This window comes from Cervus canadensis, chromosome 13 (genome assembly GCF_019320065.1).
Source record: "Cervus canadensis isolate Bull #8, Minnesota chromosome 13, ASM1932006v1, whole genome shotgun sequence".
NCBI lineage: Eukaryota > Metazoa > Chordata > Mammalia > Artiodactyla > Cervidae > Cervus > Cervus canadensis.
Window position 1 is genome coordinate 15,542,722 of NC_057398.1, and position 500,897 is coordinate 16,043,618.

The window sequence follows — 500,897 nt, forward strand, 5'->3', positions numbered from 1 at the left end:
CTGAAGTATAGCTAATTACACTGTTGTGTTAGTTTCCGCTGTACGGCAAAGCGAATCAGTTACACATATACACATATCCACCCTTTTTTAGATTCTATTCCCATATAGGCCATCACAGAGCACCCTGTGCTACGCAGTAGGCTCTTACATGTTATTTGTTATATATATATTAGTGTGTATATAAAGTTTCCCTTTCAGAAGGCTACTTTATCAAGAACCTCTGTCCACATTTTAGCCCTAAGAGTACCCAATTCTTCAACCACCCTGACATGACGGACTGGGTTCAAGTTTCTGCCCGATACCTCACTCCCTACGTGGCCCTGTATTTCTCATCTCTCAAATCTCTCATCTCTCAAATCTTTCAAATCACATCACATATGTCATGGTGATACAATATGACTAAGGGAGACAGGTGTGTAAAATGCTTGCAATGGTGCTTTGCACATAATGAGGGCTTTATAAACAGCAACTGTCACACTGTCTAAACTTCAGTGAGGAATTTCATTAATGTATTCACAGCAAGAACAGAAATCAATGATGAGTAAGATTTTAAAGAGAAAAGAGCATCAAGCTCTGTAAAGAAGCTTAAGTCTCCTGGTCTGGCCATGTTATACTCTAAGATATGGAAAAAACTTAGCGAATCAGTGTGCCAACAGCAAGCATCTTCAAGGAATCTTAGCGAACAAGAGAAGAAACTAGCAGAAAGGAGAGTCCCAATTTTCAAAATGACAGAGAATTCAAGTTATGCAGACACAACAGGACTCTAAACAGACTATTAAAATATATGGTTACTTAAAGAATACTATGGGGCCACCACTAAGGTTGAGTTAGTCCAAACAACACCACTTCCTTCTTTCACAGCAGACTAATACATCTAGGAAATATGACAGATATTACATAGCAAGAAAAAGCCTTTGACAGTAGGTTTATATTATCCTTTGGATAAGAAGAAAAAATTCAAATTGAGTGGTAATACAAACAGACTCATTATCTACTAAATGAGTGCCAAATGCTATTTTTGCTGGATACATAATTTTAATCCAGAAGGAAGTGTCTCGTGACCAGTCTCTAGACTGGTCAGTCCTATTCTGGTAACCCCAGTTCACCTGGATTGGGCCACACAGCAGCCTTTAAGGTATGTCAATTCCCCAGGAGAAGGGACTTGTCAGCTGGGCCCTTGCTCCATCCCTGGCTCCAAGAACAGGGCCTGGCACCCTGTGGGAGTTCATTAAATGCTTGTGTGAATGAATTAAAAGTGTGTGACTAATATGAAGTTAAGGGGATTAATAAATACTTGGAATGACTTAATCAGAAACCAAAAGGTCTTCACGGAACAGAACAATGGCCCAAATTAACCTGGGTAACTGCACCCAGAAGGAAAAGCATAGTCTTTGTAGTTAGGTGCACTGTGGTTCCAATTTCTGTTCTGACACTTGTCAGAAAGGGAAAGAGGGGTAGCGGGCAGAGAACTGAGGTGCAGTTTCAATAGAAAAAAAGAGTAAGGTCTTCAACATAAATCCAAAACTAACCAAGTACTTAGAGAAGATGATAGAGTGGCATGTAACTGGGGAAAACACTAATTCATACTACAAAAATAGATAGCTTAGCATAATCAGACGTGAGATTCTATCTGGGCCACTTTTACGAGTAAAAGGGGTCACTGTTAATTATGCACTAAGACAAAAGGTGCAGATTGGGGCTGCCCTCAGCAAACCGGGACACACAACCACACTATTTACAGCACACTCCAAAAGCTCTGGACATCCGAGTTGAGGATAACTTAAACAGATCAACAATTTGCTGTAATTGGTTTAAAAATGCTGGTTCACTAAGTGCTTACTATATGCCTGGCACTAAGTCCTTTACATACACTGACTCCTTTAAGACTCACAGAAATATTATGAAGTATCATTATCCTACTTCATAGAATAGATAGTGAAGATGTAGGTGAAGAAACTGAGCCACATCAATATTCTTAAAATATTAATCTCACTCCCTCAAATTATTTGTGGATTGAGTGAAATCCCAAAGTTCCCACAACTTTTTTATAGACAATAACCAGTTGATTCTCAAATATATATAGAAATGCAAAGGACCTAGAATAGCCAAAGTAAACCTGAACGAGCAGAAAATTCAGAGGACTTGTACTTCCTGATTTTAAGGCTTACAATACACCTGCAGTATAATACTTGTTAAATGACAGCAACTGAATAGAGTATCAAGTGCAGAAACAGATCCACACAAACATGGCCACTGATCTCTAACAAAGGTGCCAAGGTTCAATGCAGGAAGGAATAGCCTTATGGGTGCTAAATCAACATGAATATAAATATATATACATATTTTTTTTTTAAATAACCTTGAACTTTACCTCACATCTTTTCTAAGAATTAACTTGAAATACATCATAGATATAAACATAAGAGCCCAAACTGTAACATTTCTAGATGAAAATAAAGGAGACAAATCTCTGTGGTGCTGGGTTAGGCAACAGTTTCCTAGGTAGGAAGAAAAAGAAACTGAGTCACAGAGAGGTTAAATAACTTGCTCAAGGTTACTGTTTAGCTTGCCCTAAGGTTTACAGTAACTGAAGAGACGGACACCAAAGCCAGTGGCCTCTGGGTATGTGCTGCACTCAGATAACCTCCGACTGCACTGAAATGCATTGAACCAGGCAATGGACAGTCCTGCTTGCTTCTGTTTCAGTCCGACCACATCTAAGGACATTGTTGTGATTCCAGGTTCCATGTTTTTTATACAAACTAGGCACATTAGGGTGTATTAAAGATGGCAAAGAGACATGAGATGATGATACACATGGATGAGTAAAAAGAAATACTTAGCTAAGAAAGATTTGGTAGGCCATGAGAATGGCTCAACCATATGATGATCGTAGGGAAGAAAGGTTAAACACATTTTTTTTTATACACATTCTGTTCATCAGCTTTCAAACTTTTTTAGTTTTTTGAGATCTAGTTCACATATGTAGTTAATTATATAATTAAAAAAAGTATGCAATCAGGACAAAAGTTTCATGAAAACTTTACTACTTGTGATACACTCTGATACTTTCTATTCTATTCCATTTCTTCTCCTCCTCCCCCTTCTCCTTCTCCTTGTTCTTCTTCTTTCCCTGAGGGAGGTAGTAAGGGAGGAAGGCAAAGGGAAGAAAGAATAAAAAAGAGAGAGAGAGAACAGAAAGAGGGAGAAGAAAAATAAAAATAAATAGAATGTAAGTGTTTCCTAAGTAAATTAAAGAATTTTACCTCCCCCCCCAACTTTCCCAATGCCAACAAAAAATCTTGCATGAAGAGTGTAAGATTCCTAAATACCCTACATTTAGAAAAAAACAAGAAAAATTACATCTGAAAATTACTCTGGACTCTATAACGAGCTCTCCCAGTTTTCCTTCAGATCATTCTGGATGATCAGATCGGAAGAGAAGAGCAGAGACTGCCTCAGGACTTAATGCATAAAATAGCTCACAGCAGGGTTTGGTCAATCCCTTCTGACAGGTATATACACTGCAACAATCTTCAAAGGCCACTTCTGGAAGACCCTGCTAACTCCTTTTGATGATGCTGCCAAGAAAGGAAAGAGAGAAAGTAAGAAGAGAAATCTAAGTAACAACAAAACAGTGGAAAGGAAGACACTCATGTGAACCCCAAAGGTGCAACTGATGAAGATTAAAAATTCTATTAGACTTCACTGACCATACAACCCACGATTCCATGGGGTTATTACTAGCATAGAGTGCTCATCACGAGATACTTTATTTAAAACTTAAGAGCCACATATATAATCAAATGCTAACACCATTGGTACATGGCTAGGGGTTGTTCTCTGAGTAAGATTGAGGTTTCCACAGGACTTCCTAAAAGAAATAAGAAAAGCCAAACTGGGGTAAATGATCTATCCAATATTACCAAGAGCTCAGTGGATGCTTTTCACCAAATTTGATTTCCTCAGAAGGTCTCAGAGGAAAAGGGCGCATGGACCACAACAGTAACAATCCAGCCACAGCTGGTTGCATTTGGTAATACAGGGAGATGGCTACTCATGAATTAAGCAAATAGAAGCAAACAAAAGGATATCCTCAACTGTAAACTCCTCTTTCTGACAAAATGAGTAATTCAGTATTTATTCTCAATTAATACTATAGGTACACATATTACCAACATGTAATAGAAAGTCTTTGAAATTTACACACTCCGGTTAGGTGCTTTTGAAATGAAATAGAAAGTTAGAGGCTTTCTGCTAAGCCCATCTGGGCATCCTAAAAACCCAAACCCTGAGTTGGACCCATTCCCACATTGCTGTAAACCACATTACAAACTCTCAAATCAGGGACAGAGTCCTCTGTGGAAAGACGAATCCAAGAAATAAACTGACACCAGACCTAACTTTGACAAGTCAATGAAGACAGAGACTTGGAAACAGAAGAAAAAGAATAAAGGTTGACATACTTCAGGTAGGCTGGAATTCAAAGCACGACAGGATCTTGGCAACACAGACCAACTGGATCAAGATGAAGCCAAGATTAGGCCCGGCAGAATCTGGAGAAACGCATACAAGCTCCAGCAGTTTGGCTGCCAGGCAGATGCTTGCAAACCCAGTGTACAGTGCTCAAAGACAAAGCAAATTCACACCGGTTCAGGCAGAGCTGGTAACAGGAGTATGAACTCAAGGATAGGGAGGGCATGACCCTGAAGTACAGACTCACAGAGCAAGACTTCTATTTCCAGCAATGTTGTGCTCTAAGTACACACACTCACACTCAAGACCTGGAACTGTTGAATAAACGTAGATAGGTTACATTGGCACTGACATTTAGGCTATCAAGAAAGTGCTTGTTGATATGAATAAGTAGGAAGCTTGGGTTTTCACAGTCATTTGGAAGTAGATGACGAAGACTTGGCTTTGTTCAATATGAAAAAGTGCATCAGAGTCCCTGCTTACCCCTATAAGCCCTCAAATGGCTCCTTTCTCAGTAAAGAGATGACAAGGAATCTGTCTATCTCAGCATAGATGCCTGGGGCAGGGAGAGTCTCCCCGAACACAAGGATCAAATTTATATTACCTAATTGACAGGAAGGAACACTTCCAAAGTCATTTTAGGAGGTTGGCATTACCCTGATACTAAAGCCAGGTGAAGATGTTACAAGAAAAGGAAATTACAGGCCAAGGTCCCTGATGAACATAGACGTGAATATTCTCAACAAAATACTAGCAACCGAATTCAAGGACACGGTAAAAAGGTCATATATCATGATCAAGTGGGATTTATCCCTGGGACACTAGGATGGTTCAACATATGCAGATCAATAAGTGTGCTACACCATATTAACAGAATTAAGAGACTTTATTTTTTGATCTCCAAAATCACTGCTGAGGGTGACTGTAGCCATGAAACTAAAAGACACTTGCTCCTTGGAAGAAAAGCTGTGACCAACCGAGACAGCATATTAAACTTTGCCAACAAAGGTCTGTCTAGTCAAAGCTATGGTTCTTTTAGTAGTTATAGATGGATGTGAGAGTTGGACTGTAAAGAAAGCTAAGTGCCGAAGAATTAATGCTTTTGAACTGTGGTTGGAGAAGACTCTTGAGAGTCCCTTGGACTGCAAGGAGATCGAACCAGTCCATCCTAAAGGAAATCAGTCCTGAATATTCATTGGAAGGACTGATGATGAAGCTGAAACTCCAATACTTTGGCCACCTGATGAGAAGAACTGATCCACTAGAAAAGACCCTGATGCTGGGAAAGATTGAGAGCAGGACGAGAAGGGGATGACAGAGGATGAGATGGTTGGATGGCATCACCGACTCGATGGACATGAGTTTGAGCAAGCTCCAGGAGTTGGTGATGGACAGGGAGGCCTGGTCTGCTGCAGTCCATGGTGTCACAAGGAGTCAGACACGACTGAGCGACTGAACTGAACTGACTGAAGGGTATAAATTATGTGCTTATTTCAATAGATGCAGGAAAAGTATTTGACAAAATCCATGTCCTTCTGTGATAAAACTCTCAACAAATTAGTTATAAAAGGAACACACTCCAACATAATAAAAGCCATATATGACAAGCCCACAGCTAACATCCTACTCAATGGTGAAAAGTTAAAAACCCTTTTTTTTCTCTAAGGTCAGGAAAAAAATAAGTATGCCCACTCTCACCACTTCTTTTCAACACAGTACTACTCTGTCATGGCCACAATTAGACAAGAAAAATAACCAAAAGGCATCCAAATTAGAAATTAAGAAGTAAAATTATCCTTGTTTGCAGATGAGATGATCTAATAATAAAAAGCCTAAATCCACCCCAAAAAAAACCTGTTTCAACTAAGAAATGAAATCAACAAAGTAACAGGATTAAAAATCATCAAAGAAAAATCATTTGTGCTTCTATACATAAAAAATGAGTTATCTAAAGGAAATTTAAAAAGCAATTCCATTTACAATAACATGAAAAATAACAAAATACCTACAAATAACTTTAACCAAGGAGGCAAATTATCTGTACACTGAAAACTATAAGACACTGATGAAAGAAATTGAAAACACACATGAATACTGGGAACCCAGTGTTCTTGGATCAGAAGAATTAATATTGTTAAAATGTCTGTACCATCCAAAGTGATCTACAAATTCAAAGCAATCCATATCAAAATTCTACTGGCATTTTTCACGGAAATAGAAAAACTATACTAAAATTTGTATGGAATCACAAAAGACCTTGAGTAGCCAAAGCAAACTTTTGAACAAATAAAGCTGGAGACATCACACATTCTGATTTCAAACTATACTACAAAGTTACAGTAACCAAAAGAGTATGGCATTGGCACATGATAGAAAGCCCAGAAATAAACCTGTGCATACATCCTTAGAAAAGGACACCAAGAACATGTAACGGTAAGGGCATGAAGGGCAGCATTCTCTTCAACAAATAGTGCTAAGAAAACTGGATATTCACATGCAAAAGAATGACTGGACCCCTCTCATCTTACACCACTCATAAAGTTAGTGTGAAATATCAGAGACTTAAATGTAAAGCCTGAAACCATAAAACTCCTAGAAGGAAATATATAGGGAAAGCTCCTTGATATTGCTCTTTGCAATGATTTTTGAGGGTAAGAAACCAAGAGCACAAAAGCCAAAAATAAACAAGTGGGACTACATCAAACTAAAAAGCTTCTGAACAGCAAAAGCAACAATCAATAAATTGAAACAGCAACCTACAGAAAGACAAAAAATATTTGCAAACTATGTATCTGATAAGGGGTTAATATCTAAAACCTATAAAGATCTCACACACTTAATGACAGAAAAAAGCAAATAATACAACTAAAAATGGGTAAAGGACTGAATAGACATTTTTCCAAATAGCCAAAAGGCACAGGAAAAGGTGTTCAAAATCACTAATCATTCAGTTCAGTTCAGTCGCTCAGTCGTGTCCGACTCTTTGCAACCCCATGAACCGCAGCACGCCAGGCCTCCCTGACCATCACCAACTCCTGGAGTTTACCCAAACCTATGTCCATCGAGTCGGTGATGTCATCCAGCCATCTCATCCTCTGTCATCCCCTTCTCCTCCTGCCTCCAATCCTTCCCAGCATTCAAGGGAAACGTAAATTAAAACCACAGTGAGATATCATCTCACATCTGTTATGACAGCAATTACCAGAAAGACAAAAGTTAACCAGCATTGGTGAGAATGTAGAGAAAAGTGAACTATTACACACTATTAGTGATATAACCACTATCAAAACAGGAGAGTGGTTCCTCAAAAAATTAAAAATAGAACTACTATAAGATCCAACAATACTACTTCTAGGTATATAGCCAAAGGAAATGAAACTGGAAGAGATATCTGCATCCTTACGATGGCTGTAGCACTATTCATAACAGCCAAGATATGGAAACCACCTAAATGCCCATCAACAGATGAATGGATAAAGAAAATGTGGTATATCTACACAATGGAATATTAATTCAGTGATAAAAAAGGAAATCCTGCCATCTGCAACAACATGGATGAATTTGGAAGGCATTATGCTAGGTGAAATAATCTAGGCAGCAGAGAAAGACAAATACTGTATGGTATTGCTTATAAGTGGGACCTAAACAAAACCAACCTGATTTCATAGAAACAGAATAAAATGGCAATTCCTGTTACTGAATTACAAATCCACGTGCCTGATGCACAGTGAGGCCAATCAATACTAAAACATTAGAGTTTGGAACAGAGAGATTTATTACAGGTTCATACAAGGAGATGGGTGGCTCATGCCCCAATAACCCCAAGTTACTGAAAGTTGTCAGCAAACCCCTTTAAAAGCAAAAGGTGAGGGAGCAAGTGTGGTTAGTTGTTGCAAACTTCTTGGTGTCAGATCCTTTGTTCTTGAGGTCAGGTCATGGTCAGAGTAACAAAGTTCCTGTAAATCTCTACCAAAGGAAAGTTATTCTCTGCCTGACAAGAAAAGGCAAGGTCCCAAGGCACAACTTTCACCCTCCAAGGTCCCAGGTCCTGGTTAAGAGGAGGCAGATCTCAATTGGTAGCTACTTCAGGGCCAGGTTCCCACACCCTGCCCAGCTGTCACACCTGAGGAAGCCAGGCATCCAACCCAACTGGCCCTCAGTCTCCTCAGGCCGCCCAAATGGGGGAGACCAGGTCTCACAGACTGTGACCAGGCAGACAGCCATTGCTATTAGGTCACAGAGACAGATATGAGGGAGAGGTTCACTGCTGCCTCAAGGCCTGGACCAAGGCTAACGGAGGGCGTCAGTGAGGGCTCTGGAGCCCTACAAGACATAATCCCCAGTCTGTTCCCTGGGCCTGCCAGCTCACCCTCTGGCCCAAGGATGGCCCTTCTCCTTCTCTTGGACGACCCCCAAGAGAAGTCCTCAATCTGTCTCTCACCTCACTCTCCACCTGATGACCACCACATCACTGACAGCTGGCTGAATTGCTTCTGGACTGGTCCCTCATTGACAGTTACTTGTGGGCATGACCCACTGCGGCGCTGACCAATAGCTGAGCAGAACAACTAACAGGTTGCTCATTGACAACTGGCTGTTTGTGACCACTGAGGCACTGACCAATGGCTGAGCAAGACTTGTTGCCTAGTAACAGGGTGCTGGACTAAGGAGGCACCACAGTGGCTGACGGCTAAGGGCTGTGCTTGTCCTGATCTGTTACATTACCAAGTTAGGAGGAGAAGCAAATGGGAAGATGCAGGTCAAAGGGCCAAACTTTCAGTTATTAGATAAGTCTTGAGGATCTAATAATGTACAGCAAGGTGATTATAGTTAATAATATGCTATTGTATACTTGTATGCTTGAAAGGTGTTGAGAGCAGATCTTAAGCATTCTCACCATAAGAAATAAAGAATTAACTTAATACATGAAGCAATGGATATATTAATTAGCTTGATCTTGTATAATTGTTCTGCAATGTATACATAATTGAAATCATCACCTTTTACACTTCAAATATATACATTTGTCAGTTATTTTTCAATGAAATTAGAAAACAAAACAAAAAGAATCAAATTGGTATGCTGATATTCTTTATTTGAAATGTCTTTCTACCGTTAAAAAAAATTATTCTACCTCTGTGTTCAGGAACCCAGAGCTAAGAAATTAAAGTGGTCAAGGTTGGGAAACACATTTATAGTTCCTGTAAAAATGGAAGGTAAACACTCTCCAAAGCAATGGTTCTCAACCTTGATTGCAGAGCTTTAAAAACACTGATGCCTCACATTCAGAGAATCTGCATTCACTGGGCTGGGGTTCAAACTGCCATCCTAGTTTTAAAGGCTCACTTGGTGATCCCAGTGAGTAGCAAAGATTGGGAACCACTGTTCTGGAGAGATATAGCTTCAACATGGGCCACACAAGATCCCCACCAAGCATGATTGAGAAAACAAAATCTGGCAACACCCAAAGGAACTATCCACCAAGAACAGGCAGAAATAACAAAAAACAGAATTAACTCCCCAAGAACTTCAAAGATAACAGAATTATTTGTTATAGACTATATAATATTAAAATAATTAAAGATGAAAAATCCAAAAATATAAAATGGAGAATACAAGGAAAAAATAAAATTCTAGAAAGGATACATTCATTGATTTTAGAAACTCAACAAGTGAGTTAAACAGATTAACAGATCTGTAGAGAAAAGTGGAGGGCTTCCCTGGTGGCTCAGTGGGAAAGAATCTGCCTGCAGTGCAGGATCTGTGGGTTGATTCCTGAGTCAGGAAGATCTCCTGGAGAAGGAAATGGCAACCCACTACAGCATTAAACCTGGAAAATCCCGTAGACAGAGGAGCCTGGTGGGCTACAGTCCGTGGGATTAAAATAAGAGTCAGCCATGACAGAGTGACTAAACAATAACAACAAAGAGAAAAGGGGAGATCTAGGAGATTGTTCTGGAGAATATACCTAAAGTGTGGCACTAAAAGATGAATAATTGGAATCACAATAGACAAACTGAATCATGCAGATAAATAAGAAGATCAGCATGTTCTTAATTTATGTTCCAAAAGAAGAGAAAATGAAAGAGAGGAATATTTTTAAAAATAATGAATAACCTAAAATACTTCAAAAAATACAGAGACAGAGATGGAGAGAGATAACAAAGGCAATATCAAGGAGCACAGTGACAAAGCAAATGATGTAAACATTAACAACAGGTGAATCTGGATAAAAGGTCTAGGATAGTTCCTTGTTACTATCTTTAGTTATGCAACTTTTTTCTAAGTTTGAAACTATTTCCAAATAAAGTATGTATTAAATTTTCTATGAAATTATGGCTATTTTCCGGAATTAATGGGAAGCAAAAATTAGCAAATTTGAGTTTCAAGCAGGATATGTAAAACTAAATCTATACCTTAAATACATCACACTGGAAACTATAAAATATGAAAGGCAAAGAAAGTGTTTCAAAAGTTATCAGAGAAAACATAAATTACCTATAAAGAGCAAATCAAAGCCACAATGAGACGTTGTCTCACACCTGTTAGAATGGTCATTATTGAAAAGACAAAGAATAGCAAGTGTTGGAGAGAATATGAAGAAAAGGGAAGCCTACAGTATTGGTGGGACTATAAATTGGTGAAGCCACTACGGAAAACAGTATGCAGGTCCCTCAAAGAACTAGAACTATCGTATAACTCAGCTATTCCATTCTGGGTATCTATATCTAAAGAGCACAAAAAAAACTAACTTAAAAAGGTATATGCACCCCTATGTTCAGTGCAGATTTATATACAATAGCCAGGATATGGGAACAACCTAAATATCTATCAATGAATAAATGGATAAAGAAGATGTAGCATATATACACATTAGAATATGACTCAGCCATAAAAAAGAATGAAATTCTGCCACTTGTGACATGAATGGACCTTGAAGGCATTACACTAAGTGAAATAAGTCAAATATGATTTCAATTCTATGTGAAACCCAAAAAACCAAAACAAATGAACAAACAAAATAAAATAAAAACAAACTCATAGATACAAGATCAGATTAGTGGTTACCAGAGGGGAAGGAGCTTGAGGGGTGGAAGAAATGGGTGAAAGATATCAACTGTGAATGGTAATGGATAGTAAATAGACTTGTGATAGTGATCATTTCATAGTGTCTATATAGATGTCGAGTTACAATGCTATATACCTAAACTTATACAACAATCAAAACAATATTATAAAGACAAAAAATACATCGATAATGAAACAACAATTAGACTCAATAGGCTTCTCAACAGTAACTGCTTGGAGCATTTTCAGAGCTCACCTTATCCTCTACTGAGCCTAAGATCATAGTATTTTTTCTCAGCTGCCACATACTCATTCCTAACTGAAGGAGAAGACTGAGCTGAGCGCCGCACTATCAGTGACTTCATTTGGAAGGGACTGGGACAGCAGCAGATGAAAGCAGCGGTAAGTATCACATTTCTTGATATTATGGTGCCCTTGGAAATTCACTGGGCATTAACTATCCAAATGAAGTAACAGAACTACTACAGAATCTTATTCGCTATTCATTCCCTTCTCGTCAAATGACAAGCTTAAAAGAAACTCATTTTTCTACAGGACTTCCCTGGTAGTCCAGTGGTTAAGAATCCTCCTTGCAGCGCAGGGGACTCAGGTTCAATCCCTGGTCAGGGAACTAATATCCCATGTGCCGTGGAGCAGCCAAGCACGCGCGCTGCAACTATTGAGCCGACACACTCTGGAGCTTGTGTGCCACTTCTAGAGGGTCCATGTGGCGCAAGAAGAGGCTCCACACGATGCAACAGAGATCCTGTGTGTGCCACCACTAAGACCTTACACAGCCAAATAAACAAATTTTTTTTAAAAAAGGAACTTGGCTTTCTAAACTGATAATGTTAAACATTTCCTTTCACTGACAATATCTAGTGTTGGCAAGCATGTGGCATAACTGGAATGCTCATATGTTGCCAGTGGGAATATCAGATAACAAACCACTCTGGAAAACAATTTGGCAGTTCTTAGAAATTTGAGATGCATTTGTCATACAACCTGGCAATTCCACTTTTTAAGTATCTGTCCAAAAGAAGGAAGCACATGTCCACATGAACACTTGGACATGTATGTTCACAGAAACTTTTTTCATAATCATCCAAAACTAGAAACAATACAAATGTTCATCAACAGATAAATGAATTATATAGTATGTCTATACAATGGAATATTACTTGGTATTAAAAAGGAACAAACTACTGAAACACATAATCATGAGGGTGAATCTCAAAAACATCATGCTAAGGAATAAGCAAAAGGCCCAGAGTTCATGCTTCATGAGTCCATTTATGTGAAACTTTGGAAAAAACAAATCTCGTCTATAGTAATGGCAAAGAAATGATACTTCCCTAGAGCCATGCAGGAGGGTGGTTGATGGGGAAGGGAGGGACACGGGGGAAATTTGGGACTGATGGAAATGTTCTCCATTTTTAATGTAATGATGGTAACATGAGTACATACATTTGTCAAAACTCATAAAACTGTACACTCGAGATGGGTGCATTATATGTAAATTACACCTCAATAAAGCTGATTTTTAAAATTTCTTTCCTCTTGCCAAAAACATTTTCAGCTGTTTTCCCACACATACTTACCATTTCCTCATGACATGCTCTTCCTACACTTTCTTCTCTTTGTTGACTTTATCATTGTCTCACTTTTGAAATATGATTTTTCCCTATCTTAAGGCTAGGTCATTAAATTGAGATTATTTTCTTTTTGCTCTAAAAAGTAGGATATGATGGAGAGATTGTGGTATTAAGAGAAGAATTTTAGAGTGCTCAAATCCCAGGTTTACCAATTATTAGCTATGTTATTTTAAGCATCAGTTAAACACTCTGAAATAGATAACTAGTGGGAAGCTGCCGTATAAGACAGGGAGGCCAGCCTGGCACTCTATAACTTAAGCAGGTGGGATACGGGTGGGAAGGTGGTTCAAGAAGGAAGGGATATATATATATATAATTATAACTGATTCGAGTTGATGTACGGCAGAGACCACCGTAGCACTGTAAAGAAATTATCCTCCAGTAAAATTTAAAAAAAAATTGCACTGCAAAAAAAAAGAAAATCTTACTATGAAAAGTCAGCCAAACTCAACAATGTGTTTAGTGACATAATAACAATTATAAATTACATAAAAGCTAATGCATTCCATTTGAGATTATTCTCTTTATGTGATAATATGGAAGCTGATCACAAACAACTGTAATGGTATACTAGGTACACTGGTTATCTAGGAAAAAAGTTCTGTAGAGAATGTCTGCACATTGAAGAAACTCAGAGTTACTAATAGAAAAGAAACATGTTTGGGCTCAATATTGTAAAGATATGTATTAGACAGCCAGACTTGCCTATTTTTCTGAAATATATTTGTCAAGTTAATAATCTTAATATTTCCAAACAAGGAAGAAATGCACCATATTTTCCAGTAGTAGATGACTGAAAAGTCAAAATAAACATTAGAAGCATAAAAGGACAGTTTTCACAGATTATGTCATGTTTCATAATTTAACAACTATTATCCATACAGAAGGTAATGATTTTTATATTGCTCATCTGCTCAGAGTGATTACCAAACACCTGACAGAACTGATAGAATGCTTAAAATTTTTATACTCCATCAAGATCCATGCATAGGAAATTCATGGAACCAGACACCATTCTTTTAAGGTAGTTTAAATTTAATATTATTTTACAGGGCTTCCCTGGTGGCTCGGACGGTAAAGAATCTGCCTGCCATGGAGGAGACCCAGGTTTGATCCCTGAGTCAAGAAGACCTCCTGGAGGAGGAAATGCAACTCACCCCAATATTCCTGCCTGGAAAATCCCATGGACAGAGGAGCCTGACAAGCTAAGGTCCCTGGGGCCGTAAAGAGTCAGACACGACTGAGCAAATAACACTTTCACTTTTCACTTTTACAGGATAAATTGTTGGAACTGGCCACTGGTGAAGCATTGACAATGAATTTTTAAAATATTACATCACTTGCTTTGTTTTTAAAAAGCATTAAAGATGAGTATCTTTAGAGCTTCACTGGAGGCTTAGTGGGAAAGAATCCACCTGCCAATGCAAGGGACGTGGGTTCAATCCCGGTCCAGGAAGATCCCACAGGCCGCGGATCAACCAAGCCCATGCAACGAAACTGCTGAGCCCGTGCTCCAAAGCCCAGAGGGCGCGACTACTGGGCCCACGTGCCGCAGCTACTGAAGCCCAAACGCCCCAGAACTATGCTCCACAGCAGGAGAAGCCATCACGATGAGAAGTTCACACACCGCAACTAGAGAGCAGCCCCAACTCGCCCAACTAGGGAGGAGCCCACCCAGCAATGAAGACCCAGCACAGCCAAAAATTAAATAAGTAAATAAATGTTTTTAAAAAGTGAGTATCTTCAGGTGGTGAAACTGCTTTAAAACCTCTTCCTTTATTCCTATTAGCATACCTCTTGAAACCAGCTTTCTCTATTACGATGCTATTAAAACAAACACTGAGTTTGAGCAAGCTGTTCAACCTACATGGGATAAAGTAACAAGCAAGAAGCAAGTTGGTCACAGTGAAAACCTTTTAAATGGATATACATAGTGGAAATAAAATGGACATGTATAAGACATTGAATATAGAGATTCACTATATCCTTCATAAATGTTTTAATACAATTGTAGGATACAGTAATAGCAATTCTCTATAGTAACCATCTATATACATTAATCATCTATACATATACTTTCAATAAACAACATATGCAGTTTTGGTAACTCTTTTTTTCTTTTCCTTCTGTGTGACGATTGTTCTGTTTATATTTACATACACACATAGACCAACTATGTGTAAACAGACTAGAAAGCCCATAAACAAATCACACAAACACAGTCAAATGATCCTGGGGACTTCCCTGGTGATCTAGGGGTTAAGACTTGCACTCCCAGTTCAAGGGGTACAGGTTCAATCCCTGGTCAGGGAACTAAGATTCCACACGGCACATGGCGTGGCCAATAAAAAAGTGATCTTTGACAAGGATGCCCAAGATTTTACAATGGGGAGGAGATAATCTCTTCAACAAATAATGTTAGGAAAACTGGATATCTACAAGCAAAAGAATGAAACTGGACCCTTAAACCATACACATACACACATACAAAACCTTCAAAAGAGATTGAAGAAGTGAAGTGAAGTCAAGTTGCTCAGGCGTGTCCGACTCTTTGCGACCCCATGGACCGTAGCCTACCAGGCTCCTCCATCCATGGGATTATCAAGGCGAGAATACTGGAGTGGCTTGCCATTTCCTTCTCCAAATAGATTATAAAGACTTAAATTTAAAGCCTGAAACTATAAAATCTCTAGAAGGAAAAGCTTTATGACATTAGTCTTGGCAATAATTTCTTGGATATGACATCACAAGCTCAGGCAAAAATAGCAAAAAGGGACAAGTGTTCTGTTTATAGTTATTAAAACATAATTTTAAAATTTATATGTTGATCTGGTTATATATGTTGAACTACTTATTTTTAAAATAATCTTCTGATTTCAATGTTTTTTGTTCATTTTTAATACAATAATTTTCATCAAATTTTACAAAATTATTAGTGTATGATGATTTGGTAACTTAAGTTGGACCTTCCTCACAGATAGTTTGAAACCTTTTTCAGAGCCTCTGTACAGACTCTATAAATAAACAGGCTCCCCTGATAGCTCAGTTGGTAAAAAAATCCACCTGGATTGGGAAGATCTCCTGGAGAAGGGATAGACTACCCACTCCAGTAATTCCTGGGCCTCCCTTGTGGCTCAGCTGGTAAAGAATCCACCTGCAATGCAGGAGACCTGGGTTCAACCTCTGGGTTGGGAAGATCCCCTGGAGAAGGGAAAGGCTACCCACTCCAGTATAATGCCTGAAGGGAAAGGCTACCCACTCCAGTATAATGCCTGAAGGGAAAGGCTACCCACTCCAGTATAATGCTTAAATTTAACGCCTGAAACTATAAAATCTCTAGAAGGAAAAGCTTCATGACATTATTCTTGGCAGTAATATCTTGGATATGACATCAAAAGCTTAGGCAAAAATAGCTTACAGGCTCTAGGAGTAAAGATAGTGCTTCATCCTGCACTTTTCCTCAGTTTAAGTTTTAGGAGTGACCTTTGATTCTGAACGTTTGTTGACGTTTATCTAGGATAATGGGGAAAGCAACATGGAGGAATTCTGAGAAAAAAAAGTGTGGTTTTACAAGGACCTACTGTATAGCATATGGGCTTCCCCAGTGGCTCAGCGATAAAGAATCCTCCTGCAATGGAGGAGATGCAGACCCCTGGAGCAGGAAACGGCAACCCACTCCAGTATTCTTGCCTGGAAAATCCCATAGACAGTGGGTACAGTCCATGGAGTCGCAGTCAGACACTAGGCGCATGCGCGCACGCACTATGCTGTACGGCTGAAACTAACACATTATTAATCAACTATACGCCAATATAAAATTAAAAGTCTTCAACGAGGTGGCGGGGGGCGGGGCGGGAAACTGCTGGGACACGCACACACACAGTGTGGTTTTAGCAAACTAACCGTGGGCCCAACAGAAAGTGTCCTGCTCTTAAGACTGTGCTGCCACCCTGTGGCCATTCTTCTTATGACCCCAAACGAGAAGATTCAGCCTTTGCTGTACGTATATGTATGTGCCAGTGTGCTAAATCGCTTTTGTCGTGTCCAACTCTTTGCGACTCTGTGGACCGTAGCTCAGCCCACCAGGCTCCTCCATCTGTGCGATTCTCCAGGCAAGAGTACTGCAGAGGGTTGCCATGCCCTCCTCCAGGGGATTTTCCTGACCCAGGGACCAAACCCGTGTCTCTCTGTCTCCTGCATTGGCAGGTGGGTTCTTTACAACTAGCGCCACCTGAGAAGCCATATACATATATATATATAGCTCAGTCCAGTCCAGTTCTTTGTGACCCCGTGGACTACAGCCTGCCAGGCTCCTCTGTCCATGGATTTCGCCAGGCAAGAATACTGGAGTGGGTTGCCATTCCCTTCTCCAGGGTATCTTCCCACCCCAGGGATTGAACCAGGGTCTCCTGCATTGCAGGCAGGTTCTTTACCATCTGAGCCACCAGGGAAACCCATATATGTGTATGTATAAATATATACAAATATATATGTGTGATATATATATATACATACATATATACATACATACATACATATATATACACATACACATATATATATATATATATATATATATATCCCTTTCCTCTCAACCCTAACATTTCTCTCATCCCATCTAATTCTATAGTGAACTTCATTAAATCTACTGAATACTCTGCTCTTATTTATTTCATGCTTACTCTTTTTCTTCAGTTTCTTTTTTAAGTAGTTTTAAGTAGTCTGTTACTGCTATATGAATGTGGCCATTATTATTCAGTGTCAACCAAACTGCAATGAAAGCAATGAATTAATTGGGCATAGTACATTCAAATAAAAGTAAAATATTTTAGCAATAAAATAGAGATTACTTTACTTCTTGCCAACCAAAGAAAAAATGTCACCTTATAAGCAGCAGCTAGCAATACATAAGCCATCTTGGATACATCCCAAACTGGGATGCCAGGATACAGGTTAGAAACAAATCTTTGTTTACAACTAAACTAAGTAAAAGTATATTATTACATATATCAATGTAGAAGAATTCGGCCTCTGTAAGCGTTTTCATCATAATTTCATATTACTTCATATAGATAATATATCGCATAACTCATCTGACTAAAGATGAAACATGGCAAGTTAACAAAGACAGAAAAAAGAAGTCTATCTGGGAATCTAGATGTTTCTACAACCTTCCTTCCCTCCTGTAAATCTCAACTCAGCAATAATAATTGTGAGCAGAGACCCTATGATCAAGGTTTTTGTTTCTCTGTGATTAAATTTGGTTTTAAAAGTCATTCTGTGCAATCTAAATGAAGTTTTGCAAAGTCAATCTCCTTTAGAGTTTTCCAAACAGGTATTTTAAAAACTGTAACTAAAAAATGGTGACTCATGCAAAAGAACAAAATTGGATACTTATAGTATTAACAAAAATCAACTCACAATGGATTAAAGACTTACATGTGAAAGCTTAAACTGTAAAACTACTAGAAGAAAACATAGGGGGAAAGCTTCTTGACATTAATCTTGGCTATAATTTTCTGTATGTGACACCAAAAATGCAGGCATCAAAAATACAAATAGACAAGTGGACCTGTATCAAACTAAAAAGCTGCTGCACAACAAAAGAAACTCAGGATGAAAAAACAACCTACAGGACGGCAAGAAATATTTGCAAACAACGTATCTGATAAGGGATTAATGTCCAAAATGTATAAGGAACTCATACAACTTGACAGCAAAAACAAAAACAAAACATTCTGACTTAAAACAAGGTGGGGGGGGGGCGGCAAAAGACTTGAAGAGACATTTCTCAAAAGACACACAAATGATCAACACATGTAGGAAAAGGTGCTCAAACATTATTCATCATCATGGAAATGCAAATCAAAACCACAGTGAGATATCACCTCACACCTGTTAGGATGGCATTATCTAAATGGCAAAAGATAACAAGTGTTGGTGAAAATGGGGAAAAGAGAAACATCATCTACTGTTGATGGGAATGTAATCTGATACAGCCACTATAAGAAGGCAGTACAGTGGTTCCTCAAAAAATTAAAAATAGAACTACTATATGATCCAGCAATCCCACTTCTGGATATTTATCCAAAAGTATTGGAATCAGGATTTCAAAGAGATATCTGTACTCCCTTATATTCATTGCAGAATTATTCACAACAGTGATGATATGGAAATAACCTAAATGTCCATCGACAAATGAATGGTTAAAGAATGTGGTATATATATGCAATGGAATATTATTCAGCCTTTAAAAAGGAAACGCTGCCATCTGCAACAACATGGATGAATCTGGAGGGCATTATGTTAAAAGAAATGAACCAAATACAAAAAGACAATCACTGCACAATCTCTTACACATGTGAGATGACCGAAATGTTAATATGCTTTATTACTATGATTATTTCACAATGTACAAGAACATCAAAAGATCAAGTTATATATACTAAATATACACAATCTTATTTGTCAGCTACACCTCACTAGAGCTGTCTTAAAAACTGACTGCCTAATTGGGATTGCCTATTTCTCAAATTACCCTAAAATGCAATCGGTAAATATACCAGTGGATAGAAGCTCATTTTTAAGGTAATATTTTTAAATGGAATATCACTTACTGAGGTCAAATAAAAGGTAAACCTAGAGGATCAACTTTTGGTTTTATATTGACCAGTTCATTGAGTTAGGAGGTGAAAATAGAGGCAAGAAGTAGGGACAGAAAGGCAAAACCAGTGGCCAATGATGTGGAAGGAATGGGACTCAATATAGTGAACAAGCACCAACGAAAGAAAATCTCACTGAAAATTAGCCAGCTGAGGAGGGAATGAACACACTTGAGGCCCATGAACGGCACAGAGATCAACATAAAATATTCAAGCTAGAAGGAGCCCTCAAGAGGAGGAGAAGGGAAAGCACTGTTGCTGTTGTAGAGACTGGAAGCTTAACCATGAAAAACAGACCTGAGTGGTGACGCTGCTTGTACGAAGCCTTCTGGGTGCTTCCATCATCCCTGCTAGTTATTTTTAGCATAGTATACATACATATATTTTACCTGGAGAAGGAAATGGCAACCTACTCCAGTATTCTTGCCTGGAAAAGTCCATGGACAGAGGAGCCTGGCGGGCTGCAGTCCATGGGGTTACGGAGCATATGTGCATGAGGGTGGAGAGAGATGGGTTGGTAGCAATAAGTGGTAGAACTAAAAAAAAAAAAAAAATACATATATTTTAGCATAGTATACATGCTTTGGTCATCTGATATGAAGAACTGACTCACAGGAAAAGACCCTGATGCTGGGAAAGATGGAAGGCTGAAGAAGAAGGGAACGACTGAGGATGAGACGGTTGGATGGCATCACCGACTCAACGGACATGAGTTTGAGCAAACTCCAGGAGTTGCTGATGGACAGGGAAGCCTGGTGTGCTGCAGTCCATGGGGTCGCAAAGAGTCGGACACGACTGAGTGGCTGAAGTGATACATGCTTAAGGACTTTGGGTGGCAACGAATGGAAATACATAACAGTGGTCACCACACAGTCCTTCAAGTGGGCTGCGGAAGAGGAGAGTGGGAATAATGAGGGTGAGCACAATGAGTCATTACTGTCAACACGTCTAGTGTCCTAGGAGACGGTGTGGAGATGGAGGGGGTGGAGGGGAAGGAAGGAGAGTGAAGAGATGCTCTTCCAGCTGATCCAGGGGGCAAAGCTTGTCTTAACACTGGAGGCCACCACAAGCGTATCAATAGCAAGAGTATCCCAGGGAATGGGTAAGAGAAGGGAAACGGCTAGCACGCAGTAGCCCAGGTTTGACAAAAGTATAGAGCTCCTCCCCGCGCCAGGGGCTGCGGGGCGATTAGTAGAAAGCGCCTCCCTTTGGGGAAGTCAAGTCTCTGCTCCCTTCACAGGGACCTCCCTCTCACAGAAGGGAGAGCATCCCAAGGAAGGGCCCTGGCACCACCACAGGTAACGAAACCAACAGATCTTGTCCACATCCCAAGCCTGGCTCCTATTTTAGATCAGAACAAAGGCTCTGAGCTCAGAACTTGATTCTCACAGCCAGAGAGAGAGAAAAAAAAAAACCCAACATGTTCACTTAAACAGTAAGATATTACACTTTTATCCAGAATGGAATATGCATTCATGTATATTTTCATCTTCGGAACAGGTGGTTTGAAATGCAAATAAAGTAATAAGTGTCAGAGCCGTATCCTAGCAGTAGCTACTTTGCAAACGTTACCATGGCACCAATTCAACAGTGTTCTTAGACGCAGCCACACCTCGGCAAGGTCTTTCTAACTGGGGACAGCCAAGTTCAAAGGAACTAAGGGACGCAAACCACAAAAAGAGTTCTGAACCGATACAGGAGGTGAATCTTAACAACACAGTTGCCCTCTGAAACAGCTACTTGAAACAGGGCATAAGACTTGAAGGGGGAAAGAGAGGAAATGGACCAACTCCTAGAACACCTGGAATGTGATCCAAGCGTGGAGACAAAATGATGGTAATTATAACTGCTAACACTTGTTTTTAGCTGCTAACAGATTGCGCACAGATTGGGAAGGGCAGACTCCATTTTCCAACTACTCCGGTGCAAACTGTGCCTTACCAGTACTCACTAAAGCCTGGCTGAGTGCCGAGAAAGCAGACTGTCCTCGTGTGTGGCTAACTGGTGTTCAACTCAGGAAGGTGGTCCTCCCACAGCCATAGCCCAGGGGGCCACTCACAAGGAGTGGAGACCGGGAGCTGGGCTCTGCAGCTCTCCACTCCCCACCGCCAGTAGATCTGCTCATCTGAGGGCGGCATGCATTTATGTCTCAAGTGCGGACAAAGCAGAAGGAAGAGAACTGGGTGGTAGGGACACAGGATGGTGGGGAAACAAGTCTTAGCCAACCCGGCCCGTGAACCAATCAAGGTTCCTGAGGTAGTCCGGGGGCTAAACAGGGCAGGTCTCAACCTGGTTAGGGGAAAATGAAAGGCCAGATACCAAAGGTTAACACGACAAGACGGTCTGTGGTCAGTGGCAAATTGCTGATATAAACCAGAAATTCTGTAAGAGTTCAAAGCGGGCGGGAATTCTTTCCTGCTTCCCCTTCAGATAAGGGTGATTAAAGATCTTCTGAAAAAGTGAAGACATATCAATAGGGAGGAGAAGGCAATGGCACCCCACTGCAGTACTCTTGCCTGGAAAATCCCATGGACGGAGAAGCCTGGTAGGCTGCAGTCCATGGGATCACTAAGAGTCGGACACGACTGAGTGACTTCACTTTCACTTTTCACTTTCATGCATTGGAGAAGGAAATGGCAGCCCACTCAGTGTTCTTGCCTGGAGAATCCCAGGGACAGGGGAGCCTGGTGGGCTGCCGTCTATGGGGTTGCACAGAGTCGGACACGACTGAAGCGACTTAGGAGCAGCAGCCAATAAGGAGCCACAGTTGGTCGGCCCTGAAAGCCATCAGCAAGAATGAAACTCCAAAACTCCCATCATTACCTACAAAAGCCAGTAGTCCTCAAGATCCCCTTTAAAACAGTAACGATGCATCATTCGTGGCTAAGATAGCCTAGGGGAGGAATGCAAAGGAAGGATGCTCAGAAGAGCAATCAGGACTTTCCATATCACCTTTATCTTGAAAACCCAAAGACTTCTCCTTACAAGAAGGGTAATTCTGGGACTATTACATATAGTTATCTTCACACTCCCTTGCCCCTCTAAAAAGTAAGAGCAGAAAAGGGCCTCTTGGTACTGCTTCCATAATGTTTTAGACAAATCAATCTGTAAATTTTCTGTGGGTGAGTTGACATTGTAATTTGAGTTATAACCTGGATATTGGGTGTACCACCCAACAGCAGACCACACTCAGGAGACAATATTCAAAAGAAAGTGAGACTTTGGGCTTGGTTTCGGCAAGTTTTGATATTCAGAGAGGTCCAGTCTCGTGTGTTAGGCTGAGAGAGGTGCAGGTCCAAGGAGAAAACAATGCTGAGGGTCAAGCAGGAGACGCTGTCAGGTTCTAGGTGATCGGTCCATTGCCAAGGGTTAATCAGGAGGAGAGTCAGGATCCCAGGGAAAACCTACGCAGGGTGTAACAGAAGCCTTGGAGCAGGAAAATGGCACCAAGATGGCACTAAGGAGCCATCCGAGGCAAACAGCCAATCCTGTGGACCACGTTGATGTGTCAGAGGTCAGGAGAAATCTGGAATTTGATGCGTATGTAGTGCCCAGAGTCAGTGCACAGATACCAGCCATTAGGTTAATGGTGACATGAGTAAAGTCACATCCCATCAACAGCTGGACTGACGCTCCTAAAGTGTTTTCTGCCCAGGAAAGGATTAGTAAAGGACCTCTGCAGGTTTCAGCCTGGAGATCAGGCCGTATCAAACACAGCAATGACTGAGGGGACCTGGGTTGAGAAGACAGAAGTGGATCAAAGTGCTTCTATAGGAGAGGCTGTAATAAATACTTCTGAAGTGGTAAATTAAATTTTGAAAAGTGAGAAATTAATTTTGTTGCAATGGTCAGTTTGTCCCTTTTAAATTTTCTGCTTTATCCATTTTGCCGCCTGGACAAAGTGGTAAATGTAAAAACCATACAGAGTAGAAGAAAATATGGGGAATACTTAAATTCCTCTTTGATGCAGAAGTCTTTTCTAAATACAATAATTAAAAAAATCATAACATTAATTAGACCACATAAAATGTAAAATTTGGTTCAATTAAAAATACCACCAGCATAATTAAAAGGCTCTATAAAGCAGGTAAAATATTAACAAGAAATATGACAGCTAATGCTCTTGATACATAAGGAGTTACTGTAAATCCATTAGAAAAACCTCAAACAAAAAGTGGTAAAGAATCATACATCTTTCACAGAAGAGTAAGTACTACAGATCAATAAGCATATAAAAAGGTAGTACCTTTTCACCAGGAATTGAAAAGGTACAAAATATAACCATAAAGAGATACTGATGTTCACTTCTTAAACTGACAAAGGGCATATTAATAATAAACAAAACTGGGAGAGTTTCTTTTGTAGAAACATGTAATAGTTGCAAAAAATAAAAATAAATAGTTGCACAGTTCAACATATTGTTGAAGCCTGGCTTGGAGAATTTCGAGCATTACTTTGCTAGTGTGTGAGATGAGTGCAATTGTGCGGTAGTTTGAACATTCTTTGTCATTGCCTTTCTTTGGGATTGGAATGAAAACTGACCTTTTCCAGTCCTGTGGCCACTGCTGAGTTTTCCAAATTTGCTGGCATATTGAGTGCAGCACATTCACAGCATCATCTTTTAGGATTTGAAATAGTAGTTCAACTGGAATGTCATCACCTCCACTAGCTTTGTTTACAGTGATGCTTCCTAAGGCCCACTTGACTTCACATTCCAGGATGTCTGGCTCTAGATGAGTGATCACACCACTGTGATTATCTGGGTCGTGAAGATCTTTTTTGTACAGTCCTTCTGTGTATTCTTGCCACCTCTTCTTAATATCTTCTGCTTCTGTTAGGTCCATACCATTTCTGTTCTTTATTGAGCCCATCTTTGCATGAAATGTTCCCTTGGTATCTCTAATTTTCTTGAAGAGATCTCTAGTCTTTTCCATTTTGTTCTTTTTCTCTATTTCTTTGCACTGATCACTGAGGAAGGCTTTCATATCTCTCCTTGCTATTCTTTGGAACTCTGTATTCAAATGGGCACATCTTTCCTTTTCTCCTTTGCTTTTTGCTTCTCTTCTTTTCACAGCTATTTGTAAGGCCTCCTCAGACAGCCATTTTGCTTTTTTGCATTTCTTTTTTTGGCTATGGTCTTGATCCCTGTCTCCTGTACAATGTTACGAATCTCTGTCCATAGTTCATCACGCACTCTGTCTATCAGATCTAATCCCTTGAATCTATTTCTCACTTCCACTGTATTATCGTTAAGAGATTTGATTTAGGTCATACCTGAATGGTCTAGTGGTTTTCCCTACTTTCTTCAATTTAAGTCTGAATTTGGCAATAAAGAATTCATGATCTGAGCCACAGTCAGCTCCTGGTCTTGTTTTTGCTGACTGTATAGAGCTTCTCCATCTTTGCCTGTGAAGAATATAATCAATCTGATTTAGGTGTTGACCATCTGGTGATGTCCATGTGTAGAGTCTTCTCTTGTTTTGTTGGAAGAGGGTGTTTGCTATGACCAGTGCATTCTCTTGGCAAAACTCTATGAGCCTTTGCCCTGCTTCATTCTGTATTCCAAGGCCAAATTTGCCAGGTGTTTCTTGACTTCCTATTTTTGCATTCCAGGTGGGAGGGGGGATCAGGATGGTGAATACATGTAAATCCATGGCTGATTCATGTCAATGTACAACAAAAACCACTACAATAGTGTAAAGTAATTAGCCTCCAACTAATAAAAATAAATGAAAAAAAAAGAAAAGGACATCTTTTTCAGGTGTTAGTTCTAAAAGGTCTTGTAGGTCTTCATAGAATTGTTCAACTTCAGATTCTTCAGCGTTACTGGTCGGGGCATAGACTTGGATTACCGTGATATTGAATGGTTTGCTTTGGAAACAAAGAGAGATCATTCTGTCATTTTTGAGATTGCATCCAAATACTGTATTTCAGACTCTTTTGTTGACTATGATGGCTACTCCATTTCTTCTAAGGGATTCTTGCCCACAGTAGTAGATATAATGGTCATCTGAGTTAAATTCACCCATTCCAGTCCATTTTAGTTCACTGATTCCTAAAATGTTGACACTCTTGCCATCTCTAATATGTATTGAGTCCCTAATATGTGTCAGGCACATAATAAAGCATTTTTTATTTATTCCATCATTCAATCCACAAGATAATCTTGCAAGGCAGGTTCTATTTTTATCCTCATTTCACACAAAAAGAAAAAAAAAGCAGCAGCAGCTATGGCTCCCAGATGTTCTGTAACTTGCCAAAAGTAACAAAGCTGGTAACTGGCAAAGCCCAGATTTGAAATAAGGCAGTCTGTTTCTCGAAGAGTTGACTCATTGGAAAAGCCCCTGATGCTGGGAGGGATTGGGGGCAGGAGGGGAAGGGGACAACAGAGGATGATGGCTGGATGGCATCACCGACTCAATGGACATGAGTTTGAGTAAACTCCGGGAGTTGGTGATGGACAGGGAGGCCTGGCGTGCTGCGATTCATGGGGTCGCGAGGAGTCGGACACGACTGAGAGACTGAACTGAACTGAACTGAGTCTGTTTCTATAACTTGCACTGTTAACCCATTTGTTTTTCTGCCTCAGAATCTATCAAACAGGTAAAGGTGTTCTTCTGTCTTCTCTTCTGTCTCCTCCCCCAGCATTTCTCTAATTCTCAGGATTAGTATCTTGACCTTTCACTATTGATATACAATGAATCACTCTTTTAGAGTCAAAGATGCTACTGTGGTTATTGTGCTACTTCCTCTAAAGAAAAGTATGGCTCAGCAAATTAAAGCGTTGTCTTTCATTTTTCCTGCACTGGTTTTATATGTCATTTCTCTTCCTTGTTTAGGGTTGCAGCTAGAAGACAATAAAACTAACGATGGAGCCCTTATATGAGGAATACCTGGCCAGTCGTGGAACGATAGTAAAACCTTATTACTGGCTGAGTTTCTCTCTCGATTGCTCTAATTGTCCTTACCATATTCGGACAGGTGAAGAAGCAAGAGTTCCCTACACAGAATTTTATCAGATTTTTGGATTCCCTTATGGGCCAACATATCCTCCAACGAAACACCTCACGTTCTTTGAGCTAAAAACTTCTTCTGGAAGCCTGGGGCAAAAGGGTCATGCCAGCAGCTGCACTGGAAATGATACCCACCCGGAATCAATGTTATTTGAGGTGAACGGTTACCTTGACTCTACCGTACACAATAATGACCGCATCACGCATATTATTCTGTACTCCAGTAACTCCCCTTGCAATGAAGCTAACCACTGCTGCATCAGCAAAATGTATAACTTCCTGGCAAAGTATCCAGACATCACTCTTAGTATTTACTTTTCTCAGCTCTATCACACGGAGGCTGAATTTCCTGCCTCGGCGTGGAACCGCGAAGCTCTCCGGAGCCTGGCCAGTTTATGGCCACAGGTCACTTTGAGCCCAATAAGTGGTGGGATGTGGCATTCTCTCCTCAGCAACTTTGTGAGTGGTGTCCAGGGAGCGACTGTTTTCCAGCCCATTTTAACCGGGAGAGCTCTGGCGGACAGGCACAACGCACATGAAATCAATGCCATAACAGGGGTGAAGCCATATTTCACTGATATTCTTCTCCAGGCAAAAGAGAATCCGAACATAAAAGCTCAGGCAGCTTTGGAGGGCTACCCCTTAAACAATGTCTTTCCCAGGCAGTCTTTTCAAGTGCCAAGCGGACAGCTGCAACCCAATCTGACCCTAGACCCCAGGGTTCCTGTTGTATTCGTGCTAGTGCCTTACAGAGACCTACCACCAATCCATGTAGGACCAAGTCCACATAAACCTAGGAATATCATAAGGCATTTAAATATGCCTCAAATATCATTCCAGGAAACCGGTGATCTCAGAAAGTCTCCCATTGGCATGCCAGTGAAGAGAGCAGAAATCACACGACAGTTTGCAAGTAGCAAAGAAGCAGATGAAAAGAAGAAGAAGAAAGGGAAAAACTAAAATTTGCATTTCGACAACTGGTCAGGAGACCAAACTACTACCAGAGGACTTTATTAGATAGGCAGCAGAAATCTGGAAACTTTCTCTCTTAGGTCTGATTCAAGACGGAGATAAACTGACACACTCAAAGCAAAACATGAATTATTTATTATTTCAACTATTACAAGGCTACACTATTTTTAACATAATCCAAGATCTTTCCATAAGCAACTTGATCTCTCTCCTTTAGTTTGAAAGTGACAGTATCAAAACAGACTCATTAGTAACTTGCTAATATTCTGATGTGGATAAGAAAATGTCATTATTATACACTACCCACATCATCTTTCCACTGAAAAAGACCATGGACTAAATAGCTTCCTAAATTGGTTTCAGTATAAAAAATTTACTGCAAAATTGGAAAACAGCCTGAGTTACTGACATTAAGTGCTGCTTGCAAAAGCAAACCAGTGATTTTCCATTAATTGTTAACCATGGACAGAAGATTTTAGGCAGCTCATTTCCTTTTTTATCTAAAGTGGTTCAAAATAGTTTGTGGGGAGAAAAGTTCTTTTGCTAATTGATTAGCTATAGCTACCAAAATTGATTTTTGAAACCAGTCACCTGCTCAGTTTGATCTTTCTTTCCAGAGCAGATGATAAAGGTGGAATAATACATGAGAGTCTCCAAAAGGCCTTCCATCACACACCACATAAAATCCAAGCCACTCTTACAGACTTTCAAGATTCCTCCTCTACCTTCCTGCCACCCTGTCGCATCAGCAAGAGTATCAGTTCCTGCAGGTCATACACTGTCTCTCCTCTTTGGTTTTCCCTTAGGGTTTAGCACAGTATTCAGACAAAAGGTGGAGAGGAAGTCTGTGAATCTACGTTTTCAGTAACTTAACCAATTGCCACTCCCCAACATTCCTTTTCCATTACAGCCAGGCGCCTGCTTAGCCAAACCGCAATGAATATCTTTTTTTTGTTAGGATCCATTCTCCCTTTTTCTGATATAGCTTCCCAAAGCATAATTTGTTTTACTTTCCCTTTTCTCACCACTTCTCTTAAAATCTTGTTCCAAACACACTTCTAAGAAGTGCTCCTTGACTAATCCTCTGAGCATGTACATTAAAGTACCTTGTTTATGTTTAATTATATTTGCTGCCTCACTTCCCTCTTAGAAATGCACTACAAGAAAAATGTGCATTCATTTGTAACTTACTACTCAATATGTTCTTAATATGTGTAAAAATTAATTCTAATCTAGTAAGACAGTTTTGCCATTGGAAGAAAAAACTTAAAGCACCCCATGCAGGAGGAGAAAGGGAAAGTGGAAGTAAGGGGAGAAAGAAAAGAAAACAAAAAATGTTTAGAATAGAAATCTCTATTGTGATTAAAATAAACACAAAATTTTAAAAGGAATTTGTACTGTTAACCTGAAATTTTTAATAGATTTATTAGAATATAATTATATTGTAGGTATACAGTAATTATTATTTAAAGAGGTACTGTTGAAGTTTATTATTAGATCATGAAATCATATGTCTACAGTTTGGGATGTAGAGTTAAAAAAAAAAAGACCCCAGCATATGAGAAATTCAGGAGCTCTGAATAGATAGAGCAGGTAGGTGACTCAGCTAATAACATCAGCAAGTCTGAAGGACCTGGGGACCCAGTTCTGAAACTTCCTGCCTTGTGGGCTCCTCCAAAAAAAAAAAAAAAGTAGATTCAATTAATTACTATGAAAGCTGCCTCCAAAGTAGTCAAGAAGACTACAGCCATCAGTCAGGATACAAAGGATCCAGTTAGAAACAGAGTGAAATCTATAATGGATTTCTATTTCAAACATGAGCCTGGCTATCACAGTATGTAACAAAGGGGGAAATGCTGCCATAGAAAAGAAAGGAGCACTTGACAGTTAAATTTTTATACTGGTTAGATAAGACTGGGGGGTAGAAAGAAGAATGTTAACTGACAGATCATGAGTCCAGGCCAACAGAGTCAAGCTTTAGACAAGGAACTGTTAAGACTGCATAAGGGAGACTCTTGAGAGTCCCTTGGACAGCAAGCAGATCAAACCAGTCAATCCCAAAGGAAATCAGCCACCGAATATTCATTGGAAGGACTGGTATTGAAGCTGAAGCTCCAATACTTTGGCCATCTGAGGCAAAGAATCAATTCATTGGAAAAGACCCTGTTGCTGGGAAAGATTGAGGGCAAGAGGAGAAGGAGGTGGCCGAGGATGAGATGGTTGGATGGGGTCACTGACTCAATGAACATGAGTTTGAGCAAACTCAGGGAGATAGTGAAGGACAGGGAAGCCTGGCGTGCTATAGTCCATTGGGTCACAAAGAGTTGGACACAACTTAGCAACTGAACAACAACAACAACAAAGACATATGGCCCTAGGCAAGTAGTCTCTATTTCCTCATCTACAAAACAAGAGACGAGCGAGCTCATCTTTAAAGTTCCCCGTGAGCTCTTTTTGTTCTATGAGGGCACATATCAGAGCAATAGTTCCATGCAGTGAGCTTTTACAGTGTGATGATCAAGTCTTCCTGCTCACCACACAATGGATTCTTGTTTGTGGATAGTAGATTGGAATGCTCCACCTTTCCTCAGCAAACTGGCAAAGGTGGTAGCAAAAAATTATAACTGCCACCCCATCTATGGCAATCCCAATAAGGAAAATTCAAGCCAATGAATTAAAGGAGCTAGTGGTGTGGTGATCTAAGCAAGGCAGGGGAGTAGATCCCAAGAAACTGATGAGAGTCAGGCTGGAGGGTGGGTGGGAGGTGCAGGAAGGGGAGGGGAGCATTTCCTCCGTGAATTGAACACGGTTGAGGGCTTGGGTCTCACCATTGCAGGCTCAACCATGTACTCAGTCATTACAGAGAAAATGGATTTATAAATTAGGGGCAAACCTAGATTAACAAAACTTCCAAGATTTACATATAAAAGCAGAAAGCTAATTGATTTCCAGTGAGATTTACAACTGGATATTCAACCAGCTATCCAAGCTTTGCAGCCTATATAGCCTCTCCATGTATATAAGCTACATGAGAAGCCAAACTATAATCGCAAGGTGTATTAGAGGAATTCATAATGTGATTCAAATATTTAGTGCTGTCAGACTTTGCTTACCAGGGACAGACATCTACAACTTGGAATGAAATGATGGGAAATGCACAAGGACATCTGCCCCATGGACAGACCTTAGGTGGGTCAAGGCTATGAGAGAAAACATAAACCTCTACAACCAATTCTTATCACAACTAGTATTGATGTTCTATAGATGTTAATATTTCATCAGGCTACAATCTAATACTGCTAGCCTGGGAGCAATAATACCTCTTTAAAATGCAATTAGATATCTTTTCTTGATTCATAGTGCATACAATCCAAAAAGTATAACTTACAGAATGGAACATTATTTATTTCCAAAGCTTTTAAGGAAAGCCACGTGGTAACCTGTACTAATTAACAATAATATTATTAAAGGGAACCCTCTTACACTGTTAGTGGGGATGCAAACTAGTACAGCCACTATGGAGAACAGTGTGGAGATTCCTTAAAAAACTGGAAACAGAACTGCCATATGACCCAGCAATCCCACTGCTGGGCATACACACCAAGGAAACCAGAATTGAAAGAGACGCATGTACCCCAGTGTTCATCGCAGCACTGTTTACAATAGCCTGGACATGGAAGAAACCTAGATGTCCATCAGCAGATGAATGGATAAGAAAGCTGTGGTACATATACACCATGGAATATTACTCAGCCATTAAAAAGAATACATTTGAATCAGTTCTAATGAGGTGGATGAAACTGGAGCCTATTATACAGAGTGAAGTAAGCCAGAAAGAAAAACACCAATACAGTATACTAACGCATATATATGGAATTTAGAAAGATGGTAACGATAACCCTATATGCGACACAGCAAAAGAGACACAGATGTATAGAACAGTTTTTTGGACTCTGTGGGAGAGGGCGAGGTGGGATGATATGGGAGAAAGTCACTGAAACATGTATATTATAATATGTGAAACAGATCTCCAGTCCAGGTTCGATGCGTGAGACAGGGTGCTCGGCGCTCGTGCACTGGGATGACCCTGGGGGATGGGATGGGGAGGGAGGTGGGAGGGGGGTTCAGGATGGGGAACACATGTACACCCGTGGCAAATCCATGTCAATGTATGGCAAAACCACTACTATATTGTAAAGTAATTAGCTTCCAATTAAAATAAATACATTTATATTAAAAAATAAAAATATTATTATTACTACTTAACATTTACTAAGAGCTATATGTCAGGCACTTTTCTAAATACTTAATTAACTCATTTAATCTTCCCAATAATCCTATGAGGTAGCTAATATTATAGTACCTATTTTACAGACAAGGAAAACTTAAGTAATTGCTCAAATAGTAAAGGTTGGGCTGAGAGTCAAACCTAGAATATCTAGCTCCAGAACCCATGTTCTTATCCACTATGCTTTAATGCCTCTCAAAATAAAAACAATGTGGATGCACCATAAAGGCTGGAAAAATCAGTATCTATTTAGTACCGGTCCTACGGCTTTCCCGTATCCTGCTCAAAGTAGTGCACCAATGGGCATCCTCTAGACTCTGGGAGCTAGGTAGGCTGGGTGGGCTAGGGTGGAGAACTTCTCTAGGTTCTAGACCCCAGAGTTTGGTATTCTCCCCACCCCCATTCCTTGTTATCCAGGACCTCTTAACAAATGTTAAGTCCTGAGATTATCTTACCTTGGATGTCCTTGATTCTCAGGAATCAAAGGCCTTAGGCTGTGGAACATTGCTTTAATACCCTTTTGAATTAAGTAGAACTGGTTATATACACACATATATACACACACACACACACACATATACACGATCTAGTGATTTCAGTTCTGGGTATAAACGCAAAAGAATTGAAAACTGGGTCTCAGAAAAAAAGAAAAAATACATGACACACATATTCAAAGCACCGTTATTCACATTAGTCAAAAGGTGAAAGAAGGACTTCCCTGGTGGTAAAGTGGATAAGAATCTATCTGTCAATCCAGGGCATACAGGTTAGATCCCTGGTATAGAAAGATTTCAGGTGCCTCGGAACAACTAAGCCCGTATGCCACAATTACTGAAGCCCGTGTGCCTAGAGCCTGTGCTCTACAACAAGAGAAGCCACCACAAAGAGAAGCCCATGCACCGCCATGAAGGGTAGCTCCTGCTTGCTGCAACGAGAGAAAGCCTGAGCGCAGCAACGAAGACCTGGTGCAACCAAAAGTAAATACATAAATATTTTTTTTAAAGGTGGAAGTAACCCAAGTGTCCATCAGTAGATGAATGAAAGAAGTGTGCTGTATACATATAATGTAATATTATTCAGCCATAAAAAGGAAGGCTATTCTGACACATACTACAACATAAAACAAATCTTGAGGACATCAAGCTAAGTGAAATAAGCCAATCACAAAAAGAAAAATGCTGCATTATTCCGATTATGTGGCATACCTAGAGTCATCAAATTTACCACCTTAAAAAGTAAGAGGATGGTTGCCAGGGGCTAGAGAAAGGGTGGAATGAAGAAATATTGTTTAGAAGATTCTCAGTTTTGCAAGATGAAAAGAGGTCTAGAGATGGATAGTAGTGATGGTTATATAACAGTAGGAATGTACTTAATACTACTTTATGGTATACTTGAAAATGGTTAAGATGGTAAATTGCATGTTATATGCATTTTGCCACAATTTTTAAAAAATTAAGTGGAATTACAATTGACATCTACTGATCTCTCCATATACAAAAAAAAAAAAAAGGTCATCTTTTGTACTTGTACAGACTAAATATTAGGTAATAGTCTCTATGTCTAGTCTCAAAATACTGAGATAAGCTAGTGAAGGCTCACAGGAATATCTGAAAACCAAATATCTTTCAAAAAATTCATTATAATAACAGGTTTTTTAAAGTTCACAATTTGTGGTAGTTCATTTCAAACTACTGTGTGGGTTTATTTAGACTCTTGATACTTAACTACACCCTTATTTTTAGCACAAAGGTAAGTAGTAGAAGGAGAATTAAGACTTACTGAAAGTAGACCTAATTCCCATATCTATCTGCCACTTGCTAGCTGAGCATAACTGGCTGAGTTACAAAACCTCTCTGAGACTTAAGTTTCTTCATCTATAATATGGGAACACTAACTCCTAGGCCCTAGATTAAATAATACAAGTAAAGAGCTTATTGACCAGGTATAAGTAAAGAGCTTATTTACCAGGTGTCTAAAACACAGTAAACACTCATTAAGTCGTTGTTATTGTTCATAAAATATTAACACAATAAGAATAGACAGTAGAAATGAATAGAAATTGTAGAATCTTTCAAATTTAATCAGCCCTCCAAGCATGAGATAGCGACTCTCTACACGAAGTAAAGATATGTTACTAGAATTTGTGACAATCAGGTTGCGGGGGAAAAGGAAACTATGTTGACTGATTTTAATATTTTGCTTAAATAATTAATAGTAGCAATGAGAAAAGCGGGACGTCTGTGGTCATGGAAGACATTAAGATAACTGTATGAAAATATCTTGTGGAACTTCTTGCCAATAAATTGCCAATCTAAATGAAATGCATGATTTACTAAGAAAATGGAAACCAAACAAGTCAATAGCCACAGAACAAAAAACTGAGCAAGCCCAAATAATTTTGCAAGCACATTCTACAACTTTCAAAGAAAAAAACAGCATGGTAATTTTCTATTATTCAAACTATTCCAGAGCAACGATCTTCTCAAATCTTCTTACAAATCACCTTACAAATCTTCTCCAATCACCTTACAAAGCTAGACTAATCCTAATATCAAAAGTGGATAAAGGTAACACAAAGAAATTAAACTGTGGACCAATCTTATACATAGAGACTCTGAAATCATGTTAAAAATATATATATAAACAAACCAAATCTAACAAGTAATTAAAACAGTAACAAAATAGTTTATTCTTGAAATATGTTAGGTTGGTGCAAACATAATGGCAGTTTCAGACCATAAATTTTAAATTATTATAACTAGGCTCAAACATATCTTTATTAACCAAAATAGGAACCATTACAATCAATACATTTTTGCCAATGAGAAATAAGTTTGCTTATTCCTATAGCATAAAATCTGTGCTTCAGGATTTAATGAACTCTTGAAAAGCATTTTCTGCCTCCTGCTGGGCGGGGAAGCACTTTCCCTGCAAAGTTGTCAAGATGCTTGAAGAAGTGGTAATCTGTTGGCAAGAGGTCAGGTGAATACGGCGGGTGAGGCAAAACTTCGCAGCCCAACTTCTGAAGCACTGGCTGTGCAACATGTGCTCAGGCATTGTCACAGAGAAGAACTGGGCCCTTTCTGTTGATCAGTGCCAGCTGCAGGCACTGCAGTTTTCGGTGCAACTCATCAATTTGCTGAGCATACTTTTCAAATGAAATGGTTTTGCCAGGATTCAGAAAGCTTCAGTGGATCAGACCAGCAGAAGACCACCAAATAGTGACCATTACATTTTGGTGCAAGTTTGGCTCTGGGAAGTGCTTTGGAGCTTCTTCTCGGTCCAACCACTGAGTCATTGCAGATTGTCATATAAAATCCACTTTTTGTTGCATGTCACAGTCTGATCAAGAAATGGCTTGCTGTTGTTGCATAGAATAAGAGGAGACAACACTTGGAAACCATTTTTTTGACTTTCAGTCAGCTCATGAGGCACCCACTATCAAGCTTTTTCACCTTTCCAATTTGCTTCTAACGCGAAATGACTGTAGAATGACCAGGGTTCAGTTCTTCAGCAACTTCTCAAGTAGCTGAAAGAGGATCAGCTTCAATGATGCTCTCAGTTCGTTGCTGTCAACTTCTGATGACCAGCCACCATGCTCATCTTCAAGGTTCTCATCTCCTTTGCAAAACTTCTTGAACCACCACTGCACTGTGCATTCATAGCAATTCATCGGCCAAATGCATTGCTGATGTTGCAAGATGTCTCTGCTGCTTAACAACCCATTTTGAACTCAAATAAGAAAATGGCTCAAATTTGCTTTTTGTCTAACATTATTTCCATAGTCTAAAATAAATATGAAATAAACAGCAAGTAATAAGTCATCAGCAAAAAAACACAGAGAGAAATGCACATTAAAGTGATGTATAACATAACCACATTTAGTTAGAATGTATTCCAATATCAAATGGCAAATTTCAACAATGCAAAAACTGCAATTACTTTTGCACCAACCTAATAGGAATGATTTAGCACAGAAAAAATATAAAGGCAATTAATCATATTCATAAATTAAAAGAACAAAACCTATAATATTTTATCATTAGGTCTCTCAAAAAAGCATTTGATAATTTTAGCTGTGATTCCTAAAAATCATAAGGAAATGGAAATAAAAACTGGTGAAATAACAAAGACATTTCCATTAAAAATAGAAACAAGGAAGCCTACTATTCAGTTTTTCAACACTGATTTTGAGAGTCTAGATAGTACAATAAGATAAGAAAAATAAAAGTAATATAAATATTGGAAAATAGGTAAATTATGATTACTTCAAATACTATGATTTATATTGTGACAATAAATGTGGACTTAAAACAATAGTTAGCATTAATAAAAGACCTCAGTAATGGGAAGCAATATAGAATAAGTAAATGTTTAAACCCATGTGCAAGCTCAGTCACTTCAATTGTATCTGATTCTTTGCAACTCCATGGACTGTAGCCTGCCAGACTCCTCTGTCCATGAGATTCCCCAGGCAAAAAACTGATAGCTTTCCTTTATATTATCATAAAGAGGTTAAAAAAAAGGTTAATAGAAAGAGTCCCATTCACAAAGATGTTTAACAAACAAGGTTTAATCTTTGATTTAGCACTAAATTTTTTGCCTGAGACATGAGTACAGATTTTAAAATGTTTTTAATCTTTGAAGAATAAAAATCCTATCATAAAATAATAGTTCACCCTACCTACTCTACCTCAGTGTGTAATCACAAGGTTATGTAAAGCTAAAATTAATCACAAAAACCTGAAGATTTGAAGGTTGGTATTTCAACACTGAACCAGCTCATTTGGATATTAAGCACAAGTGTTAAAACATAACATAATCTATGGATAAAATGCTAAAAATCTTTGTACATTGTAATAATTATGCTGCTAGAGAACAGTGGTATTAAACTATCATTACCAGAACTGAAAATTATTTAGTTTCTATTTATAATACTTTCAACATATTTGATTAACTTTGAAGTCCCTTCCACTTCAAATTAAAAAAATAGTGTACAGGATTCAATGCTTTAGTTTGTAAATTAATAAATATTGACAAATCTGGGGGAAAGAAGCACAGAGCAGGCAAAGTACTTGGTTTAAAATATCTGAAAAGAGAGATCTGTTACTGGATAGTTTTATGAAAATCCTTTCTAACTAAAAAGATCCTTCATCACAGAAAATCAGAAAGAGGTATATACTACCATTGCAGCATTAATCTTGGGAAAATTCAGATTCAGTATTACTTTAGCATTGAACCAAACCAGGCTATGTGCACAATAAGTAAAATGTCTTAAAACCATATGGACCCTTTATTTCAGGAATAAGCACTCACTTGAAAAGTTAAAGTAGGAAAAATAATATTACTTAAAATGAATTAAGTGCCACAGTCAACAATAAAAATTTGGATTTTGCAAGTAGAAGAATGTATTTTCCAATTAAAAGATTATGAAGGATTGGTTTCTTCACATACACTTATATACACACAAAGAAATTTCTCTAAAGCTTTATATAGAGTTAACTATTAGCTAATGAAGGTGGGAAGATAATTAAAAATCTCAACCTCTAAATATAATTCCAATATTAACTTGTCAGATTAATTCATTGGATAGAAAGGTGTTGAGCACCCACTGTGGACTAGGTATTTATCATTGTGAGACAACAAAAAATACGCACTGGAAAAGGACATTTTAAACATTATATCTGAAATGTAATATGCATTATGTGACTAAGAACTAATTAATTATATTTAGCACATTTAACACACAGAGCAAAATTCAAAACAATTATACCCTTGAACAACTTGAGTTTTAAAATTCCCCTCACTATTCCCTTAAGTTGATTTCCACTCTCGTGTTCTTTCCCAATTCTAAAAAAAGAGAATAAAGAAACTTCCTAAATAAGCCCTACTTATTTAGAATAGAAATGGAAGAGAAGGGATGTATTAGTTCTTGAATTCTTGTTTCCATTTGCTCTCAAATGTGCTTCTAATCTTCAATTTTCTCTTCAAAGAAAATCATGATTTACAAAAACAAAAAGTACAACTATCTTTAGCATTTAAACAAGTATATTATTCAGTTCTTACTAAAGTCACCAAAGATTTAAACTCAGAAAAAAATTTTTTTTTAATCTTTATTCTAGGTTATGTAATGTCATTCACCATAGTAATGATCTGATACTTTGGTATAAGACTTTTTAAAGTAAATATTGCCAACAGGTAGAAAATTTTCCTTGGCTGTCTTAAGACAGCCCTTGAGGGAGTTTTTAGCAGTGTATTGGCTCATAACTTGAGTGGTGATTTCAATAAACGTCACTTCTATCACTTAATGATAATCTTATTGAGGGTAATTTAACTGGGAAAAGAAAATGCCATGTTGCTTCTTCCTCCCAAGAAAAAGGGGTGCATTCCATTCTGGAGGTATCTACCTACCATCTAACTGTCTACCTGTCTATCTCTGCATACATATGTATATAGATACAAATTGATATAGATACAGCTATATATACACACATATGTATACATGTCCAACAAAGGTTTGACTTTGAGATCTCTCTTCCTCTTCTTTCTGATTCATTATTCTCAGTGTGACCCTCAAACTGTACTGCCTTTCACGTTTATTCATTCATCAATAAATAATTGAGTGTCTGTATCGTGTACCTTCTGCATGCTCAGCTTTATGTCAGATATAAAGGAAGATACAACATGTATGTATAACTGAATCATTTGCTGTACACCAGAAACTAACACAACATTGTAAATCAACTGTACTTCAATTCAAAAAAAGAAAAGAAATAAGACAGTCTCTGCCCTCCAGAATTTTTCTATCTCGTCCAGGAGCAAGATATAACACAATATATCATTAAGCAATTTATAAGACTAGTGCCAAAATCAATGGTACAGATAACATGCAATTTGCATTGATGCACAATTTTAGAGTTTCAAACACTTTCTTGTGTTTAACCCTCAGAACAATATTGTTAAGTACACATTATTAGCCCCACTTTAGCAATGAGGAACTTGACATTCAGAATTTTAAGTGACCTGCCTCAATCAATAGCTTATGAGTGGAAGGAAGAATCAAGACTCAAGCCAAGGTTTTCTGGTTCTAAACCTAGTGCTATTTTCAACTACAGCACAGGAAACCAAGGATTGAGGTATTTAACAGGGCAGCAGCCAGCCTCCAGCTAGAGGTGGAATTAAACTAAACCTGATAAATATCCAAATTAATTTTATTTTGCAAATATTTGTACTTCAGTGTTAGACACACCACCCAATTACCATTTCCTCAGATTCAGTGCTTTAGGGCTCTTACCTGCTCAGTGAGAGCTTTGCTCGCAGAAACGGGGGTGTCAAATACAATAAAAAGCTGGCCTTAGGAGGATCATATAAATCTTAAGCCATAAAGATAAATCTTAAAGATCTTGTTTGAACTAATCCTTACACATTTTGCTTCGCCTCAGAGCCAGAGTGTAACTCGTCCCTACCCTTTTCTAGCATTCTTGCTCCAAATAACCACTTATTTTAAGATGTCAGTGGCTGACCCTAGCCCAAATTCCACAGGTTCATCCCAGTCCTGCCACCGGACCCTAGCCCCTGCCCAGACACCTCCCGCTCCTCCCTAATTTATGATACCTAGGTTCGAGCTCTGCAGGTGCAGTCGCTTGCCATTACACAGCACTGACAGATAAGATGTGACCTTTCGACTCCGTCCTTGGGGACCTCAAGCTGGCCGCGCAGCGTAGTTCCACACCGGAGAAAGGGGCTTCCGGGCTCGGGAACGAAGCCGCGGGGAGTACACGGGCCGAAGCGAGGTCTCTGACAACTCGAACGATGCTGAGCGACTGGGCGTGCATCACTCCGCCCCATACTCCTGCCAACTGCAGGAGACTTGGTCCGGCAACCAATCCATCCCAGCTCACGGGCAAGTCCGTGCCAGCCGGACCTTAGGCAGGACCCCGATGACAGGCTGTTGACGGCGGCGGCGGCAGCAAAGCCAAGGCCACCCGCCCCCAGCGCCCATCGCCGCCAACCTAAGACCCCCCCCCCCCGCTACACTGGACCGCAGAGAAGCGTTTCTATGGAAACCCCCTAGCGCTCACGTGACGCACCCGGAGGACCAATCGCCTCTTACCTCTGCCGGCGGCACTGCTTTCGGCCCTCCCTCCTGCCCCGCCCCCTCCCGCCCACGCCTCTGTCGCCCCGCCCCGCCCCTTTCCCGCAGAGAGTCCGCACATGCGCTCTGCGTCCAGCGCGCTACCGCCCCGGCGCGCCCCGCTGTGGGGCGCGTGGGGGCGGCGTAGGAGGGTCGAGGAAGGCGCGAGCCTGAGGAGGAAGGAGCGCGGCCAGCGCGCAGGCCCAGAACCACCCGAGACGCGGCTGCCGGCTACGCCTCTGAGCGGAAGAGGGAAGTGGAGCCGCCAGTCTGCGGCTTCCAGCTGGGGCTGGGTTTGCTAAGGTCGAGGGAGCGTCTAGAGGAGGCCTCGGCCACCGGTCCGGAGCGGGGATGTCGAAGAACACGGTGTCGTCGGCCCGGTTCCGGAAGGTGGACGTGGATGAGTACGACGAGAACAAGTTCGTGGACGAGGAAGACGGGGGCGACGGGCAGGCCGGGCCCGACGAGGGCGAGGTGGACTCCTGCCTGCGGCAATATCCTTCAGTTCGCTGGCCTCCGCGCCCCACCCGACCCGGCCCCTCTTCCGGGACCCCGCTGCGGGCAGGGCGTGAGGGCGGGGACCCCCGCCTCCGTGGGCTCCCTGTCGTAAGTGGGCAGGAGGGCTCTTCCTTTCTCCCGAGACCCCCGGGTCCCGCCCTCGGAAACTTGCCTTCCCAGCGCGCCGTCCACGCCCCCGATTCCTCAGGTTGCGCCCGGAGTTCTCGCCTCCCGGGGACCTGCGGGGACGGCCGCGCCCTCGCGGCGCTGGTGCTGGTCTGTCGGGCAGCTGCAGAGCGCTTAAGTGGTCCTCTCAGGTCGTATTTACCGGGTTTTCATTAGCACCCACGTCCGGTCGGGAGGAGCGGGCATTTTTCTTCAGTGATTTTCTTTTTATTGTGGTGGTGGTTTTGTTGTGGCAGCGTTATTTCACGCCGGGAGAGATGGGGCGGCTTGCAGAATTGAGGCCCTTCTGTCTGTCTGTTTAAGCCTGTGGGCGCTTTGTTTTTTCTTTTCTTTTTTTAAGAGGAAGCGATTTGACAAAATACAGGTTGCACAGAGTTGGTTAACCAGGGGAAAGGGAATGAGTACAAAACTGCCCAGAAAGAAGCTGGAAGCTTTTTGCCTGCTAGACGTAAAATGCATGTAGAGAATCCCTGGAAATATTTTAAATAAACCCCAAAGAATAACATAGGAGAAGGTGAATCATTTGTACAGAACCGAATCATTTTGTAATGCTGGAATCGTTTCCGTTAAGTTAAAATGTGGCTGTCAGTTCCTGGTGTGGGTTTTGCATATTTGAATATTCATAACTTTGAAGGAGTATTTGCATCAGATCTTTTTTCGGAAAAATGTAAATGTTGCAATAACCAAGGCTGTCGTTTTAGAGATTCTCAATTACTGAATTCGCTCATTTCTAATTATTCTTGGGTGTATTCATAAGATTAGGAAGGCTCTTTAGACTTTCCTCATCAGTGGCCTATTAAATTAAATGGGGAAATACATGAGTGAAAATATTTGGTAGCAGCCACAGCTGGTCTTACAGGCGCCTAAAATACAGCATTAAACATTTATCAACATACAGATGTTTCTTTGATTTCCTTGACTTTCACAATCAGCTGTTGCTGTTTTGCATTATTTAAAATACTTAAGTGTTTGGGGTGGAGGGGAGCGGTCTCATAAGTGAGCCAATCTGCAAACGGCATGCTTCTCTAGAAGTCCATTAAGCCTTGAAAATAACAGCCTGCCACCAACCATAGTTTTTTTAGTCAGACCTTTTTCTTTAGAACATAAGTGGTGAAGATTATTCTGTGTAAAAACATTCTTCGTGATGCATAAATGATGTTTTGTGAGACTAACTTTTTTTAGGTGATGTGTGATGACTCTTCCATGGTATTGCTGTATCTGTATAGTGGATCTGCTTTTAAATCAATTCGTCTTGAAATATAAAGATACTGTCTCTTCTTGTTTTAACAAGAAGAGACAAGCCCTGATCAGGCACTACAGATGGAGGAACAAGTGAACTCTGTGAGGTTTTCCTTTTAGGGCAATGACTGTACATTCTGACAGTGTGATTGGCCTTCTGTTCCTCATTCTTGCTAACTCACTGGTGCTTTCAAAGCAGGACTAAATTTAATAGGTGTGGCCTAAAGCAGTTTGAATGACCTTTATGAAATAGAGGAAATATTAAAAAACAGAAAAATTAAGCTGCCACCTACAGGTTATCATTTTATCTTCTGTAATGCTTTTTATCATCAATATTGAGAGATTGCTAATGTATATCATTCAGATTGGTAGAGTAATCTGCCAGCACTTTTCTACCAGCATTTCAATTAATATAGAGTATAATTCTAATTAAAGGATAGGCCGACAGGCTGTTTCATTTGGGGGCCTAAATAATTCTGATATATATTTTAGAATTTTTTAAAATATCACCCTGGATAATGTTTGCACATGTGTTTTACTGGAAAATGAAAGGTTATTAAGGTGTTCAGTTAATAATTAGAGCCAAGGGTGAAACAGTTTTTGCCTTATTTTTTAAAAATTTAATGCTTTCATTTTCAGTATTTTACCTTTGATTGACATCCTTGAAACGAACATGTTGAATTTTCCAGTATTGAACGTAGCAACCATAGTAATTTTTCTTTCTATGCATGACATCAAATCTTAAGAACCAGTGGTTCCTGGGAGTTACAGTGCTTTCCTGTGGGCTGCTCTTTGCCGCTATCCCCTTAACCTCCATCACAGGGAACATGACAGCTGCCCTACAGGCAGCTCTGAAAAACCCCCCCATCAACACCAAGAGCCAGGCAGTGAAGGTGAGTCACAGACAACACGCTATCTCTGTTGGTATCTCAGTCTTCTTACCAGAACCCTCCAAAGTGTCTTAACTGTTTGCCATCTTTGACACAGAAGAGCTTACAATGTAGTATGATAGGTGGAAAATCTATATAAAAAATTAGTGCTTCAACATTGAGTTGTGATAACAGTTCGTGGTAGGTAGACTTAAGTTCTAATGACGGAGAGATCTGTGTTTTTAGAGGAAGCCACTCAGGTTGAATTTGAGCAAAGACTTGAAGAACAAGTGAAACTTTCACAAAATAAACACATGCTACTTGCTTTTGAAAGATTTTAAAAATTCTACAATTCTCATAGAATTAAATTCTAATATTTAATTCTGTTAAATATTATTGAAAACTCAGAAATGTGGGGGAATAAAAAAGTAATCATAACCCCACACCCGTAGATAATTATTACTTTTTGTTGTTGCTATATGCTTATAGTGTTTCTGTGAGTTACTTCTTTTAATTAAAGTGGAATTTTATAAATTGCTTTTCATCTGTATAGCAGCATATATGAACAGCTTTACTTGGTAATAAGTTTATTTCTATAATATCTTTTTTAACATCTGTATATTGATAATCCTGCAGTTTAGTTATATATAACCTTTGATCATATATTTATTGACTTTTTTCCTGTCATAAATAGTACTGAAATGAACAATTCTTGGTAAAGTCTGAATTGTTTCCCTTGAATAAATTTCTGGAAGTGAATGGCTGGATTTTAGACTGCACATTTTTTTAAGGCTACATATGGTATTGCCATACTACTCTTCAGAAAAGTTGTAAAATTACATTGCCTCTTAACTGTCTTTCAGTAATTCTTAAGAACCTATTTACTTAGTTGTTTAAAGCCCAGATTAAATTCTGATGTTTAATTCTGTTAACTATTGTATAAAACTCAGCTATATGGGGGAATAAAAATGTAATCGTCCATAATCCCACACCCAGAGCACTGACCCCCCACTGTCCCTAGCCATTCATGCATCCTAGGAGCCCCAAGTATCTCCTTAGTTAAATACTAGTAAATAATAACTTAGGTAAGTGCATAATTATTATCTAGGCAACATAACCTTTTATAAGAGGAAATATTTCTTTGGTTTTTAAAAGTGAGTAACGTCATTGAAATTTCAGTTTTACCACCTTCTGCTTTTATGTGGGTGTTTTTTTTTAATCAGAGCTTGTGGGTGGGAGGTTATAGCTCTCCATACAAGGATATTTTTCTAAACAGGATAATTGCATAGTCTTTAAACTGAAGATAGCAACAGGTGGTAGAAGCATACTGTAAGATCATGCCAGGCAGGAATGTGGAAAGTATCACTTTGTGTTGAATAGAAAGAGAAACATTGTTGAAAGGGGAAATTAAGTGTTCCCTGTATTTGGCTTCCTAGGCAGTCTGTCATCAAAGAAAAAGATCATTATAAATGAAGATCACTCTAATATCTATAGTCACTTGACTATAGATATGAAATGAAAAATAAGTTTTAGAAACTTAAATTTTTATTTATTAATAACTTATTTCTGAAGGATGCTTCAGGGTAGAACTGTAATTCAGTTTCCTTTTTTTTTTGGTCTATTTTTTTTTAATCAAGTGAAATGAATTGATTTAATAAGTTGATAATTTGTTACATCTATCTGTAAGCAAACCCTTTCAGCTCTCCCTTCAAATATATCAAGACTCTGTCTACTTCTGACCACCTCCGCTGCTCCCAAGCTAGCCAAAACCGGCCTGTCTTAGTGAGGTAACTTCCAAACTGGTCTCCCGGCTTCTGTCTCCTGCTCTCCCCACCCTCCCCGCTCCTGCTACCCCGGGCTTGTTTTCAATATGACAGCCAACCAGTCCTGTTAAAATGTAAGTCAGATTATATCACTCTTCTTCTTAGAACCTTCCAACATCTTCTCATTTCTGTGACTGGAGGCCAGAGTTCTCACAAGGGCCTGCAGGGTTTACGTGTCCTATCCTCCGACTACCTCTCTGACTTCCTGCCCTGCACTCCGCTCCACCCCCCTTCATCTTCTTGCTGTTCCTTGAGCATACTGAACACACACGAACAGCAGTTACTCTTTTCTCTGTCTGAAATATTTGCCTCAGATACACCCAAGGTTTCCTCTTCCTTTCTTCAGGTCTTTACCCGAATGTCACATTCGCAGTGCAGCCTTTCTAAAAACTGAAACTGCCCAACACAAGTCTGAATGATCTGTTATTTATTTACCCTCAGGATCGAGCAGGCAGCATTGTCTTGAAGGTGCTCATCTCTTTTAAAGCTAACGATATTGAAAAAGCAGTTCAATCCCTGGACAAGAATGGTGTGGATCTCCTAATGAAGTATATTTATAAAGGCTTTGAGAGTCCCTCTGACAATAGCAGTGCTGTGTTATTGCAGTGGCATGAAAAGGTAAGTTATGAATTACACAATCTGTATGACTGGTCCCTTTGTAATGGAAAATAACATTGACAACCTCTAGCGTAAATACCTGTTTTGACTCTTTGTTTATACATTGGTTGTTACTACAAATAAATGCATGGAAATGAAAGTTTAGATTTATGCTTACTAGTCTTGGTCTTGAGGTGCTGATTTGAATTATTTAACGATTGCCAAAAGGTGGAAAAGCCAAGCACCCATGAACAGACGAACATGCATGCATGCACACTCAGTCGCTCTGCTCATTCATGTACAACTTTGCCACCCCATGGACTGTAGCCCACCAGGCCCCTCTCCATCAGATTTTTCAGGCAAGAATACTGGAGTGGGTTGCCATTTTCTCCTCCAGGGGATCAGCCCACATCTCCTGCATTGCAAGTGGATTCTTTACCACTGAGCCATCAGGGATGCCCAAACAGATGAACAGAATCTGACACAGACATGCAAGGGAATATTATTTGACCAGAAAAAGTTTATATACATGGTAGAGCATGAGTGAACCTTGAAAACATTATGCAAAGTAAAGTAAACCAGATACAAAGAGACACAAAATACTGTGATTCCACGTATGTGAAATATCTAGAATAGGCAGATTCATAGAGACAGAAAATGGATTAGAAATTACCAGTGCCTGGGGAGAAGGGAGGCTGGAGAGTTATTGCTTAATGGGTACAGAATTTCTGTTTGGAGAGATGGGATAAGTATTGTAAATAGATAGTGGTGATGCCTATACAATATTTGAATATAATTAATGCCACTGAATTTTATATTTAAAGATGGCTAGTGTGACAAATTTTATGTTACATATTTTATCAGTTTTAAAAAATGAAATCAGGAGTAGGATCAAGAATTCTTTTTTTTTTTTTTTTCCTGTTTTCCTGCATTTTGCTTTGCAGTATAAGCAGATGCTGGTACACTATCCATCCCCCCAGCCCCTCCTCCCAGAAAAATGGCTATGGGGGATTTTTAGCTTTAGGTGAAAAATTGGTGAGGTAATTTTAATACCCAGCTCTTACATTATATTGTAATATTTGAATAAAACCAATGATAGATAAGGTGTATATTCTTTAACATCTTACAGTTACCAAAAACTTAGTTTTTTAGAAGCTATTGTCTGGATATCTGAGTGAAAACATAAGATATGAACAGGTAGCAAAACTTGCTGTTTAACCTGGCTCAAGTCACGTCATTTCTCATATACTGTCAAATAAAAAGAGCTAACCTTTGTGGGTAGGATTATTATAACTCACTTTTCCCAAGACAGCCCCAGTTTATGCCTGTTTCCAACATAATTATGAATAGTTCCCTTTTACTCTACGGGTATATATATGAGAATAATTCATATAGTCATCCTGTTCATGGAGTACTTCTTATTCACCAGCCACTGTATTCTTTTTTTAATTGAGGTATAATTGCTTTGCACAGCCACTATACTTTTAGTTTCTGTTTCATATGATCCTTACAGCAACCCTATGAGATATATAAATATCTTTATCATCCTCAATATACAGATGAAAGAGCCAGCTTTGAAACCTATCAGCCTAGTTTCAGTATAGTTTCAGGATAATACCAAACATTGACTGAGTACTTCTTGTATTCTAAGCACTTTATAAATGTTAACTCAATTAATTAATCCTCATAAAAATACTAGCGAGGAATGCTAACTACTTCCCTTTTTTACATGGGGAACTGAGGCATGTGTTAAGTCTTCTTTTCTTCCTAACAGTCACCAGTTTTTGCCAGCCTTATCTCCTAAATACTTCTCAGATCATCCACTCAGCCATCTCTAACGCAGCTGTCCTCGGCCTCTTTCAGTTTGTTGCCAGGGTTTTCTAAAAGGGTCTCCTGGCTATCAGTTTTTCCTCCCTCAAATCTGTTCTCCACCCAGTTGCCAGAATGATCTAATGTCCAGATCTACCCTTTTAAGTCCCCTGCAGAACTGAGTCCAGATTCCCAGGTCCAGCCTCCTCTTCCATGCTGTTCTTCCCCATGTACTGTAGCAGTAAGCATAGTAATGTGTTTCCAGCTGGACATACCATAATATTTCATACCTCTATAGCTTTGCTTATGATTTTCACTCTGCCCCAGTGCCTCCTTATCCTTTTATGTCAGCCTGTCACCTACTTACCCATTTAATGTGTCATTTTCTCCAGGAAGCCGTAACCTCACCATTCCACTTTGCTCTGTGCCCTCCGGTTGTGTATATGGCCCTCCTCTGTGCTTTTCTAGCACACAGAGCCTAGCTCTGTCATTTCATACATTATATGTAAATAGCCTGTGTATATGTCTGTCTCTTCCCTGTCTCGATGCTGTATTTGTTCACTTTTATACCCCCAGCCTCTAGCACAGTACGCAATACACACAGGTGTTTCAGTAAGTGTTTTTGACCACAAGAAAACCAGAGCTTCAAATTCCTAATACTTAATCACAACTTCCAATTTTTCCAGGTAATGTCAAAGTTCCTAAGTTCTTAGCTATTAAGTAGTATTTTCTTAGCTTGAGAAAAGAAAAATCTGACAAACGCTGAGTGCTTTAAACTGGAGCTTAGTATGGTCGAACTCAGTTTGAATTTCTTCCTGGCACTGCTGAGAATAAGAGCAGAATGAAATGTCCTAAATTTAAATACATGGTTATATTTAAATTTATGCCCTAACCCCAGCCCTAACCTGTTTTCGGCAAGAACATCATGCCGCAGATCTCTAAGAACATACTGTTATTTGCCACCCTAGAATGTCAGCTATCATCTGAGGAGAATGTGAGTGCCTGACAGCAGGCACTCGGAAGGTTTTACGGTTGTTGCTGTTACTGTATCCCTGGTGCCGTGAACAGTGCCTGGCCCATAATAGGTGCTCGAGAAGTACTTGTTAAAAAAATTAGCAAATCCAAAATCAGTTGCTGTACACGCCCTTCCTTGAAGTAAAATGTTTTACTTGGTATGAGAACTGAGCCTTGACGATTCTGTCAACACTGACATTTTGGTTTGTGTTTAGGCGCTTGCTGCTGGAGGAGTGGGGTCCATCGTTCGAGTCTTGACTGCAAGGAAAACCGTGTAGTCCGGCGGGAACTGGATTTCTCCCATGGGGTGGGAGTTGCTGGTACCAAGACCAAAACAACCAAATGCCACCGCTGTCCCGCGGGCAGCATCTGTTCCTCTCAGCTTTGCCTTCTTGCTTCCTTTTCATATCTATACAGAAGAAAATTACATACATATCAGTTTTCCCTAAATGAAAATTGGGATGAGATAAAAGAAATATTTCAACAGGAGTGTGTCATGATCTCAGAATGATTTCAGTGCCATGGATACCAGTCTGTACATAGCATAATTTACACTCAACTTTAATTGTGCAGTTGTTCCCCTGTTGGCTGGGTTTTCCTTTGTTTGTTGTTTGTTTTTGGGGAGGGGTTTTTTGGCTTTGACTAATAGTGAGAAATTTGATCAGAATTGCAGGCCAGTTTCTTAACTCACTGCTAGCCAGGAAATGATCTATATATATTTAAAAAAAAAAATGTTTGAGAGACTGTCAGCTATTAACATTGCAAAACTGGACCAAACTTCACTTATTTAAACGAAATGTGTTTCTGGAACAAGTGGTGGCTGAACACCATGACCAAGTCCAGCTGTGTTTCTGCTTCCCTCCAAGTGATGTGCGTTTAAGTCATCTTCTTCCTCTCCACATCCAGTAATCGTGGCCTCTTGATTTCTGTGTGGTCACCCAGGGTACAGAGCAACGAATCTTGCTCTACACAAATGTATCTATAACATGTCAGAGCCTGTTTGGCACGAGCATAAACTTTGTTTTCCAATAATATGACCCTATTTGGGGAAACTACTCCAAATCAGAAAAGATGTGGAAACTATGATGTAGTTCGAACTCTGGGCAGCCTCTGAATGAAGAGATATTTTCTTTAGACTTACAGTAGCTGCCTTTGACATCATGAGGTATATAACTAGTATTTAATATGTCCTATAAATGTCTTCTTCAGTGTTCTTCAGGGTAATTGGGACCTCAAAGGATTTGGTTCAGATCCAAACACATACACATTCTGTATTTTAGGTCAGTGTTTTTTAAAAAAACAAAATACCACACATCGAAAAGTGTTTACTTTGTTGGACAAACCAAATGGATTCTCAAAAAATGACCGGTGCTTATGAAAAATTATTATTATTCAGTAGCTCTAAAACAAACCACCTGAATGCTTATGACCAAGCAGGAAATCAGAGTGTATCTAGTATTTACATCTGACACCAGTTTCATAACCACTGACCTGTGTGAAAACTGGTGCAGAAATTCTGTAAACTCTTTGCTGTTTTTGATACCTGCTTTTTGTTCTGTTTTGTAAAAATGATAATCTTCAGAAAATAAATTGTCAGTGTTGAATAATTTATTTTTGTCTTACTTTAATACTTATGAAGGCATAGTTAATGAAGAGGAAAGATTTCCTTTTTTACCACCAGGTTATTACACTCTTTGACAAGAACTAATTTTGCATAGAAGGTTTATATGACTACCTTTTTCAAATATTAGATAGTAGAGAAGAGGAGAAAATTATTAATAAATGTTAATAATGAAGTGATTATTATAATCACTCACTCTGGAGTGATTCCATAGCTGTCTGGAAGCCTGATGAACACCACTCCCACCTCCCAAGCTCGCTCTTAAACACCAATCATCTACTATCTTTAGCTACTCAAGGCATTCTCTCTTTTACCACTGCACCTGACTAGATTCCTACATCAAAGATTTAGAAATTTACAAGCAGTTCAGAGGGCAATGAGTAAGAGACACTAAACTGTAGATAATACAGGTGGTCAAATAGGTATAACAACCACATACAAACTTTAAATGAAAACAAGTGATATTGCAACAGTGGTGGTTTAGTTACTAAGTCGTGTCCGACTCTTGTGATCCCATGGACTTGCAGCCTGCCAGGCTCCTCTGTCCATGGGATTCTCCAGGCAAGAATACTGGAGTGGGTTGCCATTTCCTTCTCCAGGGGATCTTCCCAACCTAGGAACCGAACCTAGTTCTCCTGCCTGGCAGGCAGATTCTTTACCAACTGAGCTACAATTGAAGTCCAGATTGCAATGCTTTTTCATAAAATCCTTAACAGCTCTTTCATGACTATAGTGTTGGAGGAAATTCTAGAGTTATCTATTTTATAGTCATAAGAATGATTGTACTCAAAATTTGCCAACAGCTTTTCTCAGGAGAGAGAAACTATGTAGCAAATATAACAGCATAGGTATGGAGTCAGAATGCATGCCAGCTGGAAACAAGTGGCTCAACTGATGCGTCTCAGCTAGACATCAGCCCGAGTGATGCTGACCATGACAAAACACCATCGTGAAAAGAGTGAGAGGTAGCATGAATTGTGGGAAAAAGATGAATGCTAAGGGGCACTCTGAGCACCTATGCCCTTCTACTTCAATCTCGGTGGTTTGTTTATTTCTCTGTGTTTTGTCTTTGCCACTTTCAAAGGGGGAAAAAATGGCACACAGACCCTTTGTTGGGGCTTCCCTGGTGGCTCAGTGGTAGAGAATCGGCCTGCCAGTGCAGGAGACACAGGTTCAATCCGAGGGTCGGCAAGATGCCTGAAAAGGGAAATGGCAACCCACTCCCATATTCTTGCCTGGAAAATTCCATGGACAGAGGAGCCTGGTGGGCTACAGTCCATGGGGTCACAAGAGAGCCAGATGCAACTTCGTGACTAAACAACAAGAACCGTTTGTTAGTTGTTCAGTAACAGCACTGTTTAGGTAATAGTCACACTTTATCTTAAGTATGATGATGTGTAGAGGAATCCATCAACACACAGGTGAAATCCATCTGGAGATGGGACAAATTAACTGAGTCTTTTTAAAGCATGCACCATGTTCCCCAGGATCACAAAGGACACAGTGGAAGAGTAACATCTGGATCTTGCTCCCAAGTTGCTTTCGGCCTCATTGGAAAGTAAGATTTAAGCATTCTAAAGTTAATGTCATATAATTTAGTATCATGCCCCTTAACTGTTGATCCCAAGGAGGGCTAGCACCTGTCTTTCTGGAAGGACCAGCCAGGAAAACTGGCTGTCCCACCCCAACCAAAGGCAAGAAGACATGAAAGCAAAATGGTCTTTGGGGTCCCTTCCCTCCAGCTCTAGGGGGTTTCCCTGATAGCTCAGTTGGTAAAGAATCCACCTACAATGCAGGAGACCCCGGTTCGACTCCTGGGTCAGGAAGATCTGCTGGAGAAGGGATAGGCTACCCACTCCAGTTTTCTTGGGCTTCCCTTGTGGCTCAGCTGGTAAAGAATCCGCCTGCAATGTGGGAGACCTGGGTTCGACCCCTGGGTTGGGAAGATCCCCTGGCGAAGGGAAAGGCTACCCACTGCTGTATTCTGGCCTGGAGAATTCCATGGACTGTATAGTCCATGGGGTTGCAAAGAGTCGGATGTGACTGAGCGACTTTCACTCACTCCCTCCAGCAGGAGATGCTGTCCCTGACGTCATCCTTCTATTACTGCCTGGACAAACTCTTCTGGGCCTGCTGCTTCCTCTAGAAGAAGTGTGCTGCGTGCCCGCTGGGCCAAAGCTTCCCAAAGACGTATCTGTTTATCCCTAGGGCTTCTGCAAATGAGTTCTTGGGCACCTGCCGGTTCTGAAGAAGATTTTAAAATGTGTCCCTGGGGACTTCCAGCTGTACAGTGGCTAAGACACCATGCTGCCAGTGCGGGGGACCCTGCTTCGATCCCTGGTCAAGAAGCTATATCCCACATGACACAACTAAGAGTTTGCTTGCCCCAACTACAAAGATCCCACATGGAGCACCTACGAGATCCTGTGTGCTGCAATGACGATCTAAGACATGGCACAGCCAAATAAAATTTTTTTTAATTTAAAGACAATTTTTTAAAAATTAAAAACTTTAATTAAAATTAAAAACGGTCCTCATTTCTTGGTGCTCCGGTTTTCTCACCTTTTAGAAAATGGGGCAGTAATAATAGTGTTGTAGGAATTACAGAAAGCATTTAGTGCCTTCACATGTTTGGTTGAACCATATGAAACTGCTATCTTTGTAGGGCAAGATGATGGAATAGTGGCAACTTCATAATTTTCAAGCCTATACTAAGTGTTCAGTAAGTGTTACTTTTCCTTCCTTTATTTAATTTGAATGTATCATTTGGTAATTTTTGTTTTGCTTTTAAATCTATGACACGGGCTTTAAAGGAGCTTCATCTTAGCTTTCTATCTGCATATATGTGAGTAGCAGTATAATTATTATAATAAGGATTAATTAGTTGACCGTGAGGGTAGGAGAGGTTCTATCTGTGAGCCTTTTTCTCTTAAAAGGAGAAAGCATTTTTCAAGTTTGAGAGATCCTACCCTAGACCTTTCCCAGTCTGCCTCATTTAATTCACCTGCCCTGTGTTTTCATCCTCACATCAGGATGCTAATCTTAGTTTGGGGTCAGTTAGAAAATCTGACAAGCAAGCTGGGCTTTTGATTTCTCCCAGTAGAACATGACACTGGGAAGACCTTTCAGGCCTCCTTTGCAGACTGGAGAGCGGACAGTTCTGAACCAGCATCTTGATTCAAGTGAGTAACCAGATACCTTGCTTGATCACTAGGGGCTGATGTTAAGAATTTTATTAGCCAGCAGGCATATGCTAAGTATGGCTCAAAGTGCTTTATGTGTATTATCTCCTTTAGTCCTCGTAAGAGCCCTATGACATAGGTGGTGTGATTTCCCCCATGTTGCAGATGAGGAAACTGAGGTAAGGAGCTGCCCATGGTCAATCAGCTCTCAGGAATTCTAACCTGGGCTGGCTCCAGAACCTGTGCCCTTGGCCACTGCTCCACAGTCTGTCCAGGCATTATCCGTTTGTCCTGAAAACAATCCTAGGCGATGGGTAAAGGGGCTGGGGTCTTCCCAGCTCTGGAGCAGGCTCTTAACCCTCATCGCCCTGCCTGCTCTGTTCCCCGGGGCCCAGTCAGCCCTGTGTGCTGTGTCCATGCGACTCCCTTGCAGACTGGCCTCCTTTCCAGCCCCAGTGCCTTGGCCCCTCCTTGGGGTGACGTTGTTTATCTGACCCTTCTTAAAATAGTTAAAAAGCGCATGTGAATTCTCTTGACTTGAACTGCCCCTTTGCCCTAGGGGTGCGCTAGCATTCTTTCCCCATTGAGTGGCCCTTGGAGAGCTGCCCGCAGGCAGTGCGGGAGGGCCAAATGAGAAGGATGGAGTTACTTGGTTGGTTGGTGATTTTCTCCTGCTCTAATACCACGTCCCCAATTTTGAGAAGGCCTGCCTTTGTGAATAGGCTGGATTTCCTCTTTTTCCTTTTTCCTGTATTTTTTTCTGTATTTTTGTTTATTAACCTAATCCTCTGAGAGAAAAGGCAAGAATATTATTAGGAGTAGTAAAAGTGGTGGGTTTGTTTTTTTTTTACAGTACTATGGCCAGAGGTGGCTGATCCAGATTTCTAGGAAAGAGCTCTCCTTAAGGAAAAGAATATATGAATTACAATCCCAAGACTGAAATAGGGTCTTGGCAGGGGCACATGCAGTCAGGGACCCTGAGGCTTACCCTTCACTACACAATAAATTCATCTCTGGCTGTGACACTTGGGAATTTGAACACCTTTTGTTTTCTCCAATTCCTCTTATTTCCAGTGTCCTGTTACTGGTATACAGTATTTGTAGATGCACTGAATCTGTATTGAAGGAGTAGCAAGATCAGGGTGGATTGGAATAAAGGGAGACAGATCAGTCTGAGCTTGGCCTTACACGGGCAGAAGGGGCAGGTCCAACTGAAATGGAAGGAGTGAGAAAGTTGGAATGGAAAGATGAGAAAGTTGAAGTAGGTTTCACTGTTGCTGTTTTATGGTTTTAATGTTTTAACATAATGTTATAGACAGTGAGATTTATTTATTAAGAGGATTAGGTTTTGGTAAAGTATTTCCATGCTGCTGCTGCTGCTGCTAAGTCGCTTCAGTCGTGTCCAACTCTGTACGACCCCATAGATGGCGGCCCACCAGGCTCCCCCATCCCTGGGACTCTCCAGGCAAGAACACTGGAGTGGATTGCCAGTTCCTTCTCCAATGCATGAAAGTGAAAAGTGAAAGTGAAGTCACTCAGTCCAACTCTTCGCGACCCCATGGACTACAGGCTAACAGGCTCCTCCACCCATGGGATTTTCCAGGCAAGAGTACTGGAGTGGGTTGCCACTGCCTTCTCCAAGAGGCATTCAAAAAAGTCATGAGCTTTTTAAAAAAATTACTTTAGCTGAAATGACATTGATGGTCACTCAGTCTTACCCTCCCCCCTTTAGTTAAATTTAAATTATTTATTTATTTTTGGCTGTGTGGGGTCCTGATTGCTGTGTGCAGGCTTGCTCTAGTTGCAGCAAGCAGGGGCTACTCTCCAGTCGTGGTGGTTGGGCTTCTCACTCTGGTGACTTCTCTTGTTGCAGAGCACTTGCTCTAGAGTGTGGGCTCAGTAGTTGTGGCGTGAGGTCTTAGTTGCCCCTCAGCGTGTGAAAACCTCCAGGAGCAGGGATCGAGCCTGTGTCCCTGGCAGGGATCGAGCCCTACCTCAATGGCAGGCAGATTCTTAACCACTGGACCACCAGGGAAGTCCCTCACCCCTTTTATAGTAGTAAAAGAATGGGAAATTTTATAAGAAAGACAGCATCTTAAGTTACTAGTATAAAATAGTTTCATGTATAAAAATGGAAATGAATAATTATATCCTTTAAATATTTTTCATCATTTCTTAAAATGTCAGTTCATTTCAAAGTCGTCTGAAACATTGAAACAACTTTAACTAAGAGTCCTACAAAAAGGTCCTTGAGGTCCAGAGTTACCCAAGTTTATGAAACGTATGAAATATAATACAGATATAGCACAAATAGCAGGAAACCAAAGACACAGTATTCGCCGCGTGTGGTGGTAACATGGCTTTTATTTTCCAAAGCGAGATTCTCAGTGAGAGTAGCTGGTGCTGCTGGGCTGTGCTCAGTCGCTCGCTCAGTCGTGTCCAACTCTCTGCATCCCCATGGTCTGTAGCCTTCCAGGCTCCTCTTTCCATGGAAGTTTCCAGGCAAGAATACTAAAGTGGGTTCCCATTTCCTTCTCCAGGGGATCTTTCTGACCCAGGGATCGAACCTGTATCTTCTGCATTGGCAGGCAGATTCTTTTCCACTGAGCCACCTAGGAAGCCCACGTAGGAAGTCTGCCAAGTAGGTAGACTAAAACACAAAAGCCAACCTTTATTGAGTACTTAGTAGGTGTCAGTACCATCATATTTTATTTTCAGAACTGAAGCTTAGAGAACAGATAAAAGATACACAGTTTGTACACAGTTTGTAGGAACTGGATTCCTACTCAGATCTGCCTGACTCCCAAGTCATACCCCACTTCTTACACAGCTCCGGTGCTTGGGGAATGCAGGTGTTTCCAGGACAAATAAGCTTTCTCTGGACATCTCAAATCTTAATGCTTCAGGGTTACTGTTGAGAGACAAAACCTCCTCAGGAGCCCTTCAAAGATGCAGAAGTTAACAATCACAGAAATCAGAAGAGAGATGTGGAGAAGTGCTGCAATGCTAGAGGCATGCTCAGCGGCACACAAAGCATGGCATTGCTATTTTTTCATTGTGAGTTTTACTTGCCTTTGATGATTCCTAAGGTATGAGGCAGAGGCCAGTTCCCATAACATATGTAACTCCACTAGAAAAGAGAAAAGTGACTGAGAGTTGGGCTCCTCAAAGTATATAGTTTCTCTTATGTCTTGCTCTTCACCCAGTATTTTTTTAGTTGGAGTATAGTTGAGAGTATAGTTGGACTGTAAAGAAAGCTGAGCACCAAAGAATTGATGCTTTTGAACTGTGGTATTGGAGAAGACTCCTGAGAGTCCCTTGGACTGCAAGGTGATCAAACCAGTCCATCCTAAAGGAGATCAGTCCTAAATATTCATTGGAAGGACTGATGCTGAAGCTGAAACTCCAATACTTTGGCCACCTGATGTGACGAACTGACTCATTGGAAAAGACCCTGATGCTGCAAAAGATTGAGGACAGGAGGAGAAGGGGACAACAGAGGATGAGATGGTTGGGTGGCATCACTGACTCAATGGACATGAGTTTCAGCAGACTCTGGGAGTTGGTGATGGACAGGGAAGCCTGGAGTGCTGCAGTCCATGGGGTCGCAAAGAGTCAGACATGGCTGAGCAACTGAACTGAACTGATAGTTGCTTTACAATATTATGATAGTTTGTGCTGTACAAGGAAGTGAATCGGCTATATGGATACATATATCTCCTCCCTCTTGAATCTCCCTCCAACCCCCACCACCCTACTCCTCTGGGTCATCTCAGAGATCAAGCTGAGCTCCCTATACTACACAGCAGCTTCCCACTAGATTCCTGTTTTCCATATTTTCATAGACAATGTCTTTTTTTTTCTAATTTGGCTACGTTGGGTCTTAGTTGTGATGATGTGGGATCTTAGTTTCCCGACCAGGGATTGAACCTAGGTCCCCTGCGTTGGAAGCACAGGGTCTTACCCACTGGACCACCAGGGAAATCCTAGATGATGTCTTTTAACTAATGAACTTCTGTTTTCATTAGTTTCATCATAATTCCATTCAGCAAGAAGCAGAGCTACAATTCTCATTTCATTAGTCAAGTTAAACAGATTATTGGTCATAAACTAAAAATTATTTGCTTAATTGATCCATGTTGTCCACATTCAATATAATCATCTGGTGTTCCATTTTGGAAGTACCCTGAATTGCAAGCTTATTTCTGTCCACACTTCTGGAAAGCCCTCACAATCCAGTTTAAAGATTGCAGATTATAGGTTTTATATGGGAATCCTGGGGAATGGGAAATTCCTGAGATAACTCTGGGTTTGAGGAAGTTGGGATCATGATCACAGACGGCCTGCATCAGGAACCAAGCTGCCATTCACCAGGCACTAAGCCAATAACAGACATTTGACTGCGTTCCTTGTGCATGCTGCCGTCACATGTCTGCCAGCATCACACAGCACCATCACAGGTGAGCTGGGTTTGGGTAAGTTCTGACCCGCTGTGATTTACCTCCCCTCTTCCCACTTCTTGTTCGCCTTTGCGTTGTATCCTTTCCTCCCCCTAGTTCTTTACTTCTCTATTTTCTTCTCTTTCTCCAGTCCCTGCATCTACTGCTTTCCTCCACTTTCTCCTCTCTCTCTCCTTAGTTTATCTAACGCTCATGCTCTCAGAATCATTTCTAATAAATAAATATGTGGTTCTCAGGCACGTTAAGTAATGCCCTCCCACAATTCCCCAAATGGCTCCGAATACTTGAAATGCTTCTTTCTAAACTGCAAAAATGCTGATTTTTATTTCTATAGATTGCTTTGGCCAGTAACTGAGCAAATAACCCAAAATCTAAGACCAAGTTTTAATTACATTATTTTCTCTTTAGATTTATGAATAATGTCAACTTACAGACAAAAAAAAATGTACAAAAGCACACCAAAGTGATTGGGAATGGGAAGGTGAGCCCAATTAGAAAACAAACTGATCGGGACTCAGAACAGTTTAGAAACAGGGTGCTCTAAACAAACTTTCTTTCCTTCATATTCCTGCCGTGGATCTTTGCCCTACCCCTTCTCTGCATAGCCCAGCATCATTGACAGAATACATGAAAACTCCTGTGTTAAAATGTTCTGTGAGCTAAAACGCAGGTGCCTCTTACACCAGCCAGTCAAGCTACAGAAGCCTGGGACACCCAGAATTACAGCATAATATCCGCCTCAAGGTGGCGCTACATCCCTACACTGATGAACCACAAGCCCCGTAGGACACACAGTTCACTCTTATTTCCATTTTCCTTCATCACTTATGTTACTTGGATGTTTAAAGACAATAAACATCAATTATCTATGCTTACATCTCTTTTGCTACGAGACAGTAGCCTAAAGGCTGGATACATGAAATACAAATTGAATGGTATATGACTCACCTGAATTTCACATGCCAGCATTCTAAGACTTGCTTATTTCCTAGCCCAGCATTTGGCTAATGTTCTCCAGGACACCCTCTTGACTTTCCTACTAGACTCTATGGCCTTCCTAGAGTCAGAGTAGCCACGTCTCCCTCATTCTCCACAATCCCTTGACGTATTTTATATTCAGCAGGTGTTATCAGTTGTATAATACTGATTGAGCCAAATCATTTGACTAAGATATCCCCGAGTTCTGTGGATGGGTCCTAGGATGCCTGAACAGGAGAACATATTAGAAGAAAAAAATTGAAAGCTATGAAAAGAGTAAATTCCTCCTAGGTTCAAACAGCCTAGATCCAGTCAAGACAGAATTCCAGCTCACATGTCAGTGGAATCGTCGGAATTCTCATGGAACAGCTCCGTTATTCTGGCATCACTGTCTAAGATGGGATGAAACTGTATGCATGAACTTATACCACCTTTTCTGACTCTGTTTATATCTAGGATTTTCTTTTTTTTTTTTCCTGCTGTCTTTTTAAATACATTTATTTTTCATTGAAGGATAATTGCTTTATAATATTTTGTTGGTTTCTGCCATACATCAGCATGAATTAGCCATAGGTACACATATGTGTCTTCCCCTTGAACCTCCCTCCCACCTCCCACCTTACCCCGCACCCTCTAGGTTGTCACAGAACCTCAGTTTGAGTTCCCTGAATCATACAGCCAATTCCCATGGGCCATCTATTTTACATAGGGGAGTGTGTATGTTTCCATGCTACTTTCTCCATTCTATACCTAGGATTATCTAACCATGTTAGCTCTTAGGGGTCATGGATGTTGTAAACGGACAGTGCTGTTGAATAACACCATGCCTTCTTTTGTTTATACAAAATTGAATCAAGACTCCAGAAGTACCTGTAAATAAGATTTTCTTCTATTTGGTGGATGAGTTAAAAAGTCAGTGTATTTTGTCATTTTTTTCATTTTAATTTTTTACTTATTTTCAAATATGATTCGATATCCAAAAGGCTAAAAAAGATGTACTGTGGTTATTTTCTGTTCCCACGCTAGCTCCCCTTTTAACAATCAACTAATAGTACTCAATTCTTGGGCATCCTTACAGAGATAGTGTGTGCATTTATAAGCAAATACCCATATATTTCCCCCCTTGTTTATATAAATACTAGCATATTGTAAACAATGTTCTGCACCTTGATTTTTTGTTAAGTATGTGTGTGCTTAGTCACTCAGTTGTGTCCGACTCTTTGTGACCTCATGGATTGTAGCCCACCATGCTCCTCTGTCCATGGGATTCTCCAGGCAAGAATTGGAGTGGCTTGACATTCCCTTCTCCAGGGGATCTTCCTGACCCAGGGATCAAACCTGGGTCTTCTGCATTGCAGGCGGATTCTTTACTGTCTGAGCCACCAGGGCAGCCCTTTTGGCAATAATTTGGAAACTATTTTGGCAATAATTTCCTGTCAATATGGAAAGAACTTCCTTATTCTCTTTTATAACTGACTGTGTAATATTCTATCATATAAATAAATGTACTGTAAGTGACCTAAACATTTCCTTTCTGATTTAGGTGGTTTCTGATCTTTTGAATTTATAAATGACACTCTGATGAATTAATGATGTACAACACTGCATAAACCATTTTACATATGTTCAAGCCTATTTATAAATGATTTTTTAAAAGTGAAATTTTAGGTCAAAGGGTGTATATGTATAATTTTGATAGAGTGCCTTCCTTAGAACATCAGTTACACTTCCTCTGGTGATGTAGGACAATGTTTACCCCCTCTCCCCCATCTTCCCTGTGTGTCTATAAATCAAACATTTATATCTTCACAAATCTGATAGGTTAAAAAATGGTATCATATAGTTGCATTTCTTTTCATGTAAATAAGGTTGAGCATCTATTCATATGTTTAGCCAGTTGTATTTTCTTTTCTGTATTTCTATACTTCCTTTGCCCAATTGATGGCTTTTTTTTTCCTTGTTATTTGTGTGGGCTCTTTTTCTCATAGGGATGTAAGCCTTTTATTTGTCGTAGAAATGTCAAATATCTCCTCACAGTTTGTCTTTTGACTTTATGATGGTTTTTACTATGAATAAAGAAGTTATTTCCTTTTTCTGTAATTGAGTTTATTAATCTTTCATAGCTTTTAGCACTCAAATCATATTTAGAAAAGTTTTCCTAGCTTCAAAATTAAAAAATAAATTTTCTTAAAATTTCCTTTATTGTTTTTATGATCTTATATTTTAGATTTTTTATTTTAAAACATTGATTTTTTTTTCCTTCTTAATAATTGCAGATTTAAGAATCCCAGTGACTAGCTTGTCCTCAGGTAGAAGTCCCACAGAGCTCCTAGTTGACTAGCTTGCTTGTCTTTCTCGTGATTTAAGGGTATTTTTCTTCAGATGGACAGCTAACGCTACCCAAAGTATTTCACACATTAAGGTACAATTTCCCTGTCATTTAATCAAATATCTACATGCCAGGGGCTATTTGGCATATGTAAGATTCAATCCTTTTCAGGCCCTAGATTCTAGAGAATAGACACAATAAGCAACTACTACAATTCTGTAGGAAACAAGCTAAAATAGAGAAAGGAGTAAAGTTATGTAGAATATCAGATAGGGAGCAATACCTCTCCAAGACTGAATGTTAGGGGAAAACTGTGAGACTATAACCTTTCCACTGGGTCTTGAAGGCTATAAGAGTTTACCAAGACTTCCCTGGTTGTTCGGTGATTAAGACTCTACCTGCCGATGCAGGGGAAACAGGTTCCATCCACGGTCTGGGAAGATCCCAGATGCCACAGCTGCTGAGCCAGAGTGGGGCTGCGACTCCTGAAGCCCATCACACTCTAGAGCTTTGTGCCCACAAGAGAAGCCACCACAAAGAGAAGCCTGCACGCGGCAACTAGAGAGTAGCCTGCACACAGCCAAGAACACCCAGCACAGACAAAAACCAGCAAATAAATAAAGTAAATTCTTTTTTTAAAAAAAAGGGGAGTTTGCCAGACAGACAAGAGCAGCCAGGGAATACCAGGCTGAGGGAACAGAATGGTATCAGAAAGCACAGTGTCCCAGAATTCTGTTCATTATCGGTATTGAAACAAGTAAATTAACGGATATAGGATTCCACTATGTGATTGAACACTGGTTCCAAATTTTCTTAGTCCTCAGGTAAAAATCAGAAGATATCCTTGACTTGAGCTTCCCAGGAGGCATTAGTGGTAAAGAACCCGCCTGCCAATGCAGGAGACACGGAGACATGGGTTCGATCCCTGGGTAGGGAAGATCCCCTGGAGGAGGAAATGGCAACCCACTCCAGTATTCTTCCCTGGTGAATCCCAGGGACAGAGGAGCCTGGCAGGCTCTAATCCATGAGGTCGCACAGAGTCAGACATGATTTAACGACTAAACACCACCACCACCACACCACTTGAGTGATTTGGTCCTGGCCTTTATCTACAGCCCCATCTCCAACTAAAAATGGGGGTGTCTCCTATCACAACTCCAGGGAACTGCATTCATGCCACACAGTCGTGTTCTAACGTGCACCACTCACAGGAAGTTGGTGTAAATGGTGCTACCGGATGCCGTGCAAGAAAAAGTTGGCTAAAGTTCTGTTTAACATTATGCGCCTACCACCTAAAACTGATACTTACATTTCTCTGCAGGTCTACTCCATTCTTAATTTTATTACTGACCAGTTTCCTCGCCTTTACCAGTCACATGACAAAATGTGTCCAGCAGAAGGCTGTGAGTTTTCATCTTGAGGCTCAGGGGTCCAGACCAAAACGGACTTCTGTTTCTCAGTTCAGCTTCCAAAGTGCCAGGGAAGGATTCCGATTGGCCCAGTTTGAGTTTAGAACCAACCTCTGGACCAATCAGCTGTGAGGAATACGCTGGATCACATTTTGCTAAAATGCATGCTATCCTTGCAACTCCATGGATGGAGCATAAAGGAAGAAAATTTCTCAGAAACAGGGGATTCTCATTTTAGAAAATAAAAATATTTCATGAATAGATTCTTCTATGGCAGAGCCCATAGATTATTTATCTTTGGTCATTTTACAAAACTTGTGTATAACTGGGGTCCCTTATATATGTTACTGAAGGACCAGGCACCTTTTGTTAAAAGCTAAATACATGAGTATTGATATTATTGTCTTCATTTTAATGAAGTTAGCTTGGAGAATTATTCTGCCTAGAGAAACATACATTATAGTGATGACCTGGAATCTGGTAAGTGTCTGGTTATAAACAAAACTTTTTCCACTACATGAAGGGACTTCAAATGGAAGTGCAGGTAATTTCATGGAATAAAACAAGCTTTCACTTTGAAATAAACAGACCCCACAAGCTATGTGATCTCTGTCAAGTTGCTTAACCTTCCCGAGGCTGTGTATTCATCTGTAAGGTAAATACAATGTCATCTGCTGCATGAAGTTGTTATGGGGCATAAATCAATAAGGAGTGTCAAATGTCTAAGACATCTATTCAACTTTCAAGAAATGTTAGCTATATTTCCTTTCTGTACTAATCAACTGATTGATCTCAGTCTTTGCTGGAGTTATTTCTCAGTGTTCCAGCTCTCTTACTTGTCTTTTGTCATCCCATTTGGTCCTACCATTGCTGATTTTTTTACATGATAGACTCTGAGAAGCCAAAAATTATGTCTATATAATATTATGACATTACATATTATGTCTGTATATGTTACTCTTTCTATAGAATATTGAGAAGAAAACTGACTGTGCTTGGGAATTGTAAACATGCTATTTGATGGTAACAGTACCTGGATATCCTGGTGGCTCAGATGGTAAAGAATCCGCCTGCAATTCAGGAGACCTGGGTTTGATCTCTGGGTTGGGAAGATCCCCTGGAGAAGGGAATGGCTACCCACTCCAGTATTCTTGCCTAGAGAATTCCATGGACAGAGGAGCCTGGTGGGCTATAGTCCGTGGGGTTGCAGAGTCGTACATGACTGAGCAACCAACACATTAAATACCTGGATTACTGAAACAATCCTCTCACAGACGCCTTTCAATCTGTTTCCTTCACAGTCAGATTTCAACCAAAGATCCTAAAATCAAAATCATATTTTATTTCTCTAGTTCTTAAAAGGCTTTCCATTGGTTTTAGTATAAACCCAAACTCCTTAACATGGCCACAAAACTCTGTGTGGGTTGGCCTCTGTCTTTGAGCCTCACTGCTTGCCCTCAATCTCTGAACTCCAGCCACAGGGCCTTTGCATCTGCTACTTCCTCTGCCTGGAATGCTCTTCTCCTCTCCTTCCCATTGACCTAACTCCTCCTTCAGTTTAGTTCCTCAGGCAAACTTTTCCTAAATCCACCTGATCTGAATTAGGTTCCCTTCATATCCCTGCATAGCTAGAGCCCTTTTCTTGTGCGGTACTTCACACTAGTGTAATTTATATTTACATAAGATTATTTGATGATCCACTCCATGAAAACAGTCATGTATGGTTTTGCTCATATTTCTCCCCTGTCTAGCACAGTTACACAATATATAGCAGAAGTGCAGAAAATGTTAGTTGAATAAATGAATGTCATACAGTAAAACAGACGACTCATTGGAAAAGTCCCTGATGCTAGGAAAGATTGAGGGCAGAAGGAGAAGAGGGTGTCAGAGGATGAGATGGCTGGACAGCATCCCCGACGCAGTGAATATGAACTCTGCAAACTCCAGGAGATGGTGCGGGATAGGGAGGCCTGACGTGCTGCAGTCCGTGGGGTCACAAAGAGTCGGACACGACTGGGCGACTGAACAACAGGAACAGCAAACAATAAAAATGACCAAGAATGGATTAGCTACCTACTGCCACATAGCAAATTAAAACACAGTAGCTTAAAGCAATAATCATTTAAAAAATTTTTTTCCAGTATGGTTTATTACAGTAGACTGAAAATAGTTCCCTGTGTTACACACTAGAAGCTTATTTTATATATAGTAGTGTGTATATGTTAATTCCAAACTCCTTATTTATCCTACCCCCTTCCTTTTCTCCTTTGGTAACCACAAGTTTCTTTTTCATGTGAGTCTGTTTCTGTTTCATAAATAGGTTCATTTGTATCATATTTTAGATTCTACATAAAAGTAATATCATATGGTATTTGTTGTTCTCTGTCCAACTTACTTCATTTAGTATTATAATCTCTAGCTGCATCCATGTTGCTGCAAAGGGCATTATTTCATTCTTTTAATATTTCACTGTATGTATGTATATATGTGCCACAACTTCCTTACCCATTCATCTGCTAATAGACATTTAGCTTGTTTCCATGTCTTGCCTGTTGTGAATCATGCTTCTATGAACATAGGGGTGCACGTATCTTTTTGAATTAAAGTTTTGTCTGGATGTATGCCCAGGAGTGGGGTTGCTGGATCATATGGTAATTCTGTTTTCAGTTTTCTGAGGAACCTCTGCACTATTTCCCAGAGTGGCTGCACAAACCTACATTCCCACCAACATTGTAGGAAGGTTCCCTTTTCTCCACATCCTCTCCAGCATTTGTTATTTGTAAATTTTTAATGTTGATCGTTCTGACTGGAGTGTGGTGGTACCTCGTTGTCTTTTGATTTACATTTCTCTGATAATTAACAACATTGAGCACCTTTTCACATGCCTATTGGCCATCTGTATGTCTTCTTTGGAGAAATGTCTATTCAGGTCTTCTAGGCTTGGCCATCTTTTAATATCAGCCCACACAGATTGACCTCATCCTGTACACATATACCAGAATTTATCTAAACATCCCCCTATTGGTGGTCGCTTCGCTTTTAAAAAAAATCTTATTATACTTATTATGGGGCTTCCCTGGTAGCTCAGTTAGTAAAGAATCCGCCTACAATGCAGGAAACCCTGGTTCAATTCCTGGGTCAGGAAGATCCACTGGAGAAGGGATAAGCTATCCACTTCAGTATTCTTGGGCTTCCCTTATGGCTCAGTTGGTAAAGAATCCACCTGCAATGCGAGAGACCTGGGTTCTATCCCTGGGTTGGGAAGATCCCCTGAAGAAGGGAACGTCTACCCACTCCAGTAGTCTGGCCTGGAGAATTCCATTAACTGTATAGTCCACAGGGTCACAAAGAATCGGACACAATGGAGCAACTTTCACTTTCACTTACTTATTATAAACATTGCTGCAATGTCTATATGCGCTGTGGTGGGGGTATATTTGCATACTTGCATATTTCAACAGAACCGGTTTCTAGAAGTGGAACGCTGAATCAAAGTGATGTTCAGAAAGTTTGTACCAATTTCAAACTTTCCAAAGCTGGCAGTGAGCATTATTCAGAGTGAAGTACCTGGACGAATTGGTCTATTGACTTTTGAGGGGACCCAAGACCCTATTAATGGTGGGAACATCTGAGAGCAGGAAGAAAATTTGTCAAAGATCGTGGTTGAAATTAAAAAAGAAAACAAACACTTCAGATCAATTCTCAGCTGAGTCTGGTTCTGATTCTGCTTCATGGCTCCGTGCTGGTGCTTGAGGAAATGCAGCTCTGCGGCCTTCACCCACAGCTCAGCCCACGCCACAGCAGGGTGACCCTGAGATGCTCCCACAAGTTACAGCTCCTCATCTGGAACAGGACATTCATGTGACTGATGAGTCTACAATAGATCCACTGATACTCCCATCTGGGACTTTGCAGAGGTCAGATGGTGACAAGTTCCTTCCTCAGCAGGCAGAGGGGACCCTGCAGGGCCTCTGGGCAGGTAAGTTTCCTTGGTGGAGCCTTTCTGACCCAGCCATCTGAGCTGTGGTGGAAGGAACTAAGGAACTCCAAAGCCAAAAACTCCTATAAGCAGCCGGCACCCAAAGTCAGACCATTTTGTGCATAAATCCATGCTGTATTTGTCCCAGTTTCAAGACTACAGTCACCATCTCTTATAAAAAGGGAGCACTCTGGTGACGACACACAGGTATCACTCACTGAGGTGTACACTGAATGTGTGCGTTTTGCCACATGTAGGTTTTATTTCAAAAGAGAGATGGGAAGGTGCATAAAAGAGAAAGAAAAAAGGGAAGAGAAGGGAATGGAAGGATAAGAGGAAAGAGGGTTCCGCAGTGCCCCTGCCCATCCAAGCACACCTCTCCCCAGGATGAGGGGCAGACCCCGGGGATCCTCTGCCCTGGGTTCCAGCCTGGACCAAGCAAGCCACTAGTGGAGGCCCTGAGCCCTTTGCCCAAAAGTAGGGTATCCATTGTGGAGAGTCAAGAGTAGAAGGGATGGAACTTTAGAATAAGAGCTTCTTCACAACAACAACACGCGATGGCATAATAATGGAATCACCCCCCCAACCCTCCCTTTCATTTTGTGACCTTTCCCCACATTCCGATGGAGAAACAGGGGGCTGCCATTCTGTGTCAGAGGAGATTTGTCCTGATGGAGCCAGAGAAGAAAGACAACACATTGTTGGCTTTTAAATTCAAAAGCAGTGGTCCTAAGTAACACGGAAAGATAGAGTGGAGGGTTGGAGAATTGGAGGGGAGGTCTCATTGGCTCTCCATCTCCTTCCAAACTCTCTCCCCTGCTCTGCACCTCCCCACCCCTGGGAGAAGATAGAGAAGGGAGAGAAACCAGTTGGATGGGGACGGATAGGAGAGGCATGGAAGGCCAGGTATACCAGAGTTAGCTAGCTTCAAAAGGGAGGAAAGGACAGAGTCTAGATAAGTTTGAAAACTTCGGGGGAGGGGAACTGAGTAAGTTTAAACTTGAAGTGTCTGAGTATGCCTGGAACTTAATAAGATTACATTTTCTGCCACCAGAAGAAAAAGAGAGCTAAACATAGAAAGTTTGGAAAAATATAGACTTTTTTTTTTTTTCAGATATCTCTATTAGTGGGAAAATGAATATTTGACACAAAGTACAATTTTTTGGAATAGATGTTCTTGCTTGCCTTCTGTATCACAAAGATACATATTCCAAGCCTGGAAAGTGCATGTGTGTCCTAACTAAGACAGATAAGAAGAGAAAAGGGGAAACAAACAAATAGGATAGTTATGGCTCAGCTCTTGTCCTCTGGAGATTTTCATCCAGAATGTCACCTCAGATACCAAATGGGAAAATATAAGGCACTAGCTTTCCCTTCTACCCTTGCCAAGACAGATATGGTTCCCAGGCTTCTGTGCCCAGGCCTGCCAGACCAAATTAGGAAAAGAGAACCGTATGACAATGAGGCTCATTACACAGCCCTTTTTACTTCCTCATTTCTGACTGTGACTCTAGGGACTCCCAGGAACTGGCTGAGGGAGAGAGCATTCAGGTCATTGAGAACTGCCTGATGGCCAGCTGCGGGTCAAGCAAAAAGAAATGCTGTGAATAACGGCTTCCACAGCCTGGATCCACCCCTGGACACCTGGCCCCCTCCCCGCCTCACACCCCAGCCTTGCAATGCCCTCCAGTCGGAGTGGGAACATCCCCCTGGTTCACCCTTGACGTGGGAGCTTTAGTTCTAAGAGCTAAACTGGAGGACCAACCATCAAAGGTAACAGATGGGCTTTTTTTCAAGTTTACAGGGAGCAAATAAACTTAAGATTCTAGGGTTTCATCTCCCCAGATGGGCGTTTGGTGAACGGAAGCATGGAGTAATCAGCTGAAGTGCAGAAACCCCACCTCTGGTGCTTACACGGAAATCGTTTCTGAAGTTAGAGCAATCATGATAATCATCAAATACAGGCTCAAGATTTTGCAAACTGGACCCAGAAGAATCATTTGCGGTCTAGACAGGTGTTATCACTTCTCACGTTCTAAGAAGCAGAGAATGTCTTCTTGAAAGCCAGGTGGCTGAAAGACAGCCAAAAGAGAAGAAATCCCTTTGGTCCATGGAAGATGGCACATCGGAACAACCAATTGGCTGAAACACTTGAATTTTGGAGGAAAGTAGAATCCATCTGAATACATTTGTTCAGAGTCCTCAGACCTTATGCAGAGGACATTTCCATCTGGGAATGTGTCCGGTCTATACTATGTAGAGCGTATTTTCAAAGGAATGGGTGGTGTTCCTGTTTTTTACTCTGGCTCTCTTTATCACCCCCAGTCACATGTAGAGTGTTCTACTTTTTAATTTTTAATTGGAGTATAATTGCTTTACAATGTTATGTTAGTTTCTGCCGTACAACGAAGTCAATCAGCCATGTGTATACATACATCCCCTCCCTCCTGAGCCCCCCTCCCACCCCTCTAGGCGATCACAGAGCACAGCTGAGCCCCCCGTGCTACAGAGCCGCTTCCCACTCGCTGTCCGTTTTATACGCAGTAGTGTATGTATGTCAGCGCTACTCTTGCAATTCGTCCACCCTGGGCAAGGATCTGGAGACAACCTTTGCTTAAGAGCGCACTGGAATATGCAAACTGGGGCTTCCTCATTATTTAAGGACTTCCCTAAGCTTGATCTCAACCTTGGATTTCAATTCTCCATTTCTGTTTCTCCGTTAAAGCAACAAGTATAAAGATAGATAAGAAAATGATTACAGTGCACTTGAGCTGTTTTAGAGCTAATTCAGGGGGTATTAGTATTGTGACATTTTGCCTGAACAAAATGAAAGTGAACTGCTGGACCTTGAAATGCTAAATTTAAAACATGAACATTTGACCTAAAAACATAACCAACAGCCAATTTGTTAATAATTTACCTAGAATTGAGCAAAAGAATCTGATTTTTAAAGCTAACTTCATGGTCAACTGAACACATTTTTTTATACTCTCAGAACAGTATCTTAAAAGAAAAAAAAAAGGCCCTCCGATAAAGGATCCTTCCTGTTTGTCACCTGCTCTCTGCTTTCCCTCAGGGCTGGTAAGCAGGGCCCTGCTGAGTTTCAGGTCCTCCAGCTGGTACCCAGGTTGCTATGGAGATCCTAGGAGCAGAATTCAGAGAGAGAGGCTGTCTGAGGAGTCCCTGCTTGGGGCTTGGAAACAGCTCAGTGGGAGCTTCAGCAGATGATACAGATTTTTCCAGAGTTAAAATGAAAGCCCAAGGGAGCAAGGATTCACCTGCTTCTTTTCCAAGCAGAGAAAATCTACTCGTTTAAGAGTTTGTCTCCATTTGACTTTGGCGAATGACCTCAACTTCCCTTGTGGCTCAGAGAGTAGAGAATCCACCTGTAATGCAGGAGACCCGGGTTTGACCCCTGGGTCAGGAAGATCCCCTGGAGAAGGAAATGGCAACCCACTCCAGTATTCTTGCCTGGGAAATCCCATGGACAGAGGAGCCTGGCGGGCTACAGTCCACAAGGTCACAAGAGTCGGACACAACTGAAGCGACTGAACAACAACGTCCAGAATAGGCAAGATGCTCTGCGGTGGTAATTTCTCTTTTCCTCCTTTTTCTTTCTTTCTTTGGCTGTGTGGGGTGTTAGCTGCAGCACGTGGGATCTTTGTCGTGGCATAAAGGCTTCTCTCTAGTTGTGGCAGGGAGACTCCAGAGCGCACAGACTCAGTAGTTGCAATGCCGAGGCTGAGTTGCCTCTGCAATATGTGGAATCTTAGCTCCCCAACCAGGGATCGAACCCCTGCATTGGCAGGTAGATTCTTAACCATTGGACCACCAGGGAAGCTCCCCCCTTCTTTAATGAGCATAAATTGCCTTTGGAGTCAGACAGACCTGGGTTTTAATCCTGGTCATTGATGAGCTCTGTAACCCTGAACAAATTACTGAAGCTAAGACTCGGCTTCTTTTACTACAGTGGGTTTTGGTGAGGAGTGAATGAAATGATGCAAGCCAAGGGCTTGAATTTGCTTGGCATACGGTAACAGCTCAATAGAGAGTGACTGTTAGATTATTACCAGCATTAGTTGCCAGCACTCCTCCTACCCCTGAAGGATTTCAGCCTCTGCAACTACAGCAATTAGATGCCTATTTGTCCTCAGGGGGAAGCTGGCAAATATGGATTTGGACTCATCTCTGGGGACCCACAGTGGCAAATAGGCAGTCACTCTGGGAAGGAGAGGTGGTAGAAGGGACTAGGCGGGTCCTGCTCCATTTCTGACAAAGATCTGAGAATGGTATACTCTCTGTGGGTCACTGGACTCAGCACCCTCTTTCCTGATTTTCTTGCTGTCATTACCCCTCCTCCACATCCACACTGTGTGAGAAGCCTGGCGCCTCACACTCTTGAGTCCAGAGGGGAGGAGGTGCCTGTGGGAAAAGTCTGTCTCAGACCATGACGCCCCCCACCCCCCCACCCAGCCCCTGGGGCAGGTGAGCTCTGGAGAAGTCAGAATCCTGACTGCTTGTCACTAAGCCCTTCTTTGCAACCTGGGTGTTTTCTTGGCCTATTTGGTGCAATTGTGGAAATGGGCTGGGGTTTCTTGAGCCTAATTTAGCTACTCAGTTCTGTTCAGGAGGAAGGCAGCTAGAGCTTATGCAGCAAGGAGAAGGATAAAAAAAACCAAAACATTTCATCATGGGAGTGGTGTTACTAAATGCTGAGCAGGGTTTCAGAAAGACTCTTGAATCTGGTGGGGCTCAAGAACCCTAGGGCAAGGGGGTGTGGGCGGAAGTCCCAGGACAATGCCACTCCTCCTACATGCTCAGAGCATCAAGCCCATGTGTGTAAGGGCTTCCTGGAGATCCAGTGGTTAGGACTCCGCACTTCCATGGCAAGGGGCACGGGTTCGATCCTTGGTGGAGAGGCTAGGATACACCCCGCATGCTATGAGGCACGGCCTTGGCACCTTGCCTCCCCTTGTCTCCTCAGCCCCTCACAACCTGACTTCTGCCGCTCTGTGCAAGGTCCCAGCCCTGCCAATGCCCTCGCCTCGGCCCTCAGCCTCTTTCACCACCTCCTTGAAGAGTTTCACCTCCTGACGTGTGTGACTGCATCACCCAGACTCTTCCCTGCCTCCCTGAACCCTGGCTCACTGGACACTCCATTGATTCCACCTGTCTTACCTAGGAAATCTCTAAAGCTCAACCCTCATTTTCTTAAGCTGTATCAGCCCATCTCAGATTTATGCTTCGCAGAGACAGTGTGGCCAGAAGCAGGCTCTGAGAGTTATTTGCATAAACCTGTGGGAGCGGATGAATTACCTCTCTGTCTCCTCCACTTCCTGTGGCAGCCACCGTGACACCAGCCTCCCAGTCAGGCTGGCTGAAAACCCCAGGGACGCCTTGATCTTGGATTCCTCCTCCTCTTTGTCTCCATGTGCACAACCAAATTGTCTTTGGCATTTATTCCCTCCCTTCCTCTTCTTGCAGCTGCTTTAACATTACTCTTTCTTGCCTGAGATACTACAGTAGCCTCTTTTTCTCATTTTTATTTTATACTGGAATTTAGTTGATATACAATGTTGTGTTAGTTTCAGGTGTACAACACAGTGATTCAGTTACACACATACATATATCTGTTCTTTTTCAAATACAGCAGCTTCTTGATGTTTTGTTGCCCAGGTAAGAACCACTTCTCCAGCCTTCAAAACTCCTTATTCCCTCATCTTCCTTCCAGGATTTTGTGTCCCAATAGACAGAGATGGAAGGGAAAAGCAAGAGAGGGTCTGGAAGGACAGTGGCTGCAAGAAATAGATGTCTCACCTACAGCTCATAGGCAGACAGTGGAAAGAGGGAGAGAACGAAGGATGAAAATCTCTGTTCAGTGGAAAATTATGATACATTCTAAAGCAGGAAGTCCACCGTTTTGTATAAAAGGGGACTTTCTCAGGCTTTGATGACACTGGACAGAGTGTCATGAATGTTATGGCTTTGATTGTACCTTGGCGTGATAAAGCATTCTGCAAAGCTTTTGTGTGCTAGGAATTTCTAAGGCGGACACAGCTACAGAGCTGAGAGCCGGCAAACTAGAAGCTGAGAGAAAATCGCTTAGAGTTGGGACAGAAGTGGGACTGGGCGTCCAAGGGTCCAGCCAGGGAGGTGGTGCCAGCATACCGAGATGCTTTTGCTCACAGCAGCCTGGAGCGGGAGGTGGGAATGTCACAACAGGGGATCAGCACCTCACGAAGCAAAGATTGTTCGTTTATTTTTCTGTCATGAATCTGGAAATCCGAAAGCACCCACCGCCTATGAGCAGCTGCTTGCCATTTTTATATGGAATTTCATTTCAGTCTCTAAGGCATTGTTCTTAGAACCATTTTGCAGATGTGGAAACTGAGGCTCTTGAGAATTGGCATGACTTAGGAAAGCTGGCTTAGGTAGTACAAGACAGAGCTGGGGTTTGAATCCAGGATTTCTGACCTCACAATGCTTTCTTGGTGAAAACCCAGGATGAGAGACGCCCAGCCGTGCCTGAGTGCTTCTATAGAATGTAGGGGCATAGATGGGACAGAAGTCACTGAGGCATCTTCAACCCTGGCTCTGACCAGCTCAGGTCCCCTGGGAAACCTAGGGGAACTTAGAGCGGCTCCCAAAGACTTGCCCCAGAGGAATGCTTAGGAATGTGCTGAGAAGTCTGTTACGGATGGTGGACTAAGAAAGTGTTACCCAGGCCACAGAGAAGCTGCCGGGTTTTAGCCTCTGTAGATGCCCAATGGGATGGGGTCCCCCCAGTAACATTCAGGAGCCACAGAAGCTCATCTGTCACGGGTGGCAGTAAGAGGGAGGAGGCCACGGGTGACTGACAGTATGTACAGAACTGGTTACAGAATTTGCAGGGCCTTGTGCAAAGTGAAAATGTGTCCTCTTGTTCACAATCATTAAGCACTCCAAGATGGTGACAGCGGAGAATTAAACCAAGCGTGGGAACCTTATAAGCCTGGGGCTCTGAGTGACTGCACAGGTCATACATTCTATTATACATTGTACGTGGTTTCACTTCTCACTGCCCTGATCAATGTCTGTGCAGAGGATTATCGAGAGGGAGACGTGCAATGCAGAACAAGGATTCTGCCGTCTCCTTTCCCAAATTCCCTCAAAATAGCTGAATTATAACAACCTCAAGCAGGCACTGTGGTCCACGCCCTTGATTGTGCTATCTTTACTCCCCCACAACACACTTTGCCACCCAAGAAAAGGGAGGCTGTGAGAGGCTGTAAGACCCACTGGAGGAAAGTCAAGGTTTGAACCCACTTCTCTCCCAACTTCTGTGTGTTGCCTCTGCCTTTGAAGCTGGCAAGAAATGGAGATTTGAGGGGCTTCTGGCCAAGAAAGCTGATAGTTCCACTCGAGGTCAGTGTTAATCAGATTCCAGCTCTTTATCACTTCCATAATTGTTAGCCATATATTAATTTCACCTATGCTCTTATTTACAGCATTTGTCTTTCATTAATTCACTTTTTAAAAAAACTGCCTCAAAAAAAAAAAATAAAAAAATAAAAAAACTGCCTCATTATAAAATGTAACTGTGAATTTGTGGGTTTGGTATGCTAGCTATACTTTTTCTCTAATATACATTAAAATAAACTCTCTGTCCCATCTATTCTACTTCTATAAATATGTCCTTTAGATATGTTCACAGATGTGTGAAATGACACACACAGTACACAAGAACATCCGTTGCAACATTGTCATGAGAGGACGTAATTATAAACAACCTAACTGTCTGTCCTTCAGTGGGAAACCGGTTTGAAGATGGAAAACTACACAGTCATAAAAGAGGGAGGAAGTGCTCTATGTCCTGATACGGAGAAATAGACCTTAATATTAAGAGAAAAGAGCAAGGTGCAGAATTGTGTATCAAATGGTATGTGCATAAAAGGGGAGTGGCCAAGAGGTTAATACCCTGGACGAGGGCATGGCAGTCCACTCCAGTATTCTTGCCTGGAGAATCTCATGGACAAAGCAGCCTGGTGGGCTATGGTCCACAGGGTCACAGTGTCAGACATGAATGATGTGACTTAGCACACATGCACGCATGCAGGGGTTTACATTTGTATATACTTAAAACCTCTTTTGAGAGAATGCCGATAAGTTAACACAAGTGGTTCCTGGTGGGTGGGAAGTGTTTGGCAGTGATCAGAATAAGTTTTCATATTTGTTCATTTTGAACCATGTGAGCATGTTACTTGTCCAACAGTTTTAGTGAATTAAAATAATACAATAATTATGATGATAGAACTGTTTGTCTACGTACTGCCTAAAATCATCTCATGAGCCATGGGCGGTATGCATGTATCCTTACTTGGGGAATATGGCTCTGATGGGTTTGACTCACATGAATGGAGTGATGGCCTTGGTAGACCTATGTCAAGCAGGTGAACTCCTGGACAGGTGTGTCAACCTGAATACTGAGAAGGACACAGAAGAAGCCCATCATTAAGCCAGGCTCTTGAGTCATTAGATGCTGATCAAGTCCCTGTTGCTGACTGCTCTGAGGCCTAGGAAAGAAGCTAAGCCCGTAGATGAGGAATTGTGTCCCTTGTGAAGGAAATATGAGCTGTGTCTGCTGTGGCTGTTGAAATGTGATCAGATGGGGAAAAGGACTGAATGCAATGGGGGGCATTCTAGACAGTGTCTTCCTATCTGAGCCAAGCGATCTGGAGAAAGACGTGAACACCAGCCAGGTCAGAATGGGAGCCCTTCTGATGGAAGACAGGCACTGTGGATAGGAGAGGATGTGTCCAAGAATCTTCCAAGTCAGGGAGCTGGTGCCATCTCCTGCACTGGTCAACAGAGAGATCATGCGGGTTTCTGGGTGGGTGGTTGAGTCAAGAGCCAACTGACACAAGAGTTGGTTGCACTTCTGTTAGTTTAGATTGCATTAGCTGTTTTGGAAACCATGCAATTCTGTTGACTCATGTTGAGTGTGCAGTCAACTCAAATGGCTCAAATACATCCTTCTTAAAGAACAATTGCCTTCCTATATTGGGGCAATTGAATCTTCAAACGTAGGAGTAAATCTTTACATGTCTCCCGTTAAATTACAACTTGGAGTTTTTGTGATTCAGTATGAGTCAGGCAATATTTGAATTCTGATTCTGTTATTCTACATGTTGATAGTCTCTCCAAGCTTTGAGTCACTTGTAAATCTGATCCAAGTTGTTTATAAAAAGGTTAAAAGCACAAATTGACATTGATACCTCAAGAAGATTCTAGGGACATAAAATTAGGCCAACTAAATCATCTAAATTACTTTGTCTAGGGAATATCTTGGCCAAATACCCTTTTATATTTGCATATGCACCATCCTGGTTCACCTATCAGGAAAACCTTCTTAAAAAAAGGTAAAGAGTTTGCTTTGGGCCAACTTGTTCTTAGTAAACTCATTCTAGTTTCTAAAATTCCAATTCCCTTTTGTTTCTAAGTGCCTTTGTTTAATAATCTATATTTTAGAATTCTTTCCAGGGATCAACTGGTAAGTCTTTGGTATCATTTTAAGAATTTATGACTTTTAGACACCTAGAATCACATTTACCCATCCATCCTGGCTTTCTAGCGTTGATCCCAGTCTTCATGGTGCTTCAACTGACAAGGCTTTAGGGATCATACAAACGAAATCTTTCTGTTCCTGGGATTCGGTGAGTCTGGATTAGATGAGTGGAGTTTCTTTAGACCAGCTGTCAGCTTCCTCGCCATCCTCTGTCTGGGTCTTCGCTCCCTGTGTGACTCAGGAACAAGGTCGGAGCTGAGGAGCTGCTTTCTGGCCAACATCTGCTGATGCGACGTCATCCGCACCAAGCAGTGAGCCTCTCTGTTCATCCTCTGACACGAAGCTCTTTGTGTCATCCTTAGTGCTTTTTGCAGCTTCAGCTCACTCTGGGCTTCAGCTTTCCCCGTACACCTTCTTTGATCGCTGCCAGCATTGGATTTCTCATTGCTCAGGAGCCACGTCATCTATCATTTGTGTGTGTCTGACCTCTGGAGAGAATTCCCTGTGGGATCCCCATGCCTCTCCATTTCCTTCATCTCGGATCTCTGTGTACTAGGTGGTTGTGTTGATTTCTGAGAATCTCCCATCCCTCTATAGCAATCTGTCATTTTAGAATCTTGGGCAAGGGGCGAACATCTATTTTTCATTTTTTTTGTTAGCCAAGGCTCTTTTTCATTTTTCAATTTTTCAGATTTGTGGTGTGTTTGTGCATGCTCAGCTCTGTCTGACTCTTTGCTACCACATGGACTGTAACCTGCCAGGCTCCTCTGTCCAGAGGATTTCCCAGGCAAGAATAATGGAGTAGGCTGCCATTTCCTTCTCCAGGGGCTCTTCCCAACTCAGGGATCGAACCTCTGCCTACTGTATGTACATGCAGATTCTTTACCGCTGAGCCACCAGGGAAACCCAGGTACCTTGTGTATAAAAGTTCAAAGATGGCAATGATCCTCATGTCTAGTGTGCTTAATATGAGGATGCTTTAAAAGAATAGCCTTATGCATGTCCTCATCTGGATGATAAGATGGGTATGTGTAACCAACTAAACTAAAAAAATTACAGTGACTTAAACACACCTTCCACAACACTGATATTTAGCACATAATTTGAGAATCTATTATGTGATAGGCACAAAAGATAACACTGGAAAACTCAGATGTAGGTCCTCTACTCCTGGAGCTTACAGCCCAGCTGGGAAACAGCCTCTTAAACAGTGATTACAATCAGGTGTGGTTGACACATGGTTGGGGAGGTGGAGAAGCCGCTATGAGAGCACAGGGCAGGAATAATGACCTAGCTGGTGAGTCAGGGAAGGAGAAGACTGGAACTCTATAGTGGTGGTAGGCAGAATCCTAAGATGACCCCAATCCTCAGATGCCCTTGTGTAATCCCCTCCCAGTGTGTGGGCAGGGACTGACACTTGCTTCTTACCCACAGACTATGGCAAAGGTGAAGGGACTTTGCAGAAGTAATCAAAGACCCTAAACAGCTAACTTTAACCAAAAGAGAGATTATCCTGGGTGGGCCTAACCTAGTCAAGCAGGCCCTTTAAAAAGGGGTCTAGGATCAGAGATTTGGAGACGTGGAAACGCTCTCTCCATTGCTGGTCTTGAAGAAGCAAGCCTCCTATATTCTACGGTTGCAAGGTAAGTGAATTCTGCCGACAATAGGAGGAAGCTTAGGAGCAGACTCTTCCCCAGTCAAACTTCCAGGTGAATGCAACCCGGCCCACACCTTGATCTCAGCCTGGTGGAACCTGAGCAGAGGACTAGCTGGGCCATGCCCAGAAGCCTGCTCCATGAAACCCGTGAGAGTGAATGTGTATCATTGTAAGTCACTAAGTTTGTGATGACTTTTTATGCAGAAATAACCTACTAACCTGGTAGGCTAGATTGGACTAACTTATGACGTCTTCCTGGAGAAGGAAGGCTTTTAGCATTGAGGGTTTCAACCAGCCTTGCTGACTAAGGAGACCCACACTGAGTTTTCTGTGTCCTCCCTGTGAAACTCAGACCAAGTTCACATGTAATAAACAAGGTCTCCCTACCAACCTCCTGAAGCATCCCTGTCTCATACCCAATGTCAGTATCTACTGATGATAGATTTAAGGATACAGGATGTACACACTCTCCCTACCATTGAAAATATACTGCACCTATGCAAATAAGGGTGATAATGACAAATTCCATAAAACTATTTTTTCAAGTAGGGTTCCAGTTTCTTCATTTTGGTTCGTTTAACCAATCAGTGGTCTACAGAACACTTGCTATGTGCCTAGAGCATGAAAGAATGAGGGAAAACTGAGACCTGTTTCCACCCTTTGGGGAGTTTGAGAGCAAAGCCGCAAAAAAGTTAGAAAAAGTTGAATGATGAAACGTTAAGCTCTAAAAGTGGGGCACACATGCATGCTCAGCCATGTCCAACTCTTCGCAACCCCATGGTCTGTAGCCTGACAGGCTCCTCTGTCCATGGGGTTTTCCAGGCAAGAATACTGGAGTCGGTAGGGAGGAGAAGGTAATTGCTGACTGCCGAGGAATAACGAGAACAATGAGTTTAATTTCAGGGGCCCCTCCCTCCAGAAAAAGGAAAGCCTTAGGAATATTCTTAGCTTCCCATTGAATGAGTGCATCCAACAGGAGTTTATGATCTGTGAGCAAAGCAAATGCAAATCTTGCTTATACAGAGCTTTGAAATAATTTTGCAAACATTGAGCTAAAACTATGAGATTCAACCAGTGTCTTAATTTACTCAATAAGAGTTTTCTAAACACCTACAATATTGAGTGCTGTGCCAAGAATCGAAAATATAGTGGTATGTCTCTCAGAATGTTTCAAATGATAAAAAACAGAAGACACTATTCAAATAGCTTAAACAATAAACAGACTTATCTCACCAACAAAGGAATTCTGAGAAAATCAGTTCCAAGATGGGTTAACTTAGGAGCTCATCAACATAATTAAGGATCCAGGTTTTTAGTTTTTCATTCTCTTTTCCTCAAAACAATGGCTTATTCTTAGCTGGTTTTCCTTATGGTCACAAGACAGCTGCCACTGTTCCAGGCGCAGCTTCATAATACTGTCTAGGGGAAAAATAAGGACTGTGTCTTGTTGCTTCCCATGTGTTTTTTTTTTTAATCAGCGGGGGAAATAATCTTGCCCAGAAATCCTCAGCACCCTTCTCCTAATGTCTTATTAACTAGAATTCTATCTCACACTTGTGCCTGAACCAGTCAGAACCCCACTCCTCGGGGCAGTGTTGGGAGTTTATCTCTCCTGAGGCACTTGGCCTCCAGAGAGTGGAGACTTGAACAGAATGGGGGTTCTACCAAAGGAAAAGTGGGGAAGGAAGGGTGGTTGAGAAGGTCATCTACTAAGAGTATCGACGACTATTGTAATACAATTACAAATTATGACAAACACCGTGACCCAAGAGAACTGTGTGCTGTGAGAGAGAGAAAGGGTGAACACAGGATGGTCATGGATCAAGAAAGGCCTTCCTGAGGGAGTGAAAGACGAGTCGGAACTGAACCAGCCGGGCAGAGGGTTGCGGCAAGAGTGTTCCAAGCAGAGGAAACCATTTGACAATAGGACATTGCATGGAAACACTGGGAAGGGGTGAGGGAGGGACGGATGGGAAATGGTGTGGCAGGGATTGGCAGGGAGGGGGCGCGGTGTGTAGAGAGGATCCTTCCTGCACCGTGAGAAGGAGTTTGGTTTGTATCCTAAGAGTAATAACTAAGGCACTGAAGGTTTTAAAGCAGGGGCATGATGTGGGCCAACCTCTATTTTTAAAAGATTAGTCTGTTGACCCTCCCTCCCACCTCCCACCCCACCCCTGTAGATTGTCGCAGAGTACCAGGTTGAGCTCCCTGCACTATAGAGCAACTTCCCATTAGCTGTCTATTTTACACATGGTAATGTACATATTTCAGTGGGAGGAAACGTGTATACCTATGGCTGACTCATGTTGATGTACGGCAGAAGCCAACACAACACTGTAAAGCAATCATCCTTATTTCTTTAAAAAGAAATAAATTATAAAGATATAAAGAGTTTATGCTGTAAAAAAGAATTAGTTTGGCTACTCTGTAGCGAATAGATGGATGTGTGACAAGAGGTTAGATGATATGTTCATCCACAGGCTCATGGTGGCGTGGGGACAGGGGGGAAACTGGATAGAAATGAGTGTGCATGGCATTGCTGGGTCTCTGGGGGAAACAAGGATGGGGCAGTCTGTTTGAGGAGCTAAGACACACATGCACACACTTTACTCACGTGGGAGTTCAGGAGAAGGTGAGATCATGGGTTTAGGGGCTTAAGACTGGGCCTGAATTCGGCACAGCTTCTGGAGGAAGTGGATATTTGAGCAGGGCACCCATGTCTGTGCAAGGTGGGTTTGAAGGAGCAGACAGTGGGAAGCGCAGAGAGGCAGGAAATGAAGACCGGGGGGAAGAGGAGCAAGTGGTAGAGTTTGTAGGGGCCTGTGAAGGACATTCTGGGAAAATAAGAGTGGGAAACTCATAGGCATCAGCTTCCAGAGAGTTTTGTGTGGCAGACTCAGATAATAGTGTGAAAAGATAGCTTAAAGTCTAGCCTAGTTACGAAACCACTTGGTTTTCCTAGGAATAATCAACGTGCTGATTGAGTTGTATTTTTTCACCAGGTGGAATAGCAGTATCCCTCCCTCCCTGCCATCACTGCTATCGGCTGGTCATTTGTCAAGGATCTCTAACTTCTTTTTGGAATATATCCCTTCATCATGTATTGAGTATGTTCCCAGTCTAGGAGCTGGGAATCCTAGAATTGAAAAGGCATGGGCCCAGCTATTCAGGAGTCTAAGAGCTTGGGCAAATGAAAAGAGAAATGGCAACAAATACAATTGTTTGGGAAGAGGTGGTACAAAGGAGGGGGGAGTCTCTGCTATCTGGAGTGTGGAACTAGATTTCAGGCAAGTGGTGATATTTCACTGGGCCTTCAGAGATGAGGAGGAGTTTGCCAGACAAAGTGAGATGGGGAGACCTTCCAAACACAGGGCACGCTTCCTACAAAGGTGCACACACACCTTCCCAATTCTCTCATCTTCAATCCTGCAAGCCTTATAGAATGGACATTTTTAAATTTTATTTTTGGGCTCTTGGGGGAAGTTTGGTGATACCTGGCAGGTGCTTTCAATAACGACAGAGCGAGTGTTGCCATCTAAGCATCTGACCCTCAGAATTGCATTTTACCCTTACTCTGGAGTGTGAGTAACAAGAAGTCAGGATTTTAGTAAATCAAATTCGTTATACCCTCTCCTCCCAATTATCTTACTGATTTTTCTACTTTCTCAGGGCAGCAGGGAAGGAGTTGTAAATCTGTGTTTTAGGGGACTAGTAAATAGATCAGTCATCAATGAGAACCCTTGTCTCTTCAGTTTTTCACAGAAGGATAGGAGAAGTCATTCGCTGTCATATTTGGCTCCTAGTTTTCCCATTTGCAGGAGATTGGTCCCCACTGAGCTTCCTGAGTGTTCACGAAAGTACCTCAGACCCAGATGGACACCCAAGACCGTCCTGCTCGGGAATCTGATTGCCAATTTTATCCCGAGATAAAAAACCAAATATATCAAGACAGTCTGTGAGGGTGTGAAAAGTGTTGGTCGCTCAGTCATGTCCAACCCCTCGCCACCCCACGGACTGCAGCCCACCAGGCACCTCTGTCCATGGAATTCTTCAGGCAAGAAGACTGGAGTGGGTTGCCATTTCCTACTCCAATGAGGGTGTGAGGAAGTGAGCAAAGAATTCATTCTAGACTGAATAGAACTCTTCTGTCACCCAACACCCTCGCTGGACAGGCAGCCAGAAGTCACCTTGAACCTGGGGTCAGAGCCCTGGCCAAAAGCTGCTGCCCCGCAGAGCGGTGGGAGACGGAGGGGAGGAGCTGGGGGACAGAGCAGAAGCATTTTGGGGAACTGCGGCCTCGGGGGCAGTATCTGATGTACTTCCTCTCTCCTCCACACTCCGCCCCGCTTGCCCTCTCGCTCCTTCTCTTTCCTTTTCTCTCACAGAACTGACTGCTCTGTGCGTCAGTTGCCAAAACGTGGGGACACTTCCTGCCACCTTTGCAACACCGAGAAGTTGTCTTCAGGAGCCTGAGCCCCAGTCTGAGCTCCAGGCCAGGAAAGTGAAGGCGGTTGGGGGCAGCCCGGCTGGGGAGACACTGGCTTGCCCTCTCCCAGGTCTCCAGGCAGCCCTCCCGGTTTGCACCTGACCATGTCCCTGGCCGAGGCCATCAGCCTCTGGAATGAAGGGGTGCTGGCAGCCGACAAGAAGGACTGGAAGGGAGCCCTGGACGCCTTCACCGGGGTACAGGACCCCCACTCCAGGATCTGCTTCAATGTGGGCTGCATACACACGATTTTGGGGAACCTGCTGGAGGCAGAGAAGGTGAGTGGAGGTATCTCTGCCCCCGCCTCCCCCGGGGGCCTTTGTATTAACTGGTTCTCAGCCTAGGCTGCACTTTAGAACCCTCTCAGGAGCTTCAGAAGAACAAAGGCTGCCCCGGCACCACCCAGCCCCAGAAATTCTGATTCAATTGGCCCGCAGAGCAGCCTGGGCAGCCACCGCTTTGAAAACCTCCCCAGGTGGTTCTAACAGGCAGCCCCGCTGGAAACTGTTCGCTGAGGGTTTTGTTCTCCTTTATTCTCCATTGATTACATTCAAATCATTCTGGAAACTTTCCTTAACACCTTTTTTTTCTTTTTTTTGATGCTTTCCAACTGTGGTGTTGGAGAAGACTTTTTATTTTTTTATTTTATTTTTTTTATTAGTTGGAGGCTAATTACTTCACAACATTTCAGTGGGTTTTGTCATACATTGATATGAATCAGCCATAGATTTACACGTATTCCCCATCCCGATCCCCCCTCCCACCTCCCTCTCCACCCGATTCCTCTGGGTCTTCCCAGTGCACCAGGCCCGAGCACTTGTCCTTAACACCTTTTGAAAGCCCCCCTTAGTTATGTTTTCCTTTATTGACTGCTAGCCACAGAATCTCCCTCTTACTGCTTCACGTCTGATTTCCAAGAACCTCTTTTGGCTTTCTAAGACCTTCCTGTGAGTGAGCTCTCCTTGCCCAAGAGATCAAGAGGAGGCACTTAAGAAAAATAGGTTTTCCCTCAAGGGACAATTCTGATCCACTGTGTGGGACACTCTACAAAGGAGTCTGCGGCTGGTGGAAGGAATGCAGATGGTGATTGATTAATGATGTCTACTGAGGTGTTGTCCAGTCTGACTCTGAGACCCCATGGACTACAGCACACCCAGCTTCCCTGTCCTTCACCATCTCCAGGAGCTTGCTCAAACTCATGTACATTGAATTGGTGATGCCATCCAACCATCTCATCTCTGTCATCCCCTTCTCCTGTCTTATATCTTTCCCAGCATCAAGGTCTTTTCCAATGAACCAGCTCTTCGAATCAGGTGGTCCAAGTACTGGAGCTTCAGCATCAGTCCTTCCAATGAATCTTCAGGGTTGATTTCCTTTAGGATTGACTGGTTTGATATCCTTGCTGTCCACGGGACTATTAGGAGACTTTTTCTAGCACCACAGTTTGGAGGCATGGATTCTTCAGCGCTCAGCCTTCTTTGTGGTCCAACTCCCACATCCATACATGACTACTGGAAAAACCATAGCTTTGACTATACGGACATTTGTCAGCAAAGTAGTGTCTCTGCTTTTTAATATGATGTCTAGGTTTGTCATAGCTTTTCTTCCAACGAGCAAGTGTCTTTTAATTTCATGACTGCAGTCACCATCTGCAAGTGATTTTAGGACAGGTGTGGAATGTCATATTTCTCCACTGTTTTTCTCTCTCTTTCATATTCCCTACTATGGGGTTGAGCATTCCCAACAATCACTTTTTCATATTGGTCACGGTAAGCTGGAATGGGTATGACTTTTGGATCAAACCCTAGCTCTGCCTCTCTCTGGGCTTTTTGGTCTTGGGAAGTCACAGACTTCGGGCTTTCAGCTTCTGGAGAGGTTAAGCATCTTGATGATAAGCGAGGCATGAACTATTTTTTTAAGTTAGTTTTTATTGGAATATAGTTGATTTACAATGTTGTGTTAATTTCAGGTATACAATGATGTAAATCAGTTATACATGTGTATATACATATATATATATACCCACTCTTTTTTAGGTTCTTTTCCCATAAAGGGGGCATAGACTATTCAAGTACTGTGTGACTTGACACCACTGTGTAAGTGTTAGTCCTTATTTTTACCTTCCACTGCAAGTCTTTGCGAGGCGGTGTGGCTGGATGACTGACTCCCCAGCACCTTGGAGGGGGCCCCCACAGCCATCCTCGCCCTGGCAAAGAGGGAGAGAGAGAGCTTTGTGGAATACCCGCACAGCCTCAGGCTGCAGAGTGGGCAGATGGGAGCACGGGAGGACCCTCTACATCTCACTGGAGGGAAGACAGTGGCCCCGGCCTCCTCTGGGGGTGCGGTTGCCCAGGGACTGAGCAAACGAACCGCAGATCTCAGGGGCTGTTAGAAACAAAGTGTGCACTGTCAGGAGGAGCGGCCGGCACGCCAGGCGGAGGGCCTGAGTGCAGCCCGGCCGGCAGGGGATGCGGACTCCGGCCTCTCGGGTCTCCTGGGCGAGGCTGTGGCGCCCTGCTCACCTCCCAGCCGGCCCACTCCCCTGTCCCTCCTTCCTCCCCCTGCTCTAGGCTTCACTTTGCTTTCTTCTGCTCTGGCATCTCATTTTCACTGCCTTTCTTTGGTTTTATGCGTGAGTCCTCGCTCCTGGCATTTTAAATGCATTATTATTGTTATTATTTTAATCGTATGAGATTTCAAAACAGTGAACAAAATGGCAATAGGAACACACAGATCGATAATGACCTTAGCTGTGTAATATCCCTATAATAAATTTATAAAATAAATGCTGTAGATAATATTCTAATCAGGTTATATTCAAACGTGATGACTTTTATTAACCCTGTTAGTAATCATGAAAGGGAGATATGCATATCCCCATTTTATGGAGGAGAAAACTAAAGTTCAAGGAGATTGGGCAAACTGTCTCATGCCATGCGGCTAGGAAGTGACAACACCAAGTACTCTGACCCCTAAGCCTCTTGTCATCTCCAAGACATCAACGGTTTTCCGGACCCTGCCTGCCTGCCTTGCCCACTGGCTCATCTCACTCCTACTTACTGCCTGGCTGTTCCCTCCGCAGGCCTTCACCAAAAGCATAAACCGAGACAAGCATTTGGCGGTGTCCTACTTCCAACGAGGGATGCTCTACTACCAGATGGAGAAGTAAGTGGTCCAGTGTTGCACAAGCTGGGGAAATGTGCAGAGAAACCCAGAGCAGGCCTTGGTGCTGCCAGACGTGGTGTTTGAGACGTGTCTGCTCAGCCTCTGCGGGGAGGTGTGCCTGGGCTTTCTCTGGGCAGTTACGCAATCAGCACGAGGCAGAAGCATCCCTCCTCTCTGGGGAGGGAAGGCGGGCCCAGCTACAACTCACCACAAGGCTGCAGAAGCATCCCAGGCTGGGGATGGCACCCCACCTTTTCCTGAAGGGACACAGCCTGGGCGGTTCTGGCTGTAAATACTGCAGCCATCAAGGGAGCACCCGTGGTTGCCTACTGCTGTGAGGTAGTGAGCTCTCACACAATGACAACGATCAGGAAACCACATCAGAATCTTTGTTCCTTTGGTGGGCCACTCGTTAGGACTGCGCACTCTCCCTGCTGAGGACCTGGGTTCAATCCCAGGTCAGAGAACTAAGATCCTGCAGGTCACATGGGCGTGGCCAATAAATAAATAAAAGCTTCCTAGGTGATTGACTTAGATCTGGTTTAACAAAAAAATACATTCCTGCAGAATGTATTTTCCAAAACCCAATGCATTCAGTGAGATATAATTCAGTCACTAAAATGAGAACATAAACAATTAATATTGTATGTACCAGAATATATTAACACAGATGAGTAGTGTTTGTCTTACTATAGAAAGAAGTTCACAATAGATACTAAATTTAAAACATTTCAAAATAGTATCACACAATCCCATTACCGTTTCGCAGAATAGTCTCAAAGGCCATAGACCAAAATGTTTTCAGTAGTCCTCCCCAGTTGGTGAAATTATAGAGATTTCCATCTTCTTCTGTCAGCCTTTCTGTATTTTTGGCGTGTCTATAGTCAATAGGAAATAATTAGTAAAAAGACAAATAGAAAATGAAAGTTAATCTCGAGTCCCACACCCCTCCCCCAAACGCCCTAAAAACATTCAAATAACAAAATATATTCTAAGCATTCCTTTAAAATGTAGGGAATGGTTAACTGACCTTTCATAGAAATAGTTCTCTGAGTGTGCACAAGTTCCAGAGAAGACGGTTCAGCTCAGGCTAAAGAAGAACAGTTCAAACAGTCACATGTCAGCAGGGGCATGGTGTGTGTGTATGTGCAGGTGTGTGCACAACAGATGAGGAAGGGTGTTGGTGAGACAGAGGGGAGGCGACAGAGAATGTCCAGGCACTGGGGAAGGGGTAGGCTGGGCTCTGATCCTCTGGAACCCCGAAAGGTGTTGGTCCTCCGGTTTAGTCAGAAACCAAGCCTGCCAGGCCACCGTGCAGAGCCGTTGCCATGGGCAACTACCAGACTCTCAGAGGACTTGCGGGATGTAGATGCGATCATTTACCTGAATGAGTTAAGAGCAGCAGTGAAGTCTCCCAAACAGACACGGAGGCAGTCTGGGAAGGGAAAGCCTTGAATGGAGAGAAGACACAACAGGCCTTTACTTTCAATGGCATCATGCCTGTCTCCCTTCTTATCCCTTTTCTCCTTCTCAGTGCCCTCCCCCCAATCCCCACCAGCCTTAGGATATATAGGACTTGTGGGCAAGTCTGAGCACAAATCCTCTTGTAGATCTCTAGAAGGACAAACTCTCGGGCCATTCGTGGATCACCTCTAACAGCCTAAAATGAGGAGAGATGGATGGCAAAGACGGGAGACTCCCAGAAGACATTTCTCTATGAAATGCCCAGAAATCCCAGAACCTGAAAGCCTCATGTTTTGAGTGAGTCAAAACAATCAGTAAGATCCAGGAATCAGACTCAGGATTCAATTAGTCTGTGACTGGTAATCGTTAAATCTAAGAGAGAAATCTATCAAATTTTATCTTTAATTCAACAACTATTGAGGAAATAACATGAGACACGAGTCTGGGTCCTGAGCTGCCCTTTTTTCCTTTTGCTCAATCCATAGGCTTTGGTGTCCTCCCCTCCACAAGATTCAGCTCTGTTTTAAAATTTTTGTTTCTTTTTGGTTGTGCTGGGTCTTTGTTGCTGTGTGCAGACTTTCTCTGACTGCGGCGAGCAGGGGCTATTCTTCATTGCAGTGTGTGGGCTGCTCATTGCGGTGGCTTCCCTTATTGTGGAGCGCGGGCTCTCGGGCACGCGAGCTTCAGTAGTTGTGGCTTCTGAGCTCGAGACCACAGGCTCAGTAGTTGTGACGCCTGGGCTTCATTGCCCCTCAGCATGTGGAATCTTCCTGGACCTGGGATCAAACCCGTGTCCCCTGCATTGGCCAGTGGATACTTAACCACTAAACCACCAGGAAAGGCCAAGGTTCAGCTCTTGATGCTTTGTCCTTTTTTCACTTGTTAAATAGCAAAGTATATGGGCAATCTTCCTAGAAAAACACATACAAGCACATGCTTAATTTTATGTGCAATTTCAGGGGGTTAGTGTCCCCTGAAAATCATACGTGAACCCTCTCCCTCCCTTCCAGCACCACGCTGGTTTAGACTTCATTTTTTCACCAGGACTACTGCACCATGACTTCCAAACTGATTCCCTAGCCACCACTCTTGCCTGCTCCAATGATATCCTAGAATGATCATTTTTAAAAAAGAAATTTGATCTGCTGAAGAACCTTCAGTGGATCCCAGGATACAGGAGCTGCCCTTGCCTGTTGCTCTCTGGTTCAGCTGCTGACTGCCCACTCACATCCTCCAATGTCTGCCCCAAGCACACTCACCCAGGTGACTACTCTCTTTTGTGCCTCCTTTAATCACAGCTGTCTCTTCAATGACAGATACTTGCTTGTATATTTGTCTCCTCCACTACACGTGAGGCAAGAATACTTATTCACTCTTATATTTCAGTATCTAGTACAGTATTAATAAATTCTTATAGGAGTAAATAAACAAGGGGGTGAAATATAGCCTCTGCTTCTAGTAACTTAGAGGGTTTCCTTGGTGGCTCAGATGGTAAAGAATCTGCCTGCAATCCAGGAGACCTGGGTTCGATCCCTGGGTCAGGAAGATCCCTTGAAGGAGGGCATGGCAACCTACTCCAGTGTTCTGGCCTGGAGAATTTCATGGACTGAGGAGCCTGGCAGGCTATAGTCCATGGGGTTGCAAGGAATCAGACACAACTGAGCAACTAACCCTTCACACTTTCAAGGAACTTGCGTATTAAAAAGGGGAAGCAGGTCACAAACACTAGGACTATTATGCAGGGCAGAATGGGGCAAGTGCCATGGGAGATGTTTTTAGATAAGTGCCTATGCGGACCTAGAACTATCGCTTCTCAGTGATGGGTTAGGATGACCTTCAGATTACTACAGGGTTTGTTTGAAGGTGCCAATGATGGCTGTTTCTTCTCTCAGGTTTTCCCACTTTCAGATGTTGTTGGGTTGCTCCTCTGTCATTATTTATAATGGAAATTTATTCCACCAGAATAAAGTTAGAGTTGTTCTGCCCAGGCAAGTCAGGTCTGAGGGATGTCTCATCTCTCTAACCCCCACCTTGTCATCCAAAAGGAGATGGGATCTCAAGGTACCTTTCATATCCCAACCTTATAAATCTTGCATGTGTACATGCTCAGTCGTGTCAGATCCATTGTGACCCTATGGACTGTAGCCCACTGTAAGCTCCTCTCTACATGGGATTGGACTGGATGTGGATTGCCATTTCCTACTCCAGGGGATCTTCCTGACCGGGGATTGAACCAGTGGCTCCTGCATTGCAGGCAGATTCTTTACCATCTGATTCACCTGGGCAGCCCCTTATACATTTTAGGGTCCTGAAAATATGGCCAGACCCTTTAGATGGAGCTACTCAAAGAGGCAACGCAGTAAAGTCTTTTCCCTGACTTCTGAAACGGGCAAGGGCATGGCCCCAGTCTCTGGCATGGAGGTGTGTGATGCTTCAACTCCTTTCAGCTGGTTTAGTCTCTCTCCATTACCCAAGTATGGACTGCAGCATTCTAGTCTACAGGCGGGCACTGGCAGTACAGGGCTAATTGGGAACTTCAGTGGTTACTAAGGAAAAAGACCTTCCCAGGGAGTGTTACAGAAACGAGGATAATAAACCCTCTCTGGCTCAGAGCTGGGGAGAAGCACGAGCCAGTCGGCAGTTGTGCTGGTGAGCTGAGAAGACAGCAGGCAGTGACTTCCAGATGTGTGCTCAGGTCCTGCCCAGCAGAACCAGGGGAGGATGCCAGCTCCTTGGCCTCCTTGGATGCTGTGGACTCCAAATGGCACGGAGGAAGTCTCCTGCGGGAGGGCTGGAAAGAGGCAGCGGCTGTGCTGCCTGCCCCCCAGCGCACGGGGCTGAAGGCTATCTTGGATTTCTCACACTGAGCTTTTTCAGACCCTGGGCAGCGGGAAGCAGAGCTGTGCATCAGAGCACACGCCCCCGGGGAGCTGCTCTGGGTAAACCAGGTGGCTGAGGAGAGGCCTTCAGGGCGATGCTGTCTAAGACATTTAAAAACAGACACCTAGCAGGGGTGTTTCAAATACAAAGCAAGCCTTTGAATAACGTCAGTCCTTCCTTTCTCCCTCCTACTGGGCCCGGATCTTTAGCCATCTTGCTGGGCAGAATTAGGAGGAGCTGGGCTCACTCAATCCCAGGTAGACCCAGGCGATGTTACTTCACAGCTGAAACTCATCTGCTGAGGGAGGCGGGCACATCCGCAGGTGACTGCAGAGAGCCTCACGGGCCCTCCGAGGACCCTCCGTGCACTCACACAGGCAGTGGGACACGATGGAAATCTCATCTGCCCAGGAAACAGGACACCTCTTTCCGTGTTTCCGCAACCCGCCCCGCTCCATGGCTCAGTGAATCAGAGCCAGTCACCCACCATGTTCCAGCTTAGAAGGAACAGGAATGCTTCCCCTCTCCCCCTTCAAGGAAATGCCTAAAAGGGTGTATAAATGACGTGAGATGTTTAAGGAATGGCCTGCATGCTTGTGAAAGGTTTGGTGGCCCAGGCAGTAAAGAATCTGCCTGCAATGTGGGAAACCTGGGTTTGATCCCCAGGTCGGGAAGATCCCCTGGAGAAGGAAATGGCAACCCATTCCAGTATTCTCGCCTGGAAAACCCTACAGACTGAGGAGCCTGGCAGGCTACAGTCCATGGGCTCGCAAAGAGTTGGATAGGACTGAGCAACTTCACTTATTAAAAAAAGTATGTTAGAGGAAGCCATCCTTCTGTTTCCAACCCAGGCTGTCTGCTCCCATCACTCCTGTGACTGTGGGAGTCACTTCAAACCAAATGATGACAGAATGTCCAGCTTTCCCCCGGCCACCCTGGGACCTCTCAGCCAAGCCGCCCTCCTGGTCAGCTCCCAGTTTCTCTGACATGAGCCTTCTGGCTTCTACAGCCATGTAATTTAAAAAAATGTTTCATTTATTTATTTGTCTGCACTGGGTCCCAATTGTAGGACGTGGGATCTTTGATCTTCACTATGGCATGTGGGATCTTTAGTTGTGGCAAGTGGGATCTCGTTCCCTGACCAGGGATCAAACTCCAGCCTCCTGCATTGGGAGCATGGAGTCTTAGCCACTGGACCACCAGGGAGGTCCCAACAACTGTATTTTTATCTCCTGATAACAGTTAATACAGTATGTAGTATTTAGTAGGCATGTAATACGGGCTTCCCAGGTGACACTAGTGGTAAAGAATCCGTCTGCCAATCCAGGAGACATAACAGATGCGGGGTCCAGGCCTGGATCGGGAAGATCCCCCGGAGGAGGGCACAGTAATCCACTCCAGTACACTTGCCTGGAGAATCCCCATGGACAGAGGAGCCTGGTGGGGTCACACAGAGTAGGACACGACTGAAGTGACTTAGCATGCACACACGCAAGCATGTAATAGAAGATTGGTATGTGAATTTAGTTGCTGGTTTTAGAGCTGGAAATATATATATATATATATATATATATATATGTATATGTATATATATATATATTAATAATAATATACTGTGTGTGCCAGGCACCGTCCTAAGCACCTGAATGGTTTGTGCTGCCTTTATGCTCTAATACTGAAGATGAGGAAAGAGAGGAATTAAGTAACTTGCTTTTTGCAAAGAGTCGGACATGACTGAGTGACTAAGCATACAGCACACCCCTTTGTCACTAGCTAGTAAGGGGCAGAAGCAGGACTCCGGTCCACGTGGGTTTGACTTCAGAAATTAGATCCAGGACCACATACGAGCAAGCGCCTGATGTGCTCTGCTCCCTGAATATAACACGTCCCTTGCACACAATGCACTCCTTATAATATCAGTGTGGAGTGAGGCCAGGGAGGCAGTTTGCCAGGGTCTCCCAGTTAGTGGCAGGACTGGTGGGCCTGGTCCCAGTCCCTTGGCCGCTGTCCTCGGGCACCTTCATTACCCACACCACCTCTCGAGGGTCCTCACCAGCCTGTGTCCACATTCCAGGCTTGTCTCCAAGAGAAGCCACAAGTGGCACCTCTGGGTCAGATGGTGGCCAAGGGACTTTTGGTTTAGTTGCCTGGTGGGAGCCCCACAGACAGGCAAATTTGTTCCTGCCAGACTGGGGGCTGGGCTGGGGCTGCTTCTATCCCCTGCTGCTCAGCAATGGCTCCCTCCCAGCAGGGCCTCTGTGGAGATCAGAGGCAGGCCAAGCAGGCCTGGCCCAGGTCCTGCCCACACCCCAGTGGGCACTATTGGTGTGGTCAGCCCTATTCTCTGCTACCAACCCAATGACGGCAGTCCTGATCCACCTCAAGCCAGTCAGCACAACGCCAACCCAATGGAGCTGAAGGCCAGTGCCAGGAGCAGGGTTAGAGGTGCTCTCTGGAGGCTTCTTTGGTGGTCCAGTGGTTAAGAATCTGCCTTGTCATGCAAGGGATGCTGGTTCGATCCTGAGGCTGGGACGATCCCACGTGCCATGGGGCAACTAAACCCGTGTGTCACAGCTACTGAGCCCGTGCTCTAGAGCCTGAGAGCCGCAGCTACTGAAACCTGCATGCCTGTAGTCGGTGCTCCAACAAGAGAAGCCACTGCAATGAGAAGCCTGTGCACTGCAGCTAGAGAAAGCCCATGTGCAGCAACAAAGACCCAGCTCAGCCAAAAATTAAATACACAAAAATCTGAAACATTTTTATTCTTAACTATTTACCAAGAAAAAAAAAGGGCTCTCTGGCTTAAGTGATGGTTTGTCTTTTTACCTAAAATATGTGGAAGAGGAGGGAGGGGACAGCCACAAACCAAGAGCTAAGTTGGACTCAAAAGAAGCTGAAGCAGGAGGCTCTGGGCAGGAGGCTGACATCAGTGGCCATGACGAAGGGCCCCTGGGAGCTGCATCAGGCTGGCCTGGCCGCTTGGTGGGGAGTGGATCAGCTCCACGGAGAGATGGGGCTGGCAGGTGCTGTTCTGCTTGGAGCTCTCTGGGGAGATTGAGGCTCTTTCAGAAAGTGACAAGCTGGTTGTCAGAAAGGTGGGGGCGGTGTGAAGTCAACAGAGACAGAGATCCCTGTGGCGGCCTGAGACTGGAAGGCCTGCAGTGTTGCTGGGATGCACAACCCCGGGGCGCTGTTCACACCAAGTTCTACGGAATCCTGGGGTCAGGGTTGGCGAAAAACTAGAGCAGGTCAAAAAGGATTGAAAAGGCTTATTGTCCCAGTGAAACAGATGGACGAAAGGAAACAGACACCCACTTCATTCTTTTTTTCCTCCTTTCCCTGAACTGGCTTCTTTCCTGCAGATATGATTCCGCCATTAAAGACCTTAAGGAGGCCTTGACTCAGCTTCGAGGGAACCAGCTGATCGACTACAAGATCCTGGGGCTACAGTTCAAGCTGTTTGCCTGTGAGGTGAGGAGAGGAGGGCCTAGCCTGGGCAGTGGTGGAAGCCTGGGCAGCCGAGGGGAAGCTGACAGCTCAGATGCACAGCCATCTGTTGACACTTCTAGGAGCCCGAGAAGGCATTTTGCCTCCCCTCCCTTGGGACTCAGAGTTACCCTTAAGAAAAAACTCAGAACCATTGCTTGGGGCTCCTAATGGAGTCTTCAGTTACCTGAGTGCATGGATTTTGTTAACGTGAGGCTCAAAGGGCCATGTAGAAATGAGTTTGCTGGATTCTCTGAAGGGAAGCTTGGCTGGACATGAGTGTGTTGGTCTGTGAAAGTATTCGTGTGTATGTGTGTTAGTTGCTCAGTCGTCTCTGACTCTTTGCAACCCTATGGACTGTAGCTCGCCAGGTTCCTCTGTCCATGGGATTCTCCAGGCAAGAACACTGGAGTGGGTTGCCATTCCCTTCTCCAGGGGATCTCCCCAAGCCAGGGATTGAACCCAGGTCTCCTGCATTGCAGGCAGAGTGTCAACCATCTGAGCCACCAGGGAAGCCCGAAAACATTCATAATAATTTGCATGATTCAGGTTGACAGGGTGTTTTCTCAGCATTATATTAACAAATCCAAAATCACAGAGGTCTCTGCCCTAGCGAAGCTTCCTTTGTAGCAAAAACCAAAGCAAATCAAAAGGCAACAACAAAACAACAAAATAAACCAAAATCACAGCTTCACTCTCCATGCAGAAACTGCTTTACCCTGGCTTGGTTCCCAAGTTCACACACTTTACGATGAATGGTGTGGCCTCGTGTACTTGGTTGATACCCAAAGAAAGAGTGAGGATCATTTAGCACCAACCTGTACCCTCCTGGTCAAAGAACAGCTCAGAGCCCACAGTTAGGAAAGGTCTTCACAGAGGGGTAACATGTTCTGTATCACCAAGATGGAGACGCGTGACTGGCTTTGACTTTACAGGTTCATGTACTTTTTCCAGCCAACCCTCCCCACTCTCATTCTAAACCCCTAATATACACCAGTAACTTTAAAACTAAAATCCCTGCAAATGTAGATTTTTAACTGGCAGAATCAGTGAAAGAAAGCCCCTTGCTTGAGTTTCTCAGGCAGAAGAAGCCCAGTGTTCCCAGGGTCACTCAGGGCTAATAATAGAGTCCACAGCTGCCTGCGCCCCTGGGGACACGTGTCTCCATCCAGCCCCGCCGCAGGATAACAACTTCAGTTCTTGTCTAGGGAAATGAGGCTTTTTGGAGGGCTGGCATTTGGCCAGCTTCCAGCGTGCAGTCTCTCAACTGTGGTCCTTTTGATGCGTTGGACCAGTTCATTCTTTGTTCTTGGGACTGGCCTTTGCCTCAGAGGATGTTGAGCTACATCCCTGGCTTCTACTCACTAGATGCCTGTAGCAACCCATTCCCAGGGTGACAATTGAAAATATCTCTAGACATTGAGGATCACCCCTGATTGAGAATCATTTATGCCGATTAAAGTGTTGAGGGACCAAGAAGCTCTGGAGAAAGTGTCCTAGAATAGTGGCATCAAAGCAGAACTCCATGGGAGGAGTGTTCCTCCTGTAGCTGGGGTTGAAATAACCCAGGGGGCAGGAAATACTGGCTGTGCAGGCCTCTCTGCGAGGGAGGCTGGACTTTTCAGGGTCCCGTCTGCCACCTGGGACACTCCAGTCACTTCCCTAATTATAAGACCACCCCTCCCTTCCCACCAGAATTCTGAGAAATCATATCAGAAAAAGAGTCTCAGGCTTTTCCCAGTCATGGAGTCATAAAAACCTGTTGCTAGAGAAGGTCTTAAGAGTAGGTGTCTGAGAACTAAGCAGGAAGTTTTAAATGGCCTCAAGGTCTCCTTTCTTCCTGCACGCATGTTCATGGGGGAGGATCAGGCCAGTCAAGCATGTTTGCAGGTGGCAACAGCTCATTGAGGCTCAGAAAGAGCCCAGGAAGGGAGTCTGGATCTCCACTTCTGGGCTTGGTCCTTGTCCCCATCGTTCAGCACCAGCCAACTAACTCTATGGGAAAACCAGCCCTGACACCATCCATGTTGTTGTTCAGTCGCTCAGTCGTGTCTGACTCTTTATGACCCCATGGACTACAGGACACCAGGCCTCCCTGTCCTTCACTAGCTCCTAGAGTTTGCTCAAACTCATGTCCATTGAGTCGGTGACGCCATCCATCTCATCCTCTGTCACCCCCTTCACCTCCTGCCCTTAATCTTTCCCAGCATCAGGGTCTTTTCCAATGATCCAATGAGTCAGCTCTTCGCATCAGGTGTCAAAGTATTGGAGTTTCAGCTTATGCATCAATTCTTCCAATCAATCTTCAGGGTTGATTTCCTTTAGGAATGACTGGTTTGATCTCCTTGCTGTCCAAGGGAAACTCAAGAGACTTTTCTAGCACCACAGTTTGAAAGCATTAGTTCTTCGGTGCTCAGCCTTCTTTATGGTCCAATCTCACATCCATACTTGCCTTAATAAACAGTCCTCTTCTATTCTGGGTGAGGCCCGGGGCCAATCACAGTGTAGGCGGCAGACTGGTACTGAGAAGTGTAATAGTTTTCCACTGTGTGTTAGTTGCTCACTCCTGTCCGACTCTCTGCAACCCCATAGACTGTACTCCGCCAGGGACTCTCCAGGCAAGAATACTGGAGTGGGTTGCTATTTCCTTCTCCAGTTTTCCACTGCTGAATACCAAATTGCTCTAAAACAGAGTAGCTTAGAACAATCTGGGCTTCCCTGGTGGCTCAACTGGTAAAGAATTTACCTGCAATGCAGGAGACCTGGGTTCTATCCCTGGGTTGGAAAGATCCCCTGGAGAAGGGGATGGCTATCCTCTCCAGTATTCTGCCCTGGAGAATTCCATGGACTATTGTCCACGGGGTCGCAAAGAGTCAGACACAATTGAGTGACTTTCACTTAAAACGATTCTCTCACGGTTTCTGGCATCAGGAACCCAAGCTTGGCTGGGTGGTCCTGGCTCAGAGGCTCTCAGGAGGTTGCAGCAGAGATGTTGGTAGGGCTGCTGTCATCTGAAAGCCTGACCAGGTCTGAAGGATCTTCTTCCAAGGTGACTTAGGTACTTGGCGAGTTAGTGTTATTTCTTGGCAGGAGTCCTCATTTCTTCGCCACTTAAACCTCTCCCTAAGGCTGTCTGAGTCCTGTCATTATATGGTGGCTGGCTTCCCCCAGAGGAGATAATGATCCAAGAGGAATTGATACAGAGTGTTGATGTCTTTTATAACTTAACCTCAAATGTCACATTATGGAAACCTCTCATTTCCATAATATTCTATTCGCTACACACGTCAGCTCCCTTGGATGTGGAAGGGACTATGCAGATGGGGGAGTACCAGGACGTGAAATCATTGGTGCTGTCTTGAAAGCTGGTTGTACTAAAGCAAGGACTTTGGGATCAGAGATCCCAGCCCAACACTTCCTAGTCTAATAAACCTTGGTGAATTCAGTGTCATTTCTGAGCCTTGGGCTCTTCCTCATCTGTAAAGAAAGGCTGAGTACTTACCCTATACACATTTGCTATCATTCATTTTTGCATATGTTTATCATGTCTACTGGGGCTTCCCAGGTGGCTCCGTGATGGTAAACAATCCACCTGTCAACAGAGGAAATGCAAGTTAGATTCCCGGGTTGGGAAGATCCCCTGGAGGAGGAAACAGCAACCCACTCCAGTATTTTTGTCTGGAGAATCCCATGGACAGGGGCACCTGGCGGGCTATAGTCCATGGGGCCACAAACAGTGGGACATGACTGAGCACACACATAATGCCAGCTAGGGTCAGGCATGAGAGGTCCAAGGGGCCACAAGACAAGGTGTCAGCAGCCAAACGTTCATGGTCACGTATAATGTGAGGTGATTGGGTTAGGAGGAGAAAAGTGCTAGGGAAGGATTCTGGAAGCATAGAAGTGAGGCCCCTACTTTGTATGGTGGTTGTGTGGCTTAGAGATAATGCAGTTAAAGTGCCTGGCCCATAGTGATGGTCAGTAAATCATAGCAATCGATGATGATAAAGACAACAGACAGCACTGATTTCCAGGAGCCCCGAGTTCTTCATAGGTTTAGCTTTCTGACTACAAAGAATCCCCAGATGGTATCAGTCAGCAAACTCAGCCCTGTGGTCTTCCCCCAAACCACATGGGCATTGTCACCCTCCCCGAGAAGGCGGGCAAGGCCTCTGTGCTCAGCCTCCCAAGCAAGTCCCAAGATAGTTCCACAGACAACAGTGGTGGTAGTCATGAAGAGCTCTAAAGCAACCACCACGTGCCAAACAATGAAACTCAGTGCTTTACATGAATTCTTCATTTCTTACAAAAATCTGTAGGCAGGAAGCATTATTATCATCATTTTATAATGAAACTGAGGCCATTTAGTAGAAAATAGCCCTAGGGTCCCTCCACGGCACTGCCTCCATGCGTTACAACTTAGAAAGCCAACAGTCCCCTTCTCCGACCAGGCCTCAGGTGACAGGCTATACCTCCCTTCTGAAGCCCTGGAGAGCCACCCACACCCCACCCCAGGGCATCAGGTTGTGACTCCTATCACTTTGACCTGTGAGAAGCCTGCAGCAGTTCCTGGCCATTTAGTCATCCTCCATACATGATGTGAGGAGCCCTAAGAATCAGCTACACTGTCATTAACAAGTACATTAGGGATTTTCCTGGTGATCCAGTGGTTGAGACTTTGCCTTCTGATGCACAGGGCATTGGTTTGATCCCTGGTTGAGGAGCTAAGAGCTCACATGTCTTGGAGCCAAAAAAAACCTGAAACAGAAGCAATGTTGTAACAAATTCAATAGAGGCTTTAAAAACTGTCCAGGTGCAAAAAAAAAATATCTTAAAAAAAAAAAGTAAAGTAAACCCTGCCTGTTAGTTGCCATCTTGATTTCCTTCCACTCCAGGTGAAGTGTTGCCCTGGATCTGTATTGGGTCTCTTTCCAGCTTCAGGGAACTCTTGCCCATAGAGTTTCCTCCTGCCCATATGACTACATTACATCTTGTTACTCCTAGGTTCTAGAATGGGTTCTGTGGATGCAGGACGATGCATCTAGAATCCTCTGTCTCTCCATCCCACATCTGTCCAGTCTTTGAGCCCAGGACCAGTGGCAGGAGCTGGTCTGGGAGGCCACAAGCATGTATTTTATCCCCAGCTCTTCAAGGGGCCTTGAACACATCACCGCTGTCCATACCAAAACCACACAACAGCTCTAGCCCACCCGTGACCTACTTGGTTGTTGAAGGAATGCAGACGATGTTGGAGTTTCATGTTACATGATGTTTTCTCCACATCATCCTTGTGTTAGATATAACTCAGGAGCAATATTGATTGTACTATATTGTAGATATCTCCAGGAGAGCTGGGGAAGGGAGAAAGGTCACCAGGCAACATTCCAGGAGCAAAAAGTGCGAGCTCTTCCCTGCCTGGTCCCTAGATTCGGAGCAGCCTCAAGCTTTCTGCTGTGGCCTGTGCTTTTCTAGGTGTTATATAACATTGCTTTCATGTACGCCAAGAGAGAGGAATGGAAAAAGGCTGAAGAACATTTAGCGTTGGCTGTGAGCATGAAGTCTGAGCCGAGACATTCCAAAATCGACAGAGCCATGGAAAGTGTTTGGGTGAGTGTGCTGGCGAAGCAGGTGGCGAGAGGGTCTGCTTGGGTTTGGATTTGTTTCTGTGGACATGCCGATTGGGGATCAAAAATGTGGTGCTCTCACTTCCTCTGAGCTCCGGGTAACACTGATCTTGGGGTCTGTTTCCCTGTGGGATCTTGAATGTGGAAGTCTAAGAAGCTGAAGCCTAGAGGAAGAGACAGCGGCGCCCTCCTCACGCCCCTCAGAGGGGGCTCTGGTGGGGGCGTGGGGGCAGCACCCAAGGGCAGAGGCTGTGCCCGCTCGCTCACCCCTGGGTTCTTGCAGCCTGGCTCCGAGCCAGGCACATGACAGTTCTCAAGAAAAAATGCATTGATTATAGGAACAAACGATGGGAAGTTGAGTTTGAGCACATGTAGGGATGAAGCTTGTTCTAAATCTTATTTTTAAACACCAGGAACAAGGGGGCTTAGGTCAGTCTGCACACATCTGTCCACGGCTGCAGCCCCCAGAGAGCACTGTCGTGGGCCTTGCTCGGGTCCTGGGCCACCCACGTCGGGAGTGACAGCCCCACTCGAGCCACACAGAATGGGAGAGGGCAGCCCCTCTCGGAAAAGAGGGTGCTGGGCAAACAGCACCCGCAGATGTCTCGGGTCCCAAACAGTCCTCCCTGACACAATAAGTCCAGCCCTGCACGTGGAGAAAAAGCGCCCTTGAGAGGTTCTCTCAATGGATCCGCGCATCTGCTCAGTGAGGGACCAGGGTCGTCACCCCCATTTTACAGGTTGGAAAAGACTCTGTTCTCTGTGTTTTAGAAACAGAAGCTCTATGAGCCGGTAGTGATCCCTGTGGGCAGGCTCTTTCGGCCGAATGAGAGGCAAGTGGCTCAGCTGGTCAAGAAGGATTACCTAGGCAAGGCCACGGTGAGTGAGGCCGTTCGGAGTCCCCTGAGTCCCCTCTTGCATGAGCCCTGTGGAGTGAGGGCAAGGGGACCCTGGAGGAAGGGGCGCCTGCCTCTGGTTCTGCCCTGGGGAGGCAGCTTCTCACCCGAGGGTCGGCAAGCCCATCCTTAGCCACCGTCCACTTCGGGAACCAAGTCCCTGTGAGAACAGACCCAGAGCGTGAGGAAGGAAGGGGTCCTGGGGAGACCCAAGAAGGACGGGCACGCGGAGCCGGCACAGCCCTCACACCTCCCTGTCCCAATTTCAGGTCGTGGCGTCTGTGGTAGACCAGGACAGCTTCTCAGGGTTTGCCCCCCTGCAGCCACAGGTGAGGTGGTCCTGCTCTTCTCCGCGCGTCTCCAGGGCTGGGAAAGAGCCAATTCGGGCAGCCAGAGTGTCTGTGCTGAGCGGCCTTGTTTTCAGGGCTCCTTAAGCTGAGCTCTCGGTCTGCAGAGGGTGTCTGCCGGGCCACGCTTGCTCAGGGATCCCAGAGCGGGAAGGGGAACAAGATCATATGCTTGGGCGTCATCTCAAGTCCTCAGGAGCCAGCCCTCCATTTCCCCCTCAAATGCCAGCCTTCACTTCTCTAAAGTTCCAGGAGAGCTCAGCGTGCCTCGTCTCTCCCGAAGCCTTGACTGTTCGCTCAGAAAACTGAAACAACAGCCGTGGAAGGCTTTTGCTTCTTGTCCCTTCTCAGACACAGGACACAGTGGGGGGATCTCTTCTGGCTGCACCCATCGGCCGCATGCAGTGATTCCCTCGGGAACATGGGCGGGGGTCCCCAGGGCGAACCATCTTTCCCCCCAAGCTGGGCTCACAGACGGTTCCAGATAGACTAGATACCAGTGGGTCTGGAATGTGAAGGTGGTGCTTCCGTGTGAAGGGAAGCGGGTAGTGCCGGCTGAGGACAATTCCAGCTCTGTGGCAACAGAACCGTTACGGGCAGGGGCGTCGGTCCACGCGAGCACAGCGAGGAGCTTCTGAGTGTGGTGGTCCCACGGTCCAGGGTGCACACACCTGGCCACTCTGGGGGCCGCGCTGACAGCCTCCCAGGGTCAGAGAGTTGACTGCTGGCCCAGAAGGCCACCAAGGCTGGGGAACCGGAGGCTAAGAGGAACAGAGGAGGAGAGCAAGAGAGGCGAGATTCTTTGACCTCTCTCTTTACCAGAGAGTTGAAGAAAGCCTTGCAGGACTCCCTTGGGCTTTGGGGCACCCAGGGGACTCCCAGAGGGGAAAAAGCCCGGATAACTGGGCTCCACAGTTCTCAGGGTAGAACAGGGATCACACTTCAAAAGGAGATTCTTACCTGACCAGTGGACCTTGAGTTTATTTTCATTTATTTTTAAAAATTTTTATTAAGTTATAATTTACATATCATACAATTCACTTACTTCACTTGCACAACTGAATGAGTTTGGGTATATTTACAGAGTTGTGTAACTATCATCACAGGCATGGAGGTTTTTTTGGCCACATGGCATGTGGGATCTAGTTCCCTGATCAGGGATCAAACCCTCGCCCCCTGCACTGGAAGCACAGAAAGCCACTGGAATGCCAGGGAAGCCCCCTGAGTTGGTTTTTAACTACCCACGGATGTCATGTGATAGAGCAGATGTTAATTATAGAGCAGCGCTTTGAGAAACTGTCCTAGGAGGGGGATGGAGTTCAAGGGCAGAAGCACCCTCATGATGCCATGTTGCTCTGTGACAGCTAAAACTCCAGAAACCAAGTCTGGCTCAAGATGCATTGCTGTGCTGGTGAAATCTGGGCCCAGGGAGCTGGTGGGAGGTGTTCTTTTCCAGTTTAGTCAGGGTACATGATTGCTTTCTCCCTCGAGAGTGTTCTAATTGAGCCAGAAATGCAGTCTTCAATGTTCTGGTCTAGAAGGAGGCTTAAATTACTATTAACTGTCTGTTCTCTCTCCCCTCCTTCCCTTGTGATCCTGGCTTCCTTTATTTCTCCTGAATGTCCGACAGGCAGCTGAGCCTCCACCCAGGCCGAAAACCCCAGAGATCTTCAGGTAAGTTAGATTTAGACCAAAATGCAGAATATCCAAACTCCCAAGCCTGAACTGAGGGCAACGAAGGGGTGAAGAAGGTGAAGCTGGGGTCAGGGTCCAAATTGTGAGGAATTTAGCCTGGCACATCAGGCTCCTCCTGCTTTCAAGGCTAGAGCGGAATGACGGTGGGAATGGAGCTTCCAACACGGTGAGGCTGACGGTGGTGACCTGGCTACAGCCGCAGGGTGGCATCCCCATGCCAGCATGCACCCAGAGAGCGAGAGGTTGTCGCTGAAGGACCACAGTGTCTGTGGAACACCACGCTCTGAGGGCTGCACACAAACCTCAGGGTAGAAGAGAGGAGGGTGCCCTCCTCTCAGGAGGAGCCCCCTGAGAGGCCAGGCTCCCTGGAGCTGGGAGAGCAGAGTGGGAGGCCGGAACGGCGTGTCCTTTCCTGTGTGGGCGCGTTTTTCACTCCCTGTTGGCACACGTTTTCTGAAGAAGGAAGAGGAAGGACTCGAGAAAAAGAAGTCATTCTTCTGTAAGAGGAGAAGCCGAGGATGACAAAACCTACAGCTTTCTTCAGAGTTATCTCTAAGTGAAGAAGCAAGCCCAGCTTCCCCCTCCCCACTAGGGAAGGTTGTAACAAGGAGTGCAGAGAGTGCCAAAGCAACAAGAAAAAAGGAAGGGGGCTATGAACTCACCCCTAAGCTCCCCATGTGCTTGGGGGGGCCGTCTCCCCTGCAGAGATGGATGCAGGGTCTGGAGACAAGAGGAGGGGCCGAAGGGAAGGTAGCAGAGTGGGAGGGAGAGGGAAGCAGCCTGGAGAGGCCAGCCGGCAGCAGTCACACATTCTGAAGTGGCTCAGATGGGACGCCCCAGAGCGGAGCAGGCCTTGAGGAAACAGTAAAGGGGAAACATTACATAATGCAGAGTAAGGCAGCCTCACATCCCCCCACTGCCTCCCGGCCCATCTCTCCTACTTTCTGTCCCTCCCCCGTGGACGGCCCCAGCTGGCTCTAGGGCAGAGGTACCCAACCCATGGGTCATGGACTGGACCAGTCTGTGGCCCGCTAAGGAACTGGGCCGCACTGTAGGAGGCAAGTGGCAGGGAGCGAGCAAAGCTTCATCTGTGTTTACAGCTGCTCCCCATCACTCAAATTACCACCTGAGCTCTGCCTCCCGTGAGGTGAGCAGCGGCATTAGGTTCTCATAGGAGCTGGAACCCTAACCCTAAAGTCAAGGCGGAATATCCTGAAATTGCCACAAAACAGAAACACAGTGCACAAGAAATGCAGTCATGTCTAAACCATCCCCCCACCCTGGTCCATGGATAAACTGTCTTCCATGAAACCCATCCCTGGTACCAAAAAGGTTGGGGACTGCTGTTCTAGAGGATTTCTCCTCCCCCGTCCCCCACTCATCTCCTCACCCAGCAGGTTCTCATCCACTTTCTACTTTGCACCCTGGCATCTGATTGGGCCCCGCCCAGACTCAGCCACTGGCCAAGCACAGCTGGGATCCTTCCTCTTCAGAAGGGAAGGGAGGATGGGGGTTGCAAGGCGTCGTCAAGTGTTGCGTTATGTTTTGTTTTACTCTTGCCCCACTGCATGTGTGGTTACGGAGCATGTTCACATGCAGAGTCCTCTTGAGCCCTCAGATGGGCAACTCCCTGCTCGGGGTCACCTGGGCAGTTAGAGGTGGAAGTGAGGCTCCTGGCTCCGGATCCATAGTTGCTGACCCACAGCATCATGGGAGCAGATGTGGTCCAGGCTAGATGGTGGATGGGATCTCGAATCTTGTGTCCACCCCTCCTCTTCTCCCCACCCCCATCCCGCAGGGCCCTGGAAGGGGAAGCCCACCGTGTGTTGTTTGGGTTTGTGCCTGAGACACCAGAGGAGCTACAGGTCATGCCAGGGAACATCGTCTTTGTTTTGAAGAAGGGCAATGATAACTGGGCTACGGTCATGTTCAACGGGCAGGTATTCAGAGGATGGGGCGGTGGGTTTATGGGCACAGGATCCTGGCAGCACATGGCAGAGCTTTTTGAGGAGCAGCATCTGCTGCCTTACATGCAGGCCAGCTGCCCCCTCTTTCTCCTGTCCCCCCACCCCTCCCCACGTCTCTGGGCGTCCTGCACTGTGGCTACTGACGAGTGCATCTTTGCTTCCCCCTTTCTGGCTCCGCGATGCTGCGCTGCAGAAGGGGCTCGTTCCCTGCAACTATCTCGAACCAGTTGAGTTGCGGATCCATCCTCAGCAGCAGCCTCAGGTAACGGAGCACCAAGGGCTGACCCGTTCCCTTCCCACCCCTGAACCCCGCCACCGACAGACCATGGGGGGGAGAAGAGCAGAGAGGAAGAGGCACTGGGGACTCACTAGTCCTGAGCCCACCTTGAGTTGGTACCAGCTGCCCAGAGCTGAACCTAGGGATGAAAGAAAAAACCCAGATGTGCTGAGTGGAGGCATCAGCAGGTCCTACTGGGCCCCCAGCTCTGTGATCCCTCCTGGTCAGGGGTGACCTGACCACAGCTACAGCAGGTGATGACTTAGGTCTTCCCAGGAGGTCTTCTTCACCCGGAAGAATAGTCAACGTGCTGGCTGGTGAAATCCACTCACCATAGGAAATCTGCTTTAGAGCACTGAGTCAGAGTGGACCTTGCCAGCCACTGCTTCCATGCTGCTGCCACCCCCACCACCCTGTCTTGATGACCTGCCCTTCTGCCAGGCCTGGGGAGTGGTCTTTGTTGGATCTGTGCAGATGCCTGATGGCAACAGATCCTGTCTCTCTCTAGACTGTGCAACCAGTTATTCTCTGTGGGGTTGGCCTTCCCTGATCACAGTCACGATGTCTAGATGACTGGAAGAGTTCTAAATGCCATGTAGATGAGAAGTGGCATGTTTCCTTTGAAGGGGCAAGGTGTAGAGTGAGAGGCTGAGCTAAGACAAGGGTCCTACCCTGCCTCCAGTGGGTTTCCAGTGTGGCAATTGAGGTGATTAGGCAGCAAGGGCCTTGTGGCTGGGGGGTTAGGATTCTTATTTTCTCATTATTTCTACTGTGATTGTTTTCACCAGGCCCACTCTGTCTCCCACTGAACCAACACTTCCCTTCAATTCAGTTCAGTTGCTCAGTTGTGTCTGACTCTTTGCAACCCCATGGACTGTAGTATGCCAGGCTTCCCTGTCCATCATGAACTCCTGGAGTTTACTCAAACTCATGTCCATTGAGTTGGTGATGCCATCCAACCATCTCATCCTCTGTCGTCCCCTTCTCCTCCCGCCTTCAATCATTCCCAGCCCTTAGTCTCCACTAAATGTCATCACCACTCCAACTTTTAGGAAGTTGTTTGCATCTGGCCCCCTTCCATGGTGGTCTGCAGGGTCTCCCCCACTCCTACCCCTGCCTAAGAACTGTGTCTGCATGAAGGTTCTCACCCTCTCTCCCTGTCCCCTCCAGGAAGAAACCTCCCCGGCGTCTGATATCCCAGCTCCTCCGAGTTCCAGTGCTCCTGGAAGACCCCAGTTGTCACCAGGTTAGTGTCTCTGGAGGACCATCCCGGGATTGGGTGCAGAAGTGCTCCAGACTGCCTGCCCACCAAGGGTTGCTCTCTCATCCTGACAGAATCTGGTTTCTTGTACTCCCAGCTTATGATTACAAGGCCCCAGAGCGCCGCCCCTGCTCCTGTGTCACTCACCCACCCAAAACACAGGAAAACAGAAATCCTTCCTCCCTGCCTGCTCCAGAACATGCATGGAGCTTGGGTAAAGGCAGCTGCTTTCTGGTGGGCTGTGAGCATCCCAACTCAGTCATTAAGTAGTGGGACCTTATCCCAGGAGGAGAGGTTCAAGTAATTATACCTGTTGACCTCAGAGCGGGGTGAAGTGGTTCTTCTCAAGTGACTGAGGAGCTCTATCTAGAAAAGAAACTCTGCAGAGCCCCGGAGGATGGACCAAGAACCAAGGTGCAGACATGAGAGGGATACTCTCCTGATACGTGGAGGTGGCTGCCCTGGGAAGTCATGGACTTTTGGTTACTAACGTGGGTTAAGCAGATCCTGAGTAAGTGCTTGGTAGAGATGCATTGACTAGGTGACCTGTTCAGATCCTAGATCAATGACTGTCATGCCCACCTGATCAACAGAATCACTTGGGATGCTCCCCACCCCTATTTTTACTTTGAAAATATTAAACCTACAGAAAGGTTGAAAGTATGGTACAATATGAACATAAGAATATCTTTCACTTAAATTCAGTAATTATTAACATTTTGCATCATGTACTTGGGCTGCTCCTCTCGTTAATATAATTTTTTTTCTAGTTGCTGAACCACTTGAAACTAAGTTACAGACTCATGACACTTCACCCTATACTTCAGCATCTGTCTCCTAAGAACAAGGATGCTCTTCTGCATAAGCACAATATAATTGTTATATCTAGGATAGTGTTAATATAGTATATGTTATTATATAATATAGATTATATATTTCATATTCAAATTTCTCCTATTATCCCCCACTGTCCTTGACAGCTTTTTTTTTCATTTATTTTTATTAGTTGGAGGCTAACTACTTCACAATATTGTAGTGGTTTTTGTCATACATTGATATGAATCAGCCATGGATTTACATGTATTCCCCATCCTAATAGCTTTCTTTAATTTATATTTTCTAGGGGCCCATCAGGATCACATATTAACCTAGGAAGATTTTAAGAATGTAGAATCAAAGGCTTTTGATTCTGATTTTTTAGGACTGGAATCAGGCTTAGAAACCTGTTTTTCTAGGAAAAAAAATCCAAAGAGATTCTAATGATCAGCTGGGTTTGAGATCAGTGGTCTTTTTCAAGCAGGCACTGCTGTTTCCATGGTGAATATCACTATACATACTTTTCTTATATAAATTATATGTGTTTAGTCACTCAGTCATGTTTGACTCTTTGCAATCCCATGGACTGTAGCCCACCAGGCTCCTCTGTTCATGGGATTCTCCACGCAAGAATACTGGAGTGGGTAGCCATTCACTTTTTGGGTTGGGAAGATGAGATCTTCCCAACCAATCCCAACCTTGGAACTGAACCCAGATCTCCTGAATTGCAGGCAAATTCTTCACCATCTGAACCACCAGGGAAACCCCAGAAATTATATATGTACTGCTACATTAATATATTTTAAACATTAGAAAATATACAAAAGATAAAGGACAAATTAAAAATAAGTGGTTATTTCTTCCTGTGGCCCCTGGCTGATCCTATACTCCCTGGTTTTGTTTTGGTGGAGCCCACTGCTTTAACTGACCTTTGGGAATCTTGCATGATACCACTACCCCAGCAGCACTACGGTTAGCTGTCCTTTGGGATCCCTCCCTAACCCCATGGGCTGGTGAGGATGTGACGGTCCTTTGGTAATTACCTATATGCTCCCTAGAAGCAGAGACTGGGTTCATTTGTGTGTTCATGGCTTTGCCCTTCACAGCTACCCAATGATTTCCCCCACAGTTTATTAAGGTTAATAATCACCCCACAGGTTAAAGCATATGAGGTTGGGTGCCTGGTTCTAAGTGGTTTCATCTTGTGTATGGCAGGGGCTAGCCAAGAGTGTTCATTCAATATCTTCCTTTGTTTTACTCTCACCTTCTCCATTTAGGTCAGAGAGGAAAAGAAGAGCCCAAGGTAATTTTTTTTTTCTCAAGGGGTACAGAGAGGAAGAGCTTAGGTTGCCCACCTAACCATTTCTACTGGTGGTTTCCTTGGATTGTAGAAAGAGCCCCAAAGGAAGGGGTATACCAGTTGTTACCATACATACAGGGACCAGGGACACCCCCCCTCCCATTTGACAATCTCTCCCTCTTCCATGCACACACTGCCTGCTGGCCCATGGCTGGTGGGCCAGGTACCACCCATAGGAATTTTTATCCAAGTGTGAGTTGAGCTGGAGGACAGGGCTCTGAAGGCCCTCTCATGTTAGTGTGAAACCAGGCACTTCTGGGCCTTTCCCCGCCATGGGGTCCTTACTCCCTGGGATCCAGCATGTTGCTCGGAGGACGCCTCAGGCACTCACAGATTCCCTTTGCTGGTTCTCCTGGCAGGAAGTCAAGCTCAGTGTCCCCGCGTCCTACACACTCAAGGTGCATTACAAGTACACGGTGGTCATGGAGACTCAGTTCAGGCTCCCCTACAGCCAGGTCCGGGACATGGTGGCTAAGAAGCTGGATCTCCTGCCGGAACACACGAAGCTGAGGTGAGCGGCACACAGGGAGACGTGAGGGTACAGCCGGGCGCCCGCTGCTGGCCAAGGATGGGCCTGCCCTGCTGCTGTCTGACTTGCTTCTCCCTCACTACCTCTACCCAGCTACCGTCCTCGGGACAGCAATGAGCTGGCGCCCCTTTCAGAATTCAGCATGAAGGATGCCTGGGACCAAGTGAAAAACTACTGCCTGACGCTGTGGTGTGAGAACACCGTGGTGAGTGCCCAGGGGCATGGAAGGCTGGATTTCCAACAGGCCACTTCCTCCACCACAACTGAGCATTCACCCAGTGCCTGCTGGGTGCCTAGCCTAGGTGTAGTGTTGGGAACATGGCAGGTAACAAGCTGCAGCTCTGGCATCCTCACCCGGGGTGCAGCTGGGAGAGGTTTTCCCACAAGAGCAGAGCAGGCCCAGGAGCCCACAGAAAGCTTCAGGGCCCTTCCATCTGCTGCCACACCTAAGGTTTAGCCTCGATCAAGCAAGGTTAGAATGGAGTCGCAGCGTGAGGCCGAGTTCACAGCCATTCTTCACCTTAAGTTTCCATGGGGAAGGACATTTGGGAGTGAAAAAAAAATTAGCGAGCATTTATTTCATGAAGATGACTTGCGTAACAACCTTCTACTAACAGCAAACATCTACTGAGAAGATCCTGTGTGCCAGACACTGTGCTAAGCGCACTCTGTGTATGAATTCTTAAAACCCCATAACTCTGAGGTACGTGTTGTTATCCTGTTTTATAACGTAGGTGACAAGGCAAAGTGAGGTCCCCCTGGCCAACATTACTCAGCGCCTGCCTGTACTCTTGAACAGGGCTCCCATCCTGTTAGGAGTCAGGCTGCACGGCAGGAGGTGAGCGGCCCGTTAGCAGGGGAAGCTTCATCTATGTTTATAGGTGTTCCCCATCACTTGCATTACTGCCTGAGCTCTGAAAGTGACAGTGAAAGTCGCTCAGTCATGTAACTCTTTGTGACCCCATGGACTCTATAGTCCATGGAATTCTCCAGGCCAGAATACTGGAGTGGGATCTTCTCCAGGGGATCTTCCCAACTCAGGGATCGAACCCAGGTCTCCCACATTGGGGGCAGATTCTTTACCAGCTGAGCCACCAAGGGAAGCCCAAGAATATTAGAGTGGGTAGCCTATCCCTTCTCCAGTGGATCTTCCCGACCCAGGAATCGAACCGCAGTCTCCTGCATTACAGGCAGATTCTTTACCAACTGAGCTATCAGGGAAGCCCACCTGAGTGCTCCTCCTATCAGATAAGCAGTGGCATTAGATTCTCATAGGAGCTCAAACCCTACTGTAAACTGCATGTGAAGGAACTAGATTGTGCACTCCTTATAATGATCATCCCGAAAGCATCCCAACCCCCCTAACCCCAGGTCTGTGTTAAAACTGTCATCCATGAAACTGGTTCCTGGCGCCAAAAAATGTTGGGGACTGCTGCTCTTGAACACGTCGATGTACTGACAGAAAAAGGGCAGGTTATCCATAGGCCCTGGGGTCTAGAAGAGTTAACTGACTCTCCAGTGAGAATGAAGGGAGTCAGGAGCAAAGTTCGAGGCTAGAAGTAGCAGCTACATGTTAGTACTCTTCGGCTTTGTCCCGCAGTCTCCCAAGGAAAGGTTGCCATTTCTTTTTGCTGTAGATGTTAATTTTCTCTCCCAACAATGGTCCTTGAAAATCATCCATCTGCTTTCTGTCAACAAAGTTTTTTGTCTTTTATGTCATATCAGATAAGTGGATTGTACAGTATATATATATTGTGTCTTAATAGTCCATTTCTTTTGAATGCTAAATGGTATTCCATTGTATGGATACCACAACTGGCTTATTCATTCAGCTGTTGGTGCACATTTGGGTTGTTTCCAGCGTTTGTCTAGTGACATTAATTCTTCAACAAACATTTGCCAGGCACTTACTGCTCTCTAGATAGGTACTGGAGATATAAAAACTAGCAAGACACAGGCCCTTTTTCATAAGGGGAAGAGCAAGCAGATGACTACAAAGCGTGTGTGCAGTAAACTGATGGAGACGCACAAATGCTTTACTCTGTTATGTACGAATTTATGTAACATCGGGAGGGTTTCTCACCCAAAAATGCTGGAGGGAAGTGGGACAAGTCTTCCTAGAGAAAATGATGCTGAAATTGTCTTGAAGCTTAGTCTGAAAATGGTGCATAGTAATTAGCAAGGTGGAGGAGGTTAGGGTGAATGTATTATATAGATGGAAAGAACCAGAGGGACGACCACAAGAATCAGCCCAGTGGGAAAGGGGGGCTCAGTGCTGTTGGACAGGGACAGTGGTGGGAAAGATGTTGGAAAGACCACAGGGCCAGATGGGGGTAGCCTTGGACACCACTGTGCTGGGTTGATACTGTGAGCAGGCAAGATGATAGTGAGGTCTTGCTCTGTATTGGTAATTTAAGGGGCACATGAGCAAGGCAGGGAAATCAGCTAGGCTGGCTGGTGAGCTTCCTCTGAGTAAGCAGCTCCCGACCCACAATAGGGAGGCTGGGGAGTCCTGACACAGAGACCATGAATCTGCAGTTCCCACTGCCCAAAGCTGCCAAGTGGGGTCCCACTGACACTTCAGTTCTTCCTCTTCTCATCTGTTTCCTGCTTTAGCCTTTGTCAGCTGTGGCATCTGCAGTTTTATCTGCCTAGGGGGTATAAAACTAAATAGCTCCTAAGGGAATCCTTGGTCAACTACTAATTTTCAGCCACAAATGGACTTTTGACACCATACAAATGCCCACAGCAGGAAAGCTATTCCAGACATGTAGGCCGTGGGCCCAGCGAGTCCTTCCTCCAAACCCTCATCCCCACAGCTGGGTAGGGGTTACTGCTCAGTTAGGGAAGGGTCTCCTTTGCACTCAAACCAAAGACAAACGTTTGATCGGGGGTGGGGGGCTGGAAATGGGAGGGGAAGAACTAAAGAGGATGGATCTGGAGGCAGGCCCTGTAGTAAACCCCACAAAGTAAACCTAGTGGTCAGGGTTCAGAAAATTGTCTCAGGAAGTGGAGCCACTGGAGCTGAGACTTCGGGTGCTTCTGGCTGAAAGACCCAGGACCCTAGGAGTGAGTGAGTGTCCATGCAAGGTGTCCCTTTCAAAGTTTGAAAGGTCACTTTAGGTTTTCCAATGATCTGTGTTTGGACTAACCCCTTCAGTTCTGTCTTGAAAGGATTCCTATTAGTTCAGCTCTAAATGTGAATTTGTTGTTCAGTTGTGTTTGACTGTACAACCCCATGGACTGCAGCACGCCAGGCTTCCCTGTCCTTCCCCATCTCCTGGAGTCTGCTCAGATTCACGTCCATCGAATTGGTGATGCTATCTATCCATCTCATCCTCTGCTGCCCCCTTCTCCTCTTGCCCTCAATCTTTCCCAGTATCAGGGTCTTTCCCAATGAGTCAGCTCTTCATATCAGGTGGCCCAAGTATTGGAGCTTCAGCTTCAGCATTACTTCACTGCAAAGGTTGATTTTGATGTTTTAAATTATTTTTTGTTGTTTTTGTTAATGATTGTTAACTCCCACAGGGAGTTCCTGATTAACAGCTTTGGGGTGGTGCAAATTTGCCTTTTTGTAACAAGGTGCTCAGTGTTATGGGTGCTGGGGAAAGGGTGCTGGATTTGGGAGTTAGGTTTGACTTTGGGTTCTGTCCCTTACCTGGGATTCAACCTGTTTCTCCATCCGAGAAAAATTAACAATTGTGCCTATTCTACCTTTTTCAGGATTAACATAAGGTTTCACTAGCATTTTAAGAGGATCTACGGTCCTGTAGACCTTTTGGTTTCACTTTCCCAACCATACAGTGTTCATAAAAGTACACACCAGGTCTATGCTAGGCACTGATCACAAACTTGGCTTTGAGTTTATATCCCAGGTGTTACATTGACATTTTGCTGATTGATTCCTTCAGTGATGTTCAATGTTCATGGCAGGAAGTTACGAAAACTAATAGTACCTTTACTATTTCAGGGTGACCAGGGCTTTCCAGAAGAACCCGAAGAAAGCAAAAAACCTGGTGCTAATAACCAGACAACAGAACCTGAGCTTAAGGAAGGGAGCAAAGTGGTCGCTCTCTTCAGTTACGAGGCTACCCAGCCAGAAGACCTGGAGTTCCTGGAAGGGGACGTAATCCTGGTGATATCAACGGGTAAGTGCTACTCCCAGAATATAGAAACTAATGTACACATTAGCAGCAATAAATACAAGGACAGAGAGAAGAAAACATCAGTCAGCTACAAACTTTAGCCAATGGTTTCAATTTCCTTTCCAGTTCTTAGTGGGAGAGAGCAAAACTGAGTGTTCACCTCTCCATCTGTTGCTCTCCTGGGCAGGGAAGCAACCAATGGCAGACTTCGGTCACAGATTAAAGACTGTTTTGGAAGCCATGGGTTCTCACACGGGAGTTAATGAATTGGAAGGGGGCTTCAACCACTTTGTGTTTGCACTGAGCCATGTCATACTGATGTTTTGCAAACTACAGGTCTTTAAATTGATGTACTTTTTGAAGATGAAGGAAAAAGAGCATACATTTTGCCTTAAAAAAACGATTCAGAATTGCTCTCTCTGGTGACTTCCCAGGTTGTTAGAAATCAAACACAGTAAAAATTAAAGTAAGTGAGGGTTCTAACTTACTGCTTCTCAAACTTAAGTATGCTCGTGCATCTTTTGTAATTTGTTAAATTCCTCTGACCCAGCTCCAAAAATTCTGATTCAGGTCTGGGGTGGGGCCCACTAATTTGCATTTTTAACAAGATTCCAGGTGATGCTGGTCTACTGACCATACTGAGAAGCAGCATTCTATTAATAACTCATGGTTTGACACTCTTTTTCTTTACCTGGTAACAAGAGTCAGAGCAAAAGTTTCACTCACATGGCTGAAATCTTGTACATTAGCAATGCAAAACAGTGAAAACAGAACACCATTATCAATTATAACAGAAAATTAAGAAATGAGAGGGAAAAATTTTGAAGTTAATGGGGGTGAAGAGTGAGTATACGACTGTAGCAACAATATAAGAAATGAAAAACAAACGGGAAAAAAAAAAACAGGGAAAAAAAAAAAGAAAAAGAAAAACAAACAGGGTGCATGATCAATGTGTATATTCTAAAAGGGAGAATGGAAACTCAGTTTTAAGAGTTGGATTTAACTCCCCACACCATTTTTAAAGTGTCAATACCAAGCAACTGGCTAAATTTTTTTTTCAGGGGTGGGGATGAGATAAAGATGAACAAATGCTCTGAAAAGTCTTCTGGGTAGATATGGAGAGAAGGTGGTATACTCTTTACTGGGATTTGTATAGAAGTCTAAGTTGATTTAATTCAGGAAGTATCTATGTAAGATTTTGAAACTTTTATAACACACAGGGAAATAGAATTCAACATAAACATTGTGTAGGGCTAAGAGGTTGAGTTCAGTTGTATTCAACAATTATGAGATAGTTTCATTCCAAAAGTTTCTCAAATTTTAAATGTCAACCATCTGGGGAACTTGTTAAAATGGATTCTGAATCAGGTTTGGGGTGGGACCTGAGATTTGGCATTTCTAACAAGCTCCCAGGATCCAGCACAAATGCTGACACTCGTATCATAGAAGGGAGAATCAAGACAACAGTTTGCAATTAGAATTACCTTGGTGAACTCGGATGCCCAGCTACACTCCACACTAATGGACAGTTTCTGGGGACAGGATCCAAGTACTACATGGTGCTGCTGTAATGTCTGATGGAGACATGTTACATCCAAAGATGAGCCTCTGATCTGAACAGCTTCTACAGTCTGTTGGATGGGCTCTAAAATAGGTCATAGCTACCTAAGGTGTCTGATATTTATTGGCAGAATGACCCCAAACAAGCTATTAATCTCTCGTGTCTTCTCAGAACCTAGACTGAGTTATGTTCCCCTGGAATGTAGCTTTCAACTCCACAGAAAATTTAAAATGGGGATATTGGTGGCTCAGAGGTCAAAGCGTCTGCCTGCAGTGCAGGAGACCCGGGTTTGATCCCTGAGTTGGGACGATCCCCTGGAGAAGGAAATGGCAACCCACTCCAGTATTCTTGCCTGGAGAATCCCATGGAGGGAGAAGCCTGGTAGGCTACAGTCCATGGGGTCATAAAGAGTTAGACACGACTGAGTGACTTCACTTTGATACACTTTTGATTATCTATAACTGAGTTATGAAGTCTATGCACATACTTTATTAAAGTCTCAAAGAGGGGCTATGAAAATTCTTGTATTTTACAAACATGGACTGAACCCATCATTGCTCCAACTCACAATTCTTTGACCATTCACTAGTGAACAGTCATTATTAATCTATTTAACCAATGGCATATCCCTGTCCTGTAATCAAAACAAAGGTTCCCAACAAAGCTAAAACTCTATGTTAAAAAAAACCACCTCATACATAAGGATTCACTGTTCAATTTCTTTGGTAATTTTTTGAAGGCTCTACTTTTTCTGCATTTTACTTCTCTACAAAAACCAATAATGAGATAGCTCCTATGTTCACTCTTACCAGTCACTTTTCCAACACTGACTTTTCCCTGTCAGCACAACTGGGGGTGAAGAAGGACCAACATAAGTTCAATGTGGACTACTCGGGTGAGGGAATTCTATATTCATTTTAGAAGTCAACGTATATTTTTCCTTTTATCAGTGAATGAAGAATGGCTGGAGGGGGAGTGCAAAGGGAAGGTTGGCATTTTCCCCAAAGCTTTTGTTGAACAACATGCAACTACAGACTTGGAAAGCACGCCCTGAGGAGTCTAGGATGTTTCACAACCTACAACGTTGAAGAAAAGGAAGTACCATCATTTACAAGATTTAACATGCCTCTGCCATACATTCGAGACACCCCTCTGGAAGCATTAATTCATCTACTCTTCCGTTAAAACTTAACCTATTAGACGATGATGTAAGAACTTACAATGATTACCGTCAAGACAGGGAGGGGTGGTGGTCAGAAATGTCTAGAAGAGGAGGGTCTTCTAGGGTGCAGATAATCTGTTTCTTGCTCGGAGTGCTGGCTACTCAGATGTGTTTGGTTTGTGAAAATTCACCAAGTTGTATACTTACTGTTGGTACACTTCTCTACATATGTGATGCCTCAATAAAAAACTTACAAAAACATGATACCCAGAGTGCAGGCCCAAGACCTAAGTATAAAAATCCCCACTCCTACATCATTACTATCACAAATTCTCAGGGACCGAGGTAACTTAATAGGTAATTCAGAAGATGTGCGCATGCACGCCTACACACACGAAGCTAACATTTTCGGGATTAAAAGTCTCGCTGCTTAAACAGAACCTAGACTGAGTTATGTTCCCCTGGAATATAGCTTTTAATTTCACAGAAAATTAAAATACTGGAACTACATCCCTTGATTTCTTCTCATAGAGGACATCTGTTAAAGAGTATATGCCAACAGTGAGTATATGCCACTAATACTTGAGATGAAAAGCGGCCATGCTCAGGAAGCCAGTTGGTTAGTACTACCCTACTAGGTAACGTTTGTTTTTCAGGATTAACTTGGGTGAGCTTCCATAAATTCAAAAGGCCTGGCCTTAATTCCCCTTCCTCTTGCGGAATATTCTGCTAACAATTTTTCAAGTGTGTAGGTGCTTATGAAAAGTACACTTAGGAGACAAACTGTAGACTGAATCAACATCAATGTGAAAACGCAGCTGGTGGGTGTGCGCGCACACACACAGGTGAGGTGCGGTGTTGGCTCCCTCACACAGCGAAGGCTGGCAGGATACTGCTGGAAATCGGGGAACACAACTTGGGGAAATACAACTCCACAGCAAAGAACACCAAATACTGTTGCTGCTCATCACAATGAGTTGAGTTTACTGGGCCAATAGGATACACGGTCTCTGAGCTGCCTTATTAAGGTAACAGTAAGGATAAAAATGCTGAGTTGTTGACTCCTTTGCATAAGCCATTCTTTATTAGAACCCATCCCTTTTTGTAATCCTGCACATCAGTTTGAAATATTACTAAAAGCAAAAATAACCCTGAAGCATATTCGGTTTTTGACCTTCTTTAGTTCCCCTAGATGACTTGTGAGTAGTTTAAATTTGTTAAGTTGGATTTTCTTTTAGGATAGGAAAGAAACAATCTCTACACAGATCTGGTTGGAGAGAACATGGTTTAATTAAAGGCAAAGCTGATTTCAGCAGCTGCAGGTCTTGCACAGACAGACCAAAACAAATAAACAAAAACAAAAGAAACACAAAAGAAAGTTTGCTACACAGAACCAGTTTCTGATGAAGATTCTCCTTTCCCTCCTCATTACTCCACACTGAGGATGATAAGGCGAGGAACCCCGCCCCAAGAGTCAAAAAACATTCCAAACACCAAATTCTCATGCAGAAATGGGGCTGCAGACAGGACGTGGGCACTGCGGGAGCGAGAGACGGCGAACCTGGTGGGCATGTCGAGGGTGCAAGAGTCGGTGACAGTTCAAACACTGGAATGTTGCAGCTGCCTGAATGCAGAGCTCAAACACACAAAGTGGGTAAAGGCAGCAGGGACGGAGGCTCGGGAGGGAGGGGACAGGAGGTCGGTGGTCACGGAGGAGGGGCTGGAGAGAAGCACAAAGGGTTTCATATTGCCATTGGGTGGGGGACTTCACCCTTTCAGACCTTTCAAAAAAAAAGAAACAACAAAAACAAAAAACCCCAAACACCATGTCAAACTAAAAGAGCAATAATGTAAGCATTCGGGACTCCAACCACTCTCTCGGAAGAGCAATGAGCATGAATCTCTCACCCCTTTTCATTGCTGGGGCTGCCCAGACTCCAGTGACGACCGGGGCTCCTGGATGTGCTTCGCTCTGTAGCTGTTTTCCAGCTCTTGGGCCCCACGCTAGCTCCACACACTCACACGCACCACCCTTCCCCTCCAGGGAGCAGATGGGCCAGTGTGCACACACACAAACACTCACACACACACGCGCGCGCGCGAAGGAGAGCCCTCCCAGAAAACAAACCCTACCACTAGCACAGCAATTGGACATTTAGATTGTTTCCATAATTTCCCCTTAAAATATTACTTTTCCAGGAAATGACTATCAGAAATGCTGTCCTTCTGTTTCTACACAAGAAAAATCTTCAGTCCTCTTTCCTTCTAATAAATATCAGATAAAAAGTTTCTTTTCCTTTCTTCCACCTTTTCCAGAATGGACTCCGTTGTGTTTTCCTTCTGTGCCTGATGCACACGTGTCCGTGTCGCCTTGAATTTCACTCTGGAAGTGGAGGCTGGGAGACCACAGCCGGGCAAGGGCCTGGCTGCTCGGCGGGCCGTGCGCACGCCGCCACTTCCTTCCTCTTCAGACGGTCTTTTGGGCCCCAACTGCTGGCCCCCATGCTGTTGCTTCTTGGCGAGATGTTGTACACATTAGGAATAAAAACGATTACAGCACACAGCACAGGGTGGAAAGGGGGTGGAGGTCGGGACAGGAGGAGGTGGGTGGTAAGTAGGATGGGTGCACAAAAACCAACCAAACAAAAAGTAACCACACTGAAAGCTTCTACCTATTAAACTGTGTCAGGCCATGAATGGACTAGCCTGCCTGCTGTGGGACTCCTGCGACACTACCGTAAGATGGACAGCAGTCACAAGCGTTCCTTTAGAGCCCGACGGCAGTCCTTGGCTAGTCCAGCCCAGCACCACCAGCCATGCGGCATCCTCAACTGGGGCTCGAGCACCTACAGAGTGAAGGGCATTTCCGGCTGGAGTCTCCAGGCCAGAGGAGGGCCCACCAGAACCTTCTGAGTCAAAGTGGAGGCCGCGTCCTCTCCCTTATGGACCGTTTCCACGGGCTGAAGAGGTCGGTTTCCCCATCCTGTCACCACCGACCTCTCACAGGAGCAGTGCACGGGGTTTTTCCCTGCTACACACTGACTAGAAGAAGCACATCTGTGTATGGAAGAATTCAGTGTGATATCTTACTACTGAGAGTAATAACAATAATAAAAGATGTTCAGGAGTCATTTCAACTACATTCTCAGTCAGCAAAGCAATCATTAATGGATTCCTATTTTATTCCCCAAAGAGGAAAAAAAAAAGGACTGAGAAGTTCCCATTGGCTTCTCCCATCTGCCTTCCCTTCTCAGCTTTCACTTCCCACGTGGCTGGGGACATGCACGATGGAGAAGGTGAGAGGCGGTGATACCAGGGAGCTGAGTGAGACAAACAGCAGTTCCTCTCTCCCTCCGGAAGGCCCCGGGGGGACGGAGAGTTCCTGATGGTTTTTTCTTTTTGTTGCACTGCGGACATTTCGTGCACACTCAGCGGGCTGGTGGAATACTTACACCCTCTCAACAGCGAGACACAGAAAAGAGGGCTGCCACCTGCAGGGGACTGTGTGGGTCAGTCCTGCAAACCCAACATGCCATGGTTTATGGAGCCTTCATTCCCAGGGTTGCCACTCTGGCCTCAGTGTGGAGGGTTCATGGTGCCTTGTCCCCGCTGCTGTTTCTGCTTCTGCTGCATTAACAGCTGCTCCAAAGCGGAAGGTCCAGGATGCATCATGGAACTGGACCAGATAGACTGAAAAACAGCCCAGAGCTTGTCAGCAGAGGTCAGATGCCTGGCTGTCTGAAAGGGATCGGATTTTCAATCCCAGCCAAACATAAAGGCATGTACGTCCCAAGGTCCCCAAACCCTGAAAAGATCCAGCTATTACAAGGAGTTGCTCTAAGACCAGGTCCTTCAAGATTGGCTATTTAGTTCTCATTAAGATCACTTTAAACCAGAAAAGGTGAAAGTATGTTTTCTATAAAGTCTTTTTACTAAAACTCAGCTCCATGTGAGAATAGACACTGTTTGTTTTAGGTAAACAAAACATTTATGAAATTAGATATCCTTCTTTTACTTGTTCAGAAAAGGAGTAAAGAAAATATTTCAAGATGAGTCAGAATTTTCTTAAATCTTAGAATCCAACTAAAAGCTTCATGTCTGTTCCCCTGAGGATACTGGTTTATCACTAGTGAATTAAAAAAAAAAATCCTTTTAAAGAATCTTATAATGCAGACCATGCTTCTAAAACTTTGCCAGATACATAGTGTGAATCAAACAATCCTAAGGGCCTTAAGAATAAGACTAGCTATTTACGTGAATGAAAGCAGAGACATCGCTTATGGCTCTTGCTCCTGTCCACTCACCTTTAGGCTTTCCATGAGGACAGCAGAAGAATCCTCCATGGAGGGGCCGTGGCCTGTCCAAGAGCCGCTTGGAGTGCTGGCCTGATGCCAACCGCTCTCAGAGGATGATGCTGCTGAGAGATAATCGATGCCAAACCCACCCATGGCTAGGAATGAAGAGAAAAGAATAATTCAAGATGTTCTATCACTGCCAAAGGTCCAGGAAGGACACAGAGTATGTTAGTTCACTTCTACTAAGCAATAAAGACTGGATCTCACCTGGCTTATCAGTTTTCCAGCGGTCTGCAGTTCTCCTATCCCTGTTATCTGGAGTCCCAATGGGTCCAAAATTGGAGAATGGGACAGAATTGTGGTTGTGTGTTGGAGGGGAGCTTGGCAGGCTGCTTGGGTTGGAGGAATGAGGAGACTGGCTGGCTGGTGTTGAATGATCTATTGAATAACAGCAACGCAGGACATTAGAGATTTTCCACAAACACACCAAGAATGAAAGTTTCCAGTAGATCTGATCACTTAAATTCTCTTAAAAATAACCCCAGGGTTTCAGGAGAAAGGCAAAATAAAGGCCCCCAGAGGGACCCTACCAGATGCACTAGCCTGTCTTACTATACATGTCTAAGGCACGTTCCTTACCTTAAAAATAAAAATGTAGACGTTTCTGTCAAAAGTATGCATTGTTTTGGTGTGCCTGTTTCAGATAAGTATATACTGTTCTTCTCTATCAGAGCAGAATTGCCTAACCTTAAGAATTTTCCTGTAAAGAATGAATGTCTACAAATAAAACTAAGAAACAGTTGCAAACCTTAAGATAAAACTCCTATTTTTCTCCCTTACAACTGTGCTCATTACTGAGAATGTAAAACAGCTTTTCTAATAGCATTTATTATGTGAACCAGCTCATCAGGCTTTTTTACACCCCATTTTCCTTCAGAAGTTACTTTAAACAACAAATACCAACGACAACAATAACAAAAATAGTAGTAACAGAAGAAAACCACCAAATACATAAAATTACCAAACCACACTATCTCTTGAGTGTACGGGTAATAATGCAAGGTCTATAATTTAAAGATTAGTCAATACCTGAACTGGCAGGAAGAGATGGAGACCACGGAGTCCCTTCAAAAAGGGAGTACAATGATGTTTCCTGGGGAGCCATTGAGGGATTAAGTTCTGCTTTGGAGCTGGTTGTCAGGTTTTTCCCGTATACCTCATTGAACACACTGTTATTTGGGTATCGTTCCTGAAATACAATGACCACCAAGTTAACAAACTCACTCCAATGAAAGAAAATGTAGTGTTCATGCACGTGGATGCTTGATAGATCTTAAGACTTTCTTTGCAAGACAAACTTTTGAAGGCTTTTACTTCTGTTTCTTTCAGTTTTCCTGTTTCTTTTCATTTGCTTTTTACTTTCCCCCACCCTTTATCCTGCTCTATGTAAATCGCCCAGGTTAAAAAGTATTAATAATTTACATGGCTGAACAAGAGAGCCCCAAAGATTTTATTATTAATGAGAAGTTAAACAATTCAAATTTACAAAAGTCTCCAATATACCCTAATCAAAGCGGGGTGGGGGAGGGGTGAGGTGAGGAGGTGGAGGGGGTAAAATCAGATACCTGGAAAATACCAATATATGGAAGAGAAAAGAAAGAGAAAAACAGATGTATTGAGATAGACTGGGAAAGAAAATATTAGCCCACAGCAGGATGCCTCACTGTTTACACACCTGATTGAGGGAGAATCCGGTGAGGGACAGGAAAGAGGATGAATGTGACATGAGCTCTGAGGGCTTCTCCAGTAAGGACTTCTTCATAGTCCCAGAGGGAAAACAAAAGATAGTTAAATTAGGCCTTCCATTTTCTCAGTACTAATTTTAAGATACCATACAAGCAAAATAAAAGACCACAATTTAAGAATACCTGTATTCATCTCTTGTACAAATTAAAGCTTAGCAAGTATCAATTCAACTCGGATTAATTTTTATTAATACCACGGTCCCGCTAAGGGCCAGTCGTCACAGGTGAGTCAGACAGAACCCTCCTGATCAGTACTTCTAACTTAAGCACAGAGATCCTGGCAGGGACCCTGGAAACTGGCAGTACTGAGTATTCACTAGGTAAGAATCTCAGGAATCCCTTTGTCACCAGCTGTATTTAAAATACTCTCAAAACAAGATGCTGAACTGATCAAGCACTATTTTCTTCCTAATTTCTCCCCCCTTGCTAGAATTTTAAAAACACTGATATTAATGACTTTAAAAAAGCCTTTAGATCCATTTGACAACTGGTTTTGTTAGCACGGTTCCTAAGCAACTCTATTTGTGGTATGTATTCAAACACTTGCTAAAGTCAAGTTTACGTTTACTGGTCCTTAAGAAACTCATTGGTTTAAAAAAAAAAAGCTGAATCTCTGATGCTCACTATCACTGAACTGTTGGTCAACAAAGCATTTATTAAACACTTGCTACATGCAAGGCACTGCCACACACATGACATCATTAACAATGTTAAATATAGGAAGGGCTATAGTTAAGGTTTTTTTTTTACCCTGAAAAAATCCCACTACAAGACCCTCCCCCTTATTTCACCATTAGGTTCATTTCTAATGGAGAAGGTAAGCACAACAAGAATTAGGGGATTAGGAAACAAGTGAACAGAAACGTGCTCTGCCCTTAGGCCCTTAAGCCACCCCAGCAAAAAAAAAAAAAGAAAAAAAGAAGAACCAGCGAGAGAGGCAACCTGCAGAATGGACAGCTCGGCTGCCGGGCTGCCCACGAGCCCCGGGTGCTGCCGCTGCACCACTGCTGTTCGGGCGTCTGGGAGAGCTCTTATCTCTGCTAATTCGGGGAGGGCGGGGAGCGGGAGGTCTGCGTGGCCACTCACTCAGAAAAATTCTCAAGGGAATTTCAAGTGCTAGAGATGGCACTTTCTGTCAGGAGAGCCATTAAGCTTTTATTTCTAACACTAAACTCGGTGCACTTTAGTCTTGTGAACGTTTTCTTACCCTGTGTTTATGGGAAAGAAACAGCAAGAAAGTGGAACTCAGAAACGTTTTACACTTTATTAAGATGGTGTGCAGGGAGCGGGGGGAAAAAACCTCATAGCATACATCTTTCTTGCAGTTCCTGACCTCAGTAAAACATGGAAATAACGGCATCCTTTGAAATGCAGACTGGGATATAGAAGATTATTTTTAAAAGATACTACTAATCAATTCTTAGACCTTATCTTTGTGTTCACTCATTGATGGTACTCCAATCATGTTTTTAAAGAGTCCTCTTCATATTACAAATCTGGCTCTGAATTTAGATCAGGGCTCTTAGTTAAACAAACAGAAAAGAACCACTTACTGTTTAGTAAAATCAATCTAGAATCTTTTTATTCAGTAAAACGTCTGGAACATTATTTCATTTCATATTTTGAATACATGAGGAAAACTCTCACTGTTCCTAAGCAAGATTAAATGACACCTAAAATTCCTGGGTCCAGGTGGAAATGACACCTGAAAAGGAAGTTAATTTCCCAGCATTACATCCTGTGTGTGCCCAGCCCTGCAGGATGCTTTCTGGATAACATATATTACAAAGCTACAAGATTTGGGGAAACTATGGGACAGAAAAGTTTTGCCATATTTTACTGTCATGTGAATGTTAGTTTGGGCAATCAGGAAATAAGCTTTAAAATTCTGTTAAAAAAAGGAAAGCCCTAGAAAGAAGAAACTACCTATTCTACTACAAAATCTCAGAAGAGAAGGTAGGGGTTACAGCAAGAAAAAGAATTATATCAAATACATACAAAGAGGCTTCGTCCAGGAAGAGAGGCGAGAGGCCCCAGCAGAGCTGGGTAAAGATCAGGAGGGTTAGAAAAAATCAGCTCTTCCTCTTCCTCCAAGGCAGCCAGACTCTTTAACAGGTCCGGAGGAAGCAGAGGGGAGCCTTTGGGGTCCTAGTGACAGAAAGGATCACAGTGAGATGCAATCAGGGATGACAAAAGCACAGTGGAGTAGTAGCATCATTAGGGAGATGAAGGCAGCTAAAGTCAAGGAGGAAGCTATAAGGAATAGTAAGACAGCATTATGCAAAGAGGAAAAGGCTTCGAAACACCAAAGCAAAGTGACACAAGGACAATGGGAAGGAAAGATCAAGAGAACAGAAAGAAGTAAAGACAGTGACAAACAGCAGAACATAAAAGGTTAATGTGGAGAGCCAGTGAAACAATGCAATGGAGCAAAGAGATTAGCGTATCTTGTGCTAAGAGAGAAACAGCTTTTTTTAAAAAGTTACCAACACACACCTGTTTCTCATGAGTAAAAAGGGCAAAGACAGAGAACCCCACTATCAAAGATGATAGGCTAAATTTGTTCCTCTCAGAAAGCCACTTGCTTAAATATGCAGTAAAACCTATTCTTAAATTTAGATGATTCAGCCCAACTGAGAGGAGCTTTGTCTCAGAATTCTCTAACATGCTGCCTTAACGATTTCTGCACATAGTCTCTCTGCCAGACCATCATGGGTCAACATCAGGAACAGCATTCTTCAGCTTCCCGAAATCTATGTGGTGTGAAGAAGGGACCAAGAGCTGCACCCACTTACTCAGTGGCGTTCTGTAGCACTAGTGAAATCAGAGGGACCTTTAAACATGTACGTGAGATCTCTGAAGTGCCTGGGGACAGGGAAGGACACGCACCTCAAATGGCATCCTGGGCACAGGGTCCTGCTCTGGACGGAAGACTCCCGGGGACCGTTTGCCCCTGCGGTCCACACTGGCTTGCTGTGCCATCACAGCTCTGTTATCGGCCGCGCTGTAGGAAGAGTCCCAGTAGAACTCCGGGATCTTGACTTCTGAGGGGGTATGGTTATATGGCTCCATGGGGAAAGGCTTCATTGTTTTCTCCAGAGGCTGCTGCTGCCTTACAGGCGGTTGCAACGACGGCTCAAACAGTTTTATGGGGTCTTGGGTTTGAAGGTAGTAGGGCTGTTTCACAGGCATGATTTTCCCTAATGGGCCTTGAACCTGAGGGGGATTCCACAGCTGTTTGGAGGCATCTGCCTGTTGATACTAAAAAAAGAGATGCCTGGTTCACTAAGATGAGGATAAAATGCAATGTTACTTCACTCAGGACTCAGAACTTGAGAGATTTTACCGCCAACAAAACTCTGGGTCATGCAGGTTTGTTTGTTCTTTAGGTTTCTCAATACAGAGCTTTCTGGGAACAGATTAAGGGCACTGAGTTCATATTCTCTTTCGATTCCAAAATTAAGAGGTTTAATAAATGAGGGTGTTGAGTGTGGGTGGGTGGGTGGGTGGGTGGGCGGGCGGGCGGGCGGGCATGCATCCATTTCCCCTTCTGCTCCAAGTGCTGCAGGATGATAATACTTAAGACTGGTGTCACAGTTCTCCTAACATCTCATCAAGAGCACGATTTTATTTCCCTTCTGTAGTTCAGGTTTATGGGAGATTATTTACAGAAAATCCCTTTCTATAAAGCTGACAAGCAGTAGCAGCAAGGTATGGTAGGTAATATCTATTCTCCTTTACAAAAGTAAAAAGAACTGAACTTTCCTAAACAGCAAAGACTGCTGTGTTCCCATAATCATTACAAGTCTAAGCAAAAAGTAGCTGAATGCTCTTTTTTTTTAAATTGGAGGATGACTGCATTACACTGTTGTATTGCTTTCTGCCATACAACAACCTGAATCAGCCGTAGGTATACATACGTCCCCTCCCTCCCACGTCCCACCCCCGCCCCGCCCCGCCCCATCTTACCTGCCCACCTCATTCCACCCTCACCAGGTTGAGCTCCCTGTGTTACAAAGCAACTTCCCATTAGCTCTCTATTTTACTGAGGGAGGTGGATTAACTAGTACTTTTAGTTAACTTGACACTGAATGATTTCAGGTGCTCCTCTCCTCACCTCAGCTGGAAGTAGACACAACTGTAACTCACCTGCTGGAATCCAGAGTGGTGAGGCGGACTTTTCCCCAAAGCCGGCACAGCTTTTGTAGGGGACTGTTGCTGCTGAGCTAGAGCTTGAACCTGCAGCTGGCTTGCAGTCTGTGCTGTTGGCGGAGCTGGTAGAGGTGGGAGGGGCTGCTGGGAAGGTGGCTGAGGCTGTTGAGGTCCCTGGGTCACTGGCCCTGGTCCGGAGGGCCGTTGCTGGCTGTAAGGAATGTGGGACTGTTTCCCAGCTTGCACCTGGTTTCCTGCTGGAGAGTGAGCTGTAGGCTGAAGAAAGGTTCCTGGGACAGAAACACCAGCTGGGAAGGTGTAACCTGAGCCCATAGAAAATGCCACAGGAGGGGGGATAACATATGTTGGGGGCGGGAACCCTTCAAAATAGAAGAACATTGTTTTAGTTCTAAGGAAACTTGGAAAATGAAAGACAAAAATTAGTCATTTGGGGCTGGGGTGGAGAAGAGGTTATCTAATAAATCATGAAAGACAGGGATCCATCAAGTAAGACTCATCAAGTGTCAACCTTTAACCTGATTTCAAGAATTAAATACAGATTACTGCCTGCTACTTCTATCCACTGAGGCAACTGGAATGTCCTAAAGGTTTCTCAGATGCCATGTTTAGTGACAGGAATTCCTTCATAATAACAAGCATGCATTTGTACATAAACTACAGGTAAATGGCTTAAAAATAATTGAAATATTAGGGAAAAGAGAACTTTCTTTACACTTTCTAATATTAGGGGTTTAGTAATGTCCCTCAGAGTCTAGAATTTCTCAGCAGGTGAACAGACACTCCTACACAGATGGAGTTCAACAGACGACATTACAAAACATATATTTACCTGGCCGGCTGGGAAGAGGAGGGAAGGCTCCAGGGTGATGAATGGGGATGAACTGGGAGTTACTTGCTTGACTTGGGGTTTGAGTTACAGGTGTTTTCCTGGCTTCAGACACTGGAGTCTTTCTTAACTCTGTCTGAGATTTTACCTATGACCAACCAGAAGCAAGACTATCTATAATAATCTGAAACTCAAATGAGACAGAAAGCAGCACCTACTCTAACAAAGGATTTAAAACCCTATACTATGTTAAAAAAAAAAAAAAAGAGTAAAGTATATGCTGAAGATAATTCACTTCACCTAAATTAAAAATGGGAAAATCAAATTATTTAAATAGACCCAAAAGCTGTAAGGGCTTAGTTTTACTCGTATAGTTATTTTGCTTTCACAAAATCACATAAGTATGAAATATGGAAAAGGCCTGAGAACTCCTTTGTTTTACAAAGGAGACACCCGATGCCAACAGGCTGAAAAAGTTGCCTATTATCATAAGCCAATGTCACGGGCCCCAGGGCCCTGTATTCTCATTCATTAAGAACATGAATTGATAATGACCACTAGCTCACAGATGAGACACTCTGGCCCTCAGTGTAACTTCATCTGGGAGGCTTTAAAGGTGGCCTCAGTGTAACTTCATCGGGGAGGCTTTAAAGGTATCATCAGTCAAGCATCCACCCTCCACCCTGCAACCCTACCACCCCTAGAATAAATGAGGATACTTTCAGCAGTAAAAAAATCAGGCCTGAGATCCCACACGTGGAGCCAGAGAAGCAGATGCCATATGCACTGCTCAAGTAATACAAAGATGAGTAAAATGAGGAAAACTGGCAGCATTTAATAGAAAACTTAGGATGAGGTACAGAGGGTGGTGATACATTGATTATTGTCAGGCTTTTTTAAAGCATAGATACTCAGGCTTAAAAGGGATGAGACACTGGAAGAGATTTCATTTTCCTGGACCTTTCTGGGAGGCAGTTTCAGAGAATGAAGGCAGAGCAGGCAGGAAATAGCTGAACTCTTTACCCCTAAAACACTGATCTCTGGCTTTACAGTTCTTTTGGGGTTTTTTCCTTGCCTTTCCCCAACACATCTCACTCTCTCTGTGCCTTTCCTCAATTTCTACCATGTTTTTCTCTGTTTCTCCCCCTACTATTAATATTAAAATGGAACTATTATGTTCTTTCCCCAAAAAAACCTTGTAAGGGAAATACACTATAGGTACTGTTTATCTGAAAGTAGCTTTCAAAAATGTAAGATTCCTCATGCCTACTGTAAATAAATACATTTGCCAAAATGTGTTTAATGAATCAAATGGCTACAAACATTGGTGGTATTAATAAGACCAGCACAGAGTAAAGACCTTTTTGTTTATATGAAATCATCTGTATCTCTTTGGAAAGATACATACATATATATATATAAACAAGTCACAAATAACTGAGTAGTGTTTATCTTTCCCCAGCAGGAGACTTGGATTCTTGCTTTACAAATTCCCATGAGCCAGGATAACACTGAGGTTATACAATGCTACTGACTGGGGCAGATAGAAATGTCAAGGAAAATCTTTTTCCAAAAATGTATTTCATTTTGTATAGTGAATCTGGGAAAACAAAACAAAACACCACTGTGTAAGCCTTAACATACTCAGCTCTGTGGGATCTATAGAGATCTCAAATTTTAAAAAAATAGCAGTTATAGCTCCCAAAGAAAATGGAATTACTTGTGAAATTGATAGTTCTGCAACTGGTCTCATTTCCTACCACTTAAACTGGAGAGAACTGACAAAGATGTCCAATCAGGTTAAGATTTTTTCACTCACATTACAATTTCTGTGAACTGACAAGAGTATAGATCTACCATAGTTCTTCATATTACCTTACTATGCAGCCTTCTTAGAGTGCACTGAAGCTTCCAGAATAGCCAGTTCTCAAGGGTTTAGGAACGAAATGAAAAATCTTGCCTTTTGTGTGAGCCTTCCTCTACCTGCTTTATAGTTCAAATACAGCTTACCTGCACTGCCACATTCTGCTCTCCTGTTTCCTGTAACTTTTCTAAGGTGCATTTCTTGGTTTCTGTTTTCCTCTTGGTGGTGTCCTTCTTTCCATCATTCTTAGTTACAGTTACTCCTTTGCTACAGTCCCTTCTCACCTCTTTGGGAGGAAAACTTCTTCCTTGGTCTCTGTTCACTTCTCGTGGCTTAATGTTCTCTTTGAAGGTGACCACTGGTTTCTCTCCTGTGTCACAGTTGTTGCTTAGATTTCGGCCTGTAGACAGCACTGATTTCAGTCCTGGATTCCCATCAGCAGCCAGGGACTCTATGATGGTTGTGTCTTGCAGAATGAGGTTCTCTTTGGCTTCACTGGGGTCTTCCAGTATTAACTCTGGGATTTCTGTGATAAACAACAATTTCCCTACCTCATTTTCACACTGAATCAGCCTAAAAAAGTAAAAATAAATCCATATATGAAAAACATAAATCTAAAAAACAGTAACAGCTGAACTTTGTATGGGTCCCACAGCCTTAAAATGTGGGAAACAGCAGGATGCAATAGCGTGGATTTGGGGAACATCAACAGCAGTTCTGTAGAAACTCACATTCTCATTATCCCACCTCCCACCACACATCACCATAACACACGCCTAGGCCCTTTTAATGTTTTTCTAGTAAGTATAGCTAAATTTGCTCAGCATGTTTTAAGCACAAGACACTAGACTAGGCCCTTGAAGTTCCTATTTTATAGGTGTGAAAACTGAAGCTCAGAGATGCCACAAGCATCATCCTGGTCTGTCTTGACTGAAACTGACCACCATGCATGCCCCTGTCAACACAAATCACCATAACTGTGAATATACAATTTAGCTAAGATTTATATAGATGTTTATAAATTGGAGAAGCAGCTCATGATAAATAAGGGAGACCTCTAAAAGAGGCAGTGTAATGAGAGGACAGAATTAAAGAGATTCCAAAGATCACTAGGGTCATAATCTGACGCTGTGTTCCCAACCTTTTGACTTAAGAGTTTATAATTAAAAAAAGAGAAAAAGTTTATAATCAATAGCTTTATACCAAAGTGTAAAACTCATATGGGGTATGTGTATATATCTGATGAGGAATACCTTGGCTGATTATCTGCAATCCATTTGCCTATAGAGATCAAACGCTGCTGTCGTATTTGTCGTTGCTGACCCTCTTTGTCTCCTGTAATACCCTGATGACCTTTGGAAAAATCCAAGTTCCTAAAATTGACATAAGCAAATTATAGAAAATTAAACCTAATGAACTGCAATGGCTTCAGATTTTTCCATATAGGTTAGCTATTTGCTGTAATTAGCTGCATTTGCTTGAACTTATTTATACTCCTAAAGACTGTAAATACCACAAAACAAAGCAATATTAATGTGATATTTTTATTTATATTTCACTTTCTCATGGAGGAGTTGAAATAAATCACAATGTTTTATTAGGGATGACTTTTTTTTTTTTAAAGAAGAATAACGTTTTCGTTTAACAGTAAGCTCACATTGTAAGTAACTTACTTCAAACAACCATGGCAATGCTAGAGTCTCTGAGATATCTAGTCTAACAGAGTATTATCTATTAACCTCAAGGTGGCCCAATCTAAATCAGAAAAAAATGAACACATACCATAAAGTATACAGAGCAAAAAACTCATTGACATTAGAAAAGTAAGTCAACCTAAAAAATAAGGGTTTTTCAAATTTTTCATTAAGCTATCTCAAAAAAAACAAACAAAAAAAGCAGCAGCAGTATCGAAGAACTTCCAGGCAGTAGGTCAGAAACCGAGGATACACAGATAAATAAGTCCCCCTACCTTAAGGAACAAATAATTATGATTTAATCCAAAGCAATAAAAGCTAAACAAAGAATAAGAGAAGCATTATAAAAGAAACATCACAGTCTTCTGATAAGCTTTGAAAAGGTTCACAAAGTAAGAGATGCCTGACCCGGACCCTGGACAAGTATGGTTAAGAGCTTACAGATTAGTAAGGGAAGGACGAAAGAGGAATGTGAATGTTCCAGGCACAGCATGAACAAAGTTTTGGAGGAATAAAAATACAGAGCTATTCAAGTACAGGTCACAGTTTATGTGTAACATTTAACTATTGGAGGGGAAGGGGGTGAAAGTCGCAGGAAATATGGCTGAAAAACTAAGCTTTTGGACATCAAGATGAAAAAGATACTTTAACAACTAGGGATGTGTAAATTGAAGTTTTCTGTACTAGTAATGGGGCATCATCAAATCTGTACTTTATAATTGCAGAAGCAGAGTAAAAGCAGACTAGGTAAGGAGAGAACTTTTAAGTAGGGAAGCATATTAGGAAGCTTTTTTATACTCTAGGTAAACAGTGACGAAGGCCACCTACCTGAAAGAAGGTCTCAAAGCCAAGAATCCTTGTAACTCAAACTCCTCTGGAAGTGGTGTTGCTAGAGAAGGGCAGAAATCAAGACTTGTAAATATTTTAATTAAAATATTATTGTTCAGCAGGATATTGCTTCCTATATTAAAAAAAGAATATTTTCTAGATAGAAAGAAAGATTAATGCTCATAGTTCTCTGTTCCTCTTTATAGTTACTGTGATTAAAAAAAACTTACCTGTCAAGCCCCTACCTGTGGCCTCTGAGCCCGTGACATTGCCCTCATACTCACCTACGACTCAAGGCTATTTTTTCCCCTAGCAGCCTTAAAAATTCATAGCTCAATCCATTAATCACAATGTTTAGATTACCTCCTTGTTAACTCAAAGCACTGAATATCAACATTACATCACCCAGGAGCTTGTAAGAAATACAGAATCTTGGGCACTATCCCAAACCTACAGAATCATAATCTGCATTTTAACAAGATCCCTAGTGATTCATTTGCAAATATGACACTTGAGGGGCACTGATCTAATGGAAGAAAGATAATCAGAAAGGGGTCACTACACTTTGTTCAGTGCAGTGCTGCTTACAACGGGGCAAGGTTTTAAGCAAATGGATAATGATTAAAGGAATTATGGCATAGCCACAGGATGGAATATTAAACAGCCTTTAAAAAATCATGTTCCAAAATGTTTAAATGACGAAGATAAATGCTAACGGTATCTCATTAAATTTACAAAGCAGGTATGTGTGTGTGTGTGTGTTAGTGGCTTAGTCGTGTCCAACTCCCCAGGGACTGTAGCCTGCCAGGCTCCTCTGTCCATGGGATTCTCCAGGCAAGAAGAGTGGAGTGGGTTGCCATTTCCTTCTCTAGGGGATCTTCCAGACCCAGGGATCAAACCCAGGTCTCCTGTATGGCAGGCAGATTCTTTACCCTCTGAGCTATAAGGAAGTCCAAGCTGTAACTATATCACATAGCTCTAATGATGTGATATCAATCACATGCAGGTATGTTTATGTACACATAAGTAAAAGCCTCAAAGAAAACAGAGTATCATGAATAGTACAGAGAGTATTTATGTATGAGAGAACTAAGGGGGACTTGTGTTCTTTATGTTTGTATGTCCCAAATGTCCTGATAAGCAAGTATAATTTTGACAGAGTAATGTTCACATTAATTCCTCAAAAAAATAACTAGTAAGAATGAGGAAGAAGGGAAGATGGAAAGAATCTGAAAACACTACTCTCTGGACTTCTGTTCAAATGAAGCAGAACAGGAGAATAAGCTGAGAGAACTACAAGAGGATTATTACCTCTATTTCCACCCACTTAACCAATGCAAAGCACAAAGTCTCCTCTGAGATACTGAATTTAAAGTTAAACACTTAAGAACAAAACCTTGTTTTTCTCTGGCCTTAAGCCCACTATTTACTTCCTTTGTGGCTCAGCTGGTAAAGAACCTGCCTGCAATGTGGGAGACCTAGGTTCAATCCCTGGGTTGGAAAGATTCCCTGGAGAAGGGGAAAGGCTACCCACTCCAATACTCTGGCCTGGAGAATTCCATGGACTATATATAGCCCATGGGGTCGCAAACAGTCGGACACAATTGAGCGATTTTCACTCTCACTAAGCCCACTATTAGTGATGGAGAACATGTCAGCAACACAAGGTTAAGGGAGCCCTTACCATTAGTACTTGAAAGATCTTCTTCATGGGGATGGAAACTGTTCAGAAGAGAAATTAGCCATGGCCAAATGCTGTAAATTAAACAGATAGTTCAGACTTTATTTTTGCATGAGAAACCAGAATGCTAATAAGCCACAAAAATGTTACCAATAGGACCTAGACAATGTATTTTTCTCTTGGTTTGGCATTTTAAATGCTGTATGATTTCCTAAAATGTAATCCCTAATGTGTCTAGATAAGATACACCAGAAGGGCCAAACTTCCGTAACAGAGAACTACTACTGCAGATCGGTCCCCAGGTTCCTAATTTAACAATTAGAAAAACTGATTTGTCAGTTTTATTCATTGAAAATGGATATTTACTGAGAAACCTTTGACCAGAGAAACAGCACATTATGTTTTTATAGTTTTCACATACATTATCAGTTATGGAACCCATTACTAGTTCTTAATCTGTGACAGGGGATGTGGTTACATCATAGTCAAATCACATTCAAAGTGATGAATATGCCTTTTTCTTTATGGTATAAAAAAGTTCACACATTGTTGTAATGTCCTTACCTCTGTTTCGTAACACCAAATCTTTGCCAAAGTTTGCAAAATATTAAAAAATATTCTTAATAGTTAAAATATTAAAAATAATTACAATCTACTTAAGATAATATTAAGATTTTCTAGAAATATGTAACCACCAATGTTGGTAAAAAAGTGTGGCTTAAAAAAAAATTAAAAAAGGCCCAGGGTGAGTTGCCCAGGATAGAGAGATTGGATGCGCATCACCACATCAGAGAAAAAACCTTGAAGCTGACAGCTGTACACTTTAAAATATGGGAACATGCTACTTTATATATAAGTGAATAATACAGAAAAAATATACAAGGAAACATTGAAGAATACATGTCTGCTACAAGCCTCTGGGGATGTAACAAATTAAGAGACAGCTGAAAAGGAAGGTTAATAACCTAAAAAGGAATGCTAGACTAGAACAATGTCTCTATGCAACAAATATGAGATCTCAAAAGAAAGACAAAAAAGAGAATAAAAAATGACTTAATTATACACTGCTTTCCCCCACTGTGGGTTACTTAAGTCTAACTCTGCTTTCTACGAAGGAAAAAAAAAAAAACCACTCTTTCATGCACTTATCAATTTAAGAGAACATGTTCTCAAAAAAGTATAGAAGAAAACAAGTTCTAGAAATGATAATGGTCAAAGGCAAGAAACTGAAGGTTACCTGAAGTTCAGAAAATTGTTTTTTCCCTCATTTAAAAGATATGACGATTATTACACCTTGATGTATCAGACCAATTAGGAAAATCTTCAGTTTTAGAGAAATATCCCAAACTAGCTGAAAATCAGTAATAACATAATTTAAGATAAAATAAAATACCTAATACCTGCAAGGACATAATTCTAAAGATCCCAATAAATCTGAGCGAAGGGAGGGAGAAGAGTAAAGGATATGGAAGAAAAAGGAAAAAAGTTTGAAAATAAAGCTCTCTCTCCTGGTTGAATATCCTCTGCAATGGTAAGAATGCACAGGGAGCCCCTGGCAGCCTCGGTTAGGACTCGGGGCTGTTGCTGCTGTGACCCAGCTTCGATACTGGTGGGGGAACGAAGATCCTGCAACTATGTGGCACAGCGAAAATGAAACTAGAAAAGAAAAGTAGTGGGAACGCACAGAATGGGCCTAAAAGCTCACTCACTGTACAGGAACAAAAAAAGAAACAAAATAAAAATATCAATGCCTTTTCCATAACATTACTAATACAACACACTGAACCAAACACAAGTTCTGAAGTAGACATGAGAAGGAAAAAGGTATAGCTTCTGGTTAAGAAAAGAAACTCTGTGGAAGAAAACACTACCTAAAATGTAACTTACTAAGAGCTGTGTTGGCATGAAAAAGAGAAGTGGAGTATGCTGCGCTTATGTTGCTAAACTCCGTTCAAGACAATACCAAAAATGAAGGGGCTTAAAGTGAGATTTGAGGGGAGGAGAGGTAAGACAAGCACAAGGTAAGAGGGATCATGGGGTCCTGAATGTGGCTAGGACATTTTTCAGGTTGTGACCTTGGTCAATATGTAGATGCTGAGCCACCAAGTAGAAATTTCAGAGACTCTCCCAATATCCATCATCAAAATATGCAGGCGAGAAGCTTCCCACTCACTGCAAAGCCTTACTGGAAGTATTTATTCTATTGTTGTTTAGGGGCTAAGTCATGTCTGACTCTTTAGTGAACCCACGGACTGTAACCTGCCAGGCTCCTTTGACAATGGGATTTTCCAGGCAAGAATAGTGGAGTGGGCTGCCATTTCCTTCTCTAGGGGACCTTTCTGACCAGGGATTGAAACTGCGGCTCCTGCACTGGCAGATGAGTTCTTTACCGATGAGCCGACAGGGAAGCCCATTTATCCCTATGGCCAAACGTAAGCTGAAAGCTTTCATCTGTCACTGTATAATGAATAATTCCTGAGAACTGTCAGGAATATTATGAGTAGAAATTACATGGAAAATCATGAGAGCCAAAATAACATCCAATCCTCTATGCTTCAAACAAATGTAACTCAAATTGGGTGTTACTGAAAGTCAACATCAAACAGCTTAGTTAAAAAAAAGAATGGAAGAAGTAAAGAAATCTCTTCCCTTCAATTCCTAAACAGAAAATTGGGGCGTACTGTAATGAATAAGAAATAAACTATTTCATTTTGCAATGTGAAAAATGCCTTTTCCCCAGGATGGCAACCAGGAACGCGGGAGCACACAGCGAGTCAGAAATCCTTAAGATTGTGCCTCCCATGGAGAATTCAAACAAGTAAGTGAAAAGCATACAAAGACGTCTTCAGTTCAATTTCTAGAAAGTAGGTGGAAAACACAAGTCCTCCACTGTTTCAATATTGTGTTAGAAGGCAGTTTCTACATATCTATGGATATCAAACAAACAAAGCACACAGCTAATGTGAAATTCCATGATACTTACTACTGTCTTTCATCCACCACTGCCTCCTGAAACACCCTGGGTCTGAGTCTCAGCCAGTCCATGGACACCTTGACGGCAGGGAGGGGATAGGCATTGTAGGATTCCTCCTGAGACTTGTTCTGGAGAGGACACTTGCACAGGATGCCAAGAAAAGACACTTAAAGAAAAAATGTGTGCACAAAGAATAAGATTTGAAATTGTGTACCAGTCCAAATTAAAAATATTATTACGAGACTGGGGCTATATGCTACTTAACACTTAAATACCTTACGGATTCTTTCTAAAAAGACATTTTCTTTTCCACATTGGAAATGTCACAGATACAGTTGATGAGGGGGGAGGTCAGCAGATAAAAGGAGAGAACTTAGGGTTCAGGCCTCCTGATTCAGTATTACGAAATAAACCACACTTTTCCATGTTACTAATGGTTTGTTGCAATGATGAAAACGTCAAAGTTCATGCTTCCCAAAAAAGATGGCACAGGAAGTTAAATGATTTAATACTCACTAAAGAGGGCCAGCAACTGTGTCCAACACAGCTGCTCATCTTGGCTGTAACTATGCTGCTCTGTTTCGTTGCTAAAGTCACGAAGGTGATGAAGCTGGAACAGGTTAATGACAGTGACGTGAACTAACTGCTGAGAGTTGAAAGCTTTCTGGAATAGCAGCCTCTGAAAGAGAAGACAGGAGTACTGAATATGTTATCAGGAACTGAAGCCGTCTTCAGCACAAGAATTAAACTGGCAGTCTGCATTTAAACCACAAGGGTAACATTTATAGATGAGTATTTTAATTGAATATGATGTGGTCTGATGTTTCTCATGTTGACTTTCTGCCTTGAAAAGATTTAACCCAGTCACCACAGAGCTGGTTTTTTTTAACAATACTTTTTTCCACAAGAAACTATGTATTTTTTAATATGATCTGAGAAAAACTTTTTAGAGGACTATTAATAAATTTATACATTTTAATTCATTAGAAGCTGTTTTATAAGAGATGCAAACATACTAAAATATGAAACCAGGACCACTGACGACAAAATAAGCGCACATAGTGAAAATCAAAATTTCAAGTAAAAAGAGGCAAAATACATGTTTTTGAACTCTTGGCACATAATAAATGACTTCCAAACTTGGTCATAAAGTTTACTCTATCAAAGGCTTGACACATTTAAAGAAATTTATTTATAAATGAGATATATAGCAAAAACATATCTGAAACACAGGGTAAATGATAAACCAAAGCAGTCATTAACAAGTATTATAGGCCACCTGATGTGAAGAGCTGACTCATTTGAAAAGACCCTGATGCCAGGGCAGGAGGAGAAGGGGACGACAGAGGATGAGATGGCTGGATGGCATCACCGACTCAATGGACATGAATCTGGGTAAACTCTGGGGGTTGGTGATGGACAGGGAGAACTGGCGTGCTACGGTTCATGGGGTCACAAAGAGTCGGACACGACTGAACTGAACTGAATATGCACTTGTACAAATTATTATACTGACACGTTCCTCTATCAGAAAAGCAACAGCCTTCACTACCAAATTTCTTTTACTTAAGAACTGTGGGTTCACAGTGACCTGCTAAACATCACTGTAAGGAAAAATTCACCTACATGCTCTCAGCTGCCTTAACTTCATTATCCTTCTACCTTAGTATCTGCAGTAGTTTAGATTACTCCTATATAAAATAGTTTTCCAACACAAGTTCCTAACAAACTTGATAGCTATTAGAGATGACATCCTGGTTTCACCTTACACTTCAGCGATGGCCCAATACCCTCCCTCCCCAGGCAAAACTTTTGGAGAAAGTGGAGTTCACTGTCACTAGCCTTATGATGGGAAATGGATTATGTCACTTACACTTCTACCAGCAGTGACAAGAGATCCTACCATCTCAGAAATTTATAGCTGCTTGTGTCCAGCCTATTCTGAGATTTTTTTTTAACATAAAGAATATGAAACATCCAGAATAAGTTTCGTAATTCTACTAACAAGATCTTTCACATTATCACTGGAAAAAACACAGTTCTTTTTCTCTTTTTTCTCTTTAACTCTATTCTCCCTATCATCTTGCCATCTGTCTTTCCAGTATATACATCAAGAATGCTTACTCCTTTTCTAATGGCATTGACCATTTTTCTTGCCTTTACTCTGAATGTCCTGAAATGCTATTTCTTTTCCAGAGTGCTACCATAAAACTCTTCTTTCATTCTCTACATCCAACTTTATAGATCAGCTGACTATTTACACAAATACATAAGATTGGCATGAGAATATTTTTTCAAGAAGTGTGCTTTTCTATGAGCATAATTTATAGTAATGTATCCCTTGTATCTATAAATCCAGTGGCATTTATTTTAGAAAGCAATGTTCTACTGAATGAAATTAAAAAACTTGAAACATAGCATACGAGAGCAGCCTAGTACTAGCAAATGATAATGAAAGTTCATGAAGGTACAGACTGTATCTTGTTCTCCCCTATATCTCCAAGAGCTTAGAGAAGTGAGAGAAGTGCGGAGTATACAACAGGTACTCAAACACTTAGTGAAGGAATAACCCATACTTTTAGAAATATATAACTATTAAGTTGTAATTTCATAACATTTGGATTGCATTTTAGTAACAGATTAAACCGGGACTGACTTTTTGTTACTCAAAGACACTTTCAACAGCAGTTAAGGATTATATTGAACTAAATACTGTTAAGAAACAGCACACATTTAACAGATATAGAAAAGCCTTGTATCTCAATTCCTAAACCAAGATCTTAGGTCCTCCAATGGACCTCAAGTTGGTACATGTTTCTGCTTAGTACAGAAAGACTTGCTGGTAAGACAGATACACTGAGGTTTACACGTGGATAATACTAATTATCTGTAAAGGCTTTAGAAATACTTAACTATGCTAAAATTTCACTCCAACAATGTTCTTCTGACATTTCAATACTGGCTAAGGTTTAAAATAGATCTGCCTCATACTGTGTTTAACTTCAGAGTGTTGGAATGATACTTTAAAGTGTTATTTTAGCAACTGCCTACATACACCCACCAAAACTTCACACGCAGAAATATATATCTGAAGACAATATTAGTGTTTGAGGTTGAACCAAATACAAAACTGACTAGATTCTATACGAGAATGACTTAGAGAAGATCTCATGAAGGTAGGTCCCTCCTCCCTCCCCATTTAGGGAGTATATCTTGAATAGAACAGAGCTGGAAGCAATCTCAAAGGATCATTTGGCCCAACCCCCTGCTAGTCAATGAGACTGCAACTAAACCATTCAAGAAAAATGGCTGTCAATCTGACTTTTAAGCTCTCAAAAGAAATACCTTTTAGTAACCCCCTACAGGTCTCTACTTAAATTTTAAGATTTTATTTCTGACCTCAGGAAGACAAAAATGTGCTCTTTTAAAATAATACTTCATATATCTGAAAACTTACAATGAATAATATAATAGACTTCTTTTTCTAGGCTGAACAGCCTAGGGCTTTAAAAAGTTGGTTGTTTCTTTCATGTACCCAGCCCCATAAATCATGGGCTAAGTTTAAATAGGTCACTAACAGAAGCATAGAACAGCGGGGACTCTAGAAGCTTATTTTAAAAACAAACTATTTCTATTATGGTTACTCGGTATAATCTCCTACACATAAAAAGTAATCAACTAAAAAATGATCATCTGTAAAAACTATTTCACACTGACTGTATCTGGCTAATTGACTGTCTCTTAACTAAGTTCTACAATCTCTGGAATGTGAAACCTGTATAATACTTGATAGACAATTTCCCAGTTACAGACAATTCCTCAGTTACAAACAATTCCCCAAGTGTATAGACACTCAAAAGTAACCTAAAAATATGTTCTTTGAGACTGTCTTGTCCACTGTTGATTTCAGTGACTACAACAATGATTGATACATACTAGTCAAATATTTTTTGAATAAATGAACTAAAAATAAAAGTTAATTTTGACTCCTCCAATATTATATATATTTTACTACATCATTTAAATTAATATACTAATAAAAATTATATTCATACATAGAACTAGAAAAAAGGTTCCTTAACTTTATCTCCTTATACAAATTAGTGAAATATATGCCTGCTGAATGAAATTCTCATTACTTCCCTTCAGTCAATCACAAGTCCTGGGATCAAAGCACAGTGAGACCCATGAGCTCAGTTTGCAGAATGGAATTACTATCAATAAAGCAGGCAACCAAATCACATCTAAACATAGAAAACATCAGATGCAGGACTTCCAAAACTGAGAAAAGAAAGGTGCTTGGTCTGAGAGGGAAGGAGGAAAATTTCTTTTCCCACTATGATATTTTCTGCAAATGGCAGCTCCTTAGTGAAAACATGTCTGCTCTACTTCTTTATATAGACAGCACCTCAGTTTAAACTGAAGGAATGCGGTTTGCCAGAATTTCACACGCCTTAAATTTCTGTTTTATCAACATTTCATAATTAAGTAACGACATAAAACTGGGAGTGAGTCTCCTCCAAATCGTACACTTCCTCCTTTAGACAAGAAAAAATTGTTTTAAAAAATCTAACCTTAAACTGTTCTTCCAACTTCTCTCGAAGAGGGCTCAACTTTTCCAAGCTCTTACTCAGGTACACATGACCGTGGAATTTAATAAAGGCCTTGATGAAGTCAGAAACACCCCATTTGGTTTTCACCTCATCCCGGCTGAAATGAAAGAAAAACTTCCATGAGTCTTAAGCAACAAAACGCCTAAAACCTCTTACAGGAGACTCTGATTTGCAGAAACGCATTATCTGAGCACCTGTGACTCAGGTAGCGGACTGCTCTCAATGACTTTTCGACTGTAACACACTCGGATGAATTAGTGCTCAGCAGCCTGTGCTACTCCACTGGGAACAACTCAGAGACCAACTGGTTGAAATTCAGTGGTGACTACATGCAAAACTGTTGTAATACATATGTTAGATTTTAGGCAAATAGGAGAGACAGGAAGCATGAGCAGCTGGCCGTTATTTCTTGTATGCTCAAATTTGAGTCCACTTGGAAAAGTCGACCCTACCTTTCCAGTGCTTTAGAAAGTGCTTTTTGTAGATTAGTAGAGGCAGCTGGGAAAGGGAACTTCACAGCAATGCTTCTGCAGTAGTAGAAAATTGTAGTCAGATGGTCTCCTTTGGAAGAAGCTAAGATAGCCAACTGATTGTAAGGCTGACCTAGAGGAGAAAGGTAAGATTCTAAAGTAATCCAAGATGCATGAAGTCTTGCTATCACAGAATGCAGAAGGGCAGTTTTTAAATCGCTGTATTAAAAATGGGGAGCATTTTACAAAGTAAATCTCATGACTAGTTCATTAAAAATAGCCTAGCAGCACACTTTAGTGATGGCACATACGTTAAAAAGTCGTATGATTAGGGTGGAGGGCACTCTAAGTTCAAATAAGACTTTGGAAAGGGCTAGACAGTACTTTTTGCTTTGTGGGCCGAAGTCTCTATCACAACTACTCAACTCTGCCACTGTAGTGGGAAAATAGCCACAGACAACATGAAACAGTATGTCCAAATGCCATCCCTGCTTTCAAGTGACTCCTTTAGAATCTAAAGGACTTTCAACGTAGCTTAACAAGAATGCATTATCACCAAACACCTACAGTGATTTAATTCAAGAATCACTCCTAACGCCCATTTAGGCAGCCATCAAAAGACAAAAGCATTATCTTTTTGTAATAAGAGAGAATTTTTCTAGGAGGGGAATCATTGTATTAAAAAGAAAATTATTAGGGAAGCCAGAGTTATTGAAGCAATTTTAGATCACATTAGAGGATCTTCTGTTCATATTGCTTTACTGACAACAGTAATAATATTTTAAAAACTTTATTTCCAATTACACAGAATGTACAGTTAAAAGGAAAAATACAATAATCAATACCAAAACTCAAAATATCTTTGGACTTCTTACCACTTAAAAGAGGAGCCCTGAACTATTTTCCATTTTTCTACTGAGAGTAAAGTGTCATAACCAACTCACCATTAGAGGGGACAAGCTGAGCCGCATGCCTATAGTAGGACTCTGCCTGGCTGGTCTGGTTTCTGTATCGAGCTAAGAGGAGGGAAAAAAAAAAGCTCAATTTAAAAACACACAGATAAAAACAACCATTAGGGTAATTCCAAAACAGCTATAGTTTGAACATTTAAAGTTAATAAATACACTAAAATTAAATTAAGATGATTAAAGACAAAATGTTTTAAAACAAATTAACTATAGGATTACGTGTGAAGTGTCCATCTGGCCTTCCCTATCTGGGACACTCAGCATGTAACCAACTTTAAAGCTTACCTAGCCCCATTTCCAGGTCCTCCAAGTGTCATGCCATCACCAGCTCCCACTACGGACTATGCTGGTGACCTGGGGCCGGCCCACAAGAAGGGGTGAGTTATATGGCACTTAAAAACAAAACAAAACAAAAAACACTATACAATATGATCTGAAATTTATGTATTTCTTTAATATCTTTATAAAGTGATTTTGAAAAATGCCTCATACCTATTGAAATATTATTTGTGTGTGTGCAAAGAATACACTTTTGAAAGCAAAAGCAATCTAGATATACTACTACTCGCTGAATCTCCCTGTAGAAATTGGCGCTTACTTTGATGTGACCTCTAATCCACTCGTTATTTGAGGACAGTCAAAACATAATCCTATAGTTAATTTGTTTCACAACCCTTTTAAGGTCACCTTAAAGGAATGAACAAGAATATATATATTACATAACATTCCCAGATAAAATATATAAAATGGAAACACAAATTGAACTGTAAAAAGGAAACAATTAAAAATGAACTTTTAATGCACTGGTAGGAAGAAAAAGGCAACCCAGCTTCAGAAGGAGTAATTTTTATAAACTCCACAATTTCAAAGGAGTACAGTTTTTCAGAAAATATTATGGCATCACTTTGAAAAAATTAAGCTTTGATTACATTTGTGCTGGTTTATTATTTGCCTACATCTGCATAAAGTCTGAATAAAACTTAAATCTGAATATGAAAGTTACTTCCCTCAAGATCCTTTGCCAATCCCAAAGCATTCAGAAAATCAAAGTTTCTTAAAATACATTTTATAGTTTTCTCTTATGACAATCTAAGTTCTATGTGTAGGCTTGTTTAAAAGAAAATAATCTTTCTATGACTACTCCAAAGAAAAGCATGAATGTATTATCAATTCCTTCACACCAAGGGCTCACCAATGTCTCCAAGGTGAACGAGGCAGTGCTGGCAGATATAGGAACAGGAGCTAGACTGTGGCTTCACTATGGCGCTGGTATGCGTCTGTTTATTGCTGATAATTCCCAACTGGGAAGACTTCACACGGCATGGTAAATCTACATTAAACACTGTACACAGTTCTTGTAATAACTGAAAGGAAAACACGACCAAGTGTTAGTATTAAGTCAGAAGTGCTCTAACAGTAAAGTTGGTATACTTTAACATGTGTAACTAATATTACATACTGCTGAGACCTAAAATAGGACAACCTTTCAAAGGATAACTAGTAACATTCATTACAAATCATATCACTTGACTTGCTAAGTATTAAAGCAATCGAAGATGTACCTCTAAAAGGAACAGCAGCAATTTAGGGGAAAAAAAAGATTTTACCTGAGTAGGCTATTCAGATTCATTCAGCAAGCAACTCCATGAAATTACCTCTCTTTCTATTTTCTTTTCCTCTTAGAAACACACAAAACTCATTAAAGACTAGTTGGTTACAAATTTGACTTAAATACAAACCAACATATTTGGCAGACTTCAGGAGTTTCTTGAGATTTATTTTCTTAAGCCTGAGGTCAAACTTGGATCTCTGCACACAGATCTATACATCCATAGAGATCTGGAAGGAACTTTTGACATTATGTAGACATTCACTCTTTCTTCCTTTCTTCTCTAGTTTTATGGTATGAGAGGGTTCCTTCTCCCACTGAGAAATAACTTCTCTGTCTGAGCATGCTGTTTCATTCTTTTCTGCCTCCTGCCTGTCATCCCCTCATTTTTATTTATTTATTTTTTTCATCCCCTCATTTTTAAAATCTACTTTCAACTTATCAAGCTTCTTTGCTATGGCCTATGAAATGTTGCCCACAAAAAATAAACAATAATTATTACTATAAAACAAAACGCACAGAACTGAAGCACTTTCCCTTGACTCTAGATTTCTCCTTTAGCAAGCTTCTAATGTCTCTTCTTCTTCTCAACAGAATTCCTTCAAAGGAGTCCACAAGTATCATATCTGCTTTCTCAATTCCTAGTCGCTCCTTAGTCCATCATGATCTGACTTTCACACAACCTCTCCTCTCCCCATCCCACCATCCACAACCACTCTACTGAAGCTGCTGTCAAAGACATCTGGTTATACATAAGCAAATACAATGGATGTTTCCTAGTCATCATCCTATTGGATCTCTCTGCCACATTGAAAACAGCTGATTTTATCACTGATCACTAAGCTTTCCTAGTTCTTTTCTTCTTGCCAATCATTTCTTCTCAGCATCCTTCATTAACATCTCCCCCGCTGCCCGACGCTGACAGCCTCAAGCACTTACTCCCGGCACTCCACAGCTCTTCACAGTCTACTCCCAGTCACTCAGACACTTACTTACAAGTGTGATCATTCAAATACCTGGTCATTTTATCACACGCCCATGGAAAACAACAGGGACACAGAGATAGATAAAAAGATCTGTGTGGTTCAGGAGTTCACAGATAAATGAGCAAGACAGGTACATAAAGTAGGGAAGGGAGAGCAGGAGAGACGAGGAAGAGAGGGAGAGATATCCCAAACGATAGCATAACCAATGGAACATTCTACGCTTATAATAAGCTTCACTCTCTGGGCTATGTGTTTGTCTCACTTAATCCTTGTGATAAACTAGTAGCAACACAATATGTTGCTTCAACGCAGTTTAAAGCTCCATTTTTTTCAGATGAGGGTATGAAAGCAACAAAAATAGAGTTATTTGACTAAGATTACAGAATTAGAAATATCTTGATTCTAACACCACTCTCTCTAATAAGTACAGATTTCACAAAACAAGACACCTTGGGGGACCCAACTCAGGATATATAATGTCTCACCCTTTTCCTAAGATAAAAAGCACCTCTTATAACCAAACATAAAATCCTATATTCCCTTTTCACGAAACACAGGAGTTATCTACAATTGTACTTATACCTGTACATTTGCAATGTGCAAGAAATTTTCTGACATAAAATTGAGCAAACAAAACTAGTGCCCAGAATGAATAGAGTCTGGAAATAGAAAAAAAGCAAGAAGTACAAAAAAAGGAACAAAAAATGGGAAAAACCCTAAAACAGATTCTGTGGAGGACAGCAAGAAGAAACAGGACAGAGGATAAATAAACAATTGAGTTCTACAGGTACTGAAAGAACAGACTGGAAAATTAGGCACAGCTGAATATCTATCAAGAAGAAAAAAAGGATGTTTAAGAAAAGTAAATAAAATATGGTTGAAACTTCATGTGGCTGTCTTATAATAAAATTTTTGTCTGAACCCAGGAGTTGTAGGTAGAGATACTGGAAAAATTCCTGCTGGTTCAAAGGATTCCAGGTGAGAAAGCATGAGCTGAGGCAGAAACAAGGTGGGACTAAAGAGAAACAGATGTTTAATAAGCTGAACAAAACTATATTTGGCAATTATTCTGTGAAAACTCTTATTATACTATTCCACTGCTCTTTAGCTCTTCAATCTACCCTAAGAATTTAGAACTAAATATGAATACACAGGGCTTCCCTGATAGCTCAGTTGGTAAAGAATCTGCCTGCAATGCAGGAGACCCTGGTTTGATTCCTGGGTCAGGAAGATCCCCTGGAGAAGGGATAGGCTACCCACTCCAGTATTCTTGGGCTTCCCTTGTGGCTCAGCTGGTAAAGAATCCTCCTGCAATGTGGGAGACCCGGGTTTGATCCCTGGGTTGGGAAGATCCCCTGGAGAAGGGAAAGGCTACCTACTCCGGTATTCTGGCCTGGAGAACTCCATGGACTGTACAGTCATGGGGTCGCAAAGAGTCGCACACGACTGAGCGACTTTCACTTTTCACTTTCACTATGAACACAGAATATCTTTTAATTACTACAGATACTTAATACTTTCTTTTTGGCTCACATTTCTTAAGAGTAAGGACTACTCTATTGTTCTGTTTTTTGATGTTTTAAAAAAACCCACACAGCATGATGTTACATCTTTACTTCATTTGGCAATTTGGTTCTGGCTTCAAGCGCCATGCTTTAAATACCAATAGTTAACAAAACGATATCTAAATCAAAACAATCATCTTCACAGAAAACAGAACTGAGCATAATCATGTATCTGTCTCTTTTCAATCCATTCCAATCAGATTTCTATCTTGACCACTCAACTGAAGTCACATTTCATCAAATCCAAGATACCATAAATTTTAAGATGAACTATTAATTATTTAACAGAAAAACTGCCAATTAAATGGTGAACTGACCATCTTTTGTAAATGTTTCCCTATCTCGAAGGTGTTAAAATATGAAACATGTTTTAGAAATGAGGAAGTATGGTATCCATTAATTTCACTAATGACTTCTGTGTGTCAAATCCAACCGATCCTTTTTAATCACCTTACTTGATTTCTTTGTAGCACTCACCTGAGTTGGTCACTCCCTCTTATTGAAATACTTTTCTCTTTGTCTTCTAAGATATCACTCTGATTTACTCCTACTGAAATGTGGCTCCTCCTCTGCCAAACCTGTTCTCACCTAGCTCTATGGTTTTAAATGCAAAATCCTAATGTCTAAGTCAGGGTACTTTATTGTAATTATAAATTTTACTCTGGCTCTGATCTTTTCACTGAGCTCCTAGCTTAGCTTATCAAATTACCTATTTGATCTCTCCACTTCTATGGCAAATAAGCATCCATCTCCCTAGTGTAACATGAATAGAGCTGGCTTTTCCTCAGTGTTCCCTATCTCAGTAAATGGTACAACCAGTCAACTAGCCACTCGATCTGATAACTTAAGTTATCTCTGACTCTTCCTCTATCCTGATTCCACACATCTGATCCAATCCATTAGGAAGTCCTGGCCATTTAAAAAATCCATCAATATCTTTCCATTACCACAGCAGCACACTACCTACTTTCCATTCTTGACCCCTGCTAAATCAATCTCCAAGCAACATCCAAAGGAATCTTTAAAAAATACAAATTTTATCATGCTATTATCCCCCTGTCTACTTCTCAATGACTTGCAACTACATACACTTCAGATTAAAATTCAAAACTCATCTTAGTCTATAAGGCTGTACAATGATTTGGACCTGGTGTACTTCCCCAGTCTGGTAGCTTAATCTGTACCTCACGTCATCAAAAAAGATGTACAGAACATTATTGTTCACCACGTCATTTAACTGTTTCAATTATCAAGATAACCCAAAAAATGTTACTAACAAGTTCTATTAATGTTGAGATCTGAAAAAAGCTTACTGCTGCTCATTCTACAACTGGTGTACTCCCTCAACCAGGGCCTGTGGAATGCAGTGGGGAAAGATCAATACTTACCTCAGAAATAATATTTTCCTTTATAACACAATATTATGAGACATTTAATATTTTATTATTGACTTGCTTATAAAATGTTTTTGCAAATAACCTGCTACCTCACCAAAAATGATTCCTGCTATACTTCCTTGCAGATGTGTTTGGATTTATTAGTGTCCAATCAAACCCTTGGAAATGTGCTACATGTGTGTCACAGCATAAAAAAAGGTTAAGAATCATTTTCCAAGATAAATGTATCTGTGTAATGGCTAATATAGAAATGTACTGCAGAAGGTGGATACTCTTTCCATAAGATCTTTTGACCAATCCAATACCTCCACCAAGTCTATTGCTCCTCCCAACTTCAGTTGTATTCACAGTTTAGATTTCCACTACATGAAGGAAGGAAGAGATTTAAGTTGGAGACGAGACTGGAGTTTTAAAACTAGACTGTTTATTATAAAAACCTAAGAGCAATGAGAATGGTAGGAATCTGTCCAAAAGGTTATGATGGGAATCTGGAATTCAAAGAAGTAGAGTTTAAAGTAGTGATGGGGGAGGGGGGTGCTAGTAATAGGGAGACATACCATTTTTGTTAATACCCCATTGAGCTGAGACTATTCAACTACCGTTTAGAGTCCAACTGTATCCATAATTTTATATCATGATTTTTCATTTAACATAATTTCCTCACCATAAAAAAAAAAAAATCTTCATAAACAGGACCTAATTAAACTTAAAAGCTTTTGCAGAGCAAAGAAAACTGTCGACAAAATGAAAACCCCCACCTACCAAATGAGAGAAAACTGATAAGGGGTTAATATCCAAAATACATAAACTGCTCATACAACTTAAGATCAAAAAAACAAACAACTGCATTAAAAAACACCAGAAGATCTGAATAAACACTTTTTCAATGAAGACATACCGATGGCCAACAGGCACATGAAAAGAGGCTCAACATTGCTAGTCATCTGAAAAATGCAAATTAAAACCACAATGAGTTATTACCTCACATCTGTCAGAATGGCTATCATCAAAAAGATCACCAATAACAAATGCTGATGAAGACATGGAGAAAAGGGAGCCCCCATACACTGCTGGTGGAAATGTAAGTTGGTACAGTCAGTGTGGAAAACAGTATGGAGGTTTCTCAAAAAAATAAAAACAGAACTACCCTATTACCTAACAATTTCACTCCTACTCCTGGGCATATAACTGAAAAAAACAAAAACACTAATTCAAAAACATACATGCACTTCAGTGTTCACAGTAGCATTATACACAACTGCCAAGATATGGAGACAACCCAACTGTCCATCAACAGATGAATGGATAAAAAAGATGGGGCGGGTGTGTGTGTGTGTATCCCACAAACATACATATACAATGGGATACTACTAAGCCGTAAAAAAGGATGAAAATTAGCCACTTGCAACAACATGGACTTGGAAGAGATTATATTAAATGCAATGTCAGACAGAGAAGGATAAGTGCCTGTATGTTATCATTTACATGTGGAATCTAAAAAACACAACAAAGTAGTAAATATAACAAAAAAAATGAAACAGATTCACAGATAAAGAAAACAAACTAGTGGTTACCAGTTAGGAAAGGCAAAGGAGAGAGGTGAGGTAGGGGATGAAGAGGTACAAACTATTATGTGTCAAACAAATAAGCTATAAGGACATATTATACAGCACAGGGAATATAACCAATATTTATAATAACTATAAACAGAGTAAGTGTTTCCCAGATGGCAGTAGTGGTAAAGAACCCGCCTGCTAATGCAGAAGATATAAGACAGGCAGGTAGGTTTGATCCTTAGGTCAGGAAGATCCCCTGGAGGAGGGCAATGGCAACCCACTCCAGTATTCTTGCCTGGAGAATCCCATGAACAGAGGAGACTGGTGGGCTACAGTCCACAGGGTAAAGAAGAGTCAGACACGACTGAAGTGACTTAGCAAGCACACAGGCATAAACAGAGCATAACCTCTAAAAACTGTGACTCACTATGTTGTACACCTGAAACTTACATAATATTGTACATCAGCCAAACTTCAATAAAAAAACTTCATAAATACCATTTATAACAGTTTCATAATTTCATTTTATAGATGGTTTGTAATTTATTTAACCATTACTCTATTGTAGGATATTGGTGGTGTTTCCAAATTTTAGTATATCAATATAATACCTATTTGTTTCTTTAAATGTAATTATTATTATTATTAAATATCTGTTGATCTATGGACAAGTGCACAAAGAAAAACCTGTACTGTAAAAACAAAAACTACGTAACTTCTGTATTTCAAAAAACTTCAAACAAAATGAAAGGACAAGAAGAAATTGGAGAAAAAGATGATTGTCAAAAAAAAAAAAAGGAAGAAAAATCAACATCCCTATGCAGAAAGAGCTCAGACAGATTACTACGGAAAAAATTAGAGTCTGAACAATGGATGGGGAAAATAAATGATTAAACTGATTGTATAAAATACAAATATCTAATAAAGATAAAGATAATAAAGAAGTTCAACATCACTAGTAACTAGACATTAAATTATTCTCCATCTATGAAGTATGTTATTCAATTAATCATTCATTTACCTTTACTGAAATACTTAATGCTGTTGAGTATATGTCAAGATAGACACTTGTATACACTGTTGATGGAAATTTAAAAACATAAATGAGAACTTTCTGGGAAAACAAAAGTGACTATCAATAGTGTTAAAAACTCTACTCATCAGTAATTTATCCTGAATGAGAGGGTAAGGAAAAATGTTTGGACTTCTTATAATTTTCAAATCTCTTGGCACTGGTATGCATTTTTTATAATGGAACCCCCCCCCCAAAAAAAAGTATCTATTAATATATCCATCTCCTCATTTAGACTGGATAGTCCTTTGAAAGTTAAAGACGGTCTCTCTTCCCTCCAATCCTTGGTGTCTAGTATTGTGTGTTACAAAGAACAAACTTTTTAACAGTTACTTGCAGAATGAATTAACCTTTAACATCTGCCCTAAGGATTAGCCAAGTGGCAAACCACAAGCCCTCTCTCCAGAAATACCAACTTTTGCTAAAAGCTGGCAGCAATTTAAAAGTGAAGTGTGAGAACAAGAATCATACTTGAGTTCTTTCAGTGATGAACGGTGATGAATTTTTTAGTCTAAGTAAATCTATAAGATGGCGGCTATTTGATATCTTTCAACAGTCTTTTCTAAACAGCAAAACCAAAACAGACAAAATATAGGTAGCAATGGTCAAGCAGCAGCACAGAGAGAAGATTCTGTGAATTTCTTTGGTGCAAGCTCCTCAAAATCTCGCCTTGTCATTGTAGGATGAGAATTTATACATATTTTATTAAATTATGAATGCTATTATAAGTGGATGGGATGAAGTTTTCAAAGGAATTCTGCTTAAATAAAACTCACTGTCCAACAAAGAATTATTCTACCTCATGTGATTTAGAAGTCATATCAAGATGTAACTAAGGGCGGGGAAAGTTTCTGAGAACAGTAAATAACAGCTTATTATTCAAACTGAGGAAAGGCTATTCTACCTCTTAGGTAGCTTAACAGCATTTGAAGCTCCAGATATATTCTACTATATACTTAATACTACGAGAACTCATTGAGATCACAGATTTTGACTTTCCTACCTGGCACAGCATGGCTGTTAAACTTTCCTAATGATTATACCCACACTTTCACATTCGCTCTGATGAAGCAAAGTCCGTTCACTCGTGACCGACGTCTCTCACTTGTAACTGCAGCGCTGCTGCTTCACTAAGGCACTGCTCTCATTACCCTTTTTCTGTTCACACAGTTATACCTCCAACCTTTAAGGTGAACCATCGCCTTTTAAAGAGCAGAGTCTTTACTGTTTTAGAAGTCTTATGGTAAATAATTTTGGACATTTTTTAAAATTTGAGATTACAGATGATCAACTCCTAGATGCACCATACTATGGGTACATAGAGTGCCTGTACGAGTAAGATGTGCACAAAGGGAATATTCACCACTGATTTTAGGAAAACTGGTATGTAGTGCCAAACTCACCTGAGTATAGAAGCCACTAGCTGCCTCTAGGAACAGAGAAAGGTTTGCCTGAACTTCACTCCGATTCGGGTTTGCTCGATTCTTTGCCTGGCCTTGTAGTGTTGTGATCTGATTCTTAAAGGCATGATTCCAGCTGAAAACAAAATGTAATTCTATTTGGTATAGCAGTGACTCACTGGGCAGACACTGGTCCCCCTGAGAACAAGAAAGAACTGTTTGTTATAACACACTAGGCAGTAAACCCGCATTCAAGTTACTCACTTAAATGACTTTACGCTCCCCTTTGAACAAGACTAGACAAGCAGCAGAATGCAACTGACCTTAGTAAACACTTACCAAATGTTCGAATAATCAGACTGTGGCTTCAGTTATTTATCTTTTAGGGTTACTAGAGTTAGAACCTATTTAGGAATCCCGGTACAAACTTAGAACTACAGTGGTAAACCAAAGTAAAAGTAAGCTATTAACAAATTTCCATACATTGTATCACTGCACCAAAAAAATGTCTTCTATCAAGTGGAATGCCAGTGGGCGGGGGGAGGTTTCCTTATGAATATTAAGCCATATTTCTTATTTCTCCAGAACTTATTCCCCACAACACTTGGTTCTATTTCTCCTATTCTCCTGTTCTATTGGTTCTATAACTCCTGTTATAAAATGCCTTTCATTCATTAATCTAGTTGTACAGAGAGTCATTTTAAATTTAGTTATGGTGAAGTACAGTTGCTCCCTAATTTGGAAATCACAGGGGGAAAAGAAAGAAACAAACAATAAAAAAGAACTAGTATGGAAGATATACTGGCTTCATTAAAGGATGCAAACATAGATAAAGGGTTTACAACCTACCTGGAAAGTACCTAATTCTTTATCAACGGCAGCTTTTGAGACTCTTTTGAAGCACTGGGGTTTTTAATGATTTCTGAGGGCAATCACTCCCTCAGCATTTTTGATGTCATCTTATCCATGACTCTAATATCAAAAATACGTGTTTGAGTGGTTGTGATTAAATTCTATTACTAGGTCTTCTAACAATATAAAGGTCAGGTGTGCAAAAATCAGGAAAATTAGATTAGGAAAAACTAATTTTCACCACAACTTAGGTAAACAGAATATTCTTGATTTTTAATTTTCCACCAGGCTAATGTCCTTGTTTCAATTTATAAGGCAAGGCTTTCCATGAAAGGCATTTATTTACTCACTTGGGAATCTGGTCATCTGCCATTTCACAGCTCATAGAAAGAATGAGTGGAATAGCCTAAATATGTAAAATTTTTCTTAGTCTTATAGGGGAGTAGGGGAAGGAAATATCTATTTGATTAAAAGGAAGAACTTTCCTTACAATGTAAATATATTTTCCTTTGGGAGAGATTTATAGAATCACATTTATCAAAGAAAGCCTGCTCTGAACACTTCCTTTTCTAAATCATAGCTTAAATACAGGACTGAATACAATATAGAGAATCCAAACACTGTTTCTTAGCACCTGAAATATATACAGATTTGTTTTTATTATATGCCCCAAATACCTTAATAAAACTCAACTCTGAACATTTCTCCTCTTTACACCAAAGGTCAAACAGATTGTTCAAAACATCACAAGTATTAGAATTTCTTTTTTTATCCATTGAGATAGCTTACTCTGAAACAGGTTAAAAAGAAACAACCAAATCGTTCTCTTCTAAAGTCTTGGTGAGTTTCTTGATCTTACAGGGACATCCCAAATGGTAATACTTACAGATCCTGTTCTACTTTCTTGTCTAAAGCGTATTCCAAATCAGTAACTAGCATTTTCTGGTACAGGTCCTGCAGAGCCTGCCTGGATGTCCAGACTTCGGCTGGACCCAGCTTAGAATCTGAGTAACAAAACAAAAACAGTAGATAGATAAACAGATTGTTAAGGCCATTATGCCACACAAACAATTCCTTCACTCTCCATTCACCAAAGCAAAAACCTGCTTAAATACACATCATAGATTGCTCCAAAAGTTTTATACTACATTTCAGATGAAACTTTCACCTTTTGGCTAATGATTGAATCTTTCAAAATGCTTCTGTATTTGTCTTTTAGTTTTGAAATAACACCATGAAATGAAAAAGGCCTAAAAAAGAGAGAGAGAATGATTCACCCTTTGATTTTGGTGTGGATATCTAAGTATTCATACCATAGGAAGTCATATGCCTCATAAGAAGTCACCCCATTTGGAATGGTGGACTGCCAAGTTGATCTGTTTACTCTTACATTAATAACTGTATCTCTTTGTTCAAAGAAGCTTTTCTTCTTTTGAATCATTCTCACAATTGCCCTTACAGAAGCCTCCTGTCAGCTCACAACCCAGCAGTTGTTTGGGCATTCTGCTATTACTCCTACTTTCCTATATATGTCAAGCCAATAAAGTCTTGACAGTGAGTGTTATTTTACCAATCGGTAGGCTGCTTGTCAAGACACTTTTGTGAGCAATGCATACTTGCTATTTAATGTAAATGAGGGCCAGAATCAGACAAGTGATTAAACTGCTCAAGAGGCCAAATGAGAGACTGGGTGCAAGATGAAGTCAGAAGTCAGGCTATGACTATATGTAATACCAAACTGGAGCTGTATTGTCTGCCAGAGTCTTACAAGGCACATTAGCCTTTCCTATTACTAGGCTCATGAGTGCAATAACAGATAGTGAGCTGCCTCGATAGAAGAACTTAATAATGGACTTTTCAATTACATATTTCTGACTGCTAGTTAGCCTGTCTGGTTGCATTTCAAGGTTTTGCAACGGAATATCTTCACTCCTCTTTAGGTTTGCTATTAGTATCTACAGGCACCATAATACTATTCTGAACACAGACCCTCCCAGATATTAGAGTTAATCCTCAGGAGAGTTTGCTAGAAACTAAAAAATAGGGTCTTTTTTTTTGGTATCAGGTTCTTGGCCCCTTATTAAGCTTTTAATGACTAAATAAATAGATTTATAGATTTATTCAACTCTGCTTCAACTCATCGACAGCAGGGAAAGGATTTTAAGGTTATCATTAACTCTGACCCATCAGAGAGACTATCATTTGAATGAGCAGACTTAATATCTTAGGGACAAGTTACCTTCTGGGCACAACAGATGTTCCCTACAAAAGTCAAACCCTTCTTACTGAGGGTGTTCAAGAGTTAAGAAAATGTAAAAGGTATATAGACTGCCCGAGATTGCTCCATACACAACTTTTATCACACAATGCAGATTACAATGCCAACACAAAGAGGAATAATAGAGCAGAGCTCAGAGCTGACCCTGGTAGCCACAGTATGGCGGATAATGACAGCTATGTTAATAATAGGAAGAACTGTAAAACAAGAAAAAGTGGTTTAGGCTTTTTTTCCCCTTGAACAAGATGATAGTGAGATTACTCAAAATCCTTAAAATATTAGCCTGCAACTCTAGAAATTGAGAAAGACACATCCAAATAGCCCATTTCCTCTTGGTTGTAAATTTTAGCAGGTATGCAGTTTACAACAAGTTTAACTCTCTTGGGGGTTTCACTGCAGAACTAAAATCTTCAAAAATTAGGATGAGATCCACTAGCACCTATATTTTTAAAAACATTTCAGCATAGTTACACAGAAAGCATGTTGCTGTTATGCTGTAAAGAGAACATTCTGACCACTACATAGTTGCTGCCATGTATTTCCTAATTTTGAGTTCAAGTCATCTGCTCCTTTTAGTGGCCAAGTCCAATTATTCTTTCAAAAACACCTTGGCTACTGTTGAAAACAAAAAGGTGAGAAAGAAAAGAAAGAAAAGTGGTAAGGTGCTCATTCAATTTCAAGGACTTTCAATTTGCAAAAGTTTTCCTGAAAGCATTTTTCTCTGAAGGCTCATCTACTATTTAGGTCTGGGGAATTATAAACAGGAAGATATAAACCTAATGTCATAAGGTACTTGTGTTTATATGGTAGAGGAATTATTTTTTCTGTATCTTAAATCACTAATATAGAATGTCAAAATTAAATGATTATATGCATCAACTAAGCAATATTCCAGTCAATGTAGCACAGATTATAAAAATTTTTGATGAGCCATCTAAGTAAAAATTCAAAGTATAAAAACAATAAATATTTTTAAAACCCTTTGGCAACCAGGACAGTACTACAAGTAGTATAATAAGATGACACACTTCTCTTAATTTAATGGTATAAAATAAGTTGTGAAAAACAAATGAGTCAGACAGTACCTGTCATGTCAGCCTTCAGGACTTCTGCCTGCCTGAAAAAGGGGAAAAGAACGTCAGTTAGAAACAAACTAGGCCTACCCAACATAAGTAACACTAAAAGTAAAATTATACGACGATAAGACTGCAAATTAAAAAGAAAACGTATAGCAGCTCTATTTGTGGCACTGCAGTGACCCTGCTTTAACATCCAGAATAGTATTAGATTCTAGCAAACTGATGTCATTGCTGAGACGTTCACAGGGTCATCATGAACTCTTCTACCAAGTAGAGTTCACTTTCTTACTGGTCACCCCCAAATCTGATACATTTAAAGATAACATTTAAGTGACATTTATTAAACTAAAATTTTTCTGTCAATGAGGCCAGGAAATTCTGTGTTTCTCAATTCACTAGCCACTATAACTATTTTAACTCTCCATCCTCCTCAAGATGATTTCTGCCCTCTTCCTCAGTCTCAACTATTTTCGGCAAAGGACAGTTCCATACCTCAGGAAAAACAAAGCCCTTACTAAAGGCTTAGTACATTCACAGAACCCTCTTCTTCCTTATTCTTGTTAAAACACTAGAGGAAGCGTATATCTTGTTTAAGACCAGTAATTCCACTTAGGTATGCTCTTTCTAGCCTTTGTAAAGACATCTGATCCTTTAATTACCACCTCCCCTCTTTCAATAATTTAAAAACTTCCCTCTCTATTGGATGCTTCTCACAGAGTATTTAAACATGCCCTACACTTTCACAGACTTTAAAATCTTCTATCCTATATTCTCTTCTAACCGCTGCTTCTTTTGTCTCTTCCCAAATTCTTCAAGAATTGACTGTATCCAAGAGGTCCAAAACTGAACTCATGACCCACCCCCACCCTCACTTCTGGTTTCTCTTTCAAGTGTTCGTACATTACTAAATGTATCATGGCTTCCCAGCTGTGAAAAGCAGAAGTCATGGAAGTCATCCATGACAACATTCTCTCAAATACCTGGTAATCTATCAATGCCAAGAAATTTTACCTACTAAATACGTCTTTAACCTGTAAATCTCCCTTTACTTCTTTTTCAGACACTATCATTCAAGTTATAACCATCCATTGCCTGGACTGTTGCAAAGCCATCAAATTTTTTTCTCCACTTCACTCTTGTCTGCTTTCATTCTGCTTGCTCTACTGCTATCAGAGGGATCCTTAAAATATGCAAATCTGACCTCATCAGCTGCCCTCTTAAAACCTTTTAATGATGTCCCTTTTAATGATGTCACTGCTTTTAGGGTGAAAACCAAGATCTTTAGTAAAGTGGTCTACAAAGCCCTCTGCACTCTGAAGAGAGTCTCTGTACTCTACTCCTACCATTATTCTGTTCTCTCCTTGATCTTTTTGCTCCAGTCCCTGGACTTCTTTCTGGATTCTCCAATGTGTTTGGCTCCCTTCACACTCAAAGCCTTTGTAAAGAAGAGTCCCTTTGCTAGAAATACCTCTTCCCCCCTTTGTCTACTTAATTACTCATCCTTTGTCCCAGTCAGAGGCATTACTTCCCAAGGTGTGTGTGTGTGTGTGTGTGTGTGTGTGTGTGTGTGTGTGTGTGTGTGTGTGTGTGTGTGTGTGTGTGTGTGTGTAGTCGCTCAGCTTTGTGTAACTCGTGGCATCTAGCACAACGCCATGTTCATGAAGAGCCCTCAGTTGGGGGCGGTGTGTGTGTGGGGTGGGGTGGGGTGGGGTGTGTGTGTGTGTGTGTGTGAGTTGTTCAGTCGTGTCTGACTCTTTGTGACCTCATGGACTGTAGCCTGCCAGACTCCTCTGTCCAAGGAATTCTCCAGGCAAGAATACTGGAGTGGGTTGTCATTCCCTTCTCTAGGGGATCTTCCCGACCTAGGGATTGAACCTGGGTCTCCTGCACTGCAGGCAGACTCTTTACCATCTGAGCCACCAGGGAAGCCCTTGAACACTACATACATGAAGGATATTCTTGTTTCATGTTCTCAAAGCACTTGTATTTTTTTCTTCATAGTACTTACCACATTTTAATGCTTACCATCACAACTCCTATGCCTACACAGTGGGCATTCAACAAATATTTAAGTGAAGAAAGGAAAAAGGCTAAATAACAGTCATATACTATAAAAAGGTAAGAATATAAAGAGACTTCCATTTTTAAAAACAAAATCTGACATAAAAGCTAGAGAACAGAGACTCTAAAATTTTTACTGTAAATGTTTATGTAATATCAATTGTGAACCTGTTTCATCAAAATATAACATCAATCTTTTTTCTGAGCTTTCAAAAAGTTTTTAAAATATTTTTTTAAAATTAAGCTTCCAAATATAACAAAAGCACAATAGGATGCTATAAAAACCACAAGCCATATTAAGAACTATCACTATAATTGAATAATATCAAATACACAGCTATACTTAATCCTAAAAGATAATATCACATCAAATTCCATTATCCATTCAGCCTAGTTTTACTGTTTGCTTTGAGTGCTAAACTTTTGCCATTAAAGAAAAAAACAAAACTTCACAAAGTAGTTGATTTATGTCCTTAAAACCTAAGATCATATTTAGAAATACCTCACCTCTTAACCTACCAGTGTCACAACCTCCTCTCCTGCCCTCACCCGAACCTAATTAGAGTACTAACTTCTGAACTTTATACTGAGACAACCAGAGGTACTTATGCATCTTCATTGGATTCAGTAACCTTTCCTTCTGAGTAGCCAAGTTAGGAAGGATATATTTTACAATGTATCCATATCTTACCTAAAAACACATACTCTGGTATATACAAGATACACTGAGAATCATGTGTCTATAGATTGTTTTCTCATTCCAAACAAGATTTGCTTGTAAAGATGAACAAATACCATTTTGGTATGCTAAGATCTGCCTAATAAGGATACCAATTTCCAGTCAAATGAAGAGTATATTGAGCATATAACAGGAACTATTTCCAAATAATCTGCTTCTCTGATAGGCCATCAGTAAGAGAAAAACTATAATTCTAACAGATTCTGGAACAGGCTTTCACTGATAAAGATCAAAATATCACTATACATTTTTATATACCATTTTTATATAACCTGTCCAAGAAATATGTAAAATGAAAAATCTAAACACAAACAAAAGTGCAAAAATGTCGTAAAAACTATGATATGAATGTTCAAGCATTTTGAAATTTCAAGAGTTTTGATACCTCAAGAATGACTAGGGAAGAGACGCTCACCTCTGAGCACAGTTCTCTCCTAGGTTCTGAAAGAGACACATGTTAATGACTAAAATAACTGCTAAACTGAAATGGTAAAGAGAGTTAAACAGAAAATAAAACCGTGGGAGATAGCGACTATGATTTCCATCCCATATACAAGGAAACTGAAACTCTGAAATGTGGAAATAATTTGTCCATTATCACAAAGCAACTAAGTACAATTAAGTACAAACTTAGTTCTTTCTGACTATGACGTTCAAGTTATTTTTATTTCAAGTTGGAATTAAAAATCCTATGACATAAAAAGCTAACACAGACTGATCTAGGTTCAGTTTCGTGCTGTTGATTAAACCTTAACATTTAAGCCAACTAGTCTAAATTGAAGATCGGTTCACAAAAAATGAAAAACAAACCAAAAAAAAGATCAGTTCGTATTAGGAAATAAATACCTGAGATTTCTACCAGAGAGACCACAAGAAGTAAAATTCATATTCTCGTGCAGTGGTCAGACTGGGGGTAAAGTTTCCTCCTTCACAATGGATCAATTTTTGTAAATACATTTTATTGGAACAGTCTTGCCTATTCATTTAGGTATCATCTATGGCTGCTTTCTGCTACAAGGGCAGAGGTGAAGAGTTAAGATAAAGACTACACGTCTCATCAAGCCTAAAACAGTTACTATCGGCCCCTTTACAGAAAAGGTTTGGCTCTCCTGCTCCAGGGAGTAAGTATTTGATCAAAATCAAGAAGTCGAATATGTATAAATCCCCAAACCAGTTTTCCCATATGAAGAATCATCAATAATAGTCTCCTCAGAGTAAAGATCTATTTTTAATTTGTTAACATCATAATGTCACAAAGAAGACTTTGAAAATAAATTTTTTTAGATGGTGTATAATATATAAGAAATCAACAGATACGTGATCTTATTAAACCAACTGCTTTCACAAAGATTAGCACAAAATTCGCTACTTGATTATTTTACTTTTTTTATAAAGAGAAAATACTGTACCTCAACAACCTACTGGTTTTGTTAAAGATCAATATTATTAAAGATTAATACTACAATGCTTATATAAAGAGATACTAGTTTTCAAAAGTTTCCTGGCTTCTAGAAGGTGTGGCCACATGAATTCTTTTTTATTCTTACTTTAAGCTGAAGGAATTAATAAAAAGAATGAACAAAGAATCCAAGAATTAAAATCATCATGCCTTCAATAATAAAACAGCACTATTTAAAATAAAAAGCTTTCAAAATACTAAATATATTGTCTTTGTAAATAATAAAAATCAAGCACTTCTATCAAACAAGAAAAAAAAAGCCATTTAAAGGCTGAACAAAATCTGAAACATTCAGTGATAACCAAATATGTTTAAAGCCAACCATCTGAAGCAATACTCCTGGAGACCATGGGTGAGCATCAAGATCTATAAATACATTTAACACATTCTAATGCACTAGGTATACTAAAATAGCTAACACTATATTTAGCACTTATTATTGCTACATTGTTCTAAAGTAAGGGTTGCCATAAAGTAATCATTCAACCCTCACTATGTACTATTATGGCTCCCACTTTATAGCTAAAGAAGCCTAAGGAGATAGAGGTAAAGTAACATGACCAAAGTCATCAAGTTAGCAAGTAGTAGAGGTAGCATTTTAACACACTGATTCCAGAGGCTAACTCCTAAACATTGCATCACAGGTCCTCTCCTATACAAGATTGTAAGGGGGGTGCAGGGCAGACAGGAATGTTTGATAATAAAAGCTCAAGGAACTGGGGCTTTCAAAAATTAAACATTTTACAGTAATTTATAATGTCACTAGAGGAAAAAACTAGTTAATGGTAATCTTCTTTAACAAATAGCTTGATTATACATACCACTGATACAACAATGCAAAGGTAACAAATACAGAATAATCTCTCAAGATCACACATTTATATTCATGGCTTAAAAATATACAAGATACTTCCAAGTAAGGGGCAAATACAGTGGAGGATTCCTTTCACCTGGACCAACCCCCTACCATCTATGAGAAGAACACAGGAATATAAGCCAATGTCCTCTAAACTCACAATTGAGGAGAGGTGAATTAGTCTCTTTTGTTTTGGGAGGCAACACAATTTTTTTTTTTAATTTAAATAAAAGCCACAGCACATCTTATTTCAAGACAATTTACTTATTTCCATAAAGTACTAAGGAGTATTCAGGATACGAGCAGCCATCAGTTATGACCATAAACATAATAACCTGATAATTATTTGTGTTAAATAACAGGCCACAGAATAGACACTAGAAGGCGAGTATGTGCTTACAAATGCAGGTGCACACGCACACACACACTCCTGAGACCTGTAAGGTAACATCGAATCTCATGGACGGTAACACCAAGTCTCAGGTATTAATCAGAAAAAAATAAATCGTGTTGCTCTACTGTTGAATTTCACATAGAAAAATAACATCTAGGGAAATGCTGCTCCTAAGGGAGCTTCTCAGTAAGAGATAATAAAATTACTAACTTGCTTTCTCTCTCTATGGCACTTCACAGTCTGGCACAAATTTTCAAATCTCCCAACACTCCACTGCTCTGTATTACAACATTCATTCAATAATCTATACTATTTGAACTTGTGTACCTAGTTTTATAAAGGGCCAATTCTGGTCTAGGAATCTCAAAGCATGAGAAGGAATTTCTCTTCCAGGCAGAGAAAATATTACAAAAGAAAAACAAAGCTAAGCCAGTGAAGGAGGTAGACTGACGCATCAAATGCAGGGTAGGAAGCTACAGATAAGCTGGAGAATCACAGCAGACTGCGGACTGTGAGGCCGTGGGTGACATGTTAAGGAGCTCACGTTCTGTCTTTTAACTACTAGGAAGTCAATGCTGGGTTTTAAGCAGGGGTACAGCATTGTCAGAACTGCCTTTTTAAATGATTACAGCAACAAGATGCACGGAAGATGGGGTTTAAAAGGGCAAGACTGGAGGTAAGGAAGTGAAGGAAGGTAAGGAAGTGAAGGAAGGCAGTTAAAACCACGGGAGTAACTGTAATTGCCCAGAAAGGCAGAAGGGTGGTGGCAGCTCCCTAAAGGCAGATAAAAGAATGAAGAACACCAAGAAGAAACTCACAAGCACATGAGGGCAAAAGAAGAGGATAAACAGGAAGGATAGTCAACAGTATCACAGGCAGTAGATAAGGACTCTAAGGACTGGAGGGTGTGTTGGATTTAGTGCAATAAGGGTTAATGACTGCCTCGTCAGAGAAAGAAAAAAGGTCAAACTGTAGGGAGAATGAGGAACAAGTAAGAGGGAGGCTTTTCAGTCAACTCTTAAGACACTGGGCTGTGAAGAGAAATAAAAGCGGGCCACAAGTAAAAGTTTCTTTTTTTCCAATGGGAGAGACTTCAGCATGTTTAGAATGAAGAAAAGAAGCGAGCAGAAATGAATAGGTTGAAGATATAGGAAAGAACAAAAGTGATACAGCATGGTTCTGGAAAAGATGGAAAGACATGAGAATGCGAAAAAGACAGGAGGCAAGACTGGCTTTGAAAAGAGATAGGATGAAATTGAAGGAAAGTAATATTACAAAGAATTGTGCTAGGAAAATTTGGGAGTAGGGCACGGTGGAGAGATGTCCAGAGAATTCACCACTACACTGCCTCAAATTCAGAGATAAAGCAGGAGATCAGATCAGTGTCTAAAAGTAAGAGGGAGATTAACTGAGGAGACTGGTGAACCTATGGGATAATAACAAAATGAACAGGCAAAAGAACTGAGAAAAAGTGATGAGTACAGTATGGATCACACACAACAAAAAAACCTGAGAAGATGGTGTTCAGGACTATACCCCCCGCACCCAGAACAATGCCTGGTATGTCACAGCCGTTCAAAATTGTGCTGAATTAACGAATGGTAAAATGTGTATCATACTAAGGCAATTTTATGTAACACAAAATGATACAGAAGAAAGAGACTTAGGTCTGAATCTGGGTTCATATTAATAGTGCTACCTTGGAGTTTCTTTTTAAGAAATCTCATCTTCCTCATCTACAAAACAGGGATACAAGCTCCCTTTCAGAGTTGCTATCAGTAATAAACAAAACAGGTAAGTTTCACAAAAGAACACAGGTGATAACTCCAAGTTGTTGTTGTTGAGTCACTAAGTTATGCCTGACTCTTTGCGACCCCATGGACTGCAGCATGCCAGGCTTCCCTGTCCTTCACTATCGTCTGGAGTTTGCTCAAATTCATGTCCACTGAGATAACTCCAAGAGAGAAGGTTAACCTGTGACATGAATACTTCAGTGACCACCAAATTACTTTTGTTAACTGGGTCACTGATATAGGATCCTTTCTGAGGCAACAAACTAGATTGAAGACGGCAACATTCCAAGGTGGAGGTCAAAAATCCTGGGTCATCTATCACCACATAATGCTGAGTAACAAAAGAGAACCCGAATGTCGTAATGACCACATTCTAGTATGCACAGAAAATAAAAACAAGAGATTAATATGTAAAAATTGCAAAGGACTTACATTATTGTATTTTTTGTTTCTCCTCAAACATTAGTTTTGATTACATAAGACTTAAAAAAAATACAGTTTAAAGTTGGATCCACGAACACATTTTTCTCCTCTCCAAACATTAGTTTTGATCACACAGCTTAGGCAAATACAGTTAAAAATTGGACCTGACAGCACATCAAGCAAACTATGAAGTACAGAATGCCATCTAAGCTCATCTCCTAAGAATTAATCAATGGCTTACATAATAATACAGTTGATCATTTACTATTTGCCAGGTGTTGTTTATGTGCTACTACATACTATTAAACCTTTAATTCTCACAAGAAATCTATCAGGTAAGTAACAATACTATTCCCATTTTTCTGACTAAGAAAAAGTTAAACAACCTGCCCCAAATCACACAACTGGGAAGTGGCAGAGTTTGGGTTCCACCCTGCAGTCTGGTTCCAGAGCTCATAAGCTTTATACAATAAAGCAAGGCTTCTGGAATGGCCTGGCTCTGGGTGTCACAGTCATGGTATCAACTTGTAAGGACAACCAGCACTTCACACTTAAAAGTCTCATCTCTGACACCAAGCACCTTCACACTATCATTTAAACTGATACAAGCTACAGTGAGAAGAGTTACCAGCTCACTGTGTGGCTGGAGAGGGCTTCTCTTGCACACCATCATACACCTATTTCTATAGGCATCTAGAAGGCCTGACTGTATGCAGACTAACATACAGAAGCAAGAACTGAGGCTCCCTGTATTCCAAATGAACTGCTATATATGTAATCCAAAACAGGAATTTTTATTCTAATGGATAGTCCACCACAAGATAAATCGCATGCCCCTATGCTTGCCATAAATATTCAGAGACCACATGTGCAAACATAAAATTTACATTTACGCTACTAAATGTTTAAAAATTTTCTTTGGACTGTAAGATATAAATGCTCATGACAAAGTAAACACACAAGGTTCTTATGAGGCTGCATAAGTCAAAACAAAAAAACCCTTAGCACTCCCTCCCCCATCCCAGCCATTATCAAATGCTTCAGAAAGCTTCTAATTCTTCTACTAGTGTTCATAGTATGTGAATACTTTAACATATCTCTAAAAGGAATACAAACATGTAGAAATCCCTTGTAATTTTTATCCTACCTAATATTACTTGATTTCAGATGCTCCTCTGATTTCAAGTTTCCGGTCCTCATCTGGGACTTAAATGAAATGTTTTCTCCCACAATGACTATCTGCAAGAACATCCAATTTCTCATAAGGTAGAATGGTTTAAGACATTCTAGATAGAGGAGAGGAGGAAAATATGAGTTAACTCACAATAACAGAGAACCCCCTTGAAGAAAGTTAAATTATTTTCTCTTTAAAATGATCAATGTCAAAGGCAAAAGGAAAGATATCATGGCTTTTTTCCTTGTTATACTTAGTTTCTGTGAGTACACATTTTAAAATTCTGTTTTGTATATATCTAAAATTCTAGTTTGGGATCCAACTGTTATTCTAATCTCCCTGCCTGAAACCTGAGTGATCTCTAAATCGGTTACCCAGAAGGGTTCTTGTGGTACACCAAGGTTCAGGAGCAGATGGCTGGTCCAAACAGGACTATGTATGGAAGGAAAACCATGTAAAGCAATTAAACCACAATTATAGAAGGTACAAAAAAAGCTTACATTCTGAGACCAGCTAAAAGGCAGGTATTTAGATTTTCAGTCACTCAATGAAATGCATGCTAAGTTGCTTTAGTCATGTCTGACTCTTTGCGACCCTATGGACTTGTAGCCCACCAGGCTCCTCTGTCCATCGGATTCTCCAGGCAAGAATGTTGGTTGCCATGCCCTTCTCCAAGGGATCCTTCCAACCCAGGGATTGAACCTGCGTCTCTTATGTCTCCTGGATTGGCAGATGGGTTCTTTACCACTAGCCCCACCTATGAAGCCCTACTGAATAATAATTTGGTTATTTCTCTGCACTAAACAAGAGTGTTAAGGACTAGGTATACAATGGTAAACAAAACATTACAGCTCCTACCAGATTTAAATTCTAATGTGGAGACAGCCCAACAGTAAAGAGGAGGCAGCAGAAGGTAGTGGTTAAAGGCATGGGCTTGGATATCACACTGTACTCAAGGGCATGCTGGGAATAACTCAAGCCACTTGCACAATTTCTTTCAGACACCAATTTAACTTAAAGATTTGGGCAAAATAAATTGAGTAATTATTATTAAATACTGATAACCACTTACACTTAAAATTATTACGTGGCAGATTCTATACTAAATGCTTTACACATTGATCTCACAGACTCGGAAAATAAAATGTCGCAGTTAAGTATCATATTCAGACTGCCTGGGTTCAAACCTAGCTCTGCTCTTTACTAGCTGTGTAACTTTAGGAAAATTACTTCTCTATGCCCTAATTTTATCAGCAGTAAGAAGGAGACAACAAAAGTACCCACTTCACGGACATGTTTTGAGGATTAAATGAGGTAACAGAAATAAAACATCTAGGATTGTTCCTTGTTATATAAGCCCTCAAAAACTATTATTGTCATTATTATCATTATAGGTATTGTTACTCTGCCCAACAATCCTAAGACGTAAATGCTATTATTATCCTCATTTTAAAATTAGGAAATTGAAGCTAAGAATGCACATTAATTGATTCTAGAATAGAAGACAAAGTTATTCATAATTTTAAATAATAAAACATCAATATTAAGAGAAATTTCAAACATGCAGGAGGTCTATGTGGACTCTGGCTCCATACTTTCAACACATATTTAATCACCTGTGATTTTAGTTGCACTTTAGTGGAAAAGACTAGGAGAAAATACCTCATGACAAAACCCAAGTTCACTGGCACAGCATGTTAATATATATGTTAGGACCCAATAAACCAAATTACTTTTAGTTCCCTGCTCTTTTGCCCCACTGCATCTTGATTCATGCTTTCACTCAACCTGAAATGCCTTTCCCCGTCCTTCTTTGTCTGGTTAACCCCTTTCTGTATTTTAACAGCAACTCCTCTAAGAGGGACTCGGCTTGGCCAAGCACTCCCAGTGAATCTTAAGGCCCACTTCTTTAGCAGCACTGACAGCACTATGGTGAAGTTATTCACTTACACGTTTCCTGCACTAGAGATTATTGATTCTATTAGATGATGTAGGCTAGGATGGCGGTTCTCAACACTATTGGACTCAATGCTTAAAAAAAAAAGATATCCTTTGCAACAATGCTTTTATCTTCCTGAAATAAAATACAAGATGATATATTTATTTAACACATTAAAATGAATAAATGCCTTCTACAAGGAAAAATAAAAAGAAAGAAATTTTTAATAAAACTAGTATCACAATATCAAATGGTCGGGTAAGACTATTCTTTAAGAAATAATGAAGTTATCAGTGCTTGTGCATAACATGTGGCTTGCGGTATCTCAGTCTCCCAGACCAGAGACTGAACCCGGGTTGGTGGCAGTGAAAGTGCCAAGTCTTAATTAATCATTGGACCACTAGGGAGTTCCTGTAGATACTTTTAAGAAAAGGTTAACAGAATTCCAAAGTCAGGAAAATGAAAGTAAAAATCTAAGTAGATATTAGAATTAAAATGAGTTTCAATGTAAGTAACAGCAAATCAAATTTACTGGAAATGCTAAGAGAAAAATAACCTGACATGGGACAGCATGATAAGACAAAGGATAAAGAGCTGACCTGAAGAAAATAAGGGTGTGACTATATCCCTTGATAGGTAAGTAGGAAACTAACATTAGGTTAGAAAAAGAAACAGTAAACAGTCCTTTATATGATGTAAAACACCATATAAATTTAGGTTAGGGAAAAGTAAAGTACAACTTCCCAATTTGGAGTATAACATGGGATATGGACAAGTTAATTAACTCAGCCAGCAACAATATTAAGATACTGTCTGATTTAACTGAATAAAACAATCTGTACATTGTTTTGGTATAGACAGAAATTTCTACTTCTGTGGTCTCCAACATTTAAGAGAGATAAAAAAAAGTCAAATCTGACTTTTCCACCCAGGAACCATTATTTAACCTATACTTCCAGACATCAGTTTATTTAGTCAGGTTCCTTTTTTCTTTATTATTTACCTATTTGTCTAAAGAAAGGGGTGATGCATTATAATAAAATAATCTAACACACCTGATACCAATCATAGAGGGCCTACAGCAGACTGTTACATTAATGGCCCCCAGTGAATCACACACCTCCTGGCATCTGTACCATTGTGAACTCTCTTCACACAGTGACCTTGGGTTGGCTGTGTGACTTACTTTGGCCAATACTTCAGGAAGTGTGACACAAACGGAGGCTGGACAAGCACTTGTGCATTGAGGCTTGCCCTGCTGTTACGCCTTCACAATGTTATAAAGCAGAGGAGACAGACGACTTGGAAAGAGGAGACCCCATTTTCCCACCTATCACAGTCATCCCAGTTGACAGTTCAGACATTTAAGTGAGGCCATCTTGGACCCTTCAGGACACTGAGTCACTGGATGACCAGTTAGCCAACTCGACCTAGACAGTCTGAGAGAGGGGACACCTTTGGATATGTTGAGCAAAGAAGCTCCATGACCTTACCTAGGTTTTAACACGTTCCACTGAGCCACTATGTCAAGAATGCACTGGCTTGAACCAGTAGGCAGCAATGGAGAGAATAAAATGTGACCAGATTTTGACCAACAGGGTTTGCGGAGTGAAATTTTAAACACACACAGAGAGACAGGAATCAAAAACGATTCATGAGGATTTGTCATGTACTAGCTAAAGATAAAAGTAGGCGCAGGGTAAAGAGTTCATTCTGGACAACAATGCTTGGCACATGGTGTTATATAAACCACTTGCTATTGTTTTTTACGATGATGGTAACTTTAAGATATTATACATCCATGTGAATGTATACTAGCAGTTATTTAAGAATCTGAAGGATTTAAAGGATCCTTTATCATTTAAATGATCCTGAATCATTTAAAGGAAAGATATGTAACCACAGAAATCCACCTTGGGAGTCATCATCACAAGGCAAGAAATGACAAGGGAATAGTAAAAAGACAATTAATGACAATAGAGAAAGGAGGGAAACTTGAAGTTTTGTGGTGTAGTGGAAGCCAAATGAAGGAGCTTCAAGAAAAGAAGGCAGAATCAGTAAGCGCTGCTCGTGCAGCAAGTAAAATGAGGCCTCAGAACTGACTACTGGATTCAGTACGTGGAAGTCACTGAGGATCTCGTTAGGAACAATGTGGGCAGTGAAGTGGGAGCATCAGCCCATGGACTGACTTTAAAGGAAAACAGGAGGAAAGGGAGACTAAAACTGAGTTTAGATACCTTTTTCTGGGAAGGAGAGGCAAAAGAGTGAGGGTCAAAAGTTTTTAAGATGGAATATATGTCTTTTTAATGAAATGGAATAGGATAAATAACAAGAGAAGAATTCAATGGAGAGGGAAAAAAAAGGCTGAAAACAAAGTCTCATGAATGCCAGAGGGGGGTTATACAAGTTTCTTTAAATATAATACAGTTTAAAAGGCAAAAACACTCCTGAATGAAAGAATAAAACTTGAAGCGAATAATATAAAGAAAGACAAGTAATAATCAGTGGAGACTAGGGTGAATGGCAAGTGGATTACAGAAACCATTCTCAATTTAACTTTCATAGCAACCTGAGGTAACTACTATTTTTTTGGTTTTAAAAACAAAGAAACAAAGACTCAGAGATTTTAGGAAACTTGCCCAAGATCACAAAGGTAGTAAATGCTAGGACTGAGGTTCAAATCCAAGTATATCAGAATTCCAGAACCTTGCTGTTGCTATTCAGTCGCTAACTCGTGTCCAAACTCTTTGTAACCCCATGAACATGCCAGTCTCTGTCCTCCAAGGAGTTTGCTCAAATTCATATCCATTTGAGTTGGTGATGCTATCTAACCATCTCATCTTTTGCTTTCAGTATTTCCCAGTATCAGGGTCTTTTCCAAAGAGTCAGCTCTTTGCATCAGGTGGCCAAAGTATTGGAACTTCAGCTTGAGTCCTTCCAACGAATATCCAAGGTTGATTTACTTTAGGATTCAGTTCAGTTCAGTTGCTCAGTTGTGTCCAACTCTTTGAGACCCATGGACTGCAGCATGCCAGGCTTCCCTGTCCATCACCAACTCCCAGGGCTTGCTCAAACTCATGTCCATCAAGTTAGCAATGCCATCCAACCATCTCATCCTCGGTCGTCCCCTTCTCCTTCTGCCTTCAATCTTTCCCTGCATCAGGGTCTTTTCAAATGAGTCTGTTCTTCATATCAGGTGGCCAAAGTATTGGCGTTTCACTTTCAGCATCAGTCCTTCCAATGAATATTCAGGACTCATCTCCTTTAGGATTGATTGACTGGATCTCCTTGCAGTCCAAGGGGCTCTCAAGAAGTCTTCTCCAACACCACAGCTCAAAAGCATCAATTCTTCGGCATTCAGCTTTCATTACAGTCCAACTCTCACATCCATACACGACTACTGAAAAAACCATAGCTTTGACTAGACGGACCTTTGTTGGCAAAGTAATATCTCTGCTTTTTAATATTCTGTCTAGGTTGGTCATAGCTTTTCTTCCAAGGATCAAGCATATTTTAATTTCATGGCTGCAGTCACCATCTGCAGTGATTTTCGAGCCCCCCAAAATAAAGTTTGTCATTGTTCCCACTGTTTCCCCATCTATTTGCCATGAAATGATGGGACTGTATGCCATGATTTAAGTTTTTTGAATGTTGAGTTTTAAGCCAACTTTTTCACTATCCTCTTTCACCTTCATCAAGAGGCTCTTTAGTTCTTTGTTTTCTGCCATAAGGGTGGTGTCATCTACGTATCTGAGGTTATTGATATTTCTCCTGGCAATTGTGATTCCAGCTTGTGCTTCACCCAGCCCGACATTTTGCATGATGTACTCTGCAAGCAAGTTAAATAAGTAAGGTGACAATATACAGCCTTGACATACTCCTTTCCTGATTTGGAACCAGTCTATTGTTCATGTTCTACCAGTTGCTTCTTGACCTGCATACAGATTTCTTAGGAGGCAGGTCAGGTGGTCTGGTATTCCCATCTCCTGAAGAATTTTCCACAGTTTGTTGTGATCCGCACAAAGGCTTTGGCATAGTCAATAAAGCAGAAGTAGATATTTTTCTGGAACCCATCTTGCTTTTTCAATGATCCAACGGATGTTGGCAAAATCCTTTAGGATTGCCTGGTCTGATCTTGCAGTCCAAGGAACTCTCAAGAGTCTTCTCCAGCACCACAATTTGAAAGCATCAATTCTTCAGCACTCAAGACTTCTTTATGGTTCAACTCTCACATCCGTATTATGACTACTGGAAAAACCATAGCTTTGACCATACAGACCTTTGTTGGCAAAGCTTTTTAATACACTGTCTAGGTTTGGCATAGGTTCCAAGGAACAAGTATCTTTTAATTTGATGGCTTCAGTCACACCCGTAGTGATTTTGGAGCCCAAGAAAATAAAATCTGTCACTGCTTCCACATTTTGCCCTTCCTTTTGCCATGAAGTGATGGGACCAGATGCCACAACCTTAAGTCTTTTTTAACGTTGTGTTTCAAGCCAGTTTTTCACTCTTCTTTTACCCTCATCAAGAGGCTCTTTAGTTCCTCTTTCCTTTCTGCCATTATAGTGGTATCACCTGCCTATCTGATAACCTAAACTTCACTTATTCATTATTCCATAATACAATACAGACCTCAATTTTCAACAATTCACATATCCAAAGTTAAATTATGAATATATTATTGTTGATGATTTTATTCAGAGCTTTCCTTTTTAATAGCTTTAAAATTTAAAGCTTCTGCTCTTCAATGTAGACCATTAAAGAAGTGAGAAAGCAAGCTAATGTGTATATACAAACACATACAGAGGCTTTATGCTCAAAACATTAAAGAGAACTCAGTAATAAGACAATCAATTTGAAAAATGGGCTAATGATTTAGATACTACAAAAGAAGATACACAAATGGCCAATAAGCACATGAAAAGGTGCTCAACATCTTCAGTCGTCTGAAAATGCAAGTCTACGAGATACCAATGCATGTGCACTGGAATGGTGAAAATCAAAGAGATTATCAATACCAAATACTGAAGGAAAGGATATGGAATAACCAGAACCCTTCTAACACTGCTACTAAGAGTAACAAAATGTTATAATCGCGCTGGCAAACAGCTTGGTAATTTTTAATAAAGTTGTACATGTACTTACTATATGACCTATCAATTCCACTCCTAGGTATTTACCAAAAGAAATGAAAACATGTCCATGAAAAGACTTTCATATTACATTCCTAAAGCTTTATTCACAATAGCAGAAAAGCAGATACAAACGAAAGGCCCATTAAAAGGTCAATGGATAAATAAATTGTGGCAGTCACATGATGAAACAGTTGTTCAGTCACTCAGTCATGTCGGCCTCTTTGCGACCCCTTGGACTACAGCACATCAGGCTTCTCTGTCCATCACAATCTCCAGGCGCTTGCTCAAACTCATGTCCATTGAGTCAGTGGCGCCATCCAACCATCTCATCTCTGTCGTTCCCTTCTCCTCCTGCCCTAAATCTTTCCCAGCATCAGGATCTTTTCTAATGAGTCAGTTTTTCCCATCAGGTGGCCAAAGTATTGGAGTTTCAGCTTCAGCATCAGTCCCTCCAATGACTATTCAGGACTGATTTCCTTTAGGATGGACCAGTTTGACCTCCTTCAGGTCCAAGTGACTCTCAAGAGTCTTCTCCAACACCACAGTTTAAAAGCATCAGTTCTTCAATGCTCAGCTTTCCTTACGGTCCAACTCTCACATCCGTACATGACTACTGGAGAAACCACAGCTATGACTATATGGACCTTTGTTGGCAAAGTAATGTCTCTACTTTTTAACATGCTGTCTAGGTTGGTCATAGCTTTTCTTCCAAGGAGCAAGCGTATTTTAATTTCATAGCTGCAGTCACCATCTGCAGTGATTGTGGAGCCCCCCGAAATTAAGTCTGTCACTGTTCCCACTGTTTCCCCATCTATTTGCCATAAAGTCATGCCATGATCTTAGTTTTTTAAGCCAGCTTTTTCACTCTCTTCTTTCACTTCACCAAGAAGCTTTTTAGTTCCTCTTTGCTTTCTGCTGTAAGGATGGTAACATCTGCATATCTGAGGTTATTGATATTTCTCCCAGCATCTTGATTCCAGCTTGTGCTTCTCAACAATAAATAGGAACAAACTATTGATTCATGCAACAAAGAGGATTATTCTCAAAAATATTACATCAAGCAAAAGAATTTGGACATAACAAGAGTATGTACTGTATTACTTCATTTATGAAGTTCTGAAACAAGCGAAAGTAATCTTTTGTGATAAAAGTTAGAATAATGATTGCCTGAGACATAGAGAAACAAGCAGGGGTAGGGGTAGGACTGACTACAAAGGGGCCGGGGTGAACTTATTTTAGGATTTGGAAATGTTCTATACCTTAGCTAGGGCAGTGGTTAGAGGTATATGTTCATCAAAATTCATGACTGTGCACTTAAAATGAGTGTATTTTCATTATATATAATGATTACCTCAATTAATGTGATTTAAAACAGTTTACACCACATGATCATAACCTGACTAAATTCATTACCTGTATATGCATAAAATGCATATCATATATTCATAAAAAAGACTGGACTGTGTGAATAGTGCTGGTGGCAATTTAATATTCCAGTTTTTTATTGCAATATTTTAATTTAACTCAATGTAACAATTATTTGTTACACTGTACAATGTACAATTGTACCATGTACAATTATTACAATTGTAATAATTGTAAACAAGTCATTTAACAATAAATGACTACTAAATATATCAATGTCCTAATAAAGCAATTATTAAATATTTTAAGGTTAGAATGCTTTCTGCATAGAAAGCTTTCACTAGTCAGACTAAAATAATTTCTAATAAATAAATATCCTTTCCCATTAGGTTTAAATGTACTTCATTCCTTCCAATCTAAATTTCCTTTGATCTTGCTATTCCCCTCAAGCATCCACCCTAATCCTTGCCTCTAAACTTTGTTAAAAGACAATATGTAAGTACTGAATTCACTTTCTCATTATCCCATCACTTTTAAACTTTCAATTAGGTGTCCATCCTTATCACTGTAACACACTTCTCCAGAGTTAACAATGACTTTGCCCAATCTAGGAGCCTTTTCTCAGTCCTCACGTTTGCTGAACTCTGTAGTATTTCTCAATAGTATATTGTATCAGCATTCTTTCAAACTTTAGCCCATATCAAAATCACTCAAGAGATTTTGAAAATGATTGCTGGACCTTATCCCCAAAGTTTCTGATTCAGCAGGTCTAAGAAAGCACACAAGAATTTGTATTTCTAATAAGTTCCCAGGTAATGATGCTGCTCCTAATCTGGGGACCACTCTTTGAGAACTTACTCTATTAGAGTAAGCCTTCATTAAAGCTTTCTGCACACTTAGCTGACCTTTCTTCTGCTTTCTTCTTTCTTCTGCTTCTTCACACTTTCCTGACCCTTCCTACCTTTGGATAGGTCATTTCTTGCCTCTTTCTGCTTCCACCTATCTAGATTAAGAAAGTCATTAACAATGAAAGTTAAGCTTCACTATCACTTGGCACCTATTCCCTAAGTGTCTAGCCCTAACACCCTTATACTTCTATAATTCCTTCCCATATCTAACACCACACACAATGATGAAAAGCTAAAAGCACTCTCGTTACTTTTGTTCAACACAGTATTGAAAGTCCCAGTTGCAGCAATCAGACAAGAAAAAGAAAGGAATCCAAATTGGAAAGGAAGAAGTAAAACTGTGCAGGTAACATGCATGATATTATACATAGAAAACGTTAAGGAAACCACCAAAAAACCCACTATAGACCATCAATGAATTCCATAAAGTTGCAGGACACAAAATTAATATACAGAAATCTGTTGCACTTCTAGACACTTAACAATGAACTATAAGAAAATGAAATTAAGGAAACAATTTCATTTACAATTGCATCAAGAAGAATAATACCTAGGAATAAGCCTACCCAAGAAGGTAAAAGACTTGTACTTGGAAAACTGAAAAAACTGATTAGAGAAACTGAAGACGACATAAACAGACGGAAAGAACTAGTACTGTTAAAATGACCATACAATTCAAAGCAAGCTACAGATACAATGCAATCCCTATCAAAATACCAATGGCATTTTTCACAAGACTAAAACAAATAACTTAAATATTTGTACAGAAACACATAACACCCTGAAAAGCCAAAGCAATCTTGAGAAAGAACAGAGCTGGAGGTATCATGCACCCTGACTTCAACTATATGACAAAACCACAGTAATCAAAACGGTATGGTATTGGCATAAAAATAGTCACACAGATCAATGGAGCAGAACAGGGAGCCCAGCAACAAACCCACACACTTACGGTCAATTAACCAACAGGTGGTGCTGGAGAAACTGGACAGCTACATGTAGAAGAATAAAATTAGGACATTTCCTTATGCCACATACAAAAATAAACTCAAAATGGATTAAAGACCAAAATGTAAGACTGGAAATCAGAAAATGCTTAGAAGAAAACATAAGCAGAACACTTTGACATAAATTATGGCAATATTTTTTATTAGATCTGCCTCCTAAGGTAAAGGAAACATAAATAAGTAAAATGGGATCTAATTAAACTTAACACATTATCGACCAGAGACATATTAATACAGTTTTTGTTACCCAAATGTCACTTATTGGAGTGTTTCAATATTCACTTAATATAAAAAATTGCCAGCTACAGGTGTTAGCTTCTGCCAAAATCCCCTGGTCAACAATGTGTTAAAAGCTTTTGCACAGCAAGGGAAACCATCAACAAAATGAAAAGACAACACACAAATTGGGAGAAAATATTTGCAAACGATGTGAGCCACAAGAGGTTAATTTTCAAAATATACAAACAGCTCATACAACATTAAAAAAAAAAAAAACACCTAAAAAAAGGACATAAAATTTGAATAGACATTTTTCCAAAGAAGAGATATGGCTGGCCAACAGGCACATGAAAAGAGGCTCAAACAGCACTGCTGCTGCTGCAAAGTCACTTCAGTCGTGTCCGACTCTGTGCGACCCCATAGACGGCAGCCCACCAGGCTCCGCCGTCCCTGGGATTCTCCAGGCAAGAACACTGGAGTGGGTTGCCATTTCCTTCTCCAATGCAGGAAAGTGAAAAGTGAAAGGGAAGTTGCTCAGTCGTGTCCGACTCGTAGTGACCCCATGGACTGCAGCCCACCAGGCTCCTCCGTCCATGGGATTGTCCAGGCAAGAGTACTGGAGTGGGGTGCCACTGCCTTCTCCACAAACACCACTACTAATCATCAAAGAAATGCAAATCAAAACCACAATGAGAAATCACCTAATATCTGTCAGAATGGCTCTCATCAGAAAGACCTCAAATAATGAAAGTTGGTGAGGATGTAGGAATGTACATTCCCATTTCTGGTGGGAATGTAAACTGGTACAGCCACTGTGGAAAACAACATGGAAGCTCTTCAAAAAGTTAAAAATAGAGCTACCACAGGATCCAGCAATTCCACTCCTGGGTATATATCCCAACAGAGCAAAAACACTAGTTTGAAAAGATAAATACATCCCAATGTTTATAGCAGCATTATTTATAATAGTCAAGATATGGAAGCAACCTAAGTGTCCATCAACAAGTGAATGGATAAAGAAGATGTAGTATAAACACACACACACATTAGTATACTACTCAGCCATAAAAAAGAATGAAATTTATGCCATTCACAACAACATGAATGGACTTGGAGAGTCTATGCTTTGTAAAATAAGTCAGACAGAGAAAGATAAACATTGTATGTTATCACTTACATGCAGAATCTAAAAAATCAAAATAATTAGTAAATATAACAAAAAATAAACAGATTCACATATTAGAGAACAAACTAGTGGTTACCAAAGAAGAGAAGGGGAAGAAGATACGTGTGGGGATTAAGAGGTACAAACTACTATGCATAAAATAAACTACAGGATATACTATACAGCATGGGGAATATGGTCAATATTTTATACATGAAGTATAGACTTTAAAAACTGAGAACCACAACGTTGTACACCTGAAATTATATAATACAAATCAAATACACCTCAATAAAAAAACTAAATGTTGGTAATAAGCAGGATCTCCTACATTACTAGTTAACATTTACTGAGTGTTGGTATTGCTCTAAAGTTGTACCAGGACAATTAAGAGAAAGCCCTTCCCTCAAATGCTATCAGGGAATGGTGAACAAAGTAATCTGATCAATGAAAGAGACTGGGAATAAAAAGAAACATCTTGTCATTTATCTGACAAAATTCTAAGATGACTCAAAGATTTTCTGCAAGAAGGGACTTTTCAAAGACAATGTGAAGTCACATGAAAGAAAAAGTTAAGACTGTGAGTTAATGGAGAAGGTTGCTCTTTTTCTTGAGTAAACCAGTCTTACTTTCAGGTGACTATGTGTTTAAGAAGAAAAATGGTTAATTCAAAGATGTCAGGCCACATATGACATCTTTAGTAATCTGTTACTGTTTTTAAAAGCCACACTGAATTTTCCTTTTAAAGTACCTTAATCCAAGATTTGAATTTCATACATGCAAAACTGTGTTCCTTAGTATCAGAAGCTAACATCTGAATATGTCTATGTAACAACTCTATAAAGTCAACAGGGAAAAGGCAAGTCCAATTTTCTGTACTTTAGTTGTAAAAACTGGCAAGTCATTTTCCACTTGTCTGATTAGCTCAGGTGGGTCAGAACTATTTTTACCCATAATAGCTGGTTCTCAGTATCCCCAAAGGTCCTGGGAAATACTGTATTTAAGTAGCAATACTGAAGAAAGAACAGTTATACTGAGAGAAGAGTGGCAGACCGACTAGTCAGTCCTAGTTCATTAGTTTATTAATAAATTAATAAATTTACTTCAAATATAGAAGAAAACAATCTCCCCTACTGTTCCCCTTAGTAAGCTCTCTGAGAAATTACCCTACCCTCTTTTCTTATATTTCACAAAAAAATAAATGCATTAGGAAGCTTGAGATTGATGAGATCAGTTTGTTCAGACTATATATTCATATATAAAATATGCATATTTTTATGTAAGCATATAATAATAAACATAAATAAAACAAAAATAAAAGCAAAATCCTACAATCCCAGGCAAATAGGAAAATAAAACTATAGAGGTAGAGTCTGTATGATACATAGTTAAAAACATGGATTCTAAAGCCCGATTCCTGGGTTCAAATCATGGTTCTGCTACTCTATGTATGACCTTGGACTTAACTATTCTGCCTCTCTCTTTGATTTGCTATAAAATGAAGCTAATAATATATACCTCACAGGGTTGCCCTGAGGATTCACAATTAAAGAATGTTTGGAATAGTATCTAACACAAAATAAAATTGTCGGCTTATTATTAATCAGGTCAAAAGCACAAACCAACAGCCTCTCTCTATAAAGTTATCACACCTTACTGCTACTCTATGAAAGCTTCAACATTAAAGGTGAAAAAACAAAAAGTACATTAGCATTGCTAGATTACAGGTGACAGGAAGTTAATCCAGAACCCATAAGGCAGAGTGTCTAGGGCATAATTATTAACCTCTGACACTAAGTCGTGTCCAACTCTTTGTGACCCCATGGACTGGAGCCCACCAGGCTCCTCTCTCCATGGGATTTTATGGAGATGGCTGCCATTTCCTTCTCCAGGGGATCATCCTGGCCCAGGGATCGAACCCGTCTCTGTAGGCAGATTCTTTATCCACTGAGCCATCAGGAAGCCTGCATAATCATTAAGATGCCCTTCAAAAACAACAAACAGATCAAAATGATTTCTAAAAACTTTTTATAAAATCATAAAATAACAAAAACAATAAAAGGTATACCTATATAGCCACAAAAATCAGGATAGACTGTACATATTTCCTAAATATTAGTACAACACAAACACAAGTAAATCCTCACACAAAGGAAAGCAATTCCCTGTTAGCATTTAAAATGAGAGATATTTATGGTAATAAATTTTTGAGCACTTCAATCACTTGTAGCATCACACCAGCTGCCAAAAATACTGGAGAGGAAAGACTGTCATCTTAGGTATGAAAAAACAGTGGAGGTAACAGGTATAGGAAAGCAGGAAACTTGGAGATTATTTTATTAACGTGGTATTACATTATAACATTTCCAAACTCCTTTTATAGTACATGACTGTAATTCTCAGATTCTTAATTTTTCTCTCATTTCATTTCACCTCACTTGGGAATCTGGGGATCTGAAATGACTAACATAAAGGAAGGAATTATGGGACTTCCCTGGGTCCAGTGGTAAGAATCTGCCTGCCAAGGTAGGGGACCACAGGTTCAATCCCCGATCTGAGAAGATCCCACATGCCTCAGAGCAACTAAGCCTGTGTGCCACAACTACTGAAGACCGTGTGCCCCAGCACCTGTGCTCCGCAACAAGAGAAGCCACTGTAATGAGAAGCCCGTGCATTCCAACAAGAGAGTAGCCCCTGCTCGGCACAAAAGGAGAAAGACCAAGTGCAGCAAATGAAGACCCAGTGCAGTCTTAAAGAAAGAAAGAAAGAAAATCCTTTTAAAAGAAATTATGTCCACATTCAGGTCTAAGTAACTCATAATAATCTGCCACCTGACCACCTAGCCTACGTCCTGCCATTTCTCCACATACACCCCTCACATTAGTGTGTAGGTCACAATACCTTCGCAAAACTGTACCTTTCATTGGAAATGATCCTATGAAGAGTCTTCAAGGCTCTTGGAATTTTCCCCATAAAACAGTTTATAACACCCATCATAGTATCCTCAGTAACTCCATTTCCTTAAAACCAATCATCTAAATAAACTGCTACAATTAAGTTCTGTTTCTAGTTCTCTGAGAAGGTTAAAATGGTCAGAATTCCCTGGTGGTTCAATAGTTAGGACTCAGAGCTTTTACTGCCAAGAGCATGGGTTCAATCCCTCCACCGAGACTAGGCATAAGCCTCATGGCTCAGCCAAAAAAAAAAAAAAGTAAATAAATAGATTAAATAATAAAATTATAAAGTGGCCATAAGTCCAGTGCACTTGTATTCACAGAACTGTCCCTGATCCAGTAATCTATCATAGTCCCAAAACTTAGTATGTGCTGTGCTTAGTCGCTCGGTCATGTCTGACTCTTTGTGACCCAAAGAATATAGCCCACCAGGCTCCTCTGTCCATGGGGATTCTCCAGGCAAGAATACTGGAGTGGGTAGCTTATCCCTTCCTCCAGGGGAACTTCTCAATCCAGGAATCAAACTGGGGTCTCCTGCATTGCAGGTGGATTCTTTACCAGCTGAGTTACTGGGGAAGCCCAGAACTTGGTATATGTAAGTTCAAATAAAGGAAAAAAAAAAACACTAATGCAATTCATTAAAGATAATTTAGGACAACTCCGTAAGAATGTGTGGTTTTTATATAACAAATAATGTACTGCTACTACTAATTATTAATAGCGCAATTTACTGCTTCTTTTTTAAACCCAGGTATAAGGCACCATGCTAAGAACTTTTACTATGTTATCTAATTTATTCCTTCTCAAACCCTAGGAAACATATTATCTCCACTCCACCACTGAGAAAACTGGAATCAAAACAATAGGTAACTTACCCACGATCATACACCCAGTTTTCAAACCCAGGGCTGCCAGAAAGTAAAGGCCTTGCTCTTAAATCACCACACCGTTAAGTGCTATGCTTGGCTAATGCTCATATTTGGAGTATCAGGCTAAACTTTCTGATAATACAGCTCCATTTTAAAAGTAAAGTAACACACTGATAAGGTACACCTTTCAATATAAGAATCAGTCTTAACGTAACAAGAAAAAGCAGAAAAAATACTAAATTCAAACAAGAGTTAAAAAACAAAACACAGCCACGGAAACACATAAACAAGAAACACATTAACACAGGAACAAGGCCAGAGCAGAGTCCAACAGAGGGCAGTAGACTGAAGTACATTCACTGAACGAACATTCATCAAACACATGCAAAGATTCCACTATGTATCAGGTACCATGGAGGCCTCAGGGATACACTTATTAGCCAAACAGTCCCTGAGCTCAATTTAAAAAATAAGTAAATAAAAGAGTCTATGGAGTTAAAAACAGAGAAGCCTTTGGTGACTTGACCAAGTATGGTTTCAGTGGAAAGGTAGAGGTAGAGACCAGAGAACACTGGGCTGAGGAAGTCAGCATAGATCATGTTTTAAGATGATAAATGGGGAAGATAAATGACAGAACAAATGCTAGGGAAGGACAGGTTAAGGGAAGCTTGTGCCAATGTTTACAATAAAACAAAGTTCCAGTAAAGAGGGAAAGGGTTGGATATAAAAACAAGCTGATGATATCCAACGCACACACACACACAAAAGGCCACCTTAATAAGGAGGATGAGAACCTTTCCCTTTCTAAGAGGGGCAGAAGCAAGAACTAGTAGAAGGAGGAATAGGAAGCAGATCAGTACCACCAGAAGGCTCTTGCTGTTATGTTCACACAGGGGCCATCTGCTAAAAGTTGTAAAACTTCAAGAAAAAATACTTAAAGCTTAAATTAAAAGTACTGTGAAGAAACTAGCAAAACAGAGGGGAAAAAAGAATAGATATTAAAGTGGAAGTCTATGCATTTCAACAACAATTGGCCAGTCTGTAATTTTGTTTTTCCCAGCAACGCTATCAATTATACCCAAAGAAGTTTATTTTCAGAATCATTCAGAGTGAATTCTCCTAGACTGGGAGAACAGGCAGACTGAGGACACTGGTAAGACAGTTAAAGTAATATCTATAAAAGGGCAGAAGAGAAAAACAGGAGAAAGGAAAGAAAAAACCAGGAAGTGACTAAGAGCGAAAAAGTTTGGAATCTACACTGCAAGTCCTGAACAGAAGCAGCTGGATTAGAGCATGTCAGGATGTGGTCAAAGTGAAATGGTCAAATGTAGAACTTTAGAAGTAGAAGAATTCTGAAGAATAACAAAGTCTAAGGTATAATATGGGCATACGTGAAGGTTACTATATTAAAGAGAAATAAGAGATCAAAGAACAGGAAAAGGAGTGTTGCACTTTAAATGAGTGTTCCAAGAAAACATCAGTCCTATGAGATGTGACGTAGCTTTGGAAACACCAATCTCTATCTCCCTCTTGGAGGTTCATAATACCTATTAGCATATTATAAGCTATGAGAAGTTCTAAATAAAGAATCCAGTTTAATTCTGTATTCTTACTTTATTTTGCCTTGGAAAAACTGAGAATCCTAACACACATGAATTTGCCACATTCAGCAGAACACACTCTGGGAAATGCTGGCATACTGGATAGGCTTGTCTATGTGTGTGCTTAGTCACTCAGTCGTGTCTGACTCTTTGCCACCCCAAGGACTCTAGCCCGCCAGGTTCCTTTGTCCATGGGGATTTCCTAAGCAAGAATACTGGAGTGGATCGCCATGCCCTCCTCCAGGGGATCTTCCCAACCCAGGGATTGAGCCCAGGTCTCCTACACTGCAAGCAGATTCTTTCCTGCCTGAGCCACCAGGGAAGCCCTTTCTATAGATAAAGACATCAAAGAATGTGCTTCCAAAAAAAGGTGAAATATCAACACATGAAATCTTCAATACTGGGGAGCATGTACAGAAAAAGTTACCTTCTGGGAAGCGCCAGAATAGACTGCTTCCCAGGTGGCACAGTGGTAAAGGACCCACCTACCAATGCAGGCGACACAAGAGACTATGGTTCCATCTCTGGGTCTGGAAGATCCCCTGGAGAAGGAAATGGCAACCCGCTCCACTATTCTTGCCTGGAGAATTCCATGGACAGAGGAGCCTGGTGGGCTACAGTCCATGGGGTTGCAAAGAGCTGGGCATGACTGAGCACACACACACAAACTGTACAAACCTTTCTGATACTTTTTGGCACTATCTACCATGTATTATTTCCCTACTGCTGCTATAATGGATTATCACAAAATTAGTGGCTTAAAACAACACAAATTTTATTCTCTTATATAACGTCCGAAAGTTAGAAGCCTAAGTGAGTCTCAGTAAAGCAAAGTCAAGGTATAACCACGGCTATGCAGCTTTTTGGAGGTTCTAGGGAAGAACCTGAGTTTGTGCTTCTTCCTGGCTCTTGAGACTACCTGCATCTTTGGTGTGTGACCTGCTTCATTCCAACAGGATGCGCTCTCTGGTTCTGACTCTTCTGCTTCCTTCTTTCACAGTTAAAGGGTTCTTGTGATTACACTGGGCCCACCAAATAATCCATGATAATCTCCTTATTTTAAAACTAGCTGATTAGCAATCTCAATCCCGCCTCCCCCCATAACATAATATATTCTTCAGCTTTGGGGGATCAGGATGTAGATATCTTTTGGGAGGCTCATTATTCTGCCTACCACACTTAAAATACATTAAAACACGCATACCCTGTCATTCAAGTAAGCATACACAAGAGCAGGTGTGTACCAGGATGCTCATTACAGTATTTTTTTAATAATAATAAAGTACTGGAAACAACATACATTTTGTTAGGAAATCAGCTTAGAAAATTATGGTACTCCTATAATTTTCAGCATGCTGAGGTTTCCAATGATGTTACAGATTTTATATGAACATGTCTTTGATAAAATGTTCAGTGAAAAAAAATTATAAAACTATATGATTTAGCCCAATCCCTGTTGTTAAAACTATATACATACATATGTATATACAAGTATGTGAAGGTTAATATACGGATAAACTGAAAGGCTACAAAACCCTGCATGATAGGGTGACTGTGTGCCTGCAACAAAAGAACTCAAACTGTGTATGTGTGTGGAAGTGCAAAGCTTTACAGATGCCCTAAGAAACGTTTTAAACCCAAGTTCATCCTATGGTGGTTCTCTTAACACTACGCTTTTTATCTTTTTCCATCAACAACAAATAAGTCTTCAAGCAAGCAGACCTCTAATTCCCTTTCCCTTTGAAGCATACCTCTAACTCGTTTTTTCTTGGAATATCATCTTCCAGTTGCACTTTACTGATTATCTTACATCTCACTCACCACAAAGTATCTCAAAGAAAATCGGGTTAAGTTGTTGCCTGATGAAAAACTAAATAATTAAGAGGCAGTATTAGCAAAACACATTCTAGTATACTGCATTCCAACTAAACACTGAAATACTAGGCCTTTGGGAAGAGAAGAGATGGAAAAAGGACTCAGTGCAGTCAGTGAACCCATGGAGTTTTTCGGAACAGACTGAGAATATTAATGCATCAATACAGCAATTCTTTAAATACAATGGATTTTAGAATGATGCTTCTCACTTAAGACAAACACTACAGAAGGGAGATGCCATTAAGAACAGTGAGAACAAAATGTTAGTCATCAAAAAGGGTCTACCTTATTTTTCTAAAGACAGACTTGAAAAACTTAAATCCAACGATATTTTACTTAATATTCCGATCTCTACCTGCACCCCCCTCCTGCCAATGCTACAGAACTCTTTCCCTCTCCTTCACTTCCATTCCATGTCTGATCTCAACAGGTGAGGAGTCTATAATGTAACTCCTATCGACCCAAAGTTATTTTCAGAATTACATGTATTCATTAAAACTTTCCCCTACATAATAATTTAATGATATTCCACATAACTAATTTTTGCCTAAGATGAGGCTACTTTCAAAAATATGGAGAGGAAATTTAAATCTTTATGTATATCAAAGCATAACAAAAACTTCTCTTTTGTCTTCATATTCTGGTAGAAACATATATAACAAACACCAGCCACCTAAATATAAATTACTCCTGCAAGACTAATGACCAAGTTTATTGAAAGAGAACATCAAACTCCCAAAGGAAATGCAGAATGAGATTTAGAGTTCCTCCAACACACTGTTCCCAAGGATTTACTCATTCTGTTCCTCTTCCTGCTGCACTCTACCATTCTTTCTTCACCTGACTAACCCTACTCAACCTTTAAGACTGAGCTCAAGGGCTCAACTACAGAAGCTTTCTCTGAACTCCCAGGTAGTAAAAGTTCCACCTCCCTCAGCATGGCAACTCACTCCAGTACTCTTGCCTGGAAAATCCCATGGACGGAGGAACCTGGTAGGCGACAGTCCATGGGGTCGCAAGGAGTCGGACACAACTGAAGGACTTCACTTTCACCTTCAGAATACTGACGGCATCCCTTGAAAACATTTACCTTGGTATTTACCACATGTAAATACCCCTCAGTATCAGATGAGAATGATCCCCAGATGCTCAAGTCACTTATATATTAATAAAATTGTATAGTGCTTGCATACAGCTTTTGCACATCATCCTCATGTATATTTCAAATCATCTTTAGATTACTTAGAATACCTAATCCAATGTAAATGCTATGTTGTCTAGTCGCTAAACTCTTTGTGACCCCAAGAACTGTAGCCCAGCAGGCTCCTCTGTCCATGGGATTTGCCAGCCAAGAATACTGGAGAGGGTTGCCGTTTCCTTCCCCAAGGGATCTTTCCAATTCAGGGACTGAAGCCACGTCTCCGCGGATTCTTTACCACTGAGCCACCAAGCAAGCCCAAATGCTATGTCAATAGCTATTAATACAATGTAAATACTATGTACACAGTTGGCTGTGCTTGGCAAATTCACATTTTGCTTTCTGAACTGCCTGAAATTCCGCCCCCCCCCCCATATTTTCCATCCACAGTTGGCTATATCTGCCAATGGGGAACCCACAGGTACAGAAGACCAACTGTATACTGAAATACCTGTGCAACATCCTCCCCCAGGAGACCACTAGCCTCAAGATCAAAATTCAGTTTATTTGCTTTTATATTCTTAGAGCTTAGCACTGGCATTCATAAGTATTCCATAAATGTTTTGCAAAAATGAAACAGAAGCATAAAAACTCTATTTAAAACCCGTTATGTACATTGTGCATTCAAAAACTGCTGAGACATGATCCCTATCTACTTCTAACTGCAGAGACAATTCACTTACATTTAAAAAAAAAAAAAAGTTGTTACAAATTTAAGAAATTATATGTACCAGATGACTGAAAGACATGAAATGCTACAAAGAGTCAATGACTGCAGCAATCACCAGGGTGGACAAGAAATGTTCACAGAGAAGGTGAAACTCCAGAGTGGAGGATAGATAGTACCTCCTACAAGTGAAATGGCTTTGGAAGACAGATTAAAGCAGGAGTGGATAAAGGATTTTTAAAAGACAACGAGTAGATTACTCTGGCTTCTGGTGGCTGATTCTTTTCAAAACGTAAGGAGATACCATGTGGCAGAGGTAGATGAGGGTCACTTTATGGAAGGCCAAGAATGCTGAACTAGGAGCTGCAGCAAGGGAAAGCCACATACAAATGCTTTTCAGGAATAACACAGAAGCAACGCAAAAGATTAACTGACAAGGGGACAGGTGGTAGGGCCTGAAGGAGAACCATAATTTAGTAAACATACGTAAATCTGCTTTTTAAAAACACTGACCACAATCTTATGAGATCAATGTCCAGTTTAAAGACAAAGAAATCAACCTCCAGAGATGCTGTTAGCTCAAAAACAGAAAACAGTGGGCAGTGCTTAAAAACCCGAAGTCAGTGCTTTCTTCTCGCTACTTGCAAGAATAGCAGGCTTCGGTATCAGATGAAGACTATTTCAAGAGTATGCATATAAACTGACAGTGCTGGAAATGAAGGAAGAAGAGACAACAGGAAGGCAACATTTTCCAAAGCAGTTTATGTATGGAAGAGGGTGAGGAAAACTGGGAGAACTCAAGGATGACTGTCAGGTTCTAAACCTGAATGGGAAGATGGGGAATAGCGCATGAATGTAGAAAAATGAGAAAACATGGGGGGTGAGGGGAAGAGAAGGGTAAGGATTAAGAGTTTACCTTTAAGAGTGTTCAGTTTGCTATGACAGAAAGACTTCTAAAATTAGGAATGTCCAGAAGGCAGTGGTGAAAAATTATCAGATTAGTCAGCACTGGGGGCTAATTTTCAGGCATCATACATAGCTAAAACTTATATGCTTACTGTATGCCAGAACTATCCCAAGGACTTTACACGTGAACTCACTTGACCTTTATAACTCCAAGGGCTAGATGCTGCTACTATCCTCACTTTTCAGATGTGGAAACTGAGAAACAGAAACCTTCAACAGTTTGCCCAAGGCAGCACATCTAGTAAGTGCTCTGAAAACAGGCAGTTGTGTCCCAGAGACCACACTAAACCAGTGTACCCAACTGCACTTTGTTCTGTATTATTTGCGTTTATGCCTGTTGCACTAGTTTATAAGCTCTCTGAACGGTGGGCGTGGTCTCTTTCACCAATCTGTCTCCATAGGAGTGTACTAAGCAGGTGCTTGATAGGTTTTAAATAATGATGAGGGAAGATGCAAAAGTACTGCGATTTCTGAGGGGGGACAAGAACGCTGAAAGGAAACAGAGGAGTAGGGCTATGCCTTTCGTTTGGTCACAAGTGGGGTGAGGTGGACCAGGAAAGTAAAGTAAGAGGCAGGGTAATTACAAACTCAGCACTACAAACAACAGAGCTTACCGAGTCCCCGCAGGCCCCTGAGTGTGCATCGCGGTAGCTCTGAACCGGGTGCTCATTATGTACTTACTTGTGGGCCTGGAGCGCCTGTGTGCGCTAAGCTGCTTCAGCCGTGTCTGACTCTTTGCAACCTTATACACTGTAGCCCACCAGGCTCCTGAATCCACGGGATTCTCCCGGCAAGAATACTGCACTGGGTTGCCATGCCCTCTTCCAGGCGTCCTTCTCGACCCAGGGATTGAACCCACCGCTCTTGTGTCTCCTGCATCGGCAGATGGGTTCTTTACCACCAGCGCCACCTGGGAAGGCCCTGTGGGGCCTGGTAAAACTACTTAGGAGTGTATTCTCATCTCATCCTCTAGAGATCTGGGATATATCTTGGCCCAAACTGAATGTTTACTGATGGGATGGACGGACGGATATGAGAACAACACAGAAAGACTGTGGAAAAGGAAAGCAAAAGTCCTGTGTGTGTGAGAGAGGAAAACCACCAATGGATGAATTTGGCCATTAGGTCTCTGGCACCTTTGGAAAGGTCAAATCCAACAAAGTGCTAAGGAAAAATAGCTGGATTACAAGGGATTAAAGTAAAGAAGATGGTAAATAAAAGGAAAAACATAGTATAGGGCAAACTTGAAATTGTTAGATTAAAGAAAAGCAAGGACGGACAGAGCTTAAAGGGAAAATGAGAACAGGCAAGAACTTTTAAGAGAAAGCTGAGTTTGGTCCATGAAAGAGAAAACTAGTATAGGCAGTGATTAAAAAGATTAAAAGAAGGAACACAGCACATCTGAAATAAGGTTCTAGAGGGAGTAATACATAATCAAGAACAGAGTCAAGGAAGGGATTCTGCAGGACCCCAATGCCAAACCGCTTTTCCCTTTTCCAGACCTCTACCAGCCACCAAGTCTTCAGCACGAACACTTCACATATGTCTAACTCTCTGTCCATAACAGAAAACTTAGAAAGGCCTGGCTAGAATTCCAATGTTATACACTGAATAAATTAATAAATTTTTTTTAAATGTATTTGGAATAAAGGAGACATGAGATGTTCTTCTTGCCTGAAATGTCAATTTAACCAGTATCTACTTTTAAAAGTCCCAACCATATTTAAAAACCCAGACCAAATCTCACCTCCTTCAAGATACCTTCCTCATCCCAGCTCTATTCGAATAAAGTTCCCTTCCCTTAAACTTGCACAGTACGTGTTTATCACAGCACTTACCAATTCACTCACTAATAACCTTTCTCTAGTATCTCTGAATTTCCCATAGGCAAAGCCCCTATAATTGTGATCTGCACATTAGTATTCAGTAATAGCCAGTAAAATAAAACACAATTAAAAAAATACATTTAAAACTTGTACAGGTTTATATAGGTAAAATCTAAACATGGTGACTAGCCTATTACTATCTAAAACCAAACTGCTAAGAGAAGCCTTAGCCTTATTTGTAACCTGCTGTTTGAAGGAGGTGGTAAAAAAATAAACCTAAGTGAATCTGCACTCACAGGGAACTTTTGGCAATGTGCTGAAACATTTTTGGTTGTCACGAACGGGGCTGAATGATACTGGCATCTAGTGGGGAGAGGCCAAGGATGCTGTTAAACATCCCATGATGCACAGAACTGCTCCCCACAACAAGGAATTATCTACAGCACAAACCCTGAGCAAAACTTACCTAGTCTACTGGAGAATCGTGATGTTTTTCTTACCACAGTCACCTACACTTAAAAAGTGGGCCTCAGGGAAGGTGAAAATAACCTGTCTAAGCATCTCCTCTTATGTGTTAACAAGAAAGGAGTTGGTTACAAGTTCTCCCTTTCTGTGTGACATGTTGGTGAAAATGCCACCACGGTAGTTTTCTGTAACTGTTGATTAAGTCCTTCTAAGTTGTAACTTCTCAGGCCATTGACGTCTATTCACAATTCAAATACAGCTTGATTACAAATTTTAAATGGCAGTATGTGATAACCACCTACCAAAATACCCACATATAGATGAACAATCCACTATCCAGAAGACATTTGCTTAATAGTCTATTCTCTGAAAAAGATCAATCAGTAAAACAAACCCACCTAAACTTTCAGGTGCTTATTCATGCCACCAGTAACAAACATCTGAAAGGCCACTAGCCCAGGTTGGATGCATGAGACAAGTGGTCAGGGCTGGTGCACTGGGAAGACCCAGAGGGATTGGATGGAGAGGGAGGCGGGAGGGGGGATTGGGATGGGGAACACATGTAAATCCATGGCTGATTCATGTCAATGTATGGCAAAAACCACTACAATATTGTAAAGTAATTAGCCTCCAACTAATAAAAATAAATGGAAAAAAAAAATCTGAAAGGCTAGCCAGGGTTAGAGATGTAGTTGCGGGCTGCAAATAGTATTTCTCCACCATACAACAAAACAGCCCTTTTAAAGTCTGAACTCTCATCCATCCCAAAATTGCCTCATGAAAAACCTGCTATACTAGAGGGTCCAGATCTTAATATAACATATCTTAAAATACAAAACAAAAACTCAGCAAGTGCTTCATCGACCATGAAGGTAATAACAGAAGAGCTGTTAGAAAGCAATGAAACACAGGATGGAAAAGGAAGTATACATTTTGAGTCCAACTGAAACAAGTGAAGCAGAAATTAACTGCTGAAATAATTTAGCCAGTTAATATCCAAGTAGGTAAAATGCTATTAACACTACTGCAACAAAAAACAAGACTTACAAGCCACAACAGAGGGTAATTTTTTTCAAACAATTTTACCAGGTTTGGTAAATCAGCCACATTTGGTTGTATTTCTGGGACCAGTGCTATTTTAAATCTTTAGCATCAGAGTGGGGAGGTGGGTGAATGGGTAAGGAGAAGACTTCTTGACCATGTCAATTAGCATCAGTACATGCTAGAGGACTTCTTGAACCTTCCAGCGACAGTGAATACCCAGTTCTGCATTACCAGATTCTTCCAGAATCTGGAGCCCACCCTATTTAGTATTTGTATTTCCCCAAAACGATCCCATGACCTAGTTCTCCTCTCCAGGAGAGAAAAAGACTCTGCTTGCTACTTTATTCAGTCCCATCCCCTCCCTTTATCGCCCTCTGTCTCAAGATTTAAAGTGACAAAATTGATCTTACAACACACTGGATATTTTAATTAGTATTTAAATGACAATCATTTTTCTGCTATCTCAGAAAAAAACCTTGGGGCTGCTGTATCTCTCTCCTTCTGGTAACAAAGTTTCTGACAAAGAACACGCTACTGGAATGCACCTCTCCACCCACAGAAGTATTATGCAGAAAATTTCTACAAAACAGATAAGTTGTAGTCCTTTCCTGTGAAGTGGTCTAACACCAGAGATCAACTTCAAGTGGATCCCACTGGAAAACCTTCAGCGTAAAAAGAATTAAAGACGAAAAAAAAAAAAAAAAAAGGAGATTATTGGAGTGAAGACGGAGGGGAGTATGAACAGTTGCCTCCCACAACCACAGCAGGTGTTGTTCAGAAGCACCAGTGGCCACCTTTTACAACCAGATTTGACCTGTCTGATATTCCCTATGGCTATGATCATTCTAAGTTCTCATCTTCCAAAACAACTTCAATGATGTCCTCCCTGTCTGGTACTTCAATACTTACCCAGCTCCATTTTTCCAACCTTGACATGTTAATTTCCATATTTCTATTCTTCCAAACGTTATTCTTTTTTTTTTTTAAACGTTATTCTTTTAAAGCATGATATTATACCTCACCTACTGTCTCCGCTATGGCCTATTCCCACCCTCGCCTACCCTTCTCAGATGAACTGTATTCAATACACCTTTTTCTTTTATTCAACAAAGATGGCGAAGTCTTTAAAAATCTTTCCATTTTGTCATAAATCAAAAAAGAAAACACTGAATTCTTAGAGTATTAAATTTCCAGTGTTATTCAGTCTAAAAGCCCCATATTTAAAACCATTTATTTTTATAAAATATAAAAATGTATTCTCAACTTAATCATTTGGATAGGACTCTAATTGGTCTATTTTAAAAAGTGACACCCCTTCCCCTTTTAACAACAAGAGTCATCATTGTTTCTTGCCCAGAACATCACCCATACAGAGGATAGGCTTATCTTTCCTTTCATCTGCATGCTATTTCTACAACTCAAGACTAATTCAGTCCCCGTGATGCTGACTTCCCTCTCTTTGCCTTACTGAGGCTTCTTACCTCATATCCTCACTTCTCACTCTTTCGAAACTGCCACCTTATTCCCTGATTTGCCACCACCCATTTCAACACCGGACACCCCAGCTCACTTACTGACGAATTAACTCAGCTGAGACAAAACTAATTTTCATCTACATGAGGAAGATCTGTAGCTGTACAGTCTAAAGACTGCCCAGTCATGGTCTTACACCACTGACAAAGGTAGACAACAACAGTGTTCCTAAAATGAAAGTCACAAAGAATAACTGCTATACCCACAACCACACTCACTCAGCATCCTCCCCAAGTTGTCTATAAAAACCAATGGTTCCATATTCATCAAAGGAAAGAAAGTGAATATAATGCTTCCCTGAAGACATTCTCTAGACTCTCACAGCAGATTTTAATTTTTAATACAATGTTTAAAGGTTACTGCCCATTTACAGTAATTACAAAATACTGGCTATATTCCCCGTGTTGTACAGTACATCCTTGAGTCTCTTACACCCAATAGTTCATACCTCCCACTCTTCCACCCCTATACTGCATCCCACTCTGTCCCCACTGGTAACCACTAGTTATATAGCACACTTCAAAAGGAGCGAGTATCTAAAGAAGAGAAAGAGAGAAATTCTGGCTGGTGCAAGTCTTATCACCTCTTCCCATCTCTGTTGACTATTAGCCCTAAGATTTGCTTTTATTTACTTAAGACAGATGAGCAAGGCTGAGAAAAGGTTGGCTTTCAGGAATCTTTATGTGATTCCAGGTCCTACGCCTATTCAATTTTGCCTGTTCAACTTTAGCTGGGAAATTTAGGCTATTTAAACATGTGTTCACTCTTATTCTTTTCTCCCTTCTTTAAAAAACTAAATTCATTGCCAGGTGTCTACTATTGATTTCACAACCCAAGGATAAGTCTTCCTTACCATGCTAACTTTAAAAACACAAGATACTTTAACATAGAAGCCTCTCAAAGCCAACTGATCTTCCCATTAAAAATACCATCAAAGAACTTCCTTGGTGGTCCAGCGGCTAAGACTCCAAGCTCCCATTGCAGAGAGCCTGGGTTAGATCTCTGGTCAGGGAACAAGATCGAAACAAAGACCAAGTGCAGCCAAATAAATAAATATTTTAAAAAACTGGGCTTTTCAAACATCAGTCATCATCATTTAAAAAAAAATACCACCACTCTCCTGATCTGCTTTTCATCATACCTTTCTAGTATCACTGACACCACCTTATTTCTGGTCCTTAACTGCCCACCACACAGATGCACCTTTCTAATACAAAGCTATGAACATGTGATTTCCCTTCTAAACAAACGGTCTCAGATTCCCCATTGTCCACTCATTTTACCCACACACTATAGGTCAAAGTATTCAAGATTTTTCTCTATGGGCACCTAATCAAATAGACTTTCCCTGATCACCCTATCTATATAAAACAGCACATCCCTGTCTTACTTTATTTTTCTTGCTAGTACTTATCACCACCTGGTAAACATATTTATCTGTTCCTATGTTTATTTGTTGCAACCTTCCATCAGAAAATACTTTCCCATGTTCACTGTTAATCGTCTACCACTGAATCCTCAGTGCCTAGAATACAGCAATCTCTCAAGACGTATTCGTGGGAAGAATGGGTGAATTGGGACATGCTACACACAGCATAGTTGGTCTAGAGTCAGAAGACCTATATTTGAGTTTTTGCTTCCACAAACCAACTGTATGATCCTCAATAATTTTAACTTTTGGGGGTTATGCTCTCTTCATCTGTAAAAAGAAGGGGTCAAACTTAATCTATGAAACTGTTAAGTTTTTCCAGCTGCATCACCTTATACTTATGTTTAACTGAACTGAATACTTCCCCCAGAGCCCAATCCTCCTTTCTATGTATCTCTGCTCAGTTTCCTTCATACGGATTCCTCCTTTGCAATCCACACTTCTCAGAATACTGTTTATCCTTAAGGTCCAATTTAAGTGCTGTTTTCTCCTTGAAGCCTAGCAAACTGCAAACTCTGTAAGAGGAGGGTGGAGTCTTACCTTCAGTCTTAGTACTCAGTACAATGCCTCCCATATAGGTGATCACCAAAATGACTGATGAATCATGTGTATGAATGAGGAAATAAAGGAAGCTTTTCCTGATTCACCCCAACTGCTCCTGTAATCTGCCTTTGGACTCATACACTTGGTATCTTCTATGATCCTTACCATAGTTTACTTGCCTAATATATACTAACTTGCAAATTCCTTAAAATTAAGGACTGTCCTGACAGTTTCCATATCTCTCCTCTACAGCATCTATCATACATCTTCACCGTAGTTGTATTTATTAAGCTTATCTGATATGTTAACCAACAAAGGGATAGCAAAAGAGAAAAAGGACCTTGAAATATCCCAACGATTCCACCTACCTACCACGCAGTCATTGGGCATACATGCTGTCAGTTAAACCCAGGTATTCCACCATACTTGAAAGATCTCATCCTTCTCTCCTCTACACACACTGCTTAATAAAACGATTACTACCTTCAAAAGTAGAATAGCTACCCTCATGTAGCACTTAACTATAAACCTTCTCTTGCAGGGATCCACTCACACACCAATACTTTCACTTCACTAAATGGCTAAAATGACTTTTCTGCTCCTTTCAGACTACTACCCCATCCAATTCCCTCCTCCACGAGGTATGAAACCACTTTTAAAATCATTTTACCATAAGCTTGCAATTCTTAGTTCTGCTACTAAAAGACAAAATGACCTGTTTCAGGGTCGTCCTTCCCCTTTTCTAAGCAGTGGCAACTCCCCACTTAGTTCTAGGCTCTTAACAATCTTCTTTTCCTGTGCCATCAGGATCTTGACCCCCATTTATCTCTACCTTCAAGTTCTTATTCTGCTTCCATGGAACCTTCCAAGCTGCACAACAGCCGGTGCAATACGCTCTCGATACCATTTACTTGATTCCAATCTGCATCTTCCTTCTCCACTGTGTATTAATCGCCCCCTTAACCCTCCCCTGATACACATCACACTCTCTCACACTCTGCACCCATGCGTCACTCTACCTCGACATACAAGTTCTTTACACCACTCTTAATGGATCTACACGACTCTCCGAATGGTATCTTCCGACGAATTCTAACCCAGTTTCTTCTGGGGAATCCAACCCCGGCCGTAGTACCTCTCTGTTTCCTCACTTCCTCATCCATTCCCTTCTTTATGCCCCCTACCCCCACCCCACCAACCAACTACAGATGACATTGTTTCTCAGTACTTTCAACCCCAGAACGATGAACAAACTCCAGTTTCCGGCGGCCTCCCCCTCCTCTAGGCCTCCCTCCCCGGCCTCCCCACACACCCCAGGTGTGCAGACTTCCACCTGGCCTTTTCCCCAGGCATCGCTCCAGCCAATTCCACAACCACACCACGTTTCCCCGCCACCGGGATCAGACTCCTCCACACATCAGACTTCTCCACACCCACCTCCATTCGGGGTCGCCGCCGCCTCCCCGGGCGCCTCCCCGCCCCGACTCGCCAGCGAGCCCGCGACCCCGGGCGCGCGCACACATACACATTCTCACGCTTCCCTAACCTCCCTCCCCGCACCGGGACCAGCCAGCTCCGCGGGAACTCAGCCCGGCCCGCGGAGGGGGGTAGGCACCCAAGTGTGTGCCCGCTCCGCCCCCTCCCGCCGAGCCTCCCGCAGCCCCCGCCTCCCAGCCGGGAAAAGAGAGGACACAGCAACTCCCCCGCCACCCCGGACGTACCACCTCTGTGTCTGTTGCTCCATGCCCCCAACCTTCGGCCCGCTCCCCCACTCAGTACAGGGCCGGCCTCCACACTCACCGGAGATACTGCGCGCTCTGCAGGCTCATCCTCCGCCGCCGCGTCTTCCCGCGAAGCCTCTGCGCGTCTCTCAGGCTCCTCGGAGCGGCCCCGCGGCACCACGGGTGCTGGCGGCCGCCGCCATCTTCCTCTCCTCCGGCTCCTCCTCGCTCGGCGGGGGTGGGGGTGAGTGAGGCGAGGGGGGAGGGAGCGGGGAAAGCTGCTCTCGCTGCTGCTCCGGCCCTTGGGGCGCAGGGACACTCCGACCCGGGAAGGGGGGAGGGAAAGGGAGTAGGGATGGGGGCGGGGGAAAGAGGGACAGCAGAGGAAGGAAGTGCGGGGGGGGGGTGTCTCTCGCGAGATTTCAGCGGCGCCGGTCCCTCCGGGTGACTTCCGCCTCTCTGTAGCGCTCCCTCTTGGGATCAGTTAGCCGTGCGGCGCTTGTGCGGCTGCTGAGTGGCCCACTGGAGGCGCTTGGTGGCTTCCGGCCAACCCACCTCTCTCCTCCCGCGCGAGGGGGCAACCCCAGCCTCACCGGGAACATCGAGCCCAAATCAATCGGGAGTTACACTCAAAGTCTTCCCCCGTCTTTCCACTCCGTCAGATTTCGCTCTTCCTTTTTTCCACTCCTCCACTCTTCCCGACCGGAAACGCCGCCTCTTCCTCTTACAGTTCCGGCCCCCCAGTCCCTCGTCTCTGGTCCGCCCTCGCGCCCTAGAGTGACGCTAAGGACCCCCTCCTCTTTTCTGGGGCCCCTCCCTCTGCACGCAGGGACACTATTGTAGGGGTTAGGGTGGAGCCCAGGGATGGAGAGAAAAGAAACCAATCGGATTGGATAAGCAGCTGCCAAGGCAACTGGAGGCTGTAGCTGTATTGTCATAGTAACCAATGTGTGAGGCTGAATGACCCTCCCTTGGCTTAGTGGATTCCCCGAAAAGTGCCTAGGGTTTCCCCTCGGCTTCCCTTCCATCTTAAAGGCCTCCCCCAGGTTGGGAATCCGGATAGTTCTCCTGGGCAGTGAGGTTGATTTTCTCCTCCCTTTCCCTTTCCCGCAGCGATGGGGGAGACCCCGAGGCATTCACCGTGGGCTTTTCCACCCGCCTATGGGCGGGAACCGCCTCCATAGTTTTCCTCTCCGTGACGGACGCAGGGAGGGCCGGGCCTACGAAGAAGATGCCGGGCCTGAAGGCTGGTGGGCGGCGGGCTGGAGCCGACTGGGCGAGGCGGCGGCGCTAGGCTGCGAGGCGGGCCAGGGGTTTCCCCATCACCGGGAGGGCTCTGGGAGGCGGGGTCCCGCCAGGACGGGGTCCCTGAGGGAGGAGAACGGCACACGACTGCCGAGATCCCTTTTCTGCCGACTGGGACATCTGACTTTCCCCAGCGGGTCGGCCCCTCACAGAAATCCCCCAGACCCCACCCCACAATGGCACTCGGCGACGGAGCCTCCTCGGGAGTTCCCCGCGCGGCCTTCACGAGCCATCTCCTGCCACGAGGAGGTCGGAGTGGGGGTGGGAACTCATCTTGGAAGGCTGACAAGTGGTTTTTCCAGCACTTAGGGCAGGGGACACGGTGCGAAGTTCAGGGCCGCCATCCCTCTGAGAGGCACCCCTCCCCCCAGTGGGAGTCCCCGTTGCTAATCAAAAGCAGACGTCCCATTTCCTTGCTCCTCTTCAAATTTCCTTCTTCTCTTGTCTGTCTGCAGTGTTTTAGAACTCGTCACTGTGTATCTTTTGGGTTGGAGAGGAAAGCATTGGGTAAGATGGTGTCAAGAAAAACAGATACTTGCGCGAAGTTCCAATGAAAGGTTTCTAGGAAATGGATTTTCATTCTTAGACCCAATCTTTTTGAATGATTATTATGTTTATTTTATCTCAGGTTTGAGGCAAAAAAAAAAAAAAAAGCACAGTAACGAATGGGTTCTTCATAATATGAAGTGTGATAAGTAGCTGGAGAAGTTGTCATCCTAGTGATTTGAAAGAATTATTTAGCATTTTACAAATTATATTTTCCATTGGTATTATGGAGCTGTCCCAAAGTACTTTAGGATGTGTAACGGATAAAGCCCTCCAGGAATGCCGGCCTCGTTTCATGGTTAAAATCAGAATTTTAAGGGGCTATTTTCTTTTGACTCGGTTGGGACACCTGATTCTTTAATGCTGGGTGAAGAGGCACTGTCAAAATCCGTTCGATACCGCAACTCACCTATTAAGAGACTGGACCAATGTTTATGTGTAAGTTTGGAGGAAATGAAAGTGCAAGCTGCTTGAAATTAAGTCCCAAGGACAGATTATCATTAACAAAATAGAAACTGAACTATGCCCCCTTGTGCTGCAAGCGTCTACTGTGATGTGGTGTGACACGCGGTTTGATTGCGGCTGTACAATGCCCCCTATCGTCCCTCCTCCCACCGAGAGGCCGCCCGCTCATGGGAAAGAGAGACACCTAGTGAAAGATTGTTCTCATCTCTGGTTTAGAATCCGACTTTTCTTCAACCTGCGAGCCCAAGGATGGAGATTACTGCTACACAGTACCGAAAATGGGTTTCCTCGGTGGCTCAGCGGTAAAGAATCTGCCTGCCAGTACAGGAGACATAAGAGACATGGCTTTGATCCGTGGGTCGGGAAGATCTCCTGGAGGAGGGAATAAATAGCAACCCACTTTAGTATTCTTGCCTGGAGAATACTATGGACAGAGGAGCCTGGCGGTCTACAGTCCATAGGGTCGCAGAGTCTGAAGCGACTGAGCACATAGGCACACAGTACCTAAAATACCATAGATTTCCTTTCTGAAATTTATTGGTTAGATTTTTTAAAAGATCTTAGAATAAAAATTTTATATTATGTAAAATAACCACCCCCTTAGTAATTACCATAATAACACCATTTATGTCCATGTCTCCTATGTCCAGTCAACAGTATATGGGCACATATCATGACACCTAACAAGCAATCTAGAAAAATATTAGGATCTTCTCGTTTTGAAAACTGGGATCGGAAAAATGAATCTTTTTGTTGTGTTGTTTGTTTAATAAACATTACTGAGCATTTATTATATTTCAGACGTTGTCCAGGTTACTATGGATACCACTGTGGAAGAGACATGTTCCTTGTCTGGGAGGAGCCCACCTTTTGGTAGAGATACCAGAGAATAGAGATGTGATTTGGATGCAATATTATGGGTGTGGCAGTTAAGGTAAGAAGAAAGTGCTTTAAGTGTGCTGATGAAGTTCAGACATATAAGCCATGTTTGTATTTTATAGCAGTTTTCCTAAGAATTTTTCAAGACTCTTCAGTAGCTTTAGTGTCTACAAACCAGATAGAATAGTAATATTTACATTTTACAGTTTATAGAACATTGATACCCATCTTGAAAGTAACTTTAAAGTCAGTGGGATTCAGAAAAATTATGATCCAAGTTTTAATGTACATTTTCCAATTTCATTTCTTTCTACTGGCCCCCGTCAACAGGTTTGTAGAATACAACCATCTTCCTGCAATATTATTCACCTTGTTCCCCCTGCTGGAAAAGGTTACATCGAAACTAAAAGAAATTAGAGAAGACAAGCTGTTTCATTTTGTTTCATCCTACCTGATCTTAAGTTTTTCACTTTATGCCTAAGTGATTTTATGGGAAAAAAAAAAGTTAGCGGATCTGAGTGCATCCGAAGTCTGCCATCTTAGTCTCTCAAACTTCACTTTATTCCTTGATTAAAGGAAACATTACCTATCACAGGCTTTCTGTGAACTTTAATGATAACTGTATGCATATATGGTGGCTCAGCTGGTAAAGAATCCACCTGTAATGTGAGAGACCTGGGTTCAGTCTCTGGGTTGGGAAGATCCCCTGGCAAAAGGAACAGCTGCCCACTCCAGTATTCTAGCCTGGAGAATTCCATGGACTGTATCGTCCATGGGGTCACAAAGAGTTGAACACAACTGAGTGACTTTTATGTTTTACTTACATGAATATATGAGTGCCTAGCATACAACACTGGCATTTGATGAATGTTAATTTTTTTGACCTGTTGCTCTTTTATCAAGCTAAAACTAGTAATATAGAACTACTGCAGCATAAAATTATTTTTTTTTAAATTGGTCATCCAGTCTTTGTCTCTAACACTCATAAATCTGACCACACACCCAAACTTATTCTCATTCAGTGCTAGAAGATCGATTTCTTTGTCCTCGAGTCTGATTACAGAAAAGAATACAGTATCAGGACAACGTGAGTCAGATTCCAGAGGGTTGAAACTTTAAAAAAACACAAACCTTTTACCACTAAAAACAGCTTAATATAGCCACACTTCTGCCCAAGTAAATAGAGTGGCCAGTTTTCAACCAGACACCAAGTACTTGCTAAGAAGCTACTCTTAACATTGCTATTGAGTTTACTCAGAGTTTTGATAATCTGATAATTAATATATAGGAAACCTCCTCCCTTTTACTAATAATACACATCTCACCTGTTCCATGAACCCTTAACAAGTACTAATTTATTTTGATAATTAACCTACATATTCTGATTGTTTACAAATCATGTGTACAATAGATACTTCATAAATGTGTTTCTATTTTGATGAGAGTGATTTATCAATTGCAGTACTCAAGGACACAACATATAGGAAGCTGGCCTGTGTTCTCTTCAGTACCACACCTCAGACATGGAACTAAGTGATTCAATCAAGTGAGTAATTCGTTCTCTTCAAATAATGAGTTGGATACAAGTTGATTAAACTCAGGTTGCTGGTTGCTCAAGATTTCTTAGATCAAGGGTTGGCAGCCTTTCTCAAACAGTTCATTTATTTCTCAAACACTGTGAATAGTCCCTGAGCCTCTGGAACAGTCAGGAAGCATTGCAGTTCAAGATTTAAGAGAAGAAACTTCTGGTTTGGGAGACAGTGAGATGACAGTGGTAGTCAGAGCTTGCTCTCTCTCCTTCTCCACTCTCCTAATAATTCCCAAAGGAAACCTTATTAATCTTCAAGAGTTTCTCTTAACTTCCAGTAAGAAAACACTTCTGGTAAAGAACTACACCTTAAAATCCTATCTGCTGTTTTAATGGATGTAGACCATCTGGAGAAGACAGGAAGAAATGCCCATAGGGAACACTGAAGAGTATTAAAGAAAATTAAAACCTTGGCCTCTTGTACTTTATGTTGTCCAAAGGCCTTTATACTACTCCAAGAACAGTACTACGAAAACCAGGATGGGGTCCCTAGTCTAAAATTAATGTATTTCTTCTCAAAATATGTTGTATTACCCAGAAGCTGCCTTTTTTTTTTTCTTAAAACACCCAAATAAAAGGAAAACAATTTTTTCACTATTTTATAGTCACCTCTTTCCTTATATCTGGAGCATAGACAACTATTTTTGAGCACAGAGAATGTGAAACTGATGCTGTCATAAATCTGCTCTTCAAAACCATAGGAAACCACATGTGTGCACACAGGCTCATACATACATGCACACTGTCCTCTTTTCCCTACCTTTATTATTTTACCACTTCCATTTTCAGTTGAAGTTAAAATGTGATATAGATGAAAAGCAAAGCAACTCACGATATGCATTTGTTACTTCAAGGCTTACTATCGATAGGTACCCAAGTACTGTTCTGCTTTGCTTAACTATCCTAGGATCTTTTCTATTCACAGAAAAATTCTACATGTTATAAACCTAGATAGTTTGTCTCACATTTATAAAAATTCTTAATATCATTGGATTACGAGATATGAGAGCATGTTCCAGAAGAAATTAGTGAATTTATGTATTCTTATAGTCTATATTTTAGCCATATTAATCTTTAAAGTTTTTATTTTAAATTCTTGACTTGAATTTTCCATTGGCTTTCCATCACTCTTAGAGTAAAGTCCCCAGTCCTTAGGATGGCCTACATGATCTGGTCCTTGCCTGCCTTTTCTCTAACATTTCCTGAAGTCAGCACTTTAGCCCCAGTGACCTTCCCTTAGGTCCTTAAATAAGTGGTATTCTTTTCTACTCAGAGCCTTTACACCAGCTGTTTCCTTATTTATGTAACTTTTCTCCCTTCTTAAGCTTCAAGCCTAAACTGGAACATCTTTGGAAAAGTCTTCTCTGCCCCACACCCCATCAAGCTAGATTAGCTACACCTACTACATACTCCCATAGCACCCTGCCCGTCTTCTTCATGGCATTTGTCATATTTGTAATTCTTCATTCAATGTCTGTTGCCTCCAGTTGGCTATAAACTCTGTTAGTGCAGACACTACCTGTTTTTTGCTTGCTGCTGTTTATTACTACCCAAGCAAGGATGCTGATACAAGGATGCTCATAAATGTTTGTAGAATCAATCAATCTTGGGAAAATTTTGAAATTTGGACCCTGATTTTTCATATAAATGCTTAAAATTCCTGACCACCTTTCTATGGAATATCGAAGTCTAAGCAATAAGAGAAGCATTACTAAGCAATAAGAGAAGAAATTTTCTGGGCCTTCAGTCTGTCTGAGAAATTACTATTAAATGTAATTTACTTAGGCAGCCAGTAAAGAGCACACTTACAAGGTATGGATAACTCATCAATTATCTAACAGCAAAGTCTCATACTTCAATGTAGGAAAAAGGTCTTCATTGTTCAAATTACTTTTATTTAACTTTTATATTTTCTAATTTGGGGATAAGGGAACCAGTTAATCCTCTTATTGTGTGACAAAAGAAAAGTGCACTTCTGGGGAAGATGGCAAAAGAGAAGACAGGCAATCAGCTAGGTTGGAAATAGGATAGAAAAATTAGATTTAAAAATTCAGAAAGAAAATTGAGTCAGAGTGTAGAACAGAAAACTCAGTGGTCTTTGTATTGCTCACTGGAAAGATGTTTATAAATTCTGGCATTATTGTTATTTTTTTCTCCTGTAATAGGATAGGGCTAAATAAATTTAATGAATGTTTCCTAAGGAGAGGGTCATATGCAATTTCAAAGTAAATGAGATATTTATAATATATTTAAGCTATATTTCTAGAGGCAGACATGTTATCTAAGTTCATGGTGGCTCAGTGGTAAAGAATCTGCCTACAATGCAGGGAATGCGGGTTTGATCCCTGGGTCAAGGAGATCCCTGGAGAAGGAAATGGCAACCCACTCTGGTATTCTTGCCACGAAAATCCCATGTACAGAGAAGCCTTGTGGGCCACAGTCCACAGGGTTGCAAGAGAGTTGGAAACAACTTAGTGACTAAACAACTAGCGGCCTGACAGCTAGGTAACGCACCTAGCAATGTCCGGCACTGAGCAGGCACTCAGCAGGTGGTACTGCTCTTGTTACACACATAAGGTGAGTCAGAGCTTCACATACTCAGCTTCACATTCTAAATAATGTAGATTAAAAAAAATAATGTTGTAAAATTGCATTTGGAGAGAGAGAGGTACACAGCACGCTGCCTTGAAACTCTATGACCAGTTGTATCACGTGGCCAAGTATAAACTGCCAAGAGAGAAAACAGCTTTCATCTACTTACAGAGGATGTCTCAGTTCATTAGGAGTTTTATATTTGCATGAGATGAGATCCAAGATCTGTCAAAACTGAAGAGGATAAGGAGGCTTATAAGGAGCAAAGCCACCTGTTGGTGCTTTCCCTGCCCTCTTTCAAACTGACATTTCTGGAAGGCTCTCTGGCTCCCTCTCCCATTGTCTTGCTCCCTCTCAGCCAGTGGCTGTGAGCTTTCCTTTATGGTATCCAAAGTGATCCGACCCTTTGTCCAAGAAGATGTTCAAAGGTTGAGTTCTTCTTGAAAAATAACCCTGTGGTAAACCTATAAGGCATGCTAACTCTTGGAATACCAGCATTTCCAAAATATAGGCAGCAGTGGCCTAGATGTTACAGAAGGCAATCAGCTTGTAGAAAGCGAAGTTGAAGTCCTTTTTCTGTAAGTATTCGTTGGACAGCTATATTGTAGCATTAAAGTGCAATAGGAAATTTTAGGTAAAGATGTTAGAGTCCATAGGGAGTGTTCAACTAATGATCCTATCTTTCTATCTTTCTCTGCTCTTTAAAGACAAATCTAAACCAATCCTTTACTTCTCTCTTAATCTGGATGTATTTAATACTAAGGAGAAAGCTTAATGAGTTATGGATCCTCTAGACTTTTAGTGTTTAATTATTTATTCAGTTTTTTCATTCACTCAGTCCTCAAAAACATATTGAGAATTTTCTGTGTTGGGTCATATGCTAGTCACTGGAGTGCAAATGTGAACAATACAGTCTTGCTCTCAAGTGTTTAAAGCTTAGAGGAGAATTATGGGGCAGTTGTAGTATACAGTGATAAAACTTTTAGAGGTCTTTGGAACCATTCCGTCTTGAGATCATGTGCAGACAGACATGCAATCAAATGGTCCTTAAGTGTTCCAGTCAGCTTTAAAGTCTTTCAGAATGAGGTTTTGCAGAGTTAACTTTTTCAAATTCTATTTCCCAGAAGGAAGAGGAATATTCACAATTCAGCTACCAATAGAGTGATGGCAAACCACAGGTAAAAGTATTCTAGACTAAAATATGGCTGAAGGATGCAAACTTTGTAATTCTATGTCACAGTTATATTAGGTTAATATAGCTTATATAAGTTATATACTAAGTAGATGTAAAGTCTAACTATGACATAGACTTGCACAGAAAATGGCCAAAAACACAATACTAAGAGAAGTTATTTCTGTGAGGCAGATTATTTATGGGAGGCTTTTATTGATCTCCCACCAACCAAAAAGTAAAGTAGATTTTATTGTTGTGGTGGTTGCTATTGTTGCTAGGAGTTTCATTGTTTGTCATTGTTTTTAAAGAATGTCTGGACTATCTGCCAAGTTACGGAAGCCTAAGTAATGTGGAGTTAAAAATAAATGTAATAGCTTTTTGCATACTGGTGATTAAAAAAAAAAAAACCTTATTAGAGGCCATTCCCAAAGACATGTCCTAAGGCTCACTGTAACACAATATCAGGTACTGATACTTTTGTACAAAAGTTGATGAGGGTGATCATCTTTGAATGTATCATTGCGACCTTCTTTGGTAATTCTGGATCTACTGGGAACCATCACAGCCTGAGAAGGATGAAATGCCCTAGATGGGATTCACAAAGGATCATTCTATACAATAAAAGCCTACCGTTAAACCTTTACTGAACCTTTTTGCCTTCTCTTTAAAATTCTTTTCTCATCCCTCGACTTTAGGTCACACCTGGCCCCTCCCAGTTGGATAACAAGCTGCATTTCCTCATTTCTCTGGAATGTGACCAGTCAGGAAACGCAACATTTGCTTTGCTCTTTTTTTTTTTTTTCCTAGTGGGAAAAAGAAAGATAGGGAGGAAAACTGAATTGAGAAAGAAGATCACGGAAAGAGAAAAGGAAAACTATAAAGTCTAGAGGAAGCGAAAGAAGAGATGGATGAGCAAAGAACCACACTAGCTGGTAGTAGTAACAGTTGTTAGACACTTACCTATTAGAATCTACTTTCTGTGAGACTCTAAGAAATGACTAGATCCCCAGTCCAAATTAAAAACAAGATAGGAACTTGGCAACCTCTGAAATATACTTTCAGACCCAGTGATCTCTATCTGCTGAATGGGACATCTCTGATTCTTGCTGTCTGACAAGTTTGAGATGTTTTCCATTTAATGATCCTTTTTGAGGCTGGTATAGACCATGAGAAACTTTATATTGCCATTTTAAAAGTAGATATTCCCCAAAACAAAATATATCACTTGAATTTGGCCTGCAGGTACAATGTAGAGTATTACCCTTCTCTTACCTTTTACGCCTGTGATGGTGAAAGCACCATGTAAGTACAGAGTAGTGCAGTCCAAACAGTTGTTAAAACTACTAGACACTCTGCTGAAAATTCTCTTTTTTCCCTCAGGTGGTTTTAAGATCACTTGGAACCGTCTAATTAAATCTGACACTCTCATGTAAGTTTTTCATTCTTTTAAGCTTTCTGCTCTATTGGGTAATACTAATCATGTTTACTTTACCAAAACTATTTTTATTTTGAATCCAATGACACTTAAATTTTATTTTAATTTTAGTACCTTAACCTCATCTTTAATTCGTTATACTGTTATGGTTCTAGTGATACGTAATAAACACTTGGCCATAAATAATCCATAAGTGGAAACATAATGACAGGACTTGGTCACTTCTTGGATGTGAGCACTGGAGAGGAAGAAATCCAGGAGACTCCAGGTTTCTGCTTGAGAAACTGGATGAAAATAGAAATCATAAGGGAAGAAATAGTTTGGAGTGATGTGTGGATGTGAAGATAATGAATTTTTGAGGACATGTTTAACTGGAGTGGTCTGGAGTTGAGAGATCTTGTGATCTGGTGAACTTGAGAGAAATCTGACTAAAGTTGTAAATTTGGGAGTCATCAACATGTAGATGTAACTGAAGATACCTGAGTGGTTTCAAAAAGCTTGTCTATAAAGTAAGAGAGCTAGGAGAGGTTTTGTCTTACAGAGAGGTGAGAGCCTTCAGCAGAAAGGATCCAGGATAGAAAAATAAGAGAGAAGAGAGGCTGGGGAGATAGGAAATGCAGCTTCTGAAGAAATGGGAAGAGAGACTTTCAGGGCACAATGGCAGAGATGGAAACCTTTTTTCTGATAGAATAATAATGAGGTGGTAAATTATGGAGTTTCTCCCCCCAGCCCCAGTATTTTCTTTTATCCCTTGCCCTCTAGGATTTTAAAACTTCAGGTTATAAAATCACATAGATTCTGAAGAACTGGGACAAAGACTGATGATTTAAGGGCAAGGCTTTCAGCATCAGAATATATTAAAAGTTCTTCAAATTGATATATACAGAAAACCAGAGAGGGAAGCAAGAAACAAAGGGACTTTGTACTCTGCCTCCCTTCATCCCAAGTCAGGATCCCGAGGAGACTTACAGAGACTCTGAATATGTTTCTGGCGTTTGAGAACAGAGGAAAGCTCAATCCCCATTACTGAGTAAAGCCAAAGAAGGTAACAACACCACAGAATTCCTCACATCCAGAACGGCAGAGGAAAATAGTCAAAATGGTATTGTGAGCAATCCTTTGAATGTCCACATCTTCTCCAAGAACTCCAATCACAGAAACATTTTCTTTTTTAAATTAAAAAATGTCTCTGGGTTAAGTCACAAGACAATCATCTCTAGGTATCAGAAGTGAAAAAGCAGCCCCACTAGTTTACTGAACCTAGAGCTGTGGCCCTGATGGTCTGCTAGGTCTGGAAGCAAGTAGAAGTTGGTTAGGAGTTTGAATTCCTCAGAGTAGTGGGGATCAACAGCATCCTATATAGGGTATGGCACCTTAGTCAGGCTCACTGTGAAACTGGGATTTGGGAAAACCTTCCAAATGGTTTCCACCCTGACCTAGAGTTTTTAAAAAACGAACAAAGCAAGCCGCAGCCTGTCTGCAGTGGTGAAAGGAAGAAGAGAAATCAGGGCACCCAGTCTGCCTGCTTTTCTGCCTAACAGACAGATCTGCTATCTTCTCCAGTATCCCTGAGGGTCAGGAGTCCTGAGATACCTAGTTCTGGACAAAGGGGTTTCCAGATCTACCTGGAGGCTACACTGAAGTGTGTGCATGCTTAGCCGTGTCCAACTCTTTGCGACCCCATGGACCATGGCCTACCAGGTTCCTCTGTCCGTGGGATTCTTCAGGCAAGAATACTGGAGTAGATTGTCTTTTCCTTCTCTAGGTGATCTTCCCAACATAGGGATTGAACCCAGGTCTCCTGCATTATAGGCAGATTCTTTACCATCTGCTTTTATTTCAAGAACTTTAGAAAATTCTCAGTGTATACTGTCTCTTCAAATATGACTTCCACCATACTGTTTATTCTCTTCCTAAAACTACTGATTAGAGCATGCTTCATGTATTCTGTGTGTTGCTGTGAAACAAACCTTTCCAAAACATGGTGGCATAAAACAATAACCACCTTATTAATCTCCAAGATTCTGTGTGATAGGAATTTGGTAGATACTTCAGGGATAGCTAGACTCTGCTTCATGATGTTCAGGGTGTCAGATCAGAAGACGTGACCAGCTGGTGATCATTTGAATAGCTGGGTTTTTTTGGTTCACGTATCTAGGCTACAGTGAGCAACGCAGAACTCTACTGCAGCTATAAGCTGGGATGCCTACACATGACTTCTCTGTGAGGTTTGAATTTCCTCATAATGTAGTATGATTTCCTCATGGTAATCATACTATTTAATGGCAACTCAGAGCTCCAATAGTGACTGTTGCAGAAAATGAGGCAAAAGCTATATAGACTTTCATTATCTAGGCTCAGAAATCATATAGTATCCCTTCGACCTTACTTGGGCTTCCCAGGTGACTCAGACGCTAAAGAATCTGCCTGCAATGCAGGAGATGCAAGAGATGTGGGTTCGATCCCTGGGTTGGGAAGATCCCCTGGAGGAGAACATGGCAACCCACTCCAGTATTCTTGCCTGGATAATCCCTTGGAGGCAGGACCCTGGCGAGCTACAGTCTGTGGGGTTGCAGAGTCAGACAACGAATGACCCGCTAAGCACGCAATAAACCTGCCCAGATGGGAGGAATGCAGGGGCTAGACCCTCCTCTTAATAGAAGGCATCTCAGAGAATCTGTGGCTGCAATTTTAAACTACCACAGTACAGTTCAAAATAGATTCTGTATTCTGCATGCATTCCTTAATCTTCCAATTCAATAATTCTTAATTAACTGGATGAGAGTAATCCCTTTACAATGTGTGTGTATATTAGATCATCACAATGTACACTTTAAATGTCTTATGATTTTGTCAGTTAAAGCTCTGACAAAACTAAAAGAATTCATTCTCTGTCTAGAGTGTATCTCATTGAATATTTTTTTTTTATCAAATGTTTGTTTCTCTGTTTAGTTATTTTTCATATTCATCTTTACTTAATTCACATCTTCTGTGTTTGTCTCTTAAGCTTTGGGGTTTTTTTTTAGATTTTTTTTTTTAATTTCTTTGAGTGTATTTATTGTAAAGTCAGTTTAAGATTACTTGCCAATATGGACTTCTTTTCCAGTGGGAATGGATCATCTTCAGGGAACAGAGATTTAAACAATATTGTTAAAATTAAAGTAGAGTTGATTTACACTGTTGTGTTAGTTTCAAGTGTACAGAAAAATGATTGTTTTTTTTTTTTTCAGATTTTCTTCCTTTATAGGTTGTTACAAGACTTTGAATGCTCTCCATAAGGACCTGGTTGTGTATCTGTTTTATATACAGTAGTGTGTGTCTGTTAATCCCAAACTCATAATTTATTCCTCTTCCGCTTTCTCCTTTGGTGACCGTAAGTTTGTTTTCCATGTCTGTGAGTCTATTTCTGTTTTGTAAATAAGTTCATTTGTATCATTTTTTAAAGATTTCACGTATAAGTGATATCATATATCTGTCTTTCTCTGTATGACTTACTTTACTTAGTATGATAATCTCTAGGTAAATCCATATTTCTGTAAATCGTAATACTTCATTCTTTTTATGGCTGAGTACTATTCTTTTGTATATGTACACCATATTCTTTATCCATTCATCTGTTGATACGGATGTTGAGGTTGCTTCTGTGTCTTGGCTATTGTAAATAGTACTATGAACATTGGGATGCATGTCTTTCCGAATTAGAGTTTTGTCTTTTCTGGATATATGCCCAGGAGTGGATCATATAATAATTATATTTTTAGATTTTTAAGGAACCACCATACTGTTTTCCATAGTAGCTGTACCTATTTAACATTCCCACTAACAGTGTAGGAGGGTTCACTTTTCTCCATACCCTGTTATTTGTAAAATTTTTGATGATGGCAATTCTGACCAGTGCTAGGTGATACCTAATTGTAGTTTTGACGGCACTTCTCTCTCATTTTTGATTTGCATTAGCAATATTGAACATATTTTTGTGTGCTTATAGGCCATCTGTATGTCTTCTTTGGAGAATAATATTATATACCTATGTACATAAAAACCCTCCACCTAACAAATAGAGAATTCACGCTCTTCTCAAACACACATAAAACTTTTAAAAATTTGACCAGGCTAGATATTTTAATGAATTACTATAGTATAGACCATTCTATACTATAGAGTATAGACATTCTCTGATCAGACCTTAATTAAATTAGAAATTCTCATATGTTTGAATACTTAAAAACACATTCCTGAATAACTCGTGCTTTAAATAAAATTTACACACTATTATGGGACGAATAAAAAAGAAAATGGGCTTTCCTGGTGGCTCAGTGGTAAAGAGTCTCCCTGCAATGCAGGAGACAGAGGAGATGTGGGTTCAATCCCTAGGTTGGGAAGATCCCCTGAAGGAGGAAATGGCAACCCACTCCAGTATTCTTGCCTGGAAAATCCCATGGACAATTGAGCCTGGTGGGCTACAGTCCGTAAGGTCGCAAAGAGTCAGATGCAGCTGAGTGACTGAGCACAACAACAACAGCAAAGAAAAATACGTGATAAAACTTGGCTAATGCAACACCTTGAGAACTACCGCTTTAAATTAACCTGACTTGGGGGGTGGGAGCGAGGTCAGGAGGGAAGGGATATGTGTGTACATATGGTTGATTCATTTTGTTGTATGGCAGAAAGTAACATAACATTGAAAAACAATTATATTCCAATAATAACATTTTTACAGATGAAGTTAATAAAACAGATAATATTATAAAAAGCAAGTCTAAAAAATAAAATAAAAAATACTTGAGTACTGCAGGTAAATTGAAGGAAATTTATGGCATTAAATGCCCTTATTAAAAATTATTTCAAATGAATGAGCTAAGCATCCATTTCAAGAACCTGGGAAGTGAATAGAGTCAGCCTCCCCAAAATATAACTCATCAATGAATCCAAACTTGATTCTTTGAGAAGGCCAATGAAATACATTTCTAGCAAGCCACACTGAAGAGAAGATAGGATAAATAAACAATATTATTTTTTCAAATAATAGAATTTTTTGAATAAATTCAAAAGGGGACATAATTAGAGATTTAGTAGAGATTAAGAATATCATTGTTTATGCTATACAATTTATAATACTGAGCAGCTCTATGTCAATAAATTGAAAGCTGAGGTAAAAACCTACAATTTACCAGAAGAGCACAAATTGATTTAAGAAGAAATAGAAAATCTGAATAAATCAATCATCAACAAAATAGATCAGTAGTCCAAAGTCTCCCAACCCATCCCTATATCCGTTGCCAAATAAACAATGCCAGATGGTTTTATAGGTAAGTTTTACCATATTTAATGGAACAGACAATCCCATACTATATAATTGTTCCAGACAATAGAAGTAAAGATAGTCCAGCTTATTTCATGAAGTTACTAAGCTGTTAACACCAAAATAGAACTCTGCAAGCAAAGGAAATTATAGATGAATCTCATTTTTTTAACGTTATAATGAAAAGTAATTAGAAAATCAAATCCAGAAGTGTATTCAAAGCAATATATCAGGCAAAAATAAAGTTTACCTCAAATATAGACGTGGCTCAGTGGTAAAGAATCTGCCTGCAATGCAGGAGATGTAGGTTCAATGGGAAGATCTGGAGAAGGATATGGCAACCCACTCCAGTATTCTTGCCTGGGAAATCTCACAGACAGAGGAGCCTGACAGGCTACAGTTATGGGGTCAAAAGACTTGGACGTGACTTAGTGACTAAACAACAATAATTTAAAATGCATCTGTAATCTGTTTATTATCAGATTAAGGAAAAGGCCCATACGCTTATCTCAGTAGATACAAAAAAGCATTAAAATGTCAAGAACTATAATTTAAAAACAAAATCTCTTACGTAACAAAAAATATTATACCAAGTCTATAACGAACATCATATTTAATTATGAGACTAGAAAAGTAGTCCCATTAAATTCGAGAACATGACATGCCTGCTATAACCTCTGTAATTAAACATAATACTACCAGTTCTACTCCTTTATATTTAAGAGGAGAAAAAAAAAAAAGATGTGCAGTCATTAGCAAGGAAGAGAGCAAAATATTTGCAGGTATCATTTTTTTAAGTAGAATCTCCAAGAAGCTATTCAAGGAAAAAAAAAAAAAAAACTTAGCCTAAGTGTTCAGCAGTGTTGCTAAATCACAATCAATGTGAAAAATCAATATCAATTCTATATACCTAATAGGAAATTCATACACCTATGTAATGATGGAGTGATGGTGGTGGTGGTGGTAAACATCCCATTTACAATTGTGATGGAAATAATAAAATTCTCAGGAATAAATCTTACAAAAATGTGCAAGATCTTTATGGCTAAAATATCTAACATGCCAAATGGCAAAAAAAAAATAGATTTTAATAAAAATTATGTCGTACTAAATTCACAAAAAAAATCAATACCTCAAGTATTATGATACTCCACAATTAAATGGAATGTCAATCAAAATCCTAACAAAACTTTTTGTGGAATTTGACAAATTCTAAAGATAATTATAAAGAGAAAAGGTCTAAAAAGAGCCAAGAAAATTCTAAAAACCCAAGGAAGTGTGATTTTTTTCCTTTGAAAGGAAGATTCCTCATAGAGCTATAGTAATTAGATGAAGCAGTGTTGTAATATGAAGGAGAGCGCTGAAGTAGACATAAGTGCATGTGGGACCTTGGCATATGACACAGGAAACATTAGTGAATTTGAGGGCTACCGACTTTCTGTACCGAAAAAAATGAGATTAGATCACTATCTCATACCTTATTCTAGCAGCTCTTAAATTTTTTTGGTCTCAGAACTCATTTACACTGTTAAAAATTATTGAAGATGTCAGAGTTTTTGTATGTGTGGGTTGTATCTGTTGATATTTACCATATGCTATGATCTGAATGTTTGTGTCCTCCCAAAATTGGTGTGTTGAAATCCTAATTGATGGCCTTAGTAGGTGGGGCCTGTGCAAGGTGATTAGGTCAGGGGGTGGAACTTTCCCAGATGAATTTAGTGTCCTTGTAAGAGACCCCACAAAGCTTTATATAGCCCCTTCCTCAATGTGAGAATACAATGAAAAGCCTGTGACCAGAAAGAGGGGCCTCAAGTAATCATGTTAGCACCCTGACCTCAAATTTCCAGCCTGTGAGCAATAGATGTTTGCTCTTTATGAGCTACCCAGTCTGGGATATTTTATTATAACTGCCTGAACCAACTAAGACACTATATTAGAAATAAAAATTAAGAAATGTGTAAAACACATAAGCAGATAAGCACACATTCCATTAGCCATCAGAGTGATGACATCGTCACATGTCATGTAGCCTCTGGAAAACTCCCAGGCTCAATGAGAAAATGAGAGTGAAAAAAAGTAAATAATGTCTCAATATTATTACAAAAATAGTTTTGGTCTTCCAAATCTCCTAAAAAAGTCTTGAGGACCCCTGGGGTATCCCCATATCACTATTTGAGAACCACAGCTATAAACTAAACTCCAGATGAATTAAGGATCTAAAACTGGGACAAAATAAAAATTTTATAACTATTGAAAGAAATTATAGGTGAACACATTATGGCCACAGGGGAAGAAAGGATTATTTAAGTGTTAGTCAAAAGCACAAATTATAATAAAGGAAAAACTTTATAAATTTGAATACTCCAAATTTAGTGCTTCTGTTTGATAAAATATCTCATGTGTGTGTATGTGTGTTAGTCGCTCAGTTGTGTCTGACTGTTTGCCACCCCATGAACTGTAGCCTGCCAGGCAAGAATATTGGAGTCGGTTGCCAATTCCCTTCTCTAGGGCATCTTTCCAACCCAGGGATTGAACTCAGGTCTCCTGCATTGCAGGCAGATTCTTTACCACCTGAGGCACCAGAGAAGCTCAAAATATCTCACACACAGTATTAAAAGGAAAGCCACAGTCTGGGTGAAAATAGTTGTAGCGTATCTATAAAACAAAGGATTAATATTCACACAATATAAATTTCTTATATAAATAAGAGAAAGACAATCTAACAGAAAAATATGGGGAAAGAAAATATGCCCAACCTCCCTAGTAATTAGAGAAATACAAATTAAAGAATCCGTCAGATTGGGAACTATTTCTAAATTTCACAATACCAAGTATTGACTATTAGTTATATGGAAGCGAGAAATCTTACCTACTGCTGGTGGAAGTGTAAATTGGTAAAGCCACTTAGGAGAGCAATTTAGAAATGCCCAGTTGAAAATTTGCACATCCTATGATCCAAAACTCTACCTCCAGATACATAATTTAAAAGAAATGGTGAAAAATGCATGAGATAACATTAACTCATTGACTGAATAAATATTTATTAAGTTCCTACCTGAACCCAGAATCATAGTAGGCTTTGGGAATAAAAAAGTGGATAAGACTGCTCTCAAGAAACTAAGTGAAACTGACATTTATGGAGATATATAGATTAGATATAGACATATAGATATTTTATAAGTATTAAATATAAAATATCTATTTTATATTAAAAGACATTATTAAAATTATATTAAACAGGTGATATTAAAAGTATTATTATTAGAAGAATAGTCTGTATCAGTTCAAACAGGATTGAGTAATTTGAAGCAAAATTTAGCAGGATGAAAGGGTGGGGGCTGGAGGTGTTATTTTAGGAAGGATAGACAGGGAAGACCTTCCTGAGAAGGTGAATTTGAGGAAAGACAGAGAAATGAGGGAACAAGGTCTATGTTTAAGGTCTGAGAAAGTACATTTCAGGAAAGAAGCCATGGCAAACAAATTCTTTGAAGCAGAAATGACTTGGAATATTGGAAGAAAGAAGCTCATGAGGTAACGTGGAATTAGTGTGTGGGGTAGGGTAGAAAACTATTGTAGTAGTGGGAGAGAGACATTGGTGGTTGAGGCTTGTTTAAAAGTGTTGAGAAGGCTTCCCTGGCGGCTCAGTGGTTGAGAATCCTGCCAGTGTAGGAGACACGGATTTGATCCATGATCCAGGACGATCCCACGTGCTGTGGAGCAACTAAGCCAGTGCAGCACCACCATTGAGCCTGTTCTGCAGCCCAGGAGCCACAACTCCTGAGCCCATGTGCCCCATCTACTGAAGCCCGTATGCCTAGAACCCATGTTCCACAAGAGAAGCTGGTGCAGTGAGGAGCCGGTGCACCATAACTAGCTAGTAGCCCCCGCTCACCCCAACTAGAGAAAAGCCTTCACAGCAACAAAGACCCCGCACAACCAAAAGTAAAGTATTGAGAAGTGACTGGATTCAGGATACAGAGCAGACAGCTTGGTGATGGGGATTTGAGGTGTGAGGGAAACGGTTCAAGGCCGACTGAGGTTTTTGGCAAATGTGCCTGGTGAAGCCATTTACGAAGATAGGAATAATTAAGGAGTAGCAGGTGGTGAAAGGAGGCAGGAAAGGATAGTCCCTACAGTATTGTTGGTATTAAAAAACCACTGGAAATACCCTCAAGGATGAATGGCTCGAGTGCAGACAAAGTAAGATATATTCATTTGATGAAATACAATACAGAAGTTATAATAACTAGTATCAGTACATGAATGAGTCTTAACAATACTCTGCAATATCAAATTGCAGAATTTTATATTCAGTATGATCCTATTTGTAAACTTTTAAAATACAGATGCCAGATATTGTTTTTGGCTATAAATATATCAAGCAAAAGCATAGCAACATGGACTAGATTTGTGCCAAATTGATGTTGCTGGTTGTCTCTGGGGAATGAGGGAGATAGGGAGTGAAGATGGGAAGGGCACATAGGGGACTTCCCCTTTACTGAAGGGAAATATGAGAGAGTGACATTTGTTCATTTTGGATAAGTACATGGATGGTTTATATTATCAAATATACTTTTTTAAAAAGCTTTTTTATTTTGTATTGGGATATAGCTGATTAACAGGGCTTCCCAAGTGGCACTAGTGGTAAAGAACCCACCTGCCAATGCAGGAGACATAAGAGACACGGGTTAGATCCCTGGGTTGGGAAGATCCCCTGGAGGAGGGTACGGCAACCCACTCCAATATTCTTGCCTGGAGGATCCCATGGACAGGGGAACCTGATGGACTGTAGTCCGTGGAGTCACAAAGAGTTGATTGATATGACTGAATATCATGATATGACTGAAGTCATATCATAGATATGACTGAAACATCTTAGCACCACATGCATAGCCGATTAACAATGATGTGATAGTTTCAGGTGAATAGCGAAGGGACTCAGTCATACATGTACATGCATCCATTCTCCCCTACTCCCCTCCCATCCAGGCTACCACATAACATTGAGCAGAGTTCCTTGTGCTCTACAGTAGGACCTTGTTGGTTAACCGTTTAAAATATAGCAGTGTGTACATGTCCGTCCCAAACTCCCTGACCATGCCTTCCCCCATCCTTCCCCACAGCAACCATAACTTCATCAAACGTACTTTTAAAAATGTGTTTTCCTGGAAGAAGGGCAAAGAAAGACTGAACAGTGTCTAGGTAGACGGGCCCAAGCCAGTCTCATGCTTCGGTGGAATGACTTTAAGAGCACTTAAAAACTTGAATGAACTGATGACCCAGCAGCACCCAGCATGGGCTGATAGATGGCTTATGAGGGTGATCCACTGGCTGCCAGTGCTATTAAGATGGTGACTGCCATCTACATCCCATGGGTCCCCAAACCATGTCCACACCTGACCCCAGCTCATGGCATAAACGCAGTACCCACACTGAAATTTAGATCCAACCCAGAGAAAGGGAGAAAATTGACCTAGGTTATATTTCTGCCAATGTCAGGATAGACATTGAGTTTATGCTGAATTTTTTAAAATTTACTTTTAATTGGAGGATAATTGCTTTACAGTATTGTGTTAGTCTCCGCCATACATCAACATGAATAAGCCATGGATATAGTATGTCCCCTCCCTCTTGAATCTCCCTCCCACCTCCCACCCCATCCCACTCCTCTAGGTTATCACAGAGCCCCTGATTTGAGCTGCCTCCATCATACAGCAAATTTCCACTGGCTGTCTATTTTGCATACGGTAATGTATATGTTTCAGTGCCACTCTCAATTCATTACACCCTCTTCTTCCCCCACTGTGTCCATGTGTCTGTTCTCTATGTCTGTATCTCTGTTGCTGCCCTGCCAATAGGTTCATCAGTGCCATCTTTCTACATTCCATATATATGTGTTAATATGTGACACTTGTTTTTCTCTTTCTGACTCACTTCACTCTGCGCAATAGGCTCTAGGTTCATCTACCTCATTGAAGTGAAGTGAAGTGAAAGTCACTCAGTTGTGTCTAACTCTTTGCAACCCCATGGACTGTACTGTCCGTGGAATTCTCCAGGTCAGAATGCTGGAGTGGGTAGCCATTCCTTTCTCCAGGGGATCTTCCCAACCCAGGGATCAAACCCAGGTTTCCTGTGTTGCAGGTGGATTCTTTACCAGCTGAGCCACCAAGAAAGCCCATCTACCTCATTAGGACTGACTCAAATGTGTTCTTTTTATGGCTGAGTAACATTCCATTGTCTATATATACCACAACTTCTTTATCCACTCATCTGTCAATGGACATTTAGGTTGCTTCTATGTCCTAACTGTTGTAACTAGTGCTGCAGCGAACACTGGGGTGCTGCGTCTCTCTCAGTTATGGCTTCCTCAGGGTATGTGCCCAGTAGAGGGATTGTTGGGTCATATGGTACTTCCATGCCTAGTTCTTAAAGGACTCTCCATATTATTCTCCATAGTGGCTCATTTTTATGTTAGGAAAGAAGAAAGCAAGAATGGATAGTGATGTAAATAAACTTCTCATTGAGAAGAAGAGTGGGTTGTCTTGGGTTGGGAAAGGCAAGGGAGGTGGCCTGATACATTGAGAGAATAAGTGTGGCAACAATAATGGAATGAGGTAACTGGAAGGCCAGGAGCTGTGTTCTGGAGAGAGGTGTTAATTTATAGTATGTGAGGCTGAATGGCTCCAACTGAGTGTGACTATAGGACTCGGAGAGGGAAGGTGGAAACAGCTGGGATCTCCTTCCTCTTCTCCTGATTTATATTTGGTGATGTATAAAAGAAAGGGTTGTCTCTTTATTTTATAGACTGTAATTGTGAATGGGCTGGTGGTTAAAGTATTCTGCTCATTGTTTAATATTTCATGTATCTGCAGAATTACAGAAATCAGAGAGTCATGAAACTAGAAAACCCTGGAGAGGTTGTAGTCTTCCCACTACCTCCAAAGTGTCAAGGCCAGAATTATGTGTATGTAAGGACATCTTAGTATAAAAGTCTAACTTTTTGAGGCAACCTACTTAAATATCAATCACTTTTGGTTTAAGGTAAGTTAATTATTTTAATCTAATACCTCTCTGCTTAGGAACAAATTCTTGAGTTCAGTAAGATGAGGAATTCTGTCTCAAATTACAAATGGGAAATATAGGTAAATGCCCTTTACACTTAATCCTGAGTTGTGACTTCTATATCGTTGGTTCTCAAGTTATAAAAATATGTACATTTTTCCCCAGTCAAATTGTCAAAGATCAAAACATTTGATAAAATACTGATTTAGTACAGATTTAAGGAAGTAACTGCTCATATGTAGTTGATGAGTATATAGGGATAAAGAGCAATTGGGAAATATCTTTCAAAAGTAAAAATGTACATACCCATGACGCAAATTCCATTTCTAGGTGTTTATTCAGTGAGTCTATTAATTCAATATTAATAATATGAAAGATTGGCAACATTATATCTCTCAATAGAATCATGAAATAAAATAACTCAGGCACTCAGTGAATACCACACAGCTGTTAAATAACCAAGACACTAGCTCTCCATGTACTAATATGGAAGAATATGATATATTGATATATGAAAAAATCAAGGTAGACAGCAGGATGTATATTATGCTGGCATCTGTCTCTTTTGTTGGCTATGAGGGCTACTCCATTTCTTTTAAGGGATTCTTGCCCACAGCAGTAGATATAATGGTCATCTGAATTAAATTTACCCATTCCGGTCTATTTTAGTTCACTGATTCCTAGGATGTCAGTATTCACTCTTGCCATCTCCTGCTTGATCACATCCAATTTACCTTGATTCGTGGACCTCACATTACAGGTTCCTATGCAATATTGTTCTTTAGAGCATCAGACTTTACTTTTACCTAGATAAGCAAAGACAAGCCTAGATAGCACACTAACCTGGTGAAAAACCTAGACAGCGTATTAAAAAGCAGAGACATTACTTTGCCAACAAAGGTCCGTATAGTCAGAGCTATGGTTTTTCCAGTAGTCATGTAGAGATGCTGAGAGCTGGATCATAAAGCAGACTGGTCAGCGAAGAATTGGTGCTTTCAAATTCTGGGTCTGTAGAAGACTCTTGAGAGTCCCTCAGACTGCAAGGAGATCAAACTAGTCAATTATAAAAGAAATCAACCCTGAATATTCATTGGAAGGACTGTTGCTGAAGCTCCAGTACTTTGGCTACCTGATGCCAAGAGCCGACTCATTGGAAAAGACCCTGACGCTAGGTAAGATTGAAGGCAAAATGAGAACACATGGCAGAGGATGACTGGTTAGATAGCATCCCTGACTCAAGGGACGTAAATGCGAGCAAACTCCAGGAGATGGTGGAGGACAGAGGAGCTTGGCTTACTACAGTCCATGGGGCTGCAAAGAGTTGGACATGACTTAGCGACTGAACAACAGCCACATTAAAGTGGATTCCCTAGGAGAAAGCAGTTTCCTGAGGAGCCAGGTTGGTTTTGGTGAGAGGGAGTTTTAAGAAAAACAAACTCTGGTGCATGAAACTCTACAAAGAAAAGTTAATGTCCTAGAGATTTGCCAAATGATAGTTTCCGGGTGGTAACAGGCATTATAAAGTGAGCAGACTTCCCTGGTGGTTCACTGGTTGAGAATCTGCCTGCTGACGCAGAGGACAAGGGTTTGATCCCTCGGTTTGATTCCACATGCTGTGGGGCAACTAAGCAAATGTGTCACAATTACCAAGCCCACACCCTAGAGCCCCATGCTTTGCATCAAGAGAATCTACTGCAATGAGGAACCTGCACATCACGGTGAAGGGTAGCCCCCACTTGCCGAAACTGGAGAAAGCCCACATGCAGCAACAAAGACCCAGCGTAGCCATAAATACATTTTTAAAAAGGCACTGAGCATTTAGGAGAAATGGAGAAAGCATGTATTTTTATAGGGAAAACAAACATAAACTCCACACAGTTTTTGTGAAGCAAAACTCTTCTCTGAAAATTACAGAGACCCAGGTTCGATCCCTGAGTCAGGCAGATCCCCTAGAGGAGGGCATGGCAACGCACTCCAGTATCCTTGCCTGGAGAATACCATGGACAGAGGAGCCTGCCAGGCTACAGTCCATGGGGTCGCAATTAGTCCCACACGACTGAAGCAACTTGGCACACACATCACATCACCAAATAAGTTTGGGCAACAATAGTTTAACAGATTTTTTTTCTTTCCCTTGGTGAGACATCTCAGAGCCAATCATATTCAAGTATGTATTTCCCCAAGGGAAGAAAACTATGCAATGTCCAAAATTAGTTTTCCACAGAACCTTAAAAAAAAAAATCACAGCACATCTTATGAATTCATGTTATATAGGAGAGCAGGGAATAGTTGAGCCTTCGTATTCCTGCCCTGGCCTCCCATTTCTATCCTGATGATCTCTTCCGTCTTGTTTTACCTTACTTTCCCCAGAATCATTGCATATTCTCCGTTACGATGTCTATGCTTAGAAAATGTTGATGTCATCAAGAGTGACGATGACGTTCTTGCAAAGGTTTCCTTACCACTCACTACCATAATCCTATGCATGAGTGCAGCAGGAGATTCTGCATTTTCCGACCCGTCACCATCCATAACAAGACAGAGAGATCCCTGTCAGATTGGAGCAAGCCTGAATGTGGCATCTCATTGTCAGTGAGGCCTGCCCTTCAGGTATCATGGTGCTCTCTGGAGTCTGGTCTTGCCTTCTCTCAGTCCTTAAAGACTAGGTTAGGGCTTGGCCTTAGGCCTCCCTAAAGCAGTCATAGTGTCTTTTCCCCCCACTCTTCCATGTTTGATCATCTAAGTCCCTAGATTCTTTAAGGCTAAAATTGAATTTCATTAGAGTTAAAAACTCCAGATCGTAGAATGCCACCCATCTCTGGCCAGTCAGTACCTACTATGAATATGACATGACTTGGCAGTGGGACATATTTCCCAAGGTAAATATGGCAGTGGGACATATTTCCCAAGGGTAAAAGATAGCAGTAATGGTGGCCCTGCGGGTCATTTTCCTCAAGAGAGTCTTATTATATACATATTTGTAAAATTAGGATAGGGCTTAGTCCAGCCTTAGTGTCCATCTGAACATTTTATCTCATTCAGAAGAATTACAATTTCATCTATAATGAGCTCTGAAAAATATTTGTCTTCACTGAAATTTTGGAGAGGTAGCAAAGTGGTAAATCATATAACAGACAACAGAACTTAATCCGCTTTCCTATGTGTTTCCCCCAAAGCACCTATATCACAGAGGAACTGCTGTCAAAATACGGCTCCTCAGCTTTTCAGTCACTTCCCTTCTCTCTCACTGTCTACTTTGTCTTTTCACTTCCTCTTCCTTCCAAATCTTTTCCACTGTAGGTGATTTTTTACCTTTTAAAGAATTAATATAGGGGAATTTCCTGTCAGTCCAGTGGTTAGGACTCCATGCTTTCACTGCAAAGGGCCCAAGTTCAATCCCTGGTCATGGAACTAAGATCCCACAGGCCACATGGAGTGGCCAAAAAAAAAAAATTAATATAAATCACTTTAGCTTTTCCTCCAGCTCTTCTTTCTAGCCCTTATCACCCATTCTCCCACTGCCTTTCCCCACTTACCCTGTCTGCATGGAAGCTGGGAAGAATAGAAAAGAGAAGATAGTTCTTATATGTTACACTTTTCTTCTCTTATGTACATATAATACACATAACATATGGTATATGTTATGGTACATATTTAACTGTGCTTCGTGCTTAGTCGCCCAGTCGTGTCTGACTGTTTGCGACACCATGGACTGTAGCGCACCAGGCTCCTCTGTCCATGGGATTCTCCATGGCAAAAATACTGGAGTGGGTGGCCATTCCCTTCTTCAAGGGATCTTCCGGACCCAGGGATCAAACCTGGGTCTCCTGCATTGCAGGCAGATTCCTTATCATCTGAGCCACCAGGGAATCCCACATATTTAATATGTTGTGTATATTATATAATATGACATATTACGCATATAGTTATATATTAATATAATGTTATGTGGACTGTCCAGCAGAACCTCATTATAACACACCTTGCCATCTGTCCTGTAAGACTGCTAACTTAATGCCCCAATCAGGTATTTTCTGATATTCCAGTAACTAGTTCTCTTTTCAGAGTTCATGCCCTTCACTCAGTTTCATGGTGTAGCAAATGGTATTCTAAGGAGTCTCTCCAAAGATTGTGTAATTAAGCTGAGTGTGGTTAAAACAAATGGACAAAATACCCAGGTATTAGTCATCTCCATAAATAAAATTGAACATCTATCTGTCTTCCTCTGGTCAGACGGCCTGAGCTCACATTGGGAAGACCCTCTGATGTTTTATTTGTGCTCAGCAAAATAAGGAAAGCACTGAGTAGGAACTAGGTCAGCTGCCTTCCATTGCTTATCACAGTCATCAAAGCAAATTTCTTAGGCTTCAAAGTCTCATGTCTTTTAAACGGATTCTGTGTTCTCTTTGCTTCTGTACAAACCAGAAACGTATTTACTAGTCATCTCACTGTCAAACCAGTTTATACATCATAGTGTGTGTGTGGGGCGGGGGGGGCTTGTGTGATTTTTCTCAACTTCTTTTTTGGCTTGCATATCTGATTATTTACTGGAAGAATATTTTGTATGTAAGCTATGCAGAAACACATTATCTAGGCTGAGTATAAGATTTTAGAATCAAAAGGAAGAACTTCTTCAGAGAGAAACGAAACTTGAAAAAGAACAGAAAATGTCAGCATATACTTCCTGATCTTCCTGCTACTTGATCTTGGTCAGAGTGAAATAAGGATTCGGTGGTGAGGACCATATCCTGTTGCCATGGAAATGATTGTACTATCACAAATTTAGTACTGTGACTTCATGGTGAAAAGGAACAGATGGTCTGGGAGAGAATGAAGGCCGAGGGTTAGCAAAATTGTTTGGGGATCTTATATCCTTTTGGAAGTAGGTGGGAGCATAAATAATAAGCAAAAACTATTTCCCACTGTAATTTTTCAAAAGCCACTGAGCAAGAAAGAGCTTAGGCAGGTAGAACCACAAAGTTCATTTCTTCCAATGGGAGAAAAACATTTTCATGTAAGATGAAGCACAGGTCAGAACACAATACAACGTACAGTATTCCAAAACTGTCTCTTCACCCTTCTCCAGTCTCTTACCTGACCACTACTGACGTTAGTACTATCTGGAGCCCTTGGGGCCAGCAGTAAGGCCCATGTTGGCCATAGTTTTTTCACACTGTCCAATTTTTAAGTATGTCTGGCTTCAGTGTTAGTTTGATTCTGGCATCCCGAGTCATACATTTCCAAACAGCCTCAAAAACACAAGCTTGAACAGTTGGGCTAGGAGCGTTGAGGCCAGCTATAGTGGTATATGTAGCTAGTTCGTCTTACCCCTGGGTGGTCACAGGTCCAGACCTAATTCTCCAGCCATGTTGGCACTCTGGACAATAATCTCCACTGATAGGATGGCACAGCCAAGGTGTCCCCAGCAGCTCAAAAACTGTCCAAAAGCAGTAACATTTAGGGCTTCCCAGATGGCTCAGTTGTAAAGAATCCACCTGCCAGCGCAGGAGGTGCAAGAGATGTTTCAATCCCTGGATCAGAAAGAGCCCCTGGAGAAGGACATGGTAACCTACTCCAGTATTCTTGTCTGGAAAATTCCATGGACAGAGGAGCCTGGCGGGCTGCAGTCTGTGGGGTCACAAAGAGTTGGACACGACTCAGCATGCATGCACATGCACTAACATTTAGAACTGTCAGCCTGGTATTTTTCCATTATGATATTGTTCTTTTAAAGGACAACGAAATTCTCCAAGCTTATAAATGCCACTAAAATCTCTCATCCTTAGAAATTTACTTTTTAATCATATAAATCTTAATTATGTTGAATTGGTTCATAGTGCTTTTCAGATCTGCTCTATCCTTCTACTTTTCTATTCTATTCCTTCTACTAATTTTTGAGACTTTTATATTGAAACTCCAACTAAAAATCTTAATTTATCTACTTAAAAAAATAATGGTAATATATAGTGGAACTATGTGTAACTCTGTTCTGTATTTTTTAAAGTCTCCTGTAAATGTGTTATCATACTTTCATAATTTAAAAAATAAAAAGGAAGAAATACACTTTTTATTTGGAGTAAAGACAACAAGGGACTTCCCAGGTGGTGCAGTGGTAAAGAAATCTGCCTACCAAAGCAGGACATGCAAGAAACAAGATTCAATCCCTGGATAGGGAAGAGTCCCCTGGAGTAGGAAATGGCAACCCACTCTGGTATTCTTGCCTGAAAATCCCATGGACATAGGACCCTGAAGGGTTCAGTCCATGTGGTTGCACAGCATCAGACATGACTGAGCAACTGAACACACACACACACACACACAAGGCAACAAGATAAATTTTCCCATCAGTATCATTCTGGGAATGATGAGCAAGTAAATTAACTCAGAGAAGCTAGCATCAGGTAGCAGCTAGTACATGCCAGCTTAAGTGCTTAAAATTCTTTTGAGTTGTTTTGAAATAACTTTAGATTTACAGAAGAGTTGTAGATGTAGTCGGAGAGCTCATAGATACTCTTCAGCTAGCTTCCCTTAATGTTAACATGTTATATAATCATAGTTATATACTGTGAAATTGACATTGGTACAATATTATTAACTACTAGCTAAATTCTGATTTCACAGGTTTTTAATGTCCTTTATTAATGTTTTTAATTAATGTCCTTTTTTGTTTTCAAGACCCAGTCCATGTTACACTTAGTCATTGCATCTAAGTTCCCTTAAATCTGTGACAATTTCTCAGTCTTTCCTTGTTTTTTACGACCTTGACAATTTTAGAGACTACTGACTGATTAGGTATATTGTAGAATATTCCTAAACTGGGATTTTTCTGATGCTTTCTCATGACTAAACTTACGGATTTTTTGGAAATGATATCACAGAAGGATGTGCCCTTCTGATTACATCATGTCAGGAGTACATGGTATCAACATGACTTATAACTGATGATGTTAACTTTGATCACATTATTAAGCTGGGGTCTGCCATTTTCTATACTGTAAAGTTATTGTTTTTCCTTTTCCATACTCTATTTGCTAGAACAAGTCAATAAGTCCAGTCCATACTCAAAGAAAATGGAATTAGGCTTCACTTTTTAGAAGGTTGATTATGAAAGAATTTGTGAACAAATACATAAACCACCATAATAATTAATTTTCTCTCTCTTTTTCTTTTTTGGTGAGATACTTTGAAACTATGCAAATGTTCTGTTTCTTCTTAGTTTCATATACTAATTTTAGGGGATCTTGCAACAGTTCTCACTGTGGTGCTCTAAGGGTGATTTTCAATTTTCTTAATTCCTTCTATATTATTATTTGGAATAATCCAGTAACACAGGCTTGTCCCCTCACCTAATTTATTTGTTTCACTTATTTATAGCTATATATACTCATAGATATCTGTTTTATTCTTTGAATTAAAATCCAGTACTGTAATTATTTATTTTGTTGTTCAGATTGTTCCCATTTTGGCCATGGGTCCTGTGTCCTTTTGATATGTCCTGTACAGTAAAGAGTTAAGGAAGCAGGCCAGAGCTGCTGTCTTTAGAAGAGCCTGTTTGCAGGGTTGCCCTTGGCTGGCCTGTGTGAACTTGGCTTGTGAAAATTCCCCACACTGACGTGAAAAATTCTCTATACTGGTGAGGTTTTGTTGCTCACATAAGACACTGAGTACCTATTTCCTTCTGAGAGCCTAGGATTTTGGTAGATGCCAGCCAGAGTGTGCCTACGTAACTAGTCCCCAGTAAAACCCCTAAACTCTGAGTCTTAAGTGAGCCTTCCCAAAAGAAACATTGTACAGGTGCCACTGCATTTTCACTGCTCACAAGGGAAGCACACCTAGTGTGTCTTCTTCTGGCCCAGAAGGGGAAAGTATAAAAAGCCTGTGTGTGGATTTCTCTGGACTCTGATCAGTGTGCCTTTTCCCCTTAAGCATCTGATATGTAACCTTACTCTGTCATTGTAATAAATTTTAGTCATTAGTGCATGGTATGCTGAGTCCTGTGAAGTCCTTCTAGCATACCACAGAAGGTGTGAGAGGTTTGGGATGCCCCGAAGACCTTATCCTTAAGCAACATGCCTTATCCCTTATTATTTTTTTTTTCCTTACATTTCCTTTATGGCACTATAGGAAGCTCCAGACTTGTATTTTCCTTGTCCCAGACAGAATCAACCATTTCTTCAGAGTCTTTGTTTCTTTATTGGAGAATGATAGTAATCTTGGTTTCTACCAAGATCTGGGTACTCATCGGTAATGGGATGCCATTGCTTCTAGGCCCTTTGAGCAGACAGAAAGTGAAATGTATGTGTGTTGGCTAACTCATATGTACACACACATTTATATTTATTTCTGTATCTTTCTACCTGTAAATACATACACATGTAAATTCATACATGTAGAGTCAATTTTCATCTAGAACTACAGGTTTCTTTCTAGCCCTCTCTGCTTATTTGTAACTTCTTTGTTTGACAGTAAGAAACCTGGCTTTAATTAGCTACAGTTTATTTCCTTATTTGTTCAACCCCACAGTAGTTTCAGAATTGCTAACTTACACCCCTGTGAGAAACAAATTTACCAGTGGAAATAAGGAATTCATGTACAGTTGCATTTACTTTAGCCTTGTGATAGCCAGTCAGAACACATTTCCAAAATTACTTTGGTCAACTCATTTTCCCCCATCCATTTCAATTAGGTTATGTCACGTATTTGTAATACAGTTGGATTTGTTAATCTGTGTTATATACTAGGACCCTCCCCTCCTTACCCCGCCACCATTGTGGTTGATTTTGCAAATTTGCATACATTGAATTTCACTCTTAGATTTACAGACTTCTTAGACTATGTGTAACATTCTGTGGGTGTTGACAAATGCATAGAATCACATATCCACTACCGCAGTGATTTCCAACACCTAAGATGTGCTCTGTGCCAGCCCCTTTACAGTCAATCTCTTCCCAACTCTTGGCAACCAGTGATCTGTAGTTTCTGTCTCTACAGTTTTGCCTTTTGCAGAATGCTAGTGAAATAGGACCATACAGCAGGTAGGCTTTTAGGTCTGGCTTCTTTCTCATAACAGATGTATTTAAGATTCATCTATGTTATTGTGTGAATCAAGAGTTCATTGTGTAAAAATTGCTGAGTAACATTCTATTGTATGGATGTATCATAATTTGTGAATCTGTTTACCTCTGAGGCCATCTCAGTTGCATCCAGTTTTAGTGATTATGAATAGAGCTACTATAAATATTCATTTACAGACCCCTATATGTACAAGGTTTTCAGTTCACTTTTGTAATTACCTAGAATTGGGCCATATTGTACCCGCATGTTTTTCTTTGTTAAGAAACTGCCAAACTAGTACCATTTTGTATTCCCACAAGCAATGACTGAGAGTGCTTGTTGCACCACATTTTAACCAGCATTTGAAATTGCTCAGTTAAAAAAATTTTTAAACGTTCTAGTAGGTGAATAGAGGTATCTTATTGTGATTTTCATACTCATTTTCCTGTTGATTAGTTTGGGCATCTTTTCATATGTTTATGTTGCCATTTGTATAATTTCTTTGGAAAAGTAGCCTTTTGGTGGGTTGTTTTCTTGTTGAATTACAACAGATTTTTATATTCAGACTTTAAGTCCTTTAGTTGACATATGATTTGCAAATATTTTCTCCAGCTCTACAGCTTGTCTTGTCATTGTTAACCATGGTTGTTTTCTTGTTTGTTTGTTTGCAAACCCGAACACTGTAGTTTTGATAAGTCCAGTTTATAAATTTTTTCTTTTTGTGGATTATGCTTTTGTTATTATATCTAAAACTTATCACTAAATCCAAGATGATGCAAATTTCTATATTTTTCTTCTAGAAACTTGTTTTTTCTATTTTACATTGAGCTATATGGTCCATATTGAGTTAATTTTTGCATAAGGTGTGAAGTCTATGACATGGTTCTTTTCTCCCCCTTTATTTCTTTTGCATATATATGTTGCGTTGCTTCAGCGCCGTTTATTACAAAGAATATGCTTTCTCCATTGAAGTGCTTTTGCACATTGTTAAAAGTCAGTTGACTATTTCTGGCCTCTTCTGTTCCATTGATCTATGTGTGCATCCTTTTGCCAATTCCACACAGTCTTGATTACTCTAGCTTTATGGTAAATCATAAATTGATATATATATAAGTGCATATATACAATGTATAATATACATTATAGTGAATAGTGAAGTCACTCAGTTGTGTCTGACTCTTTGCGACCCCATAGACTTTAGCCTGCCAGGTTCCTCCATCCATGGGATTTTCCAGGCAAGAATCCTGGAGTGGGTTGCCATTTCCTTCTCCAGGTGATCTTCCCGACCCAGGGATCAAACCTGGGTCTCATGCATTGCAGGCAGACTCCTTACCTTCTGAGTCACCAGGAAAGTCCTACCTGTTATATATATTATAATATGTATATTACCCTGTTTAGTTATAACATCTGAGTCTACTTATGATTGTTTTGTTTATTCAGGCCAAATTTTCAAACATATCTAGGAGTTCAAAGAGAAGTTTTAAATGTTGTGTTTATATTTTATGATCATCTAAGAGTATTCTCAGTCTTGTCATATGTTAGTACTCATGTTTGTTTCTGGGTGAGTTTGCACTAATGAATACCTAAAGTAGTGGCATGTAATATTAAATGAGTGGAAAAGCAGGTCAAATTCCTGTTAATTTGCATCTCTTAAAGTGATAATAATTATTCTGCATATATTACTATGCTCATATTGATTAATTTTACCAGTTATGTAGGCAAAACTAAGATTTTTGTAGTGATAACATTAACTGGAAAGGTATTTTCACAGAAAAGTACTTTGGCTTAACTTAATAATTTGAAACTTTGATTGGACATGATGAAAATAACACAGTGCCAACTAATGAGTGGCCACTGACCTAATATGTAAGCTTAGTTGCATCAGGTGAAGGATAAATGGTATCATGCTGATTATACAAAAGTAATGCTTCTAGCAGTTTTAACAGAGGAGTAAGAGAATTAAATAATCTACATGTAACTGTTTCATACTGCAGATGGTTATATTCCTCTGATACAGTTTTCGTCAGCTCAGTCTTAACAGATTATTGGCAGAAGTGTGATAGTACAAACTTAAAGAATTTCGTACTAACTAGTATTTTTCCCAGAATTGTGTCTTGGGGTACACTATTGAATGGAAAAATCCGATATTGAATTTGGAGTTAAAAACAAATTCATTGTGTAAAATGAAAGGCAATAACAATAGCAACAGCCCAAATTTTAGTCAGTCAGTCTCAAAAGTAAATTAAATCGCAAGCAAAAGGAATTCTCCTTGCCTTCTCCCTCTTATTTGGAATTAGCACCCAAACCCTTTGAACAGAGGCAGCTGTGTGATGTACTTAAGGAGGCAAGTTGGTGATCTATAAGGCACCAGGGCACTTGGCAAAGGAAATAATTAGGACTTGAAATCCATCTAGAGGAAGAAGCACCTTATCTAATTGACACAGAGGTGTCAAATGGGGTAATGGGAACTCTACCTAAAGAGTCCTTTTCTTTGCCAGTTCTGTTGTATCAGTCGGATACAAATTGTTGCAAATCACAGAATAAGTGACAAAGAATGGCTTAAGCAATTAACACATTTATTTGGAGATAGATAATTCCAGGGTTGGGAAGCTGCTCAATTAAAGATATATATATTTCTTTCTACTCTTACATCCTTGAGTGTTGAGTGTTCATCCTCAGATTTTCATCTCATGGTAACAAAATTGCTGCTGCAGCTCCAACATCACATTTTCATACAGTTGTATTGAACTCCCATCTCTGTTTTTATTAGAAATAGAAATCATTCCCAGGAGTAAATTGCTCCTCCCACCCCAGCCTAATTTCCCTCATGTATCATTGGCCAGAACTGGGTCACATAGCCACACTAGCTTCCAAGAGAGCTGGGAATGACAGTCTAAAAAAGGAGGAAGAGAATTGGCAAACAACAGTGTCTACCACACACATGAAAGGAAAAGTATCTTTCCTACCATCTGTTTCAAAGGCAACCTCCAAGTCTGATGAGCTTTAAAAAAAAGAGTCTCAACCACTCTCTTCTTTAACTCTGGAATTTCTTTCTTAAACAACTTTGCAATCTCTATATTATCACACTCATTCTGACTAATTAGAAAGAAGATAATTGAGTTAGTGTTAGTTGCTCATTGTATCCAACTCTTGCAACTCCATAAACTACAGCTTGTCCACAGGATTCTCCAAGACGAGAATACTGGAGTGGATTGCCATTCCCTTCTCCAGGGGATCTTCCTGACCTAGGGATCAAACCCAGGTCTCCTGCACTGAAGGCAGATTCTGATAGTTTGATATAAAAATATAGAATAATTTTAGTAATTTGAATGTCTATCACTTTAAACAGCACCTTTTCAGTGAGGACTGGGCTAACCAGAGGCTAAGAGCTAATCCTCCAGAGAAGGCTTTAATGAATGAACACTAAGCACCTGGGATAAGTGTAGTCTTTATACCCAAATGGCTTTACCAAGCTTCTTAAGAATTTTTTTTTTTTTCTGTACTCCTCCTGCAATCCTGTTTAAGGTGTGCATCTTTTATGTGTGTAGGGTGGAAGAGTGGTTAATCAAGGGAGCAACTACAAGAAACTGTCCTCATCCCCACAATTCCAAAATCAGGGCCAGATGCAGGCCAGTTACCCCGGGACTGAGGATGGTCATCCTTTCACCAGATACTGAAGTGTCCTCCGGGCAGAAGGAATAAGTAATGGAACAGCTCCTTGAGATTCCCCTGAATGACTGCTTGTTCATCCTTCCCTCTCCCCTGCCACTTCTGGGTAGCTCTTCGTATGTGACACTGCCCTGGTGGAGACAGCTCTCTCTGCACCCCAAACAAGACCTCTTGCCTATCTTCCCTTAGAGTAGGACTGACAGAGATGATAGGAAGTATGAGAGCTGAGGGGGACTGTGTGGAAGGTAGACGCAGACATCAGAGACCCCTGCAAAGAAGGCATCCCATTCACCACGAGTCATGCTGGAGCACTCAAAGGGTCCTGTCCTTAACGTGACCTTAGAACCAAAACTTACTCTTACTTTGCCTCAGTGTCTTTCCCTATGATAAGTCATGAGAACTCAGTCAGACTTTTAAGCAGAAGAATGACTTTACTACAGTATGGGACCATTAAGCCAAGACTGTTTACAAAATACCAAATTTTACCTATCCAGCGTAGAAAACTGAGCTCACTCTGCTCCTCAACTCCGCTACCAGGCCACTGGGGCCCTACTTCTCAGGGCTTGCTGCTGCTGCTAAGTCACTTCAGTCATGTCCGACTCTGTGCGACCCCATAGACGACAGCCCACCAGGCTCGCCCGTCCCTGGGATTCTCCAGGCAAGAACACTGGAGTGGGTTGCCATTTCCTTCTCCAATAGTGACTGGGAAAAAACAAAGAAAGGCTTGTCCTAATACTGAGTAAGGCAAATGTCTTTATGATTGGGCTCTGCAGCTTTTATATTCAGATTTAAAATAGTATGCCAATCATCCTTGAAGCCTGAATTCCTCAACTCTGCCTCTTTCTTAAGCCAAAGTGATTTTTGTAGCCAGCAGCCTCGAGTCGGACACTGAGTGTGGAATCAAGGTTCTGGTCTCCTCGCTTACTAGCCGTAACCTGGAGGAAGTCACTCACACTCCCGGAGCCTTGCTTTGTTTCCTCATATGAAAAAATCCATAACAGAACCTACAAAAGCTTAGCTCACAACATCATTTATTACAAGAATCAAATAGAATAATGCCCACAAAAGCACTGTGAGCTGTAAATGGTTCCACACATGTAAACAATTATTGGATCAGGTTCTTCATAAAAAACTGATGATTAGTTCTGCTCTGCTGTTCCCTCATAGAACCCTAGGGTTCTCTGCTCATTTTTCTTTCTCTTTTCCTGGTCATCATCTTTCATTCTGTTTGATTCATCCTTCTATCATCTCCCTTCCCCTACTCGTGAAACACACACACAAACCCTATAATTGTTTTCCCCATTATTCTAATTCCTGTCAATCAATTTAGTATTCATTGCATATTTACACTTCCAAAATAACTGCATTTATATGTAATTTGCTCTTGCCTACACAAAAAGTGGGTACAGTTAGATATGGCATTTAAGGCAATGTGTCGGGTAGGTTTCAATTCAGGAAACAGAAACAACAATAGGTAGTTCAAGCAGAAAGGGATTCAAAACAAGGGACTAAGTGCTTAGAAAATTCTCTGGGAGTGCTAAAGAAGCTGAAGTTAGGGGCTATCATATGACTGTAGATTTCAAGGGCACACCATAACAGCTGTAGTCCACAGGAAGCTGTCAAACTGCCCCTCAACATCCTTCACTTTGGTGACAAGAATTTGCGGACCACTGAATGTGGGTTCTGGCTTCAAACACACATCAACTCTGTTGCTTAGCAGCAAGAGCAGTAATAAGATGGCTTTCACATCACTTTTGCCTTCCAAATCCCACACAGGACATCCCCCTGATAGAATGTAATTAGTATCCAGAAGTCTTATTTCAAGGGAGTCTAAGAAATGTCATATCTTTCTTTCCAGGCCCTAAAATTCAGAAACATACATAGAGGGCTTTGAGGACGGATCTCTACTTCCAGCTGGCAATAACCTGTCCCAGGGAGTGACTCTATTCCTTCCAGAATGAACAATGCAACCATGGTCTAAAGAGATCTTGAGAGGAGAGGGGAAGAAAAGGTGCACAAATCTTAGAGCTAATGGGCTTTACAAATACCTGTTCGGATTTATTTGGGGCAACCCTTTTCTTCGTTCTTAAAACATCCAACTCAGAGTAGGAGTTAAAATTTAACTACAGAGTGGAGCCAGCCATAAGCAAAAATGTCCCACACTTATGAAATCTTGCTATGTCCCAGACTGTGACGGTCACTGGGGTGTAACAGTGAACAAGACAAAAGCTGTTCCTGTTCTTATGGAAGTTTGCGGCAAGTTGGATAATAGATGCATCAGACTGACTACCCATGTTCAAAGCCTACCTCCCCAACTTAGCTGTGTGAACTTGGACAGGTTACTTGTCTTAAGTCTCAATTACCTCATCTGTAAGGTATAATCAAAGAACTTACTTAACTGAGATTACATGAAAATCAAGTGGTATAGTGAATGCAGAGTGCTAAGCATACTGTCTGGTACATGGTAGGGTCTGAATAAACATCGGTGAAGAAGGTGAGCAAATCAAAAAGCAGTCACAATGCAGGACACAGTGGTAATGCTGTGATACAAGAAAAACAGCACCTTGAGGAGAGGCGTTCACTCACACCTGTGGGACTCACAGAAGGCTCTGGAAGTAGACTAAGTAGATTCAAGTTTGCGTCTCCTGGTCAAGAAAGGGCATGCTACATTTGAAGCCTAAAAGAAGTTCCGTATGGCCGGAGTAAAAATAACAGGGTGTGGAGAGGGGGCAATTAGGAGCCAGGCCCTGAGAGGACTTGTTAGATGCTTAAGAGTTTGGATAGTATTCTGAGGGCCATGAGAAGCCACTGAAGGAGTCAAAGCTAGAGATTGATACGGTTTGATTTATATTTTAGAGAAATATCCCTTTGGCTGGAATATGAAAGATGGCTTAGGGAAGGGAAAGATTACTGGCAGGAAGTCCAGCCAGAATTCTTTGATAATTAAAGAGAAAGAGAGAGAGGTAGCCTGAAGCTGAAAAGTAGCAGAAAGGTAAAGAAAAATGGAACAATTCTGGAGATATTTAGAAAGTAAGTATGGCTGGAAAGTAAGATATACAGGGTTTTTTTTTTTTCCTGTATCTTCCTTTGTCTTGCTTAATTCATTTCTTTGTTCATTTAAATTGAGAAACAAGGGCTTCCCTGGTGGTCCAGTGGCTAAGACTGCGTGCTCCCAAAGCAGGGAGCCCAGGTTCGATCCCTGGTCAACTAGATCCCATACACCACAACTACAAAATCCCACATGCCGCAGTGAACAGTGAAGATGCCGTGTGCCACAGCTAAGATGGGGCGCAGCCAAATCAAAAAAATCAAATTGGAAAACAAAAACACTTTAGCAAACGTATTTTCTTAGATAACAGATCAGTGCTGTAACAGTGGTCTCCATGTGCAGATAACCCATGCTAGTTATTTAACATAGGAGACATTATTATTGAAAATTTAGGGCATGGAAAAAAAAAGATGGAATGGGGCCTGTATTTGCATTTGACTTTTGCTTTGGTGACCCTCAAACTCTGCAGCATAGTTTAGTGATCACCATCCATTCTCTTGTTAGGATAGTCTTTTTTTCTTTTTTTTTTAAGAGAAATATAAAGGGGAATTGCCTGGCCGTACAGTTTTTAAGGCTCCATGCTTTCACTGCCAAGGGCCAGATTCAGTCCCTGGTCGGGGAACTAAGATCCCATAAGTCACATGGTGTGTCCAAAATAATAATAATAATGAGATATAATTGACATATAACATTATATTAGGGATTTCCCTGGTGGTCGGTTAGGGCTTTGTGCTTCCACTGCAGGGGGTGCAAGTTTGATCCCTGGTTGGGGGAACTAAGATCCTGTAAAAACAACAACAGACGGAAAAAACACGTTGTATTCATTTCAGCTGTACAACATAATGATTTGATTATATGTATGTATTGCAAAATGATCACAGTAAGTCTAGTTAACATCTGTCCCCATACATAGTTATGAAAATTTTTTTTTCTTTTGATGAGAACTGTTGAGATGTACTCTCCCAGCAGCTTTCAAATAAGCAATACATTATTGTTAGCTATAGTTACCATGCTATTTGTCACATCCCAGGATAATCTTTAATCTGAGCTACATCTCTAGAGCCATCATAGAGGTAATAAAAAGTATCATATCACACCATCTTTGTCATTCCTTGTCTAGTTCTTACACCTGTTTTTCCTGGGGGAGTTTAATTTTGGGGTGTTTGGGATATTAGAAGTGGAACCTCCACTTGTTTTCTACATCTCCTAAATTTGAGAAATGATGGGATTGAAATTCTGGGTTATATCTGATTTAACCAAATTGTGAGGTATTGATGTAATGGAAAAAATATTTTGTACTTTAAGTCCTCTATCCTTTATTTAATGCTCTCTTGAGCCAAATGTGTTTTCCATTTGGGTGACTTAAAGGAGGGAGGCAGAGATAGTCTCAGATGTCATTTCAGGGAATTATTTTACTTCTTAATCAATTATACTTCTTGCTAAGTCTGTTAGAACTGATTTTCCTATCTCCCATTTCTCTTGGGAAAATTTTATGATAAGTAGTGAAATCTTTGGTCTCAAGATGAAAGCAGTGATTCGTTATGTGCCCCTCACCCCATTATCTGAAAGAAGCCATGATAAATAAAGCAGCAAATCTCTGAACTAGTTGAAGAAATTTTTTATTTTTAATGGTATACAATGCTTATTGGTTATAAAGACCCATGTACATTTTTTTCTTTCACTGTGGTGCCAGAAGAATTGGTATGTTTATAATTGATAATCAGGTTTTAAAATTTGGAAACATCTTTTGTTTTTGAAACATGATTAGAATAATTAGAGAAATTACAAGTCTGAGTAAGAGTCTGGGGATTTACTGGAGAAAGGGGGATCTTAATCTTTAGGATATTTTTCACCCCAGAGATATAAAAATATTTTCTTGTAAGGAAAATGAGAGAATAAAACCAGTCACTTTAGCTGTGTCCCTGAAGATGTATATTTTGAAGAGAAGTGGAGAAAACAGAGAACTATACAAATGTAGAGAAGTGAAAAGAATCCCAAGGAGTCATGGTTTTCTCAGAATAATATTTTTTTTCTCATAATCATATGTTTACCAAGAAACATGAAATAAATATTCAATATCTGACATGATCCCAGGAACTAGGGAGCTACATTTGTGTGTGTGACTTTGTACACTTCCTATAATGGATGATTCCTAATGTTACTTAGGAACCCAGCTTCATAAACATGGAATCATTTTACCCTGACTTTGATGTAAGTGTGTAAAAACAAAAAGTGTTAGTCGTGTCCACTCTTTGGGACCCCATGGACTGTAGCCTACCTCTGTCCATGGAATTCCCCAGGCAAACATACTGGAGTAGGTTGCCATTTCTTTACTCTAGGGATCTTTCCAATCAAGGGATTGAACCCAGGTCTCCTGCATCACAGGCAGATTCTTTATCATCTGAGCCACCATGGACGATTAACCCAGACTAAGTAAATAGGGAGATCAAGTGAGCATACATAACCACTCTGCTATACTTTATATATGCACATTTCAAATCAGACCCAATAGACACTTTAGCTTGCCCATCAGAATAGATATTTATTGCCAGGAACGTTCTGGGTTGAACTATCTGCCTTGAGCCTTTTGGAAACTGAACTGGCTGGAGCAGATTGCAAGGTTTAGGCTGTAGGAGAATGACTCAGGTTCTTTTTCAGCCTAAAGCAATTACCCAGCTGTTGGAAAGTTGAAATATTGAACCAAATTATATTACCTAAGTTAAACACTCCTGAGAATAGATCATGATATATATTAAGGTGCATGTATTATGCAAGGATTGACATTCCTATTAATATTTCTATATCTTGTGAACAAGCCTTGGAATCTTCCCTGAGAATAAGTTTGTTGTTAGTATGTTTTTTGGTATTTGTTTTCATTGGTTGAGATATATATACACTATTAGCACATTAGCACATTCTCAAAGTCATTACCCTGTAAAATTGGAACTTTCAGAAACATCCTTGATAAAAGTCATCAACAGAATAATTAAATGCTCAAAAACAATAGGTATTCTGTATATAACAACTACAGAGTTTGGCCTAAAGCTGATGATATGCTTTAAAGAAAAACAACTCATTTATTCTCACATGGTCTTATTTAAACCATATAGAACCCCTGTAAATAAACAGGACATGTATTATAGTACAGTAGTCCCCCCTTATCAATGGGGAGGATATGTACCAAGACTCCCCATGGATGCCTGAAACTGAGGATAGTACTGAATCCTATATATACTATATTTTACCCTATATGTAAATACCTATCATAAAATTTAATTTATAAATTAGGCACAGTAAGAGATTACTAACAATAATAACATAGAACAGCTACAACAATATACTGTAATAAAAATTATGTGAATGTGATCTCTCTCTCCAAAATTTCTTCTTGTATTATATTACCCTTCTTGTGATGATATGAGATAATGAAACACATGATGAGATGAAGTGAGGTGAATGACATAGCATTAGGCTACTATTGACATTCTGAGGATTTTTCCGAAGAAGGATTGTCTGCTTTGGATGAGCCTGGATCATCCAGCTATGACAATGTTTGGATGTCAGGAACAGATTTTGTTGGTGGTTGGGGGTCCCAGAAAGATGGAGCCAGAGGGCGCAAGATTTCATCCTGCTAATCAAAACAGCATGCAATTTAAAACTTATGAATTGTTTATCTCTGGAATTTTCCATTTAATATTTTCAGACCAATAAGTAGTAGTAATATTTTTGACCATAAGTAGCTGAAACCAGAGATGAGGGTGGAGCACTGTATCTCCAGTCTTAGCAATAAATGACCCAGAGACAAACAATTGGCAAGTGGCAGAACCAAGATTTGTTTTCAGTGTTTTTCTATTTCAGTTCCAAAGCCCTCTTTGGGGATACACAAATTAGAGATCAGCAGCAAAGAAAATTACAAGAGTCAATTAGAATCACAACCAATTAATCTAGTCTATAGAATTTAAACTATGCCTTAAGACATAACCTACAAGACTGAGACATATTTATTGCATTGTATTACAAATTCACGTTTCATTATTACTCTCTGAGCACTGAGCTGGTAAAAAGACTTTTGTATTTAATTCATCAGTGAATATTTATTGACCACTATTCTGTGTGGGAATATTGAATTAGACATTGTTTTCTTTCTTTTTATTAAAATTAACTTGTAGAGTGAGTGCCCGGTCATTCCAGCGAGTATTTTGTTGCCTAATTTTCCATTTTTCCTCTATCGAGGAGGGGAAAGTCTAAAGACTTGGTAAGGTAATTCTCTGTTCTTCAAACTTTGTTACAAAGTTCCATTCTCTCATTTATAAAATGGGTATCACTTATTGACCATCTACTATATGCTAGGTGTTCTACATACATTACTGGTAACCTTCACATCTTTGTAGCTTTGTGTAGGTATAGTCATCCTCATTTTTATGAATGTATGAAAATGTCCAGACATACCTCAGAGATATTGCAAGTTTGGTTCTAGACTACCACAATAAAGGAATATGGCAATAAAGTGAGTCACATGGATTTTATTTTTTTGGTTTCCCAAAGCATATAAAATTCATGTTTACATTGTACTGTGGTCAGTTAACTTTGAAATTGCATCATATCTTAAAAAATGTACATGCCTTAATTTAAAAAATGCTTTCTTTGGTTTAAAAAATGATAGCCATCATCTGTGCCTTCAGCAAGTCATAAAGTTTTTGTTGATGGAGGGTCTTGGATGCTGATAGATGCTGACTGATCAAGGTGGTGATTGCCGAGGTTGGGGTGGCTCTGGCAACTTTTTGAAATGAGACAGCAATGGAGTTTGCTACATCAATTGACCCTTCCTTTCACCTGAACACTTACAGGTCAATGGAGGGTTATTAATTGGCTTAATTTCAATATCATTGTGTCTCAGGAAATAAGGAGGCCTGAGGAGAGGGAGGGAGGTGAGCATTCAGGACACAGATTTATCATTTAAGTTTGCCATCTTACATGGTGTGGTTCATAGTGCTCCTAAACAATTACCATAGACAACTGATTGCACAACACTGTAATAAATATAATAATAATGAAAAAGCTTGAAATATGGTGACACAGAGACCCAAAGTGAGCAAATGCTATTGGAAAAAACAGTATAGGTACACATGTTCAACTCAGGGTTACCACAAACTTTCAATCTGAAGAAGAAACAGTATCTGTGAAGTTCAGCAAAATGAGGTATGCCTGTATAGCGTAGCAGTGAAACAAGACGAGATAGCCTTGGATCAACAGCAGGACCTTCAATCAAAACTACCTGAGATTGAATCTGGCTCCATACTTACTCCGACCAGTTATTTCATTTCTGTCTTCTCCCTTATGTGCATCTCTAAAATGGGATAAAATTATTTGAACTCACAGAATTTTGGTGTTAAATGAATTAACATCTGTAAATGGCTTACAGTGCCAGGGCTTCTGTTGATAGTGAATGTTAGCTATTCATTTGGTGTGTCCTGGAGCTGAATCTGAGCACCTCTTTTTCTTCTTTTTATGTATATCTGTTACTCCCAAAGTGACCTCATTTACTCCTATGGTTTTAAATATAAAACTATACTGATGACTCCAAAATTTATATTTCCTGACAAAATGATACTTTTCAAGTGTAAGTCAGCTCATGTCACTTCTCCATTCAAAACCCTCCAGTGATTTCTTATCTCTGAAAAAGCCAAAGCCCTAACAAGGGCCTGTAAGGCCCTATCTGATCTGTCCTACTTTTCCAATCTGTCTCCCACCGTTTTCCACTCACACTCTTTTCTCCAGCCATACAGGTGTGCTAGCTGAAGACTCCCAAACACTCTTGCTCCTCAGGCTCTTTGCATTGGGCTTCCCTGGTGGCTCAGCTGGTAAAGAATACACCTGCAATGTGGGAGACCTGGGTTTGATCCCTAGGTTGGGAAGATCCCCTGGAGAAGGGAATGGCTACTTCCCTTCCATGGAATTCCATGGACTATATTGTCCATGGGGTCCAAAAGAGTTGGACACGACTGAGCGACTTTCACTTTCACTTTCTTTCAGGTTATGTTCTTCCCCAGATATTCAAATGACACATTCCTTCACTTCTTTCAGGTCTTTGCTCAGATCCCATCTTACTGGAGAGGCCGTCTATGACCACTTAAATAAAGAAGGATTTCCCTTTCTTTTTCTTCTAGCTTTTCTTTTTTCCCATTGTGATGTCTATTGTCATTGCTGTTCTTCAGTTGCTAACTTGTGTTTGAAGTTTTGTGACCCCATTGACTGTAGCCTGCCAGGATCCTCTGTCCATGGGGTTTCCAAGGCAAGAATACTGGAGTGGGTTGCCATTTCCTTCTCCAGGGGATCTTCCCGACCTAGGGATCGAACCTGCATTTCCTGCATCAGCAGGCAGATTCTTTACCACCAGAGAAGCCTATGGTATCTATTACCATTATGTTTATTTTGTTTTTTTAATGATCTGTTTTCCCCTCTAGAATGTGAGCTGTATTAAAGCAGGAACTTTGGTTTGTTCACAGCCCCTAAATCAAGTGCCTGGCACATGGCAGACATTCAGTGAATATTTGTTGTCCAGCTAGTAAGTATCAGTTTCAAACCCAAGTCAGGCTCCCCTTAATATCTCCTGCTTGTCTACCGCACTAGTCTGCATCCCATATCAGGAAAGATACAAAACCATTAAAATATACATCGATTCTGATACTTGTCTTTAAACTAGAAATTTTACGCATATTAGGACTGATTTGCTGTTCAGCATTTAACAAATATTTACTGTACACCACACATACATGCTCTTAAGTAAGAAACAATGACCAACCCACTAAAATAGGTAGAAATTTACCTAAGAATCTAGAAGCCCGAGAAAGGTAAATATTTGTACTTATGGATCTCTAAGTTCAGAATTATTACGTGCAACTAAAACTAATACAATGGTATATGTAAATTATATCTCAATTTTTTAATGCCATTTAAAAAAAATCTCGAGTTATTAGGTCTATTTTTTGTATCAGACTAGAATACTTGGTCATCCCTGAAACTTTCTTTCCCCATCTTTCTCATTCTCTGTCCACTCATTTACTTAAGCCAAATTTCTAGACACTTTTCTGGATTGTTCTTTCTCCCTTCCTTCACATCTAGTTCATTTGCAAAGATTGTAAACTTTACCAACAAAACTTATCCTGAGACCATTTTCTTCTCATCAGCTTTACCTCTATAAAACCTAGGCCAAGGACAACTCCACCTGCCAAACTACCAGCGGGATTTCCTAAGTGCTTTCCTCATCTTCCCATTTTCCACTGAGAAGGCAGAGTGATCTTATAAAAATGTAAATTACTTGTCACTTCCCTGCCTAAAAGCTTCAGTGGTTTCCTTTTGTTATTCCTCTCTAAGTTATTTCTTTTAGAAAAACATCCAAACCCTACCCTAGCCTACAAGCCCTACTTGATTTGGTCCTGATCACCAGTCCAATCTGCTCTCTTAGCATTTTCCCCATTATTCATACACTCAAGTCTCTTTGGCCTTTCATTTCTAGGAGGACAATGAACCCCTCCTTGCCCCAGAATATTTGTACTAGCAACTCCTTGTCATTTAGGTCACAGTTTAAATTTCACCACCCCAGAGAGGCCTTCCCTAACTTCTTCATTTCAATTAGTCCCCTCTCCTCCATTCACCCTTTGTTCTGTCAGAGAGTGAATTGCATTCACTTATTGTGCATGGCACAATCACCATCTAATATTTTCCTTCTTTGTTTATTGTCTCTTTCCAGTAGAATGTAAACTTGATGAAGACTGACACTTTGCTTTATCAGCAGGGTTTATATCAGAGCCTAACACATCGTGGGCACTCAAACACTTATGAATGGGTAAATCTTTGTCTGAATTTTGATAGCTTATGTAAGATCACAGTAGTTTCTAACACAGCTTTAGTAACTCTGTGACATCCGTGTTCTCATTGCTTCAACACACAAAAGGAGCAGTATGCCAGGAGAAGGATTCAGCTTCCTCCTATATCTTGGCAACCACTTGGTCAAGCTCTGGACTCAGTTCAGTAGTTCAAAACCATGAGATTAAGAGGGGAAAGACAGGCAGAAATGAACACTCCCCAATGGATCAATTGTCATTTCTCACTTAAAATTTTGAGAGGGAGAGAAAGAAAACAGTTCTTAAAATCAAACACTTTTGGAGCTGCAAATGTTAGAGAAAGTTGATGTCGACAGAAAAAAAAATGTTCAATTTGGGGAGGAAAACTAATTCAGAAGGAGAAAAGAGAAAGGGGTCACACCATGCTGATCGTTGCCTGTTGGAGTGTTCAGGGTTAGGCTTGGGTACCACATCTTGATTTGTAGGTAAACACGAAGGAGGAGAGGGTGAGGTGGGGTAGGGTCAGAGAAAGGGAGGAGACGGACACCAGCTCGAGAGACGCGAAAGAAGCTAGAAGGAAAGGAGAGCGGAGCTGAGCACATACAAAAGCAGCCTCGGATCTTGCCGGAGCTGCAAGCGTTAAAGGGAGGCGGGGAGTGACGCGGTTTGCGTCTGGAGCGGCTCCTCGGAGTCCACAGCATCCACCGCCGGAGCCTCGCCTTCCTTTCTCCCTCTGCAGACACATCGAGAGACAAAAAGAGAGGCGACCCCTGGGCCAGCGCGAGGGACCCGCCCGCGCCATGACCGAGACCACCAAGACGCACGTTATCTTGCTCGCCTGCGGCAGCTTCAATCCCATCACCAAAGGGCACATTCAGATGTTCGGTGAGTCCTCCCGCCCACCCCCGGAGACTGCTTCCGCCTCTCTCCTTTCCCCGGCACCTGTGTTTTCCAGGGCGTGTGACGGTTTGGCGACTGCCCATCCGGAGGGCTGTGCTGGCTGATCCAGCTGGTGGGAGGTCAGCCCCTCTATCCTGGGCTCCCGGCAGGGGATGCCAGCTGCTCTTTCGAGGCGTCACTCGCTCGGGCCAGCCCGGCTTGCTGGGGGGCCATGGGGTGGGGGAGGGGAGGGGCTGGAGGCGAGTGTTGTTATGGGTTGGGTGGGAGGTCGAGGTTTGAGGGCTGGGGTGCGGTGGTTGGTTTGGCGACTTGGCGGGTGAGGATCCGGATGGGGGAAGAGGCTGGGGCGCGGAGAAGGGAGAAGGGGGTCGGAGATAACGTGAAATTTGTTTAGGTTGGGCTGAAAGCTCGAAGGAGTTAATGATGTATAGGCTTCAGAGACACAAACACACACACCACACACCAGGAACTGGCCTGGGCTCAAGGAGATTCGTTTATGGTTTGGCTGATGGTTTGGGGGGCGGCCCGGGGCAAATGTCTGAGGGTTGTGGACCGTGTATTGCCCTCGCGAGGCGGATGGCTTAGTGAATGTGGAGGTGGGGGGACAGGGGGCGGGGGCCTGGGCTCCGCTGCCGGGACCAGTCGCCTAGGAAGGGGAGGAGGCGGGGCGGTCGCTGCGGGCGGCCCTCTGCGAGCCGGTGTTGAAGGATGGGGCCCAAGTTGGTTGAGTCTCTGCCCAGGGCGGTGATGGCACCCGCAAGGCTTGCGGCGTGCGAGTGTGTGTATGTGTGTGTGTGTGTGTGTGTGTGTGTGTGTTGTGTATGTTGGGGCGGGGAGAGAGGGCATCCTCGCGCGTTTGTTTTTTTTTTTTTTCCAGAGGCTTTGGGGCGGAGAGACGGAGCGAGCCGGGGCTCCTGGCTGCTGGGTTGGGATTCAGAAGTGGCGAGGGAAAGGTGATCCTTGCCCGGGGGTGGTCTCGGGCCACGGATGCTGCTCGGGTGCTGGTGCCGGAGGACCCGAAGGTGCGGGGGCGTGCGCGTTTAGACCCCGAGGAAGGGACGCGGAGGTCACTGTAGAAGCAAGGATTGAGAAGTTAGAAGTTGGGGTGCTTTTTTTCTGGCACTGAGGGAAAAGAGGAAAGCGAGTGGGCCGGGGGTGGATGAGTGAAGGACTGGAGGCCTCAACCCAGCGGGCCAGCGAGGCGCTGTCCGGAGACGGTGGTGCTGAAACGCAGGGCGCGCCGGAGCTGCCCGCCGGCACACGTGTTTACCCCGAGCCTGAGGAATGCGTGGGCCCTCCTAAGGGCTGTTTAATGAAAGCTACGATGTATCGGTAAAGATAGGGCAAGGTGGCTTCGAAGAAAAATATTCCTCTTAAACCTAACAGATGAGTTGAACTAGGCACCCTTAATAAAAACCTCATGAAAAGGGTATACTTTGAGCAGAGCGTGCATCGGATAGGCACGTTCATGGGATCCAAGGAGAGAGACTGAGGTAGCCATCCCTTCCTCACCGCGGTACCTTCACTTTTAAAAGCGTTGGGTCAGGAGCTGGTGCCAGCTTACCTATGAAAGACTGTTGTTCAAGCATGAGGGTAGAGCAGAGCATGTCATCAGCCTTCTTAGAGAGTATCAGTGCCCTGGGAACACTCTCTTTTCACCTTCTTTTGGTTTTGGTGTCTTCACCCCTGTCCTTCTCTGTGAGTCTTTCCTCTAACCATTTTATGTTGCTATACTTTATTCCTCTCAGTTACCCAGAGAGGGAGGGACTTTCCTGTGGAATTCCGTGGCTCTAGAAATCTTTAGTGGGCCAACAGGTACTCTCCCTTTCTTCCTGGAGCCAAGGATGTACTTAATTCCACTTGTTTTGTATTGCAAGAGGGGCAGATTTAGATTGAGAACAAAGGATTTTGCCTTGAGGTTTTGTTAAGTTGCTGCTGACCTGCCAATTCTCCATAACTTTAGAGGAGAGAATATAAGGAAATAAAAATGGATTACACCAGAGAGGTTTAGACTTTTTGACAGTAGTGATTTTTGCTTGCCAGTGGGACTGAGGAAGAGGAGAAAATATCTGTCAACAAAGCCTTTTGAGTGTCCATTATGTGTAGTCCAGAGAGCAACATGAAAGAGGATATGGTGTGCCCACTGTGGCTTTAAGGAGCTTATAACCTAATGAAGGATTTAGCACATATACATTGAAAAGGGAACAAGAACCCAAAGTACATATTAAGCTATTTTTTGTAGAATCTCTTATGGGAATCTTTGAGCTAGTGATAAGTTTTCTTAATTTATTTTTGTAAAGCAGCTTCTGATTTACAAAGCATTTTCATTGTGTATATCTCTTATTCCTAATAAGAAGCTTATAAGAAAGGCATCATTATCTCCATTTTACAAACAAGAAACTGATGTTCAGAGGCCAAGTGGCTTTCTTAAGTAGCTTAAGTGACATGGAGAGTGGGTGGCAGAAATGAGACTTGAACCCCACATTTCAGATTCCTCTTGAATAGGCCTTCGCACTGTACCAAAAGCAGAAAGAAGTGCTCACTAATCTTCTGACTGTATAATTCCATGAACTCTATTTTCTTCAAGCATATACTAACAGATTAGAATTAAATTTGCCATCAACTAAGTTTCCTAAATATGCATTTCCTTAAGAGCACTTCCCCATTTCTAAAGAACCAATCATTCATGATCTATTTTCTCTTTTTAAATGACTTTAAAAAATTTCCCCCCAACAATACAGAATTAATTAATGCAATAAAACGATCAAACCTTTTAAAGATTCTTGAAATTAGTAATAGAAAAACCTTTAAAAGACCCAAACAAGGACTTCCCTGGTGGTCCAGTGACTAAGACCCTGCCATCCCAATGCAGGGTGTCTGGATTCCATCCCTGGTTAGAGAACTAGATCCCACATACTACAGCTGAGTTCACATGCTGCAACTAAAAGAACCTGCATGCCCCAGTGAAGATCAAAAATCCCACATGCTGCAAATAAGACCTGCCACAGTCAAACAAAAAAAAAGATTTCCCCATGACTCAGTGGTAAAAAAAAATCCACCTGCAGTACACGAGATGTGGCAGGAGCCTCAACAGGAGCTGCAGGTTTGATCCCTGGGTCAGGAAGATCCCCTGGAGGAGGGCATGGCAACCCACTCCAGTATTCTTGCCTGGGAAATCCATGGACAGAGGGCTACAGTCTGTGGGGTTGCAAAAGAATTGAATATGGCTGAGAGACTAAACAACAAATAGCAAAAGATAAATTTAATTAAAGACCCAAATAGGACTTTGAAATTAGACACCTTTAATAGAGCTCCTATATTTTGAAATACAATTGCTCACCAAAGAAAAAAGAGACTGTAAACAATAACAAAAAAGTGACGTTCAGAACTAAAAACTCACTCTTCATCTCTGTAAAGTAGTACTTGTACAGTTCTCAATATTTGTAAAATATTTCAGAATGAACTTGTCCTTTGATTCTGAAAGGGGAATTGATATTATTCTTGTTTATGACTATGGAAACATGTAAGAAAAGATCAGTATTTGTGATAGAGATATTTGACACCCATATACTTAACTGTAACTAAAATGCTTTCAGGGATGAATAAAAGTTTGTGGCAGAGTAGACCCATAAACCAATGGTGTCTTATTTCATGTCTGCCTTATTACATACAAAAGTAACATGAGGCTAGAAAGTCTCTCTTTTTCTTTTTAAACTGTAAATTCTTAGTTATTAAGCATGAGAGATTATATTTCAGTAAAACTTTCTTTGCATTTGTATTGCCATGTTTGTCAATAAATATGACAGTGGGAGAGATCTCTGGGTCAGGAAGATCCCCTGGAGGAGGCAACGGCAACCCACTCCAGTGTTCTTGCCTGGAGAATCCCCATGGACAGAGGAGCCTGGCAGCCTACAGTCCAAGGGGGTCGCAAAGAGCCAGACATGACTGAAGCAACTTGGCCGCATGCATGCATGCATGCTAGTGGGAGATCAGATAGTACATTTAAACAGAAAAGTAAGAAAGGACTGATCAGATTAACTTCCATGAAAAGTAAAGGAATTGAGGGACTTGATCACAGAAAAAATGTGTCCTGTTTATTTGATAAGTGCAAAGTAACTGGATTTTCCAGTTTTTCTGCTTGAAAATATTTTTGAATTGAACAGTTGGGTTTTTTGAAAAGAGACATAATCCAATTGTTTCTCTTGAAAGATAATGAAGACAGCTTTCTACTTGCTGTGAAATTGGAATTGCAGCCCCTATTGCTACAGCTAGCATCATAAGAAAATTAAATTTGAGTTGCTACCAATATATAGAGAACAGTCTACAATCAAGAAATTGTTTAGTGTGTTTGAAATGAATATTTTTAAAAAGCTCATTAAGCAGTGTGGCTTATTAAATGGTGCTTTTGCACCACTATTTGATACCACCCTGTAAGTGAAACTGGATAGTGTTATCATCACTCCTTTATAAACAGCAAAGCAGAGGAACAGGTGTAGGTCATTTGTTCACAGTCATAAAGCAAAAGTCAAATAGAATCAAGTTCCTGATATACAGACTCTGTATCTCACCAAAGATGCTTTTTTATTCCTTTAATTGCAACAGCATTTATGAAAAGAGGAGCCATTGAACTTAGTTATCAACAAAGGGCAATGAGAACTTTATAAATTGTTTTCCTTTGCAACACAAACCACCAACAAAAAACATTCAATAAAGATATCTGTTCCCAACATCTTATGCTTATAATAAGGAAAAAATGAAAGTGGAAGTCTCTCAGTCATGTTCGACTCTTTGCAACCCCATGAACTGTAGTCTGCCAGGCTCCTCTGTCCATGGAATTCTCCAAGCCAGGATACTGGAGTGGGTAGCTGTTCCCTTCTCCAAGGAATCTTCCCAACCCATGTCTCCCACATTGGAGGTGGATTCTTTACCGTCTGAGCCATCAGGAAAGTCTTATACTGAGAACAAGTTATTTCTTTTCTCAGTATTTGTGTATTGTCCATTTAACTGTGTGGCTGGAACATTTCTTCCACCACTTCTCCTCCTTCTCGACTCTTCTGTTACCACAACTAGTTCCTACTCATCCTTCACATTTTAGCTTCAACAGAACTTCCTCGGGGAACCTCCACTGACTCCTGTATTAAGTATGGTTACCTGACATTTGATCCTGCATAACTTTATATTTTCCATGTCATAACTCTAATCTCATTCTTTGTTTCATGACTGTTTCCCATGCTAGACAATAAGCTTTACTGAGACAGAAACTATGCTTGGTTTAACTATTGATTTACTTACTAGTACCTAACATGGAATAGGCTCGGCACCAACCAGTCCATCCTAAAGGAGATCAGTCCTGGGTGTTCACTGGAAGGACTGATGCTGAAGCTGAAACTCAGCTTCAGCTGAGGGGAGGGATTGGTGGCAGGAGGAGAAGGGGACAACAGAGGATGAGATGGCTGGATAGCATCACCTACTCGATGGACATGAGTTTGAGTAAACTCCAGGAGTCGGTGATAGACAGGGAGGCCTGGCATGCTACGATTCATGGGGTCAAAAGAGTCGGGAACACGACTGAGTGACTGAATTGAACTGAACTGAACTGAAGAGATAAGACTGGAAAGTTAGGTGGAATTCTGATCAATCATGAAGATTTTAAGTCCTATTAAAGAATTTAGAGTTTATGCCAATGCCAATGACAAATATTGCATTTTTTAAGAAAAGGGATGTTCTAATCATATTCATGAAACTGTGATTTAATTGAATTTTGAATATAAATTGGTGAAGGGAAAGGATGGAGATGTGGTAACCAGCTAGGAACCTATTTCAGCACAGAGTACAGAGTTCAAGTCAGAAAAGACTATTACCTTGCCCAGGTTAGTGGCATTTGGGATGGAGAGTGAGTGTGTATTTAAAAATATTTAGAAGGTAAAAGATCCTTATTTTGTGATTTGATGGGTGGGTGATGGCAAAATAGTCTAGTGTAATTGGCAGGTTTCCATCCAAGTTGCATGAATAAAGAACACTGGAAAAGAAGCAGGTTTGGGTTTGGTGAGTAAAGTGAAGATTCATATTTCCAACTGTAAAATTTTGGGATTATGCATTCTAACCAAGTATTAATACTAATGCCAAAGAAAGTGAAAGTCACTCAGTCATGTCTGACCCTCTGCAACCCTGTGAACTGTAGGCTGCCAACCTCCTCTGTCCTTGCGATCTCCAGGCAAGAATACTGGACTGGGTTGCCATTCCCTTCTCCAGGGGGTCTTCCTAACCCACAGATTGAGCCTGGGTCTCCTGCCTCGTTGGCAGATTTCTTTACTGTCTGAGCCACCAGGGAAGCCTAATGCAAAAGGAGATACCTAAATTCAAAGGCTCTTTGTAGCCTGGGACATCTGAAACTTCAAATGAAAACTCCCAGTAGGTTCCATTTGGATTATTCAAAGCTCTTCATTCAAGAAATGTATTGAAATTCATTAATATTATGGAAATAAAAAGATAAAGAGTTGGCTAGCTTTTTTATAACCCTAAAGTTGACTCTTTTTGTAATGTTGAGGCTGAGAAACTGAAAACAGTTGATGCAGTTCAAAAGGCCATTCCAAAACTTGCCCATCACTGTGATGAGAGCTGTAATAGCATAATATAAGGCTGACCAAAAATCTCATTCAGGTTTTTTCATACAATGTTACAAAAAACCCAAGCAAACTTTTTGGCTGACCTAATACATTTAGGTGGATGATTGGAAATTCTAATTCACTGATAAGTTGAAGGTTCAGTAATGGAAACTCATGCATCGCTCATGGTAGTTTCATTGGCAAGGGCTGTGCCTGCTCATGACGTGAGAATAGTGGCTGAAAAAAAAATGTAGATATTTTTGCCTACATGAACAGGTTTACTTTCTCCTGCTGAACTGATTGACTGAACCCCGAGTGGACATAATTATGCTAATTGTGATAGGCAACTCTCCCATCTAGAACACATCTCAAACCAAGGAACAGGATATAACCCAGAAGGCTGATGTGCTAAAAATTTTGAAATGAAGAAATATTAATTTTAAGTTTCTATTTTCATTTTCCTTGACCTTATTCTACATATCCAAATGATTATGCTTAGAACCATCAGAATTAAGAGGTTTCTATGACTTTTAGTTTGCATTACTGCTTAGTAGGAACATCCTTTAAAATGTTGCAAGTCTCAAGAGAAACACTTCAACACAAATTTCCGATTTTAGACCAAGTCAATGCGGAGGCAAACTCAACTGGAAACATAGCCTGTCAACCTTCAAGTCTGGATCTCCCTCTGCTTTAGAAAGATCCTCAGACATGAGAGGAAAATGCACAACTAGGTGAATAATCTCTATTTTCTGTTATTTTTCTGTTGATAGGCAATAATTGTGAAAGTGAACTATGCATGACCAGGAAAGAGGATGAAAACCCCATTTTGCAAGTGTTTCTTTAAAAATAGTCAAATCTAAATTTTATAATATCATTGTCCTCTTGGCTACTAATACAGTATTGTATGTGTAGTGGATCCTTAATCAATATTTAATGATACTATGAAATACACACTTTCTAGTAGAGTTCTCATTCATTTTTAAAGTGTTCAAATCATCCTGAATTGCTCAAGAAAGATTCTAAAGGAACAAAGGAATGCATTAATTTTTTTCTTTAATTTTTGGCCACATCCCACAGCATGTGGAACCTTACTTCCCTAACCAGGGATCAAACCCACACTCCCTGCATTAGAAGGTAGAGTCTTAACCACTGGACCACTGGGGAACTCCCTAAATATTTCTTCTTAACACTGGTTTAAAAAAAATAATCAGCACACTAAATTTTGGTTAAACAAAGGCATTTAAAATAATTTTTAAGGATCTGATGTAACAAACTAAGAACTGGGATATAGGAATGCATTTTATAGAGAGTTATACAACTTTATGGATATGTGTTCCCTATCTCAATATATGTAAATACAGCGTCCATTTACAAAGAATGCAATTTTCCATTGCCATAGGTTTTCCAATTATAAGCATTCAAATGCGTGGATCACATTTGCTTTTTTAAAAAAATGCAGTTTGGCAGATAGCCTCAGAAATATTTTAGACAAAAAAGATGTTCAATGAGCATGTATACTATCTATGGTGAAACAGATCACCAGCCCAGGTGGGATGCATGAGACAAGTGCTCCGGCCTGGTGCACTGGGAAGACCCAGAGGAATCGGGTGGAGAGGGAGGTGGGAGGGGGGATCGGGATTGGGAATACATGTAAATCCATGGCTGATTCATATCAATGTATGACAAAACCCACTGGAAAAAAAAAAAAAAAAAAAAGATGTTCAATGGCTTACATGGTATGACTAAGGCCATCTTCCTGGCATTGGTTCCCTCCTCCTTTTGTGCAGTATCTCAATGATCTACGAACTCTGCAGCAAAGCCAAATATTATAAAGACTACCAGCATCATAGTCTTCCCCATGATCATTTTAATAATGGAGTTAACTTTATTTGAGTCTCTTTGAAACTCCAATACTTTGGCCACCTCATGCGAAGAGTTGACTCATTGGAAAAGACCCTGATGCTGGGAGGGATTGGGGGCAGGAGGAGAAGGGTATGACAGAGGATGAGATGGCTGGATGGCATTACCGACTCAATGGGCATGAGTTTGAGTGAACTCCAGGAGTTGGTGATGGACAGGGAGGCCTGGCGCACTGCGATTCATGGGGTCGCAAAGAGTCGGACACGACTGAGCAACTGAACTGAACTGAAACTCTACTACCTTTAAACTGTTTTCCACTAAATCTATGGCATAATTCTCTTTTGTTCTGAACAAGTGAGCCAACCAGGAAAATTCTTGTAATTTTGGTGATAAGGGAGTAAGAGGAAAAGGTAGAAAAGGAGCAAGACTCAGAGGCTAACCCAGAAAGTGCTAGCAGCTTTTTCTGCTCTTTCTCCTTCATCAGGTTGCCTCCACATGGGTAACTATGCTCAGACATATTGACCTCATTTAATATTTACCAGACAGTGGGAAAGTGAGTAAAATCTAGCCCCTAAATAAGACTAAATGCTTATAGCTTTTCTCTATCCTTGGCCCAGTATTAAATTCTCAACAAAATAGCTGAGTGATCCTTGTAAAATGTAAGTCAGATGTAAGTCAGATCATATTGCTCCTCTGCTGAAAACCCTCCAACAGTTCCCTATTTCGTTCAGGGTCAAACCCATTTTAATGATCTACAAAGGCTTCTGAGACTTGCCACCTTTCCCCCTCGTCTTCCTACATCAACACATCTCTTTGCCATCTCACTTTTAGCCAACCTCACTGACCTCTTGTTTTATCCTTAGAGCCTCACTGAATGTTCTCATTGCCTAGAATGCCCTTCCCTCATATACACCCATGTCTGTTTCACTCTCTAAGTCTTTGTCCAAATGCAACCTCTTAATGTCTACTTGACAGGTCCTGCTTCCCTGATCACATAGTTTAAAATCACAGCTCATACACTCCCAATCCCCTTTATCATACTCTACTTATATCTTTTTCTCTTATCCCCTTTTAACAAAGATGAAGTGAAGTGAAATGAAAGTCACTCAGTCATGTCCAACTCTTTGCGGCCCCATGAACTGTATAGTCCATGGAATTCTCCAGACCAGAATACTGTAGCAGGTAGCCTTTCCTTTCTCCAGGGTATCTTCCCAACCCAGGGATCAAACCCAGGTCTCCCGCATCGCAGGCAGATTCTTTACCAGCTGAGCCACAGGGAAGTCCAAGGATACTGGAGTGGGTAACCTATTCCTTCTCCAGTGGATCTTCCCGACCCAAGAATCAAACCAGGGTCTTCTGCTTTGCAGGCGGATTCTTTACCAACTGAGCTACCAGGGAAGCCCTGATAGCTTTAACAAAGATAGATGTTTTCTTTCACCCTTTATTGTTTAATGTCTGTATCCCCAGCTAGCATGTGAGCTCTTCAAATGTAGGGAATCTTCATTTACTCTTCTCACTCATATATCTCAGGCTCCTCGAAGACTGCCTAGCCATAATGCTCAATAAATGTCTGTTGAATGAGTGAAAGAATGAAATGTTAGAATTACCTACCATCCCAACCTCAGTTCTAGATTATTTCTGTGGCAGAGAGGATAAAGTCTTTACGAGGGATCGGCAAGCATTGATTCATTCAACAAATGATTATTGAGTTATGAATATGTCTCAAGCACTGTGCTAGGCCTCAGTTAAAGGCATTCCTTCTTATGCCTCAGGGAGACCATCTTCTGTAGAGCAGATAAGCTATACATAGCCGTTCAAGTCAAAGTGCCTTAAAAGAGGGGAGAATGACGTAAAGTGGGAGAACACAGAGGGAAAAGTGATCCCTGCAGGTATGGTGGGAGGATCATCAGGGCAGGTGTAGTGAGAGTGAGCTTGAAGGTAGGAGTTGTCCAATGGACAGGATGGAGAATGGCATTCTGGGCCAAGAGCTAGTATGTGAAAAGGCCCCAAACAGCATCGCACATGAAGGGAACTCCAGAGAGCTTGCTAGGTGGCTGGAGTGTGGGTGGAGACAGGAAAGGGCAGGAGAAGAGAGAGCCAGAAAACAGGTCTGGGCAGGGGTAGGGGGTGGACACCAAAGAGTTTAGACATTACCCAGGCAGAGGAATGTATTGCAGATGTGGGACCTACCTCCCAAATGTCAATGTTGTCTTTATTAGGATTCTGACACCATGATTTTATCTAAACATTTTAAAGTTATTATTTCCTTATCACTCTTCTAAATATGGAAGGGGAATTCCCTGGTGGGCCAGTGGTTAGGATCCTGTGCCCTCACTGCTGAAGGCCTGGGTTCAATCCCTGGTTGGGGAACTAAAATCCCAAAAGCCACATGGAGTGGGCAAAAATTAAGAAGTTAAAAAAATATGGAGTACTTTTTCCCCCACGATTGAAAAAATTTATTTACTTTTTAATTTTTGTTTTCTGAAATGGAACCATTGTCCATTCTACCGAGGAATAAATAAGTGGGAAATTAAACTGCTGTACAATGCACCTAAGCAGATAAACAATCAAGCAATCACTTCTCTGATAGAAGTTGCTCTCACCCAGGTTCTAAAGGTGACCCTTCTGTACTTCAGTGGGGTGGTCCCCTCATTGCTGTTGTATTTTCAGGTTTGGTGACCTCCGTTCACCCTAGTGTGATCTTCCGTGATTTTGTAGTATTTGCATCATGTGCCTGCTCTCTTTTTCTCTAAGCTTAATTGTCTGAAGAGTGAGGACAATTATTGATCTTTTTCTTTGACACTGGTTGTCTGCTGTAATGTCTTCAGGAGGTCTTGACTAAGTATACGGTATATCTGTTCTTGCTCAAAGCTATGGGTTTTTGTGACTGTTAAACTTATTATTATATGATTTTAAAGCCCCAAATAAGTGACATTCCAGTATGTATGTGTGTGTGTTGGGGGCGGGGGGGCGGTGAGTGTTGGGTTTCCCATTGCTTTATTCATGAATATTTTTCCAAGCCTTCATCTTGGTACCCACAGAGGGATCCTCATTCCACAAAGTACTGAGATTAAATTACATCAATAATTATTTACATCTTTTTTGAGACATTTATGTGCTGATAAATACTTAGCAGCATGTGGCTTATCAGAAGAACTACAATATCTTTAAAATAAGACAACTTTTTTTTTCAACTTAGAGACTGTCACCCATTATAAATTAAAATTAAGAAAGACAATAAAGTATTATATATATAAATTTAAGACGTAATTGCCTCATTTACCATGAACCAATCTTGCTAAGCACAGTTTAAAAATTATTTACTTCTTATGCCCCAGGGAATCAAAGTTTATAGATAATACATGATTTTCCCACGCTGTGAATCACGTGGATAAAGAGTGGATAAATGTCTCTGTTTTTCCTATTGCTTCATTATTTCTCTGTATATGGAATATAATAAACTGAATTGCTGTTGATTTTAGAATATACGTAGTCTCCTTTAACCTTTGTTTTATCATCTGCGAATAGGGTAATTGATATAAGTCAGGGGTCAGCAAAACTCCAGCCTGCCAGACAAATGTAGCATTCAAGCTAACAATAGCTATTACATTTTTAAATGTTGGAGAAAACATAAAAGAAGAAGGATACTTGAAGCACATGGAAATTTTCTGAAATTTAAATATGAGTATTCATAAATAAAGTGGGGTTTTGGGGGATTTTAATTGTATTTATTTTTAATTGAAAGATAATTGCTTTGCAATATTGTGTTAGTTTCTGCCATACAAACAACATGAATCAGTCATAGGTATACATATGTCCCCTCCCTCTTGAAACTCCCTCCCACCACCCAAAGTCAAAGTGAAGTCACACAGTTGTGTCCGACTGTTTGTGACCCATGGACTTGGGTTTGTGACCACCAGGCTTGGGTTGGGAATTGAACCTGGGTCTGCCTCATTGCAGGCAGATGCTTTACCCTCTGTGCCACCAGGCAATCGCACCTCCCACCCCATCCCATCCCTCTAGGTTGTCACAGAGCATCAGTTTAGGCTTCCTGAGTTATACGGCAAATTCCCACTGGCTGTTTCTTTTACATATGGCAATGTATATGTGTCCATGCTACTTTCTCCATTCATCCCACCGTACTCCTTCATGTGACTATTGTCTCTGCTTATTTTCATATGGCAACAGTAGAGTTGAGTAGTTGTGATGGAAACTGTTTAGACTGCAAAGCCTAAAATATTTACTACTCTATGACTGTTTACAGAAGAAGTTTGCCTATCCCTGATATAACCTACCTCTGGGGGTTGGAATGGGGAGTGAATTTGAAGGGTTCTAAAAATATAAAGTTAAATTTAAGTTCATTACCCAGTGGAACTCTTTAATGAACAATTTTCAGTCTAAACTAAATCTCTGAAAGGACTCATTTAAGCAGCAAATGTAGTTTCAATTTCATAATTGTAATTTTTCTGGCCGACTGAGTAAATGACTGTGTTCACAATGGGGATGATTTTCTGGTGTTTGGTTTACATTGGGCATTGATTAGCCCCTCTGGCTAATGTCGGACGTTTATCTGCTGCTGAACACTTGATGTACTTTCCCAGAACATCCTTTTCCTGATTCACAGCTACTTCCTTCTTTCAATCTAATATTTTATATACTTTATATTTGAGGATTTTAAAAGCATAGCACATCAGTTGCACTGGTCTTTTCCAGGCTGCTCTTACAGTCACATCTCGGTTCTCTGCAGGATCTCACCTCTTTCTGAACTCTGCTTGCACTTGGTTTGTGCCTCAGTTATAGCACTTAGCACATTTTGCTGTGGGTTGTAGCTATTTCAGTCCATGTTTCATATTCTCTACCAGATTTAGGCTCTTGCCTATGTCATAGGGCTTTTTGTATCTCCTAAAGTGCTCTAGGCAAATGGAAGGTGCTATAAATATTTAGCAAATGAATGAATGATTGAATGATTGGCAATATTCAGAATCTCGAATTTTAGGCAAAATAGGTGATTAGGAATCAGACAAGAATTTGGAAATCAGGAAACACAGGAAAACAGAAATTCATGTCTGCCAGAGTCAGAAAACAGGAGAAACAGCAAACATTTAGTGACTTCAAAACTGAGATGGATTGTTGCCTCAAGGTAAGAAGGCTCATGTGTCATGGAGGGGAACCCTATCCGTGAGTATAGCCTTTCCAGGCACTCACAAGGGAACCTGCAAGTCATGTTTGGGAGCTATTAAGTTTGTGACTTGGCAAGAATGGAAAATGTGGGGTCAAGGATGAAGGTGAGTCCTCAAACTATTCACTGGATGCTACAGTCAGATGCTTGGGTACATCCAGCAGTGGTTTCTCAGTGAGGCAGAAATAGGCTGGGGGATGAGGGAGGAGTTAAATTTTATTTAGTCATGGTTTGAAAAGGGTTTTATGTACATGGCACTTGACACAGGGGAGCTTTGTACATTATTTACTTTAGTTCAGATAAGCAAAATGAACAAAAAGCTTTGGTTTGTCGATTGTAAGATTTCGCTTCAGAAATCACAGAATCTCCATTCAGAGAAGATTTCAAAAACCACTCACCCAGTCCCAAAATCCCTTTTAAAACATCTTCACAAGTATTTGCCCAGACTTTGGCTTAAGATCTTCCAGGGCCAGGGAAAGCTCTCTTTTTGGAGGCAGCCAAACAGCTCTTGGCACGGTTTTACTTTTTTCAAGATTATTCCTTCTATTGGGCCAACATTGACCTTCCTGAGACTTTCACATGTTGGCCCTAGTTCTTTTCCTTGAGATTCATGAAACAGGTCTAATCTGTCTTGCTCTGCTTGTGAGACATTCAGATAGCTGAAGATAGTTACTCTGCCCTCCTCACTAGTCTTCTCCTTAGGCTAACAGGTTCCTTCAGCTGAACATCAATTACTGTTTGTAGTTTTTATAACGTTCTGGTTCATCCTCTTTGAACATGTCTTCATTGCCTACATCCCTCTTTAAATGTCTTGCCAGCTTGTGATACAGCCTTCTGATGCAGTGAGCTTTCTTTCCTATGATTGAATGTAGCTTATGGGATGTTCCCCTTATTGGTGGCCCTGTGTCTCTCTAATGGAATCAGGTAAGACAAGTTATGGTTAGCTTCATGCTGAAATGTCCTGACACTCTGAATAATCAGTTTGATGAACAAAACTGTTTAGTGCAGTTAGTTCAATTTATTTAAAAGTCTGGCTGGTAAAACAAAACTGATTAGTACAGCAACAAGATGGGTATCTTCTGGAACTTCGTAGGTCAGTGTACATGCTTGGTTGTGTGAGATGTCAGCCACACGCTGAGAGTCACATGTTCCTTTCAGGATAAGGAAGAAATTTCTCAGGTTCCAGGACAGGGCTGACACTGAAAGTGAAAGTGAAGTCACCCAGTCGTGTCCGACTCTTTGCGACCCCATGGACTGTAGCTCACCAGGCTCCTCCGTCCTTGGGATTCTCCAGGCAAGAATACTGGAGTGGGCTGCCATTTCCTTCTCCAAGATAATTGCTTTGTAATATTGTGTTGGTTTCTGCCATACAAACAACATGACTCAGTCATAGGTATACATATGTCCCCTCCCTCTTGAAACTCCCTCCCACCTCCCAAAGTCAGTCAAAGTGAAGTCGCTCAGTCATGTCCGATTCTTTGCGACCCCATGGACTGTAGCCCACCAGGCTCCTCCATCCATGGGATTTTCTAGGCAAGAGTACTGGAGTGGGGATTTCCTTCTCCAGGGGATCTTCCCAACCCGGGGATTAAACCCAGGTCTCCCGCATTGCAGGCAGGTGCTTTACCATCTGAGCCACCAGGAATCCCCGGCTGACAATAGACATCTCTAAATTGCTGACGTATCAACTTTATTTATTTATTTGGCTGCACCGGGTCTTAGTTGCAGAAGTGAGATCTGTGTTGGGAGCATGGAGACTTAGCCACTGGATGGTCAGGGAAGTCCCAAGTTTCTTAGTATTTCATTGTAAGGGCTATTACTTACTTTTTCAATGGGTTCTATCGAGAGTTCCAAATCAACTCTTGTCCACGTTTCAAAGTCCTGGTGTGGGGACTGAACTCTTAACTTTTTCCCTGTCTTGTCCGGCCCCCCTCCTCATGATTGTGTCATTGGCACTCCCCTATTCCCAGCGCTCCCATGAGAGTGAAAAAATATTCTTGTTCCCTGCAGTGGTGACTTTGTCCCAACAGAGGTGGGCAGCGACACATTTAAATTGGGCAGATGGAATCTTAAAAATATGTATATATAACAAATAAGTCATTTTCCTTATGGAAATTTCCAAATATGCCAGAGTAAACAGCGCATGGGCTTAGCTGCTTCGAGGCATGTAGGATCTCCCCAGACCAGCGATTGAACCCGTGTCCTCTGCCTTGGCAGGCAGATTCCTATCCACTGAGCCCCCAGGGAAGCCCCCAAAGTACTTGTCACCCAACTTCAATAATTACAGATTCATTGCCAGTCTTGATTCATTAATACTCCTACCCCTGCCCCTGCCCTATATTCTTTTGAAGCAAATCCCAGACATCCTATTGTTTCAAGGTGAGGTCCTTTCAACTAACACACAATTACTTCTCTGTCTATATGACCTCCGTGTGCAGACTGGCTCTTTCTCCTCTTCATTTCTTGTTTGTTTGCTTGACAGTTTCAGTTGCAGACAGGGCTGATATGGGGACAATGTCTAATTTCCATCTTTGAACAGATATAATAATTCTTTCACCCCAGTAAACAGTAAGTGACTCTTTAGCATTGGCGTTGCTTTACTACAAGGGATTTATGGCCTCTCCCATCTTTCTCACATCATATAGGGCCTCCAAGTCTCCCCTCCAGAGTGGAACTCCCACTAGGCACAATGAGCCATTCTTCCAGGACATGCAGCATTCGGCTCTTTATTCCTTGTCATTCAGAGCCGTGAATGTCTGTGTTAGATGTTCCTTCTCACATCAGTGGTTCCCAAACTGGGGACTCTGAACAACCAGGGTTTCTCATAGACCAGAATAAGGGTCTGGGGACTGTTTTCAGTATCTCTAAGTGTGTAATCACCCTCAATATGGTGTAGGCTATGTATCGAGTTTCTGTATTTCTGCTTGTATTAATATTATTGTTAGTTTGGTGAGATCATCTCATAATGATCAGGAGTTCTGCTTGGTAGCTCGCGATGTTTTCCATGAGCAAAAAAAAAAATAAAAGTGATTAAAAAAAATTCTATTTCTTCATAAGAGGAGGAAAATAATTAAATGAATTCTGTCTGGGGAGAAGTTTGTCTCCCACTATAGCATTTGAATTCTGGGCTTTATTTGGTCTGCCTTTAACCTCTGCAGAAAAATTAAAATAAAGCCCTTCTTATTGGTCTCTTAATCCTTCCCCTGTGCTGCTTTAAATCAGCTTTTCAAAGTGTATTGTCATGCAGTTGTATTATCATTTGCATTTAAATGTAGTGAATAAAGATCTCCCAGCTGAAGCTCTAAATGGTGGTGGGGGTGTTGAGGGGAGATGTTTAAGCCTAATATCCCAGTTTGCCCAGTAAATCTTATGGCTCTGAATATTCATATAAGAGGCTTGAGTGACTTCTCCATATGGAATTTGCTCTTCCCAGCTGCATTTGTTTTGTTAATATGGGTTCTTCGTGGTTTCATGCGAGGTTTTTTTGAGCTCTAACAGTGGGTGGGGCAGGAATGATGGGGACCTGGTAAAGACTGTCTCCTGAGTGTGTGCGTGCTCAATTGCTTCAGTTGAGTTCGACTCTTTGAGACCCCATGGACTGTAGCCTGCCAGTCTCCTCTGTCCATGGGATTCTCCAGGCAAGAATACTGAATGGGTTGCCATGCTTTTCTCCAGGGGATCTTCCTCACCCAGAGGCTGAACCCACGTCTCTTAAGTCTCCTGCATTGGCAGGTGGGTTCTTTACTACTAGCGTCACCTGGGAAGCCCTGTCTCTTGAGCGGGCCACCCATCATGAACATTCAATGTAGTCTTTCTGTCATTGCTTTGCTTCCCTTGCTTCCATCCCCCACTCAGTACAACCCACGGTCATTTACACACACACACATTTTTTTTTTTTAGATGCAAACTGGTTTATTTCAGTCTATTGTGATAAAAATTTTTGTTTGTTTAAAGAAATGCAGAAACACATTGTGTTTGAAAAGGCTGGCAAAGGGAAAAGGATTAACAGTGAGATTGCTTATGAGTACTCTTGTTTTATTATATGGCAACAGCTGTGGGGGAAAGTTTGAACTTTATAAATTAAAGGGATGGGTAAGAAAAAAAAAACACCCCAATTTGACAATAAGGTGATATCTCAGCTTCCTTTTCCATTCCCTTTCTGTCTGCTTGAACTCTCTCCAGAGGGCATTTGCCCAAAGGCCTTTGTGGAAGATGATACCATCGATAGACACTCTGACTTGTGTCGTGACCAACTCTGTCCACCTCCAACAAATAATCACGGCAAACTAACACATGAGCTACCATTTATCAAGCATGGACTTTGTGCCAGGCCTTGCCTTACCTCATTTAATCCTTACAAAGATCCTATTGTCATTCCCGTTCAGCTAATGATCCAAGAGGTTGGGTAACTTGTGTCAAGTCACGCTGTAAGGGCATGGTGGGCAGAAATGATAAACCCATGTGCTCCGACTTTGGAGATTACTGTTTTAACAACGGCAAGACATTGCCTTGCTCATCTGTGTGGAAAGGGCCACTCAGCACTGGGTTAGGGGCTGTGACATACAGAAACAGGGGCCAGGTCACATCTAGCACTTGCCTCCCCTGTGTGGTCCAGAGCCAGGGTTGTGTGCAGGGGGGCTGGCACTGCTCTGGGGAGCCTGCCTGAGGCCACCAAGTGCGCATAGGCCACAGGACTCTGGAGGCCACCAAGGAGACCTGTGGACAGTCCACAGGGCAGAGTGAGGAGCAAAGAGAAGGACCTGGCCCAGAATGAGGAGACACTAGAGGGAAACCGGAGAAGATCTGGAGCAAATCAGGAAGGGCCTGGGGCTTCCCTGGTGGTCCAGTGGCTACAACTCCACACTTCTAATGCAGGGAGTCTGGGTTCGATCCCTGGTTGGGGAACTAGATTCCCACATGCCACAACTAAGACTCTGGCACAGCCAAATAAATAAATAAATAAAAATTAAAAAGAAAAAGAAGGGCCTGGGCAATGACCATGAACAGAATAAAGTATCGCCACTCACCATTCTCCTTACTTACCGGCACAGTCAGAATGGACAGATATAAGTATAAAATTGTCTCCCTTCTTTTACATTGTAGTTGGCCAGGGCATCTACAGATAATTATTCAGTAATCTTCTTCCTCCCATACACTGTACAATGAGTATAATAATGCCTACCTTTTTGGACTGTTTACTGAATGAGATAATGTGAATATATTGTAATGCCATCTTTTTTGACCACTTGACTCTCACCTTGGACCCCAGTGCATTAATTGTACCCCCTGAAAATCACAGATCCAGTCTCTAGGTACTAACTGACATAGATTTTATGAAACATTTTACCAAAAGATAGCAGGCATTACAGTGTAAATCACCAACAATTTCCAAAATGTTCCAACTTTAGGGAGAAATTTGGTTCTTCCCCTTATGGCAGCAGGTTCATATCTCTTCTTCCAACAACTGCTCCTCCAACAACAACTCTTCTACCTCCCCATGTCCTCCCTACAAAATGCCATGGTCCTCCCCTCACTGTTCTCAGCTTCCCTGGCCCAGCTCCCCCTCCAGCCCCTCCATTCCCTTTCCTACCTCTCTTAAGTCCCTCGGTTGGTATATCCCACTCAGCAAGCAAAAGCCACCACCGCTAGTCAGACTCTGCCAAGCTAGAGTTCTCTAAGTATGTCCCAGCCACATCAGTTCAGTTCAGTTTAGTTGCTCAGCTGTGTCTGACTCTTTGTGACCCCATGGACTGAAGCACACCAGGCTTTCCTGTCCATCACCAATTGCCGGAGCTTGCTCAAACTCATGTCCATTGAGTCGGTGATGCCATTCAACCATCTCATCCTCTGTCGTCCCCTTCTCCTCCTGCCCTCAATCTTTCCCAGCATCAGGGTCTTTTCTAATGAATCAGTTCTTCCCATCAGGTGGCCAAAGTATTGGAGTTTCAACTTCAGCATCAGTCCTTCCAATGAACACCCAGGACTGATTTCCGTTAGGATTGACTGGTTGTATCTCCTTGCAGTCCAAGGGACTCTCAAGAGTCTTCTCCAACACCACAGTTCAAAAGCATCAATTCTTTGGCTCTCAGATAGAGGTTATAGTCCATTCTGCCACATACAGAGTTTTTGGCAAACTCTCTGGCCCACAGGAAGTGATGGATAAATGGGAGTAATATTAGTAGTTGTTGCCAGTGTCTGTCCCATGATGTTTTTCCTGGGCCAGCATGCAGTATCCCTGGAGGTCTGGTTGCCAGGATTAGTGGAGGAAATGGGAAATGACTGAAAGGCAGAGGAGGGTGGGTGATTGTCATCCAGGGATGTTGTTAGCAGGTAGGGATCTCGAACCTGCAGGGGTGGACATTGCTAAGTGAACATCAGAGAGGAAGACTTCCTGTCTGGGACAATTTATAATTCTCCCTTTTGTAATCACTGGTAGCTGAACTGTCAGTGAGTGTAGAGTGACTGGCAAAGACAAACGACCCAGGCAGAGCACCTCATTTAGCTGTGAGTCCTTGGTAAATCCTACAGGGTACAGCTAGAAGAGTCTGCCCCTACTCTCCCTGCAGGAGAGTCAGCTTGAGCTGCTGCTGGAAGGATCTAGGGCCAACAGTCAGGTGACTGCTCATCCCCTGGGAGGGCTGGCAAGAGAACCATGGTTTGGGGCCAGATTTTCACGCCTGTCTTCACCCCATTGCCCAGCGGAGCTAATGGTGACTTCGAGTAGAGAGAGGCTCCACAGAATGGGGAATAATCAGATTTGCAGTTGGAAGAAGCTCCAGAGGTCATTCAGTCACTTATTGGATACTTTTGATGACAGTGAGCTCACGTCCAGGCTGTTTGATTGCTGGGCAGCTTCATTTGTTAGAAAGCTCTTCTGTCGTCAACAAAATCTGTATTCCTGTAACTTGGGGCTGTCTCTCCTGATTCCATCTTCTCAAACTGTCCACTAGGCTATTTTATTTAGCTTTTCTACCACCCCTGTTTCCTAGCATCTAGAAAGAGAATCTTGAACATCTTTGTTATTCAAACATTTTGTCGTGTTTCCACCAGAGAATCTGAAGCATTTTTTTGTCCACCCCACTGACAGAGGAAGAATTTGTGGGTTGTTAATAAATTGTTATTGGGCATCTCTAAATAGCTCATCTCCTTCATTCCCCATCAGTTTCTATTCCTTTCCTCATCATAGCGCTCTCACCCCAACATATTTTAGGTGACGTTTATTTGTTTATTGACATCTCTCTGTGGGCTTCCCTGGTGGCTCAGTGGTGAAGAATCCACCTGCCAATGCAGGAGACGTGGGTTTCATCCCTGGTCCAGAAAGATCCCACAGGCTGAGGGGCAACTGGGCCTGTGGGCCACAGCTGCTGACCTTGTGCTCTAGAGCCTGGAGCCAAAACCACTGAGTGTCCATGCCGAAACTACTGCAGCCTGAATGCCCTAGATCCATGCTCTGCAACAAGAGAAGCCACCACGGTGAGAAACTAGTGTGCATTGCAACTAGAGAGTATCACCTGCTCCCTGCAACTAGAGAAAAGCTCATGCAGCCCATGCAGCAAAAAAAGATGCAGTGCAGCCATAAATAAATAAATAAGATGTACAATTGAAAAAAAAAAAAAGAATATAGACTCTGAGAGCATAACCTGTCCTTCTCTGTATTATCTTGTACTGTATGCCCAGTGTTTAGAACAAGACTGGAACATAGGAAGTGCTCAGTTAATACTTGTTGAATTAAGCAAGACCCAAGTTAGGACAGTGATGGCCCCAGATCCTGTTAGGACTCATCTGAATACTTAGGGAAGGACCAGTTATTTCTTTGGAAGCTGACTGGTATAGCAACAATAGTCCTGATCTTGGAGTCAGGGCACCAGGCTTCCTCCCAGTTTTGTACTCATCGCCTGGATAACCCTTAAGGGGCATGTTTCACTGCTCTGGGGCTTATCTTCTCCATCTGTGAAATGGGATTGACAGACTCTGCCCTATTCAATTTCAGAGTTTTTCTGAGGATAAAGTACAGCTGTATGGGAGAAAGAACACGCTGCAAACTGGAAAGCACAACATGAGCGTTACAACTGCTGTTATCGTGACTGATGTTGTGTAATCTCAGTACAGCAAAAGTATATTTAGCCTGAGAATGAATTTATCTTCTACTTGAGGTGAATTAATTTCTGGAGCAGCGAGAGAGTACTTGTTTTCCAGAGATGCTCTTTATGAGTCTGCTTACCACCACCACCACCACCACCAGTACTTATCTAAATTGCCTGCTATGTGCAGGCACTAGCCCAGTTGCTGGAGGTGCATCAGAGAACGAAACAGACAAAATTCCCTGCCTTCGTGGCATTTACAGCCTATAGGAGGCAGGAAGGCGATAAGTGTGTTAGGGTTATAAGTGCCAAAGAATATAACAGAGAGAGAGAGAGGGAGTTTTTGAAAAAAGCAAGAAAGAGGAATAGGGAGTTCGAAAGGTGGGGGTTGTAATTTTAAAGGGTGTTTGGGAGAGACCTCAATAGATGCTGACACTTAAGCAGAAACTTGAAGATGAGGACTTAGCCATATGGATGCTGGGGGGAAGCATTCCAGGCAGAAGGAATGGCAACTGCAAAAGTCCTAAACTGAGCACTTCCCTCAAAGGCCCAAGACAAAAGTAAGGAAACCAGTGTGTTTGGAATAGAGGGAGAGAGGGGGAGTGACAGGTGAGGTTAGAGAGATGATTGATGGACAGAGTGTGTAGAGCCGCCCAGGACACTATTAGGACTGACTTCTGCTCCAAGGAATGAGAGGCATTCGAAGCTCTTGAAGAGAAGTGCCACATGATCTGACTTCCAGTGACTTACTCTGACTGCAATGATAAGAACAGACCGTTGGGACTGAGCCTAGAAGTAGGCAAGCCATTTAGAAGGTGGGAGCATGTACTCTAGAGGAGAAATGATGGCAGTTTGGACCAGGGAGGTAGAGGTCACAAGAAGTGATAGGATTCTAGATATATTTTGCAGGAAGCACCAATAGGATTTGTTAATGGATCTGTTTTAGTGAAATAGGAAAAGGAATCAAGAGTGAGCCAAGGTTTTTGGCCTGAGACACTGGAAAGATGGAATCACCGTTTATGTGGGGTGAACAGGAGGGACTAGCAGGAGCTGAGTCTTGGGCATGTTACCTCTGGGAGGATGGTTGGACACTCAGATGGGCATGTTGACTAAGCATATACTGTTACTAAATAAAAGATTTAAAAAAATGACTTGGGAATCATCAGCCTAGAGTTGGTATTTAGAGCCACGAGACTGAGAATACTGAGGAAGTGAGCGTTGATGGGGCAGAGATCAAGGACTGGGCATTCAGGATGCTGCAGTGTTCAGGGACTGGTAAGATGGGGAACATAAGTCAACAGCCATTGACTGTGGAACATCAGCTAATGAGGCAGACAACAATCAGGGTGTGGGACTTCCCTAGTGGTGTGTTGGATGGGAATCCACATGCCAATGTAGGAGACATGGGTTCGATCCCTGGTCCAGGAGGAATCTACATGCCTTGGAGCAACTAACTGTACATTCTAGAGCCCATGAGCCACAACAACCGAGCCCCCATGCTGCACTACTGAAGCCCATGCGCCTGGAGCCAATGCTCTGCAACAAGAGAAGCCACTACAATGAGACGCCGGTGCACTGCAACCTGTTAGCCACAACTAGAGAAGGACCTTGCAAGGCAACGAAGACCTAGCCCTGTCAAAAATAAGATAAAGTAAATTTTAAAAAATCAGGAGACTATGACGTCCAGGAAGACGTGTGAAGTTGGTGCTTCAAGGGGGGCAAAATCAATGTTGCTGAGAGGTCACCTAAGACGAACACCATGACTGATGCTTGGTCTCGCAAAGCAGAGGCCATTGGAGACTTTGACAAGAGCAGATCTGCTGCAGCGGTGGGGGCAGCAGCTGGACTGGAATGAACATAAGCAAGAAAGAGGAGTGTAATTGGAGAGAGCAAATTCAGGTTCTTTTGAGGAGTGTTGGTTGGAGGGGAACATGGGTCAGGAGAAGTTCTCTGTGTTTTATTTGTTTATTTTTAAGATGGGAGAAATAATACCATTTTTAGACTGATGGGAATCAGCCAATGGATATGAAGAACTGCTAGTGCAAGAAAGAGAAGAAATAGATCTTGGAAGGATGTCCTTGAATAGGCGAGAGGGGTTGGGTCAAGGCAAAACAGGGGAGTTGGCTTTGTCTAGGAGCGCCGGAAGTCCATCCATCGGAGGAGGGGAGGAAGTGCAGGATACTGAGTCACTGAGCCGGCGGGTGGACAGACGTGGTGGTGGAAGCGTGGGAACTTCTCTCCTGAGACTTTCTGTTTTCTCAGTGAAATAGGGAGAAAGGTCATCAGGTGGGGGAGGACATGCTAAGAGAAGAGAAATATGCCAAAGGAGCAGGAATAGAACACGACTGAGGTGGTGGAGGTATTTCTCTAAGGACTCTGGCCCTGTGCTTGCATGTGAAAGAACTTCCTCACTGCCATCTCTGTGCCAAATATCAGATGTCTCTGTCCCTCCTTCAAGATTTCTTAGTCAGATTTTAATGGATTTTTAGGCATAAGTTTTGAAATGAAAACTTAAAACTTACCTGTGCATCACTTGAATGATTCCAGCTTTAGGAGCTACCAGAACTGTCATGTCTCCGCAAAAACTGACTTCATAAAAAGTAAAAAGAAAAAAAAAAGTAAAAAGAAAAAATGTTATGCTCTGATCCAAGCTGACCTTTCAAATGTTCCAAATTCTATGTAGCATCACGTGGCTTAATTTCTCCTTCATGTCATTAGTTAGGGAGCCCATCTTGGCCTGGGATAGGAATTCTTTATTTCTTTTGTTTTGGATAAATGTCCTCTCCTTTACATTTCTCCCTGCCAAAGTGACTTTGGTTTATCTGGCTAGGCATTCCTAACCTGAGTTATCTTTTTTTTTTTTTTCACAAATTCTTAAGTGCTGCCTCGAACAACTACCTTTTAGACAGCAGCCAAGAGTCTTCAATTTTGGTTTTAAGTATAATTTGTATAACTACCATTAGAATCAAGCGGCTGACAAGTATTTGTGAGGCAATTACGATGTACTAGCTGAAAATCATCCTGTGCTGTGATGGTTCTTATGCACTTGGCATTAACAGTCTGCCAACAAAGGCAGAATGGGATGCTTTCTCAGGCTCAGTTCAGCTCAGTTCAGTCGCTCAGTTGCATCCAACTCTTTGCAACCCCATGGACTGCAGCACGCCAGGCTTCCCTGTCCATCACCAACTCCCTGAACCTGCTCAAACTCATGTCCATTGAGTCGGTGATGCCATCCAACCATCTCATCCTCTGTTGTCCCCTTCTCCGCCTGCCTTCAGTCTTTCCCAGCATCAGGGTCTTTGCCAGTGTTTTCAGTTCTTCGCATCAGGTGGCCAAAGTATTGGAGTTTCAGCTGCAGCATCAGTCCTTCCAATGAATATTCGAGACTGATTTTCTTTAGGATGGACTGGTTGTATCTCCTTGCTGTCCAAGGGACTCTCAAGAGTCTTCTCCAACACCACAGTCCAAAAGCATCAATTCTTCAGTGCTCAGCTTTCTTTATGGTCCAACTCTCACATTCATACATGACTACTGAAAAAAACCTTAGCTTTGACTATATGGACCTTTGTTGGCAAAGTAATTTCTCTGCTTTTTAATATGCTGTCTAAGTTTGTCATAGCTTTTCTTCTAAGGAGCAAGAGTCTTTTAATTTCATGGCTGCGGTCACCATCTGTAGCCACCTCATAATCGGGAAACTGGGCTTCCCAGGTGGCATGGTGGTAAAGAGTCTACCTGCCAATGCAGGAGACACACTCACATGAGACACGAGTTCGATCCCTGGGTCAGAAAGATCAACCCACTCCAGTATTCTTGCCTGGAGCATCACATGGACAGAGGAGCCTGGTGGATTATAGTCCATGGGGCTGCCAAGAGCCAGACACGACTAAGTGGCTGAGCATGCATGCACTTATGAAACGGAAAAACTTGAATTCAAATTCAGGTCTTTGTGAGTGGTAGGAAAAAAATGAAGCTATTTGTAAAAGAGAAAAATTCTCTTTTAGTTCCCATGCTTCCTTCTAAGGAGAGTGGATCCTGAGGGACCACAGGTGTGAAGAGGTGAACTGGAGAGCCTGAATTTTTCAGGGCCGAGTGGCAGAGTAGAGTCTGGGAAGAAGGACACCTGGGAACCGGCCGTGACAGAGGTAGCAGACTGAGAGGGTGGAGGGATGACCAGTTGGCAGGCCTGGAGCTCGCTGTGGACAGAGATGTGCAGTGGAGATTTGAAAAGGGACAAAACGCTGTGCTCCGTGTGAGACCGTGTCTATCCTCCGCCTCCCAGCCCACTCCAGCCATACCCTTTCTTTCCCTTGTACCTCATGGCATGTGCTTGCTTTAGGGGTAATGGAATAGTATTGATACACGACGTCAGGATTGGTTGGCAAGAATAAAAGCTGCCCAACAAAGATCTGGCGAACATTTCCAAAGTCCATTCTTTTTCAAATATTCATGAGTATTTACCAAGTTCTTTTGAAAGTGCCAAGCCTTGTTCTAGCATGCCAGGAATACAGTGATAAGCAAGAATGATGTCTCTGCCCTTGTGTAGCTTATATACTACTTGGGAGAGACAATTAAAAAAAAAAACTAAGGAAATAAGATAAAGAAAAAATATAATTAGGAATTATTTTTAAAATGTTGGATATAAATCTTCCTAAATTACTTTTAACATGTGTTCCCTTTATTAAAAAGAGCCAGCTGAACTGAGGACTAATGGTTTGTGATATTTAACAGTATTTTATTGATTAATTACCATGTGCAACGTATAGTTTTAGGTACTATAGTAAGTGAATTGAACATGGATCCTCAAGGAGCATCTGGTTAATGGGGGCGATGTGACAGGCTTATTAGTGATTTAAAAAGTAATGAGGTACCTAAAATGCTATGCATCTTCCAATACAGCTAGCAGGAGTGTATTTCTTTAGGATCCTGAAATTAGTCCAGAGCGGGAAGAATGCCCTGGATGGATCCCACTCTGTTCCCTCACTCGTTATCTCCCTGCATGCTTATTGTTTGTCCCTTTTTTCACCCAACTAAATAAATGGGCCTCCAAAGCATCCAGTTACCATCTGTCTTCCCGCCCACAACTGATTTCTTTTTTTTTCTAATAGTCCAAAGGTGGAAAAGCATAATGGTCAAGTTCATATTTTCTCAGCTCTGTTACTTGTATCCCAGCCACCTTGGGTAAGTTACTTACACTGGATTGTAGTTTCCTCATCCATAAACTATGGATGATACTGTACCTGCTTCCTGAGATTCTTGTGAAGATCGAATGAATTAATCTATGTGAAATAATTAAGAGTGCCTAACGCATAGCAAATTTTGTGTTAGAGTTAGCTATTATCAATCTGGTGTTATCTAAGTGCTTGTTATTATTACTTGGACTGACCTCACTCACCTTCATGACCACTCCTGCTGAGAATCTACCTCTCGACCCCCATCCAAGCAGAGAGGCCACTGGTGCAGAGCCCTTGGGATCAGGATTTGGGATTACAGAACAGAAGCCTCCTTTTATTCAAGACATGTAAAACAATGCTGAGGTATTTGAGATGGACCTTAGAAAGGGAAAAGATGTAGACATTTGGAAATGCTGGGGAGTAGGAGGGGAAAGTCATTATAGTCAGAGAGGACAACATGAGCAAAAGAACAGAAGCTGAACCTTTGGAACTGGCACTGAAATACTGGGTGATTTCATTTGTCTGGACATGGAATGGATGAGACTGAGGCTGAAAGACAGATGTGGAAACATGTAAGATCAGCTGACCAATTGTGGAGGCACGTGAATGTTAAGTTCTTGGTGTTCCATTTACCCTGTAGGCAAACAGGGGAACTATTGTGGACTTTCAGGCATCCAACTCTGTCCTCTGCTATAATGAAGGCATATAGGTGTAAGAGTTGTTTACCCCAGTGTTAAATGAGCCAAAGCTACTGCAAGCTTTTGAGTTAACTAATTTTTTTTTACTACTTGTATTTATTAGATATTCCACAGGGATTGGTCAAGAAAGCCTAAATGAATTATTTATCCCAAATCAAGGGAATTCCATATTTTCTCAATAAGAAGATAACAAAAAATAGGGTTTTCCTACCAGAGAGAGTGATATATTTACTTTTGGGGCTATAGGTGACATTTAAAGTAATGTTTAATTCATGTTATATTTACTCTTGAAGATTTAAAGTATATATTCTATGGCATAGTATATAAATTTATAAATATTGCCTTTCTTCATGTACATTTCATCAGTTTTATTAAACTCATTGCAGATATCAGCATCAATGTCTTTGTCATTACTGAAGTGAATTTTTGAATCATCTAATAGTTTTTCAAAGCATAATATTTTCACATTTGTCTAAGTTGTTTGATATAAAGCCCTTTTTGCATGAATGTATAATAAAATTTTATCCTAAGCTATGTGCCTATTTGCATAACATAAGAACAGTTTGGATTTTTCATTTTTTCTATTGCTAGCTATTCATGATCTCCACAAATGACTATGTACTACCTGGATATTTTTTCATTTTTAAAGAGTTTTGAATTTTGTGGAAAATATTGACACTGTAATATCAAGTGGAAAAGGCAAGATATGTAATTATGTAAATATAGTATGACTTTACCTATGAAGAGATAATATTCAAAACAATTATATTGCTGTAATTTAAAAAAATATTTATTTATTTATTTGGCTTTACCAAGTCTCGGTTGCAGCGTGCAGGATCTTTTAGTCATGGCGTATGAACTCTTAGTTGTGGCAGGCAGGATCTAGTTCCCTGACCGGGGAGCACAGAGCCTTAACCACTAGACCACCAAGGAAGTCCTTTTGTCACTTTCAAAAAGTGATCTTAAAAAAGTTCATGTACACATCCAACCCAATTTCATCAGATGTTTTGGATAAGCACCAAGATTTAGCATAGATTGTGGTTGTTTTCATGAGAAACACTGGGCTGGATGAAGCACAAGCTGGAATCAAGATTGCTGGAAGAAATATCAATAACCTCAGATATGAGGATGACACCACCCTTATGGCAGAAAGCGAAGAAGAATTAAAGAGCCTCTTGATGAAAGTGAAAAAGGAGAGTGAAAAAGTTGCCTTAAAACTCAACATTCAGAAAACTAAGATCATGGCATCTGGTCCCATCTCTTCATGGCAAATAGATGGGGAAACAATGGAAACAGTGACAGACTTTCTTTTTCTGGGCTCCAAAATCACTGCAGATGGAGATTGCAGCCATGAAATTAAAAGACGCTTGCTCCTTAGAAGAAAAGTTATGACCAACCTAGACAGCATATTAAAAAGCAGAGACATTATTTTGCCAACAAAGGTCTGCCTAGTCAAAGCTATGGTTTTTCCAGTAGTCATGTATGGATGTGAGAGTTGGACTATAAAAAAAGTTGAGTGCTGAAGAATTGATGCTTTTGAACTGTGGTGTTGGAGAAGACTCTTGAGAGTCCCTTGGACAGCAAAGAGATCCAACCCGTCCATCCTCAAGGTAATCAGTCTTGAATATTCATTGGAAGGACTGATGCGAAGCTGAAACTCCAGTACTTTGGCCACCTGATGCAAAGAACTTAGTCATTGGAAAAGACCCTGATGCTGGGAAAGATTGAAGGAGAGGGGGACGAAAGTGGGAGAGATGGTCGGATGGCATCACCAAGTCAATGGACATGAGTTTGAGTAAACTCCGGGAGTTGGTGATGGACAGGGAGGCCTGGTGTGCTGCAGTCCATGGGGTCTCAAAGAGTTGGACACGACTGAGCCACTGAACTGAACTGAACCTCCCTCAAGGGCTTCCCTGGTAGCTCAGCTGCTAAATAATCTGCCTGTAATACAGGAGACCCTGGTTTGATTCCTGGGTTGGGAAGATCCCCTGGAGGAGGACCTGGCAACTCACTCCAGTATTCTTATCTGGAGAATCCCCATGGATAGAGGAGCCTGGAGTGCTACAGTCCATGGGGTCACAAAGAGCAGGACACAAACGAGCGACTAAGCACACAGCACAACCTCCCTCAATAGTACAGTTTTAATGTTCAAACTAATTGAAAGGGCCCCTCAAAATATTAGAGATTTTGTGAAAGTTTATACATGGGATGGCCCTTTCCTTCCTGAGGGAATTTTTTAGGACAACTTATGTTTGCACATATGTGATCTCTTTGCTTCTGTTGGCAATGTCTAGTCTTGTTATCCCTTTCCTCACAGTCTAGCTTTTTGTTCCTTTTTTTCATCCCCTGGGAGACCTTTTTTTTTCCCCCTTAAAGGATAGTCCTTTAGGTAACAAAATGTTATAGCAGAATTAAACAAACAGGAAAGAACACAGAAAGTTTAATTCCCTACTGCAGTTCTCCCAATGGGCTTCATGGGTTCTCCTAAAGTCCCTTCCTCCCCAGAGCTGCCCTGACACATGGCTCAGTGTCCCTCCTTACGTGCTCTCAGCGACCCTGGGGCCCTCATCAGCTGACCTCATATGCACCTGTTCACTTACCTGACTCTCTAACTAGACACTAGGTATCCTGAGGGCAGACTCTTAGAGTATGTCTTGTTCACTCCCTCAGTTCTCGGCACAATGCCTACAGGAATGAATGAACAAATAACCACACAGTCTTCTGTGATAAGGAATCATTCCAATATCTTAGTTGGTACAAATTTCAAATAATGCCACATGCAGACTTTAATATTTGTTGATTGCAACTATGTGCACACATTCAGATAGTTCCCATCTGTTGCTTAAATGTATGGGTGGCCAAATCTCATATGTGAGGTGATAGAAGGAGGACAGGCATTGCCTACAGCTTAAATGTGGAGGCTTTTCTGAAAAAAAAAAAAAAAAATCCAAGCTTAGTCTACTTTTTTAAGTTGTGTGACTTTGGTTTTGTGATGGCTTACCACTCACCTATCACTCTTTGGAAAAGACCCTGATGCTGGGAAAGATTGAGGACAGGAGGAGAAGGGGGTGACAGAGGATGAGATGGTTGGATGGCATCACTGACTCAATGGACATGAGTTTGAGCAAACTCCGGGAGATAGTGAAGGACAGGGAAGCCTGGTCTGCTGCAGTCCATGGGGTCTCAAAGAGTCAGACATGACTTAGTGACTGAACAACTAGCTATTATTATTATATATGCTGTTGGCTCTGTTTAACTGTAAAGTAACTGACTGTCATGACCAGCACCGACTGGGTTATCCCTCTTACTTCCACCAGCAAAGTAGGGGTTAGTTCGGGGCTGGGAACTAACTCTCTGCTGGCCGAGGTTGGGAGAAGGAAGACACCAGGGCCTGGCAATCTTTCTGGAGCAGGAATCATGCAAATGCCTGGCCCTCATTCACCTGAATAGTCAGTGTCTCTCTCTCTCATTCTCACAATGAATTCTTTGACCCTTCCTAGAGGTTTCCTGTTATAGGGCACCCCATTCCATCTCTCGCTGTCATAACGGGTGCTCCAGGTCCTCTTTCTCTCTCTCCTGGACCAGTGAAGAAGCTGCCTCCCTGCTGCCCTATCTATCTCCCATCAAAGCTTCCCATCTAGTTCTCAGACTGCTTCTAGAGTGATCTTTCTAAAACACATCTCAGGGACTTCCCTGGTAGCCTAGTGGCGAAGACTCCACCCTCCCAATGCAGGGGACCCGGGTTTGTTCCCTGGTTGGGAAACTAGATCCCACATGCTGCAGCTCAGACCCAGTGCGGCCACAACATAAATGTTTTTTAAAAATAAATGAAATAGATCTCATTATGTTTCTTCTTTGTTGGATACCTCCAGTGGCTCCCTATCGCCTGCACAATAATATAAGAAGACAACATGTGGCTTTCAGAACCTCCTGCCACATAGCTAGAGGCTCCTTCCCCTTACTCCTTTCTTGCTCATTTTCCACTCCAGCCAAATTGAACCAGTGCCTGTGTCTTTCGCGTGATTCTTTTACTCAGACATTTTCTTATCAAAATTGCCTTTCCTGGTACTTCGATCTTTTCAGTTCCATCTTTCCGTTTTAAGGTGAGATACTACTTTTTTTAAAATGAGACTTTGTCTCTAAGATCCCTCATTCTTCACCCCACTATCCCTCCAGTCAGAATATTTTTATCCTCTCTCATACTCCCATAGTAATGTGTTTATATCTCTATGATAATGCTTAGCACAGACTGCCTTGTGACATTTAGTTTTGCTTATTTCAAAATTGCTTTTAAATGGCTAACAATAACAAAATGGTAATACTTGTCAAAACTCATTGAACAGTACACTTAAGATGGGTTTATTTTGTTGCATGCAGATTATACCTCAATAAAATTGATTTTAAAAGATAAGTACAGTAAAGGAATAGCAGAAGAAAATTAAACAGATGGAAAAATTGGGATGATGGGAAAATAAAATAAATTCAGGGGTAAAGTTAGTATAAAAAAGCATGCTATCAATTTCCATGGGCTAAAAGTTGTCTTTGAGCAAATTTCCCAGAAGCCAAAAGAAGTAGAGAATTTTGACCAGAGAAGTAGAGATTTTCCTAGTTCTTAAACCTAAAAAAAATCTCTTTCAGGGGACCCTATGAAGACAATACTATGTGCTGTAAAGGATAGGTTTCTCAACAATAACCCTATATTAAACCCAGTAAGGATTTTTATAGGGCCGTTTCTTATAACATCTCTAAGTTCAAGTTGCTGGCAGGACATCTAAGTACGATTAAGAAAACAGTTCCACAAGGAACTAAAATAGTGCAGCTCAAGAGCACAACTTTCTAATGGTTTGGCTAGATTAGGATATAAAATTTAAAATAACTATAGAAATGAGTAGGCTGCTTATCCTTCAAGAAATTCTTTGAATCTATATGAATATATCATGAATATATCTTTTTTTTAATGCTTGAGAGTTCAAGGCTATAAGATCTGTGGCCAGATCCTAGAGTGCAAGTAACTTCTGTTACCAATCAAGAACAGATCTTTGTTTTTGAACAAAGAAAAATCTGTTGCTAGATGCATACACATTTATAACTGTTATGTTGTTGAACTGACCCCTTTATCATTATGTCATGTCTCTCTTTAACCGACAGTTTTTCTTGATCTGAAGTCAACTTTATGCGAAATTGATATAGTGACTCCACCTTCCTCTTGGTTCTGTTTGCATGTGTGTCTTTCTCTATCCTTTTACTTTTAACCTGTGTTTTTATATTAAAAGTAGGATTCTGGAATATAGTATAGAATTTGGTCTTTTAAAAAAAATCCTGTCTGATAGTATCTGCCTTTTTAACTGGTGTATTTAGACCATTCATGTTTAATGTGGTTATTTATATGGTTGGACTAAAACTTACCATCTTGCTTCTTGATTTTTGTCTGTTCCAATTATTCTCTGCTTACATTTTCTTTTTCTACCTTCTCTATGTTTAATTAGAATTTTTTTTACAATTCTACTTTTATCTCCTTTATTGATGTATTATTTGTATTAGTGATTGTCCTAGGGCTATAATACATATTTAAAAATAATCTGAGTCTATCTTAAAATAACATTATACCATTTCAAGTGAAATGTAAAGACCCTCATAACACTATATTCCCAACTCCTTCTTCTCATTCTTTGTGTCATTGTAGTTATATTATTTCACTTTAACCTATGCTGCAAACGTATAATACCTTGCTACCCTTTTTGCTTTAAACAGTGAGGTATCTTTTAGGACAATTAAAAATAAGGAAAATTTTATTTTCCTTCTTCATTTCTTTATTTAGATTCAAATTTAAGAACTATACTATATGTCTTCTGCTTGAAGATTTAACATTTCTTTTAGAGTAGGTCTGCTGGTGGTGAATTTCCTAAGTTTTTTTGTTTGTTTGTTTGTCTAAGAAACTCTCTTCTCCCTCACTTTTGAAAGCTATTTCTGCTGGGTTTATTTCTGCTGTTTGTGCATTTTATTTGTGTTTCAGTTTGATAATTTCTTTTGACCTATTTTCAGGTTTACTGATTTGCTGATTCTTCCTTCAGCTATGTCAAGTCTACTGATGAGCTCATTGATAACATTCATTATCTCTGCTCCTACATTTTTGATTTTTTGTATTTTCATTAGATTCTTTCTCATAGTTTCCAGCATTCTAGTGAAATTATTTATCTGATTTTCCATGTTGTTTGCTTTTTTCCATCAGAGCCTTTAGCACGTTAATCATAGTTATTTTAAATTACTAATCTGACAGCGCTAGCATCTGTATCATTTATGAATCTGGTTCTAATGATTGCTTTTCTCCTCAGGCTCTGTTTTTCTTTGTCTTTTTGTATGCCTTATAATTTTTTGTGGAAGGCCAGATGTATATAGTACAGTAGATAATGAGTCCAAATTTTTTTTAACACTTGGAGACAACCACTCCTTTCCTTTTAGACCTTTAGTGTTGGAAGTTCATGTTAATATAGTTGAAGCTGGGCTGTGTTTGAAGTTTGTTGTTCCTGTGGTTACCCTTAGTGCACCAAAGTCTTCAAATTCCTCTAATGATGACTTCTGTTTATGGTATAGACTAATTTACAAGAAGGTTTTGTCAAAGTCTGTTCTCTGCTGGACTTTTAATCTTTCTGATTGAATTTGAATCTGTATTTGCACTGCTACTCAGAGAGAATGTGCCTTTTGCAGCACTCCCAGCTATATGCCCATGTTGTTTTTACTTGTGGAGAAGATAGGTGTGGGAGAGGCCGTTCTCTGATGTTCTGTCTCAGCTGTAAGCAGGCACTATCAATCTGGAACTCAGGAAGTGGCTTTCTCAAGTGTTCTTCAGTTCAGTTCAGTTCAGTTCAGTTCAGTTGCTCAGTCGTGTCTGACTCTTTGTGACCCCATGAATCGCAGCACCCCAGGCCTCCCTGTCCATCACCAACTCCCGGAGTTTACTCAAACTCATGTCCATTGCGTCAGTGATGCCATTCAGCCATCTCATCCTCTGTCATCCCCTTCTCCTCCTGCCCCCAATCCCTCCCAGCATCAGGGTCTTTTCCAATGAGTCAACTCTTCGCATGAGGTAGCCAAAGTACTGGAGTTTCAGCTTCAGCATCAGTCCTTCCAATGAACACCCAGGACTGATCTCCTTTAAGATGGACTGGTTGGATCTCCTTGCAGTCCAAGGGACTCTCAAGAGTCTTCTCCAACACCACAGTTCAAAAGCATCAATTTTTCAGCGCTCAGCTTTCTTCACTTCTTAGCCTCCCTCCAAATGCAGGGTTGTAAACAGCATGCATTTCTGCCCCTTCATTCCAGGTAGAGCTTTTCTTCTTTATCCCCCCTAATCTGTTACTTCAGCTTCAGTAAATTCCCACCAGTGCTATCAGACTATTGTTCTGTTGTCTTGCTTCCTGAGTATTTTCTTCCTTGGAGAGCGGAAGGGAGATGGAGTTTTAACACTGGCTACTCTTCTCTCCCAACTAGCACCATGAGGGGAGCTTTCTCCCTGATCCTCGCTGAAAACCTTTGACAGGATTCCTGGAGGAAAAATTTGCAAAGAGAGTCTTGTTTTTGACAATCCAGTGAACAGAATCAGACTCTTCTTATGAAAGTTAAGGTTTCCAAGCAGTTCTCAGGCTGAAGTTATGACCACTGTACCCCAGTATGCAGGGGACTGATGGAGCCCCTGTAGACAGGGCCATGATATTTCTTGGAAAATGTCTTTTAAGGTTTGTCTTCAGTCTACCCATCACACAGTCAAATGCACCTTCAAATTTATGAAGTTCAATATGTTGGATCCCAGGTATGGATTTCACGAAACAGCAAAATTAAAACAAAAATAGTTAGGAGGATCAACATCAGGTTCTCAGCTTTTTCTTTCTCAGACCAGATAGCACCCATTTACTATCCATTATTTCAATGTGAAAGGATGTTTAATGTCTGCCCCTTTCCCACAGAATGTACTGTTGGAATAGTGAACAATCCTTTTATTTGGAATGAATTGAGCCATATTAAAAAGCTCAATAAAGTGAGCTTAATTTTTTGTATTTATTATCATAGATCCTGGATACTTAGTTATGGATCAGCAGAAGCCCTCAGTCTAGCACTCATGGGTTTGCTGTAGAGTTTGGTTGCCTTGTCATTTAGTTCTGTCTTCTGTATTTCTGTTGTGACCTCCTAGAAAGCAAAGTCATGTCACATTCACCTTTGTTTTTCTAACTTGACCCTCGAATGTAGCCCACTTAATAGGTGTTCAGCTAATAATAATGATTAATATTAATCATTAAATTAATTATTAATAACATACTATATTATTGTACATATATATATGTAGCTAATAAATGTTAGCTGAATTGAACTGATAATCTGGCTTGCACCGCCCCCCCCCCCCCAACTATTTAGGTCATCTCCCTAAACCTACCTGGAAGAATAGGAATTTACTTTTCTTTCATTTCAGTAGCATTTAGTGAGTACCCACTTTGAGAAAGGAGTTTCTTTTTAGATGCTGTGGGAGATAAAATGATAAATAAATCAAGAGGTGAATAATCCCTTCAGTGGTTTATAATTATTATGTACACAGGTATTTATAATATTAAGCAGAGTGTGATCAATGACCTAATTATGAGTGTGGGGGGCATGGGAATTGAGCAGAAAGTGTTCCTGTGGCCGTTTACTCAGGATACTCTGAATGGCTGCTTGATTCTGTTCTTAAGGTGGAGGGAGAAGAGTAAGCATGCACTTTGCTTTCGATGGACAGTAGTGAAGAAATACTGCCAAGTCACGAAGAAAGAACAAAGGGGTGTGGAAAGAGCATGACGGTCCAGGAGCTCGGAGAGAGGAACAGCCGCTTCTTCCTGGGATGGAGGAGTGGCAGGTGGTCAGAGAAGTGATGACTGCTGACCCAAGGAGGGGGCGGGTGGAGGGGGGATGCGAAGGTTTCTTAGAGAGGTGTGGGGGAGGGAACAGCCTGGAGGAAGGCTTAGAGGGGGAATGTGCTGGCGTGTGGAGGGGAAGGGGAGGAGAAGACATGCCTGGAGAGCCTGTAAGAATTGGGTTGTGCTGGACTTCCCTGGTGGCGCAGTGGATAAGAATCCACCTGCCGTTGCAGGGGACAGCGGGTTCGATCCGTGGTCCAGAAAGATTCCGCATGCTGGTGGGTGAGCCCATGAACCAGGACTGCTGAGCCCGTGCTCTAGAGCCCCTGAGCCGGAACTGCTGAAGCCAGCGTCTAGAGCCTGTGCTCGGCAATAAGGGAAGCAACCGCTGTGAGAAGCCTGTGCACCACAACGAAGAGTAGCCCCCCACTCACCAAAACTAGAGAAAGCCCATGCAAATCAGTGAAGGCCCAGCACAGCCAAAAATAGATAAATAAATAAATAAATTTTTTTTTAAGATTAGAAAAAAGAATTAGGTACTGGCACAGAGCAGGTACTTAATAAATAATTGTCAAATGATTGCATAGGTAAATGGCAGCATCAGACATGGGGTGTTGTTTTGTTTGTTTATTTATTTTGGTAAGAAATGGTGAAGTTTAAAAAAGAAGGTGGTATAATTGTATTATGATGGTGGCTCTGTGGAGAACGAGGTCAACCATGGGCAGGGACATGATCTAAGAAACCATGGTGAGCGTCCTAAATGATGGACTCCTTGCCCTGCCCCCCACTCCCCATCATCCCAGAAGGCCTGATTCTCTGCCTCTGTAAAAAGCAAGTCTCAAATGCGTCCCTCTTTTGAAATATTTGTGGGTCAGTGAATGTCAATACTCAGGTTACATGTGGAGTGTAAATACACACACTGGGCGCATCAAAACATACCCTATTCCTAAGGAGAGGAATAAGGTCTCCTAACTGACTTGTGTCAAGGGTAACATGGCTCCCAGGGAGGATCTGGGGAGGTGACACATAGTGTGGCTGCAGCCCTGAAGCTTGTCGAAGCCCCTGGAAGTCCTGGGCTTGGTGATTCTGGCCCTTGCTTCGCAGAGGGAAGATGGAAACCATCTGATGTTCCTCTCTTCATACTCCTAGTCTGTTCTGTATTGATATCAATAAACAATGAAATCGCAGGATCCAGATTAAGTAAATCTATTTTCCTTGCATGTGGTACAACACAGTTTGAAAATAAAAAAACAAATCAAATGCTCTGGAAGCAAAATGAATGCAAATTAAGCCCCAAAGAAATCTGTCAGCATCTGAGCATTTTATTTTGCTTTCTTCTCCCCTTTAAATTAAACCAACACCGTTTTCCAAAGCTCAAACATGAATCACAGCCCCTTCTGGAATGAATGATTCTGGCTGTGGCCTAGTTTAAGCAGATGATCCCCTACAAGTCGGGGGAACGAGGCTCTCCTCCATGAGGTAGGAGTGTTGAGGATACAGCCTCTCAAGGGCAGAGAGCCAAGCGTGCAAGTGCCCGGGTAAGGATGCCTGGAGCCGGGATGTGGAGATGAAAACAGAATAGGGAGTCTATTTTTCCTTTTGATGAACCTATCATTATATTTTTAAAATTTTGTTAAAACACCTTATTACATTTTTTTAAAATATCTTTTTAATGTGGACCATTTTTAAAGTCTTTATTGAATTTATTACAATATTGTTTCTGTTTTATACTTTTTGGTTTTTTGATACCAAGGCGTGTGGGATCTTAGTTCCCCTGGCCAGGGATTGAACCCGCACTCTCTGCATTAGAAGGCAAAGTCTTAACCACTGGGTAAGTCCCTAAAATTCTTAAATGGTGTCATAGTATATGATTCCGAGTGTGGCCTTAAGGTTAGAGAGAACTAGTTCAGACCCTCATCCCTATGCGAATGTCCTTGGGAAGAGTTAGTTAACATATTATTGACCAGAGGATTTTTGCAATAATGTGTTAGATTCTTTGAACTACAGTTTCCTTCCCTATAATTTGGGGACAGTAACATCCAACACCTGGAGTATTGCATCAGGATTATATGAAATAATATATAAAATGCATTTAGCAAAGGGGCACGTGGTGAGCACTTAAGTTATTATTGATAAAGAGTAAAGTCCAGTATCTCAAAGAAGTCGGAAGTCTTAGAATAAGCACAGACACTTGTGGATGCTTGCTCTCTCCTTGGTGACTCTGGAATTTCATGGCTGTTGTAAAGCTTTTCCCCCAGGGGTTGCAGAAGAGGCCCAGAGGGTCAAGAGGGCCCAGTTAGACCTGAGAGACGGCTGCCCCACGACAGTCAGACACTGTTACCACTGTGCTCATTCTCTGACCACTGCGTTCCTGAGGGAGGAGAGGGGAGAAGAATCTGGTGGTGGGTTAAGCCCACCCAAAGGGGTCGTTTGCAATCCAGCCTCACAGATGGGATTGCAGGTGCCTGCCCCAGGGACAGTACTGATTTTTAAAGAGAGGCAGACATTTCATTGGCAGTGTTTGAACTTTTCCTTTCAAGCGTTACCAGAAGTGACCATTTGAAGAGCACAGTGAGGTGAGCAGGGAAGCCACTCTTGGCTGGAGGGGATGACCCAGGCTCCCCTCATCCAACCTGGGGCCCAGTGCCTCAGGAAGCATCCCAGGCACTTTGGCCCTGCAGCTCTGTTTAGAGCCTGTAGCTCCAGGGATGGGACAGCTGGGCTTGGACTGGCTCCCTGGGGTTCCTCATGGAACCCCAAAAATGAAAGACATTTGTACTCCCTGGTTCACAAGGAGAATGAATCCACAGAGGGTCTCTCCCACCTCTGGAACCTGAGGGATTAAACTTTGATACTCACTTCTGCCCCATTTCCCAGGCTGAGTTGCTCAGATGGCATCAGGGCCAAATTTTTTTAGAGGTCGTAGAGCAGGCGTCCCCAACCTCCAGGCCACATACTGGTACCTCCTGTTCAGATCAGTGGCGGCATTAGATTAGAAATAAAATGTCAGATCAGCGGCAGCATTAAATTAGAAACAAAGTGCACAATAAATGTTGTGTCCTTGAGTCATCCCGAAAGCATCCTCCGCCCCCTACCCGCCCACCCCCAACTCCGGGTCCATGACAAAATTGTCTTCCATGAAACTGGTTCCTGATGCCAAAGAGGCTGAGGACTGCTGTCACAGAGTGTCTTATGCTTATAACAACATCCCTTTAAACCCAGCCATTCTGCTTGGTCACTTTCCAGGATCACACTTGGGATTTTCATTTCCAAAATCTCCTTGGAAATTATCTAGTTGTTAAAGGATGGGGGGCATTTTTACTGTTTTGTCAGTAGAAGCAAAACATTGAAGAAGAGGACAAGGGACCAAGCAATTTTACAGTGAGTTACTGAATTTTAGTCTTACTAAGAAGTCTATTTTGAGGCACAGGAAGAACCTGGCTTTTCATCTGCTGTTTCGCACAGGTGGCTCCACCAGACAATATTTCATTTTCTGTAGCTGAAGGCCGAGCTTTGTTCTCTGTCTCCTTTCCCAGCTCCTTCTTGGAGCCTTGTCTTCACTCCCTCTCTGTCTCCTCCACCCCCTGTCTTCGCTGTTCCCTTCTCCTTGACTTTCTTCTGTGGCTTTCCATAGTGTGGAGTTTATTTCTCTATCATCATTGTTTCCCTCTTTCTTGTCTGTGTCTCTGTGTTTCTAGTTTGCTAACTATCTCTCTCCTATTTTTTTTTCACTAACAAGTGCCCAGCAGCCCAGTTCCTTGAGAAACATGCTTTTGTTTCTGGAGCCCTTTATCTGTTTCAGATGTTCTCCTGAAGCCGCCCCTTGTTTCTCCAGAGAAGCAGGCGTAGCATGTGTAGCTCTTTTTTTTTTTTAAGATAATTTTTTAAAAGAACCATCTCATTGGTTCTTTTTAAAAAAAAACATATTTACTTATTTGGCTGTGTGGGGTCCTAGTTGCAGCACGTGGGATCTTCGTTGCTAGGTGTGGGCACATGGGCTCAGTAGATGTGGGGCACGGGCCTAGTTGTTCCATGGTTGTGGGATCCCAGTTCCCCAATCAGGGATTGAACCTGCGTCCCCTGCATTGCAAGGCGGGCTCTCCATCACTGGACCACCAGGAAGGTCCCCATGGCTCACTTTTTGTTTCTTTAATAGCATGGGTCATTGAAAAGAAGAGAAGAAATTTGGGGAGCACAGCAGCTCCCCCTTTCCTTGCCCTCCAGCTACAAGCAATCTCAGCAGAACTTAGATCACCCCAGAGTTTCAGACCTTTTAAACTAGCTAGATTTACTGTTTCAGGAAGTTTGTCTCCTGCCTCGGGTGGCTGAACGCCATCAATCAACCCTTTCTCCAAACTTTACTTTTTTTCTTGTGGAGGGCCTGGGGGAATCCACCCTGAAACATTTGTCCAAGCAGTTTGCTCTTCCTAAGTAAAAACACACTCTACGGTCTGTAGTCAAGTGACATGTATTCTCTCATCACTGATTCAGTGGGTGTTTCCTGCACACTCCTGTGTGTCTGGCACGCTGGGAGGCTCTGGGGAGTACATTGGGCTCTGCAGGAGCTGTCCAGCCTGCCTGCTGGCCAGGGAGATGGGAGTTCAGGCAAGGATTTGGTCTTTATAGCATTAGTTTTATTGTGAGCCCACCAGTCCCATTGTTCTAACTTTCCTGCCAATATTTGAGATGAAAGAGGCAGCACGTTTTTTCTGGGGATTTCGTTTCATTCCCCCCTCCAAGATGAACAAGTACCAACCTTTCCTTCCCCTCAACCACACCTCTTCTTCTTCCTCACTCTTCTCTTCCCCATGCCCTTACTAACTCGAACAGCGAAAGACTGGCCAGACTCCAGCACATTCATGGAGGTTTTTCCAGTTTTCTTTTCAAGGAAGGGTGAAGTGGTGAAGGGAAGGGGATAGAAGTTAGAATGACTGAGCTTCCTGCCTGTGTCAGATTCTGTGCCTGATGGTTTTCTAAATTCATTTCTTTTAACCCTTATTCTCAGTTTACCTATAAGGTAGATAGTGTCATTCCCACATTAATGAAGAAGAAATGGAAATTCAGAAACGGTCATATAGGTTGTCCAAGAGCAGATATTTAGTACATCACAGAACTGTTCCTGGAACCCAGATCTGTTTGAATCCAAAAGTCAGATTCTTGCCACTACAGCCTGTGTGTGTGTGTGTGTGTGTGTGTGTGTGTACATGTATGTATGTGTGTCCACGTGCGTGCACATGTGTGTGGTGGAGTGGACTGGGAGAGGATAAATTGAATGGTAAGAATCATCCCAGTATCTTTTTCTCCCACCTTGAGTCTTGAACCCAAGGAGTATCCTGCAGCTCTTCTCATCAGGGTACAGCCACGTGTCACGGACGATTGGGACGTTAAGAAATGAGGTATCTGGCTGCCTCCCCAGAGGGACTTCTATTCACTTTCACGTGGAGCTTAATGGGCTCCAGAGCCAGGCTGCCTGCTCTTCCATTTGCCAGCTGTTACCTTGGGCAAGTGACTTACACTGCCTGTGCTTTAGTTTCCTTTTCTGTAAAGGGGGTAATAATAAAAATACTGTCCTTATTTCTAGAGGTGTCAAATTCATAGAGACAGAAGGTAGAATGATTTTTGCCAGGGAGTGGAGGCAGGAAGGGAATGGGGAGTTGCTGTTTACTGGATATAGAGTTTCAGTTTGGGAAGATGAAAAAATGCTGGATGGAGATGGGTGGTGAGGATAGTTGCACAACAATGTGAATGTATACTAAATCTCACTGAACTGAAAATGAAAATGGTTACAATGATTAGGTTTTATGTTACTTATATTTTACCACAGGGAAAAAAAAAAAGGTACCTTCCTCAAAGGATTTTGGGGAAAATTGAATGAGCTGGTGCTTGTTTAGCACTTAGCAGAGTCATATAGTAAATGCTCCATACACGGGAGCTCTTCCATGCCCCAGCCCTGGCCTTTTCCGGGGAGGTCTGCAGAGCCAAGGGCAGAACCTTGCAAGCACACGCCTGTGACCTGGCTCAGGATTGCGGTGAGAAGGGGATCTCACACCCGGTCTGAAGCAGTTTGTGGTTCGGCTGCATCAGGACAGGGGCTGGTTGGTGACTTCTGTTAACGGAAGAGCCGTCGCTGCCCAGGTCAAGCACCAGGATTATAAATGGAACACCGCTTACTAAATTGCCCCATTTCACACAGACTCACGCCAGGAGCTGCGGGCTCTGACGCGAAGCTAAATTTGATGGTTAAGTTAGAACAAAAGAATTGCGAACCCAGGGACGAAAACATTCAATTAAATGGCATCAACACAGTATGTCTGAGAAGAGAATGGTATTTTAATGTTTTCACTGGGCTTGCCCACAAATATTTATGGAGTGTTCATTGTGACGGGAGAATGCGGAGTGCTCAGAGCAGAGAACAGCAGAGTGGCACGTCGTGGAACAGAGGAGGGAAAGCAGACACGCACCCTGGATGCCCCTGTGTCCTGCTGGATCTGGGGACAGGCCTCCCTTCAGACTCCTCACCTGTAATTCTCCCCAGTTCACTTCAGAACAGTAACATTTATTGTGTGGTGTACAGAGGCCTCTGGGAATGCAAGAAGGAGCAGACAACCCAGGCCGGGGCAGGGAGCAGTCAGGAGACAAGGGCCCCTTCCTAGTCCAGGGCATCCACCTTGTGCCCCGAGTTCTGAGCCCTGCACAGACAGCTCTCTGGGAAGAGCCTTCAGCTCAGGGCCCTGAGATTTGCCATCTATTCTAGTGCTTCCCAAGCTCTCTGTGGTGAAAGGCCAGGTTTATGTTTTGATTTTAATTTCCAAGCCATTGTGAATATTCAATACTTTTATAAAATACAGTAAAGGTTAATTAGTAAATGTATTTAATAAGTAAATAATAAATTAGACAAGTGAAATAAGAAGCAAAGAGTACATAATACAAGGCCACTTGTAAAATTTGGATGTCCAGCAGACGTGAATGTACCTAGTTAAATTGCTGTGAAGGGACTTCTCTGGTGGTTCAGTGGCTAAGACTCTGTCTGCACTTCTAATGCAGGGGGCCCAGGTTCAATCCCTGGTTGGGGAACTAGATCCCACAAGCCACAGCTAAGGATGAGCATGCCGCAACTAAAAGACCTGGCACAGACAGATAAATAAATTTAAAGAGAGTGGTTAACTCTGTTGGGAGTGGTTCTCAGAATCCACTCAAAGGCACTGAGAAGTTACTGGTGAATAACTAGACTTTGCATGGATGATAGGAGGAGGCAGGATATTTTGGCTAATATTAACACACAAAAAGGCACAAAGGTCTTCATGCCTGTCAAGATGGCTATTATTTTTTTAAAAAGCAACAGAAAATAACAAGTGTTGATGAGGATATAGAGAAATCAGAACGCTTTTTGGAATTGCACTGTCAGTGGGAGTGTAAAATGGTGCAGCTGCTACAGAAAATGGTATGATGATTCCTCAAAAATTAAACAGTGAATTACAGTTTGACCCAGCAATTCCACTTGTAGGTGTATACCCAAAGGAGCTAAATCAGGAACTCAAACAGATATTTGTACACCCATTTTTAAAAACAAAAGTAAATATTAGACCCTTTGTACTAAGACTATAAACAGCTACAGTTTAAGAACATAAGGAAAATAACCATGTGAGGAGCTTAATTTCCCGGTTTGTAAGTTCCTTCCAGGTGGGGGATCATTGGGATAGTGAGAGCTATAAAAGGAAAAGGAGACAGGAATGGTACTCCGTACACCCATGTTTATAGAAGCATTTTCAAGAACCAACAAGATGGAAGCAAACAGCGTGTCCATTAATGGACAAATTGTGGTGTATACATACATACAGTGGAATATTATTCATCCTTAAAAAGACATTCAGACACATGCTATGACATGGATGAACACTGAAGACATGCTGAACTAAACCAGTCACAGCAGGACAGATGTATGATTCCACTCTATATGAGGTGCCAGGGGATCTCCCCCACCCAGGGGTTGAACCCAGGCCTCCCACATTGCAGGCAGATCCTTCACTGTCTGAGTCACCAGGGAAGCCCATATATGAGGTGCCTAGAGTAGTCAAAACTGTAGACAAATAGTAGATTGGTAGTTATCAGGGCCTGGGGTGGAAGGGAGTGGGGAGTTCCTGTTTAATGGGGATGGAGTTTCAGCTGGGGAGGATGAAAACGTCCTGGAGGTGAGTGGCGGTGATGGTTGTGTAATGATGTGAGTGGTCTTAATGCCACTGAACTGTGCACACTTAAAAATGGTCAAAATGGTAAATCTTATGTTATATATATTTTACCACAATGCTTTGAAAAATGCATGAAGTTACAAATGACACAGCATGTTCAGAGCACGGCGTTTTCTACTCTTCACTGTGGCTGGACCCTGAGCTGTCAGGAGGGAAGAAAGGAGAGGTGGGAGGTGAGATTCCTCTAGCCTGCCTCCCTCTCCAGCTGCTCGCTCCTTTTCCTCCCTACCTGAGCTGCCAGGTTCTAGGAGAGTCATACCTCATTGTAGCCACTTCACCTCCACCCACATCTGGACTCACGCAGGAATGGATGTGGTCCCTCCACCTTCCCCAAAGGTGGAAGGCTCATAGTGGCCTCCTTGGTGCTAAATCCCATGGACTCTTCAGTCTTCTTGACACTACCGATCACACGCTTCTCGTTGAAACTCCCCTCTCCAGAGATCTCTTTGCTGTCACTCTTTGGGTTTTCCTCCTACTTACTCTTAGTTTCGTCTCAGTGTCCTCTGAAGGTTTCTCTTTCTCCATTTGTCTTTTCATGAAGGCTCACACATTGTGAGCCTTTGAAGGCACAGACTATACCATATTCCTTTCCCAGGACACAGCATGATGTTTTACCTATCCCTCTCAGGGTTCCGTCTTGGGTTCTCTCCTCTTGCTGTCTCTCATTCCCTCCTGCTATTGTTTACCTTTCCGTGACTCCCAAGTTGATGTCTTTCTTCCAGGTCTCTCATCTTAGCATAGAATCCGGGAATCCGTCTGACTCGAGTGTCTCTCCATCAGCTCACGCTGCATGTATCAATGGCACCCTCATCTATCCCTGTGCCCACACCAGTCTCTCCCCTCTCTCACCTCTGATATCTCTTCTGTTACTCTCCATTCAGTTCTCTCTCCTGGTCATGTGTAAAGTACATTTCCTTTCAATATTAATGATATTACTTTTTACAAGGCTACTACTTTGGGCCACAGTGTGCTCTTTGAAGGCACATCTTGGAGTCTCTAAGATAGCACAGTGCTTAGCTAGCCTGTTGCATAGTAGTAAGATGAATGAATAATAACAATGATAAAATCTAATGCTTATATGGTGCTTAGTGTGTGCCAAGCACTGTTCTAAGCACTACTCATATAATAACTCACTTAATTCTAACAGCTATAATATAGCTACCATGATTCCATTTGCAGATGAAAAGCTGGGATACAGAGAGGTTAAGTGACTTGCCCAAGGTCCACAGCTTTAGAAGCTCACTACTGAATGAATAAATGAATGAAAACTTACATGGGAGAATAAATCAATGAGGCCAGAAGGATGGGTTAGGGCATAAAACGGTACTGTGTGCCATGTTTGTAGTTGTTAGACTGGGAGGTATTTCTTTAGAATCTTTATAAGGGGACACTAATTGTTTTGACAGTTGTACTTTAACCCAGGTGTAGTGATGCAGCAGAGAGAATAAGAATCTGATGTATGTGATCAAAAGACATAAGAGGATGAAACATTCTCAGTGGAGAGGGAAAGGCTTGGCTGGCCCAAGGTGTTATTTCAGTTGGAGATATGAGTCAGGGGTGGTTTGTCTTCAGTCTCTGCCTGCAGAGTGCTATTGGCATCCTGCCTCATCCAGCCCTTGCTACACAAACATCGTGACCAGCATCCCCCAGGGAGCTGCTTCCCGGGGTTTATATAGCACATTGTCCTGGACATCTTTCGGGGGCTGCTGGCCACCTGCCATTGTCCTTTAATTTAGAAAAAACTATTCTTTTTCTTTTTTTAAAAAACTATTCTTGATATCCACATCTTTTCTATCACAGTAGAGCCTGGTTACTACAATCGGTTGAATGTTTCCTAATCTAGAAAAATGATGCTGCCTCGACCCGATGCCTGTCTTCCTCAGTTCCTCATTTTCCTGAGCTTCCTCTCTGTTTCCATCAGGCTCTATGTTCCAGTTCTGTGGTTCTGACCCACCACTCAGGAAGAAAAGCAACGAACATGTCATTCTTCCTCCTTCACTGCCCTCTATATCCAAATAAACATGAAGACACCTCCATTTTTCCTGCTATTCATATTTTCTTCCTTTCTCCCATCTAAAAATAAACCCATGAATAGGCTGCCCACTCTGATTCACAGGCTTTCAGAACCATCAGGAATTGTCAAGACTTGCTGGTTCAACCTCTTCATTTTAAATATGAGCAGAAGGAAGTCTAGAGAATGCTGAGGCCCCTGTACATGGGGTTACAGGAAAACCTCTGTCAGGTTCTGGGGGACGTTGAAAATGACATTGTTCTCTCCTTGCCTAAATTTCTCCCTGCAGCTGTTACTTATACATAACAAAACAATACCATAAATCGATTGTAATACTTTCCTGTGATTTCTCCTTTTATTTTTCTATTTAGAGAAATAATATTTAAAATCTATTTTGTTTTGTTTCTTCTCTGTGGGTTCCTTTCTCCAAAGTATGCTTTGACACGGAAAAATGAAAAAATGTATACGTTTTTGTCTTCCCTGCTAATGGTTGTGTGTCAATGAAGGGGTTGCCCAAAGGACATCTAAACAAAGATGAAACTTTAGGGTCTGCTATTCTTGCAAACTCTATTCCCTATGCTGTGGTGATAAAAATCACTTTGTGGCAATCATTGAAACATGATGTTATTTGTAAATATCTGTTTATACATCCATTTTATCCAACACATTGTGAGCCTTTGAAGGCACAGACTATACCATACTCCTTTCCCAGGACACAGCATGATGTCTTACCCATAATACATGCTCAATCAATGACTACAGGATTAATAAGAGTGCATTTATCAGCCTGACCACTCCTTCAGGATTTATACTCCCCTCATAGAGAAGACTACTTGCAGGAAATGGCCTTTGAGCTGAGCTATAAAGGGAAGAAAAACAGCACATGATAGCAAGAGGAAGAAGGTTGTTTTTATGCACATGGAACAAGCCAGACAAAGACTTGGTGCGCGAGACTAAAATTACTAGGTTGCCCATCAGGAAATTAAACAGTCTATCCATTCATTAGAGAAAGAACAAATGACAGGCCTTGTGCATTACCAGACTGTTAATAAGCAAGAGTCAGACTTGCTCTTATGAAAAAGCAGACTCTGAATGTCATGTTACCCAAACCTCTCAAGCCACCCGTTCTTAAACTCTTACTATTCAAAACTAGGATGGTTTTACAGAGTACTGGTGCTGACCAAAGGGTTTACAATCCCTCTTTTATAACTGTCTCTGTCTTATTTTTTAGGTTACTGAGATGGCTTATATTTGTTCAGATTATCTCATGCAGAGGTCAGCAAGGCCATGTCACCCCTTACCCCAAAGTGGAGACATTGTTGTGTGTGTTAAAAACACATAGAAAACTCATAGAAAACTCACTGACTTTTTCCAGCTGGAGGCCCTGCCTTTTAGACTTCAGTCCACTCCACTGGCCATGCTGAACTTGGTCCAGTTCAGTTCAGTTGCTCAGTCATGTTTGACTCCCTGAGACACCATGGACTGCAGCACGCCAGACTTCCCTGTCCATCACCAACTCCTGGAGCTTACTCAAACTCCATCAAGGTCAAATATTATCTTCCTAAGGGAAAATATGTCTAAGATGCGGGTGGAGTGATAAAAGGGTCTAACAAATTTTGAGTGTCTATTGGGTACCCCAATCTTTGCTTGATGCTTCTACATCTCATTTGCTCCTCAAAACAGTCTTGGGAGAGAAGTGTGGATCCCCTTCTTATGGATAATTAAGCTAAGGTTGAAAGAAATGAATGGAGTAGGAAATGGCAAGCTACTCAAGTATTCTTGCCTGGGAAATTCCGTGGATGGGCTACAGTCCATGGAGTTGCAAAGAGTCAGACACGACTGAGCAACTTACACGTCAAAGAAATGAAATAATCTTGCTTGAGGTCACATATGTAAATGACGGAGTTAGAATCAAGTATAGGTCAAACACAGGTAAACCTGTGATCCTTGCATACATGCAACAGCTGTTACAAAAATACCTGAGGCCAACAAATAAACCACATTTTAAATGTTTAAATAGACATTTTCCCAAAGATATGCAAATGGCCATTTAGCTCATGAAATATGCTCAACATTACTAGTTATTTGGAAAATATAAGTCAAAACCACAGTGAGATCCCATTTCACACCCACTAGAATGGCTAAAAGAAAAGATGCTTGCTCTTTGGAGGAAAAACTATGACAAACCTAGACAGCATATTATAAAGCAGAGACGTTACTTTGCCGACAGAGATCCATCTAGTCAAAACTATGGTTTTTTCAGTAGTCTTGTATGAATGTGACAGTTGGACCATAAAGAAGGCTGAGTGCGAAAGAATTGATGCTTTTGAACTGTGTGTTGGAGAAGACTCTTGAGAGTCCCTTTGACTGCAAGGAGACCAAAGCAGTCAATACTAAAGGAAATCAGTCCTGAATATTCATTGGAAGGACTGATGGTGAAACTGAAGCTCCAATACTTTGGCCACCTGATGCAAAGAACTGGCTCATTAGAAAAGACCCTGATACTGCGGAAAATTGAAGGCAGGAAAAGAAGGGGGCGGCAGAGGATGAGATGGTTGGATGGCATCACGGACTCAATGGACATGAGTCTGAGCAAGCTTGGGGAGTTGGTGATGGACAGAGAAGCCTGGCATGCTAGGGATCCATGGGATCACAAAGAGTTGGACATGACTGGGCAACTGAACTGAACTGATAAATGTATAAATAAAGGTATTATGCTACATAATGGAATGTTATTCAGCCATAAAAGAAATGACGTACTACTATATGTTGCATCATAAAGGAACCTCAAAAACATTATGCTAAGTGAAAGAAACCAGTCACAAAAGGCCACATATTGTACAATTCCATTCATATGAAGTGTCCAAAACGGGCGGATCCACAGAGACAGAGAATAGATGAATGGCTGCCAGGGGTTAGTGGGCAGAAGAGATGGAGAGTGACTGCTGAGGAGTATGGAATTTTTTTTCCCAGTGATGAAAAGCTGCTAGAATTAGATAGTGGTGATGGGTGTCCAACTTTGTGAATACACTAAACCCCCTGATTTGTACACTTTAAAATTCAGAGTGAATTTCATGGTAAGCAAGTTACATGTCAATAAAGTTGTTGTAAAGATATTTATCTGAGGCCAGATTGGCTTAAGCAAGTGTCAGGTAGCATACTTGGAAAAACCCTAACTCATTGGGCACATGCTGCCAAGATTTAGGATTTAACACTAAAATGACCAATAGGACACTTGCTGGGAGTGTCCATATGTGACAGGCTTGCAAGTGGAATTCTTGATAAATAGCCAAAAAAGAAAGAATGGTCACAGATGTAGAAAACAACATTCTGGTTGCCAGGGAGTAGGGAGGGGAGGATAAACTGGGAGAGTGGGATTGATCTGTACCCACTACTAGATATAAAACAGGTAACTAATAAAGACCTACTGGATAGCACAGGGAACTCTACTCAATGCTTCTTAACGGGCTATATGGGAAAAGACTCTAAAAAAAGAAAAAAAGAGTGGATATATGTGTATGTATAGCTGATTCACTTTGCTATACACCTGAAACTAACACAACTTTGTAAGTCAACTATACGCCAGTAAAAATTTTTTTTAAAATAATAAACAATAACTGTAACAAAAAGATGTCTCCTTTGTCTCTGGTATGAGATACATCACTCAATACAAATAATCTTAATATCTCTCACAGAGATTAAGGTGCAAGGAGTGTGGTGTCAGTAGGAGACAACAGCCTATTATTTATAATATCAACCCGATAGTATAATAAAAGTAAACCTAGCGAGAGGATCCACTGTTGCCGCTTTCATTTGAACAAATATTCGTTAAGAAATATTTATCAAGTGACTTCCCTGACAGCCCAGTGGTTAAGACTTTGTTTTCCAATGAAGGGGCATGGGTTCAATCCCTGGTCCAAGAGCTTAAGTACCACACACCTAGACGCCAAAAAATATATATATATATATATAAAGCTGAAGCAATATTGTAACAAATTCAATAAAGACTTTAAAAAAAATGGTCCACATCAAAAAAAATTTATTGAACATCTAGAATGTAGAGTGTACAACCTCCCAGGTGGCGCTAGTGGTAAAGAACCCGCCTGCCAATGCAGAAGACATAAAAGACGCGGGTTTGATCCCTGGGTTGGGAAGATACCCTGGAGGAGGAAATGACAACCCACTCCAGTATTCTTGCTGGGAGAATCCCACGGACAGAGGAACGTTGTGGGTCCCAGTCTATGGGATCACATAGAGCTGGACACAAATGAAGCAGCTTAGCACACAGCAAGAGTGTACTAGGTATTTTGTTAATGGTGTTAGCATTTTTTACCTTTCTTCCCTCACAGACAAGTCTCCCTGTTTTACAAATGAGAAAACTGAGGTTCGTAGAGGTTAAAAGATCTGCCCAGAGTCACAGAGCTAATGAGTGCTAGAGACGGAATATACCAAGATTTGTCTGACTCCAAAGCTAACGGTTGGATTGAAGAGTCAAGATCAAGCAGTGGCTGCCTAAGCTTGGACATCACAAGGATGGGAATGATACATGCAGTGGTGGAGTGAGCTCTGTCCAGCCCAGATCCAGGATTCAGATGCCTGAGTTTGAATCTTGCCTCTGCCAGCCTGGGGGGGTGTCATGCAGATTGAATAAGCTATGCAGGCAAAAATGCTTCCAACAGCACACAGCACAGAGTGAACTCTCAATGTGCAGAGCGTATATTATTATTATTGCCTCTTCTGCACACGTGCAGGTGGTCATGGCTCTGAGGTTAGGGACCATCACCAAAAGGGCAGAGAGTCTTCTCCAAGATTTACAGTGGATGTGGTGATTATCTCTGGGGAGTGGGTTGGGTAAAGAAAGAGGAAGGATGTTTTCACTCTCTGTTATTTTTATGTTTGAATTCTTTACAATCATGCATTACTTTTTTAAAAATAAAACACAGCAGATAAAAGTGCTTCCACCAAGAAAAGAGCACTTGTACTTGGGGAAAAAACACAGATCAAAACCTGGGACATCTGTGTTTATTGAATTCTCCAGAAACCCAAAGTTGGTCTTCTATATGCAACCCACAAACCGGAGTCTTTGCAGTGAGGAGCAGGCATAGCGCCAGTTTTACAGACTCACTCACCTTGCTCCTTCAGCCTGTTTTTCATTAGGGGCAAAGTTGCTGGTAATTTGATCTTGTTAGATGACCTGGCAAGCTTTTTTAGACCTCAGCTCTGCCGAGGGCACTGCTCAGATTCCTGCCTGCTGGGTATCCTTAGATCGGTGATACTTAAAAAGGAGTCTACAAGCAGGTCCCTCCTCTAGGAGATTCAAGGGTGATGGGGAGACTTGTGGATATAGGAGTCTGAGAATTTTGATAATGGGTGGAACCTGGGGCTGAGGAAAGAAAGGAAGAAGTGAGCAGCCAGCTTTCTTGCAGATAGGAAAAGACAAGGTGTATCCACCATCTCACCCTGGGCTGAGGTGCGGGGGGGATCTGCCTGTCCCAGTTTTCCCCATCAACTCTTACAAGGTTCTTTTCCTTAGCTGAGGTTTGGCTTTCTCATCTCTGAAATGGGTTTCATATTTCTTCTGTTCCAAGGATTTGGGGAGATCTAATTAGCTTTGACCTGAAATGTATCATATAGGCTTCTGGGAAACAAAGTGTGAAGTTTGATAGAGAGATACAGACAAGGTACAGCAGGGTGACCCATCTCTGTGTGCGGAAGAACCCAGGAGCATGTGAAGGTACTTAATTCATTTAGACTTAACAGCCCATCAGAGAAGAGTCCAAAGTCAGCAAAAATTCAGTGTTTTACACGTAACTTTATATAAGGACAAGGGTCTGCTTGGGCGGACAACAGAGACACAGGAAGGAAGCTGCCTCAATGTTGTCAGCAGAACCAGTGTCTTTGGATACCCTGGTGGTCCAGCGGCTTAACACTTTGCGCTTCCAATACAGGGGGCCAGGATTTGATCCCTGGTCAGGAAACTAGATCCCACATGCCACAACTAAGACTTGGCACAGCCAAATAAATAAATAAATATATATATATATATATATATATATATATATATATTTTAAAAACCCACTCTTTATCTTGCAGATTTCTCTGCAGGGAAGAATAACCAGTAGATGTTCGTATCTAGGCTAAAGTCCTGAGAACAAACGCCTCCCAGTGCTTCCTGCCGATAAACCACAGCTGTGTCCCAGCTAAGCTGGCCTCTGGGTCACGCATCTCCCCATTTCTCCTCTCCCACTGCTGAGCCAGATGTTGGCAAGGGGCAGGAGGGAGGAAGTTCCCACCAGCCCTGAGCTGGCTCCAGGTCGCGTATCCCTCACACATGGCACAGATGCCTTCTGTCTTGCTCGCCTCTGCTTGAAAAAAGCTTCACCCAAGGCCAGCGCAGCCTCACACAGGGGAAGGGCAGAGTTCAGAACTCACATGGTTCAAGATATAAACTGATCCAAGAAATGAAGAGACAAAAACGGCTGGCACTTGCAGGGCCTTCTGTTCTCATCCCACAGCGCACAGACAGGGCGATGGGCTGAGGTGTCTTTCCCGCTGACGAACAAATCTGCTGGCTCACATACCACTGTGTCTTCTTCTCTTTCCTGTCTGTTGGGTGAGTGATGGGGAAAAGAAGGGATTTCCAGCTCCGGAGAGTGCCACAATTTCTTATGGAAAGGTTCTGAATGGCGGCACTGTATGTGTGTCGTGAAGAAGTTCTCATTTTACTAACGTGGTGTGTCCATAAGTGTGGCATTGGAGAGGCCTGAAGGGACCCAGGATATGCCCTGCTTCCCACTTCCAGAAAAAGGGCCTTTTGGGGAGATGTTATAGAATTATTAAAGTTGTATAATAAAATGAACCTCATGATAAAGTCAGTTTCATATAATCTATAATTGATATTAATAATCGTGTGTGTTTGTGTGTGTGTGAGGGCACGCTCAGTTGTTTCCAACTCTTTGTGACCCCATGGACTGTAGCCCACCAGGCTCCTCTCTCCATGGAATTCTCCAGGCAAGAATACTGGAGTGGGTTGCCATTTCCTTCTTCAGGGGACCTTCCCAACCAAGGAATCAGACCTGTGTCTCCTGTACTGCAGGCAGATTCTTTACCACTGAGCCACCTGGGAACCCCAGTAATAGTTGTACATTTTCGTTTTGTTTTTATTTTTTATTGAAGTATTGTTGATTTACAGTGTTGTGCTAATTTCTGCTATACAGTAGCAACTCACTTATACACAAATATGCATTCTCTTTTAATATTGTTTTTCCATTTTATGGTTTATCCCGGGAGATTTGGGTATAAATCTCTGTGCTATACAGTAGGACCTTGTTGTTTATCTATTCTAAATGTAACAGTTTGCATCTACTAACCCCAAACTCCCAATTCCCCTTCTTCCTCCTCCCCTCCCCCTTGGCAACCACAAGACTGTTCTGCAACAGGTGTACCTTTTTCAAAGACAAATCAAGTTAGAAAGAAAATTCTATATTTGCACAACTCGACCAACAATGCCACTTTAATCGTACCATTTTTGTCCAGCTGTTTTCTGCCAGCCTGCTTGCACGAGGTCTGTTCGTATTGACACTTGCATAGTTCTGTATTACGATGCACAGACATTCCTTCAATTATGGACTGACCCGCCACTATTATATTCAAGTCGTTTGAGCTCCTCCCTTCTATTCCCAACCCTTAGGCATTTTATTTATGCTATTAATCTTGTTTTGATTATGTGATAATTCACTTCAGGAAGAAGGTATTGGTCCTCCTTAAAGAGACTGCAAATGATAAAATGGAAGGAGCCAGAAAATCTCATAATGGGAAAAGACCTCCACAATTACTTGATCTAACCCTCCTGTTACAATTGATGAAACTGAGAACTAAAAGGTTAGGTCATTTGCCCAAGGTTCCACAGAGCTAGTGGCCGAGACAGCCGATGTCACGTCTGCTCATTCCCCGTCCCCTGCATCATTGGATGCTGCTGCCTTTGGCTCATTCATGCCTGAGTGAGTTAGCAGTGGTTTGCCAGGGGGCATGCATGAGCTTGAGTGTGTTCCCTTAATCTTTCAATTTGCTGCCATCCAGAAAGGAGGATAGGAACATGAGACAGCAGAAAAAGAAGAAAAGTGTGCATTCTTGGCATGTTGGGAGATTCTGGAAACAGTTTAGACCTAGCATGTTTAGGAAACTGAAATCTCAGACCAAGTGATGGGGGCAGAGAATGACAGGGCAGGTGTTCCCCGCTATTTTCTCTGATCCTCTCCCCTTCTGCTCTGGCTTGCTCTCCAGTTCTCTGTTCTCAGGCAGGACCCTCAGCTCAAGATCTTGCAGAGTATGTTTGCAGTGTCTTCACCTTTGTGCTTTGCTTGAGCCTTTTCCTCTTCCTTCCTTCAGAGCCCAGCTCAGAAAGTCACGTTCTTCATAAGGGCTCCCCTGCAACATTCGATTGCACTTGATGTCTCTCCTCCCTTGGCCACCCAAGCACATGGCCTGGGCACCTAGGTTCTGGTACCTCGATTATTTCAGTGCACTTGTTCTGTCCTCACCAACGTCCTCTACTCTCTGTTCTGCCCACTGCCCCCATAAACATCACATGTTGTCAATCATAAACTTTATGAGGGCAGGGATGTGTCTTATTCATTTTTATATTATCGGTAGCATGTGGCAGAGACCCAGACCACTCAGGGCACTAAAGCTGAATAGAATATTGGCTATGTATTGTAACCATAGACCTGACTTTTATTAGTGAAAAGTTGCTTGGGTTTTAGAGGCCAAATTTCAGACACGTCCAGTTTAATCTAGAAGATGCCATCATCCACTGCCATAAATAGCCCCCTGGCAGCTTGAAGGAATTTTAGCACCCTCCAAAGGTGAACATTTCTCACCTCCTTGCTAGTTAACTCTGCTTGTGTGTATACTGTGAACACAGATAGTCTTAACCAGTTCTTTCAGGCTCAAGGTTGATCCAGCGGGTCTTGTCTCTGGCATGGGCTTAGTGGGGTCTGTGGTCTAATGGGAGTCTGGTCTGAGCACAAGTTTAATCAGAATGTTTGAGATCTGGGTCAAATACCCATGGTGATGATGCTACAGTTGTGTACTCTGTAATTTAGCAGGTACGTGCCTAACTACACACTGGCTGGGTGGTACCCTGGCGCCCTGCGGCACTCCCTAGTGTTACTAATTGGAAAGCCTTTGGAGCCAATGAAATGCACTCAACATGCTGGTTGCTCAGCAGAAGTGGCTCTAAGAGTCTGTGGCTCTCTCTGACTTACGGGGAATTGCATAATGTAATGGGTTAAGAATGAGGAGTGTTTGGACAGAACTAGGTTAAAGTCCTGGCTCTACCACTGCTAAAGGAGTGGTGTAAAACAAGGTATTTAATCTCATTAAGGTTCATTTAAAAATCAGTAAAGTGGAGTAGCCCACTTCACTGCATCGTTCTGAGGATCGTATGGAATTGTGCATCTCTTGATGGTGTCGGACACGTAGTGAGTGCTCGGCGCGTGCCAGCTCTTGGGAGTTGACCGTCCCATGTGCTTCATAATAGATACTTAGCCTCTCTGGGAAGCAATTCTTCATTGGTTCTGCCTTTTAGGCAGGAAGCAGTGCTCTCAAAAGACTAAGCTCAACCCACTCTACCCTCAGGGGAGCTCTGAGGTTTCCAAAAGAAGGATTTAGAATGTGTAGTGAATGGGAGCTGCTACCAGATAATGTTCTGTGGCAGCCTGGCTGGGAGGGGAGCTTGAGGGGGCACAGATACGTGTGTGTGTATGGCTGAGTCCCCTTGCTCTCCACCTGCAGCATTGTTAACCGGCTATACGCCAATATAAAATAAAAAGGTTTGTTTTCAAAAAATGTATAGAGGAAAATGTCCAAAGTCTTTTCAAGTACCTGAGACTGGAAGAAGGTCAGCGGATGTGTTGTGTCTACAGCAGGGACTCCATGGGTTAGAACACTGTAACCTCAATGGGTCCCAAAACACTGTGAGCCGGACACGAGCTGGGGCCTGGCTGGTGAATTCGCCATTGAGGTCTGTGGACAGAGCAAGCTGCGGGAGCCCAGACCAGGGCTACCTTTCTGACCTGGGCCTTCTTGGCACCCCTCCCAGCCAATCCATATAACACACATTTATGAATTCATTCATTCACCAAAGTTGTATTAAGCACCTGCTCTGTGCCAGGCTCTGAGCTCATGGGGTTTTCAGTCAAGTGGGGGAGACAGATGTCAATCACCTTGTCACAGGAATAGCACCAGAGTTCTGGCCCTCAAAGCTTAGTGTGCATTAGACTCCCACGAAGGGTTTGGTAGAACACAGATTCAAGGCCCACCCTTAGTTTCTGATTCGGTAGGTCTGGAGTGGGGCCCAATCATTTGCATTTTCTAATGAGTTTCCAGGCAATGCTGACACTGTCAGTCTAGAAGCTATGTTTGTTTTCTTTTTGTTGTTGTTTTTGCTTGTTTGTTTGTTTTGTTTTGGCTAGGTCTTAGTTTATTCACTAGGTCTTAGTTGTAGCACAAGCGATCTATCTTTGTTGTAGAATGTGGGATATTTTGTTGCAGCTGTGGAATCTAGTTCCCTGACCAGGGGTCAGACCCGTGCCCTCTGCATTGGGAGTGTAGAATCTTAGCCATTGGACCACAAGGGAAGTCCCTAGAAACTACCTTTAGAGAACCACTAGTACATAATGACGAAGTGTGATACTTTCTCTGGGGGAGAAATATTGGGAGTTCTGGGAGAGTCAAGTACAGGGTCTTCACTCAGACTGGAAGAGTCTTAGAAGTCCTCTCTGAGAAAAGGGCATTTAAACTGAAATCTGAAGGTGAACAGGAAGGAAAGAGTGGGGGGTCGATACGGGGGCCGTGGGGAGGAATAGTGCATGGTGAGTTGGAGCAAGGAGCCCAGCGTGGCTGGGGCACCGTGGGTGGTGCAAGAGCTGCTGAGGCAAAGCAAAGGGGCAGGAGCCAAGAGAGGTCATAGGACCTGGTGGACGGGCAGAAAGGCTGTAGGTTACATGCTCAGTACAGTAGGTAGCCTTTGTTTAACGGAAAAATGATATGTTCTGATTCAGGGTTTTAAAATGTAACTTATTACCACTGTGTGAAGAGGAGGAAGTAAATCCGGGATATTGTTTGGAAGTAAAATTGATAGCATTTGGTGAAGGATTAGAGATGGGAGAGAGAGGAGGAAAGGAAAATGTTAAGGATGATCCGAGCTTAAGTGGGATGGAAGAGCAGTGGGACGGTTCTGATGATCTTCCTGAGAAAGGGATGCGAATTTTGTGTTCACACCAATGGACAGTTATTTAACTTGATCCCCCTCAGCCTTCCTCCCCCCTTTTCCTCTCACAACTCTATCTTCAAGCCAGTCTACACCCATCCATCTCTTCTAGTTAAGCTGTGTGCTGGGACAGTAGACTATTTGAAGATGAAGGCAAGGCTCTGGCAAGTTTGATCAAGTTTGGGTTCCCAGCTTGGCAAACCTAGTGGGAAGAAAGAAGAGCTTGCTCTATCCTCTCAAGCTTTAGCTTGAAACATTTATCAGAGATTGCTTGACACTGTCATCCTTATTTCACTATGACAACACTGAACCATGGAATAATGTGTCTTGCTGTCTGCCGGGGAAGGGAATGAAGCCACTTCCAGAGTGAGCGTTTGGGACATCCTGACTCCCAGGTATCTCACCAGGGCCTCTCGCTCAAGCAAGTAGAAGTAGGTCATGAGCTGCAATTAGGGACCGGAACAGGATGTTCCCAGCTGGAGGCCTGAATACCAATGAGTGAAACTGGAAGTTCCCATAGCAATGGTAATGCCACCTCTTTTTTGAGATCAGTAACCCAGCAATATGGGGGTGAGTCAACTGCTGCTTTGAAAACTTATTGTATTTCTTCATTTTCATGTCTCAGATTAGAAATGCCTGTGATACCATGGTTCCTGGGCATTTGATAGATTTTCAGATGATTTTCCACATGGTGATGTGGTCTTGGAGTTGAAGCCCTGGAAGCACCATCTCATAATGTGTCTTTCCCCGTTGCCCACCGCACTATTCACAGAGAGTGGTGGGCTTTAAGGCTGCCATCCATGGGGTCTCAAAGAGTCGGACACGACTGAGTGGCAGCACACACATGCACGCACAGAGCCTCCTGCACAACTGTAGAAGGACCAGCAGCTCTTCCAGTCCAACACGTCAGAACACAAGTTCCCAATGCTCTATTCCCAGCCCTCCTTGGCTTGAATGCTGCCAAGAGCAGGGAAGTCACCAGCTTCTGGGGGCTCAGTCCTTTCGACCAAGACCCCAGACTGAAAGGGCTAAACCAATCAAGATATTATCAGTGTACTTGTATGTCTAGCGCCTGCCTGGTGGGTAAGGTTTTTTTTTTCCTAGGTACTGCAGGGGATATGAGAGAAGAAGTGAGACCAGGAATGGGTAGCTGGGGGCTTCCCTAGTGATCCAGTGGTTAAGAATCCACTTTCCAAAGCAGGAGATGTGGGTTCAATCCCTGGTCTGGAAACTAAGATCTCACATGCCCCAGGGCATACAGAGTCAGCATGCTGCAGCTAGAGAAAACCCAAGACCTGCAACAATGACCCAGTGCAGCCAAAGAAAGAAAAAAGGAAAAGGAATGGGTAGCTGGTTGTTTCTAAAGTTCTGCAGGGAAGGGAGGCTCACACTTTCACAGATTCAGCCCTTTGAATCCTCAGCATCCTTGGAGTTTGTTTAGTCACCATTTTCTGTCTATCCGGGATTCTGTGTGCTTGCCACTTTGATGAAAAGAGCTGAACCATGTAGCCCATGTGAAGAGTTGCGGGAGCAAGGTTGGGCCTATCGTGGAGAGAATAGTCTGCTATTAGGGCCCCATGAGGCTTTCCAGGTGGCGCTAGTGATAAAGAACTAGCCTGCCAATGCAGGTGACATAAGAGACACAGGTTTGATCCCTGGGTCAGAAAGATCCCCTGGAGGAGGGCATGGCAACCCACTCCAGTATTCTTGCCTGGAGAATCCCAGGACAGAGGGGCCTGGTGGGCTACCGTAGCGTCGCTATGATATGAAGTCTGACTGAAACAACTTAGCACGCAGGGCCCCATGAGGCTGTCAGAATGTCTGAAAATCCCACCATGTTATAGTATTGTCTCCAAAAGTTTCTATTATAATGCAAGTCATTTTAAATGAAGTCTGTGGCAGATGAACATAAGTGGCTGAGCAAAGAGCAAGACCCAAAGCAAATGGGCCCCAGGTGCTCGAGCGCTGATTTGGAGTATGACACATTGTTCTAAAGAGAAGAAGAGAAATTTTGCGTGATGGTAGGTCAGCTGGTAATAATGATGGAACATGGCTCTCAAGAACATTCCTCTCCCCCACCCTCAGTACAAGATTCCATGGGGAGATTTCATTGCCATTTTTGCTGACACAATTCTAAAAGTGAGACATTTTCTCTCCCGATGCATCTTGAGCGAGCGAGCTCAACGGTTCAAATCCCAGCTGTACCACTTAATAGCTTTGTGATCTTAAGTAAGATATTTAATTTCCCTAAGCCTTAGTTCACTCTGCTGTAAGAAAGAGAAAATAATACATACTATTTGTGAAGATTAAATGAAATTACGTGTTCTGTGTGGCATGTGGTAGACATGCAATCAGTGGAAATTATCCTTTCTCCTTTCATTTCCTATAGCCACTCCCTCTAATGTGTCCATCAAGAACTCCTTCTACTCTGCTCCCAAGGGTCTTTATCTAGATTTTAAATCGTTCACTCTATTCCGGGAGCTGAATTGTGATCAAGCCTTATAATGCAAGTGAATTCTGACACATTAGCATTGAGCTTTGAAAGTCAAACGTGCATATTTCTCTCTTCTTTCTCTTTTTAATGATTTGCTTTTTAATTTTTTTTTAAAGGACAATAGTTAAGTTTATCTAAATTGAAAAGAAAAGAAACCAGTCTTTATAACTAGTCTACAGGGTGGTTCATTCTCAGAATTTCTCAATAGAGAAAGTCAGACATGTATATTTCTTACTGCTGCTGCTGCTAAGTCACTTCAGTCGTGTCCAACTCTGTGCGACCCCATAGATGGCAGCCCACCAGGCTTCCCCATCCCTGGGATTCTCCAGGCAAGAACACCAGAGTGGGTTGCCATTTCCTTCTCCAATACATGAAAGTGAAAAGTGAAAGTGAAGTCTCTCAGTCGTGTCCAACTCAGCAACCCTGTGGACTGTAGCCTACCAGGCTCCTCCGTCCATGGGATTTTCCAGGCAAGAGTACTGGAGTGGGTTGCCATTGCCTTCTCCAATATTTCTTACTAAAGACACCTTATTAACATGTACTTCAAGTTACAAAGCTGTGGTAATAGAAAGAGGGTCCTTTTCTTTCCTTCTGTCTTCCTTCTCTTTTCCTTCCTTCCTTTATCATCAAGGCCTCCAGCCTACAGGGTATCGAGTTTATCTCAGTTTTCCCTCCCAAACTAACCAAGGCTGACCACGATAGTTCTGGTCTCAGTCGGTGGGTGAGAACAGGGAACCCCTTGTCTTCCTGGATGCTCTGGGTCATGGCTCTTGCCTGCTGTGTGAGGGAGGGGACAAGCGGGAGGACCCCAGCTGTCTTGTTCTTCCATTTATTTCTTCATAGCACTTGTCATCCTCTGTAGTTGTCCTCCTCAGAAAGCAAGCTCCATGTGGGAGTTGTGCCTATTCCGTATACCTTTATGTGCTCGGGTATTTGCACAATGCCTGGTGCATAGGAGGAATTCTATAAATGAAGGGTAGATGAGTGCATGGATGTGTGTGATTGTGGGCTAGTGGGGTGAGGTCACAAGGCAAGTCTTGAAAGAGCTATGCTCAGGAACCTCCAACTACACTCTGCCAGGCACAGCAAGGATTGAGTTATGCCTCTTCTGGGGCTTCCCAGGTGGTGCTCGTGGCAAAAAACCTGCCTACTAATGCAGGAGATGTAAGAGATAAGAGTTGGGTCCCTGGGTTGGGAAGATCCCCTGAAGAAGGGCATGGCAACCCACTCCAGTATTCTTGCCTGGAGAATCCCATGGACAGAGGGATTGGTGGGCTACAGTCCATGGGGTTGCAAAGAGTCAGACACGACTGAAGCGACTTAGCACACACCTCTTCTAAGGAGGGATGGTTTCTGTACCTTCTTCCCTGGACGGATGAGCCTCCCTGTTCTCTCTGCCAGGCTCCCAAGCAGCAAGGTCAAGGTAATTTTCAGCAGGAATTCAGTATGTATAAGATTGGCCAAAAAGTTTGTTTGGTTTTTGCCATAAGATGCCACAGACAAATCCAAATGAACTTTTAGGCCAACCCAATGTTTGATATTTCTTTCCGTCGCCAGGGTTTGCATTTGCAGTTTTGGAAATCTCATGCCCTCTTCATACCATCCAGATAGGCGATTTCTCCTTTAGCTTTTACATTCTGGACCCAGGCTCCCCGCTGCTGCGGTGGATGTTAGCTGTATGGTTATTTTCTGTCACCAGGATCCTCAGCTGTAGACACAAACATACAACCGCACCGCTCTCCCCTGCCCTGGAAGCTTGCTGGTTAAGTTAAACAGACAATAAAATGCAGACTTCAAACATGTCAGGGTAGAAGGCATTTAAAATTCTCAGCGGGGGCTGGAAAGAGAATGCTTTTAAAGTCTTTCCATTTCTTTCTCTTCCCTTGCCTTCAGCATCAGAGCTGCCGGAGAGTTGCCCTGCCCCTTCTCTATCTATGTGACCATTTAAGGATGACTGGCCCTTCTGTGAGCAGGCCAGGAGTTTGAGATGTTGACGCTGCCTGTGGACCCTTCTTCCAGGCTCCTCCCAGACTGCCCGACGGAGCAGAGGCACCTGAACTCGGGAGCAAACGTTGCCAAGCCTGCTTCCAGTTCTACCATGCGGAAAGGTGTCATTGAGTTGATGATTCAGGATTGCAAACCAGCAGAGCTCTGTCCTTTGGGAGAAATATAACCCGTATGACAGATTTCATGTGGGCTATTTCTGAACACCAGAAAGCAGCGCCCAGGACAGTGTAGGTCAGAAAGCAGGTGAGCCAGGCCCCGTGGGTCAGGAGCCACTTGGCAGGGGTTTCAGTCACATTGCTCTCACTGCCTGCCTCGGTCTTTGCAGCAGATGTACTGTGGGCAGCCCGAGTCCTCACCGTGTTCACGTCAGTGTTCCTTTTTCCTGGCAAGGACCTGACCCATGTCCCAGGCTCTCCTACGCATGACGTGAGAAGAAACTCCAGCGACTTCCACAGATAAGCTTCCTGGTGCTCTGCTGAGGCTGTCATTTCAAGGAAAAGTGATGCTTATGAGCTGATGAAAGGATCAGGGCTCAAATAGGGAATTCAATAAGTCAAGCATCACGATCTCACCAAAACCCAAGGCATTTCAGAAAGCATATCTTCCTTAGATATATCTGAGAGCAGGAGCTATGAAGGAGAGGGATTTGGGTTTTTGTTTTTTTTAAAGCAAAAGAACCTTGCTGAAACGCCCCTTATCTTACATGTGCCATGAAAGACCCTTTATTCCAGCTAATCTCCAAATCGTCTGGGCTGCAAGGCTGGCATGAGGTATTATGCAAAAACATTTACATTTTCTCTTTCACTGCTCTGCTCATCTCCTTTTATGTTTTCTATAATACTCATATTGGTACAAAGGTCTTAAGGGGCAAAGAACATAAATATCTTTGTGACTCTAATATTTTCTATGCTGGGCTCAGCTGCTTGTCCACAGGGGATCACATGGATGGACATTGATGGTGAGGGAAGACAGAAATGGTTAACAGTAACTCACTCGGCATCGCCAACATAAATTATTTCCATCCCCTCTGCTGCCTGTATGTGCACTCAAGTACTCCTGCATGTGAGCACACGTGAGCACATGCAGATTAGGGCCAAACAAGCCATGTTGCTTATTATTTCAAAAGACTGAGAAACCTCTACAGTGATCTCCCACCTTTTTGGCACCAGGGACCAATTTCGTGGAAGACAGTTTTTCCACGAATCGGGGTAGGGGGAGGGGATGGTTTCATGATGATTCAAGTGCATTGCATTTATTGTGCACTCTATTTCTATTATTACTACATCAGCTCCGCCTCAGGTCACCAGGCTTCAGATCCTGAAAGTTGGGACCCCTGCTCTAAAAGATGTCTTTGCTGGGGGTTCCCACTGTGTTAATGGAAACTCAGGCTGAATTGAAAAGGAGAAAATGTATCACCCTTTTGGGAAAATGAAGGAACAGGTATTTTCTTTATAAGTCCTGTCTTTTCAAGAAAAGCAGATGAGGACAGATGTTTTGCAACAGGAGATGGAGGGAGGTGTATCAGGAATTCCCTTGTGGATGATTTTCTATGTACACCTCACTTACTCCTGTTGGCCTGAGTTGTTGGTTAAGTGAACTATGCTATCTCTCAGGGCACCGGCATGGGATTTTTTAAAAAAAGGTTCAAGTCAACTAGTCTAAAAGAAAAGGGTGTTTTGGGGTCCATCTGCCATGAGGAGAATGGCAGCACTCAAGAAAAGAATCGCTTCTGTTCAAATCTGGGATGTAATTGGAGCCCTGGCTACATGCTGATCAGCTGTGTTGCATCTTCAAAGAACAGTGATATTACAGTCATTCATATGTTCAAAAATATTTTTAAATAATTCCTACGTCCACTAAGTGCCTCAAAGACATAAAGGTAATAATAGCAAGCATTTTTAGAATGTTTAATGTGTATTGAATTTCCTAAGCATTTTCCATGTAATAATTTCTTTTATCTAATTTAATCCTTTCAACAGTTCCATGAGAGAATTTCCATTATTTTCATCCCTGTTTTACAGATTATGGATCAGGAGTTTTTCTGTGCAGTAAGGATGGAACACTCATAGAGAAATTGATAAAATGCCAGGGGAAAGGACACAAAGGGATATATTATGGTAGTTTGTAGTAAGTCATATTTGTTGTTGTTCAGTCACTCAGTCATGTCTGACTCTCTCTGACCCCGTCAAGTGCAGCACACCAGGCTTCCCTGTCCTTCACTATCTCCCAGAGCTTGCTCAAACTCATATCCATTGAGTCGGTGATTCTATCTAACTATCTCATCCTCTGCCGCCCTCTTCACCTTGTCTTCAGTCTTTCCCAGCATCAGGGTCTTCTGCAGTGTGTCAGCTCTTTGCATCAGGTGGCCAAAGTAATGGAACTTCAGCTTCAGCATCAGTCCTTCCAATGAATATTCTGGGTTGATTTCCTTTAGGATTGACTGGTTTGATCTCCTTGCAGTCCAAGGGACTGTCTAAAGTCTTCTCCAGCACCACAATTAAAAAACATCAATATAATAGAATTATATTGTATTATATATATAATACATATACTACATTATATCTGTATTATAATACATATGTATTATATATGTGTATATATATTAATAGGAAAGAAAGATCACTTCCAACTGGGAAAATCAAGGAAGGCTTCATGGAGGAGGTAGCATCTGAGCTTGGTCTTAAAGGGTAGAGAAGGTTTCTATATGTTTGACTCTTTGCTTTGTCACAAGAAGAAAGGGAGAAAGAAACGACTATTCCTGGGGTGAGTGTGGGGTTGCAGGAATGTTCCAGACAGAGGACAGTAGGCAGAAACAGAAGTTGTAGAACACTGGGGGTGACAAGATGTTCATTTGTCTGGGGAACAGTGGGACAGAGGCTAGAAAATTAGAGGAGGGCCAAGTCAAGGCACATCTGGAGTCTGGACTCAACCATGTTGACCTTGGGAGCCACTGAATGTGAAGATCAGAGTTAGCTGCTGATGTTTAGTCTGGTGGCAGTGGGTACAGTGGGATTGAAGGTTAAAGGCCTGGAGGGGATCACAGTGAGAGGCATTAACGGTCCAGGTAGGGAAATTCTCTGGTGGTCCAGAGGTTTGGACTCCTCGATTTCACTGCCAAAGATGCCGGTTCAGTCCCTGGTTGGGGACTAAGGTTCCACAAACTGTGCGAAACAGCCAAAAAAAAAAAGAGAGAGAGAGAAAAGTCCAGGTGAGAGGCAAAGAGAACTGAGTCTAGAGATAGAATTGGGACTGGGAATCAGGACAGGTATAAGACATGGCGAATGATTGGAGTTGGGGAGAAGGGAGTGAATGGGAAGAGTCAAAGATGATTTCAAGGGCTTAATAACTTGGTAAATTGAGTGATTTGATTGATGGAGACAAGTCAGCCAGGAGGAGGGTGAAGGGTGGGGGTGGGGGTGGGGAGAGGATGAGGTGGTGTATTAGGAGAGTAGCTTTAATTGATCATAGGCTGTCCAATGCAGGGCTTCCCCATTGGCTCAGATGGTAAAGAATCTGCCTACAATGCAGGAGACACAGTCTCGATCTCTGGATTGAGAAGATCCCCTGGAGAAGGGGATGGAAACCCACTCCAGTATTCTTGCCTGGAGAATCCCCAGGAACAGAGGAGCCTGGTGGGCTACAGTCCATGGGGGTCATAAGAGTTAGACAAAACTGAGTGACTAACACTTTCACAATTTCATTTTTATCCAGGGGAAGGTGTCCACCATATGGAATCAGGAGATGGGCCTTGGGAGGGAGGATGGGATTGGATGACAGCTCCCACATTCCTTCTCCATTCTGGGGTTCTGAGCCACCTGAGAGGAGACCTGGAAGAGCTTGGGGAGCTCCAGTGGCCCTAGGATGGGGGGAAGCGCTGCCCAGGTCAGGCCTCGGCTCAAACCTCAGCTTCCTCATTGCTAGCTCTGGGGTCCTGGGAAAGATACTTTGACTTTTTCTTCAGTTTCCACATCTAGAAAATAATATTTAAATGAGACAGCATATAAAGTGCTAAGTACAGTGCCTGGTATTTAGTGAGGGCTCTAAATACTCTGAATATTTTATTCTGTATCGTCAGGAAGTGTTTCCAGAGCTTATTTATGTTTTCTATTCTCTCAAAAGGAAGTCTGAGTAGACTAAAGGAGTTCCATCTCCAGCCCTGATGGATTCCTTCAGGAATAGGAGGGCCAGATGAAAGTGAGGTTTCGTTTTACTAATGGTAGGTAGCAGTAGAATTTTAAGGGAAATGAGATCCATTCCATTTTCATTAGGATTGGCATGCAGAAGAGAATTACTTCTTAACTATGAGATCTAGTTTGATGTCATGGTCACAGTCAGAAGCTAGTCCTCACCAGATCCTGGGTGGCTCACAATTTGGGCTGCAGAGTGAGATGAAGTCCTGGGATTGGGCCCTCAGCTGACTTTCACTTACCACTCCCCTAACTCCCTGGTTCTCAGTCTGGGGCAGTTTTCTCTTTAAGTTTTTGTTTTTTTTTTTAAGGCCTTGCTGTATGGAATGCAAGATCTTAGTTTCCTAACCAGGGATAGAACCTGTGCCCCCCTGCAGTCTCAGCACGGAGTCCTAATCACTGGGCCACCGGGGAAGTCCCACATTTGAATGGCATAGGGAACTACCCGCATCTAGTGATAGAGACCAGGGATGCAGCTAAACATCTTACAACCTGCAGGACAGTTCCCGTATCAAAGAATCATCCGATCCAATGTGTCAGCATTGCTGCGGCTGAGAAAACCTACCTTAATCCACTCTTTTCTCATTCTTAAAGCACCTACTAAGTGCCGGCTCTAAGCAGCAAGCCAGCTCAGCTGCCCATTAACTATATGACCTTGGGCAAGCCCCTTAGCTGGGCAGAGAACCTCAGTTTCTTTGTCGGTAAAATGAAGACCCATCTTGCTTTAGCTCATAGCTTGTCATCAGGATCTAATGTAATAACCCATTTGCAGCCTTGGTGAACTCCAGCCCACCTTAGCTAAAGATAATACTCTAATAACCATGACCCACCCTTAGGATAAATTCATCTTGTTAGGTGGGGCTTCTGGGTCATGATCATTTTCCTCCCTCACCATTAGGGCACTTTCTGGGTGCGGTAATTAAACAGCAACCTGGCAGGTCATCCTTGGGTTAGTCTACCTCAGCCCAGCTTGGCTGGCCTGGAGGACAAATATCTGCCAGCATCCAAGGAGGGATGTTCACACCTAAGTCACCAGGTGTTTGGAAAGACTTCCCAGTCCAGCTCTTCCCAAGAAGCAGCTAACCAGAGGAAACAATGTCAGGATCCAAACGGCCATTGCACCAGCTGCTTCACCTCCTGGGTACCAATCAGTCAACTGTGTGTACTTGAGGATATGTCTCCAGTGGTAACATGTGAGAGGCTGGCTTGCTAGCACAACTGTTTGCTCTTCAGCACTCCCTACTGGGACTCCAGCACCCAGGAAGGGAGAAGCCAGAGAGTCTGATTCACTGGGCTGAGGCCCCTTGCAAGGCTGATTGGCAGTGGACCCTAAGGAAGATGGAGGGAATGGCCAGACTTGCTACTCATTGTAATCATTCTGATCAGTCCAGCTGGCTCTCTTGATGTTCAAAGGACCACTCCCCTTTCATGTGTTTGTGCTTACAGGGTCTTGATTTTTAATGATAGTAACGACCTCACCTCCCAGGACATGACAGTGAGTTCAGGCATTAATGAATGCTTCCACCCTCTCCCTAAGGCAGGCACATCCCCTTCGTAGCCTCTCACCGGCTGCCTAGAAGACAGAGATGAAGATGCTCGCTCAAAAGGAGCTTCATTTTACTTGTGAGCATGGTAGCTCCCAGGTGCCAGAAAAGTTATCAAAAACACACTGTGTGACAACTGAGATAATCCATGTCAAGTGCTTAGAACAATGCACAGCATGTAGTTCAATTAGCATTAACCATTATCATTACCTTCCTCATGATAATTCCATGAAGAAGGTATTGTTGGGACTTCCCTGGCGGTCCAGTGGGTTAAGACTCCACGCTTCCAATGCGGGGAGGGATGGTGGGTTCGATCCCTGGTCAGGGAATTAAGATCCCACATGCTTTGCGCATGGCCAAAAAGATTTAAAAAATCAAATAAATAAAATAAAATTGAAAAAAAAAGAGAAGGTATTGTTATTATCCCAACTATAAGCACAAGGACGTTGGAGTTCAGACAAGGTGAATCTGTTACCCAGGGACTTTCAGCTTGTGAATGATGGCTCAGGATTTGCATCCAGGGTTTCTCTGAGCTGGGCTTCTTCCCACAGGAAAGCTGTTAACTCTAAACTCTTCAAAATACCGAAAGGGATTCAGCAATGTTCTCCAAGCACGTACTCTGGATGTCAATCCCTGAAGATTTAAAGCAGCGATTTCTGGGAATTGCTGCGCCTGCCCTTCGTGGGACCTTGGCAGAGGGCTGGGGGAGAAGGGGCAACTGGTGGGACCCTTTAAACTCAGCCAGCAGGAAACGAGAGGCCCTGGAGGCCCTTGGTCCTGATCCCCGCAGACATTTCCTTCTGTCTTCTCAATTCTGCCCTCCCCATCGGTCTTCTTTGCCCGAGACGGGGCAGGGCAGTCTCCAAAAGGTTGCCAGGCCAAATCCTCTGACATGGGACAGTTTCTAGTTACTTCCTGCTCTTTCCCAAGGCCACACTGCCTCACTAGCGGTCAGCTGCCCCTGCTCCTCCCCCACAACCCCCTGAAGCCAAATGCTCCCTCCGAAGCCGTGAGGTTAATCACACCCAGCTCCCTGCGGTCAGCTAAGTCGAGGGGCGGTTTCCAGCCAATCAGAATGCACTCTGGAGACCTGACTTCTAGTAGTAACTTTCCCGTTTGCCAACTCAGGCAATAGTAATAACAAGCATTAATACAGGCTTGACAAAACAGTTTCTCAGACCTTATTCTTTGATTCTCATAAGACCAGGAGAGTAATCAGGACAGATTCTCTTATGGTCAGTTTATGGAGAGAACTAGAGGTTCAGTTAAGCACTTGGCCAAGATTGTGCTTCCAAGTGAAAACCAGGACGTGAAACCAAGATTTCCTAATTGAGATTTCAATGCTATTTCCCCATTATCACCTCTCTCCCTTTGTCTCTCTTTCCCCCGTCCCCACCTTCACACACACACAAAACGAACCTCAATTTTTTTTCATGTGTAAAGAGAGGGCATTTGGAATAAATGATCTCTGAGAACCCTCTTAGCTCTGTTTTCTGATGAATTGTTATTCATTTGAAGAACTCAGAGTTCTGATACTTGTATCAGGGTTATAAGCTTTCAGATGTATTCCTACTCTTCTATCTGTGTCCTGTAACATTTTCATTTTCTGGTTCACAGTATACACTTTCTTTTTTAAAAACTTAAAAAAAAATCTGTGATTCGGTGATACATATACACGTATTTATTCTTTCTCAAACTCTTCGCTCATTTCGGTTGTTAGGAATTTTGAGCAGAGTTCCCTATGCTATACAGTAGGTCCTTGTTGGTTATCTATTTTAAATATAACAGAATATACACTTTCTTCAGGAAGGGGACCTAGATGAAATCAGTAATAAGAGAGCTACCAGTTTATCCCTTAGATTTGGAGAGCAAATAAGGAATCAGTGTGTGCATGCTCCAGCCGCCCCATTCCTTGGGCGTGAAAGCTCTGAGCACAGCACGGCTGCTCTCTGCGCAGAGAAGCCTGGTTTGTGACATCTTCCAGCATCATCCACGAGGCGTTTAGATCTTTGAGAACGGCAGTAATAGTGCAAATGGATAGAGAATATTGATGGCTTAAGGTATCTAAGTGATTAAGAATTTAAAAATGGAGCAGGAGATGATTGTTGCCAACAGAGAGGCTTCAGTTGAATCCTTGGTCCATTCCTCTTGATGGGATAATTATAATAGCCCACAGACTGATGGCAGCTCTCAATTATAGATGCTTCTCAAACATATGGTATTTTTCTTGCCACAGAGAGGAGGTGGTTAAGTTTATTGGTAGTGAGAAAACCTAGATCCAGGCCTTTTTTTTTTAGTAAATTACTTACCTCTTTATGTCTTGGATTTTTATTTATACCATCTATGTTGTAATAATAACACTAAATAATATATCAAAAAGTGATATGAGGATTTAAAAATTAAAAACTTAATTTGTGTTTTTTCCCCTTATTTCCTTCCTTTCATTATCTCATTCTTTTTCTCATTGTGGAAATCTTTTTTCCCCTCATCCGTTTCACTTTTAAAAACAGATGTAAAGTTTACATAAAATGACATTTAAATGTACAATCCAGTGAATTTTGATAAATAGATACACCTGTGTAACTAACTCCCCAGTCAAGATACAGACAATTTCCATCTCCCCAGAAAGTTTTCCTCATGCCCCCTTCCAGGCAATCCTTATCCTCAATACAAAGCCATCATTCTGATTTCTATCATCAGATTTTAGTTTTGCATTCCTGAACTTCATGTAAATGGAATTATACTTTATATATTGTTTTGCATTTGGCTGTCTATGCTCAACATAATGTTATTGTGATTTCTCTGTATTCTTGGGAGTAGCACAGTTTATCCTTTTTTACTGCTGAGTACTATTCCATTATATGAATACTATATAATCTGTTGATTAACATTTGGGTTGCTTCTGATTTGGGGCTATTGTGAATACACTTGCTACAAACATTCTTGTGGAAGTATTTTTGTGGACATACAATTTTGTTTCTCTTTGGTAAGTGCTTAAGAATGGAATTTCTGAGTTACACAGTACGTATCTGTTTAACTTTATAAAGAACTTTCAAATCGTTTTCCAAAGTGACAGCCATTTTACAATCTCATCAGCAATTTATGAAGGTTTCAGTTTTCCCACATCACCACCAACATTGGGCACTGTCTGTCTTTTTTTTTTTTACTGTCAGTCTTTTAAATTGTCAGTCTTCAAAATGTTACAAAGTGATGTGAAATATAACTAATGGGGGATTAATCAGTGAAGAGTACATGGGACCTTTCTGTACTCTCTTTGCAACTTCCTATAATTATAATTATTTTCAAAATAAAAAAGACTTAAAAATATGTATTCAATATATATTCAAGTTTTCATACATGTTCTTTTCATTGGTTTAACTTTTTATTATTGAGTTGTAGTTCTTTATGTATTTCAGATAGAAGTCCTTGGTAACATAAATTGCAAATATTTTCTCGTTGGTCAGCTTACCTATTCATTTTCTTAAAAGTATCTTTTGATGAGCAGAAGTTTTAAGACCTGTCAGAAGTTCAATTTATCGTTTTTTCTGTTATAATTAGTACTTTTTCTATCCTGAGAAATCTTTGACTATTGCAAAATCACAAATTTATTATCTTAAATTTTCTTTTTGAAGCTTTATGTTTTTAAGCCTGTATATTTAGATAAATTGCTAAACTTTATGTCAGATTAACTTTTTATGAATGTTAGATAGGAGTTGAAGTTCTTTTTTCCTTTCGCATTTATCCAGTAGTTTCAGCACGTAGTTTCAGTAGTTGTTGTTTCAAAGACGTTTCTTACCCCATTCCTTTGCTTTTAGTGAGAATTGCTGCTGCTGCTGCTAAGTCACTTCAGTCCTGTCTGACTCTGTACGACCCCATAGACGGCAGCCCACCAGGCTCCCCCGTCCCTGGGATTCTCCAGGCAAGAACACTGGAGTGGGTTGCCATTTCCTTCTCCAATGCAGGAAAGTGAAAAGTGAAAGGGAAGTCGCTCAGTCTTGTCCGACTCTTAGCGACCCCATGGACTGCAGCCTACCAGGCTCCTCTGCCCATGGGATTTTCCAGGCAAGAGTACTGGAGTGGATTGCCATTGCCTTCTCCATATTGAGAATTAGTACACCGTAAATGTGTGTGTCTCTGGGAAACCTTTTAGTCAGATTGAACCTCCTGGATTCTTCTTTTACCTTCTACCTTTTTTTCCGTCTCTCCTATTGCTGTTTGTCTTTATGGTTTACTTTATGTGATTTCTTCAACCTAATCTAACTTTTCTTATAGTTTCAAATTTTGGCTGTAATATTTTTAATAGGCACGAGTCTTTCTTTCTCATATTTGCTACCTAGCTTCCTTTAGTTTTTTGTTCAAATGTCACCTCCTTCAGGTCTTCCCTGATCATCATGGTTAAGTTTATATAATCCCTTTCTGCTAGCTCTTCTTAACTTATTTCCCTGCTATTTTTTTTTCCCTCCATAGCATATATCATAATAAGACATACTATATTTTATTTACTCTTTTGTTTGTTGTCTTTCTTTCTCTCTGAAATGAAAGCTCCATGAGGACAGGGATGTTTAAATGTTTTCTCTTTTAGTGCTGTTTCTGTGTTTCTAGGACCTAGAATAGTGCCATACACAAATTAACACAGTAAATATCTAATGAATGAATGAATGACTGTTTGGTATAGAATTTTCTTCTCATTTCATGAAAGCAAGATCTTATATCTCTCTGAGGATACTACATCTTTAATTTTTTCCCCCTGTTTTCTGCATTTTCTCTGTTTCTCTGAGCCCCACCCCCCAACCTCATTTGTTTGTTTTTATTTTCTGCCTTTATATTGAATGCTTTCCTGGTGATCCTTGACTGCCCATCCATAAGCTGGGCCTTGTTGAGTCCCAGATGGAGCCTGTTGACTAGGAGCCTGTTGACTAGTGGAACCCATGGCTGGTTCCATCAGTATCAATCCATGGTTCTCTTGAGCCCATCAGCTTCTCTAAAGAAGAGTTCTCAATCTTTTGGGCTTCCCTGGTGGCTCAGTGGTAAAGAATCCACCTGCCAATGCAGGAGACACGGGTTCGATCCCTGATGCAGGAAGAACCCACAGGCTGGAAGTAAACTAAGCCTGTGCTGTGGAGTCTGCGAGCTGCAGCTAGAGTGGCCCTGCTTGCCACAGCTACAGAAGACCCATGCGGCAGGGAAGACCCAGCACAGTCACAAATAAGTAAATAAACATTAAAAAGTAATAAATAAAAACATCATTTTTTTAAAAAGAAGAGTCCTCAATCTTCTGTTTGAGGAACATGAACCAGTCCCCCAGAGTTCTGGGAGCCTCATAAGAAAGGGAGCTGTGGATGTCACTCTTCAGCTTGGAGACTTCCTCTTCATCCCCTTGTGTTCCAGAAAGCACCTTCCTTCTGCCCTTCACTGTGTCCAGTTTCCCAGAGTCCAGAACCTTTTAGGATAAAAGAGAATAATATTAAGAGAATAATAATCCAGAGAATAATAATATCCAGAGGATAGTATTCTCGTTTCCCGCCAGGGTCAAGGAGGGGCAACAAACCCGCTACACAGAGGCCAGGGGCTGTGCAGGTGTAACAGCCCATTATATCAGCTTTTACTCATTCTCTGTTCTGCTCCATGCTTTCTAAGATAATGGTGTCTCAGATCCTGAGTCATCCTTAGGTTCAGCGGTGCAAATTAGCGCTAGATGTTTAAGTTTTGGCTTTCTCCACTCTGCCATGTCAATTACCACTCACGCATGTATTTTGACCTTCCAAAAAAATGTGTAGGCATCTTTTGTCTCCCCTCCCAGTTTCTCTGTCCTTGACAGTTTTACCTTTTTATTCCTGTAACGTCATTTTAGTGGGGTTTCAAGAGAGTGGCAATAAATGCATGTATTCAGTCTGCCATGTGTAACAGAAGCCTGATGTAAGGAGTCAAAGAAAAGTGGAGGAGACACTGACTCATGATGTTAATAGCTGTCAAGTTTAATCTCGTCCTCCTAGCTTCATTCCTAATCTACTCTGTTAGGCTTACATTTGATCATGGTGCTACTCTAGTGACACAATAGTATAGATTCTGGTTAAAAACCAACAAGCTGAGGTTCACTGTGCTGAAATAGGAAGCCATGAAAGTCTGTTGCCAGGGAATAAAATTGGTATTAGAGGAAATCACATAAAGTCAGAGAGTAATTTCTGATTTGGTTTTAGTTCTTCCTGGAAACGAATTTCATAGAGTTCAGACACTCTTGCCATTGAAGGTCTCTGCCTCCTACTCTCCTTGTAAACGTCTTCATCTCCTAAGAACATCCTGTGCACAAAGGATAGGCCAGCCTCTTACATTCAGAGATTGTCCAACAAACTGGTGAGCATCTGTAATGTGCCAAGCATTAATTAGGATGAAAGTTAGAAGATAAACCTGGTCCTGACTTCCAAGAGCCTACAATCTAGTTGAAGAACCATGTATAGAAAAGGATGCAGTGAAATAAATGAGAGTACTTGGGATAATTGCAAAAAGAGGCATGCCCGTGTTAACATGGGAGCACAGAGAAATCTGTTGGTCTACTTCACCCTGGATCACAGAGCTGGCATCCAAAGGAACGGATGTGTCCCTTCTGGGAAGTTGTATTTTTCCTTAAGCTTCAGGAAGGCATCATATTAGATGGGAGAAATGTTCAGCCTGAGGAGACAAAGCCAAGCTGTAATTGGAGATGACCTGAGCAGAAACATTTTCAAGCCCGACTCCAGCGAAAGCAGCCATGGATCAAAAAAGAGCCCCTTCACCCCCAACCACCTGTCTCAGGGGTGGGTAATGGATAGTCTTTTGGTGTTTCATTCTGATTTTACATTCACACCTGAAGGGCTGTCTCCTTCCCACCCGCATCTGCAGCCAGAGATGTCGGTTTTCCAGGACTTGGAGATGGATTAGGCACATGTAGAATAGGATGAGACCCTGTGGTTTCTACCAGACATTTCTGTCTAGGTGTCTGAATGGATGTGCTGGTGTTAACGGAGACAGGATCTTAAGAAGGAGTAAGAAGGAGGAGGAAAACTCCTGGGTGGGGCTTGTTGTTATTTTGGTCGAAGCTGGTGACTTCACAGAAGCCCAGTAGAATCATGAAGTAGTTGAGTGAACTGGATGAGAAGGCATCTCTAAAGTGCCTGGGAAGTTACACTGGATACTTACTATTAATCAACTTGGTGAGGAGTTGGGAGAAGTGATAACCCAATCCCAAACTGTGTTCTAGTTCCTCAATTCTCTCCACTTGACGTGTAACCTATTTCTGACTCAGTGACCAGAGCAGACAGGAAGTGGGCCCAGAGCCGCCTCCCTAGGGCACCCTGGTATCCTCCCACACACCAGTGCTCAGCTGTCCGTGGGCATCTGAGTTGGGGCCAGGAAGACTGGGTGGGGTATTCTTATGCCCACCACAGTACCTATTCAGTAAGGCCCAGACAGACTCTGGGGTGAAATAAATTCAGTTGAATGTAGCTTTCATGGGGCGCACAGAGTGTGCTGAAATGGAACAATTTACATCAAAGGTTGGCGGAGCCCTGAGGCCTGAGAGCCACTGCCTGTGGTGTGAAAGTTGGAGCAGAAGCAAGTGGCTTGTGCCAACTGGGGCTCAGGGGATCTTGCAATGGGCTTGTGTCTGTGCAGTGGGGAGTAGAGACAAACCCCTTTCCCTGGAGGAGGCTGTATAGAAGGCCAAGAAAGGTCTCTTTGGATATTTGTCTAAACAGATTACCCAGATGACAGTTGGGGTGGAGGGGACACATAATCTGTGGCCTTCCAGCACACCTCTAGGGGAGGCCCAAGGCCCTGGCCATCCCCAAGGATGACAGACAGCTGCAGTCTACATGACCCAGACATGCAATACATCGCTCTGGGTGTGTCTGGGAGGGCCAGTGGAGAAACCTATGACTGACTCTTCTGCTGGAGGGACCCTTCCCAGTATCTTCTTCAGCCAGGGAGGAAAAGGCATCATGCACATTCCTCAAAGCCCGTGGACTCGTGTTTCTCCTTCCAGCTGTCTTTTGGGAACGATGAGATGGCACTGGTGGGTCCTTGAGATAGCCGAGGAGAACAAATTTTTTCGTAGCTGGAAATGAGAGAATGAATGGCAGCATTAAGTCAGGAGAGGGGAGCACCAGGCAAAGGTCGTCTGTGGAGAGAGGCAAGAGGGGCGCCATGTTTCAGGCTCACCCGGAAATGGTTTGGGTCGTGGGGAAGGCAAGTAGCTCATAAGAGTATTAGTTTCCTCTCACTGATATAGTGAATTACCACACACTGAGTGGTTTAAATCAACATACATGCATCACCTTACACTTCTGAAGGCCAAAAGTCTAAAATGGGTCAGGTGGGCTGCTTCCTCTTCTAGAAGTTGTGAGGGAATATATTTCCTTGCCCATTCCATCTTTTTTCTCTTTTTAAAATTTTTTACTTATTTCTTTGTTTATGACTGAGCTGGGTCTTCATTGCTGTGTGCTGGCTTTAGTTGCAGAGAGAGGAGGCTGCTCTCTCGTTGCGGGCTTCTAACTGCGGTGGCTTCTCTTGTTGCAGAGCACGGGCTTCAGCAGCTGTGGTGCACCGACTTAGTTACCCCAAGGCATGTGGAGTCTTCCCGGGCCAGGAATGCAACCCGTTTGACCTTTGCTTTCCTTGTCACATCTTCTTTTTGACTCTGGCCCTCTTGCCTCCCTCTTAGAGGGACCCAGATATTACTCTGGATCTACCTGAATAATCAAGGATAATCTCCCCATCTCAGGATCCTTAACTTAATCGCGTCTGCAAAGTCGTATTTGCCATACAAGGTGACACATGCCCAGGCTCCGGGAATTAAGATGTCAGCATTTGGGGGGGCTGATATTCTGCCTCCACAGCAGACGTGACCTTCTCAACCCACCTGCATTTTGAGCTTTCCTTTGCGTTTATCTAGAAATTTTCAGTAACACATCTGAGTGCTGGGATAGCCAGAACTTATTTTACCGACTCTGAGTATCCCCTAGAGGGTTCTCTGGGCACTGGCCTCCTCCTGGGTTTTGTTCCTTCCCCCCAAAAGAAATTTGGACAGATGGATGGAGGCCTTCTCTCTGGGATCTCCACCGTGGGAGCCCATGCATTCCAGCTCTGCACCAGGACAGGGGGTCCTGCCTGGTGACGCTGACACCATAGGTCCAGTGGCAACTTCCTTTGATCATCATCTCCAAGTTTGCCACCACCTTCTGGTTCCCAACAAGTGGATAGTTGTCACTGCTGCCAACAAGACGAGGGAAATGTGCAGAGGTTTTCAAGGCCCAGAAACCAGCGGGGAGAGTGGCAGGGCAGGGTGCCCAGACCTGGGTGAGGCTGGGAATTTTCCATGGCGAGTTTGCATCCCCAGAGAAACGGTGAGATCCAAGCAAGTTGTGGAATTTCCTTCTGGTCCAGAATAATTTAAGAGTGACCCTGGGGTGGGTCCTCGTGGGCTTAGCTAGTCCGATGTCGCTCAGACTCAAAGGCCGTCCTTTTGACATTTTAGAATCCCTTTTCCCCACTCAGCGCAGGGCTGGCTGGTGGCAGCGTCTGCTTGCATCTCAGTTCTATCCACGTGCTCAGGCAGATCCCAAAGCTCCTTTTAAGTCTCGTCTCCATTGTAGTTGCCCTCAGTTTCCCCTCCCTTTGGTCTGGTCTGCATGACTGAGTGCTTTAATTTATTCAGCATTTGGTGCTTTTAAAGCTGAGTATTCTCAGTGATTAATATAATATCCTGCCTCTTACAATTTAAGTCTGCAGTGCATCTTGGGTGATTACTTCCCCAACAGACAGATAAGATAAAGTTGTCTGGGAAAAAAAAATCCCATGTTGGTGAGATCAGAAAACACAGAAGTAGGTTTAACTGTGTGAATCTGGGCCCTGCATACAAATCTAGAAAAGGCCCACTGGCCCTTTGTTCGCTAACAGAAGCAGTTCTCTAAGAGAAAGCTGGGCCTGAGAGGTACGTGTGGTGCCTTGGCAGAGCTCTTATCTGAGGACACTGGTTCAGTCTGGAGGATTAAAACGGGATGCAAAGTGGGCATGCTGAGTGGGAGGGTTGCCTGGAGGGCTGGGGGTGGGGGTGGGGGGGCCGATTGTGTCCCCCCCGGGGAGGAGCCCTGAATTACCGGCTTTGTGTGTCTCACTTTCTGAAGGACTCAGGCCGGAGGCTACAGCAGGAGGGCCCCATAGAGAGAGCAGCAGAGGCTTCCAGAGAGGAAGGCGGTTCTTAAAGGAACCTGGTGGCTTTCTATTAGGAGAAAGCAGGTGTTTACCTTCCCGGCTGGCTCCTGAGTTCCCTTGGCCCACCCCTGGGCCAGCCTGCCTCCTCTTCCCTCAGTCACTCAGCCCCTCGGTATCCCCTTTCCTTTCGTCTTGTCTGTCCAGCAGGGTCCCCTGCCAGCTCTGCCCGCTCCAGCCTCCTTCTCTTCCCTTCAGGCTTCCCCATCAACGCTCCTTCTCCTCAAGTCCCCAGCTGTGAGCTGGAATACAGGCCTGGCAGCCTGAGGCAGGCCCCTCCCCTGGCTTCGAGGTGTATTTTATGAGAGCAGCTGTGACTGAGGGCTGCCTTCTCCACCGAGAGAACGAGTGCTCAGCGCACCGCTGCCCCTCTCCCCAATTCCACCTTCCTCTGTCGTCTCCCGGGAATTACTGGGAGGGGTTCAGGTTGGAGGGGACCCCAGCTGAGTCTCAGATGGTGTCTCTGCCTGCACATCAAGCCTGGACCTTGAATAAACCTGGGGAAGTGAGGGGAGAGGGAAGAAAGGAAGGAAGGGGGTGGGGAGAGAGAGAGCGCGCTCAGGAAAAAAACAAGAGAAGATTCTTCCCACATTTCTGAGAGGTTGCGTGAAGATCTGAAGGAGCTGTTAGGATCATGAAGCCAGGGATGAGGAACTCTGAGCCCTGAAGGAGGTGAAAACCTTTCTCTGCATATTTTCCATGAGCCTCTGAGAGGACATTGAAGGGAGAAGAACTGCCAGTTGGAATGGAATTCACCTCACTGTTCCTGTTTGAATTAACCCTTAAAGATGCGAGTTGGTAAAAACAACAAACAAAAAAACCCCAATAAGAAATGCCTCCTTTTTTAGGAGTTCCTTTTGTGACCCTGCCCCACACTTGAAGAGCTTTCAGCAGGTGGACCCAGATTTCTGGAAGCGGTCACCGCCTCCTCAGTAGGAGTCTCTGGAACCTTCTCCTCTCCCAAGCCCAGCTTCGGGAGGTGGAGGGAACTGGCCACTCGGCAGGCAGCCTCACTGCCACCAGCAGTGTTCTTGGGGGGACACCACTAGCTAAGGCGCACTTAGAAAGGACATGGTGGTTTCTGGGAGGAATGGGGATGGGGCATCCGCTGAGGTTACCCAAGCTGCAGCACCCGTCCTATTCCTTCTTTCCTCGGGTCTGCTCCTGGCCCCTTTTGCAACATAGCCCCTCAGCCTGGGGCTGAGGGATTCTGTCCACCTGATGGCCTGGGATGGCTCTACCTCCAGACAACTCCTCAGACTGCGGGGCATCAGAGGCTGCTTGACTTTATTTAGAAAACATACATATAGAGTGTGCCACGTGCCAGGCAGTGGTCAAAATGCTTTACTCATTAACTTAATAATGCTACAAGGATCTTACGCAATTGATACTGTTTTTATCTCCATTTTACAGATAGGATGACTGAGGCATAGAGCTGTTAGGTAGCTGGGCTGAGCACAGGAAGCCGGAGAGTGGTGGAACTGGGATTTGAACCTGGGCACTCTGGCTCCAGCTTCAAGCTCTTAATCACTTGTCAGACTCCGTCTCATGTACCCATGGATGCCCAGCCTCCTTGCTTTGGGAGGGAAGAGGAGTGGTGGTGGTAGGACTTCCCAGATGGCGCTAGTGGTAAAGAACCCTGCTTGCCGATGCAGGAGATGTAAGAGTCGTGGGTTCGATCCCTGGGTTGGGAGGATCCTTTGGAGAAGGAAATGTCAACCTACTCTGGTATTCTTGCCTGGAGAAACCCACGGATAAAGGAGCCTGGCGGGCTACAGTCCATGGGATTGCACAGAGTCGGACACCACTGCAGTGACTTAGCACGCATGCATAGTGTGGTGATAAGAGTGAGTGGAGCCCAGCATGGGAGGTCGATGGGCCTAGGTCTAGTCTGGGTTGTGCCGCCATCTGGCCAAGTGACCCTATGCAACTTGCTCAAACTCTGAGCCGCAGTTCTGCATCTGGCAGAGGAGGCAGGGGATTCGATGGCTTCCAAACCACCCTAAGATTGAGTGTTTGCAAGGCCTCCAGAGAGTGCTCAGTTATGCTTGGGCCGAACCATTCCTGCCTCCGTCTGGACCTCATCTTGGGGGTTGCCAGAAGAAGTTGGAGGCAGGGAGGAAAGTGAACACACTCGGCAAAAAGGCAGTGGGTGGGCAGCCTCCCTGGGAAAAACGGACAGCTTAATGTGGCTCTCTGACTGTGTCCCTCCATGAGAGCGACAATAAGAGCTTGGATAATGTTCTTAACAGGGGGATCCTCTTATGATTATGATCCATAATGAGTCCCGCAGTTATGATCATGGTTATGATCCCCACGGCAGGGTCTGTAGGAAACTGCCTAAGGCTGTTCCTGACCAGCTAAACGCTAACTCAAGTGGCTCTCGCGTAAATCATAACACATAGATTCCAGCAACTCCTTAATGACTTGGAGATGTACACAATTTAATTGCATTTAAATGGACCATTTTACCTAATTAAGAGTCAGGACCAGAGACTGTATAAGTGAAGTGTCCTATTTCCTCAATGTTAAGATGCATGCTTTTCATGTTGAACGTTTTTGAAATTGGAATAAGTCATACAGACAATATTTATTTTTAATGTTGTGTTTCTCCCCCAACACATACACATAAACAGACAGACACACAAGCATTATTCAAATTGATGGTGCATGTTAAAATTTAAGAAATATAATAGAGTTATTATTATTGCTTCAGTCTATGTTGGTGGTAGGGAGAGAAATCACTTTAGGAAGAAGAGAGACTTTATTTGAATAGTCATGAACCCCTGTGGGCAAGAATGAGCCTCAGGGAGGCTAAAAACCCAAATCTGGAATGCTGTGGGGAATCTTTGAAGTATTTTTATCTCTCATCTTTGCCCCTTTCTGTGTATCCAACTCATTGTTCATTCTTTCTGCTGACTTGCTGCCTCTGCATCTCAAGAGTCACATCAGAGAAAGGCCAACCACAGCTTCACGGAAGGACTAAATCTCTCTGTTCTGTGTTTCTCTGTCTCTCTCGCCTCTAATCCTAATAACAGGATAAAGATTCCTATTGGCCTGTCTCATCCAATCAACCGTGAGTGGAGTCAGAGTATAGGGTCCCATTTCATAAAGCAGCAGCCAGCTTCCTGTCCCCGGGGGTCCTTGGGTCAGTATAAATTGGGCAGATGTTCGGGAAGATCTCCCTTGCGGGAGGCAGGCTTCCACTACTGCAGAAGATCATGCCAACAGCACCAAGTGTTGGGACTGGGAAGGACAGTAGGCAGGGCACCCGGAGACAAGTCACCTAGGCCAGATCTGGAGAACGGCTAGCTCTGAAAACAAACTGAGGATTGCCCAGATCTGGCCATGCCGGCTCACTGCGAGGGCTGCCTGGGGCTTGGCACTGAACTCCTTCTTTCTGAGAAAGGCTCCAGGACAGAGGGCCACTGCCCAAGGACATCAGCAGAGTGGCGGGGAGGCAGAGCTGGTAAATCAGAGAAGAGGACCTCCTAGAAAGGCTCATTAGCCTTTAGGTTAGCACAGCAGAGGCTCTTTCTGGAATGCTCTCGAAGGGTTCAGATTTTGCTGATCTCAGCCTCAGACTATGTCCAAAGAAAGCACAGCCCCTCCAGTTTCTGGAGGGGAGTCAGGATGGGGCAGCTGGGTGGGGAGGAAGCCAGGGTCCTGTCCTGTGGTATTTCTGGCCCCTCACCTTCTTCAGGGTCCTGCCAGCTTGGTCTGAGTGGCTGGGGTCCAGCCTCAGAGCTCTGTGGTCTTTAGTTCTGGGACCAGGTGATGAGCCCCTCACATGACACCTTCCTCTCTGGCCCTGAGCACTGGCTGCAGCACCCTCCCTGCTAGCCCTGGAAGCCGCGGGGGCAGCTGACATCCGATGAGCCACCAACCTAGAGTTTTGGCAAGAAAGTAGCTTGCTCTGCAGGAGAAGATGTCAAGTGAGAAAGGGTAGTTAGTGTCCAGTACCAGCTCCTCTGAAAGCCGGGGGAGCCAGGGAGCAGATGGGGGCAGGGAGGAGCAGCCAGGGAAAGCAGGGGCCTCCCGGGACAACAGAAGAAAACCAACAGCCAAGAGCACTATTTTTATTTTCCGTTCCTCAGGCACCACTCCCAAGAGGTCTGCCCAAGTGAGTCATGAATGTCCTTGTGCACCAAGAAATCACCTGGTTTGGGGGCACAGAGAGCTCTATGCTGCCAAATGAACATCCCTCTCTTCTTTGGCCACTCACCCTGCCACCCACTCCTTGCTGAACGATTCTGGGAAATACTAGTCTCTGTGCTACGTGCACACATTCAAACTGGGAAGAGCTGTTGGAACACCGACTGTGTGAGGCCCTGATATACTATGAACTATCATCTCAGCTAATAAGAAGAATCGCAGGGAAATATGGTTTATTAGGTTTGCTAGATGCGTCATTCTTGTGCCAACCCATCTTCGTAATTCACACATGAACTGAAATCTCACTGGCTTTTGTCTCTGTTTTCCTATTATGGAAAGGATGAAGCTACGAGCACTATTGGGAAATGGTAAGGGTAATGGCCATTCTAGCCCTTTTACCCTTATTGAATATGAAAGTGAAAGTCACTCAGTTGTGTCCAACTCTTTGCAACCTCAGGGACTATATACAGTCCGTGGATTTCTCCGGGCCAGAACACTGGAGTGGGTAGCCTTTCCCTTCTCCAGGGGATCTTCCCAACCCAGCCATCGAACCCAGGTCTCCCACACTGCAGGCAGATTCTTTACCACTGAGCCATCAGGGAAGCCCTATTAAATACGATTGCAAACTAATTCTGTTCTTCTCCTTATCTTGGTCCTTCTGAAGTCTTTTCCCATCCACTTGGCTATCCCAGCCCTTCCCTAACCCCCAGAGCCAAATTTTAAGCTAACCTGGTCATTTTTCCTCCAATATGTATCTTGAACCCATCGTCTCCTTTCCATCTATTAATATCTCCTTTACCCACTTCCACCTCATCCTTGCAATACTGGTCCTCTAGCTTCTTAATCCTTTCTCCTCACAGCCCAGAGTGCTTTTCTTATAACATAAGTGAGATTATGTCATTCCTTTTCTTAAATCCCATCAATGACTTCACATTTCCCTTAAAGTACACCCACGTGACATGTCACCTGCTGAACAACTGCAATGACGAGACTCTTCATGGGCTAGAGCACACTGAACTTCATCCTGTCCTAGAGTCTTTGTACCCGCTAGACCTCCACTTGGAGTGCTAAACCTGAGTCTCTGCCCCTGCCCCTCCTCTTCATTCATGCCTCAAAGAAAAATTATTTTCTCCAATATACCTTCCCTGACAACCATATCTAAGTAGCTTTGTTCGGCTGTTTTGTGTGTGCCTGATTACTGCAGTCGTTCATTATGTTCATGACTTTTTTCTCAATGTGTATTTCTTTGTGTGTTTGTGTGTACGGTTTAAAATAAAGACCTGTCTTGTCTGTCTTCCTTCTCCAGGCTCCATGAGGGCAGGGACATATGTCTTTGGTCCACCTCTGACCATCAGCACACAGGCTGGGTCCCAGGCTATAGCAGATGGTCAATAAATTTTTATCCACATATTTTTTGAGCACCTGCTACATATGAAGGATTGTAATATATGCTGGGCAAATAGGGAAGAAATAAAACAGACTACCCAGGTAGAGCTGATGTTTGTAACACCCATGGTTTAACTATTATTTGAGTGTGAGGGGAGTAAAGGTGATGGCTCTGTTAATATCCAAAGCACATTGAAATTACATTAAAAAAACCAAAATAGTAACAATAGGCTTATCTATTTTGCTCTATTCAGGAAACAATATGAGGTGAAAGAAGGTTTTATTTAAAGCAGCTCCAGCCCAGGTATAATACCTTAGGCCCATTTAGCCATTTTCTCCAGAGATTTCTGATATGCTTTCTTCAAACCATCAAAGCATTAAAGTAGTTTAAAGAAAACCTTAAAGATTTCCCTGAGTCTCTTAAAGAACATGACACTTTTCCTTTTTTTCATGCAGATAAATGTGTGTATCTCTCCAGAGTATTCATGAATTTTAGTCTTTTTACAAGTTGGCCATGTTGGCATTTTATTGAAGGAGAGGGAATAAAATTCCTTTACTTACACTGAGGAAGAAATTGAATTCAGGATAAAGCTGTCTGATGTGGGAGAAACAGCACTGACTAGGGGTCAGAGGCGCAGACTGATCCAGTTCCATCATGAAGTAACTGGAAAGTCAGTCATCTCAATGGGCCTCAAGTTTCTCACTTGGAAGACCAGTTAGGTGTTCCCTCCAGTGGGTCCGGATGAGTGATGGTGAGATGGGAAACCCTGAGCCAGGCGCCCCTAGTCACATACTCTGTATTCAGAGAGGGGCGTGGTATGACTTGTGATTCCCGGGTGACCTCAGGGACGGCTCGGTTGGACCACAGTCATTGAACCCACATTTACCCTGCATTAGACACTCTGGGTGTGTTCTAGGGGCTCAGAGAGTCATTCAGTCAACAGATTTATTAAGTACCTACTACACACAGTGCCAGGAGCTTTGTACATAAAGATGGTGGAAGGAATGTCTAAGTCTCTGTCTTTGGGGAGTATTGTGGAGGGACAGCAGGTGCAGAGACTCTAGGCCGAGACTTTCCCTAGTGGGGAGAAAGGCAGCAAGCCAGAAAGAAAGCCAGTGGCACAGAAAAGAGTGTTGGTGAGGAGGTGGAGAAAAGCGAACCCTGCTACACTGTTTAGGGCATGTAAATTGGTGCAGTCACAATGGAAAACAGTATGGAGGAGCCTCAAAAAATTAAAAAATATAACTACCACATGATCCAGCAATTCAGTTTTGTGTATTTAGCCAAAGAAAATTTGAAAACACTAACTTGAAAAGAAATATGCACTCCTATGTGCATAGCAGTATTATTCACAATAGCCAAGATATGGAAACAATCTAAATGTCCATCAACAGATAAATGGGTAAAGAATATATATATATATACACATATAAATAAAATATCTGGAATATTCATATTATTCAGCCTAATGAAATCTTGCCGTTTAATATAACATGGGCGGACCTGGAGGGTAGTGTGTTAGGTTAATTCAGATAGAGAAAGACAAATACTATTATTTCACTTCAGTGTGGAATCCTGAAACCAAACCAAACAAAATAGAAACAGACACAGATACAGAGAACAAACTGCTGGTTGCTAGAGGGGAGGGGTAGGTGAAAGGGGATCAAGAATTACAAATTTCCAGGCATGGGTAAGTCATGAGGATACAATGTACAACATGGGGAATGCTGTCAATAACACTGGAGTAACGTTGTATGGTGACAGACGTAACTGGTCATATTATAGTAATCACTTCATAAAATATAAAAATATTGAATCACTTTGTTATACACTTGAAAGTAATAAAATATTGTATGTTAATTATAACTCAAGAGAGAAAGAAAGAGGGAACTTCCCTGGTGGTCCAGTGGTTAAGAATCCATCTTGCAGTGCTGGGGATGCTTGTTCCATCACTGGTTGGGGAACTAAAATCCCACGTACTGCAGAGCAACCAAGCCCACACGTATGCACTGCAGCTAGAGAAGTCCATGTGCATGACAGCTAGAGAAAGCCTGTACACTGCAATTGAAAATACAGTAAGGCCAAAATTCAAAAACAAAAATGAAATAGACAAAGAAAGAAAGGAAAGGAAAGAAAGGATGAAAGAAGCACTATGTGAGGAATATGGAACCCAGTACAGAGGCAGAGAATGACATAAAGAAAATCATTTAGAAAGTAGCCAGAGAAGATGTCCCTGAGAAGGTGCTGTCTTTTTGAAGGATCAAAAAAGAGGCGGGGTGATAGAGCACACATCCAAAGGCAGGAAAAGGCTTAGGGTATTGGAGGAACTCAAAGAAAGCCAGGGCAGCTGGCATTTAATGGTCCAGGGAGAGAACATTGAAATAAAGCTGGTAAGAGGGTAGAAGCCAGGCCATGCAGGACCTTAGGGCTCAAAGCAAGGGGGCTAGATTATTTTAAGTAAAGCAAACTGTGATTGGGCCCACATTTCACCGATGTAAAATTTCCCACTGCAAACACTTAATTTTGGTCTATGATGAAGCTTAGCTACTGAGTGCACGTCCTCCTTGTGCAGGGGTACTATGCAGATGAGAGTAAGTTCTGAGACTCTCTTTTGAACACTCTTTCAGAGGTTTTAGAATTCTTTCCCTCGGACTTGCCTGGTGATCCAGTGGTTAAGAATCTACCTGCCAATGCAGGGGACACGGTTTAGATCCCTGGTCCAGGATCTAAGATTCCACATGTTACGGAGCAACTACGCTCATGAGGTGCAACTACTGAGTCGCTGGTATATAGAGCCTGTGCTCCGCAACAAGAGAAGTCAATGAGAAGCCCCCCCACCGCAACTAGAGAGTAGCCCCCACTAGCGGAAACTAGAGACAGCCCACACACAGCAACAAAGACCCAGCACAGCCAAAAGTAAATAAAAAAGAGTAAATTTTTAAAAAGGAAAGAAGTCTTTCCCTCCTTTTCCTTCTCCCTTTCTCTCTGAATTTGCTCAAAATTCCAAGGGGCTTGTTATATCTTTCCCGATGTTGAGGGAGACGCCTCTGACCCACATTGGCTGGTATCTGCTGTTTTCATGTACCTTGTCATTTGTCCCCTTGCCCCAGGCAACAGGAAGTGACTGCTGATGAATCTACCCTCATCTCAGCTCACCACTGTGCCCTCTCCTTGGATTCCAGTTTGATCATCCACCCTGAAGCTTCCCACATTGGGGCCCCTTGCCCCCTTTTTGATGATCCCCTATCAGGCCCCTAAGCTCTCGATTCCTAGATAACCTTTGTCCTACTTTGTACACAGGGGTTTATCAGATCTACTGTCCATCTTCTAGGAAGCCAAGATAATGGAGTGGGGCAGGGGGAAATTTGTGGGGGAGGTAGTATCTCAGGCCCTCTCTGCCTAGATCTGCTCATCTGCATTAACAGGGCACCCCTTGCCGGTGCTGGAATCTCTGTCTCCCTCCCAAGTTGCAGAGGGCAGTAGGCCCAAGTTCTTTCCATTCTCAAAATTTCAAACTTCCAATTTTGACCTCACACAACAGTACTGAGGGGTGCGACAAAGGGAGCAAGGCTCTATCCTTGTGTTTAAAGTGCCCCCTTTCCAGTGGAGTATTACTCAGCCGTAAAAAAGAAATCGGGTCATTTGTAGAGACATGGATGAACCTAGAGAATGTCATACAGAGTGAAGTAAGTCAGAAAGAGAAAAACAAACACCATATATTAATGCATGTATGTGACATCTAGCAAAATGGTATAGATGATCCTTATTTACAAAGCAGAAATAAAGACATAGACATAGCGAACAGATGTATGGATACCAAGGGATGAATGTAGAGACTGAGATTGACTCATATACAGTACTAATACTATGTACAAAACAGATAGGGCTTCCCAGGTGGCGCTAGTGGTGAAGAATCTGCCTGCCAGTGCGGGGCACACAGGTTCAGTCCCTGGAAGATTCTACTCCAGGAAAATCTCCTGGAGTAGAAAATGGCACCCCACTCCAGTATTCTTGCCTGGAAAATTCCATGGCAGAGGAGCCTGATGGGCTCCAGTCCATGGGACCACAAAGAGTTTGACATGACTCAGCGACTAAGCACAAAATAGATGGCTAATGAGAACGTGATATAGAGCACAGGGAACTCATTTAAAGCACTATGGTGGCCTGAATGGAAACAAAGTCCAAAAGCGAGGGGATGTATGTGTACGAATGACTGATTCATTTTGCTGTACAGTAGAAATGAACAAAACTTTATAAAGCAATTATATTCCAATAAAAATTAATTAAAAAAAATAAAGCATCTCCTTTTCAACCCCCTCCTCTTCTAAGCTCCATGCCCCAGTCATACAGACAGGAGAGAAGGGTCACTTGGAGTGTGGTGGGGTCAATGGAGATGGAAAGATGCTGGTGGGTTTTAGAGGCTGTTGATGGATCAGATATGGGAATTAAGGGAGAGGAAGGAACCAAAGATACCTCCCTGGTTTCTGGCTTCAGCATCTTGGTCCTGGGCAGTGTCATTGTTGCAGGGAGGGAGCAGGTGGGGAGTGGCGGTGGCTCAGATTTGGGAATGGCTACGAAGAATCTACTGTTGTAAGCATCAAGTTTGAGATGCTTGTGAGACACAGTCAAGGGAGAGATGCCAAGCAGATAATTAGATTTCTGAGATTAGAGTTCAGAGGCAAAGTCTGCAAAGTGATAGATATTTGGGAGGTGCCAGCAGACAGATGGTTTTTAAAATTGTGAGTGTGCTGGTGGTCTAGTCATTAAGACGTGTCCAACTCTTGTGACCTCACGGGCTGTAGCCCACCAGGCTCCTCTGTCCATGGGACTTTCCAGGCAAGAATACTGGAGTGGGTTGCCATTTCCTTCTCCAGGGGATCTTCCCAACCCAGGAATAGAACCCGGGTCTCCTGCATTGCAGGTGGATTCTTTACCACTGAGCCACCAGGGAAGCTAAAATCGTGAGAATGGACACGAAATAGTCTCAAGTGCTCAGGGAAGGCTTAGACTTCACTGTGAGGTCCTGAAGTTTCCATCCCATGATTTGGATAAGAAGAGTTTTGTCTCCAAGTGGCTGCTCCAGGGGCCCTGGGGTGCCAGGTGGTGGTTCTGTGATCCCCTGACGGCTGCTGCTGCTCCCTCTGTAGACTCTCCTTAGTCTGCTGACAGGAGAGAGCTCCGAGCTGGGGACAGTGCTTGGGATACGTCCAGCTCTTGAGGAATAAGGGCAGGAGGAGGGAGCGGTCTGCCCAGCTGGATGGAGGGGGTGGAGGGGATCTTTCTAGATGAGATGGAGCAGCCTCACCCTAGATGGTGGCGGTGGTTCACTGAGCCCAGGGCTGTGGGTGCAGCACAGGAGCCTGATGGAGCAGAGGTCAAGGCCCAATGGACTCAGGTCTAAGGAGACCTGGGACCACACACTTGGACGTGTTCTTCCCTCAAAGGTCTCTCAGGCATATGCTACTGTAATCCCTCACGTTTATACCCTGCATAAACCCAGACAGTATAATCTCAGAGGGCCATCGTATTCAGAAAACTCAGTTCCACATTTACTATAATTTAAAAGAAATTCCATCTTTATCATCAAGGATGTTGTTGTTGTTCAGTCGCTAAGTCGTGTCTCTTTGCAACCCCGTGGATTGCAAACCATGGCTTCCCTGTCCTTCACTATCTTCCGGAGCTTGTTCAAACTCATGTCCGCTGAGTCGGTGATGCCGTGCAACCATCTCATCCTCTGTCATCACCTTCTTCTCCTGCCTTCAACCTTTCCCAGCATCAGGGTCTTTTCCAATGAGTGGGCTGTTCTCATCAGGTGGCCAAAGTATTGGAGTTTCAGCTTCAGCATCAGTCTTTCCAATGAACATTCTGAGTTGGTTTCTTTTAGGGTTGACTGGTTTGATCTCCTTGCGGTCCAGGGAACTCTCAAGAGTCTGGGATGTTAAAGGCACTCAAATGTACGGTCCCAGCAAGATTAATTAAAATTTTATTTCTTTTTCTATTCAGATAGTTTTCACCCTAAAGCTGCTCTGGCGCCAACATTCTCAAACCTATCCCCTAGATAAACTCTTCTACCCCAGCCTCTGAACTTTCCCCTCTCTCTCAACCTTTTATTATGATTTGACCTCTCTCCTAGGAGGAAAGAATGCATCATTGTTTTTAGTGTGGAGAAAGAGGTTTGTGGAATTAGGTTGAAATAAAAGGATTCTCTTTGGTGGGATGAAGGGAGGTACATGTTTGTTTCATCACATCACGACTTGTAGCTTGCAGGTCAAATTACACTTACGTACTCTCATTCACAATTCCCAGCTACCCTGCAGGTTAATTACACTTATTAATCCAATCCCATTTCAAACTTAAGTTCAGATAGGAGATGGCTTTCCCAAAGCCACGTAGCTTAAAAAATGGCAGAGAGAGGACTCGCACTGCCTGCCAGCATGCAGGTGGCTCAGATGTGGGATGTACCAATGAAAGAAACGGAGGGAGATAGTTTCTCTCTCTCTGCTCTCCCTTTTCTCCTCTGCTTGCCAGTGTCCCCTCATTCTTTCAGTAGCAGAAGGACAGGGGCAGTTCCACTGCCTTGTTAGGAAATTAGGTGCGAAACAAGGAACTGGGATCTATCTGGCTTTTCTCTGCATCTTTACCTGTAATAAAATGAAGAGCTTAGAACTGATGACTTCGGATTGAATTCTGTGAACACTGGTGTAACTCACAGAAAGCAAGGCTGCCTCGTGACCCAGTCCTGACACAGTGGTGATGTACTCAGAGAAACAACTGTCAGATAGACAAAAAGTAATTCACAAAGAAATCTTAGTCTCAGCTGAAATCCCTCAAAGAAGACCAAAACTGCGTTCAGCTCAAAATAGAGCAACACTTTTAAAAAATCTGTCTCACCATGTACATTTCAGATATAACCCTCTCTCTCAAGTACCATCACCTCTCTCCATGCTCCTAAAATTCTCCCTAAGCCCAGAGTGCTCACATTTTTCTTTTCTTATCTCACTCTCAGAGTCTTTTTATTCCTCTCCCACCAGTAACACAGAGAGTTACTTTCCAGAGGAAATCAATGTACCCAGTCTGGTTTCTCTAAATTCCCTCCTTTCCCTTTATCCCAATTCAGCAGAGAATACAGTGTTGTCCCAGAATTCTCCATGATAGGCAGAGAAGAGGAGAGGCTGTTATTAGAGCTGAGTAATGATTTTCCTATCACATTGGGACATATCCAGGAAAACGCGAGAGCATGGGAACTCCTTCACATCGCAGACACTCTAAGACAGAGCAGATAGTGGAAAACTCCCTTTGAGGTCTTCTTAGGTTGTATACCATCCTCAGCTCCCCAGGTGGGAAGTTCCCCAGTTGCTTACTCTTGTCGGATGGGTCCCTCTACCAAGGACCTCTCTGGCGGAAGAAAGAAGGAAGGGAGGAAGGAGAAAAGGGGAAGAAAAGGATGGCCCTGTCACCATATTAGGTGGATGGAGGCACTGCTGAGAGGGAGGAATTGCCTTGAGATAGAGTTTCCCATCCTGTTCTTGTTTTCCTTCTGCTCCTAAGAGAGCTGGCTCAGCCTCGGGGAAATCAGGGTAACCCTTGGCTTTGCTCAGCACTTGCCTGTATCGTCTCATCTAAACTTCAGTACCACCTGGGCATTGTGTAGACATTGCACTGAGGTGATCTATGGATGAATCTTTCTTCCACACTGGTATATACATTACTCTTGGCAGGACTTTGATTTTGTAGATCCTTGCATTCCTGGCACTCAGCCTAGTGCACTGGTACATAATAGTAGATGCTCCATGCTGGTGGAATGAAAGTAAGCAGAGCAAATATTTTTTAAGTGAGTCAACTAAAATCCAGAGCCACCAACCAGTTTCAGGCTGGGTCATATTGTGTAGGGGTGTGCACACACCTGTGTCCCAGTGTATGGGCTTCTGAGTCCAGACTTGGTGTAATTCCTGACTCTGACACTTAAAGCAAGTCCTTAGCTTCTCATCTGTAAACTGTGCTTAATGATACCTGTCCCAGTAGAGCAGATGTGATGATTAAATAAACAGTAACAACAAAAAGGTGATTTTAAAAATCCTTAGCAGAGGACTTCCCTGGTGGTCCATTGGCTAAGACTCCCAATGCTTGGGGGCCCAGATTCAATCCCTGGTCAGGAATTAATTCCTACTTGCCACAACTAAGAGATCCTGCATGTGGCAACATTTCCTGGCACAGCCAAATGAATATAAATAAATATTTTAAAAATCTTGAACTTCCCCTGGTGGCTCAGTAGCTAAGAATACTCCTGCCAATCCCGGGGACACGGGTTTGATCCTTGTTCTGGGAAGATTCCACATACCTCGGAGCAACTAAGCCCATGCACCGCAACTACTGAAGCCCACGTGCAACTCCTGAAGCCCATGTGCCCTACAGCCCACGCGCTGCAACAATGAGCAGGCTCTGCTCACTACAACTAGAGAAAAACCTGTGCAAAGCCATGACAACCCAGTACAGCCAAAAAAAAATTATTAAAAAAAAAAAATCCTTAGTAGTTTTCCACTTCTTGGCCCTTCCCTCCTCCTGCCCCAGGCACCTGGACCCCAGACCACACTGTGTCTAGATCACCAACACCCTCTGTTCCCACATCTGATTTTAGAGAGTCCAGTGAAGGTAAAAGTAGAGATCAGCAGTTTGGGGCTCTTTCGGTGGTATGTGTATCTACAAGGTCTCAGCAGATGGAGCCCGCGGCCTCTGGCTCACCCAAGGCAAGATGAGCTTAGGCCTTTTCCCAGGGGGAGGAGGCTGGACTGTGTTCTGCTGCCCTCTCTTTCCCCAGCCCTCCCTTCGCTGTTCAGGAGACACCCGGCCCTTAGAAATTCCTCCCCCTCCACCCTCTTTGGGGGATTTCCTTTCTCAAGGAAAGCAAGATGACCTCGCTCCAGTTTTGGAATTCCAAAATCAAGCGGGAATAAATCTTCCAGAGCTGACCTGACTTCTAAACACAGAACTCAACGCAAATGCCCCTTTCCTGTGGGCATTGCCTCTGCATGCGCCGCCCCCCGCTACAGGAAGAAGCCCGCTCCAAAGACTGGCCCTGATTCTCCATCTGACCCCGGCTTTAGTCTCACAGACCCGGCTAGCGTCTGCAGATAGGTAGGAGAGCTTCACGACGGGGGACCAGAGGGCCCCAGAAGGTCAGAGTGAGGGGAGCGCTTGGGATCCAGGGCTGGGGCCCTGGGGCCTACAGGGTAGGTGAGGCAGCATCAGGGTTAACCTGGGCCCAGTGCCCGGGATTAGAGGCTCAATTCCCCACTGTCAGTGGAACTCAGCTCCCATAGCTGGAGGAGCTTACCTCTGTCATTAAAATAAGGATTGGAAAGCCTGTAGCACAGCGCTGGGCACATATTCAGCACTCGGAAACCTGGCCTGTTGTCATGACTCTTACAACACTTATTGTGCTTGTTTATTGCATATCTCTTGCCCACACCAGGTGCTCTGTTTGTATCTCTTGCTCTTAGCAGAATATTCAGCTCACAGTTGATACTAATTTAAAAAAATTGTTTTTGGACACTAGTCAAGACTCTTTGAATAACTCTTAGCATTGACTTGGGCAGAGGCCTGTCCCTTGATGAGTGACAAAATTTCTGGGGTTGATGAAAGGTGGGGAAACTGAGTCAACTCTAGCAGGGCTTTTTTGCTTCCAGAGACTGTCTGAGGGTGACTTGATTGCAGGTGGTGAGGGCAGGGGACCCCCGAGTTTTTAGAAAACCAGGGGTCAGGCTGACGCTGGGGTTGGGGATGTGAAGCTGAGAGATGCAGGGTGAAGCTGGGACGACTGTGTGTAGTTAAAGGGCTGACCAGCCTGACCACACAGCCCTGTGGCTGCTACTTTTGAAATATGACCCAAGGGCCCCAATTTCTGGAGAGAGGTGCCCCACCTTGACACAGGTTCCTGAAATTCCCAGTTTAGAGTCACTTTTCCAGGGAGAGATGCCTGGGGTCTCTTGTTAAAATGTATGGATTACAGATGGATCGGGTAACATTTATGAAATTCACACCTGTCTCGTGATTAGCAGTGCCAGAATCTTGGGTGACCACTAGCCAGGGCTGGAGGGAGGCTCTGAGGTCTGGATCATGGCACCCACCCAAGGAGGTGAATGAAATTCCAACACGCAGAGCCAGGGCCCAGTGTGAGAAGCTGGTGCTGCTGTGAAAAACCTGTTTCCTCAAGTGGAAGGAAAGAGGATCAGAGAGGGCGCTATTTCCAACAAATATACAATAGCTAGTATACAATATACTGGCTTCCCAGGTCCACAGTGGTGAGAAACCACCTGTTGATGTGGGCAATGCAGGAGACGCAGGTTCAATCCCTGGGTCGGGAATATCCCCTGGAGAAGGAAATGGCAACCCACTCCAGTATGTTTGCTGGAGAATTCCATGGATGGAGAAGCCTGGCAGGCTGTAGTCCATGGGGTCACCAAGAGTTGGACAGAACGAGGACACACACACACAATATACTGTATCCCCATGGGGTGCGTGCATGCTAAGTTGCTCAGTCGTGTCGGACTCTTTGTGACCCCATGGACTGTAGCTCACCAGGCTCCTCTGTCCATGGTATTCTCCTTGCTCTCCTCCAGGGGATCTTCGCAACCCGGGGACTGAACCTGCATCTTTTTTGTCTCTTGCGTTTATTCCCTCCCTCCCTTCCTCCCTCCCTCAGTGTTGAGTGTCAATACTGAAGATGATCTGCTGAGGGCTGGGGAGTGGGTGGGCAAGGCGGAGAGCCCGATGAGATCCAGTCCTGCCCTCCAGAGCGCAAGCGCAGTGTCAGCAGTCCTGGACAGTCCATCGGAGACCCACGGTCGACCAGCTCCAAGCCCAGGATGCCTGGCAGAGCTGGCCTGCCCTGGGCCTGTGGCTGATATTAACAGCAGCCTGGGAAGAAATCCGGGGCTGTTGTTTGGCTCAGCACATTGATCTTCACAGACACGAAAGAGAAAAATGGGTCAGGAGGAATGCGCTTGGTGTGAATCCACTCCCTTTTCAAGCTGGAGAGCCTGCAGGAGAGAAGGGGCCAGCCCCGCTCCCCTCTCCCCTCCGCTCCCATTCCACAGTGGGGCTGCCGGTCTCAGGGAGGGGTCAGGGAGACAGACGCTCAGCCCGCGCCCACTCCCTCCTCGTTGTTCACATGGCTCTCCATGACCTGTGTCATAATGAATTCCAGATTCCAAGGGGGACGTCCCTGGGAACCCGAGCACATGGTGTCAGAGGGGACTCTGGGCCTGTGATGTCACCAGCGTTCCCAAGGAAAGCTGCCTCCAGCCCCCCACCTGCAGATGGTGTCAGGATGGGTGGAAACTGAACCCAGGAAGAGAAAAACAGGCTCAATCCTCCCCCAGAGTGGGCCTTCTTTCACTAATCACCAGGAGAAGAAACCTCCACGTATCAAAGATTAAAGGCTCTGGTTACTCTGAATTTGGTGGTTCACTCAGTTCATAGGCTCCTCTCATATATTAAAAGCCATTTGGATGTGATGTCTTTAATTTGCCTTGAGTTAAATGCACACACACACATAGTAACTGACCTCAGTGGTATAGCACCCACTAAAGGACTAGTCACACACATGCTACCAAACACGTATGATGCATGTTCGTGTTCACATGGAGATGCTGTGTCAGTGGGGAACTTGGTGCTTATCCTTTATTTTGTTAAAACAGTTGAAATATAAATGGACCCTTTGAAAAGCATGTGCAAAAACATTTTATTTCTATCTTTCTGTCTGCCCTGAGTGATTTCAGCCAGGTACAGATGGTCATCACGGTATGAGGGATAGTCCACTAAATGTGCTCTTCTGTTTTTTTTTTTTTAAATCATAAACAGCATCTTTTTGTTGAGGTAGGCGAATGTTCCAGATAACAAGAAAAAAAACTTGGATAGAATATTAAGATAGGGTGTTAATTTAAGCTTTTGACTGAATTATTATAGTTTTTAATCTCTTAATATCCATATGAGGTGATGTCAGGATTTTAAATTCTCAAAACTAGCATATACAAAGTATAGAGCTTTGTTAATTTTTTTGGCTGACAAGTTACTACGTGAAAAAAACTCACTTTCAGACTGGAAATTCTAGTTTTTAGATGCTTGCACTTTTATCTATGTCTGTGCTGCAGTTCAGCTCAGAACTGTGTATATGATGAGTATCTAAAACTATTATCAAGTGTTTTAGTTGGTAAGAAGGGGCCAGGTACATAGGGATGTAAAAAGAAGTAAACCATAGCCCTAAACTACAGTTGCACCAAAGAAAATGGGATCAGACTTGTTACTGGTGATATACACAGAGCTGTGGAAAGAATGAATTTTGCTACTAAAGGCCCAGGGAGGTGGCGAGGTGAATTGGTCTTTGAAGGGTGGGCAAGTAGGTGTTAGGCAGGGGAAGGACATCTGAGGCAGAAGGAACACAGGGTTGAAGGGGGTGTGTTCACGGATCCACGTCACTGGGGATGAGGGCATGCCTGAGGCTGCAGCAGAAGTGGAGGTGGAGGGTTCAGATTTAAGGGCCAGATACACTCTACTTGGGAGTCTGGGCTTCATCCTACAGGCAAGTTGTGAAAAGTCTGAAGGCATACTGGAGGCTGAATGGGTGACCCTGGAGACTGTAAGAAGGTTCCACATGGGACACCCTGTAGGCAGCTTCTGACTTTCAGCCCAGATTGCTGTTGGCAGAATCCGCCTCATAAACAGAAGGCCCAGAGCTGTAGCTCAGCACAAACCACCCGTTCCCCATAGTTACTCACCCAGCAGGGCCCTGGAGAGAAAACCCAGCCGTGGCTGGCGCCAAACCATAGCTTTCTGATTCAAGGCATTTCTTCCAGCCTTCCCCTTTGGGGCTGCCGTTGGTAATAATTAGTGATTAATTCATATGTGCATTGTTGTTGGATTTTAAGAGGTATGTTTCTCAAAAGGAAATGCTTGAAAGTAGAAATATCCAAGTATCTTATGAAAGTGGCAGGAACACAGTATGTTTTGAACACTGTGTGTGTGTGTGTGTGTGTGTGTGTGTGCGTGTGTGTGTATGTGTGCACTCAGTCATGTCTGACTCTTTACGACCCCATGGACTATAGCCTGCCAGGATCCTCTGTCCATGGAATTTCCCAGGCAAGAATACTGGAGTGGGTTGCCATTTCCTTCTCCAGGGGATCTTCTCAACCCAAAGATTGAACGCTCCTCGCCTGTGTCTTTTGCATTGGCAGGCAGCTTGTTTACCACTGAGCTGTGTGGGAAGCCCCATATTTTGAACATTAGTTTTCTTTTTTCCTTCCTAACCAAATACCCAGTTATCCATGCCTAGAGAAAGACAGTACCGCTAGTTACCCAAATATCCAGAAGCTGCGTTTCTCAGTGTCTTCGGTGGTAATTACTCAAATTGCTGTCTGTTGCTCCTTAAGAGATGTGATCAAAGACATGCTTGAATCTCTGTGGCTGTCCCACTTTAAAGCACAGTATTTTTGTAACTTTACAAGAAATGAGTTTGTTCTTTTCTGTTCTATAGTATGCTCATAAATTTCTAAATTTGTCGTGGGTAAATTGAACAGAGCACTGATGGTGTGTGTGTGTGTGTGTGTGTGTGTGTTGGGGGAGGGTCGCTGGCAGTGGAGAGGGAGAAATTAGAGCAGTTATACATTTGTTGCCAGTGTCATCAATGAAAACTGGGATTGGGCTTCATAGGCAAGGACCCTGGTTGGGGAAATGTTGGCAAGTAACCATCTGAATAATTACAAGCAAAAGCACTATTGTTATTGAGCATTGTGTCACTTTAAAATAGATTATTTCTCAATAATATTTGCATGCTCATCCTGTCCACTATAGTCCTATTTTGTGGCTTAGTTCATTTGATCCTCACAGCAACCAGTGGAAGAGCTGCTGGCACTGTCTCCGTTTTACAGATAAAGAAACTGAGATTTAAGAAAGTAGTCACACTCCTGGAGAGTAGGAAAGCCAGGATTTGGACCCAGATGTTCCAGGAGACCCTTGGAAAAGCCTGTTTTGCAGGGTCAGTCTTTGAAACCACATTCAGCCTTCCTTCAACAGGAAAGTTCAGTTCAGTTCAGTCGCTCGGTCATGTCCAACTCTTTGCGACCCCGTGAACCACAGCACGCCAGGCCTCCCTGTCCATCACCAACTCCTGGAGTCCACCCAAACCCGTGTCCATTGAGTCGGTGATGCCATCCAACCATCTCATCCTCTGTCATCCCCTTCTCCTCCGGCCCTCAATCTTTCCCAGCATCAGGGTCTTTTCAAATGAGTCAGCGAGTTTAATTAATTGTCCCTAAAATGTCCTTTTTGTTGGGAAATAGACACCAATGTATTTAGGAGCAAAAAGGCAGCTTACTATCAAAAAGTTTAAAAAGTAATAATACTATGCTTGCTCATTGGAAGAAAAGCTATGACAAACCTCAACAGCATATTAAAAAGCAGAGACATCACTTTGCTGACAAAGGTCCGTGCAGTTCAAGTATAGTTTTTCCAGTAGTCATGTATGGATGTGAGAGTTGGACTGTAAGGAGGCTGAGTGCCAAAGAATGGATGCTTTTGAACTGTGGTGCTGGAGGAGTCTTTTAAGAGTCCCTTGGATTGCAAGGAGATCAAACCAGTCAGTCCTAAAGGGAGTGAACCCTGAATATTCATTGGAAGGACTGAAGCTGAAGCTCCAATACTTTGGCCACCTGATGCGAAGAGCCAACTCATTAGAAAAGACCCTGATGCTGGGAAAGACTGAGGACAGGAGGAGAAGGGGATGACAGAGGATGAGATGGTTGGATGGCATCACCTACTCAATGGACATGAGTTTGAGCAAACTCTGGGAGATAGTGAAGGACAGGGAAGCCTGGCGTGCTGTAGTCTATAGGGCTGCAAAGAGTCAGACACGACTTAGCAACTGAACAGCAATACTATGAATATACAGAAAGAAAAAATGATAAAGCAAATGTGATAAGATATTAACAAATAAGTAATCTGGGTGAATGGTATATGGAGCTTATTGTACTATTCCTACAACTTGTTTCTAAGTCTGAAATTAAAATTTTAAAAACTACACCAAAACAACAAAAGCCTGTGACTAACATGCCTAGAAAAAACACTTCTGTCTTTTTCTATTTTATAAAATGCTCATGAATTTCTAAATGTGTTTGGTTGAACCAAACAGGGCAGAACACCAAGATCATAATGGTGATGGTGATGATGGTGGTGATGATGGTGATGTATGCACGTAGGGGGCCTGAAGTCTAAGATGTATCATATAACTGCTTACTCTGATCTGGGCAGCAGCCCACTTCTTGGGGTCCATGTGACAAAAGAAAAGTCATAACTACATTTCATGGCTGTTAGTCATCAGGTTATAAAGCAGCCCCTCTGTTCTCCAACCCGAGAGGCAGGAAGCAGGTCCTTCCAGGGAGCCTCCCTAGGGACAGGCCTCTTTGTCCACTCCTGCCAAGAGGGTGCTAAGAGGTTCATGTCATTTGAACTTTCAAAAGAAAAATTCGTCACCAGGAGTGTGCTAGGAAATAGTGCAATTCGTTTAACCTGATGATTATATAATTTTATTTTCAGTCTAGAAAATAGGTTGCTGAAAATTCCTTTCGGTGCTGCTTGTCTGAACTATTCCCTCACAACGTTTCATAAAGAACCAATTAATTAATTAAGGCTTGCAAGGAGCAAGGGTCTCTCTCCCTTGATCTCTAGCCAGGGAGTCCCTAAATCTTTCCTTGTTCCAAAATCCTGTGCCCTTTAACTACTGTGCACAGAAGCCATTCGTCTGTCAGCTCAAGGGGATATTTGATGCTGAGATGCAGGACTCCCTAGAGGAATTCAGTTTATGAGAGCAAAGGGGATGGAGCTAATAGAGAGGAAGAAGGCAGGTGAACAGAACAAAGCGTGTCCCAGATCCCTGTCCTTCACTCTAGCAGGGACGAATCTCCATGTGCAGCCTCTTGGGGTGAGCAGGAATCTTAGGCCTAATCACACAAAACCCTCCTGAATGGCTTGGAAATCGCTTTGTCACGCAGGATTTTGTCATAATGGTATTTGACTGGGTTGTTTTTTCCACTAAGAGTCCCTTGTGCTAAAACCAGCAGAAAGGCAGACTCTGAAATCCCATCGCCTTTTTTTTTTTTTTTGCCTCTTGGGGTTGTAATTCTTCTACCTGGGTTACCATTGTTAGTTTCTACTTTATCAAAACAGAGGCCTTGTTTTGGTTATCTAGAAAAGAGTTTCTCAACCTTGGTACTATTGATATATTGGGTCAGATCATTCTTTGTTGCAGGAGGCGATCCTGTGCATTGCAAGATGTTTAGCAGCTCCCTCGGCCTCTGCCAACTACAAGCCAGCAGCCCCCTCTTTCCCACTGTTGTTCAGTCGCTCAGTCATGTCTGACTCTTTGCGACCCCATGGACTGCAGCACGCCAGGCTTCCCTGTGCTTCACTGTCTCCCAGAGTTTGCTCAAACTCATGTCTATTGAGTCAGTGATGCCATCAACCATCTCATCCTTTGTCACCTTCTTCCCTTCCTGCCTTCAGTCTTTCCCAGCATCAGGGTATTTTTCTGAGAACCGCCTCTTCATATCAGGTGGCCAAAGTGTTGGGGCTTCAGCTTCAGCATCAGTCCTTCTAATGAATATTCAAGGTGGATTTCCTTTAGGATTGACAGGTTTGGTCTCCTTGCTGTCCAAGGGACTCTTAAGAGCCTTCTCCAGCACCACAGTTTGAAAGTATCAATTCTTCAGTGCTCAGCCTTCTTTATGGTGCAACTCTAACATCTGTACATGACTACTGGAAAAACCACAGCTTTAGCTATGTCACACCTTCCAAGTGTGATGATCAACAAATGTCTCCTGGGAGCAAAATCAACCCCAGTTGTGAACAACTAATCTAGAAACTTCCATAAGAATCGGGGTCTTTCTGACCTTCTTGGGAAACTGCTGGGAACAAGAGAGGGACGGGAGCAAATTGGAGGGAGTTTGATTCCAGGTTGGGCTAATGGGAAGAGAAATGGCTGTGACTTGATATCAGAGGCATTCTGGAAGTCGGAATTTGCTGCAGGACACTGAAAGTGGTTCTAAAGCATTAGGGCTGTGTCATATTCTGCACTGGCTGTTCGCACAGTTTTGGAAAGAGGTCCTGGGAGCAGGGCAATATGGGAAGCTGACTTAGACATACTGAGATTCAGATTGCCAGGTCAAGGGTTTTGAATAATCAGAAATATGGCATCTTAAGAATGTCTGGGAGAGTCCATCTGAACCCTACCTAGGTTGATTGCAGACTTACCTGATTCTGATGGGCTCTTTCCTCTCTAATTAGAGCTGACTTCTCTGTGGAAGGTCATGAAATTCATCTTTTACATTCCAAGAACAGAGCTATGGGCCACCCGGGGTGAATTTCTATGATTCTTCGAGTGTCTGCTTTATATTTTCAGAAAAGTGCTGAGAAGGTTCATCCAAGAGAAAATATTGGCTATGCTTAAAATTAGGATTAAAAAAAAAATAGTCTGGCCTTCTAGGGGGCACTGTAACTTTAGCTAAAAAAAGGAACAGAAACCAGAGAAGTATGCTTAAGCTCATACAGAGTGCATGCAGTTTGAGAGCATGAGACTGTGGGACTTAAGAATTTTGCACAGGTTTTCCTAACTCCTGGGGGTCTCCTTTTGGTTTGGTTTTGTCTTTAATATTTATTTATTTGGCTTCACCAGGTCTTAGCTGCAGCATGTGAGATCTAGTTCCCTGACCAGGGATCAAACCCGGGCCCCTGTGTTGGGAGAATGGAGTCCTAGCCACTAGATCACCAGGGAAGTCCCCTGGGGTCCCTTTTGACTCTTGGGTTGGGGAACAGTCCTGCTACCCATTTCATAAACTAACAATATAATATCAGGTTGTTGAATAAATTGCTGTGTTCTGGGGAAAGGGTTTGACCAGATCAAGATAGGGTCCTAACAAAATAATCCACAGAGTCGATTAACAAAATTTAATTCTCCTATAATATTTTCCTATAATTATTACTATAATTCTCCTATAATATTTCTCTCCACTTAACATAGGTCTTTTTACTTTTAAAACTAATATCGTAGTTACCAACAGCCTTGTAAGATGCAGACGAACATATCTCTTCCAGAAGTACATGACAGGGACCCTGGTGATTGGCAGGTTCATGTCTATTTCTCACCTGGACTCCTGTGGCTGTCACTTAATTGGTCTCACTGACTCCACTCTTGCCCCCTCACTATTCATTTTCCACCCAACAGCCGATCGTGAACTTTCAAAAATGTGACTCAGATTGTTCTCCTGCCCACAGGCCTCCTGCCTACAGGCCTGCAAGCAGTTAGCATAAAAGCCCAAATGTCTTCCCTCCTTACAAGGCCCTTCTCCGTGGGTCTCCCTCAAACCTCTCTGACTTCAGCATCAGCCTGGCTGTTCCATTTCCGGGACTTTGTACCAGCTGCCCTCCCTGCTCTGCCACACATTGCTTCCAGATCTTTGTGTGGCGGATGCCTCGTCATTCGCTTCTCTGCCCCTGTGGTCACTTCTGCAGAGAAGCCACCCTGCACCATACCCTCTCTGTTTCATCTTCTTCCCTTCTCTCCTTATCACCAGCTGAATTTAGTTTACACTCCTAGAGTCTTATTCAAATGTCACCATACTCGAGGGATCATTCTGTGCCTTAATTTCACCACCCTCAACAATGTGTCTTAGAGACCTTCCATGTCAGACTGGATAGGCCAACTTCATTCTTTTAAACAGCTGCATAGTATTCCTTTTACTGTACCTCCACCTCCACAATTTGTCTAACATCTTCCATACAGATTTCTGATTTTTTACTGTTGCAAATAATGCTAAAGTGAAACATCTTTTTGAACAAATCTCTGTGCACATGTGCAAGTTTTTTACATAGTATGGGTTCTTGGAGGTGGAATTGTCAGGTCAAAGGTTATGCCTATTTGTCCTTTTGATAGATGCTGACTGCCATATTGCTTTCCTAAAAGGCTTTATTAAATTATCCTCCCACTAACAGTGTGTTAGAATGCACACCTCCCTTCATCCTCCCTGACACGAATTAGTTATCATTTTTTTAAATTGCCTTGAGGGACATACAGCAATGGTGTCTTATTTCACATCAGAATCCTAACAGCCATTTTAAGATTGCTTCGTGCTGGTGTCCCCTGGAGTCATGCCTCCAAGTCAGCTCAGGGAGAAGCAGCAAAAATCTCTGTGACCTCTGAACCTTTTAGAACAGTCTCATCCATCGCACCAGAAGTCTCTGTCCTCCCTGCCGGCCGGGCTCAATCAATAACCTGGAGAGCAGTGGGCCAGCCTGATGTTTCCTGCACGCAGCTCCCTCTCCCATCTATCATCCGAACACACCCGGCAACTCAGCTAATGCTCTGAGTGAAAATCTGCCCAAGAGAGGTGGTGAGCACCAAGAAAAGCATCTAACCGGGGGCACCGACCAGCACTGCAGGTCAAAAGGAAGACTTCTTAGACTTCCTGCTCCCACGTTGGCAAACCACATATTTTTAGAGTTTTTGAATTTTTCTTGTCCTAGCTTCACTTTGGTTATAAGAAAAAAATCTCAGTTTTTCCACCTTCCTATTTAGGGAAAAATCCGATTCTTCGCTGCTATGAGACCACTCCTCCTTCCTTCCTTGTGTGAACCTTTACTCCTCATACAAAACACACTTCTGCCACTTCTGGTGACCAAATGTCTGCAGGCTTTTCTCCACAACAAGCAGTTCCTGCCACACCAGACTGGTATCTTACAATATATCTTGCTTCTGAGGCTGCCTGTCCTGAGAGAGCCGATGCCACAGGTTAAGGGCTCAGTCCCACCAGAGTGTCCCCTCCCTGCAAGCCCCAACCCTCCTCCGCCCCCCGCATACTTCAGACACCAGTAGAAAGCTCAGGTGCTTCTGACCAAACTCTACAGATGGGAGGTTCTAAAAACTCCCTCCTCAGTTTCGATTAATTTGCTAGAGCGGCTCACAGAGCTCAGGGAAGCGCTTACTTAATGTTTACCAGCTTGTGAAAGAATACGATAAAGGATACAGATGAACGGCCAGGTGAAGAGATACATTGGGCGAGATCAGGGATGGTCCTGAGCAGAGGGGCTTCTGTCCCCGTGGAGTTGAGTGCGACACCCTCCCAGTGATGTGTTCTGGCTTGGAAGTTCTCTGAACCCCCTACTGTTGGGATTTTTATGGCGGCTTCTTCACTTAAAGTGAAAGTGAAAGTGAAGTCGCTCAGTCGTGTCCGACTCTTTGCAACCCCATGGACTGTAACCTACCGGGATCATCTGTCCATGGGATTTTCCAGGCAGCAGTATTGGAGTGGGTTGCCATTTCCTTCTCCAGGGGATCTTCCTGACCCAGGGATTGAACCCAGGTCTCCTGCATTGTGGGCAGACGCTTTACCGTCTGAGCCACCAGGGCACAATCAATTATTGACTCCGTTTCCAGCCCCTACCCCCTCTCTGGAGGATAGGGTTGGGGTGGAACTGAACTTTCTAAGCTTTTAATCATGGCTTGGTCTTTCTGGTGATCAGCCCCAACCCAGGAGTCATCTGGAAACTCATCTGGACTAGAGTCACCTCATTGGAACAAAAGATGGGGACTCTCCTGGTGGTCCAGTGGTTAAGAATCTGCCTTGCAATGCAGGGCATGTGGGTTCGATCCCTGGTTAGGGAACTAAGATCTCTCGTAGGGGCAACTAAGCCCACTCACTACAACCACTGAACCCCACAATCTAGAGCCCGCCCACCACGGCTAAAGAAGCCTGCGTGGGGTGGGAGTGGAGAACAGAAGATGTTACTTGTGCTCTTATTGCTTAGGAATTTATGAGGGTTTTAAGAGCCCAGTGTCAGGGACAGGGTCACGGACAAAGAGCTTACAAAAAAATGCAAGCCAACTTTTTGGCCAACCCAATAGCACCATAGATGCTCCTAGTTTTCTCATCACTTAAAAAATTACAAGGGTTTTAGGAGCTCTGTGCCAGGAATGGGGGGCACAGACCAATATATATATTTTCTATTATCTCACACTTTCCTCCCCAAAGGAATTGTCAGGCTTCCCCAGGCAAGAAAAGCATGGCCACTGTTTGCTGATACTGGTGCTCTCCTAAGCTCTCTGCACCTATTGTCTAACAACCCCATGAGCTGGATAATGCTATTATATTCAGCTTAGAGACGAGTCGGCAGCCAGAGCAGTTGAGTAACTCACCTAAGATCACCCAGCTATTAATGCCTGGAGTGGGATTTGAACCTAAAACCTATAAACTTGTGTTCTATTGCCTCCTAGGTGGGCTCTGTGTCTTAATTTAGGGAATTATAAGGGCTTTATTTTGGGGTGTTTATACGTTATTGGATATTTCTTTACTTATAAGTGTCTTTAAATAGAAAATTCAGAGTAACAGTGGAATTGCTGTAAGATTGTGTCCTTTCTGTGACCCTGGAAAAGTCCAACACGTACATTTTTTTGTGAGCCGAATTCTTTTCTCCACATCTGTGGGAGCTGATACTTGTTCTTTGGCCCATTATATGAAAGGAACAAGATGGCATGGTTCAGAGGTTGACCGGGCATCCTGGTCAAGGCAGGGGCAGGGTGACAACTGTATTAATTCACTTCTGTTGCCATAATCAATTATCACGAACTAATAAGCTTAAAGAAACACAAATGTATTACCTGATAGTCTGGAAGTCCTAAAATTAAGGTGTGTTCTTCCTGGAAGCTCTGAGGGAGATCTGCGCCCTGGCCTTTTCTGGCTTCCAGAGGCCGTCTGCACTCCTGGCCCCATGGTTCCTTCCTTCATCTTCAAACCTCTTTCTGCTCTCTGCTTCTGTTGTCACATCTCCTCCGAGTCTGACCCTCCTGCCTTCCCTCTGTGATTTCCTCAGACTCACTTGGATAATCCAGGATGATCTCCCTATCTCAAGATCCTTAATTCGAGTCACATCTGCAGAATCCCTTTTGCTACAATAAGGTAACATATTTTCAGGCTCCGGGGATTAGGACGTGGACATCTTTGGAAGGCCCTGATTTAGCATTGCATGCCAACCATCGCCATTTGCTGGGAACCGAATGGTCTTCCTGATGATAGAACTTTTAGTGCTAAAATCAGGAAAGTTTTGGGCAAAACTGGGCAGCCAGTTGCCCTTAGCTAATCGCGCCCTTGGTTCCTGAAGATATTTCTACTAACTCTTGGGGAAGTGGAGAGGGAAGATGAACATAGATAAGCTGTAAAGGTAACAGCATTTTCGAAGTAATGTTCTTAAGGACAAAAGCAACCTTTAACCTTTAAGAAATCTCACCCTGCACTACAACCTCAGCAGGACCACACCCTTAAAAAAAGATGGTCTCCACTTAGTTGTTTTTTGGTCTGCACTGGGTCTTAGTTGTGGCATGTGGGATCCAGCCCCCCGGCCAGGAATTGAACCTGGGCCCCCCCATGTTGGGAGCTTAGAGCCCCAGCCCCTGGATCACCAGGGAGGTCCCCTCCAGTAGTTCTACCTGATAAAGGCAAAGCTATTTCCTCAACGAACTCCACTGCAAAGCCTGGATTATCCCTAAATAAGAAGCCTGTATGCCGAACTTACATTCAAAAAGGTTAATGGTTCATACAGTGTGGAGTAACAGACTTCTAGTTAAAAATAGAGCCTGATTTCATGCAAATGACAGAGCCTTGTCTCTTGGATGTGAAGCCACAGCGGGTTTTCTACATCATGTGTCCTCTTCCTGCCTTTTTTCCTTCCCCCTCACCTTCCAGTCTACCCACCCTCCCCCGCCCCAATCCACCCACCCAGTTATATTTAGTGTTACAGTCTGTGGGTTTCTGAAATAATTCTCTCATGTGTTTATGAGTCTCACTGAAGGGGAGGCCGGTTCATGCCATATTTTTATGTATATATTTAGCTCTCTGCTTCTGAGGAAATAAATAGAAATGAGTCTTTTTCAATAATAGGTGAATTCCAAGAAGCTTGTAGCCCAGTTTGAGAAGGTGACCGATGGCGATCTGGGAGGGGAGGGGGTGGTTTCCAGTGGAAAGGATTTGAACGGGGAGTCCTGGGGTGGCACGTGGCAGTTGGGGAGTATGAGAGGGTCACCCCGCACGGTCCATCGGAAGTGACAGTTGAGGAAGTGAGGATCATAAGTCATTTCCCAGCTGTGAAAGCAGAGGGACAAAAGTCCTCCCAAGCTAGAGGCAGTGGAGCCAATAAGATGAGTAGGGATGAGAGGGTAACTGTGCTACTCTGTTTCTCCCTGACAACCAGTTCAGGGATGGAAAAGCCAGACGAATGGATGGAAATCCAGAAACTAGAGGAAAGTCAGGCATGCAAGGACTGCTGGAAAGCACTGGTTACGTTCCTTGGTCAGTTCAACCTGACGCATGCACAGTGGGGGTGGGGGTGGCTGGTGCGAGTTGACAGATGGTCACCAGGAGACTCTTATGTCCAGGGGAGCGTCTCAAGGTTTGCAAGGCAGCTCTGCACATGAGCCTGCTCAGGGAGCTCAGCTTTATCCCCATGTGCGTCCAAGCTCAGACCACCCCTTCTGCTGGCCAGACACTGAGCAGAAGAATGCACTGGATCTGGGCCCTCTACCATCCCCTTGGGAAATGTAATTTCCATCACGTGCCTTCCTGAGTCAGAGTGGCAAGACTAAGACGCTGTCTTTCACTGTGAGGAAAAATCTATGCTCTCATGACCTCAAGGGGCTTCATATTGCATTGCTTCTCTTAGAGTTGCAGGCAAAGGAAGGGAGAGACCCCTGTCCTGGGAAATCCACATCCTCTCCCCTGGTTCTGCTGAGGCGTGATGGCAAGCTTTTGTAGACGGCTGGTGAGGGCAGGGCTGATTTAAGAAGAGCTAGGCCTGGCGTGCTGCGATTCATGGGGTCGCAGAGTTGGACACGACTGAGCGACTGAACGGAACTGAACTGAAGCTAATCGCTCCCTGCGGGAGGTCAGTCTATAACTAACCAGTCTGCAGTTATTACAGGGGCTCTCAACCCAGGGACGGCACAGTGGGCTCCCGTGGTCCCACCCATGGATCAGCATCAGAGACAATGCCACCCTTTCATACTCATTTCAGACTCAAGTAGGAATCTCACTTGACAGCTGTCTTATGGCTCGGAGAGGAGCTGGTATGATTGACTGTCTTCACTCAGCCAGGGGCATGTGATCACCCAGCCCCTGCTTCCCAGATGGATTGAGACTGGAGGATTTGGGACTAGAGAAAGATCCAGAAAGATGCCCAGGCTGAGGGATGATCAGACATGCTTAGTGTGGGTGAATGAAAGGGGTATCATGTCTTTTCAAAGAAGCCAAGCCATAGAGCCTGCAGACTCCATTCCTGACTCAGTTCACCTGCTCACATTGCCTTGTGCCCCTGGAATGAGTGCCTTCCTTCTGTTTCAAAATGTAGGCTTCACTACTATTTAGATGTGGCAAGACCTACAGATTAGGAGATGATTGCCACTGAAAAGTGGAGAAGGCAGTGACACCCCACTCCAGTACTCTTGCCTGGAAAATCCCTTGGACGGAGGAGCCTGATAGGCTGCAGTCCATGGGGTCGCGAAGAGTTGGACACGACTGAGCAACTTCACTTTCCCTTTTCACTTTCATGCATTGGAGAAGGAAACGGCAACCCATTCCAGTGTTCTTGCCTGGAGAATCCCAGGGATGGGGGAGCCTGGTGGGCTGCCGTCTGTGGGGTTGCACAGAGTCGGACACAACTAAAGCGACTTAGCAGCAGCAGCAGCCATTGAAAAGATACGTATGCTCACAGATCCCAAGAGGAGAGGACACGACATGTTGAAGGGTGGGGGCCACTCAGGGAAACACCAGGGCCAATCAGGAGGCAGAGAGATGGGGGAACACGGGTAAGAGCCTTTACTGTGGTTTCTGTAGGAAGAAATGGCGGGGGCAGGGAGCTGGGTAAGCAGGTTTAGGATTGACCGTGTGTGTGTGTTAGTCCCTCAGTTCGTGTCTGACTCTTTGCGACCCCGTGGACTGCAGCCCAGCAGGCTCCTCTGTCCGCAGGATTTCCCAGGCAAGAATACTGAAGTGGGTTGCCATGTCCTTCTGCAGGGGATCTTCCTGACCCAGGGATCAAACCCATATCTCCTACATTGCAGGTAGAATCTTTACCACTGAGCCACGTGGGAAGCCCTTGGGGTGATCAGGGCAGGGGAATAGTGGCCCTGAGTGTGAGAACCAGATGGAGGAGGTAGTAGGGTATGGGTGCAATCTAGAGTTTTCTATCTCTAGGATAAGTTGTTTATTATCTCTAAGAATTGGTGAACTCTTGGAGGGTGGCCCTTCCAAGGTCAGCAAGGCTACAGATGTTAAAGCATCAGAAAACAGAAAATAAAGAGTGAATAATTCTCTTCTCTGCTGTCAGCACCCAGCTCAAGTCTCATCTGTCCTAGGAACGTTCCCAGGTTGTTAACCAACCAGGATTCTTGGCCTTGCCCAATCAATAGAAATTGATCAGAGGCCAGACAAGAGATTCAGCCAGGGCTTTCCTGGGGCCTCTGCTGCAGCAGCAGGGAGCAAGAGCAAGCAACAGTTTCCCTTGCTGCTCTCTCTCCAAGGTGGGGGTGAACGTCATCCTTATATGGTGTCCCATACAGGGGGGTGTGAGGGGAAAGACCAAGGGGTGACTTAGGTGGTGTGCCCACCGATCAGGTGGTGTTATGTGTAGGGGGCAAGCACAGTACCCAGCTTTTGCTCTCAACACCATGTTTTTGCTCCAGGCTCTTCAAAAGTGCCAGTTGGGTTTTTTGATCACTTTGTATCTTTTGCATCCAGAAATTGCCCCAACTGTGCTTGCAGGCAGTTATTTTTAGTCCCATACAATTTCCTTGTATTTTTCTTTTTTTTTCGCTCCGTCAGAAGTATAGTAGTAGTAGTGTTAGTTGCTCAGTCGTGTCCAACTCTTTGCGACCTCATGGGACTGTAGGTCTTCAGGCTCCTCTGTCCACAGAATTCCAGGCAAGAATACTGGAGTAGGTAGCCATTCCCTTCTCCAGGGGATCTTCCCAGCCCAGGGATTGAACCCGGGTCTCCCGCATTGCAGGTGGATTCTTTACCATCTGAGCCAGATGCAAGCATTGCAGCACTTCAGGGAAGGGTCCGAGGTCCCAGGCCTGTCTCAAGGCTACTGCATTCCATAGGGATTCCCCCCTCCCCGAAATCCTATAACACTTAAGGTCTCTGCTGTTCATTTTGGTATTGATTAAGCAAAGGATGCTGTGTGCATTGGAAACCTAAGCTCCCTGGAGATGGGGACTGTGTCTTTTACTTCTCCATGTTCTGTACAGCACCTGGTACAGAGCCTTGAACGTAATAAACACTTCATTAAACTTTTGTTAGGGAATGCCTAAGGTTCAGTTTGCTAGGCTACAAGGATGGTTCCTTTAAAAATTACATTTTTTTAACCCCTGATCAGGAATAACTCTGCCTAAAGGGATTCACTCTTTGGTTTCTTCCTTTATTAGCCAAAGCTTTCTCAGATTTAGAATGTTTACAAATCCAGACTGCCTCTCTGAAATTCACAAACAAGGCAAATGCAGGCAGCTCCAACTGTGAATACAGCTCAGAAGGGGTCATTTCTGATTGCAGCTGAAAAGGAAAAATCAGGTTAGCGTAGATATCCTGACCACAGTGTTTCCTCCGTTAACTTCCCAGAAGAGGAGAGTAGATTACACATCAGCCAGGCTCACTGAGCAGCCAGGAGGCAGACGAGACATGTCTGTCTCATGAGTTATTATTAATGGGCAAATATCTGTGTTGTGTCTATCCTTGTCTGGTGGGTACAGAACAACCTGTCAGGAAGGGAGATTTACCTGGTTCCAAGTGGCCTGGAATGAGTTGTGAGACACGGTGGATCCTTGGGTACCGAGGACAGGACATGACAATGCACTGGCAGCCTCGGCTCCTCCTCTGTGAGGATAGGAGCAAGAAAGGTGGATCAAACGGAGGGTGGGTCAGACCTGAGTGTAAAATGTGAGCGTGAATTGGCTGTGTCCCTGGGACAGAGCTGATGGACAAAAATAGACCACATCCTGGGAAGCTTGGCATGAAATTAAATTCCAGGGCCCTAGCTACAGCTTTGCCAGTAGGCTACCTGCCAATGTCCAGAAATGCCCTTGTCATGCAAAGTGGATGTAGCGGTGGAGTGGAAGAGGGACGACTGTAGTGGGAACCCTACCACTGAAGGACTGCTCTACCTCTGTGTGTGTGTGTATGTGTGTGTGTGTGTGTGCATACTCAGACATTCATTCATGTCTGACCCTTTGTGGCCCCTGGACTATAGCCTGCCAGGCCCCTCTATCCATGGAACCCTCCAGGCAAGAATACTGAAGCAGGTTGCCATTTCCTTCTCCAGGGGATATTCCTAACACAGGGATTGAACCTAGGTCTCTTGTATCTTCTGCATTGGCAAGTGGATTCGTTACCGCTGCACCAGGTCCCTTGCTGCTCAAAATATAGTCCACAGATCAGCAGCATTGGTCCCATTTGGAAGCTTATTAGAAACACTGCATCTCAGGCAGGGCCTGGAATAGGATGAGACCGAGGAGGATGGCCCCCTCCAGTGCAAAATTTAAGGGGCTACCCCCAAACTGAATAATCAAAATAAATAATGTTTTTTAAAAATAAAACTTAATGCAAAAATCCATGATGAAGATAATATCATAATTTGAAATGAAGACAGGATCTGACCTCGCACTTGAATGATCCTCCCCCTCGCACCTCTTCTCAATCCTAGCCCTGATCTCAGGTCCCACCCCGACCCTTGGAATCAGAATCTGCATTCTAACAAGATCCCCAGAGGATTCACATGGACATTAGCTTGAGAAGCACTGCTTTCAACAACACCTGCCTGGCTATAACAACCCAAATCTTAGAATCCAGATAGCAACAAAACTACAAAGAGATGAGATAAATTTCCAGAAGCATCTAACCCCTGAGTTTGTTTGCCATTCACCTGGATTTGCACACTGCCACCTTAAAAAGCAAGAGAGTTCCAGAAAAACATCTATTTCTGCTTTATTGACCATGCCAAAGCCTTTGACTGTGTGGATCACAATAAACTGTGGAAAATTCTGAAAGAGATGGGCATACCAGACCACCTGACCTGCCTCTTGAGAAACCTGTATGCAGGTCAGGAAGCAACAGTTAGAACTGGACATGGAACAACAGACTGGTTCCAAATAGGAAAAGGAATACATCAAGGCTGTATATTGTCACCCTGCTTATTTAACTTATATGCAGAGTACATCATGAGAAACACTGGGCTGGAAGAAGCACAAGCTGGAATCAAGATTGCCAGGAGAAATATCAATAATCTCAGATATGATGATGACACCACCCTTATGGCAGAGAGTGAAGAGGAACTAAAAAGCCTCTTGATGAAACTGAGAGAGGAGAGTGAAAAAGTTGGCTTAAAGCTCAACATTCAGAAAACTAAGATCATGGCATCTGGTCCTATCACTTCATGGCAAATAGATGGGAAAACAGTAGAAACAGTGATGACTTTATTTTTGTGGGCTCCAAAATCACTGCAGATGGTGACTGCAGCCATGAAATTAAAAGACGCTTACTCCTTGGAAGGAAAGTTATGACCAACCTAGACAGCATATTAAAAAGCAGAGACATTACTTTGCCAACAAAGGTCCATCTAGTCACAGCTATGGTTTTTCCAGTGGTCATGTATGGATGTGAAGGTTGGACTATGAAGAAAGCTGAGTGCCGAAGCATTGATGCTTTTGAACTGTGATGTTGGAGAAGACTCTTGAGAGTCCCTTGGACTGCAAGGAGATCCAACCAGTCCATCCTAAAGGAGATGAGTCTTGGGTGTTCATTGGAAGGACTGATGCTGAAGCTGAAACTCCAATACTTTGGCCACCTCATGTGAAGAGTTGACTCATTGGAAAAGACCCTGATGCTGGGAGGGCTTGGGGGCAGGAGGAGAAGGGGACGACAGAGGATGAGGTGGCTGGATGGCATCACCGACTCGATGGACATGAGTCTGAGTAAACTCTGGGAGTTGGTGATGGACAGGGAGGCCTGGGGTGCTGTGATTCATGGGGTTGCAAAGAGTCGGACATGACTGAGCGACTGAACCGAACTGAACTGAACCTTAAAATGATAGTGTTTCGTGGTTTAGCATGACCTCTTTAACGACATTTTATTTTGAAATAACTATAGATTCATAAGAAGTTGCAAAGATAGTATGCAGAGGTCCCATGTGCCCTCTGCCCAGTTTCCTGAAATGCTTACATTCTGTGAACTATAGTACAATATTAAAATGAGGAAATTGACATTGGTTAAAGTGTATGTATTATAAAGTTATACGTGATTTTATCACATGTGTAGATTCATGCAACCAACACAGTTAATATACAGAGCTCATCCATCACCACAAAGATCTCTCTGGACTAGAGCTATAGCTTCAAAGTCACTCCCACCTCCCTTTTCTGTACCCTCACCCCTAACCATTGGCAACCACTAATCTATATAATTTCTGAGAATATTATATAAATGGAATCATACAGTATGGAACCTTTTGAGATAGGCTTTTTTGTTTTCCCACTCAATGTGATAAGCTGTTGATCTATCTCAATTGTTGCATTTACAATTTTTGCCTTTTTGTTTGTTTCAAATCAATTTGTTCCTTTTTGTTGCTATGTACTATTCCACGGTATGGATGTACCACAGTCTAACCGTTTACCTAAACTGTTAGCCTAAAATTGTAGGCTATTTTACTTGTTTACTGTATTTGGTTATTATAAGTAAAGCTGATATGAGCATTCACATACAGATTTTTGTGTAGCCATGTTTTCATTTCTTTGGGATGAATACCCAGGAGTGCAATTGCTGAGTCATATGGTAAGTGGATATTTAGTTCTTTAAGAAACTGCCAAACTGTTTTTTAGAGTAGTTTGCCATTTTACATGTCCACCAGCAATGTATCAGGAATCCAGTTTCTCCACATCCTTACCACCATTTGGCATTGTCATTCTTTCTTCTTTTAGCTGTTCTATTAGTGATTAGGGGTATCTCCTCCTGGTCTTAATTTATGTTTCTTAATGCTTAGAGATAGTAAACACCATTTTGTATGTTTCTTCACCATCTTCACCATTTGTCCTAGTCAGTGAAATGTCTTATTGTGTCTTTTACCCATTTTCTAGTTGGATTGTTAGTTTTTCCACTGCTAAGTTTTGAGTCCTTTCTATGTTCTAAATATGAATCTTAAGACATTTGGATGCAAACATTTTTTTTTTGAAGTAAGAGAAATCATTTTAATATATACATTTTCACTTCAGTCAATTCAACAATGATTTCTAATAGGCATGCAGACCCATTTAGTTTGCTTCAAATTTCTTTCTCAACATGCAGCAACCTTCCTAATGAGATAGCTAAGTTGAACTATTTATTCCTGAAGAGTACAATGTACCTTGCCCTCAAAGAGTTTTATCAACTTTAACATTTTCAAAGAGCCCTATGAGGCTGCTCAATATGGTAGTTTTCCCCTGAAATTTCCTATTTGGAGGATGGCAAAACAGTCCAGGATCTTTCCCAGTCTACTGGTTGCTTGTATTCATACCACAGCGTGGCTGGCTAAGAGGTAGAGACTGAATAATATGTAGATAAGCCTTCAAGCCCAGCTGAGTGAGACAGCTTCATTTTTAGAAAGGAAACCAAATCATGAAAACCCTAATAGTATGATTTGTTCCAGGGTTCTTTTAAGAAGGGACGTAATCCTCAGGCACAGGACTCTTTATGGCCTTCTAGAGTTTTCTGCTCCAGCCAGTGTTCTCCAGCCAGGTGACTTATTGCGCTTGCTGCAGAACTGAAAGCATGACGTCTCTGTCTACTTGCATCATTAGAGGTGGTGTTAATCTTCTCATTTCCGGCCAAAGGGATCCGACCACACTTTCAACCCTGGTGGCTGCACGTCTTCTTGAACAATACCAGCTCGATTAATGGCTTGTTCCTTCTTGTACTCCTCCACCGCATTAAGGGCCGGAAGTAGGTGGGGTAGAAGGCGGCGCCGATCGGGTAGATGAAGCCACCGAAAAGGAGAGCAGTGCGCAGGTTCCAGGACATGACTCCAGCCAGGGCTACCTGGATTCTCCAAGTGTCCAGGACTCTCCAAACCCGCTCCCGCCGGCTGGATGAATGCAAACATTTTCTCCCAGCCTATAACTGGTTTTTTCATCATCTTAAGAAGGTCTTTGATAGAAAAAAAAGTTTATTTTATTAAAGTCCAGTTTATTGTGGTTTGTTTTTATACATCCTGTTTTAGGTGTCTTGTTGAAGAGTCTTCACCAAGCCCTGGACCCAAAGATTTTCTCCCACATTTTCATCTAGAAGTTTTATAGTTTTTCATTTTACATAATTTAAATCTGTGATCCATTTTGTGTTTTTTTAAATTAGTTTATTTAATTGGAGGCTAATTATAATACTGTATGATCCGTTTTGAACTAACTTTTGTATATGAGATTTACATCAAGTTCAGTTTGTTTTTATTTTGGTTTTGGTCTATGGCTGTCCTGTTGCTTCAGCTCCATTTATTGAAAAAACAGTCCTATCTCCATTGAATTGTTTTTGTGCTTTTGTCAAAATTCACTTGGCCTTCCTTGTATGGGGCTATTTTTAGATTCTCTGTTCTGTTTCATTGACCTTTGTGTCTAACTCCCTGCCAATACCTCCCACTTGATTTCTACAGTTATATAATAGTATTTAAAATTTGGATAGATTGATTTTCCCACTTTATTATTCTTTTTTTTAAAGGTCTTAACTGTTTAGCTCCTTTACCTTTCCATATAAATTTTAGAATTATTTTGTCTTCATTTATGCAAAAAGAAATCCTTGCTGAGATTTTGATAGGAAGTGCATCAAATTTATATATAAATTTTGGGAATTAATATCTTTGCTATGTTGAGTCTTCTAATCCATAAACTATTTTTCAGAGTAGCTTGTCATTTTATGTGGTATGATTCAACATTTATTTAGATCTTCTGTGATTCTTTCATCAGCATTTTGTAGCTTTTAGCATACAAGTTCTATGTATTTTTTAAATTTTGTTTAATTTTTAATTGGTGGATAATTTCTCTCCAATTTTGTATTGGTTTCTGCCATACAACAATGTGAATCAGTCATAATTATATATATATATGAGCCCTCTAGGTCATCACGGAGCACCAGGCTCAGCTGCCTGTGTTATTCAGTAACTTCCCACTATCTATCTGTTTTACTCATGATATGTTTATGTGTCAATGCTACTTTCTCAGTTCATCCCATCCTCACCTTCTCCTGCTGTGTCCATAAGTCTGTTCTCTACTAAGTTCATCAGTACCATTTTTCTAGATTCCATATATATTTGTTAATGTATGATACTTGTTTTTCTCTTTCTGACTTACTTCACTCTGTATAAGAGGCTCTAGGTTCATCCACCTTACTACAGTTGACTCAAATTCATCCTTTTTATGGCTGAATAATAGTCCATTGTATAAATGTACCACAACTTTTTAATCCATGCATCTGTCGATGGACATCTAGGTTGTTTCCATATCCTGTCTACTGTAAATATTGCTGCGGTGAACACTGGAGTACATGTGTCTTTCAGAATTCTATATATGTTTTATTATATCATTCCTAAGTATTTTATTTTTGAATGGTTATGTCATCTTGTTTTTGTTTTGTTTTTTTTTTCATTTATTTATTTGGCTGCGTTGGGTCTTAGTTGTGGCACACAGGATCTTTGTTGCAGCAAGCAGGCTTCTCTCTAGTTGTGGCACATGGACTCCAGAGTGCCCGGGCTCAGCAGACTTAGCACCCACAGACTTAGTTGCCCCAAAGCATGTAGGATCTCAGTTTCCCCACCGGGGATTGAACCTGCATGCCCTGCATTGGAAGGTGGATTCTTAACCACTGGACCACCAGGGAAGTCCCAGTCATCTTGTATTTTAAATTTCAATTTCCATGTACTTTTTGCTAGCATAGAGAAATGCAGTTGATTTTCTCATATTGATTTTTTCTTAATACATATATTTTATTGAGCCATAGTTGACTTACAGTGTTTCAGGTGTACTGCAAGCTGATTCCGTTTTATATGTACACATATATTAGTTTTGAAATTATTTTCCATTGTAAGTTATTATAAGATATTGACTGTAGTTCCCTTGCTATACAGTAAACCTTTGTTGCTTTTGCACATATATATATATATTTTTAATTAGAAGTGCCTCAAAATCTATTCATACTAAGTCAAACAAGTAGAGTCAAAATGTCATACATTTTTAAGTTAGGCAAAAATTCATAAGTTTTCTAAAATGTATATATTATACATATTATTTATATGTATGTATACAAAAGCTTTTCTCCATCTCTCCTTTTTTTTTCTTGATGTTCTTTCCCAAGCCTTCTTTCTTATGTTGATCTTTTATCTTATGATCTTATAGAACTCACTTATTACTTCTTAGAATTTTCTTATAGATCTCTCCGGATTTCTAAGTGAGACTTTCATGCCATATGCAACAGAGATAGATATTTTTCTTTTTTATTTCTTAGTCTTTAATTTCTTTTCCTTTCCTTACTGAGCCAGCTAGAACTTCCAGCACCATGTTGAACAGCAGTGGTAAGAGTAACCATCCTTGCCTTGTTCCTGATCTTGGGAAGAAAGCATTCAGTCTTTCATCTTTAAGTATGATGTTTGCTTTAAGTATGATGATGTTCTTTATCATGTTGAAGAAGTTCCTTCTATTCCTACTTCTCTGAGTTTTTATCATGAACGAATGTTGAATTTTGTCAGCTGCTTTTTCTGCATCAATTGATATAATCTTGTGGTTTTTCTTCTTTAGCCTTTTAACGTGATGAATTACACTGAATGATTTTTCAAATATTGAAACAGTCTTCTATCTCTGGATTACATGACACTTAGTCATGGTATATAATTCTTTCTATATACAACTGGATTCTATTTGCTAATACTTCGCTAGTGATTTTTGCATATTTTGTACTCTCTTTGCCTGATTTTTATATCAGAGCAATACTGGCTTCATAAAATCAGTTGGAAAGAGTTCCTTTTTCTATTTTCTAGAGAAATGCTAGGATTTTTTTTTCATTTCAGCTTTATTAAGGTATAATTGACATATGCAATTTTTAGATAAAGTGTGCATTGTGGTGATTTAAGTATACATTATCAAAAGATTCCTCTCATCTAGTTAATTAACATATCTGTCAGTCACCTCACATATTTATTTTTTGGTGAGAACATTTTAAGTTCTACACTCTTAGCAAATTTAAATTATGTAATACAGTGTTATTGCCATGCAGTGATTGCGATGTGCAGTGATTTATAAGAAATGTGGGGTCATTCAGATGTCCCCATATACATTTTTCATATATATTTGCTCTTTGTGCACAGTTTCTTTCTTACAGCTCCCAAAACTCTTGGGCTTTCCTGAGTGATAGAAGCAATGGGAGCGTCTTTTATTTTAATACTTGGTCTCTTGCCTTCGTTCCCTTACACCACAACTAGGCTGCTATTGATGAGGTGACTTTTGTAAAGCAAGTAAGAATAGAAGGCAGGGACTTTCAGTTCCACCCTCTGATTTCTGGGGGAGAGATAGGGGTTGGAGGCTGAATCAATCATCAATAGCCAATGATTTAATCAATCATGCCTAAATAATGAAGTCTCCATTAAAAACCCAAGAAGCCAAGGGTTCAAAGATCTTCTAGGTTGGGGAAACAGTGCTTCCACATACCACTGCACCATGTGCCACATTCCATGAAACCCCAAACTCCATGAGGACAGAGGCTCCTTTGTTCTGGACCTCACCACATGTATCTCTTCATATGGCTGTTGATTGGTATTCTTTAATATCCCTTGTAATAAATTGGTAATCTAGTGAGTAAACAGATCTCCTGAGTTATGTGAGTTGCTCTAGTAAACTAATCAAATAAAGGAGGCCATCACGGGAGCCTCTAATTTATAGCCAGTTGGTCAGAAATATAGGTTAACGACCTTGACTTGTGACTGGCATGTAAAGTCCAAGAACTATGTCATGGGTAACTCCAGTTTGTAGCCCTTTGGTCGATCAGAAGCATAGTAACATGTGAGCTTAGAATCTGACATCTGAAAGGGAGGAGGCGGTCTTATAAGACTGAACCCTTAACCTGTGGGATCTGATGCTATCTCCAGGTTGATGGTGTCAGAACTGAGTTGAATACTGATGTGGGTAGCCTTTCCTTCCTCCAGGGAATCTTTCCAACTCAGGGATCGAAGTCAGGTCTCCCGCACTGCAGGTGGATTCTTTACCAGCTGAGCTACCAGGGAAGCCCTAGAATCATTTTACTCATCAATCAATTATAGCCGCCATGTTTTACATTAGGTCCTTCTGTAGCATTAGGGTTTTTGGTTTGTTTGTTTTTCTGACTGCCCTCGGACATCGTTGCTATGCACAGACTTACTCTGTGGCGAGCAGGGGCTACTCTCTAGTTGCAGTGTGAGAGCTTCTTGTTGCATTGGCTTCTCTTGTTTCGGAGCATAGGCTCTCGGGCACACTGGCTCAGTAGTTGTGTTGCATGGTCCTACTAATAGTTGCCTCATTGCACGTGGGATCTTCCTGGGCCAGGGGTCAAACCAGTGTCCCCTGCATTAGGAGGCAGATCTTAACCACTGGGCCACTAGGCAAGTCCCAGTAGCATTGGTTTTAATTCTTCTTTAAATGTTTGCTGAACTTCTCCAATGAAACCACATGGGCATTATGCATCTTTTATATTCAGAATTTAATATGATTTTCATAACAACCTTTCAAAGAAGGCATTTTACAGATATGGAAACCTAAGGCTCAGAGAAATTCAGTGACTTCCCCAAGATCCAGAAGTCTTATGAACCCAAGTTCAGTGTTGTTTCTACAGTATTATGGTTCCTGAGTCACTAATAGATAGACTTTTTCGCCATACAAAATCTCTATGGGGAAAAAAAAAAAACGTAATTGTATCTGCTCCTGGTCATTTTTGTTTAGCTGGGTTCCAGTTTTTTTCTTGCCTGACATTCCATTCAAATTAAAGGATAATAAGGCAACAGGTGAATTGCAGAGTATAAAACCTAGTGTTATTAGTACAGTCACAAATGTCTGGTCTGAAAGATTGATGACATGGCATTGACACGTCCAACTGCAGGGACCCAGAGGCAAAGCAAACAAAATGTCTAGAGAGAGGAGGAAATCCATGGTCCCTAAACATTCCCTGGGAAGTTTTCGATGGGTCTTCTTTTCAGTTTCCCTGGTGGTTCAGACAATAAAGAATCTACCTGCAATGCAGGAAACCCAGGTTTGATCCCAGGGTCGGGAAGATCCCCTGGAGAACAAAATGGCAACCCGTTCTAGTATTCTTGCCTGGAGAATTCCATGAACAGAGGAGCCTGGCGGGCTATAGTCCTTGGAGTCACAGAGTCGGACAGGACTGAGCAACTAAGCAGTCACACACACATTTCTTCCTTTATTCCTCACCACCTGGCCCAAAACTTCCTGCCAGGAATGACTGTCTCCTTTAAGGTAGGATTTTTCACCACTGCACTATCTGTTCTGTGAGTTTCTCTTCTAGTTCAGAGCATATCACTCCTCATGTTAAACAGCCTTCAGTGATGCCCTATTATCTATACTTCTCAACCTTATGGTTGTTGTCAATGTATGTCTGTTGTTCTCCAACTTTAGCAATCAGAAGCATACCTACAGATACTAATTTTAAAGTGAAAGTCGCTCAGTCATGTCTGACTCTTTGCAATCCCATGGACTATACAGTCCATGGAATTCTCCAGGTCAGAATACTGGAGTAGGTAGCCTTTCCCTTCTCCATGGGATCTTCCCAACCCAGGGATCGAATCCAGGTCTCCCTCATTGCATGTGGATTCTTTACCAGCTGAACCAGAAGGAAAACCCAAGGATACTGGAGTGGGTAGCCTATCCCTTCTCCAGAGGATCTTCCCAACCCAGGAATCGAACCAGGGCCTCCTGCATTGCAGGCAGATTCTTTACCAACTGAGCTATCAGGGAAACCCTAGACTAAGACTTAATCCCAGAGATTTTGACTCAGAACTTGAGCAGGACCTTAAAAACCTGCATTTTTTTTTTTTAATTAGTTGGAGGCTAATTACTTCACAACATTTCAGTGGGAAAAACCTGCATTTTAATAGCCTTTCCCTGGTGATTCCGACGCAAGTGGTCCACAGAATGCATGTTGGCCAATCAGTGATACAGAAGTCACACTCCTTGGCCTGGCTATCAGGGCCCTCTCAAGTTTGATGCCCACTTGCTTAGCCAACAGTATCCCTCCCTCACCCTCACCCCACCCCTACCAGCCCCCCACAGCCTAACCCTAGTGCTTAAGACTAAACTAGTGGGTGAGCTTTCTTTACACTGTGCGATTTCTGGGTATTTGCTGGAACTGCTCATTCTCCTTGGAAAGACAAAGTTATCTCTCCTGTGCCTTCTTCCCCTTGCCTTAGTATGTCATAGACTTGTTCAAGCAGTAGGTTGCCACACATACCTAGGTTGTGAGCAGCTTTTTACTTAAATTTATGACCACCAGAATAAAATACACTAGACAATATTGTAACAGTTGTTTCCGTTAATTATGCATAAACATACATATGTATGTATTGTGTCAGGACATAAAATGTGTTTCTTACTGTGAGTTATAGTGAAATACTACCACCGACAACAGCATTGAAAGCCACGGCTATAGCACTCACCCAATTTGTCTCTCATTAGAGCCATCAGCGTAGCATTCTGTTTCTCCGTGATTGTGAACCTGTGGAGAATAATGAATAAAGCCACTCTTATCCCTCTGGCATCCGTCATGGTATTTTGTGCTCAATAAATGTTAAATGAATTGAATTGCCTGCATGATCACCATCATGACTTTTCTGGGCTTAACTACTTCAGATCAAGAATTCTTTTTTCAGGGTTTAGGGTTGGGGCTGTTCCTTTCAGAAATTGCTTCTTTGTGAGCAATGGAGCATTGCCAGGGGAAGTGACCACTCCTATTGGCCAGAGCAAAAGGGTAGCATTTTCTAAGGCAGTGAGGTTGCTTGGTGCAACCTATTTCTTTTGGAAATTCCTGTGTGTAGTCTGAGGAATAGAGTGGATGACTCTCTGGATCAAAATGGCCCTCTGGAAAGAACCCCTAAAGGAAGGTGGCTACATGAGCCTTTTAGGTATGAGCACTTGTTGAACATGTATCGCTCAAAGAACAAGCCACTGTACTGAGTGCTTAAGAGCCTAGGAAGTCTTTGGCATGGGAGACAGACTGAGCGACTTTCGGACCACAGGTATGTTTTCTTAAGCCTGCACAGTGGCAGTGGAACAAGCCGAGGTTGTTGTTTGAATGTAAATCATCTTATTCTCAGCTTGTTCTCACATGTATGTTAATTGCACATCTTCTTATGAGTTTGGGACCTCTTCTCTACAGCAAAGTCCCCTGGCTTTGAAGAATTCTGTAGAGAAGAGGAGCAAAGACATACACTTTCAGAAACAATTTCCGGACCAGGTCCCTTGAACAGGGTGATCAGCAAAGGGAGATGTTGCCAGGCAGGCATGCCGGACGTGGGGTAGAGCTGAGCTTCAAACACAAAACTTGGGCAAGTGGGGAGTAAAAAGAGGACACTTTCTATAAGACAGGGAGAGGAAGGAAGGTCTGGCTTATTGCAGCACAGGCTCTGTGATAGCCAAAGGCCATACGAAGATGATCCTAAGGAAGACTGGGGTATAAAGGGCAAAGAGAAGAGGGGAGGCTAAAGAATTTATTCAGATATCAAAAAGGTTTTGCTACAGGGTCTTCAGTTTATCCTTGACCTCGAAGTAAGATTTGGAAATTAGTGAAATAATATCAGTCATCTTTTAAAAGGCAAAAGTGGCACACTTGTTAGAATGGTTCAAATAGGAAGACAAAACTGGTAATGCTAAATGCTGGTGGAGCAACAGGAAGGCCCATTCATTGCTGCCGGGAATGCTAAATTGCACACCCGCTTTGGAAGATACTTTGGCAGTTTCGTGCAAAATTAGACATACTTTTACCATATGTTCCCACAATCACACTTATAAATATTTACCTGAGTTGAAATGTATGTTCACTCAAAAATCTATATGTGATTGTAACATCAGCTTTATTCATAATCCACGAAAACTGAAAGCAGCCAAGATGACCTTCAGTTAGTGAATGAATAAACAAACTGTGGTATGTCCAGACAATGGATTATTATTCAGCAATAAAAAGAAATGAGTTATCAGACCAGGGAAAGACCTGGAGGAACCTTAAATACAAATCACTAAGTGGAAGAAGTCTGTCTAAAGAGGCTACATGCTGTATGGTTCCAACTGTTCGGCATTTTGGAAAAGGCAAAACTACAGAGATAGTAAAAAGATCAGTGGTTACCAGTGGTGGTGGGGAGGGAGAGAGATGAATAGGCACAGCACAATGGATTTTCAGGGGGAGAAAGTATTTTCCACGAAACTGTAATATGGACATGTGTCATTATGCATTTGTCAAAAGCCATAGAACCTTACAACACAAAGAGTGAATCTCAATGTAAACTATGGCCTGTAGTTAATAATAATGGGTCAACAGGGGCCCATCAAATGTAACAATTATACCACACAAGCACAAGGTTGTATAGGGGTATAATAGGGGAAATGGAATGTGGGGGAGGTCAAAAGATGGGGGGTTGAATACATAGAACTCTGTGTACTATCTGCTCAGTTATTCTGTACATCTAAAACTATGCCAAAAAATAAAGTTTACTATTATTTTTTTAAAACATCTCTTTAAAAAAAGCTTTGAGATTTCACGTTGAAAAAAGGAAAAGGCAAATGTGATGAGACTTATTTTTTTAATTATTATTTTTTTTAAAGAGACCACAAAGAAGATACAATTGTTTTTTTGGCGGAGGGCGGGGGTGGGGGGTGGGTGGCTGAGCCGGGTCTTCTTCATTGCAGCGTGTAGACTTCTCTAGTTGCCGAGTGCAGTCTCTAGAGTGCACGACTCAGTAGTTGCAGCGTGAGGGCTGATGAGACGACTTATTTTTAAGTTGTAAGAGAGCCAGCAAGGTAATCCTGGAACCTTGCTTGTAAATTACACAGCCAGTTCTGCTACCCAAGCCCCTGGTCCCTTACAGACTCCCTCACCTGTTCAGTAAATCCATGCCACCTTCCCTCAGCTCTAGATGCTCAGTGCTGTTGGATTTGTACAATGAGCTGCCCTAGAAGAAAGATAGAACCAAAAACCTTCATCCCTTCTTAATTAGCTGTATTGGCTCATGAAAATGAAATTGGGCTTGTCTGGTAAATTTGAAAAAGCAACATCACAGATTATTTTCAGCAGGAAAAAAAGGGGGGAGCTTTTCTTTGGCTGAACTTTTCTCAACCAACTGTAATGACAGTTTTTCTGGTTTGATTGTTAATTCTCCCTAATCACGTAGAAGGCCCTTGAAATTTGTTTTGATGGATTTCCTCTTCTGAATAACTAGATGAAGCAATCAGCCCACCTTTCATATTATAAGAAGGTTCTTCTTTTTTCTTTTTTAAAAATGACTCCTCCGCTTTGGAATAATTTCTGCTAGTGATCATAGTGGTAAATTCCAATCAGTTGCTTTGAGGGAGGTGCTTGTTTTAAATCTCTCTAAACGCATCCAGCACTGGACCTTTAAAACTGGATTAATCCCCTTGAGTTACAAATCATTTTGCTTTGGGAGCTGAAATCTGGTTACAGCACTTTTGAATCACCCATGTTTGCTTTGAAAGTTGGCACTTTCCATTAAAATGGCAAGAAAGATGGGAAATAAGCCTTACAGAGCTGAAGGTATTGATTTCAACGATCACCTTTAACCCACACCTTTCCTCTTTATAATGTGAGGTTTTCTTCTCTTAATTAGAAAGAGCCAGGGATTATCTACACAAAACTGGAAGGTTTATTGTCATTGGTGGGATCGTCTCTCCTGTCCACGACTCCTATGGAAAACAGGTGGGTTTCTCCTTTGTCTCCATCCTCCCTAACCCCCTTTCTTGACCTAATGATGGCACTGGCATAAAACTGCCCCGCTGCCACCTCTGCTGAGATTCTTGGAAACACAGAACACCCAGTAGCAAGTGTCCTGCTTCCCTTCTCTGGGCCACAGTCAGACCTGAGCCAGTGGGAGTTGGGCAGCAGCTGGGAAAAACAGCTGCCCATGCCCAGGCCCAGTCAGAACGCGTTAGAAGAGGAGCTGGTCCACCTGCTGAGGACCGAGGATGCCAGACTGGTGGCTGGTTATGGGCTGGGCAATCTTTCCTGGGATTGTAGGAGAAAAGACCTCTGCCTCTTATAATAATCTGCCTTACAATTCATGTTCCCTTTCCCTCCCTCCCTGCCCCACATCCCAGAAAATCTGGATGCTGTCCCAGTCCTTCACCTCCTCCCCCAGATGCAACCTGGTGGGCTCCGGGGAAGTCACCCAGCCCGATGGAGCCGGGAGACCAGGCAGCACTTGCTACGTTGTCTCCCTCATCTCTGTGCTGGGCGCACCCTGGCCGCTTCGTCCGTCGGTGGAGGCTCACCTCCGACTCTGACGGGGAGGGGAGCGTACGCTCACACCCTCCCTTCTGTCTCTGCTCCCTGCCCGGCACCTCCACTCCATGCCTGCGTGTGGCGGGCGGACGCGTGGAGGGCTCCCTCTCACTCTCTGTCAGCCCTGAGCAATGCTGCGCTTTTTAACGGGCAGACGTGGGCTGGCGTCTTGGGGAGCCTGTGGGGAGCAGGCCGGCCTCTCAGCGATCGCTCTGTGCTTCTCAGGGTCTTGTGTCAAGCCGGCACCGTCTCATCATGTGTCAGCTGGCCGTCCAGAATTCCGACTGGATCAGGTAGGGTTTGCCTGAGGGTGCCAAAGTGGGCGGCCCTGGGGCTCCCTGGGGCTGGGTGGGAAAGAGGAAGGGTCACCACAGCAGCTTGGACCCCGCAGGAGTGCAGAGCATGGGGAAGATATTAGCCCCACGCAGGCAATAATTACATAAACATTTTGGGGTGGCCTGATGACTTATTTTTTAACCAAGCCATGGAGCCAGTGAAACTAAAGAGGGAGCTTTCAGTGTTTCATCTGCTCTGGCACCTGTGGATTCAAGAGTCTGCTCAGAGTTTCCAAAAAGATCATGGGGACTGGGGTGGAGCAGGGCCAGAAAACTCAAAATGCCTCTCCGCTTCCATCCCCACTCACTTGCATGAGCTCTTCACTACCTTTCAGGGAAGGTTCCCGGCTTTGGCTGTTTTCTACTTCTGTTCAGGCACCCTAGGGCCCCTCGCCGAAGGCGGGACAGAGGTGTGTGTCGGTGGGATATGAGTGCACACGGCCTTTCCCTCAGAGGGTCCCTAGACGGTCCTCTCGCTAAGATGGCAGACACCATTATCCGCTGAGCTGGTGGTGTAATTAAAGCAGACTTCCACTAATTATGCTAATTATGCTCCCCAAAGCTCCTACAGTTATAATTTGCATGAGAAGATGACGATTTAAAAAAAAATAACGACACACCATGTGTCCCCTAATTTCCCCCTCATGAAAGAATAAGCAGCACCTAGAGGTTTCCATGAAAGGAAGGAAATGAAGGGCCGCTGACCTCAGAATGAGGGCTGCGGAGAGTTAGCAGGGGAGAGATGGGGTGGGCGGAAATGAGAGCAGTGAAGGGAAGCAAAGATGATAATTAAACGGTGATCTGTGCCATTTGTGTGCAGTGATTTGTGGGAGCAGCGCATGCCCTTTATAGACTTTCTCATCCCCCCCCAACCCACCCACCGCCCTGAGATAGAGGTGAGGTCGGGAGACAGCTCAGGAGAAGTCAAGGAGCTTGAGAGGAAAGCACATCTGTGGTCAAGTCTGTGTAGAAGCGAAGCCTCTTAGCTCTGCCCAGCATGATCTCAGGGGAAAGAAGGGTCCAGTGGGGGAAGTGTGGGACAGGAGACAGTTCCTGCTTGTCTGTGATTAGAAGACTCTGAAATAATTCCGTCTTTGCTTCAACACATATTTACTGAGCACATACTGTGCTGCTCCAGGGGCTGGGGACATCAGAATTTTGAGAATTGAGGTCACCAGAGAGGTCGGAGCTAGCTCTGAAGATGGGGGCTGGGCCCGCAAAGCCCCTGAGCACCGGGGAAGCTGTTCAGCCAGGTCCGGGGTCTGCCCATCTCAGAGAGGATGCCCGTCTCAGGTCAGGGATCTGAGGGGGTCAGGTTCAGGGCAAGCCGGGTCTCTGAGGGTTTTCAGTTCGTGAGGTCTCATCTCTGGGAACCCTAGCTGTGCCGCCTGGTGGGAGGTGACAGAATGCTCAACCGCTAAGAACGTATTTGAGAAACGTCCCAGTTTAGCAGCTCATTAAGTTGGTAATGAAGCCCGACTGCTGCCTCTCTCTGGGCCTGGGTCCCGGCTCACTTCACGTCCCGCGTGCAGCAGGGGTGGCCAGTCCAGGGACTGTGCCTTCCGGTGTGGCTGCCGCACCCACCTCCATGCCCACCGGGCACCCCGCTGCACGCAATGGCCAACACGGGCATTTTCCCCAGTTCAGGTAACTGCAGTCATCACTTGATGAGGTCCTGGCTCATTTCATTCTTATCAGAATCCTATAAGGCCCAGAAGAGAATTCCCCAGAATGAGAGCAAAATGCTATTCTAAGCACTTTGCATGTACAACTCACTGACCTCTTTTAATAATTCCACAGGAGAGTTATTGTTGTTATTCTCGTTTTACAAATGGGGAAAGTGAGCACCAAAAATCACATAACTTACGCAAAGCCGCACAGTTGGGAGGGTCTGGTACTGGTGTTAAACCTGGCCAGACCAGTGCCAGCATCGGTTCATGTAAGCCTGTAGCATTTTCCTCTCATTTTACAGAGGGGAAACTGAGACTCAGGAAGGTATTTCAAGCTCATGTTTTATTTGATTCGAGATCTAAGTACACGCTATGACCAAGTCTGCGTAAGCTTTTTGAGCTATGCCTTTGGAAGGAACCTGTAAGTGAAGAGTGTGAGAATGGAAACCAAGGGAAATTTGTCTTTCTGATCGTCAGGGTGGACCCGTGGGAGTGCTACCAGGACACCTGGCAGACGACCTGCAGCGTCCTCGAACACCATCGGGACCTCATGAAGGTGAGCTGGGCCGGGCTCTGGGCCGGTGGCCCACAGAAGCCAGGGGGCCTGGGAAAGGTGGACTGCCCCAGTCATTTCCAGCTTCTCCGCCAGCCGTGGGGAGACCAGGATCTGAGCAGCATCCAGGCGGGCAGTGATACTGGGAACCCAGAGCAGCCCCAGAGCCTGCTCCCTGCCTCGTCCTCCTCCTGAATATGACTTGGGGCAGTTTTCATCTCCCGGCAGCAAGTTCAGGGCAGGATTCAGAAGCCCGCAGCTGGGAAACTTCAGAAAGTGATGAGAGAAGGAGAGAGGAGCGCTGGGTGGAGGTACAAGCGGCCAGGTCCTCCCGCCGCACCTCCAGAGGGCCCATCAGTCTTATCCCGAACTATGCCGGGCTGCAGCACCGCACTCCTGCAGGCCGTGCACATCAGGCGCACACTTTCCTCCTCACAGGAGTCCACGCACCCTGTGTTCTCACCTCTGGTTTATTTGTGGGTAGAAGGATGCATGGGCTTCCGTCTTGACTCAGTGCTAAAGAATCCGCCTGCCAATGCAAGAGACGGGGGTTCGATCCCTGGGTGGGAAAGATCCCCTGGAGGAGGAAATGGCAAACCACTCCAGTATTCTTGCCTGGAGAATCCCATGAACAGAGGATCCTGGTGGACGATAGTCCATAGGGTCACAAAGAGTCGGACATGACTTAGTGACTAAACAACAGGAAGGAAGTACAAAGAGGTGAACCAGGATATCTTAGGACACACAGTGACTGCCTAGGCCACACTGACAGCTGCCTGCGGCTTGTGGCTGGGTGCAGTGACCGAAGAGCTGGTTGGGAGGTAAGTGCAGATTCCACGCCAGCCAGGAGCACAAGTCGGCATGTGCAGAAAGTACCCTTCACAGATGGATACCAGCCCATCAACTCCACCGTGAAAGGGTGAAAAGCAGTGCCATTGACGGCAAGAAGCCCGGCCCACCGAGACAAGACGCAGGGCTTCCTGCTCACCTCCACTGGTCCTGATACAGAGCCCTCCCCCCGCCCCAAACAGTGATCAGAATGGCATCATCCTGACGCAGGGACCGCCCCCATTCCATCTGCATTCACTGTCAGAGGGCCTGTCAGAACCTTCTCCTTGGGGAGCTGTCAGCGGCCTCAACCACCCCCCCCACCCCCACTCCAGCTGCTTATTTGAACAGACGTGGACCTGGGACTCCAGACCATCCAGGGAGTTAAGAGCGAGAGGAGTAGAAAGGACAAGCTGGCTGGTGCTTCATCTATTAAGCTGAAGAAAACCCAACCCCCTTCTTTCTGCTTTGAGAACCCTTCGCAGACATCCTGAGTCCTTCCTGGTCCCCTCGACAGGACAAGGTGGCCCTGACTTGCTCCTCTGGGCTGCTGTCAACAACAGCAGTAACAAAAGACGTCCTGTCTTACTGTATAAGGATGTGTCCATCAGGGCAGGCTAAGATACACAAGTATCCTTCAGATCTCAGTGGCTTCACAGAAGTTTATTTCTCACACTACGGGTCAGCTGGGGGCGCTGCTGGGGGGCTGCGCGCCTTTCAGTCACCGGGAGCTTCAGGCTGCATGATGGAATGAGGAATCAGGGACCCTGCAGGCATTCCTGAGCCTTGGCTCTGCCCAGCCAGAAAGCCTGGCAGCTGTTTTGCTGTCTAAACGTCTGGGCTTCCCGAACCCTCCCTCTGTTACTCATGCCCAGAGGCATCAGTCTGGGCCTGAGATGCTTGGCCAGGAGCCATAGCTGTTGAGTGATGGTCACAAGCCGGCAGAGAATGTCAGTCCTGATGGCCCCCCGCCTTGGAGCAGGAGCAGGAGCTTGGAGCTGCTGGTAGCTCCCAGTCTCCCTGGTCCCAGCATCAGGCCGGTGTTCCTGGCATGGAAAGTGGACCTGTCAGAGAGATAGACACGGGGCTTAATAGGCGAGGCAAGGCTGTGAGAACATGGGAACCTCTGGAGGGCAGAGTAGGGCAGGTGGCCAGCACGTTTCTTCTCCAGCACAGAACAAGTCGAATGGGACTAATGATGCGTGCAGCGAGAGGAAGACATTCCTTGGCTCCCAGGCTGAGAACGTGGCATTTTTCTTTTCTGGAGGTGAAATCATAATAAAAGGGAGGCAAGCTGTCCCTTCCACTCAACCAGCTGCAGCCGGCCATAGAATCCCACAAAGCAGGCTAAGATGATCCCGTGGTCCCCAACCTCAGCTGGCTCCCAGATGCGGCAGGATACTGTCGTGCCCGTCTCCCAACACAGAAGTGACAAGTCAGCCCGCGAGATCAACGCCTGCCCTTCCAGGGCTCAGAAAGACTCCTGTGCTGCTCTGCCTCCAGGGTGGCGTGTGGAAGATGCCTTTGGAGGGTCACCCCAGCCCTGGGGGTCCCCTGGCAGCCTGTGTGTTCAGTCATGTCCGACTCTTTCCGACCCCGTTGACTATAATAAATAGCCCGCCAGGCTCCTCTGTCCATGGGATTTCCCCAGCAAGAATGCTGGAGTGGGGTTGCCATTTCCTCCTCCAGAGGATCTTCCCAACCCAGGGGTCAAACCTGCATCTCCTTCTTGGCAGGCGGATTCTTTACCCTTGAGCCATCAGGGAAGCCCTCCAGCAGAGGGACCCAGTAATCCAGAAAGGGTGGTGGGCCAGGGATGAGGGGAAGCTGGCTCTCAGGGAAGGGACCTTGAATAAGCAACAGCCCTGTGAAGCTCAGCAGATTGAAAATTCATCCTTTGTTTTTCTGCTGCCTAGAAGCTGCTCTCCCACCCCACCATGGGCCGGGGGGCGGGGGGTGGGGGGTGTTTCTGGGTCAGCTGTGAAGAATGCTGCGCTATCAGGTCTGTGTTTGCTGTGGCACTAGGAGAAGCAGCCGGCCAGATAACACAGGACAATGGATAATACACAGAGCATTTCCGCTGGGCTCTGGAATGTGTATTTACACTCTGAGCAGGCGCAGAGTTCCCAGAGCCCCGCCTCCCCCTTCCTGCAGCGCAGACATCCTGCTCCGCCCAGCACCGCTCCCCAGCCTGGCCCTGTCGCTGGCATCTCTGGCCTGGCACCGCTCCCCGGCCTGGCCCTGTCGCTGGCATCTCTGGCCTGGAGAGGCGGCAGGTGGTGATAGCGCCTGGTGTTTGTGTGACCTTTTCCCGAGCTTGCACAGCCCTTCTGCAGACATGACCTCATTTTGAGTCCCACGAAGCAGGCGGGAAAGGCACGCGCCTTCTACAGAAGGTTACAACATACGCACAGTTTCTGCCACGTGCCAGATGTTCCAAAAGTGCTCCATGTATGGTCGCTCATGTAAGCCCTCCACAACCCAGAGAGACGGCTCTCGTTGCCGCTGTCAGTGAGGCATTCGAGCTGAGGTTCAAGACCAGGTAAGTTAACTATCCAAGGTCACGCAGCCAGAAGGGGGCAAAACTCAAACTTGAACCCAGGTCTGTTCAACAACACATCCAATGCATCTCCCAGGGAGCCATCTCACCTCCTGCCAGCCTAGAGTGACCTTAGGGCACGACTAGGGTCTAGAACCTTCCCCCAGTCCTCTTTCTCAGCTCTGAGACACCTCACCATGATGGCCAAGCAGAAGAGTGTTTGGGGAGAACTGGAGAAGACTTCACTGACTGTGCTCTTCTTCCTCCCCCCAGCGGGTGACTGGCTGCATCCTCTCCAACGTCAACACACCTTCCATGACACCTGTGATCGGACAGCCCCGAAATGAGACCTCCCAGCCCATCTACCAGAACAACAACGCGCCCAGCAAGCCCACCGCAGGTAGGGGAACGCTGGTGTAGAGCGGAGGCTCTCGAACTTCAGAATCGCCTGGAGTTCTTGTTAAAACCCAGATCACTAAGCGCTGTCCCAGAACTTGATTCAGTAGGTCTGGGAGAAGGAAGAGAATTTGCATTTTTAAAAAGTCGATGGTCCAGGGACCATGCTTTGAGAACCCGTAAGAAACAGCCTCAAAGAGAAACAGTCACAGTGATAGAGACAGGTTCAGGGACAGAGAGAGACAGGGGTTGAGGGTATGTATTTTAACACAAATATGACTGCCTTAACTGGGAATTAAAGGTTCCAAAGGGAACACTTTCTCTGCCTTTTCCAAGGAGGTTGCGCATCCTGCCAAGGTCACACGGTAGGAAGTAGCAAGGACAGAAGTCAAACCCAGGCAGTCTGCTGCCAGCCCCTAACCCCAGCCCCCCAGCCACCTTCAGCCATCCCTTCAAGGACCCCCAGCACTCACCCAGCACCTAGTAGTGTCTGCTTGCACAGTGCTCCGTGCATTACACAGGTTCTCATTTAATGCAGTAATTCTGTGATGTAGATATTATATTCCCACTTACGGAGAGAACAGCTCCAGAGAAGGTAAGTGATCTGCCAACGGTTACACAGCTCAAAGGTCTTTCCCCCTTGGCTCGTTGGCAAAGAATCCGCCTGCAGTGCCAGAGCTGCAGAAGACTCGGGTTCGATCCCTGGGTCAGGAAGATCCCCTGGAGGGGGCATGGCCACCCACACCAGTATTCTTGCCTGGAGAATCCCTTGGACAGAGGAACCTGGTGGGCTACAGTCCGTGGAGTTGCAAGAGCCGGACACAACTTAGCAACTAAACAACAAGATATACCTGCATAGTACACATATAAAAATGGGAAAAAAATAAACAATATATGAATATTTTAGTGGCAGTTATCTCTAGCGGTAGAATTATGGATACTTATTTTCCTTTTAATATACTTTCTTCTTCTATATTTTCCAATTTTTCAATACTGTCATAAACACCACCAGAAAATAGATTCTGATTTAGGGCTCAGAATGCTTGTTCCTTGGACTGGAAATGAGAAGCAGGAATGGGGCCATCACATTTCTGTACTTTCTCTCTACCCCACTTCTGCACCCCCATGACCCAATCCCCATCACTCAATGCAGCCCCGTAGTTTCCAGGGGCCCAAAGGTGGGGCTGATGAGAGTGTGAGTTATGAGTGGTCCTCCCTGTCTGTCCCTGTCTGTCTTTCTCTCTCCCTTAGCCAAGATCCTGGGAAAGGTGGGAGAAAGCCTGAGCAGGATCTGCTGTGTCCGCCCGCCAGTGGAGCGCTTCACCTTTGTGGGTAAGGGAGCAGATTTCCTGCCTCCTTTTCTGTCCCTCCTCCCTCTTTCATGCAGCAGGCACCCCTAGCACCTGCTGTGGCCTGAGCACTTATAGCGCAATGATTGAGAGAGAATAGGAGATGTCACCGGGCCTGCAGAGCCCATCTGTGACGGGAGCCCAGGGATGCGACCATCCTGGCCTGGGGCTCCCGGGGATCTCCCGCACTCACCTTCCTTCTCTGGGCTGTGCTGGTCCCTCCCTCCATGGAATGTGTCCTCCCACCTGAGAGTTCTCAGGGGCCCAGGGGCCCCTCTCAGGCCCTCCCGGCTCTGCCCATGTCAGCACTTCTGCTGAGAGGCTAAGAACATACACGCCCTTTTCTTAATTTTCTCCTTTTTTATTTTTTATTTTTTGGCTGCTCCCCAAAGGACTCAGCATGAATGAGAATATCCACCTTTGGGTCTCTTTCTGCTACAAACCCAAATTCAACTCTGCAGGAGAGCTGAAGGTCTAGCCCTCATTATTTTGACTCTGGGGCTGACTACTGCCATCTCTCAGGTTTCCAACTTCCAATCTTGAACCACCCGAGATGGTCTAGGAGAAAGGGAGGCAGGGGGCCCGGGTGTCATGTCTGTGGTGCTGTGCCTACCGTGGGCCTCCTGAGGGGTGCACCCTCAGCGCCCGCCGCAGAGCCTCTGTCTTTCGCATCTCCCTGGGGCTTTGCCTTCTGCCATGTGAAAAATCTCAGCCTGCTCAGTTTTGCTTATTCTTTGAGCCAGGTAACCCTGAACAAGAGAGGCCCACCTCCTTGTGACTCTGCCAACTGCCTCCCTAGGTTTGAGGATGCTGCTCTTGGGGCCAGCCTCCTCCCACCCCAATACAAAAGCAAACAGAAGGCGCTCAGCGTGAGTGCGTGTGTGTCCGTCACTGGCTACCCAGCCAGGCGGTCTCGTTCTGAATTCCCAGAACAGTAACTCCTGCCCTGGAGCCTGAGGAAGTGTTCCCTCCCGTTTATGCTACTCAGATGTCCCTACTGGTACCCGCCCATCCCAGCCGCGTTCTCCCTCTGAGAAGCCCCTCGGGCAGACTGAGAGTCAGGTACCAGGAGGCTGGTTCCCTGATGCTTCTGCATTTCCTCTTGCCTCCCTAGATGAGAATGCCAACCTGGGCACTGTGATGCGGTATGAAGAGATAGGTGAGTGGGGCTGGGAAAGCAGGAACGTTCGGGGCCTCCTGTCTCCAAATGGGCACAGTCGGGGAGGGGAGAGGCTTGCAACCCCTGGGGGGCGTTTGAGCAGGGTCTGCTCTTGGAAGGGTAATTAATTGCTCTCAAGCTAAAAGCACATTCTTAGTTATCTTCCAGTTGGGAGTTACCATCTCCCAACTGGACTCCGGCAGGTTCCCACGAGGTAGGATGGGGTCCGTGGGCAGTTTCTCCTTCAGAGCTTCTTTATCTCGTCCAAAAGACATGGAAGTTGAGTTCATTGCCAGCCAGAGATTCTCCTCTTGCCCGCAACACCGTGCCCACAGAAGATCCCCTCCCTTCCTCAGCGGAGGGGTCCAGTGCTTGGAGCCACGTCTGCGATCTCCCCCACAGCCTTGGGTGGACTAAGGCCCTGACTGTGTGAAGGCAGTAAAGACCCCGGGCCAGAGCAGATGGAGGGTGGTTACACGGAGCTGTCAGGATGGGAAGGTACTGACTCCCCTCGAAGTGAGATGAGTGCTGAGCAACCCTAGGAAACAAGACAGGAAGCACATTTTCCCAAGGTTCCAGAGTAGCTTAGAGACAGAAGTGTCTGAAGCCAGAAAAGCTCAGATGGACAACGAGACTGGAGCTCGAGCTGCTGCAGGCCCTGGGTGACGAGGAGGGTCAGTGACAGCGGGAAGTCCCCGAAGGACTCAGCAAGGATGAGAATACCCATCTTTGGGTCTGTTTCTCCTACAAACCCAAATTCAACTCTGCAGGAGAGCTGACGGTCTAGCCCTCGTTCTTTTGACTCTGGGGCCGACTAATGCCATTTTGGAGAAGGAAATGGCAAACCACTCCAGTACTCTTGCCTGGAGAATCCCATGGACAGAGGAGCCTGGCGGGCTACAATCCATGGGGTCGCAGAGTCGGACACGACTGAGCGACTAACACACACACACTGCCATTTCTCAGGTTTCCAATTTCCAACCTTGAACCAATAGGGATGGTCGAGGAGGAAGGGAGGCAGGGGGCCAGGGTGTCATCTCCGAAGTGCTAGGATGCGGGGTCAGCTGGGTGTCCAGCAGACATGCTCAGTCTTCAACTTCCAGCTGCAAAGATACTCCAGGCCCCCTTCCTAGGGATGGAGGCACTGGGTTCTCCCAGGAGGCCCAGCAGATGTGACATCATTTCAAGGAACTTCTCTGGGTTTTGTCCTCTGATCCCCGGCAGTGATGCACCTGAGTTGGCTCATACAACCTGCTAGAACCATTTGAAAATTTTCGGAAATTCTACCAGCTGGCTGTTAAACTCAGTCAATCAGAAAAATTAAATTATACTAAGTAGTAGTTAAACAGGCTTCCTGGGTAGCTCAGCTGGTAAAGAAACCTCCTGCAATGCAGGAGACCCCTCAATTCCTGGGTCGGGAAATTCCCCTGGAGAAGAGATAGGCTACCCACTCCAGTATTCTTGGGCTTCCCTGATGGCTCAGACAGTAAAGAATCTACCTGCAATGAAGGAGGCCTGGGTTCGATTCCCTGGGTTGAGAAGATCCCCTGGAGGAGGGCATGGAAACCCACTTCAGCATTCTTGCCTGGAGAATTCCATGGACTTCTCCCTAGTCCATGGGGTTGCAAAGAGTCCAGACACGACTGAGTGACTAATCACAGCACAGAAGTTAAATACCTTGTATTAAAAACAGAGGTGATAAGTCCTCAAAACTCCTCGATTCCTTAAGTTTTGATAGCTTTTATTTACCAGCACATGGCTCTCTGAAGGCCACAGGAAAGAGTACTTCTGGATGCTCCCCAAAGCCAGCAGGAGCATCACCCCCCAGGTGCCACAGCCACAAACACCCAAAAGCCTTGTACTCCCCTCTGCCTGGCGGTTCCACACCTGGCCAGGAACTGTCGTCTCAGGGACAAAGTCTTCATGACCAGCTGCGCTCAGAGCAGTCTTCAAACTTTCAGCTGTATTCCTGTGTGTGTTTTCCTCCCATACCTTGTTCCGGGAAGAATGTATTGTGAGCCAGTTTCACCTGGGACCTCGTTCACCTCCCAGCACCCAGGGCCCGTGTATCAGGTTGCAGCCTGGGGAGTCCCCCCTCAGACCCAGAGGCAACGCAGTGGGTGTTTGCACGGCCACGCTCCTAGCATTCCTTGTGAGGCTTGGCCCCATCTGACCCCCTCTTTCAGAGAAAGGAAAGCTGAGTGGCCACAGCTGTGTGGATGGATCGTGGCCTGGCGTGGTACAGGTGGTGGCTACCGCAGGCTGTGATGGGAGCTGGGAAGGGCCTCGGGGCCTGGGGCTTCACAGAAAAAGGATTCCTGGGAGGAGAGTGTGACCAAGGAGGGCTGACTCTGGCTCCCTGGATCCTGAATTGGGGAAAGAAGTGGGGCCCAGAGGAGTAGCCTGGCCGCCAGACCCCTGTGCCATGAGGCCCTCTGGCTCCTCCTCTTTCTGAAATCCCCGTGCACGCTTCACAAGAAGGAAAAAGCCGTTATCTCCTGCCTCAGTTAGCATCTATGGCGCCATTTCCACTTTTTTAACCAGGCCTGCCAGACCCAAGACTTGGGGCTGAGAACGTGCGCCTTCATCTCCCAGGGTAAAGCGGAGAAACCACTGCTGCCCCCCAGCGGCCACACGTGGGAATCCCAAGCCCTGCCAGGTCCTCTGGTCTGTGACAAATCCATCCGTTCCAGTGCTGCAAGCAAAGGTGGAAACCTCCCGCTTTAGCTTGCTCTGCTTTGGCTTTAAAAATAATCCTACGTTATACTCGAGTGAGAAAGTGAGTCTCTGGGTCGGGAATAGAAAAGAGATTCATTTCCGTGACTGCAGAGCAGGGTATCTCCACCTCACCACTGTTGTCATAGGAAACAGGCATAACCCTGAGGTGTGGGGGCTGCTGTGTGCCGTGTGGACTTTTGAGCAGCGTTTCTGCCCTCCCAGCCTACGTGCCGGTAGCACACCTCTCTCTCCAGCCTTGACGGCAAAAAACACGTCTCCCCATGCCAGATTCTGGAGACAGAATCGCCCCCGGTTGAGAACCACTGATATAGAAAGTGCCATGGTAGCTGAGTGCCAGCATGTCTCCTGGATGTGGCCTCCCTCCTAACCGAAGTTTTTAGGCCCACAGTTATAGAGCTGCAGCCTTTCAACAGAACTGACCTGGAACTCTGGGCGGCTCCGAGCAGGGGACAGGGAACATCAGGAACCCCAGAGTCAGCCGGGTCTGGCTCCTCTCGGCCTTCCCGAGGCTGGAGGCATGCCATGACCAGGGCCTCCATGCTGCAAGATCCAAGGCCACAGTCACCATCCGGCCCTGCCATCCCGGGGTACCCAGAAGGCTCTGAGACAGCCTGCCCACATGGCCTCTGTGGCCAGCCTCTCTACCGTTTGCTCATTCAGCACATCCTGAGCACCTACTGTGCGCAGGTCACTCTGCTATATAAAGATCTATTAAGGTCCCTGGATGTAATCGGAACATCAGACGACAGTGTGACCATGGAGGCTGCAGGAATAGTTAGGAGTGAAGACCCTGGTGCTGCAGGTGACTTCCCTGAGGATGGGCTGTCCCGACCCAGGACTGTGAGATGCTGGCCCTGTCTTTCGTCAGCCCAGCAGTCTCCCACTGAGCCTGCAGCCGGGGCGAGCTCACCACCTGAAAGTCCTCGGCAGGTCCCTGAGCTAGCTACGGGGTCTGAGGCAGGCAGAGCTGCTGGCCCTTTCTCAGCCTCAGGGGACAGGGTGGCAGCGGTCTCTGGAGGCTCAGAGCGGGGCTGTGTCCCTGGTCCCAACAGGATACCCACAGTCACAGCCCCCTGATGATAGAGCCTGGTGGCTCAGACCGTAAAGAATCCGCCTGCAATGAGGGAGACCGAGGTTTGATCCCTGGGTTGGGAAAGATCCCCTGGAGGAGGGCATGGCCACCCTCTCCAGTATTCTTGCCTGGAGAATCCCATGGACAGAGGAGCCTGGCGGGCTACAGTCCATGGGGGTCGCAAAGAGTCGGACACGACTGAGCAGCTGAGCACTGCACAGCAGCTGATGAAAGAGCCTGGGGTTCTGGGGAACCAAACGCGTGGCCCGAATCTCAACCCAGATGGAGGTCTCTCCCCACGTGGCTCTGAGAATCCCAGGGTTCTTTTTCACCCCCGTTGCTCAGCTTTCATGCCTGAGTCAGTTTACTGCCTGTTTTAAGCGACAGTGGCCTCGCTGGGATAATTCAGACTGGGCTTAACGAGGGAAGAAAAACAAGTGATAAGCTGGAAATGTGCCTGGGAGTTGGGAAGGTGGGGGCAGCCTCGCTTCTCAAGCCCTTTGCTGAGGACAGTGGCCACGGACATGGAGGACGTCTGATGAGCTGAGCCAGCTGGTGAACTGAGGGTGCACTCCATGTCCCCTGCCCCCGTCTCATCGCGCTCGTGATGGAAGACAAACCCCAGAGGATGCCCAGCAGCAGAGAAACCAAACTCCACGGGCACTTTGGTTTGATATGGAGAAAAAAGAGAGTCTCTTAGACCTCACACAAGGCATGTGGCTGCCTTAGACTCTGGGTGACCAGCCACCCTGGTTTAGCTTGAGACCCGTCCTGGAAATCCTTCAGTCTCGGCAAACCAGGACAGTTATTCTGTCTGCTCCATTCCGCGGGAGAGAGGGTCCTCCTGCAGGGAGTGAGAGTGGTCTGTAAATGAGCCTGGGGGAGGGGTGAGCAGAGGTTTCAGTGCAGCAAACAGCGCGGTGCCTGTAAGATCTGGGCTCTGCAACCCCACGGATGGGACACTTCTGTGCTGGTCGGAGGAAGAACGCTGAGATTTGAACGTTTCCCTCTCCCTTTGCTAACCTTGTCCCCCCTCCTCAGAGCTGCGGATCTTGCTGCTGTGTGGCAGTGACCTTCTGGAGTCCTTCTGCATCCCAGGACTGTGGAACGAGGCAGATGTGAGTAGCAGGGTTATGGCCTGCGCACAGCTGGTGTGGGGCAGGATGGGGAAGGGCACTCAACTCTGACCCCTGGTCTTCCCTCCCCACCCAGCCTCCCTCCCCAGCTTGAGTCTCCCATCTCCTGTGAGCTCCCAGGAGGGCAATCCATTCACATCATGATGGAAAAAAATTCTCACTACCCCCAAGCTTTATCTCCTCCTGTATTTTTACACTCACTCCCCCTCATGCTTGCTCCTGGAAAGCCCCTGGGAAAAAAGCAATCTGAGTCATAGAATACCTTTGCTAAATAGCACTTGGAGTATGTGTGCTGGTGGGGAAAGGTGGGGGAGGGAGGTCTTTTTAAAAACAGAAAAAGTCTTTGCCCTTTTGAAATTATTATGTGCTTTGTTTTCCTTTGGTTCTTTTGAAGAAGTGGTAAATACCACCCTAGAATTTCCTTAACAAGAGAAAAAGAGTCAAGAGGGGAGAAGTTAATGATAAAAGGTCAGAAGGATCCTTCTGACAACTGACTTGGGATTTAGGGAACCAGGAATTGAAACTTATACCATTTAGAAGCTCAGTGGACAAGTTGTTACCAGATCTGGCTGAGATGGTCTTAAATGAGCTAATTCATAATTTCCTCACCCTTTATACATACATTCATTTTTGTTCTTTCATGAATTCATTCATCTGATAGTCAGACCTAATGCTAGCTTCCAAGCCCGTGGACCTTTGAAAGTGGGTTTCTCATGGCAGATATTCTAGACCTAGTACATTTTTTTTATTACTTACTGTGTGACCCCATGCAAATCACTCAACTCCTTTGAGCCTTCGTTGTTTTTTTTTAACCTAAAGAATGTTATCTGTAGCATTCTGAGATTTTAAAAGCAATATCCAATACAGTCTCTGCCCCGAAGTATTGGGTGGCGAGATGCCAGCTTATGAAATTTTTTCATGTACATATATGTCTCTGAAGAGAGAGAGCAAGAGACAACCTTCAGGGTGAAACTCAAGATCTTAGTTCTGCTCCAGCACAGCTCATGATGAGATATATTACAAGCATCAGTTTTTCCCATCTCAAAAATGGGCATCGTAAGAGTACCCCTTTCACAGGGTTTGGGAAGAATTAAACGAGATTGTCCATGTAAAGTGCCCAGCCTAGCACATGACACACAGTGACATACAAGAACTGCTAATAAGTGAATCTACCCAAACAGGCACATCGATAAACATATAGACGTTCAAGGTGAAGGGCATAAATGCTAACACGCTGTGGGATAACCAAGCAGTGAGGGAGAGTTTCAGGGGAGACGAATTATACTGTGTAAGCCTTTTCCTCTCCACGCCTGAACGATTTCTTGCAGGTGAAATTTTAAACCTCTTTTCAATTCTGGATTAAGTGGCTTAATTAACTTTTACTTTTCTCTCTACTTCGCAAGCTGCTTTGAAAGGACAAAGTAATGCGGGCGAAGTTCTGTACAAGATTTCAGCAAAGCTCTTTCAAGAATCCAGGCAAATCCAGGCAGTAGCCTGAGGCCCCTTCCCACGGGGAGGCCCTGGCAGCCAGGGAGCGGATTTACAGGGATAAAGTGACAGGGCAGCAGCCTGAAGGGCCACCACGTGAGCAGGATGTCTCAGGGGCCTCCTTGCTCCATGTGACTTGTAACGTGTGCCTCTCAAGGGCAGACACGGGCTTTCTGGAGCCTGAAACGGACCCAACTGGGGGCCCTTGAAGCACAGCCAGCCCCTCTGCGCTGACCGCAGGGCCTCTAGCTTCTCTCCGAAATGGCTGCTCCTGACCTCGGCAGGTCCGATTTGTAGAGACCAGGGAAAAGAGCCCCAGGTCATTCCTCTTCTGGTTGGGCCCTGATGCTGAAGTGGGACCACCCGGAAGAGGAATGTGTTGGTTAAAAGAGAAAAATTGAGGAACCGAAAGCTGTTGAGGTCCTGGGGCTGTGGGGGTGAGGGCGGAGTCGACGCTCATTTATTCAATCGTCTTCCCACCTGGCCGTCACCCCGGGGATCAGAGCACACCCAGCCTGGCTACTCCCAGAGGCGTAGCAGATCCAGACCAAGCGGGGACCCCACGTCTGTGTGGCTGAAGGGGCTGAGGATGCCCATCCACAGCACGGGCAGAAGGGCGATTGGGTGAAGCAGACCCTCAGGGCTCACTCCAGAGGATTTTCTAGAGCCTGGAGTGCCAACCTCCCCACCCTCGAGCACCCACGAAGACTCTGTGGGGTCCTTAGAATCATGCCATCTGAGGTAGAGGCAAAAAAAAAAACCAAAAACAGAAAAAAACATGGAGCTGTATCCTTACATAATGAGTGTGACTCTCAGGCCACAACAGAGGTGTGCCAGAAATATCACATGTAATTTATTCATACCAAATGAAAATTCAACTCCAAATCACTACCCCCAGGGATGATGGGAAATAGGTCTCAGTCATTGCTGACCAGCAGAACCTGAGAGGCTCCGAACATGAGCATCTCTTCATCAGGGTTGCCACACCCATCTTCCCTATCGGGACCTTGAGGTGGGTGGCCCTCCCCTCCGTGCCCACCTGGGGAATGAGACTCCTGACTGAGTCTGGAAGCCCCGTGCTGGACCCCACCCACCTATGATCCTGCCCCTGTCTTCTTCTGAGGCTTTGCCCTTAGGGCAGGGGGTGGGCGACACAGATCTCTGGCTTCTTTCTAGTGTGGAAGGAGTAGGGGGCAGCGGAACCTCTTCTTTCTCCCCTGACGATAGCGCCCCTATCTCCTCTTCCCTCCTCAGGACTTCAAGGGACATCTCATCAGTGTGTTTAAAGCCAGTGACTTCAAAACATTCTGTTTTCTGCCCTGCAAATTCCTGTCGTAAAGGCTCTGGTTTCTGCTAGAAATAGGGTGGGGATTGGACAAAGGTGGACACAGGGAGCATGACACTAACTAGCAACTCAGTGATTTATCCCACTGTCCTTACTGGGGGAAGGTTGGAGCTCACCGTCTAGGAAAGAAAGGTTTTTCTTTCAGGTGAGCCCTCCTGATTCTAATAGAAAGTTCTGATCTCAGGTGGCCTCAGCCTACAGTGGCTTGAAGCAGGGTTTCAGTTCCTGGCCAGAGACTGAGGCCGGGTCTCGGAGGTGAGAGCACCAAATCCTAGCCGCTAGACCAGTGGTCTGAAACAAGACCCTGGCCCTTCAACTCTGCAGAAAAGAATTCCCACAAAGACAGCAAGGAGTGTAATGAGTGAAGTGTTTATTAGGAGTAGAAGAACACAGTACGTGTGGATAGACACATGGGCCGATTCACTGAGCCGCGCCCTGGTGATAGTTTGAATCACTTTTATGAGACATTTCTTACAGATTTCCTTTGGCCAATCATCTCAATCTTTCTGGTTCTGGGGTTATATTTGGTATATCTCAGGAGCCTCCCATGTCTATGCACATCTCTCAGCCAAGATGGATTTCACCCAAGAGGCCCATGGATAGTTGGCATCACTCCACTTTTGACCTCTTAAGGAAATTTCTAGTCGGAAGGGTTTCCTTGACTTTGAGAATGAGAAATGTGTAGTCTCTTATCTCTTATCCAGGCAGGGCTCAGCCTCCTCTCGATTGTACTGCTACTGACGTTTTAGAGTTTCTGTCCACAGGAAATGAACTCCAGTTGCTTCCTCTGGTGGTGGTGGTGGGATGGGGGCATGCTCCATCTACCTCCTGCCTCTGTTCTACCCTCCGGAGTTTGTCTGGAAGCAGCTGGTTTTAGGGATCTCTGTTCCTAACTATGAGATTACCAGGGATGAGATATGCGAGACCCACTTCTGCCCCCAGTTTCATTCATTTAGTCCACCCTTTATCAGAACACATTTCTTTTCATCACCCGGTGTCCTGAGTGATACTTGATGACCGCAGACCTGTGCTCAGTGACCGTGAGCCTGAAGCCCTGAATCTGCCAATGATGGGACAGGAAGGTGGGGAAGAGAGCCAGATTTCTTGGAAGAGTCCTAGGTCCTTGCTCCGCATTCCAGCCTCCCATGTCATCTCCAAAATTCTCACAAACAAAGCAGGGGAGAAGCCACTAGTTCAAACAGGTCTAGGGGGAACATAGGAGCCTCTCCACCCTTCTGTAAAGAACGCTCATCAGAGGCCATGGAGCAGCAGTGTCCCCACCCAGTCGGAAGCAGCTGGGACAGTCTGTTCCACAACAGGGCTGCCAAGGCCTCTCTCGGCACAATCACAGACTCTCCATTGAGTCAGTCTTGCTCTTTTGCTTTGGATTCCTGGACCTGTGCTCTCCATCCAGAAATGTAATTACACAACCACTCACCCCAACCCAAGCACATCCCTTGGGCATTTCCCAATAGACACAAAGATCCATTCGCCCATAGTGAATTCTGACCTTCTCTGACCAGTGACACACCCCTTCTCCTTACATTCCATGGAGAGAAAATGCCATACATATTCATCACATTTCTTTCCATGGAACACAGAAGAGTTGTTTCTCCATGGTCTGGCACTTGGCACTTTCATTCTTGATTCCCGAGAGAAAGCAAGATCCAGTTTCCTGGACCCGCTTTTGGAGATGGGGACCCAGTCCCTCCAGCCCATCCCATTCCCAAGCTTTTAATTAGAACAGTCTCCCCCAGGAGACCTGATCTTTGCTGTGCTGCATCCTGATGCTGGGCTTCCCTGGTGGCTAAGCTGGTAAAGAGTCCACCTGCAGTGCAGGAGTCCCAGGTGTGATCCCTGGGTCAGGAAGAGCCCCTGGAGAAGAGAATGGCTACCCACTTCAGTGTTCTTGCCTGGAGAATCCCATGGACAGGGGAGCCTGGTGGGCTGCAGACAACAAAGTCCCAGAGTCGGACATGACTGAGCAACTAAGCCCACAGCAGAAACACATCCTGACACCAGCAGGGAAGCAGGTATCCAGGCATGGACCAGGGTCTGTGAGAAGTCAAGGCCAAAGCCTAAAGGGTCAAGTCATGGACAGATTTGTGACAGGAAACTCTTACCTGCTTCCCGTCCCTCAAACAAAGCCCATCGTCTGGTGATCTTATGCTGCCAGCTGCTTTTTCCATTATAGTGTAATGGAAGGCAATCTGGCAAATTAATTCTGATTCAGGCATTCTTTCCTGCCATCAATCTTTCAGCTAATACTGAGTGCCCAGTATGAATGTAAGTACTTTATTTGTCCTTGCAGCACTTGCTAAAAATATCTTACAGTTTTTATTCTATTAGTTCATTATAGTACATGAAATGAAACATACAGAAAGTTTAAAAGAGTTCTTGAACTTAGTAAGCAGTCAATAAATGTTGGCTGTTATTTATTCATTGGTTTTAAAATATTTATTGAGTACCTGTCATGTGCCAGGCACTGTTCTAGGGCTGAAGGAACAAAGAAAACAGAACATGTCAAGTTTCCGACCATGTGCACTTTGCTTTCTGTGGGGGAGACAGATAATAAACACTTTTCTTGTTTCTGATGGCTTATCTCAGTTAACCCCCAAACACTCCTGAAAGTGGAATCTCGATTCCCATTTATAGATTTGGAAACCAGGGCTCACTTGGGCTGGACTTGTCCGAGCGTGCGGGCGTGTATGTGCTCAGTGGTGTCCAACTCTTTGCGACCCCATGGACTGCAGTCCACCAGCTTCCTCTGTCCATGGGATTTCCCAGGCAAGAATGCTGGAGTTGGTTGCCATTTCTTCCTCCAAGGGATCTTCCCAACCCCGGGGATCAAACCCTCATTTCCTGCATTGGTAGGCGGATTCCTTACCACTGCACCGCCTGGGAAACCGGACTTGTCCAAGACCACTTAGCTATTAACAGCAGAGCAGGACTTTGCATATGTTCAGTTCCCTAATGCAGGTAAGACAGACAAGTGAGAAGAATGACATGTATTTCATAGCAGCCGAGCAGCCCAACTTCCCTGGTGGCTCAGACGGTAAAGCATCTGCCTACAATGTGGGAGACCGGGGTTCGATCCCTGGGTTGGGAAGATCCTCTGGAGAGGAAATGGCAACCCACTCCAGTACTCTTGCCTGGAAAATCCCATGGACAGAGGAGCCTGGTAGGCTACAGTTCACGGGGCGAAGAGTCCCACACGACTGAGTGACTTCACTTTCACTTTCTTTCAGCAGCTTGAGCTGGGCTTTGAATGATGGGCAGGATTGGATTAAGTGAGTGCAAAGAGAGGGGCTTTGGGGGTTGAGAGAAGGCTGTCAAAGATCCAGTGGTAGGAATAAGACCTTTTGGGAGATAGTTCTCGTTGGCTGAAACAGAAGGTTTATCTTGGTCTTTGCCTGGGAAGCTTCTGACTTTTCAGCAAGCAGACAAAATCATTTCAGTTTAATGATTACATGTATTTGCCACTTGAAAATGGTATTTGCATTTTAAATAAGCAAGGGTCAATATTTAACTCAAAGGAATGAACACCTGGAGGTGGAACATCAGGCACTAGAGATCAGGAACATCAGGCTAATGAGGAAGGTTGTATTTTATTTTTTTCTTTTTCTTTCTTTTTGTACTTCTCAAAGCCCAGCATTCCACAGGCTGGCTCTAATTGGCTGTGTTCTACATTTTTCCAGCCAACCAGGCATGGGCTAACTGCTTCCTACATCCACCAGCTATGGGAAAACAACCAAAGAAAATAAACAGAGGAAGAGCCTGGGGCACTGGCCACTCCAGAAGAAATCCCAGGGCTCCAGGACAAATGGAGCAAAGACAAACATTTGGCTTTTCAGGCTCAGATGGTTTTTATCAGACAGTCCCGCCCCAGCCAGGAAGCCCGATGGACACTTCCACCCCGGGGATTAGGCCCCCGCACTGATAAGCCTGATGCCGCGTTTCCAGCCCAGGGAAAGGCCGCTTACCCCGTACCCTGGGAGATAGGTTTCTCGTGTGAAAGGCGCTGTTGCTTTGGTTTTCAGGCTTTTGACTTGAGGCTGGAATCCCTTGCCTTCCCACACCCCCAGGCAGATTGGAAATGGGTGTGGGGTTCCTCTGGGAAATCCCCTGGAAGGGTCATTCATTTATTTGCACTAAGGAAGCCATCCTGAAAATGCATTCCCGCACTAGCCTCTGCTCAGCCCTCCCTCCAGAGAGAAGCAGGGTGCAGAACAAGGGTGGAGGATTCTTGCCTGAAATGGGAGGAGCATGTTTCAGATGCCCCTCACCTACTGTGTGGCTCTGCTGGATGCTCGCGCATCTGGTTTAACCTACTCAGAAGTACACAAAATTACATACTCTAGGGGGCGATGTGGAGTAATGAACTGAGGACATAGCTCACCAAAAGCCTGGAGAAAAAAAAAGATTATATTTTCAAACCAAAAAATTTCAAGTCACTAAACTGCGAGTCTTAAAATGGATCTAGAACTTATTTACAAAACAGAAACAGACTCACAGACTTTGAGAATGAGCTTATGGTTGCCCAGAGTGAGGTGAGGGGGGAGTGGAAGGATGGAGAGAGGGGATAGTTAGGGAGTTTGGGACAGGCATGTACACACTGCTATATTTAAAATAGATAACCAACAAGGACCTACTGGAACACATGGAACTCTGCTCAATGTCATGTGGCAGCCTGGATGGGAGGGGAACTTGGAGGGGAATGGATCCATGTTTATGTATGGCTGAGTCCCTTCGTTGTTCACCTGAAAACTATCACAACATTGTTAATTGTCTATACCCCAATACAACATAAAATTTTTTTTTAATGAATCTAAATTAGGCATGATGTGGTAAAAGGAGCCTTTAAGGGGACAAGAGTGGATTCAAATTCACTTACTAGCTGTGCAGCGTGGACTGGTTACTGTATCTCCCTGAGTCTTGGTTTCCCCATCTATAAAGTGGGAACTGAAGCACACATCTCAGAAAATGGTTGTTGTAAGGATTAAATGCATTAATAAATAAATCTCCTAGTACTGTGCCTGGTACATAGCAGGTACCCTGATAAATGTTGCTTCCCCTTCCTGCTGGTAGTCCCCTGTTCATCCCTCAGTATTCTCATCTGGAGAACAAGTACAAGTGAGCCCGAGAGATTCAGCTCCTCTCCCTTGAGAATGAAGGACTGTCTGGGGAAATGGTCAGGATTTCGAACTCTGAACTCAGAATGATTCCACAGAGGGTCTTACCAGTTAAACTTGCCTGGGCAAGTCAACGTAAATTGGATTCTGCTGCTAAAGGAAGTCAAGCCCTCTGTTTAAAATGCTCTAATGGTTTCTTTTCTCTTTGCATTTGGAATGAAATCCCATCTTTATCATGATCTGGTTCTTCTGTACTTCCCCTACCTCTCTGTGCTCCAGTTACACTTGATTTCCTTGTTTGAATAGTTTTTCCCACCTCAGGGCCTTTGCACTAGCTGTGGCCTCACTGGGAATGTTCTTTTCCCAGGTATTCCTATGCCTGGCTCCTTCTTGCCATTTAGGTTTGGGCTTCAAGGTCATTTTGTTTTCAAGATCATTCAACATTGTACTTAGCTCCACCTGATGTTTTCTTATTTACATATTTATTTGTTTATGATCTCTCCTGACTGTAGGTGAGTTCTGTGGGCACACTAAACTTGTCCATCTTATTGGGCAACACCAGGACAGTGCCCGGTTCACCATATACACTCAATATAAGTTTTTTGAGTGAAAAAATATAAGAGTACCTGGAAACAGCTTGGTTGAAGGAGTTCAGCCTCCACAGTGGGATGTGGCCCAAATTTTTGTCAGTTACCCAGAAGACAATTAACCACTACAAGATTTTAAGAGTAGCACCACTTAATAGTAACCTACCTTATCTTTCAGGGCAATACTGTTGAAATCATTCATCATTTGTTTAATGTCTCCCACTAGATAGTGATTGAGCCAAGAGAGGAAGCCATATCTGTCACGCTCAGCCCTGGGGTGCTGGGAAGCTCCCAACTAAGACCACAGGGCATCTTCCCGCCCAGGTATCCATGGAACCCAGTAGGGCAGGTCTGGAAATTCTGCCTCCTGAGGGAAGATGGTAATTCCGCATTCCTTCCAAGAGATCTGCTGCCCAGTTGCCCTGAGTGTTCTCCCTCCCAAGGCCAAGCTGCTTCCTGCCCCAACACGTGTCATATCCTTTCCTCAGATTCCCCACATGGGGGTGGAGCAGAGTCTGCCCCCTCCCACTTCCTCTCCCCAGCCCTACCCCTGCAGCCCCCAGGGAGCCTTTGCCCCGGAAGACAAAAAGACATGATCAAAGCTGAGCCTGTGAGCAGGAAGTTGAAGCAGGATGAATGGCACAGACCCCCCACCTCTGAGACAGGACACAGGCCAGAGCTACCCTGAGAGACCACTGTCTGCTGCAGGCGGGGGAGAAGACTATACCCCAATCCTGCTCACCGCAGTGTGGCAGAATGAGGTCACAGCAGTCATGTCAGGAGAGGGACTTGCCAATCAGAATGCCTCTGCCCACCCACCTTCCCTCCCCCACACAAGACCAAGACCAGCAGAGACGTCTCCGTGAAGACACAGGAGGTGTTGGGCCACTCGAGCTGGAATAGAAGCTCCATCCCAGGGCTCTGTGGGAAGGGAGAGCTTGAGAAACTCTCTATTTCCTAGGGTCAGATGTCTGCCCTCATCTCTCTAAGGCATGGGGTGGGGGGATGGCCTCATTTTTGCTGGAGTTCCCAGAGTGTGCATCCCACAGGTGTCTCATTTTGACTTCATCCTACACCAAGCCAGGGTATTAGCAGCTTAGACAGTTGCCTATATTGTTTTGTAAATTTGTGTTTATTTATTTATTTTTGGTTGCACTGAGTCTTCGTTGCTGCTCAAGGGCTTTCTCTAGTTGTGGCGAGCGGGGGCTACTCTTGGTTGAGGTGCATGGGGCTCCTCATTGCAGTGGCTTCTCTTGTCGGGGAGCTCTGGCTGTAGGGCAAGTGGGATTCAGTAGCTGCAGCAGGCGGGCTTCAGTAGTTGTGGTACGTGGGCTTAGCCGCCCTGAGGCAGGAGGAATCCTCCTGGACCAGGGGTCAAACCAGTGTCCCCTACATTGGCAGGTGGCTTCCCACCCATTGTGCTGTGCTGAGTCACTCAGTTGTGTCCAACTCTTTGTGACCCCATGGACTGTAGCCAAGCTCCTCTGTCCACGGGCTTTCCCAGGCAAGAATACTGGAGTGGGTTGCCATTTTCTTTTCCTGACTCAGGAATCGAACCCAGGTCTCCTGCATTGCAGGCAGATTCTTTACCAGCTGAGCTACCAGGGAAGCCCTTGCATCCACTGCACCACCAGGGAAGGCCCTGTCTATATTGTTAAAAGCGACAATAATCCCAAAGTGGGTGTACCTCGGGAGGATTAGGGAGCTTTGTAAAGACAGAGGCTCTGGGTGATTGTAGACACATTATATCAAAATCCCTGGGCCTGTTATTCTTTGTAAAGTTCCCCCCGGTGATTCCACTGACCAATCAGATGAAGTTTGGGAACGTTCAGAGGTAAAATTATCCATGCTTTTCATGGAGACCTGAAAGTAGACTTTCAGAGTCACTTCCTGGAGCCTCTTAGAGTTCCCATTAGGTACACTGGGGCTGCCTTCCATATCCTAAAGTGGGAGAATATATCTGCTAACTAGCTCCTAGAGAGGACTCTGCAGGAGTCCTCTTCCTCAACAGTATATATTGCGCATGTATGATCCTCTTCACCCAAGAACATGGCAATGAATGAAACACAAAATTTCCTACCCTCATGAAAGTTACCTTCATAGGGGAGAGAGAAAGAGGCAAAAGTAAGGTTAAACAAAGAAAATATACAAGGTGTTAGATAGAGACACATGCAATGGGGAGATGAAGAAGAGTTAGGACATGGGGACTGAGAGGGTGTGGGGAGGGTGAGGGTCTATATGCAAAGGGTTGGAGGTTGAAATAGTGTGGCCAGTGGAAGTCACTGTGAGAAGGTGGTATTTAAGTGAAGGGTTTTGAGCCAAGGAACTGCATAATTTGACTGATATTTCACATCATTGGTCTGGCTGTTGGGAATAGACTGGAAAAAGGCAAGAGAAAAACAGATCACAGCAATCCAAGTGGGAGCTGATAGAGACAGACAGTTTCTGTGGCTACAAACTTGGTGGCTTAAAACTACACACATTTATTTTCTTTCATTTCTGGAAGCCAGAAGTCTGAAATGGGTTTCACTGGGCCAAAACTAAGTCATAGTCAAGGGCCGTAGTCCCTCCTCAGGCCCTCAGGGAGAATCTGTTTCCTTTCCTTTTCTGACTTCTTGAGCTGCACTTGTTGCACGCCATGGCCCCTTCTTCTATCTTCAAGGCTAACAGTGTAGCATCTTCTCTGCTCCATCTTCATATCATCTTCTCTGTCTTGAGGTAAATCTCCCTCTCCTCCTTCTTGTAAGGACCCTTGTTATTACATAAGGGCCCACCTAGATCATCCAGGACAATTTCAAGACCCTCAGTTTAATCACATCTTGTAACATTCAGAGATTCCAGGGATTAGGACCTGGGTGTTTGAGGGACCCATTGTTTAACCCACCAGAAGAGGCTTGGACCAAGGTAGAAGTGATGGAAATGATGAGGAATGAGCAGGTTCTTAGATTTCTTTTGAAGACCAAGTCAACTGAGTTGCTTTATGGACTAAATGTGGGATGTGAGAGAAAGAGAGGAATCAAGGGTAACACCAAGGCTTTGGCCTGAGCAATTGTAGAAAGAGAGTTTACATTTACTGAAATGAGAAAGGAATAGAATCTTGGTGTGCATGGGATAGCAGTGGAGGGGACTGACTGATATCAGAGAATTCAGGGGCTTATGGACTATTACTCCTGAGACACCTCATCTAAGTGGGCATGTTGAAGAGCCACTGCATATATGAGTCTGAAGTTCAGGAGAGAAGTCTATGCTGGAGATATAAATTTGAGAGCCTTCGTATGTCTTTAAAACTTTGAAATGGAATGAAATCATTAAAAGTGCAAGTGTAGATAGAAAAGAGGTCCAAGGACTGAGCCTGGGGGACTCCAGTCATTCGAGATCGGGGGGATAAGAAGGAACAGCACAGGTACTTCCCTGGTGGTCCAGCAGTTAAGACTCCACATTTCCAGTGCCCAGGGTGCAGGTCTGATCCCTGGTTGGGGAACTGAGATTGCACATGATGAGCAGCTGGAAGAAAAAAAAAAGGAACAGCACAGGGAGAAACTCCAAAAGAGCAACCAGTAAGGTAGAAGGACACAGGAGAGGGTGGATCCCGGAGGCCACATGAAGACAGGAGACAGGGGTAGGGGTGAGGGTGGGGGTGCGCAGGGCAGCTAAGCCTCTGGAGGGAGATGGGTACCCATGGGATGAAGGCAACCTCACCAGCTCTAGCACCCGGCACCTCCTATCACCCCAAAGCACACAGCCACATAACACCTTCCAGCATGAAAATCAAGCCCGTGACCTTGGGTCTGGCCAACGGAGCAGCAAAGGTCTGCAGTCTGGTCCAGACGTCTGCAGAGATGCTCCTGGGATGTGGTAAAGCTGTGTGTCTTGTCTGGTAGACCCGTCTCCTCCACCACATCTGTTCCCAGGGGGCACATCTGTCACCTGTTTCTGGAAAAGGAATCCATCTCAATCAGTGAGGCCTCCATCTGCTTGCCACCCACTGCGCAGCCTGTGTGGTTATTGATTAGGTGCTCAGGTCATCAGTTTCTGAGTAGAAAGCAGCAGCTGTACTCACGTCACCCAGAGGGCCGTCCCTGTGAGGCCTGACTGGCATTCTGAGCCATTGTTTTCACGCTTTAAACTAGAAGGCTTACTATTTTTTTAGTTTTTTAAAATTTTTATTTATTTATCTTAGGCTGTGGTGAGTCTTCCTTGCTGTGTGCAGGCTCTTCTCTAGTAGCAACAAGCTGGGGGCTGCTCTCTAGTTGCGGTATGGGGGTTTCTCATTGTGGTGGCTTCCCATTGCAGAACACGGGCTCTAGGGCATGCAGGCTTCAGTAGTTGTGGCGCTTGGGCTTAGCTGCTCCTCGGCATGTGGGATCTTCCCACACCAGGGACTGAACTGGTGTCCCCTGCATTGGCAGGCGGATTCTTGACCACTGGACCACCAGGGAAATTCCTGGAATGCTCACTTTAAATAGACCCACTATTTCATACATCACACATGAAACATCCATCAGATTCTCAGAATCAAAGTGAATTCAGATCCTATGTTATACAATCGGCACCAAATATCTCAAAACACCTGCATAGCAAGGCAGTTGAGGAATCTCCACGTATACCAGCCGGATGAATTCTTTTCTCTAACTTTTCCCTCTCCTCCCCTTCTCTTTCCATCCCTTCTCTTTTCTCTCTCATTCTCTACTGTAATAATTCCCCTGGAGTTTTAATTCAGTACTTAGATCACTGGTTCTTAAACTTGGTTACATATTAAAATCTAGGGAGTGAAAAAAAAAATACTAATGCCTGGGCCCCATTTCCAGAGATTCTGATTTAATTGATCTGTGTATGAGCTGGGCTTTGAGGTTTTTTTTAAGCTCCTCATGTGATTCTGATGTTTGGCCAAATTTACGAGCCAGTGTCTTCGATTACCTTCTAAGTAGTGGTGCAATATTCTAAATGCTATGGCAGGAGGTGCTAGATCCACCTCCCCTCCCTGCCCTGCCTCTCCCTAACATTCCTGGTTCATAGGACAAAGACTTGGGGCTAGTCTTCCTGATCTGACTACCACCAATAAAGGCAGCATATTGTGTAATGTTCTGTATCTTCCAAATGTCATGATCCAGTGGGGGCTCAGACATGGTACATCCACAGCTTCCCTCCTGGGGCACCTTCAGTCAATCTTTAATTGCAGCTCTAGCTCCAGTTGTAAGCAATGGGAGAAGTAGGGTGAAGGTGGCTGCAAATAGCCAAGGGCACACACGTGCACACCGTGCAGGCACACACGTGCATAACCAGTGAATCAGGCTTAGAAGGGGAATTCTGCTGATACAGAAATCCTCTAAAAAACCTCAACAACAAAATTCTGTAAAGCAATTATCCTTCAATTAAAAAATAAATAAATTTTTTAAAAAAGAAGTCCTCTATAGAGAAGAAGGAGCCATAGTGCTCTATAATGTCTGTTTTTGTGGCACTTGGCTGGAGAATTACGAGGAAAAACCTGGTTTCTTTGCCCCAAAGCAGGTCTTGCCCAATAAGCTGCATGCTTAGAAGAAACCTGCCTCTCCCCACTTCTCCCTCCATCTGGGATCCTTAATTGGCAAGATCTAAACAGTAATATGCCCAGACTAGATCCAAGTCTATTAAATGCTACAATTTGCAGGCTCTTTGAAAATAAGAATTGGCACAACTTTCCAGAAAGCAGCTTGATAATACGTCTCAAGAGCTTGAAATATGTCCAGTTCATATCCTTTCATCCAATTATTCTACTTCCTATCCTAAGGAAATAATCAGAGATATGGTAAAAGATTTATGTATACAGATCTTCAACGAAGTGCTATTATAACTGCAAAAATCAGAAGTGACTCTATATTTCCTATAATACAAATTTGGCTTACTATGTCATGGTATATCACAGTATAGTCAGGCAATGAAATACACAAACTGGAGAAAACACACTTTCAAATATTTTTAACTGTATGAGAGAATTCTCACAATATAATGCTAAATGAAAAATATATATAGGTATTTAATAAAATGATTAATTTTGCAGTTCAATCCAATTGTGGACATACACCCATAGAGAAGAGAACCCTGGATAGAAATACTAAGATGTTAATTTAACAATGGTTAACTGGATTGTGTGGTTGTGATTGATTTCTTTCTTTCTTTTTTCTTTTTCTCACTTTCCCAAGCTTCTATTGTACCTGTAATGGGGGGTGGGGTGGGAGGTTAACTTTTAAATGAAAAGGTGTCATTTCTCATGATGGCAGCAGGCTTCTATCAGGCTGATTTCAGAAGTGGCCCCATAGTAGTCCTCCCCCATCACCGCCTGTGCACACACTGGGGCTTTCCAAGCCCTTCCCCCCTTGTCACCACCCTGAGTCCCACAGCAGTTTTGACATAGGTGAGCTCAGAGAGTCTTCAAGCCCCTCTCAGTAAACCAACCAGGGGCTTGGGCCTGGTTGCTGAGCAACGGGATCTGTGTCACTCAAGAGGATACTTACCATGTTTCATGCTGCCCTTCAACATTATGAGCTCAACGGGAGCCTCAGGAATTGAAGAGAACTTGCCCAGACATGCAGGAGCGCATTATTAATTCAGTCTACAGGTATTTATTAAAGCGTGCCAGGTGAAGTTCCCACTCATTCCACGAACACAGTTACAGGTTGTTACTTGAAGGAGCTAACTGATGGGGCTGAGAAGGCAAGTTTGGGACTAAAGCTTAGGGTTCCAACAGGAGGTAGCTCCACCTTGCTAGCCAGTTGCTTGGTAGGGGTTTGGAGTCAAGGTCTCACCAAAGGCTACTTCCTCTCTCTCTCTCCCCTTCTTCGGTTTCTTCAGATGGAGGTGATCGTTGGGGACTTTGGGATCGTGGTGGTTCCCCGGGACGCAGCCGACACAGACCGAATCATGAACCACTCCTCAATACTCCGCAAATACAAAGTGAGTTCTCCAGCTCCCTGCTGGTGTAGTAATGTGATGTGGCCTTTCTCTGAGAAGCCTGGGGGCTGGAGGCATGAGGACACAAAAGGAGTTTAGTGTGAGGGACTGGCAACCTACTCTCTCTGCTCTGTCCATAGAACAACATCATGGTGGTGAAGGATGACATCAACCATCCCATGTCTGTCGTCAGCTCAACCAAGAGCAGGTACGTTTGACAAACGACCAGAGAGACCTTGGTCAAACTGGCTTATAAGTTCCCATACAGCTCTCCTTAGTCCAGGCTGACTGTTAGGTTGGCCAACACCGGCTACCCCAATATGCAGCTTTTTTTTTAGACCTCATTTATTTGTCACTAGTCCTTGATTTTTAAAAGGGGTACAGGCTGTTAGTTAGTTTTAGGTGACTTGAGGGGGGAAGAGGTTGTTTTTAGTTTGAGATGAGGAAGTCTCCTGGGGGGGGAAATGGCAACCTGCTCTAGTATTCTTGCCTCGAGAATTCCATAGACAGAGGAGCCTGACAGGCCACAGCCCATGGGGTCGCAAAGAGTCAGACATGACTGAGCAACTAACACTTCCACTTCCACTTTGAGGTACCCACAGAATTAGTAAGGGTTTAGGTTAACTGCCGTAACAAAAAATACTAAATAGAATTTTAAGTGAGAAATGTTATTCAGTGTCAAAACAGATTGAATCTCTGTTCTCTTCAACATGAAGCCTCCCTCTCTGAGTCCATGGCTGCTGCAATGACTTCTCAGCCAGTGGGGAAGGGCAAAGAGCTTTGCCTTTAGAAGATGACCCAAAGTTTCACACATCACTTCCCTTTCATCCCACTGGCTCAGCATCAGTCACATGGCCATGCCTGGCCTCCAGACAGGCTGGGAGTAGAATTTGAGGCTTGGCAGCCATATGTCCAGCTAAAACTTGGGAGGTTCTATTACTAAGCAGAAGAAAGAGAGACTGGATACTAAGGGCCAGTTAACAGTTTCCTCAAGTGGAAATATCCAGTGGAAGGATAAGACATATGGAATACAGAGGTCTGGAAGTATAATAAAACTGAAAGCCATGAGCACCTAAGTGTAAATTAAAGTTTAAGGGTGTGTCAGTAAGGGAAAGTCAGTAAGAAGCGAAGAAGGCTATGGGAACATTTAAAACATATTAACATTTAAAGGAAGGCTGAGGGGTAAATTAGAATTTTGGGATTAATATATTATACTACTATATATGGTAGTGTGTATCTATATTAATGTATATACACACTACTATATATAAAATAGATAACCAACAGAGACCTACAGTATAGCACAGGGAACTCTACTCAATATTTTGTAAGAGCCTACAAAGGAAAAGAACCTGAAAAAGAATGTATAGATATATATGTATTCTTGCCTGGAAAATTCCAAGGACAGAGTAGCCTGGCAGGTTACGGTCCATGGCGTCACAAAGAGTCAGACATGACTGAGTGACTAACACACACATGTATGACTGAATCATTTTACTGTGTACCTGAAGCTAACACAACAATGTGAATCAACTATACTCCAATTTAAAAAGTAACACAAAAAAAATGAAAGAGGACCAAGGAGCAGAGACCACCAGCATTGGTGGCCCTGGAACAAAGGCAACAGAGGGTACAGAGAGAGAGAACACTGTCATTTGTCATCTGTGTCGTATGTTTCCAAAAAATCAAGTGAGCCCAGGATTTTAAAAGGCCCACTGGACTTCTTCCCTGGAAGGTGATTATGCAGATCCTTGAAACAGTAGCATCAACTATGAGGTGAGAGCAGAAACCCAATGGCAATGGCCAATGAGGGAAGAGGGGAAGATTTTGGTTCCAATCATGGCTGTATAATAAAATTACTGTGAAAACTTACATGGCAACACAAATTTCAGTGTCCCATTCATTCCCACTGAATCAGAATTTCTGGGAGTTGGGTCTCTGGGGAGCTGCTTTCTGGGTGATCCTCGTGAAGTTGGGATTGGCATTTGGAAACCACAGGTGTAGACCACTTTTTCAAGAAGCCTCCCCATAAACTGTGTGGGGAGGCACTTGGGGATCTAGTTTGCTGGAAGGTCAGGACACTGTGTGCATTGGAAAGGCCCTGAGCCAGCCTCTGGGGAGATCTCAGAGCCCAAGGCACAGATGCCTTTTAAAATCTAGGTGTCCAGAAGAGTGTTTGAATTCTTACAAATGGTTCCTTGGGGCCTGACATTCCCAAGACCACCATGTGCATAGAGAATGGGAAGCAGCCAGGCCAAGACTGGAGCAAAACTGTGCTGAAACTGAAGTGTATGATGAGAGCGCTTCTGTACATGGTGGTGCCTCCCCTCACCAGGGCTTGTGAGAAGAGCCTCATGAAGAAGGGCCGCTTCTCCCCTCAGGGCTTCCTTAGGAAGGAAAAGAAGGAATCAATCATGATATTCCTTTTCCTGAGACCTTGGTGTAGAGAAACACAAAGAAATGACATAAGAATAGCTAACACCTTGAAATGCCTACTGTGTGCTTGGGCTTTTCTAAGTGCCACCTGTATGACATGTAATCATTTTGATAAGTGAGCTCAGGTCCAGTATTACTTACCCCTGTTTACAGAGGAGGAAATGGAAGAATGGATGGGTTTAAACAACTTGCCAGAGGTTCTTCAGTTAGGAAGTGGCAGAGTCAGGATGGAGGAGGAATTAGAGGGGAAGAGGGTTTTTTGTTTTTTTTTTTTTTTTTCTGATAGGAACGCCATGCACTTAGCCTAAGCAAAGACGGGTAATGGGTGTTGGGGAAACCCTTTCCTCAAAAGGGAATGGGCAGGCCAGTCCTCTGGCCTCGCTTTCGGGAAAGCATGCCCTCTGATTACCGTCTCTTCTCAACCAGACTGGCTCTGCAGCACGGGGACGGCCACGTCGTGGATTACCTGTCCCAGCCGGTCATCGACTACATTCTCAAGAGCCAGCTGTACATCAACGCCTCGGGCTAGCGGCCACGGGGCGCTGTGCTCCACTCTGCCCGGGTCCTCCGCCACCACGCCGGCCCCCTGCCGCCTCTGTCCATCCCGTTTCTCTCCCGCCTCCGTTTTTCCGTCTCCTCATCTTGACTGTCTTCCCCACCTGCTGACTCAACCCTCCACAGTGTGGGGGAACCTGCAGAGAACACCACAGCGTACCCCTCCTCCGCAGCCATCTTTGGACAAACTCTCCTCTCGTCTCCGGGTTGGGGGTGGGTGACGGGGTCGGGGTGGGGGAAGTGCGGTCCTTGGAGATGTGCGGGTGCCCGTCTCCCAGCATGCTCTGGGGAGGCGGCTCTGGCCCTCGCCTTCCCAGCATGCCCTTTACCACAAAGGGCTATCTTCTTCCTTTCTTTCTTATCTTTCGTTCCGTTGTTTCGTTTGTTGGTTGTTGTTGTTGTTCACTCCTCATAGAACTTGGATCAAATCCGTGTCCGCGGTTCTTTATGTCTGTCGCCTTGTTGTGTTTCTGCGGCATTCCTTCCCTTTTGACAGGATACCGCAGCGGAGCCTCAGCTCTCAGAAAGTTGCGTGAGGGCTACGCCCGCTGAACCAGGCCGAGACAACCCCCACCCACCTACCCGCTTTCTCCCCGCCTCCGCCCGACACACACACAGCAGTCTGGGGTCAAGACTGAGACTTTCATGTTCTGAAACCTGGGACGCAAGTCTGGGAGTAGTAGGGTTGCTCAGAAGGATTTGAGTCCATTTCCTTAGTTTCCGAAGACCACTCTTTTTTGATGCTGTGGGCTTAACGATCACCTAGAGCCGGTTCCTTCTCATTTCTTGGTGGCATCTATTCAGTTACTTATTTGAGTTGTGACTGATGGCAGGGCGTGGGTTGTTCCCTGCCGGCTCGGACGTTACCAAGGGACCTTCAGATCACCATCAAAGCCCTTGGAGGCCAGACTTAGTCGCGTTCCTACATCTGAAAAGAATCACGTATGCAAGGCCGAGTCCTAAAAATGCAGTCATTTCTGAAATAAAACACGCTAAGAGTTCACTCAAGTTAGAGATCTTTGCTAATTGGAATTATTTATTGCCTGTTTGGCTGGGAAATGTCTCTGTCATAATGTAAATCCAGGATGACCTAGGAGAAAGTGATTCCCATTTCCTAATGGGAGCTAGTGATTCTCACCCACTCTAGTTTGGTAACAGAGATGGCGCCTGAGGTCAGTTCCTTCTTGAGAAGCAGAGCCTCAGCCTTCTTTGTGGGTTTAGGGTTACGACTCATGCTGAACCCAGAAGCCACAATCGTAGCCTGAGGAAGTCTGCCTGGCAGGACCACGGATTCTCAGAACAGACATCTGGAGGGATTGTCAAGAGCCACTAAACTCTTTCACCCCTTTTGTCCCCAGTTTCCCACCTGCCTCTGGTGCTCTGGAAACAGTTTTGACAGACCGTGTTCTAATTGTTCAGATCTCATCCAGGTCCTGCCTGGAGAACCAGAAGGAAATGACTCTCTTCTGCCCTGTGTCTCTCATCCAGTCTCTTGGCTCTTAGGTTTTTGATTCTTTGAGAAATGGTCCCCAAACTATAGGATAATTTTGTTGATATCTAGTACCAGCCCTGGCCCAGGAGGTATTGGGTGGGAGGTATTGGTTGATGCCAGGAACATCTGTAGCATCCTTCAGTATCCTCCAGGAAAATAAATTTAACAGAAAATGGTTGCAGGGGGAGGGCTTATCCTCTTGGATTATGGAAATAATCTCCAAAGGACAAAAGATACTGTCTTGGCTCTCGGTGTTCAGCTAAGAATCATGGAATCTGAGAAGATCTTTAGAGATTAATTGAGCCAAAGTTTCTTTTAGAAGATGAGGAAGCAGAGATCCACTGGATTAAATGACTGGTCCAAGGTCACACAGCAAATGTAAAGCCTGACAAAAGGCTAATGTTTCCCTGACCGTTAGGTCATCACACCACATGATCTCTGCTCCTTTGGTTCCCCATGATACCAGATAAGATGGCAGCTTTCAGTCTTTACCTGGCATCTCTCTCTTAACTTATGTCTGTCCCAGGTGCTCCCTGTATACAGCCTTATGTGTGCTAGTCCTGGGGGGAGGATGTGATGGTGAAGAAGGCTGTAGCTAGGTTTCCGTTAGAAATTTACTGCTAGAAATGGCAATGGCTTAGAAGACATCTGAATCCAAGAGAGGTTTGCTTTGTGGAAGGCAAAGACCCAGAAAGTGCTCAAGATTGCACTAGTGCTAGGGAGAAAAAGACAGAAGTACCTTTGTCTAGGCAAGGCAGTCAGAAGCCAGGAAATGATACAAAGGAAATCAGGGAGCTGGATTCCCTGGGGAAGCACACATCTTCAAGGATATGAAGTTTATGGATAGTTTATTCTGAAGATCCACGTGAACTGATCCGAGAACAACCAGCTGTCTTTTGTTTCTTTGGTCCACTCTTTCTTTGCTGGACTCTGTGGTCAAACCCCATTTAGTTCATGACCCATGAGAAGAAACAGAGCTGACTCTCCAGCATTCAGTGTGGGGGCAGAGAACACATTTGTAGGGAGAGTGAGATGAGCTAAAGAAAGTAACAGGGATAGAAGTAGATTTCTAGGAATGAAATGAGAAAGAGTCTGTCCTGGTGAATCGATCGCAAGGATCATGATAAAATAGCTTTCCTTTAATATAAGGAAAAGTGACTCCCCTTTTGGATAGAAGCGTCCATTTCCTGCCCTGCCCTCTTCTTCACTTGCTACAGGGAGGTCAGATCCCCTCTTTCAATCCAGGGCAGGACACGTGACTGTGACCCAACCAAGGCCAATACCAGAGAGATGATTCAGAGTTGGAAGTGGTGCCCCCAGGTGCCCACAGGATGACCTCCAGGTCCTGACTTCCAGCCTGAGGTCCTGCTCCTTCCTACAATGGCTGACCCAAAGGTTCAGAGATCGTGAGAAAGGCATGGGCTAGAATGACTGTGTCAAGAAGGGGTCTGAAGCCCCATTTCCTGCCTACCAATAAAAATGTCTCTCCCGCTTGCATGAAAGTGGCTGATATGTAAGAATAGGCACAAGGGAAACCCTTCGTGTCACTGACTCTCTCCTCAAGGAATGGCCCTGTGGGCGGGGGGTGTCTGTGCTGCTAGCGGGTACCTCATTCACCACCTCCCTTCTCCCACCCAGGCAGCCTTTGGGGCCTTCTTGCTTTCATTTTCCTTGAATGTACATGGGAACAGGGGAGGAAAGTCTCTTCCTGAAGTGCCTGAAACCCAGAACTGGAGCTTCTAGAGAAGCGGTTCTTCCTGTCCCGGCTTGGCCAACCTTTCTCCCACGTTCCCTAGTCTCCTGCTCCAGCTTCTCAGAAAGAACAAAAGAACGTGGTCTTCTAATTAAATTGAAAGTGAGACTCTGTAATCAAACTACAGCAAGAGGCAGAGAATTACAGGGAGAAATGACTTGTATTTTACTAGCCCAAATCTACTCCCCCAAACAGACAGGCACACACACTCTCTCTCTCCCTTACTCTTTCTCTCTCTCTCAGATTAAGAGAGAGAAGCATGTTATTATATGTTATTCATCAAAAGAGTAATTCAAAAATAAGTCAGTATGTGAAAAGCTCAGGATCTTTTCCAATGTGAAGGCGGGCAGGTAAGAGGGGAAGGATGGGTCCAAGGATGAATTTTGTAGTTCATCCAATTCAGACACCTTAGGAATAGCATCATGGTAAAGGTGATGAACGTGTTCTGTCCATTTCATTTGGTTTGCACCTTCCTATAGCTGCCCAGTAAATGCGATTTTTCATGTGGTTTCTTTGTTGAGTATGTTTGGAATGTTCTATTAGCCTGTAACAGTCAGATAGGAATGAATTACTCTCTTTCCCTCCTCCTTCAGTCTAGGTCTGGGGCCCAAACCTCAGCTTGATCCTAGCAGTCTCAAGAATTGGCATGGGAAGGGGAAAGCTTTTTTGAATCACTTTTTTGGTCACTGAATCTGCCATTTTAAGAATAAGATTTGCTTTATGGAAATCAACACATTAATAAATACTACATTGAAGCTGCAACACCACATCTCACAGTGCAATATTTTGAGTAAAATTTTGTTGCTAGAATAGTCACAGACAAAAGTTTTATCAGCAAAATGGTTCAACTACGTTAATAAATAAGATGATACTACTAGAGCCTTGTGTCTTGGTCTAGAATCTTCTCTGTGAGTTGCAGTATTAATCACTTTTTCTTCACAGTCTTACTTGATGGGAGCCAACAGTTGTTAAGAATGCTCTTAGAGCAGGAGATTTTCTGCTTGGTTTAGCTAATGCCGCATGTGTAATATGAAAGTATACACAACCACACGCATAAGAAGGGAAGAATAATTAGCAAATTTGTTCAATTGTGCCTAAGTTTTAACTCTTTTTTTTTTTTTTTTAAATGAAATCTTTGGTTCTACCTAACCTGCACAGTCTGGTATTGGTTAGCTTTGGATCCTTGAAGAAGTTAGTTCTTTGTGAATTAAAAATGTATTTGTGAAAATTAAAAACTTGAAAAACTTGCTTCTTGACATAAAGGATATTAAGTAAGACAGAAATTGTTAAACTCATGATTGGTTTTGTTTGGCAAAGTGAACAGGCTAAAAATGAATAAGTTAATTGTTCAACCCTGCTGTGACTATTCGATCTTATTTAATTTTTAACTGTGACAAACGTTATGTATGGGTTTAGGTCTGAATGGTGATTCAGAAGGTAGAATAACAATTCTCCACGCCACCAGCTCACTTAAGGTTTAGCTACTGGTTTGTCAGCTTAGGGACGGGTGGGGGTGGGGGTGTGTGTGTGTGTGTGTGTTTATCATTTTGGTTCTTGGTCTCTTTTTTTGTTTAAGACTGAGATTAGTCAGCTATGTGGGTTTGGTGACATATCATTATGGTACTTGATATGACTTATAAATTGATGGTTTGTATTTATATTTGCTGCTTTAGTCACAAAGTGAAACACTTTTTTCCCCTCTGTCCTGAGAGTATGTAATGATGAGCTCTTGTTTAATATTGGGTATAAACATTGGTTTATTTTGCTTACTTATACTAACTTACAAAATATATATTGTATCTATAAGTTAACAAACATGTACATAACGCATTTTTTCCCTTATGACCCGTAAGTAAACTTCAGATCTTGGAATTTCCTAGAAAGTTCCATGTAGCCCATAGTATAAAGAAAGCAGAGGAAAAAGAGTCTAACCTCTGCTTTCCAGGTGGGAAAACTGGGCCACAGCAAGAATTTACAACATTACCATGACCATGCAAAACATTAAAAAAAAAAAAGATAAACACATTCCCAGTCCTTGAAACTTGTTCCAAACATTGAACATTACCAAGTATCCATCTTACATTTTGTCCAACCTGCCAAATGTACTGAAAAAAAGCCCACATCCTGGGATAAGATCAGAAGTACATTGACTAAGAAGTTACAGTCCACGTGCATTTCATTTCTACTCACTTCTCCAGACAGAAATCCCCATGAGTCAAAACAGATGAAAATATGTGTGATAGCTTACCAATGGCACAATTAGATAACTCTCAGAAGCACAAAAGAGTTTCTACTACAAATCACAAATTCTGATAAGAAAGAGGAAGGAAAGTGCCCTTAACTTGGCAGGGTCAGGTCAAGACTGGTATCAGAGTCTAAGTCCTGAAGAGGCTATTTCTAAGTCACATGTTCCTTCTCTCATCTTAGGGACAATCTACCACAACCTCAGAAATGAGGGAATCATTTCTGTCCAAATAGAGTCACATGAGTCACTTTTCCGTTTCCCATCTCTACATAGGGATCATCTCCCCTGTGTCAGGGAAGACAATCTTATGACTCTCTTAACAGTCAATCCCATGAAAGAATCCTTTTATGATTGCAGGCACCCTTGGATCCCCCACCAAGTTCCCTGGAATATGTATACTTGACAGAAATAGATAGCCAATCACTAAGATGCATTCTCCCCTTTCATAGTACAGAACTGTCAGAGAATTGGCTTCCTGCCAAGGGACTCTATTTCCCAGACACCTTATAAGTTAGAGGTGGTCATAATAATACTGGGTTCTGGACCATGGAATGTGATAGAAAGTGATGTTCAGCCTTCACCAGTCCTGCCCCACGAAAACTTCCATGGACCTCCTTCTTCCATGCCTTTTTCCCTCTCCACCCACTGGAAGGGAGATGCTGACTAGCGCAATCTTAAAAGTCATGTTATAAATGGCAGGGCCTCTGCAATGAATATGTGGAGGGCTACTCTGCCAACTTTCTCTCCATCCAGTATGTGATGAGAACAAGGAAAAAGTCAATCATGAGTGAATTATGCATATTTTTAGGTTTGTGTGATATTGTAGTTAATTCAGTCAAATTTGTAAGATATGTGATTGAGTATGCCAAGACAGGATTAAAAATGCACTTTCAGAGAAGGCAAAGCATAGGGATCAGATCTATCAGAATTTGGGGGGTCAGTGTAGGCAGAAGCAAAATTATGTCCTCAGTCACTTGGGTAGATGGCCAATTCAGGATCTCCATTTACTAAATTTTAGTTGATTAAAAAGCATGACAATGTACCACAAATGATTGATTTTTGTCTTTATTTTTTTATAGCCCATGAAAAAAAAAAGCCAAAACATTAATTATCACCCTCACCCTGCTCAGGTTGTTCCAGAAATAAATCCTTCTTTATGCTTAGGAGACAGAACCAATTAAATCTCATAAAGTGCTTGCCTGGTTAGAAAGGGTGAACAAGGTGCTCAGAAAAAGGAATTAAAGATGCTAATTCTGGGGGCTCACATCTCTCTCTGAAGCATTTTTTGTTTCCACTGCTTTGGTACCTACACCTTATGCTTAAACAAATTAGAAACTGACCACAGGCATCTACAAATGTTCTTTATTTAAAAAAAACAGGTCCATGAAAAGCCAAGGAAATACAGAGGTGAGGCAGTACCAAAGTCTACTGAGCCAAGGCTAGAAGGGCCTCTGAGTTTTCCAGAAATTCCCACTGGTGTTATGACTCAACAATCTGTAGCAATCAGTTGTAGAAAGGGGCAGAGCAACAGCTGAAATGCAAGAAAGGGTGCACAATCCAGAGTCATTTCAGCTATTTACCAAAATCCAAGTGCCCCACGGGAATGTCTTGCAACATATGTTCCGTTAAAAAATGAGCTTGCAAACCAAGGGGTTATTGCAATGACTTGTGAGGAACAGGATTTGTAAGTTTAAATTTTTTTTTAAGGTTTGTCTTCCTTACTATTCAGTCAACTCTATGAGGCAGAGACTATGTCACCACTGTACCCCATCCAGCCCCTGGCACACAATTGGTACTCAATAAATACATGTTGTAAGGATGGATGGATGGATGGATGGATGGATGGAAGGATAGATGCTACCCAGTTCAAGTATGAGTAGGAACATTGTTATCGAAAGAGAGTGTAAGAACAAAACCCATAGGGGCATATCATTTTTAGTGTTTGAAAATGGCATTGAATTAGGACTAATACATCTTCTTAGATAACTGCACCTCTTTCAGAGCCCAAGTTACATTTTTCTATCACTTTGAAACTCGAAAGTAAATACTTTCCCAATGTTTGCTTCCCTGGTAAGAAATGCTTTAATAAAAACATTGTCTCTAAGTTGCCTGGCATCATCAGGGGAAAGGTGGTCACTTCCAGGCCCAGAAGAACTCAAAGGTAGCAGGATACCAATGCTCCAAATATGCCAGGCTTACAGTTTATCACTTCCTCCAGCTTGAAAGTGGAGTACATGTCATGGATCGTCAGTAAGTGGGAAGAACTCTGATCAACAAGAACACATTGAACACTATGAGGCAACAGTATTTTACTGACCATAGCATGACTTCAATTCACTCTCTGTTATGACATTAGGAAGAATTTTATGCATGGGCAAAGTCAAAAAAAATTTCCTTTGGTCACATTTACTCAAAGAATAAGCCGCCTACGACATGGCAACACTTGTTCATACGCCAGGAGTTGGTTTATGACTATCTGCCTGTGCAGTTTGTCCTTCCATCTGGTCTACCCTTTGGGTGTCCAGGCCCTTGATGAGTCTCATACTCAATGCTATTTGCCTCTTTGCCCTGCATCAGGAAGCAAAGAGCATCACACTGGTACAATAAGACATTGATCTTGGCCAAGGTCTCGGGGTGGGGCCAGGTTCAGTTGAGCTGAGAATGCCCATCAACACGTTCAAATGTCCCCATCCCACCCCACCCGCGTGAGATGGCTTCTGAGCCTGAGGTCTCCATCCTAAGAACCCCAGTTGGGAAATCTCGAAGGCAGCTTCAGTGTTGCTCAAGAGCCTGGGTATTGTAGCAGCCCGGGGGCAGGTTGTCCCGAATGTTCTCCAGGTTCTTCACATCAGCCAGAATGCCATCTATGCTTGTCTCCAGCGAGCGGAGGTGGCCCCTCTGCCAACGCACTCTCTCCTCCAGCTCTGACATCAGCGGCCGCAGCTGGCTGTTGATCTGGGTCTTGGCTCGAAAAAGCTTCTGCTCCAGTAAGATCAGCCCCTCTTCATCCACACTGCCAGGCTGGTCTATTTTTAGAGGACAAGAAAGGAGTTAACAGAGGAAAAAGCTGTGGCAAGCCCTTGAATGCATGCAGGCCCTTCCGTAACTTTAATTTCTGTTTTCACCTGCTCAGAGCCAATAGTATGCCATTCTTTTAAAAAGGCTTATTTTAAATTAGAAATAATCTAGAAAAAATTTTGAGAGCACAAGCCTTGTTACTAGATTTTGAAAAGCCCAGTTTAAGCATCTGGGCTCTTTAGTTAAGCAAGATGAAGCTTGGACTACGGTTTTCATGATAGAGTCAACAGCTTCTGCTCTGAAAAGATGAAGACTGAAGGTCACAGGGACTGAATACTGTCCAAGGTGTCTGCCCAACACAGCTCATCCCTAGGATCAGAACCAACTCCAAATTCTGCTCTCTGAATCACCCTTAGGAAATTTCTTGTTGTTTTCTATTAGAAGACCTTTAGAAACTGGCTGGGTGTCAGGGCTTAGGGAGGCCAAGGTAGGCTTTGCTATTTAAGGGATGCATTCCAGCTGTATGAAATGATGGAAGACTTCATTCTGGCCTGGAACAGTGGGGATCTGGCTAGACATTAGTTTATTTCCAATATGAAATGTGGTCACATTTGTTCAGGTATGCTTTACTCATAAATGATCTGACACGTCAGCATTAAGGGCACCTGGCAAGACCCGTTTGGTCTGAATAGGTTTGAGTGGACAATTCAAGGTCAGATCCATTTGACTGCAGAAGTTTTATCCCAGCTAAAGAAATTAAACTGTAATTTTTCCAAGACTCAAGAGACCAGACAGAGTAGAAACAGCACAATAACTCAAATGTTGATCCAGTAGATCAGTCCTTCCCCTGGGGACAGGGGAGGATTCTAGAATTCAGGGTTCTAAGACATGCAGGAGAAGTGAAGCAGGTTTGCAGACAAAATGTCCATGGGGAGGCAGCATGAGCTTCTTGCAAATGGCAGGAGCATCAGACACGGAGACCTCAGGTGAAATCCTGGCTCCCCCATTTACTATGTGATCTGTGGGGCAGTATTAAACTCCTTGACCTTCTGTTCACTATTCTGTGAAATAAAATAATAAAATCTGCCTTATTTGTTGTTGTTTAGTTGTTTAGTCATGTCTGACTCTTGTGCAACCCCATGGACTATGTAGCTCCTCCGTCCACGGAGTTTCCGGGCAGGAATACTGGAGTGGGTTGCCATTTCCTTCTCCAGGCAATCTTCCCTTATCTCCTGCTTGGCAGACAGATTCTTTACCACTGAGCCACCAGGTAAGCCCTAAAACCCACCTCACAGAACCTTTACAAATGTTATACAACCATTCACCACAAAAAAATCTGGCATAGTGCCTGGCACACAGAAAATGCTTGACAGTTCTCACCCAGCCTCCCTCCCATGCTCCCATTTCCTCTAAAGGCCCTGTTAGTTTCATTGCCTTTTTCAGAGCACTAAGCAAAGCTGCTAAACCCTCAGCTGGGGATTTTTTTTTTTTACCTTAAGAGGGTATTTTACTCTTTGGGACTCATTGGATCACAAAGCGGACCCATCAGGGAAACAATGCAGACAATACTGGTCTCTCGGGGTGATGATGACACTCCATAGAAAAACCAGATTTGAAAGTGGCTCTCCTAATTATGGCTGGAATCCCTGACTGAAGCCCTAGTTCCATATGTGTTGTGGTCTAAGCTCGATAAAACAGGCCATAGTAGGTTTGATATCAGTTCTACCCAAATCCAGGATTTTAATTTATCTGAACTTTCTTTTGGGAGGGATGCTGTGAGGTAACTGGAGCTGCTGTCATGGGGTGCCATCAAATCTATCTTAGCCTAAAATTTCTACAGTGTCTCATGGACCTACCACTTTGACATTTCTTCTGGATCATCTACCAGGCAGTTCAAGTTTCCACAATCAGTTACAACAAGGTGTAATTGTGGTTTGCCTGTGTGTGTGTGTGTGTGCGTGCGTGGGTGCTCAGTAGCGTTCAACTCTTTGCTACCCTATGCACTGTGTATCCCACCAGGCTCCTCTGTCCGTGGGATTCTCCAGGCAAGAATACTGGAGTGGGTTGTCATGCCCTCCTGCAGAGGATCCTCCTGACCCAGGGATCAAGCCCATATCTTACGTCTCCTGCATCAGCAGGTGGGTTCTTTACCACTAGCGCCACCTGGGAAGTCCCAATTGTGGTTTGGGGAGGGGCAAACAGCAGAATCAGCAAGTAATTCTTTTTTCTTAATATTTATGTATTTATTTGACTATGCCAGGTCTTAGTTGCTGCACATGGGATCTAGTTCCCTGACCAGGGATCGAACCTGGGGCCCCTGCATTGCGAGTACAGAGCATTAGTCACTGGATCACCAGGCAAGTCCCTCAGCAAGTGATTCTTGACCTCACAGGCTGGGAGAGTCTTCCCCCTCACCACTCCTACTGCCTCAGAGCTCTCTCACCTCTCAATTACTACAACTGTCTCCAAAATGACCTTATCCTGCCTCTTGTTTAAGCCTCTTTAAAACTCTCCTCCACCCAGCTGCCCCAGTGATCTTTCAAAAATATACAGCACTGACATTATCCCTCTGCTTGACACTGTCCACTAGATTCTCAGGATCAAGGTCAGAATCCTTAGTGGGGCTGTCAAGCCATCCAGTATTCTCTTTCACTGTGAAGTTCGAATCCTACCTCCACAATTTACTGTGTGATCTGCAGAACATTACTAACCACTCTCAGCCTCAATATATCTTCCCCAAATACACCCAGTTCTTTGACCTACAGACTTTCATCTCCAAGGGAAACAGGTAGATGCCCAGTAACCCACCTTAGAGATGGTAAAATAGAACACAACAAATGAAAAGCAATCTGCCTAAGGTATCTGAGCCTGGAAACAAAGCAAATTTCCTGACACCCTTAAGGGAAGTTGAGATTCCCACGCATCAGGACTAAGTCTAGTTAATCTTCTGGGGAGAAGCCCTGGAACACAGGTTGGAAGGTTGTGGATACTCCACATACCTATTAGATGTAGGATGCCATCCAATGTGTTGAGTGTGTCTTGGATCGTAACTCCAGCATTCTTGGCTCTGCTGTCAACTCTCTGGGCTTCTGTAATTACCTGAGGGAAAAATAAACACAAGCCCATCTGGAAAGGGTGTTCCCACACTGGCCAGGTTAAAGGACTCTGCCGTGGAAAGCCATGGGAACTCACTGTCTGCACTGCGTCCATATCCACGTCGAACTCCTGCTCCTTCCTTGCCAGCTCTCCTTCCACTTTCTTCATCTCACTCTTGAGAGTGGCCAGTCCCTTCTCCATGGCCAAGGCTCCATCTGCTGTCACGTTGGCCTCCAAGTTCAGACTCCCAATCTCCTGGGAGAAGAAAAGGAGCCAGGGACGGAAGGAGAGACGGGTGAGGCACAGAAACACCCCAAAGACGACCGCAGGAAAAATACAGCTGCAGCCAGGCTCCGATGGAGTAAGTGAGATGAACAATGAGAGAGTCAGACTTGGAGACACCCCCTTCCCCAAGCTCTGCCTCAAACAAATGAATTTGGGGGTATGTCTCCAGAGACTAGGATGGTCAGCAGTGAGACACTGCTTCCCTCTCAGGTCAAGCTCAACAAGTGTTGAGTGAAACAGGAACCAGCTGGGAAAACCCAGAGGGTGAGAAACTCAGCTCTTTCTCGGTCATATTTCTTTGCTGCCATCATCTTTTGAATGGCTTTGTTCCCCAAGACACCTGAGGTTTGGGGTGCAGAGAATGAATGGGCTACAGCTTTGAATTCTGTTTTTACCAGGATGAGTGAATCTTAATATCTTTATCAACAAGCTACTATTAGGCATCAAGTCACAGATGTCTCTGTGCTAGAAGCCATATAAAGAGAGGCACAGAAAATTGGGCTCTACCCTCAAGGGACCTAAGATTTGAGATTATTTTTGGAAGTTTTCAAGTGGTCCAAGAGTGAGGCCACACAGTCTAGATACCAAAAGTTCCCTCTGGGCTTTCTAGAGTTGCTTATGATTTCTAAAAGTCACGCTTAAATCAGAACTAGGAAGCTCTCTTCCAGTTGAGAAGCACTCTTTCTACTGTAGCACTTAACATTTGGGCTGTGAGTGCAACTAGCCTGTCTTTCCCATTACACGGAGTGCTCCTGGAAGAGAAGGACTGAGTTTTTCCCATCTCCATATCCCCAGCACCAAGCACAGTGCTGGCACAGAGTGGAAGCAAAGCAAAAAATGAATAAGTGGAGCTTAGACCCAGAACTCCAGAATTTCACAATCTTGAATCAAAACACTGGGATAGTTGCTGAAAGTTGAGTTGTGTCCCCCCCAAAAAAGATGTGTTGAAATTCTAACTCCTAATACCTCAGAGTGTGACCTAATTCGGAAATAGGGTTGTTGCAGATGTAATTTATTAAGATAAGGTCATGCTGGAGGAGAGTGGGCCCCAAATCCAACCAACATCCTTATAAGAAGAGCTGGAGAAATCCAGGAAGAAGGACCCCAACTGATGACAGAGGCAGGGACTAGAGAGAAGCCACTGCAAACCAAGGAACACAAAGGATTGACAGCCACCACTGGAAGCTAGGAAGAGGCACGGGAGGTTTCTAGCCAGAGTCTCGGAGGGAGCATCACTCTGCTGACACCTTGATTTCAGACTTCTAGCCTCCAGAACTCTGAGAGAATAAATTCCTATTGTTTTAAGCCACCCAGTCTGTGCTGCATTTTGATAGCAGGAAACTAACAGAAGTCTAAATAAAAAGCAATCTTGCATGGTTCGTCTCATGGTGTTGTCCTAAAAGGGGGGCTGAAAATGGCAGGGGTGGGGCTCTAGCCCTCAGTCAATGACAGGCTTGTGAACCAACCAACTAAACAGCCAGCCAAGTAGATCTGGGAACACCAAGGACCATAACAGGATGCTGAGTCCTACAGGTCAGAATGAGCCCAACGCTCTCGCTCATTCAACATGACCCGTAAGTTTGAAGCTGCTCCTGCTGACCTGCGATTTCTCTTTACCTGTTCTATCTTGCCGGCGATCTTCAGGGCCTCCCCGGCTGCAGTCTTTGCCCTCTGGGCGTCGGTAGCAGCACCCCCCAGGGCTGTTTCTGCTCGCCTGGTCTTGTCGCTGGCGTCTACAACCTTCTGGCTGATGTAAGAGAGTCTCTTCATGGCCTCTTCAGCCTCTGCTTTTCTGTCTTCAACCTGCAGATCAAACTCTGAAACGAAGATAAGAAAACATTGCCATGAAGATGAAAATTAACTTACAACTGAAGATGAAAGGGGCTGAGGCCTTTAAGAGAAATCAGAGTGTTAATAGCACCCAAGGGATGAGAGAGTGGAAAGTTATGGTCATGACTCTTTCTTGTCCAAGAGAAAGTATTGAACTGACAATCAACAATCAGCCTGCCCTGGGTCCCCATCTTTGCAAAAATCAACCTTCAAATGAATCAGAAGCAAGTAGATTCTTTGACGCCCAAAGTTTCAAGCCAGAGCCTTAAACCCTAAGCTGCCAATGGCAGTAGTTAGCAATTGAATAGAATGGGTAGAGAGGTACTTCCTGTGAATAAGAAAATCCCAAGACTTGAAAATGTCTTTATTGTTGTTCTTTAGTGAAGAAGCCTGAAACTTTAACCAAATCTCTGCAAGGCTTCCCAGGTGGCGCTAGTGGTAAAGAACCCATCTGCCAGTGCAGGAGACAGAAAAGAGTCGGCTTCAATCCATGGGTGGGAAAGATCCTCTGGAGGAAGGCATGGCAATCCACTCTAGCATGCTTGCCTGGAGAACCCCATGGACAGAGGAGACTGATCAGCTACAGTCCACAGGATCACAAAGAGGTGGAAACAACTGAAGCAACTTAGCACGCATGCACTGCAAGGCACAAACCCAAATTTCCCGGAATCTAGATGCTATGACAAAGCTTCTTCTATATCATTTATCACAAGGCAACCTCACTGACTCTGTATTGGAACCAACCAGGCCAAAGAAAGAAAGACAGAGAGAGAGAAAGGAAGAAAGAAAGAAAGGGAGAGAAAAGAAAATTATCTATATGGTAGTGAGATATCAGATCTCTGCAGGACCTTCGAGGCAGTTTAATTCAAATATCTTCATTTAGAGATGGGAAAATCAGAGTCTGGAAAGGTTGTGTGACTTGCCTACAGTCACACAGCCAGCTCAGCCTAAATCACACGATTGAGCATAGATCAGAACTCAAGCCCTTTGACATTTAGTACAATACGGGCTTCCCTGGTGGCTTAGATGGTAAAGAATCTGCCTGCAATGTGGGAGACCTGGGTTGGACCCCTGGGTTGGGAAAATCCTCTGGAGAAGGGAATAGCTACCTACTCCAGTATTCTTGCCTGGACAATCCCATGGACAGAGGAGCCTAGCGGGCTACAGTCCATTGGGTCACAAAGAGTCATATGCAACTGTGCAATTAACACTTTCAGTTTGCAGAACTATTTCTACTATATTAAATATTTTTAAATGTTTTTCTTTACAAAGATATTTATTGAGTGTCTATTAATACCTCAACATGCCTGCCACTTACAGAGATTTATGAAGATTCAAAATAAACCAAAGTCACATTTATACCTTTAAAATACTCAAGTGATCTGAACCCTGAAATACTCACCTCTGAGGTTCTTTAAGATGTTCTCAACTTCATAAAAAGTGGCATTGCCCATACTTAGTGCTTCTTGGGCTCTGCTTTTAGCAAGGTTGGCACGGGAAAGCAGCTGATCTGATTTCTGTAAATGGGCAGGCAGAACAAGATTAGAGTAAATGTAACACACACCAGGGCAGAGCATAGTCACTCTGACACACTGCTACTCACAACAGAGAACTGTGATTCCTGGAGTCTAGGGGTGCTGTAGCAAACCCCTCCACAACCTGAGACCACAAACTTTATAACCTGATGACCCAGTAGGATTCCACATTGAGGACAGTCTCGAGCTCTACTCAGGGACAAGAACATTTTTGCAAATCTTCATTTTAAACTCTAGATACTTCCTGAAGTATGGACATATACTTCATAGATATATGTCATATATACCTAGGAAGTACAGACATATGTCTTCGTAGACAGAGCTAGATCAAAATTGGGCCCAGGAGATCTCAGTCCTATACTTACATTGGAGGGCTGACTCAGTGAGTGGAACTGAGGTAATCACATTAAGGTCTCCATAAGCAATAATACCATGACCTTTTGAGAGTTTTTGATGGTTCCTCTTACTGGTAGCCATTCAATACAGGTCTGCTGAAGGAACAAAGTAACAAAGGATACCTGTCTCTCATTCTTCCCATCCTCTAAGAGCTTCTGGGTTTCTTCTTCCCAGTTTCCCAGACTGCTCTGCACACGCTTGAACTCATCCATTCGCTTAGTCACCAGGCTTGAGAGAGAGTCAGCTTTTTGTCTGATCCTCTTCGCTTCTACCTGTGAGTCCCCCAAAATGAAAAAGCCTTACTTTCTGCTCACCAGATGCCACACCAGTCTTCCTAAGACCTGCCATCATTGTCTGAAAACAACAATCCTGGCCCAAAGTCCAACAGAAATAGGCAACATTCCTCATGCAAGTCAGGCAGCATGCCCCTCAACTAGCAAACGAATTTTATGTTTGCTCTGTGTTTTTTATTATTGTTTCCTATGTGTGAAAATCACTGTGAATGCTTTTTGCTGTGAGTAGAAAGCTGAATCTTAATCCAATAAATTTGGAATAGTTAAAGGAACTGATGACAGAAACAACACAAACTTTTGAGGGAAAAAAAAAGCCTTCCAAGTGGGTATACATGAAGATACACTATGGGTTGGACCCAAAGGTAAATACCAAAATTTACCTATAGTAATTTCCCACAGGTTTCAACAGTCCCCCAAACTAGGCAAGAGATAGAAAACTTGTATTCACTAAAGGAAATAGGCTCAGGATGTGAACCAAGGTGTGATCAGGGATCAAGATTGGAGTTTAAGAACAAAGATAAGAGGAGGATAAATGCTCTTCCTAATTTAAAGCAAGAAAGGTAAATATGGAGGAAAAAACTGGATGATTGAACAATTCAACGGAATCCCCTGAGAAGAAAGCATTATGGCCCTTCTTCTGTACATCACTGCATAGGTTAGATGCTCTTACCTGGAAGGACTGATCATTGACCCCCTGAAGCTGAGTTGCTGAACTGAGGAGGCGGAGACTATGCTGATAGGACGTATCTGCTTCAGTGTCAACTTGAGCGGCCTCCCTTGACAGCTGCTGGGCCAGAGACTTAGTTTTCTCCAATCTGCCGGGAGTGAAGACAGCAGACTTTGAAAATTCGCTCTTTTTAATAAAAGCAAAAATTCATTCTGTTAAAAATATGTCGTCAGGATTATCTGAAGAACCAGATGAGCATAAATGTCTGATATGCGTCTCTTTCCACAATTTAAACACAGACATTAGAGTTTACACAGGTTAGGTCAGAAAAATTCAACCCAAGTTTCCCAATTCTTAATCACATGAATATATTAGGCTTATACACTCCATGCCACCAGATGGGTGTGTTCACATCCTTTAAACACCACAGATGGTACCATATCTACAAATACACAATCTCTAAATCAAAACTGAAACTTAGAGTAACTGACATTTTTCTTCCAGTCTTAAAGGCATCTGCTTTCCTCCAAAGTAACATGCTCATTCTCCTGTCCTTCTTACTATTGATACATTGAAAGGAACACAGCACCCCTCAGACCTTTGCATTGTACCCTGGGAGGGAGCGGATTATATTGGCCTGCGTGAGGACCTGCTGAAACGTACTTTCCCACAAGCTCTTGCACCACGGAGCCACGGAGGCTGCCGCTGCTGCCTCCTTCAGCAGCAGCCTTGCGCGCCAAGGTCAGGGCTTGGTTGGAGTAGTCTTCAGTTTCCCTGACCAGTTGCTCCATGTTATTGGCTGACTCGACATGGCTGAAAGGATCAAAAAGAATGAGTTTTTATAGCAAAGGCTTCCTTTATTATTTTTTTTTAAATTTTTTTTTTTTTTGGGCATACAACAACATTTTTATTTTGTATTAGGGTGTAACCAATGAACAGCATTGTGATGGTTTCAGGTGGACAGCAAAGGGACTCAGCTGTACATATATGTGTATCCATTCTCCCCGAAACTTCCCTCCCATCCAGGCTGCCACATAACACTGAACAGAGCTCCACGTGCTGTACAATAGGTCCTTGTTGGTTATCCATTTAAAATATAGCAGTGTGTACACGTCCATCCCCAAATCCCTAACTACCCCTTCCTCCCAAATAGAGCTACCAGATGACCCACAATCCCACTCCTGGGGATATATCTGGAGGAAAACATGACGAGAAAGGACACAGGCATCCCGGTGTCCACTGCAGCACCATTTACAACAGCCAAGACACGGAAGCAACCTATGTGCCCATCAACAGAGGAATGGATAAAGAAGATGCGATGCATGTATACAATGGAATATTACTCAGCCATTAAAAAGGATGAAATAGTGTCATTTGCATAAACATGGATGGACCTAGAAATTGTCATACTGACTGAGTCAGTCAGACTGAGAAGGTGAAATATCATATGACACCCCTTATATGTGGAATCTAAAAAGAAATGATGTGGAAGGATGCAAAGAATGTCCTTTAGGCCTTTTATTTAAATAAAGGGAGAGGAGAAAGAGAACTGCTTTGACTCAAAAAAACAAACAGAAATGACCCAGATGAGATGGAGCTCCTCTATTAGAGGTGCTATCAAGAAGCAGAAGGTGTTCTGAGAAGTAGTCTCACGTCCTAAACTTTTTTGATGATCTACTCCATTTATAGCATAATCAGGGGAAACTATGGAGATGGGCAGGAGAAATCTCAGGGTGATAAATACTGCATTTATAAACTGTTTTCTGCAGGAGAAATCCCTAGGCTTTATTTTATCCAGGATCCAACTCCCTCTCCACTTTTTGCTGCATCTTTAAACTTAGCCCAACATTAAGGGGGACAAAGCCCACCGATAACAGTTTCCCAGTTGCTTTTGTCCTCCTGGTTCTAGAAACTGATGAAAACAAATCCAGGAGGCAGCTCACACTATGAGAACCACGAGCCAGCCCCCTTCTGCCGACTAAATTCCATTCAGGATTAGCAAAGCCTGCCACCTTGCTGAGCCCTCTGCCAGGAGCAAACCTCTTCAACATCAATCCTGACTGTAGGATTTGCAATCAGCAAGGACTAAGGAGCTGCCTGTGATTTCCAGGGCCCTGCAGAGCCAGTTTGCAGGAGGGAATTCTCTCCCTCCTGCACACTTGGCCCCCACAGGCTAGCAAACAACTCGTTGTTACTTGTTCCCAGGCTTGGTGTGGGAGCCTGGGAGTCCCTCAAAGCTGCAAAGTACTCTTTTCCAAGGGCTGATTCATTTCACTGGGCCCAAGGAATTACATCTGACATACACCGAAGCCATACCATGAGTCACAGAGAAATCTGGAAAAGAAACGCCCCACCCCCAACTCCTGCCAAATGACCTGGCCCAGTGGCCACCTACATACACTGAAAGCCAAACGGTTAAAAAATGGCTTCAGGGCAGGGGGATGGCTGCAAAGGAGCCTGGAGGTAATCAGGATGGAGCTTTGGTCCTGACTACTCAGCAGAGTTGTTCAAGTCTGGCCTCACAGAGGTGGTCTGAAGCAGGGCACCCTCCAGTACTACTCACCTGTCTGCCAGTCTCGTGGCCTCCTGAGCTAGACTTTTAAAGCCATTTGGCCCCGTGTAGTGCTCTGAGGGAGGAATGTTCTGTGGAAAAAGGACAAATGGTTAAGGCTTTGCTGGGAGCCATGGAGCCTAAGCAGGTTTCACAGCTGTCTTGCCTGAACCTCTTGTCATTCAGTCAGTTCAGTTCAGTCGCTCAGTCATGTCCGACTCTTTGCGACCCCATGAATCACAGCACCCCAGGCCTCCCTGTCCATCACCAACTTCTAGAGTTTACCCAAACTCATGTCCATTGAGTCGGTGAGGCCATCCAGCCATCTCATCCTGTCATCCCCTTCTCCTGCCTCCAATCCCTCCCAGCATCAGGGTCTTTTCCAATGAGTCAACTCTTCACATGAGGTGGCCAAACTATTGGAGTTTCAGCTTCAGCATCATTCCTTCCAATGAACACTCAGGACTGATCTCCTTTAGGATGGACTGGTTGGATCTCCCTGCTGTCCAAGGGACTCTCAAGAGTCTTCTCCAACACCACAGTTCAAAAGCATCAATGCTTCGGCACTCAGCTTTCTTCACAGTCCAACTCTCACATCCATACATGACCACTGGAAAAACCATAGCCGTGACTAGACGGATCTTTGTTGGCAAAGTAATGTCTCTGCTTTTTAATACGATGTCTAGGTTGGTCATAACTTTCCTTCCAAGGAGCAAGCATCTTTTAATTTCATGGCTGCAATCACCATCTGCAGTGATTTTGGAGCCCACAAAAATAAAGTCTGATACTGTTTCCACTGTTTCCCCACTTGCCATGAAGTGATGGGACTGGATGCCATGATCTTAGTTTTCTGAATGTTGAGCTTTAAGTCAACTTTTCACTCTCCTCTTTCACTTTCATCAAGAGGCTTTTTAGTTCCTCTTCACTTTCTGCCATAAGGGTGGTGTCATCTGCATAACTGAGGTTATTGATATTTCTCCTGGCAATCTTGATTCCAGCTTGTGCTTCTTCCAGCCCAGCATTTCTTATGATGTACTCTGCATATAAGTTAAATAAGCAGGGTGACAATATACAGCCTTGACATACTCCTTTTTCTATTTGTCAGTCTGTTGTTCCATGTCCAGTTCTAACTGTTGCTTCCTGACCTGCATATAGATTTCTCAAGAGACAGGTCAGGTGGTCTGGTATTCCCATCTCTTTCAGAATTTTCCACAGTTTATTGTGATCCACACAGTCAAAGGCTTTGGCATAGTCAATAAAGCAGAAATAGATGTTTTTCTGGAACTCTCATGCTTTTTTGATGATCCAGCGAATGTTGGTAATTCGATCTCTGGTTCCTCTGCCTTTTCGAAAACCAGCTTGAACATCTGGAAGTTCATGGTTCACATATTGCTGAAGACTGGCTTGGAGAATTTTGAGCATTACTTTACTGACGTGTGAGATAAGTGCAATTGTGCAGTAGTTTGAGCATTCTTTGGGATTGCCTTTCTTAGGGATTGGAATGAAAACTGACCTTTTCCAGTCCTGTGGCCACTGCTGAGTTTTCCAAATTTGCTGGCATATTGAGTGCAGCACTTTCACAGCATCATCTTTTAGGATTTGAAACAGCTCAACTGGAATTCCATCACTTCCACTAGCTTTGTTCGTAGTGATGCTTTCTAAGGCCCACTTGACTTCACATTCCAGGATGTCTGGCTCTAGGTGAGTGTGAGTGATCACACCATCGTGATTATCTGGGTCATCAAGATCTTTTTTGTACAGTTCTTCTGTGTATTCTTGCCACCTCTTCTTAATATCTTATGCTTCTGTTAGGTCCATACCATTTCTGTCCTTTATTGAGCCCATCTTGGCATGAAATGTTCCCTTGGTATCTCTAATTTTCTTGAAAAGATCGCTAGTCTTTCCCATTCTGTTGTTTTCCTCTATTTCTTTGCATTGATTGCTGAGGAAGGCTTTCTTATCTCTCCTTGCTATTCTTTGGAACTCTGCATTCAAATGGGAATATCTTTTCTTTTCTCCTTTGCTTTTCGCTTCCCTTATTTTCACAGCTATTTGTAAGGCCTCCAGTCACACAGAATTCTCCGTCCTGACACATCAAGAGTCCCTGGTTTACCATGGTCATTATGTAAAAAAAAAAAAAAAGTAGAGACTTGAATCAAATAGAAATCCAAGTTCAAAAAAAGTCTGTATATATAAATGGATTTTAAAATATATGCATGTTTATATCTTCATATATATTTAAAGTCCAGCAGAACATAGGCCAAGTTTTAACGGTAGTTATTTCATAGCAGTGAGATCAGAGAGGACATTTATTTTCTGAATATTCTACAAAAGGACAATCAATACACACTATTTTTAAATCCTTCATTTTCCCAGGTTTATATTTGATTTATCTTCCAGCTTTCTTTATCCACTTCGCATCTTACAATATTGTCACCATTGCCTCCTTTATTCAGAAAGACAAGAATGTTCATTCAGATCTCCTCCTCCTATCACACCACAAGCAACATCATTAGGAAAATCATACTGTAACAATTTTTTTCCCTATTTTCATCACCATGTTTTTATTGGTCTCCTTCCTTCCCTCCTAATTCTTTCCTTCCCTCTTCATTTTGTTCATTCATTCTTTCATATAGCAAACATTTGTCAGAGCCACACTTGGTGTTATGGGCTGAGAAAGTAAAGATGAACAAAATTGAATCCTGCCCTCCAAGAGCTAACAAGCTAAAAGACAGGCAGAGAGAAGGGAGAAGACTGTGCTACAGGTAGCAAGAAATGAACTGGTGAAAGAGAAAGGCTGTCACTAAGTCGTGTCCGACTCTTTTGTGATCTCATGGACTGCAGCCCGCTGGGCTCCTTTGTCCATAGGATTTCCCAGGCAAGAATACGGGAGTGGGTTGTCATCTCCTCCTCCAGGGGATCTTCCTGACCCAGGGATCGAACCCACATCTCCTGCTTGGCAGGTGGATTCTTCACCACTGAGCCACCTAGGAAGCCATAAAGCATAAAATGGGAACTGGCAAGAAGCCAAAGAAAGTTGTGACCACTGCAAGGAAGAGAAGTCCTACTGACTACCAGAGAGACCAGAAAACCCGAGAGACAAAGTGAGCCCGTGACACACACCATGGGTCCCCCAGCTCAGCAGGGACTCTCACCCCCTAACCCAGAACCACCTACAGTGTTCTGCAGGGCAGCCTCGCTCTCCTCCAGGCTCAGGCGCATCTGCGTGATGAGCCTACGAGTATCCTGAACTCGGTCCTGATGCTGGCTGCCCAGGGTCCGAAGTCTCTCCACGGTCATCTTGAGGTCATCCAGGCGGGTCCTGTAGCTATTCTCTTGGCTCCTGGCCTTGGCCAACTGGAGGTTGAGGGATCTAATAGCACCTGAATACCAACAAGGAAAGGGAGGATGAGCACGTTGGGGGGTCAAGTCATCAAAAACAGAGGGCTGAAAAAGTGACTTTGACTGGCTTTCAGCAAAACAGTAATAGCCCAGTATGTGAATGCATGCTCTTTCATCTCCATCATTTCAAATCTCAGGAGAACTTCACAGACAGTTCTGCCACCTCTGCAAGGGTGAGGTAGAGACATCTGCTGAACTGTTACCCCCAAAGATTCTATGACCCAGGGGACTGCTTTCTAAGCCTCTGAATTCTCTCCTGTGTGAAACGGGCCTCCATCACCTTCTGAAATCTGGGCTTCTCTCAGAAGGTCCCGAAGGGCCTGTTCAGCCTGCTGCATCCTGCCCTCCAGCTCTGCGTCGGGTACTGCTCCTCTGCCAGCCTGAGCCTTCGAAATCAGGGTCTCCAGGCTCTCAAGTTGCTGCATAAACTGATCCATCTGAAACCATGAAGGAAAGAGGATTAGAACAGAGGATGGAGTTCATGGTGGAATATTATATGGCAGGTATCCAGGGGCTAAGGCTTCCCAGGTGGAACTAGTGGTAAAGAACCCACCCGCCAATGCAGGAGACAAAAGAGACACCGGTTTGATCCCTGAGTCGGGAAGATCCCTTGGAGAAGGGCATGGAAATACTGGTTGCCACTCCAGTGTTCTTGCCTGGAGAATCCCATGGACAGAGAAGCCTGGTGGGCTACAGTCCACAGGGTTACAAAGAGTCAGACACGGCTGAAGCGACTGAGACCATGCATGCGTCCAGGGGCTAATGGCTACAAGTCCAGAAATGCTTGGCATGACATGGTAAAATTCAGACTCTAGAGCCTAGACTTTCTGAGTCTGGATCCTGGTTCCACTACTCACTAGCTATGTGACCTTAGGCAAGTCACTTTCTTTATCCATAGGATGAGGATAATAATATCGCACAGACTTATTATTTGGACTAAATGAGTTAGTATTTGTAGAATAGTGCCGGGAATAGAGGCAGTGCTATAGAGGCCGGTTAAATAGATAAATTTAAAAAAACAAGTTGAGTTTGTTCTACATTTGGGCTCTGTTTGGACCCTTTCCTCCCCCACCCTTCACTTCAGTAAAAAATAATAATTTATAATTAACAACAACAACATCAATTTCATTCTTCTCTGGAATTTGAATGAGAAATTTCTGGAGGCCATTCCTGTTTGGACAGCCCTGACACCTTTAGATTCCTCATATCTTTTATGCTGTTGTTGTTCTGTTGCTAAATCGTGTCCAACCTTCTGCGACCCCATAGACTGCATCACGCCAGGCTTTCCTGTCCTTCACTATATCCTGAAATTTGCTCAAACTCATGTCCATTGAGTTGCTGATGCCACCCAACCATCTCATCCTGTCACCCCGTTCTCCACCTGCCCTCTATCTTTCCCAGAATCAGGGTGTTTTCCAATGAGTCAGCTCTACACATCACGTGGCCATAGTACTGGAACTTCAGCTTCAGTATCAGTCCTTCCGATGAATATTCAGGATTGATTTCCTTTAGGATTGACTGGTTTGAACTCCTCACTGTCCAAGCTGCTTAAGAGTCTTCTCAAGCACCACAATTTGAAATCACCAATTCTTTGGCTCTCAACCTTCTTAACGGTCCAACTCTCAACATCTGTACATGACTACTGGAAAAACCATAGCTTCAACTATATGGACCTTTGTTGGCAAAATGATGTCTCTGCTTTTTAAATATGCTGTCTAGGTTTGTCATAGCTTTCTTTCCAAGAAGTAAGCATCTTTTAATTTCATGGCTGCAGTCTCTATCCACAGTGATTTTGGAGCCTAGGAAAATAAAATCTGTCACTGTTTCCACTTTTTCTCCTTCTATTTGCCTTGAAGTGAAATTTTGTTGTTAGTAATGCTTCCTAAGGCCCACTTGACTTCACATTCCAGGATGTCTGGCTCTAGGTGAGTGACTACACCATCATGGTTATTTGGGTCAGTAAGACCATTTTTTTTTTCCTTTTTGTATAGTTCTTCTGTGTATTCTTGCCACCTCTTCTTAATCTCTTCTGCTTCTGTTAGGTCCTTACCATCTCTATCTTTTATTGTGCCCATCCTTGCATGAAATGTTCCCTTGATGTCTCCAATTTTCTTGAAGAGATCTCTAGACTTCCCCATTTTATTGTCTTCCTCTGTTTCTTTGCATTGTTCACTTGAGAAGCCTTTCTTATCTCGCCTTGCTAGTCTCTGGAGCTCTGCATTCAGCTGGGTATATCTTTCCCTTTCTCCCTTGCCTTTTGCTTCTCTTTCCTCAGCTATTTGTAAAGCCTCCTCAAATAATCACTTTGCCGTCTTGCATTTCTTTTTCTTGGGGATGGTTTTGGTCAGTGCCTCCTGTACAAGGTTATTAACCTCCGTCCATAGTTCTTTAGACACAATATCAGATCTAATTTCTGGAATCTGTTTGTCACCACCACTGTATAATCATCAGGGATTTGATTTAGGTCATACCTGAATGGCCTAATGGTTTTCCCTACTTTCTTCAATTTAAGTCTGAATTTGGTAATAAGGAGTTCATGATCTGAGCCACAGTCAGCTCCCCAGTTTTTGCTGATTGTATAGAGCTTCTCCATCTTCAGCTGCAAAGAATACAATCAATTTGATTTTAATATTGACAATCTGGTGATGTCCATATGTAGAGTCATCTCTTGTGTTGTTGGAAGAGAGTGTTTATTGTGACCAGTGTGTTCTCTTGGCAAAACTCTGTTAGCATCTGCCCTGCTCCATTTTGTTCTCAAAGGCCAAACTTGCCTGTTACTCCAGGTATCTCTTGACTTCCTACTTTTGCACTCCAGTCCCCTATGATGAAAATGACATCCTTTTTTTGGTGTTAGTTCTAGAAGGTCCTGTAAGTCTTCACAGAACCAGTCAACTTCAGCATCAGTGGTCAGGGCATAGACTCGGATTACTGTGATGTTGAATGGTTTGCCTTGGAAACAAACTGAGATTATTCTGCCATTTTTGAGATTGCACTCAGGTACTACATCTCAGACTCTTTTGTTGACTATGAGGGCTACTCCATTTCTTCTAAGGGATTCTTGCACAGACCATTGTAGATACAATGGTCATCTGAATTAAATTCACCCATTCCTGTCCATTTTCATTCACTGATTCCTAAAATTTCAGTGTTCACTCTTGCCATCTCCTGCTTGACCACATCCAATTTATCTTGATTCACGGGCCTAACATTCCAGGTTCCTATGCAATATTGTTCTTTACAGCATCAGGCTTTACTTTCACCACCAGACACATCCACAACTGAGCACTATTTCCACTTTGGCCCAGCCACTTCATTCTTTCTGGAGCTATTTCTCTGCTCTTCCCCAGTAGCATATTGGACATCTTCCAACCTGGGGGGCTTATCTCCTGGTGTCGTATCTTTTTGCTTTTTCATACTGTTTATGGGGTTCTCAAGGCAAGAACACTGGAGAGATTCGCCATTCCCTCCTTCATTGGACCACGTTTTGTCAGAATTCTTCACTGTAGCCTGTCTTGGGTGTCCCTGCACAACATGGCCATAACTTCATTGAGTTATACAAACCCCTTTGCCATGACAAGGCAGTGATCCATGACATCTCTTTTACATGTTTAGGTTTCCTTTGGTTGTTTCATAAGGACATTTCTTGGAAAAAATCCATCTGGAAAGTGGCATATTATAATAGAGCACTGAATTCGGATTCAGTGGACATGGGTGGCATTTTCAGTTCCCCCATGTGACTTTTGAAAAATAACACATTTCTCAAAACTGGTAAATGTAAGAACATAACTTTGAAGTATTATTACTACTACAGGGAAACTTTTTAACATAACAATTTTTCAAGAGAGAAATAGTAATCCTCACTCCTGTCCTCACGAGACTAGGAGGAGCCTGGGTTTGTGACAGGACCACCCAAAAGATACTTCAGGATTTTACTTGTGAAGGTGAGGGCTGGCTAGCATGCACACCTGGCTCTTCACTTGATTATAGCAAGCGGGACAGTTGGTTAATGCCGCATGGTCACAGTTGAGGCCGTCAAATCCCGGCTTGCAAACACAGCTGCCATCGCTTCTACACTCCACGGGCTCCGAGCCCATTGGGTTGCAGTTGCAAGCTAGAGACAAAAGACAAACAGGAAGCTTTCATGTCAAACTAATTCTGGAACCTGGAGGTATAGCAAAGATAAAGGGAAGATCCAGTTACCCAGAGCAAAGAACCCTTCTTTGCCCTTGTTGATTCATGTTGTGTTGGATTCGTTTCTTGGCTATATCTCCAAGCACATTCCCAACACAGAGAGGTCTTGGGAATCATCTGGCAGGTTTGTTTGGTGTGTGTGTGTGTGGATGAAGAGACACTTCAACAGCCCATCCTTTCTAGAGACACTGATTTACTTCCCCCCATTAAATTGTAAGTCTCTTGGATATTCTGCAGACACTCTGGGTTTGCTCACAGACAGAGTAACATTTCTTCTGGGCCTATAATATGCCAGATGTAGACATCTCTCTATATATTACAGATGAGAAATACGGGCTCAGAGAGGTTGAGTAATCTGTCCTAGGACATACAACAAGAAGATGGCAAGAATGAGAACTTGGAAAGAGCCAGTGCTATTTTCCTTCTGCTCTGCTGCCTTTGACGTAGGAAATGCAATAAAGCAGAACCTTTACTCAGTCAAACTGATTCAGTAGCACTATGTGTCATGTTCTGTTCTAGGAGCTGAGGATATAACAGTGGGTGAGACACTGCTCAAATGCAGTGATTCTTTGGGTACTCCAACTTTAGTGATCACAAAACACTTGGAATAACGTCTGAGCATATGTTATGATTTGCTTCCATATTTATGTGTCTTCCTTATTAACCTATGAGCTCTTTGTGAGCTGGGCTGACTTATTCATTATTATAACCTCAGTATCTAGCTCCACACTGCATAAATGGTTAAGAGCTTGATAAGACAGTTCAGTGAAAAAATTGTACTGTCTAAAGGCAGTGAAAGCTCTATTAATAGCAATAATAGCAAAATCTATAAATTAATCTATTTATAGATTTGGGCTTCCCTGGTGGCTCAGACAGTAAAGAATCTGCCTGCGATGCAGGAGACCTGGGTTCAATCCCTGGGTTGGGAAGATCCCCAGAGAAGGAAATGGCAACCCATCCAGTATTCTTGCCTGGAGAATCCCATGGACAGAGGAGCCTAGTGGGCTACAGTATATGGAATCGCAAAGAGTTGAACATGACTGAGCAACTAACAATTTCACTTTTCTTTTCAGATGGAATTATATAGTTTACAGTGTGCTTTGTCATATGCTATTTTATCTTTGCAACCACTTTGAGTAAAATATTAATCATCCATATGAGGAAACTGAGACAGAGAAATTAATTGGCAAGATCAGAATAATACAAGAGGTATGCTAAAAAACTGGACTTAAACTCATACTGCTGATGTCATGTGAATGCTTCCTATCATAGAACATCACAGCTAACCCACAAGCTGGGGTCAGGGCAGGTGGAATTTGTGCCGCTGGGTAGAAGCCTTAAGTTGCACAGAGCCTCAAGCATTTCCAGGGCTGGGCACTCTGTTGTGAATGAGGGGCTCTGGGCGCCCTGCAGACCTCCTGGGGAACCTCCAATCTGGGTCCCCAGAGCCACTCTGGACCTTAAAATAAGCAAGTTCCTGCGTTCTGGACACCAGGCTGGTCTGGGACCTTGGTGACTGAGGGGTGAGTCTAAGTGGCAGGCCAGCTCCCTTGAACTGAATTTGCCTCTAGAACAGAACATGTGCAATGGCTTGAAAGAAGGGCCGAGCAAGAGGCCCGGTCTACACATTCATGCTTTGATCTGATCTGAAGCAGCGCCCAGGAATGCTCCACGAGAGCTACTGCTTTGAAGCCCGACCTCCTGAGTAGACGTGTGGACTGTCACCTTTCTATACATCAATCACACAGACTTCCTGAGAGGGTCTCTCCAACTACTTTACTGCCCACTCCCCTCCCACTTCAGTGTATCCAAGCTTCATCTCAAGTCATTTATTACCTTCCTCTTACGGGTCTGGCAGCCACTTGCCTGCCTACCAGCCTGGGGACTACGCATAGGAGGCAGCCCCATTTTATCTCCTCTTCCACTTTGGAATGTAAACCTGACCCTTTTCACTTCTCCCACTCAGCCTTAACCCTTTCGACATCCTCTGGCTCTGACTGTCAGAGCCCTGCTGCAGGGGAAATTGGTCTTAAGACTTCTGGTCAGTGAAAGGTCCAGGCAGGTCAGAGAAGCCAAAGGAGCATCACAGTATTACCTGCTGTCAGCCTTGCCCATTTATATGTTCTCACACGTGTACATGCACACACACACACACATAGCCTGGCCAGTCTGCCTAGGGGTGCAGTCCTACCTCGACATTTGTCTGCTGGGTTGGCAGCTAAGGGGTCCCCGTAGTAGCCAGCTTTGCACTGGTCGCAGTGGGCACCGGTCGTGTTGTGAAGGCACTTCAGACACCTGCCTGTCAGGCGGTCGCAGTTCCCGGGGGCACTGGGGTCCACGTTGTTGCTGCACTGACAGGACTGACAAGGTCTCACTGGACCATGTTCCCCAAAGGGGTCCCCAAAGTAGCCATCAGCACAGAGCTCGCAGCGGGCGCCTGGAAGGAACCAAGAGTCAAGCTGCCCACGTGATCATCGATTAGCAGCAAAACCAGAGGCAGAGGCTGAGATTATGTCACCCTCTAGAAGAGCTTCCCCCATCTGGGACCCCAGAACAGCAGGCTCAGGAGCAGGAACCCACAGCAAGAGGCTGACTCTTCCACGCCACGGTGGTCACAGATTCTAGAACACAAGTACCACCAGGGGCCTTCCTGCCAGTTAACAAGCTGGCTAGGGAAAAGTCAGATGGAGCACCAAACCACCAAGACTGCAGCTCAAGATAAGCTCTTCTCTGAGACTGACCAGCAGAGAGTTGTGACATGTATAACATTACTAAGTTTCCCTTCTTTATCTTGGTTCAATTTTTTTGCTTGTTTTTGATGAGGACCATTTTAAAAATCTATATTGAATTTGTTACAATGTTGTTTCTGTTTGGGTTTTTTGGCCATGCAGCATGTGGGATCTTAGATCCCCAACCAGAGATCAAACCTGCACCCATCCTGCAACCCCACATCTCACCCCCACCCCTCCCCATCTTTACCCCATTGGTACCTGAAGTCTTGACAACTGGGCCACCGGGGAAGTCCCTCCTTGGGGTTCATTTTTAAAAACTTAGTTAAACTCTATATTTCATCTGACAACTTCACATCCTAATTACAAACCTCTTAAAACAGCGTTAGATGTGTCCTCCCATAACTCTACACCCTGCCCTTCTTCAATCCACTTCAGCTCTTTGGCATCCATCTCTCCTTATCTTTAAAAATGAGCCCATTGAGAATAACCCTGAGTCATGAGAAGTCCCTCGAAATCCCTTGGATTGGACAGACGCGTGGCAGGAGGACAGGGCGGGCAGCTGGCCTCACCAGTGACGCCATGGGGACAGTTATTGCACACCACCTCCTCTGTCTCGGGCATCACAGAACAGCTGAACCCATTGCGACAGGGACAGGGCTTGCAGCTGCGGGGGTCGTGTGGGTCGTTGTAGAAACCGATGGGGCAGTCCGCACACTCGATGTCAGGGTTCTCATCCCCTGAATAACAGTCTCCTGGGAGGAAGAGGGAGAATGGAGGGGCAGAGAAATGAGCAGGTAAAACTATCCACTTCCTTTAATACAGAGGACGACACGTGGGAGGCAGAGCTTAGTTATTCAAACCCTCCCTTTCTGCAGCTTTCCCCAGAGTGCCTGATCGCTGGCCCTCCCCTCTGCCCTCCTACCAACTCTAAACATGGCCACGACCCTGAATCTCACCCTCCCTCTCCCAGGCTAAGCAGACCCACACTCCTTTTACCACCGTCCATAACTTAACACGGCTCCCCTCTTCCCCACGGCTTGACTACACCACTTGTCGGCACATTCATTCAGGTCCTGACACTGCCTTTGATCTCCCCAAACAATTCTTGCAATTTGACACCAGCTCCCCCACCCAGCATTGAACCGTGACAGCCATTTCCTGTAACCTAGCACCTTTCTCACAACCTTGTGGCATTTCCATCATGAAAAGGATTGAATGTAATAAAGCGCCGTGTCCATCTTCCCTCGACTCCAGCCCTGCTCTCCTTAATCCTTTCCCATCTCTGAAATGAGTTCAGGCACCGCCTTTCCTGCACGGCTCTCTCTTCCACGGGAGACCCCGGTCACCTGGCTGCACCCCGAACCGCCTGGTTCAGGTGTCATTTCACTCACCTGTGTCTGGATCACAGGCCCCTCCCCCTTGGCAGTTACAAGGAATACAGGTGCCAAAAGGTCCCAGTCTGGCTGAATCTCTTTTGTAGCCAGAAGCACATTCCTGGCAGAACTGTCCCTTGTACCCAACAGGACATACACATTGTTCAACCCAGGGTGCTGGGGCTCCCGAGATGGGGCGGGCTGAGATCAAGGTCACATTGTCGAGGTACCCAGTACCTGCAAGAGAGACAACAGGTGGGAAGCAACAAGTGGTAAGGTCCAAGGATCTAAAGTCAGGCCTCATATTGGATTTTTTCTTAACTCCTCAATGAAAAGAAATTCACATTTTAAGGCATGACAAGGAAAATTTAGACATAAAACTTTCTCTCGCCCTTTGGCCTCCTTCTTCCCCTCTAAGTAGATGTAACATTGTGCATCTGCCTTATGTGTTAAGCAGACCTCCCATGTGGCAGAAATACCTGCTTAACCACAAAGATCAATTTTTCTCCTTCTGGCACCAGCCATGTAACTCCTTAGACATAACATTACTTTGTCAGTCCTGGTAAGGGGTCACAGTGACCTCCTGCTTACTTGCCTTGTATGTGCAGACATCTCTGGTGAACTTTATGTCAATGCCAGTATATCATTTCCCTTAAAGAGAGCAATTGGTGCAGAACAGACTAGTCAGACGACCTGGAGAGATTGGGCCACACCTAATGGAAGTTCTTAGTTTAAATACTTGTTTATGACCTCATTAATGCTACTAGTTATATTATATGCTGCCTATTTTACAAGATTAAAGTTCCCTGCACATGTATGCATGCATGCTCATGTTGTGTCCGACTCTTTGCGACCTCATGGACTGTAGCCTGCCAGGTTCCTCTGTCCATGGGATTCTCAAGGCAAGAATACTGGAGTGGGTTGCCATTTCCTCCTCCAGGGGATCTTCCCGACCCAGGGACTGAACCCACGTCTCTTACATCTCCTGCATTGACAGGCAGATTCTTTACCACTGAGCCACCTGGAAACCCACCAAATGTGGGACTGAGCCTCAGACAAAATGAATGATAATTAGGTGACTAGAAACAATTTGATCAAATATATAGTTTTACAAGATCAGTGATTGTAATAATGTATTGTAATAATTGTATATTATAATTGTAATAACAACAGTGATTGTAATAATATGGGAAGAAGGAACAAAAGGGAACTATTCTGAGGACCGTAACAGACTAGTAAGACAGGTGGTCCAGAGACTTTTGGTTGCTGTTAACAGAAACTGGTCCAGTAATGGCACTTTCTGTGGCCTATCAAAAAAGGCCTCACTTGACTTGGGAATGTGCATTTCTAGCACCGTGGGACAAAATGGTCACAAAATACCTCCCAAACCATGACTGAAATTAAGACAGAAGGGAAAGGGACTGTAAAATAAAGAACACTGCCCACTCCCCTGTTCTACAAGAATCAGGTCTTTAGCTGCCGCGGTCGATGACCGGCAACACATCCCGAAAGGAATTCAAGACAAAGGTCAGGATGAAGCACCCCGTGCTCTCAGAAACCTGACAAAACCGGCCCTCAGTCAGGTATTTTCAGGAAAAAATTTTATGAATCCAGTTTATTGCATCTTCTCATACTTAGAAAAGCACTAAAACCATTAATTAAGATATCCGTCCCTTGGGAAGAGCAGTAGCCTTCTACCAAGACATGTGCTTGACAGCACGTACTCCCTTCCAAGATCACATACATACTGGCTTCCCCTTCACCTCTTTGGAACTGTTCTCAGAACTTTCCAAGAGACAGCCTCCAGGCTCTACTTTTTATATCCGCTTGAATAAGATTTTTCATTTCTTTCTTAGATTGACTTTTTTTTCAACTTTTTATCTTATATTGGAGTATAGATTGACTATTGATTAATTTTTTCATTGATAGCCCAGGTGACTTTCACTCACTCTGGCATGCATAATAGTATAGCACTTCATCATCACTGAGTGCACTGGTTCTGCTGTCAGAAAAATCAGGGTTTGAATTCTGGCTTGATCCTCACTAGCTCTGTGAATTGGACAAGTTCCATAACACCTCTGTGTTTCCTCAGCTATAGAAGAGAAATGACAGAGGTATCTACCTCCCAGGTTGTTGTGAAATTAAATGAGACAATGCATGTACCATAGAGTACCTGGCACATAGTAAAGATTCAATAAATTGTTAGTAAACACCTTTTCCACTTTCTGCTTTATTCACTGTATCAGTGACATGGAAATGGTGCATGTTAGCCATGCATCCTTTTTACATGAATGCTAAAAAACTTAAGCGGTCTCACTTAAATAAATCCGATCGTGATAAGGAGAACCCAACATAGTACATAGTATGTAGAAAGCTCAATAATAGGAATTTACAGAATACATGGTGATGTCCAAACATGGTAGCACCAAGTATAATCCCAAAGGAAAACTACTCAAGAAATAAAGAGAAATGTTGTAGATTCCACTTCTGAGCTAAGCGAATGTGCCCTTTTGCTGTAGGTTACCTTCTTCAAATAATCGGCTTCAATCTAAATTCAGAGACTTTCTAGCAAGGCAGCATCATTTATTCTTCATTGATGTGACCTCTTTTCAAGAAATACTCCTTAACTCTTTGTTGACTGGGAGATTTTTGCAGAAACTAATTCTTGTGGTTGGCAATTTGTTATATTGAAATACTCTGGTCAATAACGTTTGGGTAGCAAAAGATGTATTAATAAATCTCTGGTCAATAATGTGTTAACAACATTTTGTATAATGTAAAAATGTAGACCCAATCAGAGGTTCTACATCAAAACCATTCATTGTTTGTCCTCTTGTTTGGAGACTGTCACCAACTTAGACAGCTGAAGCAAGTTAAACAAAAACCTAAGAAGGGAGGAATTCCTTTCTTTTAGTCACTTACTGTATTCTCCGTAGGTAGCTCGGATCCTCAGGGCTGTGAGGTTCCGCAGTAACCTCCGATACTCAAAGTAACTCAGCTGGGGTCTCCAGTTACTGCTTGGATGTTCATTTAATCTGCATGATTTAAAACCAAAAGGTGAAAAATCCCACTCTTATCAAATCTTATAATGTGTATACCTGATACAAATTCCTGCCTGAGAATGCAGGAACAACTAAGTCCCTTCACAGCCCTGCTTAGAGGGAGATAAAGGACAGGTAGCCATATCCCTGTAGGCACAAGCCTGGAGCTTTCCCACTCCACGGGGAATGCAAGCCCCACAGGATGTGATGGAGTGTAGGAAGCCAAACTCCAGGGGTTATGGCGTCCAGTGTGGGTCCAAGTCCTCAGAGACCACTTTCTATTCTTGGTCACAGGAAACCTAATAGCAGAAACATCTCTGAGTTCCAGAAGCTCTGATTTTTAAGAGCTGTCATTCATGTTTGGTTTTGTTGTTTAAATGACTTGTTATCTGAGCATGTTTCACCTCCTATTCTCATAAATCAGTGTCCACCTTTTACACTCTTCCACATCTAATATGTCTTAGTTTTGGCATCATGTTGCCTTGGTGTATCATATCACCAGCCCCTGCACTATTTTTTTTTTAATGTTGTTTTTTGGTTTTTACTGGAATAGCTCTTTCAGGAACAACCCTAACCCTTTTGCCTCATCCACTGATTCATGAAATAAGTGTTTACTGTGCACTTGTTTTGAACTAGAAGCTGTATTAGGACAGAGAATACAAAGACAAGTAGAGTGAGGTGATCAATGTCTACCCAAGGTGGTAGGTAAATGTGTAATTATGATACGACGCGGAAAGTGCTACAACAAATGCGTGAACAGAAATTCACAATGGACTGTAACTTTACCTGGGATTTGGAGAAGGCTAATACAAAGGAAAAACCTGTAAGCTGAATCTCAAAGAGTAGTTCACCAAGCTAAGAATGTGGGAATGGGTGTTCCAGCATGGAGAGCAAAGTGTGTGTATCAGAGTAAGCTGCAATTGGTTACTTAAGAACACAGCGTGTCTTGTGGGTCTTCTATACATTATTGCCTTTAGTTCTACCCTGAGGTAGGCCCCCAACAACCTTCATTTGAACCACTGTGAATGTGATCTGATGGTTCAGTTAAAGACTCTACCCAAACTGTCCCCCACACAGGATTTGCACCAGCCTTCACATCTGATTGTGTCGCTCCTCTACGTCTAATCTCTCAATAGATTTCCATCACCTTGCAGGCATGGGCCACATCTCAGCACCTAGACATGACTTCCAAGAGCCACCCTGCTGGGCCTTTTCCCAGCCTTTTTAGCTTTATCTGCCCATCTCCCCTACACCAGCTGTGTTCCAGCCATAACTACTGCTTACCAATGCCCTTTACTACTCCTGTACATTCCCACATATACTCACAAGGGCAGGTTGTCCTGATTTGTCCCTGGGAAAGTCTTGTGCTTATTTCTGTTCCCAGTCCACACAGTCCTCTTAGTGAAGCTTTTCCTGACTTCTTCAGACAGAACTAAGACACTCTTTCCTTTCCTCCCAAGTCCCCATGAGCATGCACCACCACTGAAGTGATTTTATACTGTATTATGTTTGCACAGATAATAACACATCCTACGAGACAAGAGCTCTTGGAAGACAAAGACCATGTTTCTTCATCTTGAATTCTCAGCCTCTGATACAGTACTAAGCATTTGATAGGCACATCCCCTCCCCTGAACTCTCTGAACCCCCCATTCAAAATTCCCGTTCTAGAGAGAAATATTTGCAAATGATGCATTTGATAAGGGATTATTATCCAAAATATACAAATAAGTTACACAACTCAACATCAAAAAAACAAACAGCCCAATTAAAATACGGGCAGAGGACCTAAATAAACAGTTTTCCAAAGAAGGAATACAGATGGGCAGCAGGCACATGAAAGGATGCTCAACATCACTAATCATCAAAGAAATGCAAACCAAAACCACGATGAGATATCATCTCACACCTGTCAGAATGGCTATTATCAAAAAGACAACAAATAACAAGTGTTGGCAAGGATGTAGAGAAAAGGGAATGTTTGTGCACTGTTGGCGGGAACATAAATTGGTGCAGGCGCTATGGAAACCAGTGTGCAAAAAGATTAAAAATAGAACTACTATATGATCCAGCAAGCCCACTTCTGGGTATTCTTCTGAAAGAAACAAGAACACCAATTCAAAGAGAAATACACCTATATGTTCACTACAACATTATTTACAATAGCCAAGATATGGAAAATTTCCATCAATAGTGGATAAAGAAGATGTGGAGTGTATGTGTGCGTGTGTGTGTGTGTGTGATGGAATATTACTCAGCCATAAAAAGAATGAATTCTTGCCATTTACAACAACATGGATGGACCTAGATGGTGTTAAGCTAAGTTAAAGAATTCAGACAGAGAAAGACAAATATCATATGATTTCATTTGTATGTAAACTCTAAAAAACAAACAAACATAATGAAACAAAAACAGACTCATAAGAAGGGAGGGTGTGGGGGATGAGTGAACTAGGTGAGAGAAATTAAAAGGTAAAAACTTCCAGTTATAAAATAAATGAACCACAAGGATGAAATGTACAGCCTGGGAAATACAGTCAAGAATGTACTAACATTGTTTAGTGGCAGGTGGTAACTAGAGTTGTCTTGATCATTTTGTAATGTATAGAAACAGTGAATCACTATGTTATGGACCTGGAACTAAAATAGTGTTGTAGGTCAATCATACCTCAAAAAATCTCCCATTTCACAGGATAACATGTAACTTCTTTAGACACACACAGGACCATCCATGACCTTACCTCTGCCTCTTCTCTGACCTCACTTCTCACTGTATTCCTCTCCCCCACTCCATGTTCCACTCATGCCTAATCACTTAGAATTTCCTAAATGTACAAAACTTCCTCAAACACACTTCTTCTGCCATGATAACCTTCACTCCTTTTCTTTCCTTAGAAAGCTACTCTTCATTGTCACATCTTCTCAGTAAGCTTTCCTAGGTCACTCCAGTGCGAGTTACTGATGCCTCCTGCATGTATTCAAAACACTGGTGTCCACTTTGTCACTTACAAGATGCACTGTAATCATCAGTTTATTTTTCTCCCCCATTAGCCTGTCAGGAGCGTGTGGGCAGCAATCATAACCTGTCTCAGCACATAACACCATATTTGGTCCATAAAAGGTGCTCAGAAAAGCTTGTTGAATGAATGAATGATGACTGAATGAATAAACAAAGCAATCAGACTTCAATCACCGTTTGCTCTATTTGACTCACTTGTAGCCTCTCTCTTTACCTGAACGTGTAAGTTTTGGTGATCCCACAAGGCAGTGTCTTGTCACGCGGCATTAAGGGAGCTGTGATCCGTAGACCGGCACCTTCCAGAATCACGTCATGGGCAGATGGGTGTCTGCCTCCCCTGTCCACACGGAAGTCAAAAGACAGGCTCTGTCCATAGCTCACCTGTTGGTTCCCAAGAAATTTGGCTGTGAAACAGATCAGAAAGATTGGGATCAGCTGTGAGACCAGAGAAGAAAAGGAGTGAGCAGGTTTGCACGGACGTTGGCAATTTCTCTTGGAGTTCCGTATTATTCACCCATCACTCCCCACAAGCTACTCTTTCAGAAGAGCCAGTTCATGGCACTGGACATGGTCATACTGCTACTGGCTATGATGGAGGGTTAGTTAAGGAAATGCTGAAAGGGCCTCATTATAAGACACTTCCATCTATCACATGATTCATAGCATGGCCCTTATCAGCTCAGTTCAGTTGCTCAGTCGTGTCTGACACTTTGCAACCACGTGGACTGCAGCACACTAGGCTTCCCTGTCCACCACCAACTCCCGGAGCATGCTCAAACTCATGCCCATTGAGTCGGTGATGCCATCCAACCATCTCATCCTCTGTCATCCCCTTCTCCTCCCACCTTCAATCTTTCTCAGCATCAGAGTCTTTTCCAATGAGTCACTTCTTCCCGTCAGGTGGCTAAAGTATTGGAGTTTCAGCTTCAGCATCAGTCCTTCCAATGAATATTCAGGACTGATTTCCTTTAGGATGGACTGGTTGGATCTCCTTGCAGTCCAAGGGACTCTCGAGAGTCTTCTCCAATACCACAGTTCAAAAGCATCAATTCTTCGGCATTCAAATTTCTTTAGAGTCCAACTCTCACATCAATACATGACTACTGGAAAAGCCTTAGCTTTGACTAGACGGACCTTTGTTGGCCCTTATGATAGACCAATATGCAGAGATTCCCAGGTCTATCAGCAGTAGTGCCATCTGTTACATAATGCTTTCTAGTGTACAGAATACTTGCACAAATATCATCACATTTGATGGCAATAATTCTTGGAGTTAGTCATTATTCTTCCCACTTAAGAACAGAGGAAATTAAAGTTTGGAAAAATTAAGAGGCCACCTTGCCCAGGAATCACATATTAGCTAAGAATATGAACTAGGATTAAAATTCTAGCCAGAAGAACGTCCCTGGTGGTCCAGTGGTTAAGACTTTGCCTTCCACTGCACAGGGTGTGGGTTTAATCCCTGGTCAGGGAACTAAGATCCCACATAACTTCATGGTCAAAAAGCCAAAACATAACACAGAAGAAATACTGTAATAAATTCAATAAAGACTTTAGAATGGGCCACATGAATAAAAAAAGAAATATAAAAAAAAAATTTTTAACCAGAGCTTTTCTATTCAACTTTTCTGATTTTTATATTTTTAAAATTTACAAGTGGTTTAAAGCTTTGAGTCACTTTCTCATCTGCTTCCTGATAGACCCACAGATTTGACCCCAGTCCTTATTTCTTGTCTTGGTGGGAAACTTAGAAATTTGCCTTTTAACTGAAGCAGGAACCTGCAATGGGATGTGACCACCTGGACACCCAGTTCTACTCTGTTGGGCTGTTACTTTGTCAGTGGGACTGAAGCCCCAATTGTCTTCTGGAGATGCTACTGCCCTGGACACTAAGTGATAAGATTTTCACATTTGCTAAACCCAATCTTCTATCCTGACTTCCTAGTCTTCTAAGTTGACTTCTACACGAAAAATACCATACGTACCAGGAGCTACGAAATAGACAGGGTCTGATCGTCGTGCTGAAGTAAACACATCTTGATGGCGCTGTGACCATTGGAGCTTTGCAGGAAACCCATTTCTCTGGACAGCCTTCCAGCCATCAACATCTGGAACATAAGTAAAACCACTCTTCATTAGAACAAACCTTATCATCAGTTGAGTTAAACAAGGCAAGACTTGATTGTTACTCACTAGCAATGAGTGAGCAACAAGTGGGCTTTCATTATATTTCCACATTTGTGCACCATCCTCAGAATTCCCTATGCACCTCTCTACTTGGTTTTCACCTTCACCTACTCCAGTTTACACCTGCTATAACTTCTTGTCTTTGAGTCTGACTCTTGGAATAAGAGAACATGTTTTCATCTGCCTGTAATTTGCATTTTTATTTCATTTACATAAACACAGTCTGGCCTTAGTGAGGTAAGAGGGTCCAGTATGTTCAGAGAGAAACTCAGAGTTGAGATCATATTAATCTCCCATATTTTTAGAGTGCTTTGCAGCTTGGTAACTAATTTCACATAAATTAACTCATTTGGCATATGTGAAAGCAGTATTATTAGTGAATGTGAATTCCAGAAAGGCTTGTGTTAAGCCCCTCAATCCAAAAGAATGATTCTTTTGTGGTTTTAAAGTACACTAATAGGAAATGCAGGGAGTTGAAAATCTGTTCTCTTTTTAGTTATTTTTATAAGTCATTCATAAGCTGGTCTGAGCAAACTGTTCAGTTATAACTTTTCCAAGACACCAGGCTCTTTCTGACAAAATAATGTACATTTAAAGCTAGAAGACAGTCATCCTGTTAAAGATGACTCAAGGACCCCATCCTGCGGACAGAAGTCTATAAGCACAAAGCCCTATACAACAGGAAATAAAAGCAAAACACCTAGAAAACAGAATGCTTTACCTTGATGGAAGGTGGATATGATTTTATGGACACTGTAGTCTCCAGAGCTTTGGCAGCTGGCTGAATGCCCGTAGCAAAAACACTGGGTGCAGCCCTCAGGGTTTCTCCCGTCCAAGTGATAGTAACCTGGTTGGCACCTGCAGGGGCGTTTTAGAAATCGGGACAATATTATAGGTTATTTCTCATCCCCACAGAGAATACGGTGACTGATCATTTCTACTTTCTTTCCCACCCAGCCCATTAATTCCCAGAGGTGAGAAATACTCAGTTGCATATACCACTCCCACTCCTCCTGATGGAAAATCACAGCCCTCCATTAAAAAAGCATGAAGAATATTCACTCTCTTTTGCTCTAGCAGAGCAGCAACTCATTGGGCATGATGGTCTGGAAACAGTGACTTTTCCTATCTTTGGTAAGGAATTCAGTGCGCAAGATGGGGAGGGGTCAGGTAGGGCTGTGCAGAGTTGGCCCAGTCCTAGAGCAAGTGTTTAAAGGGGGCAAAAGGGTGGGAAGTGGGGGCCAGCAAAAGACAGGCAAATGCTCCTGACCCAGTACCCATTCAGCTGTCCTGACCCTCCCCTCAACAGGACCACCGTCCCTGGCATTGCCCACCATACCTGCCCCTTGGACCTGGGCTCTGACCCACAGGGGAGGGAGCAGGTGAGGTTATGCCAAAGAAAAATGACTACAGGCCCCCTGGAAAAGCAAATTGTAGGCTGGTGTCCCCTCTGCTCCGAGCTCAAGCCCTCCAGGGACTCCTCTGAGGACCACAGTTGGCAGACAATTTCCAGACCAGATGCTGGGGTCATAGAGAAGAGGGCAGGGGAAGCCAAGAAGGATTTGTTTTCTTCTCCAGTCAAGTTAACAACATCCTTCTACATAAAATAATGGTAGTGTCAATGATCATTTATTTAGCACTTGCGATATTCCAGGCGCCTTACATATGCTCCCTGGTTTAATCCTCACTTCAACCCTATGACACAGGAATTGTTATTTCCAATTTTCTTAGACAAAGAGACCAAGGTCAGAGAAGTCAAGAAACTTGTTCAAGGTCATATAGCTTATAAGTGACTGAGGCAAGATTCAAATTAAGGTACATCTGCCGATAAATTATGTGGTCTTATCCACTGGACCATACTTTGGGAATATGTTCAATGTACAAAGGGGCTTCCCTGGTGGCTCTGCTGGTAAAGAATCTGCCTGCAATGCAGGAGACCTGGGTTCGATCCCTGGATTGGGAAGATCCCCTGGAGAAGGGAAAGGCTACCCAAACTAGTATTCTGGCCTGGAGAATTCCATGCACATAGTCCACGGGTCTCAAAGAGCTGGACACGACTGAGCAACTTTCACATTCACTTCACTTTTATTGAGCAAAATCAGAAAGGCAGACTAGCTGTGATGCTACAGAGAATAGCAGTAAATAAATACCTCTTTTTCCCTCTATAGATCAAGGGTTTAAAAACTCATTATAGTCTCTGTGGAGGAAACCTGCAGATTAAAACAGATTAAAAAACAAGGAAAGAAGGAAGGGGGGAGGGAGAAGGGAAGGAAGAAGAGATAAGTCAGAGAAAGGGTGGAGAAGGAATGATAAAGGAAGGCAGGAAGGGAATCAGCAAAACTAAACACACAGTGTTTAAGGATGTACTTGGGAGATAAATTATGAAGAATAGTGGTCACTTCTAGGAAGGAGGGAGGATATTATGGGGCTGGCACATTTTTAGCAAAGGCCAATTTCATAAAAAAAAGCAAGAGAGTTCCAGAAAAACATCTACTTTTGCTTTATTGATTATGCCAAAGCCTTTGACTGGGTGGACCACAGCAAACTCTGGAAAATTCTTAAAGAGATGGGAATACCAGACCACCTGACCTGTCTCTTGAGAAACCTGTATGCAGGTCAGGAAGCAACAGTTAGAACTGGACATGGAACAACAGACTGGTTTCAAATTGGGAAAGGAGTACGTCAAGGTTGTATATTGTCACCTTGCTTATTTAACTTATATGCAGAGTACATCATGAGAAACGCTGGGTTGGATGAAGCACAAGCTGGAATCAAGATTGCCAGGAGAAATATCAATAACCTCAGATATGCAGATGACACTACCCTTATGGCAGAAAGTGAAGAAGAACTAAAGAGCCTCTTGATGAAAGTGAAAGAGGAGAGTGAAAAAGTTGGCTTAAAAACTCAACATTCAGAAAACTAAGATCATGGCATCTGGTCCCATCACTTCACGGCAAATAGATGGGGAAACAGTGGAAACAGTGGCAGATTTTATTTTTGGGGCTCCAAAATCACTGCAGATGGTGACTGCAGCCATGAAATTAAGACTCCTTGGAAGAAAAGTTATGACCAACCTAGACAGCATATTAAAAAGCAGAGACATTACTTTGCCAGCAAAGGTCCATCTAGTCAAAGCTATGGTTTTTCCAGTAGTCATGTATGGATGTGAGAGTTGGACTCTAAAGAAAGCTGAGCACCAAAGAATTGATGCTTTGGAACTGTGGGGTTGGAGAAGACTGTTGAGAGTCCCTTGGACCACAAGGAGATCAAGCCAGTCCATCCTAAAGGAAATCAGTCCTGAATATTCATTGGAAGGACAGATGCTGAAGCTGAAACTCCAATACTTTGGCCACCTGATGCAAAGAGTTGACTCATTTGAAAAGACCCTGATGCTGGGAAAGATTGAAGGTGGGAAGAGAAGGGGATGAAGAGGATGAGATGGTTGGACGGCATCACCGACTCAATGTACATGAGTTTGAGTAAACTCCGGGAGTTGGTGATGGACAGGGAGGCCTGGTGTGCTGCAGTCCATGGGGTCGCAAAGAGTCAGACATGACTGAGTGACTGAACTGAACTGAATTTCATATAATCAGTGCGGCTGACAACATTTGTTTTATGAGACTTTCTATTTCTTTGTTCTATTTTGAAATTTAAAAGGTTTTCAGAAAGTGACTCCTCTTGTAACACTTAAGCTATGTTTCCCTACCCCCACCCCGGCAGCAAAGAACTGGCTGAAAACACAAGCCAGGAATGTACCTGGCATTGCCTCTGCCCAGGTATAAGCAATTGGCCACATGCCAAAGAACTGCTTGCTTTCTTTGAAGGAAATACGGGGGAAGGTTTTACCTCTGGGGCCCACTTCACAGCCCTCTGCTTACAACAGTCTCAGGGGAGTGAAGAGTTTTAAGTCCAGGCTCAGTTTGTATCTAAGGAATTTCCTGCAGCAGCAACTGGGGGTGGATCGGCCTCACTGTACCACCTGCCCCAACGTGGCTCTGACATCCTCCCCTGGTTCGTGTGTGTGCACATAACCACCATCCCATCCCTGGGCAGGTCCTCGTCTGCACACAATGGTTATTTATGGCCATACGCTGCAGTATTTCCACTGACTAAGATTTTCCCAACATGTTTACTTAGGCCAGGCCTTCCCTGGGACTGAGTTGAGTCATGAGGCCTCATCCCTGCAGACCCTGTACAGAGCACCTGGGGCTGAGAGCCAGCTGGCCAGGGACTCCCCAGGGTCCTGTCACGGCATACACAGAGAAGGGACCCAGAGCAAAAGCTTGCAGCCCACTGAGATTTGGGGCCTTGCTTGCATTTTTTAAAAAATATTTATTTATTTACTTGACTGCACCAGGTCTTAGCTGTGGCATGTGGGATCTTCGTCTTCATTGCGGCAATGTAAACTCTTAGCTGTGTGACATGTGGGATCTAGTTTCCTGACCAGGGGTGGAACCCAGACCCTTTGAATTGGGAGCATGGAGTCTTAACCACTGGACTGCCAGGGAAGTCCCTTGCTTGTATTTTTTTTTAAAGCCTAGTTTTTGCAGGACTTCCCAGTGGTTAAGACTCTGTACTTCCAACATAGGAGGTTTGAGTTCCATCCCTGGCGAAGAAACTAAAATCACATATGCCATGCAGTGTGGCCAAAAGATAAATTAAAATAATAATAATAATAAGGTCTAGTTTTGGAGGCCAGGGAGCAGGAAGAAGGTCCTCAACATTGGTCAAGTGTCCCTTTTCCATGACCCACACTCATGCTGGTTGTCAGGGGACCTCCTGCCGTGTCCACAGGGTCACAGTTCACACAGACCTATCACAGCGCTCTCCCGTGACAGCTGGCTTGCAGACACAGCGGCCCGAGTCACAGGGCCCCGAGATGCCGGCTGGATCACAGTCACACTTGGAGTCTCTGGAAAGAAGAAAAAGAAAATTAGAGCAGTGTTTCCAAATGCTCTGAACTACACACATGAAGATCAGGCACTCAGAAGCAAATGTCACCAACTTGAGTCAATCTTTCATCTTCAATGAGGCCTCTCTTAGCTATTCTTGTCCATGCTAATCTCTCTCAGACCCTTTAAGAATTCATCTGTCCATGCACTAGTGCTACTCAAAGTGTGGTCCGTGGCTGGCAGCCAGTCCAAGAACTGTTTACTACCCACTTCTAGAGAGAGCAGGGGTTTGCCTCAGAATGTAAACCAAACTCATCATGAAACTGTTTAGTTTGGTTGACTGTTTGCGTCAGTTGACTTAAAAATTTTTTTATCATTTGTTTCTCTATTGTTTAATCCAGGGGTGTCTGCTTTCATCCCGGTTGACTCCACCTATTTGCTTTTTGTTCATTTAGTTCTTTCGTCTGGTAACACTTCTATTTCACATATAATTCATACCATGCCATTCATTATTTAAAGTATACAACTCATTGGGTTTTAATTGATCCTCAGAGTTGTGCAAAGAGCTCCACAACCAACTTTGGAACATTTTTATCACTCTAAATAGAAAGCTTGTGTCCTTTAGGAATCACCCTCATCACCTTCCCTCAAGTCCTAGGCAACCACTAACCAACTTTTCGGCTCTGGAGATTTGCCTGTTCTGAATGCTTCCTATAAACAGAATTGTACGATGTGTGGCCTTTTGTGTTTTGCATCTTTCACTTAGTATGTCTTCAAGATCCATCCATGCTGTATCATGTATCAGTAGTTCATTCTTTGCATGGCTGAATAAAATCCCATCATGTGAATATACTACATTTTGTTCATCCACTCATCAGAATGCACATTTAGGTTTCCACTTTTTAACTATTACGAAGAACGCTAATTATTCATAGTGGATAATTTGTGTACATTCATGTGAACATTTGCATACAAGTTTTGTGCAGATATGTTTTCATATCTCTCAAATGTATATCTAGGAGTGAAATTGCTATTAGTTTTGCTGATTTTTTTTTTTCTGGTTGCAAGACTTTCCTCAATGAAAAAAATCAGTATTTTCATTATTTAATTTTGGCACAATCTCCTTGTCTTGTGCAAACGAGCACATTGACTGATGACTGGTCTCTGACTAACCAAAGCCCTGGTCTCTATCACCGAGCTTGCCCCATAAGCATATGTATTTATCTCATGCATCTAACACCAAGTTTGTTCTCTTCCCTACTGACCTGCTCCTCCTGACTGCCCCATGACCCCGTCAGATCCTGCCCAAACCTGCCTCTGACTCCTCCTCCTTCACATTCCTCATCTAATCAGTGCCAAGTCCTATTGGGCTTCCTGAAGATTTCTTTCCCAATCTCCATCTTTCAGTTGCCATGGTCTCCTCCCTATCCTGGCCCGTCCACACTATTATCTGGACCCTCTGAGAAACACATATTCAGCATCTACTGGTTGCTAAGCACTGGGGATAGTAAGAAGTAGGAAACAGTCCTGCTCTCTAGGAGTCTCAAGGCAGGGCAGACACATGAACAGCAATGGCAAGAAAGCACATCTGCCGCTGTAGCCGAGCTGGAACACGCTCACGGGCCTCTTCCCCGCAGCAGTGAACATGACAGAACCAAAACCAGGCTTCCATTCTAGTGGGAGAGACAGACAGATACACACAGAAAGTAAGAGACTGTAAAACAAGAGTCAGCACGGAGCGGTGGGGCCTGGTCCGGACGGCCTCTGAGAGGAGACGGACAAGGTGGGGATGGAACCCCTGAAGCTCTGTGTGGCTCTGTGGGAGGGAAGAGGACTCCAGGCCAAGGCCAAGGTCACATATACTCGGCTCCTTTGAAGAAGGAAAGGAAGCCTTGGAGGGGGTGAGAAATGGGGCAGAAGCCTCAGGTGGTGAATAGAGAGGGCAAGAGGGGCTTGGAGGGCCCTAGCTGCCTAGATGGGAAGTTTGGATCTCATTCTAGGTGGGAATGGAGTTAATGGAGGTTTGGAGCAGAGCTATGATGTCATCTACTTCATAGTTTACAAGGATTACCAAGGGAGACGGGGCCTGGGAGGGGTCAGGGAAGTCTGGGAGGGGAAGAGACCCTGGGACGGTGGTAACACGGATGGTGCAGGCAAGGCGGGCGGTGGGTCTCACATGGACAAGGGGCTGGAATCATGGGTGACGAGGAAGTGGTTTCTCTGTGGGCAGCCTTCTGGCCCATGGCTTCGCTGCCAAGCTCCTCTTCACCAAAGTCAGCCCAGCACCTTGCTGGCTCTGCACCTCTGCAGGCTGGCCATGTGACTTATAAGGTACGCTTCACTTTTTCCAGAAAAGTAAGTTGAGCAGGACTAGAGAATGCTTCAACCTAAAGGAGATTCAAATTATGCAGGAAGTTCTTTTCTAAATCTGCTTATTTGAAACAAGTTCCAGGTTAAACCTTAAAGGACTCTTAACTTCCGCCCTAGTTCACCTCTAGGCGGGGTAGTTGTCAGGGTGATGAGCATAGCCTCCACAGACAACACTCTGAGCCTGAGTATGAAGTCCACCCTCACCAGCAACACTGGCCACCTTGTTTATCCTCTCAGGATTTAAGTTTCTTATCTTTAACACAAGTATAAAACTAATCCAAAGTTTTTAGGGTTATTGTGAGGGTTAAATGAGATAACCCATACAAAGTCCCCAAAAGACTTCCCTGGTGGGTCCAGTGGCTAAGACTATAAGCTCCCAATGCAGGAGGCCTGGGTTTGATCCCTGGTCAGGGAAGTAAGATCTCATATGCCACAACTAAGACCCAGTGCAGCCAAAAAATATATAAACATTTTTTTTAAAATAGTGTTTCCATACTCAGTTACTTAGTAACAGTTACTCAGTAAATGTAAGTGGTCCCTAGTGTTGATACGATCACCATTAGTCACCGTGGAACCAGCAGTGGTGGCGAAGGCACTTACTGGAGCTTCCGGTCTTGGGTGCACCCAGCATCAGTGAGGGTGTGGAAGCCTGGCAAACAGCGGTCACACCTGTCCCCTGTCACACCTGGCTTACAGCTGCACCATCCAGCGTTGTCACATCGAGGGCTAAGAGAACCTATAGGAGGGGGAAGGAAAGAAGAAAAGGAACTATTTCATTCATATGACATTAGAGGGCAACCATCACCATATGGGAGCTCAATAAATACTAAGTAATGATCTCCTAAAGGAGATCAGTCCTGAGTGTTCATTAGAAGGACTGATGTTGAAGCTGAAACTCCAATACTCTGGCCACCTGATGTGAAGAGCTGACTTATTTGAAAAGACCCTGATGCTGGGAAACATTGAAGGCAGGAGGAGAGGGGATGACAGAGAATGAGATGGTTGGATGGCATCACCGACTCGATGGACATGAGTTTGGGTAAACTCCAGGAGTTGGTGATGGACAGGGAGGCCTGGCGTGCTGCAGTCCATGGGGTCGCAAACAGTCCGACACAAGTGAGCAACTGAACTGAACTGAACTGAGTCACCATGACCTGCTGCCTTGGGCAATTCTTTCACGTCATCGGGATATGCATCTACCCACTAGGGAAAATTCTGACAACCAAGGATGGCTTCTTCAGGGAAAGAAATGGAAATGACTCCTGAAAGCACTATTATTTGTATATCTGCTCTGGTTTCAACATTAAATCATTTGCCAAATCCTTGAGATCTTAAGCAACATTTGTGAATGAGCACATGAGCCTCCACAAAGACAGGATGCAGAAGTGAGTCGCCTTCGCCCTTATCTCTGGCAGGCAAACAGCATCTTTCAAGGGTCAGTGCTCATACGGTATGATTGTAAGAGTACAAAAAAGCCTCTAACCAAAAATATCTCCACCTGGAGTGGTGGAAATTCTCACCCTTGGAGCATCACCTCTTGTGAAGAGTGAAGACCCTGAGCATCTTACCTGGTTTGGGGCACTAGAGTACTTTCCTACAATTAATTGCTTATAGACATGCTCTATAAAATGACCTTGCAGACTGTTACTGAAAGATGAGGGGTGCTCAGGATAAAAAAGAGTGCCACCCTAGAATCCAGCCACCCTTACCGCCTCCCCTTCAACCACCCCCAGTTCAAGCTTCCTCCTTCTCTCACCTGGACCCTATCTCCATCCTTGACTCCCTACACTCCATTCTCTCTATAGAAGCAGAAGTACTCCTTTTCAATGGAGTTTGAATCATATGACTGGTCTTGGTCTAGGTCTTCTGATGGGTCCCTGCTATGAGTGAAATGAAGGGCAAACTCTGTACCATGACCTACAAGACTCGACCTCTCTTGCCTCATCTCTTGCTCCTTCACTGAGGCCCAGCATCCTAGCTCCCCTCCCTGTTCCTGGAATATGCTGATTGCTTCCCTCCTCAGGGCATTTGCACCTGCTGCTTCTTCAGCCTGGAATGTTCTATCCTGAGAACACACCCTAGTTGGCCCATTCTTAGCACTTAAGTCTTGATTAACTTCTCTAGAGAAACCTTCTCTGTCTCTCATGTCTATAATATTCAGCCCACTGCTCCCTCAGTCCCTAGCCCTGCTTACTGATAACTCCCTCAGCTTGTGTTCCCTGCTGAATTCCCAGTGCCCGAAGCAGAGTCCTAGATGTCTGTTGGATTAATTAACACTCGGGAAGGAGGATATGGCTATTGTGAAAGGAGGAGGAAGCCAAAAGATGAGGTAGAATGTGGTTCACCTACTTGATAATTTCCCTCAGGCTGGCAGTACTATAAATAATCCCTATATCTGAACTGTGATAACCAGGCTATTCATAATCTATAAAGCCAACAGAACATTAACCAGCTGCTCCTTCTTTCTCCTAATCTCTTACTTGTCTGTGAACTTTTAATTCACTTATAGATACAAGTCAGATCAATAAAGGAGTTTGGCTCTGTGTCTATAGCCAAAGGTGGAACATGAAATAAACTAGTTACATACACAATTAGAGCCTGTGAGAGCCTCCATGTCAACCTTGCAAGGCTTGAAAGGACCCGCAGTGATAAGAATATACACAACCTTTTTTGAGCACCTGCTATGTGTGAGACACTGAAATGAGCATTTTATATATATTAGTTCACCATATTTATTGGTGAATTAAGAGCTGATAAGATATCAAACCCATTTGTGGATAATCGGGAGCACTCAGAGGATCAGACAGCTCACACCAGGAGCAGATAGAGAGAGGAGGGGAAGGCGCCTCAGGCAGAAATAGAATATCACTGATTAAGCAAAGGGAAAGGGTGATTGGAGTGGGGAGAAGTCTCAGAATAGTGGAAGCCAAGGGAGGAGAATTCCAAGGAGGGTTAAGGGAGGAAGAACATGGAATAGTTTTCAGTATCTAAGACAAGAGAGCACTTAAGATGAGAGGGAGGCCACTGGGGTTGGCATTTAGAGACACACAGCAGACAGAGCTAAGAAGGTAAATTCCTGATTAAATTTATACAATTTAATTATTTTAACATAAGTGAGTAAATCTGGGACCCAGAAACACATTTTTTTCTCCATTCAAATTAATAAAAATTATGTTTTTAATTTAAGAAAACCCTCCCTAAAATAGCTTTTCAGAAGCAACTCTTTTACTAGTCCATGGTCTATAGCCCACCAGGATCTTTTGTCCATAGCATTTCCCAGGTAAGAACACTGGAGAGGATTGCCATTTCCTTCTCCAGGGGATCTTCCCAACCCAGGGATCAAACTCGAGTCTCCTGCACTGGCAGGTGAATTCTTTACCACTGAGCTACCTGGGAAGCCCAAACTAAAATATATGAAGTGCCTAAAAAGCAGAGACGTTACTTTGCCAACAAAGGTCCATCTAGTCAAGGCTATGGTTTTTCCAGTAGTCATGTATGGATGTGAGAGTTGGACTATAAAGAAAGATGAGTGCTGAAGAACTGATGCTTTTGAACTGTGGTGTTGGAGAAGACTCTTTAGAGTCCCTTGGACTGCAAGGAGATCCAATCAGTCCATCCTAAAGGAGATCAGTCCTAAAGGACTGATGTTGAAGCTGAAACTCCAATACTTTGGCCACCTGATGCAAAGAACTGACTCATTGGAAAAGACCCTGATGTTGGGAAAGATTGAAGGCACGAGGAGAAGGGGACGACAGATGATGACATGGTTGGATGGCATCACCGACTCAATGACATGAGTTTGAGTAAACTCCGGGAGTTGGTGATGGACAGGGAGGACTGGTGAGTTGCAGTCTATGCGGTCTCAAAGAGTCGGACATGACTGAGAAACTGAACTGAATTGAACTCAACTCAACATCTCACATATAGTAAGTGCTCACAGAAGTGGTTTATGCTTGTATCTTCTAGGCCTCCTTCAAGCCTTGCAAAGGTGACATGGAAACACACACAGGCTCTTACTATAAACAGGACTGATTTATTTCATGTTCCCAAACTTCCAAAATAATAGCACTGGGTTTTCAAAGTATCTCATTAAAATAAAAACACCTGTACCAATTCCTATATCATGAGCTACTCTTAGGGACTGTGAACAACTGGGTTTAAAGGATAGATGAAGAACAGCTTCTTGTTTCAAGTGTGTGTCCCCAAAAAGCACTACAGGACTTAGGTAGTACTGTCTATATGTGTTAGAGGACTCAGGAACATATTCTGAAATGACTAATATTTAAACTAAGAGGGCTTGCTTCCTTTTGAGAATCCTTTAAAAATATAGATGCTTGCATTTTTAAATAGAATTATTATTATTCAATCACTATATTTAATAATAATTAAATTATTATCTAAGACATGTTTCAAAACAATAACTCAAATGTTATAGTCTGAGTTATCTACTGCCTGGCTCATACATATGTAAAAAAAAATAAAATTAAGAGAACAAACCCAATATCATTAAAGTCTGTACAGATCTCAAGAATTTAGGTATCAGGCGAGGAAAACACACACACAGAGTGAATTTCAAAGTATCACAGAAGGTTATCAGGGTTACAAGAACTGAGGATAATTCAGCCCTGATGCTGAGCCTCTACAATCATCACCTAAAAATAAGTTTAGTTGGCATATTTAGAAGAAACTGGTGTAACATCCAAAATCTGTGACCACTTTGGGGCTTATAAATGCTGTTGGCTTCATTTGCCATGCATACAATGGCAGCTTTTGGTGAGATGAATTCTTCCGCGTTTGAAATTGAATATACAACAAATTCCCTTGGGAAGTTTTATTTTGAAAGTGAAAAATACCCTCTGGCTGATGGGGAAACTGAGAGATCACATGGAGAATTAAATTCTAGCTACTGATTTTGTGACCTGTGCAGCCAACAGGTAGCCAGAGATGGCACATAGTGGGAACAGCCCCTACCACCGATGTGCCATTCAGCCCTCAACAAGTTTCATCACCTCCCTCTCTAAGCCTCTGATACCTCATTTGTAAAATGAAAATAATAGCACCGTCTTCATAGGGTTATTTGTGAAGATTAAATTAATTAGTGGATGAAAGTGTTTAGAAAAGTGCCTGGCACAGAGTAAGCGTGTAATTCATGTTAACTATGAATATCATACAAGACATAAATCATCCCTGGGCTCCACCACTTCCTACTAGGTTGTTCACCCTGAGTCTGAGATCTCTATTTCCCCAAAGAAAAGAAAGAACTGGGCTCACTGTTGCTGGGTGGCAACAAACTACAGAGTGGAAAAGAAGCAATGGCATGGTAAAGCCTCTTCACCATCTCTCTTCACGACACAGGTTCCTTGTCTACTCCCAGACTAATAGCCTTGTCTTCAGGCCAGGCTTTCCAGCTGAGCCAATTACATTTCTCATCACATTCATGCTGATTATTTTGCTGGGATGACCCAACTCCAGTGACTCACAGCAAAGCTGCATCACCTAAGGGGATACGGGCTTGTCAGAGAGGTTAAATGCCCTTTAAAGTGAAATCATTTTTCTTTTAATTTTTCTTTGGTTCAGAGGGAGAATTGCTAAACCCCAAAGATTCTGGATGCTGAGTCAAAGCCACAAAACTGAGCAAATCTGACTCAAACCATATGGTAGCAGCAAGTCTGGTGAATCTGAGAATGATTTCTGGTGTATGGGTCTGTATCACCATGGGGTCACCCCAGTTTTCAAAGGCTCCCCGACACACGCTACTTGCAAGTCATGGCTAGGCCAAAGCCTGCCCATTTTTAGATTTTTTCAACTGCTGTTAAGAATTGGCTCCACAGAACTATACTGAGTCATAAGGCTATACCTTTTTGGTAAATTAACATTGATCACATTATACTATTAAACACTTTTTGGCAAAGAGAAATAGATAAGCCAAGGAAGACAATAGACAAATAAGGTAGCTTTAAAAAGTCCCAACTTTTAGGGACTTCTCTAGTGGTCAGTGGTTAGGACTCCCCACTTCCAATGCAGGGGGCACTGGTTCAATCCCTGGCTGAGGAAATAAGATTCCATGTACCACATGGTGTGGCCAAAAAAAATTGTTTTTAATTTTTTAAGTCCTAAATATTTCTCTCTCTCTTCCTCTTTATATTTACTAACTTGTCTTTACTGTCTGCCCATGGCTATGATGGTAAAGAATCTGTCTCAAAGAGGGAGACCCCGGTTCAATCTCTGGGTTAGAAAGAGTCCCTGGAGAAGGGAATGGCTATCCACTCCAGTATTCTTGCCTGGAGAATCCCCATGGACAGAGGAGCCTGGTGGGCCACAGACCATGGGGTTGCAAAAGGTCGGACATGACTGAGCGACTAACGCTTTCACTTTTCATGATGACTACAGCAGGACATGTGCATCCGTGTACACATAAACTACCTATAGTTCTGAGAATACAGCAGTGGGTGATACACTTAAAACCACAAGAACAACAAAAACAGGCTCTGCTATGAACCAGCCACCCTATTAGTTCTTCTTATTTATTGTTCTATCTTCTCTTGCTCACAACCCTGTGAAGGATTCTAATCTACCTATTCTGTGTCTGTCTCTTCCATTAGTCTCACTTTATCTTGCCAGCACCCAGCACAGCACCAGAACTGTTTCTTTCTAATCTCTTATTTTTGAGAGGCTGGTCAAAGAGATAGTTATGGAAATGAAGAACTATCACTGGAAGAATACAAGCTTCTTTGTGGGTGGTCATTTCCTTCTTCAGGTCAAAGACTGTCATCTACTGGGAAAAGTCATCGTGTGCCTCTCTTAGGGCTGGAATTCCAACTAACGTGCCCTGAAGACCACAGCTGGTTCCTACGACCTAGCCTTAAGAAAAATGTATTTCCTTTCAGATTGACATTGCTGGGGGAAAAAAAAAAAAAACCAGTGTCTAGTAGATTCCTAACTGTTCTAGAAATTTTTAAATAAACTTTATTTTTAGAATTATATGTTTGTATGTTGAAAGGAATATAGTTTTGCAATATAGTTTTCTGTTCTGTTTGTTTACTTTTGCTGTGCCATGGGGCACCTTAGTTCCTAGTCCAGGGATCGAACCTGTGCCCATGTATTGGGAGTACTGTGGAGTCTTAACCACCGGACCAACTGGGAAGCATCTGTTCAAGAAAACTGAACATCTGCCTCTTGGTCTGCTCTCTCTCTCTTTTCCCCTCCCTCCCTGCTTCCCCATTCTCCCCTCCCCCTCCCTCTCTCCCCATTCTCTCCCCCCATTCCCCCCATTTTATCCAGCTACCTCTGGAGTTGCAGTTGCAGGGCAAACAGCGGTCTCTCTCCCTGTGGCGGTAAAATCCTTCCTTGCACCTCTCACAGTGAATGCCACCAGTGTTGTCGCTGCAGTGGAGGCAGCGGAATCCATTTCCTGTCAGTCTGTGAAGCTCCTGATCAAAGATGCATTGCCGGGACTTCCCATTGCAATCACAGACTAGGGGTTGGGGGGAAGAAAAAAAAAGACATCGTCAGCGGAAAACAAGTCAGGGCAATCTTCCTAGGTGTTTTATTATTATTATTAATAAAAATGATGCCCGGGGTACTACATACTAGTTTAAACTGCTCAGTGGCAAAAGGTAATGTGATGAAATTGGCGGCAGGATGATGGAGGGAGTTCTCGGTTTACCTAAAGGAAGCGGTGCAGGAGGAGTGTTGCCTTGGAGAACACAAAACTACGTGAGGTCAGGGTTGCCAGACTGTCTGACACCTCAAGACAAACCAAAGCTCTATTATTACATATTTTTATGTGAAAAGTCCTGATTTAAATATCTGCAAGGAATGAAACCCCACAGTACAAGTCTATGGGCTGGAGAAGACCTGAGGACCACCACGACGTGTGCTCTGGCACGACTGTGAAACAGCTGAAGGTGTGATCTGTTCAAGACCTATAGCATCTGTCTCTCCAGTGATGGTCAAGGCTGAGGAGCTAATTTTTTTTTAATTTACTTTATTGAAATGCAGTTGATTTGCAGTGTTATATTGGTTCCTGGTGTTCAGCAAAGTGATTCAGTTATACATACGTATATTCTTCTTCATATCCTTTATTATGATTTGTTACAGGATATTGAATAAGTCCCCTGTGCCATGAGTAGGACCTTGCTGTTTATCCACTGTATATGTAATAGTTTGCATCTGCTAACCCGAAACTCCCAATCCATCCCTCCCCGACCCAGCCCCCTTGGCACCCACAAATCTGTGCTCTACGCCTGTGAGTCTGTTTCTGTTTCATAGATAAGCTCATTTGTGCCATATTTTAGACTCCACTTATAAGTGATATCATGTGCTATTTGTCTTTTTCTGATTGACTTCACTCAGCACGATAATCGTAGGTCCATCTGTGTTGCTGCAAATGGCATTATTTCATTCTTTTTGAGGCTGAGTGGTATTCCATTGTGTGTGTGTATCACATCTTTATCCATTCATCTCCTGATGCACATTTAGGTTGTTTCCATGTCTTGACTACTGTAAACAGTGCTGCCATGAACATAGGGTACATCTGTCTTTTTAAATTATAGTTCTGTCTCAGTATATGCCCAGGAACAGGATTGTTGGATCACATAGCAACTTTAGTTTTTTGAGGAACCTCCATTCTGTTTCCCATAGAGGCTGCACCAATTTACACTCCCACCAACAATGTAGGAGGGTTCCCTTTGCTTGAGGAGCTAATATGACTATCTGGACAGGTATTTCCTCCCTTCTCACTGTACCATAAGTGTCTCTCCCAAAGCCAGGCGTCAAAAGGAACCACAGTCCCATTAGGAAGGACTTTCCCCAGATGTCTAGGAAAGTTTACACTGTGCATGTTCCAAAGAGACTCGTGGGGTGACGAACATCTCCATGCAGGACCCGAACAGCCAATGAGTTAACAGGGGAAATCCTTAGCGTGGTACCTGGCACACAGCAGACCCCCAACAAATGTTTCAGCCACGCTCTGGAAAAGATGATGAGCCTTGGGGTTAAAAGAAAGGTATCAAGTACCAGTTCTGCTAGTTCCTCAAGCAATCACTTCAACTCTCTGAATCTTATTTCTTTTATAAACGTAGGCTGCGTTTTCTACCTCCCTGGTTGTCAAAAGGATCCCACTGAGAAAAGAAGATCAAGTCCTTGGTCTATGCTATTTCACCCCTCACTCACAGGAGAGAGGTATTGCCTCAGATGAGAAAAATGCAGCTCACAAAAGTTAAGTAACTTGAGCCAGTGGAAAGCTGGGATTTGAATCTGTCTGTTGCCAAAACCCACTTTCTTTCCCCCTGAGACACTGTCTCTATTGGCCATGCAACCCTAGTGAGAACTTGTCTCTGGCAATGTCCAGGGCCATGACTTACCCTGGGGACTCATTTTAAAAGTCAGCAAATGTACCAACATGTACAGAGCAGCTGCCTGTGCAGGCCTTGTCAGCTCTGACGGCACAAAGGTGGCAAAGGTGACTAAGTATAGCTGCTACCTTCATAAGGGACTTCTTTGCAGTAGCTTCTAAAAATCATTCTCTTACTCCTGTGGGTGCCCCTAATCTGGGCAAAGTCAAGAACCTCTATCCAGAGACCAGTCTGTTTCTGGGACTTTACATTCAGCAGCTCAGTTAATTCTTGCAATAACACTTTAACATGGGTTTAATAATCCTCATTCAACAGATGAAGAAATGAATGCGTAGAGGGGGTAGGTGTCTCACCTAAGCTCACACAGCCAAGTGGCAAAGGTGTAACTGCTCCTGGGTTTGTCCAATTGCAATGCTCTCACCTCTCTATGTCATTCTTGTATCTCAAGGCTCTGGTCTGCTACTGTGTATAGGTATTCTTTCTATGACTCCCTCATGGAGAGTTATTCAGCCTCTTCTCCAGTTCTTCCTAATCTGCAAGATGTCCCATCCCTCCTGAGACAGCTCTGATTGTTACAAATTATTTTTATGCAATTTTATTTTTTAAAGTATAATTTTTCATTGGTTTCCCTCCTTTTCTTACTCATCTGATATTTTATTTATTTTTGGCTACACTGGGTCTTCTTCGCTGTGCACAGACTTTCTCTAATTGCAGTGAGCGTGGGCTTCTCATCGCGGTGGCTTCTCTTGTTGCAGGGCATAGGCTTTAGGTGCCTGGGCTCAGAGGCTGTGGCACACAGGCTTAGTTGCCCCGAGGCACGTGGGATCTTCCCAGACCAGGGATGGAACTCATGTCCCCTGCATTGGCAGCAGATTTTTACCCACTGAGCCACCGGGGATGTCCCTGCAATTTTATCATGCATTCTGTTCTTCTGTGGAAAACAACAACAACACATACACAGACACACCTACTCTCTTCTCTATTTATTGACTCATCAGACACTTCTCACATTTACATTTACAAGGTGCTGCATTAACCAAGCCCTTGAGTATCTGAAGATAGGACCATCTTCATCTTTAGCCTTCTCTTCTTCAGGTTAAGCTGAAGACCTGTTACCTCTAGAACTTTCAACCATTTCCCAGGTCACGATTTCTAGATTCATCTGGACTCCCCTCCTAGGAACAAACTCTCATTTTCACTGCCTTTCTTTAAATGACCAGAATTTATTACAGCTCTTCAAGTGCGGGTTGAACAGCTCAGCTTACAGCAGGACCAGATATTATAATTCCACAGATGAGCCTAACATTTCACTAAATGCACAGCCCAAGAAGTTTGCATTCAGTTCAAACTCCCAGGGCTTTTTCACAGAACTGATGCCAAGCCAAATCTTTCCCAACGAATGTTTGTGTAACGGATTTTTCTGGATCTCCAACAGATGTGCCACACCACTGTCATGTGCTATGAAATTTCTGCCAAGCAGCTCATTAGGCACGAACAAGAGCTAAATCCACCAGCCAACGATCCTTGTGAGGCTGTCCAGTTGGATCCCACACTGAGCCAGTGCCCTCCCTGCCCTGGATGACCTTTGGGAACAATCTCGAAATAATTTCAAACGTCTCATTGTTTTTTTTTTTCTTTTCTGCTTTCTGTGTGGTCTCCGTTTTCTTTTTTTGTATTTATTTTATGTCTATTTTGTTTATTTATTTGTCTGCGCCGGGTCTTACAGGATCTTAGATCTTGGCTGCAGCGTTCAAACTTCTAGTTGCATTTGTGAGATCTACTTCCCTGACCAATACCCTGCTGCATTGGGAGCGTGGAGTCTTAGCTACCCGGACCACCAGGGAAGTCGCTCACTGTGTCTTTTTTCATTCAAAACAAATTTTTTGCTGGTAGAAGTTAATTTCATTAGGAAGTGATGTATTTTTAGAGCATTATTTTAAAAATAGAAAACCCCGTTATAATCTTTTTTTAACCATTTCCCTTTCCTTCTGTCCTTTCTGCTTTAAAGCTCTGTTATGAAAGAACTGATGTTCTTCCTTTAAAATTCACAGCCTTCAGTGGAGACGCCTTCATATAATTCCAGTACAGGAGGCCTTTAGGCAGCATCTCTCCACTCAGGAACTCTGCGGCAAACCTATTGTAAGCTACCCTCCTCTCTCAGTTGGGCTTCTCTTTAAGCCCAGGGTTATGTATGCTTCCCAGGTGGCGCAGTGGTAAAGAATTCGCCTGCCAATGCAGGAAACGCAGGAGACATGGGTTCAATGATTCCCTGGAGTAGAGGAAATAGCAACCCACTCCAGTATTCTTGCCCGGAGAATTCCACGGACAGAGGAGCCTAACGGGCTATAGTCCATGGGGCCGAAAAAAGTCGGACGTGACTGAGCACACACACCTTTAATACATTTTAAAACAAGAGGAAACTCTAAAAATGTTTTTTTATTATACTTCCTTTTTTATGTTTAGCCTTGTTCAGCTTTAAATCTGTTATAGAATTTTTTAAATTTTTGTTTTAAAATCTACTTGCTATTCTTCTAAATTTGGGGCCAGCTGTAAATTTTTTAACTATATTGTCTAGTTTCCATCAGGGAGCCTTGACACAAAAGCAAATGATACAAGGATAAAGATGGGGATCTTGGACATATCCTGGGTCCATTGGGAATCATTTTTCCATGTCCATTCATCCAACAAATATAGACTGAACATCTATGTGCCAGACCCTGTTTCCAGGGATTTAGTGGTAGATAAAAACCAACAGATGGGACTACCCTGGTAGTCCAGTGGTTAAGAATCTGCCTGACAATGCAGGGGACATGGGTTCCATCCCTGGCCCTGGAAGAGCCCACATGTTGTGGAGCAACTAAGCCCATGAGACACAACTACTGAGCCCACACACCTAGAGCCTGTGCTCTGCAACAAGAGAAGCTCCTGCAGTGAGAAGCCCATGCACCAAAATGAAGAGTGGCCCCAGCTCACTGCAACTAGAGAAAGCCCACATGCGACAGTGAAGACCCTGCACAGCCATAAATAAAATTTAAAAAAAAAAAAAAAAAACCAACAGATGTCCAAGACTTCATGGAGTTTTCATGAGACTTAGAGGAAAAGACATACATTTATTTCAATCATTTAGTAAGTATAACTTCACATCTAACAGGGGCACTGCCCTGGTGCTCGGACACTGGGCTTTGTGAGCCAGCAAGATTTCAATAATGGGAGTCATAATGTTTTATATGGGCTTCCCTGGTGGCTCAGCCAGTAAAGAATCTGCCTGCAATGCAGGAGACCTTGGTTCATTCCCTGGGTTGGGAAGACCTGCTGGAGAAGGAAATGGCGATGAGAAGGAAATGGCGATCCACTCTAGCATTCCTGCCTGGAGAATTCCAAATAAGATATTAAATATACACTTATTTGATATATATTGGGTTTTGTCACATACACATCCTGGACATGTCCTTTGTCCCATACACATCATGTTATCACAGTTTTCCTCATTCTACCATGGACAGGCATAGGTCCAGGATTAGGCATCAAGCTATTACTGTATCAGAAAATACAGAAACAAATCAGACTTGGACCCTGAACAGACCTGAAGACTTATAGGGTCTAGGAATTAAGAGTGGCAGAATCTTTCTCCCTGTCTCACTGATTCTGTATCACAGGAACCAGGTCCTACCCACTACCCTTATTTGACTATTCATTTCTATGGTACTCTTTCCAAATTAGGGACATCTTTTCAAGGTTTTGTCCTATCCTCTCCCCATTCCCTCACTCCACCCCTCCTAAATCCTTGCCCTGTCAGCAGGGATGCTCCCCAGAAGCTAAAGAAAGGAGATTCATCAAGTTCACCTCAAGCCCCGCATAAACACTTCAGAAACCAAACCTGCCACTCAGGACTTTTTGTATTTCTTTCAGTCTAGGAAAACGTGGGTGGTAATTGTGTCTGACTGCGACGTATGCTGCTTCTTTGGCACTTAAGCATTGATTATCATAATAACTGTAATAGCACACCATCGCTGACCCTCAAGGTACTTCTTAGAAAAGCCCGCGGGGCAGCCAGAGGCAGGCTGATCCGCCCACCACCCCCCAGGCTCCCCGCCAGGAAGCACGGTCCATCTGCAAACAATGCAGCAAGGTGTGCAGACCGCCTCCGGCCCACCTAACACTCCCACCCTCACTCAGACACACAACTCCAACCGGTTGGGACAGGAAGCTTGGGGCCAAAGGCTGTTTCCAAGCTGTATCCTTCAGAGAATGAAAGGAAACTGAAAATATTTCCTAGGGTTGTACTGGGGCAAGGTCTTGGAATAATCAGCATGAGGGGCTGCATGCAGTACATCAAGCCCTCATTTTAAATTCTCCAGAGGAAATGTTGAAAGCAATTACAAGAACGGATCAACAACTTGGCATTCCTGTGACCATATGTATAGAAGCAGGTCCTCTTTCTATTGTTCTAAACATAAAAGATGCGGCTCTGCTTTTCACCAAGCTGATCTAATTTCCACCTTCGCATGATGGAGCCTTGTGCTTTTTAGTGCTCTAACGGTAACAACAAAACTTTAAATCCGAGCTCCTTTCAAAACCCTCTAGATCTGGCCCTGCTGACTTCTCCACACTGACCCTTGGTCCTCTTTCTATCTCCTGTTCATTGGACTCCAACACATAGACCCTGGCATGCACTAATCCTGGGGTGCACAAGCTATTTCCCTTTAGGCCTTTAGGCTTGCTATTTCCTTTGCCTGGGCACTACCTGCTCCCACCCTCTCTGAACTCACTCTGCAGAAGAGCAATCTTAGGAACAAAAATTAGATGGCATTGGTCCATAGTGATAACCGGTTAAGAGCTTCTCTCTCTGATTGCCCACAGGTCTTCATCTCCGTCTCTCTCATGGCACTTAGCACTTTCTATCCTGAGTCTTCCCTATTCGTGTACATGACTAACTTCCTCTATTTCTCACTTTCGTATCTGAGAAAAGGAATATTACTTGCCATATCAGTAAACAAGCAGGTCACAGTCATTCATCAGAGATTACAGCCCTCCAACGTGAGCCAGTGAACTCAAGGAACTCAGGAAGGACACCGGTCATCTAGAAGCCATCAGGCTGCAGTCACTCCCTACGCTGAGCCCTAAGGAAAGGGAGCTCGGGATGCGAAAACACGGGATTCTGGCCCCAGACAGATGAGGTGCACATCAAAGGAATGGTTTCAGTGAGTCCCGGCTCCCGCATCTTTCCATACATAGAAAAGTGCCAAATTCCTTAACTTGGGATATCTGGTTTTCTTTAGTTTACAAACAAAACAAAACAAACAAACAAACAAAAAACCTTGACATTCTGGCTACCTGCCCTTTGTTAGAAAATTTCTATATACCTGCTCCTCCCACCCACCCCACCTCCTGGGAGCAGCTCTCTCAGGGTTACTTGAGATGCTCCCTCCTGGGCCTAAGTTCTAAAAGATTCCATCAAATAAAACATAACTCAACTTTTAGGTTGTGTGTACTTTTGTCAGTCGATAGAGCCCATCGTACTTAGTACAGGGCTTGCGACTGTGACTCTTAGAGGAAAGGATGGCTGAAAGGAAGGACGGATGGAAGAACAGACAGAGGAAGGAAAGAAGGAAGGCAGTCTGATTCTAGAAAAGCTGAACAAGAACTGGAACATGGAGAAATTTCCCAGGACTCTAGGGACCCAACATGAAATTTCCTCAACATTAATACATAAAGTTTTCATTGTCTACATATAAGGCATTCAGTTTAAAAAAAAAAAAAAAGCTAATGTTTGTACCAAAAAAAGTAAAAACTAAGGGGAGGTGAGAACAGCAAGAATTGCTAGAGGAGCGTGATACTTTTGCTGGAAGGAGCGTATGATACTTTTACTGGAAGGAGCGTATGAGACTTCCAGGTTGCAGCTTTCATTGGATGAACCATTTCAGCACCAGGATGGCCTGACCTCTGCGTGTGAGCCTGAAGCTACCATCGCAAAGGGCAACATGCCTAGGACTGCGTGCAAGGAGGGGCAGGGGTGAGGCAGGTGTGAGACCATGAGATCAGTTTGCCGCGATCAGGCAGTCTTGACAGGCAGTGTATTTGGCCCCTGTGTGGGACTATCTCAGAGCTAGGAATCTGAGCGTCATGTTTGAACCTGACAGTGTGTGCTGGCTCCTGTTACGTAGAGCTTCACTGCGCTTGTTGCCATTTCAGCTGCTAAGAGCACTAGTACTGAATCACTTAAACAACAGCAAGTTTAGAACAAGTGACCTGGAATCTCCTGGGGATAAGTCCACATAGAAACCGCTCAGGGATGGTGCTTAATTCTCTTCCTAATTTAGAGGATGAGACAGGCATGTGCCTCATGTGTCCTTTCTTGTATTTTCTGCCCCTCATTCCCTTTCTGAGACATCGAATCTTTTCTTCTGCTTCCTTGTTGAGACTCTCTCCCCTTGGATACTATGATGCCATACTGCCAGGCTCCTCTTGGCTTCTCACCTTTCCCCATTCAAGTCTTTGTGGGATCCTCTCCTTGCCCCAACGTTAAGTGTTGGTGGTTCTCAAGTCTGAGTCCTGAGCCTCCATGCCTCTCACGACAGAACTCTAGAACTCTCTCATCCAAGCCAAGGACTTCAATAACCACAACAGGTGTGGACGTACCAAGATACTTCCCTGGCCCAGAATTCATTCTCAATTAGATCCTCATGCCTAGCCATCCACTTTACATTTTCAACTGGTTGTCTCAAAAGCTGTTTACAGAAAACATATACAAACCAAACTTATAAATAATGCTGCGATGAACTTTGGGGTGCATGTGTCTGTTTGAATTATGGCTTTCTTAGGGTATATGCCCAATAGTGGGACTGCTAGGTCGTATGGTAGGTCTATTTTTCAGTTTTTTAAGGAACTTCCATATTGTTCTCCATAGGAAGCAATGTAAATGTCCACTGACAGATGAATAAAGAAGATGTGGTACGTATATACAAGGGAATATTGCTCAGCCATAAAAAGGAATGATATCGGGTCATTTTTAGAGACCAAGATGGACCTAGAGCCTGTCATACAGAGTGAAGTGAGTTAGAAAAGCAAATATCGTGTATTCACACATATATGTGGAATCTAGAAAAATGGTACCTATTTGCAGGGCAGGAATAGAGATGCAGATGTAGAGAATGGCCACGTGGACGGGGTGGAGGGGATGGGGAGGATCAGATGAGTTGGGAGAGTGGGGCTGACATATGCACGCTATCGTGCATAAAACCGATGGCTAGTGGGAGCCTGCTGATGGCCCGGGGAGCTCAGCTCAGCGCCCTGTGATGACCTAGGGGGTGGGCTGGGGGCAGTGAGAGGAAGGCCGGAGACGGAGGGGACATGTGTACACACAGAGATGAGTCAGTTTTTGTACAGCAGAAATCAACACAACGCTGTGAAGCAGCTATACCACAATTAAAAAAATAAAAAAACAACCACCACCAAACTTTGTCATCCCTTCAAGTCAGAAGCTGAGAGCTATCCTTATAGGGTCTCCATCTTTCTCATTTGCCCATATTCTAGTCAATGCCCAATTGTATTAATATAATCCTCTAAACAGCTCAAGCCCATCCAAGTCTATCTCCATTACAGCCACTTGAGACCAAATCCCAGTGGTCTCTCGTCTCTTGCCGGCATAGCTTCCTAACTGAATCCTCTGCAAATTCTCTTGCCTCCTTCCACCCAGTATAGTCAGAAAAGCTTTTTCAAATACAAATTTTACCAATATCTCCCTGTTTCTAACTCTATGATGCCTTTTTAAAAATTTTTAGATAAAGACCAGAACTCCTAAACATTACAAAGACTTGCACTGTCTAATCCTATCTACTTTTCCAGCCTAATTTCAGCTCTCTCCCATTCATTTCACTTATATTTCATTTTATGTTTTTACTTCCTCTGCTTCTTAACATTCTTGCTTTAGAGGAAAAGCATCATAGTGGGGAGATGTGAGTTGGGGCTACCAATCCCAACCACTCTCCTCCCTTTTGTTTGTTCAAAGAAATTACACTACAAATTCAATCTTAATTTATTATTATTTATATATCATCCCCTTCCTCTGAGTCAAAGAACTGGCCTCATGTACTGACAACTCTTTTCTGCTCAAAGACAGCAATCATCACCTCTGGGAAGTCAGCTGTAATGAGGGTCTTCATCAAGAAGTCCAAATATAAATAACTAGATAGAAATGGTGAATAAAAGTAAAGGAGAGAATAGTATACTCACTTTAAAAAGCTGGTAAATGCCTATTTTTAGAACAAAAACAATTAAAGCAGGTGTCCTTTAAGTAGCAATCTATTATAAAGTATTTTTTAAACTATTTCTACAAATACTCCAAATGCACATTACTTACAAAGTCTGAAGCAAGAAACCTGACACATCTATCAGTTTGGTATCAAGGGCATTGGAAGCTATCATCCTATTTGCAAAAATTGAAAGTCTTCGTGTCTACGATACTCAAGATGACAAGATGAGTATTTTTATTATATTATAATTTTTAAAAAGATGATAATGAAAATGCTCGTATTTTCCAGGTTTAAAATCTCCTATATGAGATTTTTCTTTCCAAGGTTTCATAGGCTTCTCAGTTTGGGTAAATACTTTCAAGCAAAATCTGAACATTTCATCATTTATTTATTCATTTTAAGATATTTATTGATTTATTTGGCTGCATTGAGTCATAGTTGCACCACACATGATCTGCATTGTGTCATGCAGGATCTTTCCTGACGTTGTGCGGGCTCCTCTCTAGTTGTGAAATGAGGGCTCTAGAACTCAGCAGTTGCTACACAATGGGCTTAGGTGTCGTGAGGCACGTGGGACCTTAGTTCCCTGACCAGGGATTGAACCCACGTCCCTTGCATTGGCAGGTGAATTCTTAACCTCTGGACCACCAAGGAAGTCTCCATTTCACCCTTTAAAGTGATCTTGAATTTTACGATTTTATATGTGACTTCTAGTTTTAGCTTCTTCAGGTATGTTGCAATACGTTTTCTAATTAAAATAAGAAAACCCAAAAGGCACTTCCCTCTGTAAGAGCTTTTTAACTGAATTCAGTTCTCTGCCTCAGATTTTTCACAGCTTCCTTTTAGGCCAACGCTGCCAGAACCACCGGTGCTGTAATCTGCCTGATCATTTGTTTTCCAGAACATGCAAATGCCCAAGCAGTACAAATAAGCCTGCAACGTGAAGTGCTCTGAGAGGACCAACAGTAGCCAGTGTTCAAATCCCATGGAAAATTTTGAATGATAGAGTACAGACAAATCTTTTCGATTCTAAGTGGTCTGGTCATTGAGAGCCAATGAAACTCAGCTTACCACATTTTCCTTTTCAATGATTAGGGCTTACAATGAGTCACCCACTTTCATCACAAGTTCATAGCACATTGTATTGTGATCTAGACTTAGAAATGGCACAGGAGGTTATAGATGACTCAGCCGGGGAGGACTAGGCCAGGGAGACGTCTTCCCTAACACCCCACCAGGGCCCCAGCAGACAGTGGGGACAGGGGGAGAGGTCTCAGTGAACAGGAAGGTTGGGGAGGCCAATTTCTGTCTGACTAGCAAAGCTAAGAGGGAAGAGAAGGTTAGGACACAAAGGATACAGAAGAGATTCCCTTCTCTTACACATGGTATCTTTAAGGGCTTGACTCCAAGACAGCAGGAGTCAGCTACAGGGTGTGATCAGTAGTGATTGCGGTAAGGATTCTGTCTGAAAGTTCATCAACCGTTTGTTACCCTACAGCCTTCTGACCACAGAAATTGCTGTGAAAGTGAAAGTGTTAATCGCTCAGTCATATCCGACTCTTTGCAACCCCATGGACTGTAGCCCACCAGGTTCCTCTGTCCATGGAATTCTCCAGGCAAGAATAATGGAGTGGGTAGCCATTCCCTTCTCCAGGGGATCTTCCTAACCCAGGGATCGAACCCAGGTCTCCTGCATCACAGACAGATTCTTTACTATCTGAGCCAACTGCTGCAGGAATTTCTATTTTTCGTGAGATCATCAAAGAAAAGCATCCCAATACAGAAAGCACATCTGACTATTACTTAATGAGCATAGTGTACATGGCCCAGTGAAAGGTGTCATCTGCCCCTTTAAGAAATGGCTGAACTAAAGGACATTAGCGAGTCCATGACAGCTAGAGGTGACCCCTGAAGCAGTGAGGATGAAAAGGAAAGAAATCATGTATGAGGACTCTGAATAAAGAAAAGTTTAAAAGGAAATTCTGATTTGCCCTGAAATGCTTTATGGAGTATACATTAAACGTGGTTTTTCTATTGTTTACATTTGCGCTTTTTGGCTCCTTAAAAAAAAGTTACCTAACGATTCTTCCTCTTTAAACCTTTCATTGCTTTCATGAGCAAGATATTTTTGTACAAGGAGATTAGCTACAGATTTTTTTGCTATCACTACATTCTTTCACAAAGATATACACATTTAGGTATGTGCATGCTTACCAGGCAGGCACCATTTGAGCTCTTAGTTTTGCCAAAAGAACATAGTAATTTGTGTACATTGTTGTTGTTGTTGAGTCACTAAAGTCATGTCCAACTCTTTGCAACCCCATGGGCTACAACACTCCAGGCTTCCCTGTCCTTCACTATCTCTCAGAGTTTGCTTAAATTCATGTCTGTTGAGTCGGTGATGCTATCTGACCATCTTAATCATGTGCATTACAATGTCGGGAAAGGTGTGGAATGCATTTTATAGCACATTTCTTCAAAATTCATTGCTGAAAAAAAAATCCACTTGAAAATAGTAAATTAAAATTGTGGTGCTTAACGTGAGAACAGTGAATTAAATGGTCTTTTAGGAACCCAATCATTTTGATGTATCCATGAAGAGAGGTAGCAGTTATTGTAAGAAGAATTTGGACCAGGAAGCTTCCAGCAGAAAGTAGGATCGAGTGTCCTACATCCCAGCTGTGAGCAAAGGAAGTGCCTTTCCAGTTTCTTACTCTAAATAGAAAACGTATTGAGACACACCTGAAGAAGCTAAAACTAGAAGCTGCTGCCGCTGCTGCTAAGTCGCTTCAGTCGTGTCTGACTCTGTGCGACCCCATGGACGGCAGCCCACCAGGCTCTGCCGTCCCTGGGATTCTCCAGGCAAGAACACAGGAGTGGGTTGCCATTTCCTTCTCCAATGCATGAAAGTGAAAAGTGAAAGTGAAGTCGCTCAGTCGTGTCCGACTCTTCACGACCCCATGGACTGCAGCCCACCAGGCTCCTCCATCCATGGGATTTTCCAGGCAAGAGTACTGAAGTGGGGTGCCACTGCCTTCTCCAAAACTAGAAGCAGCTATACATAAAACCGTAAAATTCAAGATCACTTTAAAGGATGAAATGGAGACTTCGTTGGTGGTCCAGTGGTTAAGACCTTCCTACAAGGAAGATCCAGTGGTCCACCTTCCCTGTAGATGGTCCTACAAGCTCTGGAGTCCTCATGCTACAACTAGAGAGAAGCCCGCACAATGCAATAAAAAGTTCCCACATGACACAGTGAAGTTCCCACGTGCCGTGACTAAGATACAATGCAGCCAAATAAATAAATACATAAAAATAAATAAATAAATAAATGATGTCACTTGCCATGCCCAGTCAGCTGTGGCCTGGCCTCTGTCCCTGAAGATCTCAGCCTGTGAAGATCCCCCCCTACCATATCCCACGTACAACCCCTTGGAAGAGACAAGAACCACAGCTTTGGGATGCCACTGGATCCACTGGGCTCACAAAGTAGACCGGCCAATTGAGATGAGAAATGATCTTTAAACATTAGAAATCCCCTTAACCAACAGCAAAATAAGTAGTGACGTGAAAGAACAATAAGTATGTATAAAGCTTAGTGGTCAGTGTTCTAGCCGTGAAACTGACAGAATCCTGAAAAACTTCTAAACGTATTCCAATAATCTCCAGCCAGGGAGAGAAAAATAGCCTCTGGACACAATGATGCTTTTATAGTTTCCAAACATTGAGAGGTAGGATTTCCCTGTCTGCTGTGTGGTGGTGAAGATTCTTGAGCCACTTGGTCAATTACAAGCTATGTGATAAAATTGAAAAAAAATAGAAGAGGAAACTTGGTAATTTGAAATTTTCTCTCATGTCAGTTCTAGAAACTGGAGTCTGTGTCTGATTTTACCCTGCTGTTCACTGCCGTTTTTAAAGGACTATGGACTCACATACACAGAGCTCTGAAAAGCCAGGACACAGAAGTCCCAGCTAGAAACATAAGGGCTGTTGTTATAATAGATCCAAGAGTCCATCAGGTCTGAAAATTGATTTAAAAGAAAATTCTTAAAAGAATGAGAAATAAGCCATGAAGGTATCTTGTTAAAGAACATTAAACTAGCAACTGAAGTCCAGTCCTGTTACTAACTGCCTGGCTCTGGTCAAGGCAATCACTGTCCCGTGCCTCAATTTTCCAATCTAAAATGAGGGTCACATGTCCTGGAGCCCAGCTCTGCTCTAGCCAGTGATGAGGATTTGGACAATCACTTTGCCTCCCTGAGTGTTGTTTTCCTTAACTTTAAAAGGAGAGGCTCTGGAGGAGAACCCTTAGGAGTTATTCTCATTTAGGTCCATGATGCTGTTAATAAAAGAAGAAACGTGCAAACCTTTTCATAAGAAATGCCCAATATAGGTATGGCTGAAGATCTGATCATTTTTCCAATGTTTAAGTTAGTGTGAGAAATGATCTGGCTGCAATTTAATTTTTTCTAGGGTGTGAAGATCCATATTCACACAATGAAAGAAAATAAAATCTGGAAAAGACACAGTCAGGTTTCTGTAAAGAGGTCAGTAAGACTGAAGAAGTCCAGGATACATATACATTTGCCCAATTGATCTCCACCTTCTTGTGATGGAGGAAGTCCATCACACTGATCAGTGCTGCCATTCTTTTCTTCTTTTATGACATGAGGAAGCCCATGTTTGTTGGGGAGACATGTATACAGACATACAGTCACCCACAGACACAAAAAAAGACTCAGCTTTTGGCTTTGGGTGTGACTCACATATTACATCATATACCTGGGAATTATATTAGGACACAGCTCAGTATGATTCAGTAATCTATTTGGTCTAATTTGTGACTAGAGTATTCTAGAATCTATGGTGTTATTTCTACACTGGTCTATAATAGATTGTTAAATCTTGTCCTGGCAAATTTCTCTAGGAGAAAAAAAAGTCAAAATAGTTCAGCCACTAAGAACTTAAATGGGAAAAAATGTTCCCAGGATGGCCTCAACATCTTGATTTCATGCTCCTGACTTTCCCATAAACACGGATTGCACATTCTTCCTCAGCTTCTTGGGTCAGTGGAGCTAAATCAGTGGCTGCCCCAGTTCAGGACACTCAGAATTTAAATCTACATGGGAATTTTCAGCTTACACTCCGATGCATTTCTATACTCCCATTTATTATACATACTTGAATATAAGATGAATATAAGGCCACATTTAAGTCTTTTCAAAATCTCTGTTACATAGCACTTTCTCAGTTACTTTATTTTTAAAATAGAGTATTATTTGGGGAAGACATGTTAACCTGAAATGACCCCAACCAATGTTTCAGATATTTATTAAGTAAGAAAGAGGCCAAACTATCAAACACAATTCTCCTAATAGTTCATCATCCCACAATTGCGAGCGCTTGAAAGTTATCCTAAGTAACCCTTTTGAGATGATTATGCTGTGATGATCACAATGAGGGCTTCAAGATAGTTTTTAAATCTTTTTCATGTTTTCTGAAAATGGCGTACTTTTCAGTGACAGCAGCAAAAGATAAGACACATAGAGCTGTATCTCAATTCACCTGATCCAAAATAGAGAAAAAGTGCATTAAAGTGGCTTTAGGAATGCTAAAAATGGAATTTGAGAAGTGACAGATCATCTAATGTGGGGGTCATCTTATACATGGGCATGTTCCAGAAAGTAACAGATGCTGAACTTGTATGTGATGAAGTACGATGGTTGACAAAAGGTAAGAAGAAAGGATACGAAACTCAATCCTGAAATTCCAATCTGCTTTGGGTTCCTTGCGAGGAATTCTGTTTGTTTCATTGGGTAAAATTTAGAGTTCACTTCAGCCTGAGCCAGAGGACTCCTCATCACCTTTCCTGGACTAATGAAAGGAGCCTCTTCCAAAACTTTACCACTTAAAACTCAGAAGGCATTATACTAACATTTGGTACTGGCAGAGCAATTAGTTATATAATAGTAATTCTGAACACTGTGAGTGTTTACTAGGCATTGTGCAAAATGCTGTACATGCAATAATCACAGCAATTCATTATCTTCACCTTAGAGATGAGGAAACCCAGTGACATTGGGGGCGGCTTGCGTCACTCCCTTAAGTGGTAAATGATGCAGCTAGGATTTGAACCTCATTCTGTGAGGCTTCCCAGGTGATGCAGTGGTAAAGAATCCACCTGCCAAGGCAGGATACGCAAGAGATACGGGTTCGATCCCTGGGTCGGAAAGATCCCCTGGAGGAGGAAATGGCAACCCACTACAGTATTCTTGCCTGAAAAATTCTGCGGACAGAGGAGCCTGGTGGGCTATAGTCCAAGGTGTCACATAGAGTTGGACATGACTGAGCACACACGAACACATAAACACAACCTTACTACAGAGCCTGGACCTCTATGCAGGATGCTATTCCATTCCAACAAGTTGTGTGTGGGCTCAGTCACTCAGTCGTGTCCAACTCTTTGCAACCCTATGGACTATAGCCTGCCCGGTTCCTCTGTCCACAGGATTTTCCAAGCAAGAATGCTGGAGTGGGTTACCATTTCCTTCTCCAGGGGATCTTTCCAACCCAGGGATCAAACCCACATCTTCTGTACGGCCTGCATAGGCAGGTGGAATCTTTACCATTGAGCCATCTGGGAAGCCCACCACTCCACAAGTTAAATAACAGAATCTACGAGAGTATAAATCTTTCTAGGGGCCCTTTCCACTAATCACAACACAATCCTAAGTACCTCTTTTCCAGCATCAGGCTATGGGAGAAACTAGATTAGTGATCTAAATAATTTTGGATTCTGAGTTCATCATTCTAGAACAAGTGGTTCAAAACTGACCTAGTGGCTTAATCCTATAGTGTCATCTTAGCCTTCATCCTTTGTGTATTCATATTTCTATCTCTGAGTAGAAATTATGACTCCTAAAGTAGAAATTTATGACTCTCACATTTTTTAATTGAAGTATAATTGAATTACAATGTTGTGTTAATTACAATGTTGTGTTAACAGCAATTACAATGTTGTGTTAACAGCAAAGTGACTCTGTTAAACATATATATATGTATATTCTTTTTCATATTCTTTTCCATTATGGTTTATCAGAGGATATTGAATATAGTTCCTTATGCTATACAGTAGGACCTTGTTTATCCATTCTATATATAATAGTTTGCATCTGTTAACCCCAAACTCCCAATCCAACCCTCTCCCACTACTTTCCCCCTTGGCAATCACCAGTCTATTCTCTATGTCCCTGATTCTGTTTCTGTTTCATAGATAGGTTCATTTGTGTATGACTCCGATATTGTTGAAACTCTTCCTTGCTCTAACAAAACTCTCCTCTTTCTTGATTCTCCCCTAGCCTCGATGCCCCTTCCTCCTGTTCCTTCACTATTCTTCCATCTCCTTGTTAAGTATTGATGTTTCTTTTACCTCTTTCTCCCAAGTAGTCTTTTTCCAGTAGTCAAGTATGGATGTGAGAGTTGTACTATAAAGAAAGCTTAGTGCCAAAGAGTTGATGCTTTTGAACTATGGTGTTGGAGAAGACTCTTGAGAGTCCCTTGGACTGCAAGGAGATCCAACCAGTCCATCCTAAAGGAGAGATCAGTCCTGGGTGTTCATTGAAAGGACTGATGTTGAAGCTGAAACTCCAATACTTTGGCCACCTGATGCGAACAGCTGACTCATTTGAAAAGACCCTGATGCTGGGAAAGATTGAGGGAAGAGGAGAAGGAGATGGTTGGATGGCATCACCGACTCAATGGACATGAGTTTGGGTAAACTCCAGGAGTTGGTGACGGACAGGGAGGCCTGGCATACTGCGGTTCATGGGGTCACAAAGAGTTGGACACAACTGAGCGACTGAACTGAACCCAGGTAGTCTCATCTATTTTCAAGGCTTTGTTGGACTCCCAACTTTATATTGTTTTAATTTCTTCTAAATTTCAAAATTATAGTTCCAGCTGTTCACTGGACATGTCCACTTGCAACTCAAACTCAACATATCCCCATGGAAGCTCACTTCCTTCTCTTCATCTACTGCCAACCTTGCTCTCAAATCTGACCCTTTTGTTAAAGTCCTCATTTCCTTTAATGGCATCACTGCCTAACCAATTACATGAAATTGAAGCCTTGAACCCATCCTGGACTCTTATTTCTCACAGTCTCCCCTTACTATTATCCCTAATGCACACACCCATTGGATCACCAGATTCTTCCAATTTCACCTTCTAAATGTCTCTGTGACCTCTTTCCTCTTTGCTGTTCCATGACCATGAAGAAAACCCTCATCAAGTCTCATTTGCATTATTTCAGTGGCCGTTTGTTTGCCTCTTCTAGCTCAATTCCATCCTTTAAGCCCTTAAATGAGTGACCTTTCCCACGTCCACTCTTCTTAGAAACCACCTGCAACCTGGTGACCGTGCTTTGGAAAATCAAGTGTTCCTCACTTGCTGCAAATTATAAATCCTTCCTTCTCTGGAAAAAAAAAAACCTTCTGCAACCCTTCTTTGCCGCAGGGCACTAACCTAACTGCATATCCTGATCCTGGCACATGAGGCTCTTCACCACCAGATTCTTGGCTACATTTCTAGTGGCATTCCTACCTCCCTTGTCCAGTCACACCTCCTCAAGGGAACTATGATGCAGGCCACTGGAGCTACAGCTACATTCACACCAACTGTGAGCTCCTGGGGGGAATCTTTATCTTTCCTAATGATCTCTAAGCATCCAAGTTCACTACACTTGCACTGTTGGCATCAGACATCTTAAAAAAATGTAGTTCTAGGCATTTTAAGGTTCTTCACAATAACATCTCTTCCTTTCAACAGCCCTGCAAGGTTATACAGCACTATTGCCTCCATTTAACAGGCAAAGAGCCGACTCCAGGCGGCTGAGGTGCCTGAATGGTTACTAATAAGGAACTAGTAAACAAAGCAGTCAAAAATTTAAAGTCAGGTCAGGCTGACTCTAAAACATGTGCTGTAACTGAAACCAACTCTGATTATATCTAACACTATAATTTCACCTGCAAGGTAGCACCCAGGTGCTTCTTGCTTTAGGCTCTCAGAGGTGCACAGAGGCAGGTCACTTTGAGAGATGGCAAGTACCATACTTTCAGTCCAACTCCCACAAGATCCCAGCATCCCATAAATGGAAAAGCATGTGTGCTCTGAAAGTGAAAGTGAAATCGCTCAGTCGTGTCCCACTCTTTGCGACCCCATGGACTGTAGTCTACCAGGTTCCTCTATCCATAGGATTTTCCAGGCAAGAATACTGGAGTGGGTTGCCATTTCCTTCTCCAGGAGATCTTCCCAACCCAGGGATTGAACCCAGGTCTCCCACATTGTAGGCAGACGCTTTACCGTCTGAGCCACAGTGTGCTCTAGCCTAACACAAATTTTTCACACTCTCGTTGAACCCCAAATGAAGCCCTTCGAGGAGGCAGCCTAACATTTTTAAATGGCCTATCTTTTAAAAAGGGGAAAGTCGAAATGAGCCTAAACACTGCTTCTGACTTAACAATTCATTAAGTCCTTCTGACTTACTGGACACTCTGAGCTTCTCCATACTTGAGGAGTTAGAGTCTAAACTCTGTCCTCCTGACTCTAATTTCATTAAACAATTGATGTTGTTGTTGGTCAGTCACTAAATCGTGTCCAACTCTTTTCAGACCCCTAGCCCGGCAGGCTCCTCTGTCCATGGGATGTCCCCGGCAAGAATACTGGAATGGGTTGCCATTTCCTTCTTCAGGCGATCTTCCCAGACCAGGTATAGAACTTATGGCTCCTGAATTGCAAGCTGATTCTTTACCGCTGAGCTACAGGAGGAGCACAAAACAACTGATATCTCCCTACATATTTGTTTCTTTTATCTAATGCAAACACACACACACATACACTCAACTACAGCCAAAAGGGAAACTGCGTCAACAATTACTAACTATGTAAAACATATATACCTGTTCCCTTATTACTTTTATAATGGTCCCCGAAGCTCCAGTCTAAGAACCCACAGATCAAATTTCAGATGTGTCTCTGCCAGTAGCTGCTTCTGTAGCGTTGCACAAATCCATTTCCATATTTTCATTTATTAAGTCAGGGGGTTCTAAGAGTTGATCCATAAGCAGTCTCTCTGAATTCTGATACTCAAAGACTATTCTTACTTGTAGGATATTTCTCACTAGGTGAAAGCTATTTATTCTAAGGGAATCTAACCTATATGGTCATTTTCATAAGTGATTTTTAAATGGTAATCAAGGATGATGACCTGGAAGTTAATTTCAAGATTATCTTAGACAAAAAAGACTGAATCAAATGCATTCAAATACATGCTAAAACATTTGTGCCATTCAAGTACAACTCAGGTTAGCATCACCCAGACTGTGAAGTAATACATGGAGTATCTAAGATAATTCCATGTACCCATGAACTTGATCTCATGTTCACACATGTTCACACGTGTGAAAATGGATATTGGATGTATTGAGATAATTCTCAAAGTGCCATCAGATACAAGAAGCAAAAATAAACCCCAAAATTTGAGGTAATTAGGCAAATATCATTGGTAAAATTCAGTGACTACTAACTAAAACTTAAAAAAAACACCCATTATGTGTTGTCAAGGCTGATGCATGCATACAGTATACCGTTGCTAGGTGCCCAGGAAGTTTTGTTTATAGGAGTTGAACTTCTCACGATGTGACAGCCACTGGGTGCCCTAGATAAGATCAAACGGTCTATGACATAGGTGCCCAATAAACGCCTGTTGAATAAATATTATGTGAAAATACTATAAAAAGTAACACTATGCAAAAGGAAAAGCATTATTAGACTCTTAAGGCTCATTTTCCATCCCAAAGAAACAGGAATTCCAGAGGGATGAGGTGCCTTTTCAACCTTCATGGGGTTCAAGGTCACAGAAAATATTCCCACCAAAATTCCATCAATAAAAACACACTGTGGGAAAAGAATTTATATACCCACGTGTTACTGATTAAACCAGAGCCCCTTGATCAAAAATAAATAAATATATAAACACTCAAGAAGGCACGTTCTTGAAGGGAAGAAAACCCTGGTTTGGCACAATCCATTGGCTTCACATTTTAAATTCAGACAGCTTTACATAGTATTGGTAAATAGTATATAATACTATTGTGAAGCACCCTCTGGAGGAGCCCCACAGGGCGGAGGAGGAGGGCGCTCTGAGGAGGTTCTTGCAAAGCGGGGCTCCTCGGAGGTGCGTGCAGCCATCACGGTCTGCAGGGCAAGGCCAGTTCCCGGCCCCGGGCTGCGCTGTTTCTTCCGGGAAGGGACTCACCTGGCGTCCTGGAGTTGGCCCGGGCTGCAGGCAGGAGGAGCAAGAGGCAGAGGCAGCCGCTGAGCCAGAGCGCGGGCATGGCCAGGCCGGGCCGCGCCGTCCGCCGCTGCAGGGGAGCTGCCCGGCGCCTCGCCGCTGGGAGCTTTTCACTCTGCGCTCCGCTGTGCCTTCCTTTTCCTTGATCAGGTGGTTTTATCGACTCTTCTACCTGACTCAGTCCTGACAGGAAGAGAGCCTGTGTTTCAGGGTGTGACTCACCTGTGAATAAGGAGGACCCAGCCCTCGGGAGGCAGACAAACACACGGCACACTCGGAGCTGTAAAAGCGCTCACCCCGGCTGCCGGGCCCCTCCTCGCCGCAAGGAGGGCGCACACCTGGCCTAGGCCGAGGGCGTGGTGCAGAGGCTGCGGGCAGGGATCTTGCGGGAGGAATGTGCCAGGTCCCCCAGAGCCCTCCTTCTCTCCCAGGGTGGTCCAGAGCAGCACGGGGAGGTAGCTAGCAGCCCGCCCCCTCCTCCAACTGGGAGGCCCAGTCTCCTGTGCTGCAAACTCAAATAAGTCAGCAGCTCTGATCAGCCCTGGCCTAAAAGTCAACAAGGAAAACAGGCCAGTTCAACAGTCACAACAAGGTCCCCTCACCCTCTGGCCTAGGCTCAATCTCTCTCTGAAATACAGTAACCCTACCCCAGCCTACCCACTCTGCTGACACCTCATTCCTTCCCTCACCATCACCTGGCTGGACCAGGGTTCCTCTCCTGGGTCCCCAGAACATCCTGATCACTAAGTCATCTGCTGACTGGTGGGCCTCCCTTATGAAGGCTAAGTACCGCTTTGTATCCGTAACAACTGGTATAGTATCTAGCACATAGTTGGTGCTCAGTAGATGTTCTGTTGGATTGAATAAGAGGATCCAGATTTCATATGCCTTTTACGTCATACAACATATTTCTTGTACCACTCTCAATAGGCCCTTTAGAAAATGTTTGTTGAGTCCAACTTTGAGTATCACCCAAGTTCAATGTCCTAGGTGAGTGAGTGGTGTCTAGAAATAGCAAGTGGTATATCTTATATTGTCACTTTCCCCAGGGAGGCTGAGGTCCATAATTCAAGGAGTTGGCTGTCAAGGAGAAGGCATTGGTTCCTACTAGAGATTTTTAAATTGTCAGAGGTAGATAGATAGTTCCATAGATGATTAACAACATAGATAGTTCGATAAATGATTAACAACATAAGGCAACCAATAATGCAAGGGTGTATCAAAGGGATTTTCAGTTTATGGTAATCAAGACCAGAGTGGGCTGCCTGGACAGCTAGGGATGACTTTGTGCAGACCATGGAGTATGAACCAGGTGTTCATGGATACCTGGGTTCTGAATACAGCACCAAGGAACCATAGGAGCGAGGAAGATTACTGCACCTGCTCTAAAATCTCCAGCAACAAAAAATGAGGACTAGAAATGAAGCTCCAGTTTTCTTATCCCAAGCTTGATTTTCTTTTACTCTGTCTAGGATTCAAAGAAATAATGTAAAGATTCTTCTCTCCCCAAACTCATTGTATCTGATCACTGTTAAAGTTTCAGGTCACAGAGATCAGGTATCTAGAATTTTCCCTTCTAGTATTTGGTACGTTGTAGCAGCTGAAATCATGTCCCTGAGTTGTCTATTCCCTGTGCATCTATTCATCAGTGATAGGTAATGCTCTGCAGAAACAAGGAGCAGAGCCCTACAAAATAAACTCCTGAAGGTAGTTTCATTTTAGTACAGATTACTATAGTTTATTATATCTCAGAAGTTCATAATATCTCAGGAGAAGACATTTCCACCTATCATAATTTTTAGATAGTAATAGTAATAGCTAACAAAAATACAGTACCTGCTTGTCATCACTGCTGTAAATGCTTTATACATAACCCTTCAGTCTTCAAAACAATGCTACAAAACAGATGGATTACTAATTTCCCCTTTCACAGATGAGAAAACAGAGGCATGGAAAGATCAAGTAACATTCCCAAAGTCCCATTGCTTATAAATGGCAAAACCAAGATTCAAAGTCAGGCAATCTAGTTCCAAGTCCACAACCCTTTGTTAGACCAGATTAAAAAGCATCATAAAAAAAGACAAGTTCACAATATTGAATGAATTCAATGTGCAGGCCATGGTGATTTATCAACGTCTCCATTATAAGCCAACCAGACTGTGGACTCTTGGCCCACATCAATAAAGCCAAGTCACAATGAACTCTGAACAAATACTTCTGATTTTCCTAACATGTTAGTTCTGAAAGGACCCCAGGGGTCACCTGGACCTGGGGTAGAAAATGGGCAGCAGGCTCCTGGGTACCAGGCCAATAGTAGCCTCTTGGATGTGAACAGAATACTGCACTGTTTCTCAGTTCCTCCCTCTTCTCTTTGCCTTATTCTGGGTCTCCTCATACATCTAAACAATCAGTCTGCTCTGGCTTTATTTCATTCATATCTTGCTCAGAGACCATACCAACTCCCTTTGCCAATTTGAATATTTCTGTAATACATTGTTGCAGTTCAGAGTGTGCTAGAGGTCAAAGGTCAAGGCTCTGGCGCCAGTGGATTCCCAGGGCCAAATCTTGGCTGCCTCATCTAGGCAGGTTACTTAGTTTTCTCTAAGTCTCCATTTTTTCACTTTTGTAAAATGGCAATAATAATAGAATACTTACTTAGTATGTTTGTTGGGAAAATTGAGTTAATCACAGATATGGGTTTCCCGGGTGACTCTAGTGGTAAACAATCCACCTGCCAATGCAGGAGATATAATAGAGGTGTGGGTGGTTTTGATCTCTGGTTGGGGAAGATCCCCTGGAGAAGGAAATGGCAACCCACTCCAATATTCTTGCCTGGAGAATCCCATGGACAGAGCAGCCTGGTGGGCTTCAGTCCATAGGGTCTCAAAGAGTCGGACAAGACTGAAGTGAGGGATCACAATCATCTATATAGTGCTTAGTGCAGTACCAGGCACACAATATGCACTACACAAGTAAGCCATGATAGTAATAATAATTGTTGTTGTTGCTATTATTGTCACTAGGCACCATCAATTTTTCCTTGTTATAATTAGTTACAAATAACATATGAGGAGACGTCCCTGGTGGTCTGGGCTCCCCTGCTGGTTCAGATGGTAAAGAATCTGCCTGCAGTGCAGGAGACCTGGGTTCAATCCCTGGGTCAGGAAGATCCCCTGGTGAAGGGCATGTCAACCCACTCCAGTATTCTTGCCTGGAGAATCCCATGGACAGAGGAGCCTGGCAGACTACAGTCCAGGAGGTCGCACAGAGTCAGACACGACTGAGCGACTAAGCATACACACCATGGCAACCCGGTGGTTGAATTCTCCTTCCAGTGCAGGGGTTGTGGGTTGGATCCTGGGTTAGGCAGCTGAGATCCCACATGACTTGAGGCCAACAAAACATAAAACAAAAGCAGTGTTGTAACAAATTCAATAAAGACTTTAAAAATGGTCCACTTTAAAAAAAAAAATCTTAAAAAATATATGAGAAAGGTAGGAGGGTTTCTTTTGTTTGTTTTTTGCTTTAATCCTTCTACTAATTGATTATTCCATCACAATTTTAAACTTCTGTGAAATGCTTGGTGTAATCCAGGTTCATGTTCTGATTACACTTACTTGGAAGTTGTTAATTAATTTGTATTTTTGCTGCATTATCTGGAAATCTCCTTCACATTCAGATTCACCTGGCTAATGTTTCAAAAATTTTGCATTTGAATATATATCCTTATGATGAACTTCAATTAACATGTGTTTTTCAAAAAAGTAACAAAAATCTATTTACTTTTCCATGTGACCCAAATGAATATTTTCTCAACTTCAGACAATAAACAGAAAGGAAATTTTATGTTGTGTATATTTTTACACAAAAATGTAAAAAAATAATCTTGATACTACTCAGCAATAAAACAGGATGATCTACTGATACTTAGGAACATAAATAAATTTCAAAGCGTTGTAAGTGAAAGAAGCCAGGCACAAAAGACCAGGTTCTATATGATTCCATCTATATGAAATTCTAGAAAAAGTAAAACTACAATAAAAGAAAACAGATCAGGAGTTACCAGTAGGGGTAGGGAATTGACTGCAATGGTGTGTAAGGATAATTTTGGGGGATGTAAGACATATTCAGAAATATGAGAGTGGTCAAAAGTAATCAAACACTTAAAACAGGTAAATTTGATCATATGTAAATTATTCCTCAATAAAACTAGTACTAAAAAATAAGAGAAAAATCTCAAAAAAAAGCTATTTGATAATTAAAATGAGTGAGTGCATGCTAAATCACTTCATTCATATCTGACTCATTGCGACCCTGTGGACTGCCAGGCTCCTCTGTTCATGGGCTTCTCCAGGCAAAAATACTGGAATGGGTTGCCGTGCCCTCCTCCAGGGGATCTTCCTGACCCAGGGACTGAACCCCTGTCTCTGCATTGGCAGGTGGGTTCTTTACCACTAGCACCACCTGGGAAGCCCAGTTAAAATGATACTTTAATTAAAATATGCAAACTTAAACCCAGAACTAGAAACAAAGCAGCATCTGCATAAATAGTGACAAAGCCAGAGCACAGAGTTCAGCCCTGACATTCTGCTGTTTCTGATACTCTCCAAGGAGCTTCAAGTGGAAGACATCTCAGGCCTTCAGGCCCATATACCACTCAAGAATTGCAGGGATATCCCTCTTCTGGTTGTTTTTGTTGTTATTAATTTGTTTTACTAAAGTGTAGTTGATTCAGGGGTTTCTTTTCTGGAGATCTGTTTCACCAGTTTACAAAAGCTAAGAGATGCCTTTCTGAAACGTTTGCTTAGGACCATGAATGTCAAACCTGTCTTGGACTTTTGTCCTAGGAAATCAGCCCTCGAATTTTCCTCTTTTCATTTCTAAAGTTGTCGCATTCATCTAGAGTGGAACCCCTGTATCAGTGGGGATAAAGTTTTCTGCAGAAGTTCTCTGATCAGAGATGGAAAGGTACTGGCGCATTCCCACAGGGCGGGGCCAGCAAGGCTGAAGCCTTGGAAGTCCCCTTTGTCCATTGTTTCTTTTGCAACTCTGTCATAGGCCTGGGGACTTTTTTTTGTTGTTGTTATAATGCTGTGTAAATCACTTTACAAAACTGTCATCTCTTCACCCCAACCTCCCAAACAGAACTGCAGATGACATGTTGATTTTCTGCCATGAGTTCCATGGTTACCTTAGTTAACTTTCAGCAGGAATGTCTGGCATGTCACCCGATTTCAAACTCACTTAAGATAAAAACTGAAGCACTGGTTGTTAACATGCCAGCAACAGACAGGGCTGCTGGGCTCAGTTCTAAGCCTATAATCTGCCGCAGATAGTTCTAGTTACGTCATCATTTGCATAAAAATTTTAAAGGCAAAATATTGCAATCAGGTGGAAAAAATCCCAACAACTCCCCTTTGTTCTTAATTGGTAAAGGAAAATGTCCATAAATGGAAATGGTTCGCTGTTTCCTGGATCAGCTGGGTAGATTCTCTGAGGCTGGCCTGACTCCAGGAGAGCATTGTTCTCTGAAGCAAGCACCCAGGCTGAAGTGGCAAGCTTCTTCTTACGCAGAAATGTATATGGTGTTCCCACAGCTAGTTTTTAGGAAGCAGAAGCCAGACCAGAGTTCAAGTAATACCTTTTACCTTTTTTAAATTGAAGTATAGTTGATTTACAATGTTGTGTTATCTTTGGGTGTATAGCAAAGTGATTCAACTATACAAACATATATATTCATTTTTAGATTCTTTTTCATTGTATGTTATTACATGATACTGAATATAGTCCTCTGTGCTATATAGGAGGTCCTTGTTGTTTATCTGTTTTGTGTAGTAGTGTGTGTCTGTTAATCCCAAACTCCTAATTTATCTCTCCCTTCCCCACCTTTAGCTGTTTAAAGAGAAGCTGGTGATGGTTTAGTTGCTAAGTCATGTCTGACTCTTGCAACCCCATGGACTGTAGCCTGCCAGGCTCCTCTATCCATTCGACTTACCAGGCAAGAATACTGGAGTGGGTTGCTATTTCCTTCTCCAGGGGATCTTCCCGACCCAGGGATCGAACTCAGGTCTCCTGCATTGCAGTCAGATTATTTACCGACTGAGCTACTAGGGAACCCTTTTAAGGAGAGATGATCCTTTTTTCTGTGGCTGGCTGGTGATGCACCTGGGACCAGGGAAGTGATAGGAAATCAAGAGCTGATCCCAAAGAACAACTTCACTTGTATCTTTTTTGATGTAGTTATCACAGGCAGAAATCATTTGTTTAACCAATACAAAAAGTGGAGAGGACTGAGGAGAAGGACACATGCTAAAAAATAAAAAATAAAAAAGACAAAAAAGAAAGAAAAAATAAAAGCAAGGGTGAAAGATTCTGTGAGGGAACTCTAGTAGATTCAGAGGGTGGTGACAGCTCTTGTGTTGTGGATGAAATTTTGTCATCTACTCAGGCGTGAAGTATCCATTAGTATTAACATATTAAATGCCACCCTCGATTCCTCACTTGTGCTTGTATGTGGACCAAAGATATTCAGAGCCGAGTGAGAGAGAAGGAGCCCCCTGCACTGACGTTCTCCCCTGGAATGCCTTGGTGGGGGGTAGGGCTGCAGGCATGACAAGAGAAGTCCAAAGAGGCGGGTGGCCACATTGGATCAGAGGTCCTCACTCTTGCCTTGTGGAAGCAAAAAGCAAGTTCAAGAAACAATGTTTCTAAATGTGCCTCTTAATTTCAATCTAGAACTCCCCACCTTTAATAATTTAAATTGTGAAGCCTGAAAAACCCAGTAGCGTTTAGATCTAATCCTCCGCCTTTAGTTAGGACATTTTGGATGCATTTTAAACATTTAATAAGAGCTTTGACCACTACAATACTGACGGCAAAGCTGTACTGAATATTCTGCATGCACCCAGCTCGGTGCTGGGAGCATTGCAGGGGTGTTGGAATTCTTTCCTCACCACTGCCCTCTGAAGCAGGTGCTATTATTATCCTCAATTTGAGGTTACCCAGGCTCCCTTACAAATCCATGCCAATGCCTCACTCTGGAGTTATTATTCAATGACAGTGTAAAAACAAATTAAGCCTCCCCCTTGGATAAACACATCCTTCTCCAGTTAAAAAAAAAAAAAAACCAAAACGCTGAGTTGAAGCTTCAAATAAGAAATGAAATGTCTAATCTTTTTATTTATTTTCACTTTTGCTGAGGCAATGTTTTCCCAGTTTTACTGAGATAGAATTGACAGCACTGTATAAGTTTGAGGGGTATGGCATAATGTTTTAACTTACATACACTATTGAAATGACGACCACAGTAAGTTTCGTGAACATCCATCATCATGTACAGATGCAAAATTAAAGAAATAGAACAAATTTTTTTTCTTCCTTGTGGTGAGAACTCTTAGGATTTATTCTCTTAACAGCTTTCATACATAACACACAGCAGAGTTAATCATATTTACCATGTTGTACACTACATCCCTAGTACCTATCTATCTTACTATGGGAGTTTGTGCGTCTTCACTGCCTTCATCCAGTTCATCCTCCCCTCAACCTCTGCCTCTGGTAACCACAAATCTGATCTTTTTTTCTGTGAGTTTGTTTATTTGTGAATGCGTACGCAGTCACTCAGTTGTGTCCAACTCTTTGCGACCCCATGGACTGCAGCCTCCCAGCCTCTTCTGTCCATGGGATTTTCCCAGCAAGAATATGGGATTTTCCTGGCTAGAACATGGGAGTGGGTTGCGATTTCCTCCTCCAGGGGGTCTTCCAGACCCAGGAATTGAACCCAAGTCTCTTTAGCTCCTGCATTGGCAGGCAGATTCTTTACCACTGAGACTCCATGAAAGCCCTATAATTGACCTACTAAATACCTAGTCTTTATAAACTATACTGTATTCTAGAGATTCCCCTCCTGTAGATCAGCAATAAAGGTTTGCTGATACATTTTCCTTTTCACATTGAGGTCACCCAGGTTCCCTCACATTACACATTACCTTTTGTAACTCTTCAGTGTGGAATGACTTCGAATTCTTAGGCAAAATCCTTTTGTATCTTCCAGTCGGGTCTTGATGGTCTTCTCTTGGCCTGATACCTTAATCCAGGTATAAGAGCTCTTTATTAAATAACTCAACTCTTGAACTCCTTAGGATAATTGGAAATTAGTTTCAGCATGGTGTAGTGAATCTGAGCCGTCTGAAAGAGCTCCGGAATTTAGTAGCTGTCTCCCTGGGTTCAGCTTTCCTAGGGCTTGGTTACACAGAAATCCCCAAACATTCCTGGGTGGTTCTTTAGCGGGAAGCTTGAAGACTGGATGAGACTTTGGTTAAAAGGTAAAACTGTGAGATCACTGCAATTATGGAAAGAGCTACAAATAATCACAGAAAAATCTAGAAACGTTCCTCACTAAGCTAAAAATTTCTCACAGCCCCAATGTGTCTACTTAGATTAAATGAAAGAATTAATACAGTGATTCAGACAACTTAAACCAAAAAACCAAAATGACACACTTATCCCAACTATCTGGCTATTTTAGGTGAATATATTTCAGGCCTGAATTATTTGAATAATTGTTTCAATGTCTTACCTTTTACTGCAGGAAGACGCAACAAAGCAAGATTTAATTGCTTTATCAAAGCTGCCTTTGTTATTTTCTTATCTCAGTTCAGTTCAGTTCAGTTGCTCAGTCGTGTCCGACTCTTTGGGACCCCATGACTTACAGCACCCCAGGCCTCGCTGTCCATCACCAACTCCCAGAGCTTACCCAAACTCATGTCCATTGAGTCAGTGATGCCATCCAGCCATCTCATCCTCTGTCATCCCCTTCTCCTCCTGCCCCTAGTCTCTCCCAGCATTAGGGTCTTTTCCAGTGAATCAACTCTTCCATGAGGTGGCCAAACTATTGGAGTTTCAGCTTCAGCTGAAACTGGAACTGAAGTTCATCATTCCTTCCAATGAACACCCAGGACTCATCTCCTTTAGGATGGACTGGTTGGATCTCCTTGCAGTCCAAGGGACTCTCAAGAGTCTTCTCCAACACCACAGTTCAAAAGCATCAATTTTTTGGCACTCAGCTTTCTTCACAGTCCAACTCTCACATCCATACATGACCACTGGAAAAACCATAGCCTTGACTAGATGGACCTTTGTTGGCAAAGTAATGTCTCTGCTTTTTAATATGCTGTCTAGGTTGGTCATAACTTTTCTTCCAAGGAGTAAGTGTCTTTTAATTTCATGGCTGCAAACACCATCTGCAGTGATTTTGGAGCCCCCAAAAATAAAGTCTGATACTGTTTCCACTGCTTCCCCATCTATTTGCCATGAAGTGATGGGACCAGATGCCATGATCTTAGTTTTCTGAATGTTGAGTTTTAAGCCAACTTTTTCACTCTCCTCTTTCACTTTCATCAAGAGGCTTTTTAGTTCCTCTTCACTTTCTGTCATAAGGGTGGTGTCATCTGCCTGTCTGAGGTTATTGATATTTCTTCCGGCAATCTTAAGTCCAGCTTGTGCTTCTTCCAGCCCAGCGTTTCTCATGATGTACTCTGCATATAAGTTAAATAAGCAGGGTGACAATATACAACCTTGACGTACTCCTTTTCCTATTTGGAACCAGTCTGTTGTTCCATGTCCAGTTCTAACTGTTGCTTCCTGACCTGCATACAGGTTTCTCAAGAGGCAGGTCAGGTAGTCTGGTATTCCCGTCTCTTTCAGAGTTTTCCGCAGTTTATTGTGATCCACCCAGTCAAAGGCTTTGGCATAGTCAATAAAGCAGAAATAGATGTTTTTCTGGAACTCTCTTGCTTTTTCGATGATCCAGCAGATGTTGGCAATTTGATCTCTGGTTCCTCTGCCTTTTCTAAAGCCAGCTTGAACATCTGGAAGTTCACAGTTCATGTATTGCTGAAGTCTGGCTTGAAGAATTTTGAGCATTACTTTACTAGCGTGTGAGATGAGTGCAGTTTCTTATCTCAGGGTCCTCTATTAAGTCAGCCCTGGGAAGTAAGTCAGAAAGTCATGGTAAAAGCAGCATATGGCTACTTGGTTTTGCAGCAGACTTGTTTATATGAAATTGAATATATTTTACATGTCTCAGTAAATTTAAAATGGATTATAGTTATGCTAAAAATTCTACACACACACACAGATAGGTATTACTTGAGCTCTGTGCTGTGCTAAGTCACTTTAGGCGTGTCCGGCTCTTTGTGACCCCATGGACTGTAGCCCGCCAGGCTCCTCTGTCCACGGGATTCTCCAGGCAAGAATACTAGAGTGGGTTGCCATGCTCTCCTCCAGAAAAATCTTCTTTGGAGTAAAATGTGTGGGCTTTTATTTGGTGTTCAGGTTTTAGTCTTGCATTCGATATTTCTAAGAAAAGGGCAATTCCAAACCTTCTACCCTCAAGGCCTGACAGAAAACCCATCTTTGAGGTAACGGTCCTAATATTATCTACATTTTACTCTTTCTTGCTAAAATTTTCCGAAGAATTTTTACTAACTTCATAAATAAATTACATTAATAAAAATTAATTTAATGAGCTTCCTTTTAGGATCAGATCAGAACTGATTGTCTAACCAGTCAACCACAAAGTTGACTTTCCTTCCGGAACACAGACAGAGCCAAGAATGATAACACATAAAATGCCATGCTGATTCAGGTCACCATCCCCTCACACAGAGCTAGGTTGGACCTCACCAGAGCACCAGTGGATGTTTTGGGTGTGGGTTGCCTCCATAATACTAACCTTAAATATTTAGGAAAACAGTCCAAAATTTCCTAAAATTTATTTATTAGCATGCTATGGAATTACCATCTGTAAATTTAATCAACTCTCTCTTTTAAATATCTGCATTTTCTAGAAGTTTCTGATCTGCCATATAAAATCAACCTTCTTTTATTTTATTAAAGGGATCTCTCAATTGTTCCTAGCTTTAGGATTTGCTAAACAGGAGTCATTTCTCAATCCCTTATGACTTTATTAGCTTTATCTACACATTCTTTGCTTTTCGGGATGAAAAATCCCATTTTTAGGCTCATGTAGTAGTCTTCCCTAGTGATGCTTTTGGTTGCTTTATTAAGGATATTTACAAGCTTTCCCATGGATGTATTGACAAAGAGAGACCAGATTGTAAAAGCATCTTACATTTGGATGCATCACAGCTTGCAAAACTGGCAACATAACAGTTTTGGCTGAAGAGCCCCTTGGGGGCTCTTGGGGGTCACCTTGTATGGTTATAGCTCAGACACCAGCATCTGGCAAAGGAAGTGTGCAGGGGTCGGGAAGGAGTACAATACTACAATCCAGCACAGAGTCTCTCCTGCCAAACCACATACCCTGGCACAGGCCAGCATCCAGCCGAAGGAAGGAAAACTTTCTCTTCTCGGTCTGCCCAGAGGGGTTCCTTTTAGCCATAAGCAAAAAATGGGAACCAAAGGATTAGTCCACATGATTTCTTGATTTTGTCTTAGACATGAAGCTGAATTCAGAGACCATCATTTAGTTCATCTGATGTGCATTATTTTCCATTAAATACAATAATCAACACCAGTTTTCATTGAATTTCACATTTCACCTTTCTGCTCACTCCAGTTCCTGTGAGCTTTCCCCAAAAAGTTTCTTCTGTCTCCATTGATTTGATAGTTAGCACCAAACTTCAGCAAAATACCACCTGGAAGAGTAAACCATGTATTATGTCTTCCAGGTAACTTACAATCATTTTAGAAAACATTGCTGACCACACCAGTCTTTGGAGGATACTGCTCTTAGCACATTTTCTTTCATCTGAAAAGCTGCCTATTTTTATCTCTAAGAAAGTTCCTTATGTATAACAAAATATTGCCTCTGGTTCCAGGGTAAGGAAAGTTTTAAAATAATTTCTGGTGTGGAATTTTAGTAACATTTCTGAACATCCAAACAAACAACTGTTGTTTCTGTAACTGTTGTTTCGATCTTGTCTTGAAACTCGTCTGTGTTCTCAAAGAGCCACTCCAGTGTGATAAGATACCTTTTCCCCAGAATCCATGTTTCCTTTTCAAAGAGTGAGTTGTTCACCTACTTTTATTAAAGATTTCATCAGCCTGACTCCTGTCTTTGCACTTTCTAAGGTAGTGTTGTTCTGCAGAGATAGAAACGTGGAAATTTCTGCAAAGTTAGAAATGTTCTATATGTGTTTCCTAACAAGGTAGCCACTCACCACACCTGTCTATTGAGCCTTTTACATGTGACTAGTGCAACTGAGGTTCTTTTATTTTTTCATTTATTTAATTTTATTTAAACAGCCACATGTGGCAAGTGGCTACTATATTGCCTACTTAGCACATGGCCAAGACCTTCTCTGGTAACCTTTTAAAAGATGGATGTCTCACTAAGCACCTCCTTCACAGTGGTCACTTGTACCTAAGTGCTGTATCTTGTGGCCAGTATTTCCAGAATTTGAGTTCTTGCAAAATTAGGGAGTGGACAGAATCAGTTCTGATGAAAAAAAAAACAAAAAACTTCTTTGAAAGAAAACCTTTAGTAATTTGTTGTTTGACTATAAAATTTTACCCAGAAGAAATTTTATCCTATGTGTTATTAAACTTCTCTAACCATACATTTCTAATGGCAGCTATCACTTTTATATTAATAAAATCCTATAAACTAGATGGTCTTCCCTGATGGCTCAGATGGTAAAGAATCTTCCTGCAATGCTGGAGATGCAACAAGAGACAGTTTCAATCCCTGGGTCAAGAAGATCCCCTGGAGAAGGGAATGGCTACCCACTCCAGTATTCTTGTCTGGAGAATCCCATGGACAGAGGAACTTAGTGGGCTATAGTCCATGGAGTCACAAAGAGTTGGACATGACTGAGTGAATGACACTTTCAAACTAGATGCCTGGAAGTGGGGTGTAAGTTTCATGCTCCTTTAGTTTTACCTTCTTGAGTCTAAAATTTGGAGAATTGCACATATTTTTGTTTTCACAATTGTAAAGTAAGGTATTCACATTGCTATTTTTGAAGGATGCTCTATGGGAAATGAAATAATAGCATGTGTAAAATTCCCCCAAAATGTATTTTGAATTTCTTTCTAGAGCACTTTTGAAAACTTAGGTGTTGTCATCATCTACAAATGGAATTTACCTACAAAAACTGTCACCACAATGCAGATTTTGATTTTACGATTTGATTTTTTTAAAGAAAAAAATATGATGTAAGAAAGATGAAAGAAATGCTTGTAATCTGTCTTTTTCAGTGATCCTAAGTTAGATTTTTCATATTAAACTCTGAGAAATTGATTTTATAGAAATAGTTTATATAGAGAATCCTTTACCACAATAAAATATTTTTCTGTGCTCATTCTTTCATTTACTTGTTGAATTAATTTTTTTGAGCATCTCCTATGAACCAGGCAGGGTGGTAAATAATATTTATTATTTATCAAGGCAGGCTGGATAAATAATATAGTTCATTCTATATAATCTGTGGGAAAAGAATGAGAAGACAAGTGCTATAGAAATACAGTTTACCAAGCATGAAGGGACCCAAAAGGGAAAATATTATTATGAAGTAGAGTTTCAAAGACACCCTGGTAGAGTAAGTGGCACTGAAAGAGGGTGATGAATTAATCCCTTCCATTTATCTAATAAATAGCTACTCAACTGCTTGTAAAGACTTTAAATCAGCTTGATGAACAGTAAGAATTCTTGATGGTACTGTTTTGGTATTGCTGGGGACATCCAGGTTTGTCAAAGAGTCTGTAGGCTAATGACCCTCCCTAGCAATTCCCATCTTTCTCAGAATAAAACCCAAAGTGGTTATGCAGCCTCTAGGTCTGCAGACACTATGCCCCTCCCCACCCTCCAACCCGTCCACTGTAGTCCTCTTTTTCCTTCATTCTGCTCCAGCCATCCCGCCCCTCTGCTGTATCTCAAACCAGGAGCCCAACCAGCGCCGAGCCTTCCCACGTGAGGATGGCCACAATCAGATGCCGTCTCTCCCCCCTGCCCAATCATTCTCTATTTCTTCCTTTGCTTTCTGTTTCTTCTTCCCACTTATTACCACCTAACTTAAGATTTATGTGTTTTTTCATCTCTCTCTCCTAAAATACAAGCTCCAGGACCTCAGGGATTTTGCGTTGTAACTAAGAGCAGTGCCTAGCTCTTAGTAGGCTCTTAGCAATATATTTTTGAATGAGTAATAATGTTTAGTACTTATTTTGCAAGACTGAACTTGCTCACCTTTCACCTTTCTATATCTGAATTTAAATATTAATATGATGAGGGAAATTAAACATATCTTATCTAAATTACTCCTTAAGAATGTTAGGAAGATGACTAAGTTAATACTACACAGACTTGACCTGCTTAGAAGAAAAACAATTCTAAAACTCAAGTTCTCTTATTTTATTAAGATAATCTCACAGATTACCAAAGCTATAAATTCATACAAATGAAAGAGGCTAAAATGAATACGCATGCTAAGTTGCTTCAGTTGCGTCTACTCTTTACCACCCCATGGACTGTAGCCACCAGGCTCTTCTCTTCATGGGATTCTCCAGGCAAGAATACTGGAGTGGGTTGCCATGCCCTCCCCAAGGGGAGCTTCCCAATCCAGGGATCAAACCCGCGTCACTTAAGTCTCCTACATTTGCAGGCAGGCTCTTTACCACTAGCGCCACCTAAATAACTTTAACAAAAATGGTGTAAGTAACATAAACTTCAAAAAGAGATGTTACTTATGTAAAGGACTTTCTTATGTTCAGAGTTTGCAGATGAAGAAGGGAAGAGATCTGCACTTAAGATCAAGGGTGTGAGACCTGAAAGAGACACGTGCACCCCAGTGTTCATCGCAGCACTGTTTATAATAGCCAGGACATGGAAGCAACCTAGATGCCCATCAGCAGACGAATGGATAAGGAAGCTGTGGTACATATACACCATGGAATATTACTCAGCCATTAAAAAGAATACATTTGAATCAGTTCTAATGAGATGGATGAAACTGGAGCCCATTATACAGAGTGAAGCAAGCCAGAAGATGAAGACCAATACACAGTATACTAACGCATATATATGGAATTTAAAAGATGGTAACGATAACCCTATATGCAAAACAGAAAGAGACACAGATGTACAGAACAGACTTTTGGACTCTGTGGGAGAAGGCGAGGGTGGGATGTTCTGAGAGAACAGCATTGAAACAAGTATACTATCAAGGGTGAAACAGATCACCAGCCCAGGTTGGATGCATGAGACAAGTGCTCAGGGCTGGTGCACTGGGAAGACCCACAGGGATGGGATGGGGAGGGAGGCAGGATAGGGGATCGGGAAGGGGAAGACATGTAAATCCATGGCTGATTCATGTCAATGTATGGCAAAAACCACTACAATATTGTAAAGTAATTAGCCTCCAATAAAAATAAATGGGAAAAAAATAAAATTAAATTAAAAAAAAAATCAAGGGTGTAAATGGAAGACAGAGAGAAAGAACAGATCCTTAAGGGCATCTCTGCATCCATCCTCCTAGTCTCATAACAGAGAACGTGTTCTCCCACCTAGACATGCCACAGTTCCATAAGTTAAAGGCCGTTTTAGGTAAACCTTCTCTACCCCACTGGAAGACATACTATCACCACTCTAGACAATTAAAAAGATTTATAGTTGTTGTATTCCCTATTTTTCTACATTTATTTATAAAGACAGAAAGGAAATTTTATAGGAAAAAAATGTTAGCTCTTTTCAGGGTTTGCAAACTTGGAGAGCCTTTATACTTATTTTAAAATTTCCCATCAGCTAGGATGTGTTTAGCTGTAAATAATAGAAATCCCAACTCGAAGTGGGTTTTATAATAAACAAATGTAGAACTGAAAATTCAGAGGTCAGGTGGGAAAAAGAGTTAAATTATGCTATGGCTGATGATACCATCAAGGATCCAAGTTCTATCTTTCTCTTCTGTCATCCAGAGCCCATTTCATATGAAGCCTGGCTCCCCACGTAGTTGTAGATTCATAGGTGTTATTGCCAGTAACAATCAGGGTTGTATGCTTCCTCATTCACGTGGGTGTTCAAACCCGTCTCAAACCCATCTCTCCTCTCCCAAATGTCAAGTGAAAATTTTTCTCCTCCCTGATTGGGTCAATTTAGGTCATACGTCTTTCTCTGAACCAGTGACTATCACCAGGAAAATGGTTTTTGCTGATTGGTTTAAGCTTGGGTACCCAAATCACTAGCAAGAGTGATGGATGACTATGATTGGCTTAGGCCAGGGGTCAGCAAACAGTGGTTGTGGGTCAAATGCTGCCCACTAGCTGTTTCTGAAAGTTTTATTAGAACAGTCACTCCTGGCTACTTTTCCATAAAACAGCAGTGTTCAGTAGTTGCTAACAGAGACCATAGGGCCCATAAATCCTCAAGTATTTACTATCTGGCCTTTTATGGAAAAAATTTGCCAACCCCTGGCTTGGATAACATGGGCCCACTTTGGAGCTGAGTCCAGTCCCCTAAATCATGACTCAACTATATGATGGGCTAAACTTGGACTAAATGAGGTTGATAAAAGGTCCTCACATGTCAATCTAAATTAATTTTTTTCCCATGTTCTTTTCTGAGCAGAGCTAAACAAGAAAACAATACACTAGTTTCAGAAGGAAAGCTTTAATTTCTGAAGTCCATTGATTTAACCTCATTCCTCTCTTCCAGTTGGATTAGTGTTGTTTAGCTGCTCAGTCATGTATGACACTTTTGCAACCCCATGGACTATAGCCCGCCAGGCTCCTCTGTCCATGGGATTTCCCAGGCAAGAATACTGGAGTGGGTTGCCATTTCCCCTACCAGGGGATCTTCCCGACCCAGGGATCGAAACTGTGGCTCTTGCTACGTCTCCTGCATTGGAGGTGGATTCTTTACCACTGAGCCTAGGAGAAGCCTTTATATTGGTCTGTGTTCCGATCTCAGCCATGTGTAGTTTTGTTTGTTTTGTTTTCTGAGTTGTCTTCAAGTTATTGGTTCATTCCATGGAACCAGAATGTTTGAACTCTCTACCAGATCTTCAATCCGCCAACAGTGTTTGACGGCACTCCCCAGAGTGCTGACACAGCTAGACAAAACCTCCCTCAAACTAGGGCACTGCTTTGCAATGCCTGCTCGGCCACAGGAAGAACCTCCTGGGCACCTTCACATCACGATTGTCCAGGTGAGCCCTTTCCTCCCAAACAGCCATCTGCCCTTTTTTTTATAGCTTTACTGTTTAATTCTATTGTGACAGGAACAATACAAGTCCACTGGAGGAACATTAGAAAACACAGATAACCAAAATAGGGGGCAAAAAAAAAAAAAAAAAAGAAAGAAAACTTGTCACCATCCCACACCCCAGGGAACTTTTAAAACAAACAGCATTTTCTAGAGGAGAGGTCTTCACTCTAAGTGATCTGAACTAACTTTGACTTTTCCAACAGGAAGTCATGGTGGAATATTTTATTTTTTTAGCTCCCTATATTTATGGAGTTTACTGAATGGGTCTATTCTTTGACTAGCCTTTCTAAGGGTCTTTATTAAGTTGTGAACTATCTGACCATTTAAGGAAATTTATGGAAAAGAGCAGAGTTTGAGAAGTTGCTGTTTAAATGACTCTCTCAGAGTCTTAGGCGCATCTTTTGCAAACATGAAAGAGCACCTACTGCTCTTCGTTTGGGCTGGTGTATACAATTTCACCTTATTAGGTAAATAAAAGGGAAGGAACCTTTGTGAAATACAGGGTGGGAAAGTAGGCTCAGCCTCACAAATCCTCACTTAGGCACACCTGTGGGTTCACTAATGCTTATTACAGAAACCACTTGAAAATGCCCCAAGGTTGGGTTGTTTCCAAGACATCAGATGGGCACAATGTTAGGTTTAGGGCTAGAATCAACTATAGGAAGGGATTCAGTACCACTGCATGTCCATGTGGGGGATCTGAGCGTGGGATCGGAGCCAACGTGGTAATTAGAAACAGGCGTAACTTCAGAGAGCAATGCTTTCCACCCTGCTCCCAGCTCCCGCCCCTCCTCCATTATTCCTCTGTCGAGTCCACAGTATTGCTGACACCTTGGGTCATAACGAATTCGGCCATTCGTATGGATAATTCTTGTTGAAGATTGTATGAACCCCCGGGTCCCTGGGAGAGAAGGGATGAATGGGGGAGGGAAGTGCACAAATAAAGGTTAAAAGAACACTAGCTCTACATTAAAAAGATGAAACATTGCCATTTGCAGCAACATGCGGAGAAGGCAATGGCACCCCACTGCAGTACTCTCATGGAAAATCCCATGGACGGAGAAGTCTGGTGGGCTGCAGTCCATGAGGTCAATTAGAGTCGGACACGACTGAGTGACTTCACTTTCACTTTTCCTTTCATGCATTGGAGAAGGAAATGGCAACCCACTCCAGTGTTCTTGCCGGGAGAATCCCAGGGACGGGGGAGCCTGGTGGGCTGCCGTCTATGGGGTCGGACAGAGTCAGACACGACTGAACTGACTTAGCAGCAGCAGCAGCAGCAACGTGGATAGACCTAGAGAATATTATACTTAGTAAGTCAGACAAAAAATAATAATAAATGATATCACTTATACGTGAAATCTGAAAAATAACACAAATGCATCTATATACAAAACAGAAACAGACTCACAAGCATAAAAGACAAACTTATGGTTATCAAAGTGGAAGAGAGGGGGCAGGGATAAATGAGGAGTATGAGATTAAGACACAAACTACTACACATAAAATAGATAAGCAACAGGGATTTACTATATAGCTCGGAACTAAACCTCTTAACACAATGGAAAGTAATATGAAAAAACATATGTGTATGATTGATGCTGTATTCCTGAAACTAACACAATATTATAAATTAATGATATTTCAATTAAAAAAAGAACTCTGGCTCTGGGGCCCCAACTGCCTGGATTTTTATCCCATCTCCAGCTTCACCCTTACAGGCAAGGTGATCTTGGGTTCTTAAACTTGTTAGGTTTCATCTTCTTCATGGATAAAACAATGATTATAGTAGCACTCACCTACTTCATCATGTTGGCCGCTGTGCAGGTGGAAAGCAATGAGTAGGTAGAATAAGTATCAGCTGTCATCTCTATGAGGGGAGCGGTGCAGAATGGGGAAGTTGGGAGCCTCAGAATATACTTCTCGTCACAGCACTGCTGGCCTTTGTAGATCATATTCACAGGGTTCCCACTGCCCAGAAATGCCCAATTCACAGTTAGACATTCTGCACCAGACTAACCCTATGAGAGAAGTGAGTTTTATCTTTCAGCCAAAAATATCTTCATTGCAATACAGTTATTTACAATGTCATGTTAGTTTCAGTTGTACAAGAAAGCGATTCAGTTATTCATATATACGTACAACTACATATATTCTTTTTTATAATTTCTTCCATTATAGCTTATTACAAGATATTGAGTACAGTTCCCTGTGCTATATATAGTAGGTCCTGTTGGTTATTGTATTTATATTTATAGTAGTGTGCATATGTTAATCCCAAACCTCCTAATTTATGCCCCTCCTACCTTTCCCCTCTGGTAACAAAATAAAGTTTGTTTTCTAAGTCTGCGAGTCTGTTTCTGTTAAGTTCGTTTGTATTATTTTTTTAAGATTCTACATATAAGCATTATCATATGATATTTGTCTTTGTCTGGTTCACTTCACTTAGTATGATAATCTGTAGGTCCTTCCATGTTGCTACAAGTGGCATTATTTCATTCCTTTTTGTGTCAGTCAAAATAAAATAGATTTTATTTTTTATAAAAGTTATAGATTTATAGAAAAATTTAGTATATATTTTAGGTAATTCCCATGAACTGTATATCCAGTTTCTCCTATTAAATCTTACATTAGAAGGGTTATATTATTACAATTAACTAGCCAATACTGATACATTATTTTCAACTAGCATCCATATTTTATTCAGATTTCCCAAGTTTTTACCTAGTGTCCTTTTCCTGTTCCAGGAGTGCATCCAGGACACCACCCTGCATTTAGTTTTTGGCTCCTCTTGGCTGTAACAGTTTCTCAGACTATCTGTGTTTTCGATGACCTTGATGGTTTTGAGGAGTACTGACTACGTGTTTTGTAGTATGTCCCTCCATTAGGATTTGTCTGTTTTTCTCATCATTAAATTACGCTTGTGTGTTTTTAGGGGGAGCGACCACAAGGGCCAGTGCCATTTAATTGTATCAAGGATACACATTGTCAACATGACTTACCACTGTTGATGTTGACCTTGATGACCTGGCTGAGGTAGTATTTGCCAGGTTTCTTCACTGTAAAGTTATTATTTCCCCCCTTTTCCATACCATTCTCTTTGGAAAGAAGTCACAACACGCTGCCCACACATAAAGGGTGGGGAGCTACCCTCCACCTCCTTGAGGTATCTGGAATTCTTCTGTGTGGGGATTTATTTTTTCCTCCTCAACTAATTTTTCCAGTCTAGACTTCATTCGAATGAATTATTTTTACCAAATGCCACTGAAAATAGTCTAAAGTCAACTTCCTTCAAATTGATAGTCTCAAAACTCACCATTTTCTGTAATTAAGTATTAATATTTGGAGTGTTCTTACCCTGGGCATGGGGGAAATGTGACAAAAACAAGATTTCTAAAAGCTGACAATCTTCTAGTTGAGTGTCACCAAGGGCAGGTCTGGAATGAGCAATTCCTCAGTAACCCTATATGGAAAGATCTGAAAATGAATAAGGAATTAAAAATAAAATGAGTGGGATGGCCAGAGCCAATATGAATGAAGAGCTGTGAGCCAAGTGGAAAAGCATCCTTTGGCAAGTTTAAACTGGTTACCTCAGCGTGTCCTGAAAATATGCTCTCAGTGTTCCACCCCATTAGGCTCCCTTTGTGGGCATGAATCCTGTCCCTCCCCCAGAAGGAAGCTTCTTCTCTCTTTAGATTGATCTAGCATTAACATGCTCTTAAAAATCATACACACACACACACACCCCTCACCACCTACCACACACCACCAAACAACTTGGAATTCTAAAAAAAAAAAAGAAAGGAAATAATTCCATGTCTTAGAATTAGAATAATTGGCTGAGTAGCTGAAAATCCACTTGAACTTCTCCTTGGAAAGACTTTTCTTTTTTTTAATTAAAAAAATATTTATTAAAGCATAGTTGATTTACAATGCTGTGTTAGTTTCAAAGTGATTCAGCCATACATAGATACATAAACAAACACATATATATTCTTTTTTTACATTCTCTTTCATTACAGGTTATTACAAGGCACTGAGTATAGTTTATTGTGCTATACAATAGGTTTTTGTTGGTTGTCTATTTCATATACAGTAGTAGTATATTTTAATCCCAAACTCCTAATTTATGCCCCCTCTCATTTCTGTATTTTTGTCATTTCCAGAATGCTATTAATTGATAGAATCATAGTTTTGATGTTTTAAAAATTTATTTATTTTTAATTGGAGGACACGCTTTACAGTGTTGTGTTGGTTTCTACCATACACCAGCGTGAATCAGCCATTGGTGTAGTACACACATGTCCCCTCCCTTTTGAACCTCCCTCCCACCTGGAAAGACTTCTTATAAAACTGAAAAGTATATGTTTGGGGTTAATCTGAAAGAAAATGGGGAAAGATAATTGTTGGACCAGTTTATAAAGTTTCCACATTTTCCCCATCTATTTGCCATGAAGTGATAGGACTAGAGAGGTAGCCTTGCTGGCTCAGCTGGTAAAGGATCCACCTGCAATGTGGGAGACATGGGTTTAATCCATGGGTTGAGAAGATCCTGGATGGGACTGGATGAAGTGATGGGACTCAACATTCTTAGTTTTTTGAATGTTGAATTTTAAGCTAGTTTTTTTCACTCTCTTCTTTCACCTGTATCAAGAGGCTCTTTTGTTCCTCTTTGCTTTCTTCCATTAGAGTGGGACAAATTGAAGGCAGGAGGAGAAGGGGACAACAGAGGATGAGATGGTTGGATGGCATCACTGACTCGATAGACATGAGTTAGAGTAAACTCTGAGAGATAGTGAAGGACAGGGAAGCCTGGTATGCTTCAGTCCATGGAGTAACAAAGAGTCGGACACCACTGAGTGACTGAACTGAATTGATTAGAGTGGTATCATCTGCATGTCTGAGGTTGTTGATATTTCCCCAGCAGGCAATCTTGTTTCCAGCTTGTGACAGAAATAGGTGAGTTTTTTCATTACTCAGAGCCCAAGACAGAGAGACCTCTAACACACTCAGGTCAGGCACAGCCCTACTCACAGCATTCCAGGGCTCTGACACATTTCTTTGGAAACCCACCCATTGCATGGTATATAGAAGCATCTGTTGCCCAGTGGTGGAGGCCTGGGTTCCTGTCTTATCCTGTTCTGATGTGCTTTCACAAACTCCAGAAAACAGGCCGTCATTTTGATCTAGTGTCTCAGGCCATTCAGACGAGCAGAAGGGGAAAAGCCCTTGAACAGTTTTACTGTAATCATGGTGAAGATTTTTAAAGAGAATTATCCTGGTCAGTTCAGAGCCTCCTCAATTTTCTATACACAGCAAATGGAGACTCCTTGATCAAATAGAAAGCTCAGGAAAGGAGATGGTGGGGTTGAATATGGTTTATTGCTCACTAAGTCCCTGCTAACAGTTTTTTCTGAAGTTTGGTACTTTGACTTTACAGATTAAGGCATTCATGGCTTCATTAAAACACTTAGGTGCCCTCTCTGTGTCACTCACATTGCCTAAAGCATGATTATTATAATCTTCCTGGAAGATTTTGGATCTTATTCATTCTTTTTTTATATATTTCAATAACATTTTTTTATTTTAAAAAATCCATACAAAATTGAAAAATGACTACACACTCTTGAAAGCAAGCAGGAGATTGTCAGCTCCCGAGGGTTTGGGGGCCACATCCTGATGGTCTTTGATAGATAACCCCACCCCAGCAGCCTCCTCTGGAGGGACATATGGTTAACCACCAACATTACCCCCAGTTTGAATAACCAACAGGAATAATCATGACTTATTAGGACAAGACATTCTATACTCTTCATCTTGCAGGCACACAGTGTGGATCTTGTTCATCCTTAATCCTTATTTTTTTTACTGTTCAGCACTATAGGTAATATAGACAGTGAAACCCCAATTTTTTTTCTCATCCTTTGAATTCACTTGGAAATTTTTCATAGTTCTGTCTTTTTTTTTCATGAGATGATTGATATGAGCTTCTATTCTTGAGATATTTTTCTTTTCAGTTAACTCAATTGCTGAAACAAACTCAGTCCAATTAAGGGTTCTGATTAAGGATTTCTGGATAAATGGTTTTCAAATTCTTTGCCTAGAGGGGAACACTTCAAAGAAGGCAAGTTTGCAGAATGCACATGGCAACCACAAAAGGAAATGCAGTAATCTGATATTTGGTTAGAGCAAATCCAATACCCCTACTTAAACCATGGGCTTCACAGAAATGACTCAAGTATACCTCATCAACCCCAAGTATGTACGCTAATATTCATTTGAGATTCAAACCCCTCCATTTCTACCAAATGTCCCAGTCACGTGTCCAAGCTCAGGATTCAGACAGTCAGGGTATCTATGAATTGTGATTTTTCATTCACAGTTTAGGAACTGCCAGTAAACAAAGATTTCATTCAGCTTCACTTGAAAAGTAAACTTCTGCACAATGCAGTGAGGTGCCTTCCACTGGGACAGCATTGAAAGAGAGAGAGAATTGTGATGCTTAACCAAGTAAACTCTCTAGTAAAACATGCTCACTCAGCTCCTCCCTCCGGCAATCACATCCAGACCTTGCCATTCCAAGTCACTGTACCTCTTCCTGAGCCTCAGCTGCAAGCACCAGCCCCTTATCATTGCCTCTGATTTTGGGAGGTCAGACTCTCCAGTGGCCAGACTCTAATAATACCCCAACCCCATTAGAACCTGTAATCCACTGAACCCACCACATTTATACTCCACCCCCCACCCTCTTGCCATCACAGTCCCCTTCACCCACGTAAAATGCCACGATCAGTCATTAGTATCCCTCCCCTAGAGTCCCACTAGAATTCCATGCACACTTTACAGTCACATTTTGAATTCATGCTCATTAACCTCAAGGGGTTGTGAGCAATCAGGTTCCATTTCCCTAGGCTGCTGGTTTTTCCATTCTCCTCGAAGTCTATTTGCCTCTCTCTCCTTCTCCAAACCTCTCACACCTCCTCCCCATGCCACTCTCTGCTAATGACCTATTTCCTAGGACAGGGAGCAAAGAGAAGCCCTTGGAAGATAGCCTGTACCACCGCTTGTCCTGCTGCATCCAACCTGTCCTCTTTCCCCCGCCCCGCTGTCACAGTCCCCATCTCAGGCCAGCAGGAGGGCTTCTCCCTTCCTTCATCAAGGACCGCATCCACCTTCATCCTCTCTCCTGTGTCATTGGTTTTCCGTTCTCTTCTGAATTTTTCCCATATTGAAAACAGGTCCCTGGAACCCAGGTTACATTCAGCTTCTGCCCTTTTCTTCTGCTACCTTTTACAGTTGTCTCCCGTGTGGACAACAGAAGAATTGTCCATCAGTGCCTTCCCTGGTTTTTCTTCCCAGTCTCATTTGAAACAGTTAGATTTCAAGAAACCTCTCTAACCACTATGATTAGGCCAGGACCTCCACGGTGTAAAACTCAGTGGCCAATTCTCAGCCCTCATTTCTTGTGTCTTTCAGCTTCCTTTAACTGACCATTCCTTTCTTTCTCCTTAAAACATTTTTCTTGGCTTTCTAGGACATTGTGTGCTTTTGTGGCTTTTCTCCTGCCTCACAGATCACCCCTTCTTGGTCTCCTTTGCTGATTGCTCCTCATCTCTCTGACCTCTTAATACGAAAGTTCTCTCCTAATGGAGCAGAAACCATCCAAGGCTCAGGTCTTGCTCCCCATCTCGCGTCTGTCTGTACTCACTCCCTTGGTTTTCTCAGATAGTCTCAGCTCTAAGCTGACGACATTCACGCTTATATCTTTAGCCATCTTGAACAGCCCCCCATGAACTTTTAAGATCACTTTCAACTTCCTAACTGAAATCTCCATTTGGGATAGATAGCAAAATCCCTGGCATAATAGAAAGCTGAGCTCCTGCTATTCTGCCTCCTACTCCCCTTCTGCCTCCATCTTCCCATCCTTTTGGCCTTCAGTTCAAGCACCTTAGGGCTTCTCTGGTGACTCAGATGGTGAAGAATCCACCTGTAATGCCAGAGACCAGGGTTGAATCCCTGGGTTGAGAAGATCCCCTGGAAGAGGGCATGGCAACCCACTCTAGTATTCTTACCATACACACACACCAAGCACCTTAAAGTCATTCTTGACTCTTCCCTTCCTCTCACAGTAGATCTTGCTGCCCTGGTCTGTCTTCAGAGCATAACCAGCATTGGATCACTTCTCATCACTCCCACTGCAGTTTCCTTAACCCAGACCACCGTATCTTTTAAAAATTTTTTATTTATTTATTTTTGGTTGTGCTAGGTCTTTGGTGCTGCACAAAGGCTTTCTCTAGTTGCAACAAGCGGGGGCTACTCTTTAGTTGCGGTGCACAGGCTTCTCATGGGTGGTTTCTCTTTGTTGCAGGTCATGGGCTTTAGGGTGTGTGGACTCAGTAGTTGTGGCACATGAGCTTAGTTGCTCCGTGGGATGTGGGATCTTCCTGCATTGGCAGGCGGATACCTCACCCCTGGACCACCAGGGGTGGTCCTGGGCCACCTTATCTTTTGCACAGATTGTGATCCCCTTCCATCTTGCCTCCCTCCTTTTGCCTTTGCCCTCTTCTATCTTAACAACACTGCCAGCCTTCTCCTATTACAGCATAACTCAGACCACGTTGCTCCCTGTTACAGAAGCTTCTAGTGGCATTCCATCTCACTCTGAAAGCCAAAGTCCTTGTAATATTTTCAAGATGCTACACAGTGCATCCTGGCCACCTTTCAATCCCCTTTCCCACCCTGACCCCCTCCTCACTCACCCGCAGTCACGTAGTCGCTTCCTCTTTGGAGCCTCTGCATGCCCCCCACCCCACCCCCCATGCCTCTACCTGGAAAGTGCTTTCTCCAGAAAGCCATGCAATCCAGGTCTTTACTCCAATGGCATCTTAGTGCGGCTTTCTGGACCAGCTTGCCTAAAACCACAAGCTCCACCCTATTTCCTAAATGTTTTCTTTCCCCTCTTCCCAGTTTTCTTTTTCTCCATAGAGAATCATTTCCCTTCTACCCTACTAGACATCACTGTGTCACCTAGAGGCAGGATAATGTGGTGGTTGAGATGCAGGTATGTCCTTGGGGTCCGTGTGCCTGAGTTCAAGGCCAGGCTGTGTTACTTACCAGGTAGTCAAGATGAAATCTCGCTGTTGTCCATTTTTCTCATTTATAAAATGGGAATATTAATAGTACACACCTCATCAGGTCGTAGGCTTCCTATTTGTACAGTTCTTAGAATGGTACTGGACCATAGGAAATGCTCTGTGGTCGACTAACACATATTTCATCCATCTTTTCTTTATTACGCCTCCTCCCCCACTAGAAGGTGAGTTCCTTAAGGGAGGCATTTTGTCTGTTTTGTACATGGCTCCATCCCCACCACCCAGTCCAGGGTCTCATCCAGAGTTGGGTCTCATTGTCTAGCTGTGCAATGAGTTCCTGAGATACTCAAGAGTCAGTGAGGAAAACTTGCTAAAAATTTCCTTAATGTAATGATGTTAGGGCTTCCCTGGTGGCTCAGCTGGTAAAGAATCCGTCTGCAATGTGGGAAACCTGGGTTCTATCCCTGGGTTGGGAAGATCCCCTGGAGAAGGGAACGGCTACCCACTCTAGTATTCTTGCCTGGAGAATCCCATGGACAGAGGAACTGGGCAGGCTACAGTCCTTGGGTCGCAAGAGCCTGACACGACTTAACGACTAAACCACCAA

At 42.9% G+C, this 500,897-nt stretch overlaps 6 protein-coding genes, 1 non-coding gene and 1 pseudogene across 26 annotated transcripts; 4 read left to right on the forward strand and 4 right to left on the reverse strand.

Moving 5' to 3' along the window:
• Nucleotides 1-26,730: 26,730 nt before the first annotated feature.
• On the forward strand, nt 26,731-27,834 carry APOBEC4 (apolipoprotein B mRNA editing enzyme catalytic polypeptide like 4). The gene has a single exon (XM_043484618.1). The coding sequence runs from the start codon at nt 26,731-26,733 to the stop codon at nt 27,832-27,834; it is 1,104 nt and encodes a 367-aa protein (XP_043340553.1).
• Nucleotides 27,835-40,344: 12,510 nt separating this feature from the next.
• Nucleotides 40,345-49,914, forward strand: ARPC5 (actin related protein 2/3 complex subunit 5). Of its 2 annotated transcripts, none has more exons than XM_043485459.1 (4): nt 40,345-40,762; nt 43,012-43,084; nt 45,325-45,501; nt 48,519-49,914. In XM_043485459.1, the coding sequence occupies exons 1-4, from the start codon at nt 40,620-40,622 to the stop codon at nt 48,579-48,581; spliced, it is 456 nt and encodes a 151-aa protein (XP_043341394.1). In that variant the 5' UTR covers nt 40,345-40,619; the 3' UTR covers nt 48,582-49,914. The 2 variants fall into 2 exon arrangements, with proteins under 2 accessions (XP_043341394.1, XP_043341393.1); XM_043485458.1 differs by having other exon boundaries at nt 40,420-40,874; nt 42,938-43,084.
• A 7,101-nt stretch (nt 49,915-57,015) lies between these two features.
• Nucleotides 57,016-57,088, reverse strand: TRNAG-UCC. The gene has a single exon. It is a non-coding gene; the product is annotated as a tRNA-Gly (tRNA).
• A 24,683-nt stretch (nt 57,089-81,771) lies between these two features.
• Nucleotides 81,772-114,847, forward strand: NCF2 (neutrophil cytosolic factor 2). The gene is made up of 15 exons (XM_043485509.1): nt 81,772-82,226; nt 85,031-85,113; nt 92,820-92,928; nt 98,416-98,550; nt 99,339-99,446; nt 99,733-99,792; nt 101,441-101,484; nt 103,304-103,445; nt 103,666-103,734; nt 104,920-104,995; nt 107,104-107,129; nt 107,546-107,697; nt 107,809-107,920; nt 111,686-111,863; nt 114,372-114,847. Exons 1-15 carry the CDS (start codon nt 82,053-82,055, stop codon nt 114,473-114,475), a joined length of 1,572 nt encoding a protein of 523 aa, XP_043341444.1. The 5' UTR covers nt 81,772-82,052; the 3' UTR covers nt 114,476-114,847.
• Nucleotides 114,848-115,851: 1,004 nt separating this feature from the next.
• SMG7 (SMG7 nonsense mediated mRNA decay factor) lies at nt 115,852-194,103 on the reverse strand. 14 transcript variants are annotated; one of them, XM_043485499.1, is made up of 23 exons: nt 193,976-194,103; nt 154,575-154,606; nt 152,098-152,215; nt 150,363-150,495; nt 141,967-142,138; nt 140,751-140,822; nt 139,789-139,939; nt 139,298-139,433; nt 135,240-135,402; nt 134,733-134,889; nt 131,753-131,823; nt 130,069-130,129; nt 128,800-128,919; nt 127,831-128,119; nt 125,686-125,830; nt 124,833-125,215; nt 123,573-123,944; nt 122,682-122,831; nt 120,614-120,694; nt 119,968-120,127; nt 119,146-119,316; nt 118,888-119,033; nt 115,852-118,273 (listed from the first exon to the last, which is right to left on the reverse strand). In XM_043485499.1, the coding sequence occupies exons 1-23, from the start codon at nt 194,002-194,004 to the stop codon at nt 118,160-118,162; spliced, it is 3,426 nt and encodes a 1,141-aa protein (XP_043341434.1). In that variant the 5' UTR covers nt 194,005-194,103; the 3' UTR covers nt 115,852-118,159. The 14 variants fall into 14 exon arrangements, with proteins under 14 accessions (XP_043341434.1, XP_043341432.1, XP_043341428.1 ...); XM_043485497.1 differs by having other exon boundaries at nt 115,852-118,321; XM_043485493.1 differs by having other exon boundaries at nt 127,693-128,119.
• On the forward strand, nt 194,003-402,775 carry NMNAT2 (nicotinamide nucleotide adenylyltransferase 2). 5 transcript variants are annotated; one of them, XM_043485511.1, is made up of 15 exons: nt 194,003-194,140; nt 197,014-197,146; nt 198,554-198,637; nt 202,396-202,449; nt 240,600-240,745; nt 365,735-365,823; nt 366,631-366,698; nt 368,888-368,966; nt 372,604-372,730; nt 373,978-374,058; nt 375,190-375,234; nt 380,087-380,163; nt 395,562-395,663; nt 395,801-395,868; nt 398,523-402,775. In XM_043485511.1, the coding sequence occupies exons 3-15, from the start codon at nt 198,615-198,617 to the stop codon at nt 398,623-398,625; spliced, it is 1,062 nt and encodes a 353-aa protein (XP_043341446.1). In that variant the 5' UTR covers nt 194,003-194,140; nt 197,014-197,146; nt 198,554-198,614; the 3' UTR covers nt 398,626-402,775. The 5 variants fall into 5 exon arrangements, with proteins under 5 accessions (XP_043341446.1, XP_043341449.1, XP_043341447.1 ...); XM_043485512.1 differs by lacking the exon at nt 194,003-194,140 and adding an exon at nt 195,429-195,450; XM_043485513.1 differs by lacking the exons at nt 194,003-194,140; nt 197,014-197,146 and adding exons at nt 203,141-203,377; nt 203,826-203,874 and having other exon boundaries at nt 198,557-198,637.
• Nucleotides 355,494-355,905, reverse strand: LOC122452113 (annotated as a pseudogene).
• A 2,714-nt stretch (nt 402,776-405,489) lies between the features above and the next one.
• On the reverse strand, nt 405,490-482,191 carry LAMC2 (laminin subunit gamma 2). 2 transcript variants are annotated; one of them, XM_043485507.1, is made up of 24 exons: nt 481,966-482,191; nt 473,942-474,160; nt 452,305-452,493; nt 445,620-445,755; nt 442,571-442,669; nt 438,479-438,615; nt 437,556-437,678; nt 435,785-435,974; nt 432,433-432,545; nt 429,529-429,747; nt 428,707-428,889; nt 427,597-427,842; nt 425,180-425,325; nt 421,495-421,651; nt 420,990-421,195; nt 417,825-417,904; nt 415,925-416,074; nt 415,265-415,409; nt 414,424-414,573; nt 413,773-413,887; nt 412,158-412,357; nt 410,352-410,510; nt 410,159-410,258; nt 405,490-407,167 (listed from the first exon to the last, which is right to left on the reverse strand). In XM_043485507.1, exons 2-24 carry the CDS (start codon nt 474,018-474,020, stop codon nt 406,914-406,916), a joined length of 3,576 nt encoding a protein of 1,191 aa, XP_043341442.1. In that variant the 5' UTR covers nt 474,021-474,160; nt 481,966-482,191; the 3' UTR covers nt 405,490-406,913. The 2 variants fall into 2 exon arrangements, with proteins under 2 accessions (XP_043341442.1, XP_043341443.1); XM_043485508.1 differs by lacking the exon at nt 481,966-482,191 and adding an exon at nt 474,274-474,365.
• Nucleotides 482,192-500,897: the final 18,706 nt, after the last annotated feature.

Bases quoted from the DNA above. Each gene is read 5' to 3' on its own strand.
- APOBEC4 (XM_043484618.1), top strand. From the start codon at position 26,731: ATGGAGCCCTTATATGAGGAATACCTGGCCAGTCGTGGAACGATAGTA.
- ARPC5 (XM_043485458.1), top strand. From the start codon at position 40,620: ATGTCGAAGAACACGGTGTCGTCGGCCCGGTTCCGGAAGGTGGACGTG. The intron at 40,875-42,937 runs GTAAGTGGGCAG...TCAAATCTTAAG, and splicing joins GCCTCCGTGGGCTCCCTGTC to AACCAGTGGTTCCTGGGAGT. The intron at 43,085-45,324 runs GTGAGTCACAGA...ATTTACCCTCAG, and splicing joins CCAAGAGCCAGGCAGTGAAG to GATCGAGCAGGCAGCATTGT.
- NCF2 (XM_043485509.1), top strand. From the start codon at position 82,053: ATGTCCCTGGCCGAGGCCATCAGCCTCTGGAATGAAGGGGTGCTGGCA. The intron at 107,130-107,545 runs GTAATTTTTTTT...TTCTCCTGGCAG, and splicing joins GAGGAAAAGAAGAGCCCAAG to GAAGTCAAGCTCAGTGTCCC. The intron at 107,698-107,808 runs GTGAGCGGCACA...ACCTCTACCCAG, and splicing joins CCGGAACACACGAAGCTGAG to CTACCGTCCTCGGGACAGCA.
- SMG7 (XM_043485492.1), bottom strand. From the start codon at position 163,556: ATGAGAAATTGGATGTTCTTGCAGATAGTCATTGTGGGAGAAAACATT. The intron at 142,139-150,362 runs GTGAGTTTGGCA...TTTTCCTTTCAG, and splicing joins CTAGTGGCTTCTATACTCAG to TTATTACAAGAACTGTGTAC. The intron at 123,945-124,832 runs GTGAGTTACAGT...CTCTTTTTTTAG, and splicing joins ACCACTCTGGATTCCAGCAG to TATCAACAGGCAGATGCCTC.
- NMNAT2 (XM_043485511.1), top strand. From the start codon at position 198,615: ATGGAACTAAGTGATTCAATCAA. The intron at 202,450-240,599 runs GTAAAAGTATTC...CTCCCTCTGCAG, and splicing joins AGAGTGATGGCAAACCACAG to ACACATCGAGAGACAAAAAG. The intron at 395,664-395,800 runs GTGAGTTCTCCA...CTCTGTCCATAG, and splicing joins CAATACTCCGCAAATACAAA to AACAACATCATGGTGGTGAA.
- LAMC2 (XM_043485507.1), bottom strand. From the start codon at position 474,020: ATGCCCGCGCTCTGGCTCAGCGGCTGCCTCTGCCTCTTGCTCCTCCTG. The intron at 437,679-438,478 runs GTAAAGCATTCT...CTTATGTTCCAG, and splicing joins CATATCCACCTTCCATCAAG to ATGTTGATGGCTGGAAGGCT. The intron at 410,511-412,157 runs GTAAAGAGAAAT...TTCTTCTCCCAG, and splicing joins TCGCCGGCAAGATAGAACAG to GAGATTGGGAGTCTGAACTT.